Genomic DNA, 440,986 nt, shown 5'->3' on the forward strand with positions numbered 1-440,986 from the left:
CACACACACACACAGTGTGTACACACACCCAAGTGGTCTCTGTTCAAGGGAGGGAGCAATGGAAAATGAATCTAAATCAACTTAAACTTCAACCCCTATCTGTGACGTCACCACTCACCATAACCTCATCGGCAGGGGGATGTGTACCTCGCTAGTGACGTCATGTCACCAAGGTGTTCACCCCACCCCGTCCAAGGCGCCCTAGAACGTGACGTCACCTCTGCCTGGGTAAGGTCACGCCCAGTCACTGGCGGCTCATTAACATAATCTATTCACGTACGGAAGCGCTCATTGTGGGAGGGGAGTGTTATCGTTCCCCACAAGTGACGTCATGTCACCTCTTGCTGTCGCGTGACATCACGAGATAACAGGAAGCTGCTGCTACGCCCGTGCACTGAAATTCGAGGTGAGAAATTCTCATCGCGGTTGTTGTGGTTTTTGTGGTTGTTGTGGTGGTGGTTGTTGTTTACCGAGGTAGAGCCTCGCTCTCTCTCTCATAGGGATGTCAATTGAGTAGCAGCGAGCATGGAAGCGATGGCCAGGTTGGAACTTTACAGCGCGGGGCCTACCCTGATCGCGGGGCCTAGCCCGATCGCGAGGCCTGGCCTGATCGCGTTTAAGTTTAATTTGTCTTCATGCGGCTCGCCACTTTGTCACTTTGTTTTAGTTGTAAATATTCACGCGGTTTTTATTTCTTTTTTTTTTACACCAGGCCAACCCCGCTTGAGCTGCTGTGCCGCTTTTGTTTTCAGAAGCGACCTGCCCACAACACAACACAAGGTGAGGCTCCTCAACAGCGTGGCGGTGTTCACTCTGGACGCGTGACGGTGTTCACTCTGGACGCGTGGCGGTGTTCATTCTACTTGACTTGGTGGAGTGAGGAAGCATGAATTCTGTGCAGGTGAAGGTGGCCAGGCGTTGGTCTTGACACACCACCACCTTTTGAACCGTGCCAGTGTGTGACAGTGGTGGAGCCAGTGGGGATGGGGTAGGCACGTGCCCCCCAACGATCCGATCGAAATCCCTAATTTCGATAGGATCATTGGGGCTTATTAGTGACTAGCTTCACTACCCGGCTTCGCCCGGGACTTGGATTCTTGTCTTGGATACATTTCATATCCCTTATATTTCACTGAAAAACCCTTTAAAATGTTGATGCTTGCAAGAAAGAAAAAAGACGAATCAAATCAAGTTACCTAAATCGGATGTTTTCACTCAAGGAAATTTAACCTTAATCCACTACTACGCAAGGTCGATTTTGGCCACTCGGGAAGGGAATGACGTGGCGAGCTGAAAATAGTCGCGTTCACTTAGAAATTCCAAACAGCATAAGCTGTGAACATTTCACGACGCCAGAGCTCAGCGTTGTGGAGGTTTTGCTGCTTCACACAAACAAACAGATGTAATGTTCTGCTTCATATTTAAGATAGCAGTTCTACCCGTTCTTCGCACGGAGGATATGTATTGAAACTCCGAGAAACCAATGGCTTCATTTGACCAGGAGCGAAGCGCCACCTAAAATCTCCCGGCACGCTGTTAACAGCTCTAAGCATTGCAGAGCGCTTAACACAGGTGTGTTGCGGGTTGACGCCACAAATTTCATGGTCATACAAAATACAAAAGTCTATTTTTATATTTCGATTTAAAGCTTTCGTGACTGCAATGATTCATCTTCTTTGGTTCTTTCTTTCATCTTCTTTGGTTCTTTCGGTAAAGTCACGTGCACGGTATGGAACCTACCCACATGACAAATTTCAAGTGTGTAGCATGTTGGGAAGTATGCTAAACATTTCGACCAGACACACACAAGTATACACACATTTCCCTTTTATATATAGGCTAGCTTTACTACCCGGCTTTGCCCGCGACTTTGATTCTTGTCTTGGATTAAAACACGGTCTTCGCGGAGTGTTGGGTGGGGGGGTGTGCGTGACGTCAGCAGGCACACTGCGTAACGCTGCCGCATAGGGTGACATCTCAGATATGACGGCTATTTTAATACTTTGTGCATTGTGTCCAGTCTGGAAGCTACCCACATGCCAAATTTCCAGTTTGTGTTGCATGTTGGCAAGTATGGTGAACATTTCAAACAGACACATTCACAAATTTCCCTTTCATAGTTATAGATGAATCAGCATTGTGCAACCCCCACTGCCACCGCGTGACATATTATTACGTGCCAGGGACTCTATGAGAGGACAACAGTCCGTGTTCATAATTGGCAATAAGTAACGGCAAAGCTGTTACAAGCGACTCTTAGAATTGTGCGCAGTTGCGTATACAGTACACGACTTCCCTGAAGGCAAACACCTTCAGCGATCGCGATGCGTCGAATAAAAAGCATAGGACAAGTCCTTACTTACAACTCCTGACTAACAACTCCTTACTTACAACTCCTTACGAACAACTCTTTACTTACTAACAACTCCTTACTAACAACTCCTTATTTAGTAACAACTCCTGACTAACAACTCCTTACTTACTAACAACTCATTACTAACAACTCCTTACTAACAACTCCTTACTTACTAACAACTATCATTTTTCATTGCTGAAAGGGGTTGCCTCCCCTACCTGAACATCCTGGCTCCACCTCTGAGTGTGTGAAAGGGTCAAGTTTGTATTTGCAGTAAAGTCTGAACTCTATTGAGCATGGAGGTTATATCAAAACAGTAGTTTGTTTTTGTTTTCCTCTGCAACTCTTTGTAAGAATGTAGTCAGGAAGTTATCACAGCACACGTGCAGCTGAAGTCGGAACTGTTCATCCCAGCATTCAAGGACATCTGTGCCTGGCTTTCACACCTCTACGTTGTGATTGAACATTAATTTATGCATTTCTGCATAACACAAATAGTATTATTTTCAACACCCTTTGCTACGTCAGCTGAATTTAGCTTTCATAAATATTCCTTTTGAAGCCAGACAGCCGAAATTGTGTGCTCGGAGTTTTGGGTTAACATTTATTTTGAAGATACGAGGGCTTCCAGGCACGTTTATGACCATTTGTGTGCCATAACAGCCCGTGTGATTAATTTGGGACACGTTTTCACTATATCATGAATATATGAATAAGTATAGAGAGTGTAAGTCACGTGTGACTGTATAATGCATTCCTCTGTGCATCGATACTGACGTGTAGATGGTGTGGATTCTTCTTTTTTTCTGTCTGCAGCTGTCGCTTCCTCTGCAGAATTGTTCTGATGGAGCAAAGGCACTCGGCGCAGCTCGGTGCAAAAAGGCAACAATGCGACCGGTGTGCATACAGCACGGATAGTACTGCACATTTGACACGGCACCAGAGAACCAACACCGGAGAGAAACCCTTCAAGTGCAGTGTGTGTGGGAAGGCGTTTTCAGATTCATATCCTCTTGTAGCACTCCAGAGAACACACACGGGAGATAAACCCTTCAAGTGCAGTGTGTGTGGGAAGGCGTTTGCACATTCACCAAGTCTTCATGTACACCAGAGAACACACACGGGAGAGAAACCCTTCAAGTGCAGTGTGTGTGGGAAGGCGTTTACACGTTCACCAAATCTTCATGTACACCAGAGAACACACACGGGAGAGAAACCCTTCAAGTGCAGTGTGTGTGGGAAGGCGTTTTCACATTCACCACATCTTAATGTACACCAGAGAACACACACGGGAGAGAGACCCTTCAAGTGCAGTGTGTGTGGGAAGGCGTTTGCACATTCACCAAATCTTCATGTACACCAGAGAACACACACGAGAGAGACACCCTTCAAGTGCAGTGTGTGTGGGAAGGCGTTTGCACAGTCACCAAATCTTCATGTACACCAGAGAACACACACGGGAGAGAAACCCTTCAAGTGCAGTGTGTGTGGGAAGGCGTTTTCACAGTCACCAAGTCTTCATGCACACCAGAGAACACACACGGGAGAGAAACCCTTCAAGTGCAGTGTGTGTGGGAAGGCATTTGCACGTTCACAACATCTTCATGTACACCAGAGAACACACATGAGAGAGAAACCCTTCAAGTGCAGTGTGTGTGGGAAGGCGTTTTCACATTCACCTAGTCTTCATCTACACCAGAGAGCACACACGGGAGAGAAACCCTTCAAGTGCAGTGTGTGTGGGAAGGCGTTTTCACAGTCACCAAGTCTTCATGTACACCAGAGAACACACACGGGAGAGAAACCCTTCAAGTGCAGTGTGTGTGGGAAGGCATTTGCACGTTCACAAACTCTTCATGTACACCAGAGAACACACACGGGAGAGAAACCTTTCAAGTGCAGTGTGTGTGGGAAGGCGTTTGCACATTCACCACGTCTTCATGGACACCAGAGAACTCACACGGGAGATAAACCCTTCAAGTGCAGTGTGTGTGGGAAGGCGTTTGCACGTTCACAAACTCTTCATGTACACCAGAGAACACACACGGGAGAGAAACCCTTCCAGTGCAGTGTGTGTGGGAAGGCGTTTTCACAGTCAACAAATCTTCAAGTACACCAGAGAACACACAAGCATCAGAAGATCCACAAGGAGGGGAATCTGAAATCAGCTTGTGAAAGTCAAAGTGCCGCAATGAGCCCATCCCTCATGAATCAAGAACCGGTAGAAAATCCCAGCTTGGACACTTTTAAAGGTATCGAGGTGAAATATGAAGAGGTGAAGGTGAAATGTGAAGAAGTGATGGTGAAGAGCGAAGAAGTGAGGGTAAAATGTGAAGATGAAGATTCAACTCCAAAATCGGACCTTCACATCGATGGAGGCAACGTGAAGCAGGAGGAGAATTCTGACTGTGAGGCAGAGCGAGGCAACTCCCAGCAGTTTGTGGAAGTGGAGGTGTGGGTGGACTTCCTCCGAGACAATACAAAGTCAAATGGAGACGCAGTAGATATGTAAGCTTGAGACGATGTCACTCCAATAGATGCACCTTTGTCACAAGCCTTTAATGACAAGAATGTGAAGTTGAACACTCAATTCCTAGGTTCAACCTGCAGGGTTAGAGCGGCCAGTCTTTGTGGACCTGTGGGTTGCGTAGATCTCTAACCATGAGCGAGAGCCAATAAACTCCCAAGCTTTCACAAGGTTCAAATAATTCCATTTATATGGTGTTTGCTTAATCACCTCTGGCAATTCGGAGTTTTGTGTGGTATTTCGGCTCAAACACTCGAAGAGCACCCCCAAGTAGCAGCTGCCCCGGTGTGGTACAAGGTGGTGGCCCTGCACCGGCCTGCATGTAGACAAGAGCCTGTCAGTAGGGGGTGATGGTTGATATGGCATCTCAGTTGTGGAGTTTGTAGGTAATATTTAGAATTTGATAAATTTTGACCCAGACGCCAGCATGCAATGGCCTACTCGTTTTTGAATGGCGCAATAGTATGTTGTACATTGTTAAGCGTTTTTTTTTAAATAGCTTCTTGTTAGTACGATGTAACCTGATGCAGTATATTTCACTGCAGTATTTCAATTTTGTTAATATGCCTGTCAATAATTTAGAATTAATACTTGTCTGATTGTGTGCGTACATGTAACATTGTCTATAAGGGTCAAACATTGAATAAGTGATGTTAGGACAAAGTGTGTGTTTTGGAAGTAACCTGTACACACAACTCAGGAGAGACTCATTGTTCTTGTGATACAGGTCAAAGGATATTTTTTGTGTTTTCAGGAAGCATCTCCCTCTGGAGCAACTCATTGTCTTTGAAATAGGGAGCACACTCGGATCATTAATCAGTTACAAGGCATACCACTCAAAAGTTACACGTAGAGGAGATACATTCTCTACAACACGAATGATAATTTAGTATTACGTGTTGACGTAGATTTTGTCGAACTAGGACATGAAATGGTCCTTGCTGATTAACGTCTGGATGTTCACAACCAAGGGCTTGAAGCAAACCTGACTGCCTGCGGTGCCCCTCACAACCATTTAGGGCCTTGGGCCAGGAAAGTCACGGAAGAAATTGCACACGAAGGACGTCTCCACGCAAGCACCTGAAGCTCCGTTTTGAAGTTTGAAAATGAAACAACTTTGAATTGTGTTATGTTTTGAATTGGATAATTGCATTTCTTCATTAAAAGCTTCTTCATTGAAAACCATATTTCGTCTTCTTGGTTCTTTCGGTAAAGTCACGTAGGATGGAAACAAAGTAATAAAACAAAATAACATTCTCACGACGTTTCGGCCACAACACAAGTAGCCTTCATCAGGTGAAGAAACAGGTCTGTCCAGAGGACAGCGCTTGAGTGAACGCTGCCAAGCAAAGACCGCGTCTTTATTAAAGGTGTGTGGGCGGAGTTAATTAGCATGTTACCCAGCCCCCACCTCCTCAGGAGCGGAGGAGGGTGGCGGCTGGGCACAGGAAAACACCAAAGCAGAGCAACCAAGGTGCGTTGCTCTGTCCTGTGCTGCACCATAACCATGTTATAAACTAGACTAATATACAATGCAATATTATACCTTCCAATTTTTAAGCTACATGGCATAATATCAGAAAAATTCCACCTTTGAATTATGCAATGCGTTACTTTACGCTATATTTCACTATATTTCATGTGAAGTGTCTCTAGTCGTTAAGTGGATGGCCTTGCCGGGGGTTCGGTTCGATGCGGACTTTCACCTGGTTGGGATCGCGGGATCGAGACGAGGCGACACAGAGCTGCTGGCCGTGCGAGAAGACCACCGTCTGCAGATCGATTCCAACGTGATCGAACGTCTGTCCCTGCGTCTCCGTCGTTCATGCAGGGGGCGCGTAGAGGTCTGCAGCGCCCCCTGCATGAAAACGACGGAACGTACAGCGTGAGTCACGTGAAGTTGTGCGTAAGCGCCATAACAAGGCGCTGTCAGCTGACCTGCCACCACGTTCACGGGTCAGCAGGGGGCAGCCGAGAGAGAGCGAGGTGTGTAGGGGTCGACCAAAGTAAACCCCTGCCCCCCCCCCCCCGTGACCGGAGACTCACACCCCTGACCCCCCACCCGTCCCTAAGGCCCCTTAAGATAAGACCTTCCAGAAGCTTCTGGGAGGGGGGGGGGAGGTCAGGAGTGGAGGGATGACCCCGACCTGTGGATAAAAGGCCGGCCCTCTGGACGGGCCGAGGCAGTGTTCACCAACTCAAGCCTGAAGACATCCAAAGACCTGAAGACTGGACCAGCACCCGGGAACCCTCAACCGAGGCTCTTGTTAGAGCCGGGTTGTAGCGGACCAGAGGTGGCTCGGACACGCTGGGACCCTCCCCGAGCTCTAGCCAGAGCCGGGTTGTAGCGGACCAGAGGTGAGCTCCCGTACCCGGGCTGGGACGGGTCGTCCAGTCTTCCCTTAACGCCGGGCTAAGGGATCCCGTGGGTAGCAGAGCCCAGAGTGTGCAGGCTGCAATAGAAGGGAGGCTGTCGCTCCCGGAGGCTATCAGGTGGAAGGGGCCATACCCCTGTCGTGTTACGGTATTGTGTAGAGCCGAGTTTGAAAGAGTTGTTATAATAAACGCGTTGCCTCAACCAGACGTCTCCGTGTGATTAGTTAAGGACACAACACTTGCATAAAAAAGAATAGCCAGTGGGTTTTCAAAGTACCTTCGTCTTACAAAAATCAATTTCGCGTGAGCCCACCGCATTAAAACGATGCTCAGCTGAGCAGGGCGAGCCACATTGGGGGGGGGGGTCACCTTATCTTTGTCACGTGCCGTAGCTCACGTGACTTCTACCGCGACAATGTCTGGATGTTTTCGCCTGAGGACGACCTCTGGTGTTGCGATCGAAACGTCGCGATTGATTTTTTTCGTTTATTTCTACCTGCGTAAATTTACCGAAAGAACCAAAGGATATGAAAGACGTCTTGTCTGCTGAGCTTGTTCATATCCGTGTACATCGATGTCCCACATTGCTTACACGGACACACCACACACAATGAAATAAATAGAAACTAGAACGACTTAATTCCGGGGATGGGCAAAGATTGAGGAATCTCTTTCAATGGAGCGAGTTAAGTTTGTGCTCGATTCAACATCTCTCTGTCCGTCTGTGTCTCTGTTCCCCTCTGTGTCTCTCTCTCGCTGACTGTGTCTCTGTGGTCTCTGTATCTTTCATTCTGTCTTCCTCTTGTCTGTGTCTGTCCACCTCTCTCTCTTGTCAGTCTGTGTGTGTGTCTCTATCAGCGTCTTTCCAACTGTATTCAACTACCGACAGTAGCAACATGCGCCCGTTCAACTTTCATGGGCCCACGACTGCACGCGACTCAAACTTGCTCTGTGCAGAACCTGCACAGGAGGAGCAGCTGGTATTTGTGGAGCTGTTGGCTGGGTACCATCTGTCGGCGGGAGCGAGAGACGATGAAGCTCCCAAGCATTTCACTACGTTACCAACATCATATTTGCACTCGTAAGTTGCATGCCTAATTGTGTGTTTCGTATCGAATCTCATCTCAACCAATCGAAGGACGCCTCTCCCTAAGTGGCAGCTGCCCCTGTGTGGCACAAGGTGGCCCTGCACCGGCCTGCACGTGGACATGAGTCTGTCGGTAGGGGGCGATCATTGACGCGCCATCTCCGTTGTTTAGTTTCTGGATAATGTTTGGAATTGCCACAATTTTGACCGTGACACCGACATGCAATGACCTGTGCGTCGTGAATGACACAACGCTATGTTTTTACATCTGCCGTGAAGCAGACTGCGCATATTGTGGTGCATGTTACTGGGGTAGCCAGGTGTGCTTGTCTGATTTGAACCTTGAACCTCTGCAATAAATAGAGAATGCACTACCATATTCTTGGTTCTTTCGGTAAATTCACGTAGATAGAAAATAAAAAAATTGGAAAATAATAAATTCATGAAAAGATGCCATTTGTCGACTGACTGAGATGACTGTGCCCACCACAGTGTACACACACACAGTGTACACACACACAGTGTACACACACACTGTACACACACACACAGTGTACACACACAGTGTACACACACACACCGTGTACACACACACAGTGTACACACACACAGTATGTACGTACACACACAGTATGTACGTACACACACACAGTTTGTACGTACACACACACAGTATACAAACACACACAGTGTACAAACACACAGTGTACAAACACACACACAGTGTACACACACACAGTGTACACACACACAGTGTACACACACACAGTGTACATACACACACTGTACAAACACAGTGTACACACACACACAGTGTACACACACTGTACACACAGTGTACACACACACAGTATGTACGTACACACACAGTATGTACGTGCACACACACAGTTTGTACGTACACACACACAGTATACAAACACACACAGTGTTCAAACACACACAGTGTACAAACACACAGTGTACACACACACACACTGTACAAACACAGTGTACACACAGTGTATCCACACACACCGTGTACACACACACAATGTACACACACAGTGTACACACACACACATTGTACACAAACACAGTGTACACACACAGTGTACACAAACACACACAGTGTACACACACACACAGTGTACACAAACCCAAGGGGTCTCTGTTCAAGGGAGGGAGCAATGGAAAATGAATGTAAATCAACTTAAACTCCAACACCTCTCTGTGACGTCACCACTCAGCATTACCTTATTAGCGTGAAACGACAGGGGGAGGTGTACCTCTCTAGTGACGTCATGTCACCAAAGTGTTCACCCCACCCCGACCAAGGCGCCCTTGAACGTGACGTCACCTCTGCCTGGGTCGCCGTTTACTGTTCAAGTAGAATCCATATATGGGCATGGCCACGCACAGTGACTGGCGGTTCATTAACATAATCTATTCACGTACGGAGGCGCTCATTGTGGGAGGGAAGTGTTATCGTCCCCACAAGTGACGTCATGTCACCTCTTGCTGCCGCGTGACATCACGAGATAACAGGAAGCTGCTGCTCCGCCAGTGCACTGAAATCCGAGGTGAGAAATTCTCATCGCGGTTGTGGTAGTGGTTGTTATGGTGGTGGTGGTGGTTGTTGTTTACCGAGGTAGAGCCTCGCTCTCTCTCGTAGGGATGTCAATTGATTAGCAGCGAGCATGGAAGCGATGTCCAGGTTGCAACTTTACAGCGCGGGGCCTAGCCACGCAGGGCCTTGCGTCCTGCCCTCGCCTGATCGCGTTTGCTTCAATTATCTCACTTAAGTTAAATTTGTCTTCAGGCGGCTCGCCACTTTGTCACTTTGTTTTACTTTTAAATATTCACGCGGTTTTTTTTTCATTTTTTTTTACACCAGGCCAAGCCCACTTGAGCTGCTGTACCGCTTTTTGTTTTCAGAAGCGACTTGCCCAAAACACAACACAAGGTGAGGCTCCTCAACAGCGTGGCGGTGTTCACTCTGGACGCGTGGCGGTGTTCACTCTAGACACGTGGCGGTGTTCACTCTGGACGCGTGGCGGTGTTCACTCTGGACGCGTGGCGGTGTTCACTCTGGACGCGTAGCGGTGTTCACTCTAGACACGTGGCGGTGTTCACTTTTGACGCGTGGTGGTGTTCACTCTGGACGCGTGGCGGTGTTCACTTTAGACGCGTGGCGGTGTTCACTCTGGTCGCGTGGCGGTGTTCACTCTGGACGCGTAGCGGTGTTCACTCTAGACACGTGGCGGTGTTCACTCTGGACGCGTGGCGGTGTTCACTTTAGACGCGTGGCGGTGTTCACTCTGGTCGCGTGGCGGTGTTCACTCTGGACGCGTGGCGGTGTTCACTCTAGACGTGTGGCGGTGTTCACTCTAGACGCGTGGCGGTGTTCACTCTAGACGTGTGGCGGTGTTCACTCTAGACGCGTGGCGGTGTTCACTCTAGACGCGTGGCGGTGTTCACTCTGGACGCGTGGCGGTGTTCACTCTAGACGCGTGGCGGTGTTCACTCTGGACGCGTGGCGGTGTTCACTCTGGACGCGTGGCGGTGTTCACTCTGGACGCGTGGCGGTGTTCACTCTGGACGCGTGGCGGTGTTCACTCTAGACGCGTGGCGGTGTTCACTCTGGACGCGTGGCGGTGTTCACTCTAGACACATGGCGGTGTTCACTCTGGACGCGTGGCGGTGTTCACTCTGGACGCGTGGCGGTGTTCACTCTAGACGCATGGCGGTGTTCACTCTAGACACATGGCGGTGTTCACTCTGGACGCGTGGCGGTGTTCACTTTAGACGCGTGGCGGTGTTCACTCTGGACGCGTGGCGGTGTTCACTCTAGACGCGTGGCGGTGTTCACTCTAGACGCGTGGCGGTGTTCACTCTAGACACATGGCGGTGTTCACTCTGGACGCGTGGCGGTGTTCACTCTAGACGTGTGGCGGTGTTCACTCTAGACACATGGCGGTGTTCACTCTGGACGCGTGGCGGTGTTCACTCTAGACGCGTGGCGGTGTTCACTCTAGACGTGTGGCGGTGTTCACTCTAGACGCGTGGCGGTGTTCACTCTGGACGCGTGGCGGTGTTCACTCTAGACGCGTGGCGGTGTTCACTCTGGACGCGTGGCGGTGTTCACTCTGGATGCGTGGTGGTGTTCACTCTAGACACGTGGCGGTGTTCACTCTGGATGCGTGGTGGTGTTCACTCTAGACACGTGGCGGTGTTCACTCTACTTGGTGGAGTGAGGAAGCATGAATTCTGAGCAGGTGAAGGTGGCCAGGCGTTGCTCTGGACACACCACCACCTGTGAACCGTGCCAGTGCGTGACAGTGGTGGAGCCAGTGGGGGTGGGGTAGGCACGTGCCCCCCAACGATCCGATCGAAATCCATAATTTCAATAGGATCATTGGGATTTATTAGTAACTAGCTTCACTACCCGGCTTCATCCGGGACTTGGATTCTTGTCTTGGATAAATTTCATATTCCCTTATATTTCACTGAAAAACCCTTAAAAATGTTGATGCTTTCAAGAAAGCAAAAAGCCGAAACAAATCAAGTTACCTAACTGGGATGTTTTCACTCGAGGAAATTTAACCTTAATCCACTTATACGCAAGGTCGATTTTTGCCACTAGGGAAGGGAATGACGTGGCGAGCTGAAAATAGTCACGTTCACTTAGAAATTGCAGACGGCATAAGCTGTGAAAATTTCACGACGCCAGAGCTCAGCGTTGGAGAGGTTTTGCTGCTTCACACAAACAAACAAATGTAATGTTCTGATTCATATTTAAGATAGCAGTTCTACCCGTTCTTCGCACGGAGGATATGTATTGAAACTCCGAGAAACCAATGGCTTCATCGGCCAGGAGCGAAGCGCCACCTAAAATCTCCCGGCACGCTGTTAACAGCTCTAAGCATTGCAGAGCGCTTAACTCAGGTGTGTTGCGGGTTGACGCCACAAACTTCATGGTCATACAAAATACAAAAGTATATTTTTATACTTTTTTCATTGTGCACAGTATGGAACCTACCCACATGACAAATTTCAAGTGTGTAGCCTGTTTGGGAATTATGCTAAACATTTCGACCAGACACACCCGTATCCACACATTTCCCTTTTATATGTAGACTAGCTTTACTACCCGGCTTTGCCCGGGACTTTGATTCTTGTCTTGGATTAAAACACGGTCTTCGCGGAGTGTTGGTGGGGGGGTATGCGTGACGTCAGCAGGCACACTGCGTAACGCTGCCGCATAGGGTGACATCTCAGATATGACGGCTATTGTAATACTTTGTGCATTGTGTCCAGTCTGGAAGCTACTCACGTGCCAAATTTCCAGTTTGTGTTGCATGTCGGCAAGTATACTGAACATTTCAAACAGACACAAATTCACAAATTTCCCTTTTATAATTATAGATGAATCAGCATTGTGCGACCTCCACTGCCACCGTGTGGCATATTACGTGCCAGGGACTCTATGAGAGGACAACAGTCCGTGTTCATATTTGGCAATAAGTAAGGGCAAAGCAGTTACAAGCGACTCACAGAATTGTGCGCAGTTGCGTATACAGTACACGACTTCCCTGAAGGCAAACACCTTCAGCGAGCGCGATGCCTTTCACACGCGTCGAATAAAAAGCATAGGACAAGTCCTTACTTAGTAACTCCTGACTAACAACTCCTTATTTACTAACAACTATTGACGAACAGCTCCTTACTTACTAACAACTCCTCACTAACTACTCGTTACTTTCTAACAACTCCTTACTAACAACTCCTTAATTACTAACAACTCCTTACTTACTAACAACTCCTTACTAACAACTCCTTACTTATTAACAACTATCGTTTTTCATTGCTGAAAGGGGTTGCCCCCCCCCCCTACCTGAAAATCCTGTGAAAGGGTCAAGTTTTATTTTCAGTAAAGTCTATTAACTCTATTGAGCACGGAGGTTATATCAAAAGAGTATTTTATTTCTGTTTTCCTCTGTAACTCTTTGTAAGAATGTAGTCGGGAAGTTATCACAGCACACGTGCAGCTAAAGTCGGAACTGTTCATCCCAGCATTCAAAGACATCTGTGCCCTACTTTCACACCTCTAAGTTGCGATTTATGCATTTATGCATACCACAAATAGTATTATTTTCAACACCCTTTGCTATGTCAGCTGAATTTAGCTTTCATGAATATTCCTTTTGAAGCCAGACAGCCGAAATTGTGTGCTCGGAGTTTTGGGTTAACATTCATTTTGAAGATACGAGGGCTTCCAGGCACATTTATGACCATGTGCCCCCTCCTTGTGTGCCATAACAGCCCGTGTGATGAATTTGGGACACGTCTTCACTATATCATGAATATATGAATAAGTATAGACGTGTAAGTCACGTGTGACTGTATAAATGCATTCCTCTGTGCATCGATACTGACGTGTGGATATTCTTTTTTTATGTCTGCAGCTGTCGCTTCCTCTGCAGAATTGTTCTGATGGAGCAAAGGCACTCGGCGCAGCTCGGTGCATACAGCCCGGATCGTCCTGCACATTTGACACGGCACCAGAGAACACACACGGGAGAGAAACCCTTCAAGTGCAGTGTGTGTGGGAAGGCGTTTTCACGGTCACCACATCTTCAAGTACACCAGAGAACACACACGGGAGAGAAACCCTTCAAGTGCAGTGTGTGTGGGAAGGCGTTTGCACAGTCACCAAGTCTTCATGTACACCAGAGAACACACACGGGAGAGAAACCCTTCAAGTGCAGTGTGTGTGGGAAGGCGTTTGCACAGTCACCACAACTTCATGTACATGAGAGAACACACACGGGAGAGAAACCCTTCAAGTGCAGTGTGTGTGGGAAGGCGTTTTCAGATTCATCTCCTCTTGTAGCACACCAGAGAACACACACAGGAGAGAAACCCTTCAAGTGCAGTGTGTGTGGGAAGGCGTTTTCACGTTCACCAAATCTTCATGTACACCAGAGAACACACACAGGAGAGAAACCCTTCAAGTGCAGTGTGTGTGGGAAGGCGTTTTCACGTTCATCAAATCTTCATGTACACCAGAGAACACACACGGGAGAGAAACCCTTCAAGTGCAGTGTGTGTGGGAAAGCGTTTGCACAGTCACCAAATCTTCATGTACACCAGAGGACACACAAGGATCAGAAGATCCACAAGGAGTGGAGTCTGCAATCAGCTTGTGAAAGTCAAAGTGCCGCAATGAGCCCATCCCTCATGAAACAAGAACCGGAAGAAAATCCCAGCTTGGACACTTTTAAAGGCATCGAGGTGAAATATGAAGAGGTGAAGGTGAAATGTGAAGAAGTGATGGTGAAGAGCGAAGAAGTGAAGGTAAAATGTGAAGATGAAGATTCAACTCCAAAATCGGACCTTCACATCGATGGAGGCAACGTGAAGCAGGAGGAGACTTCTGACTGTGAGGCAGAGCGAGGCAACTCCCAGCAGTTTGTGGAAGTGGAGGTGTGGGTGGACTTCCTCCGAGACAATACAAAGTCAAATGGAGACCCGGTAGATGTGTAAGCTTGAGAAGATATCGCTCCAATAGATGCACCTTTGTCACAGGCCTTTAATGACAAGAATGTGAAGTTGAACACTCAATTCCTAGGTTCAACCTGCAGGGTCAGAGCGGCCAGTCTTTGTGGACCTGTGGGTTGCGTAAATCTCTAACCATGAGCGAGAGCCAATAAGCTCCCAAGCATTCGCAAGGTTCTAATAATTCCATTTATATGGTGCTTGCTTAATCGCCTCTGGCAATTCGGAGTTTTGTGTGGTATCTCGGCTCAAACACTCGAAGAGCACCCCCAAGTAGCAGCTTCCCCTGTGTGGTACAAGGTGTTGGCCCTGCACCGGCCTGCATCTGGAGAAGAGCTTGTCAGTAGGGGCCGATGGTTGATGTGGCATCTCAGTTGTGGAGTTTGTAGGTAATGTTTAGAACTTGATCAATTTTGACCCAGACGCCAGCATGCAATGGCCTACCCGTTTTTGAATGGCATAATGGTATGTTGTACATACACTGTTAAGCGTATTTTTTTAAAAATAGCTTCTTGTTAGTACGATGTAACCTGATGCAGTATATTTCACTGCAGTAATTCAATTTTGTTAATATGCCTGTCAATAATTTAGAATGAATACTCGTCCGATTGTGTGCGTACTTGTAACATTGTCTATAAGGGTCAAACATTGAATAAGTGATGTTAGGACAAAGTGTGTTTTGGAAGTAACCTGTACAGATAACTCAGGTGAGACTCATTGTTCTTGTGATACAGGTCAAAGGGTATTTTTGTTTTTTCAGGAAGCATCTTCGTCTGGAGCAACTCATTGTCTTTGAAATAGGGAGCACACTCGGATCATTCATCAGTTACAAGGCATACCACTCAAAAGTTACACGTAGAGGAGATACATTCTCTACAACACGAATTATAATTTTGTATTACGTGTTGACGTAAATTTTGTCGAACTAGGACATGAAATGGTCCTTGCTGATTAACGTCTGGATGTTCACAACCAAGGGCTGGAAGCAAACCTGACTGCCTGCGGTGCCCCTCGCAACCATTTACGGCCTTGGGCCAGGAAAGTCACGGAAAAAATTGCACACGAACGATGCCTCCACGCAAGCTCCCGATGCTCCGTTTTGAAGTTTGAAAATGAAAGAACTTTGAATTGTGTTATGTTTTCAATTAGATAATTGTATTTCTTCATTAAAAGCTTCTTAATTGTAATCGATATTTCGGTTGAATTTTCTCTCGTCAAGTAGATGGCCTTGCCAGGGGTTCCGTTCGATGCGGACTTTAACCTGGTTGGGATCGCGGGATCGAGACGAGGCTGAGATTGTTCATATCCGTGTGCATCGATGTCCCACATTGCTTACACGGACACACCACACACAATGAAATAAATACAAACTAGGACGACTTAATTTCGGGGATGGGCAAATATTGAGGAATCTCTTTCAATGGAGCGAGTTAAGTGTGTGTTGGATTCCACATCTCTGTCCGTCTGTGTCTCTGTTCCACTCTGTGTCTCTCTCTCTCGCTGACTGTGTCTCTGTCGTCTCTATCTTTATTTACGTCTTCCTCTTGTCTCTGTATGTCCACCTCTCTCTTGTCAGTCTCTGTGTGTGTCTCTATCAGCGTCTTTCCAACTGTATTCAACTACCGACAGTAGCAACATGCGCCCGTTCAACTTTCACGGGCCCACGACTGCACGCGACTCAAACTTGCTCCGAGTCTCTGTGTGTATCTGGAACTTCTTTCGCACCGTACGTAGCCAACCATTCTAATCTGTGGGTCTCCCTGTGTGCGAGTCTCTGTGTGTACATTGAACTTCTTTCGCACCGTACGTAGCAGAACCTGCACAGGAGGAGCGGCTGGTATCTGTGGAGCTGTTGGCTGGGTACCATCTGTCGGCGGGAGCGAGAGACGATGAAACTCCCAAGCATTTCACTACGTTACCAACATCATATTTGCACGCATAAGTCGCTTGCCTAATTGTGTGTTTCGTATCGAATCTCATCTCAAACAATCGAAGGACGCCTCCCCCTAAGTGGCAGCTGCCCCTGTGTGGCACAAGGTGGCCCTGCACCGGCCTGCACGTGGACATGAGTCTGTCGGTAGGGGGCGATCATTGACGCGCCATCTCCGTTGTGTAGTTTCTGGATAATGTTGGGAATTGCCACAATTTTGACCGTGACACCGACATGCAATGACCTGTGCGTCGTGAATGACACAACGCTATGTTTTTACATCTGCCGTGAAGCAGACTGCGCACATTGTGGTGAATGTTACTGGGGTAGCCAGGTGTGCCTGTTCGATTTGATCCTTGAACCTCTGCAATAAATAGAGAATGCGCATCCATATTCTTGGTTCTTTCGGTAAAGTCACGTAGATAGAAAATAACAAAATTGGAAAATAATAAATTGATGAAAAGATGCCATTTGTCGACTGACTGAGATGACTGTGCCCACCACAGTGTACATACACACACAGTGTACACACACAGTGTACACACACAGTGTACACACACAGTGTACACACACACAGTATGCACGTACACACACACAGTATGTACGTACACGCACACAGTTTGTATGTACGCACACACAGTGTACAAACACACGGTGTACAAACGCACACACAGTGTACACACACAGTGTACACACAAACAGTGTACAAACACACAGTGTACAAACACAGTGTATACACACAGTGTACACACACACACACAGTGTGTACACACAAAGTGTACACAAACACAGTGTACACAAATACAGTGTACACACAGTGTGTACGTACACACAGTGTACACACACACTGTGTACACACACACAGTGGGTACACACACAGTGTACACACACACACACACAGTGTACACACACACACACACTGTGTGTGTGTACGTACACACACACAGTGTGTACGTTCACACACAGTGTGTACGTGTACAGTGTACACACACAAACACACAGTGTGTACACACACACAGTGTACACACACAGTGTACACACAAACACAGTGTACACACAAACACAGTGTACACACAAACACAGTGTACACACACACAGTGTACACACACACACACACTGTGTACACACACAGTGTGTACACACACAGTGTACACACACACACAGTGTACACACACAGTGTACACACACACAGTGTACACACACAGTGTACACACAAACACAGTGTCCACACACAGTGTACAAACACACACAGTGTACACACACAGTGTACAAACACACACACAGTGTACACAAACACACACACAGTGTACACACACACACAGTGTACACACACAGTGTCCACACACCAAAGGGGTCTCTGTTCAAGGGAGGGAGCAATGGAAAATGAATCTAAATCAACTTAAACTCCAACACCTCTCTGTGACGTCACCACTCAGCATTACCTCATCGGCGTAAAACGCCAGGGGGAGGTGTACCTCGCTAGTGACGTTATGTCACCAAGGTGTTCGCCCCACTCCGTCCAAGGCGCCCTTGAACGTGACGTCACCTCTGCCTGGTCCTTGCCGTTTTCTGTTCAAGTAGAATCATATTTGGGCAAGGCCACGCCCAGTGACTGGCGGATCATTAACATAATTAATTCGTGAAAGCTGTCGCGACGGGTTCAGCACCTACGCCCCAGCCCTCTACATATGGGCCGGGCTCATTAACATAATATACTCAAGTACGGCCCCGCTCATTGTGGGAGGGGCGTGGTACGTCACGCGGCAGTAGCAGGTGACATTACGTCATGTCACCTCCTGCTGCCGCGTGACGTCACGAGATAACAGGAAGTTGCTGCTCTGCCCCTGCACTGAATTCCGAGGTGAGAAATTCTCATCGCGGTTGTGGTGGTTTTTGTGGTTGTTGTGGTGGTGGTTGTTGTTTACCGAGGTAGAGCCTCGCTCTCTCTCTCCTAGGGATGTCAATTGAGTAGCAGCGAGCATGGAAGCGATGGCCAGGTTGGAACTTTACAACGCGGGGCCTTGCCTCCTGCCCTCGCCTGATCGCGTTTCCTTCAATTATCTCGCTTAACATACTCTTTGGTTCTGTTCGGTAAAGTCACGTAGGTAAAAATAAAATAACAAAAAATCACGACGTTTCGGCCACAACACAAGTGGCCTTCATCAGGTGAAGGGACTGGACTGTCCAGAGGACAGCGTTGGAGTGAAAACAGCAAGCCCAGGTCGCGTCCTTTAAGCTGTGTGGGAGGAAACACGAAAAAAACGCCTTGACAAAGGAATTAGCATAAAATGATGTACTGGACCGGCACGGGGTCGGGGGGAGTTTTCATAATGTTGGTGTGAAGGGAAATAAGCTGCTGTGAAAGTTTGGGATACCACTACTTGAATAAATATACTGTACCATTGAAAATTAGTTTGATGTTTGGTTTGATTTAGAACATCTTTCCAATGATTGCTTAATTTGAAACCATCCTCTCGGTTGAAATTGTGTCTGTGTTTGTAAATCTGAATTGCCTCGTGGACACATCTCTGATAAAAACCCGTGGGTTTGCAGAGAACCTTGGTATCGGAGAAAACTATTTCGTGATCACCCACAGCGTAGTAACAGTGATCAGCTACGGCAGAATAATTCGTTCTGCCGTGTTTCAAATCTGATTTGTGTTCGCGAATTCGGTCAGAGACATGTCGTTTCGTCTCCCTGATATAGCAGTCACCACAGGTGCAGCTCAATTTGTAAACCCCGGGATACTGTAAGTCAGGAACGACATCCTTCACGGATGGGATTAGGTCACGGATATTGTGGTCTGTATTGAACCGGACCAGGATCTTGTGTTTGTTTAGAATTTTGGAGATCTTTTTAGTAACGCCTGCTATATATGGTAGTATGATGGTTTTGACCGGAGTATCAAGTGGTTGTTTCTGTATGGAGGGAGAAACAGCGTGGCGGATGGTACGGTCAGAGTATCCGTTTCTCTTGAGGGCCAGGTGTACATGTTTTAATTCACTGGTCAGGTGGTGTTGGTCCGAAATGCAATGTGCCCTGTGGTATAACGTTTTGATGAGAGAATTCTTTTGAGCTGGGTGGTGGTGGGAATCAGGTTTCAAGTAGGAATCTGTGTGGGTGGGTTTCCAGTAGACAATGCCCCAGTGAGCCATCAGGTCTCCTCTCAAACAGAACATCCAAGAATGGTAGCTTGCCATCTTTCTCCACTTCCATGGTGAATTTGATGGCGGGATGTCTAGAATTGATGTGGTGTAGGAAAAGGTTCAAAGCTGGGAGGCCATGTGGCCAAATGGCGAAAGTGTCATCCACATATCTCTTCCACAGGGAAGGTCTGAGGGTTGAAGTCTGGATGGCGTCTGATTCAAGTTTCTCCATGAAAACATTGGCTATCACTGGTGATAAGGGAGAACCCATGGGGGTACCCTCATTTTGTTTGTAGAAGGTGCCATTCCAAGTAAAGTAGGTATTGGTGAGGCAGTGTCTAATCAGCGCAGGTGTATCAGGGTCTAGTCCATGTTGTACCAAATTTTCAATGATTTCAATGGTTTCAGGTACCGGGACCTTGGTGAACAGGGAGACTACATCGAAGCTGACAAGGATATCGTCAGGGGACAGTACAACGTCTTTGACCATAGAGACCAAATGAGCTGAGTTAAGTACTGCTGAGGAGGTCTTGCCAGTGAAAGGTAGCAAGGTATCTGACAGAAAACGTGCTAGCTTATAGGTAGGGGAGTTGATCGTGGATACGATGGGTCGTAGTGGAGTGCCTTCTTTATGAATCTTGGGGAGACCATAGAATCTAGGGGGTCTTGCAGCAGAAGGTTTTAAGGAGGGACGTTTAGTTGGTTCGATTAGGGAGGTCGAACTTGTGATGATCTTGTTAGTTATTATAGCTAGGCTATTAGTAGGGTCATTTTAAATTTTTGAGTAACTTGCATCGTTGAGTAGGTTCTGGATTTTGTTGTTGTACGAATCTTTATCCATAATTACAGTAGCGTTGCCTTTGTCGGCTGAGAGGATGACTATATCACTTATGTTTTTTTAAATTCGCGAGTTCAGAGCGTTCATTTTTGCTGATGTTGCTAATGGGTTTCTTAGCATTCTTAAGAATAGTGGCTATTTCAGCTCTCGCAACGTCTGCTTTGATGTGTCCTATGCCTTTAAGGGCCACATCGACCTGAGAGATGATATCATGTACAGGAATATGTTTCGGGGTGACAGCAAAATTTAGCCCTCTAGCCAGTACTGTTTTCAGATTGTCTGAAATTGGGGTGCTACTCTGATTAATGACGATTTTGTTAACGTCTAGTTTTGTTATATGTGGGACTGGGTTCTTCTTCGATAGGTGGTTGAATTTAGAAATCAGTTTAGCTTTGTATTTGACTGAAAGTGAATCGGCAGAAGAAGCAGTCATGTTGTCTACGTGGTTCCAATCAGAAGGTGACATTTTTTGTGTTAGCGTTAAATGAGCTTGTAGGAGAGTCCTGTCTAAAGTATCGAATTCAAAACGGAGTAGTCTTATCCTCTCTGAGATTAAAGATAGGCTGGCCTTAAACAGAATCTGTTTAGAATTCGGTGAGGATACAGCAGCAGATGTGAGTGTGAAAGCGATGGGTATTACCTTGTTGTCGCGACATCTTTTGAGGAAGGTCAGCGTCTCGATGAGCTTTGACTTGTCCCGTTGTCTGTTGAAAGCTCTAACAGATAGGTGAAAGCCCTCCCCGTAGAGGTTATCAATTCTAGATTTGAAGCTTTCGTGACTGTTAGGATCCATACCTTGCTACCTTTCACTGGCAAGACCTCAGCAGTACTTAACTCAGCTCATTTGGTCTCTATGGTCAAATATGTTGTACTGTCCCCTGACAATATCCTTGTCAGCTTCGATGTAGTCTCCCTGTTCACCAAGGTCCCGGTACCTGACACCATTGAAATCATTGAAAATTTCGTACAACATGAACTAGACCCCGATACACCTGCGCTGATTAGACACTGCCTCACCAATAGCTACTTTACTTGGAATGGCACCTTCTACAAACAAAATGAGGGTACCCCCATGGGTTCTCCCTTATCACCAGTGATAGCCAATGTTTTCATGGAGAAACTTGAATCAGACGCCATCCAGACTTCAACCCTCAGACCTTCCCTGTGGAAGAGATATGTGGATGACACTTTCGCCATTTGGCCACATGGCCTCCCAGCTTTGAACCTTTTCCTACACCACATCAATTCTAGACATCCCGCTATCAAATTCACCATGGAAGTGGAGAAAGATGGCAAGCTACCATTCTTGGATGTTCTGTTTGAGAGGAGACCTGATGGCTCACTGGGGCATTCTGTCTACAGGAAACCCACCCACACAGATTCCTACTTGAAACCTGATTTCCACCACCACCCAGCTCAAAAGAATTATCTCATCAAAACGTTATACCACAGGGCACATTGCATTTCGGACCAACACCACCTGACCAGTGAATTAAAGCATGTACACCTGGCCCTCAAGAGAAACGGATACTCTGACCGTACCATCCGCCACGCTGTTTCTCCCTCCATACATAAATAACCACTTGATACTCCGGTCAAAACCATCATACTACCATATATAGCAGGCGTTACTAAAAAGATCTCCAAAATTCTAAACAAACACAAGATCCTGGTCTGGTTCAATACAGTACACAAAATCCGTGACCTGATCCCATCCGTGAAGGATGTCGTTCCTGACTTACAGTATCCCGGGGTTTACAAATTGAGCTGCACCTGTGGTGACTGCTATATCAGGGAGACGAAACGACATGTCTCTGACCGAATTCGCGAACACAAATCAGATTTGAAACACGGCAGAACGAATTATTCTGCCGCAGCTGATCACTGTTACTACGCTGTGGGTGATCATGATATAGTTTTCTCCGATACCAAGGTTCTCTGCAAACCCACGGGTTTTTATCAGAGGTTTGTCCACGAGGCAATTCAGATTTACAAACACAGATACAATTTCAACCGAGAGAATGGTTTCAAATTAAGCAATCATTGGAAAGATGTTCTAAATCAAACCAAACATTAAACTAATTTTCAATGGTACAGTATATTTATTCAAGTAGTGGTATCCCAAACTTTCACAGCAGCTTATTTCCCTTCACACCAACATTATGTAAACTCCCCCCCCCCCACCATGCCGGTCCAGTACATCATTTTATGCTAATTCCTTTGTCAAGGCGTTTTTTGGGCTTGCTGTCTTCACTCCAACGCTGTCCTCTGGACAGTCCAGTCCCTTCACCTTATGAAGGCCACTTGTGTTGTGGCCGAAACGTCGTGATTTTTTGTTATTTTATTTTTACCTACGTGACTTTACCGAATAGAACCAAAGAGTATGGATCCTTGCAGTCACAAAAGCTTCAAATCTAGAATATCTCGCTTAAGTTTAATTTGTCTTCATGCGGCTCGCCACTTTGTCACTTTGTTTTACTTTTAAATATTCACGCGTTTTTTATTTCATATATTTTTTTGCACCAGGCCAAGCCCGCTTGAGCTGCTGTACCGCTTTTGTTTTCAGAAGCGACCTGCCCACAACACAAGGTGAGGCTCCTCAACAGCGTGGCGGTGTTCACTCTAGACGCGTGGCGGTGTTCACTCTAGATGCGTGGCGATGTTCACTCTGGACGCGTGGCGGTGTTCACTCTGGACGCGTGGCGATGTTCACTCTGGACGCGTGACAATGTTCACTCTAGACGCGTGGTGGTGTTCACTCTGGACGCGTGGTGGTGTTCACTCTAGACGCGTGGCGGTGTTCACTCTGGACGCGTGGCGGTGTTCACTCTGGCCCCGTGGCGGTGTTCACTCTAGATGCGTGGCGGTGTTCACTCTAGACGCGTGGCGGTGTTCACTCTACTTGGTGGAGTGAGGAAGCATGAATTCTGTACAGGTGAAGGTGGCCAGGTGTTGGTCTGGACACACCACCACCTGTGAACCATGCCAGTGTGTGACAGTGGTGGAGCCAGTGGGGGTGGGGTAGGCTCGTGCCCCCCCCCCTCCAACGATCCGATCGAAATCCCTAATTTCGATAGGATCATTGGGGTTTATTAGTGACTAGCTTTACTGCTTCTTTGGTTACTTCGGTAAAGTCACGTAGAATGAGAATAAAATAATCAATTGATAAAATAAAATAACGCAATAAAATTCTCACGAAGTTTCGGCCACAACACAAGCGGCCTTCATCAGGTGAAGAGACGAGACTGTCTGGAGGACAGCGCAGTCAGGAAAGCTTTAAATCGAAATTTCGCTTTACTGCCCGGCTTCGTCCGGGACTTGGATTCTTGTCTTGGATAAATTTCATATCCCTTATATTTCACTGAAAAACCCTTAAAAATGTTGATGCTTGCAATAAAGAAAAAGGCCAAAACAAATCAAGTTACCTAAATCGGATGTTTCCACTCGAGGAAATTTAACCTTAATCCACTTCTGTGCAAGGCCACTCGGGAAGGGAATAATGACGTGGCGAGCTGAAAATAGTCGCGTTCACTTAGAAATTCCAAACGGCATAAGCTGTGAAAATTTCACGACGCCAGAGCTCAGCGTTGTGGAGGTTTTGCTGCTTCACTCAAACAAACAGATGTAATGTTCTGCTTCATATTTAAGATAGCAGTTCTACCCGTTCTTCGCACGGAGGATATGTATTGAAACTCCGAGAAACCAATGGCTTCATCGGCCAGGAGCAAAGCGCCACGTAAAATCTCCTGGCACGCTGTTAAAAGCTCTAAGCATTGCAGAGCGCTTAACACAGGTGTGTTGCGGGTTGACGCCACAAACTTCATGGTCATACAAAATATGAAAGTATATTTTTTATACTTTTTTCATTGTGCACGGTATGGAACCTACCCACATGCCAAATTTCAAGTGTGTAGCATGTTGGCAAGTATGCTAAACATTTCGACCAGACACATACACACGTATCCACACATTTCCCTTTTATATATAGGCTAGCTTAACTACCCGGCTTTGCCCGGGACTTTGATTCTTGTCTTGGATTAAAACACGGCCTTCGCAGAGTGTTGGTGGGGGGGGGGTATGCGTGACGTCAGCAGGCACACTGCGTAACGCTGCCGCATAGGGTGACATCTCAGATATGACGGCTATTTTAATACTTTGTGCATTGTGTCCAGTCTGGAAGCTACTCACGTGCCAAATTTCCAGTTTGTGTTGCATGTCGGCAAGTATGCTGAACATTTCAAACAGACACAAATTCACAAATTTCCCTTTTATAATTATAGATGAATCAGCATTGTGCGGCCTCCACTGCCACTGTGTGGCATATTATTACGTGCCAGGGACTCTATGAGAGGACAACAGTCCGTGTTCATAATTGGCAATAAGTAACGGCAAAGCAGTTACAAGCAACTCACAGAATTGTGCGCAGTTGCGTATACAGTACACGACTTGCCTGAAGGCAAACACCTTCAGCGAGCGCGATGCCTTTCACACGCGTCGAATAAAAAGCATAGGACAAGTCCTTAGTAACAACTCCTTACTAATAACTCCTTACTTACAACTCCTTACTAACAACTCTTTACTTACTAACAACTCCTTACTAACAACTCCTTACTTACTAACAACTATCATTTTTCATTGCTGAAAGGGGTTGCCCCCCCTACCTGAAAATCCTGGCTCCGCCTCTGAGTGTGTGAAAGGGTCAAGTTTGTATTTGCAGTAAAGTCTATTAACTCTATTGAGCACGGAGGTTATATTAAAACAGTAGTTTATTTTTGTTTTCCTCTGCAACTCTTTGTAAGAATGTAGTCAGGAAGTTATCACAGCACACGTGCAGCTGAAGTCGGAACTGTTCATCCCAGCATTCAAGGACATCTGTGCCTGGCTTTCACACCTCTAAGTTGCGATTGAACATTAATTTATGCATGTCTGCATAACACAAATAGTATTATTTTCAACACCCTTTGCAATGTCAGCTGAATTTAGCTTTCATAAATATTCCTTTTGAAGCCAGACAGCCGAAATTGTGTGCTCGGGAGTTTTGGGTTAACATTTATTTTGAAGATACGAGGGCTTCCAGGCACGTTTATGACCATTTGCCCTCTCATTGTGTGCCATAACAGCCCGTTTGATGAATTTGGGACACTTTTTCACTATATCATGAATATATGAATAAGTATAGACGTGTAAATCACGTGTGACTGTATAAATGCATTCCTCTGTGCATCGATACTGACGTGTAGATGGTGTGGATATTCTTTTTTTCTGTCTGCAGCTGTCGCTTCCTCTGCAGAATTGGTCTGATGGAGCAAAGGCACTCGGCGCGGCTCGGTGCAAAAAGGCAACAATGCGACCGGTGTGCATACAGCACGGATCGTCCTGCATATTTGACACGGCACCAGAGAACCCACACGGGAGAGAAACCCTTCAAGTGCAGTGTGTGTGGGAAGGCGTTTTCAGATTCATATCCTCTTGTAGCACTCCAGAGAACACACACGGGAGATAAACCCTTCAAGTGCAGTGTGTGTGGGAAGGCGTTTTCACAGTCAACACATCTTCATGTACACCAGAGAACCCACACGGGAGAGAAACCCTTAAAGTGCAGTGTGTGTGGGAAGGCGTTTGCACGTTCACAAAATCTTAATGTACACCAGAGAACCCACACGGGAGAGAAACCCTTCAAGTGCAGTGTGTGTGGGAAGGCGTTTGTATGTTCACAAAATCTTCATATACACCAGAGAACACACACGGGAGAGAAACCCTTCAAGTGCAGTGTGTGTGGGAAGGCATTTGCACGTTCACAAAATCTTCATGTACACCAGAAAACACACACGGGAGAGAAACCCTTCAAGTGCAGTGTGTGTGGGAAGGCGTTTGCACTGTTACCACAACTTCAAGTACACCAGAGAACACACACGGGAGAGAAACCCTTCAAGTGCAGTGTGTGTGGGAAGGCGTTTGCACAGTCACCAAATCTTCATGTACACCAGAGAACCCACACGGGAGATAAACCCTTCAAGTGCAGTGTGTGTGGGAAGGCGTTTGCACTGTCACCACATCTTCAAGTACACCATAGAACACATACGGGAGAGAAACCCTTCAAGTGCAGTGTGTGTGGGAAGGCGTTTGCACAGTCACAAAATCTTCATGTTCACCAGAGAACCCACACGGGAGATAAACCCTTCAAGTGCAGTGTGTGTGGGAAGGCGTTTGCACTGTCACCACATCTTCAAGTACACCAGAGAACACACACAGGAGAGAAACCCTTCACGTGCAGTGTGTGTGGGAAGTCGTTTTCAGATGCATCTCCTCTTGTAGCACACCGGAGAACACACACAGGAGAGAAACCCTTCAAGTGCAGAGTGTGTGGGAAGGCGTTTTCACAGTCACCAAGTCTTCATGTACACCAGAGAACACACACAGGAGAGAAACCCTTCAAGTGCAGTGTGTGTGGGAAGGCGTTTGCACATTCACCAAGTCTTCATGTACACCAGAGAACACACAAGCATCAGAAGATCCACAAGGAGGGGAATCTGAAATCAGCTTGTGAAAGTCAAAGTGCTGCAATGTGCCCTTCCCTCATGAAACAAGAACCGGAAGAAAATCCCAGATTGGACACTTTGAAAGGTATAGAGGTGAAATATGAAGAGGTGAAGGTGAAATGTGAAGAAGTGATGGTGAAGAGCGAAGAAGTGAGGGTAAAATGTGAAGATGAAGATTCAACTCCAAAATCGGACCTTCACATTGATGGAGGCAACGTGAAGCAGGAAGAAAATTCTGACTGTGATGCAGAGCGAGGCAACTCCCAGCAGTTTGTGGAAGTGGAGGTGTGGGTGGACTTCCTCCGAGACAATACAAAGTCAAATGGAGACCCGGTAGATGTGTAAGCTTGAGAAGATGTCGCTCCAATAGATGCACCTTTGTCACAGGCCTTTAATGACAAGAATGTGAAGTTAAACACTCAATTCCTAGGTTCAACCTGCAGGGTAATAGCAGCCAGTCTTTGTGGACCTGTGGGTTGCGTAGATCTCTAACCATGAGCGAGAGCCAATAAGCTCCCAAGCATTCACAAGGTTCTAATAATTCCATTTATATGGTGCTTGCTTAATCGCCTCTGGAAATTAAGAGTTTTGTGCCGTATCTCATCTCAAACACTCGAAGAGCACCCCCAAGTAGCACCTGCCCCTGTGTGGCACAAGGTGGTGGCCCTGCACTGGCCTGCATGTTGTTGTATACGGCCCTTTTTCTATCTTTATTATCAATAACAATATTTGCCGATACATGGATATATTTGTATTGTTTTTTTAAAGAAATGAATGAAAACAACCCCAACTCAGTTCCACAGCAACGGCATGTGCAGGTCATGGAAAAGCCATTTACCATGACCTACTGACATAATTTTGACAGTTCACAAACAGGCCCAGGGTCAGAGGGAACAGACAGAGCGCAGAGCACAGCGAATTGCAGGAGACTGACGTAATATAATAATGCAGTGTTTCCCTCTCTCAAGAGTCGGAGAGAGACCCCGGCCGTCTTTGTCTTCCCGCAGCACGGGAGAGCAGGAATAACACCACAGACAAGAATCATTGCAGGGAGGGGGTCATCTGTGACCCATGGGTGAAGGAATGCCTTGGGGAGTGTACAATGGATGGGGAGATGCGGAATGGCTCGGTGGAATGACACACACACGTACACGCACGGACGCGCACACACACCGGCCACGCCCTCCACGGCGCAGAGCGGAGAATTGTTTTTGAATATAACGGTCCAACCATCATTTCAAGAGTTCAGTTCAAACCGGGAACAGCAGCAACAGGTTGTCAGCCGGCGAGCTGCAGAGCAGGGGGCGGCGAGCGGGGGCCAAGGGGGCCCCTCGGCCAATGGGCGGTGGCGAGACTCGCAGGGTGGCGAGGCGCCACCGAGTGTGAGTTCAGAGCCGAAAGGCAAAGTATCGTTTAAAGACCTTTATTTCGACATCGAGTCCAGCTGCAGCGTGACCGACGGCACCAAGCAAGAGCTTCAGCAAACCAGCAGGCCAAGAGCGTGCGACTTGAGTCATACAGCAGTGGAGAGAACCTGCTTTCAGAGAACCAGCAACGAGCGTGTGCCGACTTCAGTCATCCAGCAGTGGAGAAAAACCTGCTGTCAGAACCAGCAACGAGCACGTTCGAGCTCTCCACACAGAGAAAGTGCAGCGCAGTCATCCAGCAGTGGTGAGACCCTGCTGTCAGCGAACCAGCACGAGCGTGACTTCAGTCATCCAGCAGTGGAGAGAGCCTTGTATATATAGGTGTTATGAAAATTGATGAAAATAATGAAAATTAAATGAATTAGAAATTTGCATAATTTATCCGAAATTATGTTAATTTGTGTAATTATGTGCATAAATTATGCCGATTCGAGAGATAGTGGTATTAATTTATGCGTGTGGGCGTGGTTATGATAATGCAGGTCGTTATGGATTATCAGGTCGAGCCTCGGTGACTAGGATTTTGTTATGAATTGGAATGACGCAATTAATCGTATGCAGTGACGCAGGCGTTGTGAGCGTGAATGAGAGAGTCGATTCGACTCTGCTCTTTAATTCCGTATTATCGATAAGGATACGATTACTCTCGATTGAACATTATGAATTATGTGTGTTATGGATTATGTGTGGTGATAGTGTGCTTATGATAGGTCCCCAGGATTCAGATCTCATACGCAGAACAATATTATGCAGAATTTCAGGAAGAATCACACACAAACCTTCTGCTTTAATCAGTTTTATTTCTAGTAACTTTAATTTTTGGATAATATGAAAACTCAATCTCGGGATTTTGGAATTTCAACACAGCGTTAACATGATACCATCACGATTGCGTTGTTTCACCTCGATAGCGGCACCTGTGGTTAATTCCCGACGCGTAACGCAATCGATCGGTTGTTGAGAGAGAGATTAAAAACATGCGAACTATTCTATCAAACCTTAACTTTATAATATGCAAACTCGTATACTTGAATTGTTACACAACACGGCACTTGGTCTTTGATTCGTATCCAATCCTTAATACATTCTGATATGCGAAGTTATTATTCTTGAAATCGTCAGCACAGTACCACGTTGATGTTCGTTCATTGATTCATAACGATTATGAATTTAAAGCGTTCAACTGAAATACTTCTAATTGCCTTATCAACACCACTCGATGGCCGCAATGCTTCGTTACTTGAATTGTCACACAACACAGCATTCGGTCATTGATCATGCGCGGCCCTTAATGCAATTATTGTCACGTTATATTCTTAGTTTTTTCGGTAAAGTCACGTTGAAGAGAAACAACAAAATATATATAAAACAATAAAAAATTCTCACGACGTTTCGACCATAACTCAAACGGTCATCATCAGGTGTGTTGGTTTGCATAAATTTATTTTTAAAACGGCACATTTATTTATTTATAAAAAAACGTTTGCGTCACGTGCATCGATTGGCAGTTTGCCCAGGACTAGTCCATCTATTTTTTTTAAAAGAGGAGGGGGGAGACGAAATTTTTTATAATGTATGCTGTCTGAAAGCCACTGTAAGCGTGAACAATCAATCAAGAACTGAAATGATTTATCAAATCTTTCCAATGATTGCTAAGATAGAATCCATCTTCTCGGTTGAAATTGTCTCTGTGCTTGTATATGTGGATAGCCTCATGAACGAATCTCTCATGGAAGCCAGATGGCTTACAAAGAACCTCCGTCTTGGAAAAGTCAATGGCATGTGAGCCTACTGAATTAGAACAATGATCTGCTACGGCCGAGGTGTTGGTCCTACCGTGTTTAAGGTCTGCTTTATGTTCACGAATGCGGTCCGAGACGTGGCGTTTGGTTTCTCCAATGTAACTACTACCACAGAGGCAACTTAGTTTGTAGACACCAGGGTATTGTATGTCCGGAATCACATCTTTTACAGACGGAACCAGATCACGGATTTTATGTAATGTGTTGAAACGGACCTGGATCTTGTGTTTATTCAAGATTTTGGAGATCTTTTTTGTGATCCCAGCAATGTAGGGTAAAGTGATGGTTTTGAAAGGCTCCTCAAGAGGGTTCTTCTTCATGGTTTGAGTGATAGCTTTGCGGATTGTATAGTCGGAGTAACCATTAGCCCTAAGAGCTTGGTGTACGTGCTTGAGTTCACTGCTTATGTGTTCCTGATCGGATATGCATTGAACTCAAGCACGTACACCAAGCTCTTAGGGCTAATGGTTACTCCGACTATACAATCCGCAAAGCTATCACTCAAACCATGAAGAAGAACCCTCTTGAGGAGCCTTTCAAAACCATCACTTTACCCTACATTGCTGGGATCACAAAAAAGATCTCCAAAATCTTGAATAAACACAAGATCCAGGTCCGTTTCAACACATTACATAAAATCCGTGATCTGGTTCCGTCTGTAAAAGATGTGATTCCGGACATACAATACCCTGGTGTCTACAAACTAAGTTGCCTCTGTGGTAGTAGTTACATTGGAGAAACCAAACGCCATGTCTCGGACCGCATTCGTGAACATAAAGCAGACCTTAAACACGGTAGGACCAACACCTCGGCCGTAGCAGATCATTGTTCTAATTCAGTAGGCTCACATGCCATTGACTTTTCCAAGACGGAGGTTCTTTGTAAGCCATCTGGCTTCCATGAGAGATTCGTTCATGAGGCTATCCACATATACAAGCACAGAGACAATTTCAACCGAGAAGATGGATTCTATCTTAGCAATCATTGGAAAGATTTGATAAATCATTTCAGTTCTTGATTGATTGTTCACGCTTACAGTGGCTTTCAGACAGCATACATTATAAAAAAATTTCGTCTCCCCCCTCCTCTTTTCAAAGAAATAGATGGACTAGTCCTGGGCAAACTGCCAATCGATGTGCGTGACGCCAACGTTTTTTTTTATAAATAAATAAATGTGCCGTTTTAAAAATAAATTTATGCAAACCGACACACCTGATGATGACCGTTTGAGTTATGGTCGAAACGTCGTGAGAATTTTTTATTGTTTTATATATATTTTGTTGTTTCTCTTCAACGTGACTTTACCGAAAAAACTAAGAATATGAATTACTGCAGTCACGAAAGCTTTAAATCAAAATTTATTGTCACGTTGTTAACAATAGGATGACTGATTATTATGCATCGCTACTCGTTGAAAGGGCACTCCAACCAGTATTATTCTTGGAGGCACAAATATGCGTTTGAATTAGTCATTTCATTCGTGGATACCAGCAAGATTATGTAGAAAGAAAAATATTAACGAACGACTCAAGTATTTCTAATCGACTTCTCAACGCGACTCAATGGGTGGCGATGTTTCCTTTTGAGATCCTTATCCCGGGCCAATCTTTTAATTAATTGTGGCCAGACCCCTGACAGGGAACCGGTTGAACACGCTCTTCACCCCCGCGAGCGGCGCTCCGTGGTGAGGTGCCAAGAATTAATCCTTGTTAATGGGTCAGTTGGTAATTTATGCGGTTAGAAGTACAGCCCCAGCACAATATTACAGAGGAAAATTATGAACACTCTTAAAAACGATGGATTATTCACTCGGTCGTTGCGATGTTTCCACAATCACGGATGGTTCAATGGCTTGAGGTTTTAGGCTTTGTTAATGACCCGTGTGTGTGTGTTGAATGGTATGAGTGGTGAAAGAGTAGGCCAATGTTCGGAATCGATTCTTTCCGTCAAGCAGACGTCTGGTTTGTCGTTTAGTGGTGGGGCAGTGTATCATACGTATCAGTTGATTCTTCTTTCAGTAGTTGGTTCCGACTCGACGGACGTTGGTGAACGAGTAGATACGTTGTTGTAGCTGCGATGACCGTCTGGTAGATGGCGTTAGAAGCACGCCCGCAGCGGCGCGGTTGTACGCGGACGGTAGGTACTGCGCGCAGTGCGTCTGCGAGCAGCTGGCACGCTGGTGCTCCGTCGTTGGCGGTTGTAGATTGCAGGCTCACGATTCGCTCGTGGTGGCGCTGGCCGCTAACAGCGGCAGCGGGTCGCCAATCGGCGACACTCGCCAATTCGGCGAGTTGTAGAGGCGTCTCCGGCGTCGGTGATGGCTGGTCTTCTGCTGAGATGAGTTGAGCGGGTCTTCTGCTGAGATGAGTTGAGATGAGTCTTCTTCTGTTGAGCTGAGTTGAGATGAGTCTTCTTCTGTTGAGCTGGCCCCGAGGGCTGATGAGTTGATTTCAATGCTGAAACGGCTCCTTTTTATGCCAAAAATCTCTCTCCTTCTCGGCTCCTCCTCATGAGGCGGAGCTATCTTTGATCTGATCGTATGTCAGTGGGGGGGGGGGGGGTTCGTGTGTCAGTGTGTATGTTTGTGTGTGTGTCATTTATGACACGGTTCTGTTCGGGTCTTTCCTCAAGCCATAAACATCAAGACAACAGACACTTCGATTCATCTTGAAGGCGTCTGGTTGTCTACTCCATCCAGAGAGAGGGGCGGGTTCCCCCCCCCCCCCCTTTTCGTACACGTTTTCGACGCACAAAGAAATGGTTAAGATTTTTAAAGTTTAACATTTCACATCACAGTTGGTATCTTATCATACACAGTTATGATCCTGCTTGTGATTCATAGTATTTGCTTTATTTCCAAGTGAAGATGCTCTTACGAGCGTATGCATTTTATCACGTGCTGCAGGGAGAGACAAAGGTGGTCGGGAGCACCTATCTCTTTATACTTTCGACTTATATTTCTCAAATACCATTTGGTCCCATGTTCGCCAAGACTCGTGTTTGTAACTACGTCCTCCCGACACCTCTCGGTTTACCGAGGTTCGCATTGATATGATGGAGTTATTAGAAAGAAAAATAATTTTCATCCTGAGTTTAAGAGGTCCGTTTCTTGATTGTTGGAATCCATATCCCTTGGTTCTGTAAGGTTCTATAATGGAATGTCATGTAAGGTGAACACGTTATTATTAATGTTATATTGCAATTTCTTTAAAACTTTGTTTGCCTGGTTGCCGTGTGTGGGGTGGGGTGTGTCTCCTCATCAAACCCGGCTGGCTTTTCCAGATGTCCCCTTGTGATAAGGTGTAATTCCTGCTTCTCCGCGCTGTGAGAGAGACAAAGGTGGTCGGGGTTGCTTGGGATATTGTTTAAACTCTTTCGCAAGTTTGCCCGTTGTCTCATTCCTTCTCGAAAACCTTTGATGTGACTCTGTATTTTGTCTCCAAGCTTTGTTTTAACAGTAAAAGTATTAAAGGTGAAAATCATTTGATAGCGAATTAATTATTGGATAATAATTCACTGATGTATCTGGTGGCCTGGTCTTAATTGGAGTGAGCGCGAGGACTGCTAACTTTAGCTTATTCTTGTTATTGCATTTTAATTTTGAACCGTTGTTTTAATGACAGAGGGAAAAAATATATATGGTTTAACCCGTGGGCGTCCTCGTTTCTGGCTTGCGGAGGGCTTCCCTCTGCGTGACCTCCCTTAGGGCACATCAAACTCTTGTTCATCTGGAGATCTTCGCAGATAGCTGCTAACATCCTCGCCTCGAGAGTTTTATTATTTCTTTATTTTTTAATGGTCTGTTTATAATCGACATCTGGTTTTTCATGTGCCTGGCTTACGGGTTTTATTGATTATTTTTTTTGTTAAAAAAATATTATATATAACGCAAATATTGTTAATATCAATTTTGGAAAAGGCTCATATACAACAGCCTGCCGCTGTGGGCCAGCACCGAGAGCGTTCAAGCAGCACCAGGAGGGAGCGGCGTGTCGGCGGGCTCAATCCCCAGCAGCTTGATACACGCCTTTGTTTGTATGCCCATTCCCCACCTTCACAAACCCGCTGTGCTTACGGCGTCTGCTTTACGCAAATAATTAATGCCAGAAGACCAACAACACTCGCACATTAACACCTACAAGAAGACTCATGATAAGTGCATCAACTATTAGCTGATAACGAAAAATATTGCTGCCATTGAGTTACATGGATACGTCACTTAGAAGTATTTTAGTCGTGCGTTTTTTTAATTGCATAATCTTGCTGATGTATCCATGAATGAACATGACGAATCTATGAACGCATATTTGTGCCTTTCGGAATAATAATATTTTTTGTTTGTCTTTTTGTATGAATACCGTCGCATAATTTTAAGGACTTTATTCATATTTTCCATACGCTCTTATTACGCTGAATAAGAATTAATTGCTCTTATACCAAAAGGGAAACAACGGATAAGAATTGCCTGGAAGAATTGCTTATGGATCTATAAATGAATGCAGGACGGTGTGGTCATTTTTCAAAGACGAATTTGCATATTATAAAGTGAAGGTTTTTGTTTAGAATAGCATATGCATGTTTTAACTCTCTCTCACCAATGGCTCGCGTCACGCGAGGAAAGGAATCAATGTGCCGTTGTCAAAGTGAAACCACACAGTCGTTGATGATACTGTGTTGACACAGTGTTGAAGTTCCAAGATTGAGAGTTCACATACTATATTAGAGTTAAGGTTTTAATTAGAAAATAAATTGATTAATGCAGAAGGTGTGGTGTGAATCTTTCCTATGATTTATGCACAAGAACATACACTCAGTAAATGTTATAACGAGAATAATTGTATTATACTGATCGATAATACGAAGTTAGACAACGAAGCCGAGTTGACACTAGCATAACTGCATGCGATTAATTGCATTATTCCGATTGATAACCGACCCTAGTCAACGAGGTGGGGCCTGATTATCATAAAGGATGTCATTAACATAACCACACCCACTTGCATAAATGATTACGATTATCTCTTGAATTAGCATACATTATACGCAAAATTAACATAATTTCAGTTTAATTATGCAAATTACATTTAATTTTCATTATTTTCATCAAATTGTATTACACCACATACAATGTGGACAAGAGCCTGTCAGTAGGGGGCGATGGTTGATGTGGCATCTCAGTTGTGGAGTTTGTAGGTAATGTTTAGAATTTGCTCAATTTTGACCGAGACGCCAGCATGCAATGGCCTACTCGTTTTGAATGGCGCAATAGTATGTTGTACATACACTATTAAGCGTATTTTTAAAAAATAGCTTCTTGTTGGTACGATGTAACCTGATGCAGCATATTTCACTGCAGTAATTCAATTTTGGTAATATGCCTGTCAATAATTTAGAATGAATACTTGTCTGATTGTGTGCGTACATGTAACATTGTCTATAAGGGTCAAACATTGAATAAGTGATGTTAGGACAAAGTGTGTTTTGGAAGTAACCTGTACAGATAACTCAGGTGAGACTTACTCTTTGTTTTTTTCGGTAAAGTCACGTATAAATAAGAAATAAAATAACATAATAGCATACGACGTTTCGGTTGCAACACAAGCAGCCATCATCATGTACAGAAGAGCTAAATTTACAAGAGAGGGGAAACACATAACCTCAGATGTATATACAGACACCCAAGTAGGGGGAACTAACACAGATACAACAGGGGACACAGAGAGAGAAGCATACCAGACAAACAGGGTTTAGCAAAATTTTGGAAACCATATAAAGCAACACAGACGGTCGGTCAAAACACAACGCATAGTCCGGTTGATCACGCTATTTCAAAGATTGCTAAATTGCAAGTCAAGTATGAAACTCAAAATACAGACCGCACACACACACACAGACATCCAAGTAGAGCGAACCAGCACAGACAAGCACACAGTGAAGTCGCCTTAAATAGGCAGAGAAGGTAAGGCTGAGAGACAATGGGACAAAATTAGCATGAGGTATGCATGGAGCAAAGTGGGGCGCGGCAGCACACAATGGGACAAATCAGCAGTCTGTGCGTGTGAGCTGCTCCAGCGGAGCCGTGCCCACCGCCGCGACGCCGTCACCGATGCCTCGGATTTCCCGCCACTCTCCCGGGGCCGGTGCCTTCTCAGACGTCCGCGTTTTGCCCACTGCACAGTCGTGAGGCCGCCGCAGCAGAGCCGCTCTGCCGAGGTCGTGCCCACCGCCGTGAAACCGCCACCGGGGGATGCCGACGCCGACGCGGCGCACCCTCGCCACCCCCCCCTCCTTTCCCCCCCCCCCCCTCCGCACGAACGCACACACGCCCCACGTAGAGCCGGGAGGGGAGGTCACCCGGCCGATAGGTTTTTTTCCAGAAGTCCCTAATGGGATCGAACTTCATGGTTTCCTGCGGCCGGGAAATTGGGCGATCTTCCCCCTGTAGCTGACATGCACCGCGGCGCCGTGACCTAATATTAAAGTTGCATGGTCACGGCAAGGGCCATTGAGCCACCGCGAGTGGAACCACACACACAAGCACGGGTCAGTGGACTGGTAGCGGGAGAACAGACAGCGGACGTCGGAGAGATCACTGCGGCGACGTCACCCGAGCTGGGATCCGGGTATCGGAAGGGCGGAAAAATCCGAGCCCCTGATTGGACGGGAAGGTCAAGGGAGCGAAACGGCGAAATTCCTTTGTTGTAGGTGGGATAATGGAAGCGGGATTCAGGTAGCAAGCGACAGTCTTCTTCAAAAATCATCGCAGTCCACGCAGGAGGGGAGTCAGCCGTTGGTGCTCGCGTAACCGTTCGACTGTTCACGACGGTGCTTAGCGTGCTGGGTGTTCGCGTGCATATGCGGTTGTTTTCCACGAAGCGGAGTGTTCAGTGTGCGCGTGCCTACGCGTCTGGTTTCGGTGGCATTTAGCGCTCGCGTACCTGTACGATTGTTTACAGTAGGGCTTAATGCTCGTGCGCCTGCGTGACGGGGTGGCGGTCGCGCACCCGCGCGATTGTCTAATAGCGAGGTAATGAATTAAGCGCCTGGCGTGCGCGAATACGCAGCTGTGTTAACGGCCCGTTTAATCGGAGCAAAGTAATCGCGGCGTATTTGTTTTTGCTTAAGCGCGTGGAGCGTGGGTGGGAGGGAACCCCACGGCGGCGCGCCGCGCCTGTTTATTCCCGTGCAGGACGGGGTTTTACTTTGCGAGCGCGCTCACCGCGGCACGCCGTCGTTGAACAGTGTAGCGTATCGCAAGCGCAAAGCCTACGAGCCGCTAATTAAGCTATGCAAACGCGGTCGACATCCCAGGCAGCGGTACAGGGGGGCGAGACATTAGGGGTCGGTAGTCTGGACCTGACAGAGCAGCCGGGGGGGTAGCGGTATGAATGGAACGGGGGAGTCGGTGGGCAACGGCCCCGACAATTCAGTAATGGCGGGGGACGGTAGCCCCCACATATGTACAACATACTATTGCGCCATTCAAAACGAGTAGGCCATTGTCTGGGTCAAAATTTATGAAATTCTAAACATTACCTACAAACTCAACAACTGAGATGTTACAACAACCATCGCCCCCTACTGACAGGCTCTTGTCCACATGCAGGCCGGTGCAGGGCCACCACCTTGTACCACACAGGGGAAGCTGCTACTTGGGGGTGCTCTTCGAGTGTTTGAGGCGAGATACGATACAAAACTCGAATTGCCAGAGGCGATTAAGCAAGCACCATATAAATTGAATTATTAGAACCTTGTGAATGCTTGGGAGCTTATTGGCTCTCGTTCATGGTTAGAGATATGCGCAACCAACAGGTCCACAAAGACTGGCCGCTCTAACCCTGCAGGTTGAACCTAGGAATTGAGTGTTCAACTTCACATTCTTGTCATAAAAGGCCTGTGACAAAGGTGCATCTATTGGAGCGACATCATCTCAAGCTTACACATCTACCGGGTCTCCATTTGACTTTGTATTGTCTCGGAGGAAGTCCACCCACACCTCTACTTCCACAAACTGCTGGGAGTTGCCTCGCTCTGCCTCACAGTCAGAATTCTCCTCCTGCTTCACGTTGCCTCCATCGATGTGAAGGTCCGATTTTGGAGTTGAATCTTCATCTTCACATTTTACCCTCACTTCTTCGCTCTTCACCATCACTTCTTCACATTTCACCTTCACCTCTTCATATTTCACCTCGATACCTTTAAAAGTGTCCAAGCTGGGACTTTCTTCCGGTTCTTGTTTCATGAGGGATGGGCTCATTGCGGCACTTTGACTTTCACAAGCTGATTTCAGATTCCACTCCTTGTGGATCTTCTGATGCTCGTGTGAATGTGCAAACGCCTTCCCACACACACTGCACTTGAAGGGTTTCTCTCCCGTGTGTGTTCTCTGGTGTACATGAAGATTTGGTGACTGTGCAAACGCCTTCCCACACACACTGCACTTGAAGGGTTTATCTCCCGTGTGTGTTCTCCGATGTGTTACAAGAGTAGATGAATTTGAAAACGCCTTCCCACACACACTGCACTTGAAGGGTCTCTCTCCCGTGTGTGTTCTCTGGTGTACATGAAGATTTGGTGAACGTGCAAACGCCTTCCCACACACACTGCACTTGAAGGGTTTCTCTCCCGTGTGTGTTCTCTGGTGTACATGAAGATTTGGTGAATCTGAAAACATCTTCCCACACACACTGCACTTGAAGGGTTTCTCTCCCGTGTGGGTTCTCTGGTGTACATGAAGAAGTGATGACTGTGAAAACGCCTTCCCACACACACTGCACTTGAAGGGTTTCTCTCCCGTGTGTGTTCTCTGGTGTACATGAAGATTTGGTGAACGTGCAAACGCCTTCCCACACACACTGCACTTGAAGGGTTTCTCTCCCGTGTGTGTTCTCTGGTGTACATGAAGATTTGGTGAACGTGCAAACGCCTTCCCACACACACTGCACTTGAAGGGTTTCTCTCCCGTGTGTGTTCTCTGGTGTACATGAAGACTTGGTGACTGTGAAAACGCCTTCCCACACACACTGCACTTGAAGGGTTTCTCTCCCGTGTGTGTTCTCTGGTGTACATGAAGATGGTGTGACTGTGAAAACGCCTTCCCACACACACTGCACTTGAAGGGTTTCTCTCCCGTGTGGGTTCTCTGGTGCCGTGTCAAATATGCAGTACGATCCGTGCTGTATGCACACCGGTCGCATTGATGCCTTTTTGCACCGAGCCGCGCCGAGTGCCTTTGCTCCATCAGATCAATTCTGCAGAGGAAGCGAGAGCTGCAGACAAAAAAAAGAATATCCACACCATCTACACGTCAGTATCGATGCACAGAGGAATGCATTCATACAGTCACACGTGACTCACACGTCTATACTTATTCATATATTCATGTTATAGTGAAAGTGTCCCAAATTCATCACACTGGCTGTTATGGCACACAAGGAGAGGGCAAATGGTCATAAACATGCCTGGAAGCCCTCGTATCTTCAAAATGAATGTTAACCCAAAACTCCGAGCACACAATTTCAGCTGTCTGGCTTCAAAAGGAATATTTATGAAAGCTAAATTCAGCTGACGTAGCAAAGGGTGTTGAAAATAATACTATTTGTGTTATGCAGAAATGCATAAATTAATGTTCAATCGCAACGTAGAGGTGTGAAAGCCAGGCACAGATGTCCTTGAATGCTGGGATGAACAGTTCCGACTTCAGCTGCACGTGTGCTGTGATAACTTCCTGACTAATTTCTTACAAAGAGTTGAAGAGGAAAACAAAAATAAACTACTGTTTTTATATAACCTCCGCGCTCAATAGAGTTAATAGACTTTACTGCAAATACAAACTTGACCCTTTCACACACTCAGAGGTGGAGCCAGGATGTTCAGGTAGGGGAGGCAACCCCTTTCAGCAATGAAAAATGATAGTTGTTAGTACGTAAGGAGTTGTTAGTAATGAGTTGTTAGTCAGGAGTTGTAAGTAAGGACTTGTCCTATGCTTTTTATTCGACGCATCGCGCTCGCTGAAGGTGTTTGCCTTCAGGGAAGTCGTGTACTGTATACGCAACTGCGCACAATTCTGTGAGTCGCTTGTAACTGCTTTGCCGTTACTTATTGCCAATTATGAACACGGACTGTTGTCCTCTCATAGAGTCCCTGGCACGTAATAACATGTCACGCGGTGGCAGTGGAGGTTGCACAATGCTGATTCATCTATAATTATAAAAGGGAAATTTGTGAATGTGTGTCTGTTTGAAATGTTCACCATACTTGCCAACATGCAACACAAACTGGAAATTTGGCACGTGGGTAGCTTCCAGACTGGACACAATGCACAAAGTATTAAAATAGCCATCATATCTGAGATGTCACCCTATGCGGCAGCGTTACGCAGTGTGCCTGCTGACGTCACGCACACCCCCCCACCCAACACTCCGCGAAGGCCGTGTTTTAATCCAAGACAAGAATCAAAGTCCCGGGCAAAGCCGGGTAGTAAAGCTAGCCTATATATAAAATGGAAATGTGTGGATACGTGTGTGTGTGTCTGTTAGAAATGTTTAGCATACTTCCCGACATACTACACACTTAAAATTTGGCATGTCGGTAGGTTCCATACCGTGCACAATGAAAAAAGTATAAAAATAGACTTTTGTATTTTGTATGACCATGAAGTTTGTGGCGTCAACCCGCAACACACCTGAGTTAAGCGCTCTGCAATGAATATAGAATTGAAGCTTTCGTGAATGCATAAATTACTCATTGTTTTTTTTCGGTAAAGTCCCATATGTAGAAATATAATAAAATTACATTAAAATAAATCACGACGTTTCCAACGCAACACAAGCGATCATCATCAGGTGTTAAAAACAAATAGCGAGGGAGCACATAGGGTGACATCAACGCAACACATAGAGAGCGTTAAACTGCACGGAGGCAAATACAACAAGAAGATGAGAGACGAGAACTCAACAAACCTAAGAAAAATTACGTGATGCAAAACCAGTAGGCCAACAACACAGTTAGACACTTGCCTGGTAGACCACGAATGTCAGAAGACTGCTAAATTTCGTGTTCATCCTCCGGGTTGAACATACCAGCATAGACAGAGTGAACAGATACGAGGTACATGGTAGCAGAGATACATACACAGGGAAGAACATACAGGGAAAGATGTATTTGGCAGCACAGATAGGGCTGTTAACAGCGTGCCGGGAGATTTCAGGTGGCGCTTCGCTCCTGGTCAAATGAAGCCATTGGTTTCTCTGAGTTTCAATACATATCCTCCGTGCGAAGAACGGGTAGAACTGCTATCTTAAATATGAAGCAGAACATTACATCTGTTTGTGTGAAGCAGCAAAACCTCTCCAACGCTGAGCTCTGGCGTCGTGAAATTTTCACAGCTTATGCCGTTTGGAATTTCTAAGTGAACGCGACTATTTTCAGCTCGCCACGTCATTCCCTTCCCTAGTGGCAAAAATCGACCTTGCGTGGATTAAGGTTAAATTTCCTTGAGTGAAAACATCCGATTTAGGTAACTTGATTTGTTTCGGCTTTTTTCTTTCTCGCAAACATCAACATTTTAAAGGGTTTTTCAGTGAAATATAAAGGATATGATATGTATCCAAGACAAGAATCCAAGTCCCGGGCGAAGCCGGGTAGTGAAGCTAGTTACTAATAAACCCCAATGATCCTATCGAAATTAGGGATTTCGATCGGATCGTTGGGGGGCACGTGCCTACCCCACCCCCACTGGCTCCACCACTGTCACACACTGGCACGGTTCACAGGTGGTGGTGTGTCCAGACCCACGCCTGGCCACCTTCACCTGCACAGAATTCATGCTTCCTCACTCCACCAAGTAGAGTGAACACCGCCACGCGTCCAGAGTGAACACCGCCACGCGTCCAGAGTGAACACCGCCACGCGTCCAGAGTGAACACCGCCACGCGTCCAGATTGAACACCGCCACGCGTCCAGAGTGAACACCGCCATGCGTCTAGAGTGAACACCGCCACGCGTCCAGAGTGAACACCGCCACGCGTCCAGAGTGAACACCGCCACACATCCAGAGTGAACACCGCCACGCTGTTGAGGAGCCTCACCTTGTGTTGTGTTGTGGGCAGGTCGCTTCTGAAAACAAAAAGCGGTACAGCAGCTCAAGCGGGCTTGGCCTGGTGTAAAAAATAAAAATAAATAAAAAACCCGCGTGAATATTTCGATTTAAAGCTTTCGTGTCTTCAAGGATTCATCTTCTTTGGTTCTTTCGGTAAAGTCACGTAGAATGAGAATAAAATAAATTGATAAAATAAAATAGCACAATAATATTTTCACGACGTTTCGGCCACAACACAAGCGGCCTTCATCAGGTGAAGGGACGAGACTGTCCAGCGCTGTCCTACCAGACAGTCTCGTCCCTTCACCTGATGAAGGCCGCTTGTGTTGTGGCCGAAACGTCGTGAGAATATGATTGTGTTATTTTATTTTATCAATTTATTATTTTATTCTCATTCTACGTGACTTTACCGAAAGAACCAAAGAAGACGCGTGAATATTTACAACTAAAACAACGTGACAAAGTGGCGAGCCGAATGAAGACAAATTAAACTTAAACGCGATCAGGCTAGGCCCCGCGATCAGACTAGGACCCGCGATCAAGCTAGGCCCCGCGATCAAGCTAGGCCCCGCTATCAGGCTAGGCCCCGCGATCAGGCTAGGTCCCGCGATCAGGCTAGGCCCCGCTATCAGGCTAGGCCCCTCGATCAAGCTAGGCCCCGCGATCAGTCTAGGCCCGGCGATCAGACTAGGACCCGCGATCAAGCTAGGCCCCGCGATCAGGCTAGGCCCCGCGATCAGGCTAGGCCCCGCGATCAGGCTAGGTCCCGCGATCAGACTAGGCCCCGCGATCAGGCTAGGCCCCGCGATCAAGCTAGGCCCCGCGATCAGTCCAGGCCCCGCGATCAGTCCAGGCCCCGCGATCAGGCTAGGCCCCGCGATCAGGCTAGGCCCCGCGATCAGGCTAGGTCCCGCGATCAGACTAGGCCCCGCGATCAGGCTAGGCCCCGCGCTGTAAAGTTCCAACCTGGACATTGCTTCAATGCGAGGCTCTACCTCGGTAAACAACCACCACCACAACAACCACCACAACAACAACCGCGATGAGAATTTCGCACCTCGGATTTCAGTGCAAGGGCGGAGCAGCAGCTTCCTGTAATCTCGTGACGTCACGCAGCAGGAGGTGACATGACATCACTTGTGGGGAACGATAACACTCCCCTCCCACAATGAGCGCCTCCGTACGTGAATAGATTATGTTAATGAGCCGCCAGTCACTGGGCGTGGCCTTGCCCAAATATGGATTCTACTTGAACAGAAATCGGCAACCCAGGCAGGGGTGACGTCTCATTCAAGGACGCATTGGACGGGGTGGGGTGAACACTTTGGTGACATGACGTCACAAGCGAGGTACACCTCCCCCTGGCGTTTCACGCCGATGAGGTTATGGTGAGTGGTGACGTCACAGAGAAGGGTTGGAGTTTAAGTTGATTTAGATTAATTTTGCATTGCTCCCTCCCTTGAACAGAGACCACTTGGGTGTGTGTACACTGTGTGTGTGTACACTGTGTGTGTGTACACACTGTGTGTGTACGTACACACTGTGTGTGTGTGTACACTGTGTGTATACTGTATGTGTGTACACACTGTGTGTGTGTGTTTGTACACTGTGTGTGTGTGTACACTGTGTGTGTGTACACTGTGTGTGTACACTGTGTGTGTGTCTACACTGTGTGTGTGTACGCTGTGTGTTTGTGTACACTGTGTGTGTGTACACACTGTGTTTGTACTCTGTGTGTGTGTACACTGTGTGTGTGTACACACTGTGTGTGTGTGTACACTGTGTGTGTGTGGGTACACTTTGTGTACACTGTGTGTCTTTGTACACTGTGTGTGTTTGTACACTGTGTTTGTGTGTGTACACACTGTGTGTTTGTACACTGTGTGTGTACACAGTGTGCGTGTGTACACTGTGTGTGTACACTGTGTGTGTGTACACTGTGTGTGTGTACACTGTGTGTGTACACAGTGTGTGTGTGTTCAGTTTGTGTGTGTGTACACTGTGTGTGTGTACACTGTGTGTGTGTGTACACTGTGTGTGTGTACACTGTGTGTGTGTGTACACTGTGTGTGCGTGTGCACATAGGTGGGCACAGTCATCTCAGTCAGTCGACAAATGGCATCTTTTCATCAATTGATTATTTTCCAATGTTTTTGTTATTTTCTATCTACCTGGCCTGTCGCTCCGCACGAAGCTGCGTGGAGCCCTCTGCATGGAAGTTCTGCGCCGGTGAGAAACTCTCTCAGGCCCCCCCACGCCTCCACGCAGATTGACGCGAGCCGAGTTGGTGGTGCATTCTATTTTGACTTAAAACTTTCGTGACTGGCAGGAATTCATATTCTTGGGTTCTTTCGGTAAAGTCGCGTAAATTAAAAAAAAATGTTATATTAAAGAAAAATAAAATAATGACAATTTATTTTAAAATAACGCTGTTTTTATCTTCATTTTTGTTTTCTATTTACGTGACTTTACCGAAAGAACCAACAATATGGTAGCGCATTCTCTATTTATTGCAGAGGTTCAAGGTTCAAATCCGACAGGCACACCTGGCTACCCCAGTAACATGCGCCACAATATGCGCAGTCTGCTTCACGGCAGATGTAAAAACATAGCGTTGTGTCATTCACGACGCACAGGTCATTGCATGTCGGTGTCACGGTCAAAATTGTGGCAATTCCAAATATTATCCAGAAACTACACAACGGAGATGGCGCGTCAATGATCGCCCCCTACCGACAGACTCATGTCCACGTGCAGGGCGGTGCAGGGCCACCTTGTGCCACACAGGGGCAGCTGCCACTTAGGGGGAGGCGTCCTTCGATTGTTTGAGATGAGATTCGATAAGAAAGACACAATTAGGCAAGCGACTTATGCGTGCAAATATGATGTTGGTAACGTAGTGAAATGCTTGGGAGCTTCATCGTCTCTCGCTCCCGCCGACAGATGGTACCCAGCCAACAGCTCCACAAATACCAGCCGCTCCTCCTGTGCAGGTTCTGCTACGTACGGTGCGAAAGAAGTTCCAGATAAACACAGACTCGAAGCAAGTTTGAGTCGCGTGCAGTCGTGGGCCCATGAAAGTTGAACGGGTGCATGTTGCTACTGTCGGTAGTTGAATACAGTTGGAAAGACGCTGATAGAGACACACACAGAGACTGACAAGAGAGAGAGGTGGACAGACACAGACAAGAGGAAGACAGAATGAAAGATACAGAGACCACAGAGACACAGTCAGCGAGAGAGAGACACAGAGGGGAACAGAGACACAGACGGACAGAGAGATGTTGAATCGAGCACAAACTTAACTCGCTCCATTGAAAGAGATTCCTCAATCTTTGCCCATCCCCGGAATTAAGTCGTTCTAGTTTCTATTTATTTCATTGTGTGTGGTGTGTCCGTGTAAGCAATGTGGGACATCGATGTACACGGATATGAACAAGCTCAGCAGACAAGACGTCTTTCATATCCTTTGGTTCTTTCGGTAAATTCACGCAGGTAGAAATAAACGAAAAAAATCAATCGCGACGTTTCAATCGCAACACCAGAGGTCGTCCTCAGGCGAAAACATCCAGACATTGTCGCGGCAGAAGTCACGTGAGCTACGGCACGTGACAAAGATAAGGTGACCCCCCCCCCAACGTGGCTCGCCCTGCTCAGCTGAGCATCGTTTTAATGCGGTGGGCTCACGCGAAATTGATTTTTGTAAGACGAAGGTACTTTGAAAACCCACTGGCTATTCTTTTTTATGCAAGTGTTGTGTCCTTAACTAATCACACGGAGACGTCTGGTTGAGGCAACGCGTTTATTATAACAACTCTTTCAAACTCGGCTCTACACAATACCGTAACACGACAGGGGTATGGCCCCTTCCACCCGATAGCCTCCGGGAGCGACAGCCTCCCTTCTATTGCAGCCTGCACACTCTGGGCTCTGCTACCCACGGGATCCCTTAGCCCGGCGTTAAGGGAAGACTGGACGACCCGTCCCAGCCCGGGTACGGGAGCTCACCTCTGGTCCGCTACAACCCGGCTCTGGCTAGAGCTCGGGGAGGGTCCCAGCGTGTCCGAGCCACCTTTGGTCCGCTACAACCCGGCTCTAACAAGAGCCTCGGTTGAGGGTTCCCGGGTGCTGGTCCAGTCTTCAGGTCTTTGGATGTCTTCAGGCTTGAGTTGGTGAACACTGCCTCGGCCCGTCCAGAGGGCCGGCCTTTTATCCCCAGGTCGGGGTCACCCCTCCACTCCTGACCTCCCCCCCCCCCCTCCCAGAAGCTTCTGGAAGGTCTTATCTTAAGGGGACTTAGGGACGGGTGGGGGGTCAGGGGTGTGAGTCTCCGGTCACGGGGGGGGGGGGCAGGGGTTTACTTTGGTCGACCCCTACACACCTCGCTCTCTCTCGGCTGCCCCCTGCTGACCCGTGAACGTGGTGGCAGGTCAGCTGACAGCGCCTTATGGCGCTTACGCACAACTTCACGTGACTCACGCTGTACGTTCCGTCGTTTTCATGCAGGGGGCGCTGCAGACCTCTACGCGCCCCCTGCATGAACGACGGAGACGCAGGGACAGACGTTCGATCACGTTGGAATCGATCTGCAGACGGCGGTCTTCTCGCACGGCCAGCAGCTCTGTGTCGCCTCGTCTCGATCCCGCGATCCCAACCAGGTGAAAGTCCGCATCGAACCGAACCCCCGGCAAGGCCATCCACTTAACGAGTAGAGACACTTCACATGAAATATATTGAAATATAGCGTAAAGTAACGCATTGCATAATTCAAAGGTGGAATTTTTCTGATATGATATTATGCCATGTAGCTTAAAAATTGGAAGGTATAATATTGCATTGTATATTAGTCTAGTTTATAACATGGTTATGGTGCAGCACAGGACAGAGCAACGCACCTTGGTTGCTCTGCAACCAAGGTGGCGGCTGGGTAACATGCTAATTAACTCCGCCCACACACCTTTAATAAAGACGCGGTCTTTGCTTGGCAGCGTTCACTCAAGCGCTGTCCTCTGGACAGACCTGTTTCTTCACCTGATGAAGGCTACTTGTGTTGTGGCCGAAACGTCGTGAGAATGTTATTTTGTTTTATTACTTTGTTTCCATCCTACGTGACTTTACCGAAAGAACCAAGAAGACGAAATATGGTTTTCAATGAAGAAGCTTTTAATGAAGAAATGCAATTATCCAATTCAAAACATAACACAATTCAAAGTTGTTTCATTTTCAAACTTCAAAACGGAGCTTCAGGTGCTTGCGTGGAGACGTCCTTCGTGTGCAATTTCTTCCGTGACTTTCCTGGCCCAAGGCCCTAAATGGTTGTGAGGGGCACCGCAGGCAGTCAGGTTTGCTTCAAGCCCTTGGTTGTGAACATCCAGACGTTAATCAGCAAGGACCATTTCATGTCCTAGTTCGACAAAATCTACATCAACACGTAATACAAAATTATAATTCGTGTTGTAGAGAATGTATCTCCTCTACGTGTAACTTTTGAGTGGTATGCCTTGTAACTGATTAATGATCCGAGTGTGCTCCCTATTTCAAAGACAATGAGTTGCTCCAGAGGGAGATGCTTCCTGAAAACACAAAAAATATCCTTTGACCTGTATCACAAGAACAATGAGTCTCTCCTGAGCTGTGTGTACAGGTTACTTCCAAAACACACACTTTGTCCTAACATCACTTATTCAATGTTTGACCCTTATAGACAATGTTACATGTACGCACACAATCAGACAAGCATTAATTCTAAATTATTGACAGGCATATTAACAAAATTGAATTACTGCAGTGAAATATACTGCATCAGGTTACATCGTACTAACAAGAAGCTATTTAAAAAAAACCGCTTAACAATGTACAACATACTATTGCGCCATTCAAAAACGAGTAGGCCATTGCATGCTGGCGTCTGGGTCAAAATTGATCAAATTCTAAACATTACCTACAAACTCCACAACTGAGATGCCACATCAACCATCGCCCCCTACTGACAGGCTCTTGTCCACATGCAGGCCGGTGGAGGGCCACCACCTTGTACCACACAGGGGCAGCTGCTACTTGGGGGTGCTCTTCGAGTGTTTGAGCCGAAATACCACACAAAACTCCGAATTGCCAGAGGTGATTAAGCAAACATCATATAAATGGAATTATTTAAACCTTGTGAAAGCTTGGGAGTTTATTGGCTCTCGCTCATGGTTAGAGATCTACGCAACCCACAGGTCCACAAAGACTGGCCGCTCTAACCCTGCAGGTTGAACCTAGGAATTGAGTGTTCAACTTCACATTCTTGTCATTAAAGGCCTGTGACAAAGGTGCATCTATTGGAGTGACATCGTCTCAAGCTTACATATCTACTGCGTCTCCATTTGACTTTGTATTGTCTCGGAGGAAGTCCACCCACACCTCCACTTCCACAAACTGCTGGGAGTTGCCTCGCTCTGCCTCACAGTCAGAATTCTCCTCCTGCTTCACGTTGCCTCCATCGATGTGAAGGTCCAATTTTGGAGTTGAATCTTCATCTTCACATTTTACCCTCACTTCTTTGCTCTTCACCATCACTTCTTCACATTTCACCTTCACCTCTTCATATTTCACCTCGATACCTTTAAAAGTGTCCAAGCTGGGATTTTCTACCGGTTCTTGATTCATGAGGGATGGGCTCATTGCGGCAACTTGACTTTCACAAGCTGATTTCAGATTCCCCTCCTTGTGGATCTTCTGATGCTTGTGTGTTCTCTGGTGTACTTGAAGATTTGTTGACTGTGAAAACGCCTTCCCACACACACTGCACTGGAAGGGTTTCTCTCCCGTGTGTGTTCTCTGGTGTACATGAAGAGTTTGTGAACGTGCAAACGCCTTCCCACACACACTGCACTTGAAGGGTTTATCTCCCGTGTGAGTTCTCTGGTGTCCATGAAGATGTGGTGAATGTGCAAACGCCTTCCCACACACACTGCACTTGAAAGGTTTCTCTCCCGTGTGTGTTCTCTGGTGTACATGAAGAGTTTGTGAACGTGCAAATGCCTTCCCACACACACTGCACTTGAAGGGTTTCTCTCCCGTGTGTGTTCTCTGGTGTACATGAAGACTTGGTGACTGTGAAAACGCCTTCCCACACACACTGCACTTGAAGGGTTTCTCTCCCGGGTGTGCTCTCTGGTGTAGATGAAGACTAGGTGAATGTGAAAACGCCTTCCCACACACACTGCACTTGAAGGGTTTCTCTCTCATGTGTGTTCTCTGGTGTACATGAAGATGTTGTGAACGTGCAAACGCCTTCCCACACACACTGCACTTGAAGGGTTTCTCTCCCGTGTGTGTTCTCTGGTGTGCATGAAGACTTGGTGACTGTGAAAACGCCTTCCCACACACACTGCACTTGAAGGGTTTCTCTCCCGTGTGTGTTCTCTGGTGTACATGAAGATTTGGTGACTGTGCAAACGCCTTCCCACACACACTGCACTTGAAGGGCTTCTCTCCCGTGTGTGTTCTCTGGTGTACATGAAGATGTGGTGAATGTGAAAACGCCTTCCCACACACACTGCACTTGAAGGGTTTCTCTCCCGTGTGTGTTCTCTGGTGTACATGAAGATTTGGTGAATGTGCAAACGCCTTCCCACACACACTGCACTTGAAGGGTTTATCTCCCGTGTGTGTTCTCTGGAGTGCTACAAGAGGATATGAATCTGAAAACGCCTTCCCACACACACTGCACTTGAAGGGTTTCTCTCCGGTGTTGGTTCTCTGGTGCCGTGTCAAATATGCAGTACTATCCGTGCTGTATGCACACCGGTCGCATTGTTGCCTTTTTGCACCGAGCTGCGCCGAGTGCCTTTGCTCCATCAGAACAATTCTGCAGAGGAAGCGACAGCTGCAGACAGAAAAAAAGAATATCCACACCATCTACACGTCAGTATCGATGCACAGAGGAATGCATTATACAGTCACACGTGACTTACACTCTCTATACTTATTCATATATTCATGATATAGTGAAAACGTGTCCCAAATTAATCACACGGGCTGTTATGGCACACAAATGGTCATAAACGTGCCTGGAAGCCCTCGTATCTTCAAAATAAATGTTAACCCAAAACTCCGAGCACACAATTTCGGCTGTCTGGCTTCAAAAGGAATATTTATGAAAGCTAAATTCAGCTGACGTAGCAAAGGGTGTTGAAAATAATACTATTTGTGTTATGCAGAAATGCATAAATTAATGTTCAATCACAACGTAGAGGTGTGAAAGCCAGGCACAGATGTCCTTGAATGCTGGGATGAACAGTTCCGACTTCAGCTGCACGTGTGCTGTGATAACTTCCTGACTACATTCTTACAAAGAGTTGCAGAGGAAAACAAAAACAAACTACTTTTTGATATAACCTCCATGCTCAATAGAGTTCAGACTTTACTGCAAATACAAACTTGACCCTTTCACACACTCAGAGGTGGAGCCAGGATGTTCAGGTAGGGGAGGCAACCCCTTTCAGCAATGAAAAATGATAGTTGTTAGTAAGTAAGGAGTTGTTAGTCAGGAGTTGTAAGTAAGGACTTGTCCTATGCTTTTTATTCGACGCATCGCGATCGCTGAAGGTGTTTGCCTTCAGGGAAGTCGTGTACTGCATCAGCAACTGCGCACAATTCTGTGAGTCGCTTGTAACAGCTTTGCCGTTACTTATTGCCAATTATGAACACGGACTGTTGTCCTCTCATAGAGTCCCTGGCACGCAATAATATGCCACGCGGTGGCAGTGGGGGTTGCAAAATGCTGATTCATCTATAACTATGAAAGGGAAATTTGTGAATGTGTGTCTGTTTGAAATGTCCACCATACTTGCCGACATGCAACACAAACTGGAAATTTGGCACGTGGGTAGCTTCCAGACTGGACACAATGCACAAAGTATAAAAATAGCCGTCATATCTGAGATGTCACCCTATGCGGCATCGTTACGCAGTGTGCCTGCTGACGTCACGCATACCCCCCCACCAACACTCCGCGAAGGCCGTGTTTTAATCCAAGAATCAAAGTCCCGGGCAAAGCCGGGTAGTAAAGCTAGCCTATATATAAAATGGAAATGTGTGGATACGTGTGTGTGTGTGTCTGTTAGAAATGTTTAGCATACTTCCCGACATACTACACACTTGAAATTTGGCATGTGGGTAGGTTCCATACCGTGCACAATGAAACAAGTATAAAAATAGACATTTGTATTTTGTATGACCATGAAGATTGTGGCGTCAACCCGCAACACACCTGAGTTAAGCGCTCTGCAATGAATATAGAATTGAAGCTTTCGTGACCGCATAAATTACTCAGTGTTTTTTTCGGTAAAGTCACGTATGTAGAAATATAATAAAATTATATTAAAATAAATCACGACGTTTCGAACGCAACACAAGCGATCATCATCAGGTGTAAAAAACAAATAGCGAGGGAGCACATAGGGTGACATCAACGCAACACATAGAGAGCGTTAAACTGCACGGAGGCAAATACAACAAGATGAGAGACGAGAACTCAACAAACCTAAGAAAAATTACGTGATGCAAAACCAGTAGGACAACAACACAGTTAGACACTTTCCTGGTAGACCACGAATTTCAGAAGACTGCTAACTTTCGTGTTCATCCTCCGGGTTGAACAAACCAGCATAGACAGAGTGAACAGATACGAGGTACAAGGCAGCAGAGATACATACACAGGGAAGAACATCCACGGAAAGATGTATTTGGCAGCACAGAGAGGGCTGTTAACAGCATGCCGGGAGATTTTAGGTGGCGCTTCGCTCCTGGTCAAATGAAGCCATTGGTTTCTCGGAGTTTCAATACATATCCTCCGTGCGAAGAACGGGTAGAACTGCTATCTTAAATATGAAGCAGAACATTACATCTGTTTGTTTGTGTGAAGCAGCAAAAACCTCTCCCAACGCTGAGCTCTGTCGTCGTGATATTTTCACAGCTTATGCCGTTTGGAATTTCTAAGTGAACGCGACTATTTTCAGCTCGCCACGTCATTATTCCCTTCCCGAGTGGCCAAAATCGACCTTGCGTAGAAGTGGATTAAGGTAAAATTTCCTCGAGTGAAAACATCCGATTTAGGTAACTTGATTTGTTTCGCCTTTTTTCTTTCTCACAAGCATCAACATTTTTAAGGGTTTTTCAGTGAAATATAAGGGATATGAAATGTATCCAAGACAAGAATCCAAGTCCCGGGCGAAGCCGGGTAGTGAAGCTTGTTACTAATAAACCCCAATGATCCTATCGAAATTAGGGATTTCGATCGGATCGTTGGGGGGCACGTGCCTACCCCACCCCCACTGGCTCCACCACTGTCACACACTGGCACGGTTCAAAAGGTGGTGGTGTGTCCAGACCCACGCCTGGCCACCTTCACCTGCACAGAATTCATGCTTCCTCACTCCACCAAGTAGAGTGAACACCGCCACGCGTCTAGAGTGAACACCGCCACGCGTCCAGAGTGAACACCGCCACGCGTCCAGAGTGAACACCGCCACGCGTCCAGAGTGAACACCGCCACGCGTCCAGATTGAACACCGCCACGCGTCTAGAGTGAACACTGCCACGCGTCCAGAGTGACCACCGCCACATGTCCAGAGTGAACACCGCCACGCGTCCAGAGTGAACACCGCCACGCGTCCAGAGTGAACATCGCCACGCGTCCAGAGTGAACACCGCCACGCGTCCAGAGTGAACACCGCCACGCGTCCAGAGTGAACACCGCCACGCTGTTGAGGAGCCTCACCTTGTGTTGTGTTGTGGGCAGGTCGCTTCTGAAAACAAAAGCGGCACAGCAGCTCAAGCGGGCTTGGCCTGGTGTAAAAAATAAAAATAAATAAAAAACCGCGTGAATATTTCGATTTAAAGCTTTCGTGTCTGCAAGGATTCATCTTCTTTGTTTTTTTCGGTAAAGTCACGTAGAATGAGAATAAAATAATAAATTGATAAAGTAAAATAGCACAATAATATTCTCACGACGTTTCGGCCACAACACAAGCGGCCTTCATCAGGTGAAGGGACGAGATTGTCCAGGGCTGTCCTACCAGACAGTCTCGTCCCTTCACCTGATGAAGGCCGCTTGTGTTGTGGCCGAAACGTCGTGAGAATATGATTGTTTTATTTTATCAATTTATTATTTTATTCTCATTCTACGTGACTTTACCGAAAGAACCACAAGACGCGTGAATATTTACAACTAAAACAACGTGACAAAGTGGCGAGCCGCATGAAGACAAATTAAACTTAAACGCGATCAGGCTAGGCCTCGCGATCAGGCTAGGCCCCGCTATCAGGCTAGGCCCCGCTATCAGGCTAGGCCCCGCGATCAGGCTAGGCCCATCGATCAGGCTAGGCCCCGCGATCAGGCTAGGCCCCGCGATCAGACTAGGACCCGCGATCAAGCTAGGCCCCGCGATCAAGCTAGGCCCCGCGATCAAGCTAGGCCCCGCTATCAGGCTAGGCCCCGCGATCAGGCTAGGTCCCGCGATCAGGCTAGGCCCCGCTATCAGGCTAGGCCCCGCGATCAAGCTAGGCCCCGCGATCAAACTAGGCCCCGCTATCAGGCTAGGCCCCGCGATCAGGCTAGGTCCCGCGATCACGCTAGGCCCCGCGATCAGGCTAGGCCCCGCGATCAAGCTAGGCCCCGCGATCAGTCTAGGCCCCGCGATCAGGCTAGGCCCCGCGATCAGGCTAGGCCCCGCGATCAGGCTAGGTCCCGCGATCAGGCTAGGCCCCGCGATCAGGCTAGGCCCCGCGCTGTAAAGTTCCAACCTGGACATTGCTTCCATGCGAGGCTCTACCTCGGTAAACAACAACCACCACTACAACAACCACAACAACCACCACCACAACAACCACAACAACAACCGCGATGAGAATTTCTCACCTCGGATTTCAGTGTAAGGGCGGAGCAGCAGCTTCCTATAATCTCGTGACGTCACGCAGCAGCAGGAGGTGACATGACATCACTTGTGGGGAACGATAACACTCCCCTACCACAATGAGCGGCTCCGTACGTGAATAGATTATATTTTGATTTAAAGCTTTCGTGACTGCAGTAATTCATATTCTTAGTTTTTTCGGTAAAATCACGTTGAAGAGAAACAACAAAGTAATAAAATATATATAAATTTTGTTTTATATATATTTTATTATTTTGTTGTTTCTCTTCAACGTGACTTTACCGAAAAAACTAAGATTATGAATAGATTATGTTAATGAGCCCGGCCCATATGAAGAGGGATGGTGCGTGGGTGCTCAACCCGTCGCGACGGCTTTCACGAAATAATTATGTTAATGAACCGCCAGTCACTGGGCGTGGCCTTGCCCAAATATGGATTCTAATTGAACAGAAAACGGCAGCGACCCAGGCAGAGGTGACGTCACGTTCAAGGGCGCCTTGGACGGGGTGGGGTGAACACCTTGGTGACATGACGTCACGAGCGAGGAAGACCTCCCCCTGGCGTTTCACGCCGATGAGGTTATGCTGAGTGGTGACGTCACAGAGAGGAGTTGGAGTTTAAGTTGATTTAGATTCATTTTCTATTGTTCCCTCCCTTGAACAGAGACCCCTTAGGTGTGTATGTACACTGTGTGTATGTGTGTGCGTACACTGTGTGTGTGTACACACTGTGTGTTTGTGTACACTGTGAGTGTGCACACTATGTGTGTGTACACTGTGTGTTTGTGTACACTGTGTGTATACTGTTTGTATACACTGTGTGTGTTTGTGTACACTGTGTGTACACTGTGTGTGTTTACACTGTGTGTACACTGTGTGTGTTTACACTGTGTGTGTGTGTACACTGTGTGTGTGTGTACACTGTGTGTGTGTGTACACTGTGTGTGTGTGTACACTGTGTGTGTGTGTACACTGTGTGTGTGTGTACACTGTGTGTGTGTGTACACTGTGTGTGTGTGTACACTGTGGTGGGCACGGTCATCTCAGTCGACAAATGGTAACTTTTCATCAATTTAATATTTTCAATTTTTTTTGTTATTTTCTATCTACGTGACATTACCGAAAGAACCAAGAATATAAATGTTAATCAGCTGCGCCACGCTGTGTGGGAGCTACCTGGCCTGTCGCTCCGCACGAAGCTGCGTGGAGCCCTCTGCATGGAAGTTCTGCGCCGGTGAGAAACTCTCTCAGGCCCCCCCACGCCTCCACGCAGATTGACGCGAGCCGAGTTGGTGGTGCATTCTATTTTGACTTGAAACTTTCGTGACTGGCAGGAATTCATATTCTTGGGTTCTTTCGGTAAAGTCGCGTAAATAAAAAAAAATGTTATATTAAAGAAAACAAATAATGGCAATTTAAATAAAAATAAACGCTGTTTTTATCTTCATTTTTGTTTTCTTTCTACGTGACTTTACCGAAAGAACCAAGAATATGGATGCGCATTCTCTATTTATTGCAGAGGTTCAAGGATCAAATCGAACAGGCACACCTGGCTACCCCAGTAACATGCACCACAATATGCGCAGTCTGCTTCACGGCAGATGTAAAAACATAGCGTTGTGTCATTCACGACGCACAGGTCATTGCATGTCGGTGTCACGGTCAAAATTGTGGCAATTCCAAATATTATCCAGAAACTACACAACGGAGATGGCGCGTCAATGATCGCCCCCTACTGACAGACTCATGTCCACAGGCCGGTGCAGGGACACCTTGTGCCACACAGGGGCAGCTGCCACTTAGGGGGAGGCGTCCTTTGATTGTTTGAGATGAGATTCGATACGAAACACACAAATAGGCAAGCGACTTATGCGTGCAAATATGATGTTGGTAACGTAGTGAAATGCTTGGGAGCTTCATCATCTCTCGCTCCCGCTGACAGATCGTACCCAGCCAACAGCTCCACAGATAACAGCCGCTCCTCCTGTGCAGGTTCGGCTACGTACGGTGCGAAATAAGTTCCAGATACACACAGAGACTCACACACAGAGAGACCCTCAGATTAGCATGGTTGGCTACGTACGGTGCGAAAGAAGTTCAACGCACACACAGAGACTCACACACAGAGAGACCCACAGATTAGCATGGTCGGCTACGTACGGTGCGAAAGAAGTTCCAGATACACACAGAGACTCGCACACAGAGAGACCCACAGATTAGCATGGTTGGCTACGTACGGTGCGAAAGAAGTTCCAGATACACACAGAGACTCACACACAGAGAGACCCACAGATTAGCATGGTTGGCTACGTATGGTGCGAATTAAGTTCAACGTACACACAGAGACTCGGAGCACGTTTGAGTCACGTGCAGTCGTGGGCCCGTGAAAGTTGAATGGGCGCATGTTGCTACTGGCGGTAGTTGAATACGGTTGGAAAGACGCTGATAGAGACACACACAGAGACTGACAAGAGAGAGAGAGGTGGACAGACACAGACAAGAAGAAAACAGAAATAAAGATACAGAGACGACAGAGACACAGTCAGCGAGAGACAGACACAGAGGGGAACAGAGACACAGACGGACAGAGAGTTGTTGAATCGAACACAAACTTAACTCGCTCCATTGAAAGAGATAACTCAATCTTTGCCCATCCCCGGAATTAAGTCGTTCTAGTTTCTATTTATTTCATTGTGTGTGGTGTGTCCGTGTAAGCAATGTGGGACATCGATGTACACGGATATGAACAAGCTCAGCCTCGTCTCGATCCCGCGATCCCAACCAGGTGAAAGTCCGCATCGAACCAAACCCCCGGCAAGGCCATCTACTTAACGATGAGAGAAAATTCACGCGAAATATCGTTTTCAATGAATAAGCTTTTAATGAAGAAATACAATTATCTAATTCAAAACATAACATAATTCAAAGTTGTTTCATTTTCAAACTTCAAAACGGAGCATCGGGTGCTTGCGTGGAGACGTCGTTCGTGTGCATTTTTTCGTGACTTTCCTGGCCCAAGGCCGTAAATGAGGGGCACCGCAGGCAGTCAGGTTTGCTTCAAGCCCTTGGTTGTGAACATCCAGACGTTAATCAGCAAGGAGCACTTCATGTCCTAGTTCGACAAAATCTACATCAACACGTAATACAAAATTATAATTCGTGTTGTAGAGAATGGATCTCCTCTACGTGTAACCTTTGAGTGGTATGCCTTGTAACTGATTAATGAACCGAGTGTGCTCCCTATTTCAAAGACAATGAGTTGCTCCAGATGGAGATGCTTCCTGAAAACACAAAAATACCCTTTGACCTGTATCACAAGAGCAATGAGTCTCACCTGAGTTATCTGTACAGGTTACTTCCAAAACACACACTTTGTCCTAACATCACTTATTCAATGTTTGACCCTTATAGACAAAATGTTACATGTACACACACAGACAAGTATTCATTCTGTTGTATATATAGGTTTTATGAAAATTGATCAAAATAATAAAAATTAAATGAAATTTGCTATTTGCATAATTTATCCTAAATTATGTTAATTGATGTAATTATGTGCATAAATTATGCTGATTCGAGAGATAATTGTATTAATTTATGCGAGTGGGCGTGGTTATGATAATGCAGGTCGAGCCTTGGTGACTAGGATTGTGTTACGAATTGGAATAACGCAATTGATCGTATGCAGTTCTGTAGGTCTTGTGAGCATGAATGAGAGAGTCGATTCGACTCTGCTATTTAATTCCGTATTATCGATAAGGATACGATTACTCTCGATTGAACATTATGAATTATGCGTGTTATGGATTATGTGTGGTGATAGTGTGCTTATGATAGGTCCCCAGGATTCAGATCTCATACACAGAACAATATTACGCAGAATTTCAGGAAGAATCACACGCAACCTTTATGCTTTAATAAATTTTATTTTCTAGCTAACTTTAATTTTTGAATAATATGAAAACTCTCGATCTTGGAATTTCAACACAGCGTTAACATGATACCATCACGATTGCGTCGTTTCACTTTGATAACGGCACCTGTGGTTAATTCCCGACGCGTAACGCAATCGATCGGTTGAGGGAGAGATTAATACATGCAAACTATTCTATCAAAACCTTATAATGTAAATTCGTATTTGAACATCGCCCACACAGTACCACATCCATTCATAGACCTTCAAGTCAATTCTTATCACGCTGTTAACAGTAGGACGATTGGTTATTATGCAACTCAATGACAGCAGTATTTTTCGTTATGAATTGATTTTTAATGCACCACCTTGGAGTGGCAACCCTTCTTGATTATCCCGATATGCGTATCGTGCGTCTTCTTTATCACCGGTTCAATTCTTTGCGTAAAGCAGACACCGAGGTTAGCATCTCTTGTGTCCAAAATGTGTTTCCTGTGTGTTGCGGCACGGTGGGGGAGTGAGGGGGAGAGTGTGGGGGAGGGGTTGAATACGAACGGCTCGTCACAGTTTCTGTCCACCGCTGGCTGGATGAGTCAGCACGACGCTCGCCGTCGTCGCGCCGATGGGTGTTGAGTGCGGGGCCGCTGCCCTCTCAGCGCTGGTGACGCGAAGTTGCGCGCTGTAGCACGCTGGTGGCACGCTGTTGGCACGCGCTGGTGCTGGTGGCACGCTGGTGCTGATGGCACGCTGGTGGCACGCGCTGGTGCTGATGCTGGTGCCGATGGCACGCTGGTGGCGCGCGCTCCCTCTCCTTGAAGATGCGCGAACGCGCCCGTGCTGGTTCGCTGACAGCAGTTTCTCTCCACTGCTGGCTGAGCTGCTGCACGCTCTTGCTTGGCGTTGCTGGCCGCGCTCTTCCCGCTGCTGTAGTATCTGACGCTGCGCTCGCGGGCGACAGGTCAAGTTTTTATTCTGCTGAGTGAGCCGAGTCGCAGGCGCTCTCTTTGTTGAGGTTGTTGGCGGCTCTGTGACAGCAGGTTTCCTCCACTGCTGTATGACTCAAGTCGCACGCGCTTGGTCACTGGTTTGCTGAAGTTGTTGGCGGCTGCTCGTGCTTTTCCGCTGGTGGTTGAGCCACGTTGCACGTGCTTCCTCTGTGGAGATGCTCGAGCGCTCTCAGCGCTGATTCGCTGATACTTTGTTGGCGGCTGGCCAAGCGTTTTCTTCAGTTGAGTGAGTTGAGTCGCACGTGCTCTCTCTGTTGAAGTACGCGAACGCGCCCGCGCTGGTTCACTGACAGCAGTTTCTCTCCACTGCTGTATGACTCAATCTCGTTGATACATCGCGACTCAATGATCCCGCTACTCAGCGAGGCTCGGAGCCAGCCACTCCATGCGACTGCTCGTCCTGTGGACGTCTTGACTCGCTGATCTGTCTTGGCTCTTGACTTAACTTCACACTTTTGAAAATGCGCTGACCGTTATATTCAAAGACAATTCTCTCTGCGCAGTGGAAAAGGGGGGGGGGGGGGGGCGGGGTCTGTGTGTGTGAGTTCGTGTGTGTGTACAGATGGCTCCTGCGATAACGATCTGTTTGCCCTGGCGTGAAATTCCTCTCTCGCGCTCTGCGGGAGAGACAAAGGTGGTCGCGAGTACCTATCTCTTTATACTTTCGACTTTATATTTCTCAAATACCATTTGGTCCCATGTTCGCCAAGACTCGTGTTTGTAACTACGTCCTCCCGACACCCCTCTCGGGTTACCGAGGTTCGCATTGATATGATGGAGTTATTAGAAAGAAAAATAATTTTCATCCTGAGTTTAAGAGGTCCGTTTCCAGATTGTTGGAATCCATATCCCTTGGTTCTGTAAGGATCTATAATGGAATATCGTTTAAGGTTAACACGTTGTTATTATTAATATTATATTACAATTTTCTTTAAAACTTTGTTTGCCTGGTTGCCGTGTGTGGGGTGGGGTGTGTCTCCTCATCAAATCCGGCTGGCTTTTCCAGATGGCCCCTTGTGATAAGGTGTAATTCCTGCTTCTCTGCGCTGTGAGAGAGACAAAGGTGGTCGGGGTTGCTTGGGATATTGTTTAAACTCTTTCATAAGTTTGCCCGTTCGCCTCATTCCTTCTCGATAACCTTTGATGTGACTCGGTAATTTGTCTCCAAGCTTTGTTTTAACAGTAAAAGTATTAAAGGTTAAAATCATTTGATAGCGAATTAATTATTGGATAATAATTCACTGATGTATCTGGTGGCCTGGTCTTGATTGGAGTGAGCGCGAGGACCGCTAACTTTAGCTTATTCTTGTTATTGCATTTTAAATTTGAACTGTTGTTTTAATGACAAAGGAAAAATATATATGGTTTAACCCGTGGGCGTCCTCGTTTCTGGCTTGCGGAGGGCTTCCCTCTGCGTGACCTCCCTTAGGGCACATCAAACTCTTGTTCATCTGGAGATCTTCGCAGATAGCTGCTAACATCCTCGCCTCGAGAGTTTTATTATTTCTTTATTTTTTAATGGTCTGTTTATGATCGACATCTGGTTTTTCGTGTGCCTGGCTTACGGGTTTTATTGATTTTTTTTGTTTGTTAAAAAAAATATATAACGCAAATATTATTGTTAATATCAATTTTGGAAAAGGCTCATATACAACACACCGCCCTTTTAAAAATGATCGGTGGTCTGCCACGGATTATTTTTAAAAATAAAAGAAAAATGCCTTTTCCATCTCAAACCATCGACATTCCTCGAGTTGACTGATTTTTCCTTACAACGTGCGCGTACGTGTCACAGCATGAATTCATTTGAAATAAGAAAATAAAAGAACAGGAAAAAGAAAAAAAAATAAGGCAACCTGTTACATCGGTTCTTATCAATTATTGCGACTTTTATTTCTGTTTCAGTTCCTGGGAAACACTGGATAGCGGTTTTGAGCCCGGTGGTACACCGTTTCCCTCCATTCACCTCTTTGTTTAATGTTTACCAAGTTATTGGCAACCTTACTGCCACCTTTGGTCAAGAGTGTAGAATAATTTTTCTCATGGCCAGGTATTTTAGAGTAACCTGTGACCTTTCCATGCAACATCATTACATCGTCGTTTTGGTTCATCGTCGGCATGGCTTTAGCCAAATGAGCACGGTTCCTTGGTTCGTTTCGGTAAAAAATGTTATCCCTCGCCTTCCCTTTGGGTTGATGTGGCGTGAAGCCATGTCGTGCGCCACCAGGATTAGTACACAACACGAGTTTCCATGCTCGACTGTTGGGGTCATTTGCCTTCTCCGCAGCCATGTGCAGATTTGCTGACTCCGTACCACGATTCGATTCCGTGCCTCGATTCGATTCCATGTTTTTGTGTGTGCTGGATTGCCACACATTTCACGATCCATCATGGATTTTTGTCTCCGTAAAGCGTTTCCCTGGCACTTTCACAGTACTCTCACGCAATTTTGCGACACAATTTATCGCGTTTCCATTTACCAAACAAGCATGTTTCTCCTCCCGATCCTGTTGGTTATCATTTCCTGTTGGATCACACTTAATGGTTATTTTTCCCTGTTCAATAGGTGTGTTCACCACGGGAGCGACTCTCGCGTTCTCCACCACATTATCAGAGCGGGTGCATGACGCATTTAGTTTTCCACAATCATGGTTCCCCTCCTGGTTCTGTTTGTAACCTCCAGCCTGCTTGATTTTTTCCAAGGGCTGTGATTTTTTTTTCAGATCAGCGGACACCTCTTTCCCTGTCATTTTCCTCTCAACCAGTGTGAGCGATTTATCACGTGCCCATGTCATCCTTTTTGTTACAGCCAAGCCATGTGTGCCCCTTGTGTATCGTGGAATGGGGAATTGGCGTGATTCTGCTCTTGGCCTATACGCGCCGTGATTCTCGCGATTATGCGTCTTTGTATGTCGTGATCGCCCATTCTCTATGTGCCCCTGTCGATCGTAATTGTTATCTCGCCATCTGGGTGGGTAATTTTGGCCGGCTGTGTGCCGTTGCATTGGGTGAAGATATGGTCCTGCTCTTGGCTTCCACCCGTGGCGAATTTCGCAAGTACTCGTCCCTGCACACTGAGATCGCTCCTGGTCTGTGTGCCGTGGAATTGGGAACTGGTCTGACTTTGCTCGTGGTCTCCACGCGTTGCGATTCTCGCAAATTCCGCGTCCCTGCATGCTGCGATCGCTCCTGGTCCATGTGCCATCGTCTCAGGTAATTGTTATCTGACCACCCGTGTATGTAATTATGTTGGTAATCCGTGGGTGCTTTTTGTTTTCTGCACTATGGGCCTGCGTGCATCAAATGCCTCACGTTTTTTCTTTTCCTCTGATAGGCTGGTTACCTTGCCCCATTCACTGTGCTGTGAAATCATTGTTTTTAGCCCGGTACAGCCAAGCCATGTGTGCCCGATCCACTCTGTGGTCTAAGGAGGCTGTCTCTGGACTCAAGACCATTCCCACAATTTCTGGAATCTCTGGACTCAAAGATCAAAAAAACATAATTTTTAACCTTTTGTCACCTTCGTGATACTGATCCACATCGCCGCATAGTACGCTCTTTTAAATCGCATGATGTAATCCCGAGGATCCTCGTCTGCGCACTGGGTATTAGATTTCGCAGCGTTAATCCTTCAGACAGTGTTAGATATTCTCCAAACTTCCGAATCACTGCCAGGCTCAGCTTTTTAAAATCGTTCCGAACCTCGTATGGTAGCGACTTAACCCATGGTATAGACTTGTCATGCAAGCTGCGTTTCAGCAAACTCGCTTTCTCATCAGTTTTCCTTAAACCCCTGATCATTGCTTCTGCTTCTACAGTTGCGATGTGAGTTTGTATGTCCCCGTCCTTATTGTGTGGATCAAAATAGGGAATTCTGACGAGAGCTTTGTCCATCAATCTCAGAGTGTTACTACTGAACGCGTATTCGGAAAGTTGATCATCGTCATCCGAGTCAGATTCGGATGAGTCATTAACATCACGGTGGCGTTGCTTAACATGATTTTTGTAGTGTATTTTGCGCCTGTAACGTGGGTCAACTTTGCTCGGTGACTCATGTTTGTCCCATGGCTCATACTTACGTGATTTTTGTGGGGTGTTTGATTTGTATTTGTCTGGTGCGTCGTGCCTGTCGCGATGTTTGTGTCGGCCGTCTGTGCGTGGTGTGCGTTTTCCTGGAGAGTTGCCTCGGAGCTTCGGCTCCGCCCTTTCTCGCGTTATCAGTACAGAATCCCCTAGTGACTTGGTTTTAATATTCTGTCTCACTCTGACTTCGGGGTAATCAGCCCCACCCGTTTCTTTTCCGAATTTTTCTTCATTCCATAATCTCTGTTTGTCTGTCTGTGCGAGAGGGTCTGAGTTCAGCATAGCTATTCCTGAGGTTTTTACATCGTGTTCGCTTTTGTCCCATTTTATCCAGTTCTTAAGCAGTGTCCCAATGTCATCAATACAGCTCCCCTTCCATGTGTCTCCCTGATTTGTTTGCTCTGGAGCAGATCGGCCTGACCGTTTTGGTACAAGTTCCCAATATCCCCAAATCCACTAAAAAATTCCTCTTAATACGAGCATCTCTGGAATTTCACTTCAGAGTGCATATCAAAACAGTTGTATTCAGAATGCATCAGTTCGGCTCGTGTGACTCTGGTATTCCCTTCAGAGCACGTATGAAAACACTTGTATCACAGGATGTGGTCAGTTTGACTCGAGCAAATAATCTTACTTCAACTGTCTTTGTTATACGGCTTCCTCTGGAATTTCCCTTCAGAGTGTGTTTTTTTTGTTTGTTTTACACCCGTTACAGTCACAGGGCAACGTTAGATCATAAAACCTTGGTTAATACAACAGTGATTTGTTCCTTAATTCAAGCATAAACTGTCTGCGAGAGATCCCGGATGACGCCCCCAATATGTTGCATATATAGGTGTTATGAAAATTGATGAAAATAATAGAAATGTAATTAAATTTGCATAATTCATCCGAAATTATGTTAATTGGTGTAATTATGCGCATAAATTATGCTAACACGCGAGATAATTGTATTAATTTATGCGAGTGGGCGTGGTTATGATAATGCAGGTCGAGCCTCGGTGACGAGGATTGTGTAATGAATTGGAATAACGCAATTAATCGTATGCAGTTCTGTAGGTCTTGTGAGCATGAATGAGAGAGAGTCGATTCGACTCTGCTATTTAATTCCGTATTATCGATAAGGATACGATTACTCTCGATTGAACATTATGAATTATGCGTGTTATGGATTATGTGTGGTGATAGTGTGCTTATGATAGGTCCCCAGGATTCATATCTCATACGCAGAACAATATTATGCAGAATTTCAGGAAGAATCACACACAACCTTTATGCTTTAATAAATTTTATTTTCTAGCTAACTTTAATTTTTGAATAATATGAAAACTCTCGATCTTGGAATTTCAACACAGCGTTAACATGATACCATCACGATTGCGTTGTTTCACTTTGATAACGGCACCTGTGGTTAATTCCCGACGCGTAACGCAATCGATTGGTGGTTGAGGACGAGATTAATACATGCAAACTATTCTATCAAAACCTTAACCTTATAATGTAAATTCGTATTTAATCATTGCCCACACAGTACCACATCCATTCATAGACCTTCAAGTCAATTCTTATCACGCTGTTAACAGTAGGACGATTGGTTATTATGCAACTCAATGACAGCAGTATTTTTCGTTATGAATTGATTTTTAATGCACCACCTTGGAGTGGCAACCCTTCTTGATTATCCCGATATGCGTATCGTGCGTCTTCTTTATCACTGGTTCAATTCTTTGCGTAAAGCAGACGCCGAGGTTAGCATCTCTGGTGTCCAAAATGTGTTTCCTGTGTTGCGGCGCGGTGGGGGAGTGAGGGGGAGAGTGTGGGGGAGGGGTTGAATACGAACGGCTCGTCACAGTTTCTGTCCACCGCTGGCTGGATGAGTCAGCACGACGCTCGCCGTCGTCGCGCCGATGGGTGTTGAGTGCGGGGCCGCTGCCCTCTCAGCGGCTGGTGACGCGAAGTTGCGCGCTGTAGCACGCTGGTGGCACGCTGTTGGCACGCGCTGGTGCTGATGCTGGTGCTGATGGCACGCTGTTGGCACGCGCTCGTGCCGATGCTGGTGCTGATGGCACGCTGGTGGCGCGCGCTCCCTCTCCTTGAAGATGCACGAACGCGCCCGTGCTGGTTCGCTGACAGCAGTTTCTCTCCACTGCTGGATGAGCTGCTGCACGCTCTTGCTTGGCTTTGCTGGTCGCGCTCTTTCCGCTGCTGTAGTATCTGACGCTGCGCTCGCGGGCGACAGGTCAAGTTTGTCTTCTGCTGAGTGAGCCGAGTCGCACGCGCTCTCTTTGTTGAGGTTGATGGCGGCTCTCTGACAGCAGGTTTCCTCCACTGCTGTATGACTCAAGTCGCACGCGCTTGGTCACTGGTTTGCTGAAGTTGTTGGCGGCTGCTCGTGCTTTTCCGCTGCTGGTTGAGCCACGTTGCACGTGCTTCCTCTGTGGAGATGCTCGAGCGCTCTCAGCGCTGATTCGCTGATACTTTGTTGGCGGCTGGCCAAGCGTTTTCTTCTGTTGAGTGAGTTGAGTCGCACGTGCTCTCTCTGTTGAAGTGCGCGAACGCGCCCGCGCTGGTTCGCTGACAGCAGTTTCTCTCCACTGCTGTATGACTCAATCTCGTTGATACATCGCGACTCAGCGATCCTCGCTACTCAGCGAGGCTCGGAGCCAGCCGCTCCATGCGACTGCTCGTCTTGTGGACGTCTTGAATCGCTGATCTGTCTTGACTGACTTAACTTAACTTTTTGAAAATGCGCTGACCGTTATATTCAAAGACATTCTTCTCTCTTTGCAGTGAAGGGGGGGTGGGCGTGGTCTGTGTGTGTGTGAGTTCGTGTGTGTGTACAGATGGCACCTGCGATAACGATGTTTGCCCTGGCGTGAAATTCCTCTCTCGCGCTCTGCGGGAGAGACAAAGGTGGTCGGGAGTACCTATCTCTTTATACTTTCGACTTTATATTTCTCAAATACCATTTGGTCCCATGTTCGCCAAGACTCGTGCTTGTAACTACGTCCTCCCGACACCCCTATCGGTTTACCGAGGTTCGCATTGTTACGATGGAATTATTAAAAAGAAAAATAATTTTCATCCTGAGTTTAAGAGGTCCGTTTCTTGATTGTTGGAATCTATATCCCTTGGTTCTGTAAGGTTCTATAATGGAATGTCGTGTAAGATGAACACGTTATTATTAATTTTATGTGTGACTGATGTGTAGCCACTTCTTTAACTTAAAAACGTGTTCGCTGGCTGTTGTGTTTTCTCATTAACCCGTCTGGCTAGCTCCAGATGGCCCCTTGTGATAAGGTGTGGTTCCTGCTTCTCCGCGCTGCGAGAGACAAAGGTGGTCGGGGTTGCTTCGGATATTGTTTAAACTCTTTCGCAAGTTTGCCCGTTGTCTCATTCCTTCTCGAAAACCTTTGATGTGACTCTGTATTTTGTCTCCAAGCTTTGTTTTAACAGTAAAAGTATTAAAGGTGAAAATCATTTGATAGCGAATTAATCATTGGATAATAATTCACTGATGTATCTGGTCTTAACTGGAGTGAGCGCGAGGACCGCTAACTTTAGCGTATTCTTGTTATTGCATTTTAAATTTTAACCGTTGTTTTAATGACAAAGGAAAAAAAATATATGGTTTAACCCGTGGGCGTCCTCGTTTCTGGCTTGCGGAGGGCTCCCTCTGCGTGACCTCCCTTAGGGCACATCAAACTCTTGTTCATCTGGAGATCTTCGCAGATAGCTGCTAACATCCTTGCCTCGAGAGTTTTATTATTTCTTAATTTATTAATGGCCTGTTTATGATCGACATCTGGTTTTTCGTGTGACTGGCTTACGGGTTTTATTGATTATTTTTTTGCGTTTGTTTAAAAAAAAATGATATATAACGGCAAATATTATTGTTAATATCAATTTTGGAAAAGGCTCATATACAACAATTCTCAATTTTTGACAGGCATATTAACAAAATTGAATTACTGCAGTGAAATATACTGCATCAGGTTATATCGTACTAACAAGCTATTTTTTTACAAATACGCTTAACAGTGTATGTACAACATACTATTGTGCCATTCAAAAACGAGTAGGCCATTGCATGCTGGCGTCTGGGTCAAAATTTATCAAATTCTAAACGTTACCTACAAACTCCACAACTGAGATGCCACATCAACCATCGCCCCCTACTGACAGGTTCTTGTCTACATGCAGGCCGGTGCAGGGCCACCACCTTGTACCACACAGGGGCAGCTGCTACTTGGGGGTGCTCTTCGAGTGTTTGAGACAAGATACGCCACAAAACTCCGAATTGCCAGAGGCGATTAAGCAAGAACCATATAAATGGAATTATTAGAAGCTTGTGAATGATTGGGAGCTTATTGGCTCTCGCTCATGGTTAGAGATCTACGCAACCCACAGGTCCACAAAGACTGGCCGCTCTGACCCTGCAGGTTGAACCTAGGAATTGAGTGTTCAACTTCTCATTCTTGTCATTAAAGGCCTGTGACAAAGGTGCATCTATTGGAGCGACATCGTCTCAAGCTTACATATCTACCGGGTCTCCATTTGACTTTGTAATGTCTCGGAGGAAGTCCACCCACACCTCCACTTCCACAAACTGCTGGGAGTTGCCTCGCTCTGCCTCACAGTCAGAATTCTCCTCCTGCTTCACGTTGCCTCCATCGATGTGAAGGTCTGATTTTGGAGTTGAATCTTCATCTTCACATTTTACCCTCACTTCTTCGCTCTTCACCGTCACTTCTTCACATTTCACCTTCACCTCTTCATATTTCACCTCGATACCTTTAAAAGTGTCCAAGCTGGGATTTTCTTCCGGTTCTTGTTTCATGAGGGATGGGCTCATTGCGGCACTTTGACTTTCACAAGCTGATTTCAGATTCCACTCCTTGTGGACCTTCTGATGCTTGTGTGTTCTCTGGTGTACATGAAGATGTGGTGACTGTGCAAACGCCTTCCCACACACACCGCATTTGAAGGGTTTATCTCCTGTGTGTGTTCTCTGGTGTACATGAAGACTTGATGAATGTGCAAACGCCTTCCCACATACACTGCACTTGAAGGGTTTCTCTCCTGTGTGTGTTCTCTGGTGTACATTAAGACTTGGTGACTGTGCAAACGCCTTCCCACACACACTGCACTTGAAGGGTTTATCTCCCGTGTGTGATCTCTGGTGTATATGAAGACTTGCTGAATGTGCAAACGCCTTCCCACACACACTGCACTTGAAGGGTTTCTCTCCTGTGTGTGTTCTCTGGTGTACATGAAGACTTGGTGACTGTGCAAACGCCTTCCCACACACACTGCACTTGAAGGGTTTCTCTCCTGTGTGTGTTCTCCGGTGTGCTACAAGAGGAGATGAATCTGAAAACGCCTTCCCACACACACTGCACTTGAAGGGTTTCTCTCCCGTGTGGGTTCTCTGGTGTACATGAAGATTTGGTGACTGTGCAAACGCCTTCCCACACACACTGCACTTGAAGGGTTTCTCTCCCGTGTGGGTTCTCTGGTGTACATTAAGATTTGATGACTGTGCAAACGCCTTCCCACACACACTGCACTTGAAGGATTTCTCTCCCGTGTGGGTTCTCTGGTGCCATTTCAAATGTGCAGGACGATCCGTGCCATATGCACCGAGCCGCGCCGAGTGCCTTTGCTCCATCAGACCAATCCTGCAGAGGAAGCGACAGCTGCAGACAGAAAAAAAGAATATCCACACCATCTACACGTCAGTATCGATGCACAGAGGAATGCATTCATACAGTCACACGTGACTCACACGTCTATACTTATTCATATATTCATGTTATAGTGAAAACGTGTCCCAAATTCATCACACGGGCTGTTATGGCACACAATGAGAGGGCAAATGGTCATAAACGTGCCTCGAAGCCCTTGTATCTTCAAAATGAATGTTAACCCAAAACTCCGAGCACACAATTTCGGCTGTCTGGATTCAAAAGGAATATTTACGAAAGCTAAATTCAGCGGACGTAGCAAAGGGTGTTGAAAATAATACTATTTGTGTTATGCAGAAATGCATAAATTGATGTTCAATCGCAACAGAGGTGTGAAAGCCAGGCACAGATGTTCTTGAATGCTGGGATGAAGAGTTCTGACTTCAGCTGCACGTGTGCTGTGATAACTTCCTGACTACATTCTTACAAAGAGTTGCAGAGGAAAACAAAAATAAACTACTGTTTTGATATAACCTCCGTGCTCAATAGAGTTAATAGACTTTACTGCAAATACAAACTTGACCCTTTCACACACTCAGAGGCGGAGCCAGGATTTTCAGGTAGGGGGGGGCAACCCCTTTCAGCAATGAAAAATGATAGGAGTTGTTAGTAAGGAGTTGTTAGTAAGTAAAGAGTTGTTAGTAAGGAGTTGTAAGTAAGGAGTTATTAGTAAGGAGTTGTTACTAAGGACTTGTCCTATGCTTTTAATTCGACGCGTGTGAAAGGCATCGCGCTCGCTTCAGGGAAGTCGTGTACTGCATACGCAACTGCGCACAATTCTGTGAGTCACTTGTAACAGCTTTGCCGTTACTTATTGCCAATTATGAACACGGACTGTTGTCCTCTCATAGAGTCCCTGGCACGTAATAATATGCCACGCGGTGGCAGTGGGGGTTGCAAAATGCTGATTCATCTATAACTATGAAAGGGAAATTTGTGAATGTGTGTCTGTTTGAAATGTTCAGCATACTTGCCAACATGCAATACAAACTGGAAATTTGGCATGTGGGTAGCTTCCAGACTGGACACAATGCACAAAGTATTAAAATAGCCATCATATCTGAGATGTCACCCTATGCGGCATCGTTACGCAGTGTGCCTGCTGACGTCACGCACACCCCCCCCCCCAACACTCCACAAAGGCCGTGTTTAAATCCAAGAATCAAAGTCCCAGGCAAAGCCGGGTAGTAAAGCTAGTCTATATATAAAATGGAAATGTGTGGATACGTGTGTGTGCGTGTCTGTTCGAAATATTTAGCATACTTCCCGACATACTACACACCTGAAATTTGGCATGTTGGTAGGTTCCATACTGTGCACAATGAAAAAAGTATAAAAATAGACTTTTGTATTTTGTATGACCATGAAGTTTGTGGCGTCAACCCGCAACACACCTGAGTTAAGCGCTCTGCAATGAATATAGAATTGAAGCTTTCGTGACTGCGTAAATTACCCATTGGTTTTTTCGGTAAAGTCCCGTATGTAGAAATATAATAAAATTATATTAAAATAAATCACGACGTTTCGAACGCAACACAAGCGATCATCATCAGGTGTAAAAAAACAAATAGCGAGGGAGCACATAGGGTGACATCAACGCAACACATAGAGAGCGTTAAACTGCACGGAGGCAAATACAACAAGAAGATGAGAGACGAGAACTCAACAAACCTAAGAAAAATTACGTGATGCAAAACCAGTAGGCCAACAACACAGTTAGACACTTGCCTGGTAGACCAAGAATTTCAGAAGACTGCTAAATTTCGTGTTCATCCTCCGGGTTGAACTAACCAGCATAGACAGAGTGAACAGATACGAGGTACAAGGCAGCAGAGATACATACACAGGGAAGAACATCCAGGGAAAGATGTATTTGGCAGCACAGATAGGGCTGTTAACAGCGTGCCGGGAGATTTTAGGTGGCGCTTTGCTCCTGGCCGATGAAGCCATTGGTTTCTCGGAGTTTCAATACATATCCTCCGTGCGAAGAACGGGTAGAACTGCTATCTTAAATATGAAGCAAAACATTACATCTGTTTGTTTGTGTGAAGCAGCAAAACCTCTCCAACGCTGAGCTCTGGCGTCGTGAAATTTTCACAGCTTATGCCGTTTGGAATTTCTAAGTGAACGCGAATATTTTCAGCTCGCCACGTCATTATTCCCTTCCCGAGTGGCCAAAATCGACCTTGCGTAGTAGTGGATTAAGGTAAAATTTCCTTGAGTGAAAACATCCGATTTAGGTAACTTGATTTGTTTCGCCTTTTTTCTTTCTCGCAAGCATCAACATTTTTAAGGGTTTTTCAGTGGATTATAAGGGATATGAAATTTATCCAAGACAAGAATCCAAGTCCCGGGTGAAGCCGGGTAGTAAAGCTAGTTACTAATAAGCCCCAATGATCCTATCGAAATTAGGGATTTCGATCGGATCGTTGGGGGGCACGTGCCTACCCCACCCCCACTGGCTCCACCACTGTCACGCACTGGCACGGTTCACAGGTGGTGGTGTGTCCAGACCCACGCCTGGCCACCTTCACCTGCTCAGAATTCATGCTTCCTCACTCCACCAAGTAGAGTGAACACCGCCACGCGTCCAGAGTGAACACCGCCACGCGTCCAGAGTGAACATCGCCACGCGTCCAGAGTGAACACCGCCACGCGTCCAGAGTGAACACCGCCACGCGTCCAGAGTGAACACCGCCACGCGTCCAGAGTGAACACCGCCACACGTCCAGAGTGAACACCGCCACACGTCCAGAGTGAACACCGCCACGCGTCCAGAGTGAACACCACCACGCTGTTGAGGAGCCTCACCTTGTGTTGTGTTGTGGGCAGGTCGCTTCTGAAAACAAAAGCGGCACAGCAGCTCAAGCGGGCTTGGCCTGGTGTAAAAAATTAAAAATAAATAAATAAACCGCGTGAATATTTCGATTTAAAGCTTTCGTGTCTGCAAGGATTCATCTTCTTTGGTTCCTTCGGTAAAGTCACGTAAAATGAGAATAAAATAATAAATTGATAAAATAAAATAGCACAATAATATTCTCACGACGTTTCGGCCACAACACAAGCGGCCTTCATCAGGTGAAGGGACGAGACTGTCCAGCGCTGTCCTACCAGACAGTCTCGTCCCTTCACCTGATGAAGGCCGCTTGTGTTGTGGCCGAAACGTCGTGAGAATATGATTGTTATTTTATTTTATCAATTTATTATTTCATTCTCATTCTACGTGACTTTACCGAAAGAACCAAAGAAGACGCGTGAATATTTACAACTAAAACAACGTGACAAAGTGGCGAGCCGCATGAAGACAAATTAAACTTAAACGCGATCAGGCTAGGCCTCGCGATCAGGCTAGGCCTCGCGATCAGGCTAGGCCCCGCTATCAGGCTAGGCCCCGCTATCAGGCTAGGCCCCGCTATCAGGCTAGGCCCCGCTATCAGGCTAGGCCCCGCGATCAGACTAGGACCCGCGATCAAGCTAGGCCCCGCGATCAAGCTAGGCCCCGCTATCAGGCTAGGCCCCGCTATCAGGCTAGGCCCCGCGATCAGGCTAGGTCCAGCGATCAGGCTAGGCCCCGCTATCAGGCTAGGCCCCGCGATAAAACTAGGCCCCGCGATCAGTCTAGGCCCCGCGATCAGATTAGGACCCGCGATCAAGCTAGGCCCCGCGATCAAGCTAGGCCCCGCTATCAGGCTAGGCCCCGCGATCAGTCTAGGCCCCGCGATCAGGCTAGGTCCCGCGATCAGGCTAGGCCCCGCGATCAGGCTAGGCCCCGCGCTGTAAAGTTCCAACCTGGACATTGCTTCCATGCGAGGCTCTACCTCGGTAAACAACAACCACCACCACAACAACCACAACAACCACCACCACAACAACCACAACAACAACCGCGATGAGAATTTCTCACCTCGGATTTCAGTGTAAGGGCGGAGCAGCAGCTTCCTATAATCTCGTGACGTCACGCAGCAGCAGGAGGTGACATGACATCACTTGTGGGGAACGATAACACTCTCCTACCACAATGAGCGGCTCCGTACGTGAATAGATTATATTTTGATTTAAAGCTTTTGTGACTGCAGTAATTCAGATTCTTAGTTTTTTCGGTAAAGTCACGTTGAAGAGAAACAACAAAATAATAACATATATATAATTTTTATTGTTTTATATATATTTTATTATTTTGTTGTTTCTCTTCAACGTGACTTTACCGAAAAAACTAAGATTATGAATAGATTATGTTAATGAGCCCGGCCCATATGAAGAGGGATGGGGCGTGGGTGCTCAACCCGTCGCGACGGCTTTCACGAAATAATTATGTTAATGAACCGCCAGTCACTGGGCGTGGCCTTGCCCAAATATGGATTCTAATTGAACAGAAAACGGCAGCGACCCAGGCAGAGGTGACGTCACGTTCAAGGGCGCCTTGGACGGGGTGAGGTGAACACCTTGGTGACATGACGTCACGAGCGAGGTAGACCTCCCCCTGGCGTTTCACGCCGATGAGGTTATGCTGAGTGGTGACGTCACAGAGAGGAGTTGGAGTTTAAGTTGATTTAGATTCATTTTCTATTGTTCCCTCCCTTGAACAGAGACCCCTTAGGTGTGTATGTACACTGTGTGTATGTGTGTGCGTACACTGTGTGTGTGTACACACTGTGTGTTTGTGTACACTGTGAGTGTGCACACTATGTGTGTGTACACTGTGTGTTTGTGTACACTGTGTGTATACTGTTTGTATACACTGTGTGTGTTTGTGTACACTGTGTGTACACTGTGTGTGTTTACACTGTGTGTACACTGTGTGTGCACTGTGTGTACACTGTGTGTGTGTGTGTACACTGTGTGTGCACTGTGTGCACTGTGTGTACACTGTGTGTGTGTGTACACTGTGTGTGTGTGTACAGTGTGTGTGTGTACACTATGTGTGTGTGTACACTGTGGTGGGCACGGTCATCTCAGTCGACAAATGGTAACTTTTCATCAATTTAATATTTTCAATTTTTTTTGTTATTTTCTATCTACGTGACATTACCGAAAGAACCAAGAATATAAATGTTAATCAGCTGCGCCACGCTGTGTGGGAGCTACCTGGCCTGTCGCTCTGCACGAAGCTCCGTGGAGCCCTCTGCATGGAAGTTCTGCGCCGGTGAGAAACTCTCTCAGGCCCCCTCACGCCTCCACACAGATTGACGCGAGCCGAGTTGGTGGTGCATTCTATTTTTACTTAAAACTTTCGTGACTGGCAGGAATTCATATTCTTGGGTTCTTTCGGTAAAGGCACGTAAATAAAAAAAAATGTTATATTAAAGAAAAAAATAATGGCAATTTAAATAAAATAAACGCTTTTTTTTCTTTATATTTGTTTTCTATCTACGTGACTTTACCAAAAGAACCAAGAATATGATAGCGCATTCTCTATTTATTGCAGAGGTTCAAGGATCAAATCGAACAGGCACACCTGGCTACCCCAGTAACATGCACCACAATGTGCGCAGTCTGCTTCACGGCAGATGTAAAAACATAGCGTTGTGTCATTCACGACGCACAGGTCATTGCATGTCGGTGTCACGGTCAAAATTGTGGCAATTCCAAATATTATCCAGAAACTGCACAACGGAGACGGCGCGTCAATGATCGCCCCCTACCGACAGACTCATGTCCACGTGCAGGCCGGTGCAGGGCCACCTTGTGCCACACAGGGGCAGCTGCCACTTAGGGGGAGGTGTCCTTCGATTGTTTGAGATGAGATTCGATACGAAACACACAATTAGGCAAGCGACTTATGCGTGCAAATATGATGTTGGTAACGTAGTGAAATGCTTGGGAGCTTCATCGTCTTTCGCTTCCGCCGACAGATGGTACCCAGCCCACAGCTCCACAGATACCAGCAGCTCCTCCTGTGCAGGTTCGGCTACGTACGGTGCGATAGAAGTTCCAGATACACACAGAGACTCCAACACAGAGAGACCCACAGATTAGCATGGTTGGCTACGTACGGTGCGAAATAAGTTACAGATACACACAGAGACTCACACACAGAGAGACCCACAGATTATCATGGTTAGCTACGTACGGTGCGAAAGAAGTTCAACGTACACACAGAGACTCACACGCAGAGAGACCCACAGATTAGCATAGTGGGCTACGTACGGTACGAAAGAAGTTCAACGTACACACAGAGACTCGGAGCAAGTTTTTAGTCGCGTGCAGTCGTGGGCCCGTGAAAGTTGAACGGGCGCATGTTGCTTCTGGCGGTAGTTGAATACAGTTGGAAAGACGCTGATAGAGACACACACAGAGACTGACAAGAGAGAGAGGTGGACAGACAAAGACAAGAGGAAGACAGAATGAAAGATACAGAGACCACAGAAACACAGTCAGCGAGAGACAGACACAGAGGGGAACAGAGACACAGACGGACAGAGAGATGTTGAATCGAACACAAACTTAACTCGCTCCATTGAAAGAGATTCCTCAATCTTTGCCCATCCCCGGAATTAAGTCGTCCTAGTTTCTATTTATTTCATTGTGTGTGGTGTGTCCGTGTAAGTGTGGGGACCGCTGCTCCCCGAATCCCAACTCCCTTGTGATCCGAGGCTCTCCTCTTCTGCACTCGGCGGAGGGTTGCTACCCTCCGCCTCTCCTACCTTCGCCGCTGCTGTGCGAGGCATGGTCCGCGGCTGGCGCTTAGCCCCCCGGGATCCGTTCGCACACACACGTGCCCTACGTGCCCAGGCACTAACAAACCCGACGCCAATACCTGCCCGTCTCCGTACACCAATCGCACGCGAGGGACTCGGGGTCAGGGGTTAGAGGGCAGGGGCGGCCACCGCCGCTCACCGCCGATTGGAGGGGGCACCTCTGAGCCGATTTAAAGGCCGTGTGAACAACCGCGGATACACGCGCACACGAGGCACTCCACCCTCCTCTTCACACTCACAAAGACCACACGACACAATTTATCCTCTACTGACGATTTTTTTCCCCACCAATAACCCGCTAAGCTACGCGTGTTTGTGTGGGTCAGCGGACACTAGCCTATCCCTCGGGGATCCGGGACTCAATTTATCCTGCCTGTCGCTCCACTTTCTACCCTCTGGTTAATTAGCCCAAACTCACCTCTCCACTACTTAACGCTTGCTCCCGCTCTGATGCGCAGGAAGCTGTGGAAGGGCGATGTTGCACGATGTCTCCGTGGAGAACTGGGCCCGGCTGCGCTGGATGCTTGTCACACAGATGACTCCAACGGCTGGTCCCCCAATCCGCTGATCTCGATGCCTTGAAGAACACTACTCCCGTCACTCCCTGGTTCACCCTCTATTATCGTTCTCACATCAAAGGGCACCGCGCTGCCCCGCCCCCTGGCCTCCCGTCCAATCAGGGGCCTCGGATTTCCCGCTCTTTCGATGGCCGGATTAGTGCTTTCTCCGACGTCCGCTTTCTGCCCCTTCGCACGAGCGCACACGTCCTACACGGAGAGGACGGCCCCCATGTTTTTCCCGCCGCTCGCTATTCTGCCCCAGCCTCTATCTGCCTGCTGACCCGTGTTGAGTGTGGGTGCCCTCTATCCGCGGTGGCTCGGCGGCCCCCGCCGTGACCACGTAACTACAAACCAGGTCACGGCACCGCGGTGCGCGTTAGCCTCGGGGTAGATCGCCCAATTCCCTGGTCGCAGGAAACCGTGAAGCTTGATCCCATGAGGGGCTTCTGGGTGAAAACCTGCCGGCCAGGTGACCTCCCCTCGGGGCTCTACGTGGGGGGTGTGCGTCACGGCGGTGGGCACGGCCCCGACGGAGCGGCTCCGCTGCGGCGGCACCACACAGCCCCCCCGAGGTGCCAGTCCCCGTCCCGGGTTGACTGGAGCACCTCGCCTGGGTTGCCCCCACGAGGCAGCGCCGCGGGGTCCGCGGGACTCTCCCGGCCCTCGTGGCCGGCCTCGGGGGTGGCGGCTCCGTCTCTCGGGGTTCCGGCGGCGGTATCCTCCTCCACTGCAGTGGTTCTCTCCGGTCCTGGGTACCTGCCGGCTGGGAGACAAACTTGGGGGCGGTGGGGTTCAGGGGCCGTCGTCCCCGTCTCTCCTGGCTCGGGTTGGGACCCCCTGGGGCCCGGGACCCCGTGGGGCCCATATACCGTGCGAGGCCCCCGGGTATCGGGGGTGTGGGGACCCCGGCGTTTCGGGGTCCTCGAGCGGCGGGGTTCTCCCTCGCTGGGGCCGCCCTCCACGGTTTTAGTCGCCGAACATTAACCACCATCTCCCGGCCTCTCTCTCCCCCCTGAATCAGCACCGTCCAGGGGGAGATCTGTCGCCCCTCCGTCCAGGGTCCCCGCCAGTAGGTGGTTAGCTTCCCCACCTGCCCGGCCCCGACGCGAGGGGTGTGCAGCCACACCTTAGAACCTGCCGAGTAGAAGGGGGGCTCCATACGGGGTCGGGCGCCCTGCTCCTGCAGCCGGTGTGCGGCCTCACCTTGCGGGTAGGCACGGACCCTAGCTTCTCGCAGGGTCCCCATCAAGTGCTCCACAGGGCGGCTCCCTTCCTCCCGTTGCGGCGGGGGGGACACCGAACAGCAGATCTGCGGGCAGGCGAGACTCGCGACCAAACATCATTAGGAACGGGGTCTGTCCCGTGGATGTGTGTACCGTGGTGGCGTAGGCGAACAGAGCATAGGGGAGGTGTTCGTCCCAGTCCCGTCGATTCGCGGCCGCCACGCGTTTAAGCTTCCCGGCTAGAGTCTGGTTGATCCTCTCTACCATCCCGTTTGCCTGGGGGTGGTACGCCGTAGTTCGGTCCTTCTGGATCCCGAACTCCCGGCACAGCGCCTGGAATAGTTCTGCCTCGAACTCACTACCCTGGTCAGTAATGACTCGTTCGGGGATCTCGTGCTTAAGTACGAAGTGTTCCACGAACGCTCGGGCCGCCACGAGGGCTGTCTTATCGGGGATGGCCACCGCTACGGGATAGCGTGTGAAGTACTCCACCGCTACGAGAATATATCGGTTGCCCCGGTGGGATCGCGGGAATGGCCCCTGCAGGTCGATCCCGACCAACTGGTTCGTCCGGCTGACGCGGAACGGCCTCAGGGGTACCTGGTATCGTGCCAGTTTCGGCCCGCATTGCTGACACGCGCGACAGCCCTGCACCCAGGCGGCCACGTCTTGTGCCAACTTGGGCCAGAGATACTGGCAGCGCAGGGTTTCACGAGTGCGCCGTTCCCCGTCGTGGCCCCCGAGCGGGTGGTCGTGCACCGGCCTTAGCAGCTGGGGTCGCACCTGGGCGGGAACGCAGATGCATCCCGGCTGGCCGGCTTCGGTTAGCTCCCGTACCACCCCGTTCTGCACGCACAATCGGGCATACAAACCACTCCAGGGTCCCGGTAGGGCGTCCTTCTTCTCCCGTAGGGCCGCTTCCACCGCCGCCAGATCTGGATCCCGCAGCTGGGTCCGTCTCAGCTGCTCGTCGTCCAGGCCCGGGAAGGCGCAGCCGAGGTCCTCCTGGATTCGATCGGGTGGGGTTGAGCGACCCGTCGGGCCCCGGGGTGTGGGCTCCGTGCCCGCCGAGTGGTCCCCCGGGTCCCTGGTTCCTCCTGCCGGAGTCTCTGTGGCACATACTGCACTGCCTCTCACCGGGGGAGGGTTAGTCTCGGTGCGCTCCTGGGGGCCCGCCACCTGCCGGCAACGGCCCCCCGTGAAGCACGGGCAGACTTCCTCCACCCTTGTCTCGGCGGACACCGCGGGCCGCCTCGACAAGGCGTCCGCGTTCCCGTGCGTACGCCCAGCTCGGTACTATATTTGCAGGTTGTACTCCTGCAGCTGTGCCAGCCATCGGGCCATCTGCCCCCACGGTTCCTTGAACGTAAGGAGGAACTGCAGGGCATAATGGTCGGTGCGCACCCGACATCTCCTGCCGTACAAGTACGGCTGGAACTGTTTACACGCGAAGATCACGGCATACAGTTCTTGACAGCTCGGCCCCACTCAGGGTCCGACTGGCGTATGCGATGACCCGCTCCGACCCACCCTGTACCTGCGACAGCACCGCGCCCAGCCCACTGCTGCAGGCGTCGGTGTCTAAGATAAAATTCGTGGTGAAATCGGGGAAAGCGAGGGTCGGGGTGTGGGTGAGGTGGTCTTTGAGGGTGGTGAAGGCCGTCTGGCAGGCCTCCGTCCATCGATAGGGGTTCTTAGGGGAGGTGAGTTGGGTGAGGGGGCGTGCAATCTCGCTGAATCCCTTTACAAATCGACGATAATAGGTGGCGAGTCCCAAGAATGATCTGATCTCCATCAGATTCCTGGGCCGTGGCCATTCCACTACGGTGCGCACCTTTTCCGGATCGGTGCGCACCCCCGCCTCGCTGACTCGGTGTCCGAGGTACCCCACCTCTCGCTGCACAACGTAGCACTTAAGCGGCTTGAGCTTGAGATGGGCTGCTCGTAGTCGCTGGAAAACCTCTCGCAACCTGGACCAGTGCTCGGACAGAGATCTGCTGAACACTATCACGTCGTCCAGGTAAATCAGGCACTGTTCCCACTGTAAGCCCCGCATCACCAACTCCATCAACCGCTGGAACGTCACGGGCGCGTTAGTGAGTCCGAACGGCAGCACTCGAAACTCGAACAGCCCCATCGGGGTGGTGAACGCGGTTTTCGGCCAATCCTCCTCCGCCATCTCCACCTGCCAGTACCCGGACGCCAGATCGAGGGTGGAAAAATACCGTGCCCCTGCGAGGCTGTCAAAGGTGTCGTCGATGCGTGGTATGGGGAAAGCGTCGCCGAGTGTGACTGCGTTCAATTTTCGGTAATCAACGCAGAATCGGGTCGACCCGTCTTTTTTCGTCACTGGCACCACTGGGGCAGACCAGGGGCTCGCCGAGGGCTGAATTATATTATCACGTAGCATGTCCGCGACTGCCTCCTTGATCTGGGTCCGTTCGGGCGCGCCCACCCGGTATGCGGGGAGTTTGATCGGTCGGGCTGCACCTGTGTCAATTTGGTGCTTAACAAGGTCTGTCCGGTCCACATCTGAATCGTGCTCACTGAACACATCGGCGTACTCCCGTAACAACCCGCGCAGCCGATCGGCCTCCCACTTAGGTAAATCTGCCCAAGGCACATGTAACGCATCATGCAAGGGAACGATCTCGGCCCGGGCGGTCGGGCCGACCCGCCAGGCCAGATCCTGGTTGTCCTCGGGGCGGCCGGGGTCCTCCGCCCAGAGTGCAAACACCGAGTCGTTAGAGTGGCGCGCGTGCAGGGGGTGTATGGTGGCTACCGTGGTGCGTCGTCGTAGCATTGCCGGGGTACTGTGTGGGTTAAACACCCTACTCTTTGGTTCTATTGGGTAAAGTCACCACGTAGGTGAAAATAAAATAACAAAAAAATCGCGACGTTTCGGCCACAACACAAGCGGCCTTCATCAGGTGACGGGACGAGACTGTCTGGAGGACAGCGCTGGAGTGAGAGAAGCCACGCTTAGATCACGACCTTTAAGCTCTGTGAGAAGAAAACAAAGCGCCTTGACAAAGGAATTAGCATGTTATTTAGCATTGAAATGGCTCATTGAAATAGCTAAGTTAAAGTATACACATCCGCAGAGGTACCCCTTGACAAAGGAATTAGCATCGAATTTAGCATTGAAATAGCTGAGTGATTAGCTTGTAAGTGGTCACAGAAATAGCTATGTTAAAGTCAGAGCATATACATTCACCGAGGCACCTAGTACTCATTAAACAGGAGAATTTAGCGAAACACAACCACGCTCAGACAGCGGACCTTTAAACTGTGTGCGAGCAAACAAGGTGTTCTGACGAAGAAATTAGCATAAAAATTAGCATTTGATTGGCCGATAAACAGTCGGCCCCCGTCTGCGTTTACCAGCGTGGCTGACCCCACGACTCCGTACCGCGCTGCCAACTCCGGGTGAGGAGTTAGCATTACCTCGCCCGATGGTCGGTGCGTGGGGTCGGTGTGGGGGGGGGGGGTTGCCACGGGCACCAGCATCTCGGCGAGCGGCCCGATGGTGACGACCGACACCAGCGTAGCGGCCACGGGTGTGAAGCGAGGGCGATTCCGCTCGGGTCCCAGGAAAGGGATCCGCTCCCCGCTGCCCTCCACCGTGGCGCATCGCTGGCGGGGCTGCACGTTGAGCCCCAGTTTCTCCAGGAGGTCCGAAACCTGCAATACACTCGTGGCACAACACACTCGAGACGTAGAATTCCTCGGTGCGCACCTGGTGTCCGAGCCGGACCCTCGAGGGAGATCCTTCCCAGCAAACCCCATCCCGGCTCCGCTCGCCGTGTGCAGCGCGCGATCCGGGGCCTGCAGGCGGCTCACGTCAACCCCGAGCACGCTGCAGTGCGCGGCGCTCACGAGTGAGGCCACCGCCCCCGTGTCCAGTAGGATCCGGGTGCGCTGCCCGTTCACCTGCCCTTCTACCAGCGACGTGGCCCCCGTGATTCCCGCCACCAGCTCCCGCAGCCAGTCGCCGGTAGGTACTCACCGCGTCCTTGGGTGTTGTTGCTGGAATCTGTGTGGAGGTCACTCGCTCGTCATTATTGCTACCGTCTTTTTGTGTTGGGACCGTGTCGATTGCACCCCTAGTTGGTCCACTCTCTAGGGGGTCATTGGAGTTTAACCCTGGCGCGTGTCTAGCGCGAGCGATCTGAGGACAGTCTCTCACGAGATGCCCTCGACGGTCGCACAGGTAACACGCTCGGGGAAGGGCGGCGGCCCCGTAGGAGCCTCCCCGCCCGCTCCCTCTTTCCCCTCCAGGACGCCGCTGCCCAGACTCTGCCTCTAGTTGGGCCACCCTCCCGGCCAGCCCTCCCACCTCGGTCTGGACCGTCTCCACCGCAGTCTGCAGCGCAGTCATATGTGCCCGTACTTGGGTTACCTTGTCCACCTACTTGGGTTACCTTGTTGTCGATCCCTCCGATGCCCATCTGTATCCCTGCTACCCATCCCGGGGTGGTCTCGTGGGATACCGGAGGCTCCCTTTCCCGACCCCTTACCGTCCTGGCGAGCTCCTGTTCCTCCTCTTCCTCCTCGGTGGACAGACTTGCGATGGTGCGCTCTCGTCCCGGCCCCCCGGGGCTGCGCGCGTTCGCTGGAAATCCTTTCACATTTACGCGCACGCTCGACAAGGGCGTTAAGGGGGAGACGTGTACAGCTCATACCGGGCTGCCACCACGACGTGCGAGCCAAGTTCCGCTGGATCTTCTCGGCGGCAAGCTCCTCAATTACCTCCGTCGTGTAACCCCGGGGCGTGCGATCTTTGTTAGCTCGCCCACATCCTCGGCATAGTCACGCAGGTCCTCGCCGCGGTTGGCGACGGCGTGCCTCTAAGGCTGCTTTTGCCTCCTCCTCATCGCGCGTACCGAAAGGCAGATCAAGTCGGTGCATCAGCTCCTCTAGATTGTGTTTGTGCGCTTGCGGGTTAGGGCTTCCACAAAGTCGGCTGCCCGCCCATCCAGGTTCAAAATAAGTTGGCGTAACGCCTGCGCGTCCGTCCACCCATTAATCTCTTTAGCCCCCCATGACGTTGCGGGCAAATGCTTTCCACGAAGGAGTCCCCCCGGCCGGTGAATATTTGCCTCATTTTTGCGTGGGGTAACGCGGGGGGTTCGTACCGCTTCTGACGCCAATATGCGGGGGCTGGCTGCTGCCCCTCGCCTCCACCGAATTGTCGGGGCCGCCGTCCCCCCGACTCCCCCGCTACGACCTCGCTACTACCCCCCGACTGCTCTGTCGGGTTCGGACTACCGACCTACAATTCCACGCCCCCCTGTACCCCCCGACTTTGTTGCTGCCCGCGTAGGCATGATCCGCGGCTGGCGCTTAGCCCCCCGGGATCCGTTCGAACACACACGTGCCCTACGTGCCCCGGCAATAACAAACCCGACTCCGCTACCTGCCCGGCTTCCGTACACCAATCGCACGCGAGGGACTTGGGGTCAGGGGTCAGAGGGCAGGGGTGTCCGCCGTGCGCACGCCGCTGATTGGAGGGAGTCACTCCGCCCCGATTTAAAGGCCGTGTGAACAACCGCGCATACACGCGAACACAAGGCACTCCAACCTCCTCTTCACACTCACAAAAGACCACACGACACAGTTTATTCTCTACTGGCTATTTTATTTCCTGTGGGTAACCAGCTAAACTACGCGTGATTGTGTGGGTCAGCAGACCCTAACTAGCCTATCCCTCGGGGATCCCGGACTCAATTTATCCTGCCTATCGCTCCACTTTCTACCCTCGGTTAAATAGCCCAAACTCACCTTTCCCTTACTTACGCTGACTTCCAATCTGAGGCGCCAGAGGCTGTAGAAGGGCGATGCTGTGGGTCGTCTCCGTGGAGGATTGTGCCTGGCTGCGTTGAAGCTCGTCACACGGACGACTCGAACGACCGGCTCCAACACTCCGCTGACTTCGATGACTTGAAGGACTCCAGCCTTTAATGCCTGAATCCCCCTTCCTTTATCCCACCTACAACACAGGAATTCCGCCGTTTTGCCCCCTTGGCCTCCCGTCCAATCAGGGGCTCGGGTTTTCCCACCATTTTGATGTTCGGATCCCAGCTCTGGTGACGTCGCCGCAGTGATCTCTCCGACGTCCGCTCTCTGTTCTCCCGCTACCAGCCCACTGACCTGTGCTGCGTGCGTGTGGTCCCATCCGCGGTGGCTTTACAGCCCCTGCCGTAACCATGCAATTATAATATCAGGTCAGGGCGCCGCGGTGCCGGTCAGCCTCGGGGGTAGGTCGCCCAATTCCCCGGCCGCAGGAAACCGTGAAGCTTGATCCCATCAGGGGCTTCTGGACGAAAACCTGTCGGCCAGGTGACCCACCCCTCAGGGCCTTGTGTGGGGTGGGCGTGTGGGGGGTGTGTGGGGTGTGTGGGGTGTGCGTGTGTGGGGTGTGCGTGTGTGGGGTGTGCGTGTGTGGGGTGTGCGTGTGTGGGGTGTGCGTGTGTGCGTGTGTGGGGTGTGCGTGTGTGGGGTGTGCGTGTGTGGGGTGTGCGTGTGTGGGGTGTGCGTGTGTGGGGTGTGCGTGTGTGTGGGGTGTGCGTGTGTGTGGGGTGTGCGTGTGTGGGGTGTGCGTGTGTGGGGTGTGCGTGTGTGGGGTGTGCGTGTGTGGGGTGTGCGTGTGTGGGGTGCGCGTGTGTGGGGTGCGCGTGTGTGGGGTGTGCGTGTGTGTGGGGTGTGCGTGTGTGTGGGGTGTGCGTGTGTGGGGTGTGCGTGTGTGGGGTGTGTGTGTGTGTGGGGTGCACGTGTGTGGGGTGTGCGTGTGTGGGGTGTGCGTGTGTGGGGTGTGTGTGTGTGGGGTGTGCGTGTGTGGGGTGTGTGTGTGTGGGGTGTGTGTGTGTAGGGTGTGCGTGTGTGGGGTGTGCGTGTGTGGGGTGTGCGTGTGTGGGGTGTGCGTGCATTCATGTGGGGGGCCGGCGAGGGGTGCGCAGCGTCGGCGTCGTCACTCGCCGGTGGCGGCGTCACGGCGGTGGGCACGGCCCCGACGGAGCGGCTCCGCTGCGGCGGCACCCCACAGCCCCTCTCACCAGCACAGGTGTGCTGAACAGCAGGCCCCTCTCACCAGCACAGGTGTGCTGAACAGCAGGCCCCTCTCACCAGCACGGGTGTGCTGAACAGCAGGCCCCTCTCACCAGCACAGGTGTGCTGAACAACAGGCCCCTCTCACCAGCACAGGTGTGCTGAACAGCAGTCCTCTCTCACCAGCACAGGTGTGCTGAACAGCAGTCCTCTCTCACCAGCACAGGTGTGCTGAACAGCAGGCCCCTCTCACCAGCACAGGTGTGATGAACAGCAAGACCTCTCTCACCAGTGCTGTTGTGATGAACAGCAGGCCCCTCTCACCAGCACAGGTGTGCTGAACAGCAGGCCTCTCTCACCAGCACAGGTGTGCTGAACAGCAGGCCTCTCTCACCAGCACAGGTGTGCTGAACAGCAGGCCTCTCTCACCAGCACAGGTGTGCTGAACAGCAGGCCCCTCTCACCAGCACGGGTGTGCTGAACAGCAGGCCTCTCTCACCAGCACAGGTGTGATGAACAGCAGGCCCCTCTCACCAGCACAGGTGTGCTGAACAGCAGGCCCCTCTCACCAGCACAGGTGTGCTGAACAGCAGGCCCCTCTCACCAGCACAGGTGTGCTGAACAGCAGGCCCCTCTCACCAGTGCTGTTGTGCTGAACAGCAGGCCCCTCTCACCAGCACGGGTGTGCTGAACAGCAGGCCTCTCTCACCAGTGCTGGTGTGCTGAACAGCAGGCCCCTCTCACCAGTGCTGGTGTGCTGAACAGCAGGCCTCTCTCACCAGCACAGGTGTGATGAACAGCAGGCCCCTCTCACCAGCACAGGTGTGCTGAACAGCAGTCCTCTCTCACCAGTGCTGTTGTGATGAACAGCAGGCCTCTCTCACCAGCACGGGTGTGCTGAACAGCAGGCCCCTCTCACCAGTGCTGGTGTGATGAACAGCAGGCCCCTCTCACCAGCACAGGTGTGCTGAACAGCAGGCCCCTCTCACCAGCACAGGTGTGCTGAACAGCAGACCTCTCTCACCAGTGCTGTTGTGATGAACAGCAGGCCTCTCTCACCAGCACAGGTGTGCTGAACAGCAGGCCCCTCTCACCAGCACAGGTGTGCTGAACAGCAGGCCTCTCTCACCAGCACGGGTGTGCTGAACAGCAGGCCTCTCTCACCAGTGCTGGTGTGCTGAACAGCAGGCCTCTCTCACCAGCACAGGTGTGCTGAACAGCAGGCCCCTCTCACCAGCACAGGTGTGATGAACAGCAGGCCTCTCTCACCAGCACAGGTGTGCTGAACAGCAGGCCCCTCTCACCAGTGCTGTTGTGCTGAACAGCAGGCCCCTCTCACCAGCACAGGTGTGATGAACAGCAGGCCCCTCTCACCAGTGCTGTTGTGATGAACAGCAGTCCCCTCTCACCAGTGCTTTTGTGCTGAACAGCAGGCCTCTCTCACCAGCACAGGTGTGCTGAACAGCAGGCCTCTCTCACCAGCACAGGTGTGCTGAACAGCAGGCCCCTCTCACCAGCACAGGTGTGCTGAACAGCAGGCCCCTCTCACCAGCACAGGTGTGCTGAACAGCAGGCCCCTCTCACCAGCACAGGTGTGCTGAACAGCAGGCCCCTCTCACCAGCACAGGTGTGCTGAACAGCAGGCCCCTCTCACCAGTGCTGTTGTGATGAACAGCAGGCCCCTCTCACCAGTGCTGTTGTGATGAACAGCAGGCCTCTCTCACCAGGGCTGTTGTGATGAACAGCAGGCCTCTCTCACCAGCACAGGTGTGCTGAACAGCAGGCCCCTCTCACCAGCACAGGTGTGCTGAACAGCAGGCCCCTCTCACCAGTGCTGTTGTGCTGAACAGCAGGCCTCTCTCACCAGCACAGGTGTGCTGAACAGCAGGTCCCTCTCACCAGTGCTGGTTTGCTGAACAGCAGGCCCCTCTCACCAGTGCTGGTGTGCTGAACAGCAGGCCCCTCTCACCAGTGCTGTTGTGCTGAACAGCAGGCCCCTCTCACCAGTGCTGTTGTGCTGAACAGCAGGCCCCTCTCACCAGTGCTGTTGTGATGAACAGCAGGCCCCTCTCACCAGCATGGGTGTGCTGAACAGCAGGCCTCTCTCACCAGTGCTGTTGTGCTGAACAGCAGGCCTCTCTCACCAGCACGGGTGTGCTGAACAGCAGGCCCCTCTCACCAGCACAGGTGTGCTGAACAGCAGGCCTCTCTCACCAGCACAGGTGTGCTGAACAGCAGGCCTCTCTCACCAGCACAGGTGTGCTGAACAGCAGGACTCTCTCACCAGCACAGGTGTGCTGAACAGCAGGCCTCTCTCACCAGCACGGGTGTGCTGAACAGCAGGCCTCTCTCACCAGCACAGGTGTGCTGAACAGCAGGCCTCTCTCACCAGTGCTGTTGTGATGAAGAGCAGGCCTCTCTCACCAGCACAGGTGTGCTGAACAGCAGGCCTCTCTCACCAGCACGGGTGTGCTGAACAGCAGGCCTCTCTCACCAGTGCTGTTGTGATGAACAGCAGGCCTCTCTCACCAGGACAGGTGTGCTGAACAGCAGGCCCCTCTCACCAGCACAGGTGTGATGAACAGCAGGCCTCTCTCACCAGCACAGGTGTGATGAACAGCAGGCCTCTCTCACCAGCACAGGTGTGATGAACAGCAGGCCTCTCTCACCAGTGCTGTTGTGATGAACAGCAGGCCTCTCTCACCAGCACAGGTGTGCTGAACAGCAGGCCTCTCTCACCAGTGCTGTTGTGCTGAACAGCAGGCCCCTCTCACCAGTGCTGTTGTGATGAACAGCAGGCCCCTCTCACCAGTACTGTTGTGATGAACAGCAGGCCTTTCTCACCAGCACAGGTGTGATGAACAGCAGGCCCCTCTCACCAGTGCTGGTGTGCTGAACAGCAGGCCCCTCTCACCAGCACAGGTGTGCTGAACAGCAGGCCTTTCTCACCAGCACAGGTGTGATGAACAGCAGGACTCTCTCACCAGCACAGGTGTGCTGAACAGCAGGCCCCTCTCACCAGCACAGGTGTGATGAACAGCAGGCCTCTCTCACCATCACAGGTGTGCTGAACAGGAGACCCCTCTCACCAGCACAGGTGTGATGAACAGCAGGCCCCTCTCACCAGCACAGGTGTGATGAACAGCAGGCCCCTCTCACCAGTGCTGTTGTGATGAACAGCAGGCCCCTCTCACCAGTGCTGTTGTGATGAACAGCAGTCCCCTCTCACCAGTGCTTTTGTGCTGAACAGCAGGCCTCTCTCACCAGCACAGGTGTGCTGAACAGCAGGCCTCTCTCACCAGCACAGGTGTGCTGAACAGCAGGCCCCTCTCACCAGCACAGGTGTGCTGAACAGCAGGCCCCTCTCACCAGCACAGGTGTGCTGAACAGCAGGCCCCTCTCACCAGCACAGGTGTGCTGAACAGCAGGCCCCTCTCACCAGTGCTGTTGTGATGAACAGCAGGCCCCTCTCACCAGTGCTGTTGTGATGAACAGCAGGCCTCTCTCACCAGGGCTGTTGTGATGAACAGCAGGCCTCTCTCACCAGCACAGGTGTGCTGAACAGCAGGCCCCTCTCACCAGCACAGGTGTGCTGAACAGCAGGCCCCTCTCACCAGTGCTGTTGTGCTGAACAGCAGGCCTCTCTCACCAGCACAGGTGTGCTGAACAGCAGGCCCCTCTCACCAGTGCTGGTTTGCTGAACAGCAGGCCCCTCTCACCAGTGCTGGTGTGCTGAACAGCAGGCCCCTCTCACCAGTGCTGTTGTGCTGAACAGCAGGCCCCTCTCACCAGTGCTGTTGTGCTGAACAGCAGGCCCCTCTCACCAGTGCTGTTGTGATGAACAGCAGGCCCCTCTCACCAGCATGGGTGTGCTGAACAGCAGGCCTCTCTCACCAGTGCTGTTGTGCTGAACAGCAGGCCTCTCTCACCAGCACGGGTGTGCTGAACAGCAGGCCCCTCTCACCAGCACAGGTGTGCTGAACAGCAGGCCTCTCTCACCAGCACAGGTGTGCTGAACAGCAGGCCTCTCTCACCAGCACAGGTGTGCTGAACAGCAGGACTCTCTCACCAGCACAGGTGTGCTGAACAGCAGGCCTCTCTCACCAGCACGGGTGTGCTGAACAGCAGGCCTCTCTCACCAGCACAGGTGTGCTGAACAGCAGGCCTCTCTCACCAGTGCTGTTGTGATGAAGAGCAGGCCTCTCTCACCAGCACAGGTGTGCTGAACAGCAGGCCTCTCTCACCAGCACGGGTGTGCTGAACAGCAGGCCTCTCTCACCAGTGCTGTTGTGATGAACAGCAGGCCTCTCTCACCAGGACAGGTGTGCTGAACAGCAGGCCCCTCTCACCAGCACAGGTGTGATGAACAGCAGGCCTCTCTCACCAGCACAGGTGTGATGAACAGCAGGCCTCTCTCACCAGCACAGGTGTGATGAACAGCAGGCCTCTCTCACCAGTGCTGTTGTGATGAACAGCAGGCCTCTCTCACCAGCACAGGTGTGCTGAACAGCAGGCCTCTCTCACCAGTGCTGTTGTGCTGAACAGCAGGCCCCTCTCACCAGTGCTGTTGTGATGAACAGCAGGCCCCTCTCACCAGTACTGTTGTGATGAACAGCAGGCCTTTCTCACCAGCACAGGTGTGATGAACAGCAGGCCCCTCTCACCAGTGCTGGTGTGCTGAACAGCAGGCCCCTCTCACCAGCACAGGTGTGCTGAACAGCAGGCCTTTCTCACCAGCACAGGTGTGATGAACAGCAGGACTCTCTCACCAGCACAGGTGTGCTGAACAGCAGGCCCCTCTCACCAGCACAGGTGTGATGAACAGCAGGCCTCTCTCACCATCACAGGTGTGCTGAACAGGAGACCCCTCTCACCAGCACAGGTGTGATGAACAGCAGGCCCCTCTCACCAGCACAGGTGTGATGAACAGCAGGCCCCTCTCACCAGTGCTGTTGTGATGAACAGCAGGCCTCTCTCACCAGCACAGGTGTGCTGAACAGCAGGCCTCTCTCACCAGTGCTGTTGTGATGAACAGCAGGCCTCTCTCACCAGCACAGGTGTGCTGAACAGCAGGCCTCTCTCACCAGCACAGGTGTGATGAACAGCAGGCCTCTCTCACCAGCACAGGTGTGCTGAACAGGAGACCCCTCTCACCAGCACAGGTGTGATGAACAGCAGGCCCCTCTCACCAGCACAGGTGTGATGAACAGCAGGTCACTCTCACCAGCACGGGTGTGCTGAACAGCAGGCCTCTCTCACCAGCACGGGTGTGCTGAACAGCAGGCCACTCTCACCAGCACAGGTGTGATGAACAGCAAGCCCCTCTCACCAGCACGGGTGTGCTGAACAGCAGGCCCCTCTCACCAACACGGGTGTGCTGAACAGCAGGCCTCTCTCACCAGTGCTGTTGTGATGAACAGCAGGCCCCTCTCACCAGCACAGGTGTGATGAACAGCAGGCCCCTCTCACCAGCACAGGTGTGATGAGCAGCAGGTCACTCTCACCAGCACGGGTGATCAAGCAAAACAAGACAAAACTGGACAAAACAGGGCGCACCAACCGGCCGAGGCTGCCATCATCGGCGCCACCACATGGGGCTCTAGAAAACAAAAATAAAGAAAAAAAACGCGTTTTTTTAATCATTTAAATTACCATTTAATTGTTTTCTTCAATGTAACATGTTTTTTTTTTATTTACGCGACTTTACCGAAAGAACCCAAGAATATGAATTCCTGCCAGTCACGAAAGTTTTAAGTCAAAATAGAATGCACCACCAACTCGGCTCGCGTCAATCTGCGTGGAGGCGTGAGGGGGCCTGAGAGAGTTTCTCACCGGCGCAGAACTTCCATGCAGAGGGCTCCACGCAGCTTCGTGCGGAGCGACAGGCCAGGTAGCTCCCACACAGCGTGGCGCAGCTGATTAACATTTATATTGTTGGTTCTTTCGGTAAAGTCACGTAGATAGAAAATAACAAAAAAATTGGAAAATAATAAATTGACAAAAAGATGCCATTTGTCGACTGACTGAGATGACTGTGCCCACCACAACAACAACAACAACCGCCATTCGCCACTAAGTGGCGGTGACGTCACCACGACGCTTGTGCCAGGCTATGTGCACCGTGAGGCCACGTGAAGTGTCGAACGCCCGCTGGCAGGAGGTCACGGGACAGACCCAGGTGCCACGGGTCGACTGACTGAGATGACTGGCTGATGCACCACCTGTGCCCCCTACTGTGCTAACCTGCTGTGCTTTAGCCACCCGGCGCTCCGCTCGCTGTTGTGAGCGTCGCTCCTGCGCCCTCCGTTGTTGTTGGAGGGCGACTGCCTCCAACTGCCCAGTAGCGTCCTTCACGAGCCTCCTCCACAGAGGCCGATCTTGACACCGCTGGTACCAGTCATCGGCAAGTCCACTCAGCTCCACGTCCTCCTGTACCACATCACTCCATCTCTTCTCTAGCCTGTGCCGCGCCCGCTTAGCCCCCTCAATCCGGCCAAACAAAAGCTGTTTCGGCATGCGGTGGCTGGGCATGCGGGCTACATGACCCAGCCATCGCAGCCTTGCCTGCCGGAGGAGCTCACCGATGGGACCCTGCCCAGATCTTTCAAGGATTTGTGAGCTCCTCACACAATCCAGTCTGGTTAAACCCAGGATGGATCGTAGGCAGGCCAGCCTAAATGTTTCTAACCGGCGAAGATGTTCCATTAGGGGGGTCCACGTTTCGCAAGCGTAGAGAAGGGAGGGAATGACCGTGGCCGAGAAGACCTGAAGCTTAGTGCGGAGCGACAGACCAGGTAGCTTCCACACAGCGTTATGCAACCGATGAAAAGATATTGCCGCTCGACTGATTCGGAGTGAGACCTCTGCTGTTAAACTGGAGCCAGTCATAAGCACACTGCCCAGGTATGGGAAACTCTCCACTCTCTCCACAACTGCCCCATCACCGATTGGGAGTTGTGGGGGTGGAGTGTCCGATGGTACAGAATACCCAGGCAGGTGCTGAGTTTTGGTGGGGCTGATGGTAAGGCCCCACCTCTTAGTGGCACGCTCCAGTCTCAGCAGCACCGTCTCCAACTCCTCCTCTGACTGAGCAGCTATTACCAAATCATCAGCATACATAACGTGGTTGAGCAATAGGGAGCCATCCCTTGACCGCACCCGGGCATCGATTAGCCTCCCATTATATCTGTACCATATGGAGATTCCTCCGGTACAGCTATTGAAGGCTTCACGAACTACGTGGTCAAAATAGATGTTAAATAATGTGGGAGCCAGAGGACATCCCTGTCGCACCCCAAGGTGTACAGGGAATGGCTCTGACTCCCGGCCACGTAGTTTTACCCGGGCCCGCTCACCATCATGAAGGTCCTTAATGATCGTGAGCAGAGGGTCAGGTACTCCAAAAGCACGAAGAACGACCCAGAGCCCAGGCCTACTGATGGTATCATAGGCCTTGACCAGGTCAATAAAGCAGAGATGTAGGTCTTGTTGGAATTCCCTACACCTCTGCTGTAGCAGACGGACAGAAAATATGGCATCTGTGCAGGACCGCCCTTTCCTGAAACCGCATTGGGGCTCCGCAAGCCTCTCCTCAGCGTGCCTGGCAAGGCGATGCTGAATAATCCTTGCCAGGACCTTTCCCGGCACACTGAGGAGTGAGATGCCCCTGTAGTTGTTACAGTCTGTGCGGTCCCCCTTCTTAAAAAGGGGGACCACCAGGGCATCCTTCCAATCCTGCGGAACACGTCCAGTGGTCCAGACTGTTGTTATGATGTCATATAGGGCAGTCTGTGCACAAACGCCACCCTCCCTCAGCATTTCGCTTGGGAGATCATCTCTGCCCGCTGCCTTTCCTGGTCTCAGACTCCGGATCGCCTTCAATACTTCCTCAGCAGATGGCACCTCAGCCAGCCACTCACAGGGGGTGACTTCTTCCAATATTTGAGGCACCGCAGCCTCAGCAGGGTCATCCTCACTTTGTGCCACGATGTTTTCCTGGCTGAGGGATTTTCCCTCCCCCAGGACCTCACAGAAATGCTCAGCAAATCTGCGAACCTGTTCCTGGGGGTCGGAGATTGGATCATCGTTTTTTCCCCTAATGATGGTAATAGGTGTGGCGCTGCAGGTTACTTTTTTGATGGAGTTAAATAGAGATTTGTGATCACGGGCCACTGAGGCAGACTCCATCTCCTCAGCAACCCGCGACCACCACCCATCCTTGCAGCGCCTCACGGCTCTCCGAACCTCCGAGCGAAGGCTGCGGTAAGCCTCCTCATTCTCTGACGTGGGATTCTGTAGCCGATGACAGTGGGCCTGTCGCTTTTTCTCAACCATCCTGAACACCTCCTCTGTCAGCCAGGGTCTCTGGGGAGGTCTGGACCGCGTACCCAAAGCAGCCATTGCAGCTACATGAGTCACAGTCCTAAACCTCACCCATTTAACCTCGACATCAGGAGGAGTCGGGGACGATGCCAATCCCAGCCGCAAGCGATGATGAAATTCTCGCTTGCAACTTTCATCAGATAACTGAGACCAGGCCACTTTATGTTGGAATGGGGTCCTGGGTGTACACCCACCACCGGAGTGGAAGAATGGCAGGCGCATCTTACAGATGACTAGTCGATGGTCAGAGGGCAGATCAGCTCCACGGTAGGTCCTGGTGTCAAGGACATGGGCTCGCATTCGCTGGTCCGTCACTATGTAGTCCAGCAGATGTTCTTGCTTGGACCCGGCATGCATCCATGATGTTGTGTGGATGCGCCGATGCCGGAACAGCGTGTTGGTAATTACAAGCCCATGGGCTGCACAAAAATCTAGCAGCCTCCTACCGTTGTTATTGAGCTGATCTGGCCCATGCCCTCCAATCACTCCAGACCAGGTGCCAGTATCATGACCAACTCGGGCATTGAAGTCACCCAACATGATGACTCTATCCCGAGGGGCCACTTTAGCCAGCACCTGTGACAGGAGGTCATAGAAGGCATCTGACTCATCGGCTTTGCCTGCATCCCTCCACGGATGTTCATCTTCGGTGGGGGCATAAGTAACCACGACCACCATTCCTCGCCTCCGGTTGATGGGAAGGCGAGCCCAAAGTAGCCTGGGGCTTACAGCTTCCCACACCTCACCGCCACGCTCCCACGCCCCCTTCATTCTTTTGTTCAAAAGAAGACCCACACCCTGTTGTTTGGCAGTCTGCTGCCCCGAGTAGAGGACTGTCCACCCCTCATGGTGGCAGGAGCCAGAGCCGGTCCACCGGACCTCCTGAATGCCGCATAGATCCAGGCGGTACCGGTCCAGCTCCCGACAGAGGAGTGGCAGCCTCTCCTCTGCAGTGAGCGTTCGAACATTCCACGTGGCCACCCGTAGTGGCTTTTCGTTGTTTCTGGAGTAGCCCCGAGGGTAGGTATTCAATCTCCTGGCTCCGCCAATTGGGGTTTGGCCAGGAGACGTCATAGACGCCTGGCCCCCCGGGGCCTCCGGCACAAGCTTATTAGTTACATATTTCAGTTTAATTCGTGGTTTCGTGGTAATTAATTGAAGGTGGAGGGGTTACCAGCCCCTCGCACCCGTCCAGAGTCCCCGTTTAGCCCCTGTGGTGTACATATATGCCATGAGGGGAGGAGCCAATCAAAATTGCATCTCCCCCCACCGCACTGTCCACGACAGAGTTGCCCGTCCGGCACCGCGAGGAGGTAGGGGGTTGTTTTGCACACCACAGTGTACACACACACACAGTGTACACACAGTGCACACACACTGTACACACACACAGTGTACACACACAGTGTACACACACACAGTGTACACACACACAGTGTACACACAGTGTACACACACACAGTGTACACACAGTGTACACACAGTGTACACACACACACTGTGTACACACACACACAGTGTTCAAACACAGTGTGTACAAACACACACACAGTGTACAAATACACACACCGTGTACACACAGTGTACACACACAGTGTACGCACACACACAGTGTACACAAACACACAGTGTGTACACACAAAGTGCACACACACATACAGTGTACAAACACACAATGTACAAACACACACACAGTGTACACACACAGTGTACAAACACACACAAAGTGTACAAACACACACACAGTGTACACACAGTGTGTGTACACACACACAGTGTACACACACACAGTGTACACACACACAGTGTCTACACACACACAGTGTACACAAACACAGTGTACACAAACACAGTGTACACAAACACAGTGTACACACACACACAGTGTACTAACACAGTGTACACACAAAGTGTACACACACACACAGTGTACACACACACACACTGTACACACACACACAGTGTACACACACAGTGTACACACACAGTGTACACACACACACAGTGTACACACACACACACACAGTGTACACACACAGTGTGCAAACACACACAAAGTGTACAAACACACACACAGTGTACACACAGTGTGTGTACACACACACAGTGTACACACACACAGTGTACACACACAGTGTGTACATATTGTGTGTACACACTGTGTGTGTGTGTACACACACAGTGTGTACACACACACAGTGTACACAAACACAGTGTACACAAACACAGTGTACACACAGTGTACACACAGTGTGTGTACACACACACAGTGCACACACACACAGTGTACACACACACAGTGTACACACACACACAGTGTGTACACACACACAGTATGTACACGCAGTGTACACACACACAGTGTACACACACACAGTGTACACACACACAGTATACACACAGTGTACACACACACACAGTGTACACACACACAGTGTACACACACACACAGTGTGTACACACACACAGTATGTACACGCAGTGTACACACAGACAGTGTGTACACACACAGTGTACACACACAGTGTACACACACACACACAGTGTACACACACCCAAGTGGTCTCCGTTCAAGGGAGGGAGCAATGGAAAATGAATCTAAATCAACATAAAATCCAACCCCTCTCTGTGACGTCTCCACTCAGCGTTACCTCATCGGCGTGAAACGCCAGGGGGAGGTGTACCTCTCTAGTGACGTCATGTCACCAAGGTGTTCACCCCAACCCGTCCAAGGCGCCCTTGAACGTGACGTCACCTCTGCCTGGGTCGCCATTTTCTGTTCAAGTGGAATCCATATTTGGGCAAGGCCACGCCCAGTGACTGGCGGCTCATTAACATAATCTATTCAAGTACGGAGCCGCTCATTGTGGGAGGGGAGTGTTATCGTCCCCCACAAGTGACGTCATGTCACCTCTTGCAGCCGCGTGACATCACGAGATAACAGGAAGCTGCTGCTCCGCCCGTGCACTGAAATCCGAGGTGAGAAATTCTCATCGCGATTGTGGTGGTTTTTGTGGTTGTTATGGTGGTGGTTGTGGTGGTGGTTGTGGTGGTGGTGGTTGTTGTTTACCGAGGTAGAGCCTCGCTCTCTCTCTCGTAGGGATGTCGATTGAGTAGCAGCGAGCATGGAAGCGATGTCCAGGTTGCAACTTTACAGCGCGGGGCCTAGCCACGCGGGGCCTTGCCTCCTGCCCTCGCCTGATCGCGTTTGCTTCAATTATCTCGCTTAAGTTTAATTTGTCTTCAGGCGGCTCGCCACTTTGTCACTTTGTTTTACTTTTAAATATTCACGCGGTTTTTTATTTATTTTTATTTTTTACACCAGGCCAAGCCCGCTTGAGCTGCTGTACCGCTTTTTGTTTTCAGAAGCGACCTGCCCACAACAACACAATGTGAGGCTCCTCAACAGCGTGGCGGTGTTCACTCTAGACGCGTGGCGGTGTTCACTCTAGACGCGTGGCGGTGTTCACTCTGGACACGTGGCGGTGTTCACTCTAGACGCGTGGCGGTGTTCACTTTAGACGCGTGGCGGTGTTCACTCTGGACACGTGGCGGTGTTCACTCTAGACGCGTGGCGGTGTTCACTCTGGACGCGTGGCGGTGTTCACTCTAGACGCGTGGCGGTGTTCACTCTGGACGCGTGGCGGTGTTCACTCTGGACGCGTGGCGGTGTTCACTCTGGACGCGTGGCGGTGTTCACTCTAAACGTGTGGCGGTGTTCACTCTGGACGCGTGGCGGTGTTCACTCTGGACGCGTGGCGGTGTTCACTCTGGACGCGTGGCGGTGTTCACTCTGGACGCGTGGCGGTGTTCACTCTGGACGCGTGGCGGTGTTCACTCTGGACGCGTGGCGGTGTTCACTCTAGACGCGTGGCGGTGTTCACTCTAGACGCGTGGCGGTGTTCACTCTAGACGCGTGGCGGTGTTCACTCTAGACGCGTGGCGGTGTTCACTCTAGACGCGTGGCGGTGTTCACTCTACTTGGTGGAGTGAGGAAGCATGAATTCTGTGCAGGTGAAGGTGGCCAGGCATGGGTCTGGACACACCACCACCTTTTGAACCGTGCCAGTGCGTGACAGTGGTGGAGCCCGTGGGGGTGGGGTAGGCACGTGCCCCCCAACGATCCTATCGAAATCCCTAATTTCGATAGGGTCATTGGGGTTTATTAGTAACTAGCTTCACTACCCGGCTTCGCCCGGGACTTGGATTCTTGTCTTGGATAAATTTCATATCCCTTATATTTCACTGAAAAACCCTTAAAAATGTTGATGCTTGCGAGAAAGAAAAAAGGCGAAACAAATCAAGTTACCTAAATCGGATGTTTTCACTCAAGTCAATTTAACCTTAATCCACTTCTACGCAAGGTCGATTTTGGCCACTCGGGAAGGGAATAATGACGTGGCGAGCTGAAAATAGTCGCGTTCACTTAGAAATTCCAAACGGCATAAGCTGTGAAAATTTCATGACGCCAGAGCTCAGTGTTGGGAGAGGTTTTTGCTGCTTCACACAAACAAACAGATGTAATGTTCTGCTTCATATTTAAGATAGCAGTTCTACCCGTTCTTCGCACGGAGGATATGTATTGAAACTCCGAGAAACCAATGGCTTCATTTGACCAGGAGCGAAGCGCCACCTGAAATCTCCTGGCACGCTGTTAACAGCCCTATCTGTGCTGCCAAATACATCTTTCCCTGGATGTTCTTCCCTGTGTATGTATCTCTGCTGCCTTGTACCTCGTATCTCTTCACTCTGTCTATGCTGGTTTGTTCAACCCGGAGGATGAACACGAAATTTAGCAGTTTTCTGACATTCGTGGTCTACCAGGGAAGTGTCTAACTGTGTTGTTGTCCTACTGGTTTTGCATCACGTAATTTTTCTTGGGTTTTGTTGAGTTCTCGTCTCTCATCTTGTTGTATTTGCCTCCGTGCAGTTTAACGCTCTCTATGTGTTGCGTTGATGTCACCCTATGTGCTCCCTCACTATTTGTTTTTTACACCTGATGATGATCGCTTGTGTTGCGTTCGAAACGTCGTGATTTATTTCAATATAATTTTATTATATTTCTACATTCGTGACTTTACCGAAAAAACCAATGAGTAATTTATGCAGTCACGAAAGCTTCAATTCTATATTCATTGCAGAGCGCTTAACTCAGGTGTGTTGCGGGTTGACGCCACAATATTCATGGTCATACAAAATACAAAAGTCTATTTTTATACTTGTTTCATTGTGCACGGTATGGAACCTACCCACATGCCAAATTTCAAGTGTGTAGCATGTTGGGAAGTATGCTAAACATTTCTAACAGACACACACACACGTATCCACACATTTCCCTTTTATATATAGACTGGCTTTACTACCCGGCTTTGCCCGGGACTTTGATTCTTGTCTTGGATTAAAACACGGCCTTCGCGGAGTGTTGGGTGGGGGGGTGTGCGTGACGTCAGCAGGCACACTGCGTAACGATGCCGCATAGGGTGACATCTCAGATATGACGGCTATTTTAATACTTTGTGCATTGTGTCCAGTCTGGAAGCTACCCACGTGCCAAATTTCCAGTTTGTGTTGCATGTCGGCAAGTATGGTGAACATTTCAAACAGACACACATTCACAAATTTCCCTTTTATAATTAAAGATGAATCAGCATTTTGCAACCCCCACTGCCACCGCGTGACATATTATTACGTGCCAGGGACTCTATGAGAGGACAACAGTCCGTGTTCATAATTGGCAATAAGTAACGGCAAAGCAGTTACAAGCGACTCTTAGAATTGTGCCCAGTTGCGTATGCAGTACACGACTTCCCTGAAGGCAAACACCTTCAGCGAGCGCGATGCCTTTCACACGCGTCGAATAAAAAGCATAGGACAAGTCCTTACTTACAACTCCTGACTAACAACTCCTGACTAACAACTCCTTACTAACAACTCCTTACTTACCAACAACTCCTTACTAACAACTCCTTACTTGCTAATATCTCCTTACTAACAATTCCTTACTTACTAACAACTCCTATCATTTTTCATTGCTGAAAGGGGCTACCCCCCCCCTACCTGAATATCCTGACTCTACCTCTGAGTGTGTGAAAGGTTCAAGTTTGTATTTGCAGTAAAGTCTATTAACTCCATTGGGCACGGAGGTTATATCAAAACAGTAGTTTATTTTTGTTTTCATCTGCAACTCTTTGTAAGAATGTAGTCAGGAAGTTATCACAGCACACGTGCAGCTGAAGTCGGAACTGTTCATCCCAGAATTCAAGGACATCTGTGCCTGGCTTTCACACCTCTACGTTGCGATTGAACATTAATTTATGCATTTCTGCTTAACACAAATAGTATTATTTTCAACACCCTTTGCTACGTCAGCTGAATTTAGCTTTCATAAATATTCCTTTTGAAGCAAGACATTCAAAATCATGTGCTCGGAGTTTTGGGTTAACGTTTATTTTGAAGATACGAGGGCTTCCAGGCACGTTTATGACCATTTGCCCTCTCATTGTGTGCCATAACAGCCCGTGTGATGAATTTGGGACACGTTTTCACTATATCATGAATATATGAATAAGTATAGACGTGTAAGTCACGTGTGACTGTATAAATGGATTCCTCTGTGCATCGATACTGACGTGTAGATGGTGTGGATATTCTTTTTGTCTGTCTGCAGCTGTCGCTTCCTCTGCAGAATTGGTCTGATGGAGCAAAGGCACTCGGCGCAGCTCGGTGCAAAAAGGCATCAATGCGACCGGTGTGCATACAGCACGGATAGTACTGCACATTTCACGTGGCACCAGAGAACCCACACGGGAGAGAAACCCTTCAAGTGCAATGTGTGTGGGAAGGCGTTTGCACAGTCACCAAATCTTTATGTACACCAGAGAACACACACGGGAGAGAAACCCTTCAAGTGCAGTGTGTGTGGGAAGGCGTTTGCACTGTCACCACATCTTCATGTACACCAGAGAACACACACGGGAGAGAAACCCTTCAAGTGCAGTGTGTGTGGGAAGGCGTTTTCACAGTCACCAAGTCTTCATGTACACCAGAGAACACACACGGGAGAGAAACCCTTCAAGTGCAGTGTGTGTGGGAAGGCGTTTGCACGTTCACAAAATCTTCATGGACACCAGAGAACACACACGGGAGAGAAACCCTTCAAGTGCAGTGTGTGTGGGAAGGCGTTTTCACATTCATCACATCTTCATGTACACCAGAGAACACACACGGGAGAGAAACCCTTCAAGTGCAGTGTGTGTGGGAAGGCGTTTTCACAGTCACCAAGTCTTCATGCACACCAGAGAACACACACGGGAGAGAAACCCTTCAAGTGCAGTGTGTGTGGGAAGGCGTTTTCACAGTCACAAAATCTTCATCTACACCAGAGAGCACACACGGGTGAGAAACCCTTCAAGTGCAGTATGTGTGGGAAGGCGTTTTCACAGTCACCAAGTCTTCAAGTACACCTGAGAACACACACGGGAGAGAAACCCTTCAAGTGCAGTGTGTGTGGGAAGGCGTTTTCAAAGTCACCACATCTTCATGTACACCAGAGAACACACACGGGAGAGAAACCCTTCAAGTGCAGTGTGTGTGGGAAGGCGTTTTCACATTCACCACATCTTAATGTACACCAGAGAACACACACAGGAGAGAAACCCTTCAAGTGCAGTGTGTGTGGGAAGGCGTTTGCACAGTCATCACATCTTAATGTACACAAGAGAACACAGGAGCATCAGAAGATCCACAAGGAGTGGAGTCTGAAATCCGCTTGTGAAAGTCAAAGTGCCGCAATGAGCCCATCCCTCATGAAACAAGAACTGGAAGAAAATCCCAGCTTGGACACTTTTAAAGGTATCGAGGTGAAATTTGAAGAGGTGAAGGTGAAATGTGAAGAAGTGATGGTGAAGAGCGAAGAGGTGAGGGTAAAATGTGAAGATGAAGATTCAACTCCAAAATCGGACCTTCACATCGATGGAGGCAACGTGAAGCAGGAGGAGAATTCTGACTGCGAGGCAGAGCGAGGCAACTCCCAGCAGTTTGTGGAAGTGGAGGTGTGGGTGGACTTCCTCCGAGACAATACAAAGTCAAATGGAGACCCGGTAGATGTGTAAGCTTGAGACGATGTCGCTCCAATAGATGCACCTTTGTCACAGGCCTTTAATGACAAGAATGTGAAGTTGAACACTCAATTCCTAGGTTCAACCTGCAGGGTCAGAGCGGCCAGTCTTTGTGAACCTGTGGGTTGCGTAGATCTCTAACCATGAGCGAGAGCCAATAAGCTCCCAAGCAATCACAAGGTTCTAATAATTCCATTTATATGGTGCTTGCTTAATCGCCTCTGGCAATTCGGAGTGTTGTGTTATATCTCGTCTCAAACACTCGAAGAGCATCCCCAAGTAGCAGCTGCCCCTGTGTGGTACAAAGTGGTGGCCCTGCACCGGCCTGCATGTGGACAAGAACCTGTCAGTAGGGGGCGATGGTTGATGTGGCATCTCAGTTGTGGAGTTTGTAGGTAATGTTTAGAATTTGATCAATTTTGACCCAGACGCCAGCATGCAATGGTCTACCCGTTTTTGAATGGCGCAATAGTATGTTGTACATACACTGTTAAGCGTATTTTTAAAAAAAAATAGCTTCTTGTTAGTACGATGTAACCTGATGCAGTATATTTCACTGCAGTAATTCAATTTTGTTAATATGCCTGTCAATAATTTAGAATTGATACTTGTCTGATTGTGTGCGTACATGTAACATTGTCTATAAGGGTCAAGCATTGAAAAGTGATGTTAGGACAAAGTGTGTGTTTTGGAAGTAACCTGTACAGATAACTCAGGAGAGACTCATTGTTCTTGTGATACAGGTCAAAGGATATTTTTTGTGTTTTCAGGAAGCATCTCCCTCTGGAGCAACTCATTGTCTTTAAAATAGGGAGCACACTCGGATCATTAATCAGTTACAAGGCATACCACTCAAAGGTTACACGTAGAGGAGATACATTCTCTACAACACAAATTATAATTTTGTATTACGTGTTGACGTAAATTTTGTCGAACTAGGACATGAAATGCTCCTTGCTGATTAACGTCTGGATGTTCACAACCAAGGGCTTGAAGCAAGCCTGACTGCCTGCGGTGCCTCTCATTTACGGCCTTGGGCCAGGAAAGTCACGGAAGAAATTGCAGACGATGCCTCCACGCAAGCACCCGGTGCTCCGTTTTGAAGTTTGACAATTAAACAACTTTGAATTGTGTTATGTTTTGAATTAGATAATTGTATTTCTTCATTAAAAGCTTATTCATTGAAAACGATAATTCGTGTGAATTTTCTCTCGTCGTAAAGTAGATGGCCTTGCCTGGGGTTCGGTTCGATGCGGACTTTCACCTGGTTGGGATCGCGGGATCGAGATGAGGCGACACAGAGCTGCTGGCCGTGCGAGAAGACCGCCGTCTGCAGATCGATTCCAACGTGATCGAACGTCTGTCCCTGCGTCTCCGTCGTTCATGCAGGGGGCGCGTAGAGGTCTGCAGCGCCCCCTGCATGAAAACGACGGAACGTGCAGCGTGAGTCACGTGAAGTTGTGCGTAAGCGCCATAACAAGGCGCTGTCAGCTGACCTGCCACCACGTTCACGGGTCAGCAGGGGGCAGCCGAGAGAGAGAGTGAGGTGTGTAGGGGTCGACCAAAGTAAACCCCTGCACACCCCCCCCCCCCCGTGACTGAAGCCCCTTAAGATAAGACCTTCCAGAAGGTTCTGGGAGGGGGGGGGGTAGGGAGGTCAGGAGTGGAGGGGTGACCCCGACCTGGGGATAAAAGGCCGGCCCATTGGACGGGCCGAGGCAGTGTTCACCAACTCAAGCCTGAAGACATCCGAAGACCTGAAGACTGGACCAGCACCCGGGAACCCTCAACCGAGGCTCTTGTTAGAGCCGGGTTGTAGTGGACCAGAGGTGGCTCGGACACCCTGGGACCCTCCCCGAGCTCTAGCCAGAGCTGGGTTGTAGCGGACCAGAGGTGAGCTCCCGTACCCGGGCTGGGACGGGTCTATTTCAATGCTAAATTACTAGTTGCCTCTGTGGATGTGTAGGTTTTGATTTTAACATAGCCATTTCTACGACCAGTCACAAGCTAATCCCTCAGGTATTTGATATGTAAACCCCCTTTGTCAAGGTGCCTCACTTCTTCCAACCAGCTTAAAAGTCGCTACGAATCTTAACAGCGTTCGTTGAAGCACTGTCGTTCCGACAGGTCTGTTCATTTCACCTGAAGACGGCCGCTTGCGTTGTGGCCGAAACGTCGTGATAATTTTATTGTGTTATTTTATTAGTTTATTCTCATTCTACGTGACTTTACCGAAAGAACCAAAGAAGAAGAGTTGTTATAATAAACGCGTTGCCTCAACCAGACGTCTCCGTGTGATTAGTTAAGGACACAACACTTGTATAAAAGAGAATAGCCAGTGGGTTTTCAAAGTACCTTCGTCTTACAGAAATCAATTTCGCGTGAGCCCACCGCATTAAAACGATGCTCAGCTGAACAGGGCGAGCCACGTTGGGGGGTAAGGGGGGGGGGTCACCTTATCTTTGTCACGTGCCGTAGCTCACGTGACTTCTGCCGCGACAATGTCTGGATGTTTTCGCCTGAGGACGACCGCTGGTGTTGCGATCGAAATGTCGCGATTGATTTTTTTACTTCGTTTTTTTTTCTACCTGTGTGAATTTACCGAAAGAACCAAAGGATTTGAAAGACGTCTTGTCTGCTGAGCTTGTTCATATCCGTGTACATCGATGTCCCACATTGCTTACACGGACACACCACACACAATGAAATAAATAGAAACTAGAACGACTTAATTCCGGGAATGGGCAAAGATTGAAGAATCTCTTTCAATGGAGCGAGTTAAGTTTTTGTTCGATTCAACATCTCTCTGTCCGTCTGTGTCTCTGTTCCCCTCTGTGTCTCTCTCTCTCGCTGACTGTGTCTCTGTCGTCTCTATCTTTATTTCTGTCTTCCTCTTGTCTCTGTCTGTCCACCTCTCTCTCTTGTCAGTCTCTGTGTGTGTCTCTATCAGCGTCTTTCCAACTGTATTCAACTACCGCCAGTAGCAACATCCGCCCGTTCAACTTTCACGGGCCCACGACTGCACGCGACTCAAACTTGCTCCGAGTCTCTGTGTGTATCTGGAACTTCTTTCTCACCGTACGTAGCCAACCATGCTAATCTGTGGGTCTCTCTGTGTGTGAATCTCTGTGTGTATCTGGAACTTCTTTCTCACCGTACGTAGCCAACCATGCTAATCTGTGGGTCTCTCTGTGTCTGAGTCTCTGTGTGTATCTGGAACTTCTTTCGCACCGTACGTAGCCAACCATGCTAATCTGTGGGTCTCTCTGTGTGTGAGTCTCTGTGTGTATGTGGAGCTTCTTTCACACGATACGTAGCCAACCATGCTAATCTGTGGGCCTCTCTGTGTGTGAGTCTCTGTGTGTATCTGGAACTTCTTTCGCACCGTACGTAGCCCACCATGCTAATCTGCGGGTCTCTCTGTGTGTGAGTCGCTGTGTGTATCTGGAACTTCTTTCGCACCGTACGTAGCCAACCATGCTAATCTGCGGGTCTCTCTGTGTGTGAGTCTCTGTGTGTATCTGGAACTTCTTTCGCACCGTATGTAGCCGAACCCGCACAGGAGGAGCGGCTGGTATCTGTGGAGCTGTTGGCTGGGTACCATCTGTCGGCGGGAGCGAAAGACGATGACGCTCCCAAGCATTTCACTTCGGTACCAATATATTTGCACGCATAAGTCGCTTGCCTAATTGTGTGTGTTTCGTATCGAATCTCATCTCAAACAATCGAAGGACGCCTCCCCCTAAGTGGCAGCTGCCCCTGTGTGGCACAAGGTGGCCCTGCACCGGCCTGCACGTGGACATGAGTCTGTCGGTAGGGGGCGATCATTGACGCGCCGTCTCCGTTGTGTAGTTTCTGGATAATGTTTGGAATTGCCACAATTTTGACCGTGACACCGACATGCAATGACCTGTGCGTCGTGAATGACACAACGCTTTGTTTTTACATCTGCCGTGAAGCAGACTGCGCATATTGTGGTGAATGTTGCTGGGGTAGCCAGGTGTGCCTGTTCGATTTGATCCTTGAACCTCTGCAATAAATAGAGAATGCGCTACCATATTCTTGGTTCTTTCGGTAAATTCACGTAGATAGAAAACAAAAATAAAGAAAAAAACAGCGTTTATTTTTATTATTTAAATTGTCATTATTTTATTTTTCTTTAATGTAACATGTTTTTTTAAATTTACGCGACTTTACCGAAAGAACCCAAGAATATGAATTCCTGCCAGTCACGAAAGTCAAAATAGAATGCACCACCAACTCGGCTCGCGTCAATCTGCGTGGAGGCGTGGGGGGGCCTGAGAGAGTTTCTCACCGGCGCAGAACTTCCATGCAGAGGGCTCTACGCAGCTTCGTGCGGAGCGACAGGCCAGGTAGATAGAAAATAACAAAAACATCGGAAAATAATAAATTGATGAAAAGATGCCATTTGTCGACTAACTGAGATGACTGTGCCCACCAGAGTGTACACACACACACAGTGTACACACACACAAACTGAACACACACACACAGTGTACACACACAGTGTACACACAAACAGTGTACACACACAGTGTATACACACAGTGTATACGCACACACAGTGTACACACACACAGTGTACAACAACACACACAGTGTACACACACAGTGTACACAGACACACACAGAGTGGACACACACAGTGTACACAAACACAGTGTACACATACACAGTGTGTATGTGTACACACACACACAGTGTACACACACACTGTGTACACACACAGTGTGTACACACACACACAGTGTACACACACAGTGTACACTCACAAACACAGTGTGTACACACACACAGCGTACACAAATACACATTGTACACAAACACAGTGTACACACACACACACAGTGTACACACACACAGTGTACACAAACACACACACAGTGTACACAAACACACACACAGTGTACACACACACAATTTTAACACACACACAGTGTGTACACACACACACAGTGTACACACACAGTGTACATACACACATTGTACACACACCCAAGGGGTCTCTGTTCAGGGGAGGGAGCAATGGAAAATGAATCTAAATCAACTTAAACTCCAACCCCTCTCTGTGACGTCACCACTCAGCATTACCTCATCGGCTTGAAACGCCAGGGGGAGGTGTACCTCGCTAGTGACGTCATGTCACCCCAAGGTGTTCACCCCAACCCGTCCAAGGCGCCCTTGAACGTGACGTCACCTCTGCCTGGGTCGCTGCCGTTTTCTGTTCAAGTAGAATCCATATTTGGGCAAGGCCACGCCCTTTGACTGGCGCTCATTAACATAATCTATTCACGTACGGAGCCGCTCATTGTGGGAGGTGAGTGTTATCGTTCCCCACAAGTGACGCCATGTCACCACTTGCTGCCGCGTGACGTCACGAGATAACAGGAAGCTGCTGCTCCGCCCATGCACTGAAATCCGAGGTGAGAAATTCTCATCGCGGTTGTTGTGGATGTTGTGGTGGTGGTTGTGGTGGTGGTTGTTGTTGTGGTGGTTGTTGTTTACCGAGGTAGAGCCTCTCTCTCTCTCGTAGGGATGTCAATTGAGTAGCAGCGAGCATGGAAGCGATGTCCAGGTTGCAACTTTACAGCGCGGGGCCTAGCCACGCGGGGCCTTGCCTCCTGCCCTCGCCCGATCGCGTTTGCTTCAATTATCTCGCTTAAGTTGAATTTGTCTTCAGGCGGCTCGCCACTTTGTCACTTTGTTTTACTTTTAAATATTCACGCGGTTTGTATTTATTTTTATTTTTTACACCAGGCTAAGCCCGCTTGAGCTGCTGTACCGCTTTTGTTTTCAGAAGCGACCTGCCCACAACACAACACAAGGTGAGGCTCCTCAACAGCGTGGCGGTGTTCACTCTGGACGCGTGGCGGTGTTCACTCTGGACGCGTGGCGGTGTTCACTCTGGACGCGTGGCGGTGTTCACTCTGGACGCGTGGCGGTGTTCACTCTGGACGCGTGGCGGTGTTCACTCTGGACGCGTGGCGGTGTTCACTCTGGACGCGTGGCGGTGTTCACTCTGGACACGTGGCGGTGTTCACTCTAGACACGTGGCGGTGTTCACTCTGGACGCGTGGCGGTGTTCACTCTAGACACGTGGCGGTGTTCACTCTACTTGGTGGAGTGAGGAAGCATGAATTCTGAGCAGGTGAAGGTGGCCAGGCCTTGGTCTGGACACACCACCACCTGTGAACCGTGCCAGTGCGTGACAGTGGTGGAGCCAGTGGGGGTGGGGTAGGCACGTGCCCCCCCCAAAGATCCGATCGAAATCCCTAATTTCGATAGGATCATTGGGGCTTATTAGTAACTAGCTTCACTACCCGGCTTCGCCCGGGACTTAGATTCTTGTCTTGGATACATTTCATATCCCTTATATTTCACTGAAAAACCCTTAAAAATGTTGATGCTTGTGAGAAAGAAAAAAGGCGAAACAAATCAAGTTACCTAAATCGGATGTTTTCACTCGAGGAAATTTTACCTTAATCCACTTCTACGCAAGGTCGATTTTGGCCACTCGGGAAGGGAATAATGACGTGGCGAGCTGAAAATAGTCGCGTTCACTTAGAAATTCCAAACGGCATAAGCTGTGAAAATTTCACGACGCCAGAGCTCAGCGTTGGGAGAGGTTTTTGCTGCTTCACACAAACAAACAGATGTAATGTTCTGCTTCATATTTAAGATAGCAGTTCTACCCGTTCTTCCCACAGAGGATATGTATTGAAACTCCGAGAAACCAATGGCTTCATTTGACCAGGAGCGAAGCGCCACCTAAAATCTCCCGGCACGCTGTTAACAGCCCTATCTGTGCTGCCAAATACATCTTTCCCTGGATGTTCTTCCCTGTGTATGTATCTCTGCTACCTTGTACCTCGTATCTGTTCACTTTGTCTATGCTGGTTTGTTCAACCAAGAGGATGAACACGAAATTTAGCAGTCTTCTGAAATTCGTGGTCTACCAGGCAAGTGTCTAACTGTGTTGATGTCCTACTGGTTTTGCATCACGTAATTTTTCTTAGGTTTTGTTGAGTTCTCGTCTCTCATCTTCTTGTTGTATTTGCCTCCGTGCAGTTTAACGCTCTCTATGTGTTGCGTTCATGTCACCCTATGTGCTCCCTCGCTATTTGTTTTTAACACCTGATGATGATCGCTTGTGTTGCCTTCGAAACGTTGTGATTTATTTTAATATAATTTTATTATATTTCTACATACGGGACTTTACCGAAAAAACCAATGAGTAATGTATGCAGTCACGAAAGCTTAAATTCTATATTCATTGCAGAGCGCTTAACTCAGGTGTGTTGCGGGTTGACGCCACAAACTTCATGGTCATACAAAATACAAAAGTCTATTTTTATACTTTTTTCATTGTGCACAGTATGGATCCTACCCACATGACAAATTTCAAGTGTGTAGTATTTTGGGAAGTATGCTAAACATTTCGAACAGACACACACACACACGTATCCACACATTTACCTTTTATATGTAGACTAGCTTTACTACCCGGCTTTGCCCGGGACTTTGATTCTTGTCTTGGATTAAAACACGGCCTTCGCGGAGTGTTGGGTGGGGGGGTGTGCGTGACGTCAGCAGGCACACTGCGTAACGATGCCGCATAGGGTGACATCTCAGATATGACGGCTATTTTAATACTTTGTGCATTGTGTCCAGTCTGGAAGCTACTCACATGCCAAATTTCCAGTTTGTGTTGCATGTTGGTAAGTATGCTGAACATTTCAAACAGACACACATTCACAAATTTCCCTTTTATGAATATAGATCAATCAGCATTGTGCGACTCCCCCCATTGCCACCGCGTGGCATATTATTACGTGCCAGGGACTCTATGAGAGGACAACAGTCCGTGTTCATAATTGGCAATAAGTAACGGCAAAGCAGTTACAAGCGACTCTTAGAATTGTGCCCAGTTGCGTATAGAGTACACGACTTCCCTGAAGGCAAACACCTTCAGCGAGCGCGATGCCTTTCACACGCGTCGAATAAAAAGCATAGGACAAGTCCTTACTTAGTAACAACTCCTTACTAATAACTCCTTACTTAGTAACAACTCCTTACTAATAACTGCTGACGAACAACTCCTTACTTAGTAACAACTCCTTCCTAACAACTCCTTACTTAGTAACAACTCCTTACTAATAACTCCTTAATTACTAATAACTCCTGACTAATAACTCCTGACGAACAACTCCTTACTTACTAACAACTCCTCACTTACTAACTCCTTACTTACTAGCAACTCCTTACTTTCTAACAACTCCTTACTAACAACACCTTAATTACTAACAACTCCTTACTAACAACTCCTTACTTATTAACAACTCCTATCATTTTTCATTGCTGAAAGGGGTTGCCTCCCCTACTTGATTATCCTGGCTCTACCTCTGAGAGTGTGAAAGGGTCAAGTTTGTATTTGCAGTAAAGTCTATTAACTCTATTGAGCACGGAGGTTATATCAAAACAGTAGTTTATTTTTGTTTTCCCCTGCAACTCTTTGTAAGAATGTAGTCAGGAAGTTATCACAGCACACGTGCAGCTGAAGTCGGAACTGTTCAACCCAGCATTCAAGGACATCTGTGCCTGGCTTTCACACCTCTACGTTGCGATTGAACATTAATTTATGCATTTCTGCATAACACAAATAGTATTATTTTCAACACCCTTTGCTACATCAGTTGAATTTAGCTTTCAGAAATATTCCTTTTGAAGCCAGACAGCCGAAATTGTGTGCTCGGAGTTTTGGGTTAACATTCATTTTGAAGATACGAGGACTTCCAGGCACGTTTATGACCATTTGCCCTCTCATTGTGTGCCATAACAGCCCGTGTGATGAATTTGGGACACATTTTCACTATATCATGAATATATGAATAAGTATAGACGTGTAAGTCATGTGTGACTGTATAATGCATTCCTCTGTGCATCGATACTGACGTGTAGATGGTGTGGATATTCTTTTTTTCTGTCTGCAGCTGTCGCTTCCTCTGCAGAATTGGTCTGATGGAGCAAAGGCACTCGGCGCAGCTCGGTGCAAAAAGGCATCAATGCGACCGGTGTGCATACAGCACGGATAGTACTGCACATTTCACGTGGCACCAGAGAACCCACACGGGAGAGAAACCCTTCAAGTGCAATGTGTGTGGGAAGGCGTTTGCACAGTCACCAAATCTTCATGTACACCAGAGAACACACACGGGAGAGAAACCCTTCAAGTGCAGTGTGTGTGGGAAGGCGTTTTCACATTCACCACATCTTCATGTACACCAGAGAACACACACGGGAGAGAAACCCTTCAAGTGCAGTGTGTGTGGGAAGGCGTTTTCACAGTCACCAAGTCTTCATGCACACCAGAGAACACACACGGGAGAGAAACCCTTCAAGTGCAGTGTGTGTGGGAAGGCGTTTGCCCAGTCACCACATCTTCTTGTACACCAGAGAACACACACGGGAGAGAAACCCTTCCAGTGCAGTGTGTGTGGGAAGGCGTTTGCACAGTCAACAAATCTTCAAGTACACAAGAGAACACACGAGCATCAGAAGATCCACAAGGAGTGGAGTCTGAAATCAGCTTGTGAAAGTCAAAGTGCCGCAATGAGCCCATCCCTCATGAAACAAGAACCTGAAGAAAATCCCAGCTTGGACACTTTTAAAGGTATCGAGGTGAAATTTGAAGAGGTGAAATGTGAAGAAGTGATGGTGAAGAGCGAAGAAGTGAGGGTAAAATGTGAAGATGAAGATTCAACTCCAAAATCAGACCTTCACATCGATGGAGGCAACGTGAAGCAGGAGGAGAATTCTGACTGTGAGGCAGAGCGAGGCAACTCCCAGCAGTTTGTGGAAGTGGAGGTGTGGGTGGACTTCCTCCGAGACAATACAAAGTCAAATGGAGACCTGGTAGATATGTAAGCTTGAGACGATGTCGCTCCAATAGATGCACCTTTGTCACAGGCCTTTAATGACAAGAATGTAAAGTTGAACACTCAATTCCTAGGTTCAACCTGCAGAGTAAGAGCGGCCAGTCTTTGTGGACCTGTGGGTTGCGTAGATCTCTAACCATGAGCGAGAGCCAATAAGCCCCCAAGCATTCACAAGGTTCTGATAATTCCATTTATACGGTGCTTGCTTAATCGCCTCTGGCAATTCGGAGTTTTGTGTTATTTCTCGTCTCAAACACGCGAAGAGCACCCCCAAGTAGCAGCTGCCCCTGTGTGCTACAAGATGGTGGCCCTGCACCGGCCTGCATGTGGACAAGAGCTTGTCAGTAGGGGGCGATGGTTGATGTGGCATCTCAGTTGTGGAGTTTGTAGGTGTAGGGTGTTATGGGAAAGAAACACTCGGTGTGGGAAGGTGAGGCACAACCACACCTTGGTGGCTACAACCACGTCCGCTATGGCTCCTCCCTCAGTGGGTTATGGGTATAAAGGGCGGGGAGCCAGAGAGCTCGGGGCAGTGTGTTGGGGCCAAGACTGAAGAGCCAGTGAAGAAGGAAGTCCTGCTAGGATAGACCCTGGGACTCCTGTGACCGCTGTCCTTTTCAGGGCCGGCACAGCAAGCCAGTGGTGCGGCCCCTGAGCCCCAGAGCCAGAGTCCTTTTAAGGGCTGGTCTGGTTGGTGGAGTGCCGAGATCTGTGTCTGACCAGGCCCAGATCAGATAGCCTCCTCTAGTGCCTATAGCTGGAGGAATCGGGAGCCTAGGCCTTAGGGTAGATAGCCTGGTGTTATCCCTGAGTGTATATGGGTGAAGGGGCCGCTGCCCCTTCAGGTGTGACCCCTTGTTCAATAAATAGTGCTGCCTCTACTCAACCGTCTCCGTGTCCTGGGAACCCACTACAGGAATGTTTAGAATTGGCTCAATTTTGACCGAGACGCCAGCATGCAATGGCCTACTCGTTTTGAATGGCGCAATAGTATGTTGTACATACACTGTTAAGCGTATTTTTAAAAAATAGCTTCTTGTTAGTACGATGTAACCTGATGCAGTATATTTCACTGCAGTAATTCAATTTTGTTAATATGCCTGTCAATAATTTAGAATTAATACTTGTCTGATTGTGTGCGTACATGTAACTATGTCTATGGGTCAAACATTGAATAAGTGATGTTAGGACAAAGTCTGTTTTGGAAATAACCTGTACAGATAACTCAGGTGAGACTCATTGTTCTTGTGATACAGGTCAAAGGGTATTTTTGTATTTTCAGGAAGCATCTCCCTCTGGAGCAACTCATTGTCTTTGAAATAGGGAGCACACTCGGATCATTAATCAGTTACAAGGAATACCACTCAAAGGTTACACGTAGAGGAGATACATTCTCTACAACACAAATTATAATTTTGTATTACGTGTTGACGTAGATTTTGTCGAATTAGGACGTAAAATGCTCCTTGCTGATTAACGTCTGGATGTTCACAACCAAGGGCTTGAAGCAAGCCTGACTGCCTGCGGTGCCCCTCACAACCATTAACGGCCTTGGGCCAGGAAAGTCACGGAAAAAAATGCACACGAACGACGTCTCCACGCAAGCACCTGATGCTTCGTTTTGAAGTTTGAAAATGAAACAACTTTGAATTGTGTTATGTTTTGAATTGGATAATTGCATTTCTTCATTAAAATCTTATTCATTGAAAACAATATTTCGTCTTCTTGGTTCTTTCGGTAAAGTCACGTAGGATGGAAACAAAGTAATAAAACAAAATAACATTCTCACGACGTTTTGGCCACAACACAAGTAGCCTTCATCAGGTGAAGAAACGGGTCTGTCCAGAGGACAGCGCTTGAGTGAACGCTGCCAAGCAAAGACCGCGTCTTTTTAAAGGTGTGTGGGCGGAGTTAATTAGCATGTTACCCAGCCCCCACCTCAGGAGCGGAGGAGGGTGGCGGCTGGGCACAGGAAAACACCAAAGCAGAGCAACCAAGGTGCGTTGCTCTGTCCTGTGCTGCACCATGACCATGTTATAAACTAGACTAATATACGATGCAATATTATACCTTCCAAGCTAAGAAACATGGCATAATATATCCATAGACAAATTCCACCTTTGAATTATACAATGCGTTATTTTACACTATATTTCGTGTGAAGTTTCTCTAGTTAAGTGGATGGCCTTGCCGGGGGTTCGGTTCGATGCAGACTTTCACCTGGTTGGGATCGCGGGATCGAGATGAGGCGACAAAGAGCTGCTGGCCATGCGAGAAGACCGCCGTCTGCAGATCGATTCCAACGCGATCGAACGTCTGTCCCTGCGCCTCCGTCGTTCATGCAGGGGGCGCGTAGAGGTCTGCAGCGCCCCCTGCATGAAAACGACGGAACGTGCAGCGTTAGTCACAAAGTTGTGCGTAAGCACCATGACAGGGCGCTGTCAGCTGACCTGCCACCACGTTCACGGGTCAGCAGGGGGCAGCCGAGAGAGAGAGCGAGGTGTGTAGGGGTCGACCAAAGTAAACCCCTGCCCCCCCCCCCCCCCCCCCGTGACCGGAGACTCACACCCCTGACCCCCCACCCGTCCCTAAGGCCCCTTAAGATAAGACCTTCCAGAAGGTTCTGGGAGGGGGGGGGGGATGTGGGGAGGTCAGGAGCGGAGGGGTGACCCCGACCTAGGGATAAAAGGCCGGCCCTCTGGACGTGCTGAGGCAGTGTTCACCAACTCAAGCCTGAAGACATCCGAAGACCTGAAGACTGAACCAGCACCCGGGAACCCTCAACCGAGGCTCTTGTTAGAGCCGGGTTGTAGCGGACCAGAGGTGGCTCGGACACCCTGGGACCCTCCCCGAGCTCTAGCCAGAGCCGGGTTGTAGCGGACCAGAGGTGAGCTCCCGTACCCGGGCTGGGACGGGTCATCCAGTCTTCCCTTAACGCCGGGCTAAGGGATCCGTGGGTAGCAGAGCCCGGATTGTGCAGGCTGCGGTAGAAGGGAGGCTGTCGCTCCCGGAGGATATCGGGTGGAAGGGGCCATACCCCTGTCGTGTTACGGTATTGTGTAGAGCCGAGTGCAAAAGAGTTGTTATATTTCGATTTAAAGCTTTCGTGACTGCAAGGGTTCATCTTTTTTGGTTCTTTCGGTGAAGTCACGTAGAATGAGAATAAAATAATAAAATAACAATAAAATTCTCACGACGTTTCGGCCACAACGCAAGTGGCCGTCTTCACGTGAAATGAACAGACCTGTTGGGACGACAGAGCTTCAATGAACGCTGTTAAGATTCGTAGCGACTTTTAAGCTGGTTGGGCGAAGTGAGGCACCTTGACAAAAGGGGTTCACATATCAAATAGCTGAGGGATTAGCTTGTGACTGGTCACAGAAATCGCTATGTTAAAGTCAAAACCTACACATCCACGGAGGCAACTAGTAATTTAGCATTGAAATAGCTAAGGGATTAGCTTGTGCAAATTGCTGAGGGATTAGCTTGTGACTGGTCACAGAAATAGATGTTAAAGTAAAGGCCTACACATCCACAGAGCTTTAATGAACGCTGTTAAGATTCGTAGCTACTTTAAGCTGGTTTTGAGAGAAGTGAGGCCCTTGACAAAAGGGGGGTTTACATATCAAATAGCTGAGGGATTAGCTCAGGGGTCGGGAACCTTTTTGACTAAGAGAGCCATGAAAGCAAAAAATTTGGAAATGTATTTCAGTGAGAGCCATATAATATATTTTAAAAGTGAATTCAACTAAATGTCAGTATAATAAGCCTCTGAATTTATTCTTTTAAATAATGTTGTTATAACACTCACCATTAATGCGACTTCTGGTGCTGCATGGATTTGCTGATGTCTTTGTAGTCGGGTTGGTACTTTGTAGTCGGGTTGGTACTTGGTGAGGTTAAGCTTCATGCAAGCGTTGAGGCTTTCATCCGTTAAACGTGATCGTAGGTTGGACTTGATGTTTTTAAGATGTGAGAATGACTGCTCACATGCATACGTAGATCCAAACATGGTCAATACAGCAATACTCACACGCTGCAGTCTGTGGTATGTGACAGGAAGCGCGTTCCAAGTTTTGAGAATCAGCTGGTCTTCGGGTTGGAGTTTTTTCATTTCTGTCCACATGTGCTTGCTCGCCAACTCCGCTTTCTGTCGTGTGATTCTTTCCAAATCTTCATTCAGTGACTTGAACTTATTCACCCACATGTCTGAGGCCTTCAGGTCAGCCACTTCTGCTTCAAAATCTCTGACGGAGACACCAGGGATGTAATTCAGGTCGGCTGTGTTCAGTGAACACTCGTTTGGATGGGTGATGAACTTAAAAAGACGAGTGTGCTCACGAAATTCTCCAAAGCGTGCTTTGAAGGACTGTAGGAGACTGGATGTGCAGCCAGCTAGCTGGTGGAGATCAAGGTTTTGAATGGGCTCACTTGCTGTGCATGCATCTTTAAATTGGCTCAGTTTTTCAAAATGTAGTAAACGACCTGTTTCAAGATCCGTGATGAAAAACTCCAGCTTGTTTTCAAAAGCAAATACAGCTTGTTGAAGGGATAACACTGTATTTCCAATGCCTTGCATTTTCACGTTGAGCTGGTTCAGATGTTCAGTCAGATCTACGAGATAGTAAAACTTGAGGAGCCACTCGGTGTCGGCTAGCTCAGGATGCCCGACGCCTTTCATTTCAAGGAAAGTCCGGATTTCGTTCAGGCAAGCCGCAAAACGGCTAAGCACCTTCCCTCTTGACAACCAACGCACATTGCTGTGCAAAAGCAGACCAGGATAGTTATTTACAACTTCATCCAGCAGTGTTTTAAACTGGCGATCATTTAAGGCTCGGGCAACAATAAAGTTGATCACACGAATGACCAGCGACATCACTTTGCCAAACTGCCTGTCACACATCTGAGCACAAAGTGCCTCCTGGTGTATAATGCAATGGAAACTTAGGATGGGTCTATTTTCATGTTCACGGAGAAGCGCCACAAATCCTTTGTTTTTCCCCACCATACACGGAGCACCATCAGTACACACTGAGAGAAGTTTATCCATAGGTAGACTTTTTTCTTGAGCAAACTCCATGAAAGACTTGAATAAATCCTCACCTCTTGTGGACCCTTTTAATGGCAGAACAGCAAGACTTTCTTCGCGCAGTGTGTCACCAACAGCATATCTTGCAATCACGCTGAACTGCGACAAATGGCTCACGTCTGTTGACTCATCCAAAGCCAGAGAAAAGAACGGCGCTGCATTTATGTCCTTCACTTGCGTTTCCTCCACTTTGTTTGCCATCACGATGGTACGATCATGAACAGTTCTTGCCGACAGAGGCATGTCTTGTATCCGTTTGATTATCTTGTCTTTGTTTGGAAGATCATCAAAAAGTTCATTGGCTACATCCAGCATGAACGTTTTAGCATACTCGCCATCTGTGAATGGTTTTCCGTTCCTCACTATTGCTAAAGAACCAGCAAAGCTAGCCAAATTATAGTCACCTTGCCGGGTCCATACGCGGAGTTGCTGCTGGCTAGCTTGCACCCTGCTCAGAAGCTCTTGGCACGCTTTCTTTCTGCTGTCTCCCGCAGGGTATTTTGATGCAAAGGTAGCGTGGCGCGTGTCGAAGTGCCGCTTTACATTCGACCGTTTCAACGATGTAATTTTGTCATTGCAAATTAGACACACCGCAGAACCCGCTCTCTCCACAAAGGCGAATTCTTCGGTCCATTCGTCCTGAAATGTACGATACTCGTCGTCTTTTTTTCTTTTCGCCATCTTCTTCGTCGAAGGGTTAGCTTTGAGCTAATGACCGAGCAGACGCAGTCTCAGACTGATTCAAAAGGGGGCGTTTACCTGTTTTACCCAGCAACGGCAAACGTAGGCCAGTATCATCCAATTAAAATCATGGACAATTGCTCCTGCAGCCCTGAACAGGACATGCGCAGTGAAAAATCGATGGATGGATTAAAACAAGTGAGAATATTTTGTTTTATCTGCGAGCCATATGCAATCATCAAAAGAGCCACATCTGGCTCGCGAGCCATAGGTTCCCGACCCCTGGATTAGCTTGTGACTGGTCACAGAAATGGCTATGTTAAAGTCAAAGCCTACACATCCACAGAGGCAACTAGTAATTTAGCATTGAAGTAGCAAAGGGATTAGCTTGTGACTGGTCACAGAAATAGATGTTAAAGTCAAAGCCTAAACATCCACAGAGGCACCTCGTACATGGACGCCAAAGGGGGCTGCAACAACTCAACTGTCATACAGTAAACCGATGTGAAAAAAAGAAATCGTTCATGAGGCCATCCACATATACAAACACTGAGACAATTTCAACCGAGAAGATGGATTCTGGCTTAGTAACCATTGGAAAGATGGTTTAAACCATTTCGGTTCTTAATTAATCGTATTTTACGAGGACGTTCAGACCGCGGCTCTTTCGCTGGCACTGACTCTTAATACCTCTCATACCACGGTTAATGGTATGGTTTATAACATGGAGTATAACAGCGCCTCGCAGCTGTTTCTCCCCTCCTTCCTCCTCCGCTCCGACCATGGATGGACTCGTCCGTCTGAACGGGGCTCGTAGTTGTCCGTGGTGCTGAAGTGGAAGGTAAGAATCCACCTGTTTTTTAAATCATATGGTATGGTTTATAACATGGAGTATAACAGCGCCTCGCAGCTGTTTCTCCCCTCCTTCCTCCTCCGCTCCGACCATGGATGGACTCGTCCGTCTGAACGGGGCTCGTAGTTGTCCGTGGTGCTGAAGTGGAAGGTAAGAATCCACCTGTTTTTTAAATCATATAACATTGGGTTATAACATTGAGGTAGTTTATATTTTCATTTATTATTGGTTTACTTTAACACGTAGGCTTTCGCGACCAATATTATTCATAATAAAGGTTTTTGGGTTAGATCGCGTTCATTTATAAATGTGTCGTAACCCTCCACCACCCGACACGGCCAATCAGCAAAAGTGTTGAAGAGTGGATTCACTCTTCAACACACCGGTGGGCTAAAGTAGTGAATTATTTGTCTTTTGTCAACGTGACACCTTCTTTTGCTGATTGGCCGTGTCGGGTGGTGGAGGGTTACGACACATTTATAAATAAACGCGATCTAACCCAAAAACCTTTATTATGAATAATATTGGTTTACTATATGGTATTCATTATATAGTGTAGTGTATACCCAGTTAATGTTAATAGCTCAGCTTATTGAAGAATATATTGAGTACATTTATTATATTGATGTGTTCACATCGGTTTACTGTATGACAGTTGAGTTGTTGCAGCCCCCTTTGGCGTCCATGTACGAGGTGCCTCTGTGGATGTGTAGGCTTTGACTTTAACATCTATTTCTGTGACCAGTCACAAGCTAATCCCTTAGCTATTTCAATGCTAAATTACTAGTTGCCTCTGTGAATGTGTAGGTTTTGACTTTAACATAGCCATTTCCGTGACCAGTCACAAGCTAATCCCTCAGCTATTTGATATGTAAACTCCCCTTTTGTCAAGAGCCTCATTTCTCCCAACCATCTTAAAGTCGCTACGAATCTTAACAGCGTTCATTGAAGCTCTGTGGATGTGTAGGCCTTTACTTTAACATCTATTCTGTGACCAGTCACAAGCTAATCCCTTAGCTATTTCAATGCTAAATTACTAGTTGCCTCTGTGGATGTGTAGGTTTTGACTTTAACATATCCATTTCTGTGACCAGTCACAAGCTAATCTCTCAGCTATTTGCACAAGCTAATCCCTTAGCTATTTCAATGCTAAATTACTAGTTGCCTCTGTGGATGTGTAGGTTTTGACTTCAACATAGCCATTTCTACGACCAGTCACAAGCTAATCCCTCAGCTATTTGATATGTAAACCCCCTTTATCAAGGTGCCTCACTTCTCCCAACCAGCTTAAAAGTCGCTACGAATCTTAACAGCGTTCATTGAAGCTCTGTCGTCCCGACAGGTCTGTTAATTTCACCTGAAGACGGCCACTTGCGTTGTGGCCGAAACGTCGTGAGAATTTTATTGTTATTTTATTATTTTATTCTCATTCTACGTGACTTTACTGAAAGAACCAAAGAAGAAGAGTTGTTATAATAAACGCGTTGCCTCAACCAGACGTCTCCGTGTGATTAGTTAAGGACACAACACTTGTATAAAAGAGAATAGCCAGTGGGTTTTCAAAGTACCTTCGTCTTACAGAAATCAATTTCGCGTGAGCCCACCGCATTAAAACGATGCTCAGCTGAACAAGGCGAGCCACGTTGGGGGGTAAGGGGGGGGGGTCACCTTATCTTTGTCACGTGCCGTAGCTCACGTGACTTCTGCCGCGACAATGTCTGGATGTTTTCGCCTGAGGACGACCGCTGGTGTTGCGATCGAAATGTCGCGATTGATTTTTTTACTTCGTTTTTTTTTCTACCTGTGTGAATTTACCGAAAGAACCAAAGGATTTGAAAGACGTCTTGTCTGCTGAGCTTGTTCATATCCGTGTACATCGATGTCCCACATTGCTTACACGGACACACCACACACAATGAAATAAATAGAAACTAGAACGACTTAATTCCAGGGATGGGCAAACATTGAGGAATCTCTTTCAATGGAGCGAGTTAAGTTTGTGTTCGATTCAAAATCTCTCTGCCCGTCTGTGTCTCTGTTCCCCTCTGTGTCTCTCTCTCGCTGACTGTGTCTCTGTGGTCTCTGTATCTTTCATTATGTTTTCTTCTTGTCTGTGTCTGTCCACCTCTCTCTCTTGTCAGTCTCTGTGTGTGTCTCTATCAGCGTCTTTCCAACTGTATTCAACTACCGCCAGTAGCAGCATGCGCCCGTTCAACTTTCAGGGGCCCACGACTGCACGCGACTCAAACTTGCTCCGAGTCTCTGGGTGTATCTGGAATTTCTTTCGCACCGTACGTAGCCAACCATGCTAATCTGTGGGTCTCTCTGTGTGTGAGTCTCTGTGTGTATCTGGAACTTCTTTCACACCATACGTAGCCAACCATGCTAATCTGTTGGTCTCTCTGTGTGTGAGTCTCTGTGTGTATCTGGAACTTCTTTCGCACCGTACGTAGCCGAACCTGCACAGGAGGAGCAGCTGGTATCTGTGGAGCTGTTGGCTGGGTACCATCTGTCGGCGGGAGCGAGAGACGATGAAGCTCCCAAGCATTTCACTACGTTACCAACATCATTTTTGCACGCATAAGTCGCTTGCCTATTTGTGTGTTTCGTATCGAATCTCATCTCAAACAATCAAAGGACGCCTCCCGCTAAGTGGCAGCTGCCCCTGTGTGCCACAAGGTGGCCCTGCACCGCCCTGCACGTGGACATGAGTCTGTCGGTAGGGGGCGATCATTGACACGCCATCTCCGTTGTGTAGTTTCTGGATAATGTTTGGAATTGCCACAATTTTGACCGTGACACCGACATGCAATGACCTGTGCGTCGTGAATGACACAACGCTATGTTTTTACATCTGCCGTGAAGCAGACTGCGCATATTGTGGTGAATGTTACTGGGGTAGCCAGGTGTGCCTGTCGGATTTGAACCTTGAACCTCTGCAATAAATAGAGAATGCGCTACCATATTGTTGGTTCTTTCGGTAAAGTCACGTAAATAGAAAACAAAAATGAAGATAAAAACAGCGTTATTTTAAAATAAATTGTCATTATTTTATTTTTCTTTAATGTAACATGTTTTTTAAATTTACGCGACTTTACCGAAAGAACCCAAGAATATAAATTCCTGCCAGTCACGAAAGTTTCAAGTCAAAATAGAATGCACCACCAACTCGGCTCGCGTCAATCTGCGTGGAGGCGTGGGGGGCCTGAGAGAGTTTCTCACCGGCGCAGAACTTCCATGCAGAGGGCTCCACGCAGCTTCGTGCGGAGCGACAGGCCAGGTAGCTCCCACACAGCGTGGCGCAGCTGATTAACATTTATATTGTTGGTTCTTTCGGTAAAGTCACGTAGATAGAAAATAACAAAAACATTGGAAAATGATAAATTGATTAAAAGTTACCATTTGTCGACTGAGATGACTGTGCCCACCACAGTGTACACACACACAGTGTACACACACAGTGTACAAACACACACACAGTGTACACACACACACAGTGTACACACACACAGTGTACACACACACAGTGTACACACACACAGTGTACACACAGTGTACACACACACACAGTGTACACACACACACTGTGTACACACACACACACAGTGTACACACACACAGTGTAAACACAGTGTACACAAACACACACAGTGTATACACACACACAGTGTGCACACTCACAGTATACACAAACACACAGTGTGTACACACACAGTGTACACACACCTAAGGGGTCTCTGTTCAAGGGAGGGAACAATGGAAAATGAATCTAAATCAACTTAAACTCCAACGCCTCTCTGTGACGTCCACTCACCATAACCTCATCGGCGTGAAACGCCAGGGGGATGTGTACCTCGCTAGTGACGTCATGTCACCAAGGTGTTCACCCTACCCCGTCCAAGGCGCCCTTGAACGTGACGTCACCTCTGCCTGGGTCCCTGCCGTTTTCTGTTCAAGTAGAATCCACATTTGGGCAAGGCCACGCCCAGTGACAGGCGGATCATTAACATAATTAATTCTTAAAAGCCTTTGCGTCGGGTTCAGCACCCACGCCCCAGCCCTCTACATATGGGCCGTGCTCATTAACATAATATTTTCACATACAGAGCCGCTCATTGTGGGAGGGGTGTGGTACGTCGCGCGGCAGTAGACGGTGACATGACGTCATATCACCTCCTGCTGCCGCGTGACGTCACGAGATAACAGGAAGTTGCTGCTCTGCCCGTGCACTAAATTCCGAGGTGAGAAATTCTCATCGCGGTTGTGGTGGTTGTTGTTGTGGTGGTTCTGGTGGTTGTTGTGGTGGTGGTGGTGGTAGTTGTTGTTGTTGTTTACCGAGGTAGAGCCTCGCTCTCTCTCGTAGGGATGTCAATTGAGTAGCAGCGAGCATGGAAGCGATGTCCAGGTTGAAACTTCACAGCGCGGGGCCTAACCACGCGGGGCCTTGCCTCCTGCCATCGCCTGATCGCGTTTGCTTCAATTATCTCGCTTAAGTTTAATTTGTCTTCATGCGGCTCGCCACTTTGTCACTTTGTTTTACTTTTAAAAATTCACGCGGTTTGTATTTCATTTTTTTTACCAGGCCAAGCCCGCTTGAGCTGCTGTACCGCTTTTTGTTTTCAGAAGCGACCTGCCCACAACACAACACAAGGTGAGGCTCCTCAACAGCGTGGCGGTGTTCACTCTAGACACGTGGCGGTGTTCACTCTGGACGCGTGGCGGTGTTCACTCTGGACGCGTGGCGGTGTTCACTCTAGACGCGTGGCGGTGTTCACTCTAGACGCGTGGCGGTGTTCACTCTAGACGCGTGGCGGTGTTCACTCTGGACGCGTGGCGGTGTTCACTCTAGACGCGTGGCGGTGTTCACTCTAGACGCGTGGCGGTGTTCACTCTAGACGCGTGGCGGTGTTCACTCTGGATGCGTGGCGGTGTTCACTCTGGACGCGTGGTGGTGTTCACTCTACTTGGTGGAGTGAGGAAGCATTAATTCTGTCCAGGTAAAGGTGGCCAGGCGTGGGTCTGGACACACCACCACCTGTGAACCGTGCCAGTGCGTGACAGTGGTGGAGCCAGTGGGGGTGGGGTAGGCACGTGCCCCCCCAACGATCCGATCGAAATCCCTAATTTCGATAGGATCATTGGGGCTTATTAGTAACTAGCTTCACTACCCGGCTTCGCCCGGGACTTGGATTCTTGTCTTGGATAAATTTCATATCCCTTATAATCCACTGAAAAACCCTTAAAAATGTTGATGCTTGCGAGAAAGAAAAAAGGCGAAACAAATCAAGTTACCTAAATCGGATGTTTTCACTCAAGGAAATTTTACCTTAATCCACTACTACGCAAGGTCGATTTTGGCCACTCGGGAAGGGAATAATGACGTGGCGAGCTGAAAATATTCGCGTTCACTTAGAAATTCCAAACGGCATAAGCTGTGAAAATTTCACGACGCCAGAGCTCAGCGTTGGAGAGGTTTTGCTGCTTCACACAAACAAACAGATGTAATGTTCTGCTTCATATTTAAGATAGCAGTTCTACCCGTTCTTCGCACGGAGGATATGTATTGAAACTCCGAGAAACCAATGGCTTCATCGGCCAGGAGCGAAGCGCCACCTAAAATCTCCCGGCATGCTGTTAACAGCCCTATCTGTGCTGCCAAATACATCTTTCCCTGGATGTTCTTCCCTGTGTATGTATCTCTGCTACCTTGTACCTCGTATCTGTTCACTCTGTCTATGCTGGTTTGTTCAACCCGGAGGATGAACACGAAATTTAGCAGTCTTCTGAAATTCGTGGTCTACCAGGAAAGTGTCTAACTGTGTTGTTGTCCTACTGGTTTTGCATCACGTAATTTTTCTTAGGTTTGTTGAGTTCTCGTCTCTCATCTTGTTGTATTTGCCTCCGTGCAGTTTAACGCTCTCTATGTGTTGCGTTGATGTCACCCTATGTGCTCCCTCGCTATTTGTTTTTTACACCTGATGATGATCGCTTGTGTTGCGTTCGAAACGTCGTGATTTATTTTAATATAATTTTATTATATTTCTACATACGTGACTTTACCGAAAAAAACACTGAGTAATTTATGCGGTCACGAAAGCTTCAATTCTATATTCATTGCAGAGCGCTTAACTCAGGTGTGTTGCGGGTTGACGCCACAATCTTCATGGTCATACAAAATACAAATGTCTATTTTTATACTTGTTTCATTGTGCACGGTATGGAACCTACCCACATGCCAAATTTCAAGTGTGTAGTATGTCGGGAAGTATGCTAAACATTTCTAACAGACACACACACACACGTATCCACACATTTCCATTTTATATATAGGCTAGCTTTACTACCCGGCTTTGCCCGGGACTTTGATTCTTGTCTTGGATTAAAACACGGTCTTCGCGGAGTGTTGGGTGGGGGGGTATGCGTGACGTCAGCAGGCACACTGCGTAACGATGCCGCATAGGGTGACATCTCAGATATGATGGCTATTTTAATACTTTGTGCATTGTGTCCAGTCTGGAAGCTACCCACGTGCCAAATTTCCAGTTTGTGTTGCATGTCGGGAAGTATGCTGAACATTTCAAACAGACACACATTCACAAATTTCCCTTTTATAATTATAGATGAATCAGCATTTTGCAACCCCCACTGCCACCGCGTGACATATTATTACGTGCCAGGGACTCTATGAGAGGACAACAGTCCGTGTTCATAATTGGCAATAAGTAACGGCAAAGCTGTTACAAGCGACTCACAGAATTGTGCGCAGTTGCGTATACAGTACACGACTTCCCTGAAGGCAAACACCTTCAGCGAGCGCGATGCCTTTCACACGCGTCGAATTAAAAGCATAGGACAAGTCCTTACTTAGTAACAACTCCTGACGAACAACTCCTTACTTAATAACAACTCCTCACTAACGCCTTACTTACTAGCAACTCCTTACTTTCTAACAACTCCTTACTAACAACTCATTAATTACTAACAACTCCTTACTTACTAACAACTCCTTACTAACAACTCCTTACTTACTAACAACTCCTTACTAACAACTCCTTATTTACTAAAAACTCCTGACTAACAACTCCTTACTTACTAACAACTCCTGACTAACAACTCCTTACTTCCTAATAACTCCTTACCAACAACTCCTTACTAACAACTCCTTACTTGCTAATATCTCCTTACTAACAACTCCTTACTTACTAACAACTCCTATCATTTTTCATTGCTGAAAGGGGCTACCCCCCCCCTACCTGAATATCCTGACTCTACCTCTGAGTGTGTGAAAGGTTCAAGTTTGTATTTGCAGTAAAGTCTATTAACTCCATTGGGCACGGAGGTTATATCAAAACAGTAGTTTATTTTTGTTTTCATCTGCAACTCTTTGTAAGAATGTAGTCAGGAAGTTATCACAGCACACGTGCAGCTGAAGTCGGAACTGTTCATCCCAGCATTCAAGGACATCTGTGCCTGGCTTTCACACCTCTACGTTGCGATTGAACATTAATTTATGCATTTCTGCTTAACACAAATAGTATTATTTTCAACACCCTTTGCTACGTCAGCTGAATTTAGCTTTCATAAATATTCCTTTTGAAGCAAGACATTCAAAATCATGTGCTCGGAGTTTTGGGTTAACGTTTATTTTGAAGATACGAGGGCTTCCAGGCACGTTTATGACCATTTGCCCTCTCATTGTGTGCCATAACAGCCCGTGTGATGAATTTGGGACACGTTTTCACTATATCATGAATATATGAATAAGTATAGACGTGTAAGTCACGTGTGACTGTATAAATGGATTCCTCTGTGCATCGATACTGACGTGTAGATGGTGTGGATATTCTTTTTGTCTGTCTGCAGCTGTCGCTTCCTCTGCAGAATTGGTCTGATGGAGCAAAGGCACTCGGCGCAGCTCGGTGCAAAAAGGCATCAATGCGACCGGTGTGCATACAGCACGGATAGTACTGCACATTTCACGTGGCACCAGAGAACCCACACGGGAGAGAAACCCTTCAAGTGCAATGTGTGTGGGAAGGCGTTTGCACAGTCACCAAATCTTTATGTACACCAGAGAACACACACGGGAGAGAAACCCTTCAAGTGCAGTGTGTGTGGGAAGGCGTTTGCACTGTCACCACATCTTCATGTACACCAGAGAACACACACGGGAGAGAAACCCTTCAAGTGCAGTGTGTGTGGGAAGGCGTTTTCACAGTCACCAAGTCTTCATGTACACCAGAGAACACACACGGGAGAGAAACCCTTCAAGTGCAGTGTGTGTGGGAAGGCGTTTGCACGTTCACAAAATCTTCATGGACACCAGAGAACACACACGGGAGAGAAACCCTTCAAGTGCAGTGTGTGTGGGAAGGCGTTTTCACATTCATCACATCTTCATGTACACCAGAGAACACACACGGGAGAGAAACCCTTCAAGTGCAGTGTGTGTGGGAAGGCGTTTTCACAGTCACCAAGTCTTCATGCACACCAGAGAACACACACGGGAGAGAAACCCTTCAAGTGCAGTGTGTGTGGGAAGGCGTTTTCACAGTCACAAAATCTTCATCTACACCAGAGAGCACACACGGGTGAGAAACCCTTCAAGTGCAGTATGTGTGGGAAGGCGTTTTCACAGTCACCAAGTCTTCAAGTACACCTGAGAACACACACGGGAGAGAAACCCTTCAAGTGCAGTGTGTGTGGGAAGGCGTTTTCAAAGTCACCACATCTTCATGTACACCAGAGAACACACACGGGAGAGAAACCCTTCAAGTGCAGTGTGTGTGGGAAGGCGTTTTCACATTCACCACATCTTAATGTACACCAGAGAACACACACAGGAGAGAAACCCTTCAAGTGCAGTGTGTGTGGGAAGGCGTTTGCACAGTCATCACATCTTAATGTACACAAGAGAACACAGGAGCATCAGAAGATCCACAAGGAGTGGAGTCTGAAATCCGCTTGTGAAAGTCAAAGTGCCGCAATGAGCCCATCCCTCATGAAACAAGAACTGGAAGAAAATCCCAGCTTGGACACTTTTAAAGGTATCGAGGTGAAATTTGAAGAGGTGAAATGTGAAGAAGTGATGGTGAAGAGCGAAGAGGTGAGGGTAAAATGTGAAGATGAAGATTCAACTCCAAAATCGGACCTTCACATCGATGGAGGCAACGTAAAGCAGGAGGAGAATTCTGACTGCGAGGCAGAGCGAGGCAACTCCCAGCAGTTTGTGGAAGTGGAGGTGTGGGTGGACTTCCTCCGAGACAATACAAAGTCAAATGGAGACCCGGTAGATGTGTAAGCTTGAGACGATGTCGCTCCAATAGATGCACCTTTGTCACAGGCCTTTAATGACAAGAATGTGAAGTTGAACACTCAATTCCTAGGTTCAACCTGCAGGGTCAGAGCGGCCAGTCTTTGTGAACCTGTGGGTTGCGTAGATCTCTAACCATGAGCGAGAGCCAATAAGCTCCCAAGCAATCACAAGGTTCTAATAATTCCATTTATATGGTGCTTGCTTAATCGCCTCTGGCAATTCGGAGTGTTGTGTTATATCTCGTCTCAAACACTCGAAGAGCATCCCCAAGTAGCAGCTGCCCCTGTGTGGTACAAAGTGGTGGCCCTGCACCGGCCTGCATGTGGACAAGAACCTGTCAGTAGGGGGCGATGGTTGATGTGGCATCTCAGTTGTGGAGTTTGTAGGTAATGTTTAGAATTTGATAAATTTTGACCCAGACGCCAGCATGCAATGGTCTACCCGTTTTTGAATGGCGCAATAGTATGTTGTACATACACTGTTAAGCGTATTTTTTAAAAAAAATAGCTTCTTGTTAGTACGATGTAACCTGATGCAGTATATTTCACTGCAGTAATTCAATTTTGTTAATATGCCTGTCAATAATTTAGAATTGATACTTGTCTGATTGTGTGCGTACATGTAACATTGTCTATAAGGGTCAAGCATTGAAAAGTGATGTTAGGACAAAGTGTGTGTTTTGGAAGTAACCTGTACAGATAACTCAGGAGAGACTCATTGTTCTTGTGATACAGGTCAAAGGATATTTTTTGTGTTTTCAGGAAGCATCTCCCTCTGGAGCAACTCATTGTCTTTAAAATAGGGAGCACACTCGGATCATTAATCAGTTACAAGGCATACCACTCAAAGGTTACACGTAGAGGAGATACATTCTCTACAACACAAATTATAATTTTGTATTACGTGTTGACGTAAATTTTGTCGAACTAGGACATGAAATGCTCCTTGCTGATTAACGTCTGGATGTTCACAACCAAGGGCTTGAAGCAAGCCTGACTGCCTGCGGTGCCTCTCATTTACGGCCTTGGGCCAGGAAAGTCACGGAAGAAATTGCACACGAACGATGCCTCCACGCAAGCACCCGGTGCTCCGTTTTGAAGTTTGACAATTAAACAACTTTGAATTGTGTTATGTTTTGAATTAGATAATTGTATTTCTTCATTAAAAGCTTATTCATTGAAAACGATAATTCGTGTGAATTTTCTCTCGTCGTAAAGTAGATGGCCTTGCCTGGGGTTCGGTTCGATGCGGACTTTCACCTGGTTGGGATCGCGGGATCGAGATGAGGCGACACAGAGCTGCTGGCCGTGCGAGAAGACCGCCGTCTGCAGATCGATTCCAACGCGATCGAACGTCTGTCCCTGTGCCTCCGTCGTTCATGCAGGGGGCGCGTAGAGGTCTGCAGCGCCCCCTGCATGAAAACGACGGAACGTGCAGCGTTAGTCACGTGAAGTTGTGCGTAAGCGCCATAACAGGGCGCTGTCAGCTGACCTGCCGCTACGTTCACGGGTCAGCAGGGGGCAGCCGAGAGAGAGCGCGAGGTGCGTAGGGGTCGACCAAAGTAAACCCCTGCCCCCCCCCCCCCCCCCCCCGTGACCGGAGACTCACACCCCTGACCCCCCACCCATCCCTAAGGCCCCTTAAGATAAGACCTTCCAGAAGGTTCTGGGAGGGGGGGGGGGTGGGGAGGTCAGGAGTGTAGGGGTGACCCCGACCTGGGGATAAAAGGCCGGCCCTCTGGACGGGCCGAGGCAGTGTTCACCAACTCAAGCCTGAAGACATCCGAAGACCTGAAGACTGAACCAGCACCCGGGAACCCTCAACCGAGGCTCTTGCTAGAGCTGGGTTGTAGTGGACCAGAGGTGGCTCGGACACCCTGGGACCCTCCCCGAGCTCTAGCCAGAGCCGGGTTGTAGCGGACCAGAGGTGAGCTCCCGTACCCAGGCTGGGACGGGTCGTCCAGTCTTCCCTTAACGCCGGGCCAAGGGATCCCGTGGGTAGCAGAGCCCGGATTGTGCAGGCTGCGGTAGAAGGGAGGCTGTCGCTCCCGGAGGCTATCGGGTGGAAGGGGCCGTACCCCTGTCGTGTTACGGTAGTGTGTAGAGCCGGGTTCGAAAGAGTTGTAATAATAAACGCGTTGCCTCAACCAGACGTCTCCGTGTGATTAGTTAAGGACACAACACTTGTATAACAGAGAATAGCCAGTGGGTTTTCAAAGTACCTTCGTCTTACAGAAATCAATTTCGCGGGAGCCCACCGCATTAAAACGATGCTCAGCTGAACAGGGCGAGCCACGTTGGGGGGTAAGGGGGGGGGTCACCTTATCTTTGTCACGTGCCGTAGCTCACGTGACTTCTGCCGCGACAATGTCTGGATGTTTTCGCCTGAGGACGACCGCTGGTGTTGCGATCGAAACGTCGCGATTTATTTTTTTCGTTTATTTCTACCTGCGTGAATTTACCGAAAGAACCAAAGGATATGAAAGACGTCTTGTCTGCTGAGCTTGTTCATATCCGTGTACATCGATGTCCCACATTGCTTACACGGACACACCACACAAAATGAATAAATAGAAACTAGGACGACCTAATTCCGGGGATGGGCAAAGATTGAGGAATCTCTTTCAATGGAGCGAGTTAAGTTTGTGCTCGATTCAACATCTCTCTGTCCGTCTGTGTCTCTGTTCCACTCTGTGTCTCTCTCTCTCGCTGACTGTGTCTCTGTCGTCTCTGTATCTTTCATTCTGTCTCCCTTTTGTCTGTGTCTGTCCACCTCTCTCTCTCTTGTCAGTCTCTGTGTGTGTCTCTATCAGCGTCTTTCCCACCGTATTCAACCACCACCAGTAGCAACATGCGCCCGTTCAATATTCACGGGCCCACGACTGCACGCGACTCAAACTTGCTCCGAGTCTCTGTGTGTACGTTGAACTTCTTTCGCACCGTACGTAGCCAACCATGCTAATCTGTGGGTCTCTCTGCGTGTGAGTCTCTGTGTGTACGTTGAACTTCTTTCGCACCGTACGTAGCTAACCATGATAATCTGTGGGTCTCTCTGTGTGTGAGTCTCTGTGTGTATCTGTAACTTATTTCGCACCGTACGTAGCCAACCATGCTAATCTGTGGGTCTCTCTGTGTTGGAGTCTCTGTGTGTATCTGGAACTTCTATCGCACCGTACGTAGCCAAACCTGCACAGGAGGAGCGGCTGGTATCTGTGGAGCTGTGGGCTGGGTACCATCTGTCGGCGGGAGCGAAAGACGATGAAGCTCCCAAGCATTTCACTACGTTACCAACATCATATTTGCACGCATAAGTCGCTTGCCTAATTGTGTGTTTCGTATCGAATCTCATCTCAAACAATCGAAGGACGCCTCCCCCTAAGTGGCAGCTGCCCCTGTGTGGCACAAGGTGGCCCTGCACCGGCCTGCACGTGGACATGAGTCTGTCGGTAGGGGGCGATCATTGACGCGCCGTCTCCGTTGTGTAGTTTCTGGATAATGTTTGGAATTGCCACAATTTTGACCGTGACACCGACATGCAATGACCTGTGCGTCGTGAATGACACAACGCTATGTTTTTACATCTGCCGTGAAGCAGACTGCGCATATTGTGGTGAATGTTGCTGGGGTAGCCAGGTGTGCCTGTCGGATTTGAACCTTGAACCTCTGCAATAAATAGAGAATGCGCTACCATATTGTTGGTTCTTTCGGTAAATTCACATAGATAGAAAATAACAAAAAAATTGGAAAATAATAAATTGATGAAAAGATGCCATTTGTCGACTGACTGAGATGACTGTGCCCACCACAGTGTACACACACACACAGTGTACACACACACAGTGTACACACACACACAGTGTACACACACACAGTATGTACGTACACACACAGTATGTACGTACACACACACAGTTTGTACGTACACACACACAGTATACAAACACACACAGTGTACAAACACACACACAGTGTACACACACACACAGTGTACACACACACAGTGTACACACACACAGTGTACATACACACACTGTACAAACACAGTGTACACACACAGTGTGTCCATACACAGTGTACACACACACAATGTACACACACAGTGTACACACAGTGTAAACACACAGTGTACACACAGTGTACACAAACACACACAGTGTATACACACAGTATACACACACAGTGTACACAAACACACAGTGTACACACACACATAGTGTGCACACTCACACAGTGTACACACACACACAGTGTACACACACACACAGTGTACACACACCCAAGGGGTCTCTGTTCAAGGGAGGGAGCAATGGAAAATGAATGTAAATCAACTTAAACTCCAACACCTCTCTGTGACGTCACCACTTAGCATTACCTTAACAGCGTGAAACGACAGGGGGAGGTGTACCTCTTTAGTGACGTCATGTCACCAAGGTGTTCACCCCACCCCGACCAAGGCGCCCTTGAACGTGACGTCACCTCTGCCTGGGTCGCCGTTTACTGTTCATGTAGAATCCATATATGGGCATGGCCACGCACAGTGACTGGCGGTTCATTAACATAATCTATTCACGTACGGAGGCGCTCATTGTGGGAGGGGAGTGTTATCGTTCTCCACAAGTGACGTCATGTCACCTCTTGCTGACGCGTGACATCTCGAGATAACAGGAAGCTGCTGCTCCGCCCGTGCACTGAAATCCGAGGTGAGAAATTCTCATCGCGGTTGTGGTGGTGGTTGTTGTGGTGGTTGTTGTTGTGGTGGTGGTTGTGGTTGTTGTTTACCGAGGTAGAGCCTCGCTCTCTCTCGTAGCGATGTCAATTGAGTAGCAGCGAGCATGGAAGCGATGTCCAGGTTGCAACTTTACAGCGCGGGGCCTAGCCACGTGGGGCCTTGCCTCCTGCCCTCGCCTGATCGCGTTTGCTTCAATTATCTCGCTTAAGTTTAATTTGTCTTCAGGCGGCTCGCCGCTTTGTCACTTTGTTTTACTTTTAAATATTCACAAGGTTTTTATTTATTTTTATTTTTTACACCAGGCCAAGCCCGCTTGAGCTGCTGTACCGCTTTTAGTTTTCAGAAGCGACCTGCCCACAACACAACACAAGGTGAGGCTCCTCAACAGCGTGGCGGTGTTCACTCTGGACGCGTGGCGGTGTTCACTCTGGACGCGTGGCGGTGTTCACTCTGGACGCGTGGCGGTGTTCACTCTGGACACGTGGCGGTGTTCACTCTAAACGTGTGGCGGTGTTCACTCTGGACACGTGGCGGTGTTCACTCTGGACGCGTGGCGGTGTTCACTCTGGACGCGTGGCGGTGTTCACTCTAGACGCGTGGCGGTGTTCACTCTACTTGGTGGAGTGAGGAAGCATGAATTCTGAGCAGGTGAAGGTGGCCAGGCGTTGGTCTGGACACACCACCACCTGTGAACCGTGCCAGTGCGTGACAGTGGTGGAGCCAGTGGGGGTGGGGTAGGCACGTGCCCCCCAACGATCCGATCGAAATCTCTAATTTCGATAGGATCATTGGGGCTTATTAGTGACTAGCTTCACTACCCGGCTTCGCCCGGGACTTGGATTCTTGTCTTGGATAAATTTCATATCCCTTATATTTCACTGAAAAACCCTTTAAAATGTTGATGCTTGCGAGAAAGAAAAAAGGCGAAACAAATCAAGTTACCTAAATCGGATGTTTTCACTCAAGGAAATTTAACCTTAATCCACTTCTACGCAAGGTCGATTTTGGCCACTCGGGAAGGGAATAATGACGTGGTGAGCTGAAAATAGTCGCGTTCACTTAGAAATTCCAAACGGCATAAGCTGTGAAAATTTTCACGACGCCAGAAGTCAGCGTTGGAGAGGTTTTGCTGCTTCACACAAACAAACAGATGTAATGTTCCGCTTCATATTTAAGATAGCAGTTCTACCCGTTCTTCGCACGGAGGATATGTATTGAAACTCCGAGAAACCAATGGCTTCATCGGCCAGGAGCGAAGCGCCACCTAAAATCTCCCGGCACGCTGTTAACAGCCCTATCTGTGCTGCCAAATACATCTTTCCCTGGATGTTCTTCCCTGTGTATGTATCTCTGCTACCATGTACCTCGTATCTGTTCACTCTGTCTATGCTTGTTTGTTCAACCCGGAGGATGAACACGAAATTTAGCAGTCTTCTGAAATTCGTGGCAAGTGTCTGTGTTGTTGTTCTACTGGTTTTGCATCACGTATTTTTCTTAGGTTTGTTGAGTTCTCGTCTCTCATCTTCTTGTTGTATTTGCCTCCGTGCAGTTTAACGCTCTCTATGTGTTGCGTTGATGTCACTCTGTGCTCCCTCGCTATTTGTTTTTTACACCTGATGATGATCGCTTGTGTTGCGTTTGAAACGTCGTGATTTATTTTTATATAATTTTATTATATTTCTACATACGGGACTTTACCGAAAAAAACAATGAGTAATTTACGCAGTCACGAAAGCTTCAATTCTATATTCATTGCAGAGCGCTTAACTCAGGTGTGTTGCGTGTTGACGCCACAAACTTCATGGTCATACAAAATACAAAAGTCTATTTTTATACTTTTTTCATTGTGCACGGTATGGAACCTCTACCCACATGCCAAATTTCTAGTTTGTGTTGCATGTTGGCAAGTATACTGAACATTTCAAACAGACACACATTCACAAATTTCCCTTTTATAAATATAGATCAATCAGCATTGTGCGACCCCCCCCCCACTGCCACCGCGTGGCATATTATTACGTGCCAGGGACTCTGAGAGGACAACAGTCCATGTTCATAATTGGCAATAAGTAACGGCAAAGCAGTTACAAGCGACTCTTAGAATTGTGCCCAGTTGCGTATACAGTACACGACTTCCCTGAAGGCAAACACCTTCAGCGAGCACGATGCCTTTCACACGCGTCAAATTAAAAGCATAGGACAACTCCTTACTTAGTAACAACTCCTGACTAACAACTCCTTATTTACTAACAACTCCTGACTAACAAATCCTTGCTTACTAACAACTCCTGACTAACAACTCCTTACTTCCTAACGACTCCTATCATTTTTCATTGCTGAAAGGGGCTACCCCCCCCTACCTGAATATCCTGGCTCTACCTCTGAGTGTGTGAAAGGGTCAAGTTTGTATTTGCAGTAAAGTCTATTAACTCTATTGGGCACGGAGGTTATATTAAAATAGTAGTTTATTTTTGTTTTCATCTGCAACTCTTTGTAAGAATGTAGTCAGGAAGTTATCACAGCACACGTGCAGCTGAAGTTGGAACTGTTCATCCCAGCATTCAAGGACATCTGTGCCTGGCTTTCACACCTCTACGTTGCGATTGAACATTAATTTATGCATTTCTGCATAACACAAATAGTATTATTTTCAACACCCTTTGCTACATCAGTTGAATTTAGCTTTCAGAAATATTCCTTTTGAAGCCAGACAGCCGAAATTGTGTGCTCGGAGTTTTGGGTTAACATTCATTTTGAAGATACGAGGACTTCCAGGCACGTTTATGACCATTTGCCCTCTCATTGTGTGCCATAACAGCCCGTGTGATGAATTTGGGACACGTTTTCACTATATCATGAATATATGAATAAGTATAGACGTGTAAGTCATGTGTGACTGTATAATGCATTCCTCTGTGCATCGATACTGACGTGTTTTGTGTGGATATTCTTTTTTTCTGTCTGCAGCTGTCGCTTCCTCTGCAGAATTGGTCTGATGGAGCAAAGGCACTCGGCGCAGCTCGGTGCAAAAAGGCATCAATGCGACCGGTGTGCATATAGCACGGATAGTACTGCACATTTCACGTGGCACCAGAGAACCCACACGGGAGAGAAACCCTTCAAGTGCAATGTGTGTGGGAAGGCGTTTGCACAGTCACCAAATCTTCATGTACACCAGAGAACACACACGGGAGAGAAACCCTTCAAGTGCAGTGTGTGTGGGAAGGCGTTTTCACATTCACCACATCTTCATGTACACCAGAGAACACACACGGGAGAGAAACCCTTCAAGTGCAGTGTGTGTGGGAAGGCGTTTTCACAGTCACCAAGTCTTCATGCACACCAGAGAACACACACGGGAGAGAAACCCTTCAAGTGCAGTGTGTGTGGGAAGGCGTTTGCCCAGTCACCACATCTTCTTGTACACCAGAGAACACACACGGGAGAGAAACCCTTCCAGTGCAGTGTGTGTGGTAAGGCGTTTTCACAGTCACCAAGTCTTCATGCACACCAGAGAACACACACGGGAGAGAAACCCTTCAAGTGCAGTGTGTGTGGGAAGGCGTTTTCACAGTCATCACATCTTAATGTACACAAGAGAACACACGAGCATCAGAAGATCCACAAGGAGTGGAGTCTGAAATCAGCTTGTGAAAGTCAAAGTGCCGGAATGAGCCCATCCCTCATGAAACAAGAACCGGAAGAAAATCCCAGCTTGGACACTTTTAAAGGTATAGAGGTGAAATATGAAGAGGTGAAGGTGAAATGTGAAGAAGTGATGGTGAAGAGCGAAGAAGCGAAGGTAAAATGTGAAAATGAATATTCAACTCCAAAATCGGACCTTCACATCGATGGAGGCAACGTGAAGCAGGAGGAGAATTCTGACTGCGAGGCAGAGCGAGGCAACTCCCATCAGTTTGTGGAAGTGGAGGTGTGGGTGGACTTCCGAGACAATACAAAGTCAAATGGAGACCTGGTAGATATGTAAGCTTGAGACGATGTCGCTCCAATAGATGCACCTTTGTCACAGGCCTTTAATGACAAGAATGTGAAGTTGAACACTCAATTCCTAGGTTCAACCTGCAGGGTTAGAGCGGCCAGTCTTTGTGGACCTGTGGGTTGCGTAGATCTCTAACCATGAGCAAGAGCCAATAAGCTTCCAAGCAATCACAAGGTTCTAATAATTCAATTTATATGGTGCTTGCTTAATCGCCTCTGGCAATTCGGAGTGTTGTGTTATATCTAGTCTCAAACACTCGAAGAGCACCGCCAAGTAGCAGCTGCCCCTGTGTGGTACAAAGTGGTGGCCCTGCACCGGCCTGCATGTGGACAAGAACCTGTCAGTAGGGGGCGATGGTTGATGTGGCATCTCAGTTGTGGAGTTTGTAGGTAACGTTTAGAATTTGATAAATTTTGACCCAGACGCCAGCATGCAATGGCCTACTCGTTTTTGAATGGCGCAATAGTATGTTGTACATACACTGTTAAGCGTATTTGTAAAAAAATAGCTTGTTAGTACGATATAACCTGATGCAGTATATTTCACTGCAGCAATTCAATTTTGTTAATATGCCTGTCAATAATTGAGAATTGTTGTATATGAGCCTTTTCCAAAATTGATATTAACAATAATATTTGCCGTTATATATCATATTTTTTTTAAACAAACGAAAAAAATTAATCAATAAAACCCGTAAGCCAGGCACACGAAAAACCAGATGTCAATCATAAACAGGCCATTAATAAATAAAGAAATAATAAAACTCTCGAGGCGAGGATGTTAGTGCTATCTGCGAAGATCTCCAGATGAACAAGAGTTTGATGTGCCCTAAGGGAGGTCACGCAGAGGGAGCCCTCCGCAAGCCAGAAACGAGGACGCCCACGGGTTAAACCATTTATATTTTTTTCCTTTGTCATTAAAACAACGGTTAAAATTAAAAATGCAATAACAAGAATAAGCTAAAGTTAGCGGTCCTCGCGCTCACTCCAATTAATACCAGGCCACCAGATACATCAGTGAATTATTATCCAATGATTAATTCGCTATCAAATGATTTTCACCTTTAATACTTTTACTGTTAAAACAAAGCTTGGAGACAAAACACAGAGTCACATCAAAGGTTTTCGAGAAGGAATGAGACAACGGGCAAACTTGCGAAAGAGTTTAAACAATATCCCAAGCAACCCCGACCACCTTTGTCTCTCGCAGCGCGGAGAAGCAGGAACCACACGTTATCACAAGGGGCCATCTGGAGCTAGCCAGACGGGTTAATGATAAAACACACAACAGCCAGCGAACACGTTTTTCAGTTAAAGAAGTGGCTACACATCAGTCACACATAAAATTTATAATAACGTGTTCACCTTACACGACATTCCATTATAGAACCTTACAGAACCAAGGGATATAGATTCCAACAATCAAGAAACGGACCTCTTAAACTCAGGATGAAAATTATTTTTCTTTTTAATAATTCCATCGTAACAATGCGAACCTCGGTAAACCGAGAGGGGTGTCGGGAGGACGTAGTTACAAACACGAGTCTTGGCGAACATGGGACCAAATGGTATTTGAGAAATATAAAGTCGAAAGTGTAAAGAGATAGGTACTCCCGACCACCTTTGTCTCTCCCGCAGAGCGCGAGAGAGGAATTTCACGCCAGGGCAAACAGATCGTTATCGCAAGAGCCATCTGTACACACACACGAACTCACACACACAGACCACGCCACCCCCCCCCCCCCTTCACTGCAAAGAGATGAGAATGTCTTTGAATATAACGGTCAGCGCATTTTCAAAAAGTTAAGTCAGTCAAGACAGATCAGCGATTCAAGACGTCCACAAGACGAGCAGTCGCATGGAGCGGCTGGCTCCGAGCCTCGCTGAGTAGCGAGGATCGCTGAGTCGCGATGTATCAACGAGATTGAGTCATACAGCAGTGGAGAGAAACTGCTGTCAGCGAACCAGCGCGGGCGCGTTCGCGCACTTCAACAGAGAGAGCACGTGCGACTCAACTCACTCAACAGAAGAAAACGCTTGGCCAGCCGCCAACAAAGTATCAGCGAATCAGCGCTGAGAGCGCTCGAGCATCTCCACAGAGGAAGCACGTGCAACGTGGCTCAACCAGCAGCGGAAAAGCACGAGCAGCCGCCAACAACTTCAGCAAACCAGTGACCAAGCGCGTGCGACTTGAATCATACAGCAGTGGAGGAAACCTGCTGTCAGAGAGCCGCCAACAACCTCAACAAAGAGAGCGCCTGCGACTCGGCTCACTCAGCAGAATAAAAACTTGACCTGTCGCCCGCGAGCGCAGCGTCGGATACTACAGCAGCGGAAAGAGCGCGGCCAGCAACGCCAAGCAAGAGCGTGCAGCAGCTCAGCCAGCAGTGGAGAGAAACTGCTGTCAGCGAACCAGCACGGGCGCGTTCGCGCATCTTCAAGGAGAGGGAGCGCGCGCCACCAGCGTGCCATCAGCACCAGCATCAGCACCAGCGCGCGCCACCAGCGTGCCATCAGCACCAGCATCAGCACCAGCGCGTGCCAACAGCGTGCCACCAGCGTGCCACCAGCATGCTACAGCGCGCAACTTCGCGTCACCAGCGCTGAGAGGGCAGCGGCCCCGCACTCAACACCCATCGGCGCGACGACGGCGAGCGTCGTGCTGACTCATCCAGCCAGCGGTGGACAGAAACTGTGACGAGCCGTTCGTATTCAACCCCTCCCCCACACTCTCCCCCTCACTCTCCCCACCGCGCCGCAACACACAGGAAACACATTTTGGACACCAGAGATGCTAACCTCGGCGTCTGCTTTACGCAAAGAATTGAACCAGTGATAAAGAAGACGCACGATACGCATATCGGGATAATCAAGAAGGGTTGCCACTCCAAGGTGGTGCATTAAAAATCAATTAATTGCATAATAACCAATCGTCCTACTGTTAACAACGTGATAAGAATTGACTTGAAGGTCTATGAATGGATGTGGTACTGTGTGGGCGATGTTTAAATACGAATTTACATTATAAGGTTAAGGTTTTGATAGAATAGTTTGCATGTATTAATCTCGTCCTCAACAACCGATCGATTGCGTTACGCGTCGGGAATTAACCACAGGTGCCGTTATCAAAGTGAAACGACGCAATCGTGATGGTATCATGTTAACGCTGTGTTGAAATTCCAAGATCGAGAGTTTTCATATTATTCAAAAATTAAAGTTAGCTAGAAAATTAAATGTATTAAAGCGTAAAGGTTGTGTGTGATTCTTCCTGAAATTCTGCATAATATTTTTCTGCGTATGAGATCTGAATCCTGGGGACCTATCATAAGCACACTCTCACCACACATAATCCATAACACACATAATTCATAATGTTCAATCGAGAGTAATCGTATCCTTATCGATGATACGGAATTAAATAGCAGAGTCGAATCGAATCTCTCTCATTCATGCTCACAAGACCTACAGAACTGTATACGATCAATTGCGTTATTCCAATTCATAACACAATCCTCGTCACCAAGGCTCGACCTGCATTATCATAACCACGCCCACTCGCATAAATTAATACAATTATATCTCGAATCAGCATAATTTATGCACATAATTACATCAATTAACATAATTTGGGATAAATTATGCAAATTTCAAATTTCATTTAATTTTTATTATTTTCATCAATTTTCATAACACCTATATGTACAACAGAATGAATACTTGTCTGTGTGTGTACATGTAACATTTTGTCTATAAGGGTCAAACATTGAATAAGTGATGTTAGGACAAAGTGTGTTTTGGAAGTAACCTGTACAGATAACTCAGGTGAGATTCATTGCTCTTGTGATACAGGTCAAAGGGTATTTTTGTGTTTTCAGGAAGCATCTCCATCTGGAGCAACTCATTGTCTTTGAAATAGGGAGCACACTCGGATCATTAATCAGTTACAAGGCATACCACTCAAAAGTTACACATAGAGGAGATACATTCTCTACAACACGAATTGTAATTTTGTGTTACGTGTTGACGTAGATTTTGTCGAATTAGGACGTGAAATGCTCCTTGCTGATTAAGGTCTGGATGTTCACAACCCAGGGCTTGAAGCAAGCCTGACTGCCTGCGGTGCCCCTCACAACCATTTACGGCCTTGGGCCAGGAAAGTCGCGGAAAAAATACACACGAACGACGCCTCCACGCAAGCACCCGATGCTCCGTTTTGAAGTTTGAAAATGAAACTTTGAATTGTGTTATGTTTTGAATTAGATAATTGTATTTCTTCATTAAAAGCTTATTCATTGAGTAAGTAGATGGCCTTGCCGGGGGTTTGGTTCGATGCGGACTTTCACCTGGTTGGGATCGCGGGATCGAGACTAGGCTGAGCTTGTTCATATCCGTGTACATCAATGTCCCACATTGCTTACACGGACACACCACACACAATGAAATTAATAGAAACTAGAACGACTTAATTCCGGGGATGGGCAAAGATTGAGGAATCTCATTCAATGGAGCGAGTTAAGTTTGTGTTCGATTCAACATCTCTCTGTCCGTCTGTGTCTCTGTTCCCCTCTGTGTCTCTCTCTCGCTCGCTGACTGTCTCTGTCGTCTCTGTATCTTTGTTTCTGTCTTCCTCTTGTCTGTGTCTGTCCACCTCTCTCCTGCCAGTCTCTGTGTGTGTCTCTATCGCACCGTACGTAGCCGACCATGCTAATCTGTGGGTCTCTCTGTGTGTGAGTCTCTGTGTGTATCTGGAACTTCTCTCGCACCGTACGTAGCCAACCATGCTAATCTGTGGGTCTCTCTGTGTGTGAGTCTCTGTGTGTGTATCTGGAACTTCTTTCGCACCGTACGTAGCCGAACCTGCACAGGAGGAGCGGCTGGTATCTGTGGAGCTGTGGGCTGGGCACCATCTGTCGGCGGGAGCGAGAGACGATGAAGCTCCCAAGCATTTCACTACGTTACCAACATCATATTTGCACTCATAAGTTGCTTGCCTAATTGTGTGTTTCGTATCGAATCTCATCTCAAACAATCGAAGGACTCCTGTTGTATATTTAGGTGTTATGAAAATTGATGAAAATAATGAAAATTAAATGAAATTTGAAATTTGCATAATTTATCCGAGATTATGTTAATTGGTGTAATTATGCGCATAAATTATACTGATTCGAGAGATAATCGCATTAATTTATGCGAGTGGGCGTGGTTATGATAATGCAAGTCGTTATGGATTATCAGGTCGAGCCTCGGTGACGAGGATTGTGTTATGAATTGGAATAACGCAATTAATCGTATGCAGTGACGCAGGCGTTGTGAGCGTGAATGAGAGAGAGTCGATTCGACTCTGCTCTTTAATTCCGTATTATCGATAAGGATACGATTACTCTCGATTGAACATTACGGATTATGTGTGTTATGGATTATGTGTGGTGATAGTGTGCTTATGATAGGTCCCCAGGATTCAGATCTCATACGCAGAACAATATTATGCAGAATTTCAGGAAGAATCACACACAACCCTTCTGCTTTAATCAATTTTATTTTCTAGCTAACTTTAATTTTTGGATAATATGAAAACTCAATCTCGGGATTTTGGAATTTCAACACAGCGTGAACATGATACCATCACGATTACGTTGTTTCACCTCGATAGCGGCACCTGTGGTTAATTCCCGACGCGTAACGCAATCAATCGGTTGTTGAGAGAGAGATTAAAACATGCGAACTATTCTATCAAACCTTAACTTTATAATATGCAAACTCGTATGCTTGAATTGTTACACAACACGGCACTTGGGCTTTGATTCGTATCCAATCCTTAATACATCCTGATATGCGAAGTTATTATGCTTGAAATCGTCAGCACAGTACCACGTTGATGTTCGTTCATTGATTCATAACGATTATGAATTTAAAGCGTTCGACTGAAATACTTCGAATTGCCTTATCAACACCACTCGATGGCCACAATGCTTCGTTACTTGAATTGTCACACAACACAGCATTCGGTCATTGATCATGCGCGGCCCTTAATGCAATTATTGTCACGTTGTTCACAATAGGATGACTGATTATTATGCAACGCTACTCGTTGACAGGGCACTACAACCAGTATTATTCTTGGAGGCACAAATATGCGTTTCAATTCGTTATTTCATTCGTGGATACCAGCAAGATTATGCCGAAAGACAAATATTAACGAACGACTCAAGTATTCCTAATCAACTTCTCAACGCGACTCAATGGGTGGCGATGTTTCCTTTTGAGATCCTTATCTCGGGCCAATCTTTTAATTGATTGTGGCCAGACCCCTGACAGGGAACCGGTTGAACCCGCTCTTCAACCCCGCGAGCGGCGCTCCGTGGTGAGGTGCCAAGAATTAATCCTTGTCAATGGGTCAGTTGGTAATTTATGCGGATAGAAGTGCAGCCCCAGCACAATATTACAGAGGAAAATTATGAACACTCTTAAAAACGATAGATTATTCACTCGGTCGTTGCGATGTTTCCACAATCACGGATGGTTCAATGGCTTGAGGTTTTTAGGCTTTGTTAATGACCCGTGTGTGTGTGTTGAATGGTATGAGTGGTGAAAGAGTAGGCCAATGTTCGGAATCGATTCTTTGCGTCAAGCAGACGTCTGGTTTGTCGTGTAGTGGGGGGCAGTGTATCATACGTATCAGTTGATTCTTCTTTCAGTAGTTCGGACTCGACGGACGTTGGTGAACGAGTAGATGCGTTGTTGTAGCTGAGATGACCGTCTGGTAGACGGCGTTAGAAGCACGCCCGCAGCGGCGCGCTGGTGCTCCGTCGTCGGCGGTTGTAGATTGCAGGCTCACGATTCGCTCGTGGTGGCGCTGGCCGCTAACAGCGGCAGCGGGTCGCCAATCGGCGACACTCGCCAATTCGGCGAGTTGTAGAGACGTCTCCGGCGTCGGTGATGGCTGCTCTTCTGCTGAGATGAGTTGAGCGGGTCTTCTGCTGAGATGAGTAGAGATGAGTCTTCTTCTGTTGAGCTGAGTTGAGATGAGTCTTCTTCTGTTGAGCTGCCCCCGAGGGCTGATGAGTTGGCCCCGAGGGCTGATGAGCTGGCCCCGAGGGCTGATGAGCTGATTTCAATGCTGAAACGGCTCCTTTTTATGCCAAAAATCTCTCCCCTTCTCGGCTCCCCCTCACGAGGTGGAGCTATCTTTGATCTGATCGTATGTCGGTGGGGGGGGTTCGTGTCGGTGGTGGGGGGGGGTTCGTGTGTCAGTGTGTATGTTTGTGTGTGTGTCATTTATGACATGGTCCTGTTCGGGTCTTTCCTCAAGCCATAAACATCAAGACAACAGACACCTCGATTCATCTCGGTGGCGTCTGGTTGTCTGATCCCTCCACCCAGAGAGAGGGGCGGGTCCCCCCCCCCCCCCTTTTCCGTTCGCGTTCCGACGCACAAAGAAATGGTTAAGATTTTTTTTAAGTTTAACATTTCACATCACAGTTGGTATCTTATCATACACAGTTATGATCCTGCTTGTGATTCATAGTATTTGATTTATTTCCAAGTGAAGATGCTCTTCCGAGCGTATGCATTTTATCACGTGCTGCAGGGAAAGACAAAGGTGGTCGGGAGAGACAAAGGTGGTCGGGAGCACCTCTTTATACTTTCGACTTATTTTTCTCAAATACCATTTGGTCCCATGTTCGCCAAGACTCGTGTTTGTAACTACGTCTTCCCGACACCTCTCGGTTTTACCGAGGTTCGAATTGTTATGATGGAATTATTAAAAAGAAAAATAATTATCATCCTGAGTTTAAGAGGTCCATTTCTTGATTGTTGGAATCCATATCCCTTGGTTCTATAAGGTTCTATAATGGAATGTCGTGTAAGGTTAACACGTTGTTATTATTAATATTATTTTGCAATTTTCTTTAAAACTTTCTTTGCCTGGTTGCCGTGTGTGGGGTGGGTGCGTCTCCTCATCAAACCCGGCTGGCTTTTCCAGATGGCCCCTTGTGATAAGGTGTAATTCCTGCTTCTCCGCGCTGTGAGAGAGACAAAAGGTGGTCGGGGTTGCTTGGAATATTGTTTAAACTCTTTTGCAAGTTTGCTCGTTGTCTCATTCCTTCTCGATAACCTTTGATGTGACTCGGTATTCTTGCTCCAAGCTTTGTTTTAACAGTAAAAGTATTAAAGGTGAAAATCATTTGATAGCGAATTAATCATTGGATAATAATTCACTGATGTGTCTGGTGGCCTGTTCTTAATTGGAGTGAGCGTTAGGCTCGCTACTTTTATCTTATTCTTGTTGTTGCCTTTTAATTTTGTTGTTGTTGTTTTACTGGAAAATAAGGAAAAGAATATGTATACGATTTACCCTGTTGGCGTCTGGTGTCTGCTCTCTTGGTGTTCTGACCTCGGAGGGACCTTTCCTAAGGGGCCCATCAAACTCTTGTTCATCTGGAGATTTTCGCCGATAGCTGTTACATCCTCGCCTCGAGAGTTTTATTATTTCTTTATTTCTTAATGGTCTGTTTATGACCGACATCTGGTTTTTCGTGTTTCTGGCTTACGGGTTTGATTCACTATTAAAAATATATATATTGTTTGTCACGAAAAAAGGGAAAAATAAATCTAGGTGTATGCATCCGTAAATATTCTTACGGATATTAATTGTGGAAAAAGGGCCGTATACAACATTCCGCCCTTTTAAAAATGATCGGTGGTCTGCCACCGGTTATTTTTAATATTAAAGAAAAATGCCTTTTTCCACCATGAACCATCGATTGTCTTCAAGTTTGTGATTTTTCCTTACAACGCGCGCGTACGTGTCACAGCATGATTACATTTGAAATAAAAAAAATAAAAGAACAGGAAAAAAAATAAAGGCAACATGTTACATCGGTTGTTATCAATTATTGCTTTGATTTTTGTTTCAGTTCCTGGGAAACACTGGATAGCGGTTTCGAGCCCGGTGGTACACCGTTTCCCTCCTGGCATTTCTTTGTTTAATGTTTACCAAGTTATTGGCAACCTTACTGCCACGTTTGGTCAAAAGTACAGAATAATTTTTCTCATGACCAGGTATTTTAGAGTAACCTGTGACCTTTCCATGCAACATCATCACATCGTCGTTTTGGTTCATCGTCGGTATGGCTTTAGCCAAATGAGCACGGTTCCTTGGTTCGTATCGGTAAATTTTTTTATCCCTCGCCTTCCCTGTGGGTTTATGTGGCGTGAAGCCATGTCGTACGCCACCAGGATTAGTACACAACACGAGTTTCCGTGCTCGACTGTTGGGGTCATTTGCCTTCTCCGCAGCCATGTGCAGATTTGCTGACTCCGTACCACGATCCGATTCCGTGCCTCGATTCGATTCCATGTTTTTGCGTGTGCTGGATTTCCACACATTCCCCAATCCATCATGGATTTTTGTCTCTGTAACGCGTTTCCCTGGCACTTTTACTGTACTCTCACGCAATGTTGCGACACAATTGATCGCGTTTCCATTTACCAAACAAGCATGTTTCTCCTCCCGATCCTGTTGGTTATCATTTCCTGTTAGATCACGCTTCATGGTTAATTGTCCTTGTTCAATAGATGGGTTCACCACGGGAGCGACTCTCGCGTTCCCTACCACATCAAAGCGGGTGCATGACGCATTTAGTTTTCCACAATCATGGTTCCCCTTCTGGTTCTGTTTGTAACCTCCAGCCTGCTTGATTTTTTCCAAGGGCTGTGATTTTTTTTTCAGATCAGCGGACACCTCTTTCCCTGTCATTTTCCTCTCAACCAGTGTGAGCGATTTATCACGTGCCCATGTCACCCTCTTTGTTACAGCCAAGCCATGTGTGCCCCTTGTGTATCGTGGAATGGGGAATTGGCGTGATTCTGCTCTTGGCCTATACACGCCGTGATTCTCGCGATTATGTGTCTTTGTGTGCCGTGGCCGCCCATTCTCTATGTGCCACTGTCGACCGTAATTGTTATCTCGCCATCTGTGTGGGTAATTTTGGCCGGCTGTGTGCCGCTGCATTGGGTGAAGATATGGTCCTGCTCTTTGCTTCCACCCGTGGCGAATTTCGCAAGTACACGTCCCTGCACACTGCGATCGCTCCTGGTCTGTGTGCCGTGGAATTGGGAACTGGTCTGACTTTGCTCGTGGTCTCCACACGTTGCGATTCTCGAAAATACGCGTCCCTGCACGCTGCGATCGCTCCCGGTCTGCGTGCCATTGTCTCGTGTAATTGTTATCTGACCACCCGTGTATGTAATTATGTTGGTAATCCGTGGGTGCTTTTTGTTTTCTGCACTGTGGGCCTGCGTGCATCAAATGCCTCACATGTTTTTTTATTTTCCTCTGATAGGCTGGTTGCCTTGTCCCGTTCACTGTGTGCTGTGAAATCATTGTTTTTAGCCCGGTACAGCCAAGCCATGTGTGCCCGATCCACTATGTGGTCTAAGGAGGCTGTCTCTGGATTCAAGACCATTCCCACAATTTCTGTAATCTCTGGACTCAAAGATCCAAAAAACATAATTTTGAACCTTTTGTCACCTTCGTGATACTGATCCACATCGCCCGCATAGTACGCTCTTTTAAATCGCATGAGGTAATCCCGAGGATCCTCGTCTGCACACTGGGTCATAGATTTTGCAGCGTTAAATCCCTCAGACAGTGTTGAATATTCTCCAAACTTCCGAATCACTGCCAGGCTCAGCTTTTTAAAATCGTTCCGAACCTCGTATGGTAGCGATTTTACCCATGATATGGACTGTCCATGCAAGCTGCGTTTCAGCAAACTCGCTTTTTCATCCGTTTTCCTCAGACCCCTGATCATTGCTTCTGCTTCTACCGTTGCGATGTGAGTGTGAATGTCCCTGTTCTTATTGTGTGGATCAAAATAGGGAATTCTGACGAGAGCTTTGTCCATCAATTTCAGAGTGTTACTACTGAACGAGTATTCGGAAAGTTGATCATCGTCATCCGAGTCAGATTCGGATGAGTCATTAACATCACGGTGGCGTTGCTTAACATGATTTTTGTAGTGTATTTTGCGCCTGTAACGTGGGTCAACTTTGCTCGGTGACTCATGTTTGTCCCATGGCTCATACTTATGTGGTTTTTGTGGGGTGTTTGATTTATATTTGTCTGGTGCGTCGTGCCTGTCGCGATGTTTGTGTTGGCCGTCTGTGCGTGGTGTGCGTTTTCCTTTAGAGTTGCCTCGGAGCTTCGGCTCCGCCCTTTCTCGCGTTATTAGTACAGAATCTCCTGGTGATTTAGTTTTAATATTCTGTCTCACTCTGACTTCGGGGTTATCAGTCCCACCTGCTTCTTTTCCGAAATTTTCCTCCTCCCATAATCTCTGTTTGTCTGTCTGTGCGAGAGGGTCTGAGTTCAGCGTAGCTATTCCTGATGTTTTTACATCGTGTTCGCTTTTCTCCCATTTTATCCAGTTCTTAAGCAGTGTCCCAATGTCATCAATACAGCTCGCCTTCCATGTGTCTCCCTGATTTGTTTGCTCTGTAGCAGATCGGCCTGACCTTTTTGGTACAAGTTCCCAATATCCCGCAATCCACTCAAAAATTACTCTTAATACGAGCATCTCTGGAATTTCACTTCAGAGTGCATATCAAAACAGTTGTATCCAGAATGCATCAGTTCGACTCATGTGACTCTGGTATTCCCTTCAGAGCACGTATAAAAACACTTGTATCACAGGATGTGGTCAGTTTGACTCGAGCAAATAATCTTACTTCAACTGTCTTTGTTATACCCTGCTACTCTGGAATTTCCCTTCAGAGTGCGTTTTTTTTGTTTGTTTGTTTTACACCCATTACAGTCACAGGGTAACGTTAGATCATAAAGCCTTGGTTAATACAACAGTGATTTGTTCCTTAATTCAAGCATAAACTGTCTGCGAGAGATCCCGGACGACACGCCCAATATGTTGTATATTTAGGTGTTATGAAAATTGATGAAAATAATGAAAATTAAATGAAATTTGAAATTTGCATAATTTATCCGAAATTATGTTAATTGGTGTAATTATGCGCATAAATTATACTGATTCGAGAGATAATCGCATTAATTTATGCGAGTGGGCGTGGTTATGATAATGCAAGTCGTTATGGATTATCAGGTCGAGCCTCGGTGACGAGGATTGTGTTATGAATTGGAATAACGCAATTAATCGTATGCAGTGACGCAGGCGTTGTGAGCGTGAATGAGAGAGAGTCGATTCGACTCTGCTCTTTAATTCCGTATTATCGATAAGGATACGATTACTCTCGATTGAACATTACGGATTATGTGTGTTATGGATTATGTGTGGTGATAGTGTGCTTATGATAGGTCCCCAGGATTCAGATCTCATACGCAGAACAATATTATGCAGAATTTCAGGAAGAATCACACACAACCCTTCTGCTTTAATCAATTTTATTTTCTAGCTAACTTTAATTTTTGGATAATATGAAAACTCAATCTCGGGATTTTGGAATTTCAACACAGCGTGAACATGATACCATCACGATTACGTTGTTTCACCTCGATAGCGGCACCTGTGGTTAATTCCCGACGCGTAACGCAATCAATCGGTTGTTGAGAGAGAGATTAAAACATGCGAACTATTCTATCAAACCTTAACTTTATAATATGCAAACTCGTATGCTTGAATTGTTACACAACACGGCACTTGGGCTTTGATTCGTATCCAATCCTTAATACATCCTGATATGCGAAGTTATTATGCTTGAAATCGTCAGCACAGTACCACGTTGATGTTCGTTCATTGATTCATAACGATTATGAATTTAAAGTGTTCGACTGAAATACTTCGAATTGCCTTATCAACACCACTCGATGGCCACAATGCTTCGTTACTTGAATTGTCACACAACACAGCATTCGGTCATTGATCATGCGCGGCCCTTAATGCAATTATTGTCACGTTCACAATAGGATGACTGATTATTATGCAACGCTACTCGTTGACAGGGCACTACAACCAGTATTATTCTTGGAGGCACAAATATGCGTTTCAATTCGTTATTTCATTCGTGGATACCAGCAAGATTATGCCGAAAGACAAATATTAACGAACGACTCAAGTATTCCTAATCAACTTCTCAACGCGACTCAATGGGTGGCGATGTTTCCTTTTGAGATCCTTATCTCGGGCCAATCTTTTAATTGATTGTGGCCAGACCCCTGACAGGGAACCGGTTGAACCCGCTCTTCAACCCCGCGAGCGGCGCTCCGTGGTGAGGTGCCAAGAATTAATCCTTGTCAATGGGTCAGTTGGTAATTTATTCGGTTAGAAGTACAGCCCCAGCACAATATTACAGAGGAAAATTATGAACACTCTTAAAAACGATAGATTATTCACTCGGTCGTTGCGATGTTTCCACAATCACGGATGGTTCAATGGCTTGAGGTTTTTAGGCTTTGTTAATGACCCGTGTGTGTGTGTTGAATGGTATGAGTGGTGAAAGAGTAGGCCAATGTTCGGAATCGATTCTTTGCGTCAAGCAGACGTCTGGTTTGTCGTGTAGTGGGGGGCAGTGTATCATACGTATCAGTTGATTCTTCTTTCAGTAGTTGGTTCGGACTCGACGGACGTTGGTGAACGAGTAGATGCGTTGTTGTAGCTGAGATGACCGTCTGGTAGACGGCGTTAGAAGCACGCCCGCAGCGGCGCGCTGGTGCTCCGTCGTCGGCGGTTGTAGATTGCAGGCTCACGATTCGCTCGTGGTGGCGCTGGCCGCTAACAGCGGCAGCGGGTCGCCAATCGGCGACACTCGCCAATTCGGCGAGTTGTAGAGACGTCTCCGGCGTCGGTGATGGCTGCTCTTCTGCTGAGATGAGTTGAGCGGGTCTTCTGCTGAGATGAGTAGAGATGAGTCTTCTTCTGTTGAGCTGAGTTGAGATGAGTCTTCTTCTGTTGAGCTGAGTTGAGATGAGTCTTCTTCTGTTGAGCTGCCCCCGAGGGCTGATGAGTTGGCCCCGAGGGCTGATGAGCTGGCCCCGAGGGCTGATGAGCTGATTTCAATGCTGAAACGGCTCCTTTTTATGCCAAAAATCTCTCCCCTTCTCGGCTCCCCCTCACGAGGTGGAGCTATCTTTGATCTGATCGTATGTCGGTGGGGGGGGTTCGTGTCGGTGGTGGGGGGGGGTTCGTGTGTCAGTGTGTATGTTTGTGTGTGTGTCATTTATGACATGGTCCTGTTCGGGTCTTTCCTCAAGCCATAAACATCAAGACAACAGACACCTCGATTCATCTCGGTGGCGTCTGGTTGTCTGATCCCTCCACCCAGAGAGAGGGGCGGGTTCCCCCCCCCCCCCCTTTTCCGTTCGCGTTCCGACGCACAAAGAAATGGTTAAGATTTTTTTTAAGTTTAACATTTCACATCACAGTTGGTATCTTATCATACACAGTTATGATCCTGCTTGTGATTCATAGTATTTGATTTATTTCCAAGTGAAGATGCTCTTCCGAGCGTATGCATTTTATCACGTGCTGCAGGGAAAGACAAAGGTGGTCGGGAGAGACAAAGGTGGTCGGGAGCACCTCTTTATACTTTCGACTTATTTTTCTCAAATACCATTTGGTCCCATGTTCGCCAAGACTCGTGTTTGTAACTACGTCTTCCCGACACCTCTCGGTTTTACCGAGGTTCGAATTGTTATGATGGAATTATTAAAAAGAAAAATAATTATCATCCTGAGTTTAAGAGGTCCATTTCTTGATTGTTGGAATCCATATCCCTTGGTTCTATAAGGTTCTATAATGGAATGTCGTGTAAGGTTAACACGTTGTTATTATTAATATTATTTTGCAATTTTCTTTAAAACTTTCTTTGCCTGGTTGCCGTGTGTGGGGTGGGTGCGTCTCCTCATCAAACCCGGCTGGCTTTTCCAGATGGCCCCTTGTGATAAGGTGTAATTCCTGCTTCTCCGCGCTGTGAGAGAGACAAAAGGTGGTCGGGGTTGCTTGGAATATTGTTTAAACTCTTTCGCAAGTTTGCTCGTTGTCTCATTCCTTCTCGATAACCTTTGATGTGACTCGGTATTCTTGCTCCAAGCTTTGTTTTAACAGTAAAAGTATTAAAGGTGAAAATCATTTGATAGCGAATTAATCATTGGATAATAATTCACTGATGTGTCTGGTGGCCTGTTCTTAATTGGAGTGAGCGTTAGGCTCGCTACTTTTATCTTATTCTTGTTGTTGCCTTTTAATTTTTTTGTTGTTGTTTTACTGGAAAATAAGGAAAAGAATATGTATACGATTTACCCTGTTGGCGTCTGGTGTCTGCTCTCTTGGTGTTCTGACCTCGGAGGGACCTTTCCTAAGGGGCCCATCAAACTCTTGTTCATCTGGAGATTTTCGCCGATAGCTGTTACATCCTCACCTCGAGAGTTTTATTATTTCTTTATTTCTTAATGGTCTGTTTATGACCGACACCTGGTTTTTCGTGTTTCTGGCTTACGGGTTTGATTCATTATTAAAAATATATATTGTTTGTCACGAAAGAAGGGAAAAAGAAATCTAGGTGTATGCATCCGTAAATATTCTTACGGATATTAATTGTGGAAAAAGGGCCGTATACAACACTCCCCCCCACCCTAAGTGGCAGCTGCCCCTGTGTGGCACAAGGTGGCCCTGCACCGGCCTGCACGTGGACATGAGTCTGTCGGTAGGGGGCGATCATTGACGCGCCATCTCCGTTGTGTGGTTTCTGGATAATGTTTGGAATTGCCACAATTTTGACCGTGACACCGACATGCAATGACCTGTGCGTCGTGAATGACACAACGCTATGTTTTTACATCTGCCGTGAAGCAGACTGCGCATATTGTGGTGCATGTTACTGGGGTAGCCAGGTGTGCCTGTCGGATTTGAACCTTGAACCTCTGCAATAAATAGAGAATGCGCTACCATATTCTTGGTTCTTTTGGTGAAGTCACGTAGATAGAAAACAAAAATAAAGAAAAAAACGCGTTTATTTTTATTTTTTAAATTGTCATTTTATTTTTCTTTAATATAACATTTTTTTTTATTTACGTGCCTTTACCGAAAGAACCCAAGAATATGAATTCCTGCCAGTCACGAAAGTTTCAAGGCAAAATAGGATGCACCACCAACTCGGCTCGCGTCAATCTGCGTGGAGGCGTGGGGGGGGCCTGAGAGAGTTTCTCACCGGCGCAGAACTTCCATGCAGAGGGCTCCACGCAGCTTCGTGCGGAGCGACAGGCCAGGTAGCTCCCACACAGCGTGGCGCAGCTGATTAACATTTATATTGTTGGTTCTTTCGGTAAAGTCACGTAGATAGAAAATAACAAAAACATTGGAAAATGATAAATTGATGAAAAGATGCCATTTGTCGACTGAGATGACTGTGCCCACCACAGTGTACACACACACAGTGTACACACACACAGTGTACACACACACACAGTGTACACACACACACAGTGTACACACACACAGTGTAAACACACACAGTGTACACACACAGTGTACACACACAGTGTACACAGTGTGTACACACACACATAGTGTACACAAACACACACAGTGTACAAACACACAGTGTACACACAGTGTACACACACACAGTGTACACAAACACACACAGTGTACACACACACACTGTGTACACACACACAGTGTACACACACACTGTGTACACACACACGTTGTGTACACACACAGTGTACACAAACACACACAGTGTACACACACACACAGTGTACACACAAACACACACAGTGTACACACACACAGTGTATACACAAAGTGTACACACACAGTGTACACACACACAGTGTACACACACACACAAGTGGTCTCTGTTCAAGGGAGGAAGCAATGGAAAATGAATCTAAATCAACTCAAACTTCAACCCCTCTCTGTGACGTCACCACTCACCATAACCTCATCGGCGTGAAATGCCAGAGGGATATGTACCTCGCTAGTGACGTCATGTCATTAAGGTGTTCACCCCACCCCGTCCAAGGCGCCCTTGAACGTGACGTCACCTCTGCCAGGGTCGCTGCCGTTTTCTGTTCAATTAGAATCATATTTGGGCAAGGCCACGCCCAGTGACTGGCGGCTCATTAACATAATCTATTCACGTACGGAGGCGCTCATTGTGGGAGGGGAGTATTATCGTTCTCCACAAGTGACGTCATGTCACCTCTTGCTGCCGCGTGACATCACGAGATAACAGGAAGCTGCTGCTCCGCCCGTGCACTGAAATCCGAGGTGAGAAATTCTCATCGCGGTTGTGGTGGTGGTGGTTGTTGTGGTGGTTGTTGTTGTGGTTGTTGTGGTGGTTGTTGTTTACCGAGGTAGAGCCTCGCTCTCTCTCGTAGCGATGTCAATTGAGTAGCAGCGAGCATGGAAGCGATGTCCAGGTTGCGACTTTACAGCGCGGGGCCTAGCCACGTGGGGCCTTGCCTCCTGCCCTCGCCTGATCGCGTTTGCTTCAATTATCTCGCTTAAGTTTAATTTGTCTTCAGGCGGCTCGCCACTTTGTCACTTTGTTTTACTTTTAAATATTCACGCGGTTTTTATTTATTTTTATTTTTTACACCAGGCTAAGCCCGCTTGAGCTACTGTTCCGCTTTTTGTTTTCAGAAGCGACCTGCCCACAACACAACACAAGGTGAGGCTCCTCAACAGCGTGGCGGTGTTCACTCTGGACGCGTGGCGGTGTTCACTCTGGACACGTGGCGGTGTTCACTCTGGACGCGTGGCGGTGTTCACTCTGGACGCGTGGCGGTGTTCACTCTAGACGCGTGGCGGTGTTCACTCTGGACACGTGGCGGTGTTCACTCTAGACGCGTGGCGGTGTTCACTCTAGACGCGTGGCGGTGTTCACTCTGGACGCGTGGCGGTGTTCACTCTGGACGCGTGGCGGTGTTCACTCTACTTGGTGGAGTGAGGGAGCATGAATTCTGAGCAGGTGAAGGTGGCCAGGCATGGGTCTGGACACACCACCACCTGTGAACCATGCCAGTGTGTGACAGTGGTGGAGCCAGTGGGGGTGGGGTAGGCACGTGCCCCCCAACGATCCGATCGAAATCCCTAATTTCGATAGGATCATTGGGGCTTATTAGTAACTAGCTTCACTACCCGGCTTCGCCCGGGACTTGGATTCTTGTCTTGGATACATTTCATATTCCCTTATATTTCACTGAAAAACCCTTAAAAATGTTGATGCTTGCGAGAAAGAAAAAAGCCGAAACAAATCAAGTTACCTAAATGGGATGTTTTCACTCGAGGAAATTTAACCTTAATCCACTACTACGCAAGGTCGATTTTGGCCACTCGGGAAGGGAATAATGACGTGGCGAGCTGAAAATAGTCGCGTTCACTTAGAAATTCCAAACGGCATAAGCTGTGAAAATTTCACGACGCCAGAGCTCAGCGTTGGAGAGGTTTTGCTGCTTCACACAAACAAACAGATGTAATGTTCTGCTTCATATTTAAGATAGCAGTTCTACCCGTTCTTCGCACGGAGGATATGTATTGAAACTCCGAGAAACCAATGGCTTCATTTGACCAGGAGCGAAGCGCCACCTAAAATCTCCCGGCATGCTGTTAACAGCTCTATCTATGCTGCCAAATACATCTTTCCCTGGATGTTCTTCCCTGTGTATGTATCTCTGCTGCCTTGTACCTCGTATCTGTTCACTCTGTCTATGCTGGTTTGTTCAACCCGGAGGATGACCACGAAATTTAGCAGTCTTCTGAAATTCGTGGTCTACCATGGAAGTGTCTAACTGTGTTGTTGGCCTACTGGTTTTGCATCACGTAATTTTTCTTAGGTTTTGTTGAGTTCTCGTCTCTCATCTTGTTGTATTTGCCTCCGTGCAGTTTAACGCTCTCTATGTGTTGCGTTGATGTCACCCTATGTGCTCCCTTGCTATTTGTTTTTTTACACCTGATGATGATCGCTTGTGTTGCGTTCGAAACGTCGTGATTTATTTTAATATAATTTTATTATATTTCTACATACGGGACTTTACCGAAAAAACCAATGAGTAATTTATGCATTCACGAAAGCTTCAATTCTATATTCATTGCAGAGCGCTTAACTCAGGTGTGTTGCGGGTTGACGCCACAAACTTCATGGTCATACAAAATACAAAAGTCTATTTTTATACTTTTTTCATTGTGCACGGTATGGAACCTACCCACATGCCAAATTTCAGGTGTATAGTATGTCGGGAAGTATGCTAAACATTTCGACCAGACACACACACACGTATCCACACATTTCCATTTTATATATAGGCTAGCTTTACTACCCGGCTTTGCCCGGGACTTTGATTCTTGTCTTGGATTAAAACACGGCCTTCGCGGAGTGTTGGTGGGGGGTGTGCGCGACGTCAGCAGGCACACTGCGTAACGATGCCGCATAGGGTGACATCTCAGATATGACGGCTATTTTAATACTTTGTGCATTGTGTCCAGTGTGGAAGCTACCCACATGCCAAATTTCAAGTTTGTGTTGCATGTCGGCAAGTATGCTGAACATTTCAAACAGACACACATTCACAAATTTCCCTTTTATAAATATAGATAAATCAGCATTGTGCGACCCCCCCCCCCACTGCCACCGCGTGGCATATTATTACATGCCAGGGACTCTGAGAGGACAACAGTCCGTGTTCATAATTGGCAATAAGTAACGGCAAAGCAGTTACAAGCGACTCAGAATTGTGCCCAGTTGCGTATACAGTACACGACTTCCCTGAAGGCAAACACCTTCAGCGAGCGCGATGCCTTTCACACGCGTCGAATTAAAAGCATAGCACAACTCCTTACTTAGTAACAACTCCTGACTAACAACTCCTTACTTACTAACAACTCCTGACTAACAACTCCTTACTTACTAACAACTCCTGACTAACAACTCCTTACTTAGTAACAACTCCTTACTAACAACTCCTTACTTACTAACAACTCCTGACTAACAACTCCTTACTTCCTAACAACTCCTTACTAATAACTCCTTACCAACGACTCCTTACTAACAACTCCTTACTAATATCTCCTTACTAACAACTCCTTACTTACTAACAACTCCTATCAATTTCATTGCTGAAAGGGGCTACCCCCCCCCCCTACCTGAATATCCTGGCTCTACCTCTGAGTGTGTGAAAGGGTCAAGTTTGTATTTGCAGTCAAGTCTATTAACTCTATTGAGCACGGAGGTTATATCAAAACAGTAGTTTATTTTTGTTTTCCTCTGCAACTCTTTGTAAGAATGTAGTCAGGAAGTTATCACAGCACACGTGCAGCTGAAGTCGGAACTGTTCATCCCAGCATTCAAGGACATCTGTGCCTGGCTTTCACACCTCTACGTTGCGATTGAACATTAATTTATGCATTTCTGCATAACACAAATAGTATTATTTTCAACACCCTTTGCTACGTCAGCTGAATTTAGCTTTCATAAATATTCCTTTTGAAGCAAGACATTCAAAATCATGTGCTCGGAGTTTTGGGTTAACGTTTATTTTGAAGATACGAGGGCTTCCAGGCACGTTTATGACCATTTGCCCTCTAATTGTGTGCCATAACAGCCCGTGTGATGAATTTGGGATACGTTTTCACTATATCATGAATATATGAATAAGTATAGACGTTTAAGTCACATGTGACTGTATGAATGCATTCCGCTGTGCATCGATACTGACGTGTAGATGGTGTGGATATCCTTTTTTTTGTCTGCAGCTGTCGCTTCCTCTGCAGAATTGTTCTGATGGAGCAAAGGCACTCGGCGCAGCTCGGTGCAAAAAGGCAACAATGCGACCGGTGTGCATACAGCACGGATAGTACTGCACATTTCACATGGCACCAGAGAACCCACACGGGAGAGAAACCCTTCAAGTGCAGTGTGTGTGGGAAGGCGTTTGCACGGTCACCAAATCTTCATGTACACCAGAGAACACACACGGGAGAGAAACCCTTCAAGTGCAGTGTGTGTGGGAAGGCGTTTTCACATTCACCACATCTTCATGTACACCAGAGAACACACACGGGAGAGAAACCCTTCAAGTGCAGTGTGTGTGGGAAGGCGTTTTCACAGTCACCAAGTCTTCATGCACACCAGAGAACACACACGGGAGAGAAACCATTCAAGTGCAGTATGTGTGGGAAGGCGTTTTCACAGTCACCACATCTTCATGTACACCAGAGAACACACACGGGAGAGAAACCCTTCAAGTGCAGTATGTGTGGGAAGGCGTTTTCACAGTCACCAAGTCTTCAAGTACACCTGAGAACACACACGGGAGAGAAACCCTTCAAGTGCAGTGTGTGTGGGAAGGCGTTTTCACAGTCACCACATCTTCATGTACACCAGATAACACACACGGGAGAGAAACCCTTCAAGTGCAGTATGTGTGGGAAGGCGTTTTCACAGTCACCAAGTCTTCAAGTACACCTGAGAACACACACGGGAGAGAAACCCTTCAAGTGCAGTGTGTGTGGGAAGGCGTTTTCAAAGTCACCACATCTTCATGTACACCAGAGAACACACACGGGAGAGAAACCCTTCAAGTGCAGCGTGTGTGGGAAGGCGTTTTCACATTCACCACATCTTAATGTACACCAGAGAACACACACAGGAGATAAACCCTTCAAATGCGGTGTGTGTGGGAAGGCGTTTGCACAGTCACCACATCTTCATGTACACCAGAGAACACACAAGCATCAGAAGATCCACAAGGAGTGGAATCTGAAATCAGCTTGTGAAAGTCAAAGTGCCGCAATGAGCCCATCCCTCATGAAACAAGAACCGGAAGAAAATCCCAGCTTGGACACTTTTAAAGGTATCGAGGTGAAATATGAAGAGGTGAAGGTGAAATGTGAAGAAGTGATGGTGAAGAGCGAAGAAGTGAGGGTAAAATGTGAAGATGAAGATTCAACTCCAAAATCAGACCTTCACATCGATGGAGGCAACGTGAAGCAGGAGGAGAATTCTGACTGTCAGGCAGAGCGAGGCAACTCCCAGCAGTTTGTGGAAGTGGAGGTGTGGGTGGACTTCCTCCGAGACATTACAAAGTCAAATGGAGACCCGGTAGATATGTAAGCTTGAGACGATGTCACTCCAATAGATGCACCTTTGTCACAGGCCTTTAATGACAAGAATGAGAAGTTGAACACTCAATTCCTAGGTTCAACCTGCAGGGTCAGAGCGGCCAGTCTTTGTGAACCTGTGGGTTGCGTAGATCTCTAACCATGAGCGAGAGCCAATAAGCTTCCAAGCAATCACAAGGTTCTAATAATTCAATTTATATGGTGCTTGCTTAATCGCCTCTGGCAATTCGGAGTGTTGTGTTATAGCTAGTCTCAAACACTCGAAGAGCATCCCCAAGTAGCAGCTGCCCCTGTGTGCTACAAGGTGGTGGCCCTGCACCGGCCTGCATGTGGACAAGAACCTGTCAGTAGGGGGCGATGGTTGATGTGGCATCTCAGTTGTGGAGTTTGTAGGTAATGTTTAGAATTTGATAAATTTTGACCCAGACGCCAGCATGCAATGGCCTACTCGTTTTTGAATGGCGCAATAGTATGTTGTACATACACTGTTAAGCGTATTTGTAAAAAAATAGCTTGTTAGTACGATATAACCTGATGCAGTATATTTCACTGCAGTAATTCAATTTTGTTAATATGCCTGTCAATAATTTAGAATTAATACTTGTCTGATTGTGTGCGTACATGTAACATTGTCTATAAGGGTCAAACATTGAATAAGTGATGTTAGGACAAAGTGTGTGTTTTGGAAGTAACCTGTACAGATAACTCAGGTGAGACTCATTGTTCTTGTGATACAGGTCAAAGGATAGTTTTGTGTTTTCAGGAACCATCTCCCTCTGGAGCAACTCAGTCTTTAAAATAGGGAGCACACTCGGATCATTCATCAGTTACAAGGCATACCACTCAAAAGTTACACATAGAGGAGATACATTCTCTACAACACGAATTGTAATTTTGTATTACGTGTTGACGTAGATTTTGTCGAACTAGGACGTGAAATGCTCCTTGCTGAGTAACGTCTGGATGTTCACAACCAAGGCTTGAAGTAAGCCTGACTGCCTGCGGTGCCCCTCACAACCATTAACGGCCTTGGGCCAGGAAAGTCACGAAAAAAATTGCACACGAACGACGTCTCCACGCAAGCACCTGATGCTCCGTTTTGAAGTTTGAAAATGAAACAACTTTGAATTGTGTTATGTTTTGAATTGGATAATTGCATTTCTTCATTAAAAGCTTCTCCATTGAAAACGATATTTCGTCTTCTTGGTTCTTTCGGTAAAGTCAAGTAGGATGGAAACAAAGTAATAAAACAAAATAACATTCTCACCACGTTTCGGCCACAACACAAGTAGCCTTCATCAGGTGAAGAAACAGGTCTGTCCAGAGGACAGCGCTTGAGTGAACGCTGCCAAGCAAAGACAGCGTCTTTATTAAAGGTGTGTGGGCGGAGTTAATTAGCATGTTACCCAGCCCCCACCTCCTCTGGAGCGGAGGAGGGTGGTGGCTGGGCACAGGAAAACACCAAAGCAGAGCAACCAAGGTGCGCTGCTCTGTCCTGTGCTGCACCATAACCATGTTATAAACTAGACTAATATACAATACAATATTATACCTTCCAAGCTAAGAAACATGGCATAATATATCCATAGACAAATTCCACCTTTGAATTATACAATGCGTTACTTTACACTATTTCGTGTGAAGTTTCTCTAGTCGTTAAGTGGATTGCCTTGCCGGGGGTTCGGTTCGATGCGGACTTTCACCTGGTTGGGATCGCGGGATCGAGACGAGGCGACACAGAGCTGCTGGCCGTGCGAGAAGACCGCCGTCTGCAGATCGATTCAAACGCGATCGAACGTCTGTCCCTGCGCCTCCGTCGTTCATGCAGGGGGCGCGTAGAGGTCTGCAGCGCCCCCTGCATGAAAACGACGGAACGTGCAGCGTGAGTCACGTGAAGTTGTGCGTAAGCGCCATATCAAGGCGCTGTCAGCTGACCTGCCACCACGTTCACGGGTCAGCAGGGGGCATCCGAGAGAGAGAGCGAGGTGCGTAGGGGTCGACCAAACATCCCTAAGGCCCCTTAAGATAAGACCTTCCAGAAGGTTCTGGGAGTGGGGGGGGTGACCCCGACCTGGGGATAAAAGGCCGGCCCTCTGGACGGGCTGAGGCAGTGTTCACCAACTCAAGCCTGAAGACATCCGAAGACCTGAAGACTGGACCAACACCCGGGAACCCTCAACCGAGGCTCTTTTTAGAGCCGGGTTGTAGTGGACCAGAGGTGGCTCGGACACTCTGGGACCCTCCCCGAGCTCTAGCCAGAGCCGGGTTGTAGCGGACCAGAGGTGAGCTCCCGTACCCAGGCTGGGACGGGTCGTCCAGTCTTCCCTTAACGCCGGGCTAAGGGATCCCGTGGGTAGCAGGGCCCGGATTGTGCAGGCTGCAATAGAAGGGAGGCTGTTGCTCCCGGAGGCTATCGGGTGGAAGGGGCCGTACCCCTGTCGTGTTACGGTATTGTGTAGAGCCGAGTTTGAAAGAGTTGTTATAATAAACGCGTTGCCTCAACCAGACGTCTCCGTGTGATTACTTAAGGACACAACACTTGCATAAAAAAGAATAGCCAGTGGGTTTTCAAAGAACCTTCGTCTTACAGAAATCAATTTCGCGTGAGCCCACCGCATTACAACGATGCTCAGCTGAGCAGGGCGAGCCACGTTGGCAGGGGGGGGGGGGTCACCTTATCTTTGTCACGTGCCGTAGCTCACGTGACTTCTGCCGCGACAATGTCTGGATGTTTTCGCCTGAGGACGAACGCTGGTGTTGCGATCGAAATGTCGCGATTGATTTTTTTTCTACCTGCGTGAATTTACCGAAAGAACCAAAGGATATGAAAGACGTCTTGTCTGGTGAGCTTGTTCATATCCGTGTACATCGATGTCCCACATTACTTACACGGACACACCACACACAATGAAATAAATAGAAACTAGAACGACTTAATTCTGGGGATGGGCAAAGATTGAGGAATCTCTTTCAATGGAGCGAGTTAAGTTTGTGTTCGATTCAACATCTCTCTGTTCGTCTGTGTCTCTGTTCCCCTCTGTGTCTCTCTCTCGCTGACTGTGTCTCTGTGGTCTCTGTATCTTTCATTCTGTTTTCTTCTTGTCTGTGTCTGTCCACCTCTCTCTCTCTCTTGTCAGTCTCTGTGTGTGTCTCTATCAGCGTCTTTCCAACCGTAGCAACATGCGCCCGTTCAACTTTCACGGGCCCACGACTGCACGAAACTCAAACTTGCTCCGAGTCTCTGTGTATACGTTGAACTTCTTTCCACCGTACGTAGCCCACCATGCCAATCTGTGAGTCTCTCTGTGTGCGAGTCTCTGTGTGTATCTGGAACTTCTTTCGCACCGTACGTAGCCAACCATGCTAATCTGTGGGTCTCTCTGTGTGTGAGTCTCTGTGTGTACGTTGAACTTTGTTCACACCATACGTAGCCAACCATGCTAATCTGTGGGTCTCTCTGTGTGTGAGTCTCTGTGTGTGTCTGGAATTTCTTTCGCGCCGTACGTAGCTGAACCTGCACAGGAGGAACGGCCGGTATCTGTGGAGCTGTGGGCTGGGTACCATCTGTCGGCGGGAGCGAAAGACGATGAAGCTCCCAAGCATTTCACTACGTTACCAACATCATATTTGCACTCATAAGTCGCTTGCCTATTTGTGTGTTTCTCATCGAATCTCATCTCAAACAATCGAAGGACGCCTCCCCCTAAGTGGCAGCTGCCCCTGTGTGGCACAAGGTGGCCCTGCACCGCCCTGCACGTGGACATGAGTCTGTCGGTAGGGGGCGATCATTGACGCGCCATCTCCGTTGTGTAGTTTCTGGATAATGTTTGGAATTGCCACAATTTTGACCGTGACACCGACATGCAATGACCTGTGCGTCGTGAATGACACAACGCTATGTTTTTACATCTGCCGTGCAGCAGACTGCGCATATTGTGGTGCATGTTACTGGGGTAGCCAGGTGTGCCTGTCGGATTTGAACCTTGAACCTCTGCAATAGAGAATGCGCTACCATATTCTTGGTTCTTTCGGTAAAGTCATGTAAATAGAAAACAAAAATGAAGATAAAAACGGCGTTATTTTAAAATAAATTGTCATTATTTTATTTTTCTTTAATGTAACATGTTTTTTTTAAATTTACGCGACTTTACCGAAAGAACCCAAGAATATAAATTCCTGCCAGTCACGAAAGTTTTAAGTCAAAATAGAATGCACCACCAACTCGGCTCGCGTCAATCTGCGTGGAGGCGTGGGGAGGCCTGAGAGAGTTTCTCACCGGCGCAGAACTTCCATGCAGAGGGCTCCACGCAGCTTCGTGCGGAGCGACAGGCCAGGTAGCTCCCACACAGCGTGGCGCAGCTGATTAACATTTATATTCTTGGTTCTTTCGGTAACGTCACGTAGATAGAAAATAACAAAAAAATTGGAAAATAATAAATTGATGAAAAGTTGCCATTTGTCGACTGACTGAGATGACTGTGCCCACCACAGTGTACACACACACAGTGTACACACACACAGTGTACACACACAGTGTACACACACACTGTGTACACACACAGTGTACAAACACACACACAGTGTGCACACTCACTGTGTACACACACACACAGTGTACTAACACAGTGTACACACACAGTGTACACACACACAAACAGTGTACACACACACACTGTGTACAAACACACACATGGTGTACACACACAGTGTACAGACACACACAGTGTACACACATACACAGTGTGCACACACACACTGTGTACACACACATTGTACAAATACACAGTGTGTACACACACACACTGTGTACACACAGTGTACAAACACACAGTGTACAAACACACACAAAGTGTACAAACACACACACAGTGTACACACACACACAGTGTACACACACACAGTGTGTACACACACACACATAGTGTACACAAACACACACAGTGTACAAACACACAGTGTACACACACACAGTGTACACACACACAGTGTACACACACACACAGTGTACGTACACACACACCCTACCCCGTCCAAGGCGCCCTTGAACGTGACGTCACCTCTGCCTGGGTCCCTGCCGTTTTCTGTTCAAGTAGAATCCACATTTGGGCAAGGCCACGCCCAGTGACAGGCGGATCATTAACATAATTAATTCTTAAAAGCCTTTGCGTCGGGTTCAGCACCCACGCCCCAGCCCTCTACATATGGGCCGTGCTCATTAACATAATATTTTCACATACAGAGCCGCTCATTGTGGGAGGGGTGTGGAACGTCGCGCGGCAGTAGAAGGTGACATGACGTCATATCACCTCCTGCTGCCGCGTGACGTCACGAGATAACAGGAAGTTGCTGCTCTGCCCGTGCACTAAATTCCGAGGTGAGAAATTCTCATCGCGGTTGTGGTGGTTGTTGTTGTGGTGGTTCTGGTGGTTGTTGTTTACCGAGGTAGAGCCTCGCTCTCTCTCGTAGGGATGTCAATTGAGTAGCAGCGAGCATGGAAGCGATGTCCAGGTTGAAACTTCACAGCGCGGGGCCTAACCACGCGGGGCCTTGCCTCCTGCCATCGCCTGATTGCTGTTGCTTCAATTATCTCGCTTAAGTTTAATTTGTCTTCAGGCGGCTCGCCACTTTGTCACTTTGTTTTACTTTTAAATATTCACAAGGTTTTTATTTATTTTTATTTTTTACACCAGGCCAAGCCCACTTGAGCTGCTGTACCGCTTTTTGTTTTCAGAAGCGACCTGCCCACAACACAAGGTGAGGCTCCTCAACAGCGTGGCGGTGTTCACTCTAGACGCGTGGCGGTGTTCACTTTAGACGCGTGGCGGTGTTCACTCTGGACACGTGGCGGTGTTCACTCTGGACACGTGGCGGTGTTCACTCTGGACGCGTGGCGGTGTTCACTCTAGACGCGTGGCGGTGTTCACTCTAGACGCGTGGCGGTGTTCACTCTAGACGCGTGGCGGTGTTCACTCTGGACGCGTGGCGGTGTTCACTCTGGACGCGTGGCGGTGTTCACTCTGGACGCGTGGCGGTGTTCACTCTGGACACGTGGCGGTGTTCACTCTAAACGTGTGGCGGTGTTCACTCTGGACACGTGGCGGTGTTCACTCTGGACGCGTGGCGGTGTTCACTCTGGACGCGTGGCGGTGTTCACTATGGACGCGTGGCGGTGTTCACTCTACTTGGTGGAGTGAGGGAGCATGAATTCTGAGCAGGTGAAGGTGGCCAGGCATGGGTCTGGACACACCACCACCTGTGAACCATGCCAGTGCGTGACAGTGGTGGAGCCAGTGGGGGTGGGGTAGGCACGTGCCCCCCAACGATCCGATCGAAATCCCTAATTTCGATAGGATCATTGGGGTTTATTAGTAACTAGCTACACTAGCGGCTTTGCCTGGGACTTGGATTCTTGTCTTGGATAAATTTCATATCCCTTATATTTCACTGAAAAACCCTTAAAAATGTTGAGGCTTGCGAGAAAGAAAAAAGGCGAAACAAATCAAGTTACCTAAATCGGATGTTTTCACTCAAGGAAATTTTACCTTAATCCACTACTACGCAAGGTCGATTTTGGCCACTCGGGAAGGGAATAATGACGTGGCGAGCTGAAAATAGTCGCGTTCACTTAGAAATTCCAAACGGCATAAGCTGTTAAAATTTCACGACGCCAGAGCTCAGTGTTGGGAGAGGTTTTTGCTGCTTCACACAAACAAACAGATGTAATGTTCTGCTTCATATTTAAGATAGCAGTTCTACCCGTTCTTCCCACGGAGGATATGTATTGAAACTCCGAGAAACCAATGGCTTCATTTGACCAGGAGCGAAGCGCCACCTAAAATCTCCCGGCACGCTGTTAACAGCCCTATCTGTGCTGCCAAATACATCTTTCCCTGGATGTTCTTCCCTGTGTATGTATCTCTGCTACCATGTACTTCGTATCTGTTCACTTTGTCTATGCTGGTTTGTTCAACCCGGAGGATGAACACGAAATTTAGCAGTCTTCTGAAATTCGTGGTCTACCAGGCAAGTGTCTAACTGTGTTGTTGTCCTACTGGTTTTGCATCACGTAATTTTTCTTAGGTTTGTTGAGTTCTCGTCTCTCATCTTCTTGTTGTATTTGCCTCCGTGCAGTTTAACGCTCTCTATGTGTTGCGTTGATGTCAACCTATGTGCTCCCTCGCTACTTGTTTTTTACACCTGATGATGATCGCTTGTGTTGCGTTCGAAACGTCGTGATTTATTTTAATATAATTTTATTATATTTCTACATACGGGACTTTACCGAAAAAACCAATGAGTAATTTATGCATTCACGAAAGCTTCAATTCTATATTCATTGCAGAGCGCTTAACTCAGGTGTGTTGCGGGTTGACGCCACAAACTTCATGGTCATACAAAATACAAAAGTCTATTTTTATACTTTTTTCATTGTGCACGGTATGGAACCTCTACCCACATGCCAAATTTCAGGTGTGTAGTATGTCGGGAAGTATGCTAAACATTTCGAACAGACACACACACACACGTATCCACACATTTCCCTTTTATATATAGGCTAGCTTTACTACCCGGCTTTGCCCGGGACTTTGATTCTTGTCTTGGATTAAAACACGGTCTTCGCGGAGTGTTGGTGGGGGGGTGTGCGTGACGTCAGCAGGCACACTGCGTAACGATGCCGCATAGGGTGACATCTCAGATATGATGGCTATTTTAATACTTTGTGCATTGTGTCCAGTCTGGAAGCTACCCACATGCCAAATTTCCAGTTTGTGTTGCATGTCGGCAAGTATGCTGAACATTTCAAACAGACACACATTCACAAATTTCCCTTTTATAAATATAGATCAATCAGCATTGTGCGACCCCCCCCCCCCCCCACTGCCACCGCGTGGCATATTATTACCTGCCAGGGACTCTATGAGAGGACAACAGTCCGTGTTCATAATTGGCAATAAGTAACGGCAAAGCAGTTACAAGCGACTCTTAGAATTGTGCCCAGTTGCGTATACAGTACACGACTTCCCTGAAGGCAAACACCTTCAGCGAGCGCGATGCCTTTCACACGCGTCGAATTAAAAGCATAGGACAAGTCCTTACTTAGTAACAACTCCTGACTAACAACTCCTTATTTACTAACAACTCCTGACTAACAACTCCTTACTTACTAACAACTCCTGACTAACAACTCCTTACTTCCTAACAACTCCTTACTAATAACTCCTTACCAACAACTCCTTACTAACAACTCCTTACTAATATCTCCTTACTAACAACTCCTTACTTACTAACAACTCCTATCAATTTCATTGCTGAAAGGGGCTACCCCCCCCCTACCTGAATATCCTGGCTCTACCTCTGAGTGTGTGAAAGGGTCAAGTTTGTATTTGCAGTCAAGTCTATTAACTCTATTGGGCACGGAGGTTATATCAAAACAGTAGTTTATTTTTGTTTTCATCTGCAACTCTTTGTAAGAATGTAGTCAGGAAGTTATCACAGCACACGTGCAGCTGAAGTCGGAACTGTTCATCCCAGCATTCAAGGACATCTGTGCCTGGCTTTCACACCTCTACGTTGCGATTGAACATTAATTTATGCATTTCTGCTTAACACAAATAGTATTATTTTCAACACCCTTTGCTACGTCAGCTGAATTTAGCTTTCATAAATATTCCTTTTGAAGCCAGACAGCCGAAATTGTGTGCTCGGAGTTTTGGGTTAACATTCATTTTGAAGATACGAGGACCTCCAGGCACGTTTATGACCATTTGCCCTCTCATTGTGTGCCATAACAGCCCGTGTGATGAATTTGGGACACGTTTTCACTATATCATGAATATATGAATAAGTATAGACGTGTAAGTCACGTGTGACTGTATAAATGCATTCCGCTGTGCATCGATACTGACGTGTAGATGGTGTGGATATCCTTTTTTTTGTCTGCAGCTGTCGCTTCCTCTGCAGAATTGGTCTGATGGAGCAAAGGCACTCGGCGCAGCTCGGTGCAAAAAGGCATCAATGCGACCGGTGTGCATACAGCACGGATAGTACTGCACATTTCACGTGGCACCAGAGAACCCACACGGGAGAGAAACCCTTCAAGTGCAATGTGTGTGGGAAGGCGTTTGCAAAGTCACCAAATCTTCATGTACACCAGAGAACACACACGGGAGAGAAACCCTTCAAGTGCAGTGTGTGTGGGAAGGCGTTTTCACATTCACCACATCTTCATGTACACCAGAGAACACACACGGGAGAGAAACCCTTCAAGTGCAGTGTGTGTGGGAAGGCGTTTGCACAGTCACCAAATCTTCATGTACACCAGAGAACACACACGGGAGAGAAACCCTTCAAGTGCAGTGTGTGTGGGAAGGCGTTTTCACATTCACCACATCTTCATGTACACCAGAGAACACACACGGGAGAGAAACCCTTCAAGTGCAGTGTGTGTGGGAAGGCGTTTTCACATTCACCAAGTCTTCATGTACACCAGAGAACACACACAGGAGAGAAACCCTTCAAGTGCAGTGTGTGTGGGAAGGCGTTTTCAAAGTCACCACATCTTCTTGTACACCAGAGAACACACACGGGAGAGAAACCCTTCAAGTGCAGTGTGTGTGGGAAGGCGTTTGCACAGTCATCACATCTTAATGTACACAAGAGAACACACGAGCATCAGAAGATCCACAAGGAGTGGAGTCTGAAATCAGCTTGTGAAAGTCAAAGTGCCGCAATGAGCCCATCCCTCATGAAACAAGAACCGGAAGAAAATCCCAGCTTGGACACTTTTAAAGGTATCGAGGTGAAATATGAAGAGGTGAAGGTGAAATGTGAAGAAGTGATGGTGAAGAGCGAAGAAGTGAGGGTAAAATGTGAAGATGAAGATTCAACTCCAAAATCAGACCTTCACATCGATGGAGGCAACGTGAAGCAGGAGGAGAATTCTGACTGTGAGGCAGAGCGAGGCAACTCCCAGCAGTTTGTGGAAGTGGAGGTGTGGGTGGACTTCCTCCGAGACAATACAAAGTCAAATGGAGACCTGGTAGATATGTAAGCTTGAGACGATGTCGCTCCAATAGATGCACCTTTGTCACAGGCCTTTAATGACAAGAATGTAAAGTTGAACACTCAATTCCTAGGTTCAACCTGCAGAGTAAGAGCGGCCAGTCTTTGTGGACCTGTGGGTTGCGTAGATCTCTAACCATGAGCGAGAGCCAATAAGCCCCCAAGCATTCACAAGGTTCTGATAATTCCATTTATACGGTGCTTGCTTAATCGCCTCTGGCAATTCGGAGTTTTGTGTTATTTCTCGTCTCAAACACGCGAAGAGCACCCCCAAGTAGCAGCTGCCCCTGTGTGCTACAAGATGGTGGCCCTGCACCGGCCTGCATGTGGACAAGAGCTTGTCAGTAGGGGGCGATGGTTGATGTGGCATCTCAGTTGTGGAGTTTGTAGGTGTAGGGTGTTATGGGAAAGAAACACTCGGTGTGGGAAGGTGAGGCACAACCACACCTTGGTGGCTACAACCACGTCCGCTATGGCTCCACCCTCAGTGGGTTATGGGTATAAAGGGCGGGGAGCCAGAGAGCTCGGGGCAGTGTGTTGGGGCCAAGACTGAAGAGCCAGTGAAGAAGGAAGGCCTGCTAGGATAGACCCTGGGACTCCTGTGACCGCTGTCCTTTTCAGGGCCGGCACAGCAAGCCAGTGGTGCGGCCCCTGAGCCCCAGAGCCAGAGTCCTTTTAAGGGCTGGTCTGGTTGGTGGAGTGCCGAGATCTGTGTCTGACCAGGCCCAGATCAGATAGCCTCCTCTAGTGCCTATAGCTGGAGGAATCGGGAGCCTAGGCCTTAGGGTAGATAGCCTGGTGTTATCCCTGAGTGTATATGGGTGAAGGGGCCGCTGCCCCTTCAGGTGTGACCCCTTGTTCAATAAATAGTGCTGCCTCTACTCAACCGTCTCCGTGTCCTGGGAACCCACTACAGGAATGTTTAGAATTGGCTCAATTTTGACCGAGACGCCAGCATGCAATGGCCTACTCGTTTTGAATGGCGCAATAGTATGTTGTACATACACTGTTAAGCGTATTTTTAAAAAATAGCTTCTTGTTAGTACGATGTAACCTGATGCAGTATATTTCACTGCAGTAATTCAATTTTGTTAATATGCCTGTCAATAATTTAGAATTAATACTTGTCTGATTGTGTGCGTACATGTAACTATGTCTATGGGTCAAACATTGAATAAGTGATGTTAGGACAAAGTCTGTTTTGGAAATAACCTGTACAGATAACTCAGGTGAGACTCATTGTTCTTGTGATACAGGTCAAAGGGTATTTTTGTATTTTCAGGAAGCATCTCCCTCTGGAGCAACTCATTGTCTTTGAAATAGGGAGCACACTCGGATCATTAATCAGTTACAAGGAATACCACTCAAAGGTTACACGTAGAGGAGATACATTCTCTACAACACAAATTATAATTTTGTATTACGTGTTGACGTAGATTTTGTCGAATTAGGACGTAAAATGCTCCTTGCTGATTAACGTCTGGATGTTCACAACCAAGGGCTTGAAGCAAGCCTGACTGCCTGCGGTGCCCCTCACAACCATTTACGGCCTTGGGCCAGGAAAGTCACGGAAAAAATTGCAGACGAACGACGTCTCCACGCAAGCATCCGATGCTCCGTTTTGAAGTTTGAAAATGAAACAACTTTGAATTGTGTTATGTTTTCAATTAGATAATTGTATTTCTTCATTAAAAGCTTCTTAATTGAAATCGATATTTCGCATGAATTTTCTCTCATCGTTAAGTAGATGGCCTTGCCGGGGGTTCGGTTCGATGCGGACTTTCACCTGGTTGGGATCGCGGGATCGAGACGAGGCGACACAGAGCTGCTGGCCGTGCGAGAAGACCGCCGTCTGCAGATCGATTCCAACGTGATCGAACGTCTGTCCCTGCGTCTCCGTCGTTCATGCAGGGGGCGCGTAGAGGTCTGCAGCGCCCCCTGCATGAAAACGATGGAACGTACAGCGTGAGTCACGTGAAGTTGTGCGTAAGCGCCATAACAAGGCGCTGTCAGCTGACCTGCCACCACGTTCACGGGTCAGCAGGGGGCAGCCGAGAGAGAGCGAGGTGTGTAGGGGTCGACCAAAGTAAACCCCTGCCCCCCCCCCCCCCGTGACCGGAGACTCACACCCCTGACCCCCCACCCGTCCCTAAGTCCCCTTAAGATAAGACCTTCCAGAAGCTTCTGGGAGGGGGGGGGGGGGGGGAGGTCAGGAGTGGAGGGGTGACCCCGACCTGGGGATAAAAGGCCGGCCCTCTGGACGGGCCGAGGCAGTGTTCACCAACTCAAGCCTGAAGACATCCAAAGACCTGAAGACTGGACCAGCACCCGGGAACCCTCAACCGAGGCTCTTGTTAGAGCCGGGTTGTAGCGGACCAAAGGTGGCTCGGACACGCTGGGACCCTCCCCGAGCTCTAGCCAGAGCCGGGTTGTAGCGGACCAGAGGTGAGCTCCCGTACCCGGGCTGGGACGGGTCGTCCAGTCTTCCCTTAACGCCGGGCTAAGGGATCCCGTGGGTAGCAGAGCCCAGAGTGTGCAGGCTGCAATAGAAGGGAGGCTGTCGCTCCCGGAGGCTATCGGGTGGAAGGGGCCATACCCCTGTCGTGTTACGGTATTGTGTAGAGCCGAGTTTGAAAGAGTTGTTATAATAAACGCGTTGCCTCAACCAGACGTCTCCGTGTGATTAGTTAAGGACACAACACTTGCATAAAAAAGAATAGCCAGTGGGTTTTCAAAGTACCTTCGTCTTACAAAAATCAATTTCGCGTGAGCCCACCGCATTAAAACGATGCTCAGCTGAGCAGGGCGAGCCACGTTGGGGGGGGAGTCACCTTATCTTTGTCACGTGCCGTAGCTCACGTGACTTCTGCCGCGACAATGTCTGGATGTTTTCGCCTGAGGACGACCTCTGGTGTTGCGATCGAAACGTCGCGATTGATTTTTTTCGTTTATTTCTACCTGCGTGAATTTACCGAAAGAACCAAAGGATATGAAAGACGTCTTGTCTGCTGAGCTTGTTCATATCCGTGTACATCGATGTCCCACATTGCTTACACGGACACACCACACACAATGAAATAAATAGAAACTAGAACGACTTAATTCCGGGGATGGGCAAAGATTGAGGAATCTCTTTCAATGGAGCGAGTTAAGTTTGTGCTCGATTCAACATCTCTCTGTCCGTCTGTGTCTCTGTTCCCCTCTGTGTCTCTCTCTCGCTGACTGTGTCTCTGTGGTCTCTGTATCTTTCATTCTGTCTTCCTCTTGTCTGTGTCTGTCCACCTCTCTCTCTTGTCAGTCTGTGTGTGTGTCTCTATCAGCGTCTTTCCAACTGTATTCAACTACCGACAGTAGCAACATGCGCCCGTTCAACTTTCATGGGCCCACGACTGCACGCGACTCAAACTTGCTCTGTGCAGAACCTGCACAGGAGGAGCAGCTGGTATTTGTAGAGCTGTTGGCTGGGTACCATCTGTCGGCGGGAGCGAGAGACGATGAAGCTCCCAAGCATTTCACTACGTTACCAACATCATATTTGCACTCGTAAGTTGCATGCCTAATTGTGTGTTTCGTATCGAATCTCATCTCAACCAATCGAAGGACGCCTCTCCCTAAGTGGCAGCTGCCCCTGTGTGGCACAAGGTGGCCCTGCACCGGCCTGCACGTGGACATGAGTCTGTCGGTAGGGGGCGATCATTGACGCGCCATCTCCGTTGTTTAGTTGCTGGATAATATTTGGAATTGCCACAATTTTGACCGTGACACCGACATGCAATGACCTGTGCGTCGTGAATGACACAACGCTATGTTTTTACATCTGCCGTGAAGCAGACTGCGCATATTGTGGTGCATGTTACTGGGGTAGCCAGGTGTGCTTGTCTGATTTGAACCTTGAACCTCTGCAATAAATAGAGAATGCACTACCATATTCTTGGTTCTTTCGGTAAATTCACGTAGATAGAAAATAAAAAAATTGGAAAATAATAAATTCATGAAAAGATGCCATTTGTCGACTGACTGAGATGACTGTGCCCACCACAGTGTACACACACACAGTGTACACACACTGTACACACACACAGTGTACACACACAGTGTACACACACAGTGTACACACACAGTGTACACACACAGTGTACACACACACAGTGTACACACACACAGTGTACACACACAGTGTACACACACACACAGTGTACACACACAGTGTACACACACACACCGTGTACACACACACAGTGTACACACACACAGTATGTACGTACACACACAGTGTGTACGTACACACACACAGTTTGTACGTACACACACACAGTATACAAACACACACAGTGTACAAACACACAGTGTACAAACACACACACAGTGTACACACACACAGTGTACACACACACAGTGTACACACACACAGTGTACATACACACACTGTACAAACACAGTGTACACACACACACAGTGTACACACACTGTACACACAGTGTACACACACACAGTATGTACGTACACACACAGTATGTACGTGCACACACACAGTTTGTACGTACACACACACAGTATACAAACACACACAGTGTTCAAACACACACAGTGTACAAACACACAGTGTACACACACACACACTGTACAAACACAGTGTACACACAGTGTATCCACACACACCGTGTACACACACACAATGTACACACACAGTGTACACACAAACACATTGTACACAAACACAGTGTACACACACAGTGTACACAAACACACACAGTGTACACACACACACACAGTGTACACAAACCCAAGGGGTCTCTGTTCAAGGGAGGGAGCAATGGAAAATGAATGTAAATCAACTTCAACTCCAACACCTCTCTGTGACGTCACCACTCAGCATTACCTTATTAGCGTGAAACGACAGGGGGAGGTGTACCTCTCTAGTGACGTCATGTCACCAAAGTGTTCACCCCACCCCGACCAAGGCGCCCTTGAACGTGACGTCACCTCTGCCTGGGTCGCCGTTTACTGTTCAAGTAGAATCCATATATGGGCATGGCCACGCACAGTGACTGGCGGTTCATTAACAATCTATTCACGTACGGAGGCGCTCATTGTGGGAGGGAAGTGTTATCGTCCCCACAAGTGACGTCATGTCACCTCTTGCTGCCGCGTGACATCACGAGATAACAGGAAGCTGCTGCTCCGCCAGTGCACTGAAATCCGAGGTGGGAAATTCTCATCGCGGTTGTGGTAGTGGTTGTTATGGTGGTGGTGGTGGTTGTTGTTTACCGAGGTAGAGCCTCGCTCTCTCTCGTAGGGATGTCAATTGAGTAGCAGCGAGCATGGAAGCGATGTCCAGGTTGAAACTTTACAGCGCGGGGCCTAGCCACGCAGGGCCTTGCGTCCTGCCCTCGCCTGATCGCGTTTGCTTCAATTATCTCACTTAAGTTAAATTTGTCTTCAGGCGGCTCGCCACTTTGTCACTTTGTTTTACTTTTAAATATTCACGCGGTTTTTTTTTCATTTTTTTTTACACCAGGCCAAGCCCACTTGAGCTGCTGTACCGCTTTTTGTTTTCAGAAGCGACTTGCCCAAAACACAACACAAGGTGAGGCTCGTCAACAGCGTGGCGGTGTTCACTCTAGACACGTGGCGGTGTTCACTCTGGACGCGTGGCGGTGTTCACTCTAGACACGTGGCGGTGTTCACTCTGGACGCGTGGCGGTGTTCACTTTAGACGCGTGGCGGTGTTCACTCTGGACGCGTGGCGGTGTTCACTCTGGACGCGTGGCGGTGTTCACTCTGGACGCGTAGCGGTGTTCACTCTAGACACGTGGCGGTGTTCACTCTGGACGCGTGGCGGTGTTCACTTTTGACGTGTGGCGGTGTTCACTCTGGACACGTGGCGGTGTTCACTCTGGACGCGTGGCGGTGTTCACTCTGGATGCGTGGTGGTGTTCACTCTAGACACGTGGCGGTGTTCACTCTACTTGGTGGAGTGAGGAAGCATGAATTCTGAGCAGGTGAAGGTGGCCAGGCGTTGCTCTGGACACACCACCACCTGTGAACCGTGCCAGTGCGTGACAGTGGTGGAGCCAGTGGGGGTGGGGTAGGCACGTGCCCCCCAACGATCCGATCGAAATCCATAATTTCAATAGGATCATTGGGGTTTATTAGTAACTAGCTTCACTACCCGGCTTCATCCGGGACTTGGATTCTTGTCTTGGATAAATTTCATATTCCCTTATATTTCACTGAAAAACCCTTAAAAATGTTGATGCTTTCAAGAAAGCAAAAAGCCGAAACAAATCAAGTTACCTAACTGGGATGTTTTCACTCGAGGAAATTTAACCTTAATCCACTTCTACGCAAGGTCGATTTTTGCCACTAGGGAAGGGAATGACGTGGCGAGCTGAAAATAGTCACGTTCACTTAGAAATTGCAGACGGCATAAGCTGTGAAAATTTCACGACGCCAGAGCTCAGCGTTGGAGAGGTTTTGCTGCTTCACACAAACAAACAAATGTAATGTTCTGATTCATATTTAAGATAGCAGTTCTACCCGTTCTTCGCACGGAGGATATGTATTGAAACTCCGAGAAACCAATGGCTTCATCGGCCAGGAGCGAAGCGCCACCTAAAATCTCCCGGCACGCTGTTAACAGCTCTAAGCATTGCAGAGCGCTTAACTCAGGTGTGTTGCGGGTTGACGCCACAAACTTCATGGTCATACAAAATACAAAAGTCTATTTTTATACTTTTTTCATTGTGCACAGTATGGAACCTACCCACATGACAAATTTCAAGTGTGTAGCCTGTTTGGGAATTATGCTAAACATTTCGACCAGACACACCCGTATCCACACATTTCCCTTTTATATGTAGACTAGCTTTACTACCCGGCTTTGCCCGGGACTTTGATTCTTGTCTTGGATTAAAACACGGTCTTCGCGGAGTGTTGGTGGGGGGGTATGCGTGACGTCAGCAGGCACACTGCGTAACGCTGCCGCATAGGGTGACATCTCAGATATGACGGCTATTGTAATACTTTGTGCATTGTGTCCAGTCTGGAAGCTACTCACGTGCCAAATTTCCAGTTTGTGTTGCATGTCGGCAAGTATACTGAACATTTCAAACAGACACAAATTCACAAATTTCCCTTTTATAATTATAGATGAATCAGCATTGTGCGACCTCCACTGCCACCGTGTGGCATATTACGTGCCAGGGACTCTATGAGAGGACAACAGTCCGTGTTCATATTTGGCAATAAGTAAGGGCAAAGCAGTTACAAGCGACTCACAGAATTGTGCGCAGTTGCGTATACAGTACACGACTTCCCTGAAGGCAAACACCTTCAGCGAGCGCGATGCCTTTCACACGCGTCGAATAAAAAGCATAGGACAAGTCCTTACTTAGTAACTCCTGACTAACAACTCCTTATTTACTAACAACTATTGACGAACAGCTCCTTACTTACTAACAACTCCTCACTAACTACTCGTTACTTTCTAACAACTCCTTACTAACAACTCCTTAATTACTAACAACTCCTTACTTACTAACAACTCCTTACTAACAACTCCTTACTTATTAACAACTATCGTTTTTCATTGCTGAAAGGGGTTGCCCCCCCCCCCCTACCTGAAAATCCTGTGAAAGGGTCAAGTTTTATTTTCAGTAAAGTCTATTAACTCTATTGAGCACGGAGGTTATATCAAAAGAGTATTTTATTTCTGTTTTCCTCTGTAACTCTTTGTAAGAATGTAGTCGGGAAGTTATCACAGCACACGTGCAGCTAAAGTCGGAACTGTTCATCCCAGCATTCAAAGACATCTGTGCCCTACTTTCACACCTCTAAGTTGCGATTTATGCATTTATGCATACCACAAATAGTATTATTTTCAACACCCTTTGCTATGTCAGCTGAATTTAGCTTTCATGAATATTCCTTTTGAAGCCAGACAGCCGAAATTGTGTGCTCGGAGTTTTGGGTTAACATTCATTTTGAAGATACGAGGGCTTCCAGGCACATTTATGACCATGTGCCCCCTCCTTGTGTGCCATAACAGCCCGTGTGATGAATTTGGGACACGTCTTCACTATATCATGAATATATGAATAAGTATAGACGTGTAAGTCACGTGTGACTGTATAAATGCATTCCTCTGTGCATCGATACTGACGTGTGGATATTCTTTTTTTATGTCTGCAGCTGTCGCTTCCTCTGCAGAATTGTTCTGATGGAGCAAAGGCACTCGGCGCAGCTCGGTGCATACAGCCCGGATCGTCCTGCACATTTGACACGGCACCAGAGAACACACACGGGAGAGAAACCCTTCAAGTGCAGTGTGTGTGGGAAGGCGTTTTCACGGTCACCACATCTTCAAGTACACCAGAGAACACACACGGGAGAGAAACCCTTCAAGTGCAGTGTGTGTGGGAAGGCGTTTGCACAGTCACCAAGTCTTCATGTACACCAGAGAACACACACGGGAGAGAAACCCTTCAAGTGCAGTGTGTGTGGGAAGGCGTTTGCACAGTCACCACAACTTCATGTACATGAGAGAACACACACGGGAGAGAAACCCTTCAAGTGCAGTGTGTGTGGGAAGGCGTTTTCAGATTCATCTCCTCTTGTAGCACACCAGAGAACACACACAGGAGAGAAACCCTTCAAGTGCAGTGTGTGTGGGAAGGCGTTTTCACGTTCACCAAATCTTCATGTACACCAGAGAACACACACAGGAGAGAAACCCTTCAAGTGCAGTGTGTGTGGGAAGGCGTTTTCACGTTCATCAAATCTTCATGTACACCAGAGAACACACACGGGAGAGAAACCCTTCAAGTGCAGTGTGTGTGGGAAAGCGTTTGCACAGTCACCAAATCTTCATGTACACCAGAGGACACACAAGGATCAGAAGATCCACAAGGAGTGGAGTCTGCAATCAGCTTGTGAAAGTCAAAGTGCCGCAATGAGCCCATCCCTCATGAAACAAGAACCGGAAGAAAATCCCAGCTTGGACACTTTTAAAGGCATCGAGGTGAAATATGAAGAGGTGAAGGTGAAATGTGAAGAAGTGATGGTGAAGAGCGAAGAAGTGAAGGTAAAATGTGAAGATGAAGATTCAACTCCAAAATCGGACCTTCACATCGATGGAGGCAACGTGAAGCAGGAGGAGACTTCTGACTGTGAGGCAGAGCGAGGCAACTCCCAGCAGTTTGTGGAAGTGGAGGTGTGGGTGGACTTCCTCCGAGACAATACAAAGTCAAATGGAGACCCGGTAGATGTGTAAGCTTGAGAAGATATCGCTCCAATAGATGCACCTTTGTCACAGGCCTTTAATGACAAGAATGTGAAGTTGAACACTCAATTCCTAGGTTCAACCTGCAGGGTCAGAGCGGCCAGTCTTTGTGGACCTGTGGGTTGCGTAGATCTCTAACCATGAGCGAGAGCCAATAAGCTCCCAAGCATTCGCAAGGTTCTAATAATTCCATTTATATGGTGCTTGCTTAATCGCCTCTGGCAATTCGGAGTTTTGTGTGGTATCTCGGCTCAAACACTCGAAGAGCACCCCCAAGTAGCAGCTTCCCCTGTGTGGTACAAGGTGTTGGCCCTGCACCGGCCTGCATCTGGAGAAGAGCTTGTCAGTAGGGGCCGATGGTTGATGTGGCATCTCAGTTGTGGAGTTTGTAGGTAATGTTTAGAACTTGATAAATTTTGACCCAGACGCCAGCATGCAATGGCCTACCCGTTTTTGAATGGCATAATGGTATGTTGTACATACACTGTTAAGCGTATTTTTTAAAAAATAGCTTCTTGTTAGTACGATGTAACCTGATGCAGTATATTTCACTGCAGTAATTCAATTTTGTTAATATGCCTGTCAATAATTTAGAATGAATACTCGTCCGATTGTGTGCGTACTTGTAACATTGTCTATAAGGGTCAAACATTGAATAAGTGATGTTAGGACAAAGTGTGTTTTGGAAGTAACCTGTACAGATAACTCAGGTGAGACTCATTGTTCTTGTGATACAGGTCAAAGGGTATTTTTGTTTTTTCAGGAAGCATCTTCGTCTGGAGCAACTCATTGTCTTTGAAATAGGGAGCACACTCGGATCATTCATCAGTTACAAGGCATACCACTCAAAAGTTACACGTAGAGGAGATACATTCTCTACAACACGAATTATAATTTTGTATTACGTGTTGACGTAAATTTTGTCGAACTAGGACATGAAATGGTCCTTGCTGATTAACGTCTGGATGTTCACAACCAAGGGCTGGAAGCAAACCTGACTGCCTGCGGTGCCCCTCGCAACCATTTACGGCCTTGGGCCAGGAAAGTCACGGAAAAAATTGCACACGAACGATGCCTCCACGCAAGCTCCCGATGCTCCGTTTTGAAGTTTGAAAATGAAAGAACTTTGAATTGTGTTATGTTTTCAATTAGATAATTGTATTTCTTCATTAAAAGCTTCTTAATTGTAATCGATATTTCGGTTGAATTTTCTCTCGTCAAGTAGATGGCCTTGCCAGGGGTTCCGTTCGATGCGGACTTTAACCTGGTTGGGATCGCGGGATCGAGACGAGGCTGAGATTGTTCATATCCGTGTACATCGATGTCCCACATTGCTTACACGGACACACCACACACAATGAAATAAATACAAACTAGGACGACTTAATTTCGGGGATGGGCAAATATTGAGGAATCTCTTTCAATGGAGCGAGTTAAGTGTGTGTTGGATTCCACATCTCTGTCCGTCTGTGTCTCTGTTCCACTCTGTGTCTCTCTCTCTCGCTGACTGTGTCTCTGTCGTCTCTATCTTTATTTACGTCTTCCTCTTGTCTCTGTATGTCCACCTCTCTCTTGTCAGTCTCTGTGTGTGTCTCTATCAGCGTCTTTCCAACTGTATTCAACTACCGACAGTAGCAACATGCGCCCGTTCAACTTTCACGGGCCCACGACTGCACGCGACTCAAACTTGCTCCGAGTCTCTGTGTGTATCTGGAACTTCTTTCGCACCGTACGTAGCCAACCATTCTAATCTGTGGGTCTCCCTGTGTGCGAGTCTCTGTGTGTACATTGAACTTCTTTCGCACCGTACGTAGCAGAACCTGCACAGGAGGAGCGGCTGGTATCTGTGGAGCTGTTGGCTGGGTACCATCTGTCGGCGGGAGCGAGAGACGATGAAACTCCCAAGCATTTCACTACGTTACCAACATCATATTTGCACGCATAAGTCGCTTGCCTAATTGTGTGTTTCGTATCGAATCTCATCTCAAACAATCGAAGGACGCCTCCCCCTAAGTGGCAGCTGCCCCTGTGTGGCACAAGGTGGCCCTGCACCGGCCTGCACGTGGACATGAGTCTGTCGGTAGGGGGCGATCATTGACGCGCCATCTCCGTTGTGTAGTTTCTGGATAATGTTGGGAATTGCCACAATTTTGACCGTGACACCGACATGCAATGACCTGTGCGTCGTGAATGACACAACGCTATGTTTTTACATCTGCCGTGAAGCAGACTGCGCACATTGTGGTGAATGTTACTGGGGTAGCCAGGTGTGCCTGTTCGATTTGATCCTTGAACCTCTGCAATAAATAGAGAATGCGCATCCATATTCTTGGTTCTTTCGGTAAAGTCACGTAGATAGAAAATAACAAAATTGGAAAATAATAAATTGATGAAAAGATGCCATTTGTCGACTGACTGAGATGACTGTGCCCACCACAGTGTACATACACACACAGTGTACACACACTGTACACACACACAGTGTACACACACAGTGTACACACACAGTGTACACACACACAGTATGCACGTACACACACACAGTATGTACGTACACGCACACAGTTTGTATGTACGCACACACAGTGTACAAACACACGGTGTACAAACGCACACACAGTGTACACACACAGTGTACACACACACAGTGTACACACAAACAGTGTACAAACACACAGTGTACAAACACAGTGTATACACACAGTGTACACACACACACACAGTGTGTACACACAAAGTGTACACAAACACAGTGTACACAAATACAGTGTACACACAGTGTGTACGTGTACACACAGTGTACACGTACACACTGTGTACACACACACAGTGGGTACACACACAGTGTACACACACACACACACAGTGTACACACACACACACTGTGTGTGTGTACGTACACACACACAGTGTGTACGTTCACACACAGTGTGTACGTGTACAGTGTACACACACAAACACACAGTGTGTACACACACACAGTGTACACACACAGTGTACACACAAACACAGTGTACACACAAACACAGTGTACACACAAACACAGTGTACACACACACAGTGTACACACACACACACACTGTGTACACACACAGTGTGTACACACACAGTGTACACACACACACAGTGTACACACACAGTGTACACACACACAGTGTACACACACAGTGTACACACAAACACAGTGTCCACACACAGTGTACAAACACAGTGTACAAACACACACACACAGTGTACACAAACACACACACAGTGTACACACACACACAGTGTACACACACAGTGTCCACACACCAAAGGGGTCTCTGTTCAAGGGAGGGAGCAATGGAAAATGAATCTAAATCAACTTAAACTCCAACACCTCTCTGTGACGTCACCACTCAGCATTACCTCATCGGCGTAAAACGCCAGGGGGAGGTGTACCTCGCTAGTGACGTTATGTCACCAAGGTGTTCGCCCCACTCCGTCCAAGGCGCCCTTGAACGTGACGTCACCTCTGCCTGGTCCTTGCCGTTTTCTGTTCAAGTAGAATCATATTTGGGCAAGGCCACGCCCAGTGACTGGCGGATCATTAACATAATTAATTCGTGAAAGCTGTCGCGACGGGTTCAGCACCTACGCCCCAGCCCTCTACATATGGGCCGGGCTCATTAACATAATATACTCAAGTACGGCCCCGCTCATTGTGGGAGGGGCGTGGTACGTCACGCGGCAGTAGCAGGTGACATTACGTCATGTCACCTCCTGCTGCCGCGTGACGTCACGAGATAACAGGAAGTTGCTGCTCTGCCCCTGCACTGAATTCCGAGGTGAGAAATTCTCATCGCGGTTGTGGTGGTTTTTGTGGTTGTTGTGGTGGTGGTTGTTGTTTACCGAGGTAGAGCCTCGCTCTCTCTCTCCTAGGGATGTCAATTGAGTAGCAGCGAGCATGGAAGCGATGGCCAGGTTGGAACTTTACAACGCGGGGCCTTGCCTCCTGCCCTCGCCTGATCGCGTTTCCTTCAATTATCTCGCTTAACATACTCTTTGGTTCTGTTCGGTAAAGTCACGTAGGTAAAAATAAAATAACAAAAAATCACGACGTTTCGGCCACAACACAAGTGGCCTTCATCAGGTGAAGGGACTGGACTGTCCAGAGGACAGCGTTGGAGTGAAAACAGCAAGCCCAGGTCGCGTCCTTTAAGCTGTGTGGGAGGAAACACGAAAAAAACGCCTTGACAAAGGAATTAGCATAAAATGATGTACTGGACCGGCACGGGGTCGGGGGGAGTTTTCATAATGTTGGTGTGAAGGGAAATAAGCTGCTGTGAAAGTTTGGGATACCACTACTTGAATAAATATACTGTACCATTGAAAATTAGTTTGATGTTTGGTTTGATTTAGAACATCTTTCCAATGATTGCTTAATTTGAAACCATCCTCTCGGTTGAAATTGTGTCTGTGTTTGTAAATCTGAATTGCCTCGTGGACACATCTCTGATAAAAACCCGTGGGTTTGCAGAGAACCTTGGTATCGGAGAAAACTATTTCGTGATCACCCACAGCGTAGTAACAGTGATCAGCTACGGCAGAATAATTCGTTCTGCCGTGTTTCAAATCTGATTTGTGTTCGCGAATTCGGTCAGAGACATGTCGTTTCGTCTCCCTGATATAGCAGTCACCACAGGTGCAGCTCAATTTGTAAACCCCGGGATACTGTAAGTCAGGAACGACATCCTTCACGGATGGGATTAGGTCACGGATATTGTGGTCTGTATTGAACCGGACCAGGATCTTGTGTTTGTTTAGAATTTTGGAGATCTTTTTAGTAACGCCTGCTATATATGGTAGTATGATGGTTTTGACCGGAGTATCAAGTGGTTGTTTCTGTATGGAGGGAGAAACAGCGTGGCGGATGGTACGGTCAGAGTATCCGTTTCTCTTGAGGGCCAGGTGTACATGTTTTAATTCACTGGTCAGGTGGTGTTGGTCCGAAATGCAATGTGCCCTGTGGTATAACGTTTTGATGAGAGAATTCTTTTGAGCTGGGTGGTGGTGGGAATCAGGTTTCAAGTAGGAATCTGTGTGGGTGGGTTTCCAGTAGACAATGCCCCAGTGAGCCATCAGGTCTCCTCTCAAACAGAACATCCAAGAATGGTAGCTTGCCATCTTTCTCCACTTCCATGGTGAATTTGATGGCGGGATGTCTAGAATTGATGTGGTGTAGGAAAAGGTTCAAAGCTGGGAGGCCATGTGGCCAAATGGCGAAAGTGTCATCCACATATCTCTTCCACAGGGAAGGTCTGAGGGTTGAAGTCTGGATGGCGTCTGATTCAAGTTTCTCCATGAAAACATTGGCTATCACTGGTGATAAGGGAGAACCCATGGGGGTACCCTCATTTTGTTTGTAGAAGGTGCCATTCCAAGTAAAGTAGGTATTGGTGAGGCAGTGTCTAATCAGCGCAGGTGTATCAGGGTCTAGTCCATGTTGTACCAAATTTTCAATGATTTCAATGGTTTCAGGTACCGGGACCTTGGTGAACAGGGAGACTACATCGAAGCTGACAAGGATATCGTCAGGGGACAGTACAACGTCTTTGACCATAGAGACCAAATGAGCTGAGTTAAGTACTGCTGAGGAGGTCTTGCCAGTGAAAGGTAGCAAGGTATCTGACAGAAAACGTGCTAGCTTATAGGTAGGGGAGTTGATCGTGGATACGATGGGTCGTAGTGGAGTGCCTTCTTTATGAATCTTGGGGAGACCATAGAATCTAGGGGGTCTTGCAGCAGAAGGTTTTAAGGAGGGACGTTTAGTTGGTTCGATTAGGGAGGTCGAACTTGTGATGATCTTGTTAGTTATTATAGCTAGGCTATTAGTAGGGTCATTTTAAATTTTTGAGTAACTTGCATCGTTGAGTAGGTTCTGGATTTTGTTGTTGTACGAATCTTTATCCATAATTACAGTAGCGTTGCCTTTGTCGGCTGAGAGGATGACTATATCACTTATGTTTTTTTAAATTCGCGAGTTCAGAGCGTTCATTTTTGCTGATGTTGCTAATGGGTTTCTTAGCATTCTTAAGAATAGTGGCTATTTCAGCTCTCGCAACGTCTGCTTTGATGTGTCCTATGCCTTTAAGGGCCACATCGACCTGAGAGATGATATCATGTACAGGAATATGTTTCGGGGTGACAGCAAAATTTAGCCCTCTAGCCAGTACTGTTTTCAGATTGTCTGAAATTGGGGTGCTACTCTGATTAATGACGATTTTGTTAACGTCTAGTTTTGTTATATGTGGGACTGGGTTCTTCTTCGATAGGTGGTTGAATTTAGAAATCAGGTTAGCTTTGTATTTGACTGAAAGTGAATCGGCAGAAGAAGCAGTCATGTTGTCTACGTGGTTCCAATCAGGTGACATTTTTTGTGTTAGCGTTAAATGAGCTTATAGGAGAGTCCTGTCTAAAGTATCGAATTCAAAACGGAGTAGTCTTATCCTCTCTGAGATTAAAGATAGGCTGGCCTTAAACAGAATCTGTTTAGAATTCGGTGAGGATACAGCAGCAGATGTGAGTGTGAAAGCGATGGGTATTACCTTGTTGTCACGACATCTTTTGAGGAAGGTCAGCGTCTCGATGAGCTTTGACTTGTCCCGTTGTCTGTTGAAAGCTCTAACAGATAGGTGAAAGCCCTCCCCGTAGAGGTTATCAATTCTAGATTTGAAGCTTTCGTGACTGTTAGGATCCATACCTTGCTACCTTTCACTGGCAAGACCTCAGCAGTACTTAACTCAGCTCATTTGGTCTCTATGGTCAAATATGTTGTACTGTCCCCTGACAATATCCTTGTCAGCTTCGATGTAGTCTCCCTGTTCACCAAGGTCCCGGTACCTGACACCATTGAAATCATTGAAAATTTCGTACAACATGAACTAGACCCCGATACACCTGCGCTGATTAGACACTGCCTCACCAATAGCTACTTTACTTGGAATGGCACCTTCTACAAACAAAATGAGGGTACCCCCATGGGTTCTCCCTTATCACCAGTGATAGCCAATGTTTTCATGGAGAAACTTGAATCAGACGCCATCCAGACTTCAACCCTCAGACCTTCCCTGTGGAAGAGATATGTGGATGACACTTTCGCCATTTGGCCACATGGCCTCCCAGCTTTGAACCTTTTCCTACACCACATCAATTCTAGACATCCCGCTATCAAATTCACCATGGAAGTGGAGAAAGATGGCAAGCTACCATTCTTGGATGTTCTGTTTGAGAGGAGACCTGATGGCTCACTGGGGCATTCTGTCTACAGGAAACCCACCCACACAGATTCCTACTTGAAACCTGATTTCCACCACCACCCAGCTCAAAAGAATTATCTCATCAAAACGTTATACCACAGGGCACATTGCATTTCGGACCAACACCACCTGACCAGTGAATTAAAGCATGTACACCTGGCCCTCAAGAGAAACGGATACTCTGACCGTACCATCCGCCACGCTGTTTCTCCCTCCATACATAAATAACCACTTGATACTCCGGTCAAAACCATCATACTACCATATATAGCAGGCGTTACTAAAAAGATCTCCAAAATTCTAAACAAACACAAGATCCTGGTCTGGTTCAATACAGTACACAAAATCCGTGACCTGATCCCATCCGTGAAGGATGTCGTTCCTGACTTACAGTATCCCGGGGTTTACAAATTGAGCTGCACCTGTGGTGACTGCTATATCAGGGAGACGAAACGACATGTCTCTGACCGAATTCGCGAACACAAATCAGATTTGAAACACGGCAGAACGAATTATTCTGCCGCAGCTGATCACTGTTACTACGCTGTGGGTGATCATGATATAGTTTTCTCCGATACCAAGGTTCTCTGCAAACCCACGGGTTTTTATCAGAGGTTTGTCCACGAGGCAATTCAGATTTACAAACACAGATACAATTTCAACCGAGAGAATGGTTTCAAATTAAGCAATCATTGGAAAGATGTTCTAAATCAAACCAAACATTAAACTAATTTTCAATGGTACAGTATATTTATTCAAGTAGTGGTATCCCAAACTTTCACAGCAGCTTATTTCCCTTCACACCAACATTATGTAAACTCCCCCCCCCCCCCACCATGCCGGTCCAGTACATCATTTTATGCTAATTCCTTTGTCAAGGCGTTTTTTGGGCTTGCTGTCTTCACTCCAACGCTGTCCTCTGGACAGTCCAGTCCCTTCACCTTATGAAGGCCACTTGTGTTGTGGCCGAAACGTCGTGATTTTTTGTTATTTTATTTTTACCTACGTGACTTTACCGAATAGAACCAAAGAGTATGGATCCTTGCAGTCACGAAAGCTTAAAATCTAGAATATCTCGCTTAAGTTTAATTTGTCTTCATGCGGCTCGCCACTTTGTCACTTTGTTTTACTTTTAAATATTCACGCGTTTTTTATTTCATATATTTTTTTGCACCAGGCCAAGCCCGCTTGAGCTGCTGTACCGCTTTTGTTTTCAGAAGCGACCTGCCCACAACACAAGGTGAGGCTCCTCAACAGCGTGGCGGTGTTCACTCTAGACGCGTGGCGGTGTTCACTCTAGATGCGTGGCGATGTTCACTCTGGACGCGTGGCGGTGTTCACTCTGGACGCGTGGCGATGTTCACTCTGGACGCGTGACAATGTTCACTCTAGACGCGTGGTGGTGTTCACTCTGGACGCGTGGTGGTGTTCACTCTAGACGCGTGGCGGTGTTCACTCTGGACGCGTGGCGGTGTTCACTCTAGACGCGTGGCGGTGTTCACTCTAGACGCGTGGCGGTGTTCACTCTACTTGGTGGAGTGAGGAAGCATGAATTCTGTACAGGTGAAGGTGGCCAGGTGTTGGTCTGGACACACCACCACCTGTGAACCATGCCAGTGTGTGACAGTGGTGGAGCCAGTGGGGGTGGGGTAGGCTCGTGCCCCCCCCCCTCCAACGATCCAATCGAAATCCCTAATTTCGATAGGATCATTGGGGTTTATTAGTGACTAGCTTTACTGCTTCTTTGGTTACTTCGGTAAAGTCACGTAGAATGAGAATAAAATAATCAATTGATAAAATAAAATAACGCAATAAAATTCTCACGAAGTTTCGGCCACAACACAAGCGGCCTTCATCAGGTGAAGAGACGAGACTGTCTGGAGGACAGCGCAGTCAGGAAAGCTTTAAATCGAAATTTCGCTTTACTGCCCGGCTTCGTCCGGGACTTGGATTCTTGTCTTGGATAAATTTCATATCCCTTATATTTCACTGAAAAACCCTTAAAAATGTTGATGCTTGCAATAAAGAAAAAGGCCAAAACAAATCAAGTTACCTAAATCGGATGTTTCCACTCGAGGAAATTTAACCTTAATCCACTTCTGTGCAAGGCCACTCGGGAAGGGAATAATGACGTGGCGAGCTGAAAATAGTCGCGTTCACTTAGAAATTCCAAACGGCATAAGCTGTGAAAATTTCACGACGCCAGAGCTCAGCGTTGGGGAGGTTTTGCTGCTTCACTCAAACAAACAGATGTAATGTTCTGCTTCATATTTAACATAGCAGTTCTACCCGTTCTTCGCACGGAGGATATGTATTGAAACTCCGAGAAACCAATGGCTTCATCGGCCAGGAGCAAAGCGCCACGTAAAATCTCCTGGCACGCTGTTAAAAGCTCTAAGCATTGCAGAGCGCTTAACACAGGTGTGTTGCGGGTTGACGCCACAAACTTCATGGTCATACAAAATATGAAAGTATATTTTTTATACTTTTTTCATTGTGCACGGTATGGAACCTACCCACATGCCAAATTTCAAGTGTGTAGCATGTTGGCAAGTATGCTAAACATTTCGACCAGACACATACACACGTATCCACACATTTCCCTTTTATATATAGGCTAGCTTAACTACCCGGCTTTGCCCGGGACTTTGATTCTTGTCTTGGATTAAAACACGGCCTTCGCAGAGTGTTGGTGGGGGGGGGTATGCGTGACGTCAGCAGGCACACTGCGTAACGCTGCCGCATAGGGTGACATCTCAGATATGACGGCTATTTTAATACTTTGTGCATTGTGTCCAGTCTGGAAGCTACTCACGTGCCAAATTTCCAGTTTGTGTTGCATGTCGGCAAGTATGCTGAACATTTCAAACAGACACAAATTCACAAATTTCCCTTTTATAATTATAGATGAATCAGCATTGTGCGGCCTCCACTGCCACTGTGTGGCATATTATTACGTGCCAGGGACTCTATGAGAGGACAACAGTCCGTGTTCATAATTGGCAATAAGTAACGGCAAAGCAGTTACAAGCAACTCACAGAATTGTGCGCAGTTGCGTATACAGTACACGACTTGCCTGAAGGCAAACACCTTCAGCGAGCGCGATGCCTTTCACACGCGTCGAATAAAAAGCATAGGACAAGTCCTTAGTAACAACTCCTTACTAATAACTCCTTACTTACAACTCCTTACTAACAACTCTTTACTTACTAACAACTCCTTACTAACAACTCCTTACTTACTAACAACTATCATTTTTCATTGCTGAAAGGGGTTGCCCCCCCTACCTGAAAATCCTGGCTCCGCCTCTGAGTGTGTGAAAGGGTCAAGTTTGTATTTGCAGTAAAGTCTATTAACTCTATTGAGCACGGAGGTTATATTAAAACAGTAGTTTATTTTTGTTTTCCTCTGCAACTCTTTGTAAGAATGTAGTCAGGAAGTTATCACAGCACACGTGCAGCTGAAGTCGGAACTGTTCATCCCAGCATTCAAGGACATCTGTGCCTGGCTTTCACACCTCTAAGTTGCGATTGAACATTAATTTATGCATGTCTGCATAACACAAATAGTATTATTTTCAACACCCTTTGCAATGTCAGCTGAATTTAGCTTTCATAAATATTCCTTTTGAAGCCAGACAGCCGAAATTGTGTGCTCGGGAGTTTTGGGTTAACATTCATTTTGAAGATACGAGGGCTTCCAGGCAGGTTTATGACCATTTGCCCTCTCATTGTGTGCCATAACAGCCCGTTTGATGAATTTGGGACACTTTTTCACTATATCATGAATATATGAATAAGTATAGACGTGTAAATCACGTGTGACTGTATAAATGCATTCCTCTGTGCATCGATACTGACGTGTAGATGGTGTGGATATTCTTTTTTTCTGTCTGCAGCTGTCGCTTCCTCTGCAGAATTGGTCTGATGGAGCAAAGGCACTCGGCGCGGCTCGGTGCAAAAAGGCAACAATGCGACCGGTGTGCATACAGCACGGATCGTCCTGCATATTTGACACGGCACCAGAGAACCCACACGGGAGAGAAACCCTTCAAGTGCAGTGTGTGTGGGAAGGCGTTTTCACAGTCAACACATCTTCATGTACACCAGAGAACCCACACGGGAGAGAAACCCTTAAAGTGCAGTGTGTGTGGGAAGGCGTTTGCACGTTCACAAAATCTTAATGTACACCAGAGAACCCACACGGGAGAGAAACCCTTCAAGTGCAGTGTGTGTGGGAAGGCGTTTGTATGTTCACAAAATCTTCATATACACCAGAGAACACACACGGGAGAGAAACCCTTCAAGTGCAGTGTGTGTGGGAAGGCATTTGCACGTTCACAAAATCTTCATGTACACCAGAAAACACACACGGGAGAGAAACCCTTCAAGTGCAGTGTGTGTGGGAAGGCGTTTGCACTGTTACCACAACTTCAAGTACACCAGAGAACACACACGGGAGAGAAACCCTTCAAGTGCAGTGTGTGTGGGAAGGCGTTTGCACAGTCACCAAATCTTCATGTACACCAGAGAACCCACACGGGAGATAAACCCTTCAAGTGCAGTGTGTGTGGGAAGGCGTTTGCACTGTCACCACATCTTCAAGTACACCATAGAACACACACGGGAGAGAAACCCTTCAAGTGCAGTGTGTGTGGGAAGGCGTTTGCACAGTCACAAAATCTTCATGTTCACCAGAGAACCCACACGGGAGATAAACCCTTCAAGTGCAGTGTGTGTGGGAAGGCGTTTGCACTGTCACCACATCTTCAAGTACACCAGAGAACACACACAGGAGAGAAACCCTTCACGTGCAGTGTGTGTGGGAAGTCGTTTTCAGATGCATCTCCTCTTGTAGCACACCGGAGAACACACACAGGAGAGAAACCCTTCAAGTGCAGAGTGTGTGGGAAGGCGTTTTCACAGTCACCAAGTCTTCATGTACACCAGAGAACACACACAGGAGAGAAACCCTTCAAGTGCAGTGTGTGTGGGAAGGCGTTTGCACATTCACCAAGTCTTCATGTACACCAGAGAACACACAAGCATCAGAAGATCCACAAGGAGGGGAATCTGAAATCAGCTTGTGAAAGTCAAAGTGCTGCAATGTGCCCTTCCCTCATGAAACAAGAACCGGAAGAAAATCCCAGATTGGACACTTTGAAAGGTATAGAGGTGAAATATGAAGAGGTGAAGGTGAAATGTGAAGAAGTGATGGTGAAGAGCGAAGAAGTGAGGGTAAAATGTGAAGATGAAGATTCAACTCCAAAATCGGACCTTCACATTGATGGAGGCAACGTGAAGCAGGAAGAAAATTCTGACTGTGATGCAGAGCGAGGCAACTCCCAGCAGTTTGTGGAAGTGGAGGTGTGGGTGGACTTCCTCCGAGACAATACAAAGTCAAATGGAGACCCGGTAGATGTGTAAGCTTGAGAAGATGTCGCTCCAATAGATGCACCTTTGTCACAGGCCTTTAATGACAAGAATGTGAAGTTAAACACTCAATTCCTAGGTTCAACCTGCAGGGTAATAGCAGCCAGTCTTTGTGGACCTGTGGGTTGCGTAGATCTCTAACCATGAGCGAGAGCCAATAAGCTCCCAAGCATTCACAAGGTTCTAATAATTCCATTTATATGGTGCTTGCTTAATCGCCTCTGGAAATTAAGAGTTTTGTGCCGTATCTCATCTCAAACACTCGAAGAGCACCCCCAAGTAGCACCTGCCCCTGTGTGGCACAAGGTGGTGGCCCTGCACTGGCCTGCATGTTGTTGTATACGGCCCTTTTTCTATCTTTATTATCAATAACAATATTTGCCGATACATGGATATATTTGTATTGTTTTTTTAAAGAAATGAATGAAAACAACCCCAACTCAGTTCCACAGCAACGGCATGTGCAGGTCATGGAAAAGCCATTTACCATGACCTACTGACATAATTTTGACAGTTCACAAACAGGCCCAGGGTCAGAGGGAACAGACAGAGCGCAGAGCACAGCGAATTGCAGGAGACTGACGTAATATAATAATGCAGTGTTTCCCTCTCTCAAGAGTCGGAGAGAGACCCCGGCCGTCTTTGTCTTCCCGCAGCACGGGAGAGCAGGAATAACACCACAGACAAGAATCATTGCAGGGAGGGGGTCATCTGTGACCCATGGGTGAAGGAATGCCTTGGGGAGTGTACAATGGATGGGGAGATGCGGAATGGCTCGGTGGAATGACACACACACGTACACGCACGGACGCGCACACACACCGGCCACGCCCTCCACGGCGCAGAGCGGAGAATTGTTTTTGAATATAACGGTCCAACCATCATTTCAAGAGTTCAGTTCAAACCGGGAACAGCAGCAACAGGTTGTCAGCCAGCGAGCTGCAGAGCAGGGGGCGGCGAGCGGGGGCCAAGGGGGCCCCTCGGCCAATGGGCGGTGGCGAGACTCGCAGGGTGGCGAGGCGCCACCGAGTGTGAGTTCAGAGCCGAAAGGCAAAGTATCGTTTAAAGACCTTTATTTCGACATCGAGTCCAGCTGCAGCGCGACCGACGGCACCAAGCAAGAGCTTCAGCAAACCAGCAGGCCAAGAGCGTGCGACTTGAGTCATACAGCAGTGGAGAGAACCTGCTTTCAGAGAACCAGCAACGAGCGTGTGCCGACTTCAGTCATCCAGCAGTGGAGAAAAACCTGCTGTCAGAACCAGCAACGAGCACGTTCGAGCTCTCCACACAGAGAAAGTGCAGCGCAGTCATCCAGCAGTGGTGAGACCCTGCTGTCAGCGAACCAGCACGAGCGTGACTTCAGTCATCCAGCAGTGGAGAGAGCCTTGTATATATAGGTGTTATGAAAATTGATGAAAATAATGAAAATTAAATGAATTAGAAATTTGCATAATTTATCCGAAATTATGTTAATTTGTGTAATTATGTGCATAAATTATGCCGATTCGAGAGATAGTGGTATTAATTTATGCGTGTGGGCGTGGTTATGATAATGCAGGTCGTTATGGATTATCAGGTCGAGCCTCGGTGACTAGGATTTTGTTATGAATTGGAATGACGCAATTAATCGTATGCAGTGACGCAGGCGTTGTGAGCGTGAATGAGAGAGTCGATTCGACTCTGCTCTTTAATTCCGTATTATCGATAAGGATACGATTACTCTCGATTGAACATTATGAATTATGTGTGTTATGGATTATGTGTGGTGATAGTGTGCTTATGATAGGTCCCCAGGATTCAGATCTCATACGCAGAACAATATTATGCAGAATTTCAGGAAGAATCACACACAAACCTTCTGCTTTAATCAGTTTTATTTCTAGTAACTTTAATTTTTGGATAATATGAAAACTCAATCTCGGGATTTTGGAATTTCAACACAGCGTTAACATGATACCATCACGATTGCGTTGTTTCACCTCGATAGCGGCACCTGTGGTTAATTCCCGACGCGTAACGCAATCGATCGGTTGTTGAGAGAGAGATTAAAAACATGCGAACTATTCTATCAAACCTTAACTTTATAATATGCAAACTCGTATACTTGAATTGTTACACAACACGGCACTTGGTCTTTGATTCGTATCCAATCCTTAATACATTCTGATATGCGAAGTTATTATTCTTGAAATCGTCAGCACAGTACCACGTTGATGTTCGTTCATTGATTCATAACGATTATGAATTTAAAGCGTTCAACTGAAATACTTCTAATTGCCTTATCAACACCACTCGATGGCCGCAATGCTTCGTTACTTGAATTGTCACACAACACAGCATTCGGTCATTGATCATGCGCGGCCCTTAATGCAATTATTGTCACGTTATATTCTTAGTTTTTTCGGTAAAGTCACGTTGAAGAGAAACAACAAAATAACAAAATATATATAAAACAATAAAAAATTCTCACGACGTTTCGACCATAACTCAAACGGTCATCATCAGGTGTGTTGGTTTGCATAAATTTATTTTTAAAACGGCACATTTATTTATTTATAAAAAAAACGTTTGCGTCACGCGCATCGATTGGCAGTTTGCCCAGGACTAGTCCATCTATTTTTTTTAAAAGAGGAGGGGGGAGACGAAATTTTTTATAATGTATGCTGTCTGAAAGCCACTGTAAGCGTGAACAATCAATCAAGAACTGAAATGATTTATCAAATCTTTCCAATGATTGCTAAGATAGAATCCATCTTCTCGGTTGAAATTGTCTCTGTGCTTGTATATGTGGATAGCCTCATGAACGAATCTCTCATGGAAGCCAGATGGCTTACAAAGAACCTCCGTCTTGGAAAAGTCAATGGCATGTGAGCCTACTGAATTAGAACAATGATCTGCTACGGCCGAGGTGTTGGTCCTACCGTGTTTAAGGTCTGCTTTATGTTCACGAATGCGGTCCGAGACGTGGCGTTTGGTTTCTCCAATGTAACTACTACCACAGAGGCAACTTAGTTTGTAGACACCAGGGTATTGTATGTCCGGAATCACATCTTTTACAGACGGAACCAGATCACGGATTTTATGTAATGTGTTGAAACGGACCTGGATCTTGTGTTTATTCAAGATTTTGGAGATCTTTTTTGTGATCCCAGCAATGTAGGGTAAAGTGATGGTTTTGAAAGGCTCCTCAAGAGGGTTCTTCTTCATGGTTTGAGTGATAGCTTTGCGGATTGTATAGTCGGAGTAACCATTAGCCCTAAGAGCTTGGTGTACGTGCTTGAGTTCACTGCTTATGTGTTCCTGATCGGATATGCATTGAACTCAAGCACGTACACCAAGCTCTTAGGGCTAATGGTTACTCCGACTATACAATCCGCAAAGCTATCACTCAAACCATGAAGAAGAACCCTCTTGAGGAGCCTTTCAAAACCATCACTTTACCCTACATTGCTGGGATCACAAAAAATATCTCCAAAATCTTGAATAAACACAAGATCCAGGTCCGTTTCAACACATTACATAAAATCCGTGATCTGGTTCCGTCTGTAAAAGATGTGATTCCGGACATACAATACCCTGGTGTCTACAAACTAAGTTGCCTCTGTGGTAGTAGTTACATTGGAGAAACCAAACGCCATGTCTCGGACCGCATTCGTGAACATAAAGCAGACCTTAAACACGGTAGGACCAACACCTCGGCCGTAGCAGATCATTGTTCTAATTCAGTAGGCTCACATGCAATTGACTTTTCCAAGACGGAGGTTCTTTGTAAGCCATCTGGCTTCCATGAGAGATTCGTTCATGAGGCTATCCACATATACAAGCACAGAGACAATTTCAACCGAGAAGATGGATTCTATCTTAGCAATCATTGGAAAGATTTGATAAATCATTTCAGTTCTTGATTGATTGTTCACGCTTACAGTGGCTTTCAGACAGCATACATTATAAAAAAATTTCGTCTCCCCCCTCCTCTTTTCAAAGAAATAGATGGACTAGTCCTGGGCAAACTGCCAATCGATGTGCGTGACGCCAACGTTTTTTTTAATAAATAAATAAATGTGCCATTTTAAAAATAAATTTATGCAAACCGACACACCTGATGATGACCGTTTGAGTTATGGTCGAAACGTCGTGAGAATTTTTTATTGTTTTATATATATTTTGTTGTTTCTCTTCAACGTGACTTTACCGAAAAAACTAAGAATATGAATTACTGCAGTCACGAAAGCTTTAAATCAAAATTTATTGTCACGTTGTTAACAATAGGATGACTGATTATTATGCATCGCTACTCGTTGAAAGGGCACTCCAACCAGTATTATTCTTGGAGGCACAAATATGCGTTTGAATTCGTCATTTCATTCGTGGATACCAGCAAGATTATGTAGAAAGAAAAATATTAACGAACGACTCAAGTATTTCTAATCGACTTCTCAACGCGACTCAATGGGTGGCGATGTTTCCTTTTGAGATCCTTATCCTGGGCCAATCTTTTAATTAATTGTGGCCAGACCCCTGACAGGGAACCGGTTGAACACGCTCTTCACCCCCGCGAGCGGCGCTCCGTGGTGAGGTGCCAAGAATTAATCCTTGTTAATGGGTCAGTTGGTAATTTATGCGGTTAGAAGTACAGCCCCAGCACAATATTACAGAGGAAAATTATGAACACTCTTAAAAACGATGGATTATTCACTCGGTCGTTGCGATGTTTCCACAATCACGGATGGTTCAATGGCTTGAGGTTTTAGGCTTTGTTAATGACCCGTGTGTGTGTGTTGAATGGTATGAGTGGTGAAAGAGTAGGCCAATGTTCGGAATCGATTCTTTCCGTCAAGCAGACGTCTGGTTTGTCGTTTAGTGGTGGGGCAGTGTATCATACGTATCAGTTGATTCTTCTTTCAGTAGTTGGTTCGGACTCGACGGACGTTGGTGAACGAGTAGATACGTTGTTGTAGCTGCGATGACCGTCTGGTAGATGGCGTTAGAAGCACGCCCGCAGCGGCGCGGTTGTACGCGGACGGTAGGTACTGCGCGCAGTGCGTCTGCGAGCAGCTGGCACGCTGGTGCTCCGTCGTTGGCGGTTGTAGATTGCAGGCTCACGATTCACTCGTGGTGGCGCTGGCCGCTAACAGCGGCAGCGGGTCGCCAATCGGCGACACTCGCCAATTCGGCGAGTTGTAGAGGCGTCTCCGGCGTCGGTGATGGCTGGTCTTCTGCTGAGATGAGTTGAGCGGGTCTTCTGCTGAGATGAGTTGAGATGAGTCTTCTTCTGTTGAGCTGAGTTGAGATGAGTCTTCTTCTGTTGAGCTGGCCCCGAGGGCTGATGAGTTGATTTCAATGCTGAAACGGCTCCTTTTTATGCCAAAAATCTCTCTCCTTCTCGGCTCCTCCTCATGAGGCGGAGCTATCTTTGATCTGATCGTATGTCAGTGGGGGGGGGGGGGTTCGTGTGTCAGTGTGTATGTTTGTGTGTGTGTCATTTATGACACGGTTCTGTTCGGGTCTTTCCTCAAGCCATAAACATCAAGACAACAGACACTTCGATTCATCTTGAAGGCGTCTGGTTGTCTACTCCATCCAGAGAGAGGGGCGGGTTCCCCCCCCCCCCTTTTCGTACACGTTTTCGACGCACAAAGAAATGGTTAAGATTTTTAAAGTTTAACATTTCACATCACAGTTGGTATCTTATCATACACAGTTATGATCCTGCTTGTGATTCATAGTATTTGCTTTATTTCCAAGTGAAGATGCTCTTACGAGCGTATGCATTTTATCACGTGCTGCAGGGAGAGACAAAGGTGGTCGGGAGCACCTATCTCTTTATACTTTCGACTTATATTTCTCAAATACCATTTGGTCCCATGTTCGCCAAGACTCGTGTTTGTAACTACGTCCTCCCGACACCTCTCGGTTTACCGAGGTTCGCATTGATATGATGGAGTTATTAGAAAGAAAAATAATTTTCATCCTGAGTTTAAGAGGTCCGTTTCTTGATTGTTGGAATCCATATCCCTTGGTTCTGTAAGGTTCTATAATGGAATGTCATGTAAGGTGAACACGTTATTATTGTTATATTGCAATTTCTTTAAAACTTTGTTTGCCTGGTTGCCGTGTGTGGGGTGGGGTGTGTCTCCTCATCAAACCCGGCTGGCTTTTCCAGATGTCCCCTTGTGATAAGGTGTAATTCCTGCTTCTCCGCGCTGTGAGAGAGACAAAGGTGGTCGGGGTTGCTTGGGATATTGTTTAAACTCTTTCGCAAGTTTGCCCGTTGTCTCATTCCTTCTCGAAAACCTTTGATGTGACTCTGTATTTTGTCTCCAAGCTTTGTTTTAACAGTAAAAGTATTAAAGGTGAAAATCATTTGATAGCGAATTAATTATTGGATAATAATTCACTGATGTATCTGGTGGCCTGGTCTTAATTGGAGTGAGCGCGAGGACTGCTAACTTTAGCTTATTCTTGTTATTGCATTTTAATTTTGAACCGTTGTTTTAATGACAGAGGGAAAAAATATATATGGTTTAACCCGTGGGCGTCCTCGTTTCTGGCTTGCGGAGGGCTTCCCTCTGCGTGACCTCCCTTAGGGCACATCAAACTCTTGTTCATCTGGAGATCTTCGCAGATAGCTGCTAACATCCTCGCCTCGAGAGTTTTATTATTTCTTTATTTTTTAATGGTCTGTTTATAATCGACATCTGGTTTTTCATGTGCCTGGCTTACGGGTTTTATTGATTATTTTTTTTGTTAAAAAAATATTATATATAACGCAAATATTGTTAATATCAATTTTGGAAAAGGCTCATATACAACAGCCTGCCGCTGTGGGCCAGCACCGAGAGCGTTCAAGCAGCACCAGGAGGGAGCGGCGTGTCGGCGGGCTCAATCCCCAGCAGCTTGATACACGCCTTTGTTTGTATGCCCATTCCCCACCTTCACAAACCCGCTGTGCTTACGGCGTCTGCTTTACGCAAATAATTAATGCCAGAAGACCAACAACACTCGCACATTAACACCTACAAGAAGACTCATGATAAGTGCATCAACTATTAGCTGATAACGAAAAATATTGCTGCCATTGAGTTACATGGATACGTCACTTAGAAGTATTTTAGTCGTGCGTTTTTTTAATTGCATAATCTTGCTGATGTATCCATGAATGAACATGACGAATCTATGAACGCATATTTGTGCCTTTCGGAATAATAATATTTTTTGTTTGTCTTTTTGTATGAATACCGTCGCATAATTTTAAGGACTTTATTCATATTTTCCATACGCTCTTATTACGCTGAATAAGAATTAATTGCTCTTATACCAAAAGGGAAACAACGGATAAGAATTGCCTGGAAGAATTGCTTATGGATCTATAAATGAATGCAGGACGGTGTGGTCATTTTTCAAAGACGAATTTGCATATTATAAAGTGAAGGTTTTTGTTTAGAATAGCATATGCATGTTTTAACTCTCTCTCACCAATGGCTCGCGTCACGCGAGGAAAGGAATCAATGTGCCGTTGTCAAAGTGAAACCACACAGTCGTTGATGATACTGTGTTGACACAGTGTTGAAGTTCCAAGATTGAGAGTTCACATACTATATTAGAGTTAAGGTTTTAATTAGAAAATAAATTGATTAATGCAGAAGGTGTGGTGTGAATCTTTCCTATGATTTATGCACAAGAACATACACTCAGTAAATGTTATAACGAGAATAATTGTATTATACTGATCGATAATACGAAGTTAGACAACGAAGCCGAGTTGACACTAGCATAACTGCATGCGATTAATTGCATTATTCCGATTGATAACCGACCCTAGTCAACGAGGTGGGGCCTGATTATCATAAAGGATGTCATTAACATAACCACACCCACTTGCATAAATGATTACGATTATCTCTTGAATTAGCATACATTATACGCAAAATTAACATAATTTCAGTTTAATTATGCAAATTACATTTAATTTTCATTATTTTCATCAAATTGTATTACACCACATACAATGTGGACAAGAGCCTGTCAGTAGGGGGCGATGGTTGATGTGGCATCTCAGTTGTGGAGTTTGTAGGGAATGTTTAGAATTTGCTCAATTTTGACCGAGACGCCAGCATGCAATGGCCTACTCGTTTTGAATGGCGCAATAGTATGTTGTACATACACTATTAAGCGTATTTTTAAAAAATAGCTTCTTGTTGGTACGATGTAACCTGATGCAGCATATTTCACTGCAGTAATTCAATTTTGGTAATATGCCTGTCAATAATTTAGAATGAATACTTGTCTGATTGTGTGCGTACATGTAACATTGTCTATAAGGGTCAAACATTGAATAAGTGATGTTAGGACAAAGTGTGTTTTGGAAGTAACCTGTACAGATAACTCAGGTGAGACTTACTCTTTGTTTTTTTCGGTAAAGTCACGTATAAATAAGAAATAAAATAACATAATAGCATACGACGTTTCGGTTGCAACACAAGCAGCCATCATCATGTACAGAAGAGCTAAATTTACAAGAGAGGGGAAACACATAACCTCAGATGTATATACAGACACCCAAGTAGGGGGAACTAACACAGATACAACAGGGGACACAGAGAGAGAAGCATACCAGACAAACAGGGTTTAGCAAAATTTTGGAAACCATATAAAGCAACACAGACGGTCGGTCAAAACACAACGCATAGTCCGGTTGATCACGCTATTTCAAAGATTGCTAAATTGCAAGTCAAGTATGAAACTCAAAATACAGACCGCACACACACACACAGACATCCAAGTAGAGCGAACCAGCACAGACAAGCACACAGTGAAGTCGCCTTAAATAGGCAGAGAAGGTAAGGCTGAGAGACAATGGGACAAAATTAGCATGAGGTATGCATGGAGCAAAGTGGGGCGCGGCAGCACACAATGGGACAAATCAGCAGTCTGTGCGTGTGAGCTGCTCCAGCGGAGCCGCGCCCACCGCCGCGACGCCGTCACCGATGCCTCGGATTTCCCGCCACTCTCCCGGGGCCGGTGCCTTCTCAGACGTCCGCGTTTTGCCCACTGCACAGTCGTGAGGCCGCCGCAGCAGAGCCGCTCTGCCGAGGTCGTGCCCACCGCCGTGAAACCGCCACCGGGGGATGCCGACGCCGACGCGGCGCACCCTCGCCACCCCCCCCTCCTTTCCCCCCCCCCCCCCTCCGCACGAACGCACACACGCCCCACGTAGAGCCGGGAGGGGAGGTCACCCGGCCGATAGGTTTTTTTCCAGAAGTCCCTAATGGGATCGAACTTCATGGTTTCCTGCGGCCGGGAAATTGGGCGATCTTCCCCCTGTAGCTGACATGCACCGCGGCGCCGTGACCTAATATTAAAGTTGCATGGTCACGGCAAGGGCCATTGAGCCACCGCGAGTGGAACCACACACACAAGCACGGGTCAGTGGACTGGTAGCGGGAGAACAGACAGCGGACGTCGGAGAGATCACTGCGGCGACGTCACCCGAGCTGGGATCCGGGTATCGAAAGGGCGGAAAAATCCGAGCCCCTGATTGGACGGGAAGGTCAAGGGAGCGAAACGGCGAAATTCCTTTGTTGTAGGTGGGATAATGGAAGTGGGATTCAGGTAGCAAGCGACAGTCTTCTTCAAAAATCATCGCAGTCCACGCAGGAGGGGAGTCAGCCGTTGGTGCTCGCGTAACCGTTCGACTGTTCACGACGGTGCTTAGCGTGCTGGGTGTTCGCGTGCATATGCGGTTGTTTTCCACGAAGCGGAGTGTTCAGTGTGCGCGTGCCTACGCGTCTGGTTTCGGTGGCATTTAGCGCTCGCGTACCTGTACGATTGTTTACAGTAGGGCTTAATGCTCGTGCGCCTGCGTGACGGGGTGGCGGTCGCGCACCCGCGCGATTGTCTAATAGCGAGGTAATGAATTAAGCGCCTGGCGTGCGCGAATACGCAGCTGTGTTAACGGCCCGTTTAATCGGAGCAAAGTAATCGCGGCGTATTTGTTTTTGCTTAAGCGCGTGGAGCGTGGGTGGGAGGGAATCCCACGGCGGCGCGCCGCGCCTGTTTATTCCCGTGCAGGACGGGGTTTTACTTTGCGAGCGCGCTCACCGCGGCACGCCGTCGTTGAACAGTGTAGCGTATCGCAAGCGCAAAGCCTACGAGCCGCTAATTAAGCTATGCAAACGCGGTCGACATCCCAGGCAGCGGTACAGGGGGGCGAGACATTAGGGGTCGGTAGTCTGGACCTGACAGAGCAGCCGGGGGGGTAGCGGTGTGAGTGGAACGGGGGAGTCGGTGGGCAACGGCCCCGACAATTCAGTAATGGCGGGGGACGGTAGCCCCCACATATGTACAACATACTATTGCGCCATTCAAAACGAGTAGGCCATTGTCTGGGTCAAAATTTATGAAATTCTAAACATTACCTACAAACTCAACAACTGAGATGTTACAACAACCATCGCCCCCTACTGACAGGCTCTTGTCCACATGCAGGCCGGTGCAGGGCCACCACCTTGTACCACACAGGGGAAGCTGCTACTTGGGGGTGCTCTTCGAGTGTTTGAGGTGAGATACGATACAAAACTCGAATTGCCAGAGGCGATTAAACAAGCACCATATAAATTGAATTATTAGAACCTTGTGAATGCTTGGGAGCTTATTGGCTCTCGTTCATGGTTAGAGATATGCGCAACCAACAGGTCCACAAAGACTGGCCGCTCTAACCCTGCAGGTTGAACCTAGGAATTGAGTGTTCAACTTCACATTCTTGTCATAAAAGGCCTGTGACAAAGGTGCATCTATTGGAGCGACATCGTCTCAAGCTTACACATCTACCGGGTCTCCATTTGACTTTGTATTGTCTCGGAGGAAGTCCACCCACACCTCTACTTCCACAAACTGCTGGGAGTTGCCTCGCTCTGCCTCACAGTCAGAATTCTCCTCCTGCTTCACGTTGCCTCCATCGATGTGAAGGTCCGATTTTGGAGTTGAATCTTCATCTTCACATTTTACCCTCACTTCTTCGCTCTTCACCATCACTTCTTCACATTTCACCTTCACCTCTTCATATTTCACCTCGATACCTTTAAAAGTGTCCAAGCTGGGACTTTCTTCCGGTTCTTGTTTCATGAGGGATGGGCTCATTGCGGCACTTTGACTTTCACAAGCTGATTTCAGATTCCACTCCTTGTGGATCTTCTGATGCTCGTGTGAATGTGCAAACGCCTTCCCACACACACTGCACTTGAAGGGTTTCTCTCCCGTGTGTGTTCTCTGGTGTATATGAAGATTTGGTGACTGTGCAAACGCCTTCCCACACACACTGCACTTGAAGGGTTTATCTCCCGTGTGTGTTCTCCGATGTGTTACAAGAGTAGATGAATTTGAAAACGCCTTCCCACACACACTGCACTTGAAGGGTCTCTCTCCCGTGTGTGTTCTCTGGTGTACATGAAGATTTGGTGAACGTGCAAACGCCTTCCCACACACACTGCACTTGAAGGGTTTCTCTCCCGTGTGTGTTCTCTGGTGTACATGAAGATTTGGTGAATCTGAAAACATCTTCCCACACACACTGCACTTGAAGGGTTTCTCTCCCGTGTGGGTTCTCTGGTGTACATGAAGAAGTGATGACTGTGAAAACGCCTTCCCACACACACTGCACTTGAAGGGTTTCTCTCCCGTGTGTGTTCTCTGGTGTACATGAAGATTTGGTGAACGTGCAAACGCCTTCCCACACACACTGCACTTGAAGGGTTTCTCTCCCGTGTGTGTTCTCTGGTGTACATGAAGATTTGGTGAACGTGCAAACGCCTTCCCACACACACTGCACTTGAAGGGTTTCTCTCCCGTGTGTGTTCTCTGGTGTACATGAAGACTTGGTGACTGTGAAAACGCCTTCCCACACACACTGCACTTGAAGGGTTTCTCTCCCGTGTGTGTTCTCTGGTGTACATGAAGATGGTGTGACTGTGAAAACGCCTTCCCACACACACTGCACTTGAAGGGTTTCTCTCCCGTGTGGGTTCTCTGGTGCCGTGTCAAATATGCAGTACGATCCGTGCTGTATGCACACCGGTCGCATTGATGCCTTTTTGCACCGAGCCGCGCCGAGTGCCTTTGCTCCATCAGATCAATTCTGCAGAGGAAGCGAGAGCTGCAGACAAAAAAAAGAATATCCACACCATCTACACGTCAGTATCGATGCACAGAGGAATGCATTCATACAGTCACACGTGACTCACACGTCTATACTTATTCATATATTCATGTTATAGTGAAAGTGTCCCAAATTCATCACACTGGCTGCTATGGCACACAAGGAGAGGGCAAATGGTCATAAACATGCCTGGAAGCCCTCGTATCTTCAAAATGAATGTTAACCCAAAACTCCGAGCACACAATTTCAGCTGTCTGGCTTCAAAAGGAATATTTATGAAAGCTAAATTCAGCTGACGTAGCAAAGGGTGTTGAAAATAATACTATTTGTGTTATGCAGAAATGCATAAATTAATGTTCAATCGCAACGTAGAGGTGTGAAAGCCAGGCACAGATGTCCTTGAATGCTGGGATGAACAGTTCCGACTTCAGCTGCACGTGTGCTGTGATAACTTCCTGACTACATTCTTACAAAGAGTTGCAGAGGAAAACAAAAATAAACTACTGTTTTGATATAACCTCCGCGCTCAATAGAGTTAATAGACTTTACTGCAAATACAAACTTGACCCTTTCACACACTCAGAGGTGGAGCCAGGATGTTCAGGTAGGGGAGGCAACCCCTTTCAGCAATGAAAAATGATAGTTGTTAGTACGTAAGGAGTTGTTAGTAATGAGTTGTTAGTCAGGAGTTGTAAGTAAGGACTTGTCCTATGCTTTTTATTCGACGCATCGCGCTCGCTGTAGGTGTTTGCCTTCAGGGAAGTCGTGTACTGTATACGCAACTGCGCACAATTCTGTGAGTCGCTTGTAACTGCTTTGCCGTTACTTATTGCCAATTATGAACACGGACTGTTGTCCTCTCATAGAGTCCCTGGCACGTAATAATATGTCACGCGGTGGCAGTGGGGGTTGCAAAATGCTGATTCATCTATAACTATGAAAGGGAAATTTGTGAATGTGTGTCTGTTTGAAATGTTCACCATACTTGCCAACATGCAACACAAACTGGAAATTTGGCACGTGGGTAGCTTCCAGACTGGACACAATGCACAAAGTATTAAAATAGCCATCATATCTGAGATGTCACCCTATGCGGCAGCGTTACGCAGTGTGCCTGCTGACGTCACGCACACCCCCCCACCCAACACTCCGCGAAGGCCGTGTTTTAATCCAAGACAAGAATCAAAGTCCCGGGCAAAGCCGGGTAGTAAAGCTAGCCTATATATAAAATGGAAATGTGTGGATACGTGTGTGTGTGTCTGTTAGAAATGTTTAGCATACTTCCCGACATACTACACACTTAAAATTTGGCATGTCGGTAGGTTCCATACCGTGCACAATGAAAAAAGTATAAAAATAGACATTTGTATTTTGTATGACCATGAAGTTTGTGGCGTCAACCCGCAACACACCTGAGTTAAGCGCTCTGCAATGAATATAGAATTGAAGCTTTCGTGAATGCATAAATTACTCATTGTTTTTTTTCGGTAAAGTCCCATATGTAGAAATATAATAAAATTACATTAAAATAAATCACGACGTTTCCAACGCAACACAAGCGATCATCATCAGGTGTTAAAAACAAATAGCGAGTGAGCACATAGGGTGACATCAACGCAACACATAGAGAGCGTTAAACTGCACGGAGGCAAATACAACAAGAAGATGAGAGACGAGAACTCAACAAACCTAAGAAAAATTACGTGATGCAAAACCAGTAGGCCAACAACACAGTTAGACACTTGCCTGGTAGACCACGAATGTCAGAAGACTGCTAAATTTCGTGTTCATCCTCCGGGTTGAACATACCACAATAGACAGAGTGAACAGATACGAGGTACATGGTAGCAGAGATACATACACAGGGAAGAACATCCAGGGAAAGATGTATTTGGCAGCACAGATAGGGCTGTTAACAGCGTGCCGGGAGATTTCAGGTGGCGCTTCGCTCCTGGTCAAATGAAGCCATTGGTTTCTCTGAGTTTCAATACATATCCTCCGTGCGAAGAACGGGTAGAACTGCTATCTTAAATATGAAGCAGAACATTACATCTGTTTGTGTGAAGCAGCAAAACCTCTCCAACGCTGAGCTCTGGCGTCGTGAAATTTTCACAGCTTATGCCGTTTGGAATTTCTAAGTGAACGCGACTATTTTCAGCTCGCCACGTCATTCCCTTCCCTAGTGGCAAAAATCGACCTTGCGTGGATTAAGGTTAAATTTCCTTGAGTGAAAACATCCGATTTAGGTAACTTGATTTGTTTCGGCTTTTTTCTTTCTCGCAAACATCAACATTTTAAAGGGTTTTTCAGTGAAATATAAAGGATATGATATGTATCCAAGACAAGAATCCAAGTCCCGGGCGAAGCCGGGTAGTGAAGCTAGTTACTAATAAGCCCCAATGATCCTATCGAAATTAGGGATTTCGATCGGATCGTTGGGGGGCACGTGCCTACCCCACCCCCACTGGCTCCACCACTGTCACACACTGGCACGGTTCACAGGTGGTGGTGTGTCCAGACCCACGCCTGGCCACCTTCACCTGCACAGAATTCATGCTTCCTCACTCCACCAAGTAGAGTGAACACCGCCACGCGTCCAGAGTGAACACCGCCACGCGTCCAGAGTGAACACCGCCACGCGTCCAGAGTGAACACCGCCACGCGTCCAGAGTGAACACCGCCACGCGTCCAGAGTGAACACCGCCACGCGTCTAGAGTGAACACCGCCAAGTGTCCAGAGTGAACACCGCCACGTGTCCAGAGTGAACACCGCCACGCGTCCAGAGTGAACACCGCCACGCTGTTGAGGAGCCTCACCTTGTGTTGTGTTGTGGGCAGGCCGCTTCTGAAAACAAAAAGCGGTACAGCAGCTCAAGCGGGCTTGGCCTGGTGTAAAAAAAAATGAAAAAAAAAACCGCGTGAATATTTAAAAGTAAAACAAAGTGACAAAGTGGCGAGCCGCCTGAAGACAAATTAAACTTAAGCGAGATAATTGAAGCAAACGCGACCAGGCGAGGGCAGGAGGCAAGGCCCCGCGTGGCTAGGCCCCGCGCTGTAAAGTTTCAACCTGGACATCGCTTCCACGCTCGCTGCTACTCAATTGACATCCCTACGAGAGAGAGCGAGGCTCTACCTCGGTAAACAACAACAACCACCACCACAACAACCACCAGAACCACCACAACAACAACCACCACCACAATAACCACCACCACAATAACCACCACCACAATAACCACCACCACAATAACCACCACCACAATAACCACCACCACAATAACCACCACCACAACAACTACCACCACAACCGCGATGAGAATTTCTCACCTCGGAATTTAGTGCACGGGCAGAGCAGCAACTTCCTGTTATCTCGTGACGTCACGCGGCAGCAGGAGGCGACATGACGTCATGTCGCCTTCTACTGCCGCGCGACGTACCACACCCCTCCCACAATGAGCGGCTCTGTATGTGAAAATATTATGTTAATGACCCCGGCCCATATGTAGAGGGCTGGGGCGTGGGTGCTGAACCCGTCGCAAAGGCTTTCTCGAATTAATTATGTTAATGATCCGCCAGTCACTGGGCGTGGCCTTGCCCAAATATGGATTCTACTTGAACAGAAAACGGCAGGGACCCAGGCAGAGGTGACGTCACGTTCAAGGGCGCCTTGGACGGAGTGGGGTGAACACCTTGATGACATGACGTCACTAGCAAGGTACACCTCCCCCTGGCGTTTCACGCCGATAAGGTGATGCTGAGTGGTGACGTCACAGAGAGGCGTTGGAGTTTAAGTTGATTTAGATTCATTTTCCATTGCTCCCTCCCTGAACAGAGACCCCTTGGGTGTGTGTACACTGTGTGTATGTACACTGTGTGTATGTACACTGTGTGTGTACACACTGTGTGTGTGTTAAAATTGTGTGTGTGTACACTGTGTGTGTTTGTATACTGTGTGCGTGTTTGTACACTGTGTGTGTGTACGTACATACTGTGTGTGTGTACGTACATACTGTGTGTGTACACTGTGTGTGTGTGTGCGCACTGTGTGTGTGTACACTGTGTGTGTGTGTACACTGTGGTGTGCACAGTCATCTCAGTCAGTCGACAAATGGCATCTTTTCATCAATTTATTATTTTCCAATTTTTTTGTTATTTTCCATCTACGTGACATTACCGAAAGAACCAACAATATAAATGTTAATCAGCTGCGCCACGCTGTGTGGGAGCTACCTGGCCTGTCGCTCCGCACGAAGCTGCGTGGAGCCCTCTGCATGGAAGTTCTGCGCCGGTGAGAAACTCTCTCAGGCCCCCCCACGCCTCCACGCAGATTGACTCGAGCCGAGTTGGTGGTGCATTCTATTTTGACTTAAAACTTTCGTGACTGGCTGGAATTCATATTCTTGGGTTCTTTCGGTAAAGGCAATTTAAATAAAAATAAACTATTTTTCTATCTTCATTTTTGTTTTCTATCTACGTGACTTCACCGAAAGAACCAAGAATATGGTAGCGCATTCTCTATTTATTGCAGAGGTTCAAGGTTCAAATCCGACAGGCACACCTGGCTACCCCAGTAACATTCACCACAATATTCGCAGTCTGCTTCACGGCAGATGTAAAACATAGCGTTGTGTCATTCACGACGCACGGGTCATTGCATGTCGGTGTCACGGTCAAAATTGTGGCAATTCCAAACATTATCCAGAAACTACACAACGGAGACGGCGCGTCAATGATCGCCCCCTACCGACAGACTCATGTCCACGTGCAGGCCGGTGCAGGGCCACCTTGTGCCACACAGGGGCAGCTGCCACTTAGGGGGAGGCGTCCTTCGATTGTTTGAGATGAGATTCGATACGAAACATACAATTAAGCAAGCGACTTATGAGTGCAAATATGATGTTGGTAACGTAGTGAATGCTTGGGAGCTTCATCGTCTCTCGCTCCCGCCGACAGATGGTACCCAGCCCACAGCTCCACAGATACCAGCCGCTCCTCCTGTGCAGGTTCAGCTACGTACGGTGCGAAAGAAATTCCAGACACACACAGACTCACACACAGAGACCCACAGATTATCATGGTCGGCTACGTACGGTGCGATAGAGACACACACAGAGACTGGCAGCAGAGAGGTGGACAGACACAGACAAGAGGAAGACAGAAACAAAGCTACAGAGACGATAGAGACACAGTCAGCTAGCGAGAGAGAGACACAGATGAGAACAGAGACAGACGAACAGAGAGATGTTGAATTGAACACAAACTTAACTCGCTCCATTGAAAGAGATTCCTCAATCTTTGCCCATCCCCGGAATTAAGTCGTTCAAGTTTCTATTTATTTCATTGTGTGTGGTGTGTCCGTGTAAGCAATGTGGGACATCGATGTACACGGATATGAACAAGCTCAGCCTCGTCTCGATCCCGCGATCCCAACCAGGTTAAAGTCCGCATCGAACAGAACCCCTGGCAAGGCCATCTACTTGACGAGAGAAAATTCACGCGAAATATCGATTTCAATTAAGAAGCTTTTGATGAAGAAATACAATTATCTAATTGAAAACATAACACAATTCAAAGTTCTTTCATTTTCAAACTTCAAAACGGAGCATCGGGAGCTTGCGTGGAGGCATCGTTCGTGTGCAATTTTTTCCGTGACTTTCCTGGCCCAAGGCCGTAAATGGTTGTGAGGGGCACCGCAAGCAGTCAGGCTTGCTTCAAGCCCTTGGTAGTGAACATCCAGACGTTAATCAGCATGGACCATTTCACGTCCTAGTTCGACAAAATCTACGTCAACACGTAATACAAAATTATAATTCGTGTTGTAGAGAATATATCTCCTCTAAGTGTAACCTTTGAGTGGTATGCCTTGTAACTGATTAATGATCCGAGTGTGCTCCCTATTTCAAAGACAATGAGTTGCTCCAGAGGGAGATGCTTCCTGAAAACACAAAATACCCTTTGACCTGTATCACAAGAACAATGAGTCTCACCTGAGTTATCTTTACAGGTTACTTCCAAAACACAATTTGTCCTAAGATCACTTAATCAATGTTTGACTCTTATAGACAATGTTACATGTACGCACACAATCAGACAAGTATTCATTCTAAATTATTGACAGGCATATTACCAAAATTGAATTACTGCAGTGAAATATGCTGCATCAGGTTACATCGTACTAACAAGAAGCTATTTAAAAAAAAATACGCTTAACAGTGTATGTACAACATACTATTGCGCCATTCAAAACGAGTAGGCCATTGCATGCTGGCGTCTCGGTCAAAATTGATCAAATTCTAAACATTACCTACAAATCACGTAGAATGAGAATAAAATAATAAATTGATAAAATAAAATAACACAATAATATTCTCACGACGTTTCGGCCACAACACAAGCGGCCTTCATCAGGTGAAGGGACGAGACTGTCTGGTAGGACAGCGCTGGAGTGAAAGAGCCACGTTCAGATCACGGCCTTTAAGCCTCAACTTTAGCACCACGGATAGCTACGGGCCCCGTTCAGACGGACGAGTTCGTCCATGGTCGGAACAGAGGAGGGGGAGAGAGACAGCTGCGAGGCCCTAGTATACTCCATGTTGTAAAACCATACCATTAACCGTGGTGTGAGAGGTATTAAGAGGCAATGCTGGCGAAAGAGCTGCGGTCTGAAGGTCATCGTAAAACTACAATTAATTAAGAACAGAAATGATTTAAAACATCTTTCCAGTGGTTACTAAGCCAGAATCCATCTTCTTAAAGGCCGTGATCTGAACGTGGCTCTTTCACTCCAGCGCTGTCCTACCAGACAGTCTCGTCCCTTCACCTCATGAAGGCCGCTTGTGTTGTGGCCGAAACGTCGTGAGAATATTATTGTGTTATTTTATTTTATCAATTTATTATTTTATTCTCATTCTACGTGACTTTACCGAAAGAACCAAAGAAGATGAATCATTGCAGTCACGAAAGCTTCAAATCGAAAAATTACCTACAAACTCCACAACTGAGATGCCACATCAACCATTGCCCCCTACTGACAGGCTCTTGTCCACATGCAGGCCGGTGCAGGGCCACCACCTTGTACCACACAGGGGCAGCTGCTACTTGGGGATGCTCTTCGAGTGTTTGAGGCGAGATACGACACAATGCTCCGAATTGCCAGAGGCGATTAAGCAAGCACCATATAAATGGAATTATTAGAACCTTGCGAATGCTTGGGAGCTTATTGGCTCTCGCTCATGGTTAGAGATCTACGCAACCCACAGGTCCACAAAGACTGGCCGCTCTGACCCTGCAGGTTGAACCTAGGAATTGAGTGTCCAACTTCACATTCTTGTCATTAAAGGCCTGTGACAAAGGTGCATCTATTGGAGCGACATCGTCTCAAGCTTACACATCTAACGGGTCTCCATTTGACTTTGTAATGTCTCGGAGGAAGTCCACCCACACCTCCACTTCCACAAACTGATGGGAGTTGCCTCGCTCTGCCTCGCAGTCAGAATTCTCCTCCTGCTTCACGTTGCCTCCATCGATGTGAAGGTCCGATTTTGGAGTTGAATCTTCATCTTCACATTTTACCCTCACTTCTTCGCTCTTCACCATCACTTCTTCACATTTCACCTTCACCTCTTCAAATTTCACCTCGATACCTTTAAAAGTGTCCAAGCTGGGATTTTCTTCCAGTTCTTGTTTCATGAGGGATGGGCTCATTGCGGCACTTTGACTTTCACAAGCTGATTTCAGACTCCACTCCTTGTGGATCTTCTGATGCTCGTGTGTTCTCTTGTGTACTTGAAGATTTGTTGACTGTGCAAACGCCTTCCCACACACACTGCACTGGAAGGGTTTCTCTCCCGTGTGTGTTCTCTGGTGTACAAGAAGATGTGGTGACTGGGCAAACGCCTTCCCACACACACTGCACTTGAAGGGTTTCTCTCCCGTGTGTGTTCTCTGGTGTGCATGAAGACTTGGTGACTGTGAAAACGCCTTCCCACACACACTGCACTTGAAGGGTTTCTCTCCCGTGTGTGTTCTCTGGTGTACATGAAGATGTGGTGAATGTGAAAACGCCTTCCCACACACACTGCACTTGAAGGGTTTCTCTCCCGTGTGTGTTCTCTGGTGTACATGAAGATTTGGTGACTGTGCAAACGCCTTCCCACACACATTGCACTTGAAGGGTTTCTCTCCCGTGTGGGTTCTCTGGTGCCACGTGAAATGTGCAGTACTATCCGTGCTGTATGCACACCGGTCGCATTGATGCCTTTTTGCACCGAGCTGCGCCGAGTGCCTTTGCTCCATCAGACCAATTCTGCAGAGGAAGCGACAGCTGCAGACAGAAAAAAAGAATATCCACACCATCTACACGTCAGTATCGATGCACAGAGGAATGCATTATACAGTCACACATGACTTACACGTCTATACTTATTCATATATTCATGATATAGTGAAAACGTGTCCCAAATTCATCACACGGGCTGTTATGGCACACAATGAGAGGGCAAATGGTCATAAACGTGCCTGGAAGTCCTCGTATCTTTAAAATGAATGTTAACCCAAAACTCCGAGCACACAATTTCGGCTGTCTGGCTTCAAAAGGAATATTTATGAAAGCTAAATTCAGCTGACATAGCAAAGGGTGTTGAAAATAATACTATTTGTGTTAAGCAGAAATGCATAAATTAATGTTCAATCGCAACGTAGAGGTGTGAAAGCCAGGCACAGATGTCCTTGAATGCTGGGACTTCAGCTGCACGTGTGCTGTGATAACTTCCTGACTACATTCTTACAAAGAGTTGCAGATGAAAACAAAAATAAACTACTGTTTTGATATAACCTCCGTGCCCAATGGAGTTAATAGACTTTACTGCAAATACAAACTTGAACCTTTCACACACTCAGAGGTAGAGCCAGGATATTCAGGTAGGGGGGGGTAGCCCCTTTCAGCAATGAAATTGATAGGAGTTGTTAGTAAGTAAGGAGTTGTTAGTAAGGAGATATTAGTAAGGAGTTGTTAGTAAGGAGTTGTTGGTAAGGAGTTATTAGTAAGGAGTTGTTAGGAAGTAAGGAGTTGTTAGTCAGGAGTTGTTACTAAGTAAGGAGTTGTTAGTCAGGAGTTGTTAGTAAGTAAGGAGTTGTTAGTCAGGAGTTGTTAGTAAATAAGGAGTTGTTAGTCAGGAGTTGTTACTAAGTAAGGAGTTGTCCTATGCTTTTAATTTGACGCGTGTGAAAGGCATCGTGCTCGCTGAAGGTGTTTGCCTTCAGGGAAGTCGTGTACTGTATACGCAACTGGGCACAATTCTAAGAGTCGCTTGTAACTGCTTTGCCGTTACTTATTGCCAATTATGAACATGGACTGTTGTCCTCTCAGAGTCCCTGGCACGTAATAATATGCCACGCGGTGGCAGTGGGGGGGGGGGGTCGCACAATGCTGATTGATCTATATTTATAAAAGGGAAATTTGTGAATGTGTGTCTGTTTGACATGTTCAGCATACTTGCCGACATGCAACACAAACTTGAAATTTGGCATGTGGGTAGCTTCCAGACTGGACACAATGCACAAAGTATTAAAATAGCCGTCATATCTGAGATGTCACCCTATGCGGCATCGTTACGCAGTGTGCCTGCTGACGTCACGCACACCCCCCCCCCCAACACTCCGCGAAGACCGTGTTTTAATCCAAGACAAGAATCAAAGTCCCGGGCAAAGCCGGGTAGTAAAGCTAGCGTATATATAGAAGGGAAATGTGTGGATACGTGTGTGTGCGTGTCTGTTCGAAATGTTTAGCATACTTCCCGACATATTACACACTTGAAATTTGTCATGTGGGTAGGTTCCATACTGTGCACAATGAAAAAAGTATAAAAATAGACTTTTGTATTTTGTATGACCATGAAGTTTGTGGCGTCAACCCGCAACACACCTGAGTTAAGCGCTCTGCAATGAATATAGAATTGAAGCTTTCGTGACTGCATAAATGACTCATTGTTTTTTTCGGTAAAGTCACGGATGTAGAAATATAATAAAATTATATTAAAATAAATCACGACGTTTCGAACGCAACACAAGCGATCATCATCAGGTGTTAAAAAACAAATAGTGAGGGAGCACATAGGGTGACATCAACGCAACACATAGAGAGCGTTAAACTGCACGGAGGCAAATACAACAAGAAGATGAGAGACGAGAACTCAACAAAACCCAAGAAAAATTACGTGATGCAAAACCAGTAGGCCAACAACACAGTTAGACACTTCCATGGTAGACCACGAATTTCAGAAGACTGCTAAATTTCGTGTTCATCCTCCGGGTTGAACAAACCAGCATAGACAGAGTGAAGAGATACGAGGTACAAGGCAGCAGAGATACATACACAGGGAAGAACATCCAGGGAAAGATGTATTTGGCAGCACAGATAGGGCTGTTAACAGCGTGCCGGGAGATTTTAGGTGGCGCTTCGCTCCTGGCCGATGAAGCCATTGGTTTCTCGGAGTTTCAATACATATCCTCCGTGCGAAGAACGGGTAGAACTGCTATCTTAAATATGAAGCAGAACATTACATCTGTTTGTTTGTGTGAAGCAGCAAAAACCTCTCCCAACACTGAGCTCTGGCGTCGTGATATTTTCACAGCTTATGCCGTTTGGAATTTCTAAGTGAACGCGACTATTTTCAGCTCGCCACGTCATTATTCCCTTCCCGAGTGGCCAAAATCGACCTTGCGTAGAAGTGGATTAAGGTAAAATTTCCTTGAGTGAAAACATCCGATTTAGGTAACTTGATTTGTTTCGCCTTTTTTCTTTCTCGCAAGCATCAACATTTTTAAGGGTTTTTCAGTGAAATATAAGGGAATATGAAATGTATCCAAGACAAGAATCCAAGTCCCGGGCGAAGCCGGGTAGTGAAGCTAGTTACTAATAAACCCCAATGATCCTATTGAAATTAGGGATTTCGATCGGATCGTTGGGGGGGCACGTGCCTACCCCACCCCCACTGGCTCCACCACTGTCACACACTGGCATGGTTCACAGGTGGTGGTGTGTCCAGACCCACGCCTGGCCACCTTCACCTGCACAGAATTCATGCTTCCTCACTCCACCAAGTAGAGTGAACACCGCCACGCGTCCAGAGTGAACACCGCCACGCGTCCAGAGTGAACACCGCCACGCGTCCAGAGTGAACACCGCCACGCTTCTAGAGCGAACACCGCCACGCGTCCAGAGTGAACACCGCCACGCGTCCAGAGTGAACACCGCCACGCGTCCAGAGTGAACACCGCCACGCGTCCAGAGTGAACACCGCCACGCGTCCAGAGTGAACACCGCCACGCTGTTGAGGAGCCTCACCTTGTGTTGTGTTGTGGGCAGGTCGCTTCTGAAAACAAAAAGCGGTACAGCAGCTCAAGCGGGCTTGGCCTGGTGTAAAAAATAAAAATAAATAAAAACCTTGTGAATATTTAAAAGTAAAACAAAGTGACAAAGTGGCGAGCCGCCTGAAGACAAATTAAACTTAAGCGAGATAATTGAAGCAAACGCGATCAGGCGAGGGCAGGAGGCAAGGCCCCACGTGGCAAGGCCCCGTGCTGTAAAGTTTCAACCTGGACATCGCTTCCATGCTCGCTGCTACTCAATTGACATCCCTACGAGAGAGAGCGAGGCTCTACCTCGGTAAACAACAACCACCACCACAACACCCACCACAACAACCACCACCACCACAACAACCACCACCACAACAACAACCACAAAAATCACCACAACCGCGATGAGAATTTCTCACCTCGGATTTCAGTGCACGGGCGGAGCAGCAGCTTCCTGTTATCTCGTGACGTCACGCGGCAGCAAGAGGTGCCATGACGTCACTTGTGGGGAACGATAACACTCACCTCCCACAATGAGCGCCTCCGTACGTGAAGATTATGTTAATGAGGCGTCAGTCATTGGGCGTGGCCTTGCCCAAATATGATTCTAATTGCACAGAAAACGGCGGCGACCCATGCAGAGGGGACGTCACGTTCAAGGGCGCCTTGGACGGGGTGGGGTGAACACCTTGGTGACATGACGTCACTAGCGAGTTACACATCCCCCTGGCTTTTCACGCCAATGAGGTTATGGTGATTGGTGACGTCAGAGAGAGGGGTTGAAGTTGAAGTTGATTTAGATTCATTTTTCATAGCTCCCTCCCTTGAACAGAGACCCCTTGAGTGTGTGTGTGTACACTGTGTGTGTGTGTACACTGTGTGTGTGTGTACACTGTGTGTGTGTGTACACTGTGTGTGTGTACAGTGTGTGTGTGTACAGTGTGTGTGTACACTGTGTTTGTGTACACTGTGTGTGTGTACACACTGTGTGTGTACACTGTGTGTGTGTGTACACTGTGTGTGTACACTGTGTGTGTTTCTGTACACTATGTGTGTGTACACACTGTGTGTGTACACTGTGTGTGTACACTGTGTGTGTACACTGTGTGTGTACACTGTGTGTGTGTGTGTACACACACTATGTGTGTGTACACTGTGTGTGTGTACACACACTATGTGTGTGTACACTGTGTGTGTGTACACTGTGTGTGTACACTGTGTGTGCATACTGCGTGTGTGTTTGTACACTGTGTGCGTGTTTGTACACTGTGTGTTTGTACACTGTGTGTGTGTACACTGTGTGTGTGTGTACACACTGTGTGTGTGTTTACACTGTGTGTGTGCACTTTGTTTGTACACACTGTGTGTCTGTGTACACTGTGTGTGTGTACATACTGTGTGTGTGTACACTGTGTGTTTGTGTACACAGTGTGTGTGTGTACACTGTGTGTGTGTGTACACTGTGTGTGTGTACACTGTGTGTGTGTACACTGTGTGTGTGTACACTGTGTGTGTACACTGTGTGTGTGTACACTGTGTGTGTGTACACTGTGTGTGTGTACACTGTGTGTGTGTACACTGTGGTGTGCACAGTCATCTCAGTCAGTCGACAAATGGCATCTTTTCATCAATTTATTATTTTCCAATTTTTTTGTTATTTTCTATCTACGTGACTTTACCGAAAGAACCAACAATATAAATGTTAATCAGCTGCGCCACGCTGTGTGGGAGCTACCTGGCCTGTCGCTCCACACGAAGCTGCGTGGAGCCCTCTGCATGGAAGTTCTGCGCCGGTGAGAAACTCTCTCAGGCTCCCCCACGCCTCCACGCAGATTGACGCGAGCCGAGTTGGTGGTGCATTCTATTTTGACTTAAAACTTTCGTGACTGGCAGGAATTAATATTCTTGGGTTCTTTCGGTAAAGTCGCGTAAATTAAAAAAAACATGTTACATTAAAGAAAAATTTAACAATGACAATTTAAATAAAAATAACGCTGTTTTTATCTTCATTTTTGTTTTCTATCTACGCGACTTTACCGAAAGAACCAATAATATGGTAGCGCATTCTCTATTTATTGCAGAGGTTCAAGGATCAAATCGAACAGGCACACCTGGCTACCCCAGTAACATTCACCACAATATGCGCAGTCTGCTTCACGGCAGATGTAAAAACATAGCGTTGTGTCATTCACGACGCACAGGTCATTGCATGTCGGTGTCACGGTCAAAATTGTGGCAATTCCAAATATTATCCAGAAACTACACAACGGAGATGGCGCGTCAATGATCGCCCCCTACTGACAGACTCATGTCCACGTGCAGGCCGGTGCAGGGCCACCTTGTGCCACACAGGGGCAGCTGCCACTTTGGGAGAGGCGTCCTTCGATTGTTTGAGATGAGATTCGATGAGAAAGACACAATTAGGCAAGCGACTTATGAGTGCAAATATGATGTTGGTAACGTAGTGAAATGCTTGGGAGCTTCATCGTCTTTCGCTCCCGCCGACAGATGGTACCCAGCCCACAGCTCCACAGATACCGGCCGTTCCTCCTGTGCAGGTTCAGCTACGTACGGCGCGAAAGAAATTCCAGACACACACAGAGACTCACACACAGAGAGACCCTCAGATTAGCATGGTTGGCTACGTACGGTGCGAAAGAAGTTCAACGCACACACAGAGACTCACACACAGAGAGACCCACAGATTAGCATGGTCGGCTACGTACGGTGCGAAAGAAGTTCCAGATACACACAGAGACTCGCACACAGAGAGACCCACAGATTAGCATGGTTGGCTACGTACGGTGCGAAAGAAGTTCCAGATACACACAGAGACTCACACACAGAGAGACCCACAGATTAGCATGGTTGGCTACGTACGGTGCGAATTAAGTTCAACGTACACACAGATACTCGGAGCACGTTTGAGTCGCGTGCAGTCGTGGGCCCGTGAAAGTTGAATGGGCGCATGTTGCTACTGGCGGTAGTTGAATACGGTTGGAAAGACGCTGATAGAGACACACACAGAGACTGACAAGAGAGAGAGGTGGACAGACACAGACAAGAAGAAAACAGAAATAAAGATACAGAGACGACAGAGACACAGTCAGCGAGAGACAGACACAGAGGGGAACAGAGACACAGACGGACAGAGAGATGTTGAATCGAACACAAACTTAACTCGCTCCATTGAAAGAGATTCCTCAATCTTTGCCCATCCCCGGAATTAAGTCGTTCTAGTTTCTATTTATTTCATTGTGTGTGGTGTGTCCGTGTAAGCAATGTGGGACATCGATGTACACGGATATGAACAAGCTCAGCCTCGTCTCGATCCCGCGATCCCAACCAGGTGAAAGTCCGCATCGAACCAAACCCCCGGCAAGGCCATCTACTTAACGATGAGAGAAAATTCACGCGAAATATCGTTTTCAATGAATAAGCTTTTAATGAAGAAATACAATTATCTAATTCAAAACATAACACAATTCAAAGTTGTTTCATTTTCAAACTTCAAAACGGAGCATCGGGTGCTTGCGTGGAGACGTCGTTCGTGTGCAATTTTTTTCGTGACTTTCCTGGCCCAAGGCCGTAAATGAGGGGCACCGCAGGCAGTCAGGCTTGCTTCAAGCCCTTGGTTGTGAACATCCAGACGTTAATCAGCAAGGAGCATTTCATGTCCTAGTTCGACAAAATTTACGTCAACACGTAATGCTAAATTATAATTCGTGTTGTAGAGAATGTATCTCCTCTACGTGTAACCTTTGAGTGGTATGCCTTGTAACTGATTAATGATCCGAGTGTGCTCCCTATTTCAAAGACAATGAGTTGCTCCACAGGGAGATGCTTCCTGAAAACACAAAAATACCCCTTGACCTGTATCACAAGAGCAATGAGTCTCACCTGAGTTATCTGTACAGGTTACGTCCAAAACACACACTTTGTCCTAACATCACTTATTCAATGTTTGACCCTTATAGACAAAATGTTACATGTACACACACAGACAAGTATTCATTCTGTTGTATATATAGGTTTTATGAAAATTGATCAAAATAATAAAAATTAAATGAAATTTGCAATTTGCATAATTTATCCTAAATTATGTTAATTGGTGCAATTATGTGCATAAATTATGCTGATTCAAGAGATAATTGTATTAATTTATGCGAGTGGGCGTGGTTATGATAATGCAGGTCGAGCCTTGGTGACTAGGATTGTGTTACGAATTGGAATAACGCAATTGATCGTATGCAGTTCTGTAGGTCTTGTGAGCATGAATGAGAGAGTCGATTCAACTCTGCTATTTAATTCCGTATTATCGATAAGGATACGATTACTCTCGATTGAACATTATGAATTATGCGTGTTATGGATTATGTGTGGTGATAGTGTGCTTATGATAGGTCCCCAGGATTCAGATCTCATACACAGAACAATATTATGCAGAATTTCAGGAAGAATCACACGCAACCTTTATGCTTTAATAAATTTTATTTTCTAGCTAACTTTAATTTTTGAATAATATGAAAACTCTCGATCTTGGAATTTCAACACAGCGTTAACATGATACCATCACGATTGCGTCGTTTCACTTTGATAACGGCACCTGTGGTTAATTCCCGACGCGTAACGCAATCGATCGGTTGTTGAGGGAGAGATTAATACATGCAAACTATTCTATCAAAACCTTATAATGTAAATTCGTATTTGAACATCGCCCACACAGTACCACATCCATTCATAGACCTTCAAGTCAATTCGTATCACGTTGTTAACAGTGTAGGACGATTGGTTATTATGCAACTCAATGACAGCAGTATTTTTCGTTATGAATTGATTTTTAATGCACCACCTTGGAGTGGCAACCCTTCTTGATTATCCCGATACGCGTATCGTGCGTCTTCTTTATCACCGGTTCAATTCTTTGCGTAAAGCAGATGCCGAGGTTAGCATCTCTGGTGTCCAAAATGTGTTTCCTGTGTGTTGCGGCGCGGTGGGGGAGTGAGGGGGAGGGTGTGGGGGAGGGGTTGAATACGAACGGCTCGTCACAGTTTCTGTCCACCGCTGGCTGGATGAGTCAGCACGACGCTCGCCGTCGTCGCGCCGATGGGTGTTGAGTGCGGGGCCGCTGCCCTCTCAGCGCTGGTGACGCGAAGTTGCGCGCTGTAGCACGCTGGTGGCACGCTGTTGGCACGCTGTTGGCACGCGCTGGTGCTGGTGGCACGCTGTTGGGTACGCGCTGGTGCTGATGCTGGTGCTGATGGCACGCTGTTGGCACGTGCTGGTGCTGATGCTGGTGCCGATGGCACGCTGGTGGCGCGCGCTCCCTCTCCTTGAAGATGCGCGAACGCGCCCGTGCTGGTTCGCTGACAGCAGTTTCTCTCCACTGCTGGCTGAGCTGCTGCACGCTCTTGCTTGGCTTTGCTGGCCGCGCTCTTTCCGCTGCTGTAGTATCTGACGCTGCGCTCGCGGGCGACAGGTCAAGTTTTTATTCTGCTGAGTGAGCCGAGTCGCAGGCGCTCTCTTTGTTGAGGTTGTTGGCGGCTCTCCGACAGCAGGTTTCCTCCACTGCTGTATGACTCAAGTCGCATGCGCTTGGTCACTGGTTTGCTGAAGTTGTTGGCGGCTGCTCGTGCTTTTCCGCTGCTGGTTGAGCCACGTTGCACGTGCTTCCTCTGTGGAGATGCTCGAGCGCTCTCAGCGCTGATTCGCTGATACTTTGTTGGCGGCTGGCCAAGCGTTTTCTTCTGTTGAGTGAGTTGAGTCGCACGTGCTTTCTCTGTTGAAGTGCGCGAACGCGCCCGTGCTGGTTCGCTGACAGCAGTTTCTCTCCACTGCTGTATGACTCAATCTCGTTGATACATCGCGACTCGGCGATCCTCGGTACTCAGCGAGGCTCGGAGCCAGCCGCTCCATGCGACTGCTCGTCTTGTGGACGTCTTGAATCGCTGATCTGTCTTGACTGACTTAACATAACTTTTTGAAAATGCGCTGACCGTTATATTCAAAGACATTCTTCTCTCTTTGCAGTGAAGGGGGGGGGGGGGCGTGGTCTGTGTGTGTGTGAGTTCGTGTGTGTGTACAGATGGCTCTTGCGATAACGATCTGTTTGCCCTGGCGTGAAATTCCTCTCTCGCGCTCTGCGGGAGACACAAAGGTGGTCGGGAGTACCTATCTCTTTATACTTTCGACTTTATATTTCTCAAATACCATTTGGTCCCATGTTCGCCAAGACTCGTGCTTGTAACTACGTCCTCCCGACACCCCTCTCGGTTTACCGAGGTTCGCATTGTTACGATGGAATTATTAAAAAGAAAAATAATTTTCTTCCTGAGTTTAAGAGGTCCGTTTCTTGATTGTTGGAATCCATATCCCTTGGTTCTGTAAGGTTCTATAATGGAATGTCGTGTAAGGTGAACACGTTATTATAAATTTATGTGTGACTGATGTGTAGCCACTTCTTTAACTGAAAAACGTGTTCGCTGGCTGTTGTGTGTTTTATCATTAACCCGTCTGGCTAGCTCCAGATGGCCCCTTGTGATAACGTGTGGTTCCTGCTTCTCCGCGCTGCGAGAGACAAAGGTGGTCGGGGTTGCTTGGGATATTGTTTAAACTCTTTCGCAAGTTTGCCCGTTGTCTCATTCCTTCTCGAAAACCTTTGATGTGACTCTGTGTTTTGTCTCCAAGCTTTGTTTTAACAGTAAAAGTATTAAAGGTGAAAATCATTTGATAGCGAATTAATCATTGGATAATAATTCACTGATGTATCTGGTGGCCTGGTATTAATTGGAGTGAGCGCGAGGACCGCTAACTTTAGCTTATTCTTGTTATTGCATTTTTAATTTTAACCGTTGTTTTAATGACAAAGGAAAAAAATATAAATGGTTTAACCCGTGGGCGTCCTCGTTTCTGGCTTGCGGAGGGCTCCCTCTGCGTGACCTCCCTTAGGGCACATCAAACTCTTGTTCATCTGGAGATCTTCGCAGATAGCACTAACATCCTCGCCTCGAGAGTTTTATTATTTCTTTATTTATTAATGGCCTGTTTATGATTGACATCTGGTTTTTCGTGTGCCTGGCTTACGGGTTTTATTGATTAATTTTTTTCGTTTGTTTAAAAAAAATATGATATATAACGGCAAATATTATTGTTAATATCAATTTTGGAAAAGGCTCATATACAACAATTCTCAATTATTGACAGGCATATTAACAAAATTGAATTGCTGCAGTGAAATATACTGCATCAGGTTATATCGTACTAACAAGCTATTTTTTTACAAATACGCTTAACAGTGTATGTACAACATACTATTGCGCCATTCAAAAACGAGTAGGCCATTGCATGCTGGCGTCTGGGTCAAAATGTATCAAATTCTAAACGTTACCTACAAACTCCACAACTGAGATGCCACATCAACCATCGCCCCCTACTGACAGGTTCTTGTCCACATGCAGGCCGGTGCAGGGCCACCACTTTGTACCACACAGGGGCAGCTGCTACTTGGGGATGCTCTTCGAGTGTTTGAGACTAGATATAACACAACACTCCGAATTGCCAGAGGCGATTAAGCAAGCACCATATAAATTGAATTATTAGAACCTTGTGATTGCTTGGAAGCTTATTGGCTCTCGCTCATGGTTAGAGATCTACGCAACCCACAGGTTCACAAAGACTGGCCGCTCTGACCCTGCAGGTTGAACCTAGGAATTGAGTGTTCAACTTCTGATTCTTGTCATTAAAGGCCTGTGACAAAGGTGCATCTATTGGAGCGACATCGTCTCAAGCTTACATATCTACCGGGTCCCCATTTGACTTTGTAATGTCTCGGAGGAAGTCCACCCACACCTCCACTTCCACAAACTGCTGGGAGTTGCCTCGCTCTGCCTCAGTCAGAATTCTCCTCCTGCTTCACGTTGCCTCCATCGATGTGAAGGTCTGATTTTGGAGTTGAATCTTCATCTTCACATTTTACCCTCACTTCTTCGCTCTTCACATCACTTCTTCACATTTCACCTTCACCTCTTCATATTTCACCTCGATACCTTTAAAAGTGTCCAAGCTGGGATTTTCTTCCGGTTCTTGTTTCATGAGGGATGGGCTCATTGCGGCACTATGACTTTCACAAGCTGATTTCAGATTCCACTCCTTGTGGACCTTCTGATGCTTGTGTGTTCTCTGGTGTACATGAAGACTTGATGAATGTGCAAACGCCTTCCCACATACACTGCACTTGAAGGGTTTCTCTCCTGTGTGTGTTCTCTGGTGTACATTAAGACTTGGTGACTGTGCAAACGCCTTCCCACACACACTGCACTTGAAGGGTTTCTCTCCCGTGTGTGTTCTCTGGTGTGCATGAAGACTTGGTGACTGTGCAAACGCCTTCCCACACACACTGCACTTGAAGGGTTTCTCTCCCGTGTGTGTTCTCTGGTGTACATAAAGATGTGGTGAATGTGAAAACGCCTTCCCACACACACTGCACTTGAAGGGTTTCTCTCCCGTGTGTGTTCTCTGGTGTACATGAAGATTTGGTGACTGTGCAAACGCCTTCCCACACACACTGCACTTGAAGGGTTTCTCTCCCGTGTGTGTTCTCTGGTGTACATAAAGATGTGGTGAATGTGAAAACGCCTTCCCACACACACTGCACTTGAAGGGTTTCTCTCCCGTGTGTGTTCTCTGGTGTACATGAAGATTTGGTGACTGTGCAAACGCCTTCCCACACACATTGCACTTGAAGGGTTTCTCTCCCGTGTGTGTTCTCTGGTGTACATGAAGATGTGTTGAATGTGCAAACGCCTTCCCACACACACTGCACTTGAAGGGTTTCTCTCCCGTGTGGGTTCTCTGGTGCCGTGTCAAATGTGCAGGACGATCCGTGCTGTATGCACACCGGTCGCATTGTTGCCTTTTTGCACCGAGCTGCCCCGAGTGCCTTTGCTCCATCAGAACAATTCTGCAGAGGAAGCGACAGCTGCAGACAGAAAAAAGAGAATATCCACACCCACAGAGGAATGCATTTATGCAGTCACACGTGACTTACACGTCTATACTTATTCATATATTCATGATATAGTGAAAACGTGTCCCAAATTCATCACACGGGCTGTTATCGCACACAATGAGAGGGCAAATGGTCATAAACGTGCCTGGAAGCCCTCGTATCTTCAAAATGAATGTTAACCCAAAACTCCGAGCATACAATTTCGGCTGTCTGGCTTCAAAAGGACTATTTATGAAAGCTAAATTCAGCTGACGTAGCAAAGGGTGTTGAAAATAATACTATTTGTGTTATGCAGAAATGCATAAATTAATGTTCAATCGCAACTTAGAGGTGTGAAAGCCAGGCACAGATGTCCTTGAATGCTGGGATGAACAGTTCCGACTTCAGCTGCACGTGTGCTGTGATAACTTCCTGACTACATTCTTACAAAGAGTTGCAGATGAAAACAAAAATAAACTACTATTTTAATATAACCTCCGTGCCCAATAGAGTTAATAGACTTTACTGCAAATACAAACTTGACTCTTTCACACACTCAGAGGTAGAGCCAGGATAATCAGGTAGGGGGGGGGGTAGCCCCTTTCAGCAATGAAAAATGATAGGATAAGGAGTTGTTGGTAAGGAGTTGTTGGTAAGGAGTTATTAGTAAGGAGTTGTTAGGAAGTAAGGAGTTGTTAGTTAGTTGTTAGTAAGTAAGGAGTTGTTAGTCAGGAGTTGTTAGTAAGTAAGGAGTTGTCCTATGCTTTTAATTCGACGCGTGTGAAAGGCATCGCGCTCGCTGAAGGTGTTTGCCTTCAGGGAAGTCATGTACTGTATACGCAACTGGGCACAATTCTAAGAGTCGCTTGTAACTGCTTTGCCGTTACTTATTGCCAATTATGAACACGGACTGTTGTCCTCTCATAGAGTCCCTGGCAGGTAATAATATGCCACGCGGTGGCAGTGGGGGGGGGGGGGTCGCACAATGCTGATTGATCTATATTTATAAAAGGGAAATTTGTGAATGTGTGTCTGTTTGAAATGTTCAGCATACTTGCCGACATGCAACACAAACTTGAAATTTGGCATGTGGGTAGCTTCCAGACTGGACACAATGCACAAAGTATTAAAATAGCCATCATATCTGAGATGTCACCCTATGCGGCATCGTTACGCAGTGTGCCTGCTGACGTCACGCATACCCCCCCACCAACACTCCGCGAAGGCCGCGTTTTAATCCAAGACAAGAATCAAAGTCCCGGGCAAAGCCGGGTAGTAAAGCCAGTCTATATATAAAAGGGAAATGTGTGGATACGTGTGTGTGTGTCTGTTAGAAATGTTTAGCATACTTCCCAACATGCTACACACTTGAAATTTGGCATGTGGGTAGGTTCCATACCGTGCACAATGAAACAAGTATAAAAATAGACTTTTGTATTTTGTATGACCATGAAGATTGTGGCGTCAACCCGCAACACACCTGAGTTAAGCGCTCTGCAATGAATATAGAATTGAAGCTTTCGTGACTGCATAAATTACTCATTGTTTTTTTCGGTAAAGTCACGAATGTAGAAATATGACAATATTATATTGAAATAAATCACGACGTTTCGAACGCAACACAAGCGATCATCATCAGGTGTAAAAACAAATAGTGAGGGAGCACATAGGGTGACATCAACGCAACACATAGAGAGCGTTAAACTGCACGGAGGCAAATACAACAAGAAGATGAGAGACGAGAACTCAACAAAACCCAAGAAAAATTACGTGATGCAAAACCAGTAGGCCAACAACACAGTTAGACACTTCCATGGTAGACCACGAATTTCAGAAGACTGCTAAATTTCGTGTTCATCCTCCGGGTTGAACAAACCAGCATAGACAGAGTGAAGAGATACGAAGTACAAGGCAGCAGAGATACATACACAGGGAAGAACATCCAGGGAAAGATGTATTTGGCAGCACAGATAGGGCTGTTAACAGCGTGCCGGGAGATTTTAGGTGGCGCTTCGCTCCTGGCCGATGAAGCCATTGGTTTCTCGGAGTTTCAATACATATCCTCCGTGTGAAGAACGGGTAGAACTGCTATCTTAAATATGAAGCAGAACATTACATCTGTTTGTTTGTGTGAAGCAGCAAAACCTCTCCAACACTGAGCTCTGGCGTCGTGAAATTTTCACAGCTTATGCCGTTTGGAATTTCTAAGTGAACGCGACTATTTTCAGCTCACCACGTCATTATTCCCTTCCCGAGTGGCCAAAATCGACCTTGCGTAGAAGTGGATTAAGGTAAAATTTCCTTGAGTGAAAACATCCGATTTAGGTAACTTGATTTGATTCGCCTTTTTTCTTTCTCGCAAGCATCAACATTTTTAAGGGTTTGTCAGTGAAATATAAGGGATATGAAATGTATCCAAGACAAGAATCTAAGTCCCGGGCGAAGCCGGGTAGTGAAGCTAGTTACTAATAAACCCCAATGATCCTATCGAAATTAGGGATTTCGATCGGATCGTTGGGGGGCACGTGCCCACCCCACCCCCACTGGCTCCACCACTGTCACACACTGGCACGGTTCACAGGTGGTGGTGTGTCCAGAGCAACGCCTGGCCACCTTCACCTGCACAGAATTCATGCTTCCTCACTCCACCAAGTAGAGTGAACACCGCCACGCGTCCAGAGTGAACACCGCCACGCGTCCAGAGTGAACACCGCCACGCGTCCAGAGTGAACACCGCCACGCGTCCAGAGTGAACACCGCCACGCGTCCAGAGTGAACACCGCCACGTGTCCAGAGTGAACACCGCCACGCGTCCAGAGTGAACACCGCCACGCGTCCAGAGTGAACACCGCCACGCGTCTAGAGTGAACACCGCCACGCGTCCAGAGTGAACACCGCCACGCGTCCAGAGTGAACACCGCCACGCGTCCAGAGTGAACACCGCCACGTGTCCAGAGTGAACACCGCCACGCGTCCAGAGTGAACACCGCCACGCGTCCAGAGTGAACACCGCCACGCGTCTAGAGTGAACACCGCCACGCGTCCAGAGTGAACACCGCCACGCGTCCAGAGTGAACACCGCCACGCGTCCAGAGTGAACACCGCCACGCTGTTGAGGAGCCTCACCTTGTGTTGTGTTGTGGGCAGGTCGCTTCTCAAAACAAAAAGCGGTACAGCAGCTCAAGCGGGCTTGGCCTGTAAAAAATAAATAAAAACCGCGTGAATATTTAAAAGTAAAACAAAGTGACAAAGTGGCGAGCCGCCTGAAGCCAAATTAAACTTAAGCGAGATAATTGAAGCAAACGCGACCAGGCGAGGGCAGGAGGCTAGGCCCCGCGCTGTAAAGTTGCAACCTGGACATCGCTTCCACGCTCGCTGCTACTCAATTGACATCCCTACGAGAGAGAGCGAGGCTCTACCTCGGTAAACAACAACCACCACCACAACCACCACCACCACTACAACCACAACCGCGATGAGAATTTCACACCTCGGATTTCAGTGCACGGGTGGAGCAGCAGCTTTCTGTTATCTCGTGATGTCACGCGGCAGCAAGAGGTGACATGACGTCACTTGTGGGGAACGATAACACTCCCCTCCCACAATAAGCGCCTCAGTACATGAATAGATTATGTTAATGAGCCGCCAGTCACTGGGCGTGACCTTGCCCAAATATGATTCTACTTGAACAGAAAACGGCAGCGACCCAGGCAGAGGTGACGTCACGTTCAAGGGGCCTTGGACGGGGTGGGGTGAACACCTTGGTGACATGACGTCACTAGCGAGGTACACATCCCCCTGGCGTTTCACGCCGATGAGGTTATGGTGAGTGGTGACGTCACAGAGAGGGGTTGAAGTTTAAGTTGATTTAGATTCATTTTCCATTGCTCCCTCCCTTGAACAGAGACCCCTTGGGTGTGTGTACACTGTGTGTGTGTGTACATACTGTGTGTGCACACTGTGTTTGTACACTGTGTGTGTGTACACTGTGTGTATGTGTACACACTGTGTGTGTGTACACTGTGTGTGTGTGTGTGTACGCTGTGTGTGTGTTTGTGTACACTGTGTGTGTACACTGTGTGTGTGTACACTGTGTGTGTGTACACTGTGTGTTTGTGTACACTGTGTGTGTTTGTGTACACTGTGTGTGTGTACACACTGTGTGTGTGTGTGTACACAGTGTGTGTGTGTACACTGTGTGTGTACACTGCGTGTGTTTGTGTACACTGTGTGTTTGTGTACACTGTGTGTGTACACTGTGTGTGTGTGTACACACACTGTGTGTGCACTGTGTGTGTGTGTACACTGTGTGTGTACAATGTGTGTGCATACTGCGTGTGTGTTTGTACACTTTGTGTGTGTTTATACACTGTCTGTACACTGTGTGTGTTTGTACATTGTGTGTTTGTACACTGTGTGTGTACACAGTGTGTGTTTGTACACTGTGTGTGTACACAGTGTGTGTGTGTACACAGTGTGTGTGTGTACACTGTGTGTGTGTGTACACTGTGTGTGTGTGTACACTGTGTGTGTGTACACTGTGTGTGTGTGTACACTGTGTGTGTGTACACTATGTGTGTGTGTACACTGTGTGTGTGTGTACACTGTGTGTGTACACTGTGTTAGTACACTGTGTGTGTGTACACTGTGTGTGTGTGTACACTGTGTGTGTGTGTACACTGTGTGTGTACACTGTGTTGGTACACTGTGTGTGTGTGTACACTGTGTTGGTACACTGTGTGTGTGTACACTGTGGTGGGCACAGTCATCTCAGTCAGTCGACAAATGGCAACTTTTCATCAATTTAATATTTTCCAATTTTTTTGTTATTTTCTATCTACGTGACTTTACCGAAAGAACCAACAATATAAATGTTAATCAGCTGCGCCACGCTGTGTGGGAGCTGCCTGGCCTGTCGCTCCGCACGAAGCTGCGTGGAGCCCTCTGCATGGAAGTTCTGCGCCGGTGAGAAACTCTCTCAGGCCCCCCCACGCCTCCACGCAGATTGACGCGAGCCGAGTTGGTGGTGCATTCTATTTTGACTTGAAACTTTCGTGACTGGCAGGAATTCATATTCTTGGGTTCTTTCGGTAAAGTCGCGTAAATTAAAAAAATGTTATATTAAAGAAAAAAAATAATGGCAATTTAAATAAAAATAAACGCTGTTTTTATCTTCATTTTTGTTTTCTATCTACGTGACTTTACCGAAAGAACCAAGAATATGGATGCGCATTCTCTATTTATTGCAGAGGTTCAAGGATCAAATCGAACAGGCACACCTGGCTACCCCAGGAACATTCACCACAATATGCGCAGTCTGCTTCACGGCAGATGTAAAAACATAGCGTTGTGTCATTCACGACGCACAGGTCATTGCATGTCGGTGTCACGGTCAAAATTGTGGCAATTCCAAACATTATCCAGAAACTACACAACGGAGACGGCGTGTCAATGATCGCCCCCTACCGACAGACTCATGTCCACGTGCAGGCCGGTGCAGGGCCACCTTGTGCCACACAGGGGCAGCTGCCACTTAGGGGGAGGTGTCCTTCGATTGGTTGAGATGAGATTCGATACGAAACACACAATTAGGCAAGCGACTTATGAGTGCAAAAATGATGTTGGTAACGTAGTGAAATGCTTGGGAGCTTCATCGTCTCTCGCTCCCGCCGACAGATGGTACCCAGCCCACAGCTCCACAGATACCAGCCGCTCCTCCTGTGCAGGTTCAGCTACGTACGGTGCGAAAGAAGTTCCAGATACACACAGAGACTCACACACAGAGAAACCCACAGAATAGCATGTTTGGCTACGTACGGTGCGAAAGAAGTTTCAGATACACACAGAGACTCACACACAGAGAGACCCACAGATTAGCATGGTCGGCTACGTACGGTGCGAAAGACGTTCCAGATACAGAGACTCACACACAGAGAGCCCCACAGATTAGCATGGTTGGCTACGTACGGTGCGAAAGAAGTTCCAGATACACACACAGAGACTCACACACAGAGACTCACACACAGAGAGACCCACAGATTAGCATGGTGGGCTACGTACGGTGCGAAAGAAGTTCCATGTACACACAGACTCGGAGCAAGTTTGAGTCGCGTGCAGTCGTGGGCCCATGAAAGTTGAATGGGCGCATGTTGCTAGTGGCGGTAGTTGAATACGGTTGGAAAGACGCTGATAGAGACACACACAGAGACTGACAAGAGAGAGAGGTGGACAGAGACAAGAGGAAGACAGAATGAAAGATACAGAGACCACAGAGACACAGTCAGCGAGAGAGAGAGACAGAGGGGAACAGAGACACAGACGGACAGAGAGATGTTGAATCGAACACAAACTTAACTCGCTCCATTGAAAGAGATTCCTCAATCTTTGGCCATCCCCGGAATTAAGTCGTTCTAGTTTCTATTTATTTCATTGTGTGTGGTGTGTCCGTGTAAGCAATGTGGGACATCGATGTACACGGATATGAACAAGCTCAGCCTCGTCTCGATCCCGCGATCCCAACCAGGTTAAAGTCCGCATCGAACAGAACCCCTGGCAAGGCCATCTACTTTACGACGAGAGAAAATTCACGCGAAATATCGATTTCAATTAAGAAACTTTTAATGAAGAAATACAATTATCTAATTGAAAACATAACACAATTCAAAGTTATTTCATTTTCAAACTTCAAAACGGAGCATCGGGAGCTTGCGTGGAGGCATCGTTCGTGTGCAATTTTTTCCGTGACTTTCCTGGCCCAAGGCCCTAAATGGTTGTAAGGGGCACCGCAGGCAGTCAGGCTTGCTTCAAGCCCTTGGTTGTGAACATCCAGACGTTAATCAGCAAGGAGCATTTCACGTCCTAGTTCGACAAAATTTACGTCAACACGTAATGCAAAATTATCATTCGTGTTGTAGAGAATGTATCTCCTCTACGTGTAACTTTTGAGTGGTATGCCTTGTAACAGATGAATGATCCGAGTGTGCTCCCTATTTCAAAGACAATGAGTTGCTCCAGATGGAGATGCTTCCTGAAAACACAAAAATACCCTTTGACCTGTATCACAAGAACAATGAGTCTCTCCTGAGTTATGTGTACAGGTTACTTCCAAAACACACTTTGTCCTAACATCACTTATTCAAGGTTTGACCCTTATAGACAATGTTACAAGTACGCACACAATCGGACGAGTATTCATTCTAAATTATTGACAGGCATATTAACAAAATTGAATTACTGCAGTGAAATATACTGCATCAGGTTACATCGTACTAACAAGAAGCTATTTTTTTTAAAAATACGCTTAACAGTGTATGTACAACATACTATTGCGCCATTCAAAAACGAGGCCATTGCATGCTGGCGTCTGGGTCAAAATTTATCAAATTCTAAATATTACGTACAAACTCCACAACTGAGATGCCATATCAACCATTGCCCCCTACTGACAGGCTCTTGTCTACATGCAGGCCAGTGCAGGGCCACCACCTTGTACCACACAGGGGCAGCTGCTACTTGGGGATGCTCTTCGAGTGTTTGAGCCGAGATACGACACAAAACTCCGAATTGCCAGAGGCGATTAAGCAAGCACCATATAAATGGAATTATTTGAACATTGTGAAAGCTTGGGAGTGTATTGGCTCTCGCTCATGGTTAGAGATCTACGCAACCCACAGGTTCACAAAGACTGGCTGCTCTGACCCTGCAGGTTGAACCTAGGAATTGAGTGTTCAACTTCACATTCTTGTCATAAAAGGCCTGTGACAAAGGTGCATCTATTGGAGCGACATCGTCTCAAGCTTACATATCTACCGCGTCTCCATTTGACTTTGTATTGTCTCGGAGGAAGTCCACCCATACCTCCACCGCCACAAACTGCTGGGAGTTGCCTCGCTCTGCCTCGCAGTCAGAATTCTTCTGCTTCACGTTGCCTCCATCGATGTGAAGGTCTGATTTTGGAGTTGAATCTTCATCTTCACATTTTACCTTCACTTCATCGCTCTTCACCATCACTTCTTCACATTTCACCTTCACCTCTTCATATTTCACCTCTATACCTTTAACAGTGTCCAAGCTGGGACTTTCTTCCGGTTCTTGTTTCATGAGGGATGGGCTCATTCCGGCACTTTGACTTTCACAAGCTGATTTCAGACTCCACTCCTTGTGGATCTTCTGATGCTCGTGTGTTCTCTGGTGTACATTAAGATGTGGTGACTGTGCAAACGCCTTCCCACACACACTGCACTTGAAGGGTTTCTCTCCCGTGTGTGTTCTCTGGTGGACCTGAAGATTTGGTGACTGTGCAAACGCCTTCCCACACACACTGCACTTGAAGAGTTTCTCTCCCGTGTGTGTTCTCCGGTGTGCTACAAGAGCAGATGAATTTGAAAACGCCTTCCCACACACACTGCACTTGAAGGGTTTCTCTCCCGTGTGTGTTCTCTGGTGTACATGAAGATATGGTGAACGTGCAAACGCCTTCCCACACACACTGCACTTGAAGGGTTTCTCTCCCGTGTGTGTTCTCTGGTGTACATGAAGACTTGGTGACTGTGAAAACGCCTTCCCACACACACTGCACTTGAAGGGTTTCTCTCCCGTGTGTGCTCTCTGGTGTAGATGAAGACTAGGTGAATTTGAAAACGCCTTCCCACACACACTGCACTTGAAGGGTTTCTCTCTCATGTGTGTTCTCTGGTGTACATGAAGATGTTGTGAACGTGCAAACGCCTTCCCACACACACTGCACTTGAAGGGTTTCTCTCCCGTGTGTGTTCTCTGGTGTACATGAAGATTTGGTGACTGTGCAAACGCCTTCCCACACACACTGCACTTGAAGGGTGTCTCTCTCGTGTGTGTTCTCTGGTGTACATGAAGATTTGGTGAATGTGCAAACGCCTTCCCACACACACTGCACTTGAAGGGCTTCTCTCCCGTGTGTATTCTCTGGTGTACATGAAGATGTGGTGAATGTGAAAACGCCTTCCCACACACACTGCACTTGAAGGGTTTCTCTCCCGTGTGTGTTCTCTGGTGTACATGAAGATTTGGTGAACGTGTAAACGCCTTCCCACACACACTGCACTTGAAGGGTTTCTCTCCCGTGTGTGTTCTCTGGTGTACATGAAGACTTGGTGAATGTGCAAACGCCTTCCCACACACACTGCACTTGAAGGGTTTATCTCCCGTGTGCATTCTCTGGAGTGCTACAAGAGGATATGAATCTGAAAACGCCTTCCCACACACACTGCACTTGAAGGGTTTCTCTCAGGTGTTGGTTCTCTGGTGCCGTGTCAAATGTGCAGTACTATCCGTGCTGTATGCACACCGGTCGCATTGTTGCCTTTTTGCACCGAGCTGCGCCGAGTGCCTTTGCTCCATCAGATCAATTCTGCAGAGGAAGCGACAGCTGTAGACAGAAAAAAAGAATATCCACACCATCTACACGTCAGTATCGATGCACAGAGGAATGCATTACACAGTCACACGTGACTTACACTCTCTATACTTATTCATATATTCATGATATAGTGAAAACGTGTCCCAAATTAATCACACGGGCTGTTATGGCACACAAATGGTCATAAACGTGCCTGGAAGCCCTCGTATCTTCAAAATAAATGTTAACCCAAAACTCCGAGCACACAATTTCGGCTGTCTGGCTTCAAAAGGAATATTTATGAAAGCTAAATTCAGCTGACGTAGCAAAGGGTGTTGAAAATAATACTATTTGTGTTATGCAGAAATGCATAAATTAATGTTCAATCACAACGTAGAGGTGTGAAAGCCAGGCACAGATGTCCTTGAATGCTGGGATGAACAGTTCCGACTTCAGCTGCACGTGTGCTGTGATAACTTCCTGACTACATTCTTACAAAGAGTTGCAGAGGAAAACAAAAACAAACTACTGTTTTGATATAACCTCCATGCTCAATAGAGTTCAGACTTTACTGCAAATACAAACTTGACCCTTTCACACACTCAGAGGTGGAGCCAGGATGTTCAGGTAGGGGAGGCAACCCCTTTCAGCAATGAAAAATGATAGTTGTTAGTAAGTAAGCAGTTGTTAGTAAGGAGTTGTTAGTCAGGAGTTGTAAGTAAGGACTTGTCCTATGCTTTTTATTCGACGCATCGCGATCGCTGAAGGTGTTTGCCTTCAGGGAAGTCGTGTACTGTATACGCAACTGCGCACAATTCTGTGAGTCGCTTGTAACTGCTTTGCCGTAACTTATTGACAATTATGAACACGGACTGTTGTCCTCTCATAGAGTCCCTGGCACGTAATAATATGCCACACGATGGCAGTGGGGTTGCACAATGCTGATTCATCTATATTTATAAAAGAGAAATTTGGGAATGTGTGTCTGTTTGAAATGTTCAGCATACTTCCCGACATGCAACACAAACTGGAAATTTGGCACGTGGGTAGCTTCCAGACTGGACACAATGCACAAAGTATTAAAATAGCCGTCATATCTGAGATGTCACCCTATGCGGCATCGTTACGCAGTGTGCCTGCTGACGTCACGCACACCCCCCCACCCAACACTCCGCGAAGACCGTGTTTTAATCCAAGAATCAAAGTCGCGGGCAAAGCCGGGTAGTAAAGCTAGCCTATATATAAAAGGGAAATGTGTGTATACTTGTGTGTGTCTGGTCGAAATGTTTAGCATACTTCCCAACATGCTACACACTTGAAATTTGTCATGTGGGTAGGTTCCATACTGTGCACAATGAAACAAGTATAAAAATAGACTTTTGTATTTTGTATGACCATGAAGTTTGTGGCGTTAACCCGCAACACACCTGTGTTAAGCGCTCTGCAATGAATATAGAATTGAAGCTTTCGTGACTGCGTAAATTACTCATTGGTTTTTTCGGTAAAGTCCCGTATGTAGAAATATAATAAAATTATATAGAAATAAATCACGACGTTTCGAACGCAACACAAGCGATCATCATCAGGTGTAAAAAACAAATAGCGAGGGAGCACATAGGGTGACATCAACGCAACACATAGAGAGCGTTAAACTGCACGGAGGCAAATACAACAAGAAGATGAGAGACGAGAACTCAACAAAACCTAAGAAAAATTACGTGATGCAAAACCAGTAGGCCAACAACACAGTTAGACACTTTCCTGGTAGACCACGAATTTCAGAAGACTGCTAAATTTCGTGTTCATCCTCGGGGTTGAACAAACCAGCATAGACAGAGTGAAGAGATACGAAGTACATGGTAGCAGAGATACATACACAGGGAATAACATCCAGGGAAAGATGTATTTGGCAGCACAGATAGGGCTGTTAACAGCGTGCCGGGAGATTTTAGGTGGCGCTTCGCTCCTGGCCGATGAAGCCATTGGTTTCTCGGAGTTTCAATTCATATCCTCCGTGCGAAGAATGGGTAGAACTGCTATCTTAAATATGAAGCGGAATATTACATCTGTTTGTTTGTGTGAAGCAGCAAAACCTCTCCAACGCTGAGCTCTGGCGTCGTGAAATTTTCACAGCTTATGCCGTTTGGAATTTCTAAGTGAACACGACTATTTTCAGCTCGCCACGTCATTATTCCCTTCCCGAGTGGTCAAAATCGACCTTGCGTAGAAGTGGATAAAGGTAAAATTTCCTTGAGTGAAAACATCCGATTTAGGTAACTTGATTTGTTTCGCCTTTTTTCTTTCTCGCAAGCATCAACATTTTTAAGGGTTTTTCAGTGAAATATAAGGGAATATGAAATTTATCCAAGACAAGAATCTAAGTCCCGGGCGAAGCCGGGTAGTGAAGCTAGTTACTAATAAGCCCCAATGATCCTATCGAAATTAGGGATTTCGATCGGATCGTTGGGGGGGCACGTGCCTACCCCACCCCCACTGGCTCCACCACTGTCACACACTGGCACGGTTCAAAAGGTGGTGGTGTGTCCAGACCAACGCCTGGCCACCTTCACCTGCTCAGAATTCATGCTCCCTCACTCCACCAAGTAGAGTGAACACCGCCACGCGTCTAGAGTGAACACCGCCACGCGTCCAGAGTGAACACCGCCACGCGTCCAGAGTGAACACCGCCACGCGTCCAGAGTGAACACCGCCACGTGTCCAGAGTGAACACCGCCACACGTCCAGAGTGAACACCGCCACGCGTCCAGAGTGAACACCGCCACGCGTCCAGAGTGAACACCGCCACGCGTCCAGAGTGAACATCGCCACGCGTCCAGAGTGAACACCGCCACGCGTCCAGAGTGAACACCGCCACGCGTCTAGAGTGAACTCCGCCACACGTCTAGAGTGAACACCGCCACGCTGTTGAGGAGCCTCACCTTGTGTTGTGTTGTGGGCAGGCCGCTTCTGAAAACTAAAAGCGGTACAGCAGCTCAAATGGGCTTGGCCTGGTGTAAAAAATAAAAAGAAATAAAAACCGCGTGAATATTTAAAAGTAAAACAAAGTGACAAAGTGGCGAGCCGCCTGAAGACAAATTAAACTTAAGCGAGATAATTGAAGCAAACGCGATCAGGCGAGGGCAGGAGGCAAGGCCCCGCGTGGCTAGGCCCCGCGCTGTAAAGTTGCAACCTGGACATCGCTTCCATGCTCGCTGCTACTCAATTGACATCCCTACGAGAGAGAGAGCGAGGCTCTACCTCGGTAAACAACAACCACCACAACAACCACCACAACCACCACCACAACAACCACCACCATAACAACCACCACCATAACAACCACAAAAATCACCACAACCGTGATGAGAATTTCTCACCTCGGATTTCAGTGCACGGGCGTAGCAGCAGCTTCCTGTTATCTCGTGATGTCACGCGACAGCAAGAGGTGACATGACGTCAGTTGTGGGGAACGATAACACTCCCCTCCCACAATGAGCGCTTCCGTACATGAATAGATTATGTTAATGAGCCGCCAGTGACTGGGCGTGACCTTGCCCAAATATGGATTCTAATTGAACAGAAAACGGCAGCGACCCAGGCAGAGGTGACGTCACGTTCTAGGGCACCTTGGACGGGGTGGGGTGAACACCTTGGTGACATGACGTCACTAGCGAGGTACACATCCCCCTGCCGATGAGGTTATGGTGAGTGGTGACGTCACAGATAGGGGTTGAAGTTTAAGTTGATTCAGATTCATTTTCCATTGTTCCCTCCCTTGAACAGAGACCACTTGGGTGTGTGTACACTGTGTGTGTGTACACACTGTGTGTGTGTACACTGTGTGTGTTTGTGTACACTGTGTGTGTGTACACACTGTGTGTGTACACAATGTGTGTGTGTACACAGTGTGTGTGTGTGTACACAGTGTGTGTGTGTACACACTGTGCGTTTGTACAATTTGTGGATACACAGTGTGTGTGTGTACACTGTGTGTGTGTGTACACTGTGTGTGTGTACACTGTGTGTGTGTGTACACTGTGTGTGTGTACACTGTGTGTGTACACTGTGTGTGTGTGTACACTGTGTGTGTACAGTGTGTGTACACTGTGTGTGTGTGTACACTGTGTGTGTGTTTGTACACTGTGTGTGTACACTGTGTGTGTGTTTGTACACTGTGTGTGTGTTTGTACACTGTGTGTGTACACTGTGTGTGTACACTGTCTGTATACTGTGTGTGTGTTTGTGTACACTGTGTGTGTGTACACTGTGTGTGTTTGTGTACACTGTGTGTGTGTACACACTGTGTGTGTACACAATGTGTGTGTGTACACAGTGTGTGTGTGTGTACACACTGTGCGTTTGTACAATGTGTGGGTACACAGTGTGTGTATACACTGTGTGTACACTGTGTGTACAGTGTGTGTACACTGTGTGTGTGTACACTGTGTGTGTGTTTGTACACTGTGTGTGTACACTGTGTGTGTGTTTGTACACTGTGTGTGTGTTTGTACACTGTGTGTGTACACTGTGTGTGTGTACACTGTGTTAGTACACTGTGTGTGTGTGTACACTGTGTGTGTACAGTGTGTGTACACTGTGTTAGTACACTGTGTGTGTGTGTGTGTGCACTGTGTGTGTGTACACTGTGTGTGTGTACACTGTGTGTGTGTACACTGTGTGTGTGTACACTGTGTGTACACTGTGTGTGTGTGTGTGTACACTGTGTGTGTGTGTACACTGTGTGTGTGTGTACACTGTGTGTGTGTGTACACTGTGGTGGGCACAGTCATCTCAGTCAGTCGACAAATGGCAACTTTTCATCAATTTATTATTTTCCAATTTTTGTTTTCTATCTACGTGACATTACCGAAAGAACCAACAATATAAATGTTAATCAGCTGCGCCACGCTGTGTGGGAGCTACCTGGCCTGTCGCTCCGCACGAAGCTGCGTGGAGCCCTCTGCATGGAAGTTCTGCGCCGGTGAGAAACTCTCTCAGGCTCCCCCACGCCTCCACGCAGATTGACGCGAGCCGAGTTGGTGGTGCATTCTATTTTGCCTTGAAACTTTCGTGACTGGCAGGAATTCATATTCTTGGGTTCTTTCGGTAAAGGCACGTAAATAAAAAAAATGTTATATTAAAGAAAAAAATAATGGCAATTTAAATAAAAATAAAAACTTTTTCTATCTTCATTTTTGTTTTCTATTTACGTGACTTTACCGAAAGGACCAACAATATGGTAGCGCATTCTCTATTTATTGCAGAGGTTCAAGGTTCAAATCCGACAGGCACACCTGGCTACCCCAGTAACATGCACCACAATATGCGCAGTCTGCTTCACGGCAGATGTAAAAACATAGCGTTGTGTCATTCACGACGCACAGGTCATTGCATGTCGGTGTCACGGTCAAAATTGTGGCAATTCCAAATATTATCCAGAAACTACACAACGGAGATGGCGTGTCAATGATCGCCCCCTACCGACAGACTCATGTCCACGTGCAGGGTGGTGCAGGGCCACCTTGTGCCACACAGGGGCAGCTGCCACTTAGGGGGAGGCGTCCTTCGATTGTTTGAGATGAGATTCGATACGAAACACACAAATAGGCAAGCGACTTATGAGTGCAAACATGATGTTGGTAACGTAGTGAAATGCTTGGGAGCTTCATCGTCTCTCGCTCCCGCCGACAGATGGTACCCAGCCCACAGCTCCACAGATACCAGCCGCTCCTCCTGTGCAGGTTCGGCTACGCACGGTGCGAAAGAAGTTCCAGATACACACAGAGACTCGCACAGAGAGACCCACAGATTAGCATGGTTGGCTACGTACGGTGCGAAATAAGTTCCAGATACACACAGAGACTCACACACAGAGACCCACAGATTAGCATGGTCGGCTACGTACGGTGCGATAGAGACACACACAGAGACTGGCAGGAGAGAGGTGGACAGACACAGACAAGAGGAAGACAGAAACAAAGATACAGAGACGACAGAGACACAGTCAGCGAGCGAGAGAGAGACACAGAGAAAAACAGAGACACAGACGAACAGAGAGATGTTGAATCGAACACAAACTTAACTCGATCCATTGAAAGAGATTCCTCAATCTTTGCCCATCCCCGGAATTAAGTTGTTCTAGTTTCTTTTAATTTCATTGTGTGTGGTGTGTCCGTGTAAGCAATGTGGGACATCGATGTACACGGATATGAACAAGCTCAGCCTCGTCTCGATCCCGCGATCCCAACCAGGTTAAAGTCCACATCGAACCGAACCCCCGGCAAGGCCATCTACTTTTCGACGAGAGAAAATTCACGCGAAATATCTGTTTCAATTAAGAAGCTATTAATGAAGAAATGCAATTCTCCAATTCAAAACATAACACAATTCAAAGTTGTTTCATTTTCAAACTTCAAAACGGAGCATCGGGTGCTTGCGTGGAGGCGTCGTTCGTGTGCAATTTTGTCCGTGACTTTCCTGGCCCAAGGCCCTATATGGTTGTGAGGGGCACCGCAGGCAGTCAGGCTTGCTTCAAGCCCTGTTTGTGAACATCCAGACGTGAATCAGCAAGGAGCACTTCATGTCCTAGTTCGACAAAATCTACGTCAACACGTAATACAAAATTATAATTTGTGTTGTAGAGAATGTATCTCCTTTACGTGTAACCTTTGAGTGGTATGCCTTGTAACTGATTAATGATCCGAGTGTGCTCCCTATTTCAAAGACAATGAGTTGCTCCAGATGGAGATGCTTCCTGAAAACACAAAAATACCCTTTGACCTGTATCACAAGAACAATGAGTCTCACCTGAGTTATCTGTACAGGTTACTTCCAAAACAGACACTTTGTCCTAACATCACTTATTTAATGTTTGACCCTTATAGACAAAATGTTACATGTACACACACAGACAAGTATTCATTCTGTTGTATATATAGGTGTTATGAAAATTGATGAAAATAATAAAAATTAAATGAAATTTTAAATTTGCATAATTTATCCTAAATTATGTTAATTGGTGTAATTATGTGCATAAATTGTGCTGATTCGAGAGATAATTGTATTAATTTATGCGAGTGGGCGTGGTTATGATAATGCAGTTCGAGCCTTGGTGACGAGGATTGTGTTATGAATTGGAATAACGCAATTGATCCTATGCAGTTCTGTAGGTCTTGTGAGCATGAATGAGAGAGAGTTGATTCGACTCTGCTATTTAATTCCGTATTATCGATAAGGATACGATTACTCTCGATTGAACATTATGAATTATGTGTGTTATGGATTATGTGTGGTGAGAGTGTGCTTATGATAGGTCCCCAGGATTCAGATCTCATACGCAGAACAATATTATGCAGAATTTCAGGAAGAATCACACATAACCTTTATGCTTTAATAAATTTTATTTTCTAGCTAACTTTAATTTTTGAATAATATGAAAACTCTCGATCTTGGAATTTCAACACAGCGTTAACATGATACCATCACGATTGCGTTGTTTCACTTTGATAACGGCACCTGTGGTTAATTCCCGACGCGTAACGCAATCGATTGGTTGTTGAGGGAGAGATTAATACATGCAAACTATTCTATCAAAACCTTAACCTTATAATGTAAATTCGCATTTAAACATCGCCCACACAGTACCACATCCATTCATAGACCTTCAAGTCAATTCTTATCACGCTGTTAACAGTAGGACGATTGGTTATTATGCAACTCAATGACAGCAGAATGTTTCGTTATTGATTTTTAATGCACCACCTTGGAGTGGCAACCCTTCTTGATTATCCCGATATGCGTATCGTGTGTCTTCTTTATCACTGGTTCAATTATTTGCGTAAAGCAGACGCCGAGTTTAGCATCTATGGTGTCCAAAATGTGTTTCCTGTGTGTTGCGGCGCGGTGGGGAGAGTGAGGGGGAGGGTGTGGGGGAGGGGTTGAATACGAACGGCTCGTCACAGTTTCTGTCCACCGCTGGCTGGATGAGTCAGCACGACGCTCGCCGTCGTCGCGCCGATGGGTGTTGAGTGCGGGGCCGCTGCCCTCTTAGCGGCTGGTGACGCGAAGTTGCGCGCTGTAGCACGCTGGTGGCACGCTGTTGGCACGCGCTGGTGCTGGTGGCACGCTGTTGGCACGCGCTGGTGCTGATGCTGGTGCTGATGGCACGCTGGTGGCACGCTGTTGGCACGCGCTGGTGCTGATGCTGGTGGCACGCTGTTGGCACGCGCTGGTGCTGATGCTGGTGCTGATGGCACGCTGGTGGCGCGCGCTCCCTCTCCTTGAAGATGCGCGAACGCGCCCGTGCTGGTTCGCTGACAGCAGTTTCTCTCCACTGCTGGCTGAGCTGCTGCACGCTCTTGCTTGGCTTTGCTGGCCGCGCTCTTTCCGCTGCTGTAGTATCTGACGCTGCGCTCGCGGGCGACAGGTCAAGTTTTTCATTCTGCTGAGTGAGCCGAGTCGCACGCGCTCTCTTTGTTGAGGTTGTTGGCGGCTCTCTGACAGCAGGTTTCCTCCACTGCTGTATGACTCAAGTCGCACGCGCTTGGTCACTGGTTTGCTGAAGTTGTTGGAGGCTGCTCGTGCTTTTCCGCTGCTGGTTGAGCCACGTTGCACGTGCTTCCTCTGTGGAGATGCTCGAGCGCTCTCAGCGCTGATTCGCTGATACTTTGTTGGCGGCTGGCCAAGCGTTTTCTTCTGTTGAGTGAGTTGAGTGGCACGTGCTCTCTCTGTTGAAGGGCGCTAACGCGCCCGCACTGGTTCGCTGACAGCAGTTTCTCTCCACTGCTGTATGACTCAATCTCGTTGATACATCGCGACTCGGCGATCCTCGCTACTCAGCGAGGCTCGGAGCCAGCCGCTCCATGCGACTGCTCGTCTTGTGGACGTTTTGAATCGCTGATCTGTCTTGACTGACTTAACTTTTTGAAAATGCGCTGACCGTTATATTCAAAGACATTCTCATCTCTTTGCAGTGAAGGGGGGGGGGGTGGCGTGGTCTGTGTGTGTGAGTTCGTGTGTGTGTACAGATGGCTCTTGCGATAACGATCTGTTTGCCCTGGCGTGAAATTCCTCTCTCGCGCTCTGCGGGAGAGACAAAGGTGGTCGGAAGTACCTATCTCTTTATACTTTCGACTTTATATTTCTCAAATACCATTTGGTCCCATGTTCGCCAAGACTCGTGCTTGTAACTACGTCCTCCCGACACCCCTATCGGTTTACCGAGGTTCGCATTGTTACGATGGAATTATTAAAAAGAAAAATAATTTTCATCCTGAGTTTAAGAGGTCCGTTTCTTGATTGTTGGAATCTATATCCCTTGGTTCTGTAAGGTTCTATAATGGAATGTCGTGTAAGATGAACACGTTATTATTAATTTTATGTGTGACTGATGTGTAGCCACTTCTTTAACTTAAAAACGTGTTCGCTGGCTGTTGTGTTTTCTCATTAACCCGTCTGGCTAGCTCCAGATGGCCCCTTGTGATAAGGTGTGGTTCCTGCTTCTCCGCGCTGCGAGAGACAAAGGTGGTCGGGGTTGCTTGGGATATTGTTTAAACTCTTTCGCAAGTTTGCCCGTTGTCTCATTCCTTCTCGAAAACCTTTGATGTGACTCTGTATTTTGTCTCCAAGCTTTGTTTTAACAGTAAAAGTATTAAAGGTGAAAATCATTTGATAGCGAATTAATCATTGGATAATAATTCACTGATGTATCTGGTCTTAACTGGAGTGAGCGCGAGGACCGCTAACTTTAGCGTATTCTTGTTATTGCATTTTAAATTTTAACCGTTGTTTTAATGACAAAGGAAAAAAAATATATGGTTTAACCCGTGGGCGTCCTCGTTTCTGGCTTGCGGAGGGCTCCCTCTGCGTGACCTCCCTTAGGGCACATCAAACTCTTGTTCATCTGGAGATCTTCGCAGATAGCTGCTAACATCCTTGCCTCGAGAGTTTTATTATTTCTTAATTTATTAATGGCCTGTTTATGATCGACATCTGGTTTTTCGTGTGACTGGCTTACGGGTTTTATTGATTAATTTTTTGCGTTTGTTTAAAAAAAATGATATATAACGGCAAATATTATTGTTAATATCAATTTTGGAAAAGGCTCATATACAACAATTCTCAATTTTTGACAGGCATATTAACAAAATTGAATTACTGCAGTGAAATATACTGCATCAGGTTATATCGTACTAACAAGCAATTTTTTTACAAATACGCTTAACAGTGTATGTACAACATACTATTGTGCCATTCAAAAACGAGTAGGCCATTGCATGCTGGCGTCTGGGTCAAAATTTATCAAATTCTAAACATTACCTACAAACTCCACAACTGAGATGCCACATCAACCATCGCCCCCTACTGACAGGTTCTTGTCCACATGCAGGCCGGTGCAGGGCCACCACCTTGTACCACACAGGGGCAGCTGCTACTTGGGGGTGCTCTTCGAGTGTTTGAGACAAGATACGCCACAAAACTCCGAATTGCCAGAGGCGATTAAGCAAGAACCATATAAATGGAATTATTAGAAGCTTGTGAATGCTTGAGAGCTTATTGGCTCTCGCTCATGGTTAGAGATCTACGCAACCCACAGGTCCACAAAGACTGGCCGCTCTGACCCTGCAGGTTGAACCTAGGAATTGAGTGTTCAACTTCTCATTCTTGTCATTAAAGGCCTGTGACAAAGGTGCATCTATTGGAGCGACATCGTCTCAAGCTTACATATCTACCGGGTCTCCATTTGACTTTGTAATGTCTCGGAGGAAGTCCACCCACACCTCCACTTCCACAAACTGCTGGGAGTTGCCTCGCTCTGCCTCACAGTCAGAATTCTCCTCCTGCTTCACGTTGCCTCCATCGATGTGAAGGTCTGATTTTGGAGTTGAATCTTCATCTTCACATTTTACCCTCACTTCTTCGCTCTTCACCGTCACTTCTTCACATTTCACCTTCACCTCTTCATATTTCACCTCGATACCTTTAAAAGTGTCCAAGCTGGGATTTTCTTCCGGTTCTTGTTTCATGAGGGATGGGCTAATTGCGGCACTTTGACTTTCACAAGCTGATTTCAGATTCCACTCCTTGTGGACCTTCTGATGCTTGTGTGTTCTCTGGTGTACATGAAGATGTGGTGACTGTGCAAACGCCTTCCCACACACACCGCATTTGAAGGGTTTATCTCCTGTGTGTGTTCTCTGGTGTACATGAAGACTTGATGAATGTGCAAACGCCTTCCCACATACACTGCACTTGAAGGGTTTCTCTCCTGTGTGTGTTCTCTGGTGTACATTAAGACTTGGTGACTGTGCAAACGCCTTCCCACACACACTGCACTTGAAGGGTTTATCTCCCGTGTGTGATCTCTGGTGTATATGAAGACTTGCTGAATGTGCAAACGCCTTCCCACACACACTGCACTTGAAGGGTTTCTCTCCTGTGTGTGTTCTCTGGTGTACATGAAGACTTGGTGACTGTGCAAACGCCTTCCCACACACACTGCACTTGAAGGGTTTCTCTCCTGTGTGTGTTCTCCGGTGTGCTACAAGAGGAGATGAATCTGAAAACGCCTTCCCACACACACTGCACTTGAAGGGTTTCTCTCCCGTGTGGGTTCTCTGGTGTACATGAAGATTTGGTGACTGTGCAAACGCCTTCCCACACACACTGCACTTGAAGGGTTTCTCTCCCGTGTGGGTTCTCTGGTGTACATTAAGATTTGATGACTGTGCAAACGCCTTCCCACACACACTGCACTTGAAGGATTTCTCTCCCGTGTGGGTTCTCTGGTGCCATTTCAAATGTGCAGGACGATCCATGCCATATGCACCGAGCCGCGCCGAGTGCCTTTGCTCCATCAGACCAATCCTGCAGAGGAAGCGACAGCTGCAGACAGAAAAAAAGAATATCCACACCATCTACACGTCAGTATCGATGCACAGAGGAATGCATTCATACAGTCACACGTGACTCACACGTCTATACTTATTCATATATTCATGTTATAGTGAAAACGTGTCCCAAATTCATCACACGGGCTGTTATGGCACACAATGAGAGGGCAAATGGTCATAAACGTGCCTCGAAGCCCTTGTATCTTCAAAATGAATGTTAACCCAAAACTCCGAGCACACAATTTCGGCTGTCTGGATTCAAAAGGAATATTTACGAAAGCTAAATTCAGCGGACGTAGCAAAGGGTGTTGAAAATAATACTATTTGTGTTATGCAGAAATGCATAAATTGATGTTCAATCGCAACAGAGGTGTGAAAGCCAGGCACAGATGTTCTTGAATGCTGGGATGAAGAGTTCTGACTTCAGCTGCACGTGTGCTGTGATAACTTCCTGACTACATTCTTATGAAGAGTTGCAGAGGAAAACAAAAATAAACTACTGTTTTGATATAACCTCCGTGCTCAATAGAGTTAATAGACTTTACTGCAAATACAAACTTGACCCTTTCACACACTCAGAGGCGGAGCCAGGATTTTCAGGTAGGGGGGGGGCAACCCCTTTCAGCAATGAAAAATGATAGGAGTTGTTAGTAAGGAGTTGTTAGTAAGTAAAGAGTTGTTAGTAAGGAGTTGTAAGTAAGGAGTTATTAGTAAGGAGTTGTTACTAAGGACTTGTCCTATGCTTTTAATTCGACGCGTGTGAAAGGCATCGCGCTCGCTGAAGGTGTTTGCCTTCAGGGAAGTCGTGTACTGCATACGCAACTGCGCACAATTCTGTGAGTCACTTGTAACAGCTTTGCCGTTACTTATTGCCAATTATGAACACGGACTGTTGTCCTCTCATAGAGTCCCTGGCACGTAATAATATGCCACGCGGTGGCAGTGGGGGGAGTCGCACAATGCTGATTCATCTATAACTATGAAAGGGAAATTTGTGAATGTGTGTCTGTTTGAAATGTTCAGCAGACTTGCCAACATGCAACACAAACTGGAAATTTGGCATGTGGGTAGCTTCCAGACTGGACACAATGCACAAAGTATTAAAATAGCCATCATATCTGAGATGTCACCCTATGCGGCATCGTTACGCAGTGTGCCTGCTGACGTCACGCACACCCCCCCCCCCAACACTCCACAAAGGCCGTGTTTAAATCCAAGAATCAAAGTCCCAGGCAAAGCCGGGTAGTAAAGCTAGTCTATATATAAAATGGAAATGTGTGGATACGTGTGTGTGCGTGTCTGTTCGAAATGTTTAGCATACTTCCCGACATACTACACACCTGAAATTTGGCATGTTGGTAGGTTCCATACTGTGCACAATGAAAAAAGTATAAAAATAGACTTTTGTATTTTGTATGACCATGAAGTTTGTGGCGTCAACCCGCAACACACCTGAGTTAAGCGCTCTGCAATGATTATAGAATTGAAGCTTTCGTGACTGCGTAAATTACCCATTGGTTTTTTCGGTAAAGTCCCGTATGTAGAAATATAATAAAATTATATTAAAATAAATCACGACGTTTCGAACGCAACACAAGCGATCATCATCAGGTGTAAAAAAAACAAATAGCGAGGGAGCACATAGGGTGACATCAACGCAACACATAGAGAGCGTTAAACTGCACGGAGGCAAATACAACAAGAAGATGAGAGACGAGAACTCAACAAACCTAAGAAAAATTACGTGATGCAAAACCAGTAGGCCAACAACACAGTTAGACACTTGCCTGGTAGACCACGAATTTCAGAAGACTGCTAAATTTCGTGTTCATCCTCCGGGTTGAACAAACCAGCATTGACAGAGTGAACAGATACGAGGTACAAGGCAGCAGAGATACATACACAGGGAAGAACACCCAGGGAAAGATGTATTTGGCAGCACAGATAGGGCTGTTAACAGCATGCCGGGAGATTTTAGGTGGCGCTTCGCTCCTGGCCGATGAAGCCATTGGTTTCTCGGAGTTTTAATAAATATCCTCCGTGCGAAGAACGGGTAGAACTGCTATCTTAAATATGAAGCAGAACATTACATCTGTTTGTTTGTGTGAAGCAGCAAAAACCTCTCCCAATACTGAGCTCTGGCGTCGTGATATTTTCACAGCTTATGCCGTTTGGAATTTCTAAGTGAACGCGACTATTTTCAGCTCGCCACGTCATTATTCCCTTCCCGAGTGACCAAAATCGACCTTGCGTAGTAGTGGATTAAGGTTAAATTTCCTTGAGTGAAAACATCCGATTTAGGTAACTTGATTTGTTTCGCCTTTTTTCTTTCTCGCAAGCATCAACATTTTTAAGGGTTTTTCAGTGAAATATAAGGGATATGAAATTTATCCAAGACAAGAATCCAAGTCCCAGGCAAAGCCGCTAGTGTAGCTAGTTACTAATAAACCCCAATGATCCTATCGAAATTAGGGATTTCGATCGGATCGTTGGGGGGGCACGTGCCTACCCCACCCCCACTGGCTCCACCACTGTCACGCACTGGCATGGTTCACAGGTGGTGGTGTGTCCAGACCCACGCCTGGCCACCTTCACCTGTACAGAATTCATGCTTCCTCACTCCACCAAGTAGAGTGAACACCGCCACGCGTCCAGAGTGAACACCGCCACGCGTCTAAAGTGAACACCGCCACGCGTCCAGAGTGAACACCGCCACGCGTCCAGAGTGAACACCGCCACGTATCCAGAGTGAACACCGCCACGCGTCCAGAGTGAACACCGCCACACATCCAGAGTGAACACCGCCACGTGTCCAGAGTGAACACCGCCACGCGTCTAGAGTGAACACCGCCACGCGTCCAGAGTGAACACCGCCATGCGTCTAGAGTGAACACCGCCACGCGTCCAGAGTGAACACCGCCACGTGTCCAGAGTGAACACCGCCACGTGTCTAGAGTGAACACCGCCACGCGTCCAGAGTGAACACCGCCACGCGTCCAGAGTGAACACCGCCACGCGTCCAGAGTGAACACCGCCACGCGTCCAGAGTGAACACCGCCAAGTGTCCAGAGTGAACACCGCCACGTGTCTAGAGTGAACACCGCCACGCTGTTGAGGAGCCTCACCTTGTGTTGTGTTGTGTGCAGGTCGCTTCTGAAAACAAAAGCGGCACAGCAGCTCAAGCGGGCTTGGCCTGGTGTAAAAAATAAATAAATAAACCGCGTGAATATTTCGATTTAAAGCTTTCGTGACTGCAAGGATTCATCTTCTTTGGTTCTTTCGGTAAAGTCACGTAGAATGAGAATAAAATTATAAATTGATAAAATAAAATAATAATAATAATAATATATAATAATAATATTCTCACGACGTTTCGGCCACAACACAAGCGGCCTTCATCAGGTGAAGGGACGAGACTGTCCAGCGCTGTCCTACCAGACAGTCTCGTCCCTTCACCTGATGAAGGCCGCTTGTGTTGTGGCCGAAACGTCGTGAGAATATGATTGTGTTATTTTATTTTATCAATTTATTATTTTATTCTCATTCTACGTGACTTTACCGAAAGAACCAAAGAAGACGCGTGAATATTTACAACTAAAACAACGTGACAAAGTGGCGAGCCGCATGAAGACAAATTAAACTTAAACGCGATCAGGCTAGGCCTCGCGATCAGGCTAGGCCTCGCGATCAGGCTAGGCCTCGCGATCAGGCTAGGCCTCGCGATCAGGCTAGGCCTCGCGATCAGGCTAGGCCTCGCGATCAGGCTAGGCCTCGCGATCAGGCTAGGCCCCGCTATCAGGCTAGGCCCCGCGATCAGGCTAGGCCCCGCGATCAGGCTAGGCCCCGCTATCAGGCTAGGCCCCGCGATCAGACTAGGACCCGCGATCAAGCTAGGCCCCGCGATCAAGCTAGGCCCCGCTATCAGGCTAGGCCCCGCGATCAGGCTAGGCCCCGCGATCAGACTAGGCCCCGCGATCAGACTAGGACCCGCGATCAAGCTAGGCCCCGCGATCAAGCTAGGCCCCGCTATCAGGCTAGGCCCCGCGATCAGGCTAGGCCCCGCGATCAGACTAGGCCCCGCGACCAGACTAGGCCCCGCGATCAGACTAGGCCCCGTGATCAGGCTAGGCCCCGCTATCAGGCTAGGCCCCGCGATCAAGCTAGGCGCCGCACTCAGTCTAGGCCCGGCGATCAGACTAGGACCCGCGATCAAGCTAGGCCCCGCGATCAAGCTAGGCCCCGCGATCAGACTAGGCCCCGCGACCAGACTAGGCCCCGCGATCAGGCTAGGTCCCGCGATCAGGCTAGGCCCCGCTATCAGGCTAGGCCCCGCGATCAAGCTAGGCCCCGCGATCAGTCTAGGCCCCGCGATCAGGCTAGGTCCCGCGATCAGACTAGGCCCCGCGATCAGGCTAGGCCCCGCTATCAGGCTAGGCCCCGCGATCAAGCTAGGCCCCGCGATCAAGCTAGGCCCCGCGATCAGGCTAGGCCCCGCGATCAGGCTAGGCCCCGCGATCAGGCTAGGCCCCGCGATCAGGCTAGGCCCCGCGATCAGGCTAGGCCCCGCGATCAGGCTAGGCCCCGCGATCAGGCTAGGCCCCGCGCTGTAAAGTTCCAACCACAACAACCACCACCACAACAACCACAACAACAACGGCGATGAGAATTTCTCACCTCGGATTTCAGTGCAAGGGCGGAGCAGCAGCTTCCTATAATCTCGTGACGTCACGCAGCAGCAGGAGGTGACATGACATCACTTGTGGGGAACGATAACACTCCCCTTCCACAATGAGCGGCTCCGTACGTGAATAGATTATGTTAATGAGCCCGGCCCATATGAAGAGGGATGGGGCGTGGGTGCTCACCCGTCGCGACGGCTTTCACGAAACAATTATGTTAATGAACCGCAGGTCACTGGGCGTGGCCTTGCCCAAATATGGATTCTAATTGAACAGAAAACGGCAGCGACCCAGGCAGAGGTGACGTCACGTTCAAGGGCGCCTTGGACGGGGTGGGGTGAACACCTTGGTGACATGACGTCACGAGCGAGGTACACCTCCCCCTGGCGTTTCACGCCGATGAGGTGATGCTGAGTGATGACGTCACAGAGAGGAGTTGGAGTTTAAGTTGATTTATATTCATTTTCCATTGTTCCCTCCCTTGAACAGAGACCCCTTAGGTGTGTGTACACTGTGTGTATGTGTGTGTGTACACACTGTGTGTTTGTGTACACACTGTGTGTTTGTGTAAACTGTGAGTGTGCACACTATGTGTGTGTGTACACTGTGTGTTTGTGTACACTGTGCGTGTATACTGTGTGTATACAGTGTGTGTTTGTGTACACTGTGTGTACACTGTGTGTGTTTACACTGTGTGTACACTGTGTGTGTTTACACTGTGTGTACACTGTGTGTGTTTACACTGTGTGTACACTGTGTGTGTTTACACTGTGTGTACACTGTGTGTGCACTGTGTGTACACTGTGTGTGTGTGTACACTGTGTGTGTGTGTACACTGTGTGTGTACACTGTGTTTACACTGTGTGTACACTGTGTGTGCACTGTGTGTACACTGTGTGTGTGTGTACACTGTGTGTGTGTGTTGGTACACAGTGTGTGTGTGTACACTGTGTGTGTGTACACTGTGTGTGTACACTGTGTGTGTGTGTACACAGTGTGTGTGTGTACACTGTGTGTGTACACTGTGTGTGTGTACACTGTGTGTGTGTGTACACTGTGTGTGTGTACACTGTGGTGGGCACGGTCATCTCAGTCGACAAATGGTAACTTTTCATCAATTTAATATTTTCAATTTGTTTTGTTATTTTCTATCTACGTGACATTACCGAAAGAACCAAGAATATAAATGTTAATCAGCTGCGCCACGCTGTGTGGGAGCTACCTGGCCTGTCGCTCCGCACGAAGCTGCGTGGAGCCCTCTGCATGGAAGTTCTGCGCCGGTGAGAAACTCTCTCAGGCTCCCCCACGCCTCCACGCAGATTGACGCGAGCCGAGTTGGTGGTGCATTCTATTTTGACTTAAAACTTTCGTGACTGGCAGGAATTAATATTCTTGGGTTCTTTCGGTAAAGTCGCGTAAATTAAAAAAACATGTTACATTAAATAAAAAAATTAAAGGACAATTTAAGTAATAAAAATAAACGAGTTTTTTTCTTTATTTTTGTTTTCTATCTACGTGACTTTACCAAAAGAACCAAGAATATGGTAGCGCATTCTCTATTTATTGCAGAGGTTCAAGGATCAAATCGAACAGGCACACCTGGCTACCCCAGTAACATTCACCACAATATGCGCAGTCTGCTTCACGGCAGATGTAAAAACATAGCGTTGTGTCATTCACGACGCACAGGTCATTGCATGTCGGTGTCACGGTCAAAATTGTGGCAATTCCAAACATTATCCAGAAACTACACAACGGAGACGGCGCGTCAATGATCGCCCCCTACCGACAGACTCATGTCCACGTGCAGGCCGGTGCAGGGCCACCTTGTGCCACACAGGGGCAGCTGCCACTTAGGGGGAGGCGTCCTTTGATTGTTTGAGATGAGGTTCGATAAGAAAGACACAATTAGGCAAGCGACTTATGCGTGCAAATATGATGTTGGTAACGTAGTGAAATGCTTGGGAGCTTCATCGTCTCTCGCTCACGCCGACAGATGGTACCCAGCCCACAGCTCCACAGATACCAGCAGCTCCTCCTGTGCAGGTTCGGCTACGTACGGTGCGAAAGAAGTTCCAGATACACACACAGAGACTCACACACAGAGAGACCCACAGATTAGCATGGTTGGCTACGTACGGTGAGAAAGAAGTTCAACGTACACACAGAGACTCACACACAGAGAGACCCACAGATTAGCATGGTTGGCTACGTACGGTGAGAAAGAAGTTCAACGTACACACAGAGACTCACACGCAGAGAGACCCACAGATTAGCATGGTCGGCTACGTACGGTGCGAAAGAAGTTCCAGATACACACAGAGACTCGGAGCAAGTTTGAGTCGCGTGCAGTCGTGGGCCCGTGAAAGTTGAATGGGCGCATGTTGCTACTGGCGGTAGTTGAATACGGTTGGAAAGACGCTGATAGAGACACACACAGAGACTGACAAGAGAGAGAGGTGGACAGACACAGACAAGAGGAAGACAGAATGAAAGATACAGAGACACAGTCAGCGAGAGAGAGAGACACAGAGGGGAACAGAGACACAGACGGACAGAGAGATATTGAATCGAACACAAAGTTATCTCGCTCCATTTAAAGAGATTCCTCAATCTTTGCCCATCCCCGGAATTAAGTCGTTCTAGTTTCTATTCATTTCATTGTGTGTGGTGTGTCCGTGTAAGCAATGTGGGACATCGATGTACACGGATATGAAAAAGCTCAGCAGACAAGACGTCTTTCTTATCCTTTGGTTCTTTCGGTAAATTCACGCAGGTAGAAATAAACGAAAAAAATCAATTGCGACGTTTCGATCGCAACACCAGAGGTCGTCCTCAGGGGAAAACATCCAGACATTGTCACGGCAGAAGTCACGTGAGCTACGGCACGTGACAAAGGTAAGGTGACCCCCCCCCCCCCCAACGTGGCTCGCCCTGCTCAGCTGAGCATTGTTTTAATGCGGTGGGCTCACGCGAAATTGATTTCTGTAAGACGAAGGTACTTTGAAAACCCACTGGCTATTCTTTTTTATGCAAGTGTTGTGTCCTTAACTAATCACATGGAGACGTCTGGTTGAGGGAACGCGTTTATTATAACAACTCTTTCGAACCCGGCTCTACACACTACCGTAACACGACAGGGGTACGGCCCCTTCCACCCGATAGCCTCCGGGAGCGACAGCCTCCCTTCTACCGCAGCCTGCACAATCCGGGCTCTGCTAACCCACGGGTCCCTTAGCCAGGCGTTCAGGGAGGACTGGACGACCCGTCCCAGCCTGGGTACGGGAGCTCACCTCTGGTCCGCTACAACCCAGCTCTGGCTAGAGCTCGGGGAGGGTCCCAGGGTGTCCGAGCCACCTCTGGTCCGCTACAACCCGGCTCTAACAAGAGCCTCGGTTGAGGGTTCCCGGGTGCTGGTCCAGTCTTCAGGTCTTCGGATGTCTTCAGGCTTGAGTTGGTGAACACTGCCTCGGCCCGTCCAGAGGGCCGGCCTTTTATCCCCAGGTCGGGGTCACCCCTACACTCCTGACCTCCCCACCCCCCCCCCCCTCCCAGAACCTTCTGGAAGGTCTTATCTTAAGGGGCCTTAGGGACGGGTGGGAGGTCAGGGGTGTGAGTCTCCGGTCACGGGGGAGGGCAGGGGTTTACTTTGGTCGACCCCTACACACCTCTCTCTCTCGGCTGCCCCCTGTTGACCCGTTAACGTGGCGGCAGGTCAGCTGACAGCGCCCTGTCATAGCGCTTACGCACAACTTTGTGACTAACGCTGCACGTTCCGTCGTTTTCATGCAGGGGGCGCTGCAAACCTCCACGCGCCCCCTGCATGAACGACGGAGACGCAGGGACAGACGTTCGATCGCGTTGGAATCGATCTGCAGACGGCGGTCTTCTCGCACGGCCAGCAGCTCTGTGTCGCCTCGTCTCGATCCCGCGATCCCAACCAGGTGAAAGTTCGCATCGAACCGAACCCCCGGCAAGGCCATCTACTTAACGACGAGAGACACTTCACACGAAATATCGTTTTCAATTAATACGCTTTTAATGAAGAAATACAATTATCCAATTGAAAACATAACACAATTCAAAGTTGTTTCATTTTCAAACTTCAAAACGGAGTACCGGGTGCTTGCGTGGAGACGTCGTTCGTGTGCAATTTTTTTCATGACTTTCCTGGCCCAAGGCCGTAAATGTTTGTGAGGGGCACCGCAGGCAGTCAGGCTTGCTTCAAGTCCTTGGTTGTGAACATCCAGACGTTAATCAGCAAGGACCATTTCATGTCCTAGTTCGACAAAATAAACGTCAACACGTAATACGAAATTATAATTCGTGTTGTAGAGAATGTATCTCCTTTACGTGTAAACTTTGAGTGGTATGCCTTGTAACTGATGAATGATGCGAGTGTGCTCCCTATTTCAAAGACAATGAGTTGCTCCAGAGAGAGATGCTTCCTGAAAACACAAAAACACCCTTTGACCTGTATCACAAGAGCAATGAGTCTCACCTGAGTTATCTGTACAGGTTACTTCCAAAACACACACTTTGTCCTAACATCACTTATTCAATGTTTGCCCCTTATAGACAAAATGTTACATGTACACACACAGACAAGTATTCATTCTGTTGTACATATAGGTGTTATGAAAATTGATGAAAATGATAAAAATTAAATGAAATTTAAAATTTGCATAATTTATCCAAAATTATGTTAATTGGTGTAATTATGCACATAAATTATGCTGACTCGAGAGATACTTGTATTAATTTATGAGAGTGGGCGTGGTTATGATAATGCAGGTCGAGCCTCGGTGACGAGGATTGTGTTATGAATTGGAATAACGCAATTGATCGTATGCAGTTCTGTAGGTCTTGTGAGCATGAATGAGAGAGAGTCGATTCGACTCTCCTATTTAATTCCGTATTATCGATAAGGATACGATTACTCTCGATTGAACATTATGAATTATGTGTGTTATGGATTATGTGTGGTGATAGTGTGCTTATGATAGGTCCCCAGGATTCAGATCTCATACGCAGAACAATATTATGCAGAATTTCAGGAAGAATCACACACAACTTTTATGCTTTAATACATTTTATTTTCTAGCTAACTTTAATTTTTGAATAATATGAAAACTCTCGATCTTGGAATTTCAACACAGCGTTAACATGATACCATCACGATTGCGTTGTTTCGCTTTGATAACGGCACCTGTGGTTAATTCCCGACGCGTAACGCAATCGATCGACTGTTGAGGACGAGATTAATACATGCAAACTATTCTATCAAAACCTTAACCTTATAATGTAAATTCGCATTTAAACATCGCCCACACAGTACCACATCCATTCATAGACCTTCAAGTCAATTCTTATCACGCTGTTAACAGTAGGACGATTGGTTATTATGCAACTCAATGACAGCAGTATTTTTCGTTATGAATTGATTTTTAATGCACCACCTTGGAGTGGCGACCCTTCATGATTATCCCGATATGCGTATCGTGCGTCTTCTTTATCACCGGTTCAATTCTTTGCGTAAAGCAGATGCCGAGGTTAGCATCTCTGGTGTCCAAAATGTGTTTCCTGTGTGTTGCGGCGCGGTGGGGGAGTGAGGGGGAGAGTGTGGGGGAGGGGTTGAATACGAACGGCTCGTCACAGTTTCTGTCCACCGCTGGCTGGATGAGTCAGCACGACGCTCGCCGTCGTCGCGCCGATGGGTGTTGAGTGCGGGGCCGCTGCCCTCTCAGCGCTGGTGACGCGAAGTTGCGCGCTGTAGCACGCTGGTGGCACGCTGTTGGCACGCGCTGGTGCTGGTGGCACGCTGTTGGCACGCGCTGGTGCTGGTGCTGATGCTGGTGCTGATGGCACGCTGTTGGCACGCTGGTGGCACGCTGGTGGCACGCTGTTGGCACGCGCTGGTGCTGGTGGCACGCTGGTGCTGATGGCACGGTGTTGGCATGCGCTGGTGCTGATGCTGGTGCTGATGGCACGCTGGTGGCACGCGCTGGTGCTGGTGCTGATGGCACGCTGTTGGCACGCGCTGGTGCCGATGCTGGTGCCGATGGCACGCTGGTGGCGCGCGCTCCCTCTCCTTGAAGATGCACGAACGCGCCCGTGCTGGTTCGCTGACAGCAGTTTCTCTCCACTGCTGGATGAGCTGCTGCACGCTCTTGCTTTGCGTTGCTGGCCGCGCTCTTTCCGCTGCTGTAGTATCTGACGCTGCGCTCGCGGGCGACAGGTCAAGTTTTTATTCTGCTGAGTGAGCCGAGTCGCAGGCGCTCTCTTTGTTGAGGTTGTTGGCGGCTCTCTGACAGCAGGTTTCCTCCACTGCTGTATGACTCAAGTCGCACGCGCTTGGTCACTGGTTTGCTGAAGTTGTTGGCGGCTGCTCGTGCTTTTCCGCTGCTGGTTGACCCACGTTGCACGTGCTTCCTCTGTGGAGATGCTCGAGCGCTCTCAGCGCTGATTCGATGATACTTTGTTGGCGGCTGGCCAAGCGTTTTCTTCTGTTGAGTGAGTTGAGTCGCACGTGCTCTCTCTGTTGAAGTGCGCGAACGCGCCCGCGCTGGTTCGCTGACAGCAGTTTCTCTCCACTGCTGTATGACTCAATCTCGTTGATACATCGCGACTCGGCGATCCTCGGTACTCAGCGAGGCTCGGAGCCAGCCGCTCCATGCGACTGCTCGTCTTGTGGACGTCTTGAATCGCTGATCTGTTTTGACTGACTTAACTTAACTTTTTGAAAATGCGCTGACCGTTATATTCAAAGACATTCTTCTCTCTTTGCAGTGAAGGGGGGGGGGGGGCGTGGTCTGTGTGTGTGTGAGTTCGTGTGTGTGTACAGATGGCTCCTGCGATAACGATGTTTGCCCTGGCGTGAAATTCCTCTCCCTTGCTCTGCGGGAGAGACAAAGGTGGTCGGGAGTACCTATCTCTTTATACTTTCGCCTTTATATTTCTCAAATACCATTTGGTCCCATGTTCGCCAAGACTCGTGCTTGTAACTACGTCCTCCCGACACCACTCTCGGTTTACCGAGGTTCGCATTGTTACGATGGAATTATTAAAAAGAAAAATAATTTTTATCCTGAGTTTAAGAGGTCCGTTTCTTGATTGTTGGAATGTATATCCCTTGGTTCTGTAAGGTTCTATAATGGAATGTCGTGTAAGGTGAACTCGTTATTCTTACTTTTATGTGTGACTGATGTGTAGCCACTTCTTTAACTGAAAAACGTGTTCGCTGGCTGTTGTGTGTTTTCTCATTAACCCGTCTGGCTAGCTCCAGATGGCCCCTTGTGATAAGGTGTGGTTCCTGCTTCTCCGCGCTGCGAGAGACAAAGGTGGTCGGGGTTGCTTGGGATATTGTTTAAACTCTTTCGCAAGTTTGCCCGTTGTCTCATTCCTTCTCAAAAACCTTTAATGTGACTCTGTATTTTGTCTCCAAGCTTTGTTTTAACAGTAAAAGTATTAAAGGTGAAAATCATTTGATAGCAAATTAATCATTGGATAATAATTCACTGATGTATCTGGTGGCCTGGTATTAATTGGAGTGAGCGCGAGGACCGCTAACTTTAGCTTATTCTTGTTATTGCATTTTAAATTTTAACCGTTGTTTTAATGACAAAGGAAAAAATATATATGGTTTAACCCGTGGGCGTCCTCGTTTCTGGCTTGCGGAGGGCTCCCTCTGGGTGACCTCCCTTAGGGCCCATCAAACTCTTGTTCATCTGGAGATCTTCGCAGATAGCTGCTAACATCCTCGCCTCGAGAGTTGTATTATTTATTTATTAATGGCCTGTTTATGATCGACATCTGGTTTTTCGTGTGCCTGGCTTACGGGTTTTATTGATTAATTTTTATCGTTTAAAAAAATATATATAACGGCAAATATTATTGTTAATATCAATTTTGGAAAAGGCTCATATGCAACAATTCTCAATTATTGACAGGCATATTAACAAAATCGAATTACTGCAGTGAAATATACTGCATCAGGTTATATCGTACTAACAAGCTATTTTTTTTTACAAATACGCTTAACAGTGTATGTACAACATACTATTGCGCCATTCAAAAACGAGTAGGCCATTGCATGCTGGCGTCTGGGTCAAAATTTATCAAATTCTAAACGTTACCTACAAACTCCACAACTGAGATGCCACATCAACCATCGCCCCCTACTGACAGGTTCTTGTCCACATGCAGGCCGGTGCAGGGCCACCACTTTGTACCACACAGGGGCAGCTGCTACTTGGGGGTGCTCTTCGAGTGTTTGAGACGAGATATAACACAACACTCCGAATTGCCAGAGGCGATTAAGCAAGCACCATATAAATGGAATTATTAGAACCTTGTGATTGCTTGGAAGCTTATTGGCTCTCGCTCATGGTTAGAGATCTACGCAACCCACAGGTTCACAAAGACTGGCCGCTCTTACCCTGCAGGTTGAACCTAGGAATTGAGTGTTCAACTTCTCATTCTTGTCATTAAAGGCCTGTGACAAAGGTGCATCTATTGGAGCGACATCGTCTCAAGCTTACATATCTACCGGGTCTCCATTTGACTTTGTAATGTCTCGGAGGAAGTCCACCCACACCTCCACTTCCACAAACTGCTGGGAGTTGCCTCGCTCTGCCTCAAAGTCAGAATTCTCCTCCTGCTTCACGTTGCCTCCATCGATGTGAAGGTCTGATTTTGGAGTTGAATCTTCATCTTCACATTTTACCCTCACTTCTTCGCTCTTCACCATCACTTCTTCACATTTCACCTTCACCTCTTCATATTTCACCTCGATACCTTTAAAAGTGTCCAAGCTGGGATTTTCTTCCGGTTCTTGTTTCATGAGGGATGGGCTCATTGCGGCACTTTGACTTTCACAAGCCGATTTCAGACTCCACTCCTTGTGGATCTTCTGATGCTTGTGTGTTCTCTGGTGTACATGAAGATGTGGTGACTGTGCAAACGCCTTCCCACACACACCGCATTTGAAGGGTTTATCTCCTGTGTGTGTTCTCTGGTGTACATGAAGACTTGATGAATGTGCAAACGCCTTCCCACATACACCGCACTTGAAGGGTTTCTCTCCTGTGTGTGTTCTCTGGTGTACATTAAGACTTGGTGACTGTGCAAACGCCTTCCCACACACACTGCACTTGAAGGGTTTATCTCCCGTGTGTGATCTCTGGTGTATATGAAGACTTGCTGAATGTGCAAACGCCTTCCCACACACACTGCACTTGAAGGGTTTCTCTCCTGTGTGTGTTCTCTGGTGTACATGAAGACTTGGTGACTGTGCAAACGCCTTCCCACACACACTGCACTTGAAGGGTTTCTCTCCTGTGTGTGTTCTCCGGTGTGCTACAAGAGGAGATGAATCTGAAAACGCCTTCCCACACACACTGCACTTGAAGGGTTTCTCTCCCGTGTGGGTTCTCTGGTGTACTTGAAGATTTGGTGACTGTGCAAACGCCTTCCCACACACACTGCACTTGAAGGGTTTCTCTCCCGTGTGGGTTCTCTGGTGTACATTAAGATTTGATGACTGTGCAAACGCCTTCCCACACACACTGCACTTGAAGGGTTTCTCTCCCGTGTGTGTTCTCTGGTGCCATTTCAAATGTGCAGGACGATCCGTGCCGTATGCACCGAGCCGCGCCGAGTGCCTTTGCTCCATCAGACCAATTCTGCAGAGGAAGCGACAGCTGCAGACAGAAAAAAAGAATATCCACACCATCTACACGTCAGTATCGATGCACAGAGGAATGCATTCATACAGTCACACGTGACTCACACGTCTATACTTATTCATATATTCATGTTATAGTGAAAACGTGTCCCAAATTCATCACACGGGCTGTTATGGCACACAATTAGAGGGCAAATTGTCATAAACGTGCCTGGAAGCCCTCGTGTCTTCAAAATGAATGTTAACCCAAAACTCCCGAACACACAATTTCGGCTGTCTGGCTTCCAAAGGAATATTTATGAAAGCTAAATTCAGCTGACATAGCAAAGGGTGTTGAAAATAATACTACTTGTGTTATGCAGACATGCATAAATGAATGTTCAATCGCAACTTAGAGGTGTGAAAGCCAGGCACAGATGTCCTTGAATGCTGGGATGAACAGTTCCGACTTCAGCTGCACGTGTGCTGTGATAACTTCCTGACTACATTCTTACTAAGAGTTGCAGAGGAAAACAAAAATAAACTACTATTTTAATATAACCTCCGTGCCCAATAGAGTTAATAGACTTTACTGCAAATACAAACTTGACCCTTTCACACACTCAGAGGTAGAACCAGGATATTCAGGTAGGGGGGGGGTAGCCCCTTTCAGCAATGAAAAATGATAGTATAAGGAGTTGTTGGTAAGGAGTTGTTGGTAAGGAGTTATTAGTAAGGAGTTGTTAGGAAGTAAGGAGTTGTTAGTCAGGAGTTGTTAGTAAGGAGTTGTTAGTCAGGAGTTGTTAGTAAATAAGGAGTTGTTAAATTTCGATTTAAAGCTTTCGTGACTGCAATGATTCATCTTCTTTGGTTCTTTCGGTAAAGTCACGTAGAATGAGAATAAAATAATAAATTGATAAAATAAAATAACACAATAATATTCTCACGACGTTTCGGCCACAACACAAGCGGCCTTCATCAGGTGAAGGGGGCGAGACTGTCTGGTAGGACAGCGCTGGAGTGAGAGAGCCACGTTCAGATCACGGCTTTGAGGCTTAAAAGGCTTAAAAGCCGTGATCTGAACGTGGCTCTCTCACTCCAGCGCTGTCCTACCAGACAGTCTCGCCCCCTTCACCTGATGAAGGCCGCTTGTGTTGTGGCCGAAACGTCGTGAGAATATTATTGTTATTTTATGTTATCAATTTATTATTTTATTCTCATTCTACGTGACTTTACCGAAAGAACCAAAGAAGAAGGAGTTGTTAGTCAGGAGTTGTTACTAAGTAAGGAGTTGTCCTATGCTTTTAATTCGACGCGTGTGAAAGGCATCGCGCTCGCTGAAGGTGTTTGCCTTCAGGGAAGTCGTGTACTGTATAAGCAACTGCGCACAATTCTGTGAGTCGCTTGTAACTGCTTTGCCGTTACTTATTGCCAATTATGAACACGGACTGTTGTCCTCTCATAGAGTCCCTGGCATGTAATAATATGCCACGCGGTGGCAGTGGAGGTCGCACAATGCTGATTTATCTATATTTATAAAAGGGAAATTTGGGAATGTGTGTCTGTTTGAAATGTTCAGCATACTTCCCGACATGCAACACAAACTTGAAATTTGGCACGTGGGTAGCTTCCAGACTGGACACAATGCACAAAGTATTAAAATAGCCGTCATATCTGAGATGTCACCCTATGCGGCAGCGTTACGCAGTGTGCCTGCTGACGTCATGTATACCCCCCCACCAACACTCCGCGAAGGCCGTGTTTTAATCCAAGACAAGAATCAAAGTCCCGGGCAAAGCCGGGTAGTAAAGCTAGTCTACATATAAAAGGGAAATGTGTGGATACGTGTGTGTCTGGTCGAAATGTTTAGCATACTTCCCAACATGCTACACACTTGAAATTTGTCATGTGGGTAGGTTCCATACCGTGCACAATGAAAAAAGTATAAAAATAGACATTTGTATTTTGTATGACCATGAAGTTTGTGACGTCAACCCGCAACACACCTGAGTTAAGCGCTCTGCAATGAATATAGAATTGAAGCTTTCGTGAATGCATAAATTACTCATTGGTTTTTTCGGTAAAGTCACGGATGTAGAAATATAATAAAATTATATTAAAATAAATCACGACGTTTCGAACGCAACACAAGCGATCATCATCAGGTGTAAAAAAACAAATAGCGAGGGAGCACATAGGGTGACATCAACGCAACACATAGAGAGCGTTAAACTGCACGGAGGCAAATACAACAAGAAGATGAGAGACGAGAACTCAACAAAACCCAAGAAAAATTACGTGATGCAAAACCAGTAGGACAACAACACAGTTATACACTTGCCTGGTAGACCACGAATTTCAGAAGACTGCTAAATTTCGTGTTCATCCTCCGGGTTGAACATACCAGCATAGACAGAGTGAACGGATACGAAGTACAAGGTAGCAGAGATACATACACAGGGAAGAACATCCAGGGAAAGATGTATTTGGCAGCAAAGATAGAGCTGTTAACAGCGTGCCGGGAGATTTTAGGTGGCGCTTCGCTCCTGGCCGATGAAGCCATTGGTTTCTCGGAGTTTAAATACATATCCTCCGTGCGAAGAACGGGTAGAACTGCTATCTTAAATATGAAGCAGAACATTACATCTGTTTGTTTGTGTGAAGCAGCAAAAACCTCTCCCAACACTGAGCTCTGGCGTCGTGAAATTTTCACAGCTTATGCCGTTTGGAATTTCTAAGTGAACGCGACTATTTTCAGCTCGCCATGTCATTATTCCCTTCCCGAGTGGCCAAAATCGACCTTGCGTAGAAGTGGATTAAGGTTAAATTGACTTGAGTGAAAACATCCGATTTAGGTAACTTGATTTGTTTCGCCTTTTTTCTTTCTCGCAAGCATCAACATTTTTAAGGATTTTTCAGTGAAATATAAGGGAATATGAAATGTATCCAAGACAAGAATCCAAGTCCCGGGCGAAGCCGGGTAGTGAAGCTAGTCACTAATAAGCCCCAATGATCCTATCGAAATTAGGGATTTCGATCGGATCGTTGGGGGGCACATGCCTACCCCACCCCCACTGGCTCCACCACTGTCACGCACTGGCACGGTTCAAAAGGTGGTGGTGTGTCCAGACCCATGCCTGGCCACCTTCACCTGCACAGAATTCATGCTTCCTCACTCCACCAAGTAGAGTGAACACCGCCACGCGTCCAGAGTGAACACCGCCACGCGTCTAGAGTGAACACAGCCACGCGTCCAGAGTGAACACCGCCACGCGTCCAGAGTGAACACCGCCACGCGTCCAGAGTGAACACCGCCACGCGTCCAGAGTGAACACCGCCACACGTCCAGAGTGAACACAGCCACACGTCCAGAGTGAACACCGCCACGCGTCCAGAGTGAACACCGCCACACGTCCAGAGTGAACACCGCCACGCGTCCAGAGTGAACACCGCCACACGTCCAGAGTGAACACCGCCACGTGTCCAGAGTGAACACCGCCACGTGTCCAGAGTGAACACCGCCACGCGTCCAGAGTGAACACCGCCACGCTGTTGAGGAGCCTCACCTTGTGTTGTGTTGTGGGCAGGTCGCTTCTGAAAACAAAAGCGGCACAGCAGCTCAAGCGGGCTTGGCCTGGTGTAAAAAATAAAAAAATAAATAAATAAACGCGTGAATATTTCGATTTAAAGCTTTCGTGACTGCAAGGATTCATCTTCTTTGGTTCCTTCGGTAAAGTCACCACGTAGAATGAGAATAAAATAATAAATTGATAAAATAAAATAGCACAATAATATTCTCACGACGTTTCGGCCACAACACAAGCGGCCTTCATCAGGTGAAGGGACGAGACTGTCCAGCGCTGTCCTACCAGACAGTCTCGTCCCTTCACCTGATGAAGGCCGCTTGTGTTGTGGCCGAAACGTCGTGAGAATATGATTGTGTTATTTTATTTTATCAATTTATTATTTTATTCTCATTCTACGTGACTTTACCGAAAGAACCAAAGAAGACGCGTGAATATTTACAACTAAAACAACGTGACAAAGTGGCGAGCCGCATGAAGACAAATTAAACTTAAACGCGATCAGGCTAGGCCTCGCGATCAGGCTAGGCCTCGCGATCAGGCTAGGCCTCGCGATCAGGCTAGGCCTCGCGATCAGGCTAGGCCTCGCGATCAGGCTAGGCCCCGCTATCAGGCTAGGCCCCGCGATCAGGCTAGGCCCCGCTATCAGGCTAGGCCCCGCGATCAGACTAGGACCCGCGATCAAGCTAGGCCCCGCGATCAAGCTAGGCCCCGCTATCAGGCTAGGCCCCAGCGATCAGGCTAGGCCCCGCTATCAGGCTAGGCCCCGCTATCAGGCTAGGCCCCGCTATCAGGCTAGGCCCCGCTATCAGGCTAGGCCCCGCGATCAAGCTAGGCGCCGCGATCAGTCTAGGCCCGGCGATCAGACTAGGCCCGGCGATCAGACTAGGACCCGCGATCAAGCTAGGCCCCGCGATCAAGCTAGGCCCCGCTATCAGGCTAGGCCCCGCGATCAGGCTAGGTCCCGCGATCAGGCTAGGCCCCGCTATCAGGCTAGGCCCCGCGATCAAGCTAGGCCCCGCGATCAGTCTAGGCCCCGCGATCAGGCTAGGTCCCGCGATCAGACTAGGCCCCGCGATCAGGCTAGGCCCCGCTATCAGGCTAGGCCCCGCGATCAAGCTAGGCCCCGCGATCAGTCTAGGCCCCGCGATCAGGCTAGGCCCCGCGATCAAGCTAGGCCCCGCGATCAGTCTAGGCCCCGCGATCAGGCTAGGCCCCGCGATCAGGCTAGGTCCCGCGATTAGACTAGGCCCCGCGATCAGGCTAGGCCCCGCGATCAGGCTAGGCCCCGCGCTGTAAAGTTCCAACCACAACAACCACCACCACAACAACCACCACAACAACCACAACAACAACGGCGATGAGAATTTCTTACCTCGGATTTCAGTGCAAGGGCGGAGCAGCAGCTTCCTATAATCTCGTGACGTCACGCAGCAGCAGGAGGTGACATGACATCACTTGTGGGGAACGATAACACTCCCCTTCCACAATGAGCGGCTCCGTACGTGAATAGATTATGTTAATGAGCCCGGCCCATATGAAGAGGGATGGGGCGTGGGTGCTCACCCGTCGCGACGGCTTTCACGAAATAATTATGTTAATGAACCGCAGGTCACTGGGCGTGGCCTTGCCCAAATATGGATTCTAATTGAACAGAAAACGGCAGCGACCCAGGCAGAGGTGACGTCACGTTCAAGGGCGCCTTGGACGGGGTGGGGTGAACACCTTGGTGACATGACGTCACGAGCGAGGTACACCTCCCCCTGGCGTTTCACGCCGATGAGGTGATGCTGAGTGATGACGTCACAGAGAGGAGTTGGAGTTTAAGTTGATTTATATTCATTTTCCATTGTTCCCTCCCTTGAACAGAGACCCCTTAGGTGTGTGTACACTGTGTGTATGTGTGTGTGTCCACACTGTGTGTTTGTGTACACACTGTGTGTTTGTGTAAACTGTGAGTGTGCACACTATGTGTGTGTGTACACTGTGTGTTTGTGTACACTGTGCGTGTATACTGTGTGTATACAGTGTGTGTTTGTGTACACTGTGTGTACACTGTGTGTGTTTACACTGTGTGTACACTGTGTGTGTTTACACTGTGTGTACACTGTGTGTGTTTACACTGTGTGTACACTGTGTGTGTTTACACTGTGTGTACACTGTGTGTGTTTACACTGTGTGTACACTGTGTGTGCACTGTGTGTACACTGTGTGTGTGTGTACACTGTGTGTGTGTGTACACTGTGTGTGTTTACACTGTGTGTACACTTTGTGTGTTTACACTGTGTGTACACTGTGTGTGTTTACACTGTGTGTGTGTACACTGTGTGTGTGTGTACACTGTGTGTGTGTGTACACGGTGTGTGTTTGTACACTGTGTGTGTGTGTACACTGTGTGTGTGTACAGTGTGTGTATACTGTGTGTGTTTGTACACTGTGTGTGTGTACACTGTGTGTGTGTGTACACTGTGTGTGTACACTATGTGTGTGTGTACACTGTGTGTGTGTACACTGTGTGTGTACACTGTGTGTGTACACTGTGTGTGTGTGTACACTGTGTGTGTACACTGTGTGTGTGTACACTGTGTGTGTGTACACTGTGGTGGGCACAGTCATCTCAGTCGACAAATGGTAACTTTTCATCAATTTATTATTTTCCAATGTTTTTGTTATTTTCTATCTACGTGACTTTACCGAAAGAACCAACAATATAAATGTTAATCAGCTGCGCCACGCTGTGTGGGAGCTACCTGGCCTGTCGCTCCGCACGAAGCTGCGTGGAGCCCTCTGCATGGAAGTTCTGCGCCGGTGAGAAACTCTCTCAGGCCCCCCCACGCCTCCACGCAGATTGACGCGAGCCGAGTTGGTGGTGCATTCTATTTTGCCTTAAAACTTTCGTGACTGGCAGGAATTCAAATTCTTGGGTTCTTTCGGTAAAGTCGCGTAAATTAAAAAAACATGTTACATTAAAGAAAATTTTTTAATGACAATTTAAATTAAAAAAATAAACACATTTTTCCAATTTTTTTGTTATTTTCTATTTACGTGACTTTACCGAAAGAACCAACAATATGGTAGCGCATTCTCTATTTATTGCAGAGGTTCAAGGTTCAAATCCGACAGGCACACCTGGCTACTCCAGTAACATTCACCACAATATGCGCAGTCTGCTTCACGGCAGATGTAAAAACATAGCGTTGTGTCATTCACGACGCACAGGTCATTGCATGTCGGTGTCACGGTCAAAATTGTGGCAATTCCAAACATTATCCAGAAACTACACAACGGAGACGGCGCGTCAATGATCGCCCCCTACCGACAGACTCATGTCCACGTGCAGGCCGGTGCAGGGCCACCTTGTGCCACACAGGGGCAGCTGCCACTTCGGGGGAGGCGTCCTTCGATTGTTTGAGATGAGATTCGATACGAAACACACAATTAGGCAAGCGATTTATGAGTGCAAATATGATGTTGGTAACGTAGTGAAATGCTTGGGAGCTTCATCGTCTCTCGCTCCCGCCGACAGATGGTACCCAGCCCACAGCTCCACAGATACCAGCCGCTCCTCCTGTGCAGGTTCGGCTACGTACGGTGCGAAAGAAGTTCCAGATACACACAGAGACTCACACACAGAGAGACCCACAGATTAGCATGGTGGGCTACGTACGGTGCGAAAGAAGTTCCATGTACACACAGAGACTCGGAGCAAGTTTGAGTCGCGTGCAGTCGTGGGCCCATGAAAGTTGAATGGGCGCATGTTGCTAGTGGCGGTAGTTGAATACGGTTGGAAAGATGCTGATAGGGACACACACAGAGACTGACAAGAGAGAGAGGTGGACAGAGACAAGAGGAAGACAGAATGAAAGATACAGAGACCACAGAGACACAGTCAGCGAGAGAGAGAGACAGAGGGGAACAGAGACACAGACGGACAGAGAGATGTTGAATCGAACACAAACTTAACTCGCTCCATTGAAAGAGATTCCTCAATCTTTGGCCATCCCCGGAATTAAGTCGTTCTAGTTTCTATTTATTTCATTGTGTGTGGTGTGTCCGTGTAAGCAATGTGGGACATCGATGTACACGGATATGAACAATCTCAGCCTCGTCTCGATCCCGCAATCCCAACCAGGTTAAAGTCCGCATCGAACAGAACCCCTGGCAAGGCCATCTACTTGACGAGAGAAAATTCACGCGAAATATCGATTTCAATTAAGAAGCTTTTAATGAATAAATACAATTATCTAATTAAAAACATAACACAATTCAAAGTTCTTTCATTTTCAAACTTCAAAACGGAGCATCGGGAGCTTGCGTGGAGGCATCGTTCGTGTGCAATTTTTTCCGTGACTTTCCTGGCCCAAGGCCCTAAATGGTTGTAAGGGGCACCGCAGGCAGTCAGGCTTGCTTCAAGCCCTTGGTTGTGAACATCCAGACGTTAATCAGCAAGGAGCATTTCATGTCCTAGTTCGACAAAATTTACGTCAACACGTAATACAAAATTATAATTCGTGTTGTAGAGAATGTATCTCCTCTACGTGTAACTTTTGAGTGGTATGCCTTGTAACTGATGAATGATCCGAGTGTGCTCCCTATTTCAAAGACAATGAGTTGCTCCAGACGAAGATGCTTCCTGAAAAAACAAAAATACCCTTTGACCTGTATCACAAGAACAATGAGTCTCACCTGAGTTATCTGTACAGGTTACTTCCAAAACACACTTTGTCCTAACATCACTTATTCAATGTTTGACCCTTATAGACAATGTTACAAGTACGCACACAATCGGACAAGTATTAATTCTAAATTATTGACAGGCATATTAACAAAATTAAATTACTGCAGTGAAATATACTGCATCAGGTTACATCGTACTAACAAGAAGCTATTTTTAAAAAAATACGCTTAACAGTGTATGTACAACATACCATTATGCCATTCAAAAACGAGTAGGCCATTGCATGCTGGCGTCTGGGTCAAAATTTATCAAGTTCTAAACATTACCTACAAACTCCACAACTGAGATGCCACATCAACCATCGGCCCCTACTGACAAGCTCTTCTCCAGATGCAGGCCGGTGCAGGGCCAACACCTTGTACCACACAGGGGAAGCTGCTACTTGGGGGTGCTCTTCGAGTGTTTGAGCCGAGATACCACACAAAACTCCGAATTGCCAGAGGCGATTAAGCAAGCACCATATAAATGGAATTATTAGAACCTTGCGAATGCTTGGGAGCTTATTGGCTCTCGCTCATGGTTAGAGATCTACGCAACCCACAGGTCCACAAAGACTGGCCGCTCTGACCCTGCAGGTTGAACCTAGGAATCGAGTGTTCAACTTCACATTCTTGTCATTAAAGGCCTGTGACAAAGGTGCATCTATTGGAGCGATATCTTCTCAAGCTTACACATCTACCGGGTCTCCATTTGACTTTGTATTGTCTCGGAGGAAGTCCACCCACACCTCCACTTCCACAAACTGCTGGGAGTTGCCTCGCTCTGCCTCACAGTCAGAAGTCTCCTCCTGCTTCACGTTGCCTCCATCGATGTGAAGGTCCGATTTTGGAGTTGAATCTTCATCTTCACATTTTACCTTCACTTCTTCGCTCTTCACCATCACTTCTTCACATTTCACCTTCACCTCTTCATATTTCACCTCGATACCTTTAAAAGTGTCCAAGCTGGGATTTTCTTCCGGTTCTTGTTTCATGAGGGATGGGCTCATTGCGGCACTTTGACTTTCACAAGCTGATTGCAGACTCCACTCCTTGTGGATCTTCTGATCCTTGTGTGTCCTCTGGTGTACATGAAGATTTGGTGACTGTGCAAACGCTTTCCCACACACACTGCACTTGAAGGGTTTCTCTCCCGTGTGTGTTCTCTGGTGTACATGAAGATTTGATGAACGTGAAAACGCCTTCCCACACACACTGCACTTGAAGGGTTTCTCTCCTGTGTGTGTTCTCTGGTGTACATGAAGATTTGGTGAACGTGAAAACGCCTTCCCACACACACTGCACTTGAAGGGTTTCTCTCCTGTGTGTGTTCTCTGGTGTGCTACAAGAGGAGATGAATCTGAAAACGCCTTCCCACACACACTGCACTTGAAGGGTTTCTCTCCCGTGTGTGTTCTCTCATGTACATGAAGTTGTGGTGACTGTGCAAACGCCTTCCCACACACACTGCACTTGAAGGGTTTCTCTCCCGTGTGTGTTCTCTGGTGTACATGAAGACTTGGTGACTGTGCAAACGCCTTCCCACACACACTGCACTTGAAGGGTTTCTCTCCCGTGTGTGTTCTCTGGTGTACTTGAAGATGTGGTGACCGTGAAAACGCCTTCCCACACACACTGCACTTGAAGGGTTTCTCTCCCGTGTGTGTTCTCTGGTGCCGTGTCAAATGTGCAGGACGATCCGGGCTGTATGCATCGAGCTGCGCCGAGTGCCTTTGCTCCATCAGAACAATTCTGCAGAGGAAGCGACAGCTGCAGACATAAAAAAAGAATATCCACACGTCAGTATCGATGCACAGAGGAATGCATTTATACAGTCACACGTGACTTACACGTCTATACTTATTCATATATTCATGATATAGTGAAGACGTGTCCCAAATTCATCACACGGGCTGTTATGGCACACAAGGAGAGGGCACATGGTCATAAATGTGCCTGGAAGCCCTCGTATCTTCAAAATGAATGTTAACCCAAAACTCCGAGCACACAATTTCGGCTGTCTGGCTTCAAAAGGAATATTCATGAAAGCTAAATTCAGCTGACATAGCAAAGGGTGTTGAAAATAATACTATTTGTGGTATGCATAAATGCATAAATCGCAACTTAGAGGTGTGAAAGTAGGGCACAGATGTCTTTGAATGCTGGGATGAACAGTTCCGACTTTAGCTGCACGTGTGCTGTGATAACTTCCCGACTACATTCTTACAAAGAGTTACAGAGGAAAACAGAAATAAAATACTCTTTTGATATAACCTCCGTGCTCAATAGAGTTAATAGACTTTACTGAAAATACAAACTTGACCCTTTCACACACTCAGAGGTGGAGCCAGGATTTTCAGGTAGGGGGGGGGGGGGCAACCCCTTTCAGCAATGAAAAACGATAGTTGTTAATAAGTAAGGAGTTGTTAGTAAGGAGTTGTTAGTAAGTAAGGAGTTGTTAGTAATTAAGGAGTTGTTAGTAAGGAGTTGTTAGAAAGTAACGAGTTGTTAGTCAGGAGTTGTTAGTAAGTAAGGAGTTGTTAGTCAGGAGTTTTTAGTAAATAAGGAGTTGTTAGTAAGTAAGGAGTTGTTAGTAAGGAGTTGTTAGTAAGTAAGGAGTTGTTAGTAATTAAGGAGTTGTTAGTAAGGAGTTGTTAGAAAGTAACGAGTTGCTAGTAAGTAAGGAGTTAGTGAGGAGTTGTTAGTAAGTAAAGAGTTGTTCGTCAGGAGTTGTTAGTAAATAAGGAGTTGTTAGTCAGGAGTTGTTACTAAGTAAGGACTTGTCCTATGCTTTTTATTCGACGCGTGTGAAAGGCATCGCGCTCGCTGAAGGTGTTTGCCTTCAGGGAAGTCGTGTACTGTATACGCAACTGCGCACAATTCTGTGAGTCGCTTGTAACTGCTTTGCCCTTACTTATTGCCAAATATGAACACGGACTGTTGTCCTCTCATAGAGTCCCTGGCACGTAATATGCCACACGGTGGCAGTGGAGGTCGCACAATGCTGATTCATCTATAATTATAAAAGGGAAATTTGTGAATTTGTGTCTGTTTGAAATGTTCAGTATACTTGCCGACATGCAACACAAACTGGAAATTTGGCACGTGAGTAGCTTCCAGACTGGACACAATGCACAAAGTATTACAATAGCCATCATATCTGAGATGTCACCCTATGCGGCAGCGTTACGCAGTGTGCCTGCTGACGTCACGCATACCCCCCCACCAACACTCCGCGAAGACCGTGTTTTAATCCAAGACAAGAATCAAAGTCCAGGGAAAGCCGGGTAGTAAAGCTAGTCTACATATAAAAGGGAAATGTGTGGATATGGGTGTGTCTGGTCGAAATGTTTAGCATAATTCCCAAACAGGCTACACACTTGAAATTTGTCATGTGGGTAGGTTCCATACTGTGCACAATGAAAAAAGTATAAAAATATACTTTTGTATTTTGTATGACCATGAAGTTTGTGGCGTCAACCCGCAACACACCTGAATTAAGCGCTCTGCAATGCTTAGAGCTGTTAACAGCGTGCCGGGAGATTTTAGGTGGCGCTTCGCTCCTGGCCGATGAAGCCATTGGTTTCTCGGAGTTTCAATACATATCCTCCGTGGGAAGAACGGGTAGAACTGCTATCTTAAATATGAAGCAGAACATTACATCTGTTTGTTTGTGTGAAGCAGCAAAACCTCTCCAACGCTGAGCTCTGGCGTCGTGAAATTTTCACAGCTTATGCCGTCTGCAATTTCTAAGTGAACGTGACTATTTTCAGCTCGCCACGTCATTCCCTTCCCTAGTGGCAAAAATCGACCTTGCGTATAAGTGGATTAAGGTTAAATTTCCTCGAGTGAAAACATCCCATTTAGGTAACTTGATTTGTTTCGGCTTTTTGCTTTCTTGCAAGCATCAACATTTTTAAGGGTTTTTCAGTGAAATATAAGGGAATATGAAATTTATCCAAGACAAGAATCCAAGTCCCGGATGAAGCCGGGTAGTGAAGCTAGTTACTAATAAATCCCAATGATCCTATTGAAATTATGGATTTCAATCGGATCGTTGGGGGGCACGTGCCTACCCCACCCGCACTGGCTCCACACTATCACGCACTGGCACGGTTCACAGGTGGTGGTGTGTCCAGAGCAACGCCTGGCCACCTTCACCTGCTCAGAATTCATGCTTCCTCACTCCACCAACTAGCGTGAACACCGCCACGTGTCTAGAGTGAACACCGCCACGCGTCCAGAGTGAACACCGCCACGTGTCCAGAGTGAACACCGCCACGCGTCCAGAGTGAACACCGCCACGCGTCCAGAGTGAACACCGCCACGCATCTAGAGTGAACACCGCCACGCGTCCAGAGTGAACACCGCCACGCGTCTAAAGTGAACACCGCCACACGTCCAGAGTGAACACCGCCACGCGTCCAGAGTGAACACCGCCACGTGTCTAGAGTGAACACCGCCACACGTCTAGAGTGAACACCGCCACACGTCTAGAGTGAACACCGCCACGCGTCCAGAGTGAACACCGCCACGCGTCTAAAGTGAACACCGCCACGCGTCCAGAGTGAACACCGCCACGCGTCCAGAGTGAACACCGCCACGTGTCTAGATTGAACACCGCTACGCGTCCAGAGTGAACACCGCCACGCGTCCAGAGTGAACACCGCCACGCGTCTAAAGTGAACACCGCCACGCGTCCAGAGTGAACACCGCCACGCGTCTAAAGTGAACACCGCCACGCGTCCAGAGTGAACACCGCCACGCGTCCAGAGTGAACACCGCCACGTGTCTAGAGTAAACACCGCCACGCGTCCAGAGTGAACACCGCCACGCGTCTAAAGTGAACACCGCCACGCGTCCAGAGTGAACACCGCCACGCGTCCAGAGTGAACACCGCCACGCGTCCAGAGTGAACACCGCCACGCGTCCAGAGTGAACACCGCCACGCATCCAGAGTGAACACCGCCACGCGTCCAGAGTGAACACCGCCACGCGTCCAGAGTGAACACCGCCACGCGTCCAGAGTGAACACCGCCACGCGTCCAGAGTGAACACCGCCACGCTGTTGAGGAGCCTCACCTTGTGTTGTGTTGTGGGCAGGTCGCTTCTGAAAACAAAAAGCGGTACAGCAGCTCAAGTGGGCTTGGCCTGGTAAAAAAAAATGAAAAAAAAACTGGGTTAATATTTAAAAGTAAAACAAAGTGACAAAGTGGCGAGCCGCCTGAAGACAAATTAAACTTAAGCGAGATAATTGAAGCAAACGCGATCAGGCGATGGCAGGAGGCAAGGCCCCGCGTGGCTAGGCCCCGCGCTGTAAAGTTGCAACCTGGACATCGCTTCCATGCTCGCTGCTACTCAATTGACATCCCTACGAGAGAGAGCGAGGCTCTACCTCGGTAAACAACAACCACCACCACAACAACCACCACCACAACAACCACCACCACAACAACAACCACCACAACACCAACAACCACCACAATCGCGATGAGAATTTCTCACCTCGGAATTTAGTGCACGGGCAGAGCAGCAACTTCCTGTTATATCGTGACGTCATGCGGCAGCAGGAGGTGCCATGACGTCATGTCACCTTCTGCTGCCGCGTGACGTACCACACCCCTCCCACAATGAGCGGCTCCGTACGTGAAAATATTATGTTAATGAGCCTGGCCCATATGTAGAGGGCTGGGGCGTGGGTGCTGAACCCGTCGCAACGGCTTTCACGAATTAATTATGTTAATGATCCGCCAGTCACTGGGCGTGGCCTTGCCCAAATATGGATTCTACATGAACAGAAAACGGCAGGGACCCAGGCAGAGGGGACGTCACGTTCAATGGCGCCTTGGACGGGGTGGGGTGAACACCTTGGTGACATGACGTCACTAGCGAGGTACACATCCCCCTGGCATTTCACGCCGATGAGGTATTGGTGAGTGGACGTCACAGAGAGGGGTTGAAGTTTAAGTTGATTTAGATTCATTTTCCATTGCTCCCTCCCTTGAACAGAGAGCACTTGGGTGTGTGTACACTGTGTGTGTGTGTACACAGTGTGTGTACACTGTGTGTGTGCACACTGTGTTTGTGTACACTGTGTGTGTGTACACACTGTGTGTGTACACAATGTGTGTACGTACACAGTGTGTGTGTACACTGTGTGTGTACGTACACAGTGTGTGTGTACACTGTGTGTGTACACTGTGTGTTTGTACACTGTGTGTGTTTGTGTACACTATGTGTGTGTGTGTACACTGTGTGTGTGTGTACACACACTGTGTGTACACTGTGTGTGTGTACACTGTGTTTGTACACTGTGTGTGTGTGTACACTGTGTGTGTGTACACTGTGTGTGTGTTTGTACACTATGTGTTTGTACACTGTGTGTGTGTGTACACTGTGTTAGTACACAGTGTGTGTGTGTTCAGTTTGTGTGTTTGTACACTGTGTGTGTACACTGTGTGCGTGTGCACATAGTGGGCACAGTCATCTGTCGACAAATGGCAACTTTTCATCAATTTATTATTTTCCAATTGTTATTTTCTATCTACGTGACTTTACCGAAAGAACCAACAATATAAATGTTAATCAGCTGCGCCACGCTGTGTGGGAGCTACCTGGCCTGTCGCTCCGCACGAAGCTGCGTGGAGCCCTCTGCATGGAAGTTCTGCGCCGGTGAGAAACTCTCTCAGGCCCTCCCACGCCTCCACGCAGATTGACGCGAGCCGAGTTGGTGGTGCATTCTATTTTGACTTAAAACTTTCGTGACTGGCAGGAATTCATATTCTTGGGTTCTTTCGGTAAAGTCGCGTAAATAAAAAAAACATGTTACATTGAAGAAAAAAATAAAATGACAATTTAAATAATAAAAATAAACGCGTTTTTATCTTCATTTTTGTTTTCTATCTATGTGACTTTACCGAAAGAACCAAGAATATGGTAGCGCATTCTCTATTTATTGCAGAGGTTCAAGTATCAAATCGAACAGGCACACCTGGCTACCCCAGTAACATTCACCACAATATGCGCAGTCTGCTTCACGGCAGATGTAAAAACATAGCGTTGTGTCATTCACGACGCACAGGTCATTGCATGTCGGTGTCACGGTCAAAATTGTGGCAATTCCAAATATTATCCAGAAACTACACAACGGAGATGGCGCGTCAATGATCGCCCCCTACCGACAGACTCATGTCCACGTGCAGGCCGGTGCAGGGCTACCTTGTGCCACACAGGGGCAGCTGCCACTTAGGGAGAGGCGTCCTTCGATTGTTTGAGATGAGATTCGATAAGAAAGACACAATTAGGCAAGCGACTTATGCGTGCAAATATGATGTTGGTAACGTAGTGAAATGCTTGGGAGCTTCATCGTCTTTCGCTCCCGCCGACAGATGGTACCCAGCCAACAACTCCACAGATACCAGCCGCTCCTCCTGTGCAGGTTCGGCTACGTATGGTGCGAAAGAAGTTCCAGATACACACAGAGACTCACACACAGAGAGACCCACAGATTAGCATGGTTGGCTACGTACGGTGAGAAAGAAGTTCCAGATACACACAGACTCGGGAGCAATTTTGAGTCGCGTGCAGTCGTGGGCCCGTGAAAGTTGAACGGGCGCATGTTGCTGTCGGTAGTTGAATACAGTTGGAAAGACGCTGATAGAGAGACACACAGAGACTGACAAGAGAGAGAGGTGGACAGACACGGACAAGAGGAAGACAGAATGAAAGATACAGAGACCACAGAGACACAGTCAGCGAGAGAGAGACACAGAGGGGAACAGAGACACAGACGGACAGAGAGATGTTGAATCGAACAAAAACTTAACTCGCTCCATTGAAAGAGATTCCTCAATATTTGCCCATCCCCGAAATTAAGTCGTCCTAGTTTCTAATTATTTCATTGTGTGTGGTGTGTCCATTTAAGCAATGTGGGACATCGATGTACACGGATATGAACAAGCTCAGCAGACAAGACGTCTTTCATATCCTTTGGTTCTTTCGGTAAATTCACGCAGGTAGAAAAAAAACGAAGTAAAAAAACAGAAATCGCGACGTTTCGATCGCAGCACCAGCGGTCGTCCTCAGGCGAAAACATCCAGACATTGTCGCGGCAGAAGTCACGTGAGCTACGTCACGTGACAAAGATAAGGTGATCACCCCCTCCCCAACGTGGCTCGCCCTCCTCAGCTGAGCATCGTTTTAATGCGGTGGCCTCACGCGAAATTGATTTCTGTAAGACGAAGGTACTTTGAAAACCCACTGGCTATTCTCTTTTATACAAGTGTTGTGTCCTTAACTAATCACACGGAGACGTCTGGTTGAGGCAACGCGTTTATTATAACAACTCTTCTTCTTTGGTTCTTTCGGGAAAGTCACGTAGAATGAGAATAAAATAATAAAATAACACAATAAAATTCTCACCACGTTTCGGCCACAACGCAAGCGGCCGTCTTCAGGTGAAATGAACAGACCTGTCGGGACGACAGAGCTTCAATGAACGCTGTTAAGATTCGTAGCGACTTTTAAGCTGGTTGAGAGAAGTGAGGCACCTTGACAAAGGGGGTTTACATATCAAATAGCTGAGGGATTAGCTTGTGACTGGTCGTAGAAATGGCTATGCTAAAGTCAAAACCTACACATCCACAGAGGCAACTAGTAATTTAGCATTGAAATAGCTAAGGGATTAGCTTGTGCAAATAGCTGAGGGATTAGCTTGTGACTGGTCACAGAAATGGCTATGTTAAAGTCAAAACCTACACATCCACAGAGGCAACTAGTAATTTAGCATTGAAATAGCTAAGGGATTAGCTTGTGACTGGTCACAGAAATAGATGTTAAAGTCAAAGCCTACACATCCACAGAGGCACCTCGTACATGGACGCCAAAGGGGGCTGCAACAACTCAACTGCCATACAGTAAACCGATGTGAACAACCTAATTCTAAATTACATCACTATATTAAATGTACTCAATATATTCTTCAATAAGCTGAGCTATTAACATTAACTGGGTATACACTACACTATATAATGAATACCATATAGTAAACCAATAAAAAACGAAAATATAAACTACCTCAATGTTATATCACAATGTTATATGGTTTAAAAAACAGGTGGATTCTTACCTTCCACTTCAGAACCACGGACAGCTACGAGCCCCGTTCAGACGGACGAGTCCATCCATGGTCGGAGCGGAGGAGGGGAGAAACAGGTGCGAGGCGCTGTTATACTCCATGTTATAAACCATACCATTAACCGTGGTGTGAGAGGTATTAAGAGTCAGTGCCAGCGAAAGAGCTGCGGTCTGAAGGTCCTCGTAAAATACAATTAATTAAGAACCGAAATGGTTTAAAACATCTTTCCAATGGTTACTAAGCCAGAATCCATCTTCTCGGTTGAAATTGTCTCTGTGTTTGTATATGTGGATGGCCTCATGAACGATTTTTTTTTTCACATCGGTTTACTGTATGACAGTTGAGTTGTTGCAGCCCCCTTTGGCGTCCATGTACGAGGTGCCTCTGTGGATGTGTAGGTTTTGACTTTAACATAGCCATTTCCGTGACCAGTCACAAGCTAATCCCTCAGCTATTTGATATGTAAACCCCCCCAGAATCCATCTTCTCGGTTGAAATTGTCTCTGTGTTTGTATATGTGGATGGCCTCATGAACGATTTTTTTTTCACATCGGTTTACTGTATGACAGTTGAGTTGTTGCAGCCCCCTTTGGCGTCCATGTACGAGATGCCTCTGTGGATGTGTAGGTTTTGACTTTAACATAGCCATTTCCGTGACCAGTCACAAGCTAATCCCTCAGCTATTTGATATGTAAACCCCCTTTTGTCAAGGGCCTCACTTCTCCCAACCAGCTTAAAGTCGCTACGAATCTTAACAGCGTTCATTAAAGCTCTGTGGATGTGTAGGCCTTTACTTTAACATCTATTTCTGTGACCTGTCACAAGCTAATCCCTTAGCTATTTCAATGCTAAATTACTAGTTGCCTCTGTGGATGTGTAGGTGTTGACTTTAACATAGCGATTTCTGTGACCAATCACAAGCTAATCCCTCAGCTATTTGATATGTAAACCCCTTTTGTCAAGGTGCCTCACTTCGCCCAACCAGCTTAAAAGTCGCTACGAATCTTAACAGCGTTCATTGCAGCTCTGTTGTCCCAACAGGTCTGCTAATTTGACCTGAAGATGGCCACTTGCGTTGTGGCCGAAACGTCGTGAGAATTTTATTGTTATTTTATTATTTTATTCTCATTCTACATGACTTTACCGAAAGAACCAAAGAAGATGAACCCTTGCAGTCACGACAGCTTTAAATCGAAATATAACTCTTTTGAACTCGGCTCTACACACTACCGTAACACGACAGGGGTACGACCCCTTCCACCCGATAGCCTCCGGGAGCGACAGCCTCCCTTCTATCGCAGCCTGCACAATCCGGTCTCTGCTACCCACGGGATCCCTTAGCCCGGCGTTAAGGGAAGACTGGACGACCCGTCCCAGCCCGGGTACGGGAGCTCACCTCTGGTCCGCTACAACCCGGCTCTGGCTAGAGCTCGGGAAGGGTCCCAGGGTGTCCGAGTCACCTCTGGTCCGCTACAACCCGGCTCTAACAAGAGCCTCGGTTGAGGGTTCCCGGGTGCTGGTCCAGTCTTCAGGTCTTCGGATGTCTTCAGGCTTGAGTTGGTGAACACTGCCTCGGCCCGTCCAGAGGGCCGGCCTTTTATCCCCAGGTCGGGGTCACCCCTCCACTCCTGACCTCCACCCCCCCCTCCCAGAAGCTTCTGGAAGGTCTTATCTTAAGGGGCCTTAGGGACGGGTGGGGGGGTCAGGGGTGTGAGTCTCCGGTCACGGGGGGGGGGGGGGGGCAGGGGTTTACTTTGGTCGACCCCTACACACCTCGCTCTCTCTCGGCTGCCCCCTGCTGACCCGTGAACGTGGTGGCAGGTCAGCTGACAGCGCCTTGTTATGGCGCTTACGCACAACTTCACGTGACTCACGCTGTACGTTCCGTCGTTTTCATGCAGGGGGCGCTGCAGACCTCTACGCGCCCCCTGCATGAACGACGGAGGCACAGGGACAGACGTTCGATCACGTTGGAATCGATCTGCAGACGGCGGTCTTCTCGCACGGCCAGCAGCTCTGTGTCGCCTCGTCTCGATCCCGCGATCCCAACCAGGTGAAAGTCCGCATCGAACCGGACCCCCGGCAAGGCCATCTACTTTACGACGAGAGAAAATTCACACAAAATATCGTTTTCAATTAATATGCTTTTAATGAAGAAATACAATTATCCAATTCAAAACATAACACAATTCAAAGTTGTTTCATTTTCAAACTTCAAAACGGAGCACCGGGTGCTTGCGTGGAGACGTCGTTCGTGTGCAATTTTTTTCATGACTTTCCTGGCCCAACGCCATAAATGGTTGCGAGGGGCACCGCAGGCAGTCAGGCTTGCTTCAAGCCCTTGGTTGTGAACATCCAGACGTTAATCAGCAAGGAGCATTTCATGTCCAAGTTCGACAAAATCTACATCAACACGTAATACAAAATTATGATTCGTGTTGTAGAGAATGTATCTCCTTTACGTGTAACCTTTGAGTGGTATGCCTTGTAACTGATTAATGATCCGAGTGTGCTCCCTATTTCAAAGACAATGAGTTGCTCCAGATGGAGATGCTTCCTGAAAACACAAAAATACCCTTTGACCTGTATCACAAGAGCAATGAGTCTCACCTGAGTTATCTGTACAGGTTACTTCCAAAACACACACTTTGTCCTAACATCACTTATTCAATGTTTGCCCCTTATAGACAAAATGTTACATGTACACACACAGACAAGTATTCATTCTGTTGTACATATAGGTGTTATGAAAATTGATGAAAATGATAAAAATTAAATGAAATTTAAAATTTGCATAATTTATCCGAAATTATGTTAATTGGTGTAATTATGCACATAAATTATGCTGACTCGAGAGATACTTGTATTAATTTATGAGAGTGGGCGTGGTTATGATAATGCGGGTCGAGCCTCGGTGACGAGGATTGTGTTATGAATTGGAATAACGCAATTGATCGTATGCAGTTCTGTAGGTCTTGTGAGCATGAATGAGAGAGAGTCGATTCGACTCTCCTATTTAATTCCGTATTATCGATAAGGATACGATTACTCTCGATTGAACATTATGAATTATGTGTGTTATGGATTATGTGTGGTGATAGTGTGCTTATGATAGGTCCCCAGGATTCAGATCTCATACGCAGAACAATATTATGCAGAATTTCAGGAAGAATCACACACAACTTTTATGCTTTAATACATTTTATTTTCTAGCTAACTTTAATTTTTGAATAATATGAAAACTCTCGATCTTGGAATTTCAACACAGCGTTAACATGATACCATCACGATTGCGTTGTTTCACTTTGATAACGGCACCTGTGGTTAATTCCCGACGCGTAACGCAATCGATCGACTGTTGAGGACGAGATTAATAAATGCAAACTATTCTATCAAAACCTTAACCTTATAATGTAAATTCGCATTTAAACATCGCCCACACAGTACCACATCCATTCATAGACCTTCAAGTCAATTCTTATCACGCTGTTAACAGTAGGACGATTGGTTATTATGCAAGTCAATGACAGCAGTATTTTTCGTTATTAATTTATTTTTAATGCACCACCTTGGAGTGGCAACCCTTCTTGATTATCCCGATATGCGTATCGTGCGTCTTCTTTATCACCGGTTCAATTCTTTGCGTAAAGCAGACGCCGAGGTTAGCATCTCTGGTGTCCAAAATGCGTTTCCTGTGTGTTGCGGCGCGGTGGGGGAGTGAGGGGGAGAGTGTGGGGGAGGGGTTGAATACGAACGGCTCGTCACAGTTTCTGTCCACCGCTGGCTGGACGAGTCAGCACGACGCTCGCCGTCGTCGCGCCGATGGGTGTTGAGTGCGGGGCCGCTGCCCTCTCAGCGCTGGTGACGCGAAGTTGCGCGCTGTAGCACGCTGGTGGCACGCTGTTGGCACGCGCTGGTGCTGGTGGCACGCTGGTGCTGATGGCACGCTGGTGGCACGCGCTGGTGCCGATGCTGGTGCTGATGGCACGCTGGTGGCACACGCTCCCTCTCCTTGAAGATGCGCGAACGCGCCCGTGCTGGTTCGCTGACAGCAGTTTCTCTCCACTGCTGGCTGAGCTGCTGCACGCTCTTGCTTGGCGTTGCTGGCCGCGCTCTTCCCGCTGCTGTAGTATCTGACGCTGCGCTCGCGGGCGACAGGTCAAGTTTTTCTTCTGCTGAGTGAGCCGAGTCGCACGCGCTCTCTTTGTTGAGGTTGATGGCGGCTCTCTGACAGCAGGTTTCCTCCACTGCTGTATGACTCAAGTCACACGCGCTTGGTCACTGGTTTGCTGAAGTTGTTGGAGGCTGCTCGTGCTTTTCCGCTGCTGGTTGAGCCACTTTGCACGTGCTTCCTCTGTGGAGATGCTCGAGCGCTCTCAGCGCTGATTCGCTGATACTTTGTTGGCGGCTGGCCAAGCGTTTTCTTCTGTTGAGTGAGTTGAGTCGCACGTGCTCTCTCTGTTGAAGGGCGCTAACGCGCCCGCGCTGGTTCGCTGACAGCAGTTTCTCTCCACTGCTGTATGACTCAATCTCGTTGATACATCGCGACTCGGCGATCCTCGCTACTCAGCGAGGCTCGGAGCCAGCCGCTCCATGCGACTCCTCGTCTTGTGGACGTCTTGAATCGCTGATCTGTCTTGACTGACTTAACTTAACTTTTTGAAAATGCGCTGACCGTTATATTCAAAGACATTCTTCTCTCTTTGCAGTGAAGGGGGGGTGGGCGTGGTCTGTGTGTGTGTGAGTTCGTGTGTGTGTACAGATGGCACCTGCGATAACGATGTTTGCCCTGGCGTGAAATTCCTCTCTCGCGCTCTGCGGGAGAGACAAAGGTGGTCGGGAGTACCTATCTCTTTATACTTTCGACTTTATATTTCTCAAATACCATTTGGTCCCATGTTCGCCAAGACTCGTGCTTGTAACTACGTCCTCCCGACACCCCTATCGGTTTACCGAGGTTCGCATTGTTACGATGGAATTATTAAAAAGAAAAATAATTTTCATCCTGAGTTTAAGAGGTCCGTTTCTTGATTGTTGGAATCTATATCCCTTGGTTCTGTAAGGTTCTATAATGGAATGTCGTGTAAGATGAACACGTTATTATTAATTTTATGTGTGACTGATGTGTAGCCACTTCTTTAACTTAAAAACGTGTTCGCTGGCTGTTGTGTTTTCTCATTAACCCGTCTGGCTAGCTCCAGATGGCCCCTTGTGATAAGGTGTGGTTCCTGCTTCTCCGCGCTGCGAGAGACAAAGGTGGTCGGGGTTGCTTCGGATATTGTTTAAACTCTTTCGCAAGTTTGCCCGTTGTCTCATTCCTTCTCGAAAACCTTTGATGTGACTCTGTATTTTGTCTCCAAGCTTTGTTTTAACAGTAAAAGTATTAAAGGTGAAAATCATTTGATAGCGAATTAATCATTGGATAATAATTCACTGATGTATCTGGTGGCCTGGTCTTAATTGGAGTGAGCGCGAGGACCGCTAACTTTAGCTTATTCTTGTTATTGCATTTTAAATTTTAACCGTTGTTTTAATGACAAAGGAAAAAAATATAAATGGTTTAACCCGTGGGCGTCCTCGTTTCTGGCTTGCGGAGGGCTCCCTCTGCGTGACCTCCCTTACGGCACATCAAACTCTTGTTCATCTGGAGATCTTCGGAGATAGCTGCTAACATCCTCGCCTCGAGAGTTGTTTTATTTCTTTATTTATTAATGGCCTGTTTATGATCGACATCTGGTTTTTCGTGTGCCGGGCTTACGGGTGTTATTAATTATTTTCGTTTATTTAAAAAAAAATGATATATAACGGCAAATATTATTTTTAATATCAATTTTGGAAAAGGCTCATATACAATTCTCAATGATTGACAGGCATATTAACAAAATTGAATTACTGCAGTGAAATATACTGCATCAGGTTATATCGTACTAACAAGCTATTTTTTTACAAATACGCTTAACAGTGTATGTACAACATACTATTGCGCCATTCAAAAACGAGTAGGCCATTGCATGCTGGCGTCTGGGTCAAAATTGATCAAATTCTAAACATTACCTACCAACTCCACAACTGAGATGCCACATCAACCATCGCCCCCTACTGACAGGTTCTTGTCCACATGCAGGCCGGTACAGTGCTACCACTTTGTACCACACAGGGGCAGCTGCTACTTGGGGATGCTCTTCGAGTGTTTGAGACTAGATATAACACAACACTCCGAATTGCCAGAGGCGATTAAGCAAGCACCATATAAATGGAATTATTAGAACCTTGTGATTGCTTGGAAGCTTATTGGCTCTCGCTCATGGTTAGAGATCTACGCAACCCACAGGTTCACAAAGACTGGCCGCTCTGACCCTGCAGGTTGAACCTAGGAATTGAGTGTTCAACTTCACATTCTTGTCATTAAAGGCCTGTGACAAAGGTGCATCTATTGGAGCGACATCGTCTCAAGCTTACATATCTACCGGGTCTCCATTTGACTTTGTAATGTCTCGGAGGAAGTCCACCCACACCTCCACTTCCACAAACTGCTGGGAGTTGCCTCGCTCTGCCTCGCAGTCAGAATTCTCCTCCTGCTTCACGTTGCCTCCATCGATGTGAAGGTCCGATTTTGGAGTTGAATCTTCATCTTCACATTTTACCCTCACTTCTTTGCTCTTCACCATCACTTCTTCACATTTCACCTTCACCTCTTCAAATTTCACCTCGATACCTTTAAAAGTGTCCAAGCTGGGATTTTCTTCCAGTTCTTGTTTCATGAGGGATGGGCTCATTGCGGCACTTTGACTTTCACAAGTTGATTTCAGACTCCACTCCTTGTGGATCTTCTGATGCTCGTGTGTTCTCTTGTGTACATTAAGATGTGATGACTGTGCAAACGCCTTGCCACACACACTGCACTTGAAGGGTTTATCTCCTGTGTGTGTTCTCTGGTGTACATTAAGATGTGGTGAATGTGAAAACGCCTTCCCACACACACTGCACTTGAAGGGTTTCTCTCCCGTGTGTGTTCTCTGGTGTACATGAAGATGTGGTGACTTTGAAAACGCCTTCCCACACACACTGCACTTGAAGGGTTTCTCTCCCGTGTGTGTTCTCAGGTGTACTTGAAGACTTGGTGACTGTGAAAACGCCTTCCCACACATACTGCACTTGAAGGGTTTCTCTCCCGTGTGTGTTCTCTGGTGTACATGAAGATGTGGTGAATGTGAAAACGCCTTCCCACACACACTGCACTTGAAGGGTTTCTCTCCCGTGTGTGTTCTCTGGTGTACATGAAGATTTGGTGACTGTGCAAACGCCTTCCCACACACATTGCACTTGAAGGGTTTCTCTCCCGTGTGTGTTCTCTGGTGTACATGAAGATGTGTTGAATGTGCAAACGCCTTCCCACACACACTGCACTTGAAGGGTTTCTCTCCCGTGTGGGTTCTCTGGTGCCGTGTCAAATGTGCAGGACGATCCGTGCTGTATGCACACCGGTCGCATTGTTGCCTTTTTGCACCGAGCTGCGCCGAGTGCCTTTGCTCCATCAGAACAATTCTGCAGAGGAAGCGACAGCTGCAGACAGAAAAAAGAGAATATCCACACCCACAGAGGAATGCATTTATACAGTCACACGTGACTTACACGTCTATACTTATTCATATATTCATGATATAGTGAAAACGTGTCCCAAATTCATCACACGGGCTGTTATAGCACACAATGAGAGGGCAAATGGTCATAAACGTGCCTGGAAGCCCTCGTATCTTCAAAATGAATGTTAACCCAAAACTCCGAGCATACAATTTCGGCTGTCTGGCTTCAAAAGGACTATTTATGAAAGCTAAATTCAGCTGACGTAGCAAAGGGTGTTGAAAATAATACTATTTGTGTTATGCAGAAATGCATAAATTAATGTTCAATCGCAACGTAGAGGTGTGAAAGCCAGGCACAGATGTCCTTGAATGCTGGGATGAACAGTTCCGACTTCAGCTGCACTTGTGCTGTGATAACTTCCTGACTACATTCTTACGAAGAGTTGCAGAGGAAAACAAAAATAAACTACTGTTTTGATATAACCTCCATGCTCAATAGAGTTCATAGACTTTACTGCAAATACAAACTTGACCCTGTCACACACTCAGAGGTGGAGCCAGGATTTTTAGGTAGGGGGGGGGGGGGGCAACCTCTTTCAGCAATGAAAAACGATAGTTGTTAGTAAGTAAGGAGTTGTTAGTAATTAAGGAGTTGTTAGTAAGGAGTTGTTAGAAAGTAAGGAGTTGCTAGTAAGTAAGGAGTTAGTGAGGAGTTGTAATTAAGTAAGGAGTTGTTCATCAGGAGTTATTAGTAAGGAGTCATTAGTAAGTAAGTAGTTGTTACTAAGTAAGGACTTGTCCTATGCTTTTTATTCGACGCGTGTGAAAGGCATCGCGCTCGCTGAAGGTGTTTGCCTTCAGGGAAGTCGTGTACTGTATACGCAACTGGGCACAATTCTAAGAGTCGCTTGTAACTGCTTTGCCGTTACTTATTGCCAATTATGAACACGGACTGTTGTCCTCTCATAGAGTCCCTGGCACGTAATAATATGCCACGCGGTGGCAGTGGGGGGGGGGGGGTCGCACAATGCTGATTTATCTATATTTATAAAAGGGAAATTTGTGAATGTGTGTCTGTTTGAAATGTTCAGCATACTTGCCGACATGCAACACAAACTGGAAATTTGGCATGTGGGTAGCTTCCAGACTGGACACAATGCACAAAGTATTAAAATAGCCGTCATATCTGAGATGTCACCCTATGCGGCATCGTTACGCAGTGTGCCTGCTGACGTCACGCATACCCCCCCACCAACACTCCGCGAAGGCCGTGTTTTAATCCAAGAATCAAAGTCCCGGGCAAAGCCGGGTAGTAAAGCTAGCCTATATATAAAATGGAAATGTGTGGATACGTGTGTGTGTGTGTCTGTTAGAAATGTTTAGCATACTTCCCGACATACTACACACTTGAAATTTGGCATGTGGGTAGGTTCCATACCGTGCACAATGAAACAAGTATAAAAATAGACTTTTGTATTTTGTATGACCATGAAGTTTGTGGCGTCAACCCGCAACACACCTGAGTTAAGCGCTCTGCAATGCATATAGAATTGAAGCTTTCGTGAATGCATAAATTACTCATCGGTTTTTTCGGTAAAGTCACGTATGTAGACATATAATAAAATTATATAGAAATAAATCACGACGTTTCGAACGCAACACAAGCGATCATCATCAGGTGTAAAAAAACAAATAGCGAGGGAGCACATAGGGTGACATCAACGCAACACATAGAGAGCGTTAAACTGCACGGAGGCAAATACAACAAGAAGATGAGAGACGAGAACTCAACAAAACCTAAGAAAAATTACGTGATGCAAAACCAGTAGGCCAACAACACAGTTAGACACTTTCCTGGTAGACCACGAATTTCAGAAGACTGCTAAATTTCGTGTTCATCCTCGGGGTTGAACAAACCAGCATAGACAGAGTGAAGAGATACGAAGTACATGGTAGCAGAGATACATACACAGGGAAGAACATCCAGGGAAAGATGTATTTGGCAGCACAGATAGGGCTGTTAACAGCGTGCCGGGAGATTTTAGGTGGCGCTTCGCTCCTGGCCGATGAAGCCATTGGTTTCTCGGAGTTTCAATACATATCCTCCGTGCGAAGAATGGGTAGAACTGCTATCTTAAATATGAAGCGGAATATTACATCTGTTTGTTTGTGTGAAGCAGCAAAACCTCTCCAACGCTGAGCTCTGGCGTCGTGAAATTTTCACAGCTTATGCCGTTTGGAATTTCTAAGTGAACACGACTATTTTCAGCTCGCCACGTCATTATTCCCTTCCCGAGTGGTCAAAATCGACCTTGCGTAGAAGTGGATAAAGGTAAAATTTCCTTGAGTGAAAACATCCGATTTAGGTAACTTGATTTGTTTCGCCTTTTTTCTTTCTCGCAAGCATCAACATTTTTAAGGGTTTTTCAGTGAAATATAAGGGAATATGAAATTTATCCAAGACAAGAATCTAAGTCCCGGGCGAAGCCGGGTAGTGAAGCTAGTTACTAATAAGCCCCAATGATCCTATCGAAATTAGGGATTTCGATCGGATCGTTGGGGGGGCACGTGCCTACCCCACCCCCACTGGCTCCACCACTGTCACACACTGGCACGGTTCAAAAGGTGGTGGTGTGTCCAGACCAACGCCTGGCCACCTTCACCTGCTCAGAATTCATGCTTCCTCACTCCACCAAGTAGAGTGAACACCGCCACGCGTCCAGAGTGAACACCGCCACGCGTCCAGAGTGAACAGCGCCACGAGTCCAGAGTGAACACCGCCACGCGTCCAGAGTGAACACCGCCACGCGTCCAGAGTGAACACCGCCACGCGTCCAGAGTGAACACCGCCACGCTGTTGAGGAGCCTCACCTTGTGTTGTGTTGTGGGCAGGTCGCTTCTGAAAACTAAAAGCGGTACAGCAGCTCAAGTGGGCTTGGCCTGGTGTAAAAAATAAAAATAAATACAAACCGCGTGAATATTTAAAAGTAAAACAAAGTGACAAAGTGGCGAGCCGCCTGAAGACAAATTAAACTTAAGCGAGATAATTGAAGCAAACGCGATCAGGCGAGGGTAGGAGGCAAGGCCCCGCGTGGCTAGGCCCCGCGCTGTAAAGTTGCAACCTGGACATCGCTTCCATGCTCGCTGCTACTCAATTGACATCCCTACGAGAGAGAGAGCGAGGCTCTACCTCGGTAAACAACAACCACCACCACAACAACAACCACCACAACCACCACCACAACAACAACCACCACAACCGCGATGAGAATTTCTCACCTCGGAATTTAGTGCACGGGCAGAGCAGCAACTTCCTGTTATCTCGTGACGTCACGCGGCAGCAGGAGGTGATATGACGTCATGTCACCTACTGCCGCGCGACGTACCACACCCCTCCCACAATGAGCGGCTCTGTATGTGAAAATATTATGTTAATGAGCACGGCCCATATGTAGAGGGCTGGCGCGTGGGTGCTGAACCCGACGCAAAGGCTTTTAAGAATTAATTATGTTAATGATCCGCCTGTCACTGGGCGTGGCCTTGCCCAAATGTGGATTCTACTTGAACAGAAAACGGCAGGGACCCAGGCAGAGGTGACGTCACGTTCAAGGGCGCCTTGGACGGAGTGGGGTGAACACCTTGGTGACATGACGTCACTACCTAGGTACACCTCCCCCTGGCGTTTCACGCCAGGGGGAGGTGTACCCCTTGGGTGTGTGTACACTGTGTGTGTGTACACTGTGTGTGTGTACACAGTGTGTGTGTACACTGTGTGTGTGTACACTGTGTGTGTACACACTGTGGTGGGCACAGTCATCTCAGTCGACAAATGGCAACTTTTCATCAATTTAATATTTTCCAATTTTTTTGTTATTTTCTATCTACGTGACATTACCGAAAGAACCAACAATATAAATGTTAATCAGCTGCGCCACGCTGTGTGGGAGCTACCTGGCCTGTCGCTCCGCACGAAGCTGCGTGGAGCCCTCTGCATGGAAGTTCTGCGCCGGTGAGAAACTCTCTCAGGCCCTCCACGCCTCCACGCAAATTGACGCGAGCCGAGTTGGTGGTGCATTCTATTTTGACTTAAAACTTTCGTGACTGGCAGGAATTCATATTCTTGGGTTCGTTCGGTAAAGTCACGTAAATTAAAAAAACATGTTACAATTAAAGAAAAATAAAATAATGACAATTTAAATAATACAAAAACGCGTTTTTTCTTTATTTTTGTTTTCTATTTACGTGACTTTACCGAAAGAACCAACAATATGGTAGCGCATTCTCTATTTATTGCAGAGGTTCAAGGTTCAAATCCGACAGGCACACCTGGCTACCCCAGTAACATGCACCACAATATGCGCAGTCTGCTTCACGGCAGATGTAAAAACATAGCGTTGTGTCATTCACGACGCACAGGTCATTGCATGTCGGTGTCACGGTCAAAATTGTGGCAATTCCAAACATTATCCAGAAACTACACAACGGAGATGGCGCGTCAATGATCGCCCCCTACCGACAGACTCATGTCCACGTGCAGGCCGGTGCAGGGCCACCTTGTGCCACACAGGGGCAGCTGCCACTTAGGGGGAGGCGTCCTTCGATTGTTTGAGATGAGATTCGATACGAAACACACAAATAGGCAAGCGACTTATGAGTGCAAATATGATGTTGGTAACGTAGTGAAATGCTTGGGAGCTTCATCGTCTTTCGCTCCCGCCGACAGATGGTACCCAGCCCACAGCTCCACAGATACCGGCCGTTCCTCCTGTGCAGGTTCAGCTACGTACGGCGCGAAAGAAATTCCAGACACACACAGAGACTCACACACAGAGAGACCCACAGATTAGCATGGTTGGCTACGTATGGTGTGAACGAAGTTCAACGTACACACAGAGACTCACACACAGAGAGACCCACAGATTAGCATGGTTGGCTACGTACGGTGCGAAAGAAGTTCCAGATACACACAGAGACTCACACAGAGAGACCCACAGATTAGCATGGTTGGCTACGTACGGTGCGAAATAAGTTCCACGTACACAGAGAGTCGCGTGCAGTCGTGGGCCCGTGAAAGTTGAACGGGCGCATGTTGCTACTGTCGGTAGTTGAATACGGTGGGAAAGACGCTGATAGAGACACACACAGAGACTGACAAGAGAGAGAGGTGGACAGACACAGACAAGAGGAAGACAGAAACAAAGATATAGAGACGACAGAGACACAGTCAGTGAGAGAGAGACACAGAGGGGAACAGAGACACAGACGGACAGAGAGATGTTGAATCGAGCACAAACTTAACTCGCTCCATTGAAAGAGATTCCTCAATCTTTGCCCATCCCCAGAATTAAGTCGTTCTAGTTTCTATTGATTTCATTGTGTGTGGTGTGTCCGTGTAAGCAATGTGGGACATCGATGTACACGGATATGAACAAGCTCAGCAGACAAGACGTCTTTCATATCCTTTGGTTCTTTCGGTAAATTCACGCAGGTAGAAATAAACGAAAAAAATAAATCGCGACGTTTCGATCGCAACAACAGCGGTCGTCCTCAGGCGAAAACATCCAGACATTGTCGCGGCAGAAGTCACGTGAGCTACGGCACGTGACAAAGATAAGGTGACCCCCCCCCTTACCCCCCAACGTGGCTCGCCCTGTTCAGCTGAGCATCGTTTTAATGCGGTGGGCTCCCGCGAAATTGATTTCTGTAAGACGAAGGTACTTTGAAAACCCACTGGCTATTCTCTTTTATACAAGTGTTGTGTCCTTAACTAATCACACGGAGACGTCTGGTTGTGGCAACGCGTTTATTATAACAACTCTTTCGAACCCGGCTCTACACACTGCTGTAACACGACAGGGGTATGGCCCCTTCCACCCGATAGCCTCCGGAAGCGACAGCCTCCCTTCTACCGCAGCCTGCACAATCCGGGCTCTGCTACCCACGGGATCCCTTAGCCCGGCGTTAAGGGAAGACTGGATGACCCGTCCCAGCCCGGGTACGGGAGCTCACCTCTGGTCCGCTACAACCCGGCTCTGGCTAGAGCTCGGGGAGGGTCCCAGGGTGTCCGAGCCACCTCTGGTCCGCTACAACCCGGCTCTAACAAGAGCCTCGGTTGAGGGTTCCCGGGTGCTGGTCCAGTCTTCAGGTCTTCGGATGTCTTCAGGCTTGAGTTGGTGAACACTGCCTCGGCCCGTCCAGAGGGCCGGCCTTTTATCGCCAGGTCGGGGTCACCCCTCCACTCCTGACCTCCACCCCCCCCTCCCAGAAGCTTCTGGAAGGTCTTATCTTAAGGGGCCTTAGGGACGGGTGGGGGGACAGGGGTGAGTCTCCGGTCACGGGGGGCGGGGAGCAGGGGTATACTTTGGTCGACCCCTACACACCTCGCGCTCTCTCTCGGCTGCCCCCTGCTGACCCGTGAACGTGGTGGCAGGTCAGCTGACAGCGCCCTGTAATGGCGCTTACGCACAACTTCACGTGACTCACGCTGCACGTTCCGTCGTTTTCATGCAGGGGGCGCTGCAGACCTCTACGCGCCCCCTGCATGAACGACGGAGGCGCAGGGACAGACGTTCGATCGCGTTGGAATCGATCTGCAGACGGCGGTCTTCTCGCACGGCCAGCAGCTCTGTGTCGCCTCGTCTCGATCCCGCGATCCCAACCAGGTGAAAGTCCGCATCGAACCGAACCCCCGGCAAGGCCATCCACTTAACTAGAGAAACTTCACACGAAATATAGTGTAAAGTAACGAATTGTATAATTCAAAGGTGGAATTTGTCTATGGATATATTATGCCATGTTTCTTAGCTTGGAAGGTATATTGTATTGTATATTAGTCTAGTTTATTACATGCTTATGGTGCAGCACAGGACAGAGCAACGCACCTTGGTTGCTCTGCTTTGGTGTTTTCCTGTGCCCAGCCGCCACCCTCCTCCACTCCTGAGGAGGTGGGGGCTGGGTAACATGCTAATTAACTCCGCCCTCACACTTTTAATAAAGACGCGGTCTTTGCTTGGCAGCGTTCACTCAAGCGCTGTCCTCTGGACAGACCTGTTTCTTCACCTGATGAAGGCTACTTGTGTTGTGGCCGAAACGTCGTGAGAATGTTATCTTGTTTTATTACTTTGTTTCCATTCTACGTGACTTTACCGAAAGAACCAAGAAGACGAAATATGATTTTCAATGAAGAAGCTTTTAATGAAGAAATGCAATTATTCAATTCAAAACATAACACAATTCAAAGTTGTTTCATTTTCAAACTTCAAAACGGAGCATCAGGTGCTTGTGTGGAGACGTCGTTCGTGTGTATTTTTTTTCGTGACTTTCCTGGCCCAAGGCCGTAAATGGTTGTGAGGGGCACCGCAGGCAGTCAGGCTTGCTTCAAGCCCTTGGTTGTGAACATCCAGACGTTAATCAGCAAGGACCATTTCACGTCCTAGTTCGACAAAATCTACGTCAACACGTAATACAAAATTATAATTCGCGTTGTAGAGAATGTATCTCCTCTACGTGTAACCTTTGAGTGGTATGCCTTGTAACTGATGAATGATGCGAGTGTGCTCCCTATTTCAAAGACAATGAGTTGCTCCAGATGGAGATGCATCCTGAAAACACAAAAATACCCTTTGACTTGTATCACAAGAGCAATGAGTCTCACCTGAGTTATCTGTACAGGTTACAACCAAAACACACACTTTGTCCTAACATCACTTATTCAATGTTTGACTCTTATAGACAAAATGTTACATGTACACACACAGACAAGTATTCATTCTGTTGTATATATAGGTGTTATGAAAATTCACGAAAATACTAAAAATTTAATAAAATTTGAAATTTGCATAATTTATCCGAAATTATGTTAATTGGTGTAATTATGTGCATACATTATGCTGATTCGAAAGATAATTGTATTAATTTATGCGAGTGGGCGTGGTTATGCTAATGCAGGTCGAGCCTTGGTGACGAGGATTGTATTATGAATTGGAATAACGCAATTGATCGTATGCAGTTCTGTAGGTCTTGTGAGCTTGAATGAGAGAGAGTCGATTCGACTCTGCTATTTAATTCCGTATTATCGATAAGGATACGATTACTCTCGATTGAACATTATGAATTATGTGTGTTATGGATTATGTGTGGTGACAGTGTGCTTATGATAGGTCCCCAGGATTCAGATCTCATACGCAGAACAATATTATGCAGAATTTCAGGAAGAATCACACACAACCTTTACGCTTTAATAAATTTTATTTTCTAGCTAACTTTAATTTTTGAATAATATGAAAACTCTCGATCTTGGAATTTCAACACAGCGTTAACATGATACCATCACGATTGCCTCGATTCACTTTGATAACGGCACCTGTGGTTAATTCCCGACGCGTAACGCAATCGATCGGTTGTTGAGGGAGAGATTGATACATGCAAACTATTCTATCAAAACCTTAACCTTATAATGTAAATTCGTATTTAAACATCGCCCAAACAGTACCACATCCATTCATAGACCTTCAAGTCAATTCTTATCACGCTGTTAACAGTAGGACGATTGGTAATTATGCAAGTCAATGACAGCAGTATTTTTCGTTATTAATTTATTTTTAATGCACCACCTTGGAGTGGCAACCCTTCTTGATTATCCCGATATGCGTATCGTGCGTCTTCTTTATCACCGGTTCAATTCTTTGCGTAAAGCAGACGCCGAGGTTAGCATCTCTGGTGTCCAAAATGCGTTTCCTGTGTGTTGCGGCGCGGTGGGGGAGTGAGGGGGAGAGTGTGGGGGAGGGGTTGAATACGAACGGCTCGTCACAGTTTCTGTCCACCGCTGGCTGGATGAGTCAGCACGACGCTCGCCGTCGTCGCGCCGATGGGTGTTGAGTGCGGGGCCGCTGCCCTCTCAGCGCTGGTGACGCGAAGTTGCGCGCTGTAGCACGCTGGTGGCACGCTGTTGGCACGCTGTTGGCACGCGCTGGTGCTGATGCTGGTGCTGATGGCACGCTGGTGGCACGCTGTTGGGTACGCGCTGGTGCTGATGTTGGTGGCACGCTGTTGGCACGCGCTGGTGCTGATGCCGGTGCTGATGGCACGCTGGTGGCGCGCGCTCCCTCTCCTTGAAGATGCGCGAACGTGCCCGTGCTGGTTCGCTGACAGCAGTTTCTCTCCACTGCTGGATGAGCTGCTGCACGCTCTTGCTTGGCGTTGCTGGCCGCGCTCTTTCCGCTGCTGTAGTATCTGACGCTGCGCTCGCGGGCGACAGGTCAAGTTTTTCTTCTGCTGAGTGAGCCGAGTCACACGCGCTCTCTTTGTTGAGGTTGATGGCGGCTCTCTGACAGCAGGTTTCCTCCACTGCTGTATGACTCAAGTTGCACGCGCTTGGTCACTGGTTTGCTGAAGTTGTTGGCGGCTGCTCGTGCTTTTCCGCTGCTGGTTGAGCCACGTTGCACGTGCTTCCTCTGTGGAGATGCTCGAGCGCTCTCAGCGCTGATTCGCTGATACTTTGTTGGCGGCTGGCCAAGCGTTTTCTTCTGTTGAGTGAGTTGAGTCGCACGTGCTCTCTCTGTTGAAGTGCACGAACGCGCCCGCGCTGGTTCGCTGACAGCAGTTTCTCTCCACTGCTGTATGACTCAATCTCGTTGATACATCGCGACTCGGCGATCCTCGCTACTCAGCGAGGATCGGAGCCAGCCGCTCCATGCGACTGCTCGTCTTGTGGACGTCTTGAATCGCTGATCTGTCTTGACTGACTTAACTTAACTTTTTGAAAATGCGCTGACCGTTATATTCAAATACATTCTTCTCTCTTTGCAGTGAAGGGGGGGGGGGGTGTGGTCTGTGTGTGTGTGTGAGTTCGTGTGTGTGTACAGATGGCTCCTGCGATAACGATCTGTTTGCCCTGGCGTGAAATTCCTCTCCCTTGCTCTGCGGGAGAGACAAAGGTGGTCGGGAGTACCTATCTCTTTATACTTTCGACTTTATATTTCTCAAATACCATTTGGTCCCATGTTCGCCAAGACTCGTGCTTGTAACTACGTCCTCCCGACACCACTCTCGGTTTACCGAGGTTCGCATTGTTACGATGGAATTATTAAAAAGAAAAATAATTTTCATCCCGAGTTTAAGAGGTCCGTTTCTTGATTGTTGGAATGTATATCCCTTGGTTCTGTAAGGTTCTATAATGGAATGTCGTGTAAGGTGAACTCGTTATTCTTACTTTTATGTGTGACTGATGTGTAGCCACTTCTTTAACTGAAAAACGTGTTCGCTGGCTGTTGTGTGTTTTCTCATTAACCCGTCTGGCTAGCTCCAGATGGCCCCTTGTGATAAGGTGTGGTTCCTGCTTCTCCACGCTGCGAGAGACAAAGGTGGTCGGGGTTGCTTGGGATATTGTTTAAACTCTTTCGCAAGTTTGCCCGTTGTCTCATTCCTTCTCAAAAACCTTCAATGTGACTCTGTATTTTGTCTCCAAGCTTTGTTTTAACAGTAAAAGTATTAAAGGTGAAAATCATTTGATAGCAAATTAATCATTGGATAATAATTCACTGATGTATCTGGTGGCCTGGTATTAATTGGAGTGAGCGCGAGGACCGCTAACTTTAGCTTATTCTTGTTATTGCATTTTAAATTTTAACCGTTGTTTTAATGACAAAGGGAAAAAAAAATATGGTTTAACCCGTGGGCGTCCTCGTTTCTGGCTTGCGGAGGGCTCCCTCTGGGTGACCTCCCTTAGGGCCCATCAAACTCTTGTTCATCTGGAGATCTTCGCAGATAGCTGCTAACATCCTCGCCTCGAGAGTTTTATTATTTATTTATTAATGGCCTGTTTATGATCGACATCTGGTTTTTCATGTGCCTGGCTTACGGGTTTTATTGATTAATTTTTATCGTTTAAAAAAATATATATAACGGCAAATATTATTGTTAATATCAATTTTGGAAAAGGCTCATATACAACAATTCTCAATTATTGACAGGCATATTAACAAAATTGAATTACTGCAGTGAAATATACTGCATCAGGTTATATCGTACTAACAAGCTATTTTTTTACAAATACGCTTAACAGTGTATGTACAACATACTATTGCGCCATTTAAAAACGAGTAGGCCATTGCATGCTGGCGTCTGGGTGAAAATTTATCAAATTCTAAACGTTACCTACAAACTCCACAACTGAGATTCCACATCAACCATCGCCCCCTACTGACAGGTTCTTGTCCACATGCAGGCCGGTGCAGGGCCACCACCTTGTACCACACAGGGGCAGCTGCTACTTGGGGGTGCTCTTCGAGTGTTTGAGACGAGATACGATACAAAACTCTGAATTGCCAGAGGCGATTAAGCAAGCACCATATAAATGGACTTGTTAGAACCTTGTGAAAGCTTGGGAGCTTATTGGCTCTCGCTCATGGTTAGAGATCTACGCAAACCCACAGGTCCACAAAGACTGGCCGCTCTGACCCTGCAGGTTGAACCTAGGAATTGAGTGTTCAACTTCTCATTCTTGTCATTAAAGGCCTGTGACAAAGGTGCATCTATTGGTAGCGACATCGTCTCAAGCTTACATATCTACCGGGTCTCCATTTGACTTTGTATTGTCTCGGAGGAAGTCCACCCACACCTCCACTTCCACAAACTGCTGGGAGTTGCCTCGCTCTGCCTCACAGTCAGAATTCTCCTCCTGCTTCACGTTGCCTCCATTGATGTGAAGGTCCGATTTTGGAGTTGAATCTTCATCTTCACATTTTACCCTCACTTCTTCGCTCTTCACCATCACTTCTTCACATTTCACCTTCACCTCTTCATATTTCACCTCGATACCTTTAAAAGTGTCCAAGCTGGGATTTTCTTCCGGTTCTTGTTTCATGAGGTATGGGCTCATTGCGGCACTTTGACTTTCACAAGCTGATTTCAGATTCCACTCCTTGTGGACCTTCTGATGCTTGTGTGTTCTCTGGTGTACATGAAGATGTGGTGACTGTGCAAACGCCTTCCCACACACACCGCATTTGAAGGGTTTCTCTCCTGTGTGTGTTCTCTGGTGTACATGAAGACTTGATGAATGTGCAAACGCCTTCCCACATACACTGCACTTGAAGGGTTTCTCTCCTGTGTGTGTTCTCTGGTGTACATTAAGACTTGGTGACTGTGCAAACGCCTTCCCACACACACTGCACTTGAAGGGTTTATCTCCCGTGTGTGATCTCTGGTGTATATGAAGACTTGCTGAATGTGCAAACGCCTTCCCACACACACTGCACTTGAAGGGTTTCTCTCCTGTGTGTGTTCTCTGGTGTACATGAAGACTTGGTGACTGTGCAAACGCCTTCCCACACACACTGCACTTGAAGGGTTTCTCTCCTGTGTGTGTTCTCCGGTGTGCTACAAGAGGAGATGAATCTGAAAACGCCTTCCCACACACACTGCACTTGAAGGGTTTCTCTCCCGTGTGGGTTCTCTGGTGTACATGAAGATTTGGTGACTGTGCAAACGCCTTCCCACACACAATGCACTTGAAGGGTTTCTCTCCCGTGTGGGTTCTCTGGTGTACATTAAGATTTGATGACTGTGCAAACGCCTTCCCACACACACTGCACTTGAAGGATTTCTCTCCCGTGTGGGTTCTCTGGTGCCATTTCAAATGTGCAGGACGATCCGTGCCATATGCACCGAGCCGCGCCGAGTGCCTTTGCTCCATCAGACCAATCCTGGAGAGGAAGCGACAGCTGCAGACAGAAAAAAAGAATATCCACACCATCTACACGTCAGTATCGATGCACAGAGGAATGCATTCATACAGTCACACGTGACTCACACGTCTATACTTATTCATATATTCATGTTATAGTGAAAACGTGTCCCAAATTCATCACACGGGCTGTTATGGCACACAATTAGAGGGCAAATGGTCATAAACGTGCCTGGAAGCCCTCGTATCTTCAAAATGAATGTTAACCCAAAACTCCCGAGCACACAATTTCGGCTGTCTGGCTTCCAAAGGAATATTTATGAAAGCTAAATTCAGCTGACATAGCAAAGGGTGTTGAAAATAATACTACTTGTGTTATGCAGACATGCATAAATGAATGTTCAATCGCAACTTAGAGGTGTGAAAGCCAGGCACAGATGTCCTTGAATGCTGGGATGAACAGTTCCGACTTCAGCTGCACGTGTGCTGTGATAACTTCCTGACTACATGCTTGCAAAGAGTTGCAGATGAAAACAAAAATAAACTACTATTTTAATATAACCTCCGTGCCCAATAGAGTTAATAGACTTTACTGCAAATACAAACTTGACCCTTTCACACACTCAGAGGTAGAGCCAGGATATTCAGGTAGGGGGGGTAGCGCCTTTCAGCAATGAAAAATGATAGGATAAGGAGTTGTTGGTAAGGAGTTGTTGGTAAGGAGTTATTAGTAAGGAGTTGTTAGGAAGTAAGGAGTTGTTAGTCAGGAGTTGTTACTAAGTAAGGAGTTGTCCTATGCTTTTAATTCGACGCCTGTGAAAGGCATCGCGCTCGCTGAAGGTGTTTGCCTTCAGGGAAGTCGTGTACTGTATACACAACTGGGCACAATTCTGTGAGTCGCTTGTAACTGCTTTGCCGTTACTTATTGCCAATTATGAACACGGACTGTTGTCCTCTCATAGAGTCCCTGGCACGTAATAATACGTCACGCGGTGGCAGTGGGGGTTGCAAAATGCTGATTCATCTTTAAATGTTCAGCATACTTCCCGACATGCAACACAAACTGGAAATTTGGCACGTGGGTAGCTTCCAGACTGGACACAATGCACAAAGTATTAAAATAGCCATCATATCTGAGATGTCACCCTATGCGGCATCGTAACGCAGTGTGCCTGCTGACGTCACGCATACCCCCCCACCAACACTCCGCGAAGGCCGTGTTTTAATCCAAGACAAGAATCAAAGTCCCGGGCAAAGCCGGGTAGTAAACGTAGCCTATATATAAAAGGGAAATGTGTGGATACGTGTGTGTGTGTCTGTTCGAAATGTTTAGCATACTTCCCGACATACTACACACTTGAAATTTGGCATGTGGGTAGGTTCCATACCGTGCACAATGAAAAAAAGTATAAAAATAGACATTTGTATTTTGTATGACCATGAAGTTTGTGGCGTCAACCCGCAACACACCTGAGTTAAGCGCTCTGCAATGAATATAGAATTGAAGCTTTCGTGAATGCATAAATTACTCATTGGTTTTTTCGGTAAAGTCCCGTATGTAGAAATATAATAAAATTATATTAAAATAAATCACGACGTTTCGAACGCAACACAAGCGATCATCATCAGGTGTTAAAAACAAATAGCGAGGGAGCACATAGGGTGACATCAACGCAACACATAGAGAGCGTTAAACTGCAAGGAGGCAAATACAACAAGAAGATGAGAGACGAGAACTCAACAAAACCTAAGAAAAATTACGTGATGCAAAACCAGTAGGACAACAACACAGTTATACACTTCCATGGTAGACCACGAATTTCAGAAGACTGCTAAATTTCGTGTTCATCCTCCGGGTTGAACAAACCAGCATAGACAGAGTGAAGAGATACGAGGTACAAGGCAGCAGAGATACATACACAGGGAAGAACATCCAGGGAAAGATGTATTTGGCAGCAAAGATAGAGCTGTTAACAGCATGCCGGGAGATTTTAGGTGGCGCTTCGCTCCTGGTCAAATGAAGCCATTGGTTTCTCGGAGTTTCAATACATATCCTCCGTGCGAAGAACGGGTAGAACTGCTATCTTAAATATGAAGCAGAACATTACATCTGTTTGTTTGTGTGAAGCAGCAAAAACCTCTCCAACACTGAGCTCTGGCGTCGTGAAATTTTCACAGCTTATGCCGTTTGGAATTTCTAAGTGAACGCGACTATTTTCAGCTCACCACGTCATTATTCCCTTCCCGAGTGGCCAAAATCGACCTTGCGTAGAAGTGGATTAAGGTTAAATTTCCTCAAGTTAAAACATCCGATTTAGGTAACTTGATTTGTTTCGCCATTTTTCTTTCTCGCAAGCATCAACATTTTTAAGGGTTTTTCAGTGAAATATAAGGGATATGAACTGTATCCAAGACAAGAATCCAAGTCCCGGGCGAAGCCGGGTAGTGAAGCTAGTTACTAATAAACCCCAATGAGCCAATCGAAATTAGGGATTTCGATCGGATCGTTGGGGGGCACGTGCCTACCCCACCCCCACTGGCTCCACCACTGTCACGCACTGGCACGGTTCACAGGTGGTGGTGTGTCCAGACCAACGCCTGGCCACCTTCACCTGCTCAGAATTCATGCTTCCTCACTCCACCAAGTAGAGTGAACACCGCCACGCGTCCAGAGTGAACACCGCCACGCGTCCAGAGTGAACACCGCCACGTGTCCAGAGTGAACACCGCCACGCGTCCAGAGTGAACACCGCCACGCTGTTGAGGAGCCTCACCTTGTGTTGTGTTGTGGGCAGGCCGCTTCTGAAAACAAAAAGCGGAACAGCAGCTCAAGCGGGCTTGGCCTGGTGTAAAAAATAAAATAAATAAAAACTGGGTGAATATTTAAAAGTAAAACAAAGTGACAAAGTGGCGAGCCGCCTGAAGACAAATTAAACTTAAGCGAGATAATTGAAGCAAACGCGATCAGGCGAGGGCAGGAGGCAAGGCCCCACGTGGCTAGGCCCCGCGCTGTAAAGTTACAACCTGGACATCGCTTCCATGCTCGCTGCTACTCAATTGACATCCCTACGAGAGAGAGAGCGAGGCTCTACCTCGGTAAACAACAACAACAACTACCACCACCATCACAACAACCACCACAACCGCGATGAGAATTTCTCACCTCGGATTTCAGTGCACGGGCGGAGCAGCAGCTTCCTGTTATCTCGTGACGTCACGCGGCAGCAAGAGGTGCCATGACGTCACTTGTGGGGAACGATAACACTCACCTCCCACAATGAGCGCCTCCGTACGTGAAGATTATGTTAATGAGGCGTCAGTCATTGGGCGTGGCCTTGCCCAAATATGATTCTAATTGCACAGAAAACGGCGGCGACCCATGCAGAGGGGACGTCACGTTCAAGGGCGCCTTGGACGGGGTGGGGTGAACACCTTGGTGACATGACGTCACTAGCGAGTTACACATCCCCCTGGCTTTTCACGCCAATGAGGTTATGGTGATTGGTGACGTCAGAGAGAGGGGTTGAAGTTGAAGTTGATTTAGATTCATTTTTCATAGCTCCCTCCCTTGAACAGAGACCCCTTGAGTGTGTGTGTACACTGTGTGTGTGTGTACACTGTGTGTGTGTGTACACTGTGTGTGTGTACAGTGTGTGTGTGTACAGTGTGTGTGTACACTGTGTTTGTGTACACTGTGTGTGTGTACACACTGTGTGTGTACACTGTGTGTGTGTGTACACTGTGTGTGTACACTGTGTGTGTTTCTGTACACTATGTGTGTGTACACACTGTGTGTGTACACTGTGTGTGTACACTGTGTGTGTGTGTGTACACACACTATGTGTGTGTACACTGTGTGTGTGTACACACACTATGTGTGTGTACACTGTGTGTGTGTACACTGTGTGTGTACACTGTGTGTGCATACTGCGTGTGTGTTTGTACACTGTGTGCGTGTTTGTACACTGTGTGTTTGTACACTGTGTGTGTGTACACTGTGTGTGTGTGTACACACTGTGTGTGTGTTTACACTGTGTGTGTGCACTTTGTTTGTACACACTGTGTGTCTGTGTACACTGTGTGTGTGTACATACTGTGTGTGTGTACACTGTGTGTTTGTGTACACAGTGTGTGTGTGTACACTGTGTGTGTGTGTACACTGTGTGTGTGTACACTGTGTGTGTGTACACTGTGTGTGTGTGTACACTGTGTGTGTGTGTACACTGTGTGTGTGTGTACACTGTGTGTGTGTGTACACTGTGTGTGTGTGTACACTGTGTGTGTGTGTACACTATGTGTGTGTACACTGTGGTGGGCACGGTCATCTCAGTCGACAAATGGCAACTTTTCTTCAATTCATTATTTTCCAATTTTTTTGTTATTTTCTATCTACGTGACTTTACCGAAAGAACCAACAATATAAATGTTAATCAGCTGCGCCACGCTGTGTGGGAGCTACCTGGCCTGTCGCTCCACACGAAGCTGCGTGGAGCCCTCTGCATGGAAGTTCTGCGCCGGTGAGAAACTCTCTCAGGCTCCCCCACGCCTCCACGCAGATTGACGCGAGCCGAGTTGGTGGTGCATTCTATTTTGACTTAAAACTTTCGTGACTGGCAGGAATTAATATTCTTGGGTTCTTTCGGTAAAGGCACGTAAATAAAAAAAATGTTACATTAAAGAAAAAAATAATGGCAATTTAAATAAAAATAACGCTTTTTCTATCTTTATTTTTGTGTTCTATTTACGTGACTTTACCGAAAGAACCAACAATATGGTAGCGCATTCTCTATTTATTGCAGAGGTTCAAGGTTCAAATCCGACAGGCACACCTGGCTACTCCAGTAACATTCACCACAATGTGCGCAGTCTGCTTCACGGCAGATGTAAAAACATAGCGTTGTGTCATTCACGACGCACAGGTCATTGCATGTCGGTGTCACGGTCAAAATTGTGGCAATTCCAAACATTATCCAGAAACTACACAACGGAGATGGCGCGTCAATGATCGCCCCCTACCGACAGACTCATGTCCACGTGCAGGCCGGTGCAGGGCACCTTGTGCCACACAGGGGCAGCTGCCACTTAGGGGGAGGCGTCCTTCGATTGTTTGAGATGAGATTCGATACGAAACACACAATTAGGCAAGCGACTTATGAGTGCAAAAATGATGTTGGTAACGTAGTGAAATGCTTGGGAGCTTTCATCGTCTCTCGCTCCCGCCGACAGATGGTACCCAGCCAACAACTCCACAGATACCAGCCGCTCCTCCTGTGCAGGTTCGGCTACGTACGGTGCGAAATAAGTTCCAGATACACACAGAGACTCACACACAGAGAGACCCTCAGATTAGCATGGTTGGCTACGTACGGTGTGAAAGAAGTTCAACGCACACACAGAGACTCACACACAGAGAGACCCACAGATTAGCATGGTCGGCTACGTACGGTGCGAAAGAAGTTCAACGTACACACAGAGACTCGGAGCAAGTTTGAGTCGCGTGCAGTCGTGGGCCCGTGAAAGTTGAACGGGCGCATGTTGCTACTGGCGGTAGTTGAATACAGGTGGAAAGACGCTGATAGAGACACACACAGAGACTGACAAGAGAGAGGTGGACAGACACAGACAAGAGGAAAACAGAATGCAAGATACAGAGACACAGTCAGCGAGAGAGAGACACAGAGGGGAACAGAGACACAGACGGACAGAGAGATGTTGAATCGAACACAAACTTAACTCGCTCCATTGAAAGAGATTCCTCAATCTTTGCCCATCCCCGGAATTAAGTCGTCCTAGTTTCTATTTATTTCATTGTGTGTGGTGTGTCCGTGTAAGCAATGTGGGACATCGATGTACACGGATATGAACAAGCTCAGCAGACAAGACGTCTTTCATATCCTTTGGTTCTTTCGGTAAATTCACGCAGGTAGAAAAAAACGAAGAAAAAACAGGAATCGCGACGTTTCGATCGCAACACCAGCGGTCGTCCTCAGGCGAAAACATCCAGACATTGTCGCGGCAGAAGTCACGTGAGCTACGGCACGTGACAAAGATAAGGTGACCCCCCCCCCCTTACCCCCCAACGTGGCTCGCCCTGTTCAGCTGAGCATCGTTTTAATGCGGTGGGCTCCCGCGAAATTGATTTCTGTAAGACGAAGGTACTTTGAAAACCCACTGGCTATTCTCTGTTATACAAGTGTTGTGTCCTTAACTAATCACACGGAGACGTCTGGTTGAGGCAACGCGTTTATTATAACAACTCTTTCGAACCCGGCTCTACACACTGCTGTAACACGACAGGGGTACGGCCCCTTCCACCCGATAGCCTCTGGGAGCGACAGCCTCCCTTTTACCGCAGCCTGCACAATCCGGGCTCTGCTACCCACGGGATCCCTTAGCCCGGCGTTAAAGGAGGACTGGATGACCCGTGCCAGCCCGGGTACGGGAGCTCACTTCTGGTCCGCTACAACCCAGCTCTGGCTAGAGCTCGGGGAGGGTCCCAGCGTGTCCGAGCCACCTCTGGTCCGCTACAACCCGGCTCTAAAAAGAGCCTCGGTTGAGGGTTCCCGGGTGCTGGTCCAGTCTTCAGGTCTTCGGATGTCTTCAGGCTTGAGTTGGTGAACACTGCCTCGGCCCGTCCAGAGGGCCGGCCTTTTATCCCCAGGTCGTGGTCACCCCCCCCCCCTCCCAGAACCTTCTGGAAAGTCTTATCTTAAGGGGCCTAAGGGGACGGGTGGGGGGTCAGGGGTGTGAGTCTCCGGTCACGGGGGGGGGGGCAGGGGTTTACTTTGGTCGACCCCTACACACCTCGCTCTCTCTCTCGGCTGCCCCCTGCTGACCCGTGAACGTGGTGGCAGGTCAGCTGACAGCGCCCTGTCATGGCGCTTACGCACAACTTTGTGACTAACGCTGCACGTTCCGTCGTTTTCATGCAGGGGGCGCTGCAAACCTCTACGCGCCCCCTGCATGAACGACGGAGGCGCAGGGACAGACGTTCGATCGCGTTGGAATCGATCTGCAGACGGCGGTCTTCTCGCACGGCCAGCAGCTCTGTGTCGCCTCGTCTCGATCGCGCGATCCCAACCAGGTGAAAGTCCGCATCGAACCGAACCCCCGGCAAGGCCATCCACTTAACGACTAGAGACACTTCACACGAAATATAGTGTAAAGTAACGCATTGTATAATTCAAAGGTGGAATTTGTCTATGGATATATTATGCCATGTTTCTTAGCTTGGAAGGTATAATATTGCATTGTATATTAGTCTAGTTTATAACATGGTTATGGTGCAGCACAGGACAGAGCAACGCACCTTAGTTGCTCTGCTTTGGTGTTTTCCTGTGCCCAGCCGCCACCCTCCTCCGCTCCTGAGGAGGTGGGGGCTGGGTAATATGCTAATTAACTCTGCCCACACACCTTTAAAAAAAGACGCGGTCTTTGCTTGGCAGTGTTCACTCAAGCGCTGTCCTCTGGACAGACCTGTTTCTTCACCTGATGAAGGCTACTTGTGTTGTGGCCGAAACGTCGTGAGAATGTTATTTTGTTTTATTACTTTGTTTCCATTCTACGTGACTTTACCGAAAGAACCAAGAAGACGAAATATTGTTTTCAATGAAGAAGCTTTTAATGAAGAAATACAATTATCTAATTGAAAACATAACACAATTCAAAGTTGTTTCATTTTCAAACTTCAAAACGGAGCACCGGGTGCTTGCATGGAGACGTCGTTCGTGTGCAATTTTTTCCGTGACTTTCCTGGCCCAAGGCCGTAAATGTTTGTGAGGGACACCGCAGGCAGTCAGGCTTGCTTCAAGCCCTTGGTTGTGAACATCCAGACGTTAATCAGCAAGGACCATTTCATGTCCTAGTTCGACAAAATAAACGTCAACACGTAATACGAAATTATAATTCGTGTTGTAGAGAATGTATCTCCTTTACGTGTAACCTTTGAGTGGTATTCCTTGTAACTGATGAATGATCCGAGTGTGCTCCGTATTTTAAAGACAATGAGTTGCTCCAGAGGGAGATGCTTCCTGAAAACACAAAAATACCCTTGACCTGTATCACAAGAACAATGAGTCTCACCTGAGTTATCTGTACAGGTTACTTCCAAAACACACACTTCGTCCTAACATCACTTATTCAATGTTTGACATTTATAGACAATGTTACATGTACGCACACAATCGGACGAGTATTCATTCTAAATTATTGACAGGCATATTAACAAAATTGAATTACTGCAGTGAAATATACTCCATCAGGTTACATCGTACTAACAAGAAGCATTTTTTTTAAAAATACGCTTAACAGTGTATGTACAACATACTATTGCGCCATTCAAAAACGAGTAGGCCATTGCATGCTGGCGTCTCGGTCAAAATTGAGCCTATTCTAAACATTCCTGTAGTGGGTTCCCAGGACACGGAGACGGTTGAGTAGAGGCAGCACTATTTATTGAACAAGGGGTCACACTGGAAGGGGCAGCGGCCCCTTCACCCATATACACTCAGGGATAACACCAGGCTATCTAGCCTAAGGCCTAGGCTCCCGATTCCTCCAGCTATAGGCGCTAGAGGAGGCTATCTGATCTGGCCCTGGTCAGACACAGATCTCGGCACCCCACCAACCAGACCGGCCCTTAAAAGGACTCTGGCTCTGGGGCTCAGGGGCCGCACCACTGGCTTGCTGTGCCGGCCCTGAAAAGGACAGCGGTCACAGGAGTCCCAGGGTCTATCCTAGCAGGCCTTCCTTCTTCACTGGCTCTTCAGTCTTGGCCCCAACACACTGCCCCGAGCTCTCTGGCTCCCCGCCCTTTATACCCATAACCCACTGAGGGTGGAGCCATAGCAGACGTGGTTGTAGCCACCAAGGTGTGGTTGTGCCTCACCTTCCCACACCGAGTGTTTCTTTCCCATAACACCCCTACACCTACAAACTCCACAACTGAGATGCCACATCAACCATCGCCCTCTACTGACAGGCTCTTGTCCACATGCAGGCCGGTGCAGGGCCACCATCTTGTAGCACACAGGGGCAGCTGCTACTTGGGGGTGCTCTTCGAGTGTTTGAGACGAGATATAACACAACACTCCAAATTGCCAGAGGCGATTAAGCAAGCACCATATAAATTGAATTATTAGAACCTTGTGATTGCTTGGAAGCTTATTGGCTCTCGCTCATGGTTAGAGATCTACGCAACCCACAGGTCCACAAAGACTGGCCGCTCTGACCCTGCAGGTTGAACCTAGGAATTGAGTGTTCAACTTCACATTCTTGTCATTAAAGGCCTGTGACAAAGGTGCATCTATTGGAGCGACATCGTCTCAAGCTTACATATCTACCAGGTCTCCATTTGACTTTGTATTGTCTCGGAGGAAGTCCACCCACACCTCCACTTCCACAAACTGCTGGGAGTTGCCTCGCTCTGCCTCACAGTCAGAATTCTCCTCCTGCTTCACGTTGCCTCCATCGATGTGAAGGTCTGATTTTGGAGTTGAATCTTTATCTTCACATTTTACCCTCACTTCTTCGCTCTTCACCATCACTTCTTCACATTTCACCTTCACCTCTTCATATTTCACCTCTATACCTTTAAAAGTGTCCAAGCTGGGATTTTCTTCCGGTTCTTGTTTCATGAGGGATGGGCTCATTCCGGCACTTTGACTTTCACAAGCTGATTTCAGACTCCACTCCTTGTGGATCTTCTGATGCTCGTGTGTTCTCGTGTACATTAAGATGTGATGACTGTACAAACGCCTTCCCACACACACTGCACTTGAAGGGTTTCTCTCCCGTGTGTGTTCTCTGGTGTACATGAAGATGTGGTGACTTTGAAAACGCCTTCCCACACACACTGCACTTGAAGGGTTTCTCTCCCGTGTGTGTTCTCAGGTGTACTTGAAGACTTGGTGACTGTGAAAACGCCTTCCCACACATACTGCACTTGAAGGGTTTCTCTCCTGTGTGTGTTCTCAGGTGTACTTGAAGACTTGGTGACTGTGAAAACGCCTTCCCACACATACTGCACTTGAAGGGTTTCTCACCCGTGTGTGCTCTCTGGTGTAGATGAAGATTTTGTGACTGTGAAAACGCCTTCCCACACACACTGCACTTGAAGGGTTTCTCTCCCGTGTGTGTTCTCTGGTGTACATGAAGATGTGGTGACTTTGAAAACGCCTTCCCACACACACTGCACTTGAAGGGTTTCTCTCCCGTGTGTGTTCTCAGGTGTACTTGAAGACTTGGTGACTGTGAAAACGCCTTCCCACACATACTGCACTTGAAGGGTTTCTCTCCCGTGTGTGTTCTCAGGTGTACTTGAAGACTTGGTGACTGTGAAAACGCCTTCCCACACATACTGCACTTGAAGGGTTTCTCACCCGTGTGTGCTCTCTGGTGTAGATGAAGATTTTGTGACTGTGAAAACGCCTTCCCACACACACTGCACTTGAAGGGTTTCTCTCCCGTGTGTGTTCTCTGGTGTGCATGAAGACTTGGTGACTGTGAAAACGCCTTCCCACACACACTGCACTTGAAGGGTTTCTCTCCCGTGTGTGTTCTCTGGTGTACATGAAGATGTGATGAATGTGAAAACGCCTTCCCACACACACTGCACTTGAAGGGTTTCTCTCCCATGTGTGTTCTCTGGTGTACATGAAGATTTGGTGAACGTGCAAACGCCTTCCCACACACACTGCACTTGAAGGGTTTCTCTCCCGTGTGTGTTCTCTGGTGTACATGAAGACTTGGTGACTGTGAAAACGCCTTCCCACACACACTGCACTTGAAGGGTTTCTCTCCCGTGTGTGTTCTCTGGTGTACATGAAGATGTGGTGACAGTGCAAACGCCTTCCCACACACACTGCACTTGAAGGGTTTCTCTCCCGTGTGTGTTCTCTGGTGTACATAAAGATTTGGTGACTGTGCAAACGCCTTCCCACACACATTGCACTTGAAGGGTTTCTCTCCCGTGTGGGTTCTCTGGTGCCACGTGAAATGTGCAGTACTATCCGTGCTGTATGCACACCGGTCGCATTGATGCCTTTTTGCACCGAGCTGCGCCGAGTGCCTTTGCTCCATCAGACCAATTCTGCAGAGGAAGCGACAGCTGCAGACAGACAAAAAGAATATCCACACCATCTACACGTCAGTATCGATGCACAGAGGAATCCATTTATACAGTCACACGTGACTCACACGTCTATACTTATTCATATATTCATGTTATAGTGAAAACGTGTCCCAAATTCATCACACGGGCTGTTATGGCACACAATGAGAGGGCAAATGGTCATAAACGTGCCTGGAAGCCCTCGTATCTTCAAAATAAACGTTAACCCAAAACTCCGAGCACATGATTTTGAATGTCTTGCTTCAAAAGGAATATTTATGAAAGCTAAATTCAGCTGACGTAGCAAAGGGTGTTGAAAATAATACTATTTGTGTTATGCAGAAATGCATAAATTAATGTTCAATCGCAACGTAGAGGTGTGAAAGCCAGGCACAGATGTCCTTGAATGCTGGGATGAACAGTTCCGACTTCAGCTGCACGTGTGCTGTGATAACTTCCTGACTACATTCTTACAAAGAGTTGCAGAGGAAAACAAAAATAAACTACTGTTTTGATATAACCTCCGTGCTCAATAGAGTTAATAGACTTGACTGCAAATACAAACTTGACCCTTTCACACACTCAGAGGTAGAGCCAGGATATTCAGGTAGGGGGGGGGTAGCCCCTTTCAGCAATGAAATTGATAGGAGTTGTTAGTAAGTAAGAAGTTGTTAGTAAGGAGATATTAGTAAGGAGTTGTTAGTAAGGAGTTGTTGGCAAGGAGTTATTAGTAAGGAGTTGTTAGGAAGTAAGGAGTTGTTAGTCAGGAGTTGTTAGTAAGTAAGGAGTTGTTAGTCAGGAGTTGTTAGTAAATAAGGAGTTGTTGGTCAGGAGTTGTTACTAAGTAAGGAGTTGTCCTATGCTTTTAATTCGACGCGTGTGAAAGGCATCGCGCTCGCTGAAGGTGTTTGCCTTCAGGGAAGTCGTGTACTGTATACGCAACTGCGCACAATTCTGTGAGTCCCTTGTAACTGCTTTGCCGTTACTTATTGCCAATTATGAACACGGACTGTTGTCCTCTCATAGAGTCCCTGGCACGTAATAATATGTCACGCGGTGGCAGTGGGGGTTGCACAATGCTGATTCATCTATAATTATAAAAGGGAAATTTGTGAATGTGTGTCTGTTTGAAATGTTCAGCATACTTCCCGACATGCAACACAAACTTGAAATTTGGCATGTGGGTAGCTTCCAGACTGGACACAATGCACAAAGTATTAAAATAGCCGTCATATCTGAGATGTCACCCTATGCGGCATCGTTACGCAGTGTGCCTGCTGACGTCACGCACACCCCCCCACCCAACACTCCGCGAAGGCCGTGTTTTAATCCAAGACAAGAATCAAAGTCCCGGGCAAAGCCGGGTAGTAAAGTTAGCCTATATATAAAATGGAAATGTGTGGATACGTGTGTGTGTGTCTGTTAGAAATGTTTAGCATACTTCCCGACATACTACACACTTGAAATTTGGCATGTCGGTAGGTTCCATACCGTGCACAATGAAAAAAGTATAAAAATAGACTTTTGTATTTTGTATGACCATGAAGTTTGTGGCGTCAACCCGCAACACACCTGAGTTAAGCGCTCTGCAATGAATATAGAATTGAAGCTTTCGTGAATGCATAAATTACTCATTGTTTTTTTCGGTAAAGTCCCATATGTAGAAATATAATAAAATTACATTAAAATAAATCACGACGTTTCGAACGCAACACAAGCGATCATCATCAGGTGTTAAAAACAAATAGCGAGGGAGCACATAGGGTGACATCAACGCAACACATAGAGAGCGTTAAACTGCACGGAGGCAAATACAACAAGAAGATGAGAGACGAGAACTCAACAAAACCTAAGAAAAATTACGTGATGCAAAACCAGTAGGCCAACAACACAGTTAGACACTTGCCTGGTAGACCACGAATTTCAGAAGACTGCTAAATTTCGTGTTCATCCTCCGGGTTGAACAAACCAGCATTGACAGAGTGAACAGATACGAGGTACAAGGCAGCAGAGATACATACACAGGGAAGAACACCCAGGGAAAGATGTATTTGGCAGCACAGATAGGGCTGTTAACAGCGTGCCGGGAGATTTTAGATGGCGCTTCGCTCCTGGCCAATGAAGCCATTGGTTTCTCGGAGTTTCAATACATATCCTCCGTGCGAAGAACGGGTAGAACTGCTATCTTAAATATGAAGCAAAACATTACATCTGTTTGTTTGTGTGAAGCAGCAAAAAACCTCTCCAACGCTGAGCTCTGGCGTCGTGAAATTTTCACAGCTTATGCCGTTTGGAATTTCTAAGTGAACGCGACTATTTTCAGCTCACCACGTCATTATTCCCTTCCCGAGTGGCCAAAATCGACCTTGCGTAGAAGTGGATTAAGGTTAAATTTCCTTGAGTGAAAACATCCGATTTAGGTAACTTGATTTGTTTCGCCTTTTTTCTTTCTCGCAAGCATCAACATTTTTAAGGGTTTTTCAGTGAAATATAAGGGATATGAAATTTATCCAAGACAAGAATCCAAGTCCCGGGCGAAGCCGGGTAGTGAAGCTAGTCACTAATAAGCCCCAATGATCCTATCGAAATTAGAGATTTCGATCGGATCGTTGGGGGGCACGTGCCTACCCCACCCCCACTGGCTCCACCACTGTCACGCACTGGCATGGTTCACAGGTGGTGGTGTGTCCAGACCCATGCCTGGCCACCTTCACCTGCTCAGAATTCATGCTTCCTCACTCCACCAAGTAGAGTGAACACCGCCACGCGTCCAGAGTGAACACCGCCACGCGTCCAGAGTGAACACCGCCACGCGTCCAGAGTGAACACCGCCACGCGTCCAGAGTGAACACCGCCACGCGTCCAGAGTGAACACCGCCACACATCCAGAGTGAACACCGCCACGCTGTTGAGGAGCCTCACCTTGTGTTGTGTTGTGGGCAGGTCGCTTCTGAAAACTAAAAGCGGTACAGCAGCTCAAGCGGGCTTGGCCTGGTGTAAAAAATAAAAATAAATAAAAACCTTGTGAATATTTAAAAGTAAAACAAAGTGACAAAGCGGCGAGCCGCCTGAAGACAAATTAAACTTAAGCGAGACAATTGAAGCAAACGCGATCAGGCGAGGGCAGGAGGCAAGGCCCCACGTGGCTAGGCCCCGCGCTGTAAAGTTGCAACCTGGACATCGCTTCCATGCTCGCTGCTACTCAATTGACATCGCTACGAGAGAGAGCGAGGCTCTACCTCGGTAAACAACAACCACAACCACCACAACAACAACCACCACAACAACCACCACCACAACCGCGATGAGAATTTCTCACCTCGGATTTCAGTGCACGGGCGGAGCAGCAGCTTCCTGTTATCTCGTGATGTCACGCGTCAGCAAGAGGTGACATGACGTCACTTGTGGAGAACGATAACACTCCCCTCCCACAATGAGCGCCTCCGTACGTGAATAGATTATGTTAATGAACCGCCAGTCACTGTGCGTGGCCATGCCCATATATGGATTCTACATGAACAGTAAACGGCGACCCAGGCAGAGGTGACGTCACGTTCAAGGGCGCCTTGGTCGGGGTGGGGTGAACACCTTGGTGACATGACGTCACTAGAGAGGTACACCTCCCCCTGTCGTTTCACGCTGTTAAGGTAATGCTAAGTGGTGACGTCACAGAGAGGTGTTGGAGTTTAAGTTGATTTACATTCATTTTCCATTGCTCCCTCCCTTGAACAGAGACCCCTTGGGTGTGTGTACACTGTGTGTGTGTGTACACTGTGTGTGTGTGTACACTGTGTGAGTGTGCACACTATGTGTGTGTGTACACTGTGTGTTTGTGTACACTGTGTGTGTATACTGTGTGTATACACTGTGTGTGTTTGTGTACACTGTGTGTACACTGTGTGTTTACACTGTGTGTACACTGTGTGTGTACATTGTGTGTGTGTACACTGTGTATGGACACACTGTGTGTGTACACTGTGTTTGTACAGTGTGTGTATGTACACTGTGTGTGTGTACACTGTGTGTGTGTACACTGTGTGTGTGTGTACACTGTGTGTGTGTTTGTACACTGTGTGTGTTTGTATACTGTGTGTGTGTACGTACAAACTGTGTGTGTGTACGTACATACTGTGTGTGTACGTACATACTGTGTGTGTGTACACTGTGTGTGTGTACACTGTGTGTGTGTACAGTGTGTGTGTACACTGTGTGTGTGTACACTGTGTGTGTGTACACTGTGTGTGTGTGTACACTGTGGTGGGCACAGTCATCTCAGTCAGTCGACAAATGGCATCTTTTCATCAATTTATTATTTTCCAATTTTTTTGTTATTTTCTATCTATGTGAATTTACCGAAAGAACCAACAATATGGTAGCGCATTCTCTATTTATTGCAGAGGTTCAAGGTTCAAATCCGACAGGCACACCTGGCTACCCCAGTAACATTCACCACAATATGCGCAGTCTGCTTCACGGCAGATGTAAAAACATAGCGTTGTGTCATTCACGACGCACAGGTCATTGCATGTCGGTGTCACGGTCAAAATTGTGGCAATTCCAAACATTATCCAGAAACTACACAACGGAGACGGCGCGTCAATGATCGCCCCCTACCGACAGACTCATGTCCACGTGCAGGCCGGTGCAGGGCCACCTTGTGCCACACAGGGGCAGCTGCCACTTAGGGGGAGGCGTCCTTCGATTGTTTGAGATGAGATTCGATACGAAACACACAATTAGGCAAGCGACTTATGCGTGCAAATATGATGTTGGTAACGTAGTGAAATGCTTGGGAGCTTCATCGTCTTTCGCTCCCGCCGACAGATGGTACCCAGCCCACAGCTCCACAGATACCAGCCGCTCCTCCTGTGCAGGTTTGGCTACGTACGGTGCGATAGAAGTTCCAGATACACACAGAGACTCCAACACAGAGAGACCCACAGATTAGCATGGTTGGCTACGTACGGTGCGAAATAAGTTACAGATACACACAGAGACTCACACACAGAGAGACCCACAGATTATCATGGTTAGCTACGTACGGTGCGAAAGAAGTTCAACGTACACACAGAGACTCACACGCAGAGAGACCCACAGATTAGCATGGTTGGCTACGTACGGTGCGAAAGAAGTTCAACGTACACACAGAGACTCGGAGCAAGTTTGAGTCGCGTGCAGTCGTGGGCCCGTGAATATTGAACGGGCGCATGTTGCTACTGGTGGTGGTTGAATACGGTGGGAAAGACGCTGATAGAGACACACACAGAGACTGACAAGAGAGAGAGAGGTGGACAGACACAGACAAAAGGGAGACAGAATGAAAGATACAGAGACGACAGAGACACAGTCAGCGAGAGAGAGAGACACAGAGTGGAACAGAGACACAGACGGACAGAGAGATGTTGAATCGAGCACAAACTTAACTCGCTCCATTGAAAGAGATTCCTCAATCTTTGCCCATCCCCGGAATTAGGTCGTCCTAGTTTCTATTTATTCATTTTGTGTGGTGTGTCCGTGTAAGCAATGTGGGACATCGATGTACACGGATATGAACAAGCTCAGCAGACAAGACGTCTTTCATATCCTTTGGTTCTTTCGGTAAATTCACGCAGGTAGAAATAAACGAAAAAAATAAATCGCGACGTTTCGATCGCAACACCAGCGGTCGTCCTCAGGCGAAAACATCCAGACATTGTCGCGGCAGAAGTCACGTGAGCTACGGCACGTGACAAAGATAAGGTGACCCCCCCCCTTACCCCCCAACGTGGCTCGCCCTGTTCAGCTGAGCATCGTTTTAATGCGGTGGGCTCCCGCGAAATTGATTTCTGTAAGACGAAGGTACTTTGAAAACCCACTGGCTATTCTCTGTTATACAAGTGTTGTGTCCTTAACTAATCACACGGAGACGTCTGGTTGAGGCAACGCGTTTATTATTACAACTCTTTCGAACCCGGCTCTACACACTACCGTAACACGACAGGAGTACGGCCCCTTCCACCCGATAGCCTCCGGGAGCGACAGCCTCCCTTCTACCGCAGCCTGCACAATCCGGGCTCTGCTACCCACGGGATCCCTTGGCCCGGCGTTAAGGGAAGACTGGACGACCCGTCCCAGCCTGGGTACGGGAGCTCACCTCTGGTCCGCTACAACCCGGCTCTGGCTAGAGCTCGGGGAGGGTCCCAGGGTGTCCGAGCCACCTCTGGTCCACTACAACCCAGCTCTAGCAAGAGCCTCGGTTGAGGGTTCCCGGGTGCTGGTTCAGTCTTCAGGTCTTCGGATGTCTTCAGGCTTGAGTTGGTGAACACTGCCTCGGCCCGTCCAGAGGGCCGGCCTTTTATCCCCAGGTCGGGGTCACCCCTACACTCCTGACCTCCCCACCCCCCCCCCCCCCCTCCCAGAACCTTCTGGAAGGTCTTATCTTAAGGGGCCTTAGGGATGGGTGGGGGGTCAGGGGTGTGAGTCTCCGGTCACGGGGGGGGGGGGGGGGCAGGGGTTTACTTTGGTCGACCCCTACGCACCTCGCGCTCTCTCTCGGCTGCCCCCTGCTGACCCGTGAACGTAGCGGCAGGTCAGCTGACAGCGCCCTGTTATGGCGCTTACGCACAACTTCACGTGACTAACGCTGCACGTTCCGTCGTTTTCATGCAGGGGGCGCTGCAGACCTCTACGCGCCCCCTGCATGAACGACGGAGGCACAGGGACAGACGTTCGATCGCGTTGGAATCGATCTGCAGACGGTGGTCTTCTCGCACGGCCAGCAGCTCTGTGTCGCCTCATCTCGATCCCGCGATCCCAACCAGGTGAAAGTCCGCATCGAACCGAACCCCCGGCAAGGCCATCTACTTTACGACGAGAGAAAATTCACACAAAATATCGTTTTCAATTAATATGCTTTTAATGAAGAAATACAATTATCTAATTGAAAACATAACACAATTCAAAGTTGTTTCATTTTAAAACTTCAAAACGGAGCATCGGGTGCTTGTGTGGAGACGTCGTTCGTGTGTATTTTTTTCGTGACTTTCCTGGCCCAAGGCCGTAAATGGTTGTGAGGGGCACCGCAGGCAGTCAGGCTTGCTTCAAGCCCTTGGTTGTGAACATCCAGACGTTAATCAGCAAGGAGCACTTCATGTCCTAGTTCGACAAAATAAACGTCAACACGTAATACGAAATTATCATTCGTGTTGTAGAGAATGTATCTCCTTTACGTGTAACCTTTGAGTGGTATGCCTTGTAACTGATTAATGATCCGAGTGTGCTCCCTATTTCAAAGACAATGATTTGCTCCAGAGGGAGATGCTTCCTGAAAACACAAAAATACCCTTTGACCTGTATCACAAGAACAATGAGTCTCTCCTGAGTTGTGTACAAGTTACTTCCAAAACACACACTTTGTCCTAACATCACTTATTCAATGTTTGAACCTTATAGACAATGTTACATGTACGCACACAATCAGACAAGTATTAATTCTAAATTATTGACAGGCATATTAACAAAATTGAATTACTGCAGGGAAATATACTGCATCAGGTTACATCGTACTAACAAGAAGCTATTTTTTTAAAATACGCTTAACAGTGTATGTACAACATACTATTCTGCGATTCAAAAACGAGTAGGCCATTGCATGCTGGCGTCTGGGTCAAAATGTATCAAATTCTAAACATTACCTACAAACTCCACAACTGACATGCCACATCAACCATCGCCCCCTACTGACAGGTTCTTGTCCACATGCAGGCCGGTGCAGGGCCACCACCTTGTACCACACAGGGGCAGCTGCTACTTGGGGATGCTCTTCGAGTGTTTGAGACGAGATATAACACAACACTCCGAATTGCCAGAGGCGATTAAGCAAGCACCATATAAATGGAATTATTAGAACCTTGCGAATGCTTGGGAGCTTATTGGCTCTCGCTCATGGTTAGAGATCTACGCAACCCACAGGTCCACAAAGACTGGCCGCTCTGACCCTGCAGGTTGAACCTAGGAATTGAGTGTTCAACTTCACATTCTTGTCATTAAAGGCCTGTGACAAAGGTGCATCTATTGGAGCGACATCGTCTCAAGCTTACATATCTACCGGGTCTCCATTTGACTTTGTAATGTCTCGGAGGAAGTCCACCCACACCTCCACTTCCACAAACTGCTGGGAGTTGCCTCGCTCTGCCTCACAGTCAGAATTCTCCTCCTGCTTCACGTTGCCTCCATCGATGTGAAGGTCCGATTTTGGAGTTGAATCTTCATCTTCACATTTTACCCTCACTTCTTCGCTCTTCACCATCACTTCTTCACATTTCACCTTCACCTCTTCAAATTTCACCTCGATACCTTTAAAAGTGTCCAAGCTGGGATTTTCTTCCAGTTCTTGTTTCATGAGGGATGGGCTCATTGCGGCACTTTGACTTTCACAAGCGGATTTCAGACTCCACTCCTTGTGGATCTTCTGATGCTCCTGTGTTCTCTTGTGTACATTAAGATGTGATGACTGTGCAAACGCCTTCCCACACACACTGCACTTGAAGGGTTTCTCTCCTGTGTGTGTTCTCTGGTGTACATTAAGATGTGGTGAATGTGAAAACGCCTTCCCACACACACTGCACTTGAAGGGTTTCTCTCCCGTGTGTGTTCTCTGGTGTACATGAAGATGTGGTGACTTTGAAAACGCCTTCCCACACACACTGCACTTGAAGGGTTTCTCTCCCGTGTGTGTTCTCAGGTGTACTTGAAGACTTGGTGACTGTGAAAACGCCTTCCCACACATACTGCACTTGAAGGGTTTCTCACCCGTGTGTGCTCTCTGGTGTAGATGAAGATTTTGTGACTGTGAAAACGCCTTCCCACACACCCTGCACTTGAAGGGTTTCTCTCCCGTGTGTGTTCTCTGGTGTGCATGAAGACTTGGTGACTGTGAAAACGCCTTCCCACACACACTGCACTTGAAGGGTTTCTCTCCCGTGTGTGTTCTCTGGTGTACATGAAGATGTGGTGAATGTGAAAACGCCTTCCCACACACACTGCACTTGAAGGGTTTCTCTCCCGTGTGTGTTCTCTGGTGTACATGAAGATTTTGTGAACGTGCAAACGCCTTCCCACACACACTGCACTTGAAGGGTTTCTCTCCCGTGTGTGTTCTCTGGTGTACATGAAGACTTGGTGACTGTGAAAACGCCTTCCCACACACACTGCACTTGAAGGGTTTCTCTCCCGTATGTGTTCTCTGGTGTACATGAAGATTTTGTGAACGTGCAAACGCCTTCCCACACACACTGCACTTGAAGGGTTTCTCTCCCGTGTGTGTTCTCTGGTGTACATGAAGACTTGGTGACCGTGAAAACGCCTTCCCACACACACTGCACTTGAAGGGTTTCTCTCCCGTGTGTGTTCTCTGGTGTACATGAAGACTTGGTGACTGTGAAAACGCCTTCCCACACACACTGCACTTGAAGGGTTTCTCTCCCGTGTGTGTTCTCTGGTGTACATGAAGATGTGGTGACAGTGCAAACGCCTTCCCACACACACTGCACTTGAAGGGTTTCTCTCCCGTGTGTGTTCTCTGGTGTACATAAAGATTTGGTGACTGTGCAAACGCCTTCCCACACACATTGCACTTGAAGGGTTTCTCTCCCGTGTGGGTTCTCTGGTGCCACGTGAAATGTGCAGTACTATCCGTGCTGTATGCACACCGGTCGCATTGATGCCTTTTTGCACCGAGCTGCGCCGAGTGCCTTTGCTCCATCAGACCAATTCTGCAGAGGAAGCGACAGCTGCAGGCAGAAAAAAAGAATATCCACACCATCTACACGTAAGTATCTATGCACAGAGGAATGCATTCATACAGTCACACGTGACTCACACGTCTATACTTATTCATATATTCATGTTATAGTGAAAACGTATCCCAAATTCATCACACGGGCTGTTATGGCACACAATGAGAGGGCAAATGGTCATAAACGTGCCTGGAAGTCCTCGTATCTTCAAAATGAATGTTAACCCAAAACTCCGAGCACATAATTTCGGCTGTCTGGCTTCAAAAGGAATATTTATGAAAGCTAAATTCCGCTGACGTAGCAAAGGGTGTTGAAAATAAAACTATTTGTGTTATGCAGAAACGCATAAATTAATGTTCAATCACAACGTAGAGGTGTGAAAGCCAGGCACAGATGTCCTTGAATGCTGGGATGAACAGTTCCGACTTCAGCTGCACTAATTTCTTACAAAGAGTTGCAGAGGAAAACAAAAATAAACTACTGTTTTGATATAACCTCCGTGCTCAATAGAGTTAATAGACTTTACTGCAAATACAAACTTGACCCTGTCACACACTCAGAGGTGGAGCCAGGATTTTCAGGTAGGGGGGGGGGCAACCCCTTTCAGCAATGAAAAATGATAGTTGTTACTAAGTAAAAAGTTATTATTAAGGAGTTGTTAGGAAGTAAGGAGTTGTTAGTCAGGAGTTGTTAGTAAGTAAGGAGTTGTTAGTCAGGAGTTTTTAGTAAATAAGGAGTTGTTAGTCACGAGTTTTTACTAAGTAAGGAGTTGTCCTATGCTTTTAATTCGACGCGTGTGAAAGGCATCGTGCTCGCTGAAGGTGTTTGCCTTCAGGGAAGTCGTGTACTGCATACGCAACTGCGCACAATTCTGTGAGTCGCTTGTAACTGCTTTTGCCGTTACTTATTGCCAATTATGAACACGGACTGTTGTCCTCTCATAGAGTCCCTGACACGTAATAATATGCCACACGGTGGCAGTGGGGGTTGCAAAATGCTGATTCATCTATAATTATAAAAGGGAAATTTGTGAATGTGTGTCTGGTCGAAATGTTTAGCATACTTCCCGACATACTACACACTTGAAATTTGGCATGTGGGTAGGTTCCATACTGTGCACAATGAAAAAAGTATAAAAATAGACTTTTGTATTTTGTATGATAATGAGTTTGTGGCGTCAACCCGCAACACACCTGAGTTAAGCGCTCTGCAATGAATATAGAATTGAAGCTTTCGTGAATGCATAAATTACTCATTGGTTTTTTCGGTAAAGTCCCGTATGTAGAAATATAATAAAATTATATTAAAATAAATCACGACGTTTCGAACGCAACACAAGCGATCATCATCAGGTGTTAAAAAACAAATAGCGAGGGAGCACATAGGGTGACATCAACGCAACACATAGAGAGCGTTAAACTGCACGGAGGCAAATACAACAAGAAGATGAGAGACGAGAACTCAACAAAACCTAAGAAAAATTACGTGATTCAAAACCAGTAGGACAACAACACAGTTAGACACTTCCCTGGTAGACCACGAATGTCAGAAGACTGCTAAATTTCGTGTTCATCCTCTGGGTTGAACAAACCAGCATAGACAGAGTGAACAGATACGAGGTACAAGGTAGCAGAGATACATACACAGGGAAGAACATCCAGGGAAAGATGTATTTGGCAGCACAGATAGGGCTGTTAACAGCGTGCCGGGAGATTTTAGGTGGCGCTTCGCTCCTGGCCGATGAAGCCATTGGTTTCTCGGAGTTTAAATACATATCCTCCGTGCGAAGAACGGGTAGAACTGCTATCTTAAATATGAAGCAGAACATTACATGTTTGTTTGTGTGAAGCAGCAAAACCTCTCCAACGCTGAGTTCTGGCGTCGTGAAAATTTTAACAGCTTATGCCGTTTGGAATTTCTAAGTGAACGCGACTATTTTCAGCTCGCCACGTCATTATTCCCTTCCCGAGTGGCCAAAATCGACCTTGCATAGAAGTGGATTAAGGTAAAATTTCCTTGAGTGAAAACATCCGATTTAGGTAACTTGATTTGTTTCGCCTTTTTTCTTTCTCGCAAGGATCAACATTTTAAAGGGTTTTTCAGTGAAATATAAGGGATATGAAATTTATCCAAGACAAGAATCCAAGTCCCGGGCGAAGCCGGGTAGTGAAGCTAGTTACTAATAAGCCCCAATGATCCTATCGAAATTAGGGATTTCGATCGGATCGTTGGGGGGCACGTGCCTACCCCACCCCCACTGGCTCCACCACTGTCACACACTGGCACGGTTCACAGGTGGTGGTGTGTCCAGACCCATGCCTGGCCACCTTCACCTGCTCAGAATTCATGCTCCCTCACTCCACCAAGTAGAGTGAACACCGCCACGCGTCCAGAGTGAACACCGCCACGCGTCCAGAGTGAACACCGCCACACGTTTAGAGTGAACACCGCCACGTGTCCAGAGTGAACACCGCCACGCGTCTAGAGTGAACACCGCCACGTGTCCAGAGTGAACACCGCCACGCGTCCAGAGTGAACACCGCCACGCGTCCAGAGTGAACACCGCCACGCGTCAAGAGTGAACACCGCCACGCTGTTGAGGAGCCTCACCTTGTGTTGTGGGCAGGTCGCTTCTGAAAACAAAAAGCGGTACAGCAGCTCAAGCGGGCTTGGCCTGGTGTAAAAAATAAAAATAAATAAAAACCGCGTGAATATTTAAAAGTAAAACAAAGTGACAAAGTGGCGAGCCGCCTGAAGACAAATTAAACTTAAGCGAGATAATTGAAGCAAACGCGATCAGGCGAGGGCAGGAGGCAAGGCCCCGCGTGGCTAGGCCCCGCGCTGTGAAGTTTCAACCTGGACATCGCTTCCATGCTCGCTGCTACTCAATTGACATCCCTACGAGAGAGAGCGAGGCTCTACCTCGGTAAACAACAACCACCACAACAACCACCACAACAACCACCACCACAACAACCACCACAACCGCGATGAGAATTTCTCACCTCGAAATTCAGTGCACGGGCGGAGCAGCAGCTTCCTGTTATCCCGTGACGTCACGTGGCAGCAAGAGGTGACATGACGTCACTTGTGGGGGACGATAACACTCCCCTCCCACAATGAGCGGCTTCGTACGTGAATAGATTATGTTAATGAGCCGCCAGTCACTGGGCGTGGCCTTGCCCAAATATGGATTCTACTTGAACAGAAAATGGCGACCCAGGCAGAGGCGACGTCACGTTCAAGGGCACCTTGAACGGGATGGGGTGAACGCCTTGGTGACATAACGTCACTAGAGAGGTACACCTCCCCCTGGCGTTTCACTCCGATGAGGTAACGCTGAGTGGTGACGTCACAGAGAGGGGTTGGATTTTATGTTGATTTAGATTCATTTTCCATTGCTCCCTCCCTTGAACAGAGACCACTTGGGTGTGTGTACACTGTGTGTGTGTGTACACTGTGTGTGTGTGTACACTGTGTGTGTGTACACTGTGTGTGTGTACGTACACACAGTGTGTGTACGTACACACACTGTGTGTGTGTGTGTGTACACTGTGTGTGTGTACACTGTGTGTGTACACACTGTGTGTGTACACTGTGCGTGTGTACACTGTGTGTGTGTACACACACACTGTGTGTGTGTGTACACACTGTGTTTGTACACTGTGTGTGTGTCCACAGTGTGTGTGTTTGTGTACACTGTGTGTGTATACTGTGTGTGTGTACACTGTGTGTGTATGTGCACTGTGTGTGTGTGTACAGTGTGTGTACACTGTGTGTGTGTACACTGTGTGTGCACTGTGTGTATACTGTGTGTGTACACTGTGTGTGTACACTGTGTGTGTGTACACTGTGTGTGTGTACACAGTGTGTGTGTGTGTTCAGTTTGTGTGTGTGTACACTGTGTGTACAGTGTGTGTACACTGTGTGTGTGTGCACTGTGTGTATACTGTGTGTGTACACTATGTGTGGACACTATGTGTGTACACTGTGTGTGTGCACTGTATGTGTGTGTACACTGTGTGTGTACACTGTGTGTGTGTGTACACTGTGTGTGTGTACACTGTGTGTGCGTGTGCACATAGGTGTGCACAGTCATCTCAGTCAGTCGACAAATGGCATCTTTTCATCAATTTATTATTTTCCAATTTTTGTTTTCTATTTACGTGACTTTACCGAAAGAACCAACAATATGGTAGCGCATTCTCTATTTATTGCAGAGGTTCAAGGTTCAAATGCGACAGGCACACCTGGCTACCCCAGTAACATGCACCACAATATGCGCAGTCTGCTTCACGGCAGATGTAAAAACATAGCGTTGTGTCATTCACGACGCACAGGTCATTGCATGTCGGTGTCACGGTCAAAATTGTGGCAATTCCAAATATTATCCAGAAACTACACAACGGAGACGGCGCGTCAATGATCGCCCCCTACCGACAGACTCATGTCCACGTGCAGGCCGGTGCAGGGCCACCTTGTGCCACACAGGGGCAGCTGCCACTTAGGGGGAGGCGTCCTTCGATTGCTTGAGATGAGATTCGATACGAAACACACAATTAGGCAAGCGACTTATGCGTGCAAATATGATGTTGGTAACGTAGTGAAATGCTTGAGAGCTTCATCGTCTCTCGCTCCCGCCGACAGATGGTACCCAGCCCACAGCTCCACAGATACCAGCCGCTCCTCCTGTGCAGGTTCGGCTACGTACGGTGCGAAAGAAGTTCCAGATCCACAGAGACTCACACACAGAGAGACCCACAGATTAGCATGGTGGGCTTTGTACGGCGCGAAAGAAGTTCAACGTACACACAGAGACTCGGAGCAAGTTTGAGTCGCGTGCAGTCGTGGGCCCGTGAAAGTTGAACGGGCGCATGTTGCTAGTGGCGGTAGTTGAATACGGTTGGAAAGACGCTGATAGAGAGACACACAGAGACTGACAAGAGAGAGAGGTGGACAGACACGGACAAGAGGAAGACAGAATGAAAGATACAGAGACCACAGAGACACAGTCAGCGAGAGAGAGACACAGAGGGGAACAGAGACACAGACGGACAGAGAGATGTTGAATCGAACAAAAACTTAACTCGCTCCATTGAAAGAGATTCCTCAATATTTGCCCATCCCCGAAATTAAGTCGTCCTAGTTTCTAATTATTTCATTGTGTGTGGTGTGTCCATTTAAGCAATGTGGGACATCGATGTACACGGATATGAACAAGCTCAGCAGACAAGACGTCTTTCATATCCTTTGGTTCTTTCGGTAAATTCACGCAGGTAGAAAAAAAACGAAGTAAAAAAACAGAAATCGCGACGTTTCGATCGCAGCACCAGCGGTCGTCCTCAGGCGAAAACATCCAGACATTGTCGCGGCAGAAGTCAGGTGAGCTACGTCACGTGACAAAGATAAGGTGATCACCCCCTCCCCAACGTGGCTCGCCCTCCTCAGCTGAGCATCGTTTTAATGCGGTGGCCTCACGCGAAATTGATTTCTGTAAGACGAAGGTACTTTGAAAACCCACTGGCTATTCTCTTTTATACAAGTGTTGTGTCCTTAACTAATCACACGGAGACGTCTGGTTGAGGCAACGCGTTTATTATAACAACTCTTCTTCTTTGGTTCTTTCGGGAAAGTCACGTAGAATGAGAATAAAATAATAAAATAACACAATAAAATTCTCACCACGTTTCGGCCACAACGCAAGCGGCCGTCTTCAGGTGAAATGAACAGACCTGTCGGGACGACAGAGCTTCAATGAACGCTGTTAAGATTCGTAGCGACTTTTAAGCTGGTTGAGAGAAGTGAGGCACCTTGACAAAGGGGGTTTACATATCAAATAGCTGAGGGATTAGCTTGTGACTGGTCGTAGAAATGGCTATGCTAAAGTCAAAACCTACACATCCACAGAGGCAACTAGTAATTTAGCATTGAAATAGCTAAGGGATTAGCTTGTGCAAATAGCTGAGGGAATAGCTTGTGACTGGTCAAAGAAATGGCTATGTTAAAGTCAAAACCTACACATCCACAGAGGCAACTAGTAATTTAGCATTGAAATAGCTAAGGGATTAGCTTGTGACTGGTCACAGAAATAGATGTTAAAGTCAAAGCCTACACATCCACAGAGGCACCTCGTACATGGACGCCAAAGGGGGCTGCAACAACTCAACTGCCATACAGTAAACCGATGTGAACAACCTAATTCTAAATTACATCACTATATTAAATGTACTCAATATATTCTTCAATAAGCTGAGCTATTAACATTAACTGGGTATACACTACACTATATAATGAATACCATATAGTAAACCAATAAAAAACGAAAATATAAACTACCTCAATGTTATATGACAATGTTATATGGTTTAAAAAACAGGTGGATTCTTACCTTCCACTTCAGAACCACGGACAGCTACGAGCCCCGTTCAGACGGACGAGTCCATCCATGGTCGGAGCGGAGGAGGGAAGAAACAGGTGCGAGGCGCTGTTATACTCCATGTTATAAACCATACCATTAACCGTGGTGTGAGAGGTATTAAGAGTCAGTGCCAGCGAAAGAGCTGCGGTCTGAAGGTCCTCGTAAAATACAATTAATTAAGAACCGAAATGGTTTAAAACATCTTTCCAATGGTTACTAAGCCAGAATCCATCTTCTCGGTTGAAATTGTCTCTGTGTTTGTATATGTGGATGGCCTCATGAACGATTTTTTTTTTTCACATCGGTTTACTGTATGACAGTTGAGTTGTTGCAGCCCCCTTTGGCGTCCATGTACGAGGTGCCTCTGTGGATGTGTAGGTTTTGACTTTAACATAGCCATTTCCGTGACCAGTCACAAGCTAATCCCTCAGCTATTTGATATGTAAACCCCCCCAGAATCCATCTTCTCGGTTGAAATTGTCTCTGTGTTTGTATATGTGGATGGCCTCATGAACGATTTTTTTTTCACATCGGTTTACTGTATGACAGTTGAGTTGTTGCAGCCCCCTTTGGCGTCCATGTACGAGGTGCCTCTGTGGATGTGTAGGTTTTGACTTTAACATAGCCATTTCCGTGACCAGTCACAAGCTAATCCCTCAGCTATTTGATATGTAAACCCCCTTTTGTCAAGGGCCTCACTTCTCCCAACCAGCTTAAAGTCGCTACGAATCTTAACAGCGTTCATTAAAGCTCTGTGGATTTGTAGGCCTTTACTTTAACATCTATTTCTGTGACCTGTCACAAGCTAATCCCTTAGCTATTTCAATGCTAAATTACTAGTTGCCTCTGTGGATGTGTAGGTGTTGACTTTAACATAGCGATTTCTGTGACCAATCACAAGCTAATCCCTCAGCTATTTGATATGTAAACCCCTTTTGTCAAGGTGCCTCACTTCGCCCAACCAGCTTAAAAGTCGCTACGAATCTTAACAGCGTTCATTGCAGCTCTGTTGTCCCAACAGGTCTGCTAATTTGACCTGAAGATGGCCACTTGCGTTGTGGCCGAAACGTCGTGAGAATTTTATTGTTATTTTATTATTTTATTCTCATTCTACATGACTTTACCGAAAGAACCAAAGAAGATGAACCCTTGCAGTCACGACAGCTTTAAATCGAAATATAACTCTTTTGAACTCGGCTCTACACACTACCGTAACATGACAGGGGTACGACCCCTTCCACCCGATAGCCTCCGGGAGCGACAGCCTCCCTTCTATCGCAGCCTGCACAATCCGGTCTCTGCTACCCACGGGATCCCTTAGCCCGGCGTTAAGGGAAGACTGGACGACCCGTCCCAGCCCGGGTACGGGAGCTCACCTCTGGTCCGCTACAACCCGGCTCTGGCTAGAGCTCGGGGAGGGTCCCAGGGTGTCCGAGTCACCTCTGGTCCGCTACAACCCGGCTCTAACAAGAGCCTCGGTTGAGGGTTCCCGGGTGCTGGTCCAGTCTTCAGGTCTTCGGATGTCTTCAGGCTTGAGTTGGTGAACACTGCCTCGGCCCGTCCAGAGGGCCGGCCTTTTATCCCCAGGTCGGGGTCACCCCTCCACTCCTGACCTCCACCCCCCCCTCCCAGAAGCTTCTGGAAGGTCTTATCTTAAGGGGCCTTAGGGACGGGTGGGGGGGTCAGGGGTGTGAGTCTCTGGTCACGGGGGGGGGGCAGGGGTTTACTTTGGTCGACCCCTACACACCTCGCTCTCTCTCGGCTGCCCCCTGCTGACCCGTGAACGTGGTGGCAGGTCAGCTGACAGCGCCTTGTTATGGCGCTTACGCACAACTTCACGTGACTCACGCTGTACGTTCCGTCGTTTTCATGCAGGGGGCGCTGCAGACCTCTACGCGCCCCCTGCATGAACGACGGAGACGCAGGGACAGACGTTCGATCACGTTGGAATCGATCTGCAGACGGCGGTCTTCTCGCACGGCCAGCAGCTCTGTGTCGCCTCGTCTCGATCCCGCGATCCCAACCAGGTGAAAGTCCGCATCGAACCGGACCCCCGGCAAGGCCATCTACTTTACGACGAGAGAAAATTCACACAAAATATCGTTTTCAATTAATATGCTTTTAATGAAGAAATACAATTATCCAATTCAAAACATAACACAATTCAAAGTTGTTTCATTTTCAAACTTCAAAACGGAGCATCGGGAGCTTGCGTGGAGACGTCGTTCGTGTGCAATTTTTTTCATGCCTTTCCTGGCCCAACGCCATAAATGGTTGTGAGGGGCACCGCAGGCAGTCAGGCTTGCTTCAAGCCCTTGGTTGTGAACATCCAGACGTTAATCAGCAAGGAGCATTTCATGTCCAAGTTCGACAAAATCTACATCAACACGTAATACAAAATTATAATTCGTGTTGTAGAGAATGTATCTCCTTTACGTGTAACCTTTGAGTGGTATGCCTTGTAACTGATTAATGATCCGAGTGTGCTCCCTATTTCAAAGACAATGAGTTGCTCCAGATGGAGATGCTTCCTGAAAACACAAAAATACCCTTTGACCTGTATCACAAGAGCAATGAGTCTCACCTGAGTTATCTGTACAGGTTACTTCCAAAACACACACTTTGTCCTAACATCACTTATTCAATGTTTGCCCCTTATAGACAAAATGTTACATGTACACACACAGACAAGTATTCATTCTGTTGTACATATAGGTGTTATGAAAATTGATGAAAATGATAAAAATTAAATGAAATTTAAAATTTGCATAATTTATCCGAAATTATGTTAATTGGTGTAATTATGCACATAAATTATGCTGACTCGAGAGATACTTGTATTAATTTATGAGAGTGGGCGTGGTTATGATAATGCAGGTCGAGCCTCGGTGACGAGGATTGTGTTATGAATTGGAATAACGCAATTGATCGTATGCAGTTCTGTAGGTCTTGTGAGCATGAATGAGAGAGAGTCGATTCGACTCTCCTATTTAATTCCGTATTATCGATAAGGATACGATTACTCTCGATTGAACATTATGAATTATGTGTGTTATGGATTATGTGTGGTGATAGTGTGCTTATGATAGGTCCCCAGGATTCAGATCTCATACGCAGAACAATATTATGCAGAATTTCAGGAAGAATCACACACAACTTTTATGCTTTAATACATTTTATTTTCTAGCTAACTTTAATTTTTGAATAATATGAAAACTCTCGATCTTGGAATTTCAACACAGCGTTAACATGATACCATCACGATTGCGTTGTTTCACTTTGATAACGGCACCTGTGGTTAATTCCCGACGCGTAACGCAATCGATCGACTGTTGAGGACGAGATTAATACATGCAAACTATTCTATCAAAACCTTAACCTTATAATGTAAATTCGCATTTAAACATCGCCCACACAGTACCACATCCATTCATAGACCTTCAAGTCAATTCTTATCACGCTGTTAACAGTAGGACGATTGGTTATTATGCAACTCAATGACAGCAGTATTTTTCGTTATGAATTGATTTTTAATGCACCACCTTGGAGTGGCAACCCTTCTTGATTATCCCGATATGCGTATCGTGCGTCTTCTTTATCACCGGTTCAATTCTTTGCGTAAAGCAGACGCCGAGGTTAGCATCTCTGGTGTCCAAAATGTGTTTCCTGTGTTGCGGCGCGGTGGGGGAGTGAGGGGGAGAGTGTGGGGGAGGGGTTGAATACGAACGGCTCGTCACAGTTTCTGTCCACCGCTGGCTGGATGAGTCAGCACGACGCTCGCCGTCGTCGCGCCGATGGGTGTTGAGTGCGGGGCCGCTGCCCTCTCAGCCCTGGTGACGCGAAGTTGCGCACTGTGGCACGCTGTTGGCACGCTGTTGGCACGCTGTTGGCACGCGCTGGTGCTGATGCTGGTGCTGATGGCACGCGCTGGTGCCGATGCTGGTGCTGGTGGCACGCTGTTGGCACGCGCTGGTGCTGGTGGCACGCTGGTGGCACGCTGTTGGCACGCGCTGGTGCTGATGCTGATGGCACACTGGTGGAGCGCGCTCACTCTCCTTGAAGATGCGCGAACGCGCCCGTGCTGGTTCGCTGACAGCAGTTTCTCTCCACTGCTGGATGAGCTGCTGCACGCTCTTGCTTGGCTTTGCTGGCCGCGCTCTTTCCGCTGCTGTAGTATCCGACGCTGCGCTCGCGGGCGACAGGTCAAGTTTTTCTTCTGCTGAGTGAGCCGAGTCGCACGCGCTCTCTTTGTTGAGGTTGTTGGCGGCTCTCTGACAGCAGGTTTCCTCCACTGCTGTATGACTCAATCTCGTTGATACATCGCGACTCAGCGATCCTCGCTACTCGGCGAGGCTCGGAGCCAGCCGCTCCATGCAACTGCTCGTCTTGTGGACGTCTTGAATCGTTATATCGTTATATTCAAAGACATTCTTCTCTCTTTGCAGTGAAGGGGGGGGGGCGTGGTCTGTGTGTGTGAGTTCGTGTTTGTGTACAGATGGCTCCTGCGATAACGATCTGTTTGCCCTGGCATGAAATTCCTCTCTCGCGCTCTGCGGGAGAGACAAAGGTGGTCGGGAGTACCTATCTCTTTATACTTTCGACTTTATATTTCTCAAATACCATTTGGTCCCATGTTCGCCAAGACTCGTGCTTGTAACTACGTCCTCCCGACACCACTCTCGGTTTACCGAGGTTCGCATTGTTACGATGGAATTATTAAAAAGAAAAATAATTTTCATCCCGAGTTTAAGAGGTCCGTTTCTTGATTGTTGGAATGTATATCCCTTGGTTCTGTAAGGTTCTATAATGGAATGTCGTGTAAGGTGAACTCGTTATTCTTACTTTTATGTGTGACTGATGTGTAGCCACTTCTTTAACTGAAAAACGTGTTCGCTGGCTGTTGTGTGTTTTCTCATTAACCCGTCTGGCTAGCTCCAGATGGCCCCTTGTGATAAGGTGTGGTTCCTGCTTCTCCGCGCTGCGAGAGACAAAGGTGGTCGGGGTTGCTTGGGATATTGTTTAAACTCTTTCGCAAGTTTGCCCGTTGTCTCATTCCTTCTCAAAAACCTTTAATGTGACTCTGTATTTTGTCTCCAAGCTTTGTTTTAACAGTAAAAGTATTAAAGGTGAAAATCATTTGATAGCAAATTAATCATTGGATAATAATTCACTGATGTATCTGGTGGCCTGGTATTAATTGGAGTGAGCGCGAGGACCGCTAACTTTAGCTTATTCTTGTTATTGCATTTTTAATTTTAACCGTTGTTTTAATGACAAAGGAAAAAATATATATGGTTTAACCCGTGGGCGTCCTCGTTTCTGGCTTGTGGAGGGCTCCCTCTGGGTGACCTCCCTTAGGGCCCATCAAACTCTTGTTCATCTGGAGATCTTCGCAGATAGCTGCTAACATCCTCGCCTCGAGAGTTTTATTATTTATTTATTAATGGCCTGTTTATGATCGACATCTGGTTTTTCGTGTGCCTGGCTTACGGGTTTTATTGATTAATTTTTATCGTTTAAAAAAATATATATAATGGCAAATATTATTGTTAATATCAATTTTGGAAAAGGCTCATATGCAACAATTCTCAATTATTGACAGGCATATTAACAAAATCGAATTACTGCAGTGAAATATACTGCATCAGGTTATATCGTACTAACAAGCTATTTTTTTTTACAAATACGCTTAACAGTGTATGTACAACATACTATTGCGCCATTCAAAAACGAGTAGGCCATTGCATGCTGGCGTCTGGGTCAAAATTTATCAAATTCTAAACGTTACCTACAAACTCCACAACTGAGATGCCACATCAACCATCGCCCCCTACTGACAGGTTCTTGTCCACATGCAGGCCGGTGCAGGGCCACCACTTTGTACCACACAGGGGCAGCTGCTACGTGGGGGTGCTCTTCGAGTGTTTGAGACGAGATATAACACAACACTCCGAATTGCCAGAGGCGATTAAGCAAGCACCATATAAATGGAATTATTAGAACCTTGTGATTGCTTGGAAGCTTATTGGCTCTCGCTCATGGTTAGAGATCTACGCAACCCACAGGTTCACAAAGACTGGCCGCTCTTACCCTGCAGGTTGAACCTAGGAATTGAGTGTTCAACTTCTCATTCTTGTCATTAAAGGCCTGTGACAAAGGTGCATCTATTGGAGCGACATCGTCTCAAGCTTACATATCTACCGGGTCTCCATTTGACTTTGTAATGTCTCGGAGGAAGTCCACCCACACCTCCACTTCCACAAACTGCTGGGAGTTGCCTCGCTCTGCCTCAAAGTCAGAATTCTCCTCCTGCCTCACGTTGCCTCCATCGATGTGAAGGTCTGATTTTGGAGTTGAATCTTCATCTTCACATTTTACCCTCACTTCTTCGCTCTTCACCATCACTTCTTCACATTTCACCTTCACCTCTTCATATTTCACCTCGATACCTTTAAAAGTGTCCAAGCTGGGATTTTCTTCCGGTTCTTGTTTCATGAGGGATGGGCTCATTGCGGCACTTTGACTTTCACAAGCCGATTTCAGACTCCACTCCTTGTGGATCTTCTGATGCTTGTGTGTTCTCTGGTGTACATGAAGATGTGGTGACTGTGCAAACGCCTTCCCACACACACCGCATTTGAAGGGTTTATCTCCTGTGTGTGTTCTCTGGTGTACATGAAGACTTGATGAATGTGCAAACGCCTTCCCACATACACTGCACTTGAAGGGTTTCTCTCCTGTGTGTGTTCTCTGGTGTACATTAAGACTTGGTGACTGTGCAAACGCCTTCCCACACACACTGCACTTGAAGGGTTTATCTCCCGTGTGTGATCTCTGGTGTATATGAAGACTTGCTGAATGTGCAAACGCCTTCCCACACACACTGCACTTGAAGGGTTTCTCTCCTGTGTGTGTTCTCTGGTGTACATGAAGACTTGGTGACTGTGCAAACGCCTTCCCACACACACTGCACTTGAAGGGTTTCTCTCCTGTGTGTGTTCTCCGGTGTGCTACAAGAGGAGATGAATCTGAAAACGCCTTCCCACACACACTGCACTTGAAGGGTTTCTCTCCCATGTGTGTTCTCTGGTGTACATGAAGATGTGGTGACTGTGCAAACGCCTTCCCACACACACCGCATTTGAAGGGTTTATCTCCTGTGTGTGTTCTCTGGTGTACATGAAGACTTGATGAATGTGCAAACGCCTTCCCACATACACTGCACTTGAAGGGTTTCTCTCCTGTGTGTGTTCTCTGGTGTACATTAAGACTTGGTGACTGTGCAAACGCCTTCCCACACACACTGCACTTGAAGGGTTTATCTCCCGTGTGTGATCTCTGGTGTATATGAAGACTTGCTGAATGTGCAAACGCCTTCCCACACACACTGCACTTGAAGGGTTTCTCTCCTGTGTGTGTTCTCTGGTGTACATGAAGACTTGGTGACTGTGCAAACGCCTTCCCACACACACTGCACTTGAAGGGTTTCTCTCCTGTGTGTGTTCTCCGGTGTGCTACAAGAGGAGATGAATCTGAAAACGCCTTCCCACACACACTGCACTTGAAGGGTTTCTCTCCCGTGTGGGTTCTCTGGTGTACTTGAAGATTTGGTGACTGTGCAAACGCCTTCCCACACACACTGCACTTGAAGGGTTTCTCTCCCGTGTGGGTTCTCTGGTGTACATTAAGATTTGATGACTGTGCAAACGCCTTCCCACACACACTGCACTTGAAGGGTTTCTCTCCCGTGTGTGTTCTCTGGTGCCATTTCAAATGTGCAGGACGATCCGTGCTATATGCACCGAGCCGCGCCGAGTGCCTTTGCTCCATCAGACCAATTCTGCAGAGGAAGCGACAGCTGCAGACAGAAAAAAAGAATATCCACACCATCTACACGTCAGTATCGATGCACAGAGGAATGCATTCATACAGTCACACGTGACTCACACGTCTATACTTATTCATATATTCATGTTATAGTGAAAACGTGTCCCAAATTCATCACACGGGCTGTTATGGCACACAATTAGAGGGCAAATAGTCATAAACGTGCCTGGAAGCCCTCGTGTCTTCAAAATGAATGTTAACCCAAAACTCCCGAACACACAATTTCGGCTGTCTGGCTTCCAAAGGAATATTTATGAAAGCTAAATTCAGCTGACATAGCAAAGGGTGTTGAAAATAATACTACTTGTGTTATGCAGACATGCATAAATGAATGTTCAATCGCAACTTAGAGGTGTGAAAGTCAGGCACAGATGTCCTTGAATGCTGGGATGAACAGTTCCGACTTCAGCTGCACGTGTGCTGTGATAACTTCCTGACTACATTCTTACTAAGAGTTGCAGAGGAAAACAAAAATAAACTACTATTTTAATATAACCTCCGTGCCCAATAGAGTTAATAGACTTTACTGCAAATACAAACTTGACCCTTTCACACACTCAGGGGTGGAGCCAGGATTTTCAGGTAGGGGGAGGGGGCAACCCCTTTCAGCAATGAAAAATTATAGTTGTTAGTATGTAAGGAGTTATTAGTAAGTAAGGAGTTGTTAGTAAGCAAGGAGTTGTTAGTAAGGAGTTGTTAGTAAGTAAGGAGTTGTAAGTCAGGAGTTGTTACTAAGCAAGGACTTGTCCAATGCTTTTTATTCAACCCATCGCGCTCGCTGAAGGTGTTTGCCTTCAGGGAAGTCGTGTACTGTATACGCAACTGCGCACAATTCTAAGAGTCGCTTGTAACTGCTTTGCCGTTACTTATTGCCAATTATGAACACGGACTGTTGTCCTCTCATAGAGTCCCTGGCACGTAATAATATGCCACGCGGTGGCAGTGGAGGTTGCAAAATGGTGATTCATCTTTAATTATAAAAGGGAAATTTGTGAATGTGTGTCTGTTTGAAATGTCCACCATACTTGCCAACATGCAACACAAACTGGAAATTTGGCACGTGGGTAGCTTCCAGACTGGACACAATGCACAAAGTATTAAAATAGCCGTCATATCTGAGATGTCACCCTATGCGGCAGCGTTACGCAGTGTGCCTGCTGACGTCACGCACACCCCCCCACCCAACACTCCGCGAAGACCGTGTTTTAATCCAAGACAAGAATCAAAGTCCCGGGCAAAGCCAGGTAGTAAAGCTAGCCTATATATAAAATGGAAATGTGTGGATACATGTGTGTGTGTGTGTGTGTCTGGTCGAAATGTTTAGCATACTTCCCGACATACTACACACCTGAAATTTGGCATGTGGGTAGAGGTTCCATACCGTGCACAATGAAAAAAGTATAAAAATAGACATTTGTATTTTGTATGACCATGAAGTTTGTGGCGTCAACCCGCAACACACCTGAGTTAAACGCTCTGCAATGAATATAGAATTGAAGCTTTCGTGAATGCATAAATTACTCATTGGTTTTTTCGGTAAAGTCACGTATGTAGAAATATAATAAAATTACGTTAAAATAAATCACGACGTTTCGAACGCAACACAAGCGATCATCATCAGGTGTTAAAAACAAATAGCGAGGGAGCACATAGGGTGACATCAACGCAACACATAGAGAGCGTTAAACTGCACGGAGGCAAATACAACAAGAAGATGAGAGACGAGAACTCAACAAACCTAAGAAAAATTACGTGATGCAAAACCAGTAGGACAACAACACAGTTAGACACTTGCCTGGTAGACCAAGAATTTCAGAAAACTGCTAAATTTCGTGTTCATCCTCCGGGTTGAACAAACCAGCATAGACAGAGTGAACAGATACGAAGTACATGGTAGCAGAGATACATACACAGGGAAGAACATCCAGGGAAAGATGTATTTGGCAGCACAGATAGGGCTGTTAACAGCGTGCCGGGAGATTTTAGGTGGCGCTTCGCTCCTGGCCGATGAAGCCATTGGTTTCTCGGAGTTTCAATACATATCCTCCGTGCGAAGAACGGGTAGAACTGCTATCTTAAATATGAAGCAGAACATTACATCTGTTTGTTTGTGTGAAGCAGCAAAAACCTCTCCCAACGCTGAGCTCTGGCGTCGTGATATTTTCACAGCTTATGCCGTTTGGAATTTCTAAGTGAACGCGACTATTTTCAGCTCGCCACGTCATTATTCCCTTCCCGAGTGGCCAAAATCGACCTTGCGTAGAAGTGGATTAAGGTAAAATTTCCTCGAGTGAAAACATCCGATTTAGGTAACTTGATTTGTTTCGCCTTTTTTCTTTCTCACAAGCATCAACATTTTTAAGGGTTTTTCAGTGAAATATAAGGGATATGAAATGTATCCAAGACAAGAATCCAAGTCCCGGGCGAAGCCGGGTAGTGAAGCTTGTTACTAATAAACCCCAATGATCCTATCGAAATTAGGGATTTCGATCGGATCGTTGGGGGGCACGTGCCTACCCCACCCCCACTGGCTCCACCACTGTCACGCACTGGCATGGTTCAAAAGGTGGTGGTGTGTCCAGACCCACGCCTGGCCACCTTCACCTGCACAGAATTCATGCTTCCTCACTCCACCAAGTAGAGTGAACACCGCCACGTGTCCAGAGTGAATACCGCCACGCGTCCAGAGTGAACACCGCCACGCGTCCAGATTGAACACCGCCACGCGTCCAGAGTGAACACCGCCACGCGTCCAGATTGAACACCGCCACGCGTCTAGAGTGAACACTGCCACGCGTCCAGAGTGACCACCGCCACATGTCCAGAGTGAACACCGCCACGCGTCCAGAGTGAACACCGCCACATGTCCAGAGTGAACACCGCCACGCGTCCAGAGTGAACACCGCCACGCGTCCAGAGTGAACACCGCCACACATCCAGAGTGAACACCGCCACGCTGTTGAGGAGCCTCACCTTGTGTTGTGTTGTGGGCAGGTCGCTTCTGAAAACAAAAGCGGCACAGCAGCTCAAGCGGGCTTGGCCTGGTGTAAAAAATAAAAATAAATAAAAAACCGCGTGAATATTTCGATTTAAAGCTTTCGTGTCTGCAAGGATTCATCTTCTTTGTTTTTTTCGGTAAAGTCACGTAGAATGAAAATAAAATAATAAATTGATAAAGTAAAATAGCACAATAATATTCTCACGACGTTTCGGCCACAACACAAGCGGCCTTCATCAGGTGAAGGGACGAGATTGTCCAGGGCTGTCCTACCAGACAGTCTCGTCCCTTCACCTGATGAAGGCCGCTTGTGTTGTGGCCGAAACGTCGTGAGAATGATTGTGTTATTTCATTTTATCAATTTATTATTTTATTCTCATTCTACGTGACTTTACCGAAAGAACCAAAGAAGACGCGTGAATATTTACAACTAAAACAACGTGACAAAGTGGCGAGCCGCATGAAGACAAATTAAACTTAAACGCGATCAGGCTAGGCCTCGCGATCAGGCTAGGCCCCGCTATCAGGCTAGGCCCCGCTATCAGGCTAGGACCCGCGATCAAGCTAGGCCCCGCGATCAAGCTAGGCCCCGCTATCAGGCTAGGCCCCGCGATCAGGCTAGGTCCCGCGATCAGGCTAGGCCCCGCTATCAGGCTAGGCCCCGCGATCAAGCTAGGCCCCGCGATCAGTCTAGGCCCGGCGATCAGACTAGGACCCGCGATCAAGCTAGGCCCCGCGATCAAACTAGGCCCCGCTATCAGGCTAGGCCCCGCGATCAGGCTAGGTCCCGCGATCAGGCTAGGCCCCGCGATCAGGCTAGGCCCCGCGATCAAGCTAGGCCCCGCGATCAGTCTAGGCCCCGCGATCAGGCTAGGTCCCGCGATCAGACTAGACCCCGCGATCAGGCTAGGCCCCGCGCTGTAAAGTTCCAACCTGGACATTGCTTCCATGCGAGGCTCTACCTCGGTAAACAACAACCACCACCACCACAACAACCACAACAACAACCACCACCACAACAACCACAACAACAACCACCACCACAACAACCACCACAACAACCACAACAACAACCGCGATGAGAATTTCTCACCTCGGATTTCAGTGTAAGGGCGGAGCAGCAGCTTCCTATAATCTCGTGACGTCACGCAGCAGCAGGAGGTGACATGACATCACTTGTGGGGAACGATAACACTCCCCTACCACAATGAGCGGCTCCGTACGTGAATAGATTATGTTAATGAGCCCGGCCCATATGAAGAGGGATGGGGCGTGGGTGCTCAACCTGTCGCGACGGCTTTCACGAAATAATTATGTTAATGAACCGCCAGTCACTGGGCGTGGCCTTGCCCAAATATGGATTCTAATTGAACAGAAAACGGCAGCGACCCAGGCAGAGGTGACGTCACGGTCAAGGGCGCCTTGGACGGGGTGAGGTGAACACCTTGGTGACATGACGTCACGAGCGAGGTAGACCTCCCCCTGGCGTTTCACGCCGATGAGGTTATGCTGAGTGGTGACGTCACAGAGAGGAGTTGGAGTTTAAGTTGATTTAGATTCATTTTCTATTGTTCCCTCCCTTGAACAGAGACCCCTTAGGTGTGTATGTACACTGTGTGTATGTGTGTGTGTACACTGTGTGTGTGTACACACTGTGTGTTTGTGTACACTGTGAGTGTGCACACTATGTGTGTGTGTACACTGTGTGTGCACTGTGTGTGTGTGTACACTGTGTGTGTGTGTACACTGTGTGTGTGTACACTGTGTGTGTGTGTACACTGTGTGTGTGTACACTGTGTGTGTGTGTACACTGTGTGTATACTGTGTGTATACACTGTGTGTTTTGTGTACACTGTGTGTACACTGTGTGTGTTTACACTGTGTGTACACTGTGTGTGTGTGTACACTGTGTACACTGTGTGTGTGTGTACACTGTGTGTGTGTACACTGTGTGTGTGTGTACACTGTGTGTGTGTGTACACTGTGTGTGTGTGTACACTGTGGTGGGCACGGTCATCTCAGTCGACAAATGGTAACTTTTCATCAATTTAATATTTTCAATTTTTTTTGTTATTTTCTATCTACGTGACATTACCGAAAGAACCAAGAATATAAATGTTAATCAGCTGCGCCACGCTGTGGGAGCTACCTGGCCTGTCGCTCCGCACGAAGCTGCGTGGAGCCCTCTGCATGGAAGTTCTGCGCCGGTGAGAAACTCTCTCAGGCCCCCCCACGCCTCCACGCAGATTGACGCGAGCCGAGTTGGTGGTGCATTCTATTTTGACTTAAAACTTTCGTGACTGGCAGGAATTCATATTCTTGGGTTCTTTCGGTAAAGTCGCGTAAATTAAAAAAAAACATGTTACATTAAAGAAAAATAAAATGACAATTTAAAAAATAAAAATAAACGCGTTTTTTTCTTTATTTTTGTTTTCTATCTACGTGACTTCACCAAAAGAACCAAGAATATGGTAGCGCATTCTCTATTTATTGCAGAGGTTCAAGGTTCAAATCCGACAGGCACACCTGGCTACCCCAGTAACATTCACCACAATATGCGCAGTCTGCTTCACGGCAGATGTAAAAACATAGCGTTGTGTGTCATTCACGACGCACAGGTCATTGCATGTCGGTGTCACGGTCAAAATTGTGGCAATTCCAAACATTATCCAGAAACTACACAACGGAGACGGCGCGTCAATGATCGCCCCCTACCGACAGACTCATGTCCACGTGCAGGCCGGTGCAGGGCCACCTTGTGCCACACAGGGGCAGCTGCCACTTAGGGAGAGGCGTCCTTCGATTGTTTGAGATGAGATTCGATAAGAAAGACACAATTAGGCAAGCGACTTATGCGTGCAAATATGATGTTGGTAACGTAGTGAAATGCTTGGGAGCTTCATCGTCTCTCGCTCCCGCCGACAGATGGTACCCAGCCAACAACTCCACAGATACCAGCCGCTCCTCCTGTGCAGGTTCGGCTACGTACGGTGCGAAAGAAGTTCCAGATACACACAGAGACTCACACACAGAGAGACCCACAGATTAGCATGGTTGGCTACGTACGGTGCGAAAGAAGTTCCAGATACACACAGAGACTCACACACAGAGAGACCCACAGATTAGCATGGTTGGCTACGTACGGTGAGAAAGAAGTTCCAGATACACACAGACTCGGAGCAATTTTGAGTCGCGTGCAGTCGTGGGCCCGTGAAAGTTGAACGGGCGCATGTTGCTACTGTCGGTAGTTGAATACAGTTGGAAAGACGCTGATAGAGAGACACACAGAGACTGACAAGAGAGAGAGGTGGACAGACACGGACAAGAGGAAGACAGAATGAAAGATACAGAGACCACAGAGACACAGTCAGCGAGAGAGAGACACAGAGGGGAACAGAGACACAGACGGACAGAGAGATGTTGAATCGAACAAAAACTTAACTCGCTCCATTGAAAGAGATTCCTCAATATTTGCCCATCCCCGAAATTAAGTCGTCCTAGTTTCTAATTATTTCATTGTGTGTGGTGTGTCCATTTAAGCAATGTGGGACATCGATGTACACGGATATGAACAAGCTCAGCAGACAAGACGTCTTTCATATCCTTTGGTTCTTTCGGTAAATTCACGCAGGTAGAAAAAAAACGAAGTAAAAAAACAGAAATCGCGACGTTTCGATCGCAGCACCAGCGGTCGTCCTCAGGCGAAAACATCCAGACATTGTCGCGGCAGAAGTCAGGTGAGCTACGTCACGTGACAAAGATAAGGTGACCACCCCCTCCCCAACGTGGCTCGCCCTCCTCAGCTGAGCATCGTTTTAATGCGGTGGCCTCACGCGAAATTGATTTCTGTAAGACGAAGGTACTTTGAAAACCCACTGGCTATTCTCTTTTATACAAGTGTTGTGTCCTTAACTAATCACACGGAGACGTCTGGTTGAGGCAACGCGTTTATTATAACAACTCTTCTTCTTTGGTTCTTTCGGGAAAGTCACGTAGAATGAGAATAAAATAATAAAATAACACAATAAAATTCTCACCACGTTTCGGCCACAACGCAAGCGGCCGTCTTCAGGTGAAATGAACAGACCTGTCGGGACGACAGAGCTTCAATGAACGCTGTTAAGATTCGTAGCGACTTTTAAGCTGGTTGAGAGAAGTGAGGCACCTTGACAAAGGGGGTTTACATATCAAATAGCTGAGGGATTAGCTTGTGACTGGTCGTAGAAATGGCTATGCTAAAGTCAAAACCTACACATCCACAGAGGCAACTAGTAATTTAGCATTGAAATAGCTAAGGGATTAGCTTGTGCAAATAGCTGAGGGAATAGCTTGTGACTGGTCAAAGAAATGGCTATGTTAAAGTCAAAACCTACACATCCACAGAGGCAACTAGTAATTTAGCATTGAAATAGCTAAGGGATTAGCTTGTGACTGGTCACAGAAATAGATGTTAAAGTCAAAGCCTACACATCCACAGAGGCACCTCGTACATGGACGCCAAAGGGGGCTGCAACAACTCAACTGCCATACAGTAAACCGATGTGAACAACCTAATTCTAAATTACATCACTATATTAAATGTACTCAATATATTCTTCAATAAGCTGAGCTATTAACATTAACTGGGTATACACTACACTATATAATGAATACCATATAGTAAACCAATAAAAAACGAAAATATAAACTACCTCAATGTTATATGACAATGTTATATGGTTTAAAAAACAGGTGGATTCTTACCTTCCACTTCAGAACCACGGACAGCTACGAGCCCCGTTCAGACGGACGAGTCCATCCATGGTCGGAGCGGAGGAGGGGAGAAACAGGTGCGAGGCGCTGTTATACTCCATGTTATAAACCATACCATTAACCGTGGTGTGAGAGGTATTAAGAGTCAGTGCCAGCGAAAGAGCTGCGGTCTGAAGGTCCTCGTAAAATACAATTAATTAAGAACCGAAATGGTTTAAAACATCTTTCCAATGGTTACTAAGCCAGAATCCATCTTCTCGGTTGAAATTGTCTCTGTGTTTGTATATGTGGATGGCCTCATGAACGATTTTTTTTTTCACATCGGTTTACTGTATGACAGTTGAGTTGTTGCAGCCCCCTTTGGCGTCCATGTACGAGGTGCCTCTGTGGATGTGTAGGTTTTGACTTTAACATAGCCATTTCCGTGACCAGTCACAAGCTAATCCCTCAGCTATTTGATATGTAAACCCCCTTTTGTCAAGGGCCTCACTTCTCCCAACCAGCTTAAAGTCGCTACGAATCTTAACAGCGTTCATTAAAGCTCTGTGGATGTGTAGGCCTTTACTTTAACATCTATTTCTGTGACCTGTCACAAGCTAATCCCTTAGCTATTTCAATGCTAAATTACTAGTTGCCTCTGTGGATGTGTAGGTTTTGACTTTAACATAGCCATTTCTGCGACCAGTCACAAGCTAATCCCTCAGCTATTTGCACAAGCTAATCCCTTAGCTATTTCAATGCTAAATTACTAGTTGCCTCTGTGGATGTGTAGGTTTTGACTTTAACATAGCCATTTCCGTGACCAGTCACAAGCTAATCCCTCAGCTATTTGATATGTAAACCCCCTTTTGTCAAGGTGCCTCACTTCGCCCAACCAGCTTAAAAGTCGCTACGAATCTTAACAGCGTTCATTGCAGCTCTGTTGTCCCAACAGGTCTGCTAATTTGACCTGAAGACGGCCACTTGCGTTGTGGCCGAAACGTCGTGAGAATTTTATTGTTATTTTATTACTTTATTCTCATTCTACATTACTTTACCGAAAGAACCAAAGAAGATGAACCCTTGCAGTCACGAAAGCTTTAAATCGAAATATAACTCTTTTGAACTCGGCTCTACACACTACCGTAACACGACAGGGGTACGACCCCTTCCACCCGATAGCCTCCGGGAGCGACAGCCTCCCTTCTATCGCAGCCTGCACAATCCGGTCTCTGCTACCCACGGGATCCCTTAGCCCGGCGTTAAGGGAAGACTGGACGACCCGTCCCAGCCCGGGTACGGGAGCTCACCTCTGGTCCGCTACAACCCGGCTCTGGCTAGAGCTCGGGGAGGGTCCCAGGGTGTCCGAGCCACCTCTGGTCCGCTACAACCCGGCTCTAACAAGAGCCTCGGTTGAGGGTTCCCGGGTGCTGGTCCAGTCTTCAGGTCTTCGGATGTCTTCAGGCTTGAGTTGGTGAACACTGCCTCGGCCCGTCCAATTTGCTGGCCTTTTATCCCCAGGTCGGGGTAACCCCTCCACTCCTGACCTCCCTAACCCCCCCCCCCTCTCCCAGAACTTTCTGGAAGATCATATTTTAAGGGGCCTTAGGGACGGGTGGGGGGTCAGGGGTGTTAGTCTCCGCTCACGGGGGAGGGCCAGGGGTTTACTTTGGTCGACCCCTACTCACCTCGCTCTCTCTCTCGGCTGCCCCCTGTTGACCCGTGAACGTGGTGGCAGGTCAGCTGACAGCGCCTTGTTATGGCGCTTACGCACAACTTTACGTGACTAATGCTGCACGTTCCGTCGTTTTCATGCAGGGGGCGCTGCAAACCTCTACGCGCCCCCTGCATGAACGACGGAGGCGCAGGGACAGACGTTCGATCGCGTTGGAATCGATCTGCAGACGGCGGTCTTCTCGCACGGCCAGCAGCTCTGTGTCGCCTCGTCTCGATCCCGCGACCCCAACCAGGTGAAAGTCCGCATCGAACCGGACCCCCGGCAAGGCCATCTACTTTACGACGAGAGAAAATTCACACGAAATATCGTTTTCAATTAATACGCTTTTAATGAAGAAATACAATTATCCAATTGAAAACATAACACAATTCAAAGTTGTTTCATTTTCAAACTTCAAAACGGAGCACCGGGTGCTTGCATGGAGGCGTCGTTCGTGTGCAATTTCTTCCGTGACTTTCCTGGCCCAAGGCCGTAAATGTTTGTGAGGGACACCGCAGGCAGTCAGGCTTGCTTCAAGCCCTTGGTTGTGAACATCCAGACGTTAATCAGCAAGGACCATTTCATGTCCTAGTTCGACAAAATAAACGTCAACACGTAATACGAAATTATAATTCGTGTTGTAGAGAATGTATCTCCTTTACGTGTAACCTTTGAGTGGTATTCCTTGTAACTGATTAATGATCCGAGTGTGCTCCCTATTTCAAAGACAATGAGTTGCTCCAGAGAGAGATGCTTCCTGAAAACACAAAAATACCCTTTGACCTGTATCACAAGAGCAATGAGTCTCACCTGAGTTATCTGTACAGGTTACTTCCAAAACACACACTTTGTCCTAACATCACTTATTCAATGTTTGCCCCTTATAGACAAAATGTTACATGTACACACACAGACAAGTATTCATTCTGTTGTACATATAGGTGTTATGAAAATTGATGAAAATGATAAAAATTAAATGAAATTTAAAATTTGCATAATTTATCCGAAATTATGTTAATTGGTGTAATTATGCACATAAATTATGCTGACTCGAGAGATACTTGTATTAATTTATGAGAGTGGGCGTGGTTATGATAATGCAGGTCGAGCCTCGGTGACGAGGATTGTGTTATGAATTGGAATAACGCAATTGATCGTATGCAGTTCTGTAGGTCTTGTGAGCATGAATGAGAGAGAGTCGATTCGACTCTCCTATTTAATTCCGTATTATCGATAAGGATACGATTACTCTCGATTGAACATTATGAATTATGTGTGTTATGGATTATGTGTGGTGATAGTGTGCTTATGATAGGTCCCCAGGATTCAGATCTCATACGCAGAACAATATTATGCAGAATTTCAGGAAGAATCACACACAACTTTTATGCTTTAATACATTTTATTTTCTAGCTAACTTTAATTTTTGAATAATATGAAAACTCTCGATCTTGGAATTTCAACACAGCGTTAACATGATACCATCACGATTGCGTTGTTTCACTTTGATAACGGCACCTGTGGTTAATTCCCGACGCGTAACGCAATCGATCGACTGTTGAGGACGAGATTAATACATGCAAACTATTCTATCAAAACCTTAACCTTATAATGTAAATTCGCATTTAAACATCGCCCACACAGTACCACATCCATTCATAGACCTTCAAGTCAATTCTTATCACGCTGTTAACAGTAGGACGATTGGTTATTATGCAACTCAATGACAGCAGTATTTTTCGTTATGAATTGATTTTTAATGCACCACCTTGGAGTGGCGACCCTTCTTGATTATCCCGATATGCGTATCGTGCGTCTTCTTTATCACCGGTTCAATTCTTTGCGTAAAGCAGATGCCGAGGTTAGCATCTCTGGTGTCCAAAATGTGTTTCCTGTGTGTTGCGGCGCGGTGGGGGAGTGAGGGGGAGAGTGTGGGGGAGGGGTTGAATACGAACGGCTCGTCACAATTTCTGTCCACCGCTGGCTGGATGAGTCAGCACGACGCTCGCCGTCGTCGCGCCGATGGGTGTTGAGTACGGGGCCGCTGCCCTCTCAGCGCTGGTGACGCGAAGTTGCGCGCTGTAGCACGCTGGAGGCACGCTGGTGGCACGCTGTTGGCACGCGCTGGTGCCGATGCTGGTGCTGATGCTGGTGCTGATGCTGGTGGCACGCTGTTGGCACGCGCTGGTGCTGGTGGCACGCTGGTGGCACGCTGTTGGCACGCGTTGGTGCTGATGCTGGTGCTGATGGCACGCTGGTGGCACACGCTCCCTCTCCTTGAAGATGCGCGAACGCGCCCGTGCTGGTTCGCTGACAGCAGTTTCTCTCCACTGCTGGCTGAGCTGCTGCACGCTCTTGCTTGGCTTTGCTGGCCGCACTCTTTTCACTGCTGTAGTATCTGACGCTGCGCTCGCGGGCGACAGGTCAAGTTTTTCTTCTGCTGAGTGAGCCGAGTCGCACGTGCTCTCTTTGTTGAGGTTGTTGGCGGCTCTCTGACAGCAGGTTTCCTCCACTGCTGTATGACTCAAGTCGCATGCGCTAGGTCACTGGTTTGCTGAAGTTGTTGGAGGCTGCTCGTGCTTTTCCGCTGCTGGTTGAGCCACGTTGCACGTGCTTCCTCTGTGGAGATGCTCGAGCGCTCTCAGCGCTGATTCGCTGATACTTTGTTGGCGGCTGGCCAAGCGTTTTCTTCTGTTGAGTGAGTTGAGTCGCACGTGCTCTCTCTGTTGAAGTGCGCGAACGCGCCCGCACTGGTTCGCTGACAGCAGTTTCTCTCCACTGCTGTATGACTCAATCTCGTTGATACATCGCGACTCGGCGATCCTCGCTACTCAGCGAGGCTCGGAGCCAGCCGCTCCATGCGACTGCTCGTCTTGTGGACGTTTTGAATCGCTGATCTGTCTTGACTGACTTAACTTTTTGAAAATGCGCTGACCGTTATATTCAAAGACATTCTCATCTCTTTGCAGTGAAGGGGGGGGGGGTGGCGTGGTCTGTGTGTGTGAGTTCGTGTGTATGTACAGATGGCTCTTGCGATAACGATCTGTTTGCCCTGGCGTGAAATTCCTCTCTCGCGCTCTGCGGGAGAGACAAAGGTGGTCGGAAGTACCTATCTCTTTATACTTTCGACTTTATATTTCTCAAATACCATTTGGTCCCATGTTCGCCAAGACTCGTGCTTGTAACTACGTCCTCCCGACACCCCTATCGGTTTACCGAGGTTCGCATTGTTACGATGGAATTATTAAAAAGAAAAATAATTTTCATCCTGAGTTTAAGAGGTCCGTTTCTTGATTGTTGGAATCTATATCCCTTGGTTCTGTAAGGTTCTATAATGGAATGTCGTGTAAGATGAACACGTTATTATTAATTTTATGTGTGACTGATGTGTAGCCACTTCTTTAACTTAAAAACGTGTTCGCTGGCTGTTGTGTTTTCTCATTAACCCGTCTGGCTAGCTCCAGATGGCCCCTTGTGATAAGGTGTGGTTCCTGCTTCTCCGCGCTGCGAGAGACAAAGGTGGTCGGGGTTGCTTGGGATATTGTTTAAACTCTTTCGCAAGTTTGCCCGTTGTCTCATTCCTTCTCGAAAACCTTTGATGTGACTCTGTATTTTGTCTCCAAGCTTTGTTTTAACAGTAAAAGTATTAAAGGTGAAAATCATTTGATAGCGAATTAATCATTGGATAATAATTCACTGATGTATCTGGTCTTAACTGGAGTGAGCGCGAGGACCGCTAACTTTAGCGTATTCTTGTTATTGCATTTTAAATTTTAACCGTTGTTTTAATGACAAAGGAAAAAAAATATATGGTTTAACCCGTGGGCGTCCTCGTTTCTGGCTTGCGGAGGGCTCCCTCTGCGTGACCTCCCTTAGGGCACATCAAACTCTTGTTCATCTGGAGATCTTCGCAGATAGCTGCTAACATCCTTGCCTCGAGAGTTTTATTATTTCTTTATTTATTAATGGCCTGTTTATGATCGACATCTGGTTTTTCGTGTGACTGGCTTACGGGTTTTATTGATTAATTTTTTGCGTTTGTTTAAAAAAAAATGATATATAACGGCAAATATTATTGTTAATATCAATTTTGGAAAAGGCTCATATACAACAATTCTCAATTTTTGACAGGCATATTAACAAAATTGAATTACTGCAGTGAAATATACTGCATCAGGTTATATCGTACTAACAAGCAATTTTTTTACAAATACGCTTAACAGTGTATGTACAACATACTATTGTGCCATTCAAAAACGAGTAGGCCATTGCATGCTGGCGTCTGGGTCAAAATTTATCAAATTCTAAACGTTACCTACAAACTCCACAACTGAGATGCCACATCAACCATCGCCCCCTACTGACAGGTTCTTGTCCACATGCAGGCCGGTGCAGGGCCACCACCTTGTACCACACAGGGGCAGCTGCTACTTGGGGGTGCTCTTCGAGTGTTTGAGACAAGATACGCCACAAAACTCCGAATTGCCAGAGGCGATTAAGCAAGAACCATATAAATGGAATTATTAGAAGCTTGTGAATGCTTGAGAGCTTATTGGCTCTCGCTCATGGTTAGAGATCTACGCAACCCACAGGTCCACAAAGACTGGCCGCTCTGACCCTGCAGGTTGAACCTAGGAATTGAGTGTTCAACTTCTCATTCTTGTCATTAAAGGCCTGTGACAAAGGTGCATCTATTGGAGCGACATCGTCTCAAGCTTACATATCTACCGGGTCTCCATTTGACTTTGTAATGTCTCGGAGGAAGTCCACCCACACCTCCACTTCCACAAACTGCTGGGAGTTGCCTCGCTCTGCCTCACAGTCAGAATTCTCCTCCTGCTTCACGTTGCCTCCATCGATGTGAAGGTCTGATTTTGGAGTTGAATCTTCATCTTCACATTTTACCCTCACTTCTTCGCTCTTCACCGTCACTTCTTCACATTTCACCTTCACCTCTTCATATTTCACCTCGATACCTTTAAAAGTGTCCAAGCTGGGATTTTCTTCCGGTTCTTGTTTCATGAGGGATGGGCTAATTGCGGCACTTTGACTTTCACAAGCTGATTTCAGATTCCACTCCTTGTGGACCTTCTGATGCTTGTGTGTTCTCTGGTGTACATGAAGATGTGGTGACTGTGCAAACGCCTTCCCACACACACCGCATTTGAAGGGTTTATCTCCTGTGTGTGTTCTCTGGTGTACATGAAGACTTGATGAATGTGCAAACGCCTTCCCACATACACTGCACTTGAAGGGTTTCTCTCCTGTGTGTGTTCTCTGGTGTACATTAAGACTTGGTGACTGTGCAAACGCCTTCCCACACACACTGCACTTGAAGGGTTTATCTCCCGTGTGTGATCTCTGGTGTATATGAAGACTTGCTGAATGTGCAAACGCCTTCCCACACACACTGCACTTGAAGGGTTTCTCTCCTGTGTGTGTTCTCTGGTGTACATGAAGACTTGGTGACTGTGCAAACGCCTTCCCACACACACTGCACTTGAAGGGTTTCTCTCCTGTGTGTGTTCTCCGGTGTGCTACAAGAGGAGATGAATCTGAAAACGCCTTCCCACACACACTGCACTTGAAGGGTTTCTCTCCCGTGTGGGTTCTCTGGTGTACATGAAGATTTGGTGACTGTGCAAACGCCTTCCCACACACACTGCACTTGAAGGGTTTCTCTCCCGTGTGGGTTCTCTGGTGTACATTAAGATTTGATGACTGTGCAAACGCCTTCCCACACACACTGCACTTGAAGGATTTCTCTCCCGTGTGGGTTCTCTGGTGCCATTTCAAATGTGCAGGACGATCCATGCCATATGCACCGAGCCGCGCCGAGTGCCTTTGCTCCATCAGACCAATCCTGCAGAGGAAGCGACAGCTGCAGACAGAAAAAAAGAATATCCACACCATCTACACGTCAGTATCGATGCACAGAGGAATGCATTCATACAGTCACACGTGACTCACACGTCTATACTTATTCATATATTCATGTTATAGTGAAAACGTGTCCCAAATTCATCACACGGGCTGTTATGGCACACAATGAGAGGGCAAATGGTCATAAACGTGCCTCGAAGCCCTTGTATCTTCAAAATGAATGTTAACCCAAAACTCCGAGCACACAATTTCGGCTGTCTGGATTCAAAAGGAATATTTACGAAAGCTAAATTCAGCGGACGTAGCAAAGGGTGTTGAAAATAATACTATTTGTGTTATGCAGAAATGCATAAATTGATGTTCAATCGCAACAGAGGTGTGAAAGCCAGGCACAGATGTTCTTGAATGCTGGGATGAAGAGTTCTGACTTCAGCTGCACGTGTGCTGTGATAACTTCCTGACTACATTCTTATGAAGAGTTGCAGAGGAAAACAAAAATAAACTACTGTTTTGATATAACCTCCGTGCTCAATAGAGTTAATAGACTTTACTGCAAATACAAACTTGACCCTTTCACACACTCAGAGGCGGAGCCAGGATTTTCAGGTAGGGGGGGGGCAACCCCTTTCAGCAATGAAAAATGATAGGAGTTGTTAGTAAGGAGTTGTTAGTAAGTAAAGAGTTGTTAGTAAGGAGTTGTAAGTAAGGAGTTATTAGTAAGGAGTTGTTACTAAGGACTTGTCCTATGCTTTTAATTCGACGCGTGTGAAAGGCATCGCGCTCGCTTCAGGGAAGTCGTGTACTGCATACGCAACTGCGCACAATTCTGTGAGTCACTTGTAACAGCTTTGCCGTTACTTATTGCCAATTATGAACACGGACTGTTGTCCTCTCATAGAGTCCCTGGCACGTAATAATATGCCACGCGGTGGCAGTGGGGGGAGTCGCACAATGCTGATTCATCTATAACTATGAAAGGGAAATTTGTGAATGTGTGTCTGTTTGAAATGTTCAGCAGACTTGCCAACATGCAACACAAACTGGAAATTTGGCATGTGGGTAGCTTCCAGACTGGACACAATGCACAAAGTATTAAAATAGCCATCATATCTGAGATGTCACCCTATGCGGCATCGTTACGCAGTGTGCCTGCTGACGTCACGCACACCCCCCCCCCCAACACTCCACAAAGGCCGTGTTTAAATCCAAGAATCAAAGTCCCAGGCAAAGCCGGGTAGTAAAGCTAGTCTATATATAAAATGGAAATGTGTGGATACGTGTGTGTGCGTGTCTGTTCGAAATGTTTAGCATACTTCCCGACATACTACACACCTGAAATTTGGCATGTTGGTAGGCTCCATACTGTGCACAATGAAAAAAGTATAAAAATAGACTTTTGTATTTTGTATGACCATGAAGTTTGTGGCGTCAACCCGCAACACACCTGAGTTAAGCGCTCTGCAATGATTATAGAATTGAAGCTTTCGTGACTGCGTAAATTACCCATTGGTTTTTTCGGTAAAGTCCCGTATGTAGAAATATAATAAAATTATATTAAAATAAATCACGACGTTTCGAACGCAACACAAGCGATCATCATCAGGTGTAAAAAAAACAAATAGCGAGGGAGCACATAGGGTGACATCAACGCAACACATAGAGAGCGTTAAACTGCACGGAGGCAAATACAACAAGAAGATGAGAGACGAGAACTCAACAAACCTAAGAAAAATTACGTGATGCAAAACCAGTAGGCCAACAACACAGTTAGACACTTGCCTGGTAGACCACGAATTTCAGAAGACTGCTAAATTTCGTGTTCATCCTCCGGGTTGAACAAACCAGCATTGACAGAGTGAACAGATACGAGGTACAAGGCAGCAGAGATACATACACAGGGAAGAACACCCAGGGAAAGATGTATTTGGCAGCACAGATAGGGCTGTTAACAGCGTGCCGGGAGATTTTAGATGGCGCTTCGCTCCTGGCCAATGAAGCCATTGGTTTCTCGGAGTTTCAATACATATCCTCCGTGTGAAGAACGGGTAGAACTGCTATCTTAAATATGAAGCAAAACATTACATCTGTTTGTTTGTGTGAAGCAGCAAAAAACCTCTCCAACGCTGAGCTCTGGCGTCGTGAAATTTTCACAGCTTATGCCGTTTGGAATTTCTAAGTGAACGCGACTATTTTCAGCTCACCACGTCATTATTCCCTTCCCGAGTGGCCAAAATCGACCTTGCGTAGAAGTGGATTAAGGTTAAATTTCCTTGAGTGAAAACATCCGATTTAGGTAACTTGATTTGTTTCAACATTTTTAAGGGTTTTTCAGTGAAATATAAGGGATATTAAATTTATCCAAGACAAGAATCCAAGTCCCGGGCAAAGCCGGGTAGTGAAGCTAGTCACTAATAAACCCCAATGATCCTATCGAAATTAGGGATTTCGATCGGATCGTTGGGGGGCACGTGCCTACCCCACCCCCACTGGCTCCACCACTGTCACGCACTGGCACGGTTCACAGGTGGTGGTGTGTCCAGACCCATGCCTGGCCACCTTCACCTGCTCAGAATTCATGCTTCCTCACTCCACCAAGTAGAGTGAACACCGCCACGCGTCCAGAGTGAACACCGCCACGCGTCCAGAGTGAACACCGCCACGCGTCCAGAGTGAACACCGCCACGCGTCCAGAGTGAACACCGCCACGCGTCCAGAGTGAACACCGCCACGCGTCCAGAGTGAACACCGCCACGCTGTTGAGGAGCCTCACCTTGTGTTGTGTTGTGGGCAGGTCGCTTCTGAAAACAAAAAGCGGCACAGCAGCTCAAGCGGGCTTGGCCTGGTGTAAAAAAAAAGAAATAAAAACCGCGTGAATATTTAAAAGTAAAACAAAGTGACAAAGTGGCGAGCCGCCTGAAGACAAATTAAACTTAAACGCGATCAGGCTAGGCCTCGCGATCGGGCTAGGCCTCGCGATCGGGCTAGGCCTCGCGATCGGGCTAGGCCTCGCGATCGGGCTAGGCCTCGCGATCGGGCTAGGCCCATCGATCGGGCTAGGCCCCGCGATCGGGCTAGGCCCCGCGATCAGGCTAGGCCCCGCGATCAGGCTAGGCCCCGCGATCAGGCTAGGCCCCGCGATCAGGCTAGGCCCCGCGATCAGGCTAGGCCCCGCGATCAGGCTAGGCCCCGCGATCAGGCTAGGCCCCGCAATCAGGCTAGGCCCCGCGCTGTAAAGTTCCAACCTGGCCATCGCTTCCATGCTCGCTGCTACTCAATTGACATCCCTATGAGAGAGAGAGCGAGGCTCTACCTCGGTAAACAACAACCACCACCACAACAACCACCACAACCGCGATGAGAATTTCTCACCTCGGATTTCAGTGCACGGGCGTAGAAGCAGCTTCCTGTTATCTCGTGATGTCACGCGACAGCAAGAGGTGACATGACGTCACTTGTGGGGAACGATAACACTCCCCTCCCACAATGAGCGCTTCCGTACGTGAATAGATTATGTTAATGAGCCGCCAGTGACTGGGCGTGACCTTGCCCAAATATGGATTCTAATTGAACAGAAAACGGCAGCGACCCAGGCAGAGGTGACGTCACGTTCAAGGGCGCCTTGGACGGGGTGGGGTGAACACCTTGGGGACATGACGTCACTAGCGAGGTACACCTCCCCCTGGCGTTTCACGCAGATGAGGTGATGCTGAGTGGTGACGTCACAGAGAGGCGTTGGCGTTTAAGTTGATTTAGATTCATTTTCCATTGCTCCCTCCCTTGAACAGAGACCACTTGGGTGTGTGTACACAGTGTGTGTGTGTGTACACAGTGTGTGTGTGTGTACACAGTGTGTGTGTGTGTACACAGTGTGTGTGTGTGTACACTGTGTGTGTGTGTACACTGTGTGTGTGTGTACACTGTGTGTGTGTACACTGTGTGTGTGTACACTGTGTGTGTGTGTACACTATGTGTGTGTGTACACTATGTGTGTGTGTACATTGTGGTGTGCACAGTCATCTCAGTCAGTCGACAAATGGCAACTTTTCATCAATTTAATATTTTCCAATTTTTTTGTTATTTTCTATCTACGTGACTTTACCGAAAGAACCAACAATATAAATGTTAATCAGCTGCGCCACGCTGTGGGAGCTACCTGGCCTGTCGCTCCGCACGAAGCTGCGTGGAGCCCTCTGCATGGAAGTTCTGCGCCGGTGAGAAACTCTCTCAGGCCCCCCCCACGCCTCCACGCAGATTGACGCGAGCCGAGTTGGTGGTGCATTCTATTTTGACTTAAAACTTTCGTGACTGGCAGGAATTAATATTCTTGGGTTCGTTCGGTAAAGTCACGTAAATTAAAAAAATATGTTACAATTAAAGAAAAATAAAATAATGACAATTTAAATAATACAAAAACGCGTTTTTTCTTTATTTTTGTTTTCTATTTACGTGACTTTACCGAAAGAACCAACAATATGGTAGCGCATTCTCTATTTATTGCAGAGGTTCAAGGTTCAAATCCGACAGGCACACCTGGCTACCCCAGTAACATGCACCACAATATGCGCAGTCTGCTTCACGGCAGATGTAAAAACATAGCGTTGTGTCATTCACGACGCACAGGTCATTGCATGTCGGTGTCACGGTCAAAATTGTGGCAATTCCAAACATTATCGAGAAACTACACAACGGAGATGGCGCGTCAATGATCGCCCCCTACCGACAGACTCATGTCCACGTGCAGGCCGGTGCAGGGCCACCTTGTGCCACACAGGGGCAGCTGCCACTTAAGGGGAGGCGTCCGTCGATTGTTTGAGATGAGATTCGATAAGAAACACCCAATTAGGCAAGCAACTTACGAGTGCAAATATGATGTCGGTAACGTAGTGAAATGCTTGGGAGCTTCATCGTCTCTCGCTCCCGCCGACAGATGGTACCCAGCCCACAGCTCCACAGATACCAGCCGCTCCTCCTGTGCAGTTTCGGCTATGTACGGTGCGAAAGAAGTTCCAGATACACACAGAGACTCACACACACAGAGACCCTCAGATTAGCATGGTTGGCCACGTACGGTGCGAAAGAAGTTCCAGATACACACACAGAGACTCACACACAGAGAGACCCACAGATTAGCATGGTGGGCTACGTACGGTGCGAAAGAAGTTCCATGTACACACAGAGACTCGGAGCAAGTTTGAGTCGCGTGCAGTCGTGGGCCCATGAAAGTTGAATGGGCGCATGTTGCTAGTGGCGATAGTTGAATACGGTTGGAAAGACGCTGATAGAGACACACACAGAGACTGACAAGAGAGAGAGGTGGACAGAGACAAGAGGAAGACAGAATGAAAGATACAGAGACCACAGAGACACAGTCAGCGAGAGAGAGAGACAGAGGGGAACAGAGACACAGACGGACAGAGAGATGTTGAATCGAACACAAACTTAACTCGCTCCATTGAAAGAGATTCCTCAATCTTTGCCCATCCCCGGAATTAAGTCGTTCTAGTTTCTATTTATTTCATTGTGTGTGGTGTGTCCGTGTAAGCAATGTGGGACATCGATGTACACGGATATGAACAAGCTCAGCCTCGTCTCGATCCCGCGATCCCAACCAGGTTAAAGTCCGCATCGAACAGAACCCCTGGCAAGGCCATCTACTTTACGACGAGAGAAAATTCACGCGAAATATCGATTTCAATTAAGAAGCTTTTAATGAAGAAATACAATTATCTAATTAAAAACATAACACAATTCAAAGTTCTTTCATTTTCAAACTTCAAAACGGAGCATCGGGAGCTTGCGTGGAGGCATCGTTCGTGTGCAATTTTTTCCGTGACTTTCCTGGCCCAAGGCCCTAAATGGTTGTAAGGGGCACCGCAGGCAGTCAGGCTTGCTTCAAGCCCTTGGTTGTGAACATCCAGACGTTAATCAGCAAGGAGCATTTCATGTCCTAGTTCGACAAAATAAACGTCAACACGTAATACGAAATTATAATTCGTGTTGTAGAGAATGTATCTCCTTTACGTGTAACCTTTGAGTGGTATGCCTTGTAACTGATTAATGATCCGAGTGTGCTCCCTATTTCAAAGACAATGAGTTGCTCCACAGGGAGATGCTTCCTGAAAACACAAAAATACCCTTTGACCTGTATCACAAGAGCAATGAGTCTCACCTGAGTTATCTGTACAGGTTACTTCCAAAACACACACTTTGTCCTAACATCACTTATTCAATGTTTGACCCTTATAGACAAAATGTTACATGTACACACACAGACAAGTACTCATTCTGTTGTATATATAGGTGTTATGAAAATTGACGAAAATAATGAAAATTAAATGAAATTTGCATAATTTATCCTAAATTATGTTAATTGTTGTAATTATGTGCATAAATTATGCTGATTCGAGAGATAATTGTATTAATTTATGCGAGTGGGCGTGGTTATGATAATGCAGGTCGAGCCTTGGTGACGAGGATTGTGTTATGAATTGGAATAACGCAATTGATCGTATGCAGTTCTGTAGGTCTTTTGAGCATGAATGAGAGAGATTCGATTCGACTCTGCTATTTAATTCCGTATTATCGATAAGGATACGATTACTCTCGATTGAACATTATGAATTATGTGTGTTATGGATTATGTGTGGTGATAGTGTGCTTATGATAGGTCCCCAGGATTCAGATCTCATACGCAGAATAATATTACGCAGAATTTCAGGAAGAATCACACGCAACCTTTACGCTTTAATACATTTTATTTTCTAGCTAACTTTAATTTTTGAATAATATGAAAACTCTCGATCTTGGAATTTCAACACAGCGTTAACATGATACCATCACGATTGCGTTGTTTCACTTTGATAATGGCACCTGTGGTTAATTCCCGACGCGTAACGCAATCGATCGGTTGTTGAGGGAGAGATTGATACATGCAAACTATTCTATCAAAACCTTAACCTTATAATGTAAATTCGTATTTAAACATTGCCCACACAGTACCACATCCATTCGTAGACCTTCAAGTCAATTCTTATCACGCTGTTAACATTAGGACGATTGGTTATTATGCAACTCAATGACAGGAGTATTTTTCGTTATTAATTGATTTTTAATGCACCACCTTGGAGTGGCGACCCTTCTTGATTATCCCGATATGCGTATCGTGCGTCTTCTTTATCACTGGTTCAATTCTTTGCGTAAAGCAGACGCCGAGGTTAGCATCTCTGGTGTCCAAAATGTGTTTCCTGTGTGTTGTGGCGCGGTGGGGGAGTGAGGGGGAGAGTGTGGGGGAGGGGTTGAATACGAACGACTCGTCACAGTTTCTGTCCACCGCTGGCTGGTTGAGTCAGCACGACGCTCGCAGTCATCGCGCCGATGGGTGTTGAGTGCGGGGCCGCTGCCCTCTCAGCGCTGGTGACGCGAAGTTGCGCGCTGTAGCACGCTGGTGGCACGCTGTTGGCACGCGCTGGTGCTGGTGGCACGCTGGTGCTGATGGCACGCTGGTGGCACGCGCTGGTGCTGATGCTGGTGCTGATGGCACGCTGGTGGCGCGCGCTCCCTCTCCTTGAAGATGCGCGAACGCGCCCGTGCTGGTTCGCTGACAGCAGTTTCTCTCCACTGCTGGATGAGCTGCTGCACGCTCTTGCTTGGCGTTGCTGGCCGCGCTCTTTCCGCTGCTGTAGTATCTGACGCTGCGCTCGCGGGCGACAGGTCAAGTTTTTCTTCTGCTGAGTGAGCCGAGTCGCAGGCGCTCTCTTTGTTGAGGTTGTTGGCGGCTCTCTGACAGCAGGTTTCCTCCACTGCTGTATGACTCAAGTCACACGCGCTTGCTCACTGGTTTGCTGAAGTTGTTGGCGGCTGCTCGTGCTTTTCCGCTGCTGGTTGAGCCACGTTGCACGTGCTTCCTCTGTGGAGATGCTCGAGCGCTCTCAGCGCTGATTCGCTGATACTTTGTTGGCGGCTGGCCAAGCGTTTTCTTCTGTTGAGTGAGTTGAGTCGCACGTGCTCTCTCTGTTGAAGTGCGCGAACGTGCCCGTGCTGGTTCGCTGACAGCAGTTTCTCTCCACTGCTGTATGACTCAATCTCGTTGATACATCGCGACTCAGCGATCCTCGCTACTCAGCGAGGCTCTGAGCCAGCCGCTCCATGCGACTGCTCGTCTTGTGGACGTCTTGAATCGCTGATCTGTCTTGACTGACTTAACTTTTTGAAAATGCGCTGACCGTTATATTCAAAGACATTCTTCTCTCTTTGCAGTGAAGGGGGGGTGGGCGTGGTCTGTGTGTGTGTGAGTTCGTGTGTGTGTACAGATGGCACCTGCGATAACGATGTTTGCCCTGGCGTGAAATTCCTCTCTCGCGCTCTGCGGGAGAGACAAAGGTGGTCGGGAGTACCTATCTCTTTATACTTTCGACTTCATATTTCTCAAATACCATTTGGTCCCATGTTCGCCAAGACTCGTGCTTGTAACTACGTCCTCCCGACACCCCTCTCGGTTTACCGAGGTTCGCATTGTTATGATGGAATTATTAAAAAGAAAAATAATTTTCATCCTGAGTTTAAGAGGTCCATTTCTTGATTGTTGGAATCCATATCCCTTGGTTCTGTAAGGTTATATAATGGAATGTCGTGTAAGGTGAACACGTTATTCTTAATTTTATGTGTGACTGATGTGTAGCCACTTCAACTTAAAAACGTGTTCGCTGGCTGTTGTGTGTTTTCTCATTAAACCGTCTGGTTAGCTCCAGATGGCCCCTTGTGATAACGTGTGGTTCCTGCTTCTCCGCGCTGCGAGAGAGACAAAGGTGGTCGGGGTTGCTTGGGATATTGTTTAAACTCTTTCGCAAGTTTGCCCGTTGTCTCATTCCTTCTCGAAAACCTTTGATGTGACTCTGTATTTTGTCTCCAAGCTTTGTTTTAACATTAAAAGTATTAAAGGTGAAAATCATTTGATAGCGAATTAATCATTGGATAATAATTCACTGATGTATCTGGTGGCCTGGTCTTAATTGGAGTGAGCGCGAGGACCGCTAACTTTAGCTTCTTGTTATTGCATTTTAAATTTTAACCGTTGTTTTAATGAAAAAGGAAAAAATATATATGGTTTAAACCGTGGGCGTCCTCGTTTCTGGCTTGCCGAGGGCTCCCTCTGCGTGACCTCCCTTAGGGCACATCAAACTCTTGTTCATCTGGAGATCTTCGCAGATAGCTGCTAACATCCTCACCTCGAGGGTTTTATTATTTCTTTATTTATTAATGGCCTGTTTATGATCGACATCTGGTTTTTCGTGTGCCTGGCTTACGGGTTTTATTGATTATTTTTTTTCGTTTGTTTAAAAAAATATGATATATATAACGGCAAATATTATTGTTAATATCAATTTTGGAAAAGGCTCATATACAACACACCGCCCTTTTAAAAATGATCGGAGGTCTGCCACGGATTATTTTTTTAAATAAAAGAAAAATGCCTTTTCCATCTCAAACCATCGACATTCCTCGAGTTGACTGATTTTCCTTACAACGTGCGCGTATGTGTCACAGCATGAATTCATTTGAAATAAGAAAATAAAAGAACAGGAAAAAGCAAAAAAATAAGGCAACATGTTACATCGGTTCTTGTCAATTATTGACAGGCATATTAACAAAATTGAATTACTGCAGTGAAATATACTGCATGAGGTTATATTGTACTAACAAGCTATTTTTTTAAAAAATACGCTTAACAGTGTATGTACAACATACTATTGCGCCATTCAAAAACGAGTAGGCCATTGCATGCTGGCGTCTGGGTCAAAATTTATCAAATTCTAAACATTACCTACAAACTCCACAACTGAGATGCCACATCAACCATCGCCCCCTACTGACAGGTTCTTGTCCACATGCAGGCCGGTGCAGGGCCACCACTTTGTGCCACACAGGGGCAGCTGCTACTTGGGGGTGCTCTTCGAGTGTTTGAGACGAGATACCACACAAAACTCCGAATTGCCAGAGGCGATTAAGCAAGCACCATATAAATGGAATTATTAGAACCTTGTGATTGCTTGGAAGCTTATTGGCTCTCGCTCATGGTTAGAGATCTACGCAACCCACAGGTCCACAACGACTGGCCGCTCTTACCCTGCAGGTTGAACCTAGGAATTGAGTGTTCAACTTCTCATTCTTGTCATTAAAGGCCTGTGACAAAGGTGCATCTATTGGAGCGACATCGTCTCAAGCTTACATATCTACCGGGTCTCCATTTGACTTTGTAATGTCTCGGAGGAAGTCCACCCACACCTCCACTTCCACAAACTGCTGGGAGTTGCCTCGCTCTGCCTCAAAGTCAGAATTCTCCTCCTGCTTCACGTTGCCTCCATCGATGTGAAGGTCTGATTTTGGAGTTGAATCTTCATCTTCACATTTTACCCTCACTTCTTCGCTCTTCACCATCACTTCTTCACATTTCACCTTCACCTCTTCATATTTCACCTCGATACCTTTAAAAGTGTCCAAGCTGGGATTTTCTTCCGGTTCTTGTTTCATGAGGGATGGGCTCATTGCGGCACTTTGACTTTCACAAGCTGATTTCAGACTCCACTCCTTGTGGATCTTCTGATGCTTGTGTGTTCTCTGGTGTACATGAAGATGTGGTGACTGTGCAAACGCCTTCCCACACACACCGCATTTGAAGGGTTTATCTCCTGTGTGTGTTCTCTGGTGTACATGAAGACTTGATGAATGTGCAAACGCCTTCCCACATACACTGCACTTGAAGGGTTTCTCTCCTGTGTGTGTTCTCTGGTGTACATTAAGACTTGGTGACTGTGCAAACGCCTTCCCACACACACTGCACTTGAAGGGTTTATCTCCCGTGTGTGATCTCTGGTGTATATGAAGACTTGCTGAATGTGCAAACGCCTTCCCACACACACTGCACTTGAAGGGTTTCTCTCCTGTGTGTGTTCTCTGGTGTACATGAAGACTTGGTGACTGTGCAAACGCCTTCCCACACACACTGCACTTGAAGGGTTTCTCTCCTGTGTGTGTTCTCCGGTGTGCTACAAGAGGAGATGAATCTGAAAACGCCTTCCCACACACACTGCACTTGAAGGGTTTCTCTCCCGTGTGGGTTCTCTGGTGTACTTGAAGATTTGGTGACTGTGCAAACGCCTTCCCACACACACTGCACTTGAAGGGTTTCTCTCCCGTGTGGGTTCTCTGGTGTACATTAAGATTTGATGACTGTGCAAATGCCTTCCCACACACACTGCACTTGAAGGGTTTCTCTCCCGTGTGTGTTCTCTGGTGCCATTTCAAATGTGCAGGACGATCCGTGCTGTATGCACCGAGCCGCGCCGAGTGCCTTTGCTCCATCAGACCAATTCTGCAGAGGAAGCGACAGCTGCAGACAGAAAAAAAGAATATCCACACCATCTACACGTCCGTATCGATGCACAGAGGAATGCATTATACAGTCACACGTGACTTACACTCTCTATACTTATTCATATATTCATGATATAGTGAAAACGTGTCCCAAATTAATCACACGGGCTGTTATGGCACACAAATGGTCATAAACGTGCCTGGAAGCCCTCGTATCTTCAAAATAAATGTTAACCCAAAACTCCGAGCACACAATTTCGGCTGTCTGGCTTCAAAAGGAATATTTATGAAAGCTAAATTCAGCTGACGTAGCAAAGGGTGTTGAAAATAATACTACTTGTGTTATGCAGAAATGCATAAATTAATGTTCAATCACAACGTAGAGGTGTGAAAGCCAGGCACAGATGTCCTTGAATGCTGGGATGAACAGTTCCGACTTCAGCTGCACGGGTGCTGTGATAACTTCCTGACTACATTCTTACAAAGAGTTGCAGAGGAAAACAAAAACAAACTACTGTTTTGATATAACCTCCATGCTCAATAGAGTTCAGACTTTACTGCAAATACAAACTTGACCCTTTCACACACTCAGAGGTGGAGCCAGGATGTTCAGGTAGGGGAGGCAACCCCTTTCAGCAATGAAAAATGATAGTTGTTAGTACGTAAGGAGTTGTTAGTAATGAGTTGTTAGTCAGGAGTTGTAAGTAAGGACTTGTCCTATGCTTTTTATTCGACGCATCGCGCTCGCTGAAGGTGTTTGCCTTCGGGGAAGTCGTGTACTGTATACGCAACTGCGCACAATTCTAAGAGTCGCTTGTAACAGCTTTGCCGTTACTTATTGCCAATTATGAACACGGACTGTTGTCCTCTCATAGAGTCCCTGGCACGTAATAATATGTCACGCGGTGGCAGTGGGGGTTGCAAAATGCTGATTCATCTATAACTATGAAAGGGAAATTTGTGAATGTGTGTCTGTTTGAAATGTTCACCATACTTGCCAACATGCAACACAAACTGGAAATTTGGCACGTGGGTAGCTTCCAGACTGGACACAATGCACAAAGTATTAAAATAGCCATCATATCTGAGATGTCACCCTATGCGGCAGCGTTACGCAGTGTGCCTGCTGACGTCACGCACACCCCCCCACCCAACACTCCGCGAAGGCCGTGTTTTAATCCAAGACAAGAATCAAAGTCCCGGGCAAAGCCGGGTAGTAAAGCTAGCCTATATATAAAATGGAAATGTGTGGATACGTGTGTGTGTGTCTGTTAGAAATGTTTAGCATACTTCCCGACATACTACACACTTAAAATTTGGCATGTCGGTAGGTTCCATACCGTGCACAATGAAAAAAGTATAAAAATAGACTTTTGTATTTTGTATGACCATGAAGTTTGTGGCGTCAACCCGCAACACACCTGAGTTAAGCGCTCTGCAATGAATATAGAATTGAAGCTTTCGTGAATGCATAAATTACTCATTGTTTTTTTTCGGTAAAGTCCCATATGTAGAAATATAATAAAATTACATTAAAATAAATCACGACGTTTCCAACGCAACACAAGCGATCATCATCAGGTGTTAAAAACAAATAGCGAGGGAGCACATAGGGTGACATCAACGCAACACATAGAGAGCGTTAAACTGCACGGAGGCAAATACAACAAGAAGATGAGAGACGAGAACTCAACAAACCTAAGAAAAATTACGTGATGCAAAACCAGTAGGCCAACAACACAGTTAGACACTTGCCTGGTAGACCACGAATGTCAGAAGACTGCTAAATTTCGTGTTCATCCTCCGGGTTGAACATACCAGCATAGACAGAGTGAACAGATACGAGGTACATGGTAGCAGAGATACATACACAGGGAAGAACATCCAGGGAAAGATGTATTTGGCAGCACAGATAGGGCTGTTAACAGCGTGCCGGGAGATTTCAGGTGGCGCTTCGCTCCTGGTCAAATGAAGCCATTGGTTTCTCTGAGTTTCAATACATATCCTCCGTGCGAAGAACGGGTAGAACTGCTATCTTAAATATGAAGCAGAACATTACATCTGTTTGTGTGAAGCAGCAAAACCTCTCCAACGCTGAGCTCTGGCGTCGTGAAATTTTCACAGCTTATGCCGTTTGGAATTTCTAAGTGAACGCGACTATTTTCAGCTCGCCACGTCATTCCCTTCCCTAGTGGCAAAAATCGACCTTGCGTGGATTAAGGTTAAATTTCCTTGAGTGAAAACATCCGATTTAGGTAACTTGATTTGTTTCGGCTTTTTTCTTTCTCGCAAACATCAACATTTTAAAGGGTTTTTCAGTGAAATATAAAGGATATGATATGTATCCAAGACAAGAATCCAAGTCCCGGGCGAAGCCGGGTAGTGAAGCTAGTTACTAATAAACCCCAATGATCCTATCGAAATTAGGGATTTCGATCGGATCGTTGGGGGGCACGTGCCTACCCCACCCCCACTGGCTCCACCACTGTCACACACTGGCATGGTTCACAGGTGGTGGTGTGTCCAGACCCACGCCTGGCCACCTTCACCTGCACAGAATTCATGCTTCCTCACTCCACCAAGTAGAGTGAACACCGCCACGCGTCCAGAGTGAACACCGCCACGCGTCCAGAGTGAACACCGCCACGCGTCCAGATTGAACACCGCCACGCGTCCAGAGTGAACACCGCCACGCGTCCAGAGTGAACACCGCCATGCGTCTAGAGTGAACACCGCCACGCGTCCAGAGTGAACACCGCCATGCGTCTAGAGTGAACATCGCCATGCGTCTAGAGTGAACACCGCCACGCGTCCAGAGTGAACACCGCCACGCGTCCAGAGTGAACACCGCCACACATCCAGAGTGAACACCGCCACGCTGTTGAGGAGCCTCACCTTGTGTTGTGTCGTGGGCAGGTCGCTTCTGAAAACAAAAGCGGCACAGCAGCTCAAGCGGGCTTGGCCTGGTGTAAAAAATAAAAAATAAATAAATAAACCGCGTGAATATTTCGATTTAAAGCTTTCGTGACTGCAAGGATTCATCTTCTTTGGTTCTTTCGGTAAAGTCACGTAGAATGAGAATAAAATAATAAATTGATAAAATAAAATAGCACAATAATATTCTCACGACGTTTCGGCCACAACACAAGCGGCCTTCATCAGGTGAAGGGACGAGACTGTCCAGCGCTGTCCTACCAGACAGTCTCGTCCCTTCACCTGATGAAGGCCGCTTGTGTTGTGGCCGAAACGTCGTGAGAATATGATTGTGTTATTTTATTTTATCAATTTATTATTTTATTCTCATTCTACGTGACTTTACCGAAAGAACCAAAGAAGACGCGTGAATATTTACAACTAAAACAACGTGACAAAGTGGCGAGCCGCATGAAGACAAATTAAACTTAAACGCGATCAGGCTAGGCCTCGCGATCAGGCTAGGCCTCGCGATCAGGCTAGGCCCCGCTATCAGGCTAGGCCCCGCGATCAGGCTAGGCCCCGCTATCAGGCTAGGCCCCGCGATCAGACTAGGACCCGCGATCAAGCTAGGCCCCGCGATCAAGCTAGGCCCCGCTATCAGGCTAGGCCCAGCGATCAGGCTAGGCCCCGCTATCAGGCTAGGCCCCGCTATCAGGCTAGGCCCCGCTATCAGGCTAGGCCCCGCGATCAAGCTAGGCGCCGCGATCAGTCTAGGCCCGGCGATCAGACTAGGACCCGCGATCAAGCTAGGCCCCGCGATCAAGCTAGGCCCCGCTATCAGGCTAGGCCCCGCGATCAGGCTAGGTCCCGCGATCAGGCTAGGCCCCGCTATCAGGCTAGGCCCCGCGATCAAGCTAGGCCCCGCGATCAGTCTAGGCCCCGCGATCAGGCTAGGTCCCGCGATCAGACTAGGCCCCGCGATCAGGCTAGGCCCCGCTATCAGGCTAGGCCCCGCGATCAAGCTAGGCCCCGCGATCAGTCTAGGCCCCGCGATCAGGCTAGGCCCCGCGATCAAGCTAGGCCCCGCGATCAGTCTAGGCCCCGCGATCAGGCTAGGCCCCGCGATCAGGCTAGGCCCCGCGATCAGGCTAGGTCCCGCGATTAGACTAGGCCCCGCGATCAGGCTAGGCCCCGCGATCAGGCTAGGCCCCGCGCTGTAAAGTTCCAACCACAACAACCACCACCACAACAACCACCACAACAACCACAACAACAACGGCGATGAGAATTTCTCACCTCGGATTTCAGTGCAAGGGCGGAGCAGCAGCTTCCTTTAATCTCGTGACGTCACGCAGCAGCAGGAGGTGACATGACATCACTTGTGGGGAACGATAACACTCCCCTTCCACAATGAGCGGCTCCGTACGTGAATAGATTATGTTAATGAGCCCGGCCCATATGAAGAGGGATGGGGCGTGGGTGCTCACCCGTCGCGACGGCTTTCACGAAATAATTATGTTAATGAACCGCAGGTCACTGGGCGTGGCCTTGCCCAAATATGGATTCTAATTGAACAGAAAACGGCAGCGACCCAGGCAGAGGTGACGTCACGTTCAAGGGCGCCTTGGACGGGGTGGGGTGAACACCTTGGTGACATGACGTCACGAGCGAGGTACACCTCCCCCTGGCGTTTCACGCCGATGAGGTGATGCTGAGTGATGACGTCACAGAGAGGAGTTGGAGTTTAAGTTGATTTATATTCATTTTCCATTGTTCCCTCCCTTGAACAGAGACCCCTTAGGTGTGTGTACACTGTGTGTATGTGTGTGTGTACACACTGTGTGTTTGTGTACACACTGTGTGTTTGTGTAAACTGTGAGTGTGCACACTTTGTGTGTGTGTACACTGTGTGTTTGTGTACACTGTGCGTGTATACTGTGTGTATACAGTGTGTGTTTGTGTACACTGTGTGTACACTGTGTGTGTTTACACTGTGTGTACACTGTGTGTGTTTACACTGTGTGTACACTGTGTGTGTTTACACTGTGTGTACACTGTGTGTGCACTGTGTGTACACTGTGTGTGTGTGTACACTGTGTGTGTGTGTACACTGTGTGTGTGTGTACACTGTGTGTGTTTACACTGTGTGTACACTTTGTGTGTTTACACTGTGTGTACACTGTGTGTGTTTACACTGTGTGTGTGTACACTGTGTGTGTGTGTACACACTGTGTGTGTGTACACAGTGTGTGTGTGTACACAGTGTGTGTGTGTGTGTACACAATGTGTGTGTACACTGTGTGTGTGTACACTGTTTGTGTGTACACTGTGGTGTGCACAGTCATCTCAGTCAGTCGACAAATGGTAACTTTTCATCAATTTATTATTTTCCAATTTTTTTGTTATTTTCTATCTATACGTGACATTACCGAAAGAACCAACAATATAAATGTTAATCAGCTGCGCCACGCTGTGTGGGAGCTACCTGGCCTGTCGCTCCGCACGAAGCTGCGTGGAGCCCTCTGCATGGAATTTCTGCGCCGGTGAGAAACTCTCTCAGGCCCCCCCACGCCTCCACGCAGATTGACGCGAGCCGAGTTGGTGGTGCATTCTATTTTGACTTAAAACTTTCGTGACTGGCAGGAATTCATATTCTTGGGTTCTTTCGGTAAAGTCGCGTAAATTAAAAAAAAACATGTTACATTAAAGAAAAATTTAATAATGACAATTTAAATAAAAATAACGCTGTTTTTATCTTCATTTTTGTTTTCTATTTACGTGACTTTACCGAAAGAACCAAGAATATGGTAGCGCATTCTCTATTTATTGCAGAGGTTCAAGGTTCAAATCCGACAGGCACACCTGCCTACCCCAGTAACATGCACCACAATATGCGCAGTCTGCTTCACGGCAGATGTAAAAACATAGCGTTGTGTCATTCACGACACACAGGTCATTGCATGTCGGTGTCACGGTCAAAATTGTGGCAATTCCAAACATTATCCAGAAACCACACAACGGAGACGGCGCGTCAATGATCGCCCCCTACCGACAGACTCATGTCCACGTGGAGGCCGGTGCAGGGCCACCTTGTGCCACACAGGGGCAGCTGCCACTTAGGGGGGGGCGTCCTTCGATTGGTTGAGATGAGATTCGATACGAAACACACAATTAGGCAAGCAACTTACGAGTGCAAATATGATGTTGGTAACGTAGTGAAATGCTTGGGAGCTTCATCATCTCTCGCTCCCGCCGACAGATGGTACCCAGCCAACAGCTCCACAAATACCAGCCGCTCCTCCTGTGCAGGTTCGGCTACGTACGGTGCGAAAGAAGTTCCAGATACACACAGAGACTCACACACAGAGAGACCCACAGATTAGCATGGTTGGCTATGTACGGTGCGAAAGAAGTTCAATGTACACAGAGACTCACACACAGAGAGACCCACAGATTAGCATGGTTGGCTACGTACGGTGCGAATTAAGTTCAACGTACACACAGAGACTCACACACAGAGAGACCCACAGATTAGCATGGTTGGCTACGTACGGTGCGAATTAAGTTCAACGTACACACAGAGACTCGGAGCACGTTTGAGTCGCGTGCAGTCATGGGCCCGTGAAAGTTGAATGGGCGCATGTTGCTACTGGCGGTAGTTGAATACGGTGGGAAAGACGCTGATAGAGACACACACAGAGACTGACAAGAGAGAGAGGTGGACAGACACAAACAAAAGGAAGACAGAAAGTAAGATAAAGAGACAGAGACAGTCAGCGAGAAAGAGAGACAGATGGGAACAGAGACACAGACGGTCAGAGAGATGTTGAATCGAACACAAAATTAACTCGCTCCATTGAAAGAGATTCTTCAATTTTTGGCCATCCCCGGAATTAAGTCGTTCTATTTTCTATTTATTTCATTGTGTGTGGTGTGTCCGTGTAAGCAATGTGGGACATCGATGTACACGGATATGAACAAGCTCAGCCTCGTCTCGATCCCGCCATCCCAACCAGGTGAAAGTCCGCATCGAACCAAACCCCCGGCAAGGCCATCTACTTAACGAGAGAACATTCACGCGAAATATGTTTCAATTAAGAAGCTTTTAATGAAGAAATACAATTATCTAATTAAAAACATAACACAATTCAAAGTTGTTTCATTTTCAAACTTCAACACGGAGCTTCAGGTGCTTGTGTGGAGACGTCGTTCGTGTGCAATTTTTTTCGTGACTTTCCTGGCCCAACGCCATAAATGGTTGTGAGGGGCACCGCAGGCAGTCAGGCTTGCTTCAAGCCCTTGGTTGTGAACATCCAGACGTTAATCAGCAAGGAGCATTTCATGTACTAGTTCTACAAAATCTACGTCAACACGTAATACAAAATTATAATTTGTGTTGTAGAGAATGTATCTCCTTTACGTGTAACCTTTGAGTGGTATGCCTTGTAACTGATTAATGATCCGAGTGTGCTCCCTATTTCAAAGACAATGAGTTGCTCCAGAGGGAAATGCTTCCTGAAAACACAAAAAATACCCTTTGACCTGTATCACAAGAGCAATGAGTCTCACCTGAGTTATCTGTACAGGTTACTTCCAAAACACACACTTTGTCCTAACATCACTTATTCAATGTTTGACCCTTATAGACAAAATGTTACATGTACACACACAGACAAGTATTCATTCTGTTGTATATATAGGTGTTATGAAAATTGATGAAAATGATAAAAATTAAATGAAATTTAAAATTTGCATAATTTATCCTAAATTATGTTAATTGGTGTAATCATGTGCATACATTATGCTGATTCGATAGATAAATGTGTTAATTTATGCGAGTGGGCGTGGTTATGATAATGCAGGTCGAGCCTTGGTGACGAGGATTGTGTTACGAATCGGAATAACGCAATTGATGGCATGCAGTTCTGTAGGTCTTGTGAGCATGAATGAGAGAGAGTCGATTCGACTCTGCTATTTAATTCCGTAATATCGATAAGGATACGATTACTCTCGATTGAACATTATGAATTATGTGTGTTATGGATTATGTGTGGTGATAGTGTGCTTATGATAGGTCCCCATGATTCAGATCTCATACGCAGAACAATATTATGCAGAATTTCAGGAAGAATCACACACAACCTTTATGCTTTAATAAATTTTATTTTCTAGCTAACTTTAATTTTTGAATAATATGAAAACTCTCGATCTTGGAATTTCAACACAGCGTTAACATGATACCATCACGATTGCGTCGTTTCACTTTGATAACGGCACCTGTGGTTAATTCCCGACGCGTAACGCAATCGATCGTTTGTTGAGGGAGAGATTAATACATGCAAACTATTCTATCAAAACCTTAACCTTATAATGTAAATTCGTACTTAAACATCGCCCACACAGTACCACATCCATTCATAGACCTTCAAGTCAATTCTTATCACGCTGTTAACAGTAGGACGATTGGTTATTATGCAACTCAATGACAGCAGTATTTTTCGTTATGAATTGATTTTTAATGCACCACCTTGGAGTGGCAACCCTTCTTGATTATCCCGATATGCGTATCGTGCGTCTTCTTTATCACTGGTTCAATTCTTTGCGTAAAGCAGACGCCGAGGTTAGCATCTCTGGTGTCCAAAATGTGTTTCCTGTGTGTTGCGGCGCGGTGGGGGAGTGAGGGGGAGAGTGTGGGGGAGGGGTTGAATACGAACGGCTCGTCACAGTTTCTGTCCACCGCTGGCTGGATGAGTCAGCACGACGCTCGCCGTCGTCGCGCCGATGGGTGTTGAGTGCAGGACCGCTGCCCTCTCAGCGCTGGTGACGCGAAGTTGCGCGCTGTAGCACGCTGGTGGCACGCTGTTGGCACGCTGGTGGCACGCTGTTGGCACGCTGGTGGCACGCTGTTGGCACGCGCTGGTGCCGATGCTGGTGCTGATGGCACGCTGTTGACACGCGCTGGTGCTGATGCTGGTGCTGATGGCACACTGGTGGCACGCGCTGGTGCTGATGCTGGTGGCACGCTGTTGGCACGCGCTGGTGCCGATGCTGGTGCTGATGGCACGCTGGTGGCACACGCTCCCTCTCCTTGAAGATGCGCGAACGCGCCCGTGCTGGTTCGCCGACAGCAGTTTCTCTCCACTGCTGGCTGAGCTGCTGCATGCTCTTGCTTGGCTTTGCTGGCCGCGCTCTTTCCGCTGCTGTAGTATCTGACGCTGTGCTCGCGGGCGACAGGTCAAGTTTTTCTTCTGCTGAGTGAGCCGAGTCGCAGGCGCTCTCTATGTTGAGGTTCATGGCGGCTCTCTGACAGCAGGTTTCCTCCACTGCTGTACGAGTCAAGTCGCACGCGCTTGGTCACTGGTTTGCTGAAGTTGTTGGCGGCTGCTCGTGCTTTTCCGCTGCTGGTTGAGCCACGTTGCACGTGCTTCCTCTGTGGAGATGCTCGAGCGCTCTCAGCGCTGATTCGCTGATACTTTGTTGGCGGCTGGCCAAGCTTTTTCTTCTGTTGAGTGAGTTGAGTCGCACGTGCTCTCTCTGTTGAAGTGCGCGAACGCGCCCGCGCTGGTTCGCTGACAGCAGTTTCTCTCCACTGCTGTATGACTCAATCTCGTTGATACATCGCGACTCAGCGATCCTCGCTACTCAGCGAGGCTCGGAGCCAGCCACTCCATGCGACTGCTCGTCTTGTGGACGTCTTGAATCACTGATCTGTCTTGACTGACTTAACTTTTTGAAAATGCGTTGACCGTTATATTCAAAGACATTCTTCTCTCTGTGCAGTGAAGGGGGGGAGGGGGCGTGGTCTGTGTGTGTGTGTGAGTTCGTGTGTGTGTACAGATGGCTCCTGCGATAACGATCTGTTTGCCCTGGCGTGAAATTCCTCTCTCGCGCTCTGCGGGAGAGACAAAGGTGGTCGGGAGTACCTATCTCTTTATACTTTCGACTTTATATTTCTCAAATACCATTTGGTCCCATGTTCGCCAAGACTCGTGCTTGTAACTACGTCCTCCCGACACCCCTCTCGGTTTACCGAGGTTCGCATTGTTACGATGGAATTATTAAAAAGAAAAATAATTTTCTTCCTGAGTTTAAGAGGTCCGTTTCTTGATTGTTGGAATCCATATCCCTTGGTTCTGTAAGGTTCTATAATGGAATGTCGTGTAAGGTGAACACGTTGTTCTTAATTTTATGTGTGACTGATGTGTAGCCACTTCTTTAACTTAAAAACGTGTTCGCTGACTGTTGTGTGTTTTCTCATTAACCCGTCTGGCTAGCTCCAGATGGCCCCTTGTGATAACGTGTGGTTCCTGCTTCTCCGCGCTGCGAGAGAGACAAAGGTGGTCGGGGTTGATTGGGATATTGTTTAAACTCTTTCGCAAGTTTGCCCGTTGTCTCATTCCTTCTCGAAAACCTTTGATGTGACTCTGTATTTTGTCTCCAAGCTTTGTTTTAACAGTAAAAGTATTGAAGGTGAAAATAATTTGATAGCGAATTAATCATTGGATAATAATTCACTGATGTATCTGGTCTTAATTGGAGTGAGAGCGAGGACCGCTAACTTTAGCTTATTCTTGTTATTGCATTTTAAATTTTAACCGTTGTTTTAATGACAAAGGAAAAAAAATATAAATGGTTTAACCCGTGGGCGTCCTCGTTTCTGGCTTGCGGAGGGCTCCCTCTGGGTGACCTCCCTTAGGGCACATCAAACTCTTGTTCAACTGGAGATCTTCGCAGATAGCTGCTAACATCATCGCCTCGAGAGTTTTATTATTTCTTTATTTATTAATGGCCTGTTTATGATCGACATCTGGTTTTTCGTGTGCCTGGCTTACGGGTTTTATTGATTAATTTTTTTTCGTTTGTTTAAAAAAATGATATATAACGGTAAATATTATTGTTAATATCAATTTTAGAAAAGTCTCATATACAACAATTCTCAATTATTGACAGGCATTTTAACAAAATTGAATTACTGCAGTGAAATATACTGCATCAGGTTATATCGTACTAACAAGCTATTTTTTTTACAAATACGCTTAACAGTGTATGTACAACACACTATTGCGCCATTCAAAAACGAGTAGGCCATTGCATGCTGGCGTCTGGGTCAAAATGTATCAAATTCTAAACATTACCTACAAACTCCACAACTGAGATGCCACATCAACCATCGCCCCCTACTGACAGGTTCTTGTCTACATGCAGGCCGGTGCAGGGCCACCACCTTGTACCACACAGGGGCAGCTGCTACTTGGGGGTGCTCTTCGAGTGTTTGAGACAAGATACGCCACAAAACTCCGAATTGCCAGAGGCGATTAAGCAAGAACCATATAAATGGAATTATTAGAAGCTTGTGAATGCTTGGGAGCTTATTGGCTCTCGCTCATGGTTAGAGATCTACGCAACCCACAGGTCCACAAAGACTGGCCGCTCTGACCCTGCAGGTTGAACCTAGGAATTGAGTGTTCAACTTCTCATTCTTGTCATTAAAGGCCTGTGACAAAGGTGCATCTATTGGAGCGACATCGTCTCAAGCTTACATATCTACCGGGTCTCCATTTGACTTTGTAATGTCTCGGAGGAAGTCCACCCACACCTCCACTTCCACAAACTGCTGGGAGTTGCCTCGCTCTGCCTCACAGTCAGAATTCTCCTCCTGCTTCACGTTGCCTCCATCGATGTGAAGGTCTGATTTTGGAGTTGAATCTTCATCTTCACATTTTACCCTCACTTCTTCGCTCTTCACCGTCACTTCTTCACATTTCACCTTCACCTCTTCATATTTCACCTCGATACCTTTAAAAGTGTCCAAGCTGGGATTTTCTTCCGGTTCTTGTTTCATGAGGGATGGGCTCATTGCGGCACTTTGACTTTCACAAGCTGATTTCAGATTCCACTCCTTGTGGACCTTCTGATGCTTGTGTGTTCTCTGGTGTACATGAAGATGTGGTGACTGTGCAAACGCCTTCCCACACACACCGCATTTGAAGGGTTTATCTCCTGTGTGTGTTCTCTGGTGTACATGAAGACTTGATGAATGTGCAAACGCCTTCCCACATACACTGCACTTGAAGGGTTTCTCTCCTGTGTGTGTTCTCTGGTGTACATTAAGACTTGGTGACTGTGCAAACGCCTTCCCACACACACTGCACTTGAAGGGTTTATCTCCCGTGTGTGATCTCTGGTGTATATGAAGACTTGGTGACTGTGCAAACGCCTTCCCACACACACTGCACTTGAAGGGTTTCTCTCCTGTGTGTGTTCTCCGGTGTGCTACAAGAGGAGATGAATCTGAAAACGCCTTCCCACACACACTGCACTTGAAGGGTTTCTCTCCCGTGTGGGTTCTCTGGTGTACATGAAGATTTGGTGACTGTGCAAACGCCTTCCCACACACACTGCACTTGAAGGGTTTCTCTCCCGTGTGGGTTCTCTGGTGTACATTAAGATTTGATGACTGTGCAAACGCCTTCCCACACACACTGCACTTGAAGGATTTCTCTCCCGTGTGGGTTCTCTGGTGCCATTTCAAATGTGCAGGACGATCCGTGCCATATGCACCGAGCCGCGCCGAGTGCCTTTGCTCCATCAGACCAATCCTGCAGAGGAAGCGACAGCTGCAGACAGAAAAAAAGAATATCCACACCATCTACACGTCAGTATCGATGCACAGAGGAATGCATTCATACAGTCACACGTGACTCACACGTCTATACTTATTCATATATTCATGTTATAGTGAAAACGTGTCCCAAATTCATCACACGGGCTGTTATGGCACACAATGAGAGGGCAAATGGTCATAAACGTGCCTCGAAGCCCTTGTATCTTCAAAATGAATGTTAACCCAAAACTCCGAGCACACAATTTCGGCTGTCTGGATTCAAAAGGAATATTTACGAAAGCTAAATTCAGCGGACGTAGCAAAGGGTGTTGAAAATAATACTATTTGTGTTATGCAGAAATGCATAAATTGATGTTCAATCGCAACAGAGGTGTGAAAGCCAGGCACAGATGTTCTTGAATGCTGGGATGAAGAGTTCTGACTTCAGCTGCACGTGTGCTGTGATAACTTCCTGACTACATTCTTACAAAGAGTTGCAGAGGAAAACAAAAATAAACTACTGTTTTGATATAACCTCCGTGCTCAATAGAGTTAATAAACTTTACTGCAAATACAAACTTGACCCTTTCACACACTCAGAGGCGGAGCCAGGATTTTCAGGTAGGGGGGGGCAACCCCTTTCAGCAATGAAAAATGATAGGAGTTGTTAGTAAGGAGTTGTTAGTAAGTAAAGAGTTGTTAGTAAGGAGTTGTAAGTAAGGAGTTATTAGTAAGGAGTTGTTACTAAGGACTTGTCCTATGCTTTTAATTCGACGCGTGTGAAAGGCATCGCGCTCGCTTCAGGGAAGTCGTGTACTGCATACGCAACTGCGCACAATTCTGTGAGTCGCTTGTAACAGCTTTGCCGTTACTTATTGCCAATTATGAACACGGACTGTTGTCCTCTCATAGAGTCCCTGGCACGTAATAATATGTCACGCGGTGGCAGTGGGGGTTGCAAAATGCTGATTCATCTATAACTATGAAAGGGAAATTTGTGAATGTGTGTCTGTTTGAAATGTTCAGCATACTTGCCAACATGCAATACAAACTGGAAATTTGGCATGTGGGTAGCTTCCAGACTGGACACAATGCACAAAGTATTAAAATAGCCATCATATCTGAGATGTCACCCTATGCGGCATCGTTACGCAGTGTGCCTGCTGACGTCACGCACACCCCCCCCCCCAACACTCCACAAAGGCCGTGTTTAAATCCAAGAATCAAAGTCCCAGGCAAAGCCGGGTAGTAAAGCTAGTCTATATATAAAATGGAAATGTGTGGATACGTGTGTGTGCGTGTCTGTTCGAAATATTTAGCATACTTCCCGACATACTACACACCTGAAATTTGGCAGGTTGGTAGGTTCCATACTGTGCACAATGAAAAAAGTATAAAAATAAACTTTTGTATTTTGTATGACCATGAAGTTTGTGGCGTCAACCCGCAACACACCTGAGTTAAGCACTCTGCAATGAATATAGAATTGAAGCTTTCGTGACTGCGTAAATTACCCATTGGTTTTTTCGGTAAAGTCCCGTATGTAGAAATATAATAAAATTATATTAAAATAAATCACGACGTTTTGAACGCAACACAAGCGATCATCATCAGGTGTAAAAAAACAAATAGCGAGGGAGCACATAGGGTGACATCAACGCAACACATAGAGAGCGTTAAACTGCACGGAGGCAAATACAACAAGAAGATGAGAGACGAGAACTCAACAAACCTAAGAAAAATTACGTGATGCAAAACCAGTAGGCCAACAACACAGTTAGACACTTGCCTGGTAGACCAAGAATTTCAGAAGACTGCTAAATTTCGTGTTCATCCTCCGGGTTGAACATACCAGCATAGACAGAGTGAACAGATACGAGGTACAAGGCAGCAGAGATACATACACAGGGAAGAACATCCAGGGAAAGATGTATTTGGCAGCACAGATAGGGCTGTTAACAGCGTGCCGGGAGATTTTAGGTGGCGCTTCGCTCCTGGCCGATGAAGCCATTGGTTTCTCGGAGTTTCAATACATATCCTCCGTGCGAAGAACGGGTAGAACTGCTATCTTAAATATGAAGCAGAACATTACATCTGTTTGTTTGTGTGAAGCAGCAAAACCTCTCCAACGCTGAGCTCTGGCGTCGTGAAATTTTCACAGCTTATGCCGTTTGGAATTTCTAAGTGAACGCGAATATTTTCAGCTCGCCACGTCATTATTCCCTTCCCGAGTGGCCAAAATCGACCTTGCGTAGTAGTGGATTAAGGTAAAATTTCCTTGAGTGAAAACATCCGATTTAGGTAACTTGATTTGTTTCGCCTTTTTTTCTTTCTCGCAAGCATCAACATTTTTAAGGGTTTTTCAGTGAAATATAAGGGATATGAAATTTATCCAAGACAAGAATCCAAGTCCCGGGCGAAGCCGGGTAGTGAAGCTAGTTACTAATAAGCCCCAATGATCCTATCGAAATTAGGGATTTCGATCGGATCGTTGGGGGGCACGTGCCTACCCCACCCCCACTGGCTCCACCACTGTCACACACTGGCACGGTTCACAGGTGGTGGTGTGTCCAGACCCATGCCTGGCCACCTTCACCTGCTCAGAATTCATGCTCCCTCACTCCACCAAGTAGAGTGAACACCGCCACGCGTCCAGAGTGAACATCGCCACGCGTCCAGAGTGAACACCGCCACACGTTTAGAGTGAACACCGCCACGCGTCCAGAGTGAACATCGCCACGCGTCCAGAGTGAACACCGCCACGCGTCCAGATTGAACACCGCCACGCGTCCAGAGTGAACACCGCCACGCGTCCAGAGTGAACACCGCCACACATCCAGAGTGAACACCGCCACGCTGTTGAGGAGCCTCACCTTGTGTTGTGTTGTGGGCAGGTCGCTTCTGAAAACAAAAAGCGGTACAGCAGCTCAAGTGGGCTTGGCCTGGTGTAAAAAATAAAAATAAATAAAAACCGCGTGAATATTTAAAAGTAAAACAAAGTGACAAAGTGGCGAGCCGCCTGAAGACAAATTAAACTTAAGCGAGATAATTGAAGCAACAGCGATCAGGCGAGGGTAGGAGGCAAGGCCCCACGTGGCTAGGCCCCGCGCTGTAAAGTTACAACCTGGACATCGCTTCCATGCTCGCTGCTACTCAATTGACATCCCTACGAGAGAGAGAGCGAGGCTCTACCTCGGTAAACAACAACCACCACCACAACAACCACCACCACAACAACAACCACCACAACAACAACCACCACCACAACAACCACCACAAAAACCACCACCACAACCGCGATGAGAATTTCTCACCTCGGAATTTAGTGCACGGGCAGAGCAGCAACTTCCTGTTTTCTCGTGACGTCACGCAGCAGCAGGAGGTGACATGACGTCATGTCACCTGCTGCCGCGTGACGTACAACACCCCTCCCACAATGAGCGGCTCCGTATGTGAAAATATTATGTTAATGAGCCCGGCCCATATGTAGAGGTATGGGGCGTGGGTGCTGAACCCGTCGCAACGGCTTTCACGAATTCATTATGTTAATGATCCGCCAGTCACTGGGCGTGGCCTTGCCCAAATATGGATTCTACTTGAACAGAAAACGGCAGGGACCCAGGCAGAGGTGACGTCACGTTCAAGGGCGCCTTGGACGGGGTGGGGTGAACACCTTGGTGACATGACGTCACTAGCGAGGTACACATTCCCCTGGCGTTTCACGCCGATTAGGTAATGCTGCGTGGTGACGTCACAGAGAGGGGTTGGAGTTTAAGTTAATTGAGATTCATTTTCCATTGCTCCCTCCCTTGAACAGAGACCACTTGGGTGTGTGTACACTGTGTGTGTGTGTACACTGTGTGTGTGTACACTGTGTGTGTGTGTACACTGTGTGTGTATGTACACTGTGTGTGTACACTGTGTGTGTACACTGTGTGTGTGTACACTGTGTGTGTGTACACTGTGTGTGTGTTTGTGTACACTGTGTGTGTGTACACACTGTGTGTGCACACAATGTGTGTGTACACAATGTGTGTGTGTACACAGTGTGGGTGTACTCTGTGTTTGTACACTGTGTGTGTTTGTGTACACTATGTGTGTGTGTACACACACTGTCGTCCCGACAGGTCTGTTCATTTCACCTGAAGACGGCCACTTGCGTTGTGGACGAAACGTCGTGAGAATTTTATTGTGTTATTTTATTATTTTATTCTCATTCTACGTGACTTTACCGAAAGAACCAAAGAAGATGAACCCTTGCAGTCACGGAAGCTTTAAATCGAAATATAACAACTCTTTTGAACTCAGCTCTACACACTACCGTAACACGACAGGGGTACGACCCCTTCCACCCGATAGCCTCCGGGAGCGACAGCCTCCCTTGTACCACAGCCTGCACAATCCGGGCTCTGCTACCCACGGGATCCCTTAGCCCAGCGTTGAGGGAGGACTGGACGACCCGTCCCAGCCCGGGTACGGGAGCTCACCTCTGGTCCGCTACAACCCGGCTCTGGCTAGAGCTCGGGGAGGGTCCCAGGGTGTCCGAGCCACCTCTGGTCCGCTACAACCCGGCTCTAACAAGAGCCTCGGTTGAGGGTTCCCGGGTGCTGGTCCAGTCTTCAGGTCTTCGGATGTCTTCAGGCTTGAGTTGGTGAACACTGCCTCGGCCCGTCCAGAGGGCCGGCCTTTTATCCCCAGGTCGGGGTCACCCCTACACTCCTGACCTCCCCACCTCCCCCCCTCCCAGAACCTTCTGGAAGGTCTTATCTTAAGGGGCCTTAGGGACGGGTGGGAGGTCAGGGGTGTGAGTCTCCGGTCACGGGGGAGGGCAGGGGTTTACTTTGGTCGACCCCTACGCACCTCGCTCTCGGCTGCCCCCTGTTGACCCGTGAACGTGGTGGCAGGTCAGCTGACAGCGCCTTGTTATGGCGCTTACGCACAACTTCACGTGACTCACGCTGCACGTTCCGTCGTTTTCATGCAGGGGGCGCTGCAGACCTCTACGCGCCCCCTGCATGAACGACGGAGACGCAGGGACAGACGTTCGATCGCGTTGGAATCGATCTGCAGACGGCGGTCTTCTCGCACGGCCAGCAGCTCTGTGTCGACTCGTCTCGATCCCGCGATCCCAACCAGGTGAAAGTCCGCATCGAACCGAACCCCCGGCAAGGCCATCTACTTAACGACGAGAGAAAATTCACACGAAATATAGTGTAAAGTAACGCATTGTATAATTCAAAGGTGGAATTCGTCTATGAATATATTATGCCATGTTTCTTAGCTTGGAAGGTATAATATTGTATTGTATATTAGTCTAGTTTATAACATGCTTATGGTGCAGCACAGGACAGAGCAACGCACCTTGGTTGCTCTGCTTTGGTGTTTTCCTGTGCCCAGCCGCCACCCTCCTCCGCTCCAGAGGAGGTGGGGGCTGGGTAACATGCTAATTAACTCCGCCCACACACCTTTAATAAAGACGCGGTCTTTGCTTGGCAGCGTTCACTCAAGCGCTGTCCTCTGGACAGACCTGTTTCTTCACCTGATGAAGGCTACGTGTGTTGTGGCCGAAACGTCGTGAGAATGTTATTTTGTTTTATTACTTTGTTTCCATCCTACGTGACTTTACCGAAAGAACCAAGAAGACAAAATATTGTTTTCAATGAAGAAGCTTTTAATGAAGACATACAATTATCTAATTGAAAACATAACACAATTCAAAGTTCTTTCATTTTCAAACTTCAAAACGGAGCATCGGGAGCTTGCGTGGAGACGTCGTTCGTGTGCAATTTTTTCCGTGACTTTCCTGGACCAAGGCCGTAAATGGTTGTGAGGGGCAACGCAGGCAGTCAGGTTTGCTTCAAGCCCTTGGTTGTGAACATCCAGACGTTAATCAGCAAGGAGCATTTCATGTCCCAGTTCGACAAAATCTACGTCAACACGTAATACAAAATTATCATTTGTGATGTAGAGAATGTATCTCCTCTACGTGTAACTTTTGAGTGGTATGCCTTGTAACTGATGAATGATCCGAGTGTGCTCTGTATTTCAAAGACAATGAGTTGCTCCAGATGGAGATGCTTCCTGAAAACACAAAAATACCCTTTGACCTGTATCACAAGAACAATGAGTCTCTCCTGAGTTATGTGTACAGGTTACTTCCAAAACACACACTTTGTCCTAACATCACTTATTCAATGTTTGACCCTTATAGACAATGTTACATGTACACACACAGACAAGTATTCATTCTGTTGTATATATAGGTGTTATGAAAATTGATGAAAATAATAAAAATTAAATGAAATTTGAAATTTGCATAATTTATCCTAAATTATGTTAATTGGTGTAATTATGCACATAAATTATGCTGATTCGAGATAATTGTATTAATTTATGCGAGTGGGCATGGTTATGATAATGCGGGTCGAGCCTTGGTGATGAGGATTGTGTTATGAATTGGAATAACGCAATTGATCGTATGCAGTTCTGTAGGTCTTGTGAGCATGAATGAGAGAGAGTCGATTCGACTCTGCTATTTAATTCCGTATTATCGATAAGGATACGATTACTCTCGATTGAACATTATGAATTATGTGTGTTATGGATTATGTGTGGTGATAGTGTGCTTATGATAGGTCCCCAGGATTCAGATCTCATACGCAGAACAATATTATGCAGAATTTCAGGAAGAATCACACACAACCTTTATGCTTTAATAAATTTTATTTTCTAGCTAACTTTAATTTTTGAATATGAAAACTCTCGATCTTGGAATTTCAACACAGCGTTAACATGATACTATCACGATTGCGTCGTTTCACTTTGATAACGGCACCTGTGGTTAATTCCCGACGCGTAACGCAATCGATCGGTTGTTGAGGGAGAGATTAATACATGCAAACTATTCTATCAAAACCTTAACCTTATAATGTAAATTCGTATTTAAACATTGCCCACACAGTACCACATCCATTCAGAGACCTTCAAGTCAATTCTTATCACGTTGTTAACAGTAGGACGATTGGTTATTGTGCAACTCAATGACAGCAGTATTTTTCGTTATTAATTGATTTTTAATGCACCACCTTGGAGTGGCAACCCTTCTTGATTATCCCGATATGCGTATCGTGCGTCTTCTTTATCACTGGTTCAATTCTTTGCGTAAAGCAGACGCCGACGTTTAGCATCTCTGGTGTCCAAAATGTGTTTCCTGTGTGTTGCGGCGCGGTGGGGGAGCGAGGGGGAGGGTGTGGGGGAGGGGTTGAATACGAACGACTCGTCACAGTTTATGTCCACCGCTGGCTGGATGAGTCAGCACGACGCTCGCCGTCGTCGCGCCGATGGGTGTTGAGTGCGGGGCCGCTGCCCTCTCAGCGCTGGTGACGCGAAGTTGCGCGCTGTAGCACGCTGGTGGCACGCTGTTGGCACGCGCTGGTGCTGGTGGCACGCTGGTGGCACGCTGTTGGCACGCGCTGGTGCTGATGCTGATGGCACACTGGTGGCACGCGCTCCCTCTCCTTGAAGATGCGCGAACGCGCCCGTGCTGGTTCGCTGACAGCAGTTTCTCTCCACTGCTGGCTGAGCTGCTGCACGCTCTTGCTTGGCTTTGCTGGCCGCACTCTTTTCGCTGCTGTAGTATCCGACGCTGCGCTCGCGGGCGACAGGTCAAGTTTTTCTTCTGCTGAGTGAGCCGAGTCGCAGGCGCTCTCTATGTTGAGGTTGTTGGCGGCTCTCTGACAGCAGGTTTCCTCCACTGCTGTATGACTCAATCTCGTTGATACATCGCGACTCAGCGATCCTCGCTACTCAGCGAGGCTCGGAGCCAGCCGCTCCATGCAACTGCTCGTCTTGTGGACGTCTTGAATCGTTATATCGTTATATTCAAAGACATTCTTCTCTCTTTGCAGTGAAGGGGGGGGGGGCGTGGTCTGTGTGTGCGAGTTCGTGTTTGTGTACAGATGGCTCCTGCGATAACGATCTGTTTGCCCTGGCATGAAATTCCTCTCCCTTGCTCTGCGGGAGAGACAAAGGTGGTCGGGAGTACCTATCTCTTTATACTTTCGACTTTATATTTCTCAAATACCATTTGGTCCCATGTTCGCCAAGACTCGTGCTTGTAACTACGTCCTCCCGACACCACTCTCGGTTTACCGAGGTTCGCATTGTTACGATGGAATTATTAAAAAGAAAAATAATTTTCATCCCGAGTTTAAGAGGTCCGTTTCTTGATTGTTGGAATGTATATCCCTTGGTTCTGTAAGGTTCTATAATGGAATGTCGTGTAAGGTGAACTCGTTATTCTTACTTTTATGTGTGACTGATGTGTAGCCACTTCTTTAACTGAAAAACGTGTTCGCTGGCTGTTGTGTGTTTTCTCATTAACCCGTCTGGCTAGCTCCAGATGGCCCCTTGTGATAAGGTGTGGTTCCTGCTTCTCCGCGCTGCGAGAGACAAAGGTGGTCGGGGTTGCTTGGGATATTGTTTAAACTCTTTCGCAAGTTTGCCCGTTGTCTCATTCCTTCTCAAAAACCTTCAATGTGACTCTGTATTTTGTCTCCAAGCTTTGTTTTAACAGTAAAAGTATTAAAGGTGAAAATCATTTGATAGCAAATTAATCATTGGATAATAATTCACTGATGTATCTGGTGGCCTGGTATTAATTGGAGTGAGCGCGAGGACCGCTAACTTTAGCTTATTCTTGTTATTGCATTTTAAATTTTAACCGTTGTTTTAATGACAAAGGAAAAAAAAATATGGTTTAACCCGTGGGCGTCCTCGTTTCTGGCTTGCGGAGGGCTCCCTCTGGGTGACCTCCCTTAGGGCCCATCAAACTCTTGTTCATCTGGAGATCTTCGCAGATAGCTGCTAACATCCTCGCCTCGAGAGTTTTATTATTTATTTATTAATGGCCTGTTTATGATCGACATCTGGTTTTTCATGTGCCTGGCTTACGGGTTTTATTGATTAATTTTTATCGTTTAAAAAAATATATATAACGGCAAATATTATTGTTAATATCAATTTTGGAAAAGGCTCATATGCAACAATTCTCAATTATTGACAGGCATATTAACAAAATCGAATTACTGCAGTGAAATATACTGCATCAGGTTATATCGTACTAACAAGCTATTTTTTTTTACAAATACGCTTAACAGTGTATGTACAACATACTATTGCGCCATTCAAAAACGAGTAGGCCATTGCATGCTGGCGTCTGGGTCAAAATTTATCAAATTCTAAACGTTACCTACAAACTCCACAACTGAGATGCCACATCAACCATCGCCCCCTACTGACAGGTTCTTGTCCACATGCAGGCCGGTGCAGGGCCACCACTTTGTACCACACAGGGGCAGCTGCTACTTGGGGGTGCTCTTCGAGTGTTTGAGACGAGATATAACACAACACTCCGAATTGCCAGAGGCGATTAAGCAAGCACCATATAAATGGAATTATTAGAACCTTGTGATTGCTTGGAAGCTTATTGGCTCTCGCTCATGGTTAGAGATCTACGCAACCCACAGGTTCACAAAGACTGGCCGCTCTTACCCTGCAGGTTGAACCTAGGAATTGAGTGTTCAACTTCTCATTCTTGTCATTAAAGGCCTGTGACAAAGGTGCATCTATTGGAGCGACATCGTCTCAAGCTTACATATCTACCGGGTCTCCATTTGACTTTGTAATGTCTCGGACGAAGTCCACCCACACCTCCACTTCCACAAACTGCTGGGAGTTGCCTCGCTCTGCCTCAAAGTCAGAATTCTCCTCCTGCTTCACGTTGCCTCCATCGATGTGAAGGTCTGATTTTGGAGTTGAATCTTCATCTTCACATTTTACCCTCACTTCTTCGCTCTTCACCATCACTTCTTCACATTTCACCTTCACCTCTTCATATTTCACCTCGATACCTTTAAAAGTGTCCAAGCTGGGATTTTCTTCCGGTTCTTGTTTCATGAGGGATGGGCTCATTGCGGCACTTTGACTTTCACAAGCCGATTTCAGACTCCACTCCTTGTGGATCTTCTGATGCTCGTGTGTTCTCTGGTGTACATGAAGATGTGGTGACTGTGCAAACGCCTTCCCACACACACCGCATTTGAAGGGTTTATCTCCTGTGTGTGTTCTCTGGTGTACATGAAGACTTGATGAATGTGCAAACGCCTTCCCACATACACTGCACTTGAAGGGTTTCTCTCCTGTGTGTGTTCTCTGGTGTACATTAAGACTTGGTGACTGTGCAAACGCCTTCCCACACACACTGCACTTGAAGGGTTTATCTCCCGTGTGTGATCTCTGGTGTATATGAAGACTTGCTGAATGTGCAAACGCCTTCCCACACACACTGCACTTGAAGGGTTTCTCTCCTGTGTGTGTTCTCTGGTGTACATGAAGACTTGGTGACTGTGCAAACGCCTTCCCACACACACTGCACTTGAAGGGTTTCTCTCCTGTGTGTGTTCTCCGGTGTGCTACAAGAGGAGATGAATCTGAAAACGCCTTCCCACACACACTGCACTTGAAGGGTTTCTCTCCCGTGTGGGTTCTCTGGTGTACTTGAAGATTTGGTGACTGTGCAAACGCCTTCCCACACACACTGCACTTGAAGGGTTTCTCTCCCGTGTGGGTTCTCTGGTGTACATTAAGATTTGATGACTGTGCAAACGCCTTCCCACACACACTGCACTTGAAGGGTTTCTCTCCCGTGTGTGTTCTCTGGTGCCATTTCAAATGTGCAGGACGATCCGTGCTGTATGCACCGAGCCGCGCCGAGTGCCTTTGCTCCATCAGACCAATTCTGCAGAGGAAGCGACAGCTGCAGACAGAAAAAAAGAATATCCACACCATCTACACGTCAGTATCGATGCACAGAGGAATGCATTCATACAGTCACACGTGACTCACACGTCTATACTTATTCATATATTCATGTTATAGTGAAAACGTGTCCCAAATTCATCACACGGGCTGTTATGGCACACAATTAGAGGGCAAATGGTCATAAACGTGCCTGGAAGCCCTCGTGTCTTCAAAATGAATGTTAACCCAAAACTCCCGAACACACAATTTCGGCTGTCTGGCTTCCAAAGGAATATTTATGAAAGCTAAATTCAGCTGACATAGCAAAGGGTGTTGAAAATAATACTACTTGTGTTATGCAGACATGCATAAATGAATGTTCAATCGCAACTTAGAGGTGTGAAAGCCAGGCACAGATGTCCTTGAATGCTGGGATGAACAGTTCCGACTTCAGCTGCACGTGTGCTGTGATAACTTCCTGACTACATTCTTACTAAGAGTTGCAGAGGAAAACAAAAATAAACTACTATTTTAATATAACCTCCGTGCCCAATAGAGTTAATAGACTTTACTGCAAATACAAACTTGACCCTTTCACACACTCAGGGGTGGAGCCAGGATTTTCAGGTAGGGGGAGGGGGCAACCCCTTTCAGCAATGAAAAATTATAGTTGTTAGTATGTAAGGAGTTATTAGTAAGGAGTTGTTAGTAAGCAAGGAGTTGTTAGTAAGGAGTTGTTAGTAAGTAAGGAGTTGTAAGTCAGGAGTTGTTACTAAGCAAGGACTTGTCCAATGCTTTTTATTCAACCCATCGCGCTCGCTGAAGGTGTTTGCCTTCAGGGAAGTCGTGTACTGTATACGCAACTGCGCACAATTCTAAGAGTTGCTTGTAACAGCTTTGCCGTTACTTATTGCCAATTATGAACACGGACTGTTGTCCTCTCATAGAGTCCCTGACACGTAATAATATGCCACACGGTGGCAGTGGGGGTTGCAAAATGCTGATTCATCTATAATTATAAAAGGGAAATTTGTGAATGTGTGTCTGTTTGAAATGTTCAGCATACTTCCCGACATGCAACACAAACTTGAAATTTGGCACGTGGGTAGCTTCCAGACTGGACACAATGCACAAAGTATTAAAATAGCCGTCATATCTGAGATGTCACCCTATGCGGCATCGTTATGCAGTGTGCCTGCTGACGTCACGCATACCCCCCCACCCAACACTCCGCGAAGGCCGTGTTTTAATCCAAGACAAGAATCAAAGTCCCGGGCAAAGCCGGGTAGTAAAGCTAGCGTATATATAAAATGGAAATGTGTGGATACGTGTGTGTGTGTGTCTGTTAGAAATGTTTAGCATACTTCCCAACATGCTACACACTTGAAATTTGTCATGTGGGTAGGTTCCATACCGTGCACAATGAAAAAAGTATAAAAATAGACATTTGTATTTTGTATGACCATGAAGTTTGTGACGTCAACCCGCAACACACCTGAGTTAAGCGCTCTGCAATGAATATAGAATTGAAGCTTTCGTGAATGCATAAATTACTCATTGGTTTTTTCGGTAAAGTCACGTATGTAGAAATATAATAAAATTATATAGAAATAAATCACGACGTTTCGAACGCAACACAAGCGATCATCATCAGGTGTTAAAAACAAATAGCGAGGGAGCACATAGGGTGACATCAACGCAACACATAGAGAGCGTTAAACTGCACGGAGGCAAATACAACAAGAAGATGAGAGACGAGAACTCAACAAACCTAAGAAAAATTACGTGATGCAAAACCAGTAGGACAACAACACAGTTAGACACTTGCCTGGTAGACCAAGAATTTCAGAAAACTGCTAAATTTCGTGTTCATCCTCCGGGTTGAACAAACCAGCATAGACAGAGTGAACAGATACGAAGTACATGGTAGCAGAGATACATACACAGGGAAGAACATCCAGGGAAAGATGTATTTGGCAGCACAGATAGGGCTGTTAACAGCGTGCCGGGAGATTTTAGGTGGCGCTTCGCTCCTGGCCGATGAAGCCATTGGTTTCTCGGAGTTTCAATACATATCCTCCGTGCGAAGAACGGGTAGAACTGCTATCTTAAATATGAAGCAGAACATTACATCTGTTTGTTTGTGTGAAGCAGCAAAAACCTCTCCCAACACTGAGCTCTGGCGTCGTGAAATTTTCACAGCTTATGCCGTTTGGAATTTCTAAGTGAACGCGACTATTTTCAGCTCGCCACGTCATTATTCCCTTCCCGAGTGGCCAAAATCGACCTTGCGTAGTAGTGGATTAAGGTTAAATTTCCTTGAGTGAAAACATCCGATTTAGGTAACTTGATTTGTTTCGCCTTTTTTCTTTCTCGCAAGCATCAACATTTTAAAGGGTTTTTCAGTGAAATATAAGGGATATAAAATTTATCCAAGACAAGAATCCAAGTCCCGGGCGAAGCCGGGTAGTGAAGCTAGTCACTAATAAACCCCAATGATCCTATCGAAATTAGGGATTTCGATCGGATCGTTGGGGGGCACGTGCCTACCCCACCCCCACTGGCTCCACCACTGTCACGCACTGGCACGGTTTCACAGGTGGTGGTGTGTCCAGACCCACGCCTGGCCACCTTCACCTGCACAGAATTCATGCTTCCTCACTCCACCAAGTAGAGTGAACACCGCCACGCGTCCAGAGTGAACACCGCCACGCGTCCAGATTGAACACCGCCACGCGTCCAGAGTGAACACCGCCACGCGTCCAGAGTGAACACCGCCACGCGTCCAGAGTGAACATCGCCACGCGTCCAGAGTGAACACCGCCACGCGTCCAGAGTGAACACCGCCACGCGTCCAGAGTGAACATCGCCACGCGTCCAGAGTGAACACCGCCACGTGTCCAGAGTGAACACCGCCACGCGTCCAGAGTGAACACCGCCACGCTGTTGAGGAGCCTCACCTTGTGTTGTGTTGTGGGCAGGTCGCTTCTGAAAACAAAAAGCGGTACAGCAGCTCAAGCGGGCTTGGCCTGGTGTAAAAAATAAAAATAAATACAAACCGCGTGAATATTTAAAAGTAAAACAAAGTGACAAAGTGGCGAGCCGCCTGAAGACAAATTAAACTTAAGCGAGATAATTGAAGCAAACGCGATCAGGCGAGGGCAGGAGGCAAGGCCCCGCGTGGCTAGGCCCCGCGCTGTAAAGTTTCAACCTGGACATCGCTTCCATGCTCGCTGCTACTCAATTGACATCCCTACGAGAGAGAGAGCGAGGCTCTACCTCGGTAAACAACAACCACCACAACAACCACCACAACCACCACAACCGCGATGAGAATTTCTCACCTCAGATTTCAGTGCACGGGCAGAGCAGCAACTTCCTGTTATCCCGTGACGTCACGCTGCAGCAGGAAGGGACATGACGTCACTTCTAGAGTATGACATCACTTATGGGGAACGATAACACGCCCCTCCCACAATGAGCGGATCCGTACGTGAATATATTATGTTAATGAACCCGCCCCATATATATAAAAAGCTGGTGCGTGGGTGCTGAACCTGTCGTGACGGCTTTCACGAATTAATTATGTTAATGAGCCGCCAGTCACTGGGCGTGGCCTTGCCCAAATATTAATTCTACTTGAACAGAAAAACGGCAGAGATGACGTCACGTTCAATGGCGCCTTGGACGGAGTGGGGTGAACACCTTGGTGACATGACGTCAATAGCGAGGTACACCTCCCCCTGGCGTTTCACGCCCATTAGGTAATGCTGAGTGGTGACGTCACAGAGAGGGGTTGGAGTTTAAGTTGATTGAGATTCATTTTCCATTGCTCCCTCCCTTGAACGGAGACCCCTTGGGTGTGTGTACACTGTGTGTGTGTGTACACTGTGTGTGTGCGTACACTGTGTGTGTGTGTACACTGTGTGTGTACACTGTGTGTGTGTGTACACTGTATGTGTATACTGTATGTGTGTACACACTGTGTGTGTGTTTGTACACTGTGTGTGTGTGTGTACACTGTGTGTGTGTACACTGTGTGTGTGCACTGTGTGTGTTTGTACACTGTGTGTTTGTGCACTGTGTGTGTGTGTACACTGTGTGTGTGTGGGTACACTGTGTGTACACTGTGTGTGTCTTTGTACACTGTGTGTGTTTGTACACTGTGTTTGTGTGTGTACACACTGTGTGTTTGTACACTGTATGTGTACACAGTGTGCGTGTGTACATAGTGTGTGTACACAGTGTGTGTGTGTACACTGTGTGTGTACACTGTGTGTGTCTTTGTACACTGTGTGTGTTTGTACACTGTGTGTGTACACAGTGTGCGTGTGTACATAGTGTGTGTACACAGTGTGTGTGTGTGTACACTGTGTGTGTACACTGTGTGTGTCTTTGTACACTGTGTGTGTTTGTACACTGTGTGTGTGTGTACACTGTGTGTGTGTACACTGTGTGTGTGTACACTGTGTGTGTGTGTACACTGTGTGTACACTGTGTGTGTGTACACTGTGTGTGTGTACACTGTGTGTGTGTGTGTACACTGTGTGTGTACACTGTGTGTGTACACTATGTGTGTGTGTACATTGTGGTGGGCACAGTCATCTCAGTCAGTCGACAAATGGCATCTTTTCATCAATTTATTATTTTCCAATGTTTTTGTTATTTTCTATCTACCTGGCCTGTCGCTCCGCACGAAGCTGCGTGGAGCCCTCTGCATGGAAGTTCTGCGCTGGTGAGAAACTCTCTCAGGCCCCCCCACGCCTCCACGCAGATTGACGCGAGCCGAGCTGGTGGTGCATTCTATTTTGACTTAAAACTTTCGTGACTGGCAGGAATTTATATTCTTGGGTTCTTTCGGTAAAGTCGCGTAAATTTAAAAAACATGTTACATTAAAGAAAAATAAAATAATGACAATTTATTTTAAAATAACGCTGTTTTTATCTTCATTTTTGTTTTCTATTTATGTGACTTTACCGAAAGAACCAACAATATGGTAGCGCATTCTCTATTTATTGCAGAGGTTCAAGGTTCAAATCCGACAGGCACACCTGGCTACCCCAGTAACATTCACCACAATATGCGCAGTCTGCTTCACGGCAGATGTAAAAACATAGCGTTGTGTCATTCACGACGCACAGGTCATTGCATGTCGGTGTCACGGTCAAAATTGTGGCAATTCCAAACATTATCCAGAAACTACACAACGGAGATGGCGTGTCAATGATCGCCCCCTACCGACAGACTCATGTCCACGTGCAGGGCGGTGCAGGGCCACCTTGTGGCACACAGGGGCAGCTGCCACTTAGCGGGAGGCGTCCTTTGATTGTTTGAGATGAGATTCGATACGAAACACACAAATAGGCAAGCGACTTATGCGTGCAAAAATGATGTTGGTAACGTAGTGAAATGCTTGGGAGCTTCATCGTCTCTCGCTCCCGCCGACAGATGGTACCCAGCCCACAGCTCCACAGATACCAGCCGCTCCTCCTGTGCAGGTTCGGCTACGTACGGTGCGAAAGAAGTTCCAGATACACACAGAGACTCACACACAGAGAGACCAACAGATTAGCATGGTTGGCTACGTATGGTGTGAAAGAAGTTCCAGATACACACAGAGACTCACACACAGAGAGACCCACAGATTAGCATGGTTGGCTACGTACGGTGCGAAAGAAATTCCAGATACACCCAGAGACTCGGAGCAAGTTTGAGTCGCGTGCAGTCGTGGGCCCCTGAAAGTTGAACGGGCGCATGCTGCTACTGGCGGTAGTTGAATACAGTTGGAAAGACGCTGATAGAGACACACACAGAGACTGACAAGAGAGAGAGGTGGACAGACACAGACAAGAAGAAAACATAATGAAAGATACAGAGACCACAGAGACACAGTCAGCGAGAGAGAGACACAGAGGGGAACAGAGACACAGACGGGCAGAGAGATTTTGAATCGAACACAAACTTAACTCGCTCCATTAAAAGAGATTCCTCAATGTTTGCCCATCCCCGGAATTAAGTCGTTCTAGTTTCTATTTATTTCATTGTGTGTGGTGTGTCCGTGTAAGCAATGTGGGACATCGATGTACACGGATATGAACAAGCTCAGCAGACAAGACGTCTTTCAAATCCTTTGGTTCTTTCGGTAAATTCACACAGGTAGAAAAAAAAACGAAGTAAAAAAATCAATCGCGACATTTCGATCGCAACACCAGCGGTCGTCCTCAGGCGAAAACATCCAGACATTGTCGCGGCAGAAGTCACGTGAGCTACGGCACGTGACAAAGATAAGGTGACCCCCCCCCCTTACCCCCCAACGTGGCTCGCCTTGTTCAGCTGAGCATCGTTTTAATGCGGTGGGCTCACGCGAAATTGATTTCTGTAAGACGAAGGTACTTTGAAAACCCACTGGCTATTCTCTTTTATACAAGTGTTGTGTCCTTAACTAATCACACGGAGACGTCTGGTTGAGGCAACGCGTTTATTATAACAACTCTTCTTCTTTGGTTCTTTCAGTAAAGTCACGTAGAATGAGAATAAAATAATAAAATAACACAATAAAATTCTCACGACGTTTCGGCCACAACGCAAGTGGCCGTCTTCAGGTGAAATTAACAGACCTGTCGGGACGACAGAGCTTCAATGAACGCTGTTAAGATTCGTAGCGACTTTTAAGCTGGTTGGGAGAAGTGAGGCACCTTGATAAAGGGGGTTTACATATCAAATAGCTGAGGGATTAGCTTGTGACTGGTCGTAGAAATGGCTATGTTGAAGTCAAAACCTACACATCCACAGAGGCAACTAGTAATTTAGCATTGAAATAGCTAAGGGATTAGCTTGTGCAAATAGCTGAGAGATTAGCTTGTGACTGGTCACAGAAATGGATATGTTAAAGTCAAAACCTACACATCCACAGAGGCAACTAGTAATTTAGCATTGAAATAGCTAAGGGATTAGCTTGTGACTGGTCACAGAATAGATGTTAAAGTAAAGGCCTACACATCCACAGAGCTTCAATGAACGCTGTTAAGATTCGTAGCGACTTTAAGATGGTTGGGAGAAATGAGGCTCTTGACAAAAGGGGAGTTTACATATCAAATAGCTGAGGGATTAGCTTGTGACTGGTCACGGAAATGGCTATGTTAAAGTCAAAACCTACACATCCACAGAGGCAACTAGTAATTTAGCATTGAAATAGCTAAGGGATTAGCTTGTGACTGGTCACAGAAATAGATGTTAAAGTCAAAGCCTACACATCCACAGAGGCACCTCGTACATGGACGCCAAAGGGGGCTGCAACAACTCAACTGTCATACAGTAAACCGATGTGAACAACCTAATTCTAAATTACATCAATATAATAAATGTACTCAATATATTCTTCAATAAGCTGAGCTATTAACATTAACTGGGTATACACTACACTATATAATGAATACCATATAGTAAACCAATATTATTCATAATAAAGGTTTTTGGGTTAGATCGCGTTTATTTATAAATGTGTCGTAACCCTCCACCACCCGACACGGCCAATCAGCAAAAGAAGGTGTCACGTTGACAAAAGACAAATAATTCACTACTTTAGCCCACCGGTGTGTTGAAGAGTGAATCCACTCTTCAACACTTTTGCTGATTGGCCGTGTCGGGTGGTGGAGGGTTACGACACATTTATAAATGAACGCGATCTAACCCAAAAACCTTTATTATGAATAATATTGGTCGCGAAAGCCTACGTGTTAAAGTAAACCAATAATAAATGAAAATATAAACTACCTCAATGTTATAACCCAATGTTATATGATTTAAAAAACAGGTGGATTCTTACCTTCCACTTCAGCACCACGGACAACTACGAGCCCCGTTCAGACGGACGAGTCCATCCATGGTCGGAGCGGAGGAGGAAGGAGGGGAGAAACAGCTGCGAGGCGCTGTTATACTCCATGTTATAAACCATACCATATGATTTAAAAAACAGGTGGATTCTTACCTTCCACTTCAGCACCACGGACAACTACGAGCCCCGTTCAGACGGACGAGTCCATCCATGGTCGGAGCGGAGGAGGAAGGAGGGGAGAAACAGCTGCGAGGCGCTGTTATACTCCATGTTATAAACCATACCATTAACCGTGGTATGAGAGGTATTAAGAGTCAGTGCCAGCGAAAGAGCCGCGGTCTGAACGTCCTCGTAAAATACGATTAATTAAGAACCGAAATGGTTTAAACCATCTTTCCAATGGTTACTAAGCCAGAATCCATCTTCTCGGTTGAAATTGTCTCAGTGTTTGTATATGTGGATGGCCTCATGAACGATTTCTTTTTTTCACATCGGTTTACTGTATGACAGTTGAGTTGTTGCAGCCCCCTTTGGCGTCCATGTACGAGGTGCCTCTGTGGATGTTTAGGCTTTGACTTTAACATCTATTTCTGTGACCAGTCACAAGCTAATCCCTTTGCTACTTCAATGCTAAATTACTAGTTGCCTCTGTGGATGTGTAGGCTTTGACTTTAACATAGCCATTTCTGTGACCAGTCACAAGCTAATCCAGGGGTCGGGAACCTATGGCTCGCGAGCCAGATGTGGCTCTTTTGATGATTGCATATGGCTCGCAGATAAAACAAAATATTCTCACTTGTTTTAATCCATCCATCGATTTTTCACTGCGCATGTCCTGTTCAGGGCTGCAGGAGCAATTGTCCATGATTTTAATTGGATGATACTGGCCTACGTTTGCCGTTGCTGGGTAAAACAGGTAAACGCCCCCTTTTGAATCAGTCTGAGACTGCGTCTGCTCGGTCATTAGCTCAAAGCTAACCCTTCGACGAAGAAGATGGCGAAAAGAAAAAAAGACGACGAGTATCGTACATTTCAGGACGAATGGACCGAAGAATTCGCCTTTGTGGAGAGAGCGGGTTCTGCGGTGTGTCTAATTTGCAATGACAAAATTACATCGTTGAAACGGTCGAATGTAAAGCGGCACTTCGACACGCGCCACGCTACCTTTGCATCAAAATACCCTGCGGGAGACAGCAGAAAGAAAGCGTGCCAAGAGCTTCTGAGCAGGGTGCAAGCTAGCCAGCAGCAACTCCGCGTATGGACCCGGCAAGGTGACTATAATTTGGCTAGCTTTGCTGGTTCTTTAGCAATAGTGAGGAACGGAAAACCATTCACAGATGGCGAGTATGCTAAAACGTTCATGCTGGATGTAGCCAATGAACTTTTTGATGATCTTCCGAACAAAGACAAGATAATCAAACGGATACAAGACATGCCTCTGTCGGCAAGAACTGTTCATGATCGTACCATCGTGATGGCAAACAAAGTGGAGGAAACGCAAGTGAAGGACATAAATGCAGCGCCGTTCTTTTCTCTGGCTTTGGATGAGTCAACAGACGTGAGCCATTTGTCGCAGTTCAGCGTGATTGCAAGATATGCTGTTGGTGACACACTGCGCGAAGAAAGTCTTGCTGTTCTGCCATTAAAAGGGTCCACAAGAGGTGAGGATTTATTCAAGTCTTTCATGGAGTTTGCTCAAGAAAAAAGTCTACCTATGGATAAACTTCTCTCAGTGTGTACTGATGGTGCTCCGTGTATGGTGGGGAAAAACAAAGGATTTGTGGCGCTTCTCCGTGAACATGAAAATAGACCCATCCTAAGTTTCCATTGCATTATACACCAGGAGGCACTTTGTGCTCAGATGTGTGACAGGCAGTTTGGCAAAGTGATGTCGCTGGTCATTCGTGTGATCAACTTTATTGTTGCCCGAGCCTTAAATGATCGCCAGTTTAAAACACTGCTGGATGAAGTTGTAAATAACTATCCTGGTCTGCTTTTGCACAGCAATGTGCGTTGGTTGTCAAGAGGGAAGGTGCTTAGCCGTTTTGCGGCTTGCCTGAACGAAATCCGGACTTTCCTTGAAATGAAAGGCGTCGGGCATCCTGAGCTAGCCGACACCGAGTGGCTCCTCAAGTTTTACTATCTCGTAGATCTGACTGAACATCTGAACCAGCTCAACGTGAAAATGCAAGGCATTGGAAATACAGTGTTATCCCTTCAACAAGCTGTATTTGCTTTTGAAAACAAGCTGGAGTTTTTCATCACGGATCTTGAAACAGGTCGTTTACTACATTTTGAAAAACTGAGCCAATTTAAAGATGCATGCACAGCAAGTGAGCCCATTCAAAACCTTGATCTCCACCAGCTAGCTGGCTGCACATCCAGTCTCCTACAGTCCTTCAAAGCACGCTTTGGAGAATTTCGTGAGCACACTCGTCTTTTTAAGTTCATCACCCATCCAAACGAGTGTTCACTGAACACAGCCGACCTGAATTACATCCCTGGTGTCTCCGTCAGAGATTTTGAAGCAGAAGTGGCTGACCTGAAGGCCTCAGACATGTGGGTGAATAAGTTCAAGTCACTGAATGAAGATTTGGAAAGAATCACACGACAGAAAGCGGAGTTGGCGAGCAAGCACATGTGGACAGAAATGAAAAAACTCCAACCCGAAGACCAGCTGATTCTCAAAACTTGGAACGCGCTTCCTGTCACATACCACACACTGCAGCGTGTGAGTATTGCTGTATTGACCATGTTTGGATCTACGTATGCATGTGAGCAGTCATTCTCACATCTTAAAAACATCAAGTCCAACCTACGATCACGTTTAACGGATGAAAGCCTCAACGCTTGCATGAAGCTTAACCTCACCAAGTACCAACCCGACTACAAAGTACCAACCCGACTACAAAGACATCAGCAAATCCATGCAGCACCAGAAGTCGCATTAATGGTGAGTGTTATAACAACATTATTTAAAAGAATAAATTCAGAGGCTTATTATACTGACATTTAGTTGAATTCACTTTTAAAATATATTATATGGCTCTCACTGAAATACATTTCCAAATTTTTTGCTTTCATGGCTCTCTTAGTCAAAAAGGTTCCCGACCCCTGAGCTAATCCCTCAGCTATTTGATATGTAAACCCCCCTTTTGTCAAGGGCCTCACTTCTCTCAAAACCAGCTTAAAGTAGCTACGAATCTTAACAGCGTTCATTGAAGCTCTGTCGTCCCAACAGGTCTGTTCATTTCACGTGAAGACGGCCACTTGCGTTGTGGCCGAAACGTCGTGAGAATTTTATTGTTATTTTATTATTTTATTCTCATTCTACGTGACTTCACCGAAAGAACCAAAAAAGATGAACCCTTGCAGTCACGAAAGCTTTAAATCGAAATATAACAACTCTTTTGCACTCGGCTCTACACAATACCGTAACACGACAGGGGTATGGCCCCTTCCACCCGATATCCTCCGGGAGCGACAGCCTCCCTTCTACCGCAGCCTGCACAATCCGGGCTCTGCTACCCACGGATCCCTTAGCCCGGCGTTAAGGGAAGACTGGATGACCCGTCCCAGCCCGGGTACGGGAGCTCACCTCTGGTCCGCTACAACCCGGCTCTGGCTAGAGCTCGGGGAGGGTCCCAGGGTGTCCGAGCCACCTCTGGTCCGCTACAACCCGGCTCTAACAAGAGCCTCGGTTGAGGGTTCCCGGGTGCTGGTTCAGTCTTCAGGTCTTCGGATGTCTTCAGGCTTGAGTTGGTGAACACTGCCTCAGCCCGTCCAGAGGGCCGGCCTTTTATCCCTAGGTCGGGGTCACCCCTCCGCTCCTGACCTCCCCACATCCCCCCCCCCTCCCAGAACCTTCTGGAAGGTCTTATCTTAAGGGGCCTTAGGGACGGGTGGGGGGTCAGGGGTGTGAGTCTCCGGTCACGGGGGGGGGGGGGGGCAGGGGTTTACTTTGGTCGACCCCTACACACCTCGCTCTCTCTCTCGGCTGCCCCCTGCTGACCCGTGAACGTGGTGGCAGGTCAGCTGACAGCGCCCTGTTATGGCGCTTACGCACAACTTCGTGACTCACGCTGCACGTTCCGTCGTTTTCATGCAGGGGGCGCTGCAGACCTCTACGCGCCCCCTGCATGAACGACGGAGGCGCAGGGACAGACGTTCGATCGCGTTGGAATCGATCTGCAGACGGCGGTCTTCTCGCATGGCCAGCAGCTCTTTGTCGCCTCATCTCGATCCCGCGATCCCAACCAGGTGAAAGTCTGCATCGAACCGAACCCCCGGCAAGGCCATCCACTTAACTAGAGAAACTTCACACGAAATATAGTGTAAAATAACGCATTTATTAATTCAAAGGTGGAATTTGTCTATGGATATATTATGCCATGTTTCTTAGCTTGGAAGGTATAATATTGCATCGTATATTAGTCTAGTTTATAACATGGCTATGGTGCAGCACAGGACAGAGCAACGCACCTTGGTTGCTCTGCTTTGGTGTTTTCCTGTGCCCAGCCGCCACCCTCCTCCGCTCCTGAGGTGGGGGCTGGGTAACATGCTAATTAACTCCGCCCACACACCTTTAAAAAGACGCGGTCTTTGCTTGGCAGCGTTCACTCAAGCGCTGTCCTCTGGACAGACCCGTTTCTTCACCTGATGAAGGCTACTTGTGTTGTGGCCAAAACGTCGTGAGAATGTTATTTTGTTTTATTACTTTGTTTCCATCCTACGTGACTTTACCGAAAGAACCAAGAAGACGAAATATTGTTTTCAATGAATAAGATTTTAATGAAGAAATGCAATTATCCAATTCAAAACATAACACAATTCAAAGTTGTTTCATTTTCAAACTTCAAAACGAAGCATCAGGTGCTTGCGTGTGCATTTTTTTCCGTGACTTTCCTGGCCAAAGGCCGTAAATGGTTGTGAGGGGCAACGCAGGCAGTCAGGCTTGCTTCAAGCCCTTGGTTGTGAACATCCAGACGTTAATCAGCAAGGAGCATTTCATGTCCTAGTTCGACAAAATGTACATCAACACGTAATACAAAATTATAATTTGTGTTGTAGAGAATGTATCTCCTCTACGTGCAACCTTTGAGTGGTATTCCTTGTAACTGATTAATGATCCGAGTGTGCTCCCTATTTCAAAGACAATGAGTTGCTCCAGAGAGATATGCTTCCTGAAAACACAAAAATACCCTTTGACCTGTATCACAAGAGCAATGAGTCTCACCTGAGTTATCTGTACAGGTTACTTCCAAAACACGCACTTCGTCCTAACATCACTTATTCAATGTCTGACCCTTATAGACAAAATGTTACATGTACACACACAGACAAGTATTCATTCTGTTGTATATATATATAGGTGTTATGAAAATTGACAAAAATAATAAAAATTAAATGAAATTTGAAATTTGCATAATTTATCCTAAATTATCTTAATTGGTGTAATTATGTGCATAAATTATGCTGATTTGAGATAATTGTATTAATTTATGCGAGTGGGCGTGGTTATGATAATGCAGGTCGAGCCTTGGTGACGAGGATTGTGTTATGAATTGGAATAACGCAATTGATCGTATGCAGTTCTGTAGGTCTTGTGAGCATGAATGAGAGAGATTCGATTCGACTCTGCTATTTAATTCCGTATTATCGATAAGGATACGATTACTCTCGATTGAACATTATTAATGTGTGTTATGGATTATGTGTGGTGATAATGTGCTTATGATAGGTCCCCAGGATTCAGATCTCATACGCAGAACAAAATTACGCAGAATTTCAGGAAGAATCACACACAACCTTTATGCTTTAATAAATTTTATTTTCTAGCTAACTTTAATTTTTGAATAATATGAAAACTCTCGATCTTGGAATTTCAACACAGCGTTAACATGATACCATCACGATTGCGTCGTTTCACTTTGATAACGGCACCTGTGGTTAATTCCCGACGCATAACGCAATCGATCGGTTGTTGAGGGAGAGATTAATACATGCAAACTATTCTATCAAAACCTTAACCTTATAATGTAAATTCGTATTTAAACATTGCCCACACAGTACCACATCCATTCATAGACCTTCAAGTCAATTCTTATCACCTTGTTAACAGTAGGACGATTGGTTATTATGCAACTCAATGACAGCAGTATTTTTCGTTATGAATTGATTTTTAATGCACCACCTAGGAGTGGCAACCCTTCTTGATTATCCTGATATGCGTATCGTGCGTCTTCTTTATCACTGGTTCAATTCTTTGCGTAAAGCAGACGCCGGGGTTAGCATCTCTGGTGTCCAAAATGTGTTTCCTGTGTGTTGCGGCGCGGTGGGGAGAGCGAGGGGGAGAGTGTGGGGGAGGGGTTGAATACGAACGGCTCGTCACAGTTTCTGTCCACCGCTGGCTGGATGAGTCAGCACGACGCTCGCCGTCGTCGCGCCGATGGGTGTTGAGTGCGGGGCCGCTGCCCTCTCAGCGCTGGTGACGCGAAGTTGCGCGCTGTGGAACGCCGGTGGCACGCTGTTGGCACGCGCTGGTGCTGATGCTGGTGCTGATGGCACGCTGTTGGCACGTGCTGGTGCCGATGCTGGTGCTGATGGCACGCTGTTGGCACGCGCTGGTGCTGATGCTGGTGCTGATGGCACGCTGGTGGCACACGCTCCCTCTCCTTGAAGATGCGCGAACGTGCCCGTGCTGGTTCGCTGACAGCAGTTTCTCTCCACTGCTGGATGAGCTGCTGCACGCTCTTGCTTGGCGTTGCTGGCCGCGCTCTTCCCGCTGCTGTAGTATCTGACGCTGCGCTCGCGGGCGACAGGTCAAGTTTGTCTTCTGCTGAGTGAGCCGAGTCGCACGCGCTCTCTTTGTTGAGGTTGTTGGCGGCTCTCTGACAGCAGGTTTCCTCCACTGCTGTATGATTCAAGTCGCACGCGCTTGGTCACTGGTTTGCTGAAGTTGTTGGCGGCTGCTCGTGCTTTTCCGCTGCTGGTTGAGCCACGTTGCACGTGCTTCCTCTGTGGAGATGCTCGAGCGCTCTCAGCGCTGATTTGCTGATACTTTGTTGGCGGCTGGCCAAGCTTTTTCTTCTGTTGAGTGAGTTGAGTCGCACGTGCTCTCTCTGTTGAAGTGCGCGAACGCGCCCGCGCTGGTTCGCTGACAGCAGTTTCTCTCCACTGCTGTATGACTCAATCTCGTTGATACATCGCGACTCAGCGATCCTCGCTACTCAGCGAGGCTCGGAGCCAGCCGCTCCATGCGACTGCTCGTCTTGTGGACGTCTTGAATCGCTGATCTATCTTGACTGACTTAACTTTTTGAAAATGCGCTGACCGTTATATTCAAATACATGCTTCTCTCTTTGCAGTGAAGGGGGGGGGGGCGTGGTCTGTGTGTGTGTGTGAGTTCGTGTGTGTACAGATGGCTCCTGCAATAACGATCTGTTTGCCCTGGCGTGAAATTCCTCTCCCTTGCTCTGCGGGAGAGACAAAGGTGGTCGGGAGTACCTATCTCTTTATACTTTCGACTTTATATTTCTCAAATACCATTTGGTCCCATGTTCGCCAAGACTCGTGCTTGTAACTACGTCCTCCCGACACCCCTCTCGGTTTACCGAGGTTCGCATTGTTACGATGGAATTATTAAAAAGAAAAATAATTTTCATCTTGAGTTTAAGAGGTCCGTTTCTTGATTGTTGGAATCCATATCCCTTGGTTCTGTAAGGTTCTATAATGGAATGTCGTGTAAGGTGAATACGTTATTCTTAATTTTACGTGTGACTGATGTGTAGCCACTTCTTTAACTTAAAAACGTGTTCGCTGGCTGTTGTTTTCTCATTAATCCGTCTGGCTAGCTCCAGATGGCCCGTTGTGATAAGGTGTGGTTCCTGCTTCTCCGCGCTGTGAGAGACAAAGGTGGTCGGGGTTGCTTGGGATATTGTTTAAACTCTTTCGCAAGTTTGCCCATTGTCTCATTCCTTCTCAAAAACCTTTAATGTGACTCTGTATTTTGTCTCCAAGCTTTGTTTTAACAGTAAAAGAATTAAAGGTGAAAATCATTTGATAGCAAATTAATCATTGGATAATAATTCACTGATGTATCTGGTGGCCTGGTATTAATTGGAGTGAGCGCGAGGACCGCTAACTTTAGCTTATTCTTGTTATTGCATTTTAAATTTTAACCGTTGTTTTAATGACAAAGGAAAAAAAATATGGTTTAACCCGTGGGCGTCCTCGTTTCTGGCTTGCGGAGGGCTCCCTCTGGGTGACCTCCCTTAGGGCACATCAAACTCTTGTTCATCTGGAGATCTTCGCAGATAGCTGCTAACATCCTCGCCTCGAGAGTTTTATTATTTCTTTATTTATTAATGGCCTGTTTATGATCGACATCTGGTTTTTCGTGTGCCTGGCTTACGGGTTTTATTGATTAATTTTTTGCGTTTGTTTAAAAAAAATATGATATATAACGGCAAATATTATTGTTAATATCAATTTTGGAAAAGGCTCATATACAACAATTCTCAATTTTTGACAGGCATATTAACAAAATTGAATTACTGCAGTGAAATATACTGCATCAGGTTATATCGTACTAACAAGCTATTTTTTTTTACAAATACGCTTAACAGTGTATGTACAATATACTATTGCGCCATTCAAAAACGAGTAGGCCATTGCATGCTGGCGTCTGGGTCAAAATTTATCAAATTCTAAACGTTACCTACAAACTCCACAACTGAGATGCCACATCAACCATCGCCCCCTACTGACAGGTTCTTGTCCACATGCAGGCCGGTGCAGGGCCACCACTTTGTACCACACAGGGGCAGCTGCTACTTGGCGGTGCTCTTCGAGTGTTTGAGACTAGATATAACACAACACTCCGAATTGCCAGAGGCGATTAAGCAAGCACCATATAAATTGAATTATTAGAACCTTGTGATTGCTTGGAAGCTTATTGGCTCTTGCTCATGGTTAGAGATCTACGCAACCCACAGGTCCACAAAGACTGGCCGCTCTAACCCTGCAGGTTGAACCTAGGAATTGAGTGTTCAACTTCACATTCTTGTCATTAAAGGCCTGTGACAAAGGTGCATCTATTGGAGCGACATCGTCTCAAGCTTACATATCTACCAGGTCTCCATTTGACTTTGTATTGTCTCGGAAGTCCACCCACACCTCCACTTCCACAAACTGATGGGAGTTGCCTCGCTCTGCCTCGCAGTCAGAATTCTCCTCCTGCTTCACGTTGCCTCCATCGATGTGAAGGTCCGATTTTGGAGTTGAATATTCATTTTCACATTTTACCTTCGCTTCTTCGCTCTTCACCATCACTTCTTCACATTTCACCTTCACCTCTTCATATTTCACCTCTATACCTTTAAAAGTGTCCAAGCTGGGATTTTCTTCCGGTTCTTGTTTCATGAGGGATGGGCTCATTCCGGCACTTTGACTTTCACAAGCTGATTTCAGACTCCACTCCTTGTGGATCTTCTGATGCTCGTGTGTTCTCTTGTGTACATTAAGATGTGATGACTGTGAAAACGCCTTCCCACACACACTGCACTTGAAGGGTTTCTCTCCCGTGTGTGTTCTCTGGTGTGCATGAAGACTTGGTGACTGTGAAAACGCCTTACCACACACACTGCACTGGAAGGGTTTCTCTCCCGTGTGTGTTCTCTGGTGTACAAGAAGATGTGGTGACTGGGCAAACGCCTTCCCACACACACTGCACTTGAAGGGTTTCTCTCCCGTGTGTGTTCTCTGGTGTGCATGAAGACTTGGTGACTGTGAAAACGCCTTCCCACACACACTGCACTTGAAGGGTTTCTCTCCCGTGTGTGTTCTCTGGTGTACATGAAGATGTGGTGAATGTGAAAACGCCTTCCCACACACACTGCACTTGAAGGGTTTCTCTCCCGTGTGTGTTCTCTGGTGTACATGAAGATTTGGTGACTGTGCAAACGCCTTCCCACACACATTGCACTTGAAGGGTTTCTCTCCCGTGTGGGTTCTCTGGTGCCACGTGAAATGTGCAGTACTATCCGTGCTGTATGCACACCGGTCGCATTGATGCCTTTTTGCACCGAGCTGCGCCGAGTGCCTTTGCTCCATCAGACCAATTCTGCAGAGGAAGCGACAGCTGCAGACAGAAAAAAAGAATATCCACACAAAACACGTCAGTATCGATGCACAGAGGAATGCATTATACAGTCACACATGACTTACACGTCTATACTTATTCATATATTCATGATATAGTGAAAACGTGTCCCAAATTCATCACACGGGCTGTTATGGCACACAATGAGAGGGCAAATGGTCATAAACGTGCCTGGAAGTCCTCGTATCTTCAAAATGAATGTTAACCCAAAACTCCGAGCACACAATTTCGGCTGTCTGGCTTCAAAAGGAATATTTCTGAAAGCTAAATTCAACTGATGTAGCAAAGGGTGTTGAAAATAATACTATTTGTGTTATGCACAAATGCATAAATTAATGTTCAATCGCAACGTAGAGGTGTGAAAGCCAGGCACAGATGTCCTTGAATGCTGGGATGAACAGTTCCAACTTCAGCTGCACGTGTGCTGTGATAACTTCCTGACTACATTCTTACAAAGAGTTGCAGAGGAAAACAAAAATAAACTACTGTTTTGATATAACCTCCGTGCTCAATATAGTTAATAGACTTGACTGCAAATACAAACTTGACCCTTTCACACACTCAGAGGTAGAGCCAGGATAATCAGGTAGGGGGGGGGTAGCCCCTTTCAGCAATGAAAAATGATAGGAGTCGTTAGGAAGTAAGGAGTTGTTAGTCAGGAGTTGTTAGTAAGTAAGGATTTGTTAGTCAGGAGTTGTTAGTAAATAAGGAGTTGTTAGTCAGGAGTTGTTACTAAGTAAGGAGTTGTCCTATGCTTTTAATTTGACGCGTGTGAAAGGCATCGTGCTCGCTGAAGGTGTTTGCCTTCAGGGAAGTCGTGTACTGTATACGCAACTGGGCACAATTCTAAGAGTCGCTTGTAACTGCTTTGCCGTTACTTATTGCCAATTATGAACATGGACTGTTGTCCTCTCAGAGTCCCTGGCACGTAATAATGTCACGCGGTGGCAGTGGGGGGGGGGGGTCGCACAATGCTGATTGATCTATATTTATAAAAGGGAAATTTGTGAATGTGTGTCTGTTTGAAATGTTCAGTATACTTGCCAACATGCAACACAAACTAGAAATTTGGCATGTGGGTAGAGGTTCCATACCGTGCACAATGAAAAAAGTATAAAAATAGACTTTTGTATTTTGTATGACCATGAAGTTTGTGGCGTCAACACGCAACACACCTGAGTTAAGCGCTCTGCAATGAATATAGAATTGAAGCTTTCGTGACTGCGTAAATTACTCATTGTTTTTTTCGGTAAAGTCCCGTATGTAGAAATATAATAAAATTATATAAAAATAAATCACGACGTTTCAAACGCAACACAAGCGATCATCATCAGGTGTAAAAAACAAATAGCGAGGGAGCACAGAGTGACATCAACGCAACACATAGAGAGCGTTAAACTGCACGGAGGCAAATACAACAAGAAGATGAGAGACGAGAACTCAACAAACCTAAGAAAAATACGTGATGCAAAACCAGTAGAACAACAACACAGACACTTGCCACGAATTTCAGAAGACTGCTAAATTTCGTGTTCATCCTCCGGGTTGAACAAACAAGCATAGACAGAGTGAACAGATACGAGGTACATGGTAGCAGAGATACATACACAGGGAAGAACATCCAGGGAAAGATGTATTTGGCAGCACAGATAGGGCTGTTAACAGCGTGCCGGGAGATTTTAGGTGGCGCTTCGCTCCTGGCCGATGAAGCCATTGGTTTCTCGGAGTTTCAATACATATCCTCCGTGCGAAGAACGGGTAGAACTGCTATCTTAAATATGAAGCGGAACATTACATCTGTTTGTTTGTGTGAAGCAGCAAAACCTCTCCAACGCTGACTTCTGGCGTCGTGAAAATTTTCACAGCTTATGCCGTTTGGAATTTCTAAGTGAACGCGACTATTTTCAGCTCACCACGTCATTATTCCCTTCCCGAGTGGCCAAAATCGACCTTGCGTAGACGTGGATTAAGGTTAAATTTCCTTGAGTGAAAACATCCGATTTAGGTAACTTGATTTGTTTCGCCTTTTTTCTTTCTCGCAAGCATCAACATTTTTAAGGGTTTTTCAGTGAAATATAAGGGATATGAAATTTATCCAAGACAAGAATCCAAGTCCCGGGCGAAGCCGGGTAGTGAAGCTAGTCACTAATAAGCCCCAATGATCCTATCGAAATTAGAGATTTCGATCGGATCGTTGGGGGGCACGTGCCTACCCCACCCCCACTGGCTCCACCACTGTCACACACTGGCACGGTTCACAGGTGGTGGTGTGTCCAGACCCACGCCTGGCCACCTTCACCTGCACAGAATTCATGCTTCCTCACTCCACCAAGTAGAGTGAACACCGCCACGCGTCTAGAGTGAACACCGCCACGCGTCTAGAGTGAACACCGCCACGCGTCCAGAGTGAACACCGCCACGCGTCCAGAGTGAACACCGCCACGCGTCCAGAGTGAACACCGCCACGTGTCCAGAGTGAACACCGCCACGCATCTAGAGTGAACCCTGCCACGTGTCCAGAGTGAACACCGCCACGTGTCCAGAGTGAACACCGCCACGCGTCCAGAGTGAACACCGCCACGCGTCCAGAGTGAACACCGCCACGCTGTTGAGGAGCCTCACCTTGTGTTGTGTTGTGGGCAGGTCGCTTCTGAAAACAAAAAGCGGTACAGCAGCTCAAGTGGGCTTGGCCTGGTGTAAAAAATAAAAATAAATAAAAACCGCGTGAATATTTAAAAGTAAAACAAAGTGACAAAGTGGCGAGCCGCCTGAAGACAAATTAAACTTAAGCGAGATAATTGAAGCAACAGCGATCAGGCGATGGCAGGAGGCAAGGCCTCGCGTGGCTAGACCCCGCGCTGTGAAGTTTCAACCTGGACATCGCTTCCATGCTCGCTGCTACTCAATTGACATCCCTACGAGAGAGAGCGAGGCTCTACCTCGGTAAACAACAACCACCACCACAACAACGACAACCACCACAACCGCGATGAGAATTTCTCACCTCAGATTTCAGTGCACGGGCAGAGCAGCAACTTCCTGTTACCCCGTGACGTCACGCTGCAGCAGGAAGGGACATGACGTCACTTCTAGAGTATGACATCACTTATGGGGAACGATAACACGCCTCTCCCACAATGAGCGGATCCGTACGTGAATATATTATGTTAATGAACCCGCCCCATATATATAAAGGGCTGGTGCGTGGGTGCTGAACCTGTCGTGACGGCTTTCACGAATTAATTATGTTAATGAGCCGCCAGTCACTGGGCGTGGCCTTGCCCAAATATTAATTCTACTTGAACAGAAAAACGGCAGAGATGACGTCACGTTCAATGGCGCCTTGGACGGAGTGGGGTGAACACCTTGGTGACATGACGTCACTAGCGAGGTACACCTCCCCCTGGCGTTTCACGCCCATTAGGTAATGCTGAGTGGTGACGTCACAGAGAGGGGTTGGAGTTTAAGTTGATTGAGATTCATTTTCCATTGCTCCCTCCCTTGAACGGAGACCCCTTGGGTGTGTGTACACTGTGTGTGTGTACACTGTGTGTATGTACACTGTGTGTATGTACACTGTGTGTGTGTGTACACACTGTGTGTGTGTGTTAAAATTGTGTGTGTGTACACTGTGTGTGTGTTTGTATACTGTGTGCGTGTTTGTACACTGTGTGTGTACGTACATACTGTGTGTGTGTACACTGTGTGTGTGTACACTGTGTGTGCACTGTGTGTGTGTGTACACTGTGTGTACACTGTGTGTGTGTGTACACTGTGTGTGTGTGTGTACACTGTGTGTGTGTACACTGTGTGTGTGTACACTGTGGTGGGCACAGTCATCTCAGTCGACAAATGGCATCTTTTCATCAATTTAATATTTTCCAATTTTTTTGTTATTTTCTATCTACGTTACTTTACCGAAAGAACCAAGAATATAAATGTTAATCAGCTGCGCCACGCTGTGTGGGAGCTACCTGGCCTGTCGCTCCGCACGAAGCTGCGTGGAGCCCTCTGCATGGAAGTTCTGCGCCGGTGAGAAACTCTCTCAGGCCCCCCCACGCCTCCACGCAGATTGACGCGAGCCGAGTTGGTGGTGCATTCTATTTTGACTTGAAACTTTCGTGACTGGCAGGAATTCATATTCTTGGGTTCTTTCGGTAAAGTCACGTAAATTAAAAAAAACATTTTACATTAAAGAAAAATAAAATAATGACAATTTAAATCATAAAAATAAACGCTGTTTTTATCTTCATTTTTGTTTTCTATTTACGTGACTTTACCGAAAGAACCAATAATATGGTAGCGCATTCTCTATTTATTGCAGAGGTTCAAGGTTCAAATCCGACAGGCACACCTGGCTACCCCAGCAACATGCACCACAATATGCGCAGTCTGCTTCACGGCAGATGTAAAAACATAGCGTTGTGTCATTCACGACGCACAGGTCATTGCATGTCGGTGTCACGGTCAAAATTGTGGCAATTCCAAACATTATCCAGAAACTACACAACGGAGATGGCGCGTCAATGATCGCCCCCTACCGACAGACTCATGTCCACGTGCAGGCCGGTGCAGGGCCACCTTGTGCCACACAGGGGCAGCTGCCACTTAGGGGGAGGCGTCCTTCGATTGTTTGAGATGAGATTCGATAAGAAAGATACAATTAGGCAAGCGACTTATGAGTGCAAAAATGATGTTGGTAACGAAGTGAAATGCTTGGGAGCTTCATTGTCTCTCGCTCCCGCCGACAGATGGTACCCAGCCCACAGCTCCACAGATACCAGCTGCTCCTCCTGTGCAGGTTCGGCTACGTACGGTGCGAAAGAATTTCCAGATACACACAGAGACTCACACACAGAGAGACCCACAGATTAGCATGGTTGGCTACGTACAGTGCGAAATAAGTTCCAGATGCACACAGAGACTCACACACAGAGAGGCCCACAGATTAGCATGGTTGGCTACGTACGGTGCGAAATAAGTTCCACGTACACAGAGACTCGGAGCAAGTTTGAGTCGCGTGCAGTCGTGGGCCGTGAAAGTTGAACGGGCGCATGTTGCTACTGTCGGTAGTTGAATACGGTGGGAAAGACGCTGATAGAGACACACACAGAGACTGACAAGAGAGAGAGGTGGACAGACACAGACAAGAGGAAGACAGAAACAAAGATACAGAGACGACAGAGACACAGTCAGTGAGAGAGAGACACAGAGGGGAACAGAGACACAGACGGACAGAGAGATGTTGAATCGAGCACAAACTTAACTCGCTCCATTGAAAGAGATTCCTCAATCTTTGCCCATCCCCAGAATTAAGTCGTTCTAGTTTCTATTTATTTCATTGTGTGTGGTGTGTCCGTGTAAGCAATGTGGGACATCGATGTACACGGATATGAACAAGCTCAGCAGACAAGACGTCTTTCATGTCCTTTGGTTCTTTCGGTAAATTCGCGCAGGTAGATAAAAAAACGAAGTAAAAAAAGAAATCGCGACGTTTCGATCGCAACACCAGCGGTCGTCCTCAGGCGAAAACATCCAGACATTGTCGCGGCAGAAGTCACGTGAGCTACGGCACGTGACAAAGATAAGGTGACCCCCCCCCTTACCCCCCAACGTGGCTCGCCCTGTTCAGCTGAGCATCGTTTTAATGCGGTGGGTCACGCGAAATTGATTTCAGTAAGACGAAGGTACTTTGAAAACCCACTGGCTATTCTCTTTTATACAAGTGTTGTGTCCTTAACTAATCACACGGAGAAGTCTGGTTGAGGCAACGCGTTTATTATTACAACTCTTTCGAACTCGGCTCTACACAATACCGTAACACGACAGGGGTACGGCCCCTTCCACCCGATAGCCTCCGGGAGCGACAGCCTCCCTTCTATTGCAGCCTGCACACTCTGGGCACTGCTACCCACGGGATTCCTTAGCCCGGCGTTAAGGGAAGACTGGACGACCCGTCCCAGCCCGGGTACGGGAGCTCACCTCTGGTCCGCTACAACCCGGCTCTGGCTAGAGCTCGGGGAGGGTCCCAGCGTGTCCGAGCCACCTCTGGTCCGCTACAACCCGGCTCTAACAAGAGCCTCGGTTGAGGGTTCCCGGGTGCTGGTCCAGTCTTCAGGTCTTTGGATGTCTTCAGGCTTGAGTTGGTGAACACTGCCTCGGCCCGTCCAGAGGGCCGGCCTTTTATCCCCAGGTCGGGGTCACCCCTCCACTCCTGACCTCCCCCCCCCCCCTCCCAGAAGTTTCTGGAAGGTCTTATCTTAAGGGGCCTTAGGGATGGGTGGGGGGTCAGGGGTGTGAGTCTCCGGTCACGGGGGGGGGGGGGGCAGGGGTTTACTTTGGTCGACCCCTACACACCTCGCTCTCTCTCGGCTGCCCCCTGCTGACCCGTGAACGTGGCGGCAGGTCAGCTGACAGCGCCTTGTTATGGCGCTTACGCACAACTTTACGTGACTCACGCTGCACGTTCCGTCGTTTTCATGCAGGGGGCGGTGCAGACCTCTACGCGCCCCCTGCATGAACGACGGAGGCGCAGGGACAGACGTTCGATCACGTTGGAATCGATCTGCAGACGGCGGTCTTCTCGCACGGCCAGCAGCTCTGTGTCGCCTCGTCTCGATCCCGCGATACCAACCAGGTGAAAGTCCGCATCGAACCGAACCCCCGGCAAGGCCATCCACTTAACTAGAGAAACTTCACACGAAATATAGTGTAAAATAACGCATTGTATAATTCAAAGGTGGAATTTGTCTATGGATATATTATGCCATGTTTCTTAGCTTGGAAGGTATAATATTGCATCGTATATTAGTCTAGTTTATAACATGGTTATGGTGCAGCACAGGACAGAGCAACGCACCTTGGTTGCTCTGCTTTGGTGTTTTCCTGTGCCCAGCCGCCACCCTCCTCCGCTCCTGAGGTGGGGGCTGGGTAACATGCTAATTAACTCCGCCCACACACCTTTAAAAAGACGCGGTCTTTGCTTGGCAGCGTTCACTCAAGCGCTGTCCTCTGGACAGACCCGTTTCTTCACCTGATGAAGGCTACTTGTGTTGTGGCCAAAACGTCGTGAGAATGTTATTTTGTTTTATTACTTTGTTTCCATCCTACGTGACTTTACCGAAAGAACCAAGAAGACGAAATATTGTTTTCAATGAATAAGATTTTAATGAAGAAATGCAATTATCCAATTCAAAACATAACACAATTCAAAGTTGTTTCATTTTGAAACTTCAAAACGAAGCATCAGGTGCTTGCGTGTGCATTTTTTTCCGTGACTTTCCTGGCCAAAGGCCGTAAATGGTTGTGAGGGGCAACGCAGGCAGTCAGGCTTGCTTCAAGCCCTTGGTTGTGAACATCCAGACGTTAATCAGCAAGGAGCATTTCATGTCCTAGTTCGACAAAATGTACATCAACACGTAATACAAAATTATAATTTGTGTTGTAGAGAATGTATCTCCTCTACGTGCAACCTTTGAGTGGTATTCCTTGTAACTGATTAATGATCCGAGTGTGCTCCCTATTTCAAAGACAATGAGTTGCTCCAGAGAGATATGCTTCCTGAAAACACAAAAATACCCTTTGACCTGTATCACAAGAGCAATGAGTCTCACCTGAGTTATCTGTACAGGTTACTTCCAAAACACGCACTTCGTCCTAACATCACTTATTCAATGTCTGACCCTTATAGACAAAATGTTACATGTACACACACAGACAAGTATTCATTCTGTTGTATATATATAGGTGTTATGAAAATTGACAAAAATAATAAAAATTAAATGAAATTTGAAATTTGCATAATTTATCCTAAATTATCTTAATTGGTGTAATTATGTGCATAAATTATGCTGATTTGAGATAATTGTATTAATTTATGCGAGTGGGCGTGGTTATGATAATGCAGGTCGAGCCTTGGTGACGAGGATTGTGTTATGAATTGGAATAACGCAATTGATCGTATGCAGTTCTGTAGGTCTTGTGAGCATGAATGAGAGAGATTCGATTCGACTCTGCTATTTAATTCCGTATTATCGATAAGGATACGATTACTCTCGATTGAACATTATTAATGTGTGTTATGGATTATGTGTGGTGATAATGTGCTTATGATAGGTCCCCAGGATTCAGATCTCATACGCAGAACAAAATTACGCAGAATTTCAGGAAGAATCACACACAACCTTTATGCTTTAATAAATTTTATTTTCTAGCTAACTTTAATTTTTGAATAATATGAAAACTCTCGATCTTGGAATTTCAACACAGCGTTAACATGATACCATCACGATTGCGTCGTTTCACTTTGATAACGGCACCTGTGGTTAATTCCCGACGCATAACGCAATCGATCGGTTGTTGAGGGAGAGATTAATACATGCAAACTATTCTATCAAAACCTTAACCTTATAATGTAAATTCGTATTTAAACATTGCCCACACAGTACCACATCCATTCATAGACCTTCAAGTCAATTCTTATCACCTTGTTAACAGTAGGACGATTGGTTATTATGCAACTCAATGACAGCAGTATTTTTCGTTATGAATTGATTTTTAATGCACCACCTAGGAGTGGCAACCCTTCTTGATTATCCCGATATGCGTATCGTGCGTCTTCTTTATCACTGGTTCAATTCTTTGCGTAAAGCAGACGCCGGGGTTAGCATCTCTGGTGTCCAAAATGTGTTTCCTGTGTGTTGCGGCGCGGTGGGGGAGTGAGGGGGAGAGTGTGGGGGAGGGGTTGAATACGAACGGCTCGTCACAGTTTCTGTCCACAGCTGGCTGGATGAGTCAGCACGACGCTCGCCGTCGTCGCGCGGATGGGTGTTGAGTGCGGGGCCGCTGCCCTCTCAGCGCTGGTGACGCGAAGTTGCGCGCTGTAGCACGCTGGTGGCACGCTGGTGGCACGCTGGTGGCACGCTGTTGGCACGCGCTGGTGCCGATGCTGGTGCTGATGGCATGCTGTTGGCACGCGCTGGTGCTGGTGGCACGCTGGTGGCACGCTGTTGGCACGCACTGGTGCTGATGCTGGTGCTGATGGCACGCTGGTGGCGCGCGCTCCCTCTCCTTGAAGATGCGCGAACGCGCCCGTGCTGGTTCGCTGACAGCAGTTTCTCTCCACTGCTGGCTGAGCTGCTGCACGCTCTTGCTTGGCTTTGCTGGCCGCGCTCTTTTCGCTGCTGTAGTATCTGACGCTGCGCTCGCGGGCGACAGGTCAAGTTTTTCTTCTGCTGAGTGAGCCGAGTCGCACGCGCTCTCTTTGTTGAGGTTGTTGGCGGCTCTTTGACAGCAGGTTTCCTCCACTGCTGTATGACTCAAGTCGCACGCGCTTGGTCACTGGTTTGCTGAAGTTGTTGGCGGCTGCTCATGCTTTTCCGCTGCTGGTTGAGCCACGTTGCACGTGCTTCCTCTGTGGAGATGCTCGAGCGCTCTCAGCACTGATTCGCTGATACTTTGTTGGCGGCTGGCCAAGCATTTTCTTCTGTTGAGTGAGTCGAGTCGCACGTGCTCTCTCTGTTGAAGTGCGCGAGCGCCCGCGCTGGTTCGCTGACAGCAGTTTCTCTCCACTGCTGTATGACTCAATCTCGTTGATACATCGCGACTCGGCGATCCTCGCTACTCAGCGAGGCTCGGAGCCAGCCGCTCCATGCGACTGCTCGTCTTGTGGACGTCTTGAATCGCTGATCTGTCTTGACTGACTTAACATAACTTTTTGAAAATGCGCTGACCGTTATATTCAAAGACATTCTTCTCTCTTTGCAGTGAAGGGGGGGGGGGGGGCGTGGTCTGTGTGTGTGTGTGAGTTCGTGTGTGTACAGATGGCTCCTGCGATAACGATCTGTTTGCCCTGGCGTGAAATTCCTCTCTCGCGCTCTGCGGGAGACACAAAGGTGGTCGGGAGTACCTATCTCTTTATACTTTCGACTTTATATTTCTCAAATACCATTTGGTCCCATGTTCGCCAAGACTCGTGCTTGTAACTACGTCCTCCCGACACCCCTCTCGGTTTACCGAGGTTCGCATTGTTACGATGGAATTATTAAAAAGAAAAATAATTTTCATCCTGAGTTTAAGAGGTCCGTTTCTTGATTGTTGGAATCCATATCCCTTGGTTCTGTAAGGTTCTATAATGGAATGTCGTGTAAGGTGAACACGTTATTCTTAATTTTACGTGTGACTGATGTGTAGCCACTTCTTTAACTGAAAAACGTGTTCGCTGGCTGTTGTGTGTTTTATCATTAACCCGTCTGGCTAGCTCCAGATGGCCCCTTGTGATAACGTGTGGTTCCTGCTTCTCCGCGCTGCGAGAGACAAAGGTGGTCGGGGTTGATTGGGATATTGTTTGAACTCTTTCGCAAGTTTGCCCGTTGTCTCATTCCTTCTCGAAAACCTTTGATGTGACTCTGTATTTTGTCTCCAAGCTTTGTTTTCACAGTAAAAGTATTAAAGGTGAAAATCATTTGATAGCGAATTAATCATTGGACAATAATTCACTGATGTATCTGGTGGCCTGGTCTTAATTGGAGTGAGCGCGAGGACCGCTAACTTTAGCTTATTCTTGTTATTGCATTTTAAATTTTAACCGTTGTTTTAATGACAAAGGAAAAAAATATAAATGGTTTAACCCGTGGGCGTCCTCGTTTCTGGCTTGCGGGGGGCTCCCTCTGCGTGACCTCCCTTAGGGCACATCAAACTCTTGTTCATCTGGAGATCTTCGCAGATAGCTGCTAACATCCTCGCCTCGAGAGTTTTATTATTTCTTTATTTATTAATGGCCTGTTTATGATCGACATCTGGTTTTTCGTGTGCCTGGCTTACGGGTTTTATTGATTAATTTTTTTCGTTTGTTTAAAAAAATATGATATATATAATGGCAAATATTATTGTTAATATCAATTTTGGAAAAGGCTCATATACAACAATTCTCAATTATTGACAGGCATATTAACAAAATTGAATTACTGCAGTGAAATATACTGCGTCAGGTTACATCGTACTAACAAGAAGCTATTTTTTTTAAATACGCTTAACAGTGTATGTACAACATACTATTGCGCCATTCAAAAACGAGTAGGCCATTGCATGCTGGCGTCTGGGTCAAAATTTATCAAGTTCTAAACATTACCTACAAACTCCACAACTGACATGCCACATCAACCATCGCCCCCTACTGACAGGCTCTTGTCCACATGCAGGCCGGTGCAGGGCCACCACCTTGTACCACACAGGGGCAGCTGCTACTTGGGGATGCTCTTCGAGTGTTTGAGACTAGCTATAACACAACACTCCGAATTGCCAGAGGCGATTAAGCAAGCACCATATAAATTGAATTATTAGAACCTTGTGATTGCTTGGAAGCTTATTGGCTCTCGCTCATGGTTAGAGATCTACGCAACCCACAGGTTCACAAAGACTGGCCGCTCTGACCCTGCAGGTTGAACCTAGGAATTGAGTGTTCAACTTCTCATTCTTGTCATTAAAGGCCTGTGACAAAGGTGCATCTATTGGAGCGACATCGTCTCAAGCTTACATATCTACCGGGTCTCCATTTGACTTTGTAATGTCTCGGAGGAAGTCCACCCACACCTCCACTTCCACAAACTGCTGGGAGTTGCCTCGCTCTGCCTCACAGTCAGAATTCTCCTCCTGCTTCACGTTGCCTCCATCGATGTGAAGGTCCGATTTTGGAGTTGAATCTTCATCTTCACATTTTACCCTCACTTCTTCGCTCTTCACCATCACTTCTTCACATTTCACCTTCACCTCTTCATATTTCACCTCGATACCTTTAAAAGTGTCCAAGCTGGGATTTTCTTCCGGTTCTTGTTTCATGAGGGATGGGCTCATTGCGGCACTTTGACTTTCACAAGCTGATTTCAGATTCCACTCCTTGTGGATCTTCTGATGCTTGTGTGTTCTCTGGTGTACATGAAGATGTGGTGACTGTGCAAACGCCTTCCCACACACACCGCATTTGAAGGGTTTATCTCCTGTGTGTGTTCTCTGGTGTACATGAAGATGTGGTGACTGTGAAAACGCCTTCCCACACACGCTGCACTTGAAGGGTTTCTCTCCCGTGTGTGTTCTCTGGTGTACATGAAGATGTGGTGACTTTGAAAACGCCTTCCCACACACACTGCACTTGAAGGGTTTCTCTCCCGTGTGTGTTCTCAGGTGTACTTGAAGACTTGGTGACTGTGAAAACGCCTTCCCACACACACCGCATTTGAAGGGTTTATCTCCTGTGTGTGTTCTCTGGTGTACATTAAGATGTGGTGAATGTGAAAACGCCTTCCCACACACGCTGCACTTGAAGGGTTTCTCTCCCGTGTGTGTTCTCTGGTGTACATGAAGATGTGGTGACTTTGAAAACGCCTTCCCACACACACTGCACTTGAAGGGTTTCTCTCCCGTGTGTGTTCTCAAGTGTACTTAAAGACTTGGTGACTGTGAAAACGCCTTCCCACACACACTGCACTTGAAGGGTTTCTCTCCCGTGTGTGTTCTCTGGTGTGCATGAAGACTTGGTGACTGTGAAAACGCCTTCCCACACACACTGCACTTGAAGGGTTTCTCTCCCGTGTGTGTTCTCTGGTGTACATGAAGATGTGGTGACTGTGAAAACGCCTTCCCACACACACTGCACTTGAAGGGTTTCTCTCCCATGTGTGTTATCTGGTGTACATGAAGATGTGGTGACTGTGAAAACGCCTTCCCACACACACTGCACTTGAAGGGTTTCTCTCCCGTGTGTGTTCTCAGGTGTACTTGAAGACTTGGTGACTGTGAAAACGCCTTCCCACACATACTGCACTTGAAGGGTTTCTCTCCCGTGTGTGTTCTCTGGTGTACATGAAGATGTGGTGACTGTGAAAACGCCTTCCCACACATACTGCACTTGAAGGGTTTCTCTCCTGTGTGTGTTCTCCGGTGTGCTACAAGAGGAGATGAATCTGAAAACGCCTTCCCACACACACTGCACTTGAAGGGTTTCTCTCCCGTGTGGGTTCTCTGGTGTACATGAAGATTTGGTGACTGTGCAAACGCCTTCCCACACACACTGCACTTGAAGGGTTTCTCTCCCGTGTGGGTTCTCTGGTGTACATTAAGATTTGATGACTGTGCAAACGCCTTCCCACACACACTGCACTTGAAGGATTTCTCTCCCGTGTGGGTTCTCTGGTGCCATTTCAAATATGCAGGACGATCCGTGCCATATGCACCGAGCCGCGCCGAGTGCCTTTGCTCCATCAGACCAATCCTGCAGAGGAAGCGACAGCTGCAGACAGAAAAAAAGAATATCCACACCATCTACACGTCAGTATCGATGCACAGAGGAATGCATTCATACAGTCACACGTGACTCACACGTCTATACTTATTCATATATTCATGTTATAGTGAAAACGTGTCCCAAATTCATCACACGGGCTGTTATGGCACACAATTAGAGGGCAAATGGTCATAAACGTGCCTGGAAGCCCTCGTATCTTCAAAATGAATGTTAACCCAAAACTCCCGAGCACACAATTTCGGCTGTCTGGCTTCAAAAGGAATATTTATGAACGCTAAATTCAGCTGACATAGCAAAGGGTGTTGAAAATAATACTACTTGTGTTATGCAGACATGCATAAATGAATGTTCAATCGCAACTTAGAGGTGTGAAAGCCAGGCACAGATGTCCTTGAATGCTGGGATGAACAGTTCCGACTTCAGCTGCACGTGTGCTGTGATAACTTCCTGACTACATTCTTACAAAGAGTTGCAGATGAAAACAAAAATAAACTACTATTTTAATATAACCTCCGTGCCCAATAGAGTTAATAGACTTTACTGCAAATACAAACTTGACCCTTTCACACACTCAGAGGTAGAACCAGGATATTCAGGTAGGGGGGGGGGTAGCCCCTTTCAGCAATGAAAAATGATAGTATAAGGAGTTGTTGGTAAGGAGTTGTTGGTAAGGAGTTATTAGTAAGGAGTTGTTAGGAAGTAAGGAGTTGTTAGTCAGGAGTTGTTAGTAAGTAAGGAATTGTTAGTCAGGAGTTGTTAGTAAATAAGGAGTTGTTAAATTTCGATTTAAAGCTTTCGTGACTGCAATGATTCATCTTCTTTGGTTCTTTCGGTAAAGTCACGTAGAATGAGAATAAAATAATAAATTGATAAAATAAAATAACACAATAATATTCTCACGACGTTTCGGCCACAACACAAGCGGCCTTCATCAGGTGAAGGGGGCGAGACTGTCTGGTAGGACAGCGCTGGAGTGAGAGAGCCACGTTCAGATCACGGCTTTGAGGCTTAAAAGGCTTAAAAGCCGTGATCTGAACGTGGCTCTCTCACTCCAGCGCTGTCCTACCAGACAGTCTCGCCCCCTTCACCTGATGAAGGCCGCTTGTGTTGTGGCCGAAACGTCGTGAGAATATTATTGTTATTTTATGTTATCAATTTATTATTTTATTCTCATTCTACGTGACTTTACCGAAAGAACCAAAGAAGAAGGAGTTGTTAGTCAGGAGTTGTTACTAAGTAAGGAGTTGTCCTATGCTTTTAATTCGACGCGTGTGAAAGGCATCGCGCTCGCTGAAGGTGTTTGCCTTCAGGGAAGTCGTGTACTGTATAAGCAACTGCGCACAATTCTGTGAGTCGCTTGTAACTGCTTTGCCGTTACTTATTGCCAATTATGAACACGGACTGTTGTCCTCTCATAGAGTCCCTGGCATGTAATAATATGCCACGCGGTGGCAGTGGAGGTCGCACAATGCTGATTTATCTATATTTATAAAAGGGAAATTTGGGAATGTGTGTCTGTTTGAAATGTTCAGCATACTTCCCGACATGCAACACAAACTTGAAATTTGGCACGTGGGTAGCTTCCAGACTGGACACAATGCACAAAGTATTAAAATAGCCGTCATATCTGAGATGTCACCCTATGCGGCAGCGTTACGCAGTGTGCCTGCTGACGTCATGTATACCCCCCCACCAACACTCCGCGAAGGCCGTGTTTTAATCCAAGACAAGAATCAAAGTCCCGGGCAAAGCCGGGTAGTAAAGCTAGTCTACATATAAAAGGGAAATGTGTGGATACGTGTGTGTCTGGTCGAAATGTTTAGCATACTTCCCAACATGCTACACACTTGAAATTTGTCATGTGGGTAGGTTCCATACCGTGCACAATGAAAAAAGTATAAAAATAGACATTTGTATTTTGTATGACCATGAAGTTTGTGACGTCAACCCGCAACACACCTGAGTTAAGCGCTCTGCAATGAATATAGAATTGAAGCTTTCGTGAATGCATAAATTACTCATTGGTTTTTTCGGTAAAGTCACGGATGTAGAAATATAATAAAATTATATTAAAATAAATCACGACGTTTCGAACGCAACACAAGCGATCATCATCAGGTGTAAAAAACAAATAGTGAGGGAGCACATAGGGTGACATCAACGCAACACATAGAGAGCGTTAAACTGCACGGAGGCAAATACAACAAGAAGATGAGAGACGAGAACTCAACAAACCTAAGAAAAATTACGTGATGCAAAACCAGTAGGCCAACAACACAGTTAGACACTTGCATGGTAGACCACGAATTTCAGAAGACTGCTAAATTTCGTGTTCATCCTCCGGGTTGAACATACCAGCATAGACAGAGTGAACAGATACGAGGTACATGGTAGCAGAGATACATACACAGGGAAGAACATCCAGGGAAAGATGTATTTGGCAGCAAAGATAGAGCTGTTAACAGCATGCCGGGAGATTTTAGGTGGCGCTTCGCTCCTGGTCAAATGAAGCCATTGGTTTCTCGGAGTTTTAATACATATCCTCCGTGCGAAGAACGGGTAGAACTGCTATCTTAAATATGAAGCAGAACATTACATCTGTTTGTTTGTGTGAAGCAGCAAAACCTCTCCAACACTGAGCTCTGGCGTCGTGAAATTTTCACAGCTTATGCCGTTTGGAATTTCTAAGTGAACGCGACTATTTTCAGCTCGCCACGTTATTATTCCCTTCCCGAGTGGCCAAAATCGACCTTGCGTAGAAGTGGATTAAGGTTAAATTTCCTTGAGTGAAAACATCCGATTTAGGTAACTTGATTTGTTTCGCCTTTTTTCTTTCTCGCAAGCATCAACATTTTTAAGGGTTTTTCAGTGAAATATAAGGGATATGAAATTTATCCAAGACAAGAATCCAAGTCCCGGGCGAAGCCGGGTAGTGAAGCTAGTCACTAATAAACCCCAATGATCCTATCGAAATTAGGGATTTCGATCGGATCGTTGGGGGGCACGTGCCTACCCCACCCCCACTGGCTCCACCACTGTCACGCACTGGCACGGTTCAAAAGGTGGTGGTGTGTCCAGACCAAGGCCTGGCCACCTTCACCTGTACAGAATTCATGCTTCCTCACTCCACCAAGTAGAGTGAACACCGCCACGCGTCTAGAGTGAACACCGCCACGCATCCAGAGTGAACACCGCCACGCGTCCAGAGTGAACACCGCCACGCGTCCAGAGTGAACACCGCCACGCGTCCAGAGTGAACACCGCCACGCGTCCAGAGTGAACACCGCCACGCGTCCAGAGTGAACACCGCCACGCGTCCAGAGTGAACACCGCCACGCGTCCAAAGTGAACACCGCCACGCGTCCAGAGTGAACACCGCCACGCGTCCAGAGTGAACACCGCCACACGTCCAGAGTGAACACCGCCACGCTGTTGAGGAGCCTCACCTTGTGTTGTGTTGTGGGCAGGTCGCTTCTGAAAACAAAAAGCGGTACAGCAGCTCAAGCGGGCTTGGCCTGGTGTAAAAAAAATGAAATAAAAACCTTGTGAATATTTAAAAGTAAAACAAAGTGACAAAGTGGCGAGCCGCCTGAAGACAAATTAAACTTAAGCGAGATAATTGAAGCAAACGCGATCAGGCGATGGCAGGAGGCAAGGCCCCGCGTGGCTAGGCCCCGCGCTGTAAAGTTGCAACCTGGACATCGCTTCCATGCTCGCTGCTACTCAATTGACATCCCTACGAGAGAGAGCGAGGCTCTACCTCGGTAAACAACAACCACCACCACAACACCCACCACAACAACCACCACCACAACCACCACCACAACCACCACCACAACAACCACAAAAACCACCACAACGCGATGAGAATTTCTCACCTCGGATTTCAGTGCACGGGCGGAGCAGCAGCTTCCTGTTATCTCGTGATGTCACGCGGCTGCAAGAGGTGACATGACGTCACTTGTGGGGACGATAACACTCCCCTCCCACAATGAGCGCCTCCGTACGTGAATAGATTATGTTAATGAAGCGCCAAGTCACTGTGCGTGGCCATGCCCATATATGGATTCTACTTGAACAGTAAACGGCGACCCAGGCAGAGGTGACGTCACGTTCAAGGGCGCCTTGGACAGGGTGGGGTGAACACCTTGGTGACATGACGTCACTAGAGAGGTACACCTCCCCCTGGCGTTTCACGCCGATGAGGTAACGCTGAGTGGTGACGTCACAGAGAGGGGTTGGATTTTATGTTGATTTAGATTCATTTTCCATTGCTCCCTCCCGTGAACAGAGACCACTTGGGTGTGTGTACACTGTGTGTGTGTGTGTACACTGTGTGTGTACACTGTGTGTGTGTGTGTACACTGTGTGTGTGTACACTGTGTGTGTGTACACTGTGTGTGTGTACACTGTGGTGTGCACAGTCATCTCAGTCAGTCGACAAATGGCATCTTTTCTTCAATTCATTATTTTCCAATTTTTTTGTTATTTTCTATCTACGTGACTTTACCAAAAGAACCAACAATATAAATGTTAATCAGCTGCGCCACGCTGTGTGGGAGCTACCTGGCCTGTCGCTCCGCACGAAGCTGCGTGGAGCCCTCTGCATGGAAGTTCTGCGCCGGTGAGAAACTCTCTCAGGCCCCTCCACGCCTCCACACAGATTGACGCGAGCCGAGTTGGTGGTGCATTCTATTTTGACTTAAAACTTTCGTGACTGGCAGGAATTCATATTCTTGGGTTCTTTCGGTAAAGTCGCGTAAATTAAAAAAAACCTGTTACGTTAAAGAAAAAGATTAAATGACAATTTAAATAAAAATAACGCTGTTTTTATCTTCATTTTTGTTTTCTATTTACGTGACTTTACCGAAAGAACCAAGAATATGGTAGCGCATTCTTTATTTATTGCAGAGGTTCAAGGTTCAAATCAGACAGGCACACCTGGCTACCCCAGTAATATTCACCACAATATGCGCAGCCTGCTTCACGGCAGATGTAAAAACATAGCGTTGTGTCATTCACGACGCACAGGTCATTGCATGTCGGTGTCACGGTCAAAATTGTGGCAATTCCAAACATTATCCAGAAACTACACAACGGAGATGGCGCGTCAATGATCGCCCCCTACTGACAGACTCATGTCCACGTGCAGGGCGGTGCAGGGACACCTTGTGCCACACAGGGGCAGCTGCCACTTAGGGGGAGGCGTCCTTTGATTGTTTGAGATGAGATTCGATACGAAACACACAATTAGGCAAGCGACTTATGCGTGCAAATATGATGTTGGTAACGTAGTGAAATGCTTGGGAGCTTCATCATCTCTCGCTCCCGCTGACAGATCGTACCCAGCCAACAGCTCCACAGATAACAGCCGCTCCTCCTGTGCAGGTTCGGCTACGTACGGTGCGAAATAAGTTCCAGATACACACAGAGACTCACACACAGAGAGACCCTCAGATTAGCATGGTTGGCTATGTACGGTGTGAAAGAAGTTCAACGCACACACAGAGACTCACACACAGAGAGACCCACAGATTAGCATGGTCGGCTACGTACGGTGCGAAAGAAGTTCAACGTACACACAGAGACTCGGAGCAAGTTTGAGTCGCGTGCAGTCGTGGGCCCGTGAAAGTTGAACGGGCGCATGTTGTTACTGGCGGTAGTTGAATACAGGTGGAAAGACGCTGATAGAGACACACACAGAGACTGACAAGAGAGAGGTGGACAGACACAGACAAGAGGAAAACAGAATGAAAGATACAGAGACACAGTCAGCGAGAGAGAGACACAGAGGGGAACAGAGACACAGACGGACAGAGAGATGTTGAATCGAACACAAACTTAACTCGCTCCATTGAAAGAGATTCCTCAATCTTTGCCCATCCCCGGAATTAAGTCGTCCTAGTTTCTATTTATTTCATTGTGTGTGGTGTGTCCGTGTAAGCAATGTGGGACATCGATGTACACGGATATGAACAAGCTCAGCAGACAAGACGTCTTTCATATCCTTTGGTTCTTTCGGTAAATTCACGCAGGTAGAAAAAAAACGAAGAAAAAACAGGAATCGCGACGTTTCGATCGCAACACCAGCGGTCGTCCTCAGGCGAAAACATCCAGACATTGTCGCGGCAGAAGTCACGTGAGCTACGGCACGTGACAAAGATAAGGTGACCCCCCCCCCCTTACCCCCCAACGTGGCTCGCCCTGTTCAGCTGAGCATCGTTTTAATGCGGTGGGCTCCCGCGAAATTGATTTCTGTAAGACGAAGGTACTTTGAAAACCCACTGGCTATTCTCTGTTATACAAGTGTTGTGTCCTTAACTAATCACACGGAGACGTCTGGTTGAGGCAACGCGTTTATTATAACAACTCTTTCGAACCCGGCTCTACACACTGCTGTAACACGACAGGGGTACGGCCCCTTCCACCCGATAGCCTCTGGGAGCGACAGCCTCCCTTCTACCGCAGCCTGCACAATCCGGGCTCTGCTACCCACGGGATCCCTTAGCCCGGCGTTAAGGGAGGACTGGATGACCCGTGCCAGCCCGGGTACGGGAGCTCACTTCTGGTCCGCTACAACCCAGCTCTGGCTAGAGCTCGGGGAGGGTCCCAGCGTGTCCGAGCCACCTCTGGTCCGCTACAACCCGGCTCTAAAAAGAGCCTCGGTTGAGGGTTCCCGGGTGCTGGTCCAGTCTTCAGGTCTTCGGATGTCTTCAGGCTTGAGTTGGTGAACACTGCCTCGGCCCGTCCAGAGGGCCGGCCTTTTATCCCCAGGTCGGGGTCACCCCCCCCCCCCTCCCAGAACCTTCTGGAAAGTCTTATCTTAAGGGGCTTAAGGGGACGGGTGGGGGGTCAGGGGTGTGAGTCTCCGGTCACGGGGGGGGGGGGGGCAGGGGTTTACTTTGGTCGACCCCTACACACCTCGCTCTCTCTCGGCTGCCCCCTGCTGACCCGTGAACGTGGTGGCAGGTCAGCTGACAGCGCCCTGTCATGGCGCTTACGCACAACTTCACGTGACTCACGCTGCACGTTCCGTCGTTTTCATGCAGGGGGCGCTGCAAACCTCTACGCGCCCCCTGCATGAACGACGGAGGCGCAGGGACAGACGTTCGATCGCGTTGGAATCGATCTGCAGACGGCGGTCTTCTCGCACGGCCAGCAGCTCTGTGTCGCCTCGTCTCGATCCCGCGATCCCAACCAGGTGAAAGTCTGCATCGAACCGAACCCCCGGCAAGGCCATCCACTTAACTAGAGAAACTTCACACGAAATGTAGTGTAAAATAACGCATTGTATAATTCAAATGTGGAATTTGTCTATGGATATATTATGCCATGTTTCTTAGCTTGGAAGGTATAATATTGCATCGTATATTAGTCTAGTTTATAACATGGTTATGGTGCAGCACAGGACAGAGCAACGCACCTTGGTTGCTCTGCTTTGGTGTTTTCCTGTGCCCAGCCGCCACCCTCCTCCGCTCCTGAGGTGGGGGCTGGGTAACATGCTAATTAACTCCGCCCACACACCTTTAAAAAGACGCGGTCTTTGCTTGGCAGCGTTCACTCAAGCGCTGTCCTCTGGACAGACCCGTTTCTTCACCTGATGAAGGCTACTTGTGTTGTGGCCAAAACGTCGTGAGAATGTTATTTTGTTTTATTACTTTGTTTCCATCCTACGTGACTTTACCGAAAGAACCAAGAAGACGAAATATTGTTTTCAATGAATAAGATTTTAATGAAGAAATGCAATTATCCAATTCAAAACATAACACAATTCAAAGTTGTTTCATTTTCAAACTTCAAAACGAAGCATCAGGTGCTTGCGTGTGCATTTTTTTCCGTGACTTTCCTGGCCAAAGGCCGTAAATGGTTGTGAGGGGCAACGCAGGCAGTCAGGCTTGCTTCAAGCCCTTGGTTGTGAACATCCAGACGTTAATCAGCAAGGAGCATTTCATGTCCTAGTTCGACAAAATGTACATCAACACGTAATACAAAATTATAATTTGTGTTGTAGAGAACGTATCTCCTCTACGTGCAACCTTTGAGTGGTATTCCTTGTAACTGATTAATGATCCGAGTGTGCTCCCTATTTCAAAGACAATGAGTTGCTCCAGAGAGATATGCTTCCTGAAAACACAAAAATACCCTTTGACCTGTATCACAAGAGCAATGAGTCTCACCTGAGTTATCTGTACAGGTTACTTCCAAAACACGCACTTCGTCCTAACATCACTTATTCAATGTCTGACCCTTATAGACAAAATGTTACATGTACACACACAGACAAGTATTCATTCTGTTGTATATATATAGGTGTTATGAAAATTGACAAAAATAATAAAAATTAAATGAAATTTGAAATTTGCATAATTTATCCTAAATTATCTTAATTGGTGTAATTATGTGCATAAATTATGCTGATTTGAGATAATTGTATTAATTTATGCGAGTGGGCGTGGTTATGATAATGCAGGTCGAGCCTTGGTGACGAGGATTGTGTTATGAATTGGAATAACGCAATTGATCGTATGCAGTTCTGTAGGTCTTGTGAGCATGAATGAGAGAGATTCGATTCGACTCTGCTATTTAATTCCGTATTATCGATAAGGATACGATTACTCTCGATTGAACATTATTAATGTGTGTTATGGATTATGTGTGGTGATAATGTGCTTATGATAGGTCCCCAGGATTCAGATCTCATACGCAGAACAAAATTACGCAGAATTTCAGGAAGAATCACACACAACCTTTATGCTTTAATAAATTTTATTTTCTAGCTAACTTTAATTTTTGAATAATATGAAAACTCTCGATCTTGGAATTTCAACACAGCGTTAACATGATACCATCACGATTGCGTCGTTTCACTTTGATAACGGCACCTGTGGTTAATTCCCGACGCGTAACGCAATCGATCGGTTGTTGAGGGAGAGATTAATACATGCAAACTATTCTATCAAAACCTTAACCTTATAATGTAAATTCGTATTTAAACATTGCCCACACAGTACCACATCCATTCATAGACCTTCAAGTCAATTCTTATCACCTTGTTAACAGTAGGACGATTGGTTATTATGCAACTCAATGACAGCAGTATTTTTCGTTATGAATTGATTTTTAATGCACCACCTAGGAGTGGCAACCCTTCTTGATTATCCCGATATGCGTATCGTGCGTCTTCTTTATCACTGGTTCAATTCTTTGCGTAAAGCAGACGCCGGGGTTAGCATCTCTGGTGTCCAAAATGTGTTTCCTGTGTGTTGCGGCGCGGTGGGGGAGTGAGGGGGAGAGTGTGGGGGAGGGGTTGAATATGAATGGCTCGTCACAGTTTCTGTCCACCGCTGGCTGGATGAGTCAGCACGACGCTCGCCGTCGTCGCGCCGATGGGTGTTGAGTGCGGGGCCGCTGCCCTCTCAGCGCTGGTGACGCGAAGTTGCGCGCTGTGGCACGCTGGTGGCACGCTGTTGGCACGCGCTGGTGCTGGTGGCACGCTGGTGCTGATGGCACGGTGTTGGCATGCGCTGGTGCTGATGCTGGTGCTGATGGCACGCTGGTGGCACGCTGGTGCTCGTGGTATGCTGGTGGCACGCGCTGGTGCTGGTGCTGATGGCACGCTGTTGGCACGCGCTGGTGCTGATGCTGGTGCTGATGGCACCCTGGTGGCGCGCGCTCCCTCTCCTTGAAGATGCGCGAACGCGCCCGTGCTGGTTCGCTGACAGCAGTTTCTCTCCACTGCTGGCTGAGCTGCTGCACGCTCTTGCTTGGCTTTGCTGGCCGCGCTCTTTCCGCTGCTGTAGTATCTGACGCTGCGCTCGCGGGCGACAGGTCAAATTTTTCATTCTGCTGAGTGAGCCGAGTCGCACGCGCTCTCTTTGTTGAGGTTGATGGCGGCTCTCTGACAGCAGGTTTCCTCCACTGCTGTATGACTCAAGTCGCACGCGCTTGGTCACTGGTTTGCTGAAGTTGTTGGCGGCTGCTCGTGCTTTTCCGCTGCTGGTTGAGCCACGTTGCACGTGCTTCCTCTGTGGAGATGCTCGAGCGCTCTCAGCGCCGATTCGCTGATACTTTGTTGGCGGCTGGCCAAGCGTTTTCTTCAGTTGAGTGAGTTGAGTCGCACGTGCTCTCTCTGTTGAAGTGCGCGAACGCGCCCGCGCTGGTTCGCTGACAGCAGTTTCTCTCCACTGCTGTATGACTCAATCTCGTTGATACATCGCGACTCAGCGATCCTCGCTACTCAGCGAGGCTCGGAGCCAGCCGCTCCATGCGACTGCTCGTCTTGTGGACGTCTTGAATCGTTATATCGTTATATTCAAAGACATTCTTCTCTCTTTGCAGTGAAGGGGGGGGGGGGGGGGGCGTGGTCTGTGTGTGTGAGTTCGTGTTTGTGTACAGATGGCTCCTGCGATAACGATCTGTTTGCCCTGGCATGAAATTCCTCTCTCGCGCTCTGCGGGAGAGACAAAGGTGGTCGGGAGTACCTATCTCTTTATACTTTCGACTTTATATTTCTCAAATACCATTTGGTCCCATGTTCGCCAAGACTCGTGCTTGTAACTACGTCCTCCCGACACCCCTCTCGGTTTACCGAGGTTCGCATTGTTACGATGGAATTATTAAAAAGAAAAATAATTTTCATCCTGAGTTTAAGAGGTCCATTTCTTGATTGTTGGAATCCATATCCCTTGGTTCTGTAAGGTTATATAATGGAATGTCGTGTAAGGTGAACACGTTATTCTTAATTTTACGTGTGACTGATGTGTAGCCATTTCTTTAACTTAAAAACGTGTTCGCTGGCTGTTGTGTTTTCTCATTAATCCGTCTGGCTAGCTCCAGATGGCCCCTTGTGATAAGGTGTGGTTCCTGCTTCTCCGCGCTGCGAGAGACAAAGGTGGTTGGGGTTGCTTGGGATATTGTTTAAACTCTTTCGCAAGTTTGCCCGTTGTCTCATTCCTTCTCGAAAACCTTTAATGTGACTCTGTATTTTGTCTCCAAGCTTTGTTTTAACAGTAAAAGTATTAAAGGTGAAAATCATTTGATAGCGAATTAATCATTGGATAATAATTCACTGATGTATCTGGTGGCCTGGTCTTAATTGGAGTGAGCGCAAGGACCGCTAACTTTAGCTTATTATTGTTATTGCATTTTAAATTTTAACCGTTGTTTTAATGACAAAGGAAAAAAAATACATGGTTTAACCCGTGGGCGTCCTCGTTTCTGGCTTGCGGAGGGCTTCCTCTGCGAGACCTCCCTTAGGGCACATCAAACTCTTGTTCATCTGGGGATCTTCGCAGATAGCTGCTAACATCCTCGCCTCGAGAGTTTTATTATTTATTTATTTATTAATGGCCTGTTTATGATCGACATCTGGTTTTTCGTGTGCCTGGCTTACGGGTTTTATTGATTATTTTTTTTCGTTTGTTTAAAAAAATATGATATATATAACGGCAAATATTATTATCAATTTTGGAAAAGGCTCATATACAACAATTCTCAATTATTGACAGGCATATTAACAAAATTGAATTACTGCAGTGAAATATACTGCATCAGGTTATATCGTACTAACAAGCTATTTTTTTTACAAATACGCTTAACAGTGTATGTACAACATACTATTGCGCCATTCAAAAACGAGTAGGCCATTGCATGCTGGCGTCTGGGTCAAAAATGATCAAATTCTAAACATTACCTACAAACTCCACAACTGAGATGCCACATCAACCATCGCCCCCTACTGACAGGTTCTTGTCCACATGCAGGCCGGTGCAGGGCCACCACTTTGTACCACACAGGGGCAGCTGCTACTTGGGGGTGCTCTTCGAGTGTTTGAGACGAGATATAACACAACACTCCGAATTGCCAGAGGCGATTAAGCAAGCACCATATAAATGGAATTATTAGAACCTTGTGATTGCTTGGAAGCTTATTGGCTCTCGCTCATGGTTAGAGATCTACGCAACCCACAGGTTCACAAAGACTGGCCGCTCTGACCCTGCAGGTTGAACCTAGGAATTGAGTGTTCAACTTCACATTCTTGTCATTAAAGGCCTGTGACAAAGGTGCATCTATTGGTAGCGACATCATCTCAAGCTTACATATCTACCAGGTCTCCATTTGACTTTGTATTGTCTCGGAGGAAGTCCACCCACACCTCCACTTCCACAAACTGATGGGAGTTGCCTCGCTCTGCCTCGCAGTCAGAATTCTCCTCCTGCTTCACGTTGCCTCCATCGATGTGAAGGTCTGATTTTGGAGTTGAATCTTCATCTTCACATTTTACCCTCACTTCTTCGCTCTTCACCATCACTTCTTCACATTTCACCTTCACCTCTTCATATTTCACCTCGATACCTTTAAAAGTGTCCAAGCTGGGATTTTCTTCCGGTTCTTGTTTCATGAGGGATGGGCTCATTGCGGCACTTTGACTTTCACAAGCTGATTTCAGATTCCACTCCTTGTGGACCTTCTGATGCTTGTGTGTTCTCTGGTGTACATGAAGGTGTGGTGACTGTGCAAACGCCTTCCCACACACACCGCATTTGAAGGGTTTATCTCCTGTGTGTGTTCTCTGGTGTACATGAAGACTTGATGAATGTGCAAACGCCTTCCCACATACACTGCACTTGAAGGGTTTCTCTCCTGTGTGTGTTCTCTGGTGTACATTAAGACTTGGTGACTGTGCAAACGCCTTCCCACACACACTGCACTTGAAGGGTTTATCTCCCGTGTGTGATCTCTGGTGTATATGAAGACTTGCTGAATGTGCAAACGCCTTCCCACACACACTGCACTTGAAGGGTTTCTCTCCTGTGTGTGTTCTCTGGTGTACATGAAGACTTGGTGACTGTGCAAACGCCTTCCCACACACACTGCACTTGAAGGGTTTCTCTCCTGTGTGTGTTCTCCGGTGTGCTACAAGAGGAGATGAATCTGAAAACGCCTTCCCACACACACTGCACTTGAAGGGTTTCTCTCCCGTGTGGGTTCTCTGGTGTACATGAAGATTTGGTGACTGTGCAAACGCCTTCCCACACACACTGCACTTGAAGGGTTTCTCTCCCGTGTGGGTTCTCTGGTGTACATTAAGATTTGATGACTGTGCAAACGCCTTCCCACACACACTGCACTTGAAGGGTTTCTCTCCCGTGTGGGTTCTCTGGTGCCATTTCAAATGTGCAGGACGATCCGTGCCATATGCACCGAGCCGCGCCGAGTGCCTTTGTTCCATCATACCAATTCTGCAGAGGAAGCGACAGCTGCAGACAGAAAAAAAGAATGTCCACACCATCTACACGTCAGTATCGATGCACAGAGGAATACATTTATACAGTCACACGTGATTCACACGTCTATACTTATTCATATATTCATGATATAGTCAAAACGTATCCCAAATTCATCACACGGGCTGTTATGGCACACAATTAGAGGGCAAATGGTCATACACGTACCTGGAAGCCCTCGTATCTTCAAAATGAATGTTAACCCAAAACTCCCGAGCACACAATTTCGGCTGTCTGGCTTCCAAAGGAATATTTATGAAAGCTAAATTCAGCTGACATAGCAAAGGGTGTTGAAAATAATACTACTTGTGTTATGCAGACATGCATAAATGAATGTTCAATCGCAACTTAGAGGTGTGAAAGCCAGGCACAGATGTCCTTGAATGCTGGGATGAACAGTTCCGACTTCAGCTGCACGTGTGCTGTGATAACTTCCTGACTACATTCTTACTAAGAGTTGCAGAGGAAAACAAAAATAAACTACTATTTTAATATAACCTCCGTGCCCAATAGAGTTAATAGACTTTACTGCAAATACAAACTTGACCCTTTCACACACTCAGGGGTGGAGCCAGGATTTTCAGGTAGGGGGAGGGGGCAACCCCTTTCAGCAATGAAAAATTATAGTTGTTAGTATGTAAGGAGTTATTAGTAAGGAGTTGTTAGTAAGCAAGGAGTTGTTAGTAAGGAGTTGTTAGTAAGTAAGGAGTTGTAAGTCAGGAGTTGTTACTAAGCAAGGACTTGTCCAATGCTTTTTATTCAACCCATCGCGCTCGCTGAAGGTGTTTGCCTTCAGGGAAGTCGTGTACTGTATACGCAACTGCGCACAATTCTAAGAGTTGCTTGTAACAGCTTTGCCGTTACTTATTGCCAATTATGAACACGGACTGTTGTCCTCTCATAGAGTCCCTGACACGTAATAATATGCCACACGGTGGCAGTGGGGGTTGCAAAATGCTGATTCATCTATAATTATAAAAGGGAAATTTGTGAATGTGTGTCTGTTTGAAATGTTCAGCATACTTCCCGACATGCAACACAAACTTGAAATTTGGCACGTGGGTAGCTTCCAGACTGGACACAATGCACAAAGTATTAAAATAGCCGTCATATCTGAGATGTCACCCTATGCGGCATCGTTATGCAGTGTGCCTGCTGACGTCACGCATACCCCCCCACCCAACACTCCGCGAAGGCCGTGTTTTAATCCAAGACAAGAATCAAAGTCCCGGGCAAAGCCGGGTAGTAAAGCTAGCGTATATATAAAATGGAAATGTGTGGATACGTGTGTGTGTGTGAGTGTCTGTTAGAAATGTTTAGCATACTTCCCAACATGCTACACACTTGAAATTTGTCATGTGGGTAGGTTCCATACCGTGCACAATGAAAAAAGTATAAAAATAGACATTTGTATTTTGTATGACCATGAAGTTTGTGACGTCAACCCGCAACACACCTGAGTTAAGCGCTCTGCAATGAATATAGAATTGAAGCTTTCGTGAATGCATAAATTACTCATTGGTTTTTTCGGTAAAGTCACGTATATATCATAGGGTGACATCAACGCAACACATAGAGAGCGTTAAACTGCACGGAGGCAAATACAACAAGAAGATGAGAGACGAGAACTCAACAAACCTAAGAAAAATTACGTGATGCAAAACCAGTAGGACAACAACACAGTTAGACACTTGCCTGGTAGACCAAGAATTTCAGAAAACTGCTAAATTTCGTGTTCATCCTCCGGGTTGAACAAACCAGCATAGACAGAGTGAACAGATACGAAGTACATGGTAGCAGAGATACATACACAGGGAAGAACATCCAGGGAAAGATGTATTTGGCAGCACAGATAGGGCTGTTAACAGCGTGCCGGGAGATTTTAGGTGGCGCTTCGCTCCTGGCCGATGAAGCCATTGGTTTCTCGGAGTTTCAATACATATCCTCCGTGCGAAGAACGGGTAGAACTGCTATCTTAAATATGAAGCAGAACATTACATCTGTTTGTTTGTGTGAAGCAGCAAAAACCTCTCCCAACACTGAGCTCTGGCGTCGTGAAATTTTCACAGCTTATGCCGTTTGGAATTTCTAAGTGAACGCGACTATTTTCAGCTCGCCACGTCATTATTCCCTTCCCGAGTGGCCAAAAGCGACCTTGCGTAGAAGTGGATTAAGGTTAAATTTCCTTGAGTGAAAACATCCGATTTAGGTAACTTGATTTGTTTCGCCTTTTTTCTTTCTCGCAAGCATCAACATTTTTAAGGGTTTTTCAGTGAAATATAAGGGATATGAAATTTATCCAAGACAAGAATCCAAGTCCCGGGCGAAGCCGGGTAGTGAAGCTAGTCACTAATAAGCCCCAATGATCCTATCGAAATTAGGGATTTCGATCGGATCGTTGGGGGGCACGTGCCTACCCCACCCCCACTGGCTCCACCACTGTCACGCACTGGCATGGTTCAAAAGGTGGTGGTGTGTCCAGACCAAGGCCTGGCCACCTTCACCTGCTCAGAATTCATGCTTCCTCACTCCACCAAGTAGAGTGAACACCGCCACGCGTCCAGAGTGAACACCGCCACGCGTCCAGAGTGAACACCGCCACGCGTCCAGAGTGAACACCGCCACGCGTCTAAAGTGAACACCGCCACGCGTCTAGAGTGAACACCGCCACGCTGTTGAGGAGCCTCACCTTGTGTTGTTGTGGGCAGGTCGCTTCTGAAAACAAAAAGCGGTACAGCAGCTCAAGCGGGCTTGGCCTGGTAAAATAAATAAATAAATAACCGCGTGCATATTTAAAAGTAAAACAAAGTGACAAAGTGGCGAGCCGCCTGAAGACAAATTAAACTTAAGCGAGATAATTGAAGCAAACGCGATCGGGCGAGGGCAGGAGGCAAGGCCCCGCGTGGCTAGGCCCCGCGCTGTAAAGTTACAACCTGGACATCGCTTCCATGCTCGCTGCTACTCAAATTGACATCCCTACGAGAGAGAGAGAGCGAGGCTCTACCTCGGTAAACAACAACCACCACCACAACAACCACCACAACATCCACAACAACCACCACAACATCCACAACAACCGCGATGAGAATTTCTCACCTCGGATTTCAGTGCATGGGCGGAGCAGCAGCTTCCTGTTATCTCGTGACGTCACGCGGCAGCAAGTGGTGACATGGCGTCACTTGTGGGGAACGATAACACCTCCCACAATGAGCGGCTCCGTACGTGAATAGATTATGTTAATGAGCGCCAGTCAAAGGGCGTGGCCTTGCCCAAATATGGATTCTACTTGAACAGAAAACGGCAGCGACCCAGGCAGAGGTGACGTCACGTTCAAGGGCGCCTTGGACGGGTTGGGGTGAACACCTTGGTGACATGACGTCACTAGCGAGGTACACCTCCCCCTGGCGTTTCAAGCCGATGAGGTAATGCTGAGTGGTGACGTCACAGAGAGGGGTTGGAGTTAAAGTTGATTTAGATTCATTTTCCATTGCTCCCTCCCCTGAACAGAGACCCCTTGGGTGTGTGTACACTGTGTGTGTGTGTACACACTGTGTGTGTGTTAAAATTGTGTGTGTGTACACTGTGTGTGTGTTTGTGTACACTGTGTGTGTGTTTGTGTACACTGTGTGTGTACACTGTGTGTGTGTACACTGTGTTTGTGTACAATGTGTATTTGTGTACGCTGTGTGTGTGTACACACTGTGTTTGTGAGTGTACACTGTGTGTGTACACTGTGTGTGTGTGTACACATACACAATGTGTATGTGTACACTGTGTTTGTGTACACTGTGTGTGTCCACTCTGTGTGTGTCTGTGTACACTGTGTGTGTACACTTTGTGTGTTGTTGTACACTGTGTGTGTGTACACTGTGTGTGCGTATACACTGTTTGTGTACACTGTGTGTGTGTACACTGTGTGTGTACACTGTGTGTGTGTGTACACTGTGTGTGTGTGTACACTGTGTGCGTGTGGACATAGGTGGGCACAGTCATCTCAGTCAGTCGACAAATGGCAACTTTTCATCAATTTATTATTTTCCAATTTTTTTGTTATTTTCTATCTACGTGACTTTACCAAAAGAACCAACAATATAAATGTTAATCAGCTGCGCCACGCTGTGTGGGAGCTACCTGGCCTGTCGCTCCGCACGAAGCTGCGTGGAGCCCTCTGCATGGAAGTTCTGCGCCGGTGAGAAACTCTCTCAGGCCCCCCCACGCCTCCACGCAGATTGACGCGAGCCGAGTTGGTGGTGCATTCTATTTGGCCTTGAAACTTTCGTGACTGGCAGGAATTCATATTCTTGGGTTCTTTCGGTAAAGTCGCGTAAATTTAAAAAAACATGTTACATTAAAGAAAAAAATAAAATGACAATTTAAATAATAAAAATAAACGCGTTTTTTTCTTTATTTTTGTTTTCTATCTACGTGACTTCACCAAAAGAACCAAGAATATGGTAGCGCATTCTCTATTTATTGCAGAGGTTCAAGGTTCAAATCCGACAGGCACACCTGGCTACCCCAGTAACATTCACCACAATGTGCGCAGTCTGCTTCACCGCAGATGTAAAAACATAGCGTTGTGTCATTCACGACGCACAGGTCATTGCATGTCGGTGTCACGGTCAAAATTGTGGCAATTCCAAACATTATCCAGAAACTACACAACGGAGATGGCGTGTCAATGATCGCCCCCTACCGACAGACTCATGTCCACGTGCAGGCCGGTGCAGGGCCACCTTGTGCCACACAGGGGCAGCTGCCACTTAGGGAGAGGCGTCCTTCGATTGTTTGAGATGAGATTCGATAAGAAAGACACAATTAGGCAAGCGACTTATGCGTGCAAATATGATGTTGGTAACGTAGTGAAATGCTTGGGAGCTTCATCGTCTCTCGCTCCCGCCGACAGATGGTACCCAGCACACAGCTCCACAGATACCAGCCGCTCCTCCTGTGCAGGTTCAGCTAGGTACGGTGCGAAAGAAGTTCCAGATAAACACAGAGACTCACACACAGAGAGACCCACAGATTAGCATGGTTGGCTACGTACGGTGCGAAAGAAGTTCCAGATACACACAGAGACTCACACACAGAGAGACCCACAGATTAGCATGGTTGGCTACGTACGGTGCGAAAGAAGTTCCAGATACACACAGACTCGGAGCAAGTTTGAGTCGCGTGCAGTCGTGGGCCCGTGAAAGTTGAACGGGCGCATGTTGCTACTGGTGGTAGTTGAATACGGTGGGAAAGACGCTGATAGAGACACACACAGAGACTGACAAGAGAGAGAGAGGTGGACAGACACAGACAAGAAGAAGACAGAATGAAAGATACAGAGACGACAGAGACACAGTCAGCGAGAGAGAGAGACACAGAGTGGAACAGAGACACAGACGGACAGAGAGATGTTGAATCGAGCACAAACTTAACTCGCTCCATTGAAAGAGATTCCTCAATCTTTGCCCATCCCCGGAATTAGGTCGTCCTAGTTTCTATTTATTTCATTTTGTGTGGTGTGTCCGTGTAAGCAATGTGGGACATCGATGTACACGGATATGAACAAGCTCAGCAGACAAGACGTCTTTCATATCCTTTGGTTCTTTCGGTAAATTCACGCAGGTAGAAATAAACGATCGCAACACATAAACGATCGCAACACCAGCGGTCGTCCTCAGGCGAAAACATCCAGACATTGTCGCGGCAGAAGTCACGTGAGCTACGGCACGTGACAAAGATAAGGTGACCCCCCCCCCTTACCCCCCAACGTGGCTCGCCCTGTTCAGCTGAGCATCGTTTTAATGCGGTGGGCTCCCGCGAAATTGATTTCTGTAAGACGAAGGTACTTTGAAAACCCACTGGCTATTCTCTGTTATACAAGTGTTGTGTCCTTAACTAATCACACGGAGACGTCTGGTTGAGGCAACGCGTTTATTATTACAACTCTTTCGAACCCGGCTCTACACACTACCGTAACACGACAGGGGTACGACCCCTTCCACCCGATAGCCTCCGGGAGCGACAGCCTCCCTTCTACCGCAGCCTGCACAATCCGGGCTCTGCTACCCACGGGATCCCTTGGCCCGGCGTTAAGGGAAGACTGGACGACCCGTCCCAGCCTGGGTACGGGAGCTCACCTCTGGTCCGCTACAACCCGGCTCTGGCTAGAGCTCGGGGAGGGTCCCAGGGTGTCCGAGCCACCTCTGGTCCGCTACAACCCGGCTCTAGCAAGAGCCTCGGTTGAGGATTCCCGGGTGCTGGTCCAGTCTTCAGGTCTTCGGATGTCTTCAGGCTTGAGTTGGTGAACACTGCCTCGGCCCGTCCAGAGGGCCGGCCTTTTATCCCCAGGTCGGGGTCACCCCTACACTCCTGACCTCCCCACCCCCCCCCCTCCCAGAACCTTCTGGAAGGTCTTATCTTAAGGGGCCTTAGGGATGGGTGGGGGGTCAGGGGTGTGAGTCTCCGGTCACGGGGGGGGGGGGGGGGGCAGGGGTTTACTTTGGTCGACCCCTACGCACCTCGCGCTCTCTCTCGGCTGCCCCCTGCTGACCCGTGAACGTGGTGTCAGGTCAGCTGACAGCGCCCTGTTATGGCGCTTACGCACAACTTTACGTGACTCACGCTGCACGTTCCGTCGTTTTCATGCAGGGGGCGCTGCAGACCTCTACGCGCCCCCTGCATGAACGACGGAGGCGCAGGGACAGACGTTCGATCACGTTGGAATCGATCTGCAGACGGCGGTCTTCTCGCACGGCCAGCAGCTCCGTGTCGCCTCGTCTCGATCCCGCGATCCCAACCAGATGAAAGTCCGCATCGAACCGAACCCCCGGCAAGGCAATCCACTTAACGACTAGAGAAACTTCACACGAAATAGTGTAAAGTAACGCATTGTATAATTCAAAGGTGGAATTTGTCTATGGATATATTATGCCATGTTTCTTAGCTTGGAAGGTATAATATTGTATTGTATATTAGTCTAGTTTATAACATGGTTATGGTGCAGCACAGGACAGAGCAACGCACCTTGGTTGCTCTGCTTTGGTGTTTTCCTGTGCCCAGCCGCCACCCTCCTCCGCTCCTGAGGAGGTGGGGGCTGGGTAACATGCTAATTAACTCCGCCCACACACCTTTAAAAAAGACGCTGTCTTTGCTTGGCAGCGTTCACTCAAGCGCTGTCCTCTGGACAGACCTGTTTCTTCACCTGATGAAGGCTACTTGTGTTGTGGCCGAAACGTGGTGAGAATGTTATTTTGTTTTATTACTTTGTTTCCATCCTACTTGACTTTACCGAAAGAACCAAGAAGACGAAATATTGTTTTCAATGGAGAAGCTTTTAATGAAGAAATGCAATTATCCAATTCAAAACATAACACAATTCAAAGTTGTTTCATTTTCAAACTTCAAAACGGAGCATCAGGTGCTTGCGTGGAGACGTCGTTCGTGTGCAATTTCTTCCGTGACTTTCCTGGCCCAAGGCCGTTAATGGTTGCGAGGGGCACCGCAGGCAGTCAGGCTTGCTTCAAGCCCTTGGTTGTGAACATCCAGACGTTAATCAGCAAGGAGCATTTCATGTCCAAGTTCGACAAAATCTACATCAACACGTAATACAAAATTATAATTCGTGTTGTAGAGAATGTATCTCCTTTACGTGTAACCTTTGAGTGGTATGCCTTGTAACTGATTAATGATCCGAGTGTGCTCCCTATTTTAAAGACAATGAGTTGCTCCAGAGGGAGATGCTTCCTGAAAACACAAAAAATATCCTTTGACCTGTATCACAAGAACAATGAGTCTCTCCTGAGTTATCTGTACAGGTTACTTCCAAAACACACACTTTGTCCTAACATCACTTTTCAATGCTTGACCCTTATAGACAATGTTACATGTACGCACACAATCAGACAAGTATCAATTCTAAATTATTGACAGGCATATTAACAAAATTGAATTACTGCAGTGAAATATACTGCATCAGGTTACATCGTACTAACAAGAATCTATTTTTTTTAAAATACGCTTAACAGTGTATGTACAACATACTATTGCGCCATTCAAAAACGGGTAGACCATTGCATGCTGGCGTCTGGGTCAAAATTTATCAAATTCTAAACATTACCTACAAACTCCACAACTGAGATGCCACATCAACCATTGCCCCCTACTGACAGGCTCTTGTCCACATGCAGGCCGGTGCAGGGCCACCACCTTGTACCACACAGGGGAAGCTGCTACTTGGGGGTGCTCTTCGAGTGTTTGAGGCGAGATAAGATACAAAACTCCGAATTGCCAGAGGCGATTAAGCAAGCGCCATATAAATTGAATTATTAGAACCTTGTGAATGCTTGGCAGCTTATTGGCTCTCGTTCATGCTTAGAGATATACGCAACCAACAGGTCCACAAAGACTGGCCGCTCTAACCCTGCAGGTTGAACCTAGGAATTGAGTGTTCAACTTCACATTCTTGTCATTAAAGGCCTGTGACAAAGGTGCATCTATTGGAGCGACATCGTCTCAAGCTTACACATCTACCGGGTCTCCATTTGACTTTGTAATGTCTCGGAGGAAGTCCACCCACACCTCCACTTCCACAAACTGCTGGGAGTTGCCTCGCTCTGCCTCGCAGTCAGAATTTTCCTCCTGCTTCACGTTGCCTCCATCGATATGAAGGTCCGATTTTGGAGTTGAATCTTCATCTTCACATTTTACCCTCACTTCTTTGCTCTTCACCATCACTTCTTCACATTTCACCTTCACCTCTTCATATTTCACCTCGATACCTTTGAAAGTGTCCAAGCTGGGATTTTCTTCCGGTTCTTGTTTCATGAGGGATGGGCTCATTCCGGCACTTTGACTTTCACAAGCCGATTTCAGATTCCACTCCTTGTGGATCTTCTGATGCTCGTGTGTTCTCTTGTGTACATTAAGATGTGATGACTGTGCAAACGCCTTCCCACACACACTGCACTTGAAGGGTTTCTCTCCCGTGTGTGTTCTCTGGTGTACATGAAGATATGGTGAACGTGCAAACGCCTTCCCACACACACTGCACTTGAAGGATTTCTCTCCCGTGTGTGTTCTCTGGTGTACATGAAGATTTGGTGACTGTGCAAACGCCTTCCCACACACACTGCACTTGAAGGGTTTCTCTCCCGTGTGTGTTCTCTGGTGTATATGAAGATTTTGTGAATGTGCAAACGCCTTCCCACACACACTGCACTTGAATGGTTTCTCGCCCGTGTGTGTTCTCTGGTGTACATGAAGACTTAGTGACTGTGAAAACGCCTTCCCACACACACTGCACTTGAAGGGTTTCTCTCCCGTGTGTGTTCTCTGGTGTATATGAAGATTTTGTGAACATACAAACGACTTCCCACACACACTGCACTTGAAGGGTTTCTCTCCCGTGTGTGTTCTCTGGTGTACATGAAGAAGTGATGACTGTGAAAACGCCTTTCCACACACACTGCACTTGAAGGGTTTTCTCCCGTGTGCGTTCTCTGGTGTACATTAAGATTTGGTGACTGTGCAAACGCCTTCCCACACACACTGCACTTGAAGGGTTTCTCTCCCGTGTGTGTTCTCTGGTGTACATGAAGACTTAGTGACTGTGAAAACGCCTTCCCACACACACTGCACTTGAAGGGTTTCTCTCCCGTGTGTGTTCTCTGGTGTCTTACAAGAGCAGATGAATGTGCAAACGCCTTCCCACACACTGCACTTGAAGGGTTTATCTCCCGTGTGTGTTCTCTGGAGTGCTACAAGAGGATATGAATCTGAAAACGCCTTCCCACACACACTGCACTTGAAGGGTTTCTCTCCCGTGTTGGTTCTCTGGTGCCGTGTCAAATGTGCAGGACGGTCCGTGCTGTATGCACACCGGTCGCATTGTTGCCTTTTTGCACCGAGCTGCGCCGAGTGCCTTTGCTCCATCAGATCAATTCTGCAGAGGAAGCGACAGCTGCAGACAAAAAAAAGGATATCCACACCATCTACACGTCAGTATCGATGCACAGAGGAATGCATTCATACAGTCACACGTGACTTACACGTCTATACTTATTCATATATTCATGATATAGTGAAAACGTGTCCCAAATTCATCACACGGGCTGTTATGGCACATAATGAGAGGGCAAATGGTCATAAACGTGCCTGGAAGCCCTCGTATCTTCAAAATGAATGTTAACCCAAAACTCCCAAGCACACAATTTCGGCTGTCTGGCTTCAAAAGGAATATTTATGAAAGCTAAATTCAGCTGACATAGCAAAGGGTGTTGAAAATAATACTACTTGTGTTATGCAGACATGCATAAATTAATGTTCAATCACAACTTAGAGGTGTGAAAGCCAGGCACAGATGTCCTTGAATGCTGGGATGAACACTTCCGACTTCACCTGCACGTGTGCTGTGATAACTTCCTGACTACATTCTTACAAAGAGTTGCAGAGGAAAACAAAAACAAACTACTGTTTTGATATAACCTCCATGCTCAATAGAGTTCAGACTTTACTGCAAATACAAACTTGACCCTTTCACACACTCAGAGGTGGAGCCAGGATGTTCAGGTAGGGGAGGCAACCCCTTTCAGCAATGAAAAATGATAGTTGTTAGTAAGTAAGGAGTTGTTAGTAATGAGTTGTTAGTCAGGAGTTGTAAGTAAGGACTTGTCCTATGCTTTTTATTCGACGCATCGCGCTCGCTGAAGGTGTTTGCCTTCAGGGAAGTCGTGTACTGTATAAGCAACTGCGCACAATTCTGTGAGTCGCTTGTAACAGCTTTGCCGTTACTTATTGCCAATTATGAACACGGACTGTTGTCATCTCATAGAGTCCCTGGCACGTAATAATATGCCACACGATGGCAGTGGGGGTTGCAAAATGGTGATTCATCTTTAATTATAAAAGGGAAATGTGTGAATGTGTGTCTGTTTGAAATGTTCAGCATACTTGCCGACATGCAACACAAACTGGAAATTTGGCATGTGGGTAGCTTCCAGACTGGACACAATGCACAAAGTATTAAAATAGCCGTCATATCTGACATGTCACCCTATGCGGCAGCGTTACGCAGTGTGCCTGCTGACGTCACGCACACCCCCCCACCCAACACTCCGCGAAGGCAGTGTTTTAATCCAAGACAAGAATCAAAGTCCCGGGCAAAGCTGGGTAGTAAAGCTAGCCTATATATAAAATGGAAATGTGTGGATACGTGTGTGTGTGTCTGTTAGAAATGTTTAGCATACTTCCCGACATACTACACACTTGAAATTTGGCATGTCGGTAGGTTCCATACCGTGCACAATGAAAAAAGTATAAAAATAGACTTTTGTATTTTGTATGACCATGAAGTTTGTGGCGTCAACCCGCAACACACCTGAGTTAAGCGCTCTGCAATGAATATAGAATTGAAGCTTTCGTGAATGCATAAATTACTCATTGTTTTTTTTCGGTAAAGTCCCATATGTAGAAATATAATAAAATTACATTAAAATAAATCACGACGTTTCCAACGCAACACAAGCGATCATCATCAGGTGTTAAAAACAAATAGCGAGGGAGCACATAGGGTGACATCAACGCAACACATAGAGAGCGTTAAACTGCACGGAGGCAAATACAACAAGAAGATGAGAGACGAGAACTCAACAAACCTAAGAAAAATTACGTGATGCAAAACCAGTAGGCCAACAACACAGTTAGACACTTGCCTGGTAGACCACGAATTTCAGAAGACTGCTAAATTTCGTGTTCATCCTCCGGGTTGAACATACCAGCATAGACAGAGTGAACAGATACGAGGTACATGGTAGCAGAGATACATACACAGGGAAGAACATCCAGGGAAAGATGTATTTGGCAGCAAAGATAGAGCTGTTAACAGCATGCCGGGAGATTTTAGGTGGCGCTTCGCTCCTGGTCAAATGAAGCCATTGGTTTCTCGGAGTTTCAATACATATCCTCCGTGCGAAGAACGGGTAGAACTGCTATCTTAAATATGAAGCAGAACATTACATCTGTTTGTTTGTGTGAAGCAGCAAAACCTCTCCAACGCTGAGTTCTGGCGTCCTGAAAATTTTAACAGCTTATGCCGTTTGGAATTTCTAAGTGAACGCGACTATTTTAAGCTCACCACGTCATTATTCCCTTCCCGAGTGGCCAAAATCGACCTTGCGTAGTAGTGGATTAAGGTTAAATTTCCTTGAGTGATTTAGGTAACTTGATTTGTTTCGCCATTTTTCTTTCTCGCAAGCATCAACATTTTTAAGGGTTTTTCAGTGAAATATAAGGGATATGAAATTTATCCAAGACAAGAATCCAAGTCCCGGGCGAAGCCGGGTAGTGAAGCTAGTCACTAATAAACCCCAATGATCCTATCGAAATTAGGGATTTCGATCGGATCGTTGGGGGGCACGTGCCTACCCCACCCCCACTGGCTCCACCACTGTCACGCACTGGCACGGTTCACAGGTGGTGGTGTGTCCAGACCAACGCCTGGCCACCTTCACCTGCACAGAATTCATGCTTCCTCACTCCACCAAGTAGAGTGAACACCGCCACGCGTCCAGAGTGAACACCGCCACGCGTCCAGAGTGAACACCGCCACGCTGTTGAGGAGCCTCACCTTGTGTTGTGTTGTGGGCAGGTCGCTTCTGAAAACAAAAAGCGGTACAGCAGCTCAAGTGGGCTTGGCCTGGTGTAAAAAAAGAAAAATAAATAAAAACCGCGTGAATATTTAAAAGTAAAACAAAGTGACAAAGTGGCGAGCCGCCTGAAGACAAATTAAACTTAAGCGAGATAATTGAAGCAAACGCGATCAGGCGATGGCAGGAGGCAAGGCTCCGCGTGGCTAGGCCCTGTGCTGTAAAGTTGCAACCTGGACATCGCTTCCATGCTCGCTGCTACTCAATTGACATCCCTGCGAGGGGAGAGCGAGGCTCTACTTCGGTAAACAACAACCACAACAACAACCACCACTACCACAACCGCGATGAGAATTTCTCACCTCGGATTTCAGTGCACGGGCAGAGCAGCAGCTTCCTGTTATCTCGTGACGTCACGCGGCTGCAAGAGGTGACATGACGTCACTTGTGGGGAACGATAACACTCCCCTCCCACAATGAGCGGCTCAGTACGTGAATATATTATGTTAATGAGCCGCCAGTCACTGGGCGTGGCCTTGCCCAAATATGGATTCTACTTGAACAGAAATCGGCAACCCAGGCAGGGGTGACGTCTCATTCAAGGGCGCATTGGACGGGATGGGGTGAACACCTTGGTGACATGACGTCACTAGAGAGGTAACCCCCCCTGGCGTTTCTCCCCGATGAGGTAACGCTGAGTGGTGACGTCACAGAGAGGGGTTGGAGTTTAAGTTGATTTAGATTCATTTTCCATTGCTCTTTCCCTTGAACAGAGACCACGTGTGTGTGTACACTGTGTGTGTGTACACTGTGTGTGTACACTGTGTGTGTAAACTGTGTCTGTACACTGTGTGTGTTTGTGTACATTGTGTGTGTACACTGTGTGTGTACACTGTGTGTTTGTACACTGTGTGTGTGTGTACACTGTGTGTGTGTACACTGTGTGTGTGTTTACACTGTGTGTGTGCACTTTGTGTGTACACACTGTGTGTTTGTGTACACTGTGTGTGTGGGTACACTGTGTGTACACTGTGTGTGTGTCTACACTGTGTGTGTGTACGCTGTGTGTTTGTGTACACTGTGTGTGTGTACACACTGTGTTTGTATACTTTGTGTGTGTGTACACAGTGTGTGTGTACACTGTGTGTGTGCACTGTGTGTGTTTGTACACTGTGTGTGTGTGTGGGTACACTGTGTGTACACTGTGTGTGTCTTTGTACACTGTGTGTGTTTGTACACTGTGTGTTTGTACACTGTGTGTGTGTACACTGTGTGTGTGTACACTGTGTGTGTGTGTGGGTACACTGTGTGTACACTGTGTGTGTCTTTGTACACTGTGTGTGTTTGTACACTGTGTTTGTGTGTGTACACACTGTGTGTTTGTACACTGTGTGTGTACACAGTGTGCGTGTGTACATAGTGTGTGTACACAGTGTGTGTGTGTACACTGTGTGTGTGTACACTGTGTGTGTGTGTACACTGTGTGTGTGTACACTGTGTGTGTGTGTACACAGTGTGTGTGTGTACACTGTGTGTGTGTACACTGTGTGTGTGTACACTGTGGTGGGCACAGTCATCTCAGTCAGTCGACAAATGGCATCTTTTCATCAATTTATTATTTTCCAATGTTTTTGTTATTTTCTATCTACGTGACATTACCGAAAGAACCAACAATATAAATGTTAATCAGCTGCGCCACGCTGTGTGGGAGCTACCTGGCCTGTCGCTCCGCACGAAGCTGCGTGGAGCCCTCTGCATGGAAGTTCTGCGCCGGTGAGAAACTCTCTCAGGCCCCCCCACGCCTCCACGCAGATTGACGCGAGCCGAGTTGGTGGTGCATTCTATTTTGACTTGAAACTTTCGTGACTGGCAGGAATTCATATTCTTGGGTTCTTTCGGTAAAGTCGCGAAAATTTAAAAAAAACATGTTACATTAAAGAACAATAAAATAATGACAATTTAAATAATACAAAAACGCGTTTTTTCTTTATTTTTGTTTTCTATTTACGTGACTTTACCGAAAGAACCAACAATATGGTAGCGCATTCTCTATTTATTGCAGAGGTTCAAGGTTCAAATCCGACAGGCACACCTGGCTACCCCAGTAACATGCACCACAATATGCGCAGTCTGCTTCACGGCAGATGTAAAAACATAGCGTTGTGTCATTCACGACGCACAGGTCATTGCATGTCGGTGTCACGGTCAAAATTGTGGCAATTCCAAACATTATCGAGAAACTACACAACGGAGATGGCGCGTCAATGATCGCCCCCTACCGACAGACTCATGTCCATGTGCAGGCCGGTGCAGGGCCACCTTGTGCCACACAGGGGCAGCTGCCACTTAGGGGGAGGCGTCCTTCGATTGTTTGAGATGAGATTCGATAAGAAAGACACAATTAGGCAAGCGACTTATGCGTGCAAATATGATGTTGGTAACGTAGTGAAATGCTTGGGAGCTTCATCGTCTTTCGCTCCCGCCGACAGATGGTACCCAGCCAACAACTCCACAGATACCAGCCGCTCCTCCTGTGCAGGTTCGGCTACGTACGGTGCGAAAGAAGTTCCAGATACACACAGAGACTCACACACAGAGAGACCCACA

General features: G+C 47.2%; 17 protein-coding genes and 1 pseudogene across 30 annotated transcripts; 5 read left to right on the forward strand and 13 right to left on the reverse strand.

The window, feature by feature from the left end:
• Positions 1-298: 298 nt before the first annotated feature.
• LOC142907027 (uncharacterized) lies at positions 299-16,073 on the forward strand. The gene is made up of 4 exons (XM_076055957.1): positions 299-406; positions 713-780; positions 3,173-4,486; positions 13,896-16,073. Exons 3-4 carry the CDS (start codon positions 3,201-3,203, stop codon positions 14,872-14,874), a joined length of 2,265 nt encoding a protein of 754 aa, XP_075912072.1. The 5' UTR covers positions 299-406; positions 713-780; positions 3,173-3,200; the 3' UTR covers positions 14,875-16,073.
• A 2,477-nt stretch (positions 16,074-18,550) lies between these two features.
• LOC142907008 (uncharacterized) lies at positions 18,551-36,147 on the forward strand. Of its 2 annotated transcripts, XM_076055916.1 has the most exons (3): positions 18,552-18,677; positions 23,327-23,389; positions 26,073-36,147. In XM_076055916.1, exon 3 carries the CDS (start codon positions 26,101-26,103, stop codon positions 27,682-27,684), a length of 1,584 nt encoding a protein of 527 aa, XP_075912031.1. In that variant the 5' UTR covers positions 18,552-18,677; positions 23,327-23,389; positions 26,073-26,100; the 3' UTR covers positions 27,685-36,147. The 2 variants fall into 2 exon arrangements, with proteins under 2 accessions (XP_075912032.1, XP_075912031.1); XM_076055917.1 differs by lacking the exon at positions 23,327-23,389 and having other exon boundaries at positions 18,551-18,677.
• A 1,920-nt stretch (positions 36,148-38,067) lies between these two features.
• LOC142906999 (uncharacterized) lies at positions 38,068-54,706 on the reverse strand. Its single transcript, XM_076055895.1, has 5 exons — positions 54,574-54,706; positions 53,434-53,501; positions 49,017-50,538; positions 42,658-42,725; positions 38,068-39,837 (listed from the first exon to the last, which is right to left on the reverse strand). The coding sequence occupies exons 3-5, from the start codon at positions 50,508-50,510 to the stop codon at positions 38,505-38,507; spliced, it is 2,895 nt and encodes a 964-aa protein (XP_075912010.1). The 5' UTR covers positions 50,511-50,538; positions 53,434-53,501; positions 54,574-54,706; the 3' UTR covers positions 38,068-38,504.
• A 10,156-nt stretch (positions 54,707-64,862) lies between these two features.
• On the reverse strand, positions 64,863-73,340 carry LOC116958170 (uncharacterized). 2 transcript variants are annotated; one of them, XM_076055936.1, is made up of 3 exons: positions 73,243-73,340; positions 72,150-72,217; positions 64,863-69,290 (listed from the first exon to the last, which is right to left on the reverse strand). In XM_076055936.1, the coding sequence occupies exon 3, from the start codon at positions 69,260-69,262 to the stop codon at positions 68,126-68,128; it is 1,137 nt and encodes a 378-aa protein (XP_075912051.1). In that variant the 5' UTR covers positions 69,263-69,290; positions 72,150-72,217; positions 73,243-73,340; the 3' UTR covers positions 64,863-68,125. The 2 variants fall into 2 exon arrangements, with proteins under 2 accessions (XP_075912051.1, XP_075912052.1); XM_076055937.1 differs by lacking the exon at positions 73,243-73,340 and adding an exon at positions 73,128-73,221.
• A 22,798-nt stretch (positions 73,341-96,138) lies between these two features.
• Positions 96,139-102,553, forward strand: LOC142907010 (uncharacterized). Its single transcript, XM_076055925.1, has 3 exons — positions 96,139-96,227; positions 96,574-96,640; positions 99,916-102,553. The coding sequence occupies exon 3, from the start codon at positions 99,944-99,946 to the stop codon at positions 101,357-101,359; it is 1,416 nt and encodes a 471-aa protein (XP_075912040.1). The 5' UTR covers positions 96,139-96,227; positions 96,574-96,640; positions 99,916-99,943; the 3' UTR covers positions 101,360-102,553.
• Positions 102,554-122,250: 19,697 nt separating this feature from the next.
• On the forward strand, positions 122,251-136,756 carry LOC116958164 (uncharacterized). The gene is made up of 6 exons (XM_076055896.1): positions 122,251-122,349; positions 122,527-122,595; positions 125,808-127,242; positions 131,908-131,959; positions 132,332-132,359; positions 134,956-136,756. The coding sequence occupies exons 1-6, from the start codon at positions 122,333-122,335 to the stop codon at positions 135,974-135,976; spliced, it is 2,622 nt and encodes an 873-aa protein (XP_075912011.1). The 5' UTR covers positions 122,251-122,332; the 3' UTR covers positions 135,977-136,756.
• Positions 136,757-153,142: 16,386 nt separating this feature from the next.
• On the forward strand, positions 153,143-198,602 carry LOC116958165 (uncharacterized). Of its 4 annotated transcripts, XM_076055922.1 has the most exons (4): positions 163,338-163,458; positions 163,775-163,838; positions 167,028-167,725; positions 176,423-178,619. In XM_076055922.1, exons 3-4 carry the CDS (start codon positions 167,056-167,058, stop codon positions 177,418-177,420), a joined length of 1,668 nt encoding a protein of 555 aa, XP_075912037.1. In that variant the 5' UTR covers positions 163,338-163,458; positions 163,775-163,838; positions 167,028-167,055; the 3' UTR covers positions 177,421-178,619. The 4 variants fall into 4 exon arrangements, with proteins under 4 accessions (XP_075912036.1, XP_075912035.1, XP_075912037.1 ...); XM_076055921.1 differs by lacking the exons at positions 163,338-163,458; positions 163,775-163,838; positions 167,028-167,725; positions 176,423-178,619 and adding exons at positions 153,143-153,233; positions 153,609-153,636; positions 188,609-198,602; XM_076055920.1 differs by lacking the exons at positions 163,775-163,838; positions 167,028-167,725; positions 176,423-178,619 and adding exons at positions 185,887-185,949; positions 188,609-198,602 and having other exon boundaries at positions 163,330-163,458.
• A 1,921-nt stretch (positions 198,603-200,523) lies between these two features.
• Positions 200,524-261,886, reverse strand: LOC142907012 (uncharacterized). 6 transcript variants are annotated; one of them, XM_076055930.1, is made up of 3 exons: positions 248,582-248,622; positions 225,767-225,794; positions 200,524-202,293 (listed from the first exon to the last, which is right to left on the reverse strand). In XM_076055930.1, exon 3 carries the CDS (start codon positions 202,263-202,265, stop codon positions 200,961-200,963), a length of 1,305 nt encoding a protein of 434 aa, XP_075912045.1. In that variant the 5' UTR covers positions 202,266-202,293; positions 225,767-225,794; positions 248,582-248,622; the 3' UTR covers positions 200,524-200,960. The 6 variants fall into 6 exon arrangements, with proteins under 6 accessions (XP_075912045.1, XP_075912042.1, XP_075912046.1 ...); XM_076055927.1 differs by lacking the exon at positions 225,767-225,794 and adding an exon at positions 247,033-247,100 and having other exon boundaries at positions 248,582-248,617; XM_076055931.1 differs by lacking the exons at positions 225,767-225,794; positions 248,582-248,622 and adding exons at positions 205,114-205,182; positions 205,624-205,682.
• On the reverse strand, positions 217,077-384,546 carry LOC142907016 (uncharacterized). 3 transcript variants are annotated; one of them, XM_076055945.1, is made up of 3 exons: positions 384,509-384,546; positions 225,767-225,794; positions 217,077-222,631 (listed from the first exon to the last, which is right to left on the reverse strand). In XM_076055945.1, the coding sequence occupies exon 3, from the start codon at positions 222,601-222,603 to the stop codon at positions 221,647-221,649; it is 957 nt and encodes a 318-aa protein (XP_075912060.1). In that variant the 5' UTR covers positions 222,604-222,631; positions 225,767-225,794; positions 384,509-384,546; the 3' UTR covers positions 217,077-221,646. The 3 variants fall into 3 exon arrangements, with proteins under 3 accessions (XP_075912060.1, XP_075912059.1, XP_075912058.1); XM_076055944.1 differs by lacking the exon at positions 384,509-384,546 and adding an exon at positions 248,582-248,613; XM_076055943.1 differs by lacking the exons at positions 225,767-225,794; positions 384,509-384,546 and adding exons at positions 234,956-235,024; positions 235,394-235,501.
• LOC142907029 (uncharacterized) lies at positions 229,261-247,102 on the reverse strand. Its single transcript, XM_076055959.1, has 4 exons — positions 247,033-247,102; positions 243,137-243,899; positions 241,613-241,623; positions 229,261-231,833 (listed from the first exon to the last, which is right to left on the reverse strand). Exons 2-4 carry the CDS (start codon positions 243,869-243,871, stop codon positions 230,438-230,440), a joined length of 2,142 nt encoding a protein of 713 aa, XP_075912074.1. The 5' UTR covers positions 243,872-243,899; positions 247,033-247,102; the 3' UTR covers positions 229,261-230,437.
• On the reverse strand, positions 253,661-286,643 carry LOC142907013 (uncharacterized). 2 transcript variants are annotated; one of them, XM_076055935.1, is made up of 5 exons: positions 286,549-286,643; positions 286,141-286,209; positions 282,552-283,249; positions 267,650-268,237; positions 253,661-258,204 (listed from the first exon to the last, which is right to left on the reverse strand). In XM_076055935.1, the coding sequence occupies exons 3-5, from the start codon at positions 283,219-283,221 to the stop codon at positions 257,123-257,125; spliced, it is 2,340 nt and encodes a 779-aa protein (XP_075912050.1). In that variant the 5' UTR covers positions 283,222-283,249; positions 286,141-286,209; positions 286,549-286,643; the 3' UTR covers positions 253,661-257,122. The 2 variants fall into 2 exon arrangements, with proteins under 2 accessions (XP_075912050.1, XP_075912049.1); XM_076055934.1 differs by lacking the exons at positions 267,650-268,237; positions 282,552-283,249; positions 286,141-286,209; positions 286,549-286,643 and adding an exon at positions 261,817-261,888 and having other exon boundaries at positions 253,661-258,287.
• LOC142907018 (uncharacterized) lies at positions 293,437-310,487 on the reverse strand. Its single transcript, XM_076055949.1, has 4 exons — positions 310,384-310,487; positions 309,987-310,055; positions 305,705-307,061; positions 293,437-295,957 (listed from the first exon to the last, which is right to left on the reverse strand). Exons 3-4 carry the CDS (start codon positions 307,031-307,033, stop codon positions 294,827-294,829), a joined length of 2,460 nt encoding a protein of 819 aa, XP_075912064.1. The 5' UTR covers positions 307,034-307,061; positions 309,987-310,055; positions 310,384-310,487; the 3' UTR covers positions 293,437-294,826.
• Positions 313,941-316,855, reverse strand: LOC142906985 (uncharacterized). Its single transcript, XM_076055881.1, has one exon. It carries the CDS (start codon positions 316,804-316,806, stop codon positions 315,139-315,141), a length of 1,668 nt encoding a protein of 555 aa, XP_075911996.1. The 5' UTR covers positions 316,807-316,855; the 3' UTR covers positions 313,941-315,138.
• LOC142907031 (uncharacterized) lies at positions 326,416-347,400 on the reverse strand. Its single transcript, XM_076055960.1, has 2 exons — positions 345,735-347,400; positions 326,416-331,050 (listed from the first exon to the last, which is right to left on the reverse strand). Exons 1-2 carry the CDS (start codon positions 346,502-346,504, stop codon positions 329,448-329,450), a joined length of 2,373 nt encoding a protein of 790 aa, XP_075912075.1. The 5' UTR covers positions 346,505-347,400; the 3' UTR covers positions 326,416-329,447.
• On the reverse strand, positions 352,164-382,287 carry LOC142907022 (uncharacterized). The gene is made up of 3 exons (XM_076055953.1): positions 380,426-382,287; positions 369,715-370,294; positions 352,164-357,821 (listed from the first exon to the last, which is right to left on the reverse strand). The coding sequence occupies exons 1-3, from the start codon at positions 381,210-381,212 to the stop codon at positions 356,696-356,698; spliced, it is 2,493 nt and encodes an 830-aa protein (XP_075912068.1). The 5' UTR covers positions 381,213-382,287; the 3' UTR covers positions 352,164-356,695.
• A 10,262-nt stretch (positions 384,547-394,808) lies between the features above and the next one.
• On the reverse strand, positions 394,809-401,095 carry LOC142907015 (uncharacterized). Its single transcript, XM_076055942.1, has one exon. It carries the CDS (start codon positions 399,110-399,112, stop codon positions 398,120-398,122), a length of 993 nt encoding a protein of 330 aa, XP_075912057.1. The 5' UTR covers positions 399,113-401,095; the 3' UTR covers positions 394,809-398,119.
• An 8,877-nt stretch (positions 401,096-409,972) lies between these two features.
• LOC142907000 (uncharacterized) lies at positions 409,973-425,859 on the reverse strand (annotated as a pseudogene).
• Positions 425,860-433,050: 7,191 nt separating this feature from the next.
• LOC142907001 (uncharacterized) lies at positions 433,051-435,242 on the reverse strand (the record flags this gene model as incomplete). The annotated part of the gene is made up of 1 exon (XM_076055897.1): positions 433,051-435,242. A coding segment is annotated over one exon (987 nt), but the record flags the coding sequence as incomplete, so codon positions are not given.
• Positions 435,243-440,986: the final 5,744 nt, after the last annotated feature.

Source organism: Petromyzon marinus, chromosome 73, assembly GCF_048934315.1.
Source record: "Petromyzon marinus isolate PM22_M1 ecotype Great Lakes invasive population chromosome 73, UKy_Petmar_22M1.pri1.0, whole genome shotgun sequence".
In the NCBI taxonomy this organism is placed as follows: Eukaryota; Metazoa; Chordata; class Hyperoartia; order Petromyzontiformes; family Petromyzontidae; genus Petromyzon; species Petromyzon marinus.

Excerpts from the sequence above, each read along its gene's own strand:
- LOC142907027 (XM_076055957.1), top strand. The coding sequence starts at position 3,201 with ATGGAGCAAAGGCACTCGGCGCAGCTCGGTGCAAAAAGGCAACAATGC. Across the intron at positions 4,487-13,895 it reads GTACACCAGAGAACACACAA|AACACACACGGGAGAGAAAC; the intron begins GCATCAGAAGAT and ends ACGGCACCAGAG.
- LOC142907008 (XM_076055917.1), top strand. The coding sequence starts at position 26,101 with ATGGAGCAAAGGCACTCGGCGCGGCTCGGTGCAAAAAGGCAACAATGC.
- LOC142906999 (XM_076055895.1), bottom strand. The coding sequence starts at position 50,510 with ATGGAGCAAAGGCACTCGGCGCAGCTCGGTGCAAAAAGGCAACAATGC. Across the intron at positions 42,726-49,016 it reads CAAATGGAGACGCAGTAGAT|CCAAGCCCGCTTGAGCTGCT; the intron begins ATGTAAGCTTGA and ends TTTTACACCAGG. Across the intron at positions 39,838-42,657 it reads TGCCCACAACACAACACAAG|CTCTCGCTTCCTCTGCAGAA; the intron begins GTGAGGCTCCTC and ends TTTTGTCTGCAG.
- LOC116958170 (XM_076055936.1), bottom strand. The coding sequence starts at position 69,262 with ATGGAGCAAAGGCACTCGGCGCGGCTCGGTGCATATGGCACGGATCGT.
- LOC142907010 (XM_076055925.1), top strand. The coding sequence starts at position 99,944 with ATGGAGCAAAGGCACTCGGCGCAGCTCGGTGCAAAAAGGCATCAATGC.
- LOC116958164 (XM_076055896.1), top strand. Across the intron at positions 122,596-125,807 it reads TGCCCACAACACAACACAAG|CTGTCGCTTCCTCTGCAGAA; the intron begins GTGAGGCTCCTC and ends GTCTGTCTGCAG. Across the intron at positions 132,360-134,955 it reads TGCCCACAACACAACACAAG|CTGTCGCTTCCTCTGCAGAA; the intron begins GTGAGGCTCCTC and ends TTCTGTCTGCAG.
- LOC116958165 (XM_076055922.1), top strand. The coding sequence starts at position 167,056 with ATGGAGCAAAGGCACTCGGCGCAGCTCGGTGCAAAAAGGCATCAATGC. Across the intron at positions 167,726-176,422 it reads GGCGTTTGCACAGTCATCAC|ATTTGACACGGCACCAGAGA; the intron begins ATCTTAATGTAC and ends ATCGTCCTGCAC.
- LOC142907012 (XM_076055929.1), bottom strand. The coding sequence starts at position 202,265 with ATGGAGCAAAGGCACTCGGCGCGGCTCGGTGCAAAAAGGCATCAATGC.
- LOC142907016 (XM_076055945.1), bottom strand. The coding sequence starts at position 222,603 with ATGGAGCAAAGGCACTCGGGGCAGCTCGGTGCAAAAAGGCAACAATGC.
- LOC142907029 (XM_076055959.1), bottom strand. The coding sequence starts at position 243,871 with ATGGAGCAAAGGCACTCGGCGCGGCTCGGTGCATATGGCATGGATCGT.
- LOC142907013 (XM_076055935.1), bottom strand. The coding sequence starts at position 283,221 with ATGGAGCAAAGGCACTCGGCGCAGCTCGGTGCAAAAAGGCAACAATGC. Across the intron at positions 268,238-282,551 it reads GGCGTTTGCACAGTCATCAC|ATTTGACACGGCACCAGAGA; the intron begins ATCTTAATGTAC and ends ATCGTCCTGCAC. Across the intron at positions 258,205-267,649 it reads AGCGTTTGCACAGTCACCAA|ATTTGAAATGGCACCAGAGA; the intron begins ATCTTCATGTAC and ends ATCGTCCTGCAC.
- LOC142907018 (XM_076055949.1), bottom strand. The coding sequence starts at position 307,033 with ATGGAGCAAAGGCACTCGGCGCAGCTCGGTGCAAAAAGGCATCAATGC. Across the intron at positions 295,958-305,704 it reads GTGTGTGTGGGAAGGCGTTT|CAAAGGCACTCGGCGCGGCT; the intron begins GTACAGTCATCA and ends GGTCTGATGGAG.
- LOC142906985 (XM_076055881.1), bottom strand. The coding sequence starts at position 316,806 with ATGGAGCAAAGGCACTCGGCGCAGCTCGGTGCAAAAAGGCATCAATGC.
- LOC142907031 (XM_076055960.1), bottom strand. The coding sequence starts at position 346,504 with ATGGTGTGGATATTCTTTTTTTCTGTCTGCAGCTGTCGCTTCCTCTGC. Across the intron at positions 331,051-345,734 it reads TGCGGTGTGTGTGGGAAGGC|CACGGATCGTCCTGCACATT; the intron begins GTTTGCACAGTC and ends CGGTGCATATAG.
- LOC142907022 (XM_076055953.1), bottom strand. The coding sequence starts at position 381,212 with ATGGTGTGGATATTCTTTTTTTCTGTCTGCAGCTGTCGCTTCCTCTGC. Across the intron at positions 370,295-380,425 it reads GGCGTTTGCACAGTCACCAC|ATTTGAAATGGCACCAGAGA; the intron begins ATCTTCATGTAC and ends ATCGTCCTGCAC. Across the intron at positions 357,822-369,714 it reads TGTGGGAAGGCGTTTGCACA|GCACTCGGCGCGGCTCGGTG; the intron begins GTCACCACATCT and ends GATGGAGCAAAG.
- LOC142907015 (XM_076055942.1), bottom strand. The coding sequence starts at position 399,112 with ATGGAGCAAAGGCACTCGGCGCAGCTCGGTGCAAAAAGGCATCAATGC.